Raw genomic sequence first — 475,027 nt, forward strand, 5'->3', positions numbered from 1 at the left:
TATGTCATATACCAAAATAAGTTCCAGGTAGATTCAAAAATTTAAGGTAAAATTAATATAGGTGAATGCTTTTATAATCCTAATGTGGAAAAGATCTTGAGATCAACTGTAGAAACTAAAGAGAAAAACGGACATATTCTAAATGTTTGTATGGTTAGAAACGTCATAAATAAATTCAAAGACAACACACAGGAAAAACAGCTTTAACATCTGTGACAAAGTTCATGTTCTTAATATATAAAAAACAGTTATAGCCAAAAAGAAAAGAAAAAGGGAAAATGGGCATGATCAGTCACTTCCCAAAGGAGGAAATACAAGTGACTAGTAAACAGACCTAAGAAAAGTGCAACTTTAGTAGTAAACAAGGAAATGCACATTAAAACAATGAAATACCATTTTATTATTTTTACTTATTTTTTAGTTATTGCATTGGTAAAAATTCGAGTGAATATCCAATATTATTGAACCCACTGTTGACAATTATGTGGGGAAATAAACACTCTCTTACCAAAACCGAGAATAAAAAAAAAGTACAATTTTCGAGGGGTTGGGGGAGGGAGGGAAATGGAAATAGACATAATACATTAAAATCCTTAAAAATGGACACTCTTTGATCAAAGAATTTTATTTCTAGGAATTTATTCTCAGGAAGTAATCAAAAAGAAGAAATAGATGTGCTTTTAATCATCCAGGCTTGTTTATTGTAGCAATAAAGCAAATAATCAGTGTCATTCAATAGAGGAACGTTTAATTATGAAACATACACACAGTGAAGCAGTTTGTAATGATTAAAAATGAAGATGTGGAACTAGATCTATTGACATGTCAAAACGTCCACATTACATGAAGTGAAAAATACAGGTAAACAAGATTGTATAGCCTTATCCATTTTCCCCCAACCTTTCATCTAGATATGTATATACGTATATAAAGACACAGGGAAAACTCCAAGAGGATAGAGAGTGAAATTTTCATAGATGTTTCCTCTCATTGGTAGGATTTCAAGGAATTTTCACTTTCTTCTTTGGTTTTCTGTTATCTTCTTTTTTTTTTTTACAACAAACTTTTTTTTTTTTACTTTAGGGATCAGAAAACTCATAAGGTAATTCATACTGAGGAGAATAAAAAGAAGGAAGCCACAGTTTAATGAGGCAAAGAAATTCTAGTTTTGGAAACTTCCAGTTTTGCTACAGAATTTAAACAAATCATGAATTTTGTTTAACATTTCTTTGGGTGTCTCACTGTAGCTCAAGAACTTTTTTCTCTTTTTCTTTTTCACTGAGCAGCAACTCTGTGCAAACATCCAATAGACATCCTTTCATTCAGTCCCACTAACAACCATTAAAGCCACTGTCAGCACTCTTGGTTCAACTCTAAGGACGCACTCTGGGACCTGTACCCCAGCAGGCGGTGGAGGAAGTCCAGAGAAGCATCATGATTTGGCTACCTTCTCTGGGAGAGACACATGGTAGGAGGTTTATCAGACTTCTGTGTTCAAATCCAGCTCTGTCACCATGGCTGCATCACCTCAGGCAAGTTATTTTGCCTCAGATGGTTCCATTTTCTGACCTGTAAAATAAAGATGATGATTTGGGAGGTTGGGATTGACACATATATACTAATATGTATAAAACAGATTACTAATAAGAAACTGCTGTATAAAAAAATTAACAAAACAAAATTCAAAAAAAATAGAAAAAAAAATTTTTTTTAATAACAAAATAAAGATGATGAAAATGGTCCCTACCTTTAAGAGCTTGTTGTCAAGGATGAGTACACGTAAGGCACTTAAAATAGTGCCTGGCTCTTGGAACTGTTCTGCGTTTGTTATTATTCAGCACGTGGTTCACAGGCTCCCTGCTTCCAAAAGCAAGGATTGCATGATGGCTTAGCAATGACCGTCTCCACCTACTAGTGTAGAATTATTGAAAAGACCTACTCTAAGGGAAAGTCCATGAGGGTGTGATTCGCGGGTCCCCACCTCTCCTCCTCTCAGCTAGTTGTGGGTTGTTGAGTCACATGCAGGGGACAAGGCTGATGCTCCGGTAGAGTCAGAACTCAGACCCACCTCCACCCAGCTCCCCTACACCCACCGTTTGCTTTCTACTCTGGCTAATATCTAAAGGGGTAAACGTGTATTTATACTACTAGGCTTACCAGGTCAACAGAGATGAAAATGTACATGCCCAGTGGCCTGTAGCATGCATCTGGTCCTGTGTGCGTTTTTGCTCCTTGTGGCACCTTAATTTTTTATCTTGCAGAAGGCATCCTTGTGGAATTGCCAAACAAAAATATTTGCCTTCTGAAACGATGATAAAAGTGATAACGAGTGAATCTTCAAAAAGGGCCAAATTTTCTTTTAAAAATAAAAGCAACCCGGTATGTGCTGCCTGAACTTGCAAAAAACTTTAGGAACATGAAGCATGTAACTTCCTTTTAGAAACACTAACCCGAACTATTTTGCATATTCTGGTTTAGGCTTCAAAAGAGATTTTGATTCATGTTTCACGTTTTTAAAAAATTAGTACTACTTACTAATTGTCGGCGGTGGGGGCGAGGGGGGAATTCTAGTTTGCCTCAATTACACTGACACCCAACAGTGTTTATGGACCTTTTTCTATCATCTAGTGACGGTAGCTTCTGAAACAGCAACCAGGACATGTGGTTTGACAATCAGCAATCTGTTTATGTGGGCAGGATAGTTAGCAAACCAGAAAATTCAGGGCATATGCATGACATTAACTACATGTAATGAATAATACGTGTGAATAATGTATGCATATATGGGATGGCTAGTGTCTTTCAACTGGTTAGTGTACATGAACAGTTTTTGAGAGAGTTAACTAATTCATGTCTTTCCACCTGCTTATTTAATTTATGTCAACTGTCTTCATTAGACCAGTTAACCTGACAAAATGATAGATTATCCTTACATTTGCTCTTCTCTAAGACAAATATAAAATTAGTTTTTAAACCTTTTAAGCCTGCTAAGAGACTTATGAGAACTACTGTTAGAGGAAAATTGTACTAATTTGCTGTTGTTGATGGGAAAAATCACGATGACCCGCAGATGTAGTTTGAAATCATACACACATTCTAACGCAAAATAAGCATCATGGCCCATTTCTGTAAACAGGGGCGTATATTTGCAAAAGAGCAGGAAAACCCTGTCTAGACGTGAAGTAGGATATAATACCTAAAAGTGCCTACATCATAGGGCTGTGGGTTCAATGAGTTTATGTTTGTGGTACACTCAAAGCAGTGCCTGGCACGTGGTAAATGCTGTATAAATGCCATTTATGGTGCTGGCTTTTAAGATGGAATTAACTTTTCAAAAGTCTTTTGAAAAATCCCATCAGAGGTTTCAGCTAAAGTTTATTTTTTGATATGAGGTATATTTTACTTTTCAAATATAAACTTTGTGCATTAATAATCATGAATTAAAACTCACAATCCATTGGTACTTATTTATGGTTTGTTTGGTTTTTTTCCTGCAACCGTGTGGGTGATGGCCTGGAACCGAATCTTTGCCTAAACACGATCTGCTGTTCCCTCTTATTCTGGCCAATATGACCAGTCAGAACATGACAAATATGCATATACAGCTATACTGTGTTCCTAAATATGGACTCAGAGCAAACATGACAAACTATCTGAAACCTTGAATACGTAAAACATGTTAAATAAATTTGGTTAATTACAATATAAACAGGCTCTCCATTGTACTGAATGAGTCATTGATTCTCCCAGAGGATCTGAATAGTTCAATGGAAATGAAGGGAAAACAAGGTATGTCTTTAGTTATTCAGGAAGCTGAGGTGAATAGGGCAACAGGGCAGGTAGAGTCAGCATGTTTCGTGCGGGGAGAGAACTGTCTGAACCTGCCTGATAAACACGGCTTCCAGAAAAGTCTATTCCATGAAGGCCTACAGAGTTTTATGGGAAAGGAATCCCATAAGACAACCTTGAGCTGGCAGAAAAGCCTAGCATTGTGTTCCAAAGATATGTCTCCAAACCTTAATCTGTGTCTGAATTTTATACGGGTGTGTGAGTGTGTGGGTGTGGAGCGAAAGTCAAAAAAAGTAAACTCCACAAATGCCATTCCACCAAGTGTGCCAAGACATTGAGACATGAGGCACACCACTTTGATACTCCCCTAACAAATTTAACCTAAGGAAGTCAGATCTTCTTTCCGTCCTCTCCACAGAATACCATTCAAATGAGTGTCTGTACCAGGAGGAGAGGTAGCTTCTGGGAGAAGCAGGGGAGGAACCAGGTGGCAGCCTGGGATGTGCAGGGGCAGCACAGTTAGCAGGCCTAGACAAAGGGATCCAGAAGAAGTGGCTATATCCCCAGCAAAGGGGCTCAGAAGACTGTGAAGACACGGGGGACATGGCCAGAAGCATTGTCAGGGGATGAAGATCCCGTGTCACCCAGAATAGCAATAGCCAGTTGAGGGGTTCAGATGGCAGATCTGAGCAGGCAGAAGAAAGAAGCAGCCAAGTTTAAGATAGGACAGTTGAAATTATTCACTCTGAGGAGCAGAAAGAAAAAAGGATGAAGAAAAGTGAACACTCGTGTAATATACTAAATGCACAATAAAGCCTGCTCCTACATTTGAATACGTGCATATAATTATTTTATGCAATAAATATGGCTTTTAAAATCAATAGAATTTTCAAAAATAAAATCATCAAAGTCTTTTTTTTTACAGAACATGTTGATAATGAATAACATTCTACAAATATATTTGTCCAGTGCCTACTATGTGTCAGATATTCTGTGTGCTTAGGATGCAAAGGTGAACAGGTCAGGGAGATCAAATTCCAGTGAGCGGAGCCAGGGCAGCAACACGGGTGTATGAACTGGGCAGTCACACACTGCACTCAGTTTATTGCCCTAGTGTTGCTGTACAGAAACTCATAATCTTTGAACAAGGGCCCTGCTTTCTTAATTTGCACTGACCCCTGTAAGTTATGTAGCCAGTTCTGAGGGGCACACAGATAACAGATGAAAAGTGACGGTGCTGGGTTTCCCTGGTGGTGCAGTGGTTAAGAATCCGCCTGCCAATGCAGGGAACATGGGTTCGAGCCCTGGTCCGAGAAGATCCCACATGCCGCGGAGCAACTAAGCCCCTGCACCACAACTACTGAGCCTGCGCTCTAGAGCCCGCAAGCCACAACTAGAGAAAACCCGCGCACAGCAGTGAAGACCCAATGCAGCCAAATATAAATAAGTAAAAAAAAATTTTTTAATTAAAAGATTGATGGTGCTAGGGCTTCCCTGGTGGTGCAGTGGTTGAGAGTCCGCCTGCCGATGCAGGGGACACGGGTTCGTGCCCCGGTCCGGGAGGATCCCACATGCCGCGGAGCGGCTGGGCCCGTGAGCCATGGCCGCTGAGCCTGCGCGTCCGGAGCCTGTGCTCCGCAACGGGAGAGGCCACAGCAGTGAGAGGCCCACGTACCGCAAAAAAAAAAAAAAAAAAAAAGAGTGATGGTGCTAAGATAGACACTGGGAGCCCACCAGAGCCAGCAAGTGCCTGATCCAGCCTTAGGGACAGGGCTGGGCAGGGGGATAGGGTGAGACTCAGAGAAGATCTCCTGGAGCAAGTCACTGCTGAAGAGCAATAGGAATTAGCCCAAACTCTGTTCAGTTCTATTTATTGTGAAAATTAATACGTTTGGTAGTTTAGTTTTTTTAAGGTAAAACATACAACTCTGCACATATGCATAATGCTGTTGAGAAAAATCCACACATTTAAATCAAGGCTTCAGGGTCATTCTAGAGCATTTCCTATCAGGCCTATGAAAGGGTTATTGGCCTCAGCCTCTAGACCTGGGGCTGGAAACTTTCAATAAAGGGCCAAATAGTAAATGTTTTCAGCTTTGAAGACCATATGGTTTCTGTCACAACTATTCAATCTGCCACAGTAGTGCGAAAACAGCCATAGGCTATGCTAAATGGAAAGGCATGGCTGTGACCCTAGACTACAGAGAACAGCCTGCAGGCAGGGTGTTTGCTGCCCTGACCCCTGCTCTAGGACAGGTAACTTTGACTCTCATTTTCTATGATAAAGCCCCAGACTGGGTAAAGTTAGATGTTAACTTGTAGATCAGTCAATGATAATTGCTGTATGGCAGAGACCATAGTCTCACAATGTGCCGCATATTGCCCTGCCGGACATCCTATCCCAGTGATCCTGTCCCACTCAGACATATGTAAGATATGGAGATGAAAGAAAGAGAGAGGGCTTCCCTGGTGGCGCAGTGGTTGAGAGTCTGCCTGCCGATGCAGGGGACAGGGGTTCGTGCCCCGGTCTGGGAAGATCCCACATGCCGTGGAGCGGCTGGGCTCGTGAGCCATGGCCGCTAAGCCTGCGCGTCCGGAGCCTGTGCTCCGCGGCAGGAGAGGCCACAACGGTGAGAGGCCCGCGTGAGAGAGAGAGGGAGGGAGGGAGGGAGGGAAGAGAAAAAGAAAGATCAGGATAGGTATCAGTTTCTCATAGCTGTCTTTGTAGCTGCTTTGTCACCCTGCTGGTACCCTCATTGATTAGTTAAATCTTTTATATATGCTTACTATATATTTTTATAGCCACTGTGTTTTTAACTTTTTAATATTGTACTTTGTCAGCATATATGAAGAAAAGCATAGCCAGATACAGAATGAATGAAGAGTTTTTAACAGGCAACTTTGCAAATATGATTCCTGTAAAGTAACTGCAACTTGCCTCAGTAAGCCTGAATGAATCTACTCCAGTACAAAGATATCAGAATCTGCCTTATATTTCCATGCAAACCAGCTACAGGAAAGGGATCTGAAGAAGAATGCCTTTTTAACCAATATTAAGTGATCATCATTAAAATAAATACCAACCAGGAGAGGAACCTTCAGGTGAGGAAGGATCAGGACACTGGGTTCTCCCCATTACCGCCCCCTCCCTGCAAAGCTCTGCTCCTTTGTCCGTCCCAACCCCCCTCCTCTAAGCCAGGAACATGGAAGGCCAAGGTCTCCCAGCCCGTGCACTGAATTCCTCCACATTCTCCTGACTTAGTAACCACAGAACCCTCCCTCCTTAAGTCCATGAAGATGTAGTTAGAATTTTTCAAAATAATGTTTACTTTAAAACCAAAGGAAAACAAAACATAAAAGGAGATCACCCACAGGGGATGCTGTCAGCCCAAACTCCTTAGACTATGGTCCACATCTTGTGGGTGACATAGCTCACATGTAGCTACAAAGTGCCGGAAGCAAAAGAAGATCTCACGGCGTGAATGGCTACACTGGGTCAGTCTACTGGCTCATGTTTCTAATGACTCTTTACTATAAGAATAGAGAGAAGTGTGTAGATCTTAAAATCAGTATTCAGTTAAGCTAGGGGTATAAACTACTTTGGAAATGGAAGCAGAGCCAGGACTATAAAGGAGTTGGGAAGGGAACCCCTACTGACAACTTCCCAAATTCCTTTCCATTACTCTCCGACTATTAGCCAACAAAAATATACGTACTAGTTCACATCTGAACTCTATAAAAAAGAGGAGTCTGATAGTAATTGAATTGGAAGGAAAGAATCTAAACAGTTGTTTGCAGCATGTTCACTAAGTACTTTCATTTTATATTGTTTCCATAGCTTTCTGACATGATTGTTTTTAACCAATAAGTAAAAAATAATAAATGAAAACAGAAGAGATTTTGTAGAAGGGACAGAAGCACATTTGCATTTACTGTCACACATGGTACTTCCTGTGCAGATCTGTCTAAATCAGAAAAGGCATAACCATTGCTGTTTCCCTTTAAATCTCCCTCCTTCAAAGTCATCTCAACCATAAAGTGAGGGTGTCCATTCTTTCTTATTTTGCTCCAGATTTGTTACAACCCAGCTCACTTGCCCTACTTAAAATGCTTCTTGTCTGGGTGTTTTTACAAGCTTATCTTCTAGTTTTCCTCTTCAGCTGACAGCACGGTAATCAAGAATTTAGGATTAGTGACAAGACAGTTGAAAATGCAAAATTGCAGTATCCTAAGGGGAGAAAAGCTATACACACCTACCCTGATCATTTGTTAAAATGCTATTTATCTTTGAAATAATTTCTTTTTTGAAAAAGTTTGTAATGTATTAGAAAGGTGGACATTTTAAAATGTATTTACATAGACATATGTTTACATTACATATATGTATGTGTGTGTATATATATATATATATACACACATACATATATGAGTGTGTATAATATAAAATTCAGTCCAGTACAGCACACTGTTTCTCAATCTGAATGCTAACCATTGCTCTCAGCCAATGAAGTGACATGACACAGATCCTACTGAAGCTCCTGGCCAATGGTTGTTAGTGTCCCATACTGTGAGATCTCTCAGCCAGTGAGCACATGCTCTTGATATCCAGAGTTGTATGTGTTTTGTCCTATGTATTGTTTACTTTCTTATCTCCCTTTCTTCCATCGATAAGTATTCTCCTGAGCAATTTCTATCCACTCTGGCTGATAGAAGTTAGGCAAGTCATTCAAGATGTGAAAACTCAAATTTTATAGCAACTCAAAGAGTCTTCAAGAATGGTCAAGAAAACATTAGAAAACAGGGTTTCAGGACCCATCAAGGTCTTTTCAAGACTTACCTAGCCAAAACAAGGTTTAACTTTTCTTGTAAAAGCAAAGCCACAAAAGCCTGTAACAGATATGCCTTCCCAAGTCAGATATTCACAGTCCTGCATCAGAATAGGAACAAGTTTTTCCAGCTGGGGACTGCAAAAAAAGTAGCTGTGTAATTGCCTACTACAATTCTTATTTAAGAGACTGTGAGCGTGAAATCACAGGCCAACCCTGGTCCCAGAAGAGTCAACCTGCAGGTGCCAAGACAAGGAGGAGAGACACTAGAAACAGAGCTCAGCCAGGGTCAGCTGCCCGCAGATCCATGGAAAACAAATGACTGCTGCCTTCGCCACTGGGTATTGAGATGGTTTGTTATGCAGCACTGTTGTGGGGATAGTTAACTGATAGACTCCGTAAGATTCTTTTGTCCTCCATTACCAAACTTGGCTTATTCCCGTTGGTCTAGGGGCTAAACTGACCTGTTAACTGATAATAGTAAATGATAATAATTAAATAATAAAATCCAATGATAAATAATATAATTATTAAGCAAAAATAAATAACAATAAATGATTAGAGCTACCATTTGTAAAGCTCCTACTATGTTCAAAGGTCACGCTAAGAGCTCTCTAAGTGTTATGTGTGAAACTCATGAGTTTCCAGACATAGAAGACAGGATTATGCTTAATTATAAAAGCACAAACTGAGGCTCGGGGAGGTAAAGTGACCTGCCCAAGCCCTCAAAATGAGGACTGCTTCTCCCCTAGAGCTGTCAGAGAGAGTATGGCCCTGCCAACACCTTAATATTGTACCTGAGCCTCCAGAACTGAGACAATAAACTTCTATTGCTTTAATTCACCTAGTTTATGGCATTTTGTTACAGATTCTGCCAGGACCTCCCGATTCACCTACCAAAGGCCCCCAGACTTGGCCTCCTCCCCCGTTTAATTGCGGCCTGTGTATGGGAGCTCTGGTTTCCGAACACTTCAGGACTGTGTTTTCATGTCGATTGGGCAAGCTGCCAAGACACCAGAGAAAGTCTGGGTTTGTGGTGGGACATTTCAAGCTTATCTAGAACTATCCACTGAAACTATGGATGAAATCAGAGATGGGCCAAGGGTATGTGATGCAGGACACAACATATGAGTGCCTAATGCTACTTGCCAAAAATCCGCGTACTATCCAACACACATACCCTGGCAATTGCTAGGAATTTGAGGTTCAGTATTAAGTAACAACCCTAGCCTATTTTTAATCTGCTACCCCAAAACTATGTGTTTCTAGTTCAACAATTAGGCTTATAGAGTTGTTACCTAACATGACTATCTCATTGAAGGCTCAGGGCAAGGCTTGTCGTGTAGCTAAGGGGAAAATTTGCTCTTAAGAGGATGGATATTACCAGCGTCAACCATTAAGCAGAAAACAGGGTCTTCTGTGACCAGGAAAGGGTCACAGAGGCAGAAACTCTGGCTCTAGACCACTGACAAATTGGAAGAAATTCTCCAGGTAGACCAGAAGGTCATTCTAAATAAGGTTACATGACGGTGAGAATTACATTTCACTTCATAAAAAATCCTCTTTTATTGAAACTCTGTCAAAAATTTCAATCTAAGAGAAGCCAAGATTTAAATCCATATTCCCTAATGACAAGTCCCATCCTCTTTTCCCTACTCCAGAATGAATTCTTCCACCTGTCAATGAGGGTTGAAAGGAGAATGTTTAGATTTATCAAGGATAAATAGGCAGGGTTCAGCCCTCTGCTGTCTGCTATTGGCAGATGAAGGACAGGGCAGGTTTCCAGCTGTACCAAAGGTTCTCCATGGAGGAGAAGGGCCCTGAAGGAGAGACAGGCTCCCAGTGGCCAGGAGCAGAGCATGGATCAGAGGAGTAGAAGTAGATGGACTTTTCTGGAGGCTCAATGTTGTCAGGTATCCTGTCCTTGCCCCAGGTACCTTCTGATGGACTGTTCTTGCTCTGTTCTTCAAAGAAGGAACTTCACCTCTCTATCTCTCCTTCTCCCAGGTTTTGCAGCCCTCTATGGATGTTTTTCCGCTCAGAGGTTGTGCTCCTTTTTTATCCCATCTCCACCCAACAAGATCCAGAGCTATTTATTTTTCTGGGTGTGTCCCAAACAGAAGCTTCTGAACTTTTGCTCACAGTTTGGATGTTTTGACAACCTTTCCTGCCAGTTAGTTTATCATAGAGGTTCTGTGCACTGTTCTCCTCCACATTGCCTGACACTTTGCCTCACCAAAACCTTGGGTGTTTTGCATGAGTCATGCAGCAAAATAGTTCAAATCAAGCACTGCAGCAACTTCCCTTGCTCAGCCATTCTCTGCTGAGTCCCCTGACTGCTGTTTCAAAGATTTTCCTCCTTGTCATTTCCAGGAGAGCATTAACCAGTCTTTTGGAAACCAGTCCAAATCCAAGGGTCCTAGGGTCCTGTGATGAGAAGGGCATTCTGTTTCATACAAAATTCTGGTTTATTGAAATTTTGTAACAGAATATTCATCAGTCTAAGAGCCATTGTGCACCGTCAATTTTCCTCCAGTCATGAACACTTGTTCAGTCCTGTAGAAACAGATTGAAAGGAAATATCTTTCCCCAAGATTTCTGTATTTCTTAAGTGCAGCAGAAAATAGTTATTTTTGGATCCCTCTGAAGCACTCTGTCTCAAGATCATCTCATGGTTGGCTCTTGTCATTCCTCTCCCAATTCAGATGCCACTTTCTCAGAGAGTTCTTCCCTGACCACCAATCAAATGGAGCCACCCCATCACTCTATCACATCACCCTGTTTTATTCTCTCCATAACATTTATCAAGTTCTGAAATTGATCCCATTTGTTTTCTAGTAGGGTTTTGTTTCTATTTTTTTTTGTCAGTCTCCATCTTCCACAGAACATAAACTCCATAAGAACAGGGACCGAGAGAATAGGCTCTTTTCCCTTGTTGGAGGAGTCTCCAGGACTGGTCCCCCATTTTCAGTTTCCTTCCTTCTCCATGTGTAGGAGTATATGTCCCCTCTCCAACTGAACTTTGGCGCCGCCATGTGATTTGTTTCGGCCAGTGAAATGTGAAGCATGGTACTCCGTCTCTTCCTGGAGGAAGGTTTATGAACTACTTGCCATGTAAAGATGAAGTGGTCATGGAAGCATGCGTTATGATGGTTCCTCCATCAGCCTGGGTTCCTGGCTGACAATAGTGAACAGAGCCCCCATCTGGCCCTCACTGGACTAGTAATGTGAATAAGAAATAAGCCTTTGCTGTGATAAGTCAATGAGATTTGGAAGTTGTTTGTTACCACATCATACTCTAACTCTTCTGTGTTTGTTTCCTATTGTTGCTGTAACAAATTACCACACACTTAAGGGCATAAAATAACACAAATTTATCCTCTGGCAATACTGGAGGTCAGAAATCCAAAAGGAGTCTTATGGAACTAAAATCAAGGTTGAGGCAGGATTGTGTTATTCTGAAAGTACTAAAGCAGAATCTGTTTCCTTGCTCTACAAGATTCTAGAGGCCACCTCCATTCCTTAGCTAGTGGACCCTCCCTTCATCTCCAAAGCACATCACTCCACCCTCTGCTTCCATAGTTACATCTCCCTTGTGGCTCTGACCCTCCTCCTTTCCTCTTATAAATACTCATGACTACATTGGGCCCACATAGATAATCCAGAATAATCTCCCTATCTCAAGATCCTTATCTTAATCAAACGTGAAAAGACACTTTTCCAAGTAAGGTAACATTTGTGTGTTGTGGGTTGAGGAGGGGATGTCATTATTCTATTTATCACACTGATTAATACAATAATGAGTCCATCACACCTGGGATAGTACCCGCCATACTAAGGTCACTCAGTTAATATTTGGGGGGTGAATAAATGAATGAACAGACCAGAATAGCATAGCATAGCATAGGAGAGCACAGCACAGCACACCATAACATAGAATACAATGCAAATAGATTTCTTTTTTAGTAAATAGTATTTACTAAATACTACAGTATAGCTACAGTATAGCTACAGTATAGCTACAGCTAAATACTACAGTATAGCTACAGTTTTAAAAAGATGGGTCCTCATATGTCTTTTTATTTAAAGTTCACCATTCATTTGCCTAAAAATGCATTGACAGAGTCTAACTTCAACTTTAAAAAGTTGATCTTACTGGTTAAGATCAGCCAGGAACATTACTTTTCTAAGTTTTGTTGTTTTTCTGTGCAAGTTACTCAAACTTTCTGTGCCTCAGTTCCTACAACTATAAAGGGAAAAGAGCTGTACATAGTACCTCATGCTGTTGCTGAGACAATTCCATAAATAATACATACAAAACTCTCTCATAAGGCTGAGCACAAAGCAGGCACTCTCTAAATGTTAGCTTCCTTCTCCTCACCCCTCACCATCCACTTTCCACCCCCCCTTACACCACAGAGAATTTTTGATACATTATTTGAAACTGCCCCTTCCCCAGCTGGCTACATCTGAGGAGCTATGGCTGTTCTCTGGAGGAATGAAACCTCTGTCCCTAACAAAAACTTGCATTCAAAAAGATACATGCACCCCAGTGTTCATAGTAGCACTGTTTACAATAGCCAAGACTGAAGCAACCTAAATGTCCATTAACAGATGAATGGATAAAGATGCGGTACACATATACAATGGAATATTACTCAGCCATAAAAAGAATGAAATAATGCCATTTGCAGCAACATGGATGAACCTAGAGATTACCACCCTAAGTGAAGTAAGTCGGACAGAGAAAGACAAATATCATATGATATCACTTATATGTGTAATCTAAAGAAGTGATACAGGGCTTCCCTGGTGGCGCAGTGGTTAAGAGTCCACCTGCTGATGCAGGGTACACTGGTTCGTGTCCCGGTCCGGGATGATCCCACATGCCGCGGAGCGGCTGGACCCGTAAGTCATGGCCACTGAGCCTGCGCGTCCGGAACCTGTGCTCCGCAACAGGAGAGCCACAACAGTGAGAGGCCCGCGTACCGCAAAAAAAAAAAAAAAAAAGTGATACAAATGAACTTATTGACAAAACAGAAGTAGACTCACAGACATAGAAAACAAACTTATGGTTACCAAAATGGAAGGCAAGGAGGGATAAATTAGGAGCTGGGGACTAGCAGATACACATCACTGTACCTAAAATAGATAAACAACAAGGACCTACTGTATAGCACAGAAAACTCTAGTTAATATGTTGTAATAACCTATAATGGAAAGAATCTGAAAAAGAATTTACATATATATATATGTATAACTGAACCACTTTGCTGTATACTTGAAACTAATACAACATTGTAGATCAACTATACTTCAATAAAAAGTTGTTTAAAAAAAAACTCTGGCCCTCTGTAAGCATGATTATCATCACAAATAATTCTTTTTTGAGAATTTGTAGCAAGAACTGTTCTAAAGCACCCTATACCTAACTATTTTCTTAGTACTCACAACCCTGTGAAGTATGTATTATTATTATTTCCATTTTACAGATGAGAAGTTAAGGCTCAAAAGTCATATAGCAAAAGTCAGGTAGAAAGGTAAACTGACTTTGGAGTCTCCATTTCCAATGACCATGCTAAACCCAGTGTACCCACGACATTCTGGGGACCAGGGAAGATATCTCCTTAGTAAGTCACAAAAGAATTATAAGCCAGGTTGAGTTAGTAGCCTGGGGCTGCTATGTCTGGCTTCTCCAGACAACTGGCCCTGCCAACTGGCCATGAACAAAGCAATGGGTGAAAGACCCACAAATAACATGGGGGTTAAAGTCAAATCAAGGGGGAAGAGTTTTCAGCGTTAATGTGTCTTTTCCATTCATCTAGAGAACCTAATAAAGTAACACTTAAGTACATTTCCTGAAAATCAGAAAAACGAGTTAGAAGAGAAAGAAAACACCAAGTTGGAGCTTGAACCCAGCCTTCTGGGGCTAGACTAGTTATCCTGTGCTTTTGAACTTGGGTTCTGTTACATAAATCATATTTTCCAAGATGATTTCTTCTTGCTTTACATCTTTTTTTTTTAAATTTTTTGGCTGTGCTGGGTCTTCATTGCTGAGCCTGGGCTTTCTCTAGTTGCCGTGAGCAGGGTCTACTCTTCGTTGTGGTGCACGGGCTTCTCATTGCAGTGGCTTCTCTTGTTGCAGAGCACGGGCTCTATGGGCGCGGGCTCAGTAGTTGTGGCACGCGGGCTCTAGAACGCAAGCTCAGTAGTTGTGGTGCACAGGCTTAGTTGCTCCACGACATGTGGGATCTTCCCGGACCAGGGCTCAAATCCATGTCCCTTGTGGTGGTGAGTGGATTCTCAACCACTGCACCACCAGGGAAGCCCACCTTATATTCTTTAATAAAGTTATTTTAGATGATGTTTACCTGTCTCGGCTGACCTAAAGAATACAGAAGGAAAAGACGGGACCTATAAAGAGGGAATATGATTCATTGGCGGCTGAGTGTGGTGGTAGCAATAGGAATGGGAATGAGAGAAGTGAAGCTGGGGAGCAAATGCCAGCTTCCTGGAGCCACCACTTTCTGGGAGGTACCTTTCTGAAGCTCTTCTCAACAGAAACCATGGCCCAACTGGTGATGGTGGAAGATGGCTTGTTTGAACAAGGGTATGTCCCCTTATAACCTACTGTAGGCTACAGTTAATGGACACTCTCCTCTTGCTGGGTCTGTTCAGTAATAGTCTCCATAAGCCCATGTGGTTTCTGGCTAATGCTACTGCCAGCAGCCTCTTAAATTTGTTGGTAACATAGGCATGGAAATAGTCACTGGCCAACTGCTCTAGCCAAGTAACACTTAACACTGACAAGTAAAACAACAGCTGGTTTCATTTTGTGAGTTCCCAAAGTGCTTCCCAAGGATAATAGGCGATGAGTGTGGAAAATCGTAAATGCTCTATAATTATTTCAATGAAATCCATTTGGGAGTGGCTCCACCATGAATTATAAACCCTTCAAAGACTAAGGACTGTACCCAGAAGCATAAAGACTCATAGATGCACTCTAACACACAGCCTGAGGAACAAGGACCTTTCCAAAACTCCTTTGGTGGCATTTTACTTGGATCACTCCTTGACTACACATTCTCTCAGCAAATTATGACCCTAAGCTGCCCTGTGGGCTCTTGCAAGTGTTTTCAGAAGTCATGCAAATGCTTTCTTGCTAATTGTTTCCAGTGATAAAGATGGCCACCCATTCTTTACTCTTCCTACCTTTGAGAGGTATTGTCCAATTCTCCTCCCCTTGAATCTTGGCTGACTTGCTTGACTAACAGGATGTGGTGGAAGTGATGCACTGGGAGCTCTGAGACTAGATCACAAGAAGTTTTACAATGTCCACCTGCATTTCTTGGAATAGACTCTTGGGAGCCCCACCCCACCATGCCAATGGCCAACTACCCTGAGGCTGCCTTGCTGGAAAGACCACATGTAGGCACTCTGGTAGACAGTCCCAGTTGAATTCTACCTTCTAGATATGTCTGCCAGTGTGTCTGACTAGTGAGTGAAGCCTTCTTGGAGGCTCCAGACCAACCCATCACAAGCTGAATACCACCAAGTAACCTCACTGAATCACACATGGAGGTGGAAAATTACAGAGCCGTCCCCTGCCTTAATTCCTGACCCACAAAATCATGTGATATAATAAAATGGTTGCCCCTTAAGTGTTAGGGTGGTTCACTACACAGCAATAAATAACCAGAACGACCATCTAATCAACTATAAATTCCTGGAAATTAATGGATTTTACTTTCTCTTAGTTTCATTTTAACTGTTCTTTCCCCACACTTAACTTCATTGTTATCCACCAAATACCTTGCTATGCATGAAAGATAAACCTAATCAAGTTTTCTGAACTAAGTGTATTTTAGTCTATCTCTTTCTGTTTTAATAAACATCTAGAAAGATCCCTCATTTTTACAGTGAACAGATTCATTTTTGTTATCAAAAAAACTCTGATTTAATTTGCCAATTCCCTGTGTATTTTAGAGATGATCAGTTTATGGGTTTAATATTTCCATTATCATCTTCATGATGACTTCCTGCAAGAAGGATATGTGACTTTTATATATGCTCTACTTCATTTACATTATTTGGGACCATTTGAAAGCCCAATCTGATAGCTGACCACAATACAATAATTGTAGAAATTAACAACAAAAAGATAGTGAGGGCTTCCCTGGTGGCGCCGCGGTTGAGAGTCTGCCTGCCGATGCAGGGGACACGGGTTCGTGCCCCGCTCTGGGAGGATCCCACATGCTGTGGAGAGGCTGGGCCTGTGGGCCATGGCCGCTGGGCCTGCGCATCCGGAGCCTGTGCTCTGCAACGGGAGAGGCCACAACAGTGAGAGGCCCATGTACCGCAAAAAAAAAAAAAAAAAAAAAGATAGTGAATGTGGCCAAAGTAATGTCTGCTTTGGGGAATTTAATAAGATTTCCTTTGGGTCTAATATTTAGACCACTACTCAGTATGTTGTAAGCACTCAATAAATGTTAGCAAATATTGATATTAAAGACATATATAATTTTCAAACCCAGCTTTAGCCCAGCAGGAGATAAGCTACTCTGCTGAGTTCAAAAACTCAGAGCCAAAATTCCAAGAAATGTGATGCTTTGATAAGCCTGTGCACCCTCATCAGAAAATAGGTAATGTTTCTGCTAGACTCTTTGAAATATTATAAATGATAGGAGTATCCACTTGTATGCCCCAACTGGGAATCACTAATATACTCTGTCCTTTACTTACAACTGAGGAAACCAAATTCCAAAGATGATATTGGAAATGCTTCCATGACTCTGTCTATTCATGCTGCCTCTCTTGAAACAAACCATAATGAACCATTGTTTAGAACAAAGAAAGGGAAGGGGGGAAAAAGTTCTCCTGAACTCGGCTGAACTCATCTGTCTTAGAGATGATGGCAGAACATTGGAATAGACTTTGTACTTGACTTTTACAATGTATCAGATTAAGAACTCAGAGTATATATTTTAATTTTTTTTAAGATTTATTATTTATTTATTTTTATTTTTGGCTGCATCAGGTCTTAGTTGCGACACACAGGATCTTCGTTGAGGCACGTGGGATCTTTCTTTGCAGCCCACGGTCTTCTCTCTAGTTGTGACGTGCGGGTTTTCTTTTCTCTAGTTGTGGCGTGCAGGCTCCAGGGCGCTTGCACTCTGTAGTTGTGGTGTGTGGGTTCCAGAGCACATGGGCTCTGTAGTTGGCGGCACACGGGCTCTGGTTGAGGCACGTGAGCTCAGTAGTTGTGGCAGTCGGGCTTAGCTGTCCTGAGGCATGTGGGATCCCAGTTCCCAAACTAGGGATCAAACCCGTGTCCCCTACATTGTAAGGTGGATTCTTTACCACTGGACCACCAGGGAAGTCCCAGAGCACATTTTAGAAGATATAGGAACCTTCTGTAAGATTTTTTTCCAGCTGTGCCCTTAGACATCCAAAAACTACTTGAGACCTGGGTCTCCTATGAAAATCTTCTGTTATACGGAATGTAATTTATGAAAAGGAAATATTAACTGGCACCTTGTACAGGTCATATCTCGGGCCCTAGATTTAGTCACCACACCAATCTATTTTTATCCTCTAGCTACAGTGTAGTATCCTAAAGCATTAAGATTTACAATCTTATTATTGTACACTCAAGTGATATATTCCCAAATATGCAGGAGGCTTTTTCCCCAAATCATCCTAAGAGATGATTATAGTCCTTTTATTTTAGTCCTTATAAATTCTTTCATAGTATGAGGGTACTCCTTTAGTTACCTTATTTTTTAGAGCCACATTAGCCTGAACAATTTCAATAAATGGTAGTTTAGCTGCTCAGAGAGATTATGTCATGAAACTTACTTTTTATAAAAAGGAAGGAAGGAAATATATTAATCAGTATAGGGTAGGCCATGCTGCTGTAACAAATTAATCCTGAAATCTCAGAGGCTTAAAACATAAAAATTTACTTGTCACTCATACGAAAGCCAGTATGGGACAGAGTTGACACTTCAAGAAGTTGTCTTTCAAGGGGTGGCTTACCTTTAGTCTCGTCGTTTCACACTCCAACACAAGACTTTCTTAGTTGCCAATACAGACGAGAGAGAGAGTAGGAATGTCATGTAGGGGTTTCTCACTGCCTCAGATAAAAGTAATCCATGTGTTTCCACACACATTTAATTGACCAGACCTGCTCGACTACAAAGGGGTCAGGGAGGATGGTCTTGGTCTTCTATGTGCTCAGGAGAGAGGGATATGAAAAGAAGATCTAGTGAATGCAATGCATTTTCTCTTTCACAGGAGGCAAAATCTTAATACATATTTAGTAACTGTATGACCTCACAATCACAAGAGTTGAAGGGCATTATAAACAAGCTTTATAAAAAATCACCTTTAAAAGCAATACTGGAGCAATAAAAGCAATACTGGAGCAATACCCCAACTGGAACAACTGGATATTCATTTGAGAAAAAGAAATAATCTCAACCCTTTCCTTAAGACATACTTGGAAATTAATTTGATATGAGCCATAGATCTAAACTAAAAGCTAAAACTATAATAGTTCTAGAAAAAAACATAGGAGAAAATCTTCAAACTTAGGGTAGACAAAGATTTCTTGAATAATAAAAAGTATAAAACTTTTTTTTAAACTGGGCCACATTTATTTTTTTTCTTTCTGTTTTTTTTTTTTTTTTGGGCCACGTCATGCAGCTTGTGGCATCTTAGTACCCCAAAAAGAGATTGAATCCAGGTCCATAGCAGTGAAAGCACAGAGTCCTAACCACTGGACCGCCAGGGAATTCCCCTCAAAGAGTAAAACTTTTGCTCTATGAAAGAAAATAAAAAGTCAAATCAGAGTCAAAGAAAATATTTACTATATCCATATTCAGAATATATATACAAATATTACAATTCATTAATAATAAGACACACAGTCTGATTTATTTTGATGGCAAAAGATTTGAACAAAAACTTTTAAAGAAGACATGACAATAGCCAGTATAGGATGAAAAGATGTTCAACATCATTAGTCATGAGGGAAATGCAAATCAAAGCCCTCATGAAAACCCGAAACCATAAAACTCCTAAAAGAAAACAGGGGGAAATGCTCCTTGACATTGGTCTTGGAAATAATATTTTTTAGATCGGACACCAAAAGCACAGGCAACAAAAGCAAAAATAAACAAGTGAGACGACATCAAACTAAAAAACTCTACTCTGCAAAGGACACAATCAATAAAATGAAAAGGCAACCTATAGAATAGGAGAAAATATTTGCAAATCATATATCTGATAAGGGGTTAATATCCAGAATATACCAATAACTCCTAAAACTCAAATAGCCAAAAAACAAATAACCTGATTTTTAAAATGAGCAAAAGATCTAAATAGACATTTTTCCAAAGAAGACGTGCAAATAGACAACAGGCCAATGAAAAGGTGCTCAACATCACTAGTCATCAGGGAAATGCAAATCAAAACCAGAAAGAAATATCACCTCACACCTGTCAGAATGACTATTATTAAAAAGACAACAGATAACAAACGTTGAGAAGGATGTGGAAAAAAAGGAACCTTTGTACACTGTTGGTAGGAATGTAAATTGGTGCAGTTATTATGGAAAACAGCATGGAGTTTTCTCAAAACATTAAAAATAGAATTACTGTATGACCCAGCAATCACACTTCTGGGCATATATACAAAAGAGATGAAAACAGGATCTTGAAGAGATATCTTAACTCTCATGTTCATTGCAGCATTATTCACAATATTGAAGATATGGAAACAACCAAAGTGTTGATTGACAGATGAATGGATAAAGAAAATGTGATACACACATACACACACACACACACACACACACACACACACACACACAAATAGAATATTATCCAGCCATAAAAACAAAAAGAAATCCTGCCATTTGTGACAACATGGATGAAGCTGAAGGACATTATGCTAAGTGAAATAAGCCAGACACAAAAAGACAAATATTGTTTGATCTCACTTGCATGTGGAATCTAATTGTGTCCAATTCACAGAAGCAGAAGTTGCCAGGGGCTCAGTGGTGGGGAAGGAAATGGAAAGATTTGGGTCAAAGGATACAACCATTCAGTTATAAATGTACAGCATGGTGACTATAGTTAATAATACAGTATTATGTACTTGATATAGTTAATAATACAGTATTGCATACTTGAAATATGCTGAGAGAGATCTTAAGTGTTTTCACCATAAAGGAAACAAAAGGTAACCATGTGAGGTGGGGTATGTTAATTAGCTTAATTATGATAATTATTTAATAATATACAGGAATATCAAATCATCACATTATACATCTTAAATATATACAATTTTGCCAGTTACACCAAGAAAATTGGGAAAAATAAAAATTCATTTAAAGTCTAATGAGATACCACTGCACTCGGAAGGCTAAAATAAAAAGCAATGATAGGGCTTCCCTGGTGGTGCAGTGGTTAAGAATCTGCCTGACAATGCAGGGGATGCGGGTTTGTACCCCGGTCCGGGAGGATCCCACATGCCACGGAGCGGCTGGGCCCATGAGCCATGGCCGCTGAGCCTGCGCGTCTGGAGCCTGTGCTCCGCAGTGGGAGAGGCCACAACAGTGAGAGGCCCGCATACCGGGGAAAAAAAAAAAAAAAAGCAATGATAATCCTAATTGCTGGTGAGGATATGAAGCAACCAGATCTCTCATACATTGTTAATGGGAATGTAAAATGGTATAACTACTTTTAAAGGACAATTTGGCATGCTCTCATAAAGTTAAACATGTACGCCATATGACTCAACAACGAAACTCCTAGATATTTACTCAAGAAAAAAATTTTTTTCACACAAAGACTTGTATACGGATTGTTATAACAGCTTTATTCATAACCCCCCAAACTGTAAACAACCCAATTTCCATCTAAAGTAAATAGATAAATTTCACTTAATCCATACCAAGAAAAAAGAAAAGTACTGATACACAGCATGACTAGATTTAAGAATCATTGTGTTAAGAGAAAGAAGCCAGACACTAAGAAAACATATTATATGATTCCATGTATATGTTATTCTAGAAAAGAAAACGCTAATTTGTAGTAACAGAAAGCAAACAGTGCCCTGGGATGGATGGATTGACCATAAAAGAGATTGAGGGAACTTCTGGGGATGATGAAGATTTTCTACTTCTTGATTGAGTCAGTGGTTACACAAGTGCTTGCATTTGTCAAAGCTCACCAAATTGTTTGCACACTTAAAGTTCTGAATTCTATTTCGTATAAATTATACCTCAATACAGGTGATTTTTTAAAATACTGTAAGTGATCATATTTAGTGATCACAAATATATACTAGAAGGATGAATGGAAAAAAGTTTTAATATCATGAAAACTGTGCTTTGGCTTTAATATAAAATTACCTGCGGCAACATTATAGATGATTTTCAAGTTCTTTCTCTAAACAACTTTAATAGAAATTAATATACCGCATTGCAAAAGCCATGTTAGTGGACCAAATTAAAATGGCTATTTTAAGGACAAAATCATTAATGTAATGATCTTGAATTAATGTAAATGGGGGAAATATTTCTAAATTAATATATAATTCTTAACACATGATGGGAAAATTTTATCAAATCTCTCAGACTCTCATCAGAAGACAGAAACTACTTGAATATTTAAAGCAGAGAATCTTTAATACTGGGATTGATTGCACAGTGAAGGAAGCCCAGGACAAAAGGAGATGATGAGGCAAAAAGTAGACTAGAGGGCAACAGGGAGCTGAGTTGTCTGCTTTTTCCCTGTCTTTGAATAGCATTACAGAGCCCACAAAGAGGGCTCAGCCCTCGCTGACTTGGGGACAGAACAATTACTCAACTCGCCACGCTCACAGTACACACAACAGGAATCCAAAGTCCAAAGTCCCTTTTCACAGGGACTGCCTTCTCCATTTGCCTCTGTCCTCATCACCCCCAACTTTACATCCTGCCTACTTCATTCATTTATATGACCTTTGCCCCCACTCCTGGCCCCTGAATTTTCCCTGATGTATGGCTTTGGACCTCCTCTATCTTCTGAAATTCTTTAGTAAGACAGGTCAGGAACGTATCGATTGCTCTGCTACTGGCCAAACTTTCTAGCACACAATGGTTGATACCAGCCTCTCTGTCCTTCCACCCGTCCCTTCCTACCAATGTGTACTACTGACTCTCTCCTCTCACTGTCAGAGTTCTTGGAACTTAGTTCCAAAGTCAGAGGAACATGAGTGGGTACCACACAGGAAAGCCCCTTCTTGGCCCCAGGCACACATTTGCCTGAGCACAGGACAGTCCTCGTGCCTCTGCAGGAATATCTGTGCCTTCAGAAGGTAAGTCTCAGCTCGGCCTTCTTAAATCATTGTGCAGGCCAGACACTAATAAGTTCTAAGGACATGTACTTTTTTTTTAACATCTTTATTGGAGTATAACTGCTTTACAATGGTGTGTTAGTTTCTGCTTTATAACAAAGTGAATCAGTTATACATATACATACATCCCCATATCTCCTCCCTCTTTCATCTCCCTCCCACCCTCCCTATCTGACCCCTCTAGGTGGTCACAAAGCACCGAGCTGATCTCCCTGTGCTATGCAGCTGCTTCCCACTAGCTATCTATTTTACATTTGGTAGTGTATATATGACCATGCCACTCTCTCACTTCATCCCAGCTTACCCTTCCCCCTCCCCGTGCCCTCAAGTCCATTCTCTACGTCTGCGTCTTTATTCCTGTCCTGACCCTAGGTTCTTCAGAACCTTTTTGGTTTTTTTTTTAGATTCTATATATATGTGTTAGCATACAGTATTTGTTTTTCTCTTTCTGACTTACTTCACTCTGTATGACAGACTCTAAGTCCATCCACCTCACTACAAATAACTCAATTTCATTTCTTTTTATGGCTGAGTAATATTCCATTGTATATATGTGCCACATCTTCTTTATCCATTCAGGACATGTACTTTAATATAAAATTTCTAAGTAAGACCAAATTCAAATGATTAGAAAAGCAAAAGACCTTTGGATGACACCCACTAAATCCCAAAAATCAAGATGGAAGGGGAGATGTTGTGTTTCAAAGTTTGTCAATATGAAGCAAAGAACATGACTCTCTAATCAGAGAGTAGTTTTATTATCTCTTAGAGTTTCCCCTGCAAGGATTTTTGGTAAATACACTTTATGAGTTTCTCTCTATGATTTGGGGGCCTAGTCCAGTTGCCGAAAGCCTTGAAGCAAATGAACTTTGGGGAGATGCCATGCAGAAAGTCAGGAAATAGCCTTGGGAAAATGCAGGGCCTGAGTTTCTTTCTGGAGGACTCTGCCTCTTGTGTCCTGAAGTTGCCTTGGTGCAGAGGCTTCCAGTGCTGGTCCAGCCCACAAACCTGGAATCAGAGCTGCCCAGACTTGGAGGGAACACAGCTGGAGGGACATGCAATTCCTAGCTCTGCACCAGAGTTTCCAGACTCAACTGAGCCCTCTCCTAACTATTTTCATTCTGAAAGTTCTTAGCAATCTGGTGTACACACAGCCCAAAGGGTTTCTATCTGTACTAAATAAGTACACAGTATACATTATTGATATTTCCAAATACTGGGGGTCATTCTCAGCCAAAGTGAGAATAACTGTTTTATCTAGTATTTTATATGAACAGTAAAAAGTTCTTTAAATATTTTTTATTGTGAATATATTCTTTTTTTTTAATTGGGGTATAGTTGCTTGACAACGTTGTGTTAGTTTCTGAGTTAAGTAAGTCAGAAAGAGAAAAACAAATAACATATATTAACTCATGTATGTGGAATCTAGAAAAATGGTACAGATGAGCCTATTTTCAGGGCAGGAATAGAGATGCAGACATAGGGAATGGACATGTGGATGCAGGGAGTGGGGGGAGGGAAGAGGGGTGCGATGAACTGGGAGATTGGGATTGATGTACGTGCACTGCCATGTGTAAAACAGATAGCTAGTAACAGCACAGAGCTCTCAGTTCGGTGCTCTGCAGTGACCTAGATGGATGGGATGGGAGGGGGTGGGAGGGTGGTCCAAAAGGCAGGGGATACATGTATACATATAGCTGATCCATTTCATTGTACAGAAGAAAAGTTCTTTAAATATTAATCCATTTTATGAATGTGCAATAACATCTTGAAGAAAGCCTATTGCCATGTCTATGACAAGTTGCACAATGGGGGTGTCTGTACAGGGACAAATTTCCCTTTTGTAGGAAAAATCTCCTTCTGATTATCTGACCTTTTGCCCATCTGTCTGTCCATCTAGCCATGCCTTTCTAAACTATCTGTAGGGTTTCTTGACTCCCTCTAGATAATTTGTCCCTGTTAACAAGCAGAAGGACAAAAGAATGGACCCACACTCCTCATTATCAGGATAATCCTCTTAGAACGTTTCCCCTAGACCTTCGAGAAATAGTGCAGTCGGAATTATGTCACTGCTGTGCCCAAAGATCTATGACAAAGTGAGCATTTCATTATTACAAGTCAAACACTTAGCATAGATGCAAAAGCAGCCATAATTTTTTTTCAGTTTTGCTGTTTATGCTAACACGGTTCATTATTCTATTTTTATTGTTCCACACTGGCATTGAACAATGCAGATTACTCTTCACTGAGCCCCAGCCCCACCTATAAAATAATGAGGTCTTCTTAGGCAACTTGGTAAAGTGGAAAGAGACTAGACCTATCAGAAGACTGGGGTTCTAGTTCTAATTCTGCCCCTAACAACCTGAGGCAAATCACTTAACCATCAGGGGTCAATTTTCTTATCTGCAAATGAGCTAGGTGGACTATTTCATCTTTCAGGGCCATTCCAGCTCTAACTGTCTGAAGTTTCTTCATCAGAGACCTTTTGTTTCTTTCACCACCACCCTCCGCTCTATGGGCATGTACTAGGTACTCGGGATGCAAGTGACCCAGACAATTGAATGTGCTCTAGGAACCCCAGGTTGATGAGGGAGATAGAAATCCAGTGTGTGTGAGCCATATACATGTCTCATTGATAACAGAGGTGGATCCAGAGGGCCCCTGGTAGAAACTGACAGTTGGACATGATTTAGAAGAAAGTCAAGTGTTTATGGAAGAATCAGGAATACATGCTGCCTTTTTATTGGTAGCCTTCAGAAGACTGCAGATTTTAAATGTAATTTTAGTGGAAGACGTTTGAGGTGCTCAACATTATATACTTAATTAAATTTAGCTTCTATTGTAATTACTGATTTTCAAGATTGCTAACTGGAAATCCACATCAGTAGTGGGTAAGTTAGGTTCTAACAGCCTAGAAACTCAAAATGTGATAACAAGGGGTAGTGATATATGACCTTGACTGAACCTTAGAATTATCTGGGGAATTCTTTGACCATACCAAGGACTGGGCTCCACCCCCTGACAGATTCTGATTTAAAAGATCTTGGGACCCAGGCATTGGTACTTTTTGAAAGCTCTCCATGTGATTCTAATGTACAGTGAAGATTGACAATCAAATTGTGAAATTTTTTGTTCTAGTTCTGTGAAAAATGCCATTGGTAGTTTGACAGGGATTGCACTGAATCTGTAGATTGTTTTGGGTAGTAGAGTCATTTTCACAATGTTGATTCTTCCAATCCAAGAACATGGTATATCTCTCCATCTATTTGTATCATCTTTAATTTCCTTCATCAATGTCTTATAGTTTTCTGCATACAGGTCTTTTGTCTCCTTAGGTAGGTTTATTCCTAGATATTTTATTCTTTTTGTTGCAATGGTAAATGGGAGTGTTTTCTTAATTTCACTTTCAGATTTTTCATCATTAGTTTATAAGAATGCCAGAGATTCCTGTGCATTAATTTTGTATCCTGCTACTTTACCAAATTCATTGATTAGCTCTAGTAGTTTTCTGGTAGCATCTTTAGGATTCTCTATGTATAGTATCATGTCATCTGCAAAAAGTGACAGCTTTACTTCTTCTTTTCCGATTTGGATTCCTTTTATTTCCTTTACTTCTCTGATTGCTGTGGCTAAAACTTCCAAAACTATGTTGAATAAGAGTGGTGAGAGTGAGCAACCTTGTCTTGTTCCTGATCTTAGTGGAAAAGGTTTCAGTTTTTCACCATTGAAGATGATGTTGGCTGTGGGTTTGTCATATATGGCCTTTATTATGTTGAGAAAAGTTCCCTCTATGCCTACTTTCTGCAGGGTTTTTATCATAAATGGGTGTTGAATTTTACCGAAAGCTTTCTCTGCATCTATTGAGATGACCATAAGGTTTTTCTCTTTCAATTTGTTAATATGGTGTATCACGTTGATTGATTTGCATATATTGAAGAATCCTTGCATTCCTGGAATAAACCCCACTTGATCATGGTGTATGATCCTTTTAATGTGCTGTTGGATTCTGTTTGCTAGTATTTTGTTGAGGATTTTTGCATCTATATTCATCAGTGATATTGGCCTGTAGCCTGGGACCTAATGAAACTTGAAAGCTTTTGCACAGCAAAGGAAACCATAAACAAGACCAAAAGACAACCCTCAGAATGGGAGAAAATATTTGCAAATGAAGCAACTGACAAAGGATTAATCTCCAAAATATACAAGCAGCTCATGCAGCTCAATAACAAAAAAACAAACAACCCAATCCAAAAATGGGCAGAAGATCTAAATAGACATTTCTCCAAAGAAGATATACAGATTGCCAACAAACACATGAAAGAATGCTCAACATCATTAATCATTAGAGAAATGCAAATCAAAACTACAATGAGATATTATCTCACACCGGTCAGAATGGCCATCATCAAAAAATCTACAAACAGTAAATGCTGGAGAGGGTGTGGAGAAAAGGGAACACTCTTGCACTGCTGGTGGGAATGTAAATTGATACAGCCACTATGGAGAACAGTATGGAGGTTCCTTAAAAAACTACAAATAGAACTACCATATGACCCAGCAATCCCACTACTGGGCATATACCCTGAGAAAACCATAATTCAAACAGAGTCATGTACCAAAATGTTCATTGCAGCTCTATTTACAATAGCCAGGACATGGAAGCAACCTAAGTGTCCATCAACAGATGAATGGATAAAGAAGATGTGGCACATATATACAATGGAATATTACTCAGCCATAAAAAGAAAAAAATTGAGTTATTTGTAGTGAAGTGGATGGGCCTAGAGTCTGTCATACAGAGTGAAGTAAGTCAGAAAAAGGAAGATAAATACCATATGCTAACACATATATATGTAATCTAAGAAAAAAAAAAAGGTCATGAAGTACCTAAGGGTAAGACAGGAATAAAGACACAGACCTACTAGAGAATGGACTTGAGGATATGGGGAGGGGCAAGGGTAAGCTGTGACAAAGTAAGAGAGTGGCATGGACATACATACACTACGAAACATAAAATAGCTAGCTAGTGGGAAGCAGCCGCATAGCACAGGGAGATCAGCTAGGTGGTTTGTGACCACCTAGAGGGGTGGGACAGGGAGGATGGGAGGGAGGGAGATGCAAGAGGGAAGAGATATGGGAACATATGTATATGTATAACTGATTCACTTTGTTATAAAGCAGAAACTAACACACCATTGTAAAGCAATTATACTCCAATAAAGATGTTAAAAAAAAGATTGACAATCATTGAACTAGGAAAAGAACTGTTTTTTGATCAAAATTTTAGGTCAGTCATAGTCCAGGGTGAAGCAGGCTGTATTCGACCCATATTAGAAGCCTTAGTTGTTTGATTCCAAAGCTCTGATTCTCATAACACACACCTTTTAAACGAACTTATAGCAGTAGATGGGAACCCAGCTGATTTCATGCAAGACGTTGTTTTGCTGCCCAAACGTATTCCCTGTGGGATTTCTTCAAGTAGGCAGCTCAAAGCTTTGCATTGAAATCACAATTCCATTTAGCCTAAACATTTATAATACATGCAATCTCAGCAAACTATTCTGTGAAGCTATTGGTATGCCTTTCGTTTGTGTAGCACGTTAAAAGAAAAATGGCTTGCTTTTGCAAATCACTCCCATATCTGAGTTGAGGACAATTTCACCACCCCAGGGATGGATTCAATTCATCCTGTCCAGATGGCAAGACTAGAAGGCCAGCTGGGTAAGTAACTCAGCATCCCTAACACCAAGCACTAAACCAGCTAAAAGAGAGTGTGGTTAACACTTGCTAATGAACAAATCCAATTCATTTATCATGTGGACCACTGAAGTGCTGGAACCCCTCCAAACATCTCCCTTAAACCTTTCCAAATTGTTAGAGGAAATTCTGCTTGTTAGAAATACAGAATCTCAATCCTTACTCCCAACCTACTAAATTATGTGAGATGAACTAAAATTGTCAGTGGATGAAAAACAGAAATGGATACAAGACAAATTAAGGAGGTAGAATTCTCAAGATTTGGTTTTGATGGGATGTGGGAAAAGGTGACGTCAAAGATGATGCCTGGGTTTCCGGCTTGGATGACCAGCTAATGGTCACTAAGACTGAGGACACTAGAGGGGGAACAGAGCTTCTCAAGAGTTCCTCTTCTGTCTCCACCTACTTTTTCCATCCCTTAAATGTGTTGATCCCTGGGATTCCTTTTTGACCTGAGTTGCTTCTCTTTTGACACACCTGCTCTCAAAGGCTTCATCCCTCCCCCACACACACATCAACAGCCTGCTTAAGGTCCCAAAGGCACATCAAACTCCGTTTATGATCTTTCTCTCAAAACCTACTCTACCTCAATTTTCCAGTTAATAGAATCCAACTTATCTACCTGTTGATTAAGAGGAACGACCTGGAGGTCACCAAAAAGTTAAGCCTCTCTCTTGAGACTCCACATGAAATCAGTCACCAAGTCCTACTTTTCCACTAATATCTGCCCCCTTCTCCCACACCTCTCTGCTCCTATGTTAGTTCATTATTGCTCGCCTGAGCTGTCGACCAGAGTCCTTATGTTTTCCCCTATCACCACTCCTGTTAACCTACCTCTGACTGCCCCCACCATGCCCTACTACTACTACATTTAAAGAGCTATTTCTAGAACACAAATCTGGTCATGTCTTTCCCTGGTTTAATGTTCTTCAGTGGCTCCTTGGCATGCCAGGCAAGGCCTTCCATGGTGCCATCCCTGCCCACCTTTCCAACCTCATCTCCTGAGGTTTGCTCAACATATTTTGCATTCTTGTCACATGCCAGCTTTGCCACTCTGAATAAGAATATGGACTAAACAGTAATGTCAGGCATCCTATAATGCTTTTAATTCATTAAGGAGTGAATTTATCTACAAATTCAAAGTCTCTTTTTGGGTCCTCAATGTATTCACCATTGAAGGGATGAAATTCTTCATCAGCAAAGGTTTGTGGAGTGCCTTTTCTATGTACAGTGTTCTCTAGATGCTCTGGGTAGTTTACAAAATAAAATAAGGTTTTCTTATTTGAAGGCCCAGGAAGCACCCTTCACTTCTTATTCCTTAAACCCTCCTAGTCCACAAGTAGAAAGGACCATTGAATCCTATATTAGGAGCAATGTTTATCCATATGGTGTTAAGTAGTTCCTACTAAAGGCTCAGAAATAGCTACCATTTATTGAGTACCTGCCAGCTCATTTCATCCTCACCTGGATCCCACAAGTTTGGTATTATTATCCCTTTTTTTTTAACATCTTTATTGGCATATAATTGCTTTACATTGTTGTGTTAGTTTCTGCTGTATAACAAAGTGAATCAGCTCTATGTATACATATATCCCCATATCCCCTCCCTCTTGCATCTCCCTCCCATCTTCCCTATCCCATCCCTCTAGGTGGTCACAAAGCACCGAGCTGATCTCCCTGTGCTTTGCAACTACTTCCCAACAGCTGTCTACTTTACATTTGGTAGTGTATATATGTCAATGCCACTCTCTCACTTCTTCCCAGCTTACCCTTCTCCCTCCCTGTGTCCTTAAATCCATTCTCTACATCTGCATCTATATTCCTGTCCTGCCCCTATGTTCTTCAGAGCCTTTTTTTTTTGTTTTTTTAGATTCCATATGTATGTGTTAGCATACAGTATTTGTTTTTCTCTTTTTGACTTACTTCACTCTGCATGACAGATTCTAGGTCCATCCATCTCACTACAAATAACTCCATTTCATTTCTTTTTATGGATGAGTAATATTCCATTGTATATATGTGCCACATCTTCTTTATCCACTCATCTGTCGATGGACACCTAGGTTGCTTCCATGTCCTGGCTATTGTAAATAGTGCTGCAATGAACATTTTGGTACATGACTCTTTTTGAGTTACAGTTTCTCAGGGTATATGCCCAGTAGTGGGATTAAAGGAAACCATAAACAAGACGAAAAGACAACCCTCAGAATGGGAGAAAATATTTGCAAACAAAGCAACTGACAAAGGATTAATCTCCAAAATATACAAGCAGCTCATGCAGCTCAATATCAAAAAAACAAACAACCCAATCCAAAAATGGGCAGAAGACCTAAATAGACATTTCTCCAAAGAAGATATACAGATGGCCAACAAACACATGAAAGGATGCTCAACATCACTAATCATTAGAGAAATGCAAATCAAAACTACAATGAGGTATTACCTCACACCGGTGAGAATGGCCATCATCAAAAAATCTACAAACAGTAAATGCTGGAGAGGGTGTGGAGAAAAGGGAATCCTCCCACATTGTTGGTGGGAATGCAAATTGATACAGTCACTATGGAGAACAGTATGGAAGTTCCTTATAAAACTAAAAATAGTATCCCTTTTGACAGATAAGGAACAAGGGTTGCATTCATTTGATTTACTCCCACTAGAGGCAATTGTAGACTCCACGAGGTCAATAAACATTATGCATTTAGTTTATTCCTGGAACAAAGTGCTCAAACAAGTGTGTCTTAGATGAGCAAGTGAAGGAATGAAGCAAAGAGCTAGTGAGTGGTAGAGCTGGTATCAAGACCCAGATGATCTGACCACAGAGTGGCTGCTCTATCCTTATAACAATAAACCCAGCATAGGAGAACATCCAGCTGAGGAGAGGCCTGACCAAGCTCCTTTAGATCCACTTTTTCTGGCCTTTCTATACGTGGTCTGAAAAGAGTAGGGGAAAAAATACCTGACCAATCTCATAATGGTTCTGAAAAGAGAATTTAAGAAACATTTTATGAAACCTTAAAATAATAAAATAAACACTATAAAATAATTAAATAAATATGATTCCTAATATCAGCATTTAAGGTTCATTGTTTCTTTACGGATGCTGAATATACATTCTTTTCTAGGATTAAGGGAACAAATGAGTGAAATCCCTTCTTCATTTTGCATCATTCTTACCGTCTCATGTCACCCTCACCATCAGGGCTGAAATGGAGATGTGAATGATTCTTATGTAACCTCCAGAGGGGTTTTTATGAGGTCACACAGATCCATACGTATCTGATAGATTTACATCAAACACTCCTTGTAGGAAAAATACATTAACTAAAATGAGGTGTATTTGGTCCACGTTTAGACATTGCCTATTAAACAAAATCTATTACACTGTCAAGGACACTAAATCGTTTAATTCAACATTTTAAATGTGAGAAGTTAATGTTGGTGGGAAAGTTAAGCACATTATACGTGTATCATCCTAAAGACAGAGACATGAAAATGTCTAAACCATTAGCCACATAAAGTTTCAAATGCTTTATTCTGGTATTCAATCAGTTAAATTATGAGACGACAATTTAGAATAATTATCCCTGCAGTAGTCAAGTAGATGCAGAAACCCCAAGAAGTAGACAGCTTGGCTCAGTAATATATATTAGCTTACAGCCTGAGTCTGTCTGAACAGTGACGGACTCACCAGTTTTACGTCCCTCGAATAATGTTTCATAAAATATCAAGGAAGACGGGACTTCCCTGGTGGCACAGTGGTTAAGAATCCGCCTGCCAATGCAGGGGACACACGTTCGAGCCCTGGTCCAGGAAGATCCCACATGTCGCAGGGCAACTAAGCCTGTGTGCCACAACTACTGAGCCTGCACTCTAGAGCCCATGTGCCACAACTACCGAGCCTGCGTGCCACAGCTACTGAAGCCCATGCGCCTAGAGCCCGTGCTCCACAACAAAGAGAAGCCACCACAATGAGAAGCCTGCGCACGGCAAGGAAGAGTGGCCCCCGCTCACCGCAACTAGAGAAATCCCACGCCCAGCAATGAAGACCCAATGCAGCCAAAAATAAATAAATAAAAATAAAAAATAAACTAAAAATATATATGTCAATGAAGAGTTTGTGGCAATGAGCAAAGAAAGATTTCAAGATCCTCATCCATATCTATGCCCATCTAAAACAGGAAGTGAAAATACTCCAGAAATGATTTTTTTCTTGTTTAAATTCACACAGATGACATTAAATTCTTCATTTATTAAGTCATCCATTTACAAAACTATTCCGTAAACCCTAGCTTTAAAAAGACTTTGCAACTATTAAATATAGAACAGATAAACAAGGTCCTACCAAGTGGGGAAAGTGGGGCGTGGCTCGGTGGTGGTGGGATGAATTGGGGGATTGGGGTTGACATATATACACTAATATGTATAAAATAGATAACTAATAAGAACCTGCGGTATAAAATATAAATTAAATTTAAAAATAAATAAATTAAAAATAAATTTAAAAAAAACGAAAGATCACTGCCAAAAATATTTATCTTACTAATGACTGCAGATAAACCATTATGGATTTTTTTATTAATAAAAAAATACAACAACAAGGTCCTACTGACAGCACAGGGAACTATATTCAATATCCTGTGATAAACCATAATGGAAAAGAATATGAAAAAGAATGTGTGTGTGTATATATATATATATATATATATGTAAAACTGAATCACTTTTCTGTACAGCAGAAATTAACACAACATTGTAAATCAACTGTATTTCAATAAAATAAATTTTAAAAATAGAAAAAGATCTTGTATCTGTCGATTTCAAAAATATTTTTGAATTGTAATTTTAAGTACTTTTATGTTGATCAAAACTAGCTGATTCCTAATATATATGTCTTTGGATCATTACTTCCAAAGCTCTCCCTTCAAGGTCTGTCATGTTTATCCTTCTTTTTTTTCCATAATGACCACTCCAGGTCATATGCAAATAGTGACCACTCAGTAAATATTTGTTGAATGAATGGATACATGAATGAACAAATGAAAGACTGGCAGGCCTCACAAAGACATCTGAACGAGACCGCAGCAGTTTTACCAACCTTCCAGTCTTCCTCTGTTCTTGTTCATCCTATAGACTTGCCAAGTTAACCTTGTCCCAAACATCACTTTCTATGCATCAGCCTCTTGCCCAAGGACTACCACCTCTGTGGTAATTGGTTTAATGATGAGACCCTGCCTCACTTAGTTCCAGCTGACTGGACTTGGTCCCTTTGCTCTCATTGGTCCCCTTCTTGGGAATGAGCTGTCTGCTCAGTTTCTGAGAGATCACAGGGCTTCCCAACATGTCAGAGCACAAATGCAGCCTTGGGGGCCCCCAATACACCAGTCCTCTCAGTCCAAAGGCCAACAGTGAGGTCCTGAACCAAACAGCTAGAAACATGCTGACACTGGGTTAATGCAGCTGCGTTGAAATCCTCTCAGGTTTTGTTAGTAATAAATATGAATCCAAGTTCTTCTCCAATTTTAATAAGCATAAGAATCACCTGGAGGTCTCAGAGCCTGCATTTCTAACAAACTCCCAGGTAACATTGATGTTGCTGGTCCATGCACTACACTTTGAGTACCAGTGCTCCGGGGCAGGGGTTGTCAAACTTGGCAGCACTCTGCAATTTTCTGGAGCGTCTTACAAATGCTAATGCCTGAGCCAAGCCCAAAGATTCTGATTTGATTCGTCTGGGGTGCAGGCTAGACATCAAGATTTTTAAAGCCCCTCCAATTATTCTAGTGTGCAACCAAGGTCGAGAACTTCAGACCTTCTTTTTCAAACCGTTTTTTGCATTATTTCCCCCTGAAGGAGACTTTTTAGACATTTTTTCCCTAAACCTCCCTCATGACAGTTTAATATCACAGGTATGTCATATATCAGTTTATGTATTCTCTGCATACCTGTGCTTCATACATAAGAAGAAGATTTTTCCATTCCCCAAGAAGCAATTTCATGCCTTTAGGGGTGAAATCACCCCCATCGAGAAGGCATGCTTCGGACTTTTGCCTAAAGACCTGGTTTTGTCCAAGCATCCGCATGTCACTCTCCAAGACAAATCCCTCCAAATGGAAGCTCTCCATCTCAGGCACAAAGGGCCAGGCTGGAGAGAGACGATCGGAAGGCGATCAGATCCAGGTGCCCACAACCCTGCATCCTAAGCCATGGCAGGCTGCATGGCGTGAAACTCCCGTGTGCTTTCTACCACCTCTTTATCCTGCAGCCACAAAGGACAATATATGTCCTGTCCGGTTAAAATAAGTAAGTTACAGTGCTTGTCTACGTATCCCTACTCCTGTTCACAAGCCAAGCCTCCTTTTATATTGCTAAACAGCAACCAAAACATCTGCTTGGAAACAAACAGGCTCTCCATCACCATGTAAAGCAAAATGTCTTCAGGAGACTTTTTAATGTGTGTGCTAATTCCTAACACCAGCTCAAGTTACACCATAACTTGTGAAAATCACGTAGGAGGGGTGGGTCACAGCTATCAGGGGAAAACAGCAGTGCATTCTAAAGACAGAGGAAGCTGGACTCCAGTTCAGGTGTAAAGCCCTGGCTGTAGGGAAGGCAGAAGGAAATGTGGTAACAGATGGGGGAAGGGATGGATTAAAAGAAAGGGAAGGAAAAGAAACTAACATTATTTCATGCCTACTTTGTGCCAGGTGATGGATGAACATTATTTCCTTGAATGTCCCCTCATGAGCCTAGGAGGCGGGTATCATCCTCCCATTCTACCTACAGACAAGAGTCCAGGGATTGTGAAACTGCCCGAGGTCTACTGCTAGTAATTGGGGGAGCCAGCATTCAAATCCTTATCTGTCTGGCTCCAAATCCAGCGTTCTTTCCAGTCTACCATGCTGCTCTCCCAGCCCCATGACAATAACACAAAAATGAACCAGTCATCACTAAAGACAGCCCTCCCTATTTTAAACCAGGAAGAGCAGGAGGACCCTGACATGACAGCAGGGACCCTGAGTCCTGCAGCAGCTTCAGAGTATAAGTCCGAGGCTAAAATGGATATTCAAAATTGGCAAGGGCGGGATTCCCTGGTGGCGCAGTGGTTGAGAGTCCGCCTACCGATGCAGGGGACGCGGGTTCGTGCCCTGGTCCAGGAAGATCCCACATGCCGCGGAGCGGCTGGGCCTGTGAGCCATGGCCGTTGAGCCTGCGCGTCCAGAGCCTGTGCTCCGCAACGGGAGAGGCCACAGCAGTGAGAGGCCCGCGTACCGCAAAAAAAAAAAAAAAAAAACTGGCAAGGGCGCATCTGCAATCAGGACCCTCACAAAGCATAGGTTCAAGTGTCTGAACCCCACTGAGGCACCTGAAGTCCTGAAGACCAAGCACAGAAGGAAGGGAGAAGTAGTGATGGGACAGGGCCAGTCTACAGCTAACCTTAAGTAGCGTGGAAAATGAGGGTCTTGAGTTTCCTAAGGACACAAAGACAGCAGAAATTATGGGGGAAAGAGGGGAGGGGTGGTGATGGTGGTAAGAATTCCAGGAAGTGGGGAAAGGACTAGAACATGGATGGCCCCAGAGCAGCACTAACTTACTTGCCCTGCAAAGACGGGGCCCTGAGCTGACAGCCCTCTGCTCTACCTGGGCGGCTCCAACCTCAATGCAGAGAAGACAGGAAGGAAAACAAGAGTTGAGCAAACCCCCAGCAGTCTAAAAATGAGATCTGCTCCTCCAAGAAAAAAGCATGATCTTCCCCATTCTCCACCCATACCCAAATCATCGCCTCACATGCACACAAGGACAGAACCAGTGATAAAGCTGACCATTAACATCTGCTTTCATCCAGGAGAGAATCTCTTGCCCGCTCGTTGGTTCCCTCTCTCTGTCTACACCATGCAGCCTGAAACCCATCCAGCGCCATGACAGGCCACCCCTGAATTACAGGGCTGGCCCACACATCTCTCTACTGGAGTTGCAGAGGAAATCCTGGGGGTGAACCATCTGTCTTACCATCACCAACTGTGCTACTGACCACAGCCCTCTCCCTTCCCAGCAACACCGAAGTATAAGGTCCGCTGTGAGGGAGACCACTTCCTGTGGACGTCCACATCATGTGTTACACTTTTCAGAATAACACATTTGTGGAAAAAGGGAAAACTCCTGAATAATATAATACATTGAAAGCCAAAAGTCCCCCCAAAATTTCCACTCATAACCACCCAGAGCTGGAAATCACCAGGGATGTAAGAGCTGCTTCAGGCAGGGAAGAGACACAGGCATCCACATCTCACAGCCATAACAACCTTATCATGCCTGAAAGGCTAAGAATGCTTAGGAGGCCTATTGGAGGCCCTCACCATGGGAGGAAAACTAAAGAACCACCACATAAAAGTTATCTCCTCCAAGGAATTTGTTCAGATTATTGTCACAATATTTTTAAATGGCCGGACAGACTAAGAGCAGATTTATCTCCAATGCCCCCCAGAGTCAGGTGTTTGGCAAGTTCGTATCAGGTGAATCCTGTCCGTAGGGCAGAGAGAAGGGATCTGTCCCCGTTTACAGGAACGAGGGAGAGAGCTTGTGCCCCCTTCCTCATCTTGTTACATGTTCCTAAATTTGTTTAGCTCCACAAACTAACCAGTTGGTTTCTACTCAACATGTTTATTAAAATATTGACTAAGAATTGGCAGTGTTGGGTAATGCTGTCCTGGCAGGAGAATCCCCACATGGTGTTTTGACAAGAGCAGTTCAAAGGGCCCCTCTGAACTGGCATCACAAAACTTTGCATTCCCAGGAGTAGTGAAGCAGAAATAGTTTGTTTAACTCCCAGAGGCATACTTTACTTTGAATCTCTCACTAAAGCTGACAAGAGGGTATCTGAACATTCTGATGGAAGACAACCTGCCAGCAGAGACCCGTCTCTCTTTGGCATAAGCAGTGCTGTGCAGTGAGACCAAATTTGGGGGATTTGCTCAGTGAGAGCCTTATGTCTTGGCAACAAAGGTCAGGATCAACGTCGGGGCAGACCGAGAGAGTAGCAAATACCTGGAGTATGTACCGACTCCAAAATAAAAAAAAACAGGGAGGGAGGGAGAGAGAAAGAGGGAAAAAGGAAGGAAAGGAGGGAGGAAGAGAGAGAGGAGGAAAAAAATAAAAGAAAGAAGTCCAATACATTCTTACTAGTCTGAACTCGTAGAGATTCCTCCGATTCACTGCTCAGTAAATTCACTGAGTAATTGTGCAAATTCCCTGGATAGCTGTCAGATACTCTTCTTCTCCTCCTCCCATCCCCCATGGAAAGGTTCATTAAATTAAAAGTGCAGTATTGGACACCATCATTTTTTGTAAAACAGCTGGACATAAGAATTTATAGTGTTTGATTGTATTTTTATGGACACCGCCCCCCTTGCACCCAACCTGGAAATACAAACAAGTAACTGCAACAGTGGTTACCCTAGGGTGGGATGCAGGACAACTGGGGGTGGGGTGGTGGCGAGAAAAGGGTGGAAGGGAGATTCTTCCGTGGATACCTTTTTACGCTTTTTGATATTTGAACCATGTGAATGTGTTGCCCATATAAAAAATAAATGAAAGGATGGGAATATAAAAAAACAAATTATTTAAAGAGCAGCCAGCAGAAGCCCCATGATAACATCAGATTAGGTAGAGGAGGAAAAGGGAATACTCAACTAGCATTCCCTCTTTCCCTCTACTCCCACCCTCTGCCTTTCCCCATCCCTCCCAGTCACACCTGGGGTTTGATCCTGCAAGTCACTGGGACATCTCAGGGCTCAGCAGAAGCTGAGACTGTGACAGCTGCCTGGTCCTTGGAGCAACAGTAGAAATGCCCCAAACTTGACCTGAAACCTAAAGCAAGCAAAGAAAGTCTAACTCAATCAAGACTAGGAATAGAAGCACGTGGCAGGGAGAGGTGCCCGAGGATCTGTGAAGAGCAGCAGTTAGGAGCATGTGCTCTGTGGTCAGCAACTTCAGGGCGATGCTTCTCCTCGAGCCTCGGTTTCCTCCTCTGTGAAGCTGGCGTAGTGAAGATCCAAAGACGGGATGCGTGCGCAGCCCCGCAGCCCCGGGCCCGGAGGAGCGCGGAGCTCAGGGTGTAGCAGTCACTGCTCCGCTGAACCACACCCTGAGACCGCTGCTCGTAGCAGCCTTCAGTCCTGAGCGTGGAGCAAAAGAGTGATCGGCACGAGATCAGCAAACTCTCTAAGTGCTCACTGGACAATCGGAGATGATGAGTTTCTGCTCTTCAGAAGGAGCACAATGGAGAGGCTTTGAAACCAGAAAGGAAGGCTTCACTCCCAACCCCTTCTACGTAGTAACCATGAGCCTTCACACAAATTGCTTAATCCCTCCGCTCCCCAGTTCTACATCCGCTAAATAGGATGACCCCAGGATCTACCTTATGAGGATTGTACGTGTGTGATACAGCGCCTAGCACAGACTTGGCACCCTCAAAAAGGGAACTGTCCATTGAAGTGGGAAGGCGGGGGTGACAGGGACAGACCAGGTCCAGATGAATGAGTAACTTCTTCCACCCAAAATTTTGTTAGTGTTACTCTTATTAATTTTGCATTTAGTTCTCTGCCTTAACACAGAAGCTATGATTTCTTGTTTCCGTTGCTGGTGCTTTTTGTTGCTCATTTGTTTGTTTTAGGCATAATATTTGGAATAATGCTGAAAAGAATGCCACAGGGCCAATGCTGAAGGAATCTTACTCACGTCGCCACGGCAGAAACACCGTTAACCAAGAGCATTATTGCTCCAAATCTGCAGGGACCTTGAGACACCTCTCACAGAGGGCCTATTATATTTGACACTTGGAGCAGACCACTTTTTTAACACCTGCTTCTCGTCAACCAAATTATTTTCAGTTTTACTCATGTTATATGAGTAATAACCATTAGGTTTTGATGTGTTTGTTCTTTAGCTATAAAACAATTACAATTTAAAGAGGAAATTTCTATTTTAAGGATGTTATTCAAAATTTAGTAAAGTATTTCATGTATGAACTAATATTTGCACTTACCAAATAAAAATGTTACACTTTGCAATTGCTGTTTTAAACACAAAATCTCCAGGTGGTCACACAGGTGACAGAATGACAATAACTCAGGCCCTGGTCTTTGTCTTTATATTCACTGGGATATCATGGTTCATTTCAAATCTGCTATTTAAACACACAATCTGCAGTATCATGGGGTTTGGAGGAGTGTACTCTGCCCAAAGCAAGCTTGAACAATTCTAGACCATTACACATTTTCTCTCAAAACTCAGAGGTCTGCTATATAATAGGGAGTTTACCAAGTTAACTTGCATGTAGAATACAGTCTTTATTAAAGAATAAGGAAACTTAAATTGAGGCTGACATATGTATTATTAAGTCTCAACAGCAATTTTAATAATTGTTTAGAATATAGGCAACAAAAAGATTTTTGGGCGTAGGAGTATCTTATCACTGAAATGGTTTAGAATTGCCCACACATGGTGATAATAAAAAGCAAACCAACTTTCAGTCGGTTTTATTGTTTTTAATCTCTTTACAGACATTGCTTCCACCCAGGGCAGGCGCCCCTGCATGGAGGCCTCTCATCAATCCAGCTGCCATGGTTCCAACTCCCAACCTTAGCACATTTAAAGTGGAGGTTCATGTTAATCAAAAAACCATCCGTTGACATAGCTACTCCTGTAGTCCTGTTTTCATAATTCTTTTGTATGTCAGGCCATTTGGCCTTGAGATGGATTCATCTGTGGTCTAAGACATTTTTGTTGAAATTTGAAAACAAGAGGGTGTTGCCAGGGGAAAACTGGCTGGTTGGCTGGCAGCAGAGGCATTAGGAGGCAGGAGGCATTAGGTTGGTGAGTTTACCATGACTCAACTTTGTTCCACAGCCTTGCTGGTCTGGAAACTGGGCTTTTCCACTATTCCCAGATGCTCCAGACTTGAAACCAATGAATAATACAGACTAGTTAGTGTATTCATTGACAATGGGGAACACAGCATTCCCATGACTAGGGGCCTAACTCCTGCATCTGGCTCACCCCTGTGGTGGACCTCTGTCACTGTTTCTGTTTTGGGGGACCTTTCCCCACATGAGTGGTGTCTCCCAAGGAAGAGTCAGAGACGGTGATTTCCTGACTCCCTTGAAGCTAAGGGAAGCCATGTGACCTAGATTTTTCCAATCAGACACACCCACCTGAGATTTTGACCTAGCATTGTGCAAAATCAGAATTTTTTGAGGATGGTGTTGAAGGTGCTTTTAAGGCAGCAGTGGCCAATGAGTGGGTATCAGCTTTCCAGCACATCTTTGACCAGTGGTGGTGGCAGCAGTGAGATTGTCCCTGGAGCCATCCCACTGTGAGGTCTGCTTCAGGCCACAGAGCATCCAAGCATAACCCTCCAGCCCTCCCAGAGAGTATGTGAGCTGTCCAAAATCCTGTAATAAACTTCATTCCTGCTTCATTTAGCTGGAATGGGTTTTGGTATTTCCAGTATCCCAGGAAGCCACATTAGTAATTAGAAAGTTATATGGAGACCACGTAGTGTAGGTAGATATAACAAGGGATTTTTTTATGCAAGCCAATAACTTTATAGGAGAGCACATTTCCAGTATTTCACCCTGTCCCCCAAATAGGTAACCTACCCCTACAGTGATGGGCATGCATTGGCAGAATTTGCTTCTCTTAAATCCACTTTGTATGCTATAATAAATATGTTCTTTCTTGTACTGTATTAACATCACTGGTTAAATTACAAGTCTGAGAGCTATTCCCACAGACTGACACAGCCTATTTCATCTTATTTAAGTGGTCTAATTTATTTCTACTTAATTTGGCAATCTTATTTCTAGACTCCCATGAGCCAGCTCCTCCCATTTTATTATATTTAATTAGTCTAATTTATTTCCATTTAATTAATCCACCTTATTTCTAGGTTATTGGTGGGCATCTCACTGATACCCTCATATCCACCTACAGTTGACATAGTTCTTAGAGGTTTTTTTTTTCTCTAGATTTCTAAAGATAAACTCATTGAACTCATTGCAGTGTGAATTAAGGACCCCACTCAAAGCAATCAAGTTCTTCATACTCACTTTCTACTGAACTTCACCACAAGCTGTTCAGTATTACAGAAAATTCACTTTAAAGGTTGCCATTGTGTTTCAAAATAGCAGAACAAACCACAGATCAAATGTAAGGCTAAGTGACACCAGGGAAAAATTACTCATCCATTTCCAAAGTGGATGTGATATATACCTAAACATTAACTGATGAGAGGTTCTGCTGAGAAAAAAAAGCTCGCAACTGGTCAATCAGCTCCTATAGCTCTTGAGTGATTTTCAGGCAGCCCCGGCAAAGGCAGAGGGATGAACAGTTGCCCCTTGATTTCCACAGATTCTAAAATTCTAGAATTCTATAAGATCAGACTCCTATGGGACCTCTAGAAGCCTGGATGTATTTAAATCATGTTTGCTATCTTACGACGAGTTATTGCCAGGTAAGGTAACTGTTGGCAATGTGGAATACTGATTTTCCAATATAGCTTTTCTGCCAATATTGTTTTGTTTTTTGTATTGTCTTTGTTCTATTTTAGCTTCATAAGGTGAAATAAAGTTTACCTAGAAAGATGCTTTTGATAAGTTCACTGCATTTAGAAGATTTGTCAGCTGTCAAAAGTTTTCCCTGGTCTTTCAAACATCCTGCTTTACTTTTTTTTTTTTTTTAGCTGATATGTGTACTTTACTTCAGGGTTTACAAGGTGCAAAGTGTTCTCACATTCTTTTTTTTTTTTAACATCATTATTGGAGTATAATTGCTTTACTTGCGTCTCCCTCCCACCCTCCCACCCCACCCCTCTAGGTGGCCACAAAGCACCGAGCTGATCTCCCTGTGCTATGCAGCTACTTCCCACTAGCTATCTATTTTACATTTGGTAGTGTATATAAGTCCTGCTTTACTTTTGACAAGAAAATGTTCACTAAGCCATTTAAATCATACATCAAAAGTAAGCCAGAAGTTTTAAAGGGAATACTCTATACTGGGCCAGGATGAAACTTCCTTTAAAAAGAGAAAAATAATATACTTAGGCTGGAAATGAGGTTTTTTTACTCACTCCCAAGAAGGAAATTTTGAATGAAAATTAAATGTTCATTCAATTGTGACATGGCAGAATGTTAAAAAATGAAGTCCTCTAGACGTTATTTTTTCCTATCCTAGATCTCAAAAGATACTGATTTAAAATTTCAAACTCTTGAAATCGCAAACTAACGGCCCAGGAACCTTGCAGAAGACGGTGGTGTCCATCAGCTGCTATCCTCACAGAAGCATATTGTAGCCAAAAATGTCCCCAGGGCCGTTATCTTGTTCAGGGTCACACAAACTTCAGTTCTTCAGCTACCACTTCAGGACTTCTGTCATAGTGTGTACCATCTGCATTAGTATTTACTTTTTCTTTTACAATATCTTTCTTTAAACCAACGCTTTTTATATTAATGTAAATTTAACTTTGCTTTAAGCATTAATAAGGATTTGATGTGTGTGATAAAGTCTAGTTAGATGCTCATCAAGTTAATTTTCTCTTCTGGGTGACACAGGAAGACAACCCTTCCCAGCTGCCCTGCATTAGGTTGGCACCATGTAACTGGAGTATGGCCAATGCAACCAGGGCGGAAGTAATACAAGTCTGGTCTCTAAAACATCCTGCAATTCTTCCTTGCCCTCATTCTGCCATCTGAATGACTAGAAACAATGAACTCTGAAATGGCAGCAACCAGTTCCCTAACTATTCAGAGGAGTGTTAGTCAGAAGGTCATCCAGCTCTCCACCAGACTTTACATGAATAGCAAAAAAACTTTCGTTAAGCTTAACTTTTGTTAAGCTTTCGTAGTTGTGTTGAAGGGTCCTCAAGATCACCCTTGGATTCAGTGATTCTCTAGGACTCACAAAAGCTAGTACACTCACAATTACCGTTTGTTACAGTGAAGGATAGAGATTTAAATCAGCAAGGGAAAAGGCACATAGGGCAAGGTCCAGGAGAGACCAGGCACCAGCATCCACTTGTCCTCTCCCAGTGGAAGCCTGTGAACAGTACTTAATTCTCCTGCAATGACATGTGACAATATACATGAAGTATTGCCATCCAAGGAGTTTACCCAAATCTGGTATCCAGGGTTTTTATTAGGGGGAGAGGAGTCAATCACATAGGCATGGCTGAACTTAATTCCACCCTCTGCAGAAATCAAACTGGTACTATGTGGCCCAAGACCCCCACCATGAATCACACTGTTAAACTTTCTGAAGTGACCCAAAGCCTCAGGTAAATAAAGACACTCTTAACAGGCAGATTGTTCCAAGGGCTTATCTCCCAAGAGCTGGGCAAGGGCCAAACTATTTTTGGAATGTTTAGGGTTTGGACCTCCCAGACTTGCTAAGTCAGTCTTTTACTGTGCAATATCCTATTTGTTACACAGCATGGCCTAACCTATCCTGACTAATATAATATATAAATTACAGATTTGTCTAATACATGTGAAAATACCCAAATGACAAAGAAATGTTTATCTATGTACTTTCTACATGTACTACACATACTATACTTTTTTTTTTTCCCCATACTATACTTTGAGAAACATTGATCTGGTCCACCCTCTCACTTTACAATGTGTGAAAAACCCCACTCTGCTGTTGCACTTTCTTCAGAGGGAGGGACGATGGTTGGGAGAGAGCATCGTTGGACAGAGTGGGGTCTGAGGCAGCAACGGTGTAAGGTAAGTTCTGCAGCAGCTTCTCTAGGCAGGACATCCAAAGACTACGACAGGATGTTTCCAGGAACCGTCCACGCCTTGCTCCCACCAATCCCTGGTCTCCAGATTGTTTAGATAAACTTGGCACACCCTTTCCTGAAAGATTTATTACAAGGGTTGCGATGGTTAATTTTATGTGTTGACTTGACTAGGTCTTGGGTGCCCAGATATTTGGCTAAACATTACTTATGGGTGTGTCTGGGAAGGTGTTTCTGACATGAGATTAACATTTGAATCTGTAGGCTGAGTGATGCAGACTGCCCTCCCCAGTGTGCATAGGCCTCATCCAATCTATTGAAGGCCTGAAGAGAATGAAAAGCTGAGTAAGGAAGTATTCTTTTTCTCCATGTAACTGTCTTTGAGCTGAGGCAGCCACCTTCTCCTGCCTTTGGACCCATCCTCCAAATGTAACTTACACCATCAGCTCTCTTAGTTCACAGGCCTTTGGACTCAGACTAGAGCTACAGCATTGGCTCGCCTGGGTGTCCAGCTCTCCAGTTTACTGACTGCAGATCTTGGACATTTCAGCCTCCATAATTACATGAGCCAATTCCTTCTAGTTCATATATATATATTATATTACATATTAAATATATATCTATCTCCTGTTGGCTCTTTTTTATGGAGAACCCAGACTAACAGAATGATATCAGTAAACCAAATCCTGACCAGGCCTCAACACTCAATCTTTCTCTCTTTTCCTCTATTTCTCTCACCCTCTCTCTTCCTCTCTCTCCCCCCCCACTTGTTTCTAGAATCTATTCAATACTTCATTACCATCTCTTCTGTGAGGACCAGCTCACAGCATGACAGGGTGCAGAGAATGCGAGGGCAGGGTCCTGAGGCCATGACTCTGGCCTAACTCAAAGTGAGCCTACAAACACAGACTCCTTAACCTCCCGATTTATTCCATTTCTGTGTCTTATAATTAAAATCCAAGAGAGAGGGCTTCCCTGGTGGCACAGTGGTTAAGAATCCACCTGCCAATGCAGGGGAAATGCGTTTGAGCCCTGGTCCAGGAAGATCCCACATGCCGTGGAGCAACTAAGCCCATGTGTCACAGCTACTGAGCCTGCACTCTAGAGCCCGCGAGCCACAACTATTGAAGCCTGCGCACCTAGAGCCTGTGCTCCGCAACAAGAGAAGACACTGCAATGAGAAGCTCGCACTCCCCGCAACTAGAGAAAGCCCATGTGCAGCAACAAAAACCCAACGCAGCCAAAAAAAATAAAATAAATTTTTAAAAAATAAAATAAAATAAATCCAAGAAAGACTGGTCCAGCTTGACCCAACTGGCTGTGACTACAAGATTGGCAGGGAAGGTGGTCAAATGACACTAACAAAGAGATGGAGCTCCTGGGAGAGCGGGGATGTGGAAAAGTGAATCCAGTACAATAGAGAACCATGAAATAATAGAACCAGTGATGAAACCCACCTTCCAAGAAAACTACAGATGTTCCTGGATGAGAATCTGGCCCTGCACTTGGAAATTTCATTTTATCTGAACTAACCTTTTCTTCAAAGTGTCAATTACTTGGGACAAATACCAGTAGCTCTCTGATACACCCATCAATCCTCAGAGGAGGTATCGGAAAGTCCAGGGGCTGAAAAGAGAAGCAGAGTCTGTTTCATGGGAGGTTCAGATGGCTGTTCTGCGTGAATAGCAGTTTAGAATTATAGTTTAATGGCTCCTGGATGATATTAGTTCAAAAAGACCAGTGGGAGATCCCTGGTCTTCCCACTTTTCTGTATTTGAGAAGGCTGTGAAGGACTATTATGGTTCTGCTACCAATTTTCCTTAAAGCCATTTTCATTTCTTAAATGCCAAGTGTGTATAAATTTAGCAAGGACCAATAGCATCAGGTTTTCTTCTTGTTTTATAACTCTAACTTGTTCCATTTCAAAGTTCCCTGAGAAAGAGAACCAATTTGTACAAACTCTCTCCTGGAAGCCAGTATGATACAGGTCCACAATTCCTTATCCAAAATTATGAAATCCCAAAGCTCTGTAAATCAGAAATTTCATAAGATAGCTACAAAATCATTTGGCAGCCCAAAAATGAGGCTATTTGTACTTCTACGTATCCTATTTAGTTTCAATGTTGATATGTTTCACTGCTAAAATATTAATGGGTTTGATGGGGTACTACTCTAGACCCCACTGCGAGTATTAAGTGCTATATGGGATGTGCATCTTATCCCCATTCTCTACCCTACTGAATTTCAAAACACATCTGGCTCCAAACCTTTTCGATAAGGAATGGCAGACTTGTTCAATAGAAAAATCAAGACTTTTGGCTCAGACAGACAGACCTGAATTTGAATCCCCTCTCTAGTTGTGTAGCAAGTGATTGAACTTCTCTGAACATCAGTTTCTTCCTCTGTAGAGTGCAGGTAACAATGGGAACTACCTCATGGAGGGCTGGGATGGGGGATAGTTAGGATTCAATGAGACAAGTTGCATAAGGAGTTTGACACCCTCCCTGGTACTGGTCCTTGCACAACAAAAGGTTTTCTTCTCTTCTCCTCATAAAACCCCCTCCCTTTCCATAGAATCCAGGCACAGTGCTATGAAAATCAAAACACAGAAAGTAGAGAAAAGAAAAAAAAATCACTCTCAATACAAGGAGGACACAAAAGCAAAGACTGACAGGATAATTTGTCAGAAATGTCATCCTGCTAATAAAAAGTCAGGTGCTCAAATGGGGCTGTGAATGAAGACCAATAATAACAAAGATCTACCCTTGTATGAAGCTCTTTATCCTTCTCTGAGATTGATTTTTTTATGGCCTGTTAACTGATTCTAGCAATTGGTGCAATTATGTGGGCAGGTGGGTAATTTCCTTTCTCCATTGCTTCTGTCATCCTGGTAAGTGATTGGTTGTAAACAATGCCAGCGTTATTGACCATATCGACTTCCAGAATCCCACACTTTACTTTATTATTTGCTCCCCTTTTGAGATGTATTCTTTATTTAAAGACTTCACCACTCTGCAATCAACTGCAAAGACCATAAGGCATCAAGATATATTTTTCTTCATGTGAATGCAATGAGCATGAAAAGCACAGGAACATGTATGTGGGTTCAAAGAACTTTGCTTAAGACTTAGAAGAAAGTCAGGAAGCAGTAGTATACAAAATTTTGACTTCTATTTTAACAATATTTTTAATAAATTGAAGTTGCAAGAAAGAGTATTTATGCTTTTAGTCCTCTCGAGTACAAACTATGATTGATTGCTACTTTCTATTTGTAGTTCAAACACAGTGTGAGGGAGCCTCTCCAGCCCCCAGAAAGAGAGATAGGATCTGTTAGCCACACCTTTCATGGGCCCAGAATTGGGAAATGGCAGCACATATGCCCCAATTTTGCAAATCCCACTTCATATTTTCCAAGGTTTTCTCTCTATCCATCCACCCATGCCTTTTCTCTGTCAAGCAGTGAACTAACCTGCGGGTACACAGCTGAATAAGACAATCCCCAGTGGGTGAGACTGATGTGTTTTTCCTTTAAGAGTTCATAATTAACTAAAATAATGTTTTCTTTTTATATTAAAAACCTCATCAGCATCACAGGAGCTCAAACCCTACCCTCTGAGCAGGGTGAGATCTGGTCCCTGGAGGTCCTATTTTTACTGAGAGAGTTAAGATAGGTGTGGTCTGCAGGGTCAGATGTAGAAGGTAGAACACAATGAACTCTGTGTAATAAAGGGATGGAAAGCATGATGTTTCCCAGAGAAACTGGAGAATATGGAGACCAGCAAAACTGAGCTCTGAATGGAGGGAAATGCTGAGAACTGGAATAGCTAATGGCTGTGTGGGAAAGAGGAGTTTCCAGGGAGGGAGTCATGGCATCGAGAGTCAGAAAATGTCTCATGGGGAAAGTGGGCCTTTGACAATGGTTTGAAGAGGCTCCAGTTACTACTGTTGCATAATAAGACACCCTAAAACTGAGTTGCTTAAAGCAACAATTGTTTTATTATTGCACACAGTTTGTGCATGTCAGAAATTCAGGAAGAACTTGGACAGAAGTTTTGGCTCAGGATCAGATGATGGTTGGAGCTGGAAAAGTGTAGGGTGGGGGTGGGGGAGGAGCTGGAAGCAGCTGGAAAATGGCCCAGCATCTCTCTCTCTCTTCAGGTAGTCTTGGGGCTTCTGCATGTGGTCTCTCCACATGGGCTAGTTTGAGCTTCCTCACAACGTGGCGGCTACAGGGCAATTGGACTACTTATAAGGTAGTTCCAGGCTCCAGAGCAAGTCCACTGTTCCAGTGCACGATATGTAAGCAGCATTGCTTTTCATTACCTAACCTTGAAGTCATGCCACATCACTTTCACCACATTCCATTGTCATAAGCTTGCCTGGATTCAAGGGGAGTGGAATTAGACCTCACTGTGTGATGGGGGAGTAGCAGAGATCCAAAGAGCAAAAGGGATGGGAGCTATAGTTGTGGCCACCTTTGAAAAGTGCAATCTGTTCACAGTGATAGAGGTAGGGGGCTGAGAAATCTGTCCCCACTTGAATCCCTAAGTGCTAACTGCTCCTACTACCAGCCAAAAAGTCCTCCTCTAATCCTACTAAATGAGAAATCGGGGAGAACCAATTAGCCACCACTTTCATTAGGTACCTGGTGCCACCTCAACAGACTGTCTCACCTTCCAGCACCTCTGAGTCTTCACTGCCCACCTGTAGTCCAAGTTCTGCTCACCCTCCCCCTTGCCCTGAGGCTAAAGTTGATGGCTCTTTGCTTACTGTCCTAGTCTCCTAGGCTGCCATACCAAAACTGCAAATTGAGTGGCTTACAGCAATAAAAATTCATTCTCTCACATTCCTGGAGGCCAGAGGTCTGAAATTCAGGTGGTAGGCAGGGCCATACGCCCCCTGAAGCTTCCAGGGAAGAATCCCTCCACGCCTCTTCCTAGTTTCTGGTGGTTGTTGGAAATCCTTGACATTCTTGGCTTCTAGCAGCATCATTCCAGTCTCTGCCTCTATCACTACATGTTCCTCTTCCCTCTTTTATTTATTTTTTTATTTATTAATTTTTTTTTTGCGGTACGGAGGCCTCTCACTGTTGTGGCCTCTCCCATTGCGGAGCACAGGCTCCGGATGCGCAGGCTCAGTGGCCATGGCTCACGGGCCCGGCCGCTCCGCGGCATGTGGGATCTTCCCGGACCGGGGCACGAACCCGTGTCCCCTGCCCGTGTCCCCTGCATCGGCAGGCGGACTCTCAACCACTGCGCCACCAGGGAAGCCCTTCCCTCTTTTGTGTAAGGACATGAGTCACTAAATTAGAGGCCACATTCATCCAGTATGATCTCATCTTCACTTGATTCAACTGCAAAGACTCTATTTCTAAATAAGGTCACATTCACAGGTACCAAGGGTTAGGACTTGCACATAGCTTTTGGAGGGGACACCATTCGATCTACAACACACCACTGGGCCGTTAAAGTTCTCCAGTCACCTCAAGGCTTCAGGACTGTTCCTCTTTCCCAGCCTCAGCCCTCTCATGCCTTTGAAGCAAAGCTACCACGTCCCCACCCAGGGCACATCTTTTAGTCTTTTTAATGGAACTCTTAGTCACACAGTTTGGCAGGAATTCATCAATCTCTCTGCCGCCATCTCTACTCTATTACAACCCCCTCTTGCAGCACTAGTGTGTGGCTTCACCCACGGACTCACACACGCAACAAAGCCCCCGATTCCTGACTGCAGAGAAGGGTATTCACACACAGGGGATTATTGATTTTCTCTTCTCTCGGCTTTTCATTAGTGCCCACAATTTCTTTTGTCCTCACGGCTTCCTTTACCTCGCTTTCTTTAGAATGAGATTTGTTAGCAGAAGGATCTCACTGTTTTTCTTTGGCGCTCATGGAATACAACAGAGCTCTCTGGAACCCCAGATCATCTTACATCTTCTTTAGGACTATCAGTCCAGAGGGCCCTTTATGAGTCCAGAAATGTGCTATACAGACCTCTTCCTAACAGGCTTCTTCAATTTCAATAAGAGGTAGAACTCTGCAGCTGAAAGACTTAACCTGCATCTTGCAGGTTCCACCTGAGAAGGAAATGGGAACCCAGTGTGTGTAAGTTCTTGTGTGAATGAACATGCGGTCCACTACATTGTGAGAGACTAGGCTTTAAAGAGCCACAGTCTGACCCTTTTATCTGGGGGACTCTGCCTGTCCCTTATCCTTTTCCCCTCTGAGAATTGGATAAAATAAAAAAATCATCCATCTGTCAACTTGCTCCCAATCATGATCAAACCACATGGCTCCATCAGAAGGGACTCAGCAATTCTTCTTAGACATATAGTGTGTTTTGTGTGTATGTGTGTGTTTATATTCATACACACATTATGGCTGATATCTTGAAATAAATCCATTACAGCACATTTGTTCTGCAAATGAAATGACTATATCATCCAAAATAAGTAAAAAGTAGTCTTTTTTCTGTGTAGAGAATTTTCTCCTTGCCTAGATACTCCTACATGGAGTAAAGAGTAAGGAGCCCTCCTTCCCTAACTTGGAAATTGAATTCAAATCATAATTGATCTAAATAGAAGTATATTAAAAAAAAAAAAAACACTGTCAGAACAGAACACAGTCATAACAACAGGCCTCAACACCTCGGATTAAAAGAAAAGAGTGAGGTGGGAGGGGGGAGGGGGGTTGGTCAGCAATGAAATCTTAGAATTAGGAGTGGTACTGTAACCTCACCCCGCCCCCCCCCCCCCAGTTCAGTTCTGTGCTGCGTTTTAGTTTATAGGTGGCCTTATCACTATTACAGGCTCTGAAGCCTGAAGCCACGTGCCTCTGAGGTGTATTCCTGCAGAACTTTGCCCTAGTCCATATCTTCCCATGACCTTCAGAGAGTCTGGCTTCTAAATTCACACAGAGGCAGAGAATACCTGAGGCCTCCTAAAATAGATTTATCAGGCCTCTTTGTTTTGGTCTATTTTGTTTTTAGGCAAAGCCACTGGGGCTTTCGAAATTCCTAAATGGAGATAATAAATATAATCCTACCCAAGTGGGAACTATTTCAAGCCCCCTTTCAAAGTCATCAAACCCAAATTACTTTCAAATATGTTTTAATATTTAATTCATTGTATATGCTGTCGGGAAAGCAAGAGACCTACAATTCTGATCAGCTTCTCTCTAGGTTGCTGACATGTGACCTGATTTTTAAAAGGATTTCAATGGTTCTCCAGTTTTGAATGAGGCTATTGAAGGTCTTATGAGCATGTTTTTGTCCATATGGACTGTAACATACGTATTCAATTACATACTGAGAAGTTGGACAAGCTTATGTTTAAGAGCTCAAGCCATGGAATCAGCCAGAATTGAATTCGAATTTCCATTATGCCTCTTCATAGCTGTGTGACTTTTGGTGAATTTAACCTCTGTAAGATCAATTTCCTTAGTGGTAAGTAGGAATAAAAATGACTGCCGGGCTTCATTGGTGGCGCAGTGGTTGAGAGTCCGCCTGCCGATGCAGGGGACACGGGTTCCTGCCCCGGTCCGGGAAGATCCCACGTGCCGCGGAGCGGCTGGGCCCGTGAGCCATGGCCGCTGAGCCTGCGTGTCCGGAGCCTGTGCTCCGCAACGGGAGAGGCCACAACAGCGAGAGGCCTGCGTACCGCGAAAAAAAAAAAAAAAAGACTGCCTCCTATGGACAGTGTAAAAATTGAATGAGATAAAATGTGTCACTCGTATTAGTCAGCTGTGTAACAAACAACTCGAAAATCTTAGTGACCTACAGCCACGAAGGTGGAGTCCCGCCTCGTGCTCCATACCCAGCTCAGGTTGGAGGGAGGGTGCCAGTCCACGCCATCCTCACCCAAGTACCACGCTGACCAAGCTGCCATCGCCTGGAGCCTCACTCCTCAGCCCCGCTGGGAGAAGAGAGTTGTAAAATAGCACACTAGCTCTGAGAATCTTCCAGGAGGAAGTGACACACACAGCCCTTCTGCTCACATTTCACTGGCCAAGCCCAGGTCTGTGGCCACGCCTATCTTCAGGGGAGAGAGGAAGTGCAATCCCACCACGTTCAAGGAAGGAAGAAAATCAGAGTGGCACTGATGTCAGCCACACACGGAGTGCGTGTACTGGCGATGCAGGATGCTTGCATCTTGTTGCTTTCCTCCTACAATTTTGACTCATCAGGTATCCTGACCCTGGAATCTGATACAGGAAAATTTTTGGCTGGTGTTAATGACCACAAACATGTTAATGCAGAATTTGTCTAAACCAATATTAGGTGAGCCTCCTGCATGACAAGCTCTCTTGGAAATATTGCAGACAAAGCCTTGAACCAAAGCCTTCGGAGCTGACATTCTGTTCAAGGAAGTAGACAAATAGATATAATAATGTCAGGAGATAATAATTACTATGAGAAAATGGAAAGCAAGGTAAAGGGGTGGAGAGTGAGTGGAGTGACATTTGAGTAGCAGCCACCATGAAGTGACAGAGTGAGCTAGGTGATATCTGTGGGAAGAACATTTCAGGCAGAGGAAACACCAAGGCCCAAGGCCCAAGGCCCAAGGAGCACAAGCTTGGCACGTGGGAGGAACGACAAGAAGGCCATTGTGGCTGGAACACAGGGTGCTGGAGCTGGGCGGAGGAGATGAGGGCAGAGGGGCCAAGGGCCAGGCCACAGAGGTCAAGGCCAAGGCAAGGACTGGGGACTCAAGCTGATGCCAGACACCACTGGAGCCTGCTGTACAGCAGGAAGGCCTGAATCACACCAACATTCCTACCTTTTCATAAAGAGGTAGTTTCAGGAGTAAGTTCCACTCACTCAATTTAATTCCTTAATTAGTTAAATGATACCCAATCATTTTTTTTCCATTTTTATTTCTGTTTTAATATATTTTCCAGAACTTCCCTGGTGACACAGTGGTTAAGAATCCACCTGCCAATGCAGGAGACACAGGTCCAAGCCCTGGTATGGGAAGATCCTACATGCCACTGAGCAGCTAAGCCCGCAAGCCACAACTACTGAGCCCGTGTGCCATAACTACTGAAGCTCACACACCTAGAGCCAATGCTCCACAACAAGGGACGCCACCGCAATGAGAAGCCCACTGACTGCAACAGAGATTAGCCCCCACTCGCCGCCAACTAGAGAAAGCCCACGTGCAGCAACAAAGACCCAACGCAGCCAAAAATAAATAAATAAGTAAATTTATTTAAATAAGTAAATAAACATATTTTCCAGAAACAGACTCACAGACACAGAAAACAAAATTATGGTTACCAAAGGGGAAAGGCCTGGGGAGGGACAAATTCAGAGTATGAGATTAACAGGTACAAAAGACTACACACAAAATAGATAAGCAACAAGTATTTACTGTATAGCACAGAGAATTATACCCAATATCTTGTAATAAGCTATAATGATATATAATCCGCAAAAACACCTGAATCACTATACTATACCCCTGAAACTAACACAGTATTTTAAATCAACCACACTTCAATTTTTACAAATAAATAAATAAACTTGTTGCCATTGGGATTAATTCTTTTCCTTGTAAAATTTACAGCATAAATTGTTCATTGATTCGTTTTATGGCCATATCAAATTTTACAAAATCTAGCCCCTGCCACTGCCAGGTGTTTGTCATTGTTTTGTCTTATCTTTCTGAGATCAATATTTTTGCCAAATCCAATTTTTCTAGCCCTGGCTTTTCAGATCTAAATTTTTTTCACAAATATTTTATTTTTCCATCATAAATTTCAATCAAAAAATTCTGTGCAATTTTAACTATTGCCTTGTTTATTTTGTGTTGATTATTTCTAATTTCTACCCAGGCAAATTTTCCCCAGGTCCCTTTTTTGCAGTTTTCTATGTATCTACCATGATGTAATTCTTCAGTCAGGGTTTTGTTAGGTGATTTGTTTTGTTTTGTTTTGCACTGCTTATATCTACCAGTAATATTATAAACTGGATAAAAAAAGAAAGAAAAAAAAGTTTGTACTGGTTTCTGTTTAAATCTGCTCAGCCTGCTATGACAAAATACCACAGACAGGGTGTTTTATAAACAACAGAAATTTATACCTCACAGTTCTGGCTGGACTTCTGGATGGAAGTCCAAGATCAGGGTGGCAGCATGGTCAGGTTCTGGTGAGAGCCCTCTGTTGGGTTGCAGACTGCCAACTTCTCACTATGTCCTCACATGGTGGAAGGGGCTAGGGAGCCCTCTGGAGCCTCTTTCATAAGGGCACTAATCCTATTCATGAGGGCTCCACCATCATGACCTAGTCACCTTCCAAACCTACCTCCAAATACCTTTGGGGGTTAGGATTTCAACACATGAATTTTAGAGAAAACAAACATTCAGACCATGGCAGTTTCTTAGAGCAGAGAGTGAAGTGTAAAATCTGGGTGCACCAAAAGATCAAAACAACAGAGCCAAAGCTTCCTGCTCTTACCACATACAAACTTCTCAGAAAGCAGTAGTCCTTATGTCCCCTGTTACAGATGAAGACTACATACCTGAATTCCCATTTATGCACTCCCAAGTGAAGACTTATATTTACATTTTTATTGCAAAAGACAGGCATTATTAGCTGAAGTAGGATTCCATGCCTTCATTTTATACATCAATACAAAAAAGAGTATCTCTGAAAAGCAAGATGTAAATATCAAATTTACCCGTAGAACTTATTTGTACTCACAGATACAAATTATGTCACTTCGGGTTGATAGAAAACAGATAGCCTTATCAACCATAGCCCTAATTAAATTGCCCAGCATTCTTTCTTGATACACAGTACAAGATTCTATCTCTATCCTGTGACCATCACATGGCTCTTCAAAGATGCCAAGAGATTTCTGAATCTATAGAGCTAGAAGCTGACTGACTGTGCTTCTTCTCCAGAAGTACAGGGGAGGAAAAACTAAAATTATTTAGCATTCGTCCAGGTGCTTTGTGTGTGTCAAATCTTCTACTCTTCAAAACATCCTTATGAGGCAAGAATTTCCTCCCCATTTTAAAGACAAAACAACTGATGTTCTGAGAGATTAAATAACTTGCCCAAGGTGACACGACTGGTACATAAATGGCAGAGTCGAAAATAAAATCCAGAGGTCAACCTGCCTCTAGATTTTAATCCCATATAGCCCAGCTTCATAAAGATCTGTATTCCACAGCACCGGCGTTTTCAAGCACCAGAGGGTACCTTTTCCTCAGACTCTATAAGCATTTCCTCCTGCACGCTTTCGACCCCTACATCTCTCTCCCAACGTCAGGAAGCATTATTATGAAGAGACAATGCCCAGTTTTGAGCTAATGCAGGATACTCATGATCAACGATGGAACTCTGAGGTATGTCTCTCACAGTACTGTCCCCAGGCAATGTAACCTTTACAAGAGTGTTCCAGACACACTATTGTACCTTGCAGTGTGCAACTCTGAGTGTTGTATCCTGAGCCACCCTGTTCCACATTTGCATTTCAGGAAAATAAATCCTAATTTCTCTGGCTCTGTGACATATGTACCACATCACGCAAAGCCTCCTATATCATCTGGCCTGTTATATATGTTACAACCCAAGTACACTCGCTTTGTCAAAGTAAGTCATTCCTTGGAAATGAACGGCAATAATTTTTAAAGTATATATAACAGGGAACCATTTCTTTTCATGACTCCTTATCCATCCAAAGATATCTATTTTAAACAGCCACTCAAAAACGTATTAATCATAAAGGCCAACAAATGTACTTTCTCTGACTTTACGATCTGAAGAGCTCCCAGTTAATGGCAGTCACTGCTTTTCATCCTTCCTCTCTGTTAGACAGTGCAACTGACCATAAAGGGCTGGACCTGACCTGTCTGATTTATTGTTACCATTGTATGCTGTCAGTTACTCATAAGCACTGCAAATGCTGAAACATTATGTGAATGGGAGCACTATACTAAATTATAGATGGCCAGTGTGAATAAGGGTAATACATGAGGTCCCATCAGCACAACGTAGAGCACAACACTTCAAATAAAAGTCTCTGCTTTAACGATCACCAAAGGCCCATCCACATTAAGCATACGAACTCGAGAAAAATAAATCAGAGGATCACCATTTACGATCCAAAAGGGGTGCATCAAGTTCGGGAAGAGACTAATTGCTGAGTTAAGGAAGCAAAGCAGTTCAGCAAGTTAATAGCACAAAACACCACGTAATACCTATCTAAACATCCTCAAGAAGGCTTTAGACCCATCTAAAAGCCCAATTCCAATAAAGTACACTAGGAATGAGTAAGCTAAAGAATAGTGTCTTGGGTGGATTCCCTAAGGCACAAAACTAAATTATTTCTCCAACCTGGAGCGGAATGAGGGAGGGGTGGGAAAGTGAAACGATTGGGAAAGCAATTCTGGGACCTCTTTGCACTGTGTGTATAAATCATTAAACAGCAGACAAATGATTTAACACTAATACAAACAAGGGTTCCCAGAGAATTAAATTTCCCTTCCCACAAATGAGTCAGAATAAAAGTGAATTGGACACATCATCCTCTCACCAAATGCCAGGAAATATGGTGCCATTATAAAATACACCTTGTGGGGATTGATGTGATTGTATTTGAAACCGTCCATGGTCCCGTGAATTCCTCCATCCATGCAGGATCTATCCTAAGCAGATGAATGAAGTCAGTTCTCATCTAACACACACATGGAGTCCCCAGAGGCCAGTCCCACAACCTGGGGCTCACCATGAAGCTATTTAAAACATAGCAGAAGCAAAGGTGGAAGATACCAACTGAGCTTTCTTAGGAAGGAGTGTTCTTTTTTCTGAGATCATGCCCTTCCCGATAACTGGCATAAAAATTCTTTTCCTTTTTAAAAAGATGACAATCATTTTGTAGTTATCAAGGTCCTTTTAGTCTAATGTCCTTAATTTGGCAAAGAGAAAAATTAACAACTCTATGTTGAACCCAGTTTCTTTTATTTACCAGTCCATAAAATCTAAAAATCATCATCTTATATTCTCAGGTAGCCCAACTTTATAAATCAACACATCCAGATAAAAGTCAAGGAATTCCTGGGACTTCCCTGGCAGTCCAGTGATTAAGACTCTGCACTTCCACTGCAGGGGAATGGGTTCGATCCCTGGTCAGGGAACTAAGATTCCACATGCTGCACGGTGCAGCCAAAAATAAAAGTCAAGGAATTCCTGTTCTGCTTGTCTTGCTGCTTAAATGTGATTGGAGGGGAGAACCATAGAGAACCATAGAGAGGGGAGAACCATAGAGTATAAACCTAACTCAAGGGGCTGGTCCTGGCTTCCAGAACATTCTGGCTTCCAGAATCATGTAAACGATTGTCTCTCAAGTGTTCACACTAAACCAAAGTTTGATCATCTGGAATTCTATGGTGGCCTATGCTCGGTTTCCACATGGCCTCGATGTCTCAGACAGCTGAGGATTCTTCCCATACTCTGGACTGACAGTTTCTTGACCTTCTTAAATTAAATTCTGTTCCACATTAGCTACCAATAATCAATGAACCTCATTTTCTCTTGTATGATGGAACTGCCCTCTCCTTTGATCTTACAGCAGGGTGAGGGAAACCCAATAACTGAGAAGTGATGACTGAGCATGGCACCTCCCAAGGCTTGGTCAACAGAAGAGGCTTTGAAGTGAACCTCACATTCCAGAAGAATTTCTGATGGGTTTCTTGCATAACCTTTCCAGGGTTATGCTAGTAGGGGCCATGAGTCTCTCAAGCTCAGATCTACTGCATGGTGAGATAGCTGATTATTTTTAGAAACTTAAGGACGATCAAAGGAAAAAATTAAAAACAAACACAAAGGTGAAAAAAAGTAATCTTCAAAACAGGAGCACAACCCATGCTAGGGGTCAAGGGGACTTCAACGTCACAAGAAAAGCCTGCCATTGAGAACGTACCTGTCTCTACTCAGGTCATTCCTCTGCCTGGATGCCCTCCGTCCCCCACCCCATTCTCTAAGTTCAAATCCTCTCCATTCTCTCAGACTCAGTCAGGACTGAGTTTCTTACAATAAGCCTTGCTGCCGCTTGGTGATAAATTCTCTCTCCTTTCTCAGTGCGACCACAGCACTGAACTAGACCCCTCTTGTGAGAGTCATGCCTATCATTTCCTACTTTGTATTATTGGCTTTAAGCTAAGGGCACTATTTCTCTATTTTGAAAGAATCTGAAGAGCAAATCCATGTTTGATTCATCTTTATATACAGTTGACATTTAATAATTACTTGCTGTATAGAAAAACAAACCAATGAATGAACATAAAATGGCATTTATTCACTTTAGACTTCCTGCAATTCCACAGAGGCCTCTCTGCCACCCTAGATCAAATAAGTCAGTAAGACCTCAGGGAGTAGGGAAGCAGTCTTTAGACACCGTGAGGTGTTTGGCCATGACTTTCAGCATTTTTAATTCTCTGCTGCTTTGTATTTCCTTACTTGGCACCGGTGGGTATCTGTGCCATGGCGGGGAAGGCAAACACAACTCTCCAAGTTGTTGATGATGCTGGTAAGTGACAGTTACAAGAATTCTACTTTTGGTTCCTATAGTTACTTCTGAGTTTTCAAAAAAAATCATCTCATTTGATTCTTACTAAGACCCTGTCGTGGGAGAGACAGAAGCAACACAGGAATACCTTCCTCATGGAGTTGATGGAAAAACTGAGATTCTCAGAGACGTGGTAACTCATCCAAAGTCACAGAGCTGCCCAGTGCCAAAGGAAGTTTCAAATTTGGTTCAGTCCTTTGGCAGAGAAAACACACCTGAAGACACTCACCTGGTGGGGTCCACAAGATGAAGAAAGCAATGTTGGAAAATGGCCTTTGAGAGAAGAAGTTAATCCACATGAAATAAACAAGAGCGGATAGTGTACATTCTCCCAAGGAAACACCAAACCTCGCTAACGGGCCAATCACTGTAAGGAACCCAGGCGGTGCTTTTGAAGACTGTAAGCACGTCCTTACAGGTACTGATCCATAGGCTCAAGGCACTCGAAGTAGATGAAGCCAAACTTCAGTGTTATGGTTCATTCATTTATTCAACAAGCATGATTTGAGGCCTTATTCTACAAGGGGTTGAGATAAGTTTTGTTTCTGATTTCAAGGACTGCAAACTCTGGTAGAGAGACTTTAGCGACTTATAAGAGAAGGAAACAGAGATTTCGAAAATCAAACCTCTCAAGTCTACATAGTGGAGCAAGGATTGGAATGTACATTTTCTGACCCTTAAGTCCTTGGTTTGCTCTCTGCTCTTACAGGAAGGGGGAGCTGAGTCACGGTGAGGTTGACTTAAGCCTCACTTTGGGTCACTGGAAGAGAAGAGCTAAGATTTATGAAAGCTAAATCCCACATCTATGTTTTAGCCACTAGACAAGTCTCCCTCCGAGTGAAAGTGACAGCATTACTTCCCTTCCCTTCCCACCAAAAAGGCCAAAAGTTCAAAGTCTCGTCCTCTGGAGCCCCCTGTAACGGAGCAGCTCCCCTCAGCTGTCAGCAGGGCTCTCCTGGGGCTGGCCTATGCATTTGCATAGCAGATCTCTCCAAACCAGAATCATACAAGTTCTTACCAACAGAGAGTTGCTTATTTGCCTCAAATTCAAATGACTAATTGTCTTTGATCACATGTTTTGTGGTAGGAAAATGAATTTTGCCAAAGGTATGGTCATTAGCAAATAACAAGACAAAAGGTGCCCAGTTCACAAATAATAACCTGTTTTTCACTCTGGATCTGAAAGCTCTCCACCTGACTCTAGCTTGTAATGTACAATTTTTCTGCTCTCTGTGTTTCCCTGTAAGGGGGTGAGAATGGCATGTGTCTTGCTCACCACTGTATCCCTCACATAGTGGCTGGCATGTAGCAGAAGCCCAATCAGTATTTGTTGGATATTTTATGTGCACACATGTGCATGAAAAAAAGGCTGCTATGTAACCTGCCGCCCTTGCAATACTTACTCCTCATGGAAGGATTCATCTGATTTGCAGGGACATCCCCTAGGCTTGGGTTGGGGGGGGCGGTACAGAGGGTGGAGGATGCTGGCTTCTCCATTCTCTCAGCAGTTCCAGTGATGATGCACCTGGACGTTAAATACCTATGAGGACCTAAATATGCCCACCCACACGGATGAGCACGTTTGTATGCAACTGCTTCCTTTAAGAGACATTTGGGCAATTGAGCCAACTGTAGCAGGCTGATGTTGGGATACCTGGACACTGGGCAGTTTGCAGAAATCTGCTGCTTCAAGTCACCATGCTGGAAAAGTAGCAAATGGTTCTGCAAAGCCACCAAGACTGTCTGGCCCAGTGCTGTGACAGGGAACAGTGACAAGGAAGAAGGGGCACAGAGTCACCATCTATTGAGCATGTCACTGAGTGTTTTACATACATTGTCTCATTGTTATCCTCACATTAGAACTGAGAAAACAGCCTTCAAAGGTCAGGTAGCTTGCCCAAGCTTATTCAGCTCTCAAGGAGCAGAGCTGGAAGGCAAACTCGGTTTCTTTGAAGCCAAACCCCATGCTCTCTCCACCCCTCCACTTGGTTTGCTGAAGGGCCCCTAGATTCCATATACAATTCTGTTCTTCCTTTTCTGAGAGCAGCATTTTGCCTGTACTTGAGCATGTGCACTCCTGTTCCAATGACAGCTCATTCGTCAGGTGAATTTCTAGTAAAATAGGTCCCACGGAAGGCAGGCTCTCCCTTCAGTGTGAACATTTGCTCTCCCACTTTCCCCCTTCTTAATCTCTTTATCTTCCCTCTGACTTCCTGTCCTTTCTGCCTATATCTTGGGCTTGCAATGACAGCCCTGTGACCCTCAAAGCTAAAACATATGCCAAGCCCTGGCGCTAAATAGTTTAATTTAATTAGGTCCTGGGATGGCCAAGTTCACTGCTGACATCATTTCTCAGAATCCAGCAGGGCACAGCCCTTTTGCCTAAGGACACAGTGTTAGGGTCCAGAACCAGGAGCTGGTTAAATGTTCCCACCAAGAGGCGAGGCTCCAGTGGCGCGGGCACTCCACAGGTGCTAGAAGTCTCCTCCGGAAAGCTAAGTGTGCTATCTGGGTGCAGAGCTTCAGAGATGTGATAAAGCAGGAGGCATCATGTAGTTCTAACCAAGGGAAAAGGTGTCCTATTGATGTGAACAGAGGACAATGGTTGGTTAGTGGGCAGAACTTAAAGACCAACCAGGAGGGGACTTCCCTGGTGGTGCAGTGGTTAAGAATCTGCCTGCCAATGCAGGGGACACAGGTTCAAGCCCTGGTCCCGGAAGATTCCCACATGCCACAGAGCAACTAAGCCCCTGTGCCACAACTACTAAGCCTGTGTTCTAGAGCCCATGAGACACAACTACAGAACCCCGCATGCCGCAACAAGAGCTCTAGCCCATGAGCAGCAAGAGAAGGCGCTGAAATGAGAAGCCCGCGCACCGCAATGAAGAGTAGCCCCCACTCACCACAACTAGAGAAAGCCGGCGCACGGCAACAGAGACCCAACGCAGCCAAAAATAAATTAATTAATTAATTAAAGAAAAAAAAAAGAGACCAACCAGGAAGCTGCCTCAGGGACATCTGTCATTAGGCAGCAGGGACCCAGCCACTGGCCTGAGGGTCAAAGCCAAGATCCCAGGTCCAAAAGGCTTGGCAGGAGCAAAGCAGAAGCCCAGGTGTGCAAGGGTTGGCACCTGGGCAAGTTAACAAAACCTGGACTTGGGCAAGAGGTTCAGGCATCAGAACTAGAGTTCAGGGTGGAGACCACATCTAGGGATAGAAGCTGCTTGGGACACATCAACTAATTCTCCAATTCTCTGACACCAACTCGGTGTCCTACAATTCAATTCAATTGGAGTCAGCGTCAAACTCCACAGGTTAAGGGTTCAGTCCCACAAAACTGCCCTCGTGTTGGAAACCAGTCACAAGTATTGGGTCCCCAAGTAACCTGCACTTCTGTCTCATTTAGGTACAAAGTCAGGGGCTCCCACTATCTCCTCCCCCTCAGTTTTGATAATTTACTAGATGACTCATAGAACTCAAGAAAATGCTGTACTTACTATTACAGTTTATCACAAAAATACAAATAAACAACCAGATAAAGAGGTACTAGGGTGAGGTCCAGAAAAGTCCAGAGCACAGGAGCCTCTGTCCCTGTGGAGGTGGGTGCGCCACCCTCCTAGCAGATGGATATGTTCACCAACTCCAACGATCCTTGAACCCTATCATTAAAGGGTTTCTTGGAGGTTTCATTAGACAGCAGTGCAGCTGCTGGTGACTAACTCAATCCCGGAGGCTGGGAGGTAGCGTTGAAAGTTTGAAGCTTCTAATTGCAGCTGGCTTCTCTGGCAACCAGCCCCCATCCTGAAGCGAGCAGCCCCTCAACCAAGAGTCATCTCGTTAGCACTCTTATCACTCAGGAATATTCCAAGGACTTTAGGAGTGTTGTGTCAGAAACAGGGAACAAAGACCAAACTTTTTACTTATACCACAGAGGCAAGTGTCCAGCTACCAGAATACAGGCCAGAGCCACACCGTTGGCAAGGATGACTTACAGCGAACCCCCCATATTGAGCAGAGCCTCAGAAATCCCTCCTGCTGAGAGTCAGAACCAGTTCTACGGCAAAGGACAGAGGTGAGCCTATAAACCCCAGACGATGTGGGAAAGAAAGATGCGGGAGCTTGACCAGCGATGAGAGACCAGGAAGAGGAGTCTGGAAAAGTCCTCTGCTGCTTATATTATATTCTGAGCTCCTGCAAAGGCTTGATAGTCACCAAGGCTTCTCTGCTTTCCCCAGACACATTTTAAAAATCAACTGAAGAAAAAAGATTAACTCATAGAAACAGAGAGTAGAATGGTGTTTGCCAAGGGCGGAGAGGGTGGGGAAAATAGAGAGAGGTTAGTAAAAGGGTACAAACATTCAGCTATAAGATGAATTAGGTCTGAGGATCTAATGTATAACATAGTGACTATATTGATAACATGGTATTGGGTAATTGAAATTTGCAAGAGAGTAGAACTTAAATGTTCCCACCAAGAGAGAAGGAAAGAGACAGAGAGAGAGAAGGAAAGAAGGAAGGACGGAAGGAAGGAAGGAAGGAGGGAGGAAAGAGAGAGAGAGAAAGAAAAAGGTAAATATGTGAAGCGATAAATGTGTTCAGTAGATGGGAGGAATCTTTTCACAATGTATATGTATATCAAATCAACACGTACACTTTAAATATCTTACAATTATATTTGTCAATTATACCTCTGTAAAGCTGGAAAAAGTCAACAATAATTACTGAGCTCCTTTAACTATGCACTGGAGTCACAGAGGATTAACAAATAGTCCTTGCCTTTGAAGTTTTTTATTCTAGTCAAAGACAGGAAACTAACATACATGAAGTAAAGAATCTTAGCATTTGTATGTTTCCTCTTGCTGCAGTAATAAATTGCCACAAAGTGGCTAAGACAATGCAAATGTATTATCTTGCAGTTCTGGAGGTCAGAAGTCTGAAATGGTTCTTAACTGGCTAAAACCAAGGTGTCGGCACAGCTGCCTTTCTTCTGGAGGCTCTAGAGGCGAATCCATTTCTTGGCCTTTTCCAGCTCCAAGAAGCCACCTGCATTCTTTGGCTCGAAGCGTCTTTCTCCATTTTCAAAGGGCATCACTTGGACTTCTGCTTCCACAATCACATCTCCTACTTTTGATTTTGATCCTCCTGTTTCCTCTTGTAAGAGCACTGTGATGACACTGGGCCCACCCACATAATCCAGGGCAATCTCTTCGCAGGATTCTTAATCGACCTGCAAAACCCCTTTTGTCACAGAAGGTGGCATACTCACGGGTTCCAGGGATAAGGACATGGACATCTCTGGGTTGGAGCTCCCCGCAGAGCTCCTGTAACATAGCCACCCCCATGAGGACATTTAAGCACAAGGAGGTAAACAGCTTGCCCAGGGCCGCGAGTCTAGACTAGAACCCAGGATGTCTGATTCCCATCATATTCCTAGACAAGAGTTCCTTTGGCTACCACAAAAATGAACAATACAAACCAGTATAATGGTAAGTGCAAATTACTCTATATATTTATAAATACACAGAATTACAGGATCAGAGAGTTCGTGCTCAGAGGACCTTAGAAATCTTCATGTCCAACCAGTCTGATCCTAGTTACACTCATATATTCCGTATCTTCAGTTAAGGGGAACCTCACACCCATCAGAGCAACCCACAGCCCATTTCTGAGACTGCTAATTGTTAGCAAAGTGTTCCTTGAATAACTGGACTGCCCAGCTTCAGAGTCTGGACAATCTACACCGTACTCCAGCCCCGAGGAGAATGACCCACACAACACTGGGAATCCCACAAGCCCAGATGGACCAGAAGTCCAGGCCCCTTCCTGGGAACTCCATCCTCTGACCCAGGCAAGAATACTGCTGGGACTTGCTCCTGGTCAAGGACCAATCCCTGGGTTCCCGTCTCTCTGCTGCAACCAGAACCCAGATCACACCTGCAGCAAACACTGCTAGACAAGTGTCCAAATACATTCCTTATTAACAAGATTGTGGGACTTCCCTGGTGGCGCAGCTGTTAAGCATCTGCCTGCCAACGCAGGGGACATGGGTTCGATTCCTGGTCTGGGAAGATCCCACGTGCCACGGAGCAACTAAGCCCATGCGCCACAACTACTAAGCCTGCACTCTAGAGCCCGCAAGGAGCTGGAATGAGGAAGTAAGAGAATTAACTAGTTTGGTAACAAGAAAACCTCAGAGAAGTGACTGGTTAGATTCAGAGATTCCTCCATTTCCAAAATTTTGCACTTGGATAACTAGGACAGTGATTTGCCATCCATGGAAATGTGAAGAAGCAGGGCTGGTTTGGAGGAGAAGATGAGTTCCTTTACAAAATGCTGAGCTTAAGGCAATAGTAAAGTATCCTAATAGAGAGGATTGGTAAGTGGCTGGAGATGTGGGACTAACACTTAATTGAAAACTCAAGTAGAGTTATAGAGTCAGGAGTCATCACTATCATGCTGATAAGCAGTAAACAAAAGTGGATTTGTTTACTGGGCCAAATGGCTGATTGAATGGTAAGGGAAAAGGCAAGAGAAGACAAATGACTCTTCTTTCAAAAGTCATGGCTGCCTGTCATGAGCCAGGTACTGTCCTAGGTGCTAGGAATGCAGAGGAGAGCCTCATTAGTTCAGTAGAACCACAGACTGATCCTGGCACAAAAAAAAGCCCTTCGTGCTGCTCCGAATGCACAACTATGGACAGCCTATTGGGCAATTACCACCAGCTCGTGCATTTCTGCATCCAGGCCACTGGCTAAATTAGAAGATGGGTAGTTTTTTACTCCTAGAACTCACTTCCTCTACAAAGCCCATGTTTCTTGACCTCCATGGAATCCTATGAGTGATATATTTTTTATTTACTTATGCCTCTCAAAAAGGCAAAATTCCCTCTCACACTCCCGTCTTCCCTATTTTTCTTAAGCATTGGATTTTATCCAATGTTCTTAAATTCCTTTTTTTAAAAAATGAATTACCTTTAAAGGAATGCCTTTCAGAGAAGTATATACATTTTGAAGTTTAAAATAATTGTAGATACATATATTCCAGCCCTTACATCTCCATCTCTGTTTGTGGGGGACTCCCTCCGAGCAGTTTTGTGCAGGGAGTCAAGGGGCAGAAAAGTCATTCCCTGCTGGGGGTAGAGGCAGACAAGTCAGAAAATTGTGGGAACTTGGTTTTTGGCCTCCAAGTGGGGAAAATATGTTAAAAACTACACAGAGTTTTATTTATTTATCAACATTTCTCTTTGTCTCATGATATGAAAGAGGCTAATACAAGTTACATGAATGTTAAAGGAGAGAATCTTTTTCACCTTAGTGGTGTTTCTGCTATAAAAAAGGTTATTTTTTTTTCCTCCTCAAGTTTGGATTCCAGTTTACCAAGTGGTCAGCATTCTTCACAGTCAGCCCTTTGAGTGCTTCATATTCTTTGTACTTGTTATAGAAAACCAGGACCTGTTGGGTCACTGCTGAGAACTTTCTGGCAATGGCGTTAGCACTCGTATATAAAGAAATCCATTGTTTATGCATATTTTGATTCTCTTTTTTCCAAAAGTTCATTTTAAAAATGGTTTTAAAAACAGAAAGGTGAGTCCTTGAGTTTTCTTCTTCTCACAAGAGCCTCTAAGATTTTTTTAAGAGGCCATCATTAGTATATTTTCAGTGGAGTCTCTAGTGATCTGCAATTTAATTCGGTTAAGGTAACATGTTTTTCCATGATCAATCACAATTCTGAGTTTGTTTAAAGATAGAATAAGAGTCTTCAATAATCATCATTATGAATATATATTTGGCCAAGGTGACTTTTTTCCATTGAACATAATTTTTAGAGGATGAAGTTCCCAGGAAAGAATGCATTTAAGACACTGAAAACAAAATTTGTTCTTTATTCAGTGTTGCCCTTGCCTACTCAAAGAAAGAGATTCTTCCAACAACTACACTTAAAAAAAAAAAAAAAAGAGTGGCTAGAAACTTTAACATTGATGCAGCATCCAAGCTAGTGACTTGTTTGTTTGAACAAGGTAGAGGTCAGCTTGAAAGTCCTCTCTCTCATGTGATCACATGTGGTGAAGCCACACAGTGGCCCTGGTCTATGATGGATTAGCAATTGTAAAAATAACAATAATAAAAGAAAGAAAGAAAAAGAAGAACTGATTCTTCACCACAGACAGTTTGAGAAGCGCTGGTTTGCAAAGCTGTTGGTTTGATGTCCGTACTCTGACACAGCTTGAGGCTTCCAGAACTTCAAACTACCTGAGTTAAACTTGCACAGAATTCCAAAAATAAAAAATAATTCAATGAAATATTTATTTCCAATGAAACTGAGAAGCTGAAATTTCTAAAACCAAAAGAGTAAAAAGAGATTCTGAGTTGCTCCAGTGTTTTATTTATTTGTGGGAATTTTTAGAGAGTAAAGATACAGTTTTGTATTACACTGTACGTAAAATAAGGCAAAATAAGTTAAGTGTAGGGAAAAACAATGTATTTCCAAAGGAACTCATGGCAGCCTTGTTTATAATAGTGCAAGACTGGAAACAAACTAAATGCCATGAATGAGAGGCTAGTTAATTAGAGTGTGACACCATCATGCAACAAAATAGTTTATAGTTGGTAGAAAGATTGAGACATCTCTACATGTCCCAATATGTCACGATTTTCAGGACATATTATCAAGTTAAAGAAAAAAAAAAGCAGGGGTGTAAAACAGCATACGTGGTATGATACCTTTGTATAAAGGTAAGAACACATACATGCACACATGTACATTTAAATGCATGGATTACACTAGGAAGGAGAGAGGAGTTGCCCCCAGGGAAGTTAAATGGGAACCCGGTACAAAAGGAAAGAGAAGTTGTCTTACTTTTCACCTTTGCCCTTTTGTAACTTTCAATTTTTGTTCTGTGTACAAGTAATTTCTATTCCCAACAATATATTAAAATAATTATTAAAATATCAAAAACAGAAATTAGAAATAAATTACTCACGTTCAACCATCCCCCAAAATTGAAATGACATCTGCCCTTAAATCTCCCTGTGGGGTCTGGCACAGTGTCTTCCATTCAATATTTGTTAAACTGTTGAACTAAAAGTAATAGCTCATACAGAATTTAACATACCAAAAAAAAAAAGATCATTCAGTATTTATCCTTTAAACTTGATATGTTTTCAAAAAACTAAATCATTTTAGCCAAAGTGAATAAACTACATTATAGGAACAGATTAAACCTCTAAAGCTGCTAAAAGACTCTGGAATCAACCTTAGTATCAAAAAGCTTCCTGCAGTGGGATAATTTACCCTGATCAATTTAATCAGTAAGTTAATAAAATCATGAATTTATAATTATATTGTAATTTGACTGGAGAAGATCGGAATCATATGTCATCCATGGGCTGCTCTCAGTCTTTCATTAATTTACATGAATCCATAGATTCAGCAAGGCTATTCCATGTTTGTTTAGATTGAACCTGAGAAAATAACATTGTTTTGAATGAAAATGAAGATGGCAGTAAGAAATAAAGGAAATAGTAGGGAATCAGGTATTAGGAGCTCTCTGAGGAAAGTGCAGGACTCTGCTATTCAGAATACAAGACATAAAAAAGTAACATTGAAACTGTTATAGGCAACAAAATAAATATTAGCCTGAGCTTATTTCTCTATTACTTTCTTCCAGGTATATAGCTTGGCACATCTGGTTACACAGTAACATCATGATCCCAGCTATATTTGTGTTTGTACTTTGGTGTTTATTCGAGTCAGTCTTCTCATATCCCTCAAAGAAGTTCACATCCTCTTTAGATATTCTCAAGATTCTCCTAAGACGTTCAATTTTTCTCCCAGCAAAATTGCTTACTTATCCAGTTGTTTCATTTAGGAAAGAGTAGAAGTGTTCAGCAAAAGTCTTCATGCACTTCCCCACCTCCACTCCCAAATCCACATGTGTTGCCATGGGTCATTCAATTCCCTTAATGAGGAAATGACATTGGGTCACTCTGAAAAGAATCAACTGAGGGGTTCTGTTAATTTTTTAAAGTATTCCCCTTCACATAAAGAAAAGGTTTTAAAACAGACATAATAACCCTAAGCATGTAATGTCAACTCCACCACAAACACCTCAAGAGAAGCTCAATACTTTAATGGAGAAAAATTCACACTTGATTCAAGGAAACTCACTGTACTCCCTCACTGTCATCAGGAAAGCCCTTCCAACAGTAGAATCTTGCTCCAGGATCTCACTGATTATGTCATCTGCCAGAGGAATATACACTAATCCCTCCAGGTCTCCCAATTCCCAGGGATCTAGGGAAGTGACAAAGATAAGGGGGAAAGAGCTCATTTCAAACATTAAAAAAAAAAAATCCCTGAGGTTTATATGCATATAATCCATTCACAGCATCAACACCCTTGAGAACAAGCCAACCCCAGGGGAAGGGTTTTTTACCCCCTTAACTTCTCACATGTATCTCCCATAGCTCAGCCTTTTGGATGCTCCTAATGATCATTTGACTTTGGTTTCACTTACATAAACATACCTGGTGTACCAGTTAGCTATTGCTGTGTAAAAAAACTGCCCTCAAAATTTAACAGCATCTGAGAAAGGAAAAAGAAATATACAAGTGCTTCCTCAAGCCTCTACGTGTGTCAGTTGTTTTGTACCATTGGCTAAAGTCATGTCACCAAACCCAGAGTCAGAGTAGAAGGCCACTACCAAAGGGCTTTGATATGGGGAGATGCAAAAAATTGGGTCCACCTATGCAATTAATCCACCATGCCTGGAGAAAAGCAACACAGGGTGGTATATTTAGAAAGCCCCCAAAATGACCCCAGCACTAAACCTTCTACTCCAATCACTTACCCTGACAGTGTGGAGTAAATTGCTGAGCTGACCAGGTGAGAACTAGGGTCAGCCTTGGCTTGTTTAGGTGCAGCATGACTGACTGGGGTATAGAAGGGATGATTTCCTGCCACACCAAGGCTGGTAACTGGGATCAAGGGGCAAGACTGTACCTCCCAGCAGTTGGAAAGAGATGTTCACTACTCAATCTAGGAAATAGTGAGCCAGATGAGAAGGAAAGATATGCCCCAAGGGAGGACAGCCTGGGTGGTCAAGCTAGAAAGGGAGCCACAAGGACAGCTTTGAATTCTGTATAATGTGGTGAAATTCAAATTCCTTCTAGACCAGGGCCTAGGAAACCTGTCACGTTCCCCAAGCTGAGAGTGGCTGCAATGAATTGATTAAAGGCTTTACCTCTAGAAGCTGTATCACAGAGGGAACAGAGAAGTTGTGCTGAATGAGCAAGTAACAGAGTCCCAAGGGTGGAAGAGCTTTTTACTGGTGATGATCGGACAGGGAAGAGGAGATGCTTTGGCAAACAAAAGAGGAGATACAGGCACAATGATAGGCACATCCTGGCCAGGCAACAACAGCACAGAGGAGGGAAGGTATGGGATGAGGTGGCCAAGAGGAGTGTGTGTGAGATGTCCCTATAGGTTCCCTAAATAATTTAGCTAGTGGGGAATGAGCTAGATAAAGCCCTTTCAAACAATTTGAATGGAAGAATGATTTTCTTAAGTTTCTAAACTGTTAATGGACTCAGACTTTTATAAATACTATAAAAAATAAATTCTTCCCCCCCAAAATTTTAAAAAGGCACAAATCCAAACAAAATGAAAGGTCAACTATTTTATTACTAGATCCAACAAACATAAGATTGTTCTGTCAAATTATCAGAGTCTCTAAATACTCATTCTCAATTTCAGTGCTTGTGCCATCAGGGACTAGTAACAAACAACTCACCAACTGGCATAAGTCTGTGAACCACACTAAGGGTAGTGCTGAGCTAGACAGCTGTCAGCTTTTGTTTGATGATATAAAAATAAGAGCTACCAGTTGCTTGGAGCAACTACTGTCCTCTAAGCTCTGTAGTCAGTACTTCACTTTTGCTATCTTCATTCTCTTGAAGTTATTCTCCCCATAAGGGAACCAAAGCCAGTGAGGCTACAGACTTGCTCTAGACTACAAAGAAAGTGTCAGTGACCAAGGTGGGCTTTTGTTGATGGCCTGGTCCATAGTGCTTGAATAAAGATGACTAAGGATATAAGCACATACAGTATTCTCCACTGTCTAAGACTCAAATAAGGGTAGGAGGTGCCAGGAAGGCTTCCAAAATACCTGAGTATGAATTGCCCTTGACACTGGCTCCTCTTTGTAGCTGCCATTTTTTCCTCCCTCTAAATGCATAGACTTGAAGTTTTGCCAGATTCATTACAATAATCATCTCGGCTCAGAAGCCATTCTGCTCTTTCTCTTTAACGTAGTTTTGCCCCACAAATGCACGAAAATCCCTCTGGAGCCTTGGAGTCTTAGGTCTTCCGGCTGGAATTGACTTTGTGACCTTCGAACCAGGTGGGGTTAGACATAAAGCCATCATATTAGGGCTTCATCCCAGCTGTGACAGGCTCCTGACACTGAGCTTTAAGTTTAGTGGAGGTATTTTTGCTGTGTTGGTTGTTTTCATTTGTCTCCTCAGCTGAATATGAGTGAGTTGGGCCTGATCAATTGCCTCACCCCGTCTACAGACTCGAGCTCTAGGATGCAGGGGAAGCATGCAGGCGAGGGCTGGGCCTTGGACTTCCCCAACCAGAACTGAGGACAGCAGAGCCCTCCCCATCAGTCTGCCCTCTGGAGCAATCACAGCAGAAGGGGCTCTTGGCACCAAGCCAGAGAGGAGAGTTTCCAGGGCTAGAGCCCAACACAAGATGAAGAAAAGGGAGGTTGGAATCACAGCTGGTGATTATATGGGTTGAGATGGACAAGAGAGGAGATGAGGCCATATCCTCTATGAGGCTCTCCATGACCCTCCATGCCAAGTGGACCCTCCCTCCTTTGTGTTACTACCACAGCCTCAGAGTACGTCGTGTATTCTTCTCATAGTGCAAGGCAGTTATGTGTTTACATATTCAGCTCCCACGTGAGGCTTTCACGTCCAGGGACTCTCACTCATTTGTGTATCTAGTACGATGCCTGGCAAGCTGTCGGCATTCAATAAGCGGGCTAAGGCAAACCAGTGCCAGTTGAGTCTTACAAACATTAACCAGGGAAGTCCTATGGGCAAGATGAGCAAGAGTGCTGTGAAAATGCAAATTCCTTTTTAAGACCTGAAAGTAGAAATCAAGAGTTTAGAAAGCCTCTAAACTCTACACGTCAAGGCAATCTTGTCCCAGGAGTTCTCTTACAAGTTCAACAAAATAAACCAAAATCATGAATTAAAAAAAAAAAAAAAGAGCCCCTGTCAATGTCATTGTCAAGGATCAAGCTTTCTTAGAAATGAAAAATGGGAGCTGGAAATTCCCAGGAGCACCAAGCCAGCCGGTCTAAATACAAATCAGGCTGCTTTCAAGAGCCATGTCATCTCTTCATTCAATTTAAAACACTTTTTTAAATTCTTGGCCCACAAAGACTGAATTCAGATATAAACACAAAATCTCACCACTCCTGGCAAGATTTAAAATTTAAGGAAGGAAAATTATTTTCAGATAAAGATATCCACATAGGCAAGGAAAAACAAATGCTTTCAAAAATCTCAAGGGGTTTCAGCCTGGGACTGGCCATCCACTTAGCCTGTGACTTCCTGCCCAGTAACTCCACCATGCCTGAGCCAGAGCCTAGAGCTTCTGTGATGAAGAAACAAAGGAGAAATCTGGAAGCCCCAGCACCATCAGGAGCTGTGCCCAATGTCACTTCAACCAAATGTAAAATAGCTAGCTAGTGGGATGCAGCCGCATAGCACAGGGAGATCAGCTCGGTGCTTTGTGACCACCTAGAGGGGTGGGATAGGGAGGGTGGGAGGGAGACGCAAGAGGGAGGGGATATGGGGATATATGTATACATATAGCTGATTCACTTTGTTATACGGCAGAAACTAACACACCATTGTAAAGCAATTATACTCCAATAAAGATGTTAAAAAAAAAAAAAAGCAGCAATAGGCCAATAGATACACTGGTCGGCTTCATACTTGCTGTGGTGGGAGGGTGGACTGAGTGCATGGACAGCTCTTGTGAACCAGTGTGAACAGCTCTGGGGGTATCTACTCAGCAGTAGCCTATCTCTGACCTGCTGAGAATTGAGTGGACCCCATGACCACGTTAGGACTGTGTGACTCTACCACCCAGCCACAGTGAATGGGTTCAGGGCTGGGTACCTGGCCCAAGCTGGGTCTCTCCCAGAAATCTGGATCTGGAATCCACTGCCGGTCAGTAAACCCCTTTTTCTGCTTAAGTTGATTTGAAGGGGGTCTCTGTTACTTTCAACCAAAGGAAACTTGACCCAGTTCATCAACATATCTGCGGGGGTGTTCAATGGGTAAAAAGCAAACAGGTTCTCTGTAAGTGGAAGTGTCTTCAAATTGTTTTGGCAAAGGAAGTGATCCTAACATCTGGAATTTTTAGCAGAGACTTCTTTCCCCATTACACCAAAAGGATTGAGTTAACAGAATTACAAAGACAACTCCCTCCAACAAGAGTCTTACAAGCAATAACAGCAATTAGTCTAGAAAAGTATAGGTTAAAATGCAAATTATATATATCTAAATAGATCTGAAGTGCCCAAAATAGGTATCAGATTTTTTTAACCTAACACTAAAGTCATATGAGCAATCATTAATTGGACTTACTGAAATGTATTGTTTGGCATTTTTTACACTCTTACCATTTCTTTTATTGTGATGCAGGAAACTTCACACCTACCTATAATTCTAGTTTATCTCATATATAATGAGAAAAGGCCAACATAACTTGAGCATCAGTATGTATTAATATTTCATTATCATTTTGCTTTAGTTTAGTTGGGGAAGAGACGGGTCTTGATAGTATCTATATATATGGTTGATTATGTAACCTGAAATTTATATCTTAGCATTTAAAAATGCTAAGTGTCTTTTTAGATCTCAATCTGCTTTTGGTTTTTGTTGTTGTGTCCTTTCCTGGACATTGGTCTTTCAGCTGGGATAGATTTGATTAGATGCTTCCTCCCATCTTTTGCTCACATGCTTTCCTCTGAGTAATGGCCACCCTGACCTCTTTAAAAGTCAAGATGAGCTCAGTCTTTCTCAGGGGCCTCAGCTAAAAGTATGGATCTCTTACGTCAGCAAAAATTCACTCTCTCCCAAACGCCATATGGCTCTGCCCCGTTAAGCCATCATTAGGCCAACTAGAGGTTGTATTCTTAACATCCTTAAGGAGAATGTACACGTGAAAAGTAAGGAGAGGGAATTGATATTGATTCTTGCTATTCTATTTTATAAAACATTCCTTGGGTTGCAAAAACGCAGGCAGAAACTGGTTTCTATTTTAAAGATCACCAAATATACTCTTAATCCTAAAAATTTAACATTACACCATAAGTATTATCTTTGTGTAGAGCTGCTACCGACCTGTGCTAAGTGCAAATTAGAAAAATTGTACAAATTAGAAAAGGTGCCACTGTAGGCAGACACCACCCTTAGATACTGAGATTGGCCAGAAGCCCAGGGCCAGATTCCAGGCCCCGCACACCCTCTCAGCCACTTTACGGGTTAGATCAACAGTACAGTCACAGACACTCACCTGCCTTTGTGGTTGAGAAGCTGTCTTTACCTATTTTTCCAGCTATGCATTTGAGAGAGGTGGTATAATAAAAGTGTACAATTTCTACTAACCTATGAAGTTTTGAAAAGAAAAAGTTATGGAAAACTTTGAGATCAACTTTAAAGTTCTTTTCCAACAGACACCTGGGCATAAACATGGAAGAGAAATAAGCAAGAAGCTGTATTATTAGAAGTTCTGTTTTCGGGGGGAAGCTGGATATACACACAGTGAAGTGAATAAAGTATATTAATCCTAAACCTATACCCTGATGATTTTCTACTGGTCCAGACACTCAATAACAATAGCTCAGTTCAAGATCTAGAACATTTCTAGCACCCCATAAGATTTCCTCTTGCCATTTCCCAGAAAATCGCTCCTGCCCACAACAATCCCTTTCTGACCTCCATCAACTCCATTCACCTTGACTGTCCTTGGACTTGGTATAAATGTAATTACACAGTACATACTATTTTATGCCTGGCCTCTTCCACTCAGCCCCATGTCTGAGGGGTCCTTCCATGCTGTAGCATGTATCAGTAGTGTGGTCTTTTTTGTTGCTGTGTAAAATTCCGTCATATGATGGTACCACAATTTATTCACTCTCCTCTTGATGGATATTTGGGTTGTTTCTAATTTGGACCTATTATTAATATAAATTTAGTAGCTCCTTTGAATCTAAGGACTAGAAGTTCATATTTTTTACTCAATGTTTTCCACAAAGAAGCTTACACAATGAAATAATAGTAAAATAGAGAAATGCAGGAAACTAAAATAAGGATAAACTATCAATGCCTTGGGCAGATAAGCCCAGTATGCAATCTGTCAGGTCTTTAGAGTTTCAGTAATTGCATTTCAAGTTAAACTCTGAGCTTCCTGGAAGCCTAAACAAAGAGGGCAATGTGGTGAATTACATAACATTTGTAATAGGAAAAAAGAATTAGTCAGGAGGAACAAAACTTCTGTTGCCTCTAAGTTCCAAAGAAAGACCTTCACATGGAGCTTCATGGTAGGAATTATTGAGACATGTAAAGACTAATGTCCTCAAGGTGACTCTATAAGAAATGTATGAACAGATTTTTAGATGACTATTTCTTTTTTTTAATTAATTTTTATTGGAGTATAGTTGATTTACAATGTTGTGTTAGTTTCTGCTGTACAGCAAAGTGTCAGTTATACATATACATATAACCACTCTTTTTTAGATTCTTTTCCCATATAGGTCATTACAGAACATTGAGTAGCATTCCCTGTCCTATACAGTAGGTTCTTATTAGTTATCTATTTTATATATAGTAGTGTGTATATGTCAACCCCAATCTAGATCACATAAGACATGATCACAACTCAGCAGATTATTCAACAATATCATAGTACAGTGGCATTGTTCATGGGTGTGTATTTTTAAAGAGAGAAAAGTATATTAGAACATCATATACCCTAAGTCAGGGGTCAGCAAACACCAGCCCCCTGACCAAATGTGACTTGCCACTTGTCTTTGTAAATAGTTTTATTTATTCATTTACATACTCTCTGTGGCAACTTGCCTGAATAGTCAAATGGTTGCAACAAAGGCCATTTGACCTACGAAGGCTAAAATATTTACCATCTAACTCTTTACAGAAAATATTTGCCAACTCCTGCTGTGAATTAGCAATAGGATAGAATACCAGGTATTGTTTTCTTCTTGGTTATATTGTTCATGCCTTTATATAGTCTCCATCCCTTTGGTATGGGCAGGACCTGTGACTGGCTTCTAACCAATACAATATGGCAAAAATGAAGAAATTTTGGCAAATTGGTAGATTTTTATTTCATCAAAAGAAAGATTATCCTGGATGAGCCTGACTTAATCAAGTGAAAGTGCGAAAAAGAAGGACTGGTCTACCATCAGAGACTTCTCTTCCATGCTGGCTTGAAGAAGCAGCCTGCATGCTGCGAGGGGGCCTCTGGAGAGGGCCATGTGTCAGGGAGCTTTGGATGGCCTCTAGGAGCAGAGGGCCTCAGTCCTGCAACCCCAAGGAACTGAATTCTTCCAACAACCAGATGAGCTTAAAAGAGGACCTGGGGCTTCCCTGGTGGCACAGTGGTTGAGAGTCCGCCTGCCGATGCAGGGGACACGGGTTTGTGCCCCGGTCCGGGAAGATCCCACATGCCGCGGAATGGCTGGGCCCATGAGCCATGGCCGCTGAGGCTGCACGTCCGGAACCTGTGCTCCACAACGGGAGAGGCCACAACAGTGAGAGGCCGGCTTACCGCAAAAAAAAAAAAAAAAAAAAAAAAAAAGAGGACCCTGAGCACAGGGTAAGACTACAGCACTAGCCAACACCTTGACTAAAGCCTGGTGAGACCCTGAAGCAGAGATTCATCTCAGCCATGCCTGAATTCGACCCACGGAAATGGTGAGCTAACAAATACATGTTTTAACCCACTAAGTTTGTAGTAAGTTGCTACACAGCAATAGAAAGCTAATACACTTACCTAGTCTCCCCAGTTTTTTCTACAGTACACATATGGTTTAAACATGAGAGACAACCACAATTTTTATAGAGTTCTTATCATTTAGAAGTACACACTGAATTATCTAAGGATAAAATGATATGATGTCTGAGATTTGCTTAAAAAAATGGAGACGGGACAACAGAATGATACAGATGAGATGAGATTGGCCATGTGCTCATAATTCTTGAAGCTAATTGATGGATTCATGGGGATTAATTACACTACCCCTTCCACTTTTGTGTATGTTTGAAATTTTCCATAATAAAAAAGTTTTTAAAAATTAGACTCATGCATACAGAATTAGCTTAAAGGATGTTTATAGTTTCTGATACAGGAAAACTAAACAATTTAAATGTCTACACAGGGAACTGGTTAAATTAATCACTATAGATGTACAGTCTGCTTATATGTATCTTTAAAATTGTTTGCATAGAATAATGATGCTGTTAACATTTTTCTGTGGTCTTAGAATTTGATATAAATTAAAATATTTGTAAGTAACAAAACAAAAACCACAAAGCTTATGTATTTTTCAAAAATCCATCTGAGAAAATCCTGCTCTGCCAGGCAGTGACTGAATTCAGTCTAAGTTCCCTGGTGGCTCCCTTTAGTGGAAGGATCATAGTGGGCATGCCTGGAGGAGGGGGGAGCCTTGGAGCCACCCAGTGACCCCCCCCTACCCATCACCGATCCCTCAGTCCTCTGCTGGATCACAGGCGACTTCAGGTGGCATGTTTGGCTGAGGGTCTCCAATCCCGCTATGAACAGACGGGGAAGGCAAGGAAGAGGCTGGAGCCAAACAGCTAATTCAAAATCTCAGTACATCTTGAATAAACACAATCACGATTCTCAAGAAAGGTTTGAACTATGACCACCTTTAGGGACTTCCAATTTTTACCTCAGCCCATATGGCTTCTGATTGATATTGTCACCAAGAGATTTCTCCATTTTTCTAAAAACCGTAAGTTCCTCAGTGCTGCCATGTCCTATTTCCCCCAGGTCCCTTGGTCAGTAAGATTAAGGGACAAGTTATACCCACACTACAATGACTCTTGGGTTCATTTTTTACAATCACTACTCCAGATCACTTTAGGGCGAAATTTCAAAAGGCAATGAGAACATGGTAAATGTTCTGCCAAAATATGTGCAATCACAAAATGCCAGAGATGAAAGTGCCCTTATAAATCATGTAAATATCTTTATTTTACTAAGAAATAAAAAAAAAAGGAGAGAGAAAGAGAAAGAGAGAGAGAGAGAGAGACACGCAAGACATAATGCAACAACAACCAAGGTCACAAGGACAGGCAGAATACCTGAAAGTTGATCCCAGATATGTGCTTTCCCACTAGTGCTGGGTTGCCCTCTTCCAGTCAGTCCTTTTCAATGTTAATGAGTAGCCCAAGTTCAGACTAATATGTAGACTTACAGAGCAGTAGCACAAACCTGAAATATGGGTGGCCAGGGAGTATAGAAGGAAAGGAGACAGGGAAGAAGGGAGAGACGAAGAAGAGAAAAAGAGAGAAATCTAAATGGGCAATAGACAAATTAAAAGATGTTCAAGGTTGTTAGTCATCAGGTAACCGCAAATCAAAATCACAGTAAGTTACCACCACCCGACATATCAGGGAAGTTAAAATCAAAAAGATTGACTGTACCAAATGTGGCAACTGGAACTCTCAGACATCACCTGTAGGGGTACAAGTGTGGTACATCATATGGTGAAACCACTTTGGAAAACTGTTTAGCAGTCTACTAAAATTAAATATATGCATACCTGGTGAGAAAGCAATTCCACTCCAAGGTGTTTTCCCAACAGAAACGCATATAGATGTTCACCAAAAGAGATATACCAAAATGTTCATAGCAGCACTATTCTTAACAGGCAAAACTAGAAACTATCAAAATATCTAACAACAGCAGATGTATAAATAATGTATTCCATCATTCATATGCAGAAATATGAATGAAGCACTGCCACAGGCAACAACATAGATGAATCTCACAAAAAATGTTGAGTGAAAGAAGCCAGTCACAAAACAATATATTTCAATGTATATAAGTTTCAGAAGCAGGCAAAGCTAATTAATGGGTGTGAGAAGTCAGGTTCATAATTATTTAGGGGGAGAAGAAAGTGGAAATAATTGGAAGTGGTCATGAAGGCATTTTTGGAGGTGCTGGTAGAGATCTATATCTTTATCTTAGTGGTAATTTTATCAGAATTATTCACATTGTGAACATTTATTGTGCTATATACTTGTAGTTTGTGCACTTTTCTGAATATATGCTAACTTTCAATAAAATAGTTTGTTTTATATACATTAAAATAAAGAAAGCGGAAGGAGCTGGTTTGGTAGAATTCTTCTAAGGATCTCAAGACTCTTGATCAATGCAACTTTCTTGAACTTCCTAACACCACTGAAGGACATTTTTTCATTGTGATCTCAAATGCCAGCCCATTTCATAGCTATAAAAAGAGATGTCTAGTAGGTGGTAATACCAAGTAAAGATCATAGACATCATATTAGATCACTAATAACCTCAAAACAGCAGAAGGGAAAAAGGAACTAACATAATCAAACAACAGATAGGTTACCAGTGATGTTCTCTATACTTGGTATGAGTTATCTCTAGAATTCTCTCAGTAACTCTTTGTTATAAGTATTATTATTAATTCCATTTTATAAAAGGAGGAACTAAGACTCAACGCACTTAAGCAATTTGCCCAAGGTTGCAAAGCTCCTAAAGAGCAGGACCTAGATTCAAACCCAGAATTGCTTTTGCTCCAAAACCCCAGAGTTGTTCCATCACAACCCACATGGCCCTGGGCTGCTAGTGCCTTTGACTTTTACCAATAAAACAACTTCATAAAACTTGTGTCCTTATAAATATCTCATATAAACAAAATAGCCTGAGGTGATTTCCTAGGAATATTATTGCATTGTGGTTTGTTACCATTTACAACCCATAAAATGTCCCTTTACTCCTAATAAGAAAAAGAAAGAGGAGGTACAGTTTCCCTGACTCCCAAATAATATTTAACTGCCCAGGACGTAGCCAGAGTACAGCCAAACCACTCCCACCACAGGGCCCCAGAAGCCCTTCTGCAAAAGGGTGGGAAGGGAGCTACCAAGACCAAGGTACTCTTTTAAAGCTTTTCTTATTGTAGCTGTTTTATCACTCATATACTTTTAATAGCATCTCAATGACTGTTTTATAGGCCTACTATAGCTTAAGGTAATGCTAAAGACATTACGAGTAGCTCCCTTTTAAATTTTTAACCAGAATAAAAGTTTACAAAAATCACATATGCTCCTGAAACCGTCAGATCCTGTATCCAAACAGAAACCTGGACAGTTTTACAAGGCAGCTTACGGATTTTATGAGGCCCCACCAGTATTTGATGTCCATTACAAATACAAAAACTAAAGTCTTGGTGACTATCAATAGCCAAGTATGTGATGTTTTCTGACTTAAAGGTCATTTTCAAGAAGGATTACAGGGGCTTCCCTGGTGGCACACTGGTTGAGAGTCCGCCTGCCAATACAGGGGACACAGGTTCATGCCCCGGTCCGGGACAATCCCACATGCCGCGGAGCGGCTGGGCCCATGAGCCATGGCCGCTGAGCCTGCACGTCCGAAGCCTGTGATCCACAATGGGAGAGGCCACAACAGTGAAGGCCCACGTACCGCAAAAAAAAAAAAAAAGGATTACAGAAGAAGATGAAGAAAGAAGACATTCTATTTTTCTCCTTTTCATTAGACAAGAAAACCAAATGTTTCCACACTTGGGGAGGGGAGGCACTGAGCAGGAAGACAGGAAAAGTTTCAACATTATGCAACCACTGAAGAATCAATTTAAACTACCCAACTTGATAACACTTAGTTTAGAAGAGGTTAATGGCTGTCTTTTATTGAAGAGGAATGAGCTTTGTTAAATGTATCGATAGTGCAAATATTAATAACTGAAGCATAAATCTTTCCCACTATCCCATTAGACTTACTGTATCATATACACGATGAAGAATTTAATGCTTCTGCTTTTATATATAGGAGCCAATAGCAGAATCCCTCCCAAATCTAGACGGCTGGGTCCCTGAAAAGTCTTCCTGGCAGGAGAATTCCCAGCTGTAACAGTAACCTTACAAGAAAATCAGGGCTGAAGGAATAGGTGGAGGGAATCTTTATTAAATATTTTTGTATTTACTAACAAACAATGATAAAGCCAGCATATTGCAGTCAATAATGACATTTTTACACACCTTAAATTAGTAATAACGGCCTCTATACAGTTACCCTTCATTGCCTTTCTCTTGATTCCATTAAGATATTCATTAAGATCTCCTTTCCTCAAGTTTCAAAGGGATGCTAGTGAATCCACTTTATCTTTACAGGTAAACTACAAGCTAAGAGGCGGCTTTTCCTGTCTTTCGTTTTTCCAGCGAAATGCCTTTCAACCATTCAGATTTCACAACTCAGAGATGTGGCTGCCGCAATCCCTCACCCCACCCAAATGCCTTACTGCTTGGTCCCCCAGATGCAGGGATTCATTTTCAGTAGAGAACATCTTATAATACCGAATTGACTTGTGCATCCCAGAATTATGGCCCTGATGTCAGTATACTCCTTCCCCCTCCTACCTCCTTGCCATACCAGAATAGTCCACCTTGAGACCTAGCTTTCCTTTCCCTCAGTTTCCTTCTGCCTCACTGCAAACACTCCAGCTTTACTTCCTGTGATGGTTAGTTTTATATGGCAACTTGGCTGGGCTATGGTACCCAGTTACTCATTTAAACGCCAATCTAGGTGTTGCTGTGAAGATGATTTTGTAGACATCTGTAATCAGTAGACTTAAGTAAAAAAGACCACCCACAATAATGTGGGGGGGCCTCATCCAATCAGTTGAAGGCCTTGAGAGCGAAAACTAAGGTTTCCCAGAGAAGAAGACATTACCGTCAGCTTCTGCCTGATTTTCTAAGCTGCCGGCCTGGACTGCAGATTTCAGATTTCAAACTTACCAGTCCTTACCCCACAACTGCATGAGCCAATTTGAGAAGGCTCCCAGAGAAGAGACATAGACAAAGACAGAGACAGAGAGACAGAGAAAGAGCAAACCAGTTCTATGTCTCTGGAAAGCCCTGACTAATGCACACCCCCTTCCTACCTTCCCTATTCCTACTACTGCTAATTATCTCAAAACAAAAGACTCACAAGTCACTCATCTTACAAGTGGATCTCACGGTCATTCCATGGTAAATTTTACACACTAGTATTTCATAGAAGAGGAACTTAGAGTTGTGTGAAGACGGCTATAATTTTCAAGGCAGCTTCTGAAAAAGATTCTTCGCTTGGCCAAACTTTAGTCAGGCTCCTGAACCTTCTCCTGGGTCCATATGTGCACCTCCTTGTAAAAATCTAGTTTTAGAAAGAACCCTGCTAAAGAGTTTACCCAGGACCTCCCCCCACCCTCAATATCTGATCCCCCTCCACCATCCTCCAGGTGATGTCTGCTCACCCTGGCCTGTCTTCAGCAAAGAATCCTGTTAGGTCAGTTTAGCCAGAATTCCCCTTACCCTTAATGTTTCCTCTTAGTATTCCATGCACTGACCTCTACCCTGCTCCTTAGCTATGAATTCCCACTTGTCCAGACTGTATTCAGAGATGAGCCTAATGTCTCTCCCCGACTGTGAAATCCCATTGCAGTGAGTCCCTGTACCTATTGCGATGGTCCTGAAGTAAGCCTGCCTTAACATCTTTAATGAGCATCATTATTTTTTTCTTTAATAGTTCCAGTTAGAAAAAAATTGCCCTGTCACTTGATTGGATTGTAAGCCAACATGGATTTGTGTTACTCACAAGACACAAGAAAGGGTGGCATTTCATCCAGAAACTTGTTTTCTCCCTCCAAAGCCGAGCACATCTGGGGAACCCAAATCAGCTTCCTCAATCCAAAGAATCGTGGGAAACCCAGGCGCAGCTCCAGGACACACTGGGACAGGCCTGACTGCACCAGCGCTGAGCTGGTGCTTCTGAAACTTCACCCCACACTGTTACATTTGCAACAGAACTACTCGGGATTCCTAAGGACGTTCTGCTAGATGTCAGCCTAGGACCAGGTCAGACATGTGGGACTACTTCCCACGAGAATGACCAGTTGCCAAGCACATCTCCAACTTGCTCTCAGAAATCTGCATAACATGTGGCTGAATTTTCTCCCCTTTGAAGGGAAAAAAAATTAAGATTTTTGAAATCTAAAACCCTACTCAGAAGTTAACATATATCCTGTAGGGATGAAAGAAAATAACCCAGAAGTTTCATACTGCTTGAGATTCAAGCATTTATCAAACAGTTATTTTTCTATTTCTAAGAAAGTTTTTTTTTGAAAGAATTTTCAAAATTCTTAAGGCTTCTAATTGGAAGAAAAAGGGTAATATAAAGCTTAGCTTATTTCCAACAGAAGAATGTCTACAAACAATCATTATTACTGGGATGGGTGGTTATTGATTTGAAAACTCACCAATAAGATATACAATGAGAACACTCCACTTTCCACGTCACTTTTCAGGACTTATGACCAGAAACTGTCATTAGTGTCCTTCATAGGAAGAACCACTGGCCAACCCCAGTTGACTAAAGGATCCTCTGTAGATCTGGACAAACTAAATCCTAGAGCCAGTGATCAATGAATAATGAAGGAAGATTTTTTTTTTAAGTTTCTCAGGTCATTGGTGAGAACAAAATATCACAGATAAACAGGGCAGAGGTATCCTGTAACCTCTTAGTCCCCTGAGGAAAAGACCATCTACACCAGTTACCAGCTGCCCCTTTACCAGGGTCCCGAAAGCACCCAAAACTCCAACACCATCCCACTTGAGGTCACTGACCTCTGCAGGCCTAGACAAATGGGGTTTCCTGCCCAGTGCTGATGTCATCCCTGGTGAGTGGGGAGGGCAGATCTTTACCCCACATCCTGTGACTACTGTGGTTCTATAGGAAAAGGAGACACAAGATTCCAACAGACACTGTCCTGCAGAGTGCTAAGCCTCAGATCTCATGCTCCGTTTACCTCCTGATTCATCAGCAACTGGAAGAATCTCAATTAGAAACAGCTGAAGAATGCAGGGATATCCCACCATGCAGGGATAAATGCAATCTCATGTTTGCAAAGCCCCGGGGTTTTGGCAACGCATGTAGAATGATTTATTTGAATAATTACTATGAGTGAAACATTATACTTTATTAGATAAACATGAATGAGTCAAGGTCCCCAACCTCAGGGGGCTTATATCTGATGGGGAAGGCTGGCAAGTTCAGAGCTAAAAAGTGGTGGGTGACATTTGCTTAATTGAGGAAGACAATCCTACAGAAACCCACAGGCGGAAACAATTAATTGCAACTAGGAAAATTGAAATAGCTGTCTAATAAATTAACATGAATTTGGGTGGTTTCCCCTAGAAGCGCAAAGGAAATTTAGGGGATACTTGGAATTAAGGTAAGAAAAAATATGGAGAGAAGTGACACAAAAGGGAGAATGACCCCCAGCAACATGGCAGCAGGCAAAGGCCCCTGGAAAAAGAAGACTTGTTCCGGGTTTATAGACTGAGCTGTCTTCCCCATCTATTTTTCTTAAGCCTTCAGTGTAAGTCTGTAACACACGAGAGTCCTCTATAGAGTGTTTGGGGACAAAAAAAAGAAAGGGACTGGGTCAATGCTTGGGATCAGTGAGACAAACAGAGCCCTTTTTCCTCCAAGATATATAAATGTTGGAAACTGTATTTGGAGGATTGTGCTTGAATATTAAAGAAACAGAGACCAGAGGACTTGGCAATATTTGGGTTTCACACATAAAAATGGTAAAGCAATAAATTTAAAAATGACAGCGGGAGTGTAAAGGAAGGAAATGACTTTCACGTTCTATGACCCTGAGCCAGTCCAATCGGTATTCATGCTTTCTCTCACTGTCCTGTTGTTAACTCATTCTGGTCCCTCGGACTAAAATATCTTCTTAAGGTGCATCCAAATGCTACCTCCTTCAGGAAGTCTCTCTGCCTCTTCCAGGCCGACTTAGGCACTCCTCCTAAGCTCTCATGCACTTACCTCAATTAATCCCATTCTCACTGGCTAAAAAATGCTTAGTCACTGGAAGGTCTCCCAATTAAACAGAAAACTAGACTCAAGAATAGGAGCTGGGGCTTCCCTGGTGGCACAGTGGTTAAGAATCTGCCTGCCAACGCAGGCGTTGGCAGTGGATACGGGTTCAAGCCCTGGTCCGGGAAGATCCCACATGCCGCGGAGCAACTAAGCCCCTGCACCACAACTACTGAGCCTGCGCTCTAGAGCCCGGGAGCCACAACTACTGAAGCCCAGGCACCTAGAGCCCTTGCTCCGCAGCAAGAGAAGCCACCGCAGTAAGAAGCCCACGCACTGCAACGAAGAGTAGCCCCCACTCGCCACAAATAGACAAAGTCGGCGCACAGCAACGAAGACCTAACTCAGCCAAAAGTAAATAATTTTTTTAATTAAAAAAAAAGAATAGGCGCTGCATGTCTCTATCTGTGTGACCTCAGTGTCCAACACAGCAGCTGGCCCATAATTGGTGCTTAATCAAAGTTTCTGAAAAAAGGAGACGAAAGAGGAAGATTTCAACTGGAATGTAAAGGACAGTTATGATGTGATTAAAAGGAAGGAGGGACATAAGAGGAATGGCCTGGTTAAATATGGTGGCCTGAATAAATGCATTTACCTCTGCTCTCTTCTGAAATGCCACTGAAATGCAAAAAATTTAAGGAATTCGAGGAATGTTTTTCATATCAAGTCACAAGACCAATATTTTGGGGAAATGGGAAGTAGAGGAGGAGTTAATGTAGCTGTAAAGGATGAAGACCAAGTGCCTAGAGAGGGAGACTCCAAAGAGCAGTAGAAATGCATGCCTTGGGAGAGACTGGATACAGGCCCAACGAATCATGGGTCCGAAAACAGGGAAGTGGGTCAAACCTGAACACAAAGCTTCCAGAGCTACCATGCAATTCCATCAGGGTACCACCATCTCCCACACTGGCAGGCCACTAGGGGATTGTTCTCTGGAGATTTTGAACGAGATTCTCTAGATCTTCTGGACGTGCTATATCCTTCTTTGATATACTACATATTAAATAAATGTGTACCATATCCTTCCAGCTCCCTTATGCCAGGCCTGTCAACAACTCCGACCCTAGATCTTGAGGTTCCACCAGTGGAAAAGTCCAGTTTAGGGCCTGATAACCAGTATTGGTAAGTTGACTCTGCACACAGAACTTTTAATAAACTTTCTAGTGACTCATTATTAAATAAAAAGTTTTAAAAGCCATTACTTTCACTTTATTTCCCCTTTAACTACAATCTAATTTATTTATACCCTGCAGGTGCCCAGTGTTAGTTTTAAAATGTAAAGACTATAGCCAAACAGAGAAAATGTCTAGAGGAAACCAAAAAAGCCAAATCCAAAACGATTTAGTGTGGGTCAAGCCCCCACAGAGAGAAGCACAGAACTAGAGACCCAATTAGAGCAGAAGGGAGTCAGGTTTTCAATAGAGAGGCTATTGTAATTAAAAATCAGAGTTTACTTTCTAAAGAAGCTCAGATAACCCTTACAGATGTCAGAATGAGGCTGCATCAAAGATCTGTCCTCCTCTAATTCTTAATAAGATAGAAAAAATTAATAAAATAAAATAATTTTTTAATTAAAAAAAAATTTTACCCAAATTCTAATCAAGGAAAGGTGATGTGACTTTTTGTCCTAAATTTGAAAAGTGGCAGTAAATGAAAGAAATGGGAGATTCTCAATAGACTTGGCGGGGGGGGGGGGGGGGGGCGTCTCTTGGATAGATTGGGGGAAAAATTCCCAGTTCTCTACTTCCTCCCATTTATAGACTTTTCCATCCTTGTCCTTTGCCATGTGATGCTGCTGACTGCCCACTGGGGTTAGATTTGGCCATAGGATATGTTAGCAGTCATGATGCAAACAGAGGCTTTAAATGTGCTTGTGTGACTCGACTTAGCTTTTTAGGCTGTGATCCCACCAGGTAGCAGCCCCTTTCCATCTTGCTCCCCAGAGTGAAGATACGGAGCATCTCTGAAGCAGACAGGGAGCATGGAGTCCAGTCAATGCAGCCAAACCCAGCCTAGATCAGACAAACCAGAGCTACTGGCAGACTCCTGAGCATGAAAATAAGCATTTGTTTTGTAAGGCACTGAGATTTTACAGTTGTTTATTGCACAAGAAAATACTATTATAGGCTCCTAACTTAATCCCCCTCTCTTAGAAACAATCCTGAGGGATGAAGATGTGTAGACAAAATCCTCCAATGTGTACTGTATACACACTAATTTGGAGAGAAGCATATTGAGTAGATGTACAGGCAGCCCAGGAAAATGCAGGGAGGAAATCCTCCAGAGGAGAAGCATTTACCTCCCATTACAAGAGGTCAGGATCTCAGAAGAGGCAAGAAAATCACCAGAGCTAAATTAAGGGAACTCTAAAGCCTGGGGCTTCCATGTTCCTTGGGAGTAGAATAGACGTAGGCAGAGTAGACCCTGGTGTAGGACAAGCCCAGGGCTCCAAGAAAGGACTCACTGCCCCAGCAGAACATTCCTCCACAGCCCCAGCCATACACCTGTGGACAAAGAATGCCACCTGCCACATCAGCAAACAACCCATGTTGCAGCCATCAAGTCATCAGCTACTACAGCTGCCCAGCTGGTGAGCCCTGAGGGAACTCGGGATGGAGACAAATAGGCTACTCACCACCAGGCCATCAGCCACTGTAGTTGCCCCCACGTGTGCACCCCGAGGGGATTCAGGATGGGAAAGCACAGGATACTGGCCTTAGACAGTTAAGGTGCATATCAAAGGAATGATATCAATGAGCCCAGACTCTTTCATCTCCCCATACACAGAAAAGCACTAAATTCATTAACTTGAGATGTCCGGTTTTCTTTAATTAACAGTAATCTTTTGATGTTCCGACTACCTGGGTTTTGTTGCAAAAACTCCTATGTATCCTGGTTCCTCCCTTAGCTCCTCAGAGCATCCCTCAGGGCTGAGAGGCTGCCTGCCACCCACCTCCCCTCCACAGGGTGAAGTCCTCAGAAAGTCCACAAATAAAACATAATTCTCAACTTTTAGGTTGTGCATTTTTTTTCAGTTGACACACAACTTCACATGTCCTGGTAATGTCAAAGTAACAAGAGTACATGGAAAACAATATTCAGTCTTCAGACTGCAAGTCAGAAAGACAAATAGGTGTTAGATAAATAGAGAGTTAGGGAGAATTCATGTATAATACATTATATGGACCAGAAAGTGGGCAGAGCTGTCTAAGCTAGATCAAGATCAAAAGAAATGGTATGGCAGCCAAGCAAACACTAAAGCACAAGAAAAAACAAAGAAATAAAGAGGGAGAAATAGAGACAAGGAGGAAGTAAGAAAGGGAGGGGAGAGGCAAATAAAGGGTATAATCAGAAAGAAGGAAAGAATATAATCCACAGAAGACAAGACAAATTCCCTGTGAGTGCTTCTTGCTACAAAAGAATATAAGAAGAACATGAATTCAGTAAAGCACTAACTCAAAGTGAAAATGAAGAGGTAGTGGAGTGAAATGAAAAGGGAGATTGTGGAACTAAGGAAACAAAGTAGGGATCAAAATAACATCATTATAGAAATAGTAAGCAGAAACAGTGACTGACATGGAATTATTGGCATAGACTGACAAATTGCTGACATAGAATGAAGGCTTGGGTTAATCATAGTATAGAAGGGTAGAAAGTTTTCCTCGACCCTCTTAGGTCCCTGGCTGGGTCTGAAAATTAAACTGACAAAGACAGATTAACAAGAGAAAAGCATACAAGTTTTATTGAATTTTTACATGTACATGGGAGACTTCACAAGACACCCAAAGAAATAACCAAAGCAGGAAGCTTTTATGTCTTCTAGACAAAGAAACAATACATTTGTGAAGAATTGACAAGAGAAAGGGATTTGAGCTAGGAGTAGTCTAACTAGGGCTAGTTAGTCCTTCTCTTCCTTAACTAGGAAGATAAAAGTTAGTTTACCAAGGTTTGTCTGCAGGATCCTCAGGTTGGTCTCTGGGCTAAGTTTCTGTCTCCAGTTATAGGAGACTTTATTTCCCACCTTTAGGCAGAAAAGGGGAAGCTTCCTCTGCATTTACTACTTCTCGATTGCTTTCATCTCAAAATAATTTTTATGTCAAAGAGGCATATTTTGGGGTGACATATTCTCGTTTCCTTCAATAGCAAATGAAAGCAAAAGTGTAAAAGCAATTGAGAGGATACACAGGAACAAAGACAATAATTGATGTCCATAAGATAAAGAATTCAATAAAGGCAACAGAGAAGATAGTAAAAAACAAAATAGAAAAAAATTTTCACAACACAAAAGAAGAACTAAACCTGAAGTTCAAAGGGGGCACACAACTGACAGGATACTGTGACATTCTCAAGAAGATATTAATTCCAACAGTAAAGAAGGATTCCTTCAGGCATGGGGAGGGAGATACCCAAAGGGATGTGAACAAAGCTGTGCTCAGGCTTCCAAAAAACAATATTCAATGCCAGAAGCCAAGGAGCAATGCCTATAATATTCTCAGGCCTGGAGAGATTACCACAAGTGTGACAGATACAGCCAAATAATCCTCCAGCATGAACACAGAGATACATGTTTTCCAACAGAAAATAACAGAAGAAATGTAGCACCCAACAGCACAGCGGGGAGGAAAAAGTGGGATTCTGGACCACAAAATACAATCAGACAAAAGAGTGGAGAAGCTGTGATTTTAAAATTATACAACACTTGACAGAAAGTGTAACCCGGGAACTTTGCAACTAGACAATTTGCCCTTCGAGTATGATGCTAAGGGGTGAACTGGGGAATAAAATTCCTATAAGTTCTTCTTGAAAAATATTACTTATAAATAAATCCAACTCAATAAAAGAAAGAACAACATTTTTAAAAAAAGACACATACGTGGAGAAACCTTGATCAAAAAAAAATTAGTGGTAAGCATTAGCCCATCTATTTAAGCATCTAAGACTAAAGACCAAGGTAATTGTGGTTACAGAACAGGATGTAAATCATCAGCTTTGACAATTTAAAACAATCAAATAAGTAATGAGAACTCAGAGCAGCAGAAGTAGAAGAATGCACCTTTCCTCATGGGTCACAGTAGGGAGTCCACTGCTCCATCCAAAACTGAAAACTGAAATTTAAAAAAGCAAAACGATCCCCAACCTTTTCATCTTTTTTTTTCCCCTTAATTTCAGAAGCACTATTTTAGGAACTATTATCACATGTGGTGAAGAAACGTGTGTCTGATGTTCAGCAGTTCCTGCTGTTTCCCTTCACTTCTTCTGTTAAATTCAAGTAAAATTGAACTTAATATGTTTTAAATATAGCTTTCATTTTTATGAAAGTGCTTTCATTTATATAAAATTAGTTCTCTCCCTTTTCCTCTATGGATATATTCACAAAGACGCATGTAAGAAGGAAAATATATATACATTTGGGGAGTGATGTGTACCTAATACAAATGAGGGTTATTCTAGATTAGGGATTAGCAAACCACAGCCTACAAGGCCAAATCTGGCCCTAAATAAAGTTTTATTGGAACATAGTCACACCTCTTCATTTACATGTTATCTATGGCTGCTTTTCTGCTACAAGGGCAGAATTCAGTTGTAATAACAGAGACCATTGGGCCTCCAAAAGTGAAAATATTTACCATCTACATATCTGCAGAAAGTTTGGTGATCCCTGCATATAGATGGTGAGATTTGGGGGTGTGACGTGTTTTTTGGGTTTTTACCTTTTTTGTTATTTGTTGTATTGCATAGAATTTTCAATAAGTATTGTAATTTTTAATAAACCAATGAAACTACTTTGTATTTTAAAAATAACACCCTTCACTTGTGAGGTTTAGGCTAAATGACCTTCTGGCTCACCTGGAGCTTCATGCCCTTCTGTCTGAGAGACTGGTGTTTCCACAGAGAAGACTCAACATACGGCTGGCTGTCAGCTACGGGAATCTGGGCCAGTCTGTCAGGTCCCCATCTGAAGAAGGCAGCTGTGAGACAGGAGGGAAGGGGGCAGGACACAGCCTTTAAAAGAATGACATAGCCATTGAAGATATGACAAAAAGTTAGAACTAACTAAAAAATAATTATTAACTAACTAACCAATATGGCAGAAGATTCAACCTCCAGTAGACCTCATTATATGCTCGTTGTAATACATTAGCATATGCTAAATGACACACCCACAGGTGCGATGACAGTTCCGAGGCCGACCATAAAAGGCCAAAATGTGGCCCAATTCCTGGAAATCCCCACCTCTCCTCCAAAATGGTTGGAATAATCCTCCCACTTGTTAGCCTATGAAATTACCCAGCCCACAAAAACTAACCACCCCATATTTCAGGGCCACTCTCGCCTTCTGAGATGGACTACATTCTGTCTATGGAATGTGTATCTCTCTAAATAAATCCACTGCTTACCTATCACTTTGTCTCTCACTGAATTCTTTCTGTGACAAGACATAAAGAACTTGAGCTTCATTAAGTCCTGAGACCAGGTGGGCAACTTCAATTAAAAGACAGTGAGTGAAGGAGGAAACGTTTCCACACACTAGGGAGCCCCTTCACGGGCGGAGACTGCGGGTGGCGGAGGGGGAAGGCTTCGGAGCCGCGGACGAGAGCACAGCAACAGCGCTGCGAAGGGCAAAGCGGTGAGATTCCCGCACAGAGGATCGGTGCCGACCAGCACTCACCAGGCCGAGAGGCTTGTCTGCTCACCCGCTGGGGCGGGCGGGGCCTACAGCTGAGGCTCGGGCTTCGGTCGGAGCGCCAGGCGAGGACTGGAGTGGGCGGCATAAACACAGCCTGCAGGGGGTTGGTGCACCACGGCTAGCCGGGAGGGAGTCCAGGGAAAAGTCTGGGCCTGCCGAAGAGGCAAGAGACTTTTTCTTCCCTCTTTGTTTCCTGGTGCGCGAGGAGAGGGGATTAAGAGCGCTGCTTAAAGGAGCTCCAGAGACAGGCGCGAGCCGCGGCTAAAAGCGCGGACTCCAGAGACGGGCATGAGACGCTAAGGCTGCTGCTGCCGCCACCAACGGGCCTGTGTGCGAGCACAGATCACTCTCCACACCCCTCTTCCGCGGAGCCTGAGCAGCCCGCCACTGCCAGGGTCCCGGCATCCAGGGACAACTTCCGCCGGAAGAATGCACGGCGGCCTCAGGCTGGCGCAACGTCTCGCCGGCCTCTGCCGCCGCAGGCCCGCCCCGCACTCCGTGCCCCTCCCTCCCGCCCCGCCTGAGTGAGCCAGAGCTCCCGAATCAGCGGCTCCTTTAACCCTGTGTTGTCTGAGAGAAGAACAGACCCCCTCCGGCGACCTACACGCAGAGGCGGGGCCAAATCCAAAGCTGAGCCCCTGGGAGCTGTGAGAACAAAGAAGAGAAAGGGAAATCTCTCCCAGCAGCCTCAGGAGCAGCGGATTAAAGCTCCACAATCAACTTGATGTACCCTGCATCTGTGGAATACATGAATAGACAACCAATCATCCCAAATTAAGGATGTGGACTTTGAGAGCAAGATTATTTCTTTCCCTTTTCCTCTTTTTGTGAGTGTGTATGTGTATGCTTAGGTTTGAGATTTTGTCTGTATAGCTTTGCTTCCACCATTGGTCCTAGGGTTCTATCCATCCGTTTTCTTTTTTAAAATTTTTTTCTTTTTTTCTCTTAATAATTATTTTTTTATTTTAATAACTTTATTATATTTTATCTTATTTTATTTTACTTTATCTTCTTTCTTTTTTCCTTCCTTCCCTCCTTCCTTCCTTCCTCCCTCCCTCCCTCCCTCCTTTCTTCCTTTCTTTCTTTCTTTCTTTCTTTCTTTCTTTCTTTCTTTCTTTCTTTCTTTCTTTCTTCTTCTACTACTTCTTTCTTTCTACTTTTTCTCCCTTTTATGCTGAGCCGTGTGGATGAAAGGCTCTTGGTGCTGCAGCCAGGAGTCAGTGCTGTGCCTCTGAGGTGGGAGAGCCAACTTCAGGACACTGGTCCACAAGAGACCTCCCAGCTCCACATAATATCAAATGGCGAAAATCTCCCAGAGATCTCCATCTCAACACCAGCACCCAGCTTCACTCAACGACCAGCAAGCTACAGTGCTGGACGTCCTATGCCAAACAACTAGCAAGACAGGAACACAACCCCACCCATTAGCAGAGAGGCTGCCTAAAATCATAATAAGTCCACAGACACCCCAAAACACACCACCACACGTGGAACTGCCCACCAGAAAGACTAGATCCAGCCTCATCCACCAGAACACAGGCACTAGTCCCATCCACCAGGAAGCCTACACAACCCACTGAACCAACCTTAGCCACTGGGGACAGTCACCAAAAACAACAGGAACTATGAACCTGCAGCCTGAAAAAAGGAGACCCCAAACACAGATAAGCAAAATGAGAAGACAGAAAAACACAAAGCAGATGAAGGAGCAAGATAAAAACCCACCAGACCTAACAAATGAGGAGGAAATAGGCAGTCTACCTGAAAAAGAATTCAGAATAATGATAGTAAAGATGATCCAAAATCTTGGAAATAGAATAGACAAAATGCAAGAAACATTTGACAAGGACCTAGAAGAACTAAAGATGAAACAAACACTGATGAACACCACAATAAATGAAATGAAAAATACTCTAGATGGGATCAATAGCAGAATAACTGAGGCAGAAGAACGGATAAGTGACCTGGAAGATAAAATAGTGGAAATAACTACTGCAGAGCCGAATAAAGAAAAAAGAATGAAAACAACTGAGGACAGTCTCAGAGACCTCTGGGACAACATTAAACGCACCAACATTCGAATTATAGGGGTTCCAGAAGAAGAAGAGAAAAAGAAAGGGACTGAGAAAATATTTGAAGAGATTATAGTTGAAAACATCCCTAATATGGGAAAGGAAATAGTTAATCAAGTCCAGGAAGCACAGAGAGTCCCATACAGGAAAAATCCAAGGAGTAACACACCAAGACACATATTAATCAAACTGTCAAAAATTAAATACAAAGAAAACATATTAAAAGTAGCAAGGGAAAAAAAACAAATAACACACAAGGGAATCCCCGTAAGGTTAACAGCTGATCTTTCAGCAGAAACTCTGCAAGCCAGAAGGGACTGACAGGACATATTTAAAGTGATGAAGGAGAAAAACCTGCAACCAACATTACTCTGCCCAGCAAGGATCTCATTCAGATTTGATGGAGAAATTAAAACCTTTACAGACAAGCAAAAGCTGAGAGAGTTCAGCACCACCAAACGAGCTTTACAACAACTGCTAAAGGAACTTCTCTAGGCAAGAAACACAAGAGAAGGAAAAGACCTACAATAACGAGCCCAAAACAATAAAGAAAATGGGAATAGGAACATACATATCGATAATTACCTTAAATGTAAATGGACTAAATGCTCCCACCAAAAGACACAGATTGGCTGAATGGATACAAAAACAAGACCCATATATTTGCTGTCTACAAGAGACCCACTTCAGACCTAGAGACACATACAGACTGAAAGTAAGGGGATGGAAAAAGATATTTCATGCAAATGGAAACCAAAAGAAACCTGGAGTAGCAATTCTCATATCAGACAAAATAGACTTTAAAATAAAGACTATTAGAAGAGACAAAGAAGGACACTACATAATGATCAAGGGATCGATCCAAGAAGAAGATATAACAATTGGAAATATTTATGTACCCAACATAGGAGCACCTCAATACATGAGGAAAATACTAACAGCCATAAAAGGGGAAATCGACAGTAACACATTCATAGTAGGGGACTTTAACACCCCACTTTCAACAATGAACAGATCATCCAAAATGAAAATAAATACGGAAACACAAGCTTTAAATGATACAATAAACAAAATGGACTTAATTGATATTTATAGGACATTCCATCCAAAAACAACAGAATACACATTCTTCTCAAGTGCTCATGGAACAGTCTCCAGGATAGATCATATCTTGGGTCACAAATCAAGCCTTGGTAAATTTAAGAAAATTGAAATTGTATCAAGTATCTTTTCCAACCACAACGCTATGAGACTAGATATCAATTACAGGAAAACATCTGTAAAAACTACAAACACATGGAGGCTAAACAATACACTACTTAATAACGAAGTGATCACTGAAGAAATCAAAGAGGAAATTAAAAAATACCTAGAAACAAATGACAATGGAGACACGACGACCCAAAATCTATGGGATGCAGCAAAAGCAGTTCTAAGAGGGAAGTTTATAGCAATACAGTCCTACCTTAAGAAACAGGAAACATCGTGAATAAACAACCTAACCTTACACCTATAGCAATTAGAGAAAGAAGAACAAAAAAACCCCAAAGTTAGCAGACGGAAAGAAATCACAAAGACCAGATCAGAAATAAATGAAAAAGAAATGAAGGAAACGATAGCAAAGATCAATAAAACTAAAAGCTGGTTCTTTGAGAAGATAAACACAATTGATAAACCATTAGCCAGACTCATCAAGAAAAAAAGGGAAAAGACTCAAATCAATAGAATTAGAAATGAAAAAGGGGAAGTAACAACTGACACTGCAGAAATACCAAAGATCATGAGAGATTACTACAAGCAACTCTATGCCAATAAAATGGACAACCTGGAAGAAATGGATAAATTCTGAGAAATGCACCACCTACCAAGACTGAATCACGAAGAAATAGAAAATATGAACAGACCAATCACAAGCACTGAAATTGAAACTGTGATTAAAAATCTTCCAACAAAAAAAAGCCCAGGACCAGATGGCTTCACAGACGAATTCTATCAAACATTTAGAGAAGAGCTAACACCTATCTTTCTCAAACTCTTCCAAAATACAGCAGAGGGAGGAACACTCCCAAACTCATTCTACGAGGCCACCATCACCCTGATACCAAAACCAGACAAGGATGTACAAAGAAAGAAAACTATAGGCCAATATCACTGATGAACATAGATGCAAAAATCCTCAACAAAATACTAGCAAACAGAATCCAACAGCACATTAAACGGATCGTACATCATGATCAAGTGGGGTTTATTCCAGGAATGCAAGGATTCTTCAATATACGCAAGTCAATCAACGTGATACACCATATTAAAAAATGGAAGGAAATAAAACATATGATCATCTCAATAGATGCAGATAAAGCTTTCGACAAAATTCAACACCCGTTTATGATGCAGAAAGGAGGCATAGAGGGAACTTTCCTCAACATAATAAAGGCCATATATGACAAACCCACAGCCAACATCATCCTCAATGGTGAAAAACTGAAACCATTTCCACTAAGATCAGGAACAAGACAAGGTTGCCCACTCTCACCACTCTTATTTAACATAGCTTTGGAAGTTTTAGCCACAGCAATCAGAGAAGAAAAGGAAATAAAAGGAATCCAAATTGGAAAGGAAGAAGTAAAGCTGTCACTGTTTGCAGATGACATGATACTATACATAGAGAATCCTAAAGATGCTACCAGAAAACTACTAGAGCTAATCAATGAATTTGGTAAAGTAGCAGGATACAAAATTAATGCACAGAAATGTGTGGCATTCCTATACATTAATGATGAAAAATCTGAAAGTGAAATCAAGAAAACACTCCCATTTACCATTGCAACAAAAAGAATAACATATCTAGGAATAAACCTACCTAAGGAGACAAAAGACCTGTATGCAGAAAATTATAAGACACTGATGAAAGAAATTAAAGATGATACAAATAGATGGAGAGATATACCATGTTCTTGGATTGGAAGAATCAACATTGTGAAAATGACTCTACTACCTAAAGCAATCTACAGATTCAATGCAATCCCTATCAAACTACCACTGGCATTTTTCACAGAACTAGAACAAAAAATTTCACAATTTGTATGGAAACACAAGAGACCCCAAATAGCCAAAGCAATCTTGAGAAAGAAAAACGGAGCTGGAGGAATCAGGCTCCCTGACTTCAGACTATACTACTAAGCTACAATAATCAAGACCGTATGGTATTGGCACAAAAGCAGAAAGATAGATCAATGGTACAGGATAGAAAGCCCAGAGATAAACCCACGAACATATGGTCACCTTATCTTTGATAAAGGAGGCAGGAATGTACAGTGGAGAAAAGAGAGCCTCTTCAGTAAGTGGTGCTGGGAAAACTGGAGAAGTACATGTAAAAGTATGAGATTAGATCACTCCCTAACACCATACACAAAAATAAGCTCAAAATGGATTAAATACCTAAGTGTAAGGCCAGACACTATAAAACTCTTAGAGGAAAACATAGGCAGAACACTCTATGACATAAATCACAACAAGATCCTTTTTGACCCACCTCCTAGGGAAATGGAAATAGAAACAAAAATAAACAAATGGGACCTAATGAAACTTCAAAGCTTTTGCACAGCAAAGGAAACCATAAACAAGACCAAAAGACAACCTTCAGAATGGGAGAAAATATTTGCAAATGAAGCAACTGACAAAGGATTAATCTCCAAAATTTATAAGCAGCTCATGCAGCTCAATAACAAAAAACAATCAACCCAATCCACAAATGGGCAGAAGATCTAAATAGACATTTCTCCAAAGAAGATATACAGACTGCCAACAAACACATGAAAGAATGCTCAACATCATTAATCATTAGAGAAATGCAAATCAAAACTACAATGAGATATCATCTCACACCAGTCAGAATGGCCATCATCAAAAAATCTAGAAACAATAAATGCTGGAGAGGGTGTGCAGAAAAGGGAACACTCTTGCACTGTTGGTGGGAATGTAAATTGATACAGCCACTGTGGGAAACAGTATGGAGGTTCCTTAAAAAACTACAAATAGAACTACCATATGACCCAGCAATCCCACTACTGGGCATATACTCTGAGAAAACCATAATTCAAAAAGAGTCATGTACCAAAATGTTCATTGCAGCTCTATTTACAATAGCCCGGAAATGGAAACAACCTAAGTGTCCATCATCGGATGAATGGATAAAGAAGATGTGGCACATATATACAATGGAATATTACTCAGCCATAAAAACAAACGAAATTGAGCTATTTGTAATGAGGTGGATAGACCTAGAGTCTGTCATACAGAGTGAAGTAAGTCAGAAAGAGAGAGACAAATACCGTATGCTAACACATATATATGGAATTTAAGGGAAAAAATGTCATGAAGAACCTAGGGGTAAGACAGGAATAAAGACACAGACCTACTAGAGAATGGACTTGAGGATATGCGGAGGGGGTAGGGTAAGCTGTGACAAAGCGAGAGAGAGGCATGGACATATATACACTACCAAACGTAAGGTAGATAGCTAGTGGGAAGCAGCCGCATAACACAGGGAGATCAGCTCGGTGCTTTGTGACCGCCTGGAGGGGAGGGATAGGGAGGGTGTGAGGGAGGGAGACGGAAGAGGGAAGAGATATGGGAACATAGGTATATGTATAGCTGATTCACTTTGTTATAAAGCATAAACTAACACACCATTGTAAAGCAATTATATTCCAATAAAGATGTTAAAAAAATAAAAATAAAAAAAAGACAGTGGGTTCAAGCCCCAGGTCATGGGTTTAATTCCCAATCAGAGTTTCGTCTGGGTTCGAATCCCATCTGAGTTGTGCGGTTTCAGTTGTGTCACTGATTTTGGCAAATAATTTGAGAGTACTGTCCAAATAATAAGAAAATAGATAGGGGAAGGCAGGGGAAGAGAAATTTTTTTTCTATTTAGCATTTGCCAAAATCACAGCCTTCAGCAAATATCACATAACTCATTAAAAATTTCCTCATTTACTGAAACTAAAATGGAAGTGGCCCAAGAATCCGAAGAAAAGCTAATCAATCCTGCTCATGTGTTTAAAATCTCTTTCTCAACAGCATGTTAAATTCCCCATGCCCAAATAAAGGCATTTTCTCAAGAGTCACCTCATAAAATGTTTCAGAATCCACACAATCCAAAGAAGGATGGTCAGAACCTGTGAAATACCGTCTGATTCACTTGTGAGAGAGAGAGGTTGTCACACCGACAGCTGAGAGGAGAGAAAAGCTGCCCAGACGTGTCCATCACTTTGAGCTTCGCCCTTCAGCCTCTGGGCCACCCTCTGCACAGAGCTTTTCCACCAGGCAAACCTCCCTGATGATTTAAGCAGCCAAAGCAATCCCAGTGCAGGACGTAGGCTTGTCCCCGTTCTGCGTATCAGTTCACCCAGCATAAATTATTAATTAATTGCAGAGCATTCCAAGGGCATGGAGGCCTCATTCTGCAGGATGAGCTAGCTATCACCCACTGGAAACAAGGAGAAAACTTAAGACCTATGAATTACAGGTTTCATGATTCAAGATGTTTTCTGTCTTAAAATAATCATTAATGTTGATTTTATTCCCTCATTGAATAAATGTGCATATTCCCAGAACAGTAAATCTCCCCAACAGCAGCCAGAATAAAAAGGTCTCCAACAGAAACCTTCTGCTTCCTTCCTGATTAGAAAGCAACTTTATTTTTTTCAAGAAAAGAAAAAAATTTATATTAAGGATCATTTTTACTAGAAAGGGTAACTGATCAACTATATCTAAAATCAGAAACTGCAAAAATTTTTCTTCATACATCTTCAGGTTTCTTACACAATCAGAAAGTTTTAAAATCATTTTTTATAGGTAAAAATTGAATTAGTTGGGTATGCAACACAAGTTGAAGTTGTCTAAGAAAAGTGCTTATAGGGCTTCCCTGGTGGCACAGTCGTTAAGAATCCACCTGCCAATTCAGGGTACATGAGTTCGAGCCCTGGTCCGGGAAGATCCCACATGCCGCTGAGCAACTAAGCCCATGCGCCACAACTACTGAGCCTGCACTCTAGAGCCCGTGAGCCACAACTCCTGAAGCCCGTGCACCACAACTACTGAAGCCTGCGCGGCTAGAGCCCATGCTCCGCAAACAAGAGAAGCCACCATAATGAGAAGCCCGCACACCGCAACAAAGAGTAGCCCCCACTCGCCACAACTAGAGAAAACCCGCAATGAAGACCCAACGCAGCCAAAAATAAATAAAATAAATTTTTTTTAAAGTGCTTATAAATTCTTGTCATGAAACAAAAAGCTAGAAGAGGGCTTCCTTAGTGGCACAGTGGTTAAGAATCTGCCTGCCAATGCAAGGGACATGGGTTCAGGCCCTGGTCTGGGAAGATCTCACATGCCACGGAGCAACTAAACCCTTGCACCACAACTACTGAGCATGAGCTCTAGAGCCTGCAAGCCACAACTACTGAGCCTACATGCCACAACTACTGAAGCCGGTGTGCCTAGAGCCTGTGCTCCGCAGCAAGAGAAGCCACGATAATGAGAAGTCCGCGCACCTCAACAGAGTAGCCCCCGCTCACCACAACTAGAGAAAGACCACACACAGCAATGAAGACCCAACACAGCCATAAATAAATACATAAATACATAAATAATTTTTTAAAAAAACTAGAAGGTATTTCTTTTGGAGAATTTACAATTTTTTTCTCAAATTTTACAGTTCCTCCTTATCTTATTATCAGTCATCCAGATGCTCAATGAAATCTAGGATATTCTCCCAAATATGTAAAGTTCTCCACCCTGTCTTGCCTCCACTACCCCATCCCCATTCCCCAAAGTCCCCTATTGAAAAAAAGAAAAAGACAAACATGACAATCTTTTTAAAGAAGAAAGAGAGGAAATGCAGATGTGTTTCAAAATGTCATCCTTCAACTGAACCACAAAAATGCTGAGGTCCAGTTAGGGAGGCCAGCCTATCTACAGAGGTACATTTCCCCATGAATATGCAGGACAATTGCTCTGCAAATCAGCCAAGATATTAAGAGCAATTCAAAAACAAACAACTTATTATTCTGGATCAGAAATCCAATCCTGGGGATGAGAAAAATGGGTGAAGGAGGTCAAAAGATACAAACTTCCAGTCATAAAGTAAATAAGTCCTAGAAATATAATGTACAGCATGTTGACTATAATTAACAATACTGTGTTGCATATTAGAAAGTTGTTAAGAGAGTAGATTTTAAAAGTTATCATCACAAGAATAAAAATCTGTGACTACATAAGATGACAGATGTCAACTAGACTTATTGTGGTGATCATTTCACAATGTATACAAGTATGGAATCATTGTACACCTGAAACTAATATAATGTTATATTCAATTATATCTCAATTTTAAAAAGAAAAAAAAGAAATCTAATCACATTGCTAAAGCCCAGATATTCCATGGTCCATTCATCATTTAAGTCAAACTAAAACATTCCCAAAGGAAAAAAGCCAACTGAGAGAAAATGTTTGGGGTTTCAAGCCTAAGGAAGCAAGGTCTACATATCTAACTTTACTCTTTGCCTGTCTAGACATCTTCTTTTGTGAGCTGAACATTTTGAATGATATGTTGTAGAGACTCTGAATTTTGTTGTATTCCTCTAAGAAGTGTGACAATTTGTTCTGACAAGCAGTTAAATGCTAAGATGTCATCTTGATCCTGTTCGGTCTTGGGTTTGGGCCTTTTTAAGGCAGGTCTATTTCATCTTTGGTGTCAGTGCTATGGCATGCGTGCCCCTTATTCCTAGGACACAGTCCTTTCTCCTGAGATGAGCCTTTCTGGGGACTCAAATAAGTGTTCAGCTCCACTTTAGCTGGATCAGAACACCAACATCTCCCTAACATGTGCAACTTCTAAAATCACTGTTCACCTTTCAGTCCTCTAGAAGCTGTTCTCAATTGACTTTGTAGAGTCTCATTCAGTGCATATGTAGCTGAAGATTTGGCAAAGGACTAGAAGGAAGTCCCTAAACAGATTTCTGGGTCTGTTTCTCTTCAGCTCCCTCCTCTCTGGTACCCAAACCTGCAAGTTCCTCGGCCTTAGCAACTTTGACCTTCTGACTTTTCATCCTTCCCGCAGCCAGACTCCTTACAGTAGAGAAAATGCCTCAGGCGAAAAGTTGGCGTGAAAGAGGACTTCACCTTGCATACTTCCCTCCTCTCAAGAGCTGCAGCCCTCTGACACTCACTGCCTGAGAATAGTTGCTCATATATTTTGCCCCATTTTATAGCTGTTAACAGTAAAAAAATAAACCTATGACTCTGTCTTGGCAAGAACGGGAAGTTCGATGTATGTTAACATGCCAATAATGTTCATTGTTCTAAGCATAACAAAGACCTCTAAGCTGAAGTCACCAACAATCAGGTTTTTGTTGTTGTTGTTGTTGCTGTTTTTAATTGAGGTATAGTTGATTTACAATATTGTATTAATTTCAGCTGTAAAGTGATTCAGTTATACACACGTATTTTTTTTTCCAGATTCTTTTCCCTTATTACATTCCCTAGTTGTCATTTAAGCTCTCCGAATCTCAGTTTTCAACTCAGTAAAATAAGCTAAGCTACACTATCACTGATGTCCCTTCTGGCTCTAGCACTTTATGACCCTTCTACTTCCACTATGTATGCTGGCTTAATGAGATGCACTACTTCAGGGGATCAAACCAGCAGTTCTTTGCAAAGAAAAAGTCCTTTCTGAAGCTCTTAGCCCATAAGAAATTCGTTGGGCCTCCAAACCCTCCAGCAGTCCTCTCCATTCTTGAACAATGGTGTACGGGGGTCCAGGTCAGCACAGAGGGTGGGAATCTACAAGCAGAGCGTGGCAGACCAAGTCAGACTTCAGAGCCCAACAGACCCAATTTCCAAGCTCCTATATAGAGAGGTCCTTTCACTTCACCTCTCTGAACCTGCTTCTTCATCTATGAAATGGCCAGAATAATGCTACCTTGCAGGGCTATTTTGGAGATCAAATGAGCTAAGCTGCTAATGTATATGTTTGGAGGTAACCCACTGAAGACTTTTTTCCTACTGATATTTAAAGATACACAGAGACCTCTGGAAAATTGCAACTCATACATTAAGTTTTGAAATTCCTTCCCCACCAGCCCATCGGCACCATCCCCCTTGCATGACTGCCATTATCACCACCACTGCATGGAGGGGGCGAGAGCAGTAATCAGTAGTCAGTAGTACCCCCAAAGTGGTGTCTCATTGCCTATACCCTTCCTTAGGAAGGAATCAGATTTGGTTTTTTTCACTTTAAATGAAAAACAATTGGGAAGGCTTTGATCAATGAACATTATCTCCAGAAGGGAATGGAATACATTTTTTAGATTTTGAGAACTGCAAAGGAAAACCACCTCAGCACCTGGTCTCCTCAATGTCTTTAACCACCTGCCCAAAATATTCTCAGAACTACAGGGAGGCAGGGTTTCAGATCCTCGGGGGAGGTCCCATGAGCCATTCAGGGGTGTTCAGCCCTAGAGGAAAAGGACTGAGGACAGAGAGCTGCTCCAGAGAATCCACCGAGTGAGGCCCAGAGGGGGGAAAACCAGCCTTCCTCTGAAGGGCACCAACCTGCAATTGGTGATGGGGCAGGGGCCACACGGTCAAATGGATGGGGATAATCTGTGTTCAGCAGCGCCCCCAAGTGTCAAGAAGTAGCCACTACAGAGAGCTGGCCAACGCTAAGATTTTCCCACACTCGAAAATGGAAGTTTGTAGTAATTTCTTCTCAGTCCACAAATGTTTCAAGAAGTTTATGGATGATCCAAAAAGGAGAGGAAATCCCACGGCTGTGATCATCAGCTTTCTGCCACTCTAGTGGCTGGACACCTGGGCCTATGTGTTCTGCATCAGCTCCCACCTACGTATTACAGGCATGCAGACCAGAAAAAGGGCTCATCACATGGCAGGTACTCAACAAATTCTTAATATCAACAAATGTGAGCTAAACTACATAAGGACAAATGCATATATATATATATATATATGTATATATATATATGATGGAGGCAGGACTTAGTCAAAATGATGTTCACTAAAATATAAGCTTTGTAAAGATAGAATTTTTCTCACTTTGTCCACTGCTCGTTCCCCAGAATTTAGAGCAATGCCTGACATGCACAGATTAACAAATATTTGTTAAATTTCATGTTAAACAAATGGAAGGGAAGGCAGGACTTCTTATAAGTGTCCAACGACTATGTCCTGATCCCTTTACTGTCCATTATATTTATCAGCAGCTTGAAAAAAGACCTAGAAAGGCCACTTATCAAATTAGCTGACAACATTAAGCTGGGAAAAATAGTTACTATGCTGAATAACTTGCATTAAAATACTGGGAAAAAAAGGACTCAAGCTAGAAAACTGGGCTGCAACCAACAAGATGAAATGTAATTCATACAGATTTCCACAGACAGGCTGAAAAAGTCAAATGTACAATTTCAGGACAGAGAAGGCCTGGCTTCACAGAAGTCTCAGAGGAAAGGACTTAAGCAACAAGGCCTGTATTAGCAACACTTGACACTATCACAACACTCATGCATGACAGATGGCCTCGTTGGAAGGGAGGGTCAAGAATAATGGTGAAGTGGTGGAGTAGTTCTATGGTGTCACGTATAGAATGTCACATTCATCTGGGGTATCACTTGGGTCCAATGGGGTGGGCCCAGAGAGGAATGCATAAAATAATGAGTGAGGAATCTTGAAAATGTATCATCTGAGGACAGTTAAAAACAAGAACAAGGGTTCGTTGCAGAAAAAAAAGGCTCCTGGAGGGACAAGACTGTGTTTTCCAATACTAGTAGAACTGCCTTTGGTTCTGTATACACCCAACAGACAAAACTAAGGCTAGTAGATAGAAATTACAAGGCTTTAGAAGAGCTTCTCACAATCTAAAGCTGTTTGGAAATGGAATTAGCTGTCTTGGGAAGTTGTGGTTCCCAGTCACTAAAAGGAAAGAGAGGAGAATGTATTTGTATTTGTATTTGTATTTACTGAGCACGTGCTGCGTGTCAGGCACTGGACTAGAAGATTTGTGTGATCTCAGTTCTTCCCCACATTCATCCTGTGATATAAGCATTTATTATTGATATAGAATCCTTATATTCAAAACTACCCACCTGTAGATGGGTGGTTAATTGGGAAAAAAAATAAAGCACGGAATCATAAAAGACGATACGTACATAACTCAAATATTCAATTTCGACTTAATACATATGAATGTTCTTTCATTCCCCAGCTTTGGTGTTGACCCAAGGCCTTTCTTTGAGGATAGATCTGCTGATTGGATCCACATGGTCTTTCTCTCATAAACTCCACCTATATGTAGTGATCATGATTTCCAGTTTCTATTTCTTTAAAGTGGAGCAAGAATTTAAACCCTCTTAAGAAGCAATCTAAATTGGAGACTTTTTCCAGGTTTTCACCACACCTTGATACCTATCTCCTCTACACCTAATTTAAAAGTCAGTTTTTACTACTGGAATCTAGCAATTCTACTCCTGGTTATACACCCAAAGGAAATAAAATCACTATCTTGAAGAGATCTCTGCACTCCCAAGTTCATTGCAGCATTATTTGCAATAGTCAAGACATGGAAACCACCTGGATCGATTGATAGATGAATAGATAAAGAAAATGTGATATACATATCTTATGCTAAATGAAATAAGTCAGACAGAGGAAGAAATACTGTATGATATCACTTACACGTGGAATCTAAAAAAGAAACTCACAGGCGCAGAGAGTATGTTAGTGGTTGCCAGGGGGTTGGAGCAGGGGAAATGGGGAGCTGTTTGTCTGAAGGGTACGAACTCCCAGTTATAAGATGAATACGTTCCAAGGATGTAATGTACAGCATGGTGACTATAGTTAACAATACTGTATTATATGTTTGAAAGTTAAGAGAGTAGACCTTAAAAGTTCTCACCATAAAAAAAAAATAGGGCTTCCCTGGTGGCGCAGTGGTTGAGAGTCCACCTGCCGATGCAGGGGACACGGGTTCGTGCCCTGGTCCGGGAAGATCCCACATGCCGCAGAGCGGCTAGGCCCATAAGCCATGGCCGCTGAGCCAGCATGTCCGGAGCCTGTGCTCCGCAGCGAGAGAGGCCACGACAGTGAAAGGCCCACATAACGCAAAAAAAAAATAATAAAATAAAAATAAAATAAAATAAAATAAAATAAAAGTGTAACCATGTGAGGTGATGTATGTTAACTAGATTTTGTGGTAATCATTTCACAACGTATACATATATGAAATCATCACGTGTACACCTTAAACTTACACAATGTTATTTGTCAATTCTATCTCAATAAAGCTGGGTGGGGGAAGCCAGTTTCTTATCAACTCACCCCAGAACAAACAAAGCAATGGCAGGACCCCAGAATCTGGGTATTTGATTCATTTCCCCAGTGATCCAGGGGAAGCCATGAACTGAGGACCCTGGAACCTCAAAGGTGGACCAGCCCTGTAATCTCACCTAAGAGGAACTTGGCCTAGGAGGTTGCTGAAACTGCCCAAAGGCGTCAACGCTGCAGCTTCCCCTCACTTTTCACCGCCTCGCCCTCTGCAAGTCTTGGGTGGAAGAAGCTCCCCCTTCCCCGCCCCACCCCCGACCCCTCAGAAAGAAAGGCCCTGGGGGCTCCAGCTGGTAAGTGAAAGAAAACGACAAGCTCTCCATCAAATCCAATCCCTTTCTTAGGTTCTGGGGTCTCGCCCCGTCCCCGGACACCCTTGCCTGATGGACACAACCTTGCTCTTTGCCTCGCCACCCTCACTCACATCCTGGTCTGCCTAAATCAACCCAGCTTCTCCCTCGGATTCTTTCGTGCAATACACCCCCTGCTTGCAGCTAAGGGGCTCTTAGCCAGGAGACATTCTAATAGGAAAGAAGACAGGGAAGAGCCAGAGGATATCTGTTACAGCCATTATTTTCTACTCAGGATCTTATTTAGCATCTTTACTTGAGGGCCATAAATTGAACCTAGAGGAAGCCTCCCCGCCCCTCCCCCAGTGCACAGTGGGGAGTTCATTAAAACGGGGACGCGTTACCTTGGGCCGATCCAAGGGAAACACTGTCACCACGTGGCCACTCCGGGTCATCACAGGCTGCCGCCGGCTTTCCCAGCGCCTCCTCCACCGGAGTGGGACCCAAACGGCATGAAAAAACAGGTGGGCGCTCACATCACTTCCCTTCTTCTCTTTAAAAACTATTTCGTGTATAGTAATAGAAATACACTCACATGGCACAAAACTCATAAGGTACAAAAGCTCTACAATGTAAAGGCAATCCCTCCACCCTTGCACCCAGAGGCATTATTTAACTGAGCATTTCTTGCGTAGCCGGCAGGAGGCGCTCTAAGCACACACGCAGGTACTCTCGTATCTGCACCAGTGCGAGGACGCTCGCCTCTGGTGTTCGCTGCTGTATCCCTGGTGCATGGCTGACACAACCAGTCTGTGCCTTGATCTTTTCACCTACTTTATCTCATGCACAGTCCCTTTCTCTTGCAAATTTCAAAATCCCTTCTCTCACAAATACAGTAGGAGAAATCAGAGATAGTTGATAAGAGACATGATTTTAGCAAAGTGGTCCTGCCTGCCCACGCAAAATCAACCCAGAACACTCACAGTGAAATAAGTCTTAGAAACCCCCAGTTCAACCTTCTATTTTACAGATGAGAAGACAGAGGGGAAGATGTCCTGGGCTCATGTAGATTGAGCTGAACGTTTAGTTAGGGGGTCTGTACCTTGTCTTTAACCTCGTGCCTGCCAGCTCTCCAGCTTTGCCTCCTGCCCCCTGTCCTAAGGGGCCCTGATCCCGAGGGCCCAGTGCTGACCTTCCTCCCAGCGTTTACCAGAAATCTGGGCTCATTCCACCTGAGACCTGCTGCTAAATTCGGCAACTCCAAGGACCCTCCCTGGTCCTGAACAGCCCTGAGCACCAGCCCATGGGGTGAGCCAAACAGAATGGGCCTCAGCTGCCCTTAGAGCTCAGGTGCAGCATGAGAAATTTAGGCTGGACAGACCCAAAGAAGACTTTCTGAATGGGCAAGATTTTACAATCCAGAAATGAGTGCCAAGGAAACTAACAGAATCTTTTCTGGAGATCTTTACAGATGGATTAAGTTTTTAAAAAATGATGTGTATAATAATGAATCTATAATACCATAAAACACCAGATAAAACCTAATTAAAGAGCTGGAGGACTGCCTTGCATTTGAAATTCTCTTTCCAACATGCACTGACTGTATGCATTTTGCATAGTCAATATTTATTAATATTTAATTTTTTATTAATTCATATAAGGTGTGTATATTACACACCTATTTAGGTGAACTATATGTGCCACACTTTACACTGCCATTACCATGATGGTAACTTGAAGATTGTCAGGCAAAATATTTGCATTTCTATTTCATGAGGAAAGGAATCCAAGTGTTGTTTTCCCCTTAATTGGTAGTTTCATAATTAATTGAGTGCATTGCAAGTTTTAACTTTTTGGCTCGTTATATAATGGATCATTTTGGAATCGACCAAGGAACTATCCTTATTTTTAATGATCTGCAAATAGAAGTAATGCTAGTTGGCAGCATTTGATTTTAAGGACTCGATCAATAATTGTGTTTTAGAATATGGAAAAGCCCAAACGTGTGCAGGAAGGAATCTAGGATCATGGAAGGTTAGAGCTGGTATCTGAGAGATGGAACCCTAGCAAGAGGGGGGAACTGAGGCACAGTGACAGCCAGAGAAGATTTGGGGGAAGTTCAACCTCAGTCTGCCTGTGACATGGGTACCTGGTAAGCTCCCAGTTCGAAACAGGGGCTTGTTTTACCAGCTTCCTGGCCTCCTACGTATAAGCAAACATCCCTAGGGCAACTCTGAGGGAGAGCCTGTTCCTTCTGCGGACATTTGAAGTGACCTTCCTCCCAGCTTCTCCCACCTCCCCCCACCCCACCTACCTCCCAGCTTTGACCACCAGCCCCCTCTCCTGGCAGTTCGTTTGCATCACTGTGAATAATTGAGCGCCTTAAATGCCAGCTGCTTCTAATCAGTGCCTGCCTGCATGACATGCATAGGTTTAGGGAAGCAACTGGCAAAGATGGGGCATGCTTTCTGTCACCAGAGCCAGAGTTAGCCAAGGCCCCCGCTTTCCCTGGAGGAACAGGTACTTAAAGGTACTAAGTCCTCCCCAAGGGCCCAGAATGGCAGCTGAGTGCACCTGAGACCCGCTGATCTCAGGGAGCAGATCCCAGCTGCCCGAAGACTCTTGCCATGAGTGGGATGGCCAGCCGGTAGGTGGAAAACGGGAGAAAGCAGAGAGAAAAGCGTACCCCTGAGCACGGGCCAGCAGAGGGTCTGCTCCGAGCCCTGTGCTCTGGCCAGGAGAACACACCTTCCCGGGAGATTGCGACTCTTCCCTGCACAAAAGTGACTTCTGCTCCAAAGTTGCACATCCGAGGGCTGCAGTCTCCCTTTCTAAATTTATCTACCAGGAAGAGACACTTTCTCCCAAAATTTACACACAGAGGCCAGCAGGGCCCCACTCTGTCCTCCCTGAAGGCCCTGTGGGGAGCACGTTCCAGGACCAGCTGTGCAGGGTGAGAGGGTGGCTCCCCGACCTTCTTGCCAAGACAGGACAGGAGTTGAGTGGGAAAGTGCACGGTGCACAGCCGTGACCTGGGGAAGCCTTACAGCACCCAGATGGACCATATGTCATCACCTCGATCTGTGAGGTGAGCCAGGCAGGGCTGATTGCCCTGCTCTCAGGCTTCAACACCCAGGACTGAGCCCAGGGGTGGGTCAGCGAGCACTCCCAGGCCACAAACGCAGGTGGTTGTAGTGGGACTTGAACTCAAGGTTTTTACCTCCATACCTTCCATCCTCTGCTCCTCCAACAGGACTTCCTGACGTAGTGTGATGTCCCCAGCAGGGCTGTGAGATCTGCTTTGCAGACATGCTGTGGGTTGGAAATGCGAGAGAGGTGGAGGTGTCTGGCCTTGCTCCGCATTTTTACCCCGTCCCCACAGTCTGCTGATGGTATCATCCACTGTCTGTGGATGGTATCTATCCACCTCCACTGCCACGGTCAAAGCTACCAACATCTCTTGCTTGAAAAACTGCAGCGGCCTCTTCAGAAGTCAAATATGTATAAAAAATTACACATGTTCTGGTTGCCTCACAGAGTCACAGTGAAGGTGAAATGAAATATTGGATTGGCCAAAAAGTTCCTTCAGTTTTTAAGTAAAAATAAAAGACACATTTTTCATTTGTACCAAGAACTTTATTGAACAACATATTCACCCTTTTGTTCCACTACCTTCGGCCATTTTTTAGGCAACTTCATAATTCCATCTTCCCAAAACTTTTTATCTTTTTGAGCAAAGAACTGTTCCAGGTGCCTTTTACAGTCTTCTAGGGAATTGAAACTTCTTCCATTAGGAGAATTTTGTAAAGACTAAAATAAATGGAAATCCGAAGGTGCAATGTCTGGTGAATACAGTGGATGAATCAGACCTTCCCAGCCAAGCTGTAACAGTTTTTGCCTGGTCATCAAAGAAACATGTGGTCTTGCGTTATCCTGATGGAAAATTATGCGTTTTCTGTTGACTAATTCTAGACGTTTTTCATCAAGTGCTGCTTTCAGTTGGTCTAATAGGGAGCAGTACTTGTTGGAATTAATCGTTTGGTTTTCCGGAAGGAGCTCATAATAGAGATCTCCCTTCCAATCCCACCATAGACACAACATCACCTTCTTTGGATGGAGACTGGCCTTTGGTGTGGTTGGTGGTGGTTCAGTTCGCTTGCCCCACGATCTCTTCCATTCCACATTGTTGTACAGTATCCATTTTTCATTGCCCATCACCATTTGTTTTAAAAACGGAATGTTTTCATTACATTTCAGTAGAGAATCATATGCAGAAATAGTGTCAAGAAGGTTTTTTTCACTTAACTTATGTGGAACCCAAACATCAAAGCGATTCATATAACCAAGCTGGTGCAAATGATTTTCAGCGCTTGATTTGGCTATTTTGAATATGTCAGCTATCTCCCACATGGTATAACGTTGATTGTTCTCAATTAATGTTTCAGTTTGATCGCTATCAACTTCAACTGGTCTACCTGACCATGGGGCATCGTCCAGCAAGAAATCTTCAGCACACAAAACTTCGCAAACCTCTTTTGAGAAGTTCAGTCAATCACAGCACCTTCTCCATACACTGCACAAATCGTTCTTTTGCGTTTCAGTTGCATTTTTACCTTTATTGAAATAATAAAGCATAATATGCCAAAAATGCTGCTCTTTTTCTTCCATCTTCAATATTAAAATAGCTACACAAAAATTCACCAATTTTGATAAGTTTTTATTTTTTAATAAATTTATTTAGTTATTTATTTATCTTTGGCTGCGTTGGGTCTTTGTTGCTGTGCGTGGGCTTTCTCTAGTTGAGGCGAGTGGGGACTGCTCTTCGTTGCGGTGCGCGGGCTTCTCATTGTGGTGGCTTCTCTTGTTGTGGAGCACAGGCTCTAGGTGTGTGAGCTTCAGTAGTTGTGGCATGCGGGCTCAATAGTTGTAGCTCATGGGCTCTAGAGCACAGGCTCAGTAGTTGTGGCACACAGGCTTAGTTATTCCATGGCATGTGGGATCTTCCCGGACCAGGGCTCGAACCCACATCCCCTGCATTGACAGGCAGATTCTAAACCACTACACCACCAGGGAAGTCTGATAAGTTTCTTTCTAATGCACACTGATATGACAGCTGTCACAATACAATCTAACAAAATTGCTTCGAATGAAGTTAAGGACAGCTAAGTGCTACTAGAGCTAGCTTATGGAAAATGAACAAACAAACCTTTTGGCCAACACAATAGTATATGGGAAAATACCTATCCCAATGCCTGGCACATTCTATATGCTCAAAAATGTTCTTTCAATTTAAAAGGGAGATAAGGTGGGAAGATGCAGAGTTCGCATCTCCCCAGAACTATGGTGCCTGCTGGATGCTGGTGGGGGACCCCTACACCCAAGGAGATGGGAGGAAACCCCAAGCGAACCGGTAGGATGTTGGGGGACTGAGGGGGGAGGAGAAGTGGAGGCTGGACAGGACCGGCGCCCTGAGGCGTGGCTGAGAGGGGGAGGGGTTCCCACGCCTGGAGGGACCCTCGGGGGCTCGGGTCAGTGGGGGCGCATGCCCAGCGTTTCCCTTGCCCAGTCGCTGGGGAAGTCTGCCCAGCTCTTGGGCTGGGTTCTACACCCTCAGAGATCCCCTCCTGACCCGGTTTGTCCTGAGGGCATACGAGTGAGGCCAGGAGAGAACAGGAGAGGCAGGGGAGGGGAGTGGAGGGTGTTTGCCCCACCTACTCGGCCCGGGGAGCCTGCTGAGCTTCCAGGCCTGTCCCCCACCCTCCAAAGCCCCCTCCAGGCCACGTGGGTCCTGAGGGCATAGGAGGGAGGCTGGGGAGATCAGGAGAGGCAGGCAGGAGGGGGCCTCCTGACTGGAGGAGCAGGAGAGGAGTGGAGGGCATTTATCCACCCACTCGGGGCCAGGAAGCCTGCTGGGCTCCCAGGTGGGGTCTCCCACCCTCTGAGACCGGAGGTGGGAGGCACGCCTAGGCCCCTTCTGTTCCGTTGAGCCTAAGCCCCACCCCCCACACCTCCCAGGGCCTTTTCCAGCCCTGTGGGTCCTAAGCATAGGCCCCACCCACCACCCAGACCTCCTCCCTGCTTAGCCCCGCCCTCCACAGCCAGGGCCTTTTCCACCTTTTTTTTTTTCTCCTCCTCTTTTTTACTATTGTGGTTCTGTTTTACCTTCTGCTTGTTGTTTCACCTATATTTTTATTTTTATATTCTTTCTAACATATCTGTAGTTTCCTAGTCTAATTTTATTTTTTACTTTGTTATTGTTCTCCTTTTTTTAAATTTTTTGCCACCCCCTGCGGCTTGCAGGATGTTGGTTCATGAGCCGGGGGTCTGGCCGAAGCTCCTGAGGTGGGAGCTCTGAGTCCGAACCACTGAACTAATAGAGAACCTCAGACCCCAGGGAATATTCATTGGAGTGAGGTCTCCCGGAGGTCCTCATCTCAGCACCAAGACCCAGCTCTACCCAATAGCCTACAAACTCCAGTGTTGGAACACTCAGGCCAAACAACCAGTATGACAGGAACACAATCCGACTCACAAAAAAATAAATAAGATGGCAAAAGATATGTCACAGAGGGCTTCCCTGGTGGTGAAGTCGTTGGGAGTCCACCTGCCGATGCAGGGGACACGGGTTCGTGCCCCGGTCCGGGAAGATCCCACATGTCGCAGAGCGGCTGGGCCCATGAGCCATGGCTGCTGAGCCTGCGCGTCCGGAGCCTGTGCTCTGCAATGGGAGAGGCCACAACAGTGAGAGGCCCGCATGACACACACACACAAAAAAAAATCTTCCAACAAACATAAGTCCAGGACCAGATGGCTTCACAGGTGAATTCTATCAAACATTTAGAGAAAAGCTAACACCCATCCTTCTCAAACTCTTCCAAAAAATTGTGGAGGAAGGAACACTCCCAAACTCATTCTATGAGGCCACCATCACCCTGATACCAAAACCAGACAAAGATACTACAAAAAAAGAAAATTACAGACCAATATCACTGATGAATATAGATGCAAAAATCCTCAACAAAATACTAGCAAACAGAATCTAACAACACATTAAAAGGAACATACACCATGATCAAGTGGGATTTATCCCAGGGATGCAAGGATTCTTCAATATATGCAAATCAATCAATGTGATACACCATATTAACAAACTGAAGAAGAAAAACCATATGATCATCTCAATAGATGCAGAAAAAGCTTTTGACAAAACTCAACATCCATTTATGATAAAAACTCTCCAGAAAGTGGGCATAAAGGGAACCTACCTCAACATAATAAAGGCCATATATGACAAACCCACAGCAAACATCATTCTCAATGGTGAAAAACTGAAAGCATTTCCTCTAAGATTAGGAACAAGACTAGGATGTCCACTCTTGCCACTATTATTCAACATAGTTTTGGAAGTCCTAGCCATGGCAATCAGAGAAGAAAAAGAAATAAAAGGAATACAAATTGGAAAAGAAGAAGTAAAACTGTCACTGTTTGCAGATGATATGATAGTAAACATAGAGAATCCTAAAGATGCTACCAGAAAACTACGAGAGCTAATCAATGAATTTGGTAATGTTGCAGGATACAAAATTAATGCACAGAAATCTTTTGCATTCCTATACACTAATGATGAAAAATCTGAAAAAGAAATTAAGGAAACACTTCCATTTACCATTGCAACAAAAGGAATAAATACCTAGGAATAAACCTACCTAGGGAAACAAAAGACCTGTATGCAGAAAACTATAAGACACTGATGAAAGAAATTAAAGATGATACCAACAGTTGGAGAGATATACCATGTTCTTGGATTGGAAGAATCAATATTGTGAAAATGATTATACTACCCAAAGCATTCTACAGATTCAATGCAATCCCTATCAAATTACCAATGGCATTTTTTATGGAACTAGAACAAAAAAATCTTAAGATTTGTATGGAGACATAAAAGACTCCGAATAGCCAAAGCCGTCTTGAGGGAAAAAAACGGAGCTTGAGGAATCAGACTCCCTGACTTCAGACTATACTACAAAGATACAGTAATCAAGACAATATGGTACTGGCACAAAAACAGAAACATAGATCAATGGAACAAGATAGAAAGCCCAGAGATAAACCCACGCACCTATGGTCAGCTAATCTATGACAAAGGTGGCAAGGATATACAATGGAGAAAAGACAGTCTCTTCAATAACTGGTGCTGGGAAAACTGGACAGCTACATGTAAAAGAATGAAATTAGAACACTGCCTAACACCATACACAAAAATAAACTCAAAATGGATTACAGACCTAAATGTAAGACCAGACACTATAAAACTCTTAGAGGAAAACATAGGAAGAACACTCTTTGACATAAATCACACAAAGATCTTTTTTGACCCACCTCCTAGAGTAATGGAAATAAAAACAAAAATAAACAAATGGGACCTAATGAAACTTCAAAGCTTTTGCACAGCAAAGGAAACCATGAACAAGACAAAAAGACAACCCTCAGAATGGGAGAAAATATTTGCAAATGAAACAACAGACAAAGGATTAATCTCCAAAATATACAAACAGCTCATGCAGCTCAATATCAAAAAACAAATAATTCAATTAAAAAATGGGCGGAAGACCTAAATAGACATTTCACCAAAGAAGACATACAGATGGCCGAGAAGCAGATGAAAAGATGCTCAACATCACTAATTATTAGAGAAATACAAATCAAAGCCACAATGAGGTGTCACCTCACACCAGTCAGAGTGGCCATTGTCAAAAAATCTAGAAACAATAAATGCTGGAAAGGGTGTGGTGAAAAGGGAACCCTCCTGCACTGTTGGTGGGAATGTAAATTGATACAGCCACTATGGAGAACAGTTTGGAGGTTCCTTAAAAAACTAAAAATAGAACTACCATATGACCCAGCAATCCCCCTACTGGGCATATACCTTGAGAAAACCATAATTCAGAACAAGTCATGTACCACAATGTTCATTGCAGCACTATTTACAGTAGCCAGGACATGGAACCAACCTAAATGTCCATCAACAGATGAATGGATAAAGAAGATGTGGCACATAGATACAGTGGAGTATTACTCAGCCATAGAAGAAACGAAATTGAGTTATTTGTAGTGAGGTGGATGGACCTAGAGTCTTCATACAGAGTGAAGTAAGTCAGAAAGAGAAAAACAAATACCATATGCTAATGCATATATATAGAATCTAAAAAAAACAAAAACAAAAACGTACTGATGAACTTAGCAGCAGGGCAGGAATAAAGACGTAGACATAGAGAATGGACTTGAGGATGGGAGGTGGAGGGGCAGCGGAAACTGGGGTAAAGTGAGAGTAGCATCAACATATATACACTACAGAATGTAAAATAGTTAGCTAGTGGGTAGCAGCAGCATAGCACAGGGAGATCAGCTTGGGACTTTGCCATGACCTGGAGGGGTGGGATAGGGAGGGTGGGAGGGAGGCGATATGGGGACATGTGTATGCATATGGCTGATTCACTTTGATGTACCACAGGAACTAACACAGTATTGTGAAGTAATTATACTCCAATAAAGATCTGTTAATAAAAAAGGGAAAAAATACCAAGGATTTGTTGAGCTGCAATATTAATAAATGCAACACAAATTTTAAAAAAGAAACCTGCAGCCGTCTCCCAACTAGTCCATCCGTGCACTTGGGTCTCCTCCAGTTCCTTCCACACACAGCAGCCAGAACCAGATTTTCTAAAGCACAAATCTGATTATGTCCAACTTTGATGTTCAAAAGAAGTGGATTCACTACAGTACAAATGCCACCCGCCTCCCACCTACCCCTGCTGCCTGAACCAGCTAAGGGTACAGTAGCCCCTTCTCTTTAGGAATGGTACCTGAGGCTTGTTCCATAAATGGTCCTATATCCAGCCATTGAGAGGATTCTATTTGCATGATGCATGTAAAGTTAGCCGCATCCAACCTCCTCACTATTATTGCATCTGTGCCTCTAAATCTAGCCTCAGAGAGCTGGGGCTTCATTGAGCTCATGATTATGTTGTATGAACTGATTTGAGCCTACTTGCCAATCAGTGTGTATTTAATACATGTCTACGTGGGGCAAAATTTGATCTGAGTCCATCTAATATTATCCACCTCTACCTACTGGTGGCTACTGTGATCTACCAAAAAGAGAATCTAATCCCTGTGCATGACCACACAAAAGGTCATGTTTCAATATAAGAAGAAAGATATGGGTGGGAAGAGGGGGAGGGGGAGGGTCCCCAAGAAAACCCTGCTGTTTACAGACCTACAGTTCCTGGAGAGAAGTTCTACCTGGCAAGAAGTATCCAATATTTGAAGTTTCCAGGACTCCAGGAAAAATCAATACAATCTTACCTATGCTTTTCAAATTCTTAAAAACTCTCCTAGGAGTGTAGCATGTGAAAATGATGCTGCCTCCTGCTCTGCCCATCTCTCTCATTCATTCATCCAACATACACATTTAGAGTCCCTGCAATGTGCCAGGCACATGTCTAAGAACTGAGGATTCAACAGTGAACAAGACAGACCAACTTCTGCCCTCAGGGAGCTTACAGTCTGATGAGTCCTGCAGGGTTGGTCCCTGTTATACTCTCCTAATTGCACAGCTGGACAATTCTGATTAGAGCACAGGGTGGGCAGAACAGCAGTGGACAATGTTGGTGCCCGACCTGGACCCCTTAGGGCTCTGTGTGAATAAACCCGGCACACTGACACAGTGCAGAACCCTACCCTCCTCCCACCCTCAACCCCTCATGCCTTCTACTCTCTCCCAGTGAAATACTTTAACCTCCTTATCTGTGCCCTTTCCAGCCCATCCATCCTCCTTGACCCTTCTCCCCTCTGTCCATCCTTGATAAAATTCATCCCAGAGGACCAAATCCCCGTTTCTGAACTACACTCAGCATCCTGACCCATTTCCAGGAAGGTTATACTTGTCCCAAAGATGGGGGAAGCAAGAAGCCTTCGTGTAGGAAGGCACATCTGTGTTGGACCTTGAGGATGGGTGGGATTTCCATATAGACCCACAGGGAAAAGGCCATCCCAATGAGGAGAAGCCGGAAGCAGGAAAGGAAAGGGGAGCAAAGGCAGTGGCTTCAGCTCAGAGGACACAGGGGGTGAAAGGAGGAATGAGGAAGACTGAGAGCAGGAGGTGGGGGCACAGTGTGCAAGGCCTGCAGCACCAGGCTCAGAAAAGTAGTTCCAGCCAGTGGGTAGAACTCAGGAGGTGATGAAGGGATGGAAAGAATGGTGGGTGGGTGGTGAGAGGCATTTTGCAAGAAAGGCTATTAGCTTTGGAGGCTGATTCAACCTGAGAAGGGGGAGCATCTCAAAGCCCTCAAAACTGGGAGGATTTGAGCACATAGGAGAATTGTAGTGTCACTTTAGAGACTGACACGGGAGTGGTTAAGAGCACTGCCTGGCTGGCTGTGTGACCTTGGGCTTGTTGCTTCCCTACTCTGAGCCTCCACTTACTCCACAGAAAAATTGAAATTATGATCATCCGTACTGTGATGGTGAATTTTATAAGTCAACTTGACTGGGCCACAGGGTGCCCAAACATTTGGTCAAACATCATTCTGGGTGTTTCTGCTACAGTGTTTGTGGTTGAGACTTACATTTTAATAGGAAGAGTAAAGCAGACTGCTCTTCCTAATGTGGGTGGGCCTCAGCCAATCAGTTGAAGGCCTGAATAGAACAAAAAGACCAACCCTCACCTGAGTAAAAAAGAATTCTCCAGCAGACTGCCTTTGGACCTCATCTACACCATAAGCTCTCTTGGGTGTCAAGCCCACTGGCCCACACTGCAGATTTGGACTTGCCAGCTTCCATAATCACGTGAACCGATCCCTCATAATAAATCTCTTTCTATATATATATATATATACACACATTCTATTGGTTCTGTTTCTCTGCAAAACCCTGACTAACATACATTTTACCTGCAAGGCACTTAGAACAATGCCTAGCACATACTAAGTCTGAAGGGGTATTATAGATATGTCTGTAAAGATGATTCTTCATCTAGGAAGGTTGGTCATCATATAAAGACCCATAATCAGGAATCCACACTCCAGAAGTGTTCAATTAGCAATAATCAGAAGAACAGTGATCATAAATCCATACTCCTATTAAAACCGTGCACCAAGCTTATGAAAAGTTGAGGCGTAATTGCTTCATGTTCTATGTCATGCTGGAGCATCTCCCAATAAGTCTGCCTGACCCTCATCTGACACCCCCAGGGACTATAAGGTTAGAAGTTAGCCTGCATAAATTGATAAGTCATTTTGACTATATGACCTGGTAGAAATGTGAACCCCAAAGCTGTCGTAGTTTCTCTGCGCTGTAGAAAGTTAAAGTCATGCATCCAACCTGGCCTCTGATCGGGCACCCATTTCCCTAAGGACTCCCCGAACCCCTTTCCTTCAAATGCCCTGAAGCAGCACTTTGGTCTCCCTGCTGATTCCCTCATTAAAGAATTAAATCAAACCTTGCTTCCTGGTTACTACCTATTTGTAAGGGAATTATGTTTATAGCACCACAGAGGGTGCCACGTCTGCACCCAAGCGTTCATGATCTCTTATGAGATGTTTGAAATAATGTTTTCGTGAAAGAAAAACTGCTGCCCACGAAATGTGATTGACACAGTGCTTCTCAACTTTTTTTAGTATTAATGTCCTCCTTAAGGAGCCTTTTGAGACATTTTTCCCCTGATCATCCCCCGCCTGTGAAACTTTAGTTTAACAGATCTACTGTATATCTGTTGATATAATGTGATCCAATTTCAATTTCCATTGTCCCAACCACAAGCCGTTGTAATAGCTAATATTTTTTCACATCCCGTCCAAGAGCTCATGTGTTCTCAATATGGTAATATGGCTCCGAAAGGGGAACTTTAAGCTCTGGCCTACTACCCATTTGATCTTGGGGAGGTGACTTCCTTTCTCATAGAACGATTGTGGGATGCAGGGGTTGGGGAGGGGAGAGGCTCACTCTTCCTAAATCTGTCTGTTTGGGCAGAGTAGTTAGACTGTAATCCCCTTCCCCACATCATCACCCCACCTCTCTGCGCATAGACACACCCATCCTGCTTTAGGGTTTGGGGGTTTTTTGGTTTGGGGTTTTTGTTTGTTTGTTTGTTTGGCTGGTTGGTTGGTTGGTTGGTTTTTGAGCCTTCAGGTCACACTGCCTTGAAGCTCTCAGGGCAATTTTTTTTCTATTAAACATATTGCTATTTTTTTTCGATTAAAAATATTGCTAACTCTACATTGTCTGTTGTTCATTTCAACTTACTTCTGTGCTGCTTGCAAACGTGAAGCATGGATAGCTGACCCGAGCAGACCTCTCTGGTCACCAGGCTTCTGGGTGTGCTCCTCCCTTTACCTGGCTGTGAGCGATAACTTCTGTGAGGGACACCATTTCTAGCCCACAAAGGAACACACTAGAAAGACTAGAAGACCTTCTACTAAAACAATACTTTTACTAAATCCTTCAACTAAAATGATAACGGTAGTGATGTGGTCATAGCTTCAAAGATAATCCTCATAGAACTTAGTCAAATTTATTTAAAAGTTCTGTGATTTTGTCCTTGAAATTTAAAATGTTTTCTCACTTCAGATTCAGGGAGGGCCAGGCTTCACATGGCAGCAAAGAACAGGATGGCCTGCTAGACTCAGGCCCACCGCTAGGTGGAGAGCCTCTTAGGGATGAGACTTGAAGGCAATACCATCTCAGGGAAGGCCCTTTGCTAGGAAATGGGGGTGGGGGGCAAGACTGGGAAACGAGCCCAGGGCGGCATCTGCAGAACAAAAGAAGGGATGCCTGATTCCTCCAGCTCCATTTTTCGATCTCAAGAAGTAAGTCAGAAAGAGAAAAACAAATACTGTATGCTAACACATATATATGGAATCTAAGAAAAAAAAAAGAAAGGTCATAAAGAACCTAGGGGTAAGACGGGAATAAAGACACAGACCTACTAGAGCATGGACTTGAGGATATGGGGAGGGGGAGGGGTAAGCTGTGACAAAGTGAGAGAGTGGCATGGACATATATACACTAGCAAATGTAAAATAGATAGCTAGTAGGAAGCAGCCACATAGCACAGGGAGATCAGCTAGGTGGTTTGTGACCCCCTAGAGGGGTGGGATAGGGAGGGTGGGAGGGAGGGAGATGCAGGAGGGAAGAGAAATGGGAACATATGTATATGTATAACTGATTCACTTTGTTATAAAGCAGAAACTAACACACCATTGTAAAGCAATTATACTCCAATAAAGATGTTAAAAAAAAAAAAAAAGAAGGGATGCAGGTGAGAACTCCTTTCTTATCCCCACATCATGAAAAAGTTGCCCTTTCCCTTACTAGAGACCAAACCTCAGAAGTTTGGTCAAGAACAGAGGGCAAAAGTTTCAAACAGACCGTGAATCAATCAATTATTCAACCAGAAAGGAGCAGGAGCATGACTAGTACAGCCAGCAGGGCGGATTGAGTGACACTGAGGCACTTGGGAAAGTGTTTCTGCTTGAAGTTACAAGCTAACTCAAGGAATAAAAGACCAAGAAGGCAATCCCAGTTTCCTCAGACCAGCCCATTTGCTTTCTTACTTCTTTTTTGTGTGTGTGGTACGCGGGCCTCTCACTGTTGTGGCCTCTCCCGTTGCGGAGCACAGGCTCCGGACGCGCAGGCTCAGCGGCCATGGCTCACGGGCCCAGCCGCTCCGCGGCATGTGGGACCTTCCCGGACCGGGGCACGAACCTGTGTCCCCTGCATCGGCAGGCGGACTCTCAACCACTGCGCCACCAGGGAAGCCCTCTTACTACTTCTTTAGTCCTTCACACCCAGGCGTCTTCCAAATGCTTTGTGTGTCCTCTACGAGATTCCATTTGAATCAGATCACCTTAATACACGGCATATTCTTGAGCATCTACTAAGCCCCCCCGTAATGCATTTCCAGCACAAAATGGGAATTGAAATTGGATGTCCTACAATTAGTAGAAATGTTCTACAAGCAAAAGAAAATAGACAAGGGAAAAATTACAACGACTGCCTGGGGTCAAATGAAATAAAACCTTCCTGACGTCCTAGAAAGGCATATTTTCTAAGCCATCTAATGTAAAAAAGTAAAGTCATTCCAGCATATTTATTATACCCACAACGATGCACCAAATTTGTCAGCACGTTTTGTAAGCCTCCACCTACTGCCACTGCAAATGTATATTTTTCAGTTTAAGGCTCAGTACAGTCAATTCTTTTTACTTGTGATAGCTGTGTTCTATAAATTCATGGCAAAAACTGAATTAGCAAGTACTGAACCACTGTTCCTAGGGGAAACCCACAGGTCAGCTCCTGAGAAACTCTGGTCACATTTTCATCAACCAACAATACACAACTTTGTTTTATATGTGTTTCTGCTTAAAGATCCCTTATTTAATATATACTGTTGTTTCGTCAATGCTGAATTTACAGCCAAAAGCACTATAATTCATGCCTGAAAGCAGCTTATCTAAGGCAGCACATCTTTTCTCTGTAAGACATGTCACAGCCTTCTTTGCCCTTGGGAATGCTAGACAGCATTTCAGCACTATGCTTGAGGCCTATATTAAATAGCAAAGTCACCAACAAATATGGGGAAAAAAATATTTTTGCATAAATACGCAAAAAAAAGTGGCCCTAAAAAGATTGGGAAAAGAACGCTTGCTCACAGTATGAGAGCTGTGTCATCTTGTCTGACCTCAGCTGGGAACGTGCAGTTGAAATTCTTCTCCAGTTCACACACATCCACAAATGACTGCAAAGGCACAAAGAGTACTGATTTGGGGATTACAAATAATTTTTAACAAGTAGGTGAACTCGCAAATACAGAATCTGAGTAATGAGAATCAACTCTTTAGCACCTATTGCGTAGATTATCAGAGCTGAGTTTGGGGAGTCCTCCGAATATATACAAACAGAACTTACACCAAATATGAGAAGCCCTTCAATTCCATTCTGACTTTCTGCGTGCAGGAATCCAGTGCTCCTCTTGGCAGCCGGTCTTACCTACAATTAAAATCTTCCTCCCGGGACTTCCTTGGTGATGCAGTGGTTAAGAATCCACCTGCCGATGCAGGGGACACAGATTCGATCCCTGGTCTGGGATGATCCCAATGCCACGGAGCAACTAAGCCCATGCGCCATAACTACTGAGGCTGCGCTCTAGAGCCCGCGGGCTGCAACTACTGAGCCCGCATGCTGCAACTACTGAGCCCGCATGCTGCAACTACTGAAGCCCGCTCACCTGGAGCCCATGCTCCACAACAAGAGAAGCCACCGCAACAAGAAGCCCACGCACCGCAACGAAGAGTAGCCCTTGCTCGTCACAACTAGAGAAAGCCTATACAGCAACAAAGACCCAATGCAGCTAAAAATAAATTAAAAAAAAAAAAAAAACTCCCTCCCCTGGTAGACCACTGAGCCTAGTGGTTAAAAGAAGTGGACTCTCAAGCCTGCCTTCTGATTTTGTACCCCAGGCTTGTCCTTATAAAGGCTTGTCCTTTGGCAACTCAACCTCACTAATCCCTAATTTCCTTATCTTTAAAATGGGGACGGTAGGAGTATCTACCTATTGGGTTGCTGCAACACTTAAATGATACACTTACGTTTAAAGCGCTTAGCTCCATGCCTGGCATGTTCGATAGTCCTCAGTGATCAGTGAGTATTATATTGAGTTGAACAGAACACATTTCCCATCATAGTCACACAGAAGGCCATGCATGAAACACTACTTTCTTATATTTTTCAAAGCTGTGAGCTTCATTGCCAACACCATGAGAGAGAAAATAAAAGTGTCCTTAAAAGAAGGATTCCCTCTTTAACTCTTCCAGTGGATTTAATCTCAGAAAAGGGAAAAAGCAAAAGTTCCATGGGGGTTCTCCAGCATTTTTCCAGATCACAAGCTTTGCCTTGACAAATGATCTGCCTCCCTGTAAAGTGAAGTTTCCTCGGTTTCCTCATCTGTAAAGTGGAGGTTTAACCAATGATCTCCAAGGACCAATCCAGAACAGTAATGTTGCAGCCCAGCCTGACTTAGGGCAACTTTTTTCCTTCTCTTACCCCAGTCTCTCTAAGGTGCTCCAGTTAAAACAGTCTTCCCAATAACAAAATTAAAAACAAAATTTCATAAGATGATATTGTACCCTGAATTGCCCCTGATTTTCAGCCAGGGGCAATTCTGCCTCTGAGGAGACATACGGCAATGTCTGGAGACATTTCTGATTGTCACAAAGTGGGACAGGGGAGGTGCAACTGGCATCTAGAAAGGAGAGGCCAGGGATGCTGCCCACATTCTACAAGGCTCAGGACAGCCCTCACACCACAGAATTACCCAGCCCAAAACTCACTAGTGCTAAGGTTGAGAAAGTCTGGTTTCTCTTAAAGCACAATTCCCACGGATGATTTAATTGCCCTTGGCATTGAGATCCAGGGGTGTGGGTGTAAAGGGACTACCTGCTTTGCATGGTGTTCTGGTCATGACCTGTGATTTCCTGCCAACGCTGAGAGCATATGATCTGCAGCATTATTGGCTACTTGAAACCCCACACACTGCTTAACCCTGCCCTAAATCTATGTTCCAATGGCCTGACTTTTTCCTAGTGCATTGATAAGATCTGATTAAGCTATTTTTAAAACTTAAAACTAGAAACAAGTTGTGGATTTAGTTAAATTACAGACCTTCGACCTCAGTGGAACTTTTCACATGGGATGACTTTTTCCTGAGAAAGAATTAGCAGCTGCTGGGGGGATGGGAATGTTGGTGGCTGGAGAGGCTTTAGACTATGATTAACAGATTCTCACTCCATCGCACTTACTCATTCTGACTTTGGAGAAAGCAGAACATACACACCTAACGATGCTTTCAGAATTCTTTTCAGCTGATTGCCTTTTTTCTACTCCCTAAGCCTGCTATTCTTCAGGACTTTACCAGAATCACGACCGTGCTCTAAAACTATTTCCTGGACTGTTTTTGACCAACTTCCAGGGAACACAGTCCCTTAACGCCCCACACAGAGCAACAACAAACGACAGAGTTTGCTCTCAGACGTCACTCACTGCTTCAGCAAAGCACTTAAACCCATCAGGAAATCCCTCAAGGGGAAGAGATTTGACACCAAAGGTGTGTGAAATAGTCTCGCTGTTAGGTGAGCTCTTCCAGTCCAGGCAGAATCTTGTGCAATTAGAAGAAAAGGAGAGGCGATTCCAGTGTCCCTCCAGGTGGAATAACTCCATCAATTTCCCAGGAGGGTGTGACAACAGAGCACCTTAATTCCTTTCCTAGACCTCGGCTAACAGCCCTGGTATCACAATTTTGGATCACGCTTTCCATTTTGAACTGATCATCTCATCAGTAGCAGCTGCAGAGAGTATTGCCCTTATCTTACAGAAATGGAAAATTGAAGTACAAAGTTCAGTACCTTGGCCCAAGAGGTCACGTGATTAGTGCGGCACTAGAGCAAGGTCCCCCTCTCCTGGCTTGGAGATGTAAACTGAGAGAATCTCACAAACTTCCAAGAAAGAATTGTACCTCCTTTTCACTAACAAAAACATTTCTGATGGTATCTAATGGTAATGTCCTGTCTTCAGTGATAATATGGGCAAAGAAGAACTGATTATTTTACAAGTTATTGAATTCTTAATCTTAAGATTTGCTAAACCTGACATATAACCATGAGGGTAGAAGCTATAATACCCATTTTACAAGTGAGAAAACTGAGGTCTGGAGACAGGGTAGTGACCTGTCCAAGTCACATACCCGGGGATTCAGACCCAGATCTACCTGAGCCCAGAGCCCGGTCTCTTAACCTGTACACTGTACTGCCCGCCTCCCATTATTTTTGTAATTGATATATAACATCCATACAGTGCACACATTTTTACAGGTCACCACCACCCAGATCAAGGGACTGAACATTCCCATGACCTCAAAGCCCCCTTGGGCTTCCTCCCTGGGTAGGTGCTCTCTTGACACTCTACAGTATTTTTTATCACACTTCTGGAGAGCTGGAAGGTGCCGGAGCAGACACAAAGTCTGCTTTAAGACCACATACTCCTTCAAGAAACCTCTACAGAAATGCCATGGCTGATCTTTTTGTCACAGCTATAGATGTGCCTGACTGTGGTCAAAACAACAAAAAATAGACCCAGCATGTGGTGCTTGAACACCTGAACATCCACATACAAAAATAAGGAACATAGTCTTCACAAAAATTAACTCAAAAGAGATCACAGACCTAAATGTAAAACACGATACTATAAAACTCCTGCAAGATAACATAGGAGAAAATCTAGATGACCTTGGGTTTGGCAATGACTTTTTTAGATACAACACCAAAGGCATGATCTATGAAAGAAAGAATTGATAAGTTGGACTTCATTAAAATTACATTTTTCTGCACTGTGACAGACTCTGTGAAAAGAATGAAAAGGTAAGCCACAGACTGGAAGATAATATTTGCAAAAGACACATCTGATAAAGGACTATCATCTAAAATATTCAAAGAACTCATCAATAAGGAAACAACTGATTAAAAAATGGGCCAAAGACCTTAACAGACAACTCACCAAAGAGGATATATAGATGGCAAATAAGCATATGAAATGATGCTCCATATCATAGGTCATCAGAGAAATGCATATTAAAACAATGAGATACCACGAGACACCTATTAAAATGGTAAAAATTCAGAACACTGAAAACATCAAATATTGGTCAGATGTGGAGCAAGAGGAAATGCAAAATGATACAGCCACTTTGGCGATTTCTTACAAAACTAAACATATTCTTACCAAATGATCAAGTAATCATGCTCCTTGATATTGATTCAATGGGGCTGCAAACTTATGTTGACATAAAAACCTGCACATGGATGTTTATAGCAGCTTTATTCTTTCTTTTTTCTTTTCTTGTTTTGGTTGCACCAGGACTTGGTTGAGGCAGGCGGGCTCCTTAGTGGCAGCATGCAAACTCTCAGTTGCGGCGTGCCTGTGGGATCTAGTTTCCTGACCAGGGATCGCAGTCTTATCCACTGCGCCACCGGGGAAGTCCCTATAGCAGCTATTCTTAACTGCCAAAACTTGGATACAGCCAAGATGTACTTTACTAGGTGAATGAATAAATAAATTTTAGTACATTCAGAAAATGGAATATTATTCAACACTGAGAAGAAATGAGATATCAAGCCATGAAAAGACATGAAGGAACCTTAAATGTATATTACTAAGTGAAAGAAGCCAATCTGAGAAGACTACATACTGCATGAATACAATTATATGAACTCTAGAAGAGGCAAAACTATGGAGCAGAAAAAGATCAGTGGTTGCCAGGGGCAAGTGGGGAGGAAGGAATGAACAGACAGAGCACAGAGGAATTTGAGGACAGTGAAACAACTCTGTATGATACTATAATGATGGATGCATGTCAATATATATTTGTCCAAGACCATAGAATGTACATCACCAAGAGTAAACCCTAATGTAAACTGTGGACTCTTGGCGATAATGTTGTGTCACTGTGGGTTCATCAACTGTGATAAATGCACCACTCTATTGGGGGATGTTGATAATGGGAGAGGCTGTGCATATGTCAAGGCAGGGGATGTATGGGAAATCTCTGTTATTTTCCACTCAATTTTTCTATGAATGTAAAACCGCTCTAAAAAATAAAATCCATTTTTTAAAAAAAGTCATCTCCTCCCCAGGATATTCAGAAATTGTTGCCCTAGGGGTTCCCCCACCCCTCAACAAGGGCCCCTGTTACAGCCATGTTTGGAAACCACTGGCTTCTTGTGAACCAGCACCTGCCATTTAATGGCTCTGTGGCCCTGTAATCTCAGGCAAATTCTTTCACCTCTGGTTTTAATGCATTACTCATAAATCACTACCTTATGGAATCCTGGGAGGGATTAAATGAGGATTCTATGTAGAAAAAGTACTTAACCTATAATTCCTTTCCCTTTCCCTAAGGAGTTTGGGCTTTGGTCTCAGAACAATTTTAAGAATTTTAAGGAGGGGAGTGATGTGATTAGCTTGGTTTAGAAGTATCACTGATTTAAAAAAATCATTTAGTAGGCAATGTGGATATGGATGGATGGAGGAGGAGAGGGCAGGCTTGAGGCCCCGGGAAGTGAGCTGACAGTGTCTGGTAGCTTCTCAGGGTGAGAGACAAGATCTGAGATAGCAGGGGCAGCTAGCCTTGACTCTTATCTCCCCTTCACAGCCAACATCTGCTCCAACAGCAGGTCTTACCTTCTCCACCAGAGTAACCAGACCCTCCCCTCTCTAACCTCTGCTGCTCCTACTGCCATCCTACACTGCTCAGTCCCTAGTCCTGGACTTGTTATAATAGGCTCCCAGCACTTTTCCTGCTTCCAACGCCAATCCATTCTCTATAAAGCAGTCATCAATGTAAATCAAATCTCATCCACTCGCCACCTTAAAATCCTCTAGTAGGTTCCCATCGCACTGAATACAATAAAATTCTCTACCCTGGCTTTAGGATCTGGCCGATTTCTCCTCCCCCGCTGTGCTCCAGCCTTTCTGTCTTCCACCAAGAGGGTCCGCACCTAGCTGTTTCCTCTTCCTACAAGGCTCTCCCTGCCCTGGCTAACCTCCACCTCATTCCTTCCCCCACCAGCCCACCCCACACCCTCCACATTTGCCTGAGGACTCAATTCTGATCTGAGCTGCAATGTCACCGACTCAGAGAAGACGTCCCTTCCTGTTTTAATTTTATACCTAAAAAGATCACCACCTGCTATTTTTCTTACTCATTTATTGGTTGATCATCACATTTTCTATCTCTTCCTATTAAAATGTTGCCTCTCCAAGACCAGGAACTGCCTGTCTTATTCCTTACAGTACCTGACCCGTAATAGGTGTGAATGAATAAAAGATCGTTGAATGAATAAAATAAAGTTATGCGAGGGTGGAGGAGGTGTTTGCAAAAATGTCTCTGATGATCCCACTCCAACAACTATTACTTTCATTGCACTGTTAACCATTGTTGTAGTATACAGTGTACGTTATTGGGTATCTCTTTTGTGTATCAGTCTTTCCCATTCTTTTTCGGCAAAGGAACCATTTTCTTATTTATCTTTGCATGCCCAACATCTTGCTCAGTATCTGACAGCCAGTAAGCGTTCAACAAGCATTTGTATAATGAATGAATGAATGAATGAATATGTCTCAGTTGAGGTTTTACTTATTGAGCCAACTTTTAATTCTCACAAAGTCACTTCCTGAATGATGCCTCCTGGCATTGATTTGCATCCTCTCCCTTCCCAAACTTGTAATCAAGACATGCTCACATTCGACATTCAACTGTCCTCATATTGGACGGGAAAGGAGATGCCCTCTAACCTCAGCTCCCCAAACTTCTCTCTTCTTCACTGCATAATTTCTCTGAAGTGGCTCACTTCCTCTCTCCTCCACTCTTGTCCAGTTTTACCTCCCCAGTTCTCCCCTATACGCCCTCTGAGACAATACTTCTCTAGGAATAGCCAGACCCAAGTTGATCAATTGTTAGAAATACACATTGCTGTGTCCACCTCAGATCTAATAGATTAGTCTCTCTGGAGGTGAGGTCTGGAAATATGCATTTTTAACGTTCCAGATAATTCTGAAGGAAACCAGGATATGTCACCCTAAAATAACCCTCTTTGACATAAAAATTATTTTGAGCTGATAGCAACTAAGAAACAGTAAATGCAGAAAGGCTTCCTCTTTTCTGCCTAAAGGCAAGAAATAAATTCTCCTTTGACTGGAGACAAACACTTATCAGCCCAGAGACCAACCAGAAGGATCTGCAAACAAACCCTGTTAAATAACTTTTATCTTCCTAGTTAAGCAAGAGAAGGACTAACTTACCCTAGCTGGACTACTCTCTAGCCCAAACCCCACTGTCTTGTCAATTCTTCACAAATGTATTGTTTCCTCTCTGAAAGGTATAAAAGCTTCCTGCTCTGATCACTTCTGTATGTCTTCATTCTTTTATGAACTTGTAAAAATTCAATAAGATTTGTATGCTTTTCTCCTGTTAATCTTTGTCGGTTTAATTTTCAGACCCAGCCAGGAACCCTAAGAGGCTTGAGGAAAACCTTTTCCTCCCCTACAATTCTCAAGCACACCAACATTTAAGAGTGCTAGTAAGCTATTTTTGATTTTTTTTAATAGTTAATATTCTTGCAATGCACAAAATTCCAAAAATGCAATAGGATTTTGACAGCTTGTTACAACTAACTGTAGAATTCCTACTAATTAATAAAATGACTAACAACCCAACAGAAAAAGGGGCAAGAGTCATGAACAGGCATTTTTCAGAATTTCCAACAAGCATATGAAAAGATGCACTATCTTGACGAATTGAACACATATCAATCTCTTTCCTAAATATATATACCCTAACAGTTCATGAATCAGGCAGCACCTCATCGAGCAGATAGAAAGGAGCTTCAAAAAGCTCACAACATGGGCTTCCCTGGTGGCGCAGAGGTTGAGAGTCCGCCTGCCGATGTAGGGGACGTGAGTTCGTGCCCTGGCTTGGGAGGATCCCATATGCCGCGGAGCGGCTGGGCCCGTGAGCCATGGCCGCTGAGCCTGCGCGTCAGGAGTCTGTGCTCTGCTACGCAGAAGGGGTCAGGATAAGGAAGCTACTACCAAAGGAGTAGATTGTTTCAGGCAAGGTCACCTTCATAAAAGGTCATGTGTTTTTCCAGCACTGTGCACTAAATCAACAAAATTTTCCCCACTGATTTGATATGCCACCGTTTTGTGTAATAAATGCCTCTTTGTATCCAGGTCTGATGAATCCATTCATTCTAATCTGTGGTCAAAGGCAACCTGTAGCTTTGGAGCACAAAGCAAAAAAATCTGCCCGCTTTATTCTTCGTTAGCTCCTTCACAGCTTTGCTAAGACAACTAGTTACAACTGGCTAAGACAGCTAGTTTAGAAGTGTTTGTAACGTACATGTCCACCTAAAGATGGTCCATGAAGATCAGAAAGCCTTTTCAGTTTGGGTTTCAATAATGTCCAGCACAGTGTTGGGGCCCAGGTTAGGCCACCCCAAAATATGTCTCAATGACATATTGATTATTTTCAATTAAAGTTACTTAAAAGATTGGTATAAATATACATGGAATACTACTCAATCATAAAAAAGAATGGAATTTTGCCATTTGCAGCAACATGGATGGACTTGGGGGGCATTATGCTAAGTGAAGTAAGACAAAGACAAATACCGTATGATATCACTTGTATGTGGAATCTAAAAAATACAACAAACTAGTGGATATAACAAAAAAGAAGCAGACTCACAGATATAGAGAACAAACTAGTGGTTACCAGTGGGGAGGGGGAGGGGGGCAATACTGGGGTGGGTTGGGGGGTAGTGGGAGGTACAAACTATTGGGACAGGCTCAAGGATGTATTGTACAACGTGGGGAATACAGCCAATATTTTGTAATAACTGTAAAAAAAATAAAATAACAAAAATAAAGTTACTTAAGAAAGAGCTGATGCAAGAGAGACACTTTGACTCTCCTCTCTGGCCCGCTGAAAGCAGGAAATAAAACTCCATGTGAAAGGTGTCCTCCCTGCATCTGGAGGTAGAGGACACCCTTATCCCCAGAGATGGGAAATTCAGACTGGGAAGCTGTATAAACAAACCTAGCTACTTATTTAATTTACTACTTATTTAATTTACTTATTTAATTTAGTAATTTTATTTACTAAATAAAATTAATCTTATTTAATTTACTACCCCCCAAATCAAACTCTGTTTAGATTTTTCACTAATTAAGCACCCAAAGCCAAAGTGTCTTTGTCCTGTCAATTCCTCACAAATTTATTGTTTCTTTGTCTAAAAAGTACAAAAGCTGCCTGCTTTGGCCACTCCTTAGGTCCCATGTCCATGATACCTCCACGCAAATGAGTTAAAATTTGTTTTCCTCCTGTTAATCTGTCTTGTGCCAATTTTATGATTAGTCCAGCCAGGAGATGACCAGAAGGGGGTAGAGGGGGAAATCTCCCCCTCCCCGACAGCAGCCTGATGATGGATTAACAAAGCACATCACCTTCAGGCAGCCAATTTGCTGCAGTTTGCCAGGGCGAGCAACATTTTCATCTGTAAATGGGGATTTTGATCTCAACTCCATGAGAACAGGACTTCAGGCAGCAAAGAACTTGGCTTTGAACCCCATGTAAGAGGACCCTTTCCTAAGGCGCCTCCACCCACGGCAGCATTTCCTTCTTCCCTAACCTCAGAGCCAATCTGAAAACAATTTTCCGATTTTCTTGGCAAGTTTTGCTTTCAGTACACTTCTCCCACAATTCTAATTAAAATGTTCTTCTCTGTTGAAGGATGTGAATAGCCTTGAGAATTCTAAGTGCGAAGGTTAGGCATTCTGAGTATCACTCCATCACCCAGTTAGTGCACCCCTGCTGTGTAAAAGGGGTTGAGCCAGGAATTATAAAGAATATAAAGGCAAGTGTGACCCTGTCCCATTCCTAAAGGAGACTATAGTCCACTGGGTAAACAAATAGCAATAGTACAAGTCATAACGTGATCAGAACAATTCTTGCAAAGGTGGGGAGCTTGGCTGGTGAGTCTTTCTATATCAACTTGAGCATGCGACTTAGTCTTTCTGGGTCTCCCTTTTCTCATCAGAAAAACAGACTAAAACCCGTATCGATCTCATATAAGTATGAGAACATTTCTCTCAATGGCAGAAATAAATGAAACATTCATGTAGAGAGTATGCTACAATGCCTGGTGCACGGTGGGCACTCGATAAGTGAACTGTTCTTATTTCCAAGAGCTATAGGAGTCCACTGAAGGGACCATTCATTACATCTTTGGCCTTTGAGAACAAATAGGTTTCACAAAATTGGAGGCTTAGAATTCAGGTAAAGGCTACGATTTGGGGACAGTATTGAGGCCAGTTAGGGGAATTCCATGGTATCTAAACGGTGTGCACTGTTTTCTGAGATCAGTCTGCAAAAGCAGTAGAGGACAAGAGAAAACCAAGCAGAATGAAGTTAGTATTGAAAAAAAATGTTACTTGCCATTCCAGTTCTACAAGGATCAAGCCATTAGCCACTGCAGTCGCCCAGGAGAGTGTGCTCTGAGGGGAATTCAGAATGGAAAAAAAAAAAAAAAAAAAACAGGAAGAATTCTGTGCTTTAAATATACTAGTACCTAGATAGTTACGATGCATATCTAAGGGAAAGTTTCAAATGACCCCAGTTTCTTGCATCTTCCCATACATAGAAAAGCACTAAAATGACTAACTTGAGATGTCTGTTTTTTTGTAATAAGCAGTAATCTTTTGGTGCTTGACTACATGCTTTTCCTACACAGTAGCCTCTAGCCACCTGTGCCTTACTGACCCTTAAAACGTGATTAACTTGCCCGAGGAAGTGAGTTTTTAATTCTATTTCACTTTCATTAATTTAAGTGTTTTTTAAAATGTTTATCTATTATTTATTTATTTATTTGTCTGTGCCGGGTCTTAGCTGTGGCATGTGGGATCTAGTTCCCTAACCAGGGATCGAACCCAGGCCCCCAGCACTGGTAGCACGGAGTCTTAACCACTGGACAACCAGGGAAGTCCCATCATTAATTTAAGTTTAAATCTAAATAGCCACATGTGACTAAAGGCTACCACACTGGACAGCACAGCTCTGGATTATTACCATACCCGCCTTGAGCACACCCTTCATGGAAGATGGTGGTCAGATCACCTAAAAGGAGAGAGCTGGGACTTCATCAAGATGCCAAAACAGGTTGTATGAACTGTGCTTATGGCAGCTTGCTAACAACTGCTCATTTTATAGATTGAGAGGAAGGGAGAAAAAACAAAAAAACTTCAAATGGATCTGTTCAGAGCAGTTTTCTTTCACCTTTTTAAGAAATGGGCTTACTATTTTATTTTCTTTTTTTTAATGGTTGTCTTTCTTTTTTTTTTAGTTTATTCGGCTGCTCCGGGTCTTAGTTGCAGCATGTGGGATCTTCGTTGCCGCGTGCAGGATCTTTAGTTGCAGCATGAGAACTCTTAGTTGTGGAATGTAGGATCTAGTTCCCCAACCAGGGATCGAACCTGGGCCCCCGGCACTGGGAGCGCAGTCTTAGTCACTGAACCATCAGGGAAGTCCAGAAATGGGCTTACTATTTTAGCACTTGTTCGTCCAGTCACTCCCCACACCGTAATCAGAATCCTGCAGATTATTTCTTACACACACACACACACAAAAGATGAACATAGACTTTTTTGAGATTTGTCAGACCTTTTACTTAGAGATGGACCTAAATCTTGTTTTATCTAGTCTTACAAAAAGTCTGTGCTCCAAAGCAATGAAACTATGATCTAGCCTCTCATCTTTTAGCAAAATAATCTTTCAATAATATATTCAAATAATTGTGCCAGACAAACATAGGTATCAAAACAGTGTTTTCGATAAAGATTCTGACTCCTCCAGAGATAGAAACTGATGAATGGGTACATTTCCAGCTGTTGTCCTGGAACTTTGAAACAACAAATGGTTCTCAGGCAGAGAGGGAAGCAGGCCAATAGAACAATGAATCATGTCTAGACAGGGATTATGGCAATCCTCATAATGCAGATGAGACAAAATGAGGTCTAAAAAGGTTACACGACTTGTCCAGAACTGGAAAAGCACATCTGTAAAATGGACTTGAACTGGGTCTTCTGACCCCAGACCCAGGGTAGTGGCTGCTTCTATTTTCAGGCATAGGATGGAAATAAGGGAATTTGGCTTTATGATTGGATTTATGGAATGTGTACTTTCCTGCATCCATGATAACTCAACTGAAATCACAGAAATCTAAAATGAGACATAACATCCAATTATGACATTTTATAAATGGGATTATGGTGACATACAAAGTGTGAAAGGAGTACTGTGTTGATTCTATTATAATTAAACCATGAAAAAGTAATTTTTAAAAATCCTGGATGGTGGTAGTTTTCAAACTTTGATGTGTGCCAATCACTTGTGCCATTTACTTATTTATTTATTTATTTTTGCCCAAGCCACGCAGCTTGCGGGATCTTAGTTCCCTGACCCATGACCTCAGCAGTGAAAACGTGGAGTCCTAACTACTGGACCACCAGGGAATTCCCACTTGTGCCATTTATTTAAAACACGGTGGGGCATGGGTACCCTGACCACCAATTCTGACTCAGAATGTCTGGGGCGGGGCCCAGTCATCTTTTTTTTTTCTTCTTAACACACAATTCTAATGTAGCCCACAGTTTGAGAATTATTATTCATACACGGCATAGGGGACTGAGAAAGACTAGTAAGGTAGGAGGGAATCCAGGAGACTGATGAGTCATGGAAGCCAGAAGAAAGTGCTTCAGAAAGTGGAATGGAGGTTGGGAGGTGAAAAAGAGATACAGAGAAGTAGCCGTTGGCAACGTTCAGGTCGTGGGCATGCTGACAAGAGCAGCTTCAGATAAGTGAGGGCGTCAGAATGTGTTTGGCATGGGATGAAGAAGGAGAATGAGGGGAGATGGAGGAAGCAGAGTGACAACAGACAAATTTTGGGGGGAAGTTGAGCTGTGAAAGGGGCTGTACACACCTTCCATCCATGTTCATTTCAGCATTATGCACAATAGTCAAGGCATGGAAACCACCTAAGTGTCATCTCTTCCTTTTGATAAGTTATTTAACCTCTGCTGCCTTGAAGTCATCTACTGAGTAATAACTTTAAAAAAGTTGTTGTGAGAATTAAATTCATAATACTGAATGCCTGTCATAGAGTAAGTGGTCATTATTTCTGTATTCCCATACTTAGAAACCTTGCTTAGTATCTTGTTGGCGTTGAAAAAAACGAATGAATGAATGAATGAACAAATGAACAGTGGGAATGGTCCAGTACAGTAGAGAGGAATCTATATGTTGTACATAGCAAGTCCCTGGAGAGATGATAAGCAGTGCAGATCCATGGGTCCTCCCCCAAAGACTTTTCCTTCTCTTGGTTTCTTGAGTCCGCCCTCTCCAGGCTCCTCTCCTACCTCACTGCCTGCACTTTCTCAGTCTCTTGAGTAATGGAGGCTTTGCTCAACCTAAGTTCAGAATATCTCAGCAATTTGTCCTAGGAACCTTTTCTTCTTTGTCTTTATACTAGTTGATTTCACTGTGTCCTGTGGCTTTAAATACCATTCAAAGGATCCATGAACTTGGCTGGGGGAAAATATCCTATTTTCACTAATCACTAACTGAAATTGAGTATTTCATTCATGAATAAAGGGGTCTGAGTACAATAGTATCGCAGTACCTGTGACTTTGTCACCAACAGAAATCAGAAACATTTTCATATTACATTACAATTTTTCCACATATCTAAAGATACCAATTCCTTTTTTATTACTTTGAGATTATGGTTGTTAATTTCTCAGATCTCAGATAATTAATTTAACAGATTTATCTTCTAGATCGGTTATTTACTGTATTAATACAGGAGCATATTATATTATGCTAGTGGTTTTACCAGACTGTCAAAGGGATGCACGGCATGAAAAGTTAATCACACCCGAGACTTCTCTGGTGGTGCAGTGGTTGGGAGTCCGCCTGCCAATGCGGGGGACGGGGGTTCGGGCCCTGGTCTGGGAGGATCCCACGTGCCGCGGAGCAGCTGAGCCCGTGAGCCACACGGCCCACGTGCCAGTGTTCGGCAGCAAGGACAAGCCACCGCGATGAGAAGCCCGTGCACTGCGGCGAGGAGTGGCCCCTGCTCGTCGCAACTGGAGAAAACCTATGCACAGCAATGCAGACCCAATGTAGCCAAAAATAAATAAATTTATTTAAAAAAAAAAGTTAATCACACCCGATTTAAATGAAGATAAGTCCTAAATTTCTACCTTCACCTTTGACTTTGCTCTAGCTCCAGCCTCATAAATTCAGTTCCACATGGGTGTCAAGTAGGCCTCTCATATGAACAATATAGAAACAGCTCTGTGGCTTCACACTTGCTCCTCTCCCAGTCTCCTCAGGTCTCCTCCCACTTGTTAAAGCCCCAGTTTTCTTTCTTTTTTGGCCTTGTGGGATCTCAGTTCCCGACCAGGGATAAAACCCGGCCCCCCCACCCCCCCGCAATGAAAGCACCGAGTCCTAACCACTAGACCGCCAGGGAATTCCCCTAAAGACCAAATTCTAACACCAAGTTAGTGTACTCTACTTTCACTCACCTTCAGAACAGCATCTGAAATTCCCTAGTCAATAAGCTTTAGTAATACAAAAAGCAGTAATAATCCGGATCTCACCCAGAAAAAGGCAAATGGACTCTTTTTTCTTTTTTCAGATGGATGCTTGTAATTGAAGAAAAGGGCATAATAGGATTGGAATGGCTAGTGTGAACCTCTTCAGCAAATTTCCAAACCAGAAATGTCCCTTAGTAATTACAAGAGAGATTAATTTTTTTTTTCCTGGAGCTGAAAATTTAGATGCTTCTATTGTCTATCCTTTTGAGGTCTACCCTAGGACCTAGGGTGGGACAGATCAGGGTGGGGCAGAGTGGAAGACAGAAACAGGTCCTTTAAAATGGGTTTATCCACGCCCAGCCAGCAGGACTCACAAGGCATTCTCCTTGGCGAGCTGGGGAGTGAACCTGGCGTCTGGCCCTCCATCCGACACACCAGAGAAGAGGCACCGGAGATCATTTGTGGTTCCCATGAGAACAGAATTTCCTTTCCTGAAATGCTTTTATTTGTGTAACTCAAAAAGTGTGCAATGGCCAGTAATCTGAATTAGCCCTGTGACCCTATTTGCAGGTTTATTCTTTTTTTTTTTTGGCCCGTGCATCGCGGCATGCGGGATCTTATTTCCTCAATCAGAGATCGAACCCGAGTACCCTGCAGTGGAAGCAGAGTCCTAACCACTGGACTGCCAGGGAATTCCCTGCAGGTTTATTCTTAAACGTCGGTCTTCTTTGGGATTAGTTGTTGACAATCAGCTCATTTAACAAGTGTTTCTTGAGGAGAAGGAAACTAACATTTACTGAGTGTCTACTCTGTTCCAGGCACTGTGTTGGGGGTTTTAAGTGTGTCTTCCATTTAATCCTCATAATGATATGTCAGAGCTCTTGGGATTAACCTTGGACCATTTTCATCCTGTTCACTCTACATGTCTATACGTAGTCAACTCACATTTCTATCTCCAGCTTGACTTCTGAGGGCCACGAACTGAACTCACTCAAACTTCCTTCACCACTTCTCCGCATCTACATGTTTAGATGCCCCATGAAGAATCTCATATATTTCCAAGACTCTCCTGCCCATCCCAGCCTCCCCAAACCATTAAACTCTACGATTGTCTATCCCAGTAAATGACAGAGAAATCATCTTTAAGGCTCTATATTTTTTTGGAATTGCCACTACCCATACCTTCTCCTTTACTGAAAATCTCCCAGTGGCTTCCATAGCTCTTAGAATAGAAGGCAGAGGCCTAAAGGGGACACCTCCAAGACTTTTGCTTTGTTTTCTGCCACTCTAGCCTCAAAGACCTTGCAGTTCTAGATTCCTTCCCAATCTAGGAACTTTATCTCCTCCCCTACTAGAGATTTAGCATGAGATTAGTCTTTAAGTTTTTTGCAATTTAATACATTAAAATGGGGCCTTTTTATTTATTCCTAGGCTCTATTATATGTTGTAGCTTTCAGCTTAGTCACAAAGACATTTTAATTCAGGTACCCTGGTTTAAACCTTGAATACATGGTTTAAAATGTGTATTCATATACATGCTTCCTCCCAAACACACCCCCAAATGGGATAATAGTACAAATATTGTTCCGCAACTCACTTTTTTTTTTTTTACATACTCTGCAGAATCTTTTATGTCAGTTCTTACAGACGTGGCTTATTCTAACTTCTATTTATTCTCTCACGGTATGAACGTACCATAATTCACCGTTTCCCCTATAAGCTGTTCTAATGTTTTTCTTTTATTAAGCCACCATGAATATCTTTGACCATATGTCCCTGAGGATTTGTGTATTTCTGTAAGATAGATTCTTACAAGTGGAATGTTGGATCATATGAAATGTGCCTTTTTAAATGTTTATCTGTTCCATCTGCCTGCCCCAAACCAAAGTCTAGAGCTGGAAGAAGTATTAGAGGGCATGTGGTCCATCATGCTTTGTAACAGGGAAGGAATCTTGAAACCAAAAGGTGACAAATGGAGATTAGAACAGGGTTAGGATGAGAGCACAGGGCTAGGGATACTGATCTGGAAAGTGGCTCAAAAGGTGACAGGGGAGGTGGGGAGAGGTGGGGAGTGGTCTGGGAACCTAGAGAGAAAGGTGACATCTAGAGAAGCAGCCACCTCCCCCCCGGGGGTGGGAGTGGGACAGGAGCACTTGGAATGAAGACAATCAGGCTAGAGAGAGGGTCAAGGAAAGAGCGGTGTCATTAGCAGAGCCAGGGCCCAGAGAAGTTAAGGAGAATGAGACCTAGGGATTTGGCCAGGAGGGTTTCTGGTAGAGGGATCTGACCTGAATACTTATCAATGATGTGTTTGAAATTGTCAACACAGAAACAAGTACCGTTTATTGCCTGTGTACGCATAAAGCCCCCTAAGCCACCCGACCCGTGAGGGCTTGAAGCCTGTTTCTACCCCGCAGGGTTTCTTCCCCTTGCCTCCTGCAACGCAGGAAACTGCATGTCTCTTCTGAACCAGTTCCTATGATCTGAAGTCCAAACGGGTTGAGTCAGCAAGTCCTCCGCGCCCCCACCCCCGCTTTGAGCCCCAAAAGCCTATGGGGTGGCCTCACTTAACACCCAAGCCCCACCCACCCGGCCAGACCACGCCCATCGGGACACGCCCACTCTGAATCACACCCGCTCTGGACCACACCCACAGCCTCCAGCAGACCTGTGAGTCAGGCTCACCTAGAGCCCCTAACTGCTTCACTCGCTTGCGTCTAGCGCCTGGTAGGCACCCTGCTTACTCAAAGGCGTGATGAATGACCTCTATAAGAATTATTAGAAAATGTCTTCTTTCTGGTTCATTATTTTGCACATTCATTCAAAAAACTCACTGAATTCTTAACAGCAAGAGACAGTACCACCTCCCACTGATGGAGAACTTACAGAGGTCTCTGCCTACTGCTAGGATCTGAGGAGAAACATTTGAAAAGACACAGCCTATGCGTCTAAGGATTGCAGAGACTGGCAGAGGAAATAAGCAAAGTAGATAATCACTACAAAGTGCATTTAGCTCTGGGTAAAATACCACTTTGCTAATCTTGTTTAATCCTCACAGCCACAAATAAATCTCAACATATACCAGAGGAATCAATGATACAAATGAAATTAAGTGGAGTGAACTCCACATGTGAGTTTTAAAATTCTCTATATAGCCCCTTCACTCCCTTTTAGCTTAGAATGATTTGGTTGCCCAGATCTCTGTGTCAAAACTTTCTTTTGCTCCTTCCATTGATTTTGCTTTGGTTCTGTATGCATGGAGAGAGTATGCTGCCTTGTGCAAATCATTTAAGGATGCAGACACTCAATGCAGTATAAAATGAAAATGCAGTATAAGAGGGGTGTGAAAGTTGGAGGTGTGTACCTAGGTAGGTGTACCTGGGAGGTAGGTGGATCCCAGGAGCCTGGTCCATGTCACCTGGAGCAGCCAAGAAGTCATCACCAAGGAGGAGGCCCTTGAGGGGAGAGGCTTAAAAGGTGGGGTGAGCTTTGCTTGGTGGATTGCAAGTGGACAATAAAGGGGGAGGTGAGGCTCTGGGGGTGATGTTCTATACAGAGAAATCACATGTGCAAAGCACTGTGGGAAAGTATAGCCTGATCTCAAGGGATCTTTAGCGTGACCTCAAGGAGTTCAGCATGGCTGATCATATTGTTGTTGGGGGATGAAAGATAATGCCATCTGGTGGGCGAGGACCAAGACTTTACCTACCTGGCTTAGGTTTTTTTTTTTCCTGTGAGCAATGGGGAAACCACTGAAGAATAGTGAGCAGGGGAGTGACATGATGAAATGTCCACATGTGAAATATTTCTTGGTCAGTCATGTGAAGATAAACTAGAATAAAAACTATAGGTAAGAAGTTGGCAAGAAAACTATGGCTATGGTTTAAGTGAGAGGAGGTGAGTGTCTGGGCAGGTATTGAAGGTGATTGAGAGTAAGACGTTAGAATAAATTAACAACCTAAACTCTCCCCCAAGTTTCCGACATGGGAAGCAGGGTGAATGGCAATGCCACATACAGATGAAAGAAAACAGGAATGGGAACCTGTTTGGGGGTTGATTTCAAGGTTGGTCACACTGAGTTGGAAGTACCTGTGAGATAGCCAAGTGGAGATGTTTCCAAATGTGGGTATGAAGCATCTGCCTTCTGCAAACTTGGACTTCATTGGCGTCTTTTCCTCATATCCTCCTACTCTCTCTCCACTGGTTCTTATGGGGTCACGGATCTTTAAGAATGACGATGAAAGCTCAAGATGCTTTCTCCAGAAAAGTACATGTGCATAAGAAAAATCCTTCTGTGTTTCTCCTTGATTCTCACACTAGTACCACACTCATAAGAGTTCTGACACCAGATGTCAGATACCAGCTGTGTGTCCTACAATTTAACTCAATTCTGACACTATCTACCTGGAGATAGCATCAAATCCCACAGGTTAAGGGCTCAGTCCCACAAGACCTCCCCCACTCCCATTTCAGATGCCAATCACGAGTCCAGGTTGTCACCTGTGCTTCTGACCAGCACAGGTTCCAACAGCATTTTCATCAGGTTGGATTAATTTGAAAACCCCAAGATTCTCCATGGCTTGGTCTTTCTTGTGACCGGCCTCCATCCAGAAGCCATCAAGGAGCCCACCCAGAGTTGCCTCAATAGAACAAAAGACTCTCTTAGTGCTTAGGAATTTACAAGAGTTTCAGGAGCTCTGTGCCAGGAAAGGGGAAGGAAGACCAAATACGTGTGTCTTATTATAAATCATATCACAACATGCATGCAAAATGCTTGGATGCCTTTGGGAGATTCCATTCATAGACCTTATCTGAGAAACTCTGTAAATCACATCCCTGTGTTAGAGTAGGAGGAAGCCCTAGGGACACTAACAAACACCCCACGGATGGGTGGAGGAAAAGGAGTGACAAAGGCCACTAAGAGGAACTGACCGAGGGAAGAGGGGTACCAGGAAAGGGCAGCGGAAGTCTAGGGTAACTGCAACCAAGGAGGGCAGAGATTCAGCATCAGAATAAGGACTGCAGGCTTCCCTGGTGGCGCAATGGTTGAGAGTCCACCTGCCGATGCAGGGGACGCGGGTTCGTGCCCCGGTCCGGGAAGATTCCACGTGCCTCAGAGCGGCTGGGCCCGTGAGCCATGGCCGCTGAGCCTGAGCTTCCGGAGCCTGTGCTCCGCAACGGGAGAGGCCACAACAGTGAGAGGTCCGCGTACAGCCAAAAAAAAAAAAAAGAATAAGGACTGCCCAGGGTTTAGGGATTTGCAGCAAGAAGGAGTCGCTAGTGACCTCAATGCATGAGGATCCTGTAGTGTGATCAGGCACACGATGAGGAGAAGTGACCTGCAGAGGAAGTGGATTTAGTGAGGTCATTATCCACAGATGGGCATTGAGTGCCCTGCATACCTGAAATGCTTTCACCTGTGACAAATAACCAATATTTACTAGTTCGAGTCTCTTGAGAAATGAAAGTCAGGTTTAAGAATAGAACACTTTGAAGAAAGAGTGAGGAGATCTGAGAAGGCAGTGAGTGGAGAAGAAAAATAGAATGTACGAAGAGACGTGAGTTACAAAGAGAATTGGTTGAGTTGGTCTATGTGGATTGTTGGAGGATGGAGGGAATGAAAAGTACCCACCCAACTGGGAAGGTATCTTGAGACCATTTAATCAACAGATCAGTTTATTACAGTTTAACTTATTCCCAGGGTGGGATCGGGCAGACAATGATCCGGAAGCATTCACAGATGCACTCCACACCACCAAGGGGCCGCTGGGACAATTTTATAGTTAACCCCAGGTATGGGGGTACGTGCTTGGAAACAGGATGTGCGTTCCTGAGTCAAGATGACTGATTGGGTAACTAGTCTCCTGGGCGCTGGGAATACGTCCGAGAAGGTCTTCATCATTGTTTGGGGACTAATAGCGCATAGAAACCACCTGGTCCTGATAATTAGTAAACAATATCTATTATCTACCAAGCCACTGACGACAGAGAAGTGATTTACTGCACAGTACAGGCCTGGGTAGGGTCAGCAGAAGGACAGGAAGAACTGTATGGGCCCAAGATGGCATCAGTCGTGTTAACAGCCATACATGGGTTCACAATTTTTTTTCCTTTAAAGACTAAATTTTGAGTCATTTTTCTATTCTACATGCAAAGTCAGAAATTAATAAACTTGGGAAAAGTCATTTCACTTACAGGCAATATATAAATAAGATATAATTTTCTCTCAGCAAAGATAGCAGAAATGTGTTTGGTGTATAAACTAAAGGAGAAAAAACATCATTGCTCAACTTTAAAAATATACATGCATTTAAATAACCCACATCTGCAGTGAGGCTAATCTGCTGCACATGGAGGCTATAACTGGAAAATGGATGAAAAGAGCAGCAGGAAACAATTTTTTTAAAAAAAGAAAAAACCTTATTGTGTAGAAGGGTGTGAAAACAGCCTTGTGCCTTGCTTCTTGGAATTAATGCTTCCTGTAGATAAATTACTAATTCTTCTTGGGGCAACATGGAAGGGCCCTTTTTTGCTGGATGTCACTGAGTGGACTCAAGCAAATGCCCTGAGCATCCATATTTCAGAGCTTCTCTTCACTTCTCGCTCATGATCTGGGTCCCCTGATGCGCTCCACACATCAGGCCCACTTCGCGGAAGTCTTCGGGCCTTAGCAGAACTTCCTGGATCAAGATTGCAAAGTTTCTCTGCATTTAGAAAATCCTATCCATCTTTTTCGTTGATTAATTTACAGTTATTTATAACTACATTCTTAGTTATAGTAACAGTAACAGCTAATGCTTCGATAGTCCTATGTGTCAACCATTAGTCGAAATGCTTTCCATACCAACTCACTCAATCTTATGAACATATGAATAAAGAGAGGGTGGCTGAGTTGTTGTCCAGGATCGCACAGGTAATAAGTGACAGAGCTGGAAATGAGCCCAGGTAATCTGCTCTTAACCACTACCACCTTGTTCTAATCAATATAGTCACCACACAGGAAGCACAAGAGTAGAATAATAAACAACCATGTTCCCACCAGCCAGAATTGATAACTAACTTTCAATCCAATTTGCTCTACGACACCTCTTTGTTAAAGAATCCAAATAGTGCACACAGCTAAACAATTCTTTCACCAAGGCCCCCATTGGCCACTGAACCAGCCTTCCTTGTCTTGCTCTGAAGAGGCAATCACTGTCACAAATTTAATTCCTGTTCTTCTAATCTGATCGGTAGTGATGTCACAGGCACTTTCTGGCAAACCAGTTCCCTCTATTATTACCTGATTGCTACCCGTCTCCTGTTTAAGGAATTCTAGGCTGCAAAACCTCCCACCAAAAACATCCTGCACTTGTTTACTTTTGCTTGAATTACCATTCTTGAACCAGGGATTGAGATAAAGACTACACAGAACTACAAGGACCGATAAGGCTCCACCTGGAGAAGTTTTAATGCTGAGGCTGGGCTGTGTGCAGAACATTCAGATAGGACAGGAGAGAAGCAAAGTGTGCCTTTACAGGAATTTAAAGAGCTGGGCTTCTGTCTCTGCCCCCAAGGCAAGAGCTCAAGGCAAAATTCTTGGCTTGGTCCCCAGGTCTTTCTCTTGCCTTCCAAGTCCCATAGAGCAAGACATGGATCTTTGTTTTGTTCACTGATGACTCCCAAGTGCCTCGAATAGTGCCTGGTTCATGATAGGCTCTCAGTAAATATGCGTTTGGGAGCTGAAGATGCCAAAAGCAGAAGGGGAACAGTGGGGAAAACTCAAGTCTTCAAGGCAGACAGCCTAGATTGGGTTGTCTGGCTCCAGCAGGATCCAGCTGTGTGACCCGGGGCACGGTGCTTAACTTCTGAGGCTCATCTGCTTTTATGGGTCTGGACAGGGAGGGCGCTCCATCGTGGTTCACTGGGGGGACAAAGCCTTTTACCAGGCAATTCTGCCTGGGGCACACCTTGCCCTGTCTGTGCTGTCTGCCAAGGCTGTGCTAAGTTTCCACTCCCTGATGTCCGCCTCACCCCACTCCGGAAGACCAAGACCTCAGCGCTGACAGGCTCCTTTGTGGTCAGCTGCCCTCATTTACGAGGAACAAAGAGAGGCAGGGCTTGGAATCTGAATTCCTGCTCACTTCCTGTGACTACACAGCACAGGGAGAGTTATGGGGAAAACCCAGACTGCAACAGAGAGTTGCACACACTGCACGTACTTACGAAGCTCTTACTCAGCCTTGACGTTTCCCTGACTCAAAACAGTCTTGGATGGAGACAAATGAATATAGCCATTTTACAGGACCTGAGCCCCATATTTTACAAAAACAATCACTATACCAAGCTGATAACTTTGTAAGGATTCTTGAACGATTAAATTACTATTTGCCAAACATTGACGATGTGTGAGGCACTGTTGTAGGTGCTGGGAATGCGTCAATGAACAAAACAAAGGTCTCTGCTGTCATGGAGCTTATGATCTAACAGGCAAGCAGGCAATCAGTGTAGTCAATAAGTACATTGTACTGTTTTATTAGGGGACAGGGCTATGGAATTTTTATTCTGGACTAAGAATTATGATCATAACAAATTTAAAGGATTTAGTGAACAAGTATTTGGAAGGAGTAGAGTCAGGGCAGCCCTCAGTTTTACTTTGGAAGATGTTAAGAAAAATAGGCCGGTGTCCTGCCTGCCGACTGGGGGAAACATCACATTTTATCTTACATGCATTGTGTCCCAGGTTTTAGAACACAGTCATGCTGAATGACACCTTCATACCCTGTTTTGCATCATCTTTCTTCCCCATATGGCACACATTTAAGGTCCCCTCCACCATGCCCACCTCTCTTCCAGGCTCATGGTGAGGAAACTGGAGGTCAGAGCCCTTGAGTGACTGACTCACTCAGGTCCTGCAGGTGGCTTAACAATGGGAGAGTCTGGAACCTGGTTCCTGACACCTTGATGGGTTCTCATACTTAGCCTGCTGGAAGTCTAGAATCTCATGGGCTGGACTGAGATGAGGACAGGAGAGGGGAGGTTATACACAGCAATTACAGCTGTAGTATTTACTACTACAACAACAATAGCTAATTTATTGAGTCTTGAAAGTGCCAGGCCCTGGTCCAGCAATTTGACAGATATTCTTATTTGGTCCTCACAAAACTCTAAGAGCTCTAGGAAACTGAGGCTCTGAGAGATTGCATACCCTGCTCAAGAACCCAACCTTGAAGAGGGGAAATAACGGGTTAGAACAGGCAGTCTAACTTCAGAGCTCTTGAGAGAAAAGACACAAAGACTTCCACATGCAAAAACAGAAGTGATGTGTACTTCACGTTGTCCCACATCAGACACTCATAATATCTGGTGGACCCACTGAAAACAAATTGCCCATATGCATTGAAACTGGCCTGATCTCTTTCTTCTGCTATTTCACTGTCCCCCATGCCAGAATGTCACCTGTGTGCCGTGACCTTGGTTCCATACGATATCCAGCACCCCACCAACTGTCCACTCAGTTATTTAAGACAAGCTGATCATCTTTGCTCAAGAGGTCTCCAAATCATGCTTTTCAAATCCCGTCATTCCTTTTATATTTGCTCTTGGCATTATATAAAGCATAGCTTCTCATCAGCTGGAGCTATTTGGTTACCTTGAAATGCAGTTCTTGCTGGATGATGTAAATGCTTACTTTTCTCCTTAACTTTCACAGTAAGGGATTAAACCTGCTTAAGTGGTGATAAATATGAGGGGGTTTTTCTAGAGTTTTCTATTTTAAGAATGGTTATGGACGTATGAATTTTCATAGACTTAATGTATTTCCGCTATAAACACTGTTCTTTTTGATGTTAAAATCATCTTGACTTTGACTACTTTTGAAGCCCTTTTCAGAGTATTCTTTTAGATACAACCTCCGGTTTAAAAATTTCCTTTTTGGAAGAAGTCATAGGTGTACCTGTCTGGTTCCTTTTAGGGGGACGGTATTTAGAAGCTGAGAACCAGGCCTTTAGAGCCCCTGTATAGCTGTGCTGTCTCTGTGCTGCCTCCAGGCCAGGCCCTGTGCTGGCACAGGGGATTCTGTGGCACACAAGACAGTCAGTGATCTCAACTAGAGGAGGTCTGGCAAGAAGATTGGGTGGTCTGGGGCAGCAACCCTGAGCAGCTGAGAGCTGAACAATGAGAATGAACCAGTCCAGGGGCTACACCAAGTTCAAGCGAAAATGCTCTGAGACCAGAACAGAGTCCCGAGGTCCTGGAAGATTTGTGAGCGAGAAAGAGAGTAGAACAAAATGAGGGGAAGCCCAGGAGGTCTGCCTGGGTCCTCCTGTAACACGACAATGACAAACAATATCTCAGTACGTGCAATCCTCACAAGAGGACGCTGGGAATAGGATTTCTTTTTTTTGCTTTTAGTAACTAAAATTTGTATTGAGCGAATGAATGGAAGTTACCCAGAATGATTATTTTGATGAGTGTGAAATAATGCTAATGAACGCTAACAAAGCAAATGATAAGTAACAAACCACATTGAACAGAAAAACTCAGAAACCAAGGTTCCCTTGCTTACTTTTACATAGTTTTGTGTGTTTGTGATTGTGATTGTTACATTGCATAAGTAGGACATAGTCTTTTCCTGCTCAGATTGTTTCCAGCGCAGTAGACTGAGTAGAATTCAATATCAATATTTCCCAGCATTCACAAATAATACTGCAACTTCCAGATGTTCTACCAACTGATGTAAGAACCTTGACACTATCTCAAGCTTCTGCCAATATGTGAAATAACTAGATAGTGATGGGTGAGGCTGAAAACGAGAGCTCAAGATGTGGTTTAAACATTTACTTTTAGACTTAGAGCAACTTTTAAGGACAACTTACAACTTTGGGGGTACGTCCTTAAGTTTTTTAAATTCAATGTCACTGACAATTACTTGGCATCTCTATAATTCTGAGTCACATAGCTTGACCTAGTAATGACAAATCTTACAGTTTTAGGGGTATGTTATATAAGAGGAAACCCCTATACCAAAAACCTTAACCTTTTTAGGTAGCAGAATCTTTGCTGTTGCTATTAAAAAATCCATCCCAACTCTGAACATAAATAATAAAATGTGTATGGAATCTGTATTTAACAACATGGGGGGAAATATGTGGGATAATATATAGTTTCAGAGATGTAAAAAATACACATTAGGGTTTCTGGGGAATTCCCTGGCAGTCCAGTGGTTAGGACTCCATGCTTTCACTGCCGAGGGTGCAGGTTCAATCCTGGTCAAGGAACTAAGATCCCGCAAGCCACGTGGCACAGCCAAATAAAGAAATAAAGAAATAAATTAGGGTTTCTGGGGCAGTGAGTGGGCAGGCTGGGGTTGGGGGAGTGGGTGCTGAGTGTTAGGATGACACCTGGCTCTGTCTGCTGGCCGCAGCCCCACAGCTCTACTTCCTCAAAGGGGGATATGAGACCTTCTAACTGGAATATCCTGAGTGTTGCATGGACATAAAACCCATTTCACAAGAGAAGGTTGAGACTAAGAGTGCCCTCATTAGACCGAGTGAGAAACCAGTGCTCACTTCAGCTATAGGCCAGCTTCTGAGCAGGGCAGCCCTGTTGCAATCCTTCTATTCCTCAACCTTGGTGGCAGGAGATGCCAGGAGGAAAATTGTACCTACTGTGTATTCTGGGTCAGTGGCATTGAAAACGGTCATTTCCCCAGCTTGCTCTCCTTATATGTGCCTGTCTCATCTCTGTGACACTTGTTTTCTTCCCTGCCCCTGGGAGTACTCTTCAAGATATTGACTTCTGAGGTTCACAGATTTCACAATTTGATACTATTTTTTCTGTCTATAAACCATTTCTCCTGGAGAAAAGGAAATTTCTTAAAATCCATATGGAGGTGAAGAAAAGCAGTATGTTATTGGTTGTTCTTTTTTACAGTGCAAAATAAAAAGAGGAAAAAAATATATATATATAAATTAACAATTTCCCTGCCCACACACATAACTGACAAGGAGGTTAAGTTTATAATTTGCATATATAATAATTCACAAAATGTCTTTTTGTATCTTTTTTACTTTGATATAATTTCAAACTTATAGAAAACTTTCAAGAATAACAAAAACTCTCATCATTTAATCAGATTCACCATTAACATAATGCCTCATTTGCTTTATTTATTCTCTCTCATCTCATATACATTTACACGCTGCTTTGTTTCTGAACCATTTGGGAATAAATACAGACATCATACTCCTTTATTCCTACATACTCCAATGTCTATTTCGTAAGGACGTTCTCTTGCATAACAACAGTATCATTATCAAGATGAGGAAATTTAAGATTGATACATTACTATGACCAAAATTCAAATTTGGTCAATTGTCCCTACATTGTCCTATAAGTTATAACAAACCTTTCCCTTGGTCCAGGACTCACTCCAGGATGATGTGTTGCATTTATCTGTAAAATATCTTTGGTATTCTGTAATCTGGAATGGTCCTCTGGCTTGTTTGTCTTTTATGACCATAACAATTTTGAGGAATACAGGCCAGTTATTTTATAAAACATCCCTCAATTGGCCCTAATGTCTTTCTGATTAGACTCAGGTTATACATTTGGGACAGTAATACCACAGGAATGATGTTGTGTCCTGCTCAGTGCATCTTATCAAGAGGCACAGAATGTCACTTTTCCCCATTTTTGCTGACCGTTTGGGTAAGGTGGTGTCTTCCAGTTTTCACCATTATAAAGTTCTCGTATTCTTTTTCTTTGATTAATATGTAATTGGTGGGGAGACACTAAGAGACATGTAAATGTCCTTCTCATCAAATTCTGCCAGCCACTAGCTTTAGCATCCATTCATGATTCTTGCCATCATGGTAGCAAAACAGTGAAGAAAACATATTTGAGTTTTCTCTTTCGCATATTTCTCTCTTTCTCATATTTCTCTTTTCGAGAGATTGCAATATTTTTTTCCAGTAGCAGCCTTATTTAGCTGACCATCCCACCCACCATTCCCTCACAAACCGTGTCTTGTTTTCTCATCTGTGAAAAGGGACAAAGAATGTTTCCCCTAGGTTGCCTTTTGGGGCGCTGCTGGCAGGTTTGCCCTGGAATCTTGAGTGTATGCGTTCTTCCTACAGAGCACCAGGCACTTATCATGCGATACCATATCAAACCCACCCAGCAGGCCTGTTATAAGGTGGGCACAACTATGAACCTCGTTTTGCAGGTAACAACAGATGTTTAGAGAGGATACCTGTGAGTAACTTGCCTGAGGTTCCAGCTAGTTGGCTTTAGTAAAAGGCAGAGCCTGGGTTGGCAGCTAGACTGAGTCCAGAGCCTACGTGCTTAACTGCTACCTTATACTCATCCAAAACAGACTCATGGCTTGCTCGTGGCAGGGACAAGAGTAGGATGAGCTGGGCAAGGTGCCTGGGGTGCAAAATTTAAGAAGGCTCCCACTCTCAGGTCCTGACCCTGTGCCCGCATGATACTGAGAGTGAGTGTCCCCTTAAAATGTGCACCCTAGGCTCACTTCGCCCTCCTCCAAGCCCTGGTTCTTGGGGAGGGCCGGCCAGTGGGAATTGGCCTCCGTCACAGTTCATTGTACAGCTCACATATATTCCTGGGATACCTGGGAAGGTAGGGATTTCCAGTTTCTCCCTTTGGTCAATGGACAAACTATTCAGCCTTGAGCCTGATCTGTTCTAAGCAATGCTAAGCACAGAGACTACGATGAGTACCATCCCTGCCCTCCTATAGCTTGCAGATCTAAGCATTCACTTCCAGGGGAATAAATATGACAGGTCAACACTTGGGCCTTCTTAAGAATCACCTTGGGCTTCACTGGTGGCGCAGTGGTTGAGAGTCCGCCTGCCGACGCAGGGGACACGGGTTCGTGCCCCGGTCCTGGAAGATCCCACATGCCGCGGAGCGGCTGGGCCCGTGAGCCATGGCCGCTGAGCCTGTGCGTCCGGAGCCTGTGCTCCAGGACGGGAGAGGCCACAACAGTGAGAGGACCGCGTACCGCAAAAAAAAAAAAAAAAAAATCACTTCAATGTGCATTGGCACATTTTTTGAGGATTTCAAAGTACACAAATGGATTAAACTCTGCTGTCTTGACAACCTCATTGTTTTCCCTTTTCATTAACCTTTTTGCATTTATCTTGGTTATGGTTTGCTTTCCCTACTAACAGAATGAATACTTTGGGGTATTAATTCAGTTGTGCTTCCCTTGGGCTTTATTTCCTTTCAGAACTTAGCTCTTGACAGGACCAGGTTTCAGAAGCATGGGCTCAAATTACAACGTTGCCACTTAGTACTTACGTTCTTGGAAAAGTCAGTTTGTCCCCTGAGACTCAAGTGTTCCATTGGTCCACCAATGTGCCAAGATCATCTTTCCCAGGATTCTAAGTAAAGTGATACAGATGCCAAGTAATCTTAAATCACAGGTGCCATTACCCAGGCAGCAGATGCTGTGCCTGGCCTTTCCTAGTACCAACTGTATAGTGGGGGTGTTGAAAAGCAAAATCTAACTACAAAGGTGATTTTGTTGGAAAAACATCCCAAAGTATTTTCTATTTCAAATACACATTATTACTTTTTTTCTTTCTTGGATGATCTGAAAAATTCAAGTTGGTTAATCAGATTAAGCTTTGCAGCCATCCCAGGATTACATTTTTGGTTTATTAAACTACTTCAAGATGTATTTAAAAAATGTTATTCTGTAGTACGTGAAATGTCCTTCCAGGGAGGACAGTGGGAGCAGAGAAAAATTATGAAACATATAATACATTGTTCTCAACGTGGGACAATTTTTTAAAATTAATTTTACTCTTTTTGGAAACACTGTCACCAAAAGGAAAAGAATGACCTCACTATAGAACTACATGTATGAAGCAAGACCTACTATCATGTATTTATAATTTTTTTACTTTCACATTTTTAATAAATTTGAAGGGGGTAGGGAGGTTTTTCATTAATGGGTTGGTATATATACAGCCCATGGGTCTTTGGTCTAAAAGCCAACTCTTAGGGAATGGAATAGGACATAGAAATCATTTGATTAAAAAGTCTAGTGATTCGGTTGCTACGCAATGGTTGCAAAGTTTAAAACTGAGTTTGAGGGACCCTGCAATGAAAATAGCTCAGACACAGAGGAGTTAAGAGACAGTTTCTCAGGCCTTGGCTCAGTTATTCCTTACAAATAACGATTCTGCATGACTAGGGAATGATTTAATATGCAATCTTGGAAAGTTGAAAGGTTGATTTTCTGGTCACAATTTCTATTCCAAATTGGGCAAAATGAGCCATCGCTTCTACCAAGGTACCATCATTTCTAGTGATAGTCCCATGAATCAAGTTAATTCTTGTGCTGCCAGGAAAGTCGGAATTTTCATTAGATCTAAAAGCTCTTAACCATAGGTTTCAGATAGGTAGCATTTTAAGTTAATACTTCTCTGGAAATGACCATCTTTTTTTTTTGCATTTTAGCATCCAAGTTGTATGTGCAATTTGCTCTAATTAGGTCTCAATTTTTCCTATTAGCTGTTATTGCTGGAGAATGAAATGGGCAGGTCATTGTGTCTTTTAATCAACGCTGTAGTGTGATCTTGCTTGCACCATGACCTGCTCTCAAACATGCTTGTATCTTTTCAAACATACTGTCTGTAGCCTAGGGGCAGAGAAAACATAGGATTGTTGCATTTTAAAAGGTTCATATAACAATAGCTGCAAGAATGTCAGACATTTGAGTTACGTTTCTGCAATTACAACCATAAGTACAAGAATGAAGGTTTTTCTTCTTCTCTGGAGAATAAGGATCCTCCCTAACCTTAAACTAGATTGAGTCTTGAGCAGCCATAGACAATACATAAATGAATGGGCATGTTTGTGTTCCCACAAAATTTCATATATGGACACTGAAATTTGAATTTCATAGGGTTTATTTGTATCATGAAATAGTCATCCTTTCGATTTTTTCCAACCATTTTAAAAGCTAGAAACCATTCTTAGCTCTGGGGCTGCATAAAAACAGGCAACAGGCTGGGTTTAACTCTTGAGCTGAGTTGTAGTTTGCTGCAGTAAGTGGCAGAGTCAGGATTTGAACCCAGGCAGTATGGGTCCAGTGAGCTCTTAACATATATATTATATATTATATTATATGTAATACATATATGTTAACATATATATATATTCAATATGATGATAATGATAGTAAATCACGCTCTTTATAGAAAATCTAGCAAAGGATGAAAGAGAAAATAGCAACCACCCACAAAACCACACCCCAGAAATAACCACGAGTAATATTTGATGTTTTCTTTCCATTCTTTTGTCTACTATATGCAGTATTCAGTTTATAAATTTTAGTTTTTCACTTATAAACATTTTTCACATTTCCACACAGGCCACACAATTATAATAATTAATGGATATGTGAGAGTTCATTTTAAATGTACTAGGGGAAATTGCTATTTTGAAAAAAATCCTACAGCTAATAATTTCATAAAGCAAAGAATCTTTTGATTAAGTTGGTCACTTTTCATTTACCTGCCACATCTTTGCATTTCTAGGAGTTGGATTTTTTAAAAGCAACCTTGATTGCAGACAGCAGTAAAAAGGCTTTGGAATCCACCAGACCTGAATTTGACTTCTCACTGACCCTTTATTGGCCAAATGGCCCTGGGCAAACCGTCAGTTTTTGTTAATCTGAGGTGTTAACTGAGATGATGTTCAGGGACACCTCAGTTTTCCCTTGTTCCGAAGAGAAACCAAGACCACTATATATAATGTCCCAAGCAGGGACCGAGCACAGAATTCTGCTCACTTGGTAGCAGCCAGTACTTATGTTCCCTGCCACCAACCACTCCCAGTGCCCAGCACCAGCACAGGAAATAGATTCCTTCCCTCAACACTGTAGAGAAAATGTCCTTTTCTGTTTTGAGCAGCACAGGAGTCTTCTTCCTGGAGCGTAAATGGGCCCGCGGGAATGAGTATAAGAAGAAGGATTAATGAGGTGGGTGGACCTGATCTGGAAGTGCCCACCCCGCCCCTTGCCACTCCTGCCTCAACCCAACCAGGAGACTTTGGTCGAAGTTTCCAAACTGAAGCAGTGTCCAGGTTCCTACAATAGCAGGTGGCATCCTGACCTAAGCAGAGGCAGTGTTCTATTTCACAGGTACAGGGGATCTCCAGCCCAAACATCTGAAAAGAATTCGGAGCCCAGCCAAATCCATGAGCAGCAAAAACTCTTTGGAGCTGCAGAGGATGGCAGCACTCACAGCCGAGGGCTGCAGCAACACTGGCTTTCAGGTGAGCAGACCTTTCCTCTTGTTTCAGACCAAGGAAATGGAAGTAATGCTCTTTCCTTGCCTTTCTGGCAAGTTTCTTAACTACAGCAGAGGGCTTCTTGGAACGCAATAAGATTTTTAGTGGCACTCTTTAAGCCTATTATTCTTCCTTCTTGGGTTCTTCTCAGGTTGACAAACCTGAAAAGTCTCTTAACCGAAACTGTTTTGGTCCCTGCCACTTCAAGACAAGATTGTCCTCTCCTACTTGTGTTTAGGGCTCATATGGCACAGATATAGTTTTGTTTTGTTTTTTTATGTATTTATTTATTTATTTTTGGCTGTGTTGGGTCTTCATTGAGGTGCATGGGCTTCTCCTTACGTTGGCTTCTCTTGTTGCAGGGCACGGGCTCTAGAGCGCAGGCTCGGTAGTTGTGGCGCACGGGCTTAGTTGCTCCGCGGCATGTGGGATCTTCCCGGACCAGGGCTCGAACCCGTGTCCCCTGCATTGGCAGGCGGATTCTTAACCACTGCGCCACCAGGGAAGTCCACAGATATAGTATTTACCTACAGACAGTTTCCCAAAGAACTGGTGAGAGGGGAAGAATGGGGAAGAATCCAGATCCTGGTTGTAGTTAGCACCTCAGGGTCCCTTTCTCTTAAACCAGGTCTCAGAGCCCCTGTCAGATGGTGGCCTGGGTACCTGCCCTGCTGCAGGGGGCAGGTACCCAAATCATCTCATGTCATCATCCAAAACTCACTGAGTGGTTAACACTGCTTGGCCCAGGGCTAGGTACCACAGAAGTCCTGTCACCATAAATCACCAGGCTTTTATCTGACTGGGTCTGGAATGGGGATTTTTCAGGGCTGTACCCAAGTATACTTCTTCTTCTTTTTTTTTTTTTAAAGCACTGAAGTAGCTTACTTCCCTGCCTCGAATTAGAATGAAATACATATTTTAAAAAATTTATTTATTTATCTATTTTTGCTGTGTTGGGTCTTCGTTTCTGTGCGAGGGCTTTCTCCAGCTGTGGCAAGCGGGGGCCACTCTTCATCGTGGTGCGCGGGCCTCTCACTATCGCGGCCTCTCTTGCTGCAGAGCACAGGCTCCAGACGCGCAGGCTCAGTAATTGTGGCTCACGGGCCTAGTTGCTCCGCGGCATGTGGGATCTTCCCAGACCAGGGCTCGAACCCGTGTCCCCTGCATTGGTAGGCAGACTCTCAACCACTGCGGCACCAGGGAAGCCCCCGGGAAGCCCCCGGGAAGCCCCCAAGTATACTTCTTTTCCTAACCTGACACTCAACATGGGAAGCTCACATGAGCAGGTGTCAGCAATCCCTTGGGCTTCAGCTTCAATAAACAGGCAAAACAAACGTTTAGGCACTAACAAAGAAAGGAACAAGGAAGGTAAAAGGGCTTTGACTCAAGTTGACTCAAGTCCTGAGTCTTCTACTCACAAGTTATTGTAACTTCCTTGATCTTCGGTTTAGTTATCTGTGCATGTGTCACAGTCATGCTTATCTCATAGATTATAAGTGTAGGGGATGAAAGATCTTACCCTCTACCCTCTCTAATGTTCAGTTCCTGAGGTCTGTGAATTAAACTGACAAATGGCAGATAAACAGGAGCAAAGGCATATTAATAAAAATATTTATTAATATTTTTAATTTTTTGTACACATAAAAGTGACAGAAAAGAAGGCTTCACAGGAAAGAAGGGAACATCCCAAAGAAGCAGTAAGATTCAGAGGCTTATATACTATTTTAAAAAGGAGATAAGGGCTTCCCTGGTGGCGCAGTGGTTGAGAGTCCGCCTGCCGATACAGGGGACACAGGTTCGTGCCCCGGTCTGGGGAGATCCCACATGCTGCGGAGCGGCTAGGCCCGTGAGCCATGGCTGCTGAGCCTGTGCATCCGGAGCCTGTGCTCCACAATGGGAGAGGCCACAACAGTGAGAGGCCCGCGTACCGCAAAAAAAAAAAAAAAAAAAAAAAAGGAGTTAAATTGTGGAGAAGTGACTAGACAAAGGAAAGAGTGGTTGGGCTCTTAGGGCGAATAAATTGTGGGAAAGTGATGAGGAAATATATGGAGGTAACTACTGGAAGATAAGGTTTGACCATGAGGTATCTCCTCGCCATCTCTGTCTCCAGTGATTATGGTTGTTCTTTGTCTGTTATGGGAGAGGGCAACACTCGCACGAGGGAAAATTATGCCCTGTTTTTAAGCAGATAGAGGAAGAGAAGAGATATCTTCTAAGAATTATTTTGAACTGAAGGCAAATGAGAAAAGGCAGACACAGAAAGAGCTCTCGGCTCTTCCTCTATCTGCTTAAATATGGCATATTTAAGCCAAAGTGGCATATTTGGAGTGGCATATCCTGACCGCCATCATAAGTGAGAAAAAAGCATAAAGCAGGAGCCTTTTCTGATTCAAAAGAATGGAAGGGTTGGAGTGGGATAAAGGGTCAAAGTGAATATGGCAGCAAGAGAAAGGCATCTGCAGTGGAGAAGGGTGGCTGTTGCCAGCAGCTAGCTGCCCATGCTCAGTGAGCAAGACACAGAGCCCCTGAAAGCCGCCCTGTTTTCTATCCCTCACACTCTTCTCCCGCAGCAGAGCATCTCCAGGCCTCAGGGTGCAGAGCAGTGCCTCTCAAACCCCGCAGAGTACCACACACCAGCACCAACAAGCGCTGACCAGGTTATTCGTCCAGTGCTTCTCCTTCAACGAGAATTTCCAGAGACACGTATTTACTCAGCAAGATTGTTAACTGCCCCCTGGATGTGGCCCCTGCTAGAGAGGGAGACGAGTTCAAGAAGGAATAATATGCTAATCTTGCATCACAGATGTTCGGAGAACATCAGTTAGAGCTTAAGGGTGGGCAGGGATTTCCCAGTTGAACAGGGAGGGGCGTCAGCAGAGCATCACAAATAAAGAGAACTGTCTGTACCCAGGCCTAGGGGCCTGAAACAGCCTGTGTGCTTGGGGTAGAGAAGATGCGGACCTGGGGCTGGGGAGTAGGGAAAGGGGGCAGGCTGGCGTCAGATCACGTGGCCTAGGCATTTGAGAAGAAATCAATCAACATCTACACTCTCGGAAATTCCCTGGAGGTCCAGTGGTTAGGACTCCACACTTTCACTGCTGAGGGCCCAAGTTCAATCCCTGGTGGGGGAACTAAGATCCTGCAAGCCACGCAGAGCAGCCAAAAAAAAAATCTACACTATCAAATCATTAAAGGACTCTACTAGCCCTGTTAAAGATGGACAAAAAATGGAAAGAGATTTGTGTGTGGTTGGGACACCAGTTAGGAGGTTAGTGTGATGATCAGAAGTAGGTTAGAGGCGGTGGAAACTGACGCAGGGGGAAAGTACTTGTGCTCCTAAGAGGCCACTGCGTGGAATTGGGCAGAAGTCAGGGTGAGGAGTCAGAGCTGCTCTGCCTGCGAATATTTCCACGTCCTCCTCTGTAATATATGCAAAAAATACATGTAATATATGTTTTTAAAAATGCTGTCTTAGTTCACTCAGGCTGCTGTAACAAAATATCTCGGACTGGGTGGCTTATAGACAGAAACATATTTTTCACAGTTCTGGAGGCTGGGAGGTCCAAGATCATGGCATCAGCAAATTCTATGTCCGGTGAGGGCCCCGTCCTCACATGGCCAAAAATGCAAGGGAGCTCTCTGGGCTTTTGTCTGTTTGTTTGGCCGCACTGCACAGCTTTGGATCTTAGTTCCCCGACCAGGAATTAAACCCGTGCCCTCAGCAGTGAAAGCATGGAGTCCTAACCACTGGGACTAACCACAGAGTCCTAACCACTTCCCTGGGACCACCAGGGAGGTCCTCTGGGGTCTTTTATATAAAGGCACTAAACCCATTCATGAAGGCCCTTCCCTCATGACCTAATCACCTCCCAAAGGCCCCACCTCCTAATACACCATGCGGGGCATGACATTTTCAAAACAGGAATTTGGCGGGGGGCATGGTGTGTGGACACAAACGTTCAGACCGTAGCAAGTGCCTAGCACAGTGTGAACATAGTAACAGTAGCTCTTGGTGCCAGGACAGGTTAAAGTCCACATTTCTAGCTTGAGATATCCACTTGGAAGCGATTCCCTTTACGTAGATAGGAAATCTAGGAATCGGGTTGGAGCAAGGAAAAGAATGACTTCATTTTGAGGCTGCTGGTTGAAATTATGACGCTGAACATCCAGATACAGATATAAATGGAGCAGGAAGCTTTAGGCACACCTGCACCTGGAGCCTGGAAGGGGACATTGTACGTTTGGGGGCTGTTAGCACAGAGGTGGCCAGGGTGTGGACGAGACCACTGGGAGGGAAACCTGGGAAGTGCCAGTGTTTCAGGAGCAGCAAAGTCAGAGAAGTCAGAGGATGAAACAGAGAAGCCAGAGGGAGAGAGAGGACAGAACCAGAGGAGGGAAGGTCTGGGGAAGCAGAGGGGAAAGAGAACCACAAGGTGAACAGCAAAGACCCCTCCACGGTATGGAAGAGACACGTTCATCTGATTTGCTAATTAGGATATTACTGGTGACCGGGGCTGAGGGCCGGGACAGTCTGTGTTATAAGTGGGAGTTAAGAGACTGGAGAAAACGAGGACAGAAAGGACATTCCCCTGGCAGAGAGGAGAGGAGAGAAGAGGGACAGGCTCGGGAGAGGCAAGATGGAAATTGTAGGCAGTGTTTTTCTTCTCATTGTAAATTATGACATGCAGAAAAACACATAAAACCAAATAGACAACATATTATAAAGTGCGACCCAGGTCAAGAAATAGGACATTGCCATCCCTCGGCTCGGACACCCCTGCCCTGCACATTCTGTTCAACTGCCCCCCTCCCTCAGGCATAACGAGGTTCCCAACTTTGTGGTAACTACTTCACCGTTTTGCCTTATGCCTTAACTTCTAATTATGAATCCTTAAACACTGCCTTTACCTGTTTCTGAACTTTATATAAGTAGAAAACCTCAAGAAAAATTATTTGCTTCTTTCAGAACATTTATATGGAATTAGGGAAGATGAATCATTTTGTATCTGGCTTCTTTTGCTCAGTTTTATATTTCTAAGATTCAGCCATAGTACTGTGTGTAACCAGAGTTCATCCAATTTCCTTGATACACAGTATTCTCTGTCAATGCTACACAATTTATCTATTTTACTGTCAGTGGACTTTGCCTCATTAAGTTTGGAGCTTTGGGGAACTTCAAAATAACAAAGGCAGCTATGAATATTCTTGTACATGTCTCATGGTGAATAACACTTGTATTTTGGGGTTATACGTAGGAGTGGAATTACTAGGTCATTGGGAATACATATACACTTTCAACTTTGATAATAATTCCAGACTGGTTTCCTAAGTGGTTTTACCAGTTTATACTCCCACCCACAGAGTGTGAGTTCCTATTACTTCATAGCCTCAACAACATTTATCAGGTTTGTTAATTTCAGTGATTCTGGTAGGTGTATAGTCATATATTAGGGAGGTTTGATTTTAATTTTCCTGTGTTATTGGCCATTAGATTCCTACTTTATGAAATACTTGCTCAAGTCTCTTGTCTATTTTCTCTACTGGATTTTGTCTTTTCCCTATTGATTCGAAAGAGTTCTCTTTCAAAATGAAAGTCTTCTATCACTCTGAAGCTGTCTTTCGCTCTTTAACATTTTGATAAACAAAAGTTAATTATATTGCGGCCCCATTTATCAGGTGTTTGTTTTATATATCCTGTTTAAGAAATCACTTTCTATCCTGTAAGATCATGAAGATACCCTCTCACATTTTCTATAAACTTGTTCTTGCTTTCCACATTGAGGCCTCTAGTCCCTCTGAAACAGATTTTTATGTATAGTGTAAGATGAGAGTCAAGTTTTCTGTGTTTCTACATGGACATTCAATTATTTCACCATCACTTTAAAAAGAAAAATCTTTTCTTCACTTGACAAATACCACAAATTCCAAGAGTCTATCTTTGGGGTAAGTTTTTTAGAATAGGGCAACTGAAAGATTTTTTTCAAACTCAAAGAAGGGGAAAGGATCCAGAGAAAAGGAAGAGATGAAATTGACAGCAGGAGAGGTGGGATAAAACTCAGAACTTCTAACGGTGAAAATCCAGGCAAGTTTTTTTTTTTTTTTTTTTTTTTGCGGTACACGGGCCTCTCTCTGTTGTGGCCTCTCCTGTTGCGGAGCACAGGCTCCGGACGCGCAGGCTCAGCGGCCATGGCTCACGGGCCCAGCCGCTGCGCGGCATGTGGGATCTTCCCGGACCGGGGCACGAACCCGTGTCCCCTGCATCGGCAGGCGGACTCTCAACCACTGCGCCACCAGGGAAGCCCCCAGGCAAGTTTTTGAACGAACCTCTTTCCTAAAGCATGTCCCTTAGAATCCCAGCACAAGTGTTCTCCTGCCCATGAGTAAACATTGATCTTGCCATGAGTGGCCGTTAGAGGCACAGGGCCCATCCTAGCTCTGACATCGGTTGGGTAGGACCCACTTATGAATGTCCTGAGACAGCCCTAGACTGGAATTGTGCCTCTACTCTACACAAACATGGAGGAAGGCCAGCTCACTCCATGATTCACCTGGTGAGCCAGTCAGGTTTGGAGAGATTGTTAAATGGAGCTCAAAATTTGGGAGGTCATATAAGTGCTGGAATGTTGGCATAGACTTTGAACTCAGATTCTTTGAATATATAAGTTCTGAGGTTGGAAGAGTGCTATTTCTTCAACAGATTGATCAGGGAGATCAGCATGAATCACACTCAGATAACTGAGTATGTTTTCACGTAGCTCAGGACAAGCTTGGCTAGAGCTATCTAGATGCTTTTTTTTCCCCACAAGTAAATTAAGACACAGAAAATACATGATAATAGGGTTGCCATATGACCCTGCAATCCCACTCCTAGGCGTATATCTGGACATAAGTATAATTCAAAAAGATACATGTACCTCTATGTTCATAGCAGCACTATTTACAATAGCAAGACAGGGAAGCAGTCTAAATGTCCATCAACAGATGAATGGTAAAAAATGATGTGGTACATATATACAATGGAATATTACTCAGCCATAAAAAAAGAAGGAAATAATGCCATTTGTAGCAACATAGATGGACCTAGAGATTATCATCCTAAGTGAAGTAAATCAGACAGAGAAAGACAAATATATGATATCACTTATATGTGGAATCTAAAACAAACGATACAAATGAACTTATTTACAAAACAGAAATAGACTCAGACGTAAAATACAAACTAATGAAGAAATGAAATTGAGTTATTTGTAGTGAGGTGGATGGACCTAGAGTCTGTCATACAGAGTGAAGTAAGTCAGAAAGAGAAAAACAAATACCGTATGCTAACACATATATATGGAATCCAAAAAAAAAAAAAAAAGATTATGAAGAACCTAGGGGGAGGACAGGAATAAAAAGGCAGACATAGAGAATGGACTTGAGGACACGGGGAGGAGGAAGGGTAAGCTGGGACAAAGTGAGAGAGTGGCATGGACATATATACACGACCAAATGTAAAATAGATAGCTAAAAAAAAAAAAAATAGATGGATAGCTAGTGGGAAGCAGCCGCATAGCACAGGAAGATCAGCTTGGTGATTTGTATCCACCTAGAGGGGTGGGATAGGGAGGGTGGGAGGGAGGGAGATGCAAGAAGAAAGTGATAGGGAACATATGTATATGTACAGCTGATTCACTTTGTTATAAAGCAGAAACTAACAAACACACCATTGTAAAGCAATTATACGCCAATAAAGATGTTAAAAAAAAAAAGAAACTTATGGTTACCAAAGGGGAAAAGGGCGGGGAGGGAGGGATAAATTAGGAGTTTGGGATTAACAGATACAGACTACTATATATAAAATAGATAAACGATAAGGACCTACTGTATAGCATGGGGAATTATATTCAATATATTTTAATTACGTATAACAAAATAATCTGAAAAAGAATATATGTATAGAACTGAATCACCTTGCTGTACACCTGAAACTAACAAAACACTGTAAATCAACTATACTTTAATAAAAAAACAAAAAATAATGTGGCAATTCTGGAAAACAGATACATCCCCGTTTCTCCAGGCTTTATTGTTGTTGCTGTTTGTTGCTGTTGTCATTATTGTTACTATTTGTTTCTTTAGTGAATTAACTGAAATAATTTTATGTAGTCTGCATTTATTGCCATGTGTGGCCACTAAAGTCTCTGCTCAGTTAGTTTAAGGATCTGATATAAATTCCCAAGTGGCTGGAACCAATAAATCTCCCAGGCTTTGCTGAGGGCTCTGTGTGCCTGCTGGGGAGATTGCCTTCAGTGCTCAGGCAAGCTGGCTACAGTTCTATGTTTACTTTACTCCCTGCTTCTGTGGAGTTTCAACATCAGCCAGAGATGAGAACTTTGATTTTTCTCAGGTCTTTCTCAAGCATGAACATGACTCCGGGCATGTCCCTGGGCTTCTAATTTCCCAGGAATATCAGAGCGTTTCAAAGTCCCTTATGGATATCTCATTCCCCAGCCTTTCCTTTAAATTTTTGTTTATCTTGTTTTCTCCAACTGTTATCACCACCTCAGGCAGCCGCCTACCTTAAACCATTGCCCCCAGGAAAATAGCACCGGGTGAACTCTAACTCAGATTAAATAAAGACATGCCTTGTGAGTGGGATTTTCTGAGGAACTGCAAGACAGGTCAAATAATGGCAGTTACCTTGGAATTGGACTTTGGGAGAGTGACAACCCCATTTTGCCTCATTATTTACCCATTAATATGAGATAAGGCTCTCTGCACCATGAAAAAGTGTCACAGTCCAAAAGGGGCCAAGAGAGGCATAACAGCTCCCCTTCTGGACCACCCAGTTGCCTTATTTTGCTGACCTGCTCCGCTTTGGAAATGTACCAATCATTTTACCCTGTCAGTCACATCACTTTATAAGTTTGCTAGCTTTTAAATAATTTTTTTAAAGTATTTATTTATTTGGTTGCATCAGGTCTTAGTTGTGGCAGGCGGGCTCCTTACTTGCGGCTCAAGGGCTCCTTAGTTGCAGCGCACCAGCTCCTTAGTTGCTGCTCGCAAGCTCCTTAGTAGTGGCATGCGAAATCTTAGTTGCGGCATGCATGCAGGATCTAATTCCCGGACCAGGGATCAAACCCGGGCCCCCTGCACTGGGAGCGCAGAGTCTTAACCACTGCACCACCAGGGAAGCCCCAAGAATGTTTATTTTTCTAATTCTCATTACTGCATTCTGAGTTTCTCATCCACTCAAGTCCTTCGGTTCGGGAACACTTACAAGGAGGAAGTTGGTTAGAGAGCACTGGTCTGACTTGCGCAGCCAGGGAGGTTTGAAACAAAGTAATTGCTTAATTACTTAATTGCTTAATTGAGGACTGGTCAGACCCAGGCAGATGAAGCACCTGGGGAGCAAAGGTTTAGGCACAGGTTATGTTGGAGTCAGCAAGGCAGGGCATAAAGTCAAGAGAAGATATTTCTAGGAGCCAGCAAATGTGAGGCTTTCTGTTTACCCACACAGCCGCTTCCTTGCTCCCCTGCAGAGCATGAGGTCTTGAGGTCAGGGAAGAGGGAAGAAAGAAGTGGGAAAGGAAGAATTTAGAAAAGCACACGTGGGAGTAAGAAGTAGTCTGCTGTGCTCCAAGTACTGACCATAGCGTATGTGGTTCTGACCTTGGCTGCAGATGGCAAGGGGCCTCTTGTTAAGGAGGGAGTGGGAGAGGGAGGAAAGGGGTGAGCTCCTGAAAAAAGCCAGACAGTTGGTGGGTGGGTGGGAAAGTGAGGGTGACAGCAGGGCACAGACACTGAGACTGAAAGCTACATACTAAGTCAGTACGAGGAGGGCAAAAAACCCCTTGGGTTGAGGCTTCAGAGCCAGGCTGCCAGGTCCGCCATTTAGGCAAGTGACCTAACTTCTATGCCTATTTCTTCATCCCAAAATAGGTACTAATACCCTGCATCATAAGACTTTTGGGAGATTAATGTAAAGCACTAGTACCTAGCAAGTGCTCAAGTATCAGCAACTATTATTTAAACCATTTACGTGGGGAGGCTGTTTTGGTGCAGGCCAAACCAAATTTTCAACTCCAGGTGTGAAGTCTGTCTCTTCTCATAGCAAATACTGGAATCCACTGATAGAAAAACTGTGAGAGATGCCAACATGCAGATCTGAATTGTTACCATGTCAACTGAACGTAAAACCTCATGTCCCTGAGGTCTCCAGCACACTGGAGAGCTCGGCCCTCAACATCTGTCTCTCTTCAAAGCACTGTAGAAAGTTATTTACAGATATTCTGGTTCATTTTGATTCATGTTCTATTTAATCAAGTGAATTTCTTTTAAAATTTTTATACACTGTTAAGTTTATTTGATGTGTTTCTAGCACTTAATTAGTACTCCCTGGAAAGAAGTGCTTGATGGCCAAGGTGACTTTAGAAATCACCAAAAAGCAAATTTTTTCCAACTGTGAGCAAATTCAAATGCCTATGACATAACAATGTGCAGCTGACTGGTATAAAATACTCCAGTTCTAAGTAAGGATAATACTTAGCAATAAATGACCGTAACGCCCCACGATAACATAAGAATCAGGTAGGCACTACTGACTCAGGCTTTATCCTGCAGGTGATTCAGGCTTTGGCATAAAACACACCTTTCTTCCCCACTCGCGCACCTCGTGGCTTGAGGGATCTTAGTTCCCGGACCAGGGATCGAACCTGGGCTCCCTGTAGTGGAAGCTCAGAGTCCTGGACCACCAGGGGATCCCCTAAAACACTCCTTTACATAAAAAGGGCTGGAGAGTGGCTGAAGCAGGAACCAAAAGTAGACTTGGAGTCGATTTCACTGAACTTGCTGGAAGGTCCCAAGTTGTAATACCCACTGTATAAACCAATGGTTGAGGGCTTCCCTGGTGGTGCAGTGGTTGAGAGTCCGCCTGCCGATGCAGGGGACACGAGTTCGTGCCCCGGTCCGGGAATGATCCACATGCCGCGGAGCGGCTGGGCCCGTGAGCCATGGCCGCTGAGCCTGCGTGTCCGGAGCTTGTTGCTCTGCAACAGGAGAGGCCACAACAGTGAGAGGCCCGCGTACAGCAAAAAAAAAAAAAAAAAAAAAAAAAAAAAAACCAACGGTTGCAAAGGCAAAGCAGGATTTTGAATAGCTTAGGGGCTATTCAAGATAATACAAGATGAAGTTACAAGATGAAGGTGTCATTAATGATATCTGATGTCTCTTGACACCACCTGTATCTCTCCTTCCCTATTTCCCTTTTCTTCCTTCTTATTCTGTAGTACTCCAATAATAGACTTTAATAAAAGCTGAAGCCATGTTTTCTGCTCTTAATTTTAGAAATAAAATTAAGAAATAAATTTAAATATTAGAAATAAGTCTTTCAGTGACTCATCTGACTAAATTGCTTCACAGACAAGTGTTATTACATCCTTCATAGCTTTTGTATATTATAAATATTAGACAGCGTAAATTTCTTAATCTTTTGATCTTTGGCTGACAGGAGGCCTACAGAAAGAAGACCACCACCAGCCTTGTGGCCTATGGTGAAAGCATTTTTATAAACAAAACACAATCTACAGTCACCTCACCATCTGAATTTTTTTTTTCCTTTTTTTTTTCTTTTTTTTTCTTTCTTTTTTTTGCGGCACGCGGGCCTCTCACTGTCGGGGCCCCTCCTGCTGCGGAGCACAGGCTCCGGACACGCAGGCTCAGCGGCCATGGCTCACGGGCCCAGCCGCTCCGCGGCATGTGGGATCTTCCCGGACCGGGGCACGAACCTGTGTCCCCTGCATCAGCAGGCGGACTCTCAACCACTGCGCCACCAGGGAAGCCCTCACCATCTGAATTTTGATCCCTTCAGACAGACTGGAGATTTGCCTACTAAAACAAATCAGAGAAGGAAATGAGAGTAAGAAGAATCTTAATTTCGACTGAGAAATTCAAAGGGATTTTATCCTTGTTTATTAATTTTTTTCTCAACTGTAGGAAGATGTTTTCCTTATAAGAGCACCTCCGGTTCCCCTGTGACTAAATGGGTTGCATCTTTGGAATGTCAGACACAGCCAAGTTTATTTCAGTTAATCCGTAGAAGTAGTACCTTGAACTTTTTAATAGTCCTTATACCAACTATAATTAATGATCAATTAAATAATTTATGATTGACAGCTTTTCCTCTAAACTCCCTGAGAACAGGGACTGTAATGCAATGCCTTGTAACTAATACAGTGTCTATGCCATAGTAGGTGCACAGTAAGTTTTATTAAAGGAATGAATGAGAATGCTTGGGATGGAGCCCCAAGGAACTATATGTAACATTAAGGGTTGAGTGAAAAGGCTTATACGGTACAGGAAAAGGAGAAGGAGAAGTACAGATGGTAGGAAAGAACTAGCAAAATGTGATCACAGAAGTCAGGGACAAGAATATTTTAAGGAGTAAATGGTCCACTATATATGATGAAAACTGGACTTAGGGAAATGGAAACCATTGATTACTTTAGCAAGGGTGATTTCCATAGTGTGGTAAGAATGAAAGCCATTTTGGCATGGGTTCAAGAGTGAATATGAGGCAAAAAATGGAACCAGTGTCTTGTCTGATCAGGCTGATATAACAAAATACTACAGACTCAGTAGCTTAAAGACAACAGAAATTTATTTCCGGAGACTGGAAGTCTACGATCAAGGTGTTAGCATGGTCAGTGTTCTAGTGTGAGCCCTCTTGCTGGTTTAGAGCCAGCACCTTTGAAATTACCATGTCCTCACATGGTAGAATAGGCTCGGTATCTCTGTGGGCTAACTTTTATAAGGGCACTAATTATTCCCATTCATGAGTGTTCCACCCTCAAGACTTAAGCAACTCTCAAAGGCTCTACTTCCTAATACCATCATTTTGGGGGGTTAGAATTTCAACATAATGATTTTTTTTTTTTTTTCTTTTTGTGGTACGCGGGCCTCTCACTGTTGTGTCCTCTCCCGTTGCGGAGCGCAGGCTCCAGACGCGCAGGCTCAGCGGCCATGGCTCACAGGCCCAGCCTTTCCGTGGCATGTGGGATCTTCCCGGACCGGGGCACGAACCCGTGTCCCCTGCATCAGCAGGCAGACTTTCAACCACTGCGCCACCAGGGAAGCCCCAACATAATGAATTTTGAGGGGACACAAACATTCAGACAGTAGCAACCAGTAAGTGCAGATAGAAAACTGGTGGGGTTTTTTTGGTTTTTTAAATTTTATTTATTTATTGTTTCTGGCTGTGTTGGGTCTTTGTTGCTGCGTGCGGGCTTTTCTTTGGTTGCGGTGAGCGGGTGCTACTCTTCGTTGCGGTTCGCCGGCTTCTCATTGCGGTGGCTTCTCTTGTTGCAGAACACGGGCTTTAGATGCGCAGGCTTCAGTAGTTGTGGCAATGTGGGCTCAGTGGTTGTGGCTCGCGGGCTCTAGAGCACAGGCTCTGTAGTTGTGGCACACGGGCTTAGCTGTTCCGCGGCATGCGGGATCTTCCCGGACCAGGGATCGAACCCGTATCCCCTGCACTGGCAGGCGGATTCTCAACCACTGCGCCACCAGGGAAGCCCAGAAAACTGGTTTTTAATGGGAGAAGAATTCTTGGCTTCACATATTAAAAAATTGATAAAGATGCAACTATTAGAAAATCAAGGGAAAAGAGGGTTGAGTAAGGCAGTGCATGGGAAAGCACAGAGCACTGTGTAAGAAGTCCAGATGTTGTCATATTCTTGCTGTTAGGATTAGCTTCTCCATGCGTGTCTTGAGACCTCTCCCTCTCAAATGTATAGTAGAAGTTCTTGTGGGAGGGTCTTCAAGTATTTAAACAACAGCCTAAGTCAAAGAAAAGCAAAAGAAACAATAACAGGAAATTGGAACCAGGCTGAAATAATCACACATTATCAAGTACAAATATGAAAAACTAAGATAAGAGTGAAAGACAACCCAGCAGGAGAAGGGGCAGTGATGTCTCGGAGTGTACAATCTACATTTATACGACTTTTAGCTAGTTCCAGGATCTGGAAACCACATGTGAAAAAAGGAAAACATATACATATGTGTTTTTGGAGAAATTTAATTCCACTATTGGTGATGAGCTGGTTAGTGTGGTGACAGGTCGACCATCCCATTATAAAGTTACATTTCTCTCTTTCTAATTAGTAAGTGATCTGAGCAGTGATTCTTCAGGCTGTGTGAATAGCCAGTTCCCCAGCACATTTCACCACATGGTTTTTGCATCCATTGATGACCCTTTCCTGGATCAATTATTACTTCGGGAGTTGCAAAATGGTAACTTTCATTTCTTCAGTATTCCTTACCCCACATTGTTTTGAAAAGAATGAACTTCTCTTTTTTTGTCTTTCTCTCTTTTTTGAGTATCGTTGTAGACTAACGTTCCCTTTTATTTAATGTTTTATAATCAATTACCAACATTATTTGTTTCTTCCAACACTTTTTATGAAATTTTTCAAACATACAGAAAAGTTGAAAGAATTTCATAGTGAACATCACCCACATTCTACAAGTTACATTTTACTATCCTTTATCACAGATTTCTTCATCTATGCTGCCCTCTATCCATTCATCATTCCATCGTATTTTTTGACATAAGTTGCAGTTATTATTCATATTTTTTACTTTTTGGTACTCAGTTTGTCCCAAATTTGGCCAGTGACCAGAGTATACAAAAATGAGGTCACGTTAATGGTTTTTACCAGGTTCCTGCTTCCAGACTACCAGAATCAGGAGTGGGGCTGAGGGTTGGCCTTCATGGCACCTCTATCTTGCCGCATTAGTGGAATGGCCTAAACAAGTAGACATTGCATGCAGCCATCAATCTCCAGCCTACCTGAGCGTGTCTGGTCTGGCACCAGAATTACATTGGAAGCTAATCTGCATTTCATCTTTTAAGTATAACTCAGGACTCTGATCATTTCTGATAGAAAAATACAACCTCTTTTAGAAAAATCGTATGACATCAGCCTCAGACAATTAAGCAGGAAGCTTAACCATCACTCATTTTCTCTTTACTTCAAGAATCTATATGAACCAGATGCCAAGTCTTATTCTTGGGCATTTTTTGACTTATCTGACTAGTAGATTTACTGGATGATAATATGGACAGAACCAGAAGTAAAACCAGGACCTCCAATGACAAAGAAAAAAAAAGGTCCATATTCTCTCAGATGTATCCATTTATGGTGGCTTCATAAATAAGAGATACATCAGGTGGGGAGTGGGCAGGGAAACCTTTCCCATGAGCCTGAGGAGAAAGGGGCACATTCTACTCCACAGACCAAGAGGAGATTGAACTCCGTGTTTGAAATGTATGTGACAGATGCTAAAGGACCCTCACTACATTGAGCTACTAAGTACAAGTAGAAAAAAGAATTCGTATCTATTGCATAATTTACATCCATGGCATTGAAATTAAAGTGGTTATTGGAACTTGTCACTGGACCTTGCTGGGGTATTTTTTCCTTGTTTTTTAAAGTGTTAATAAAGATGCATATATGTTATTCTATCACTAATTAATTTTAATATTTTAATAACTGTATTTCAATATAATTGGCTTCCTTTTAACCCTATATATTTAATTTTATGTATTTTAAAACACTCTGAAACGGGTGCATCAGCTCCACCAACTGCCCTGCTTTAGGACAGTTCCCAGAAGTTGCACATAGCTTCCATCACAGTGGCAGAACTTCATCATAACCATGGGGAGTTTAGGAAATATGCCTTTTTCTGGGAAACTGTAGGCCCTGCTAAAATTCAGAGCTGTATTTCTAAAGGAAATGGGGAAGAATAGATGTTGGGGACAACTAGAAGTCTTGGCCGTAATATTATATTTTTTATTGGAGTCTGATAGCTGTTAATTAGATTCCTATTTTTTGTTGTTATTTTGGTTTTCCTTTATCCTTCCTTTCCCACTTGATTTGTCATAGACTGAAAGAGTTAGCTCAACCTCTTTCTAAATGCGTCTCTAGATTTTTCTCCCAGTTTCCCTTGTTAATCGATGCCACTTGTACATAGATAGCCATCCTTCAGAGAGTGAGATTGGACCCCGACCACTGGCTTCTTTTTGGACGTGGTAATGGAATCTTTTGTCCTCTCTTCAGCCTTGATTGATTAAGATGATGGCCACTGCGTGTTTTACCTTTCTGAGTCATTTTCAGTATATGGTTGTGTTCTGTTATTCCATCTGACCCAATCAAATAGATTTGCTTGCCCTTAGCTTCTCTCATTATATTTGATGTGATTTTTTAAAAAAACTTTTCATTGGTTTGGTTTATTTTTGTTTGATTTCTTCTGAAGACATATTTTGTTTGTTTGTTTGTTAGTTTTAATGGCTCCTTTTATAACCAACTTAAGATTGTGAGTAATCACAAAATTTCTATATTTTCTACTTTCCATTATTTTATTTCCTTCTCTTCCATCACTTAATTTTAACTGACTATATATCTTTTAGTGTTTACCTTTCTATCTTAAACACTGCTACTTATAATCTCTTCCAGCTCCCAGAAATTAAAAGTTGAGGAAACTGGCATATTTATCCTACCATCAAAATTTTTGTTTCCTTCTCCTTCAAGTGGCGCTCTGACAATCTTTTCTACATTATCAGAGGTTGTAATGTTTATAATTTGTTCTGGAAACTTACTCCCTGGAGTTGTTTTGGATTTCGATTCATTAAAAAGATTCAAAACATGCTATCACTTCTTTTGCCAAAATTTCTCCATTTATCATTTGTTTCGCTGGTTCTTCCTCAAGGTGTTTCTTCAAGAAAACTCACAGAAGTCATATTCCATGAATACTTGCATGTTTAAATGTATTTTTTTCTAAATCCAATAAATAGAAACCTTCCTCTAATTTTTCTCCTTCAGGTACAGGACTCTGACTCTTTCCACTTCTCCTTATGTCTCTATCCTTAGAGGTTCCTTTTGCCTATGGCTCACAAAGATCACGAGGGGAGAATGTCATCAGTGTTCTGTAGCCCTGACTCCTTGCAGCCAACTCAAAGCTCTGTTCAGAGCATTCAGAGGTGACAGAGAATTGTTCCAGGGCAGTGTGATAACGAGTCCCAGGCTGGTCAGGTGCTTTCCTCGGCACCCAGTCTGTGAACCCACACAGCCTGGCAAGAAAAACGGGCACATCTCACGGAGAAGCAGTCTAGCCAGTGCCCATCACCTCACATTAAGGATTACGTAAACCCAAGACTTGAGCCAGAGGTTACCTGAACCAAGAAGGTCAGAAAGATCAGAGGCTTCTGGAATACTGCCTTTGAAAATGCAACCGTTCCAAGGTAATGCTCATGCAACTTGAAAGAAAATTTTAGATAGAACTGGCCTTAAAATATTTGACATTTGTAGAGTTTTAAAATAGATAGACAGACAGATAGATGGATGATAGTTAAGAGGGGGGAGGAATGATTGCAATTTGAAGAGATTAGATTCACAAAACAGATGTTGACTTTTACATGCCAACTTTCAACGAGAGGACAAAGTGGCAAAGAGGCGCCACCACCTTTGAGCGGCTGGGCCCCTGCCGCAGTAGGTGGGCCGCGTCACGCCACCTCTGGCCCGTAGCTTTGCCTCCCTCTCCTGTTCTGCCGCGGGCCCATGATGCCGCAGTACCAGACACAGGAGGAATTCAGTCACGCAGTGGAGAAACTCTACCTCACAGACCCTATGAAGCCATGTGTGGTTCTCAAATATAGGCATTCTGATGGGAGTTTGGGTATTGAAGTAACAGATGATTTAGTTTGTTTTGTGTATAGAACAGACCAAGCTCAAGATATAAAGAAGACTGAGAAATTCCACAGTCAACTAATGTGACTTATGGTGGCCAAGGAATCCCATCGGTGTTGCCATGGAAACGAACTGAATGTTTTGAAATGAAGACTGTCATGTTCTTAGGAAGTAAATATCTTTTGAATTTGAGAAAGTGTTGGGACAGAAAACACTTTATGTAACTCAGTGGGCTATTCAGAAGCCAAGAGATCATTTTTTTAATGTTTACTTTAGAGGGCTAGGAATGTAAATGCTTTCAGTTAGAAAGCCTTTATTTAGTTTTGGAAATGGAACAAGGAATGCCTCTATCTTGGAAACTTTTTGAAGATTGTTTGATGTTAGGCAAAATAAAAACTTACTCTCTGGTAAGTTTGTAACAGTAATTTGAAAATGAGATATCAAGAAAAGCCAATTCTTCCTTAAATTTAGTTAATCTGTCTTTAAAAGAAAATTAAATGTAACCAGATTGATATATTTCTTTTGGAGCATAAATTTTGTGCTGTTGATGACCAGCAAATACAAAATTTGGTAACTGGAATTAACTGTGCACAGCAGTATAGCTGATTATATATGGTAGTGTAGTCTCTATATCTAAAAATAACTATGAAAAAAAGTATGCTTTACCTTAAACTTTACAAATTTAAACTATATATTTTGTTTTGTTTTATTTTTATAAATTTATTTATTTATTTTTGGCTGCGTTGGGTCTTCATTGCTGCATGCAGGCTTTCTCTAGTTGCAGCAAGCAGGTGCTATTCTTCGTTGCCGTGCAAGGGCTTCTCATTGCAGGGGCTTCTCATTGCGGTTGCTTCTCTTGTAGCGGAGCATGGGCTCTAGGTGCGTGGGCTTCAGTAGCTGTGGCACGCAGGCTCAGTAGTTGTGGCTCGCGGGCTCTAGAGCGCAGGCTCAGTAGTTGTGGTGCGTGGGCTTAGTCGGTCCACGGCATGTGGGATCTTCGAGGACCAGGGCTCAAACCTGTGTCCCCTGCATTGGCAGGCAGATTCTTAACCACTGTGCCACCAGGGAAGTCCCTGGGTTTTTTTTTTTAACATCTTTATTGGGGTATAATTGCTTTACAATGGTGTGTCAGTTTCTGCTGTATAACGAAGTGAATCAGCTATACATATACATATATCCCTATATCTCCTCCCTCTTGCATCTCCCTCCCACCCTCCCTATCCCACCCCTCTAGGTGGACACGAAGCACAGAGCTGATCTCCCTGTGCTATGTGGCTGCTTCCCACTAGCTATCTATTTTACATTTGGTAGTGTATATATATCCATGCCACTACATCTGCATCTTTATTCCTGTCCTGCCCCTAGGTTCTTCAGAACCATTCTTTTTTTTTTTTTTAGATTCCATAAACTCTATTTTTCAATATAAGGGATTCATCATATCATTAACTTGTTGAGCAAAGACTTACTCTGAATCTAATTTTCAGTGCTCAGAAACATCTACCATTACTTTAAATGCATGAACAGAATGCTCACTAATGGATTGAAACAACCATATTACACAAATATATGCCACATATTTGCCATCTACATTTTCTCAGAAGGGCTAAGGATTATTTGAACTGTTAAATTTTTGCATACCTCTACGACAGCCCAACCCATTTCTCTCATTACTTAATCAAGGTGTTAAGCATGACCGTCACAACTGTTCTCCATTAAACCAAAAATATGATATTATTTGATATTTATCTTATATTTATAACTTGAATTTTACCACCTAAATATAATGTTCACATGTTGATTCCTACATTAAAATATTTTTTGTTAGGAATTTGTGTGTTAACCAACGTTTTAACATGGAAAGTTCCGTTAGCCATATGAATTTTGGCATGTTTCAGAGAGATCGGTAAATAAAATATTACATGAATAAAAAAAAAAAAGGACAAATTGACTAAATGCCCCAGAGCAAGCAAGCAAGTAGCAAACTAAACCATAAAATTAACCTAAAAGTCAATGAGTACTTACTGTGTGTGGCACCAGACTGATCACACAGCCCCGCTAGGTAGGTAAAGAAAGCTATGTTCCCATGTAATAGGGTATGAGGCCTCAAGAAAGTAAGGCTGGGGCTTCCCTGGTGGCGCAGTGACTGAGAATCTGCCTGCCAATGCAGGGGACATGGGTTCGAGCCCTGGTCTGGGAAGATCCCACATGCCACGGAGCAACTAGGCCCATGAGCTACAACTACTGAACCTGTGTGTCTGGAGCTTGTACTCCACAACAAGAGAGGCCGCGACAGTGAGAGGCCCACGCACCGCGATGAAGAGTGGCCCCCGCTTGCCGCAGCTAGAGAAAGCCCACGCACAGAAACGAAGACCCAACACAGCCAAAAATAAATAAAAAAGTAAAATTTAAAAAAACAAAAACAAAAGAGAAAGTAAGGCTGGATTTGAACCCAGGTATGACCATGGAACCCAAGATTTTTATCACAATGCAGCACCAATTCATATAGATAATTTACCAATATTCCAAGAAGCAGTCATCTAAGATTTATGTTAAGTCACTGCCTGTGATCTCTTTATATCGCATTTTGGAATTTTAAGTTATTATTTGAGGCTGTTGTCCTAGTCTAGTTCCATTCCATGTTCAGAGAAATGGATACAGAAAGGTTAGATCACTTGAAGAAGCTCAGGAAAGCAACTGAAACTGAAGATGTATTACTAACACCTTCACTTAGACATTTAAGGCTTAGAATATTAAAACATAAGGTAACCTTCTTAAAGAAATAGAGAAAGTAGTTCCGTGCTAGTCCTGTACCACTTGTAGAGACACAGCTTTATCTGTTATTTTAAGTTTGAGAGCCCTTTTTCCATTCATTCAGAAACAGTCCTTGAGCACTTCTATGCCTGGCACTGTGCTGAGCACACAGTATTCAGCAGAGAACAGAGAACAAAGTATCTGCCTTCTCAGCTTAGAGTCCAGGGGGTAAAATACAGATTTACACAGTGCCAAGTCCAAATGACAGTTTGACAGTTGACTTTGACCCAAAGGCCAGTTTTGTTGCTGGCCTTGGGACTTTGACATCCATGGCAACATTTAAGGCCTGCCTTGGTCTCAGAATGCACCACATTGATTGCTTCTGTTACTGAATTAAACACAAGGCCTCCGTCTTGGGGCAGCCAAACCAAAGCCCCCTTGGCTCAGTCAGGGAGTTCTTTCCTACCTGGGCTCATGCTGCCAATAATGAAACTGAGTTTGGTGCAAGCCAGATGGGCTTTTATTCTATAGCCAGAGAATGGAGAAGGGGAACTCATGCTCTAAAGGCACCTTCTCCCTGGAGGGAGTGAGTAAGGGAATTCCAAGGGTTAGGAGGCAGACAGGTCATCAGGCTCTAGGAAAGGATGGAGATATCCAAGGGCAGCTGGGGCATGCGCAGCCTTCCACACTCCTTTGCACACGGCATGAATTGTGCCTAGCAGAGTACAAATCCCTGCTTCGGGCAGAGATCTTAGCACGGTAATGGAGCAAAGGTAACTCTTGATACCTCCAGGTTTCATCTGTGCAGGCGCCTTCCTGCGGTCAAGTCAGAGCCTGCTCTGGGGTGTTGACCACTGCATATCTCTCAAAGCATGTATCTCTCACAGGACAGCTGCAAAGCACCTCTGCCAAACACCAGGTACTTTTGAAACAAACACAGAGATAGATCAGGCAAGTGTCCTTCAGCTCTCAAGAGACGGTATGGAAACACAGAGATAAATCAAGGCAAGGAAAGTGGTGACCCTTAGTCCACTTTGTCCACTATCTGGTTTTACTGTGGGCCTTTGTGGCAACCTGTTGATTAAAACACAACTAGCCTGCATGGCTAAAACCCAGTTTCTACGCCTGGGGCCTGGGCTGCATAGCATAGATGACACTTCCAGGAAGTTTGCATTAAAGGTGTACAAAGATGTGAAAATAGATACACACACACACATACATATGTAGAAAATTAAATAAACAACTTTTATCACCAATGTAATCTATGCTGGCAGTATAAAGCCCTCCACCCAAGGTATATTATCCCCCTAGAACTCGCCAGGTAATGCTAAGCCCTAGAACGAATTAAAGAACTTCACAGCGACTTCCCGGGAGCCTTGTCAACATCCCTTTGCCAGCTGGGAAATGCCCATCTTTCATAAACCTATATGCTCCACGTCCAACCAAAGGTTAGGATCAAAGTCTACTTGGGTGAAGGTTTCCGTCCTTGCCCCAGGTCTCAAAGCCCAGCTGTGCCCCCTCAGCAAGGTCAGTCACCCAGTCAGAACACACGGGGCCAGAGCAGCTTCTATAAGGAAGGTGGAAAGAAAGGCCCCCCTGGCACAGTGATGCTGAGTCTTGGCAGAGAAACCGCGGCCAAGAAATGGAAGCCACATTGTTCAATCAGGGCCACAATGGGAGGGAGAGACCAAGTGAGTGGAGCAGGCACAGTTAGAAGAAGAAAGAATGTCAAACTCATCATGGAGACATGACCTGCCCACAAATGCAGGAGTGCCCATTCGTGTTATTTAAAGGGCACAGTTGACTTAGAACCAGTCTACGGGGTCAGAAGGCCACCGTGCTGGCATGAGAAATGACCACCAGAACCTAAATAGAGTTTAAAAGTCGCCACAAGCCTTTCTGGAATCTTCAGCACCTCTGTCATTTCTACTCTTGTCTAGAGTCCAAATCAGGCTTTCTTAATTGAAAGGGAATTCAATCTGTAGGTACACTACTATGTCTTTAGACATTCCCAAGGCCAAAGGGTCTTGGCCCAAGGGCCAAACTCTATGAGTACAATATGGCCTGCAGTTGGACAGTCTGAGTTCAGATTCCATCTCATCTACTTCTGGTTGTGCAACCTGAGTCAAGTAATCTTCTCTTTGCCTTAGTTTCCTCATCTATAAAAAGAGGGATCCTGGTAGCCACCTCACAGGACTCTTAGGATCAGATTTCTTTCTTTCTTTTTTTCTTTTTTTTGGCTGTGAGGGGCCTTCATTGCTGCACACGGGCTTTCTCTAGTTGCAGCGAGCAGGGGCTACTCTTCATTGTGGTGCGTGGGCTTCTCATTGCGGTGGCTTCTCTTGTTGTGGAGCACGGGCTCTAGGCTCGCGGGCTTCAGTAGTTGCAGCACTCAGGCCCTAGAGCACGTGGGCTTCAGTAGTTATGGACGTGGACTCAGTAGCTGCAGCACACAGACTCTAGGGTGGGCGGGCTCAGTAGTTGTGGCGCACAGGCTTAGTTGCTCCACGGCATGTGGGATCTTCCCAGACCAGGGATCGAACCTGTGTCCCCTGCATTGGCAGGCGGATTCTTAACCACTGCGCCATCAGGGAAGTCCGGGATCAAATACTGATACAAAACATTGCAAAGGGTTTCCTGATGTGTCTTGTACCTACTAAATATTATGTAAGTTTAGGTGCACATAAAAGCAAAAACAAAAAAAAAATTAAAGCAAAAAAAAAAAGCAAAAAAAAAATTAATTAAAAAGGCCTCTGTCCACCTGTACCCCCTGGAACAGCCACTGTAGATCTATAGTTGCTCGAACAGCATGGAAATGCAAGATCAGAAAGACAGGTAGGGGGCTTCCCTGGTGGCGCAGTGGTTAAGAATCCGCCTTCCAGTGAAGGGGACACAGGTTCAAGCCCCGGTCCGGGAAGATCCCACATGCCGCCGAACAACTAAGCCCATGCACCACAACAACTGAGCCCGTGCTCTAGAGCCCACGACCTACAACTACGGAAACCCACGCACTTAGAGACCCTGTTCCGCGACAAGAGAAGCCACCACAATGAGAAGCCCGTGCACTGCAACGAAGAGTAGCCCCCACTCGCCGCAACCAGAGAAAGCCCACACCCAGCAACGAAGACCCAACACAGCCAGAAATAAACACATAAATAAATAAATTTATTTTAAAAAAAAGACAGGTAGGGAAAAAAACCCAGGCACCGTGTACTCCTGGCTCAAGGATCTGCCTCCAGAGGGAGCCCAGTGCAAGATCATACCCTTAGGACACTCAGCCACTAACACTAAGTAGAGAAATTAAAAGTGGTGTGCTGTAAATTGCTTAGAAATACTCATACATGACACCCACAATGTTGTTACCCATTCGGTGGACAGGTGTGCCCTCAGAATACAGTCATGGTTATAGGAGTCCGGTGTACTAAGTTATCTATTAATCTGAATTGCTAAATAGATGGAAAGAAACAATGAGCTAAGAAGTAATTATGGGCCACCTGTTATATAGCTCCCACGACTCCAGTTTAAAAAGAAGCAGAGATATAGGTGTTTTAAGGGTCATTTTTCAGGCACCAATTAACACCCACAAACACCCCAATTGTTTCTATTGGAAATCCTCAGCCGGGAGATATTGTTCTTCTGAAAACACTAAAAAGCCCAAGCACGGGGGCTTCCCTGGTGGCACAGTGGTTAAGAACCCGCCTGCCAATGCAAGGGACATGGGTTCGAGCCCTGGTCCAGGAAGATCCCACATGCCACAGAGCAACTAAGCCCGTGTGCCACAACTACTGATCCTGCGCTCTAGAGCCCCCGAGCCACAACTACTGAAGCCCTGTGCCGCAACTACTGAAGCCCGCACGCCTAGAGCCCATGCTCCGCAACAAGAGAAGCCACCGCAATGAGAAACCCGCGCACCACAACGAAGACCCAACGCACCGCAACGAAGACCCAATGCAGCCAAAAATAAAAATAAATAAAATAAATAAATCCAAAAAAAAAGCCAAAGCATGTAATCTAACAGAGGTAAAACAATCCCATTAATGTTACAAATACATCCATAGGTGCTCTTGTTGCCGCTTATGCCCACCCCCACGCCAACCCTCCCCCCCCTTCCTCTTTCATTAACTTTAAAAAGGACAGCTCCACCCTCTTGTTCCACAAGGAAGTCTCAGATTCTGCCACCAGGTGGCAGGAATAATCAGCACCAAGAAGCTGAAGCTCTTGGAACCAGAAAATGTCAGGATTCTGGAAGGGACCATGAGAACAAGTCAAAAGTATGTTGTCTAGATGGGTGGACGGAGGGGTAGGAAGATATGACCTGCCCAGGGTCACGTGTAATTAGGGACCTAAAGGACCAAGCCCCCTCTGTTACCTGTGTCCTGTTTTTCCACCAATTCTTGCTGGGTTTTATTTTTAACTTTTTATTAAGCAAATTTTCAGCACCCATAAAAGTAGGAATAGTAAAGGGAGTCCCTAAGTGCCCATCAGCCAGCTTCAGCAATTAGCAACACTTTGTCATCTTTCCACACTATATGTATTGTCCCCCACATACCTCTATATTTTGTTTTTTGGGGTTTTAAAAAATTTATTTATTTACTTATTTATTTTTGGCTGCGTTGGGTCTTCATTGCTGCGCACGGGCTTTCTCTAGTTGCGGCGAGCGGGGGCTACTCTTCGTTTCCGTGCACGGGCTTCTTATTGCGGTAGCTTCTCTTGTTGCGGAGCATGGGCTCTAGGCCCATGGGCTTCAGTAGTTGTGGCTCGTGGGCTCTAGAGTGCAGGCTCAGTAGTTGTGGCGCACGGGCTTAGCTGCTCCATGGCACATGGGATCTTCCCTGGACCAGGGCTCGAACCCATACCCCCTGCATTGGCAGGCAGATTCTTAACCACTGCACCACCAGGGAAACCCCATACCACTATATTTTGATACCAAGTATCCAGAGGTACTACACTGCACTAGATAATGCAACGTTAAAGTCACCTTGGTTCACTAATTCAACAAACAATCGTTAGTATCTGCTATGTGCAAGGAACTGGGCTAAAGTAAGGTATGAGCACTTGTAACACAATAAAGCTGTTTGGCCACAAAACTTTTATGCATAAATCATATGTGTGCAGGAAGTTAGACTTTATTCACATTTATACACTCTTGTGTTTCAGTAAATGGAACACGTAATACAAGTTGGAATTGCATTTTTTTCCCTAGATCTGTGGGGCCAGCCAGAGATTTAAATTTAAAATCAAACTCATACACTTGTTCCTTTTTCAAGGACATGGTCACAGCCAACAGGGCTAGCAGGGAATATGTCCTGAAAAGATATAGACACCTACCCGACACTGTTTATCTATCTGTTGCCTTACTTGGAATGAAGTACCATATAAAATGTCTAGTTGGGCTGAGATGGGAGAAAGATTGGACCCACCCAAAATAGGTAAAAGATAAATGAACCAGGTATTTGTCACATTTGGAAAAAGCGGTGGGGCGTCAGGATACCCATCCAAGAGCAAACCCTACTCAGTTTATTAAAGAAAAATCACAAAAAGTAAAAATAAAATTGGTCTCACAAAAGAAGCCATTTTTTTTCTTATGCTCATTACTACCAGAGAATGCTGGCAACCGAACAAAACACATTTTAACATCTCATAGATCCAACATCTAAGAATAAAATGATCAAGGATCCGGCCCATGGTTTACTCTATTTTGTTTTGTTTTATAATTTGAAAGTCTGTGTGATGTGTTCGAAAGGAGGTTGGAAACCAACATGCTTATCTCAGCTCTGCTTATTAGAAAGTTACATGGCCTAGACCCAGCAACTTTGTTCCGTTCTGTCTTCCTCAAGTTGGACCACACCAATCTTATCTGTCATAACAACACAAACCAAAATCATCCATGTTTCAGATATAAACAATGACCTTCAGTACAACACATGCATTTTTCAGGTCATCACGGTACTGGCTGAACCATGCTTTATCTTTAAATCTTGTCATATAAGGAACTGCTAATATTTTATAATTTTGCAGGATAGCAGAGAGAATATGGCAAGCTCAGGGCAGGAGAACTTAGCCTGGGCTTGGAGAAAGTCACGTAGTTCTGTTTGGCTGGGTGTCCCTTCATGGTTCCTGCAAGGGGAGCAGAGTGAGATAAATGAGCTTGATCGTGCAGCCCTGAACCATGCCAAGGAGTGTGCAACTGACTCCGCAGGCCAGGAGACTCACTTTATTATGGAGGAAGAGTAACGAAGAAGGAATATAGACAGATCTGGAGGAAAGAAAGATCAGAAGCAGAAAACTGACCAAGAACATGTTTAATCAAAGAAGTGAAATAATGCAAAACATTTAGGCATTTGTTAGTCTTGTACTTAAAGCATTCATATCTTTAAGGAAAAAAATATAAGTGAAATATGTGATCCAAATTTTCAACTAAAATTTATTTTTGGTATCAACCACCATATGTACTGTAAGATCATATTAGAAAACAGAAAGATTTAGGGATTTCCCTGGTGGTCTAGTGGTTAGGACTCCGTGTTGCTGTTGCAAGGGACACAGGTTAAATCCCTGGTCAGGGAACTAAGATCTCACAAGCCACGTGGCCCAAAAAAGGAACACAAAAGGATTTACATTTCTAGATTGAGATAATTTTCTTCTTCCTTATGTGGCTTCTACAGACAGTAAATTGTCAAAATTTTTCAAAATCATCTGTGTTTCTTTATGTGCCAAGCTTCCCTGGTTCTTTCTTTAATCAGCTGACTCATCTAAACACCTCATCTTTGCCATCCCATCCCTCAAAAGTCTTTGGGTATCATTCATTGAAAGAACATTTGTTTTGTGGCTCTGAAATGTTATTTTTGCAATCTGTATTTTTTCCTAGTATGATGACGACTGCTTTGAAAACCAGAACACATCAGGAAATGACAACTCACTAAGGAGTAGAGTTGTGCAAAACAGAGAGCAAGAAAATGGCAAACAGGTACGGCTGGAAAGCAGTGAGTGAATCTATCACCACGTTAACTACTGTGCAACAGCTATGGGGACAGAAAGCATGGCACTCAGCTGGCACTCAGAGGAATAAGTTAAATGGTAATTTGAGTGTGTAAGGCAGTCATGAGGAAAACACACATGCCCAAACAAAGATTTTGTGTTTATACAACTGTGCTCAGAGTTCTCTGATGAGAAGAGTACCCAGGCTTGCTCTGACACTTCACTATTACTATTAGATTCCAAACTCCATCCCAAGGCAGAAAGCACTGGCTTCAGCAGATAACATCTCAATTTTAAAGTAAATGAGGCAGAAAAGAGTAAGGTTCTAAGACATGGTTCTAAAACTGTGTGCATCACACCCTACAGTTCCTCAGCGACATCTAAGTGTACACAGCAAGCCGAGGTGCTCTGTGACAATGCCACCTCTTATTTCTTTTATATATTGAATTCTGGGTAGGATCTCATTTTTTTGTTTGTTTGCCTGAAAATATCTTTATTATGTGTTCCCTTTTGATGGATATTTTCACTGAGTATAGATTTATTTTTAATTAAAAAAAATTTTAATGAAGTAGAGTTGGTATACAATATTACATAAGTTACAGGTGTAAGGATCTCATTTGAAGACAGCCTTCTGCTAAAAAGGGAGCAAATTGCCCATCTATATCACCCTTTAAAAAGTAATTTTGGGTGCATATTCTGGGGGGAGTTTGCTCATGATAAAAGAATAACTTATTTGAAGTAGAAAATTTGAAATATTATTGCAGCAAAATTTGGAAGACAAAAAGTGACCTAATGACCTGTAGTTCCAGCAAACAAACAAACAAACAAACAAATCAGTGCCTAACATAATAGAATATAGCTCACTTTAATATAAGTACATATACATCAATAGGCACATGTCACATATATTAGGATCATGCTTTCATATTATTGGGTCATTGCCTATTTCATTTAATATATTGTAAAAAGTGTTCATATCACTAAGTAGTCTTCAACCAAAAAAAGAGAAAACAATACTTCTTTTCACACAAAAACCTGCACATGGGTGCTTATAGCAGCTTGATTCATAATTGCCAAAACCTGGAAGCAACCAAGATGTCCTTCAGTAGGCGAATGGATAAATAAACTGTGGTCCATCCAGGCAATGAAATATTATTCAGCACTGAAAACAAATGAGCTATCAAGACATGAAAAGACATGGGGGAGCATTACATGTGTATTACTAAGTCACAGAAGCAATCTGAAAAGGCTGCATACTGTATGGTCCCAGATGATGTTCTGGAAAAGGCAAACTGTGGAGACAGTAAAAAGATCACTGGCTGCCAAGATGGGAGGGAGGGGTGGATGGGCACAGAGGAGTTTTAGGGCAGTGAAAACACTCTGTATGATACTATGACAGTTGATGCATGTTATTAAATGCTTGTCCAAACCCAGAGAATATAGGACACCAAGAGTGAGCCCTAATGTAAACTACAGACTTTGTCGGTTCATCATTTGTAACAAACGTACCACTCTGGTGGGGAAGTCAATAATGGGGAAGGCTGCATGGGGTTGGGGGCGGGCGGAAAAGTATGGGAAATCTCTGTACCTTCCTCTCAATTTTGCTATGAACCTAAATAAAACTGCTCTTAAAAGTCTTTTTTTTAATTGTTTCACCAAAAAAAGTCAAAAACAAAAAATTAGGTATTATTGTAAACAGAAATATGAAGACTGAGGAGTAGCCACTAGATTTGGCAACAATGGTCCTTAGGTGACCTTGGCAGGTGACCTTAGCAGAAGCCATCTCAGACGTAGACGTCTGGTCACAGTGGCTTGAAAAGTGAGCAGGATGTGAAGGAATGTCACCAAAAGTAAGGGCAATTCTTTCAAGTGGTTTGGCTGTGAAGGGAAGGAGGGAGGGTAGATGTCCCATGGTTGTAGGGTCAAGAAGGTTTTGTTGTTGTTTTATTTTGTTTTAAAGATGAGAAAGGGTTAAAAACCAAAAAAGAAAACAATAGGAATGCTAGACATTCCATATAGTAGGTAACTTGGGACAATTTCGCTCTAAGAAAATAATAATTATGATCATTTAAATCAAAAATTTACCAAACTTTGACTATTGGCCAAGCTTGGTGTTAGGTGGGAAAAAATGAGAAAGGCTTCTCTGTACTCCTGACCTTTGCAGCTACAGCTTGGATTCAGCTGGTCTCTATTACAATCATCCCATCACCTTCCTTGTACCTGAGGCCCAGCCCACAACAGGAAGGCAGCCTAAGTCAGGAGTACAATGGGAGTTTGGTATCAAAGGACTATATGATCTTTGAGGATCCTTTCAGCTCAGAGACACGCTAATAACTAATTTCTTTTCTTGGGGGGGATGGGGGGGTGGGTTAAAGTAAAGAGAATTGAAGGTCTCATGGGATCTGACAAAAAGCTAGAGCTGAGATTTGGCATTATACCTCTTAGGGCATGTTCAAAACTGCTCCACATCTACCAGCTTCCTCCCAGCCTTCCCTTGCCTTTGCTTACAATAGCTGGACCAGTTTGAGGCATTATTGCAAAATGATGAGACGCAGGAAATCCTCTCCACCATCACAAGAATAGGATGGGTCATGGATATTTCAAAGCTAAACAGTACCTAGAAAGATTGTCCATAAAAGATAGCCCGGGTATATACTTCACTCAGTCAGTTAGAGCAAGTACTAGCTGAGTAAGGGAAATATTTCCCTTTAACCCAACTGATAGAAGAACCCTAGTTCCCAAGGGTAGTTTAACAGCTCTTGAAGATGCTGAGCTACTGTTCATATCTGCAGGCCAAGCCTTGGGCTGCCAGGAAAATAAAACCAGCCTTAGTCTCAGTCCTTTGGAAAGTGGGGCTGGCAGAGAATTAAGGAAGATTTGTGCAGCCTCTGGTATTAACTTCATTTAGCACTTGCCTGAAAACAGAGCGGGAGTTGAATGTAGAGACAGGAACTAAAAGCAGAGATATTAGCCCTCTCCCTGAAGAAATGGAGAAAATACCAATGGCTCCTTCTGAAGTAAAGGGAGAAATGTATGATTTTTTGTGGATTTTTTGTGACAAGGGGGAAAATGTCTGTGCATAGATAATTGGAGACATCATCTTGCAAAATAATTTAAAAGGACCTTTTGGGAAAATTTCCTAGCCAAAATTCTGAGCAAAAGAGATCAGAGTCCATTGTGCTCAGGATTCTCATCATTCCATCTCTGTTCCAATGTCTGATTTTGAGGGTGAAGAGCAAGTGACCATTGAGCAGGATTCTCCAAGAAATGATGAAGATGAGGATGACCAAGAGACGCATCAAAAAGGGTACAGGTTTATACCATAGAAATAACCACATTTACCTCCTCAACACAGTGGTTTTGACACTTTTTAAATTCTCATCTAATTTTTAACATTAATTATGATTTATCAGAGATGGTCACCACCAATCTCCCCTCCCTACTACCCACCCAACACCATTTTCAGAAAAAGTAATGGAGCTCTAGAATAATCAACGTGGTAAATTCAAACTGCTAATGTCCTGGGAACCCAATATCCAGGACAATCTTCTAATTAAAGCTGTGAATTGCCAACTAATTGCTCCAGTCTATACAAAAGTAGTTAATTCATCTTCACAATGTGCAATCAATAAGCAATTGATTTCTCAAAATCCAATTCACTTTAAATCCCAACAAATTTGCTCTTACCTTGTCATATCATAATGTTGCAAGTCCTTATCTCCCATTAGCAGGAGAGACAAATTATTATTTTTATTCTTTGGATCAGAAAAATGAAGCTCAGAGAAGTGACTTAGCCAAGGTTAGTGGAACAAAGCTAATTTAAATTTCAGCTTCTGATTCCCAGTCCAAGATTGTCTGGTACTCTATCATAACATGAAAGTATTTGTAAATTTTCTAAATTCCTATTTAAATTTGGTGTAAATTCCTAAGTCTCTGAGGGACTTTATTTTTATGTATCAGAAGATAGACTCGGCCAGAATTAGGATCAAAAACTCTTGTCACATATACATCATCAAGAATATTTGCCACCTTGGAAACCTGAACTTAGTTTCATCCTTTGTTTTACTTTATGAATCTCTGATCCTGGGGGCTGAGAGCTTCTCTTGGGTGGTCAGAGGTACTCAGGTTTCATCCGTGTTAATGGATGGAAAACAACCACCAGGAGATTGGGAGTTGTTCAGCCTAGATAACCAAATGGCCAAAGCAACTATTTCTAGCTACAGTACTTCCTTTTATGAAGTGTCAAATTGCACTATATACATTCCTTGCCATTAAAAAATCTGATAAATTCAACTTAAAGTAGATGGACGTGCCCTGTTACATGCTGCCTTCCAACGCTGCTACTTTATAACACTATATCCACAGCTGAGGATAATGCATCAGCAGCCTTTCCTAAATTAGACCATGAAAAATTTAAGTCTTTACTATACTTATATTCCCTCAATATGTTCTAGAACAGTGTTTCTAATTCTCAGTACGCATATTCACACACATACATAAGACAAAATTTTCATGAAATAATGCCTGTCGTCACTATGTATGATACACTCTGAGATGTCCTATGCTTTTGTTTAAGGATGATCATCATGCACAGTGTGACTGACTTCGCAACCCACTAATGGGTCCCAACTCACAGTTATAAACTATTGTTCCAGAAAAGCAATACGCACTACCACTTCATTTAGCTAAGAATTCGACACAGGCCTGCCAGTCACTCTTAATGCCCATGGTGCTGGTGTTGGGCTCACAGACATCTATTCTCCACAAAGTTATGGTCAGTTAAGGCTTCATAACAAAATACAATCAAAGGAGACAGTAGGAATAAGTCGCAGGGGAATGCCCCTGTTTGACGAAATGCAAGAAGGCTTTGTAGAAGCAAAGGGCTTGAGCTGTGCCCTGAAACGTGAAGGGGGCTGAGATTTGGACACAGGGGCATGACTGCTGGAGGGAAGGGAACTGGAGGTGTTCACCAAGGGGACGGGAGCTCCCAGCAGGGGCTGAGTCCTTTGAGATCCTGGGGATTGAGAATCTTCTATATAGGAGAAGGGGTTGTTTTAGAAATCCTGTCCAGTGGCCTGGAAGTGGTCATGATTAAATGTGTGAGTAAATTCCTTCCATTTGGCCTCAAGTGGGAGAATGAAGGCACATTGAGCAAAGAGACATGTGCAGGGAAGCCAGGTTTCAGAGTAAGTGGAGGGCCTGGGGGGGCAACCGGGAGCACCCAGGAGAAGGAAGGACAGTTGCTATGGGTACAGGCCTGTGGCCTCTCCAGACTCCCTCACTGGTGGACAACATCCTCCCCAGAAGAAGTGATCAGATGCACACGTGGCTCACACACCACACACTGCCCTGTAACAAAGCTCTGGGCAGAAACAAATACACCAACAATTCCAGAACGTTCTGAAAAAGCTATATGAGAACCCATTGGTTAACGGTCCTCAAATCCGCGAAATTCTACTTTACATGTAAGCATCCTGTGAAGTCCGTCAGCCTCCTGCTAAACAGGGTGGTGACTGAGGACAGGGAATCTCCAGCTTGCTCACACTTTGGGAACCAGAAGGGAGAACCACAAGGGATGAGAGTTCATTGGATTTTTTGGGGGGGGCTGCGTTGGGTCTTCAATGCTGCGCGTGGGCTTTCTCTAGTTGCAGCGCGCAGGGGCTACTCTTCGTTGCGGTGGCTTCTTTTGTTGCGGAGCATGGGCTCTAGGAGCGAGGGCTTCAGTAGTTGTGGTGCATGGACTTAGTTGCTCCGAAGCATGTGGGATTTTCCCGGACTAGGGCTCAAACCCGTGTCCCCTGCATTGGCAGGCGGATTCTTAACCACTGCGCCACCAAGGAAGTCCCCATTGGAATTTTCTTTTTTAAGTCAACATTTACATGAGAGCTTACAAGCTAATGGAGGCCCTCCTAGCACAGTGAGAAACACTCTCGTCCTATGGTTTATTCTCAGCTTTCGGTTAGTTATCCTGTCCCCTGCTTTATTTCCAGGAGCATGTTTTCTGCATCTCTGCAATTCCTCAGGGCTTTGGCACATCCATTCAGCAAAGGTTAGCAAGCCATGGCTGATTTTAGTCTAAAATGAAATGAGTTTCTTATTTCTATTTTGTAGGACACATACTTCATGAATGTGTTTGCCTGCTTGATTTACAAAGCCTTATCTAGCTTTAGCATGCCAGGTTATGTCGTGTATGTGGTGTTTACCTCTGTCTGCCTTCTTGCTTTTGTGTTGTTACAGGTGCCTGGAAAGGAAGTATGATGCAGTTTATGATTTTTGTAGGGAACACCAAACAATCCTTAAGACCACGACCTGGGGCATTTTAATAGCAGGTAAATAACAAAAGGGGATGGAATACCAATGTCTCTTTTTCAGGATCCCTCAAATATTTGTTTTCTGTAGAAAACAAATAAATCTTTCCCTTCCCCTTGACTTCCCTGAATCATCCAGAGAGGAGAGAATTTAACCAGGATGCCCCTGAGTGGTGGGTCTCAACTTGAGAAGCCCATGTAGATAGCTTCCCTGTCCTGTTTATGCAGCCAGCAGCTCATTTTTTAGCTCACCTACTCTCACTTTGTTATTGTGGTATGGATTTGAGGGTTGGATATTGCAAATTCAGGTAACTGGAAAACATGGTGATAATCACAAGGCAGAAACCTAATTGAAGGGGTGATATAAGTAATCAATCAATGCCTTATATGAACACAACACAAGAAGGAGCCTAGGGTCAGGTAGCCCACTCCTCTTACCTGAAAGCAGGACTAGACTGTCTTCTCAGATGAGCAGGTGTCCTGTTTTGACACCCTCCAAACAAAGGGCTCCAGGGCCCATTTGAAAGAACATTCCTGTCTATAAAATGTGAACCCTCCCACCCAAGCCCACAGACATGTATGCAAGACTGCTGCCGCCCCAGAAGGTCCGTAGTTTCCCGGTGCTCACACAGCTAGAACAGGGAGTAAGCAGGATTGAAAGTTTTCTTTGTACCAGCTCAGAGAGTATTTTGCAGACCATACTCAAAACCACACAGCTATGCCATTGTAGTACAAAGTAAGCAGATGGTGTGGCTGCGTGCCAGGGTGACTTTATTTGTAGAATTAAAATACAAATATACAAATACAACTGTCCTTGCCACCTACAAAAACAAGTGGTAGGCCAAACTTAACTTGGAAACAAAGACTTGTTTGCTGACCTTTAATGGAAAACCGTGTTGTTCTTACCCTAGAATATCATCTTCAAAAGCCATCACTTTGGTCATCGCCCTACCTCTTTCCTTTAGAGATGCTGTGGCACTTAGGGATTGTTGTTGTGACACTCAGAGATTTTCCTACTCAAGCTTAGGCAAATCTGGGCTACAAACTAGAAGACTCAATATCTTCTTGCCAGTAGTTGCTTTAGTGCCTGGCCTTTCTCTGATGGAAGCTCACCTGCTAAGTCTGAATATCAGAAAAAGTAGTACTAAGCAAGAGTCCCAGTGATCAGGCAACAGGATTCAGGAATTCAGAAGGTTCTTTGAGAAAAAAGACCTAGCACCCTGTCCTCCTAGCATTCTTGGTGAGACTTTAAAATGTTTTTAAAAACCCAAAATATAGTCCTTATAATCAGAGGCACCTATAGCTATATCAAGAGTACGCCTGCGTTCAATGGTTTCCTGATTGAACCTGCCCTTGGCTGAGCCAGATAAATGCTGGAGGCTGGTCTCCAGCTGATTTGGTGATGCTCACTGTCTGCATTGCTTCCCACAGGTCACCTGGCTCTGGTGATTGCGGCCTGTGTGCTGAACTTTCACAGAGCCCTTCCTCTTTTCGTGATCACGGTGGTTGCCATCTTCTTTGTGATCTGGGATCACTTCATGGCCAAATATGAGTCTCAAATCGCTCAGTTCCTCTCTCCTGGCCAAAGGCTTCTGGACAGCCACTGGTTCTGGCTGAAGTGGTAAATGCTCTTAGTTCTCTTACTGAGGTTGAGAGTGATGTTAGTGTTTTCCAACACTGTTCCATAGATTTGTTCTGAAATTGCTTCCTCATTTATGGGATATTGAAGCTAGAAACAACCTAGGGAATAATCTGTTAAAAAATGCCTTCATTTTACAAGCAGGATATCGAGGCCTAGATAAGGCAAGATGTGCTCAAATGTCCCTACAAACTGTCTTAATTTCAAGTGCCACTAAATGATAAAATGTTGTCCAAAAGTTGGGACGGTTCTGACTTAGACAGGTGGCTTTCTGCTCTGGGCATGAATCTGGACTCTTGGGGAGGAAAGGTCTGTGAATTAGTAAAGCCAACTCTCTCTTATAGGACCCCCTGTCCTGCAAGTGACCATTCAGGGCTTTTCTTTCAGCCTCTCTCTCTCTCTGTGGGCCCTCCTCTCTCTCCAGGTGGCCCTACAGGGTAGGACCCAGAACCCATTCTCCCCAGTGTGGCCCACATGGAATCTACCAGGAAAGTTCACACATTCTTTGCCTAATAAACCAGGGCTGTACAATCCCAACAGAGCAACCCTCCCTGGCTCTGCCATCCACTGATTCAGTGCTGTCGTATGCCCACTAGATTCCCCAAGGAGTCAGAACCCAGGCTAAAGCCTGACTTAGTTCTCTGAGGCTTGGGTGAGGTCTCCAATGCAGAGGACACATTTCAAGCTCTCCCTTGAAGGGAAGAAGGGAACGCTTCCCCCATCTCCCAAAATGAAGACGTCCAGCAGCTCTCGCAAAGAAATCACCGGACTTCCTCTCCAAGCATCGTTTCTCCTCTCTGACCCCTTTATATAACCAAAGGGCCCAAGTGTTGTGGACACATTGCTTCATTTTTTGACTATGTGCCTTTATAGCTACACCCAAAAAGAGTCTCTTGCAATTTCTAGAAGCATAATTTCCTGGTGCCAGGGTGTGTTAGTCAATATTTTTTGTTTGTTAGTTGAAGCCTGTTTAAGATTTTAAAGTTAGCACAGCAAATGATGCCAAAAGCCTCCTTCTTTGTTCCCTTAGGGTGATTTGGGGCTGCCTGATCCTGGGAGTTATTTTCTGGCTGGTCTTTGACACCGCCAAATTGGGCCAACAGCAGCTGGTGTCCTTCGGTGGACTCATAATGTACATTACCCTGACATTTCTATTTTCCAAGCACCCAACCAAAGTAAGCATGAAATCGAGCATTTCTTGGTCTTTTTCCCTCTTTTTTTCCCTCATGTGTAAATTGCTCAAAATCATGAGTATGAGAGAGTTGAACTGTTATTCAATATTTTTCTTACCTTGCTATGATATTTCAGTGGCTAAGGTGCCCTTTTCCTGAACGTTAATAGTACTGTTGCTCTCTCATTTTTCATTCTCAGTAATTTTCCAGTTGCTCAACCAGTGAGATACTCTCTCCTGTCAAGTCCGATTTCTACTCATGTACTCCCTTCCCCCCCATCAAACACACATACAAAGAAAACTCATCCATTTTTATTCAGATTTCCCCAGACCAACAAATAATCTAATATTCTACCACTGGATTCCGCAGTTATCAAATTTGTATTTGCCATTGAGGCTATTTTACTCCAAAAATTTGTACTTAAGCAGTTTTGTTCGCATAGAATTCAATTCTCACCCTTGTTCTGTCAGCCTGTAACCCAATAAATGGGCAAGAATTCTGAGATATCAAAACTTTCACATATGCTTCATAATGGCAAACTCTGGAAGACTTTACTGGCTGAAAGGCTGATCCAAGAAAAGAGCATTAATCAAAACCAAAGCCACCTGATACAATCCAAATTCTTTGCCCTGTGCGGGTGACCATCTCTGCTATTTTCTGTGCCTCCAATCCCATAGTTCTTTGCAGGCCACTCATCTCTACTCCAAAAATGAAAGCACTTCATTGTCCATTACCACTGCACTCCCTGGGTCTGCATTAGAGTTAATTGGTTCCTTTTACTGTGAAATGAGAGCCCCTCAACAGGGTGGAATTTCACTTAATTCACTTACAAATTGTCAAATCAACAAACCTTGGACACACAGAGAAGTCATGTTCGGCCTTTCCATTTTCCAAATGGGGAAATAATTATATGTATCTAACATTTACAGCATGACCGGGAAGGCCAGATTCTTCCTCTTTTAATGGCCCTTCTAAGACTACTCTTTGTGTCTAAATGATTTTATCTTGACAAAATGGTTACATACACTGCTGGGACTGAAGGCTTAATCTCAGGTTTATGAAGAGGGAGCACAACCCTGAGATTTTTAGGTATGATTCTATGGAGGGATTCTCTGCTCACGACTGCTTTGGCCTCCGAAAGAAGGTGGATCACAGGCCACATCTGAGAAGCTTCCAAGGAAATAGTTATCCTCTGGGCATTTATGCTGAGTTCAGCATTCATTTTCTAATAACCTATATCTCTTCCTATTTCTGTATAGGTTTACTGGAGGCCTGTCTTTTGGGGTGTTGGGTTACAGTTTCTTCTTGGGCTTTTGATACTAAGGACAGAACCTGGATTTATGGCTTTTGATTGGCTGGGGAAACAAGTTCAGGTAAATTTGGTTCAAAAGAATGCCTTGCTTTTATAGTGCTTTTAACATTTGAATATAACCCTCAAGACATGTCAGAAATAGCTTTATTTGTCTGCATTAGTTGACCCAAATTTTAATTCCATAGCATGAATTAGACAAATAACTTTGTTTATGTTAATCTGTGTAGTTTATTAATATTCTGGTTGTCTCTTACCCATACCGTCCACTACATCACTCCTCAATCCCATTTGACCCCTTCATCCTGCCTGAAGGGTGTCACTCTTCTAAGATGTTTCCCCCAACAGAGAAAAAGGTTTCTTTGCATCTAGTGGCAACCAGTACCTCCCAAGTACCATCTGTGGCTTCTGGAGCAAGTTACCACACCCAGCTTATTCGTTAGCACCCTAGAGTCAGAGTGAATGTCAGAAACGCCAGGAAACCTGTATGCAGTTATGGTTCTAAGATATACTTCCAGGCCATCCACTGGAGGGGGAAAGTTGACAAAATTAACTCTCTAAGTCTATCCCACAAGTTTTCTGAGTCCCCACCCTCTGCAGAGCCGTAGGTCCTGTGGATGGTAACTACCTCTTTAGTGCTTGTCATGATCTGCTCTTTTCCTTTCTTTAACTCAGACATTCCTGGAGTACACTAATGCTGGCGCCTCATTTGTCTTTGGTGAGAAATATGAAGACCACTTTTTTGCATTTAAGGTAAAGCCAAACACTTTTTTTCTATGTAGACACTCCCTTTTCAGTAACTTCTCAGTCTTTGTAGATGTTCAGATAGAACCTAACTGATCAGAACCCAGGCATATACCTGCCAGGCATGTTATAGGGACACAGCCCATCACTGGGCTTTCTCCTTTACCTGAAGTCAGTGGACTGAAAACATTTAATTTTTTTACAGTAACATTCAGGGAAACATGTAGAGGAAGTCAGGAATACTGAAACACAGGCATACCTCAGAGATATTGCCGGTTCGGTTCCAGACCACCGCAATAAAATTAATACCGCGGTAGAGCCAGTCAAAAATTTTTTGGTTTCCCAGCTCATATAAGTTATGTTTATACCCCACTGTAGTCTAGTAAGTGTGCAATAGCAGTATGTCTAAAAAAAGTACACACCTTAATTAAAAAATACTTTACTGCTAAAAAAATGCCAAAACAATTACAATAGTAACATCAAAGATCACTGATCACCATAACAAATATAATAATAATGAAGAAGTTTGAAATATTGTGAGAATTACCGAAATGTGACCCAGAGACACAAAGTGAGCAAACGCTGTTGGAAAAATGGCGCTTACAGACTTGCTCGCCCAAGGTTTACCAAAATCGTTCAGTTTGTAAAAAACACAACCTCCAAGAAGTGCAATAAAGCAAAGCACAATAAAACAAGGTATGCCTGTACTTTTGGATGTCTTGTAGCATTTGCTGAGATAGTTATGAAAGATCATGTGGGGGGGGGGGGACTTCCCTGGTGGCGCAGTGGTTAAGAATCCGCCTGCCAATGCAGGGGACATGGGTTCGAGCCCTTGTCCGAGAAGATCCCACATGCCGCGGAGCAACTAAGCCTGTGCACCACAACTACTGAAGCCCACACACCTGGAGCCCGTGCTCTGCAACAAGAGAAGCCACCGCAATGAGAAGCCCACACACCACAACGAAGAGTAGCCCCCTCTCCCTGCAACTAGAGAAAGCCCGCGCACAGCAACAGGACCCAACGCAGCCAAAAATTAATTCATTCATTCATTTTCTTAAAAAGATCATACGGGGTAATAGTATCTGAGATTTCAGGGAAAAGAACATTAGGTCCCTGGCAATGAATAGACATATGGCTGCTAATGCCTCCCCAGTCCAAGCTCAGTGACAGCCCTGCAGTCAGGAAACTCCTTAATCCCAGACAAACCGGGACAGCTGGTCACTCACATCAAGCTCTGTTCTTCCAGAGCCATCCCCTTGCTTAACATTTCCCCTCTCCCCTTCAGCACAGCCTTCACCTCGGCAGGCCTGCAAGCTGGGCCTCCTCCCAACCAAAGGAGGGATGTTATTTTACAGGCGAAAGGCCACTTGGCAACTTGGCCCCATGCTCAGGCCTAATCGATTCTCTCCCAGGCCTCCCCCATCCCCAGGAAGCCCATCTTCCTCTGGGAAGTCCCTGCAAATCCTTGTCGATTAGTCAGAAACATGCATTTGGCTTTTCCTTCAGATTTCTTTTTTTGTGGTGTGCTATTGTTCCTACACTTCTCCATTGTCTTCTCACTCGGGGACTCCAAATTTACCTCCAAATTACCTCGGCATCGGTTAGGCCAACTGCTATGCTGAATCTTTTTTTAAACTGCTGACTTGATACTTTGGTGCTGAGATAACTAAGCCATCTCTGAAAGGTCAAATGTTTACAAATTGAGATAGAAATATGCTCCTGTCATGAATTGAATCCAGAATTACAAAAAATAATATCACGGAGAAGGAGGAACTTGCTGCCCAGACTGCACCAGTGTCTTCAGACCTCCCCCAACCCTCTGCCCCCAGGGCAGTAGTCTCCATCCTTTCTGCCAAAGCAGATTCCTGTGGGAACATTGGGGAGATGAGCCCCTTGAACTCCCTGAAGCTTTCAGGAAGGCTCTGCCTGCCCATTAAAGCCAATAAAATCACATAAGTGAGCGAGCTCTGAATAATGGCACAAAAAGTCTTTTAATATATATTATTAATAGATTTTTCTAAATTAGATCCTGTACAAATTGTCCTTGGCCATTCTGTGTCTCTGGTGGCAGCTTGTCCCTGGCCATTTAGCTGGGAACAGAGGGGAAGGGGAACAATGGAGTAGGGGTGGGGAGGGACCCAGACCACAGCTCTGTGTGGTCTATGCAGGGAAGAAACTGTTCCCTGTAGACACACAGGCTGCGTTGAAGGCATCCAAAGAGCATCAGGAAAATCGGATCTAGAAAAAGACAACCTTTGTTAACACAGAAGTAAACTAGTTTCCAGAGTTTAATCTTTGTAAAGTGATTCAAAAATCTATAGGTAAAATAGTTATTATTCTAAAAGCTAAATCCACGAATGCTTGCTTTATACAAGGCATTGTTTAAGCACCTACTGTGTCACTACTGTGAATAAGGATCTGAGGTAGTTCACACTTAATCGTGACCCAGGTTACTTTGCTAATAAGTAGTGAAGCCCATGTCTGTTTAATATCAGAACAACAAGAATATCTGCCAGTGGCTTTCAGTTTCTTGATCTAATTATTACAAATTCCCCCCAAAACGTCATTCCTTCTCTTAGAAACTAAAGTAAGAAAAGCTCATCATAGCAGGATTTTTTTTTTTAAGTCAAGTTTCCTATGAAATAGACTCAAGCTTATCCAGAACAAATTAGAGTAAGAGACTGTAGATGGGGAAGTTGCCTGTTAAAAACGTTGTTTAGTTCAAGAGGAGTTTCCAGTATCTTGATGACATTTCAGAGGGGGAAAAGGAGGCAGAAAGGAGACTGATCTGAAAGCTACTAATACTGCTGGGGCCAATGTTAACCCGTGACCACTCTTCCCCACCACCCCCCCCAGGTCCTGCCCATCGTGGTTTTCTTCAGCACTGTGATGTCCATGTTGTACTACCTTGGATTGATGCAGTGGATCATTAAAAAGGTACCAGGACTAGAAGGCAGCGGGTGACCGGTGCAGAGCTGATTATCGCAGGGACAAATTCTTGAATGCCTTTTATCTGGGTTTTTCCAAAGTACCTTTCCCTTTGTACCAAGATCCACACCCACCCCAAGTTATTAGATTTAAACCCAAAAATCCTACATGGGTCCACAGAGGGAATTTTATCTCCAGGACTTCTAATAGGGCTGTGACTTGCAACACACTGAGCATCTTCATGAAGCAGTTATTCCGTTAGCCAAAGAATTGACTCCAAGGGATGGGGACCTGATTGTCCCTTCATCTTGGCTATCTGCCCAAGGCTTACACAGTCACTGCTTATCCTCAGATGATAACGAAAGTGGACCCTCCTGGTCTAGGAGTTGCTAGAGAATCAAAGCAAGAAGGGGAAGCTGATCTTTTCTCCTGAGGGATTTTTGTAAGCACACAAATTTTTTTTTTTTAGGTCTGAAAAGTTAACCTCAGTTCTGCTGCCCCAGCAGCTGTCAGTCCTACGTTATGTTAGATCACAAAACTCAGAAATTTGTAAGCTAGTTTGAATGCACATGAGAGCAAGGCAGTGTATACAGGGCTTGGGCACAGACACAGCCCTCTTTTGATCCCTGTAAAGAAATAAAATTTATTTATTTTAAAAAAGAAAAAGAGAGACAGAGCCAGAATACCAGCAGAATTAAAAGTTTCAGCAAGAGCACCAGGGCGCATCGTTTTCTAATTGTCAGTTTAAACATTCAGCATTCCTGTGTCCACATCGAAGCAGGAAGGAAGGAGAGAGGATGCAACAGGAAGTCCCCATTCTGAGGTGGGCACCACAGTCCCTGGTTGGAAGGACCACTACAAATTGGGACCATCAACCATGTTTGTTTGAGAGTTAAGTAGAAAAGGCGAAACCTCAACTACATCCCATTACTTATTAGCTAGGCAAACTTTGACAGAACAGCTAAACTGTTCTGTGCCTTGGTTTCCTCTTCTGTAAAATGGGCCTAATTATAGGACCTCCCTCAAAGGCTTATGGTGAGGATTAAATGCATTACTCAGAACAATGGCTTAAAACAGTGCCTGGAATGCTGTGAAGACTGCCATGACTGTTAGCAATTATTACAACTTATTACTTGTACACAATAGACATTCAAAAAACTTTACTTGTATGAAATAGACATTTCAATAGACATTGTATAGTGTTCAAAGTATATACAATGACTCAGACTTACCACTCAAATAGGATTTGATCAGCCTGCACTATGGACTATATAAGGTATACTCAAGTTCAGTACAATTGTTGAAGGCCTCAGTATTTTCCTCCAGTTTAAAGATTTTTATCCCTACTTTGAAGTTCTGTGTATACAAATAGTTCTTTACTGACTTTATCCTTTTTTGCCTTTTAGGTTGGATGGGTAATGCTAGTGACTATGGGAACATCTCCTGTTGAATCTGTAGTTGCTTCTGGCAATATATTTGTTGGACAGGTAAGTTGTAATATGAAAAAACAAAACCCTTGCTAAAATGGATACTCTTTCCAGAAAGAGAAATAAAAAAATATGATGGTGTTATTTCTTTTAGTGTAGGGAGAAGGGTGTCAAGATAATGAACCCTCAATATTGACAATGTCCAGATTCCAAGGAGAGAGAAAGAGAGAGAGAGAGAGAGAGAGAGAGAGAGAGAGAGAGACGGAGAGAGAGAGCGCCCTTCTAAGAGTATCAATGCACTAGTGTGGAATTTGGGTCCTTGAAAATTTATGGAGAGGAAGAAAGATTGAATCATTTTATCAAAGCATAAGGCTTCTCATGTATAGATTCTCAATAAGTCCTTTCTGAATTAACTGAATTGTTGAGGTTTCTGGCCCACCCATCAGAGGCTAGCAGCTCATCTACTCAAATGGAGTTCACCATTTATCTTGAAGCTGCAAACATGTAACAGACAGCCTCACACTCTGTAGTATAATGCTTGTGGCAACGAAAGAGACCAAAAAGGCTTTCCACCAACACCGTGCAGCCATATAAATAGTTAAGCTCATTCTCAACTTATCTGAGCAGTCTCTTTGCTGAGCCTGAAGAAAAATGCTGATGAGCAAAAGTATTTTCACCTTCCTTATCCATCATGTGGATAAATGCTCTTTTTTTAAAAAATATTTATTTATTTACTTATTTATTTGGTTGTACCGGGTCTTAGTTGCTGCAGGAGGCCTCCTTAGTTGCGTCTCACCAGCTCCTTAGTTGTGACACACGGGCTCCTTAGTTGTGGCATGCAAACTCTTAGTTGCAGCACGCATGTGGGATCTAGTTCCCTGACCAAGGATCGAGCCTGGGCCCCCTGCATTGGGAGTGTGGAGTCTTATCCACTGCGCCACCAGGGAAGTCCCGATAGATGCTCTTTTGCCCGAAGTCCATTTAAGCAAAGAAGTATGTTGCCAAGTTCTGTCTCTCAAAATGGCAGCATTCCTAAGGGGTAGATAAGTAAGAAATGGTAATAATCATCCTCATCATTCAGGATCTATGGCTTCAGGCAGAATGGAATCACACACCAAGGAAACCAAGTATGAATACTTGCTAGCACGGCTGTGCAAAGAAATTGAACTCGAAGCAAAAATCAAGTCACCCAGAAAAACACATGGCTCCAGATCAGTAGACTTATACAACTGCTCCAGGCAGGCTGAGCCTTCTGATTGGTAAGCCCAGCTTACTAGCCTGGAGCAAAGTCTTTAGAGTGGGGCCCATACTTCTTTGCCCAGGAGTTGAAATTGTTATAATTATAGCCATAAAATCTCTCAGGACTAATTAGGGCACCATCTTGAGTTGATTACTCCTACCTGCAGGGTAAGAGGGCTCATGTACTGAGTTTCTATTTGGTCCATAAATTGAAGCTCAACACACTCAATCTCATAGCACAATTAGAAATAATGAGGGGAAAATTGTAAAATTGCACACATGCTTCTGTGGTGCTCAATTTGATACTTAATATGCTAAAAGTACAGCTATTATTTATGGAGAGCCCATGCTGCAGGCCACCTGCCCTCCTTAATGGGACTCAAGCCTTTACAACTACACTCTAATTGATTCCTTTCCATGCAAGGGGAAGAGGGGGGTCTCTGATTCTCAATTAGGAATGGGCCTGTGGGCATCGGTATATGTTATTGCTGGTATTTTTTCATACTTGTGTCTTGTTTCCCTATAGTATCAGCAAAGAGGTTTAGGGTCTGTTGAGATGAAGCTGGAAGATAGGAAGTCACAGAGGTTTGGGAATCACAGTTCCCAAGGCCAGGCCACTGGGCAGTTACTTGGCCCATGGTGCTCCAACCTTAGAAAAGAGTACTAAGCCATCACAGTCCAATCCTAGGCTAGGTGAGAGCCTTATGTGAATTGGCCTTGCAAACTTCACACGTGACTCTGTATGCTCACTGCCCTGGAGTCCAAAAGACCCAGACAATGATGGTGTGGGTTCTCAAACATGAGCACGCATCGGAACCACCAGGAAGCCTTGTTAAAACACCACTGCTGGATCCAGCCCCAGAGTTTCTGATTCAGTAAATTTGGGAATTTGCATGTCAAACAAGTTCCTGAGTCAAGCTGATAGAGTTGATCTGAAGTCCACTCTTAGAAATACTGCTGTAGAGAATGGAATTTTGAGTAAATTAGCATGTCCTCGTAAGGGAACGTTTAATCTGATCACTTTTTGTTTCCAGACAGAGTCTCCACTGCTGATCCGACCATATTTACCGTGCGTCACCAAGTCTGAACTCCACGCAGTCATGACCGCTGGGTTCTCTACCATTGCTGGAAGTGTCTTAGGCGCATACATTTCTTTTGGGGTAAGAATGTTTGGGGTTTAATTTATAAAACCTCTTCTTCCTTTGCTATTGTTATTTCTGCTTTTTCCTTTACTATTACTGCCAGATAAGGAGGGCAAAAGAGTGTTCTTTTTGCTGTCTAGTTGGTCACAGTTTCTTTGGCATTTGAATGGAGTGACCCCAAGGAGCTTTGGTGTTTCCCTCTCATATCTCTGCCACCTAAATGTGAACTATATCCACCCATAGCAGAATGAAATCATATTATGAGGTTAATTTGGCTGAAAATTTAAGTAAAAAAAAAAAAACTATTACTGACACTAAAGGCCATCTAGTTCAGTGGTCAGCAAACTATGGCCCATGGGCCAAATTTAGATCGCTTCCTTTTTTTGTAACTAAAGTAAACTAAAGTTTGATTGGTAACCAGCTATCCTGTTCATTATCTAAGCAGCTTTTATGATACAGACTTGAGTAGTTGTGGCCCTAAAAGCCAAAACTATTCACCCTCTACAGAAAACATTTTCTGACTCCTGGCTTACAGCACTGATTCTCAAAACTTACTTCACGTTAGAATCACCTGGGAGCTTTTAAAAGCCCTAATGCCCAGGCCCCTACCCAGAGTAATTCAACAGAATCTCTTGGGACGAGACCCAGGCATCAGTGTTCCCTTTCAATCCTCAGGTTTCAATGTATAGCCCAGTTTGAAAGCAGGGGGTCTATGGGATGGCGCTGAAGAACGTTATGGTAACTGGTGCACATGCCCTGAGCACAGGGCTTATTTACAACCCCTGGTGGAGAAATGGAATAACACAGCAGCTGTGTGGTCCAGGTGATGAGGAATTCTTACAAGATAGGCAAGTTTCATTCCAGGACTTCATCTGAGCCTCACAGAGCGAATCAGTAGGAAGAGGGAAGAAAAAAGGGTGAAGGAGACCTCAGGAATACCAGTTTGACTGACTCCCCAGATGGATTGCTGTAGGAATTCTACCTACAAAACTGTGCTGTGTGGAATGGGAGTGGGGAGGCAGGTGCAGATTCTATAATTCTGAAAATACAGGGAAGAGAATCCAGAAACAAGATAAGGATGTGGGAAGGGAAGGGGGAAGAGTTTAAGTAGACCTGCAAAGAGGAAAACAAATCGCTTACAGATTAAAGGGACTCTGGATAAACACATATTATGTAGGGGCACAAAGGACATCAGGAAAGCAAAAGGAAAATGGAGAGGGGTGTACCCATGCCTGCACCCCAGATACCCACCATCTAAACTGATGATGTAATGAAATAGCTTTAGGGACTATAAGAACATTCAGAGGAACAACAGAGAGGTAGAGTTATCTTCCTTGAAAATTTCTACAACACAGGATTAATTAATTCTCTTCTGAAATGCTCAGATTGTGGTTTTGTGCTTCTCCCCGAGGATGTGGTCAACTGGTATAACTTCCTCCCTCCTCTCAAGGTGATACCCAGCATGTGGCTCTTCCAAGCCTCCAAAGAAACATTGATTTCTGGCACGTAATCAATGCCTGCCTTGTAAGGCATTTGAGCCATTCATTCGGAACACAACAGAAAAGCTAAACCTAAGTTGGTCTTCCTTCTCCTGAAATCACAGGTTTCGTCCTCTCACTTGTTAACTGCTTCAGTTATGTCTGCACCTGCGGCATTGGCTATTTCTAAACTTTTTTGGCCTGAGACAGAAACACCTAAAATAACCCTCAAGAATGCCATGAAAATGGAAAATGGGTAAGTGGGACACGTTCACCTAGTTATTAGTTATTGACTATACAAGCACGAGGTTGGTGGGAGGGGAGGTTTGCTCCAGTCCAAAGTACAGCAAGAATTTGATTATCAGAGAACACAATGAATTAAAGTGAATTTAATTTCCCATGACTATGTAGACTTCACCCAAAGTATCTTGTTTCAGTACTCAAGGAGATCTTTTCTAAATATCAATACCTAAATGTCAATACATTTCCTTGACTGTTCAGTGTAGATATTTCATTTAATTAACTTTTTTAGATTGAAGTATACTTGATTTTCAATATTATATTAGTTTTAGGTGAAGAGAGATTTAATTTTAAATATAGCATAGGGTTCATTGGGCCATGATTTAAGACTGTTAGAAAGCCATAGGATCACTGTTTCTGGAAGTTTCTTATATAATAGGGAAGAAAAGTGTGGTATCGGTATTCCTTTTTATTAAAATTTATTTATTTATATATTTATTAAAATATTTCTTTCTTTATTTGGCTGCATTAAGTCTTAGTTACGATGTGAGAGCTCTTCATTACAGCAGGCCGGCTTCTCTCTAGTTGTGGTGTGTGGACTCAGTAGTTGAGGCACACAGGCTCTCTAGTTGTGGCACACAGTCTCTCTAGTTGTGATGCGTGGGCTCTAGAGCCCGTAAGCTTAGTTGTCCCACGGCATGTGGGATCTTAGTTCCCTGACCAGAGATCGAACCCACGTCCCCTGCATTGGAAGGCGGATTCTTAACCATCGGACCACCAGGGAAGTCCCAATATAGGTATTTCTAACCCCTCGTAGGTTCATTTACTTTTTGCCCTGTTCAAAAGAAAGAGAAGAGGGTGGAAAAAACTAAGGGATTTAGGGTATTCAAAAGTATGTCATTAAGTAACAGAATTCATCAACCAATATGTTTCTGAGATTCATCCCTTGTTTGTATGTAGAGAGAGTCATAACCATGAGTGAAAAAGCAAGTTGCCAAAGAATATATATGGAATATGTGGATTTCACTTATATAGTTAGCAAGTATGTAAACTGACACAATGTATTATGTAGGGATAAAGAAAATTGAAAAGAAAGGGAATCATAAGCAAATTCCAATGGGCCAAGTACCTCTGATATTAGAGAGAAGAAGATGAGATGAAGTAGGGGGTGCTCAAAGCTGATGTGACTCTCCATTTCTTAAATGAGGTGGTGGATACACAGGCCTTCCTTGAATTGCTAGTTCTTTTACTGTGAATATTTTATAAATATTCTCTGGAAGCTACTTTTAATTAAATATCATTGTTAAAACCTGTAATATTTTTATCCCAGTTTTTTATTATAAACGCCTCCAAATTAAAAGAGTAGTATAACATTTAGACACTCATATGCCCATCACCTACACTCAACAATTATAAATCCCATCATGATTTCACGGAATTCAGGTATTTCAGCCAGGACATGGGTCTGAGAGTTTGTCTCTCCATTTGAATGAGCTCTGATTATGCCATTTCTACACCTGTGATGTCCATCCACTGATAATCCCTTGGTAATTCTGGAATTGCTATTTTTTGATAAAGTGATTCAAAGAATCTCCTAGAAGCCGCAGCACAGGGAGCATCCTCATCCATTCCCCTGGTGGCAAACATCGCTGCGAATTTGATTGCCTTCCTGGCCCTGTTGTCTTTTGTGAATTCAGCCCTGTCCTGGTTTGGAAACATGTTTGACTACCCACAACTGAGTTTCGAGGTATGATTCTATCATGCTTTTCCTCCTTTTTGTTTCTGCCAATCTTTGTTTAAAAATAAAATAGGTTTGTGAACAGCCTTTCCTAACGTGTATAGTGCACTCTTATACAAGGTACAAACCTATCATGAATCCCACTCTTCCCACACCCCTTTTGCTGTCTCCTATCACCCTCCTTACCCCAACACAGAACCATTCTGTCCTGACCCCGTTCCCCAAAATCCAGGTTACTTCAAATGACCCAATTTCAACCTTGACTCCTAATGGACATAGACAGGCTAGAGAATGCACAGGGATCTCTGTGCCTAAAAGACACACAGAGGGGGCGGGAACAATCTGGTCATGAGCGTGAGGCCGAAGAACCGGAAGCAAATCACTACTCTAATAAAGTATCCATTTTTGGGTTTTGTAGGTAATATGCTCCTACATCTTCATGCCCTTTTCCTTCATGATGGGAGTGGACTGGCAAGACAGCTTTATGGTTGCCAGACTCATAGGTTATAAGACATTCTTCAATGAATTTGTGGCTTATCAGAAACTCTCAGAATTGATCCATTTAAGGCAAGAGAGTGGACCCAAATTTGTGGATGGTGTGCAGCAATATATGTCGGTGAGTAAATTTTTTCCCCCAATATACTTCTTTGTCACACACATACATTCATCAAACAGCTGCTGGTGCCTCTGTGTGTCAGGCACCATGCTAGGCATTTGGGGTACATCAGAAGGAAACAGGCCCAAAATCTCTGACATCATAATGTACATAATGACTCATAATTGTCATTTGTGTTGAGTTAATCACAGTGTCTGTGCGCACGCACGTGCGCGTGTGTGTGTGTACAGAAAGAAACGCAGCTAATCCTTACCACTGTGATCATTTACCTTTGAGCACTATCAGTACAAACCCAGAGTCATATGAGCTGGGATTGGAGTCAATCAACAGATATTTATGGAATGTCTTCTGTGAGCACTGTGCTATGTACCGAGGCCATGGTGTTGAATGAGTGATAAGGCCTCTGCTCTCATGGGGCTCATAGTCTAATGACCAGGAAGGACTCTTCCTTCCTATTGAAGAAATTTTTTGAACTCTGAGAAACTGCCTAAGTGCCGCATAGCACCTGGACATCGAAAGAAACAGTGAGACACAGTAACTACTCTCCGAGTGAATGAGGGAAGAGAAAAAGCTCGGGCCTTTCAGACAAGCACCCTATAATTATGTCAGGATTTCGGGTCCATAGCCTGCAAGGAGATGCTCATGTCTGCTTGGCCTTGAATGGGATGAGGGAACTTGGAGGAGGCCATTATTTAAGCCATATTTGCAGCTGAGTCTCTAACTTCTACTTTCCAGAAGAACAGAATTGTCACACGTGGAAACTCTTAGGGAAATGGTGAACATTTCCGACCACCACCATGACTCATTAAAACAATCCATTTGGAATGAATGTCCTGGGCAGGTATTTGGCTTTAAAAGGAACGGGGAGGGAAAGCATGCTGCCCAAGGTTCTAAGTGAGACTCCCGCCTCTGACCACCACCACCATCTCACCCAAACACCAAACATGCAAATTTTCCTCCCACCTGTCACACAAATACCACAGCAAACTCCAGGAGAGTACTGATTTGTATTTTACGGTCAAGGCATTTTGACCCACACATCTGATATGAACAAGAGCTCTAGGACAATAGGTCTCCTGCATCTCAAATGTTCATTCTTCAACTGACCACGCAATGGAGCTTGGCCAAATGTCCTCATTGTTTGGATGCCACCACAAACTAGCTTGCTTCTCTGCCAAAAGTAAAGAATAGGCTAAATTAAGTGAAATGTTTTCCATCCCCAACTGGCAGTTGCCTGGAGAACGTAGTTTTGCTAAAAGGAAGCTCTCAGTTCTGGTTGTGCTAAGCAGGTTTGTGAACAGGTTATTAAGAGGACAGAAATAGAACAGTAGACTGATTTAGGTTGGGAGTGAGCCCAACCAGAGGCAGACCCACAGAAGATATTTGGAGATATGAGCTCAATGGCTTCTGCTATTGTTGAGTCACAAAGGGGAAAACATTTTGTTTTTCCCAATTTGTTATTTCCAATCAACCAAAAGGGGATGAGTTCCTACAATTTCTGTTTACCAACCAACAAGTGGTGGGAGTGTCCCACCATCTACTGGAAAAAGTACCACGTGACTAAAACATTTGATCTGGGTCCATGAGGCAAAAACCCAGTGTAATCCATTGCATTATGATGACCTCCATCTAAGCGGTCAGAATGTGTAGGTGCAGACGGCCAACAGGCACATGGAAAGATGCTCAACATCACTAATTATTAGAGAAATGCAAATCAAAACTATGAGGTATCACCTCACACCAGTCAGAATGGCCATCATTAAAAAGTCTACAAATAATAAATGCTGGAGAGGCTGTGTAGAAAAGGTAACCCTCCTACACTGTTGGTGGGAATGTACATTAGTGCAGCCACTATGGAAAACAGTATGGAGGTTCCTCAAAAAACTAAAAATAGAGTTTCCACATGATCCAGCAATCCCACTCCTGGGCATATATCTGTACAAAACTATAATAAGAAAGGATACATGCACCCCAGTGTTCATAGCAGCACTATTTACAATAGCCAAGACATGGATGCAACCTAAATATCCATCGACAGATGAACGGATAAAGAAGGTATGGTCGGTATACATAATGTAATACTACTCAGCCATAAAAAAGAATGAAATGATGCCATTTGCAGTGACATGGGTGGACCTAGAGATTATCATACTAAGTGAAGTAAGTCAGAAAGAGAAAGACAAATACCATATGATATCACTTATATCTAAGTGGAATCTAAAATACGACACAGATGAACTTATTTATGAAATAGAAACAGACTCACAGACAGAAAACAAACTTATGGTTACCAACGGGGAAAGGAGGAGGGGGAAGGGATAAATTAGGAGTTTGGAATTAGCAGATACAAACCACTATATATAAAATTGATAAACAACAAGGTCCTACTGTATAGCACAGGGAACTATATTTAATACCCTGTAATAAACCCTAATGGAAAAGAATATATATATATATATGTGTGTGTGTGTTTGTGTGTATATATATATATGTTTATATAAATATATATATATATAACTGAATCACTTTGCTGTACAGCAGAAACTAACACAATGTTGTAAATCAACTATACTTCAATTAAAAGAATAAGAGAAATGTGTATGTAGCACGTTGTCCCCAGAATGAGCTCTTTATCACTCCACCATTTTCATCATTTTCTCCTTCTTAAATATAATACTTTGCATGTTTGTTTGTTTACACATAAAACATACCATGGTACAGAATTCAAAAGGTACAAGAGATGTGGAGGGAAAAGGAAGTCATCCTCCCTATTTCTTTGCCATTCACCTCCTCTCCCTGTTCCACATTATGCTCACTGTTGTTAGTGTTGCTCTTTGCTCTTGGTAACATATCTTGGATGCCACGCCATATCAATGCCTGTGACACAGTATGAGCACATCATAACTTATTTTAACCAGTCCCTTGTTGATGAACACAGTTACCAATTTTTTGCTATTAGAAGTAATGCTACAATGACTGTCCTTGAGGCACCTTTGCTCCTGTGCAAGGAGAGCTGGAAGATGTATTATGGATGGATTAGATTCCACTTAGATATAAGTGATATCATATGGTATTTGTCTTTCCATCACATAATCCTGCACATTTATGGGCAAAGGCAAAGTGGAATCATCCCAGCCTCCTTTTCCTCTTATCATAAAACCCTACATGGCCACATCTGTGTATCCCTTTCCCACAGATCCCCAGAAGGAGAAAGAGGAATCTCAAGCACTTTATGCCATCTCCCTCCTCACGGTCTCTTAACAAGCTTGCCTATTTTTGAAGCCAACTGAACTAAATGAAAAGCACTAGACAGAGCAGGGGACAAAGATGATGAGCTTTTCCAGAAACAGCAGACTGCTCAAATACTTGAAATATTTTTTTCCTGCCCACTATATGCACACTGATTGAGAATATCGACAAAGGAGTTCTCAGAAATTATGAAAGAAAAGAGGAGCCTTATAATCAACAAAAAACTTACCATGAGAAAAAAAACTTAACCATGAGCACTTGAGTCTTGAATGTGAGCTTTTAAAAATCCAGTTAGTGAAAGAAAAAAGAAAAGGTTTTTTCTTTGAACCAAATCATAGATTTTCCTCAGGATTTTGGAAAAGAAAATTATTGCCTCGGTTGTGTGGGTGCCTTTGCCAGATTGGCTGTGCCTCTGGTGAACAACCGAGCCTATTGAATCTTCCAAGCCTCCCATAATCAGCCCCTCAACCTGAGGAAGATTGTCTGGCCTGAGCAGCACCTCTTGCCTATTGGAATAGAGAAGGAGGGTCATGCTCACGCTTCCAAGAATTCACCTGCCATCTTCTTACTGCCCTGTGAAAGGACTATTCACTCTCCCACTACCTAACATTCCTATGGTCTGGTCAGAGCTGAGGAACAAAGAAAGGCAAGCACACACCACAGTCAGCTGAATGGAGCCCCTCTGGTATCTGTGAGCTTCGTTTTTACTAAGGTAATTCCTTTTCACTGAAGTATAATTTGCATACAAAAAAGGCCTATTTTTGGTGTACGTATGTTTTGATAAATCTGTCACCTGTGTAACCATGACCACAAACAATCAAGATACCACACATTTCCACCACACCTAGAAAACTTCCCTCATGGCCAGTTGTCAACACCCCATCCCACCCCAACCCAGTTGCAGGAAACCAGTGATCTTTCTCTTACTATAGATCACTTTTGCTTGTTCTAGAATTTCATATAAATGGACTCACTTAGGATTCATGTTGTTGCATGTATTAGTTTTTTCCTTTCTACTGCAGAGTAGTATCCTTTTTTAATGCATGTCCACACCTTATTTATCCATTCGCCAATTGAATGGCATTTGAGTTGTTTCCAGCTTGGGGCTATTGTGAATAAAGCTGTTATAAACATTCACGTACAGTCTTCTTGAAGACACGTTTTTATTTCTCCTGGGAACATTCCTAGGAGTGGCATTACTGGGTCATACAGGCTGTTATGTTAATTTGATAAGAAACTGCCAAGTATGTTTGTATTTTACAAACAGGCCGTGTCAGTTTACATTCCCACCAACAATGTACAAGAGTTCCAATTGCTCAACATCCCTGCCAACACTGGGTGTTGTCCTTCTTTTTTAGCCATTTTAGTGGATGTGTAGTGAGCTCATTGTTTTAATTTAATTTGCATTTTCCTGGTGATTAGTGACGTCAAACATCTTCTCATGTGCTTATTTCGGCCATTTGCTTATCTTTTGTGAAATCTCTTTATGTTTTTTATTGGGTGCTTGTCTTCTTAATGAGTTCTAACAGTTCTTTATACATTCTGAATAAGTCCTTTGTCAAATAAATGTAATGTGAGTATTTTCTGGGACCAATTTTGTATTGTCAGCAGCTAGTACTGTGCCTGACACAATATAGCAAGTGGTCAGGTCATACTGAATATTAGAGTTATCATCGAGCAGAAAATAGCATTTGTACAGGCCAACAGTACCAACTCCAAGGACTTCATGGAGCGTCTCTGAATCCACACAGCCCCTTTCCCTCCCTGAAAATTCAAGGGGAGGACTTCCCTGGTGGCGCAGTGGTTAAGAATCTGCCTGCCAATGCAGGGAACACGGGTTCAATCCCTGGTCCAGCAAGATCCCACATGCCGCAGAGCAACTAAGCCCGTGCACCACAACTACTGAGCCTGCGTGCCGCGGCTACTGAAGTCTGGGCGTCTAGAGCCCATGCTCCACGACAAGAGAAGCCACCGCAATGAGAAGCCCACGCACCACAACAAAGAGTAGCCCCCACTTGCTACAACTAGAGAAAGCCCACAGGCAGCAACGAAGACCGCTCACAGCCAAAAAAAAAAAAAAATTCAAGGGGAGATGGAAAAAAGAGACCAGGAAGCAACAGGTGTTTGACACCATACACTGTACATTTATTTGTCAATATTGATTCTATAGTCGGAATAGGAAGCCCAGTTAGGATATCAGATATACTCAGCTGGGTCACATCATGTATACATCTGTGTGTTTATGCTTATTTCTAGATTCGTGCTGAGACAATTGCCACTTATGCTCTCTGTGGCTTTGCCAATTTTGGTTCCCTAGGAATAGTGATCGGCGGACTCAGTAAGTGAAAAGAATATTCTCCAACAATAGATATGATATAAACATTCTTCCAATCTCCATGTTGCTCTGTAACATTATTTGTGTCTGAAAAAAAGAGCTCTGCAACAGCAATAAATTCTTTTGGGTCTATTTTTTATCCCTGCTCTGCAATGTAGTTTTTCCCATGTCTATTCAAGCTAACGTTGGGAAAAATTTGCTCAAATGTACAGGTGTTACTCCACTCAAAGATGACAAATAGATTACACTTTGTCTGCTAATTCCAATAGATTTATAATGAGCAGCTAGAGAAGGATTCTGAGGGCCAGTGGAAATTCAATGGGAAAATGCCGTGATTAATTAATTCTATGCCACCACGGGCAAAGAAGGAGATGGTGACAGATGAGGTGCAGATATTTGGAATCCTTCCTTGAAACCCATTTGCCTTGCCATGCCCTCATGAACATACTGTGAGTTCTCCTACACCAGAGAAACTTCTCTGGACGTGGAGCTCATCACTAAGCTCTTGAATCTTGAATTTTCCAGCTCAGTTTAAAAAAAGAAAAGTCAACGGACCTGAGACTCCAGCCCCAGAACAATTCTCAAAGGCTGGGAATTTGGAATTCTAATCAATAGGCTCAACATTAATCTGCCATGCTTGCTTCCACATTTCCCAGCATCCATAGCTCCTTCCAGAAAGCATGACATCGCCGCAGGAGCAGTGAGAGCTCTGATTGCGGGGACCGTCGCCTGCTTCATGACAGCCTGCATCGCAGGTACTGCATTGCATCCTCTGTGTCCGGTCTCCCTGTGCTCAGAGGATGGCAGCTTTGGGGGGACGGTGCCTCTGCAGAGAGCTGAGAGGCACAGCTGCCATTAAGCAGATTGTGAAGTGAAAAGTGTGGAGCATGGTGGAGAAGCCAAGAATAGAAGGAGAGTTCAGTGACTTCATTAATTAAATAAACAGAACTCTGTTCCACTTCCAGGCATGCTTACCAGCACTCCTGTGGACAGCAACTGTCATCACATTTTGGAGAATGCCTTCAACTCCAGCTCGGTTAGAAACACAACCGATGTAGTATCTTGTTGCCAGAGTCTATTGAACAGGTATTGTATTCTTGATGATAACTTCTTTATATCCATCATTAATAATAAAAATAGACCAAAAGATCTCAACCACTTATTTTTGTAACTTCATAACTCTTAATATAAGAACTTGTCTGGCAGTTCTAACCACCTTTCATCTTGACTAACTAAGACTAGAAACCATAGCACTAACCAGCGCTGCTCAAACATTTTAATATGCCCCCAGCTGTGTATTAGGTGCTTTGTATGAATTAGCTCACTTAAACCTTGCAGCCGCTGTATAAGTTAGGCACTACTGCTTTTTTAAGCATTAGATAAAATCTGGGTTTGGGGAGGCAACGTCACCTACCCAAGCAAAATGAGTGCAAACAAGATCAAGATAGAAAGACCCAAGAAAACTGGGGTCTTTCTGCCCATAGAGCCCATGCCCTAGTAGTTACTAGGTACTGCCTCCCTTTCAAGGGTATCAAGCAATGCAGGCTTCCCTGACAACATGATGATGGTGACGCTACAGTGGATGAGGGGCCATCAGTGACCCATGCCAGCCACCCCCATTCTGTACAGTCTCTATCTTCAGAAGCAGTATCACCACTCCATCTGCCCTTCTTAATGTGCACGTGTTTTTTTAAGGATTGCTTCTATCCTTTATTCTTTTACTCTAGAGGAAATAAGGTGAGTCTTTCAGGCCAAACAGGATTTAAGAGTCAAAACTACTTCTCTGGTGCCTCTGTCCTTAATCCACCCTAACTGGAATGTGAGGCAGGATATCAGCTTCTCGCCCTATGCAATCTCTAATATGTCATCTTCTGCTCATCTACTGTTTCTGTTTTCTAAGGTTCAACTAACTGTTTTATTCTACTTTTCACCAGCACTGTTGTCAACGGTCCCGGTGAGGTCATCCCAGCAGGAAACCATAGCCTATATTCTTTGAAACACTGCTGCAATTTGTTGAATCCACCAACACTAAACTGCAGTTGGATTCCTTTTTGAGTTCAGCCACTTCTCCAACAGAAAAAATGTGAAAAAAGAAAAAATGTGAAAAAGGTTTTGGAATACCTTGAGTAATTTATTTGTGTTTTCATTCTTGTTCATGCACAAGAGTAATTTTTTTAAATCCATGTGTAAATAGTTGACTTGTGTTTGTGTGTGTGTGTGTGGTGATGGTGGTGATGATGAAGTAGGGATCTAAATGCCCAAAGGACTCTTTATCTCCGAAGTACAATATACTAGGATATTTCTTATTATTGATCATTTGTAACATATTTTTCTTGGAACTTACTGTGCCCTTTCAGTATTTAGACTTTATTTTAGAAATAAAATTGCATTAAATCTTTAAAAAAATCTAGTGTATATTTTATACTTAGAACTTATCTTGAGAAGCTAAATTTTCATTGGCAAGACAATCTGTAATTAGATGTCATAAAATTTACAACTGAAAAATAAATTTACATACCCAGGTTGTTCCAGATAATACCTAAAAGTTTCCCAATAACTGAAATTAGTATCAGTTTTTAAATTTTAGTTCCTCAGTTCCATATATGAAATAGCTCCATATTTCAAATATTCATGATTAACATAATGGACAATGAAATTTTACAGGATGATTTCCTACATGAATTGAAGTGTGTGTATATATTTGGTTTTAATATATGTTGCCAGACTGCTTCTTAGAGAAATACGTTGTCTTAATTTTTATCTGCTTTGCAATATAAATTTTCTGATGTGTTTTATTCATCTACTTCTGTGAGTATGTGTGATATTTCCTTTTAAATACTATATGTTCACATAAGTTGCATGCTGATTTCTTTTTTAATGTTGTTTCTTTTTTTTTTTTTTTTTTTTTTTTTTTTGCGGTATGCGGGCCTCTGACCGCTGTGGCCTCTCCCATTGCGGAGCACAGGCTCCGGACGCGCAGGCTCAGCGGCCATGGCTCACGGGCCCAGCCGCTCCGCGGCACGTGGGATCCTTCCAGATCGGGGCACGAACCCGCGTCCCGTGCATCGGCAGGCGGACTCCCAACCACTGCGCCACCAGGGAAGCCCTGTTGTTTCTTTTTTAATGTTTGAGGGAGGGAGATATTATTCCTGAGCCATATTATGGGAAAGGATAGTAAGGGTAGGATCAGGCAAATCAGCTGGTGAGCACTTGAGGCTCGTTGCCTCCAGAAACCTTATCAATCCCCCGTGAACATTGTGAGTGGCTCTGGGCTGGCTGGAAGTTTCCCTTTTCCCAGTGAAGCCAGTCGATGGAGAGTTTTGGTGGACGGTGATGTCTTCACTCTTCTTTGGCAGACATAGAAGCTGGAGGGCTCTTTGTTCCTCACAGTTTATCCTTCACCCAGCCATAGTCTTCTAAGATGTCAAAGATGGAGTGTCTGTGTGTTTCCTGTGTGTTTCCTCGGTTGTCGCCTGAGGTCACTTAGTGCTGACAGCATGTTGCTGTCAGTCTGTGCACCCTGACCTTGTTTCAAGCCAAGGCTGTGAAATCTACTTTGAAGAATTCTGCACTGTCTTGTCTGTCCATGAAATCCGAAGTCCCTAGCCGTCTTTCTGAGTCTGTCTTTCACACTGACACAGTTTTCACTAATCTGAAAGCCCTTTTTTATTTTATTTTATTTTTTAAACATCTTTATTGCAGTATAATTGCTGTACAATGGTGTGTTAATTTCTCCTTTATAACAAAGTGAATCAGCTATACATATACATATGTCCCCATATCTCCTCCCTCTTGCGTCTCCCTCCCCACCCTCCCTATCCCACCCCTCTAGGTGGTCACAAAGCACTGAGGTGATCTCCCTGTGCTATGTGGCTGCTTCCCACTATCTATCTATTTTACATTTGGTAGTATATATCAGTCCATGCCACTCTCTCACTTCATCCCAGCTTACCCTTCCCCCTCCCTGTGTCCTCAAGTCCATTCTCTACATCTGCATCTTTATTCCTGTCCTGCTCCTATGTTCTTCAGAACCATTTTTTGAAAGCCCTTTTTTAAATACAGTTATGAGTCCAGTTATGAATGTTTCCTAATTTCAATGAAGATGGAAGTTTGCTTTCCAGCTTTTTATTCTCCTTGTTATTTTCCATTGGCTTGCAAAAGGGGAGGGGGTCAGAAATGGCATTTCTCTCTCCAATCCAGAAGCTATAGTTATAAACAAGTTCTCTGACCTTACAGAAGACTTAGGGTCTCAGCCAAAAATAGTTGGAGTCATAGAATATGGACATTTTTCTTTGATTTTTCTTTCCACTGGTAAAATAGAACATCCAAGCAATTAGGTCTGAGTGAGAAGGTCTCTGTAACTACACAGATTACTAACATGCATCATTTTGAAAATGCTCCCACCCTAATTGCTTTCATGTTTCTGTGGTTTAGTTAGGCTGGTAGGCCATTGTGAAGAGCTTAAGACGTGCACCTGCCCAGTGAGGCTGACTTCCAATTACAGAACAATTCCAAAATCAGGCATGCTTATAAAGAAGGTATTGAAGGACACAGTGTGCCAGGAAGGATTAAACTACTCTGAATGTACTGGAGCAGGGGCAGCGGAGGCGATCATTCACATTTTAAACAGGCAGGAGCACAGGATTAAAGAAATCCTTGGTACATGTGCACCATATGGGGCTAATGAACCACATGGTCCTAAGAAAAGCTACCTTTTTTACAGCCTGTTACTTAATAAAAGCAACTTTGTTTTAAGCTGAAGCAGGAAGAAAAGTGTACACTTGTCCATTCTTTTTCTGGATCACAAGCTTATGATGATGAATGTGTTTTCCTTTTTATTACGAAGGCAATGTGACTGCCCCTGGATGTAGAGGGAGTTCTTTCTACTCTGGTCTTTAGTAGACTACTTGGCATTTCTATTTCAAGAGACTCTAGAAAGTAAATGATGGATCTGCACCAAGTCAGTTCCTCTACTCACTATGCCTTTTGCAAAATAGGAAGACAGTGACTGATACAAGGGGTACAGCCTATAGCCATGGAATAGAAAAAAGCACTCAAATGACAATCTTGAGATTTAGTCCTCTGGCAACTGAAAACCAACCACTTTATTTTTTCTTTCTTTCTTTCTTTTCTTTTCTTTTTTTTTTTTTTTGCCCGCTTCCGGAGTCCTAACCACTGGACCGCCAAGGAATTCCCCAATCACTTTAGTATAAGAAACCAAGATTAGGAAAAAACTGATGTCGTACAAGTCATGTTTACATGAAGAATCAGACCTGTATCTTCCATGCACTGGGCATGCTTCCAGTAACACTCATAAAATAAGAGGACAGTAGAATCCTAAGTCACTCAGAAATGCCTCATCTCCTTCCACACTCCCCCCAACCCACTTTAAGTCATGTAAAGCCACCAAATCTATAGATTACTATAGCTAAAAGGAGAATTAGGGCAATATTCCCTGGTCTAATCTGAGTTCCTTCAACTGCAGAGTACCTACCTCATTTCATAATTGTTAACCCATATGTCTGTCTGACCCACTAGACAGACTACTAATTCCTATGTATCTCCAGTACTAGTGCCTGACATCTAGTAGACATTCAGTAAATGTTTATTTGATGAATGAATGAATGAATATTGCAAAATGACTAACCTTCACATAAGCAAGAATAGTTAACTGGATCACTGTTAAAAACTTTGTAAAAATATCATCCAAAAATGCATACTCAGAATAAAACTTGCAAATGATATGCCAGTGTGTATAATGGAGAAATTGGAAATCTTCCTCCCACCTCAATCTCATTCCCCATAGTTAGCCACAGTGAACCCTGGTATCACTGTTAATTTTTCTCAGTATATAATAAACTATACAGTAAGTTATAACTGTCAAACTGGAGTGAATGAATCTTCTTTCAAGCCCAATGCCAGAATTACTTTCACCTTCTATTTCTTGGCAACATCACGCACATGATTTTGCTTGTCTTACAGCATTAACTGTCCTGAACAATGATTAGCAAATGAAGTTCAAGCAACTAGTCTTCCTGATAATCTCTGCAAGGCCAGTTGGCAATTCAGTAGTGTTATCTACCTTGAAGCTAAATGGAATCATTAAAAGCATCTCAATACCCAACATAAATAGGTGTACTTAAGTAACCAGATTCTTTCTGCTTGTATGAGCAATTGTTCTGCTATCATATTTGGAAAAGCTCTTATAGGAAACGGGAAACCACAAGCTGGTTGCAACTGCTGGCAGGTATGAAATATGATTCAGCAGCTAAGCGTCCATCTCTGGACCTGAACTTTCAGTGTCCAAATCCTGGCCCCAGCCACTAGCTCCATTACCTTAGATATTTATGTAACTGCTCTGTGCCTCAGTTTCCCCATCTATAAAGTGCAAACAAACACATCTCCTCCCTCATATTTTTGTGAGAATTAAGTAAGTTAAATCATATAAAGCACTTAGAAAAATGCCTCACAGAGAAAGGCTATAAAAGACACTTTTTCTTCATTAAGGTATCATTTATATACAATAAATGTACAGATTTTAAGTGTACATTTTGATGAGTTTTGACAAATACATACATCCATGTGACCATCGCCCCAATCAAGATGGAGCACACTTCCATCATTTCAGAAAGCTCCCCGGTACCCCTCCCCAGTCAATCTCTCCCCCACGCTTCCATACTCCCAGGCAAGCCTGATTGATTTTCTTTCCCCTAGAGATTAGTTCAAATAAACGATTCAGCTAGAACATCATGTAAATGGATCCCGACAGCACATGCTTTTTTGTGTCTTGCTTTTCTCATTCAGCATAATGAATTTAAGTTTTATCCAGTAGGTCCTTCTGCTTTTATTGCCGAGTATTATTCCATTGTATGACTACACCACCACTTATATATCACTTCTACTCTTGATTGACATTTAGGTTGTCTTTAGTTTTTGTAGAATATTTGCTTTTGAGAGAGATTTCTATTTGCCACACACTCTTTAGGAGTATCGGAATATCTTAAGCTTCAGAAATATAAATTGGAATGTGAAGAAGGCATCGTTTGCCACATGGGGGCTTGCTCCTTATCACCCTTCCTCTCCCTCATAATCTTGCTGAATCTTTTTACTCTATGTTGTTCTTCACAGGGATTTTCAAGATGGCGGGCTTCAGGCCACAAACTGGAAGACCAGTGATGACTGAGCCTCAGTGGGAAATAACTGAGAGACTAGAGCACCATGAGGTCACTCTTGGTTGAATAGAACATTGATTAGCCTGCTGCTACATACCGCATGATGGCACTTTCACTGTACCGCATTCTGAGAAAAATCACGGGGCTTTTCTAAGTCTCCAGTAAAAATAAATTACCTTAACATTAACTGTAGTACAAGAACATGAGTTAAAAATAGACAAGAAATGTAAAAAACATTTTGTAGTTTGCAAGTATTGTAGGAAAGCCCAACACATATTTGAGGTGAGCTTTGATCATACCATGACAGATTTTGGCTCCAATAGCTTGCAAGGTACAGAAGCATCCAGCAACTAACAATTTTGTTACTTAGGAGCTATGATAAACTTAATCCCATTTGTGGGAAAGACTGGCCAGTTCTTAAAAGCACTTGTGCAAAACAAAGACTCAAATTCTCATTAGAATTCACCCATCAAAATTCAACGTGCCCTTTCTGAGATGGACATCTCAAAGTGTTGAGAATTATTTGCTCTCTTTGACCATCCATTCATCAATGTCTGGCCATGTAAAACAGGTTATCCAGAAAGTGAGGGTTTCTGTGTATACTTAAACCAAAAAGGACCAAACAGAAGGAAACAATATGTTCTTGGGGACTCACCAGAGGTCCTCCTGTTGCAGTCTGACTTGAGTACGTTTCCATAGCAACAGACTCCAGCGTTCTCAAACAAGGGTCAGGTGCTCACAGGAGGCTGCAGCTGGACACTGAAGAAAGTTTCTTTTCTCAAAAGTTACAGAAGTATTCCAAAAAAATTCGATCAAAATTCCATCTAAAATTGGCAGGAGGGTGGTCTTCTAGATGACCTGAAAATAAAATTAATTTCTTAAATACTCTCTCCTCCCTCTTCCCATTATTACCAGGAAAATGTTTGGGGAGAATTTTATTCAGGTTACAGTTTTTTACAAGTGCCTCTGGTCAGATAGGACAGACACTGTCCAGACATCAATAGTGAGAAATGGGTCAGAGATCCAGAGAATTTTCCCAGCAGCTGGCCAGAGCCTGGGGGTCCTGAGGGGATAAGGCAGAGATTTGGGGCTCCAGAGGTGGCTCCCTATGTTGGCCTGCTACAACTGTATAGGGAGAGGCGCTCAGAGGTGTTTTTGTCTCTACCCCTTCTCATAATACCTTTTATAAGAGGCTTTATTGCAAAAGTAATCAGCCTTATTTTTGTAGAAAAATATTCAAAATCCGAAGAAGAAAATAAAAACTTTATCCATATCCCATCACAAAATATAACAAGTGCTAATAATCTGTGGTATATAGTCATTCAATGTGTGTGTTTGCTTAAGACTTTCAAAATGAGATCACTATTGTGATTTACTTTGAGGCCAGCTTTTCCCTCTTAATATATCATGAACACTTTTGCATGTTGTTAAGTATTCTCCTACATCATCATTTGTAAATGGCTGTTGTGCATCCCACTGACTGTATCACTGTACCAGAATTTACCCAATCTCTTACGGTTGGCTATTACAGACGTTTCCCATTTTTCATGATTACCAACACATCGACAATACATATTCTTGTAGTCAAATCTTTGCACAAATTCATGATTAATTCCTTGTAAGACATACAAAAATGCTAGAGACACATAGAGATTTTATCTCCCAACATAAATGCTAAGTCTCAGGGCAAAGCCAAATGATCAAACTTTGAATGGACGACATATTTACAGTATAAAGCTTGTCCACCTGCTAGATTCTGCTGGCAATCAAGAAGGTAAATGAAACATGACAGCGAACTTGGGCTTGTGTGGGATTTTATACACTAAACAGTGACATCAGCTTTGTAAAAACCCTGGGCAAATGACACACCAGGTTATCTTCATCTGATTAAAGATGAATTTTCTAGTTCCATACTTGAAACTGAAAGTGATTTCTCTATGTCTTGAGTGGGCTTTTGTACTGCCAACACAGATTAACTGGGTACGAATAAAACAAAAGTAAGTTTGAATGCCAACTCCCAACCCCACTTAGACCCAGTCCAGCAAGAAGAAAGTCCTAGCCCATGGAAAATCAAAAAGTATGGTTCCTGGGCTTCCCTGATGGCGCAGCGGTTGAGAGTCCACCTGCCAATGCAGGGGACACGGGTTCGTGCCCTGGTCCGGGAAGATCCCACATGCCGCGGAGCGGCTGGGCCCGTGAGCCATGGCCGCTGAGCCTGTGGGTCCGGAGCCTGTGCTCCACAACGGGAGAGGCCACGACAGTGAGAGGCCCGCATACCGCAAAAAAAAAAAAAAAGTAGGGTTCCTGCCAGTTCCGCTGGATATAGGGCAAGCTGATGGCAGGGGATGGGAGAGCACTGCATTGGTCCTTGGGCCTCGGTCTGTTCACCCAGTTAGGGGAGGGCCAGCAATTTCCAGCAAAAGCAGGATCCAGAATTGTGTGTCCTATCTCCTCAGGTTGCCCAGGAGAGCAGCCATGGGTTCTCCTTTGCAGGGAGACGGAGTAGAGTCAACTCCCTGTACCTACCGATGGTTCACAAATAGCCGCATACTATACACCTGTTCTGTACCTAGCTCTTTGTCACTTAATGATATATCCTAGGACTCCTTCTAAATCACTATATAAAAACTTCATTCGTTTGTACATATCATATGGATTTACTATGATTTATTTAGTAGTTTTCTATTTATGTTATATCCCACATTTTGCATCCCCAAAATGCTGCAGTAAATAGCCTCCACGTATGTCGCTTCACTTATGTGTGAGTATACTTGTAGGAGAAATTTCTGGAAATGGAATTGCTGGAACTTAGGTCATGTACATTTGTAATTTTCAAAGACATTGACAAACTACCTTCCATAAAGATTTGACTGATTGATAGTCTCACCAGCCAAACACAGTGCAGTGCTTTAGTAAACTTATGAATTTTTGCAAAATGCAAAGAAAATGGTACCTCAGTGTTTTTTAATGTATATTTCTCTTGCTTAATGAAGCTGAGAATCTTTCTGTATGTTTAGGAGCCATTTGCATTTCTTCTGTGAATACTTTATTCCTACCCTTTATTAGTTTCTCTATTGGGTAAGTTGTCTCTTCCTCAGACATTTGTAGGTGCTATTTATCTATGAGGGAGAATAAGCCTTTATCTGCAATAAGAACTGTAAATATTTTCCCCATATTGTCATTTGTACTTTTACTTTTTTTTTTTTTTTTGCGGTACGCGGGCCTCTCACTGTTGTGGCCTCTCCCGTTGTGGAGCACAGGCTCCGGACGCACAGGCCCAGCCGCTCCACGGCATGTGGGATCCTCCCGGACCGGGGCACGAACCCATGTCCCCTGCATCGGCAGGCGGACTCTCAACCACTGCACCACCAGGGAAGCCCTGTATTTTTACTTTTTTATGGTGCTTTTTTGCCATGCATACATTTTTCCCCTCCACGTTTAAATGTATTGATTTCTTTAATTATGGCTTCTAGGTTTTGTGTCATAAAAAAATCCATCTTCATTTCAAAGTCAAAAAGTAATGTCCGGGTTTCCCTGGTGGCGCAGTGGTTGAGAGTCCGCCTGCCGATGCAGGGGACACGGGTTCGTGCCCCGGTCCGGGAATATCCCACATGCCGCGGAGTGGCTGGGCCCGTGAGCCATGGCCGCTGAGCCTGCGCATCCGGAGCCTGGGCTCTGCAACGGGAGAGGCCACAATAGTGAGAGGCCCGCGTATCACAAAAATAATAATAATAATAATTTCCTGGGAATTCCCTGGTAGTCCAGTGGTTAGGACTTGGCGCTTTCACTGCTGAGGGCCTGGGTTCAATCCCTGGTTGGAGAACTAAGATCCCACAAGCCACGCTGTGTGGTCAAAAAAAAAAAAAAAAAAGTAATTTCCTTGTAAATTTTTTATGGTTTCACTTTGCATATTTAAATTTTTGATCCATTTGAATTTTGTCCTGGTAAGTGGTGTGATATATGGCTCTAACTTCATTTTTGCTAGATGGTTGTCCCAACTTCATTTACTGAATACTGGTAGTTTCTATTTTCGCCATTTATTTAAGATATCACTTTTAACACATAATAAGATTCCATGTATTGGGGTTTATATAGACTCCGTTCTATTCCCTTGATCTATCTCCAGTAAGGATCAATTGTTTGATTTTGAAGGGGATCAAGGTATGCTACCCTAAAAGATGCCACTTTTGTGTAAGGATTGTTTTGAGCTGAAAGCAATTAGCTCTCTGCCCTCCCCTTCTCTGTCTAAAAGCAAGGCATAAATTTCTGTTTGTAAAAGTGTCTCCTCCTACACCAGGAAGATGATGACAACCCTTAATCACTGGAGACAACTCTTATCAATGGAGAAAATACCAACTTGAGTTTGCATAATAAATCTATAATTCTTCTCTTCCACTAGTTTCCCCTATATATTTACCGTCCCACAATGTACTGCCCCGGGAAGCACAATTTATTGCTAATTTACTTCCTACAATTTACTCCACTTCCTTTGTCTAGTAACTTCACAGTTTATCACTCTTTGTTAAGATGGTATACATGCCCCCGGGTCTAACCACTTCTTTGGGTTTCTTCTTCTTTCTTTTGAAGCCCCCATATATATGCAAAGTAAATTTCTTCTTCTGTTAATCTGTCTTTTACGTGTTTAATTCATGGCCCCCAGGCACAGAACCCAAGAGGGTAGAAGAAAGGATCCTTTCCTTCCCCCACCGTCTCTAAAATGGAGGTTATAATATCTACCCCAAAGAATTAGATTAGAGAATCAAATGAAGTGCGGTGTTTGGCCCATAGAGGAATTCAATAAATTTCAGCAATGATGATGAAGAGAAGGAAAATATTGCCTACCTCACTCCTGTGCAAAGAAATGCAGATACCCAGAGGGTTCACAGATAATCCTGGTTCCCAGATTAGCCTTTTCATTATACTCTGAACTAAAGATATCTCTACATGCAAAAAGTGACATTAGCAATGATCTTGATAGTAATTTTAGTGAATTTCTCACTAACCCAGTTTGAAAGGGAATCTCTAGGACTGTTATTCTCCTGAAACTGGACTGCCAAGGCAAAAATGGCAGGCAAGACCAGGTTCGAATTCTAGTTTAGCCACACATCTCTGAGAATCTGTTTCCTTATCATTAGAAGAGAGATAACTATACTTCCTTCTCATTCTGACAAATGAGATAGTAAGATAAGTGGCTAGCACTGAGTTTGTCATTTAGCGTATGTTCAATCTCATGGTGGCTATTTTTGTTTTATCATCATCATGTTCTTTGTCATAATCACTAAAGATTATGGCTTTGGGTGAATGAGGACAAAAAAAAGGAGGGTAATAAACACCAGTACTGGAAGGAAAGAAAGGACATAATAATCAGAATATTTTTAAAAATTTTAAGTAGGAGAATAGAGGGATATGTGTGAATTGATGGAGAATAGAGGGATATGTGTGAATAATGTGATTAAACTAGGTAAAATAAAATGTTACCAGTAGAATCTAAGTAGTGCAAAATTATTTCAAGTTTGCTGTATGTTTGAAAAAAAATTTATAGTAAAATGTCTGGAAAAATTCGAGGCTACCATCCCTCTCTCCTTCCCATCCTAATTTTACTGTAACCCCCCACAAACACTCAAAGGCAAGGATGATTGATTTTCCTTGTGTCTTGATATTTTACATGGAGTGAAGAACTTGTAATTCACTTCCTGGCCAAAATTACAAGCTGTTGTTATGTATGTGATTCCCTCCCTTCCCCTAAAATTCATACTTTTTATTTCCTGCTGGTTCAGCTGACAGCTCCAATTTGACAGCTGTCCAATTCTGACAGCTCCACATCAGCAACCAATATCACTCACATCCCAGAATCCCCTCTCCCACCCTGTTGCTCTCAGGCCCCCAAGTCCCGGAGTCAAACAGTTTCTCACTAGGAAACTACAAAGAGGAAGAAGTTGGGACCTGGGATTGAAATGCTGTATCCAGAGCATTTGAAACGCCAAAGTCAGCTGCAGCTTTCGCCTGTTGCTATGGCACAGGTGACTCTGTAGAGTCACCAGCCTGGAAACTGACAGACATAGATCAGTGTGCACTGGTTGCCATGGTGAGGAAAAACCTAAGGATGCTTTCTCCATGCCCATTGGTGCCCAGCATGTCAGGTGTCCAGAGCTGCAAGAGAGTGCTAAAAGCCCTCATCAAATCATTAACTTTTAGGCAGGAATTCAATTGTGCTCAATTGGTCTGAGGGTCAAGCTTCACGAAAGAGATTGTCACAGGGAGGAGAAACGCTGGACCCTTCAGAAACCTGGAAAATAAAGTATTCAAAGCAAATTCTGTGGTTTTTTTAGTGACTTGTTCATGTTCTTTTTCAAAGGAAAGTTTAATTAACTCCATTTAGAAATGTTTAACCTTGGGCAATTAACATCCTTAAGTCCAATATTTGTCAAAATGCTGTCCCCAAGGTAACAAATCAGAATCTCTGGGGGTGGGGCCCAGGTACCAGCAGTTTTAACCATGCCCCTAAGGTCCTAGGCACACTGAAGTTTTAAAACTACTGCCCTAGTGTACCTATATAACTTTAAAGTCTCAATACAAAAACAATTCCGGTCAGTAGCACCAAAACATTTCACCATTCTTGTTCCTTTTTGTCATGTTCTTACATCACCATGACTCCCTAAGAGCCGCACTCTTTGAAAGATATTTGTCTACCAACAAATTGCATGTACAGTCAGCCCTCCGTATCCTGGGATTCTGCATCCACGGATTCAACAAATGCCAGTCGCAGGCTGTTGAATCCGCGGACGCAGAACCCACGGATACGCTGCCGACAGTACCAGTCATTTTCTATAAGGGACTTGCGCATCCGCAGATTTGGGTATCCGCTGGGGGTCCTGGAACCAATCTCTGAGGATACCAAGGGATAGCTGTATTGAATAATGATTTTCCCCCTTTTAATCAAAGACGTACATAGTACCCCTCAGCTCAGGTGAAACGTATATAGCTCATTAGGCTTTCAGAGATTAAAAACAATAGCTCAAGTTCCCCAGTCCTACCTTTGCCAACCCTTAGTGATCTGAGCATCCCAAGTTGGGATTACAGAAACTATTGAAGAACTCCACGGCATCAAAGACCGGTTCTGAGATGTTAAACATAAGCAATAACAAGATCCATCCTCCTTCTAAGGAATGTAAACTTATTTATTCCTTCATTACTTATAACTATCCCTGTCCCAGTATGGATAGAATTTAAAGTAATTCACAAAGATTCATAAAACAACGTAAATTAGCACAGCCTTCTACTTGTTTCCTATTAGCCCATCTCCCTTTCCTTTGCAGTATTAATAGTCCTCATTTTTAGCTAAAACACATGGCTACCCACATTTCCCAGCTGTCCTTATAGCTAGGTGTACCCATATGACTAAGGTCTGGTCAATGGGATGTACATGGAAGTTGTTTGTGCAACTTCTAGGAAGTATCCTCAAAAGGGAGGATTGGTTGTGTCCCTTCCTGCTGACTGGCCACAGACATAATGGGGAGAGTAGCCATCTTGGACCATGAGTTGGAAGCCGTGTGTTGAGAATGACAGAGCAACACATTAGAAGTCCGGGCTCCTGATGATGGTGGAGCTGCCATTCCAAACTTGGACAACCTACCCAAACTTTTTTTTTTTTTTTGCAGTACGCGGGCCTCTCACTGTTGTGGCCTCTCCCGTTGTGGAGCACAGGCTCAGCGGCCATGGCTCACTGGCCCAGCCGCTCCACGGCATGTGGGATCTTCCCGGACCAGGGCACGAACCCGTGTCCCCTGCATCGGCAGGCGGACTCTCAACCACTGCACCACCAGGGAAGCCCTACCCAAACTTCTTCCTGAGAAAATTGAAGCTTCTTTCTTGTTTAAGTCACTGGTGTTTGGGGTTTTTCATTCCACACAGCCAAACCTAATCCTTACTACTAACATAAATGAGGGGAAAAAAGATAAAAACATACAATAAAGCCAGAAATAAACTTAGCAGAAAAATAAATACCATATAGTCTTATATATTTGCTGTGAATAAGTTGCAACTTTAGCTTCACACTTTCTAATGGTCAGTGCGACAATAAGTCTTTTAAAGACACATCTCAGTGTCATAACGTTTATTTTTTTAATTGCTCAGGAGAAACACAACTGTTCCTGTTGCTAAGAACAAATTAATTCATCCTAAGAGTCCATAAAGAGGGCATCCATCATGTAATATAATAACAACAACTGCCACAACTTTCTTACGGTAGAAACAGTTGTTTCATGATGTTCTTCAATACAGGCCAGGAGAATCCCAGTGTAGGTAATTTGATTTGAAATTGCCCTGTCTACTCATTTATGTAGTATGCTAGATTGAATGCTCTCTTTCCCATCCCTCACAAACACTCTCTAGGTAGGACTTAGAGAGATAACAGGTGGGAGGATAAGAAGGTGGTTTAAAAAACCAAACTCTACCCACATCCAAGTTGTCTACCACCAGCATCACCATCACCTATGAGAAATGGTCAGGATTGATATGTCCTCCCTTCCATGTACCCCAACCTTTCTTGTTATGATATTTTCTACTTAAAACACCCTTGAAGTTATTTTAACTTAAATTTTATAGATTATTTCAAATCTGTTAAAATTTTTGTGTGTCTGTGTGCACTGGAGGAGGAACTCAGTATGTGATTTTTCCATCTGTAGTCCCTACATATCTCTGAATTGCATAATACAAGTAGATAATGAATAAAATACAGCCAAGTAAAGCAGTCATTTACTAAAAGAAAAACACAAGGACAAAAAATGTAAATATTTAACTTATGGGTCATGTGTCCCAACTGTGAATACAAAGTAGCAAATGTCAGCAGTTTGTATCCCGTAAAGGAAACTAAAATGGTTTCCAACACAACATTCTTTTGCTAGGGGCAGCAGGGCAGACACCGCCAAAGCCACAGAGACACGTTTTCAAAATTTCTAGTGAGATGCTTCCTGATGGAGCCTCATGCCTGCTCCATTGATTCTACAGCATTTCAAGCAGGATCTTGCTCTCCAACCTGGGTTCCTTTCTGGCTCTATCCTGTTGAAGGAATGATTTGTGAGACAGTGTGGGAAATGAGTAGTGAACATGTGCTACCTGAACCAGATGGTTACATACTTCACATCCAATGTGGTACCTTTATACTTTCTGGCTAGGTTTTGTTAAGGTATGCTTTCCTATTACCCAACATTGGATTTGAGAATAGAAGGATACGTTGTTTTTTGTTTGGTGGTTTTTACCCTGAGCATTACTTGTTTTCATGATGCAAATACTGCACTTAAATTGGTAAAGTAGAGATATGAGAGTGTATCTGTGGTCATTGCAAGTAACCCAAGTCCCACAGAAACAGAACACAAAATGAATTCCTTTTGATCCCTCAGAGAGGATGATGGAACATCTATTTTCCCCCATTTAATTAACTGTCCAACTCCCCTAGGCAGCTACAGGCAAACACCTCAAAATTTTATCACACCAGTCTAGTTATCCTCCAGCGGCCCAAAGCCACCTTTTCACTTATATATGGAATTCACAAACAAATTCATTTCCCACAAACAGAATCTCTAATTAGGATCAACTTCATTTGAAACTGTTTAGCAGACAGGAAAATGAGAGCATTAGAGAACATCATTAATAGCAACTGCAAATAACTTTTTAATCGATCTAGGTATTCCTCTCCAAGAAGTTACTCTTCTCTTCCATTGAGGAAACAATTTTTGCTTGCCATTAGCAACAATCTCAACATCATGCATAATAATAGTAATAATGATCATTTTTTAAAATGCCAGCCAACAACTGGGTAGATCTTTCTCATTTAAAAAAGCTTCCAGGAGACTTCCCTGGTGGTCCTGTGGTTGAGACTCTGCACTCCCAATGCAGGGTCACGGGTTCGGTCCCTAGTCAGGTAGCTAGGATCCCGCATGCTGCACATCACGGCCAAAATAAATAAATAAATATAAATAAAAAAGCTTTCATCTGCATTATCATCTCACTTGATCTTACTTCTGCTTTGTGTATACTAAAGTAGGTGTTTTTACTTCATTTCACAGGCATAAGGCTGAGGGGTTCCCTGTGGGGACTCGTGTTACTGAGGTTTGTCTGATCGACCTTGGACAAGTTACTCAATGTCTCTGAATCTCAGTAAATCTATAAAATGAGGATAAAACTAGTACCTACCACAGACTGGTGCTGTGATGTGCAGTAACAGACATGCGGCAACCCTGGTAAAGCCTTGTAATTGTTGGTTGAGCATGGAGGGGTGAGTTGGTCTTCCCAAGGATGAACAGCTTTTAATCTGCAGAACCAGGAAGAACCTGGCCTCTCAACTCCAGACTTGGGGCTTCCTTGAAGCAAGAATCTATTTAGGGGAGGGGCTTTCCTGGTGGAGCAGTGGTTGAGAGTCCACCTGCCAATGCAGGGTATACGGGTTCGTGCCCCGGTCCGGGAAGATCCCACGTGCTGCGGAGTGGCTGGGCCCGTGAGCCATGGCCGCTGGGCCTGTGCGTCCGGAGCCTGTGCTCCGCAACGGGAGAGGCCACAACAGTGAGAGGCCCACGTACCACAAAAAAAAAAAAAAAAAAAAAAAAAAAAAAAAAATCTATTTAGGGGCGAAACTAAGATCAGATCAGACATTTCCAAAACTTAAACCTCTCTTTATTTCTGCCATCCCATCAACTATGTGAGCTGATGTAAGCTTGAAGAGTTAAAGGATTACTGACTCTCCTTTAGGGCTGGGATGAAACACAAACATTTGATGATCAATAGAAGAGTCTGTAAATAATGAACAGAACTCACAGAATTGTGCTTGGAATCCCAAAGGCTAGAAACACCTGTCACATATTGCTTCTCTGCCCTGGCACACTTTGGGGACAATGCACAATGCTGAAGTCCACTGCTGGCCACAAGGTGGCAGAATGTCACCAGCAAGGACGCTCAAGCCCAAACTTCACGCTGGAGCAAATCAGGGCAGGTCGCTGACACCCAAGACAACAAATGAAATAATCCAGTTAACATCAGCCCTAAATCTAAGTTAGTGACAATATTCTGCACATGCCATTCTTCTGCCTAAATGCTCAGCTCTTATTCCAGACAGTAAAATGGGCACCTCATCGATCTTCACCTACAAAAAGGAACCTCAAGGTGACCATGAACTTATTCCAACATATATGACTACTTCTGTTTACATGAATCCCAATTTTCAAACATATAAAATAATTGAGAAACTTTAGGTGTTGGGAGCCATCCTCCAGAATCCTCAGAGCTCTCTTATATAATATTTTCTTATAAAGATGAAAATATCTTTAACATTAAATTATTTCCATATTATGCAATTACCATAAACATTTTAAAACCTGGATTTTCCTACTAACCTACCTGTTTCTGAGCTACCTTCCCTTTTACTTTCTACAAAAGTGAATGTGTAAGGACTATGGAATAATTTAATAGTTTAACAATATACAAGGTTTTACACAGACTTGGATTGTTTTAGAGTTGGATGGTAACTGGGAGATTATTTACTTTAATGCCCTTATTCTCCCAGTGAAGAAAGTAGTACTGCCAGAAGTTAATTAACTTGCCTAAGATAACACAGAAAGTCAGTTCAGAACTGAGACCTGAACTTTTGTCATCTGACTTTCAGGATAGTTTGGACTAATTTAGATCTTTCATTTAATTGTGTCAGGAAAGTCATGATTGTCTTTACCCCACAGAATGGAAAAACTACTTGCAAGAGGAGAAAGTACCAGTCCAGTATCATGCTGTGTGATTCCAGCACTTCAGCTGGGTCCATATTAGAAATTCAGCAGCGGTTAAGACAAAAACTGAGAAGCATCATGATCACAGTGGTAATCCCCCCACCCTCCAAAAATTAAAACCCTAACAGATGATCCAGGGGTGAGTCTTTCTAGAACTTGAAAAAGAACCTGCCAGGTCACAGCCACTCCACTGGGATACGAGATTACATAAAATTCAGGCAGAAGGAGCAAAATGCCTCTCCGGGGACACCGGAGACCCTGAGCCTGTCTCAGGAGGTGTGACTATAAAGTAATGGGTCTGATTTTAAAAGAAGCACAACCAGCGCTTACACGTCTAAGTGAGCAGTCACCTTCGGAAGCTGCATATTTGTGCCAGAGTTGCTGCAGCGGCTCCAACGTTAACTCTTCTTTGGGATTTGCCGTCAGAGCTTCACCATGTTCTGCCAGATATCTACCATGGGCGTAAATCTTGGTTGTGTGAGGGTGGACTTGTTTCTGGAAAACCTCCGGAGTCAGCTCTTGGGAGTAAGGTGGGTGGTCAAGGCAGATAATAATATTTTGGGATAAAACTGAGTTGCATATAGTCATTGGGTCGATTTCCCCTGTGGTTTATAAATTCGACCAGATGGCTCATCTAGGAAAAGAATCACCTATTGGAGGCAGTCAGGAAAAACTTTAAGGTATTACTAATGTGTACGTTACTGATTTCAAAATAAAGCCTTCTTAATTCCAGTTCTTAATCATTTTGCATCCACTGGTAAGTTACTCTTCTGTCTCCCAACTCATGTCTCCGCTCCTCTAAGGGAAAAGGCCAATTCTTAGATTAAATTACATGAAATTGCTGCCATTCAGACATATTTGACCTACAAAAATCATATAATTCAAGCTAATACATTTGAAGTCGTAATGTTTAGCCCAGTGGCAAAAAGGAGTTCAACAGCATTAAGAGATGTCACCGTGCTGAGGTGGGCGATCCTGAGTGTCAACACTGAATCGCCAGAAAACGATGCCGAACAACCCGAGAGGTAAACATCAGTTTTCTCCCTCCATAGTTCTACTTTTTAATGCACTTAGGTTTCTTTTCATTATCTAATTTAAACTGCACATCTTGAGGGTGAAAAAGCCAGCCACGCACACCAGCAAACAGCCTTTCACAAACAGGGCTATTCTGTAAGAAACATCAGTCTCACCCTAAGTCATAGCCTGCACATAATGGCCATCCATATTCCACACGTTTGGAAGCAAATTTGCCAGCTTAGTCCCTCTAGGTCCTGGGACTCCGCTAGATAGGCCAGACGATCCGATTTTAACTTAACTGATTTCACTAAGGAATGGAGTGTACACTTGGCCTTTCCACCTCCCTCGCTCAGGGCGGGTGTGACCTTGCAAATTACGATTGAAGTCATTGTTCTGTGAGCTATCTTTCCCTTCTGGTTCGTTCTTTTTCTGTTTCTTTATGGTAATTTATTGCAAGAGTAATTTTTTGTTTGTTTGTTTGTTTTTTTAGGTATTTGGCTTCATTTTAAGAGTAAATTTTTTGCCCCAGTTTTATTGAGATATAACCCTCTGGTTCTTCTTCACTTCATTTTTAGTTTTGTTTTTCCTTGTCCTGTATTTACCATCAAAACAGAATTAGAGAAGCTGTTCCACCATCCCTTCATTTGAATATTCAGAAAGTGTCATTCAATATCATTAACCTGCCTGGGAGAAAAGACTCATTAGGTAAAGCAGAGAACTTCTGGATGTTACTTCAGCTAATATGTCATTTACTGTTTGGGTGGAAAACTGTGTCATCCATCTGCCTCCTACAGAATTCTCTCAGGAAAAGCTTTGACGAGGGAAAGTGTCACTGGTAAAAGCTGGCCTTGAGGAATTAACCAGATGATATGCAAAGCTATAAAGACTGCAAGTTGAAGAGATGCTTCCCATCAAGATCAATCCCATCAAGATCAAGGCATGGCCAGCGGACACAGGCTGGCGTCATAGCCCAGCCCCTCCCATGAGGCTCCCGCCCTGCGCCTCTATCCCAACAGTCCCCAACCCTCAAAATTCATCGTCGGTGGGAAGTCACTCGGCACATTCAATTATATTGTGACAAATTTTAAATTGTTCACCTGCGCCTCAAAATGGGAAAAGTGGGGCTACGTGACTGTAGAGTTATGATCTCTGCTGGGGACTTCCTGATAAGCCCCAGGCTGGCCAGGACGTAGTCCCACATCCTTTGTGTTAGCCCACAAGCAGCTTGGCTGACCCGGCTTCCCCTACCCGACACTTTTTATTATCACTGCCCAAAAATGCAGTTCTTGGTTTGTTTTCTTTTTAACAACCTTTTGTGATTACAAAAGCAATATCTTTTCACTATTAAAGAATTAGATCATTTTGCAACATATATATGTATGAGTCATCACATTGTACATCTTAAACTTACACAATATTATGTGTCAATTATACCTCAATAAAGCTGGAAAAAATGGAAAATGTCAATAAGGAAAAAATGGGAAAATTAAAACATCATATTCTTATTCCCCAAGGTTACCACAATTAACACCTATATCTATATTGTGCCACACTTTCTTTCTATGCATATATATCACATATATATATAATAATTCATCTTTCCATGTACATAAATTTTATTCTAAGCTAATACCTTTCAACCACCTCCCGCCACCACCACACTGTACCCAAAATGCATTCCTGCTAGTTTAGCTAACCAAGCATCCAATCCAGGACCATGCATTATACCAGATTATTATGCTCTTTAATTTTCTTTTAATCTGGGACACTCATCTCTTGTTACACATCACTGAGTCCTTGAAGACAGCAGGCCAGTTATCTAGCTGAAGTCCTATCCTTTGGATTTATTTGCCTTGTTGCTTCCTTAGGCCATCTGCCATTAAGCTTGTTCTCCCATCTCCATATTCCCTGTAAACTGGAAATTAGATCCAAAGGATTAGATACAAACACTTCCTGGCTAGCATCCATCAGAGGACCTGTGATGTATTGCATATTGCACCACACCAGGGGACAGGTAACACTTAGTTGCCTACCATTAGTGTTGCTGGGATTGCCCTCTGGATTAAGGGAGATAAGAACTTAATTCATCCAACCGGGAAGTAATCTGTGGGGTGTTACACTGGCAAATTATTTTTGAGAGTCTAAACCTTTGTAGCTAATAACCTGATCCCAAAACCATACCATAAGCAAATAGGGAAGAACAGACTGCACAAGTCTGAGACTAAGAGCAGGGTTAGAGTGAGTGGGGAAGGTAATGCCAAGACTTTTGATTAGTGATCGAAGCTGGAAGAAGTGAATATTAGGGCATTCATAGTGTCCTCCACTTGCCAAAGTAATTGATGGACATTAATGCAGCTTGCTGTAAACCCACGAGTCCCAGGGACTTGGGTGAGACTAAACAACTGATAAAGTCAGCAGTGGTATCGCGCAATTTTTTTTCCGGAAGAGCTCTTACAGGAGATCGAGGACTCTGATTTCTCTTTTAACAGTCATTAGTCAAAGTTACAACGCCAGGCTCACACACGCAAGTTCTTCAGAAACAAGAACTGGATTTAATCCTCCCCAGAGGAGCCTGATCTAAGTACCTGCTTCAGCTGCAATCCTGTGAGCTGTGTACCATCACAGCAACTAGGCAATGGCAGGATAGGATCCCATCTCCCCACCTACCTACTTTAGTCCCACTCTGCATCGTGGGGGCCATAATTTTGTGACAATGACCCCGTGCACTGAGGTTGTTTATTGATCCATGGTTGCTGAGTTCAATGCTAGACTGGGGACATCAAATGGGGCCCTCTCAGGTACAGGTAGCGTCAGGCACCCACCCCCACCAGGAACAGGGATGACCTGGTACTCTTGTTAGCCACGTACGGTACAGGTTGTACTGCTTTGCTGCTTGCTTTTTCAAGATGAGAGTGGCACAGTATTTAAGACAGCAGGAAAAACCAGAATTTGTCAATCCTTTAAGCAAGTACAACTGGAAAGCCTCAGAAGGAAGATGGCTCTGAATATGTTTACCTCTGTGCCCCTGAGCAAAACATTCACGTGATGACTCAGAGCTGAGGTGGCTCTGTCTGACTGCCAGAATGGCCTATTTATAGAATAATAAAAATGTGCAATTAACCTGGATAAGGTAAATTAGCCCAGGGTGTAAGAGGGAGAGAAAATAAATACCACATTCCACAACCCCCGCCCCGCCCCCTCAACACAGACTACCAGAATTTGGCCTCAAGCAAATATAATAGATTTAGACTAGTTCAAGTGAAACTCTTGGGGCAGCTCCAATAAGTTTTCCTGTCTTTCCTACTATGTAGAAAGAAAATCTGAAAGGGCTCCTGGGACCACTGCAGTGGTCTTCTGAGTGCTCAGAGTTAAAAGGGGGGGTTCTTGCATGGCTGGTAGATACACAGCCTTTGGCCAAGTGGAAGCTCAATAACTTCTGACTAAATGATCCAATCAGGTAAATTTTCCTCCTAATGGACATCAAGTTGAAAATTAAAAGGAAAAAGAAGAACACAGTATTTAGAAAAATGGGTCCTAGAGGCTGTTCTACCTGCTGCTTCAACTCCAAGAAGGCACCTCTGGTCTCTGCTTTTAGTACAAGAAGCTTGGACGACCAGTTCAGCTGGAAGCGTGCCATCCGTCCTGCCAGCAGCCCCTCGTTAGCTACCTCTGACCTGTTGAAAAGCTGAAAATACAACCTTGAGCCATTCTCTCTGCAGCTCAACTCCTATAATTCTCTTTCTAAATATTAGCAGCAGCCCCGTTATGCCATAGTTTTAAAAGTACTTGTCCCTTTTTTGCCTTCTTTGACCACATCAACCACCACACTACTTTTCTTCAGGAAAAAGCTTTCTATGTAAAGAGTGAATTGCCTTTTTATTTGCTTTTCTCCCTGTGTAGCTAGGCGTGCTACATTTTTTCTTGATGGCTTTTATACTTGGTTAAAATCACCTGGAAAAAATCAGTAGGGAAGAGGAGAGTATTTCCTTAGTTACCCATTGGCCATAGTAACTGAAGTCCACAGAAATCCATTTCCCATTTCCTATTAAAATTTTATAAGCATTTAAAATATTCACTTGGGTGCATCGTGTTTTCTTTTGCATCCCAACTGAGTTTCTTTTCCAGCCTGAGGTCTAAAGTCTGACTGATTTTCTTCAGTGGCTTTATTCACTTAAAATAATTTTTTTCCCAATAAGTAAACACCCAATTCTGTTCATTAAACCAGTGGCCTTTGAGTTTTCTAACACAGTTCTCCAAAGCTGGAGCCAACTGTTGACAACGCTTTGGTTGATAGGCACACACAGATTAAACTGTCTGCCCCGAGATATATTTTTCTCCCCAACTTAGAAGGATTCCCTGCTTTAGATGCTGGGCTCCCCACAAATCATAAGCAAAAGTCACTGCAGCTTGCCTTTCCCAGCTTTAAAGCCAATACAGATGCCCTCTCTGGCACATGAATGGAATAGAACTTTACTAGCTCCCCAGTCCTCACTCTCTAGATCCTTATTTTAGGAAACCTAGACCCAACCAGGCTGAACATACCTTGTAACTCCCTAGAGGCTCTCAAAGATCAGACTTCTCAAAGATCTTACTTAAAACTCAGATTCCCAGGCATCACCCTCCCACAGACTCTGATTCAGTAGGTCTTAGTGGGGTCCATGAATCTGCATTTTTCAACAAACTCCTGTTGCCACCTCAAGTAAATGGTCCTTGGAACTTACTTTGACAAACACTGCTCCAAGACAGCTCATCTCAATGGCTTTTGATCAATGCTGTGTTCATTCACTTACCCAGCAAACAGTGACCTGCTATGTGTAGGCTGTCATTCAGGGGCAGATAAATTTCACTTGGGCCCTACCCTCAAGAAACTTACAGTCTAGCAGGAAAAACTGAGACATGAACATAAGTATCTACTCAAAGGGAGTGAGAGATTTGTCATGAAAAAGGAACAGGGTTCAGAAGAGGAAGAGTAACTTTGAGCTGGAGAGGGATGGGGCATGGCTTTATGGAGAGGTGACATAGGCATTAAGTCTGAAAGAATGTGTAGTATTTGGGCACATGGAGGTAAAAAAGAGGAGGCATTCTGAAACACAATAGGCGGAAGCAACGGCACTGTGTGGGTAAGTGTGAGGACCTGTGTGGGGAAGAAGGAGTCATTTAACGGGCTTGGAGCACAGGGTGCAGGAAGGGGCATAGAAGCAATCCAGTCGAGCTTATAGAAGAGAGTTATGGCCAATCCTGAAGGGCTTTGAATGCCAAGTACAATGACTTGGTTACAAGTAAGATCTTGAGGTATCCCTGGCAAAGGAGTGAACTGCGAGCAGATTTGCAAGTAGTCCCAAGCTGCCCCAAGCATGTAGTAACATGGTGGCCCTGGGCATTTGCCCAAAGAGGTGGGAAGAAAGTCTAGTAAGCTCTTCTCTGCAAGGATCCCTCAGCCCTGCAGTTCAGCCAGGAGCCTCATACACTATACCTCAGAACACGACATCCAGTGTCGGCTCATACCTTGCCTTGCAGCAACCCACTAATGTTAGAAAAGGACTAGAGCTTTCAGCCGTGGATTTTACCAGCATTGAACCTATAAATTCTCCTTGAGTTGGAAGGATGAGAAAAAATGTAGAGCTAGAATGCTCCATGCTCTCACACCTTTATCCTCTTGAGAACACTGCTACATCTCTATCATCATGTTCCACCACACACACATGCACACACACACGCACGCACACACACTTAAAACTGAAGGGAGACAGAGCTATAATCTGTTGGCAGGTTAAGACTAAGAATACAGTGCTATTAAGACTAGACTTTTCCTGGCAAAATTTCCCATATCCAGTTCAATGAATAATTTTTATTTGTGTGTATAGCACTTTGTAGGCTTGCCGTGGGTTGCAACTTTCCTATCTAGACCATAACTATGAAATGAATCATTTTTTCTAGTCATAACAGTTCCATCCCCCACCACACCACCACCCCCCTCAGATACAGGTTCCCCCAACTCAGGGGCTGACTGTCCATCCGCATATCACAGGATCATGTGAAAATCCTTAATTAGAAGGCCAGTTCCTCTGCATGAACTTCAGAATCACCAACAGCATAGATTACATGAGCAAATTGTACCCATAAATTCAGCTCCCCCCCTATTCTTCACCTGAGTCTAATCAGAAATACAAACAACATGTGCCAGAGAGAAATGAATTACAATCAGAAGCAGGGACCCAGAAGAAGCAGAGGGACGTTAGGATTATTTGCCCAGGTGATGGGTCATTTCTCCAGGAAATGTAATCAGAGGCGATAATAACATGTACTTTTTCAGGGAAGGAGGGTTTTTTTCTGCTTGCTTTGCGACAGCAGCACAACCTTTAGCAAGTGCAATATGTCCCTTGAGACCTTTTTGCACATCTACTATTATAAAGAGCCATTACATGGGGAGTTAGGAATACAGCGCCTACTGCTCTCTGCCGGTTTTACTGACAGGCTATGCCAACAAATTAAAGAGAGTAGCTGCCTAGTCCTGCAGCCAAGCTGGCCCATTCCTTGTGTCACCTGCTCACTGTGGATCATGCTTTAGAAGAGGCCAGGAGGAACGATCTGAATGCTTGTGCTCCCCTTTGCATGAATGTGCACTGACATATCTTCAATCAGAGCCTCCTGGCAACCATCTCTGTCTGCTCCAATGCAGGTGCACGTGAAAGCAGATCAAAATGGAATATGGGACTGGAGTTAACACTACTGTACTGTACGCTTGAAAAGTTGCTATGAGAGTAGAGCATTAATGTTCTCACCATAACAACAGCAACAACAATAAAAGGGTGAGATGAAACATGTGGTAAGTAACCTTATTGTGGTAAACATTTCACAACACATGAGTCTATCAGATCATTGTGCGCCTTAAACTTACACAATGTTATACGTCAATTATAACTCAACAAAGCTAGAATAAAACATTTTTGATTAAAAATTATGGAATGCGTATTTGTATATGTATAGCTGATTCACTTTGTTATACAGCAGAAACTAACGCACCATTGTAAAGCAATTAGACTCCAATAAAGATGTTTAAAAAAAAAGTATGGAATGCGGACCTTCTGTGAGTCAACGCTGGCCTCTGTGGAGACCCCGGCAATAGCTGCTGGCCAAGGCTGGCAGGGCTGGGAGCAGTGATAAAGGATCTTTAGCAGGAGATCAGTTTGCAAGCTGGTTCCTGCTGGGAGGACAACTAGGACCTGTAAAACCTGTCCCTTTTTTTCCCCCCGGGGTATCTGGGATGTCTGCCAAGGCTGCCTGCCCTGCCCTGCTGCCCACAGGCACAGCCTAAATGCTCACGGAGGTAACACACACACACACACACACACACACACACACACACGTAAACTGCCACCGGCTAGAAATGGGGCTACCCTAGAAGGATGCTTAGATTTCAGAATCCTGGAGGTAAGGGTCTAGAACAGTATGGTAGCCGCTAATCATGTGTGGCCATTAGCACTTGAAATTAGGAGAACCTGAATTGAGATCTGAGCTGTGCTTTAAAGTATAAAATACACGTGAGACTTTGAAGACTTAGCATGAAATAAAGAATGCAAAATATCTTGTTACTTTCTATATGATCGAATTTTGAAATGAAAATATGTTGGATTGTACTAGATTCTTATTGCTAGTGTAATAAATCACTACCAAATTTCGTGGTTTAACACCGATTTTTTAGATTACAGTCATGGAGGTCAGAAATCCAAAATGGGTCTCACTGAACTAAAATGCAGGTGTATTCCTGGGCTTCCCTGGTGGCGCAGTGGTTGAGAGTCTGCCTGCCGTTGCAGGGGACGCGGGTTCGTGCCCCAGTCCGGGAGGATCCTACATGCCGTGGAGCGGCCTGGCCCGTGAGCCATGGCCGCTGAGCCTGCGCGTCCGGAGCCTGTGCTCTGCAACGGGAGAGGCCACAACAGTGAGAGGCCCGCGTACCGCAAAAATAAATAAATAAAATAAAATGCAGGTGTGTTCCTCTGTAGGCTGTAGGAGAGAATCTGTTTTCTTACTTTTTCCAGTTTCTGGAGGCTACCCACAGTCCTTGACTCATGGCCCCCTTCCTCCATCTTCAAAGCTTGCACTATTCCATCTGTCTAGCCATTCTTCTCTGACCACAGCCAGAAAAGAATTTCAGCTTTTAATAATCCATGTGATTAGAACAGGCCCAGATAATCCAGAATAATCCAGATTTATCTCCCCATCTCAAGGCCCTTAACTTAATCACATCTGCTAAATCCCTTGTGTCCTATAGGGTAACATACCACAGGTGGCAAAATTAGAATGTGGACATCTTTGGAGGCCATTACTCTGCCTACCACGTGGATATGTTGGATGAAATACAATATATTATTAAGATTAATTTCACCAGTTTCTTTTTTACTTTTTTAATGGGTCTACTAGAAAAAATTGTAATTGCTTATGTGGCTGTCGCATTACATTTCTATTAGACATTGCTAGTCTAGGGCTTTTTAATCACCAAGATTCACTACATGGACCATTTAGGGTGCCCAGACCCTCTCTAGGGCACAGGGGTACAGCCCTGAGGTGACCTCCACTCCTAGAACACAGCCACGTGGCATATACCCTATGCTCAGGGTGACCATATGCCCCTGTTTGCCAGGGGCAGTCCTGGTTTACACTGAGGTCCCAGCAGAATTAGTATCAGTGTTCCCACTCACTCTCAAAATGCCCTGGTTTGGACGATGCATTAAATGTTTGTCCTGCTCACGTGTACTGTGTGAATATGAAGCTGCTCACCCATCATCAACCAGCGCCTCCAATCAATTTGCTCATGAAGGTAATGGGTTTGCACTGGTCTTCACGTCCCGCCCCGCTGGACTTTCCCAGTCTTCTTCATGGGCAATGGCTCCCACAGCAAGTACAGCTGACACATCAAACTAGTTGGTTGTAAGCTAATCAACTTTTGAGTTTTTTAATTATACTTTGTTGTCATTTTATAATTATAAAAATAGCACTATAATTATAAAAATAAATCATTATAATAATCCATAATGTAGAAAACGTTATGTGTCCTGTAATTCTCCACACACATCCCCATAAATAACCAGTGTCAACAGTTTGCTGAATATTCCTTCAGGTATTCTCTTCTCTGTGCAACAAGTTTGGTTGAAGAGTCTCAGTTCAGTGAAACAAGTGTGAAGCTGGTTTCACTGTTCTTTGACGGGCATCAGGAAGACTAAATCTAGCTCAATCTGTTAAACTCAATCATCCAGTAATGATTAAATCCAGTTTGAACTTAATCTCTTTCTCTAGTTAACACTCAGTGAAACTCAGGAAGTATAATTATTAGTGCTCAGTTCAAAGTCTCAGCCCAGAGGTTTGTTTGAAGATGCTTGAAGTAAAGAAGGGAATGCTAGACCCACCTTCTCACACCCTCTATTCTCTGTTCCAGCACAGCTTTTATTGATATGTGTGTGTGTGTGTGTGTGTGTGTGTGTGTGTGTGTGTGTGTGCATTTGAAGGGTACAGTCCCCTTTCCACTGGCCATTGCCAGCTCTCTGTGCAGAGGTGGACATGGAAAGGTGGTGCTGTCTATTGGATGATTGGTCCCACAGTGAAAACTTCTACCCAGCATGTCCTTATTTAGGCAATAAGGGCTACCAGGCACTCATAGCCAGAACATGGTAGCATTGCTTTTCCTCTCCTTTCTGTACAACCCCAAGTGGTAGGTGCTGTACCCCTTGAAGTGTGTACATCTTCCACCAGGTGTGTGTCCTTCACCCAACATCCTCAGTCCCTAGCTTCCACAGTGGAATCTCCCACCTGCTCTGCTGTGCTCCCGTGGGTACTGGGTGGGTGAGCTGAGGGTCTACCCAGCACCTCCAACTGCACAATTCTTTAAGGGCTTTTCCTTCTTGAGAAAACTCCACAAATTCCAGGAGCAATCTGGGCCTGGTGGCCAGGTCCCAGGGTTACCCTCAAACCTCAGAAGCAATTTTTGCATGCCCTCTCAGAGGAGTTCAGGTCTTTTGAACATTAGCTGCCCATACTCTTTGCTTGGCCTTGCAATAAACACTGTACTTTCCTTCACCACAACCCGGTGTCAGTAGATTGACTTTACTGCACAAGGCGAGCTGACCCAAGTTTGATTCAATAACAGGAATATTACTATCCCAAGAATCCTGCTGCCCCCGTCTGCCTCCCTCTCCAGCCAGCCATCTTTGTAAATGGAAGGGGTGGTAATATTAAGTTCCTCTGGAACCCACTTCAAAAAGCCTGTGTAGTTGCTAGATGTTGAGCAGCGCTCATTGACAGCTGGGGCTGACCCCTCAGGTATCAGGTAAATCTAGAAGGAACAGAAAAGTTTCTCCACAGGTATTTACACCCTCCTACACATCCTAACAGATTTTGCTTCTAAGGTGTCCCTCTGGAGAAATTCTCCCAAGTCCTAGCATTGAAATGAATTCTACACAATTACTTCAACTGTTAAGTAAAACACACATATGATTTTCAATATTTATGTAATTGCAACTTAAAGGCAAAACAAAAGAATAGTGACAGAAGAAATGAAACTAGGCAAATCTTGCACAGATTATCCCCATCATAAACAGGCAAGTCATAAATAGTGTGAGGGAGAAGTGATGCCCCAGGCCACTCAATGGCTGCCTTTGCAGCACTCAGCTGCTGGCAAGACCAAAACGTAAAATAAAACTCATCAGAAATGTTATAAGATGGAGTCACGAAAATGGACCAGAAAGAAAAACAAAAAGATGAACTATAAGAGGGGAAAGATAAGGGTTCCAGAGGATCAGCCCAGGAAGTCCAAAATCCAAAGAAGAGAAGTTCTAAAAGAGAATGAAAAAAGTGGAGAAGCAGAAATTATGAATAATCATGACAATAATGGTAATACATTTCAGCTTGAAAATTCTCTGCATAATGAATGAATAAAGAATCATGAGAATTGACTTTCCAAATGAACTTTAAGAGAAAAACAATGACTTGTACAAAGAATTGGCCAGCAAATTAACATAGCTTGAAGATGGAAGAAGGCACGATACCTTCAAAATTCTAAATGAAAGTTATTCTCAACCTATAACTCTATCCAGTCAAATGATCCATCAAAGAAAATGGATTAAATACTATTTTTAGACAGGTTCTCAAAAATTTACTTCATATGCACCCTTTTTAAGGAAGTTAATGGAGGAAGTGTCCTAACAAAATAATAACAGATACATATCTGGCACTTTCTATACCAGGTACTATTGGAGGTGCTTTACATATATTAATTGGTTTACTCCTAACCACACTCTTATGAGGTGGGTGCTATTATTATCTGCATTTTTTTCAAGGAGGAAATTAGGCTCAGAGAATTTAGGTGATTTGTTCAAAATCTCACAGCTCATAAGTACTAGAGAAAGTAGGAACTGAAATAAGAAAGAAGACAAGGGATCCAGGAAAAAGAAATTCAACCAGGAAAATGGCATAGAAAAACTCAGGATGATGCAAAGTGTAGCCCCTAGATGCTCACGGGTCAGCAGATGTTGAGCATCGTCATCCAATTTGGAGCTGAAGGACGGAGGACTTTGGAAGCAACATCTGCAACGGGGAGGAATCAATTAATGAATTATCTGATATTTTTGACTATCCGGAAAATGAAATTGATCAGTGGGGGACAGATCTGGTGGGACGTAATTATAGCACACTATTTGGCTCTATAGCTAAGACGTAATAATGTAAACACTGCTTATCGATTTTGTAAAACAATGTTTTGACACAAAATAAAATAGGAAGAAGGGATAAACTGTGTGTGATGAGGAGCAGGGGAGTGAGACTGTGTAAGAAATTTAAATCCTCATCAGCCAAACAAAGAGACAATGTCTAAAATCAATAAATCCAGAAATGGCAGCACAAGCATATTCTTTAAATGGCAGGAAATACCGAAATAAATGGTTAAAAACATTTTTAAGTATTTGCCTTTTAAGTAGTTGCCTTTGGTTAAAAACATTTTTAAGTATTTGCCTTTGCAGAGTAGGACACAGGGTAAAGAGGGATGGAAAATTTTAGTACTACCTAATCTTTTAATTAGTCTTTTAAAATATACAGTAGTTACCAAATTCTATTATTTTTTTCAATTATATAAAAAAGAATAAGGTGACGAACAAGAAGTATGAAAAAAAACTATTGACTCAAATACATGGGTCTGACCTGTTCCAGATTTCCAGTATTCAGATATATGAATGATTTTTTGCATATATGGTATAATATGGAATATTAAATATGTGAAGACATTTAGGAAGTTTAAAATATATAGTCATTAAAACCCTTTTATTTAATACAAATACATCATGCAAATCAATTGTTCAACCATAAACATGTAGCCTATGGCTTTGATGTTTCTTATGTTTAAAATTAGAGGTGAAGTTATCATTTGGATGTTATCAGAAGCACGTTAGGTTTACATTTTTTCCTTTAGACCTTTTTGCATTTTTCTAAATTTTCTTCAATTAAAATACACTGCTTTTCTACAGAAAAAAAGTTTAAAGGAGAGATTTTTTTAAAAGACGATGTATTTGAATTTTAAAACTAGATTCATAGGCTACTTTGATAAATCCAAAAATTTAATTAGAAAGAAAAGAATTTAAAAGAGGAAAACATTTTTCTTTTTAAAGAAAGAGAATGGAAAGGAAAAATGTCCCTGTATCATACAAGAACATTTGCTTTTTCTAAATGACTCAAACCTAACATAACACATTCCAAAAGAATTTATTTCACATGTTCTGTTGTATGAGACTTTCAACAATGTTACTCAAAATCCCAGGCCATGGGCTGAGGATTGGAAACCCTCCATTACCTAGAGACTGCTCAGTGTGATGGTAAATGTTGTAACATAAAATGGAAAGAAACACTGGGCTGCCTCCCTCCCTGATGTAGAATCCCAAGCAGGATGGAAAGAGAAGAGAGTGAAATGACAACAAAACTCCCTTCCCTCCGAAACTGCTGCCCGTGTATAGATGATAAATCTGAGAAAAGCTGCCAAGAAGCCTCACAAATGCACGGCTCTCCTTTGCTAAGCCTGAGCCATGGCTGTAACACAGAGGACTGCTGGGAGTTTCATGTCAAAAGGTGACTTGATGGAACCCTTTTCCCTCACTCATAATTTATTTAAATGCCAAGAATCGTAATGCAGACTGTCAACAGCTCCATGTAACGTTTAACACGTGTGACCTCACTTGAGTCCCTATCTCTCTTTAAGTACTTTAAAAACACATTATCACCTCATCTCAGTTTACAGCAGGATCTTAAAGAAATGCCATTTCTTGAAATGAAATGTTACATAAATCACAGCTGCAAAGGTCTGTGACAAAGCCAGCCTGATTGCCCAACACCCCACAGCACACACGAAGGCAGGAAATCTGCTCTGAAAACCAAGAGAAGACATGTCTGTCTGCTACAGAATTCCCAGCATCAAGGAATGCCCTCCAAGTGTTTCAAAAAAATTCCTGTTCAAAAATAAAATGCAGATTTCTGGGGCATCCTGGTATGTTCTCTAAATCACCACACAACCACCTGGTCCAAGTGTGGGGGAAACTTTGAGAATGGCCCTGGTATCTGGGGTGTCTTCAGGGCCTTGAGACTGCCTGGAATGGAGGGACGTGGCTTAACTGTCCCTAGAATGTCTGGTCCAATACCCAAGAGCACTGATGCCAGAGCCCCCTGGATAAAGGTCTGAAAGATGGCGGAACTGAGCCTGAAGGAGATCCTCTGGTACCTTCAGGCAAAGCTTTTCCCAGGGGGTCTTCAGTGATGACCTGAAGGCTCCCAAGAAGAGCATAGGCTCTGAGGAACCCCCAAAAGGCACTGAAAGTGCCAGAATAGAGCGGCATCAGCTCCCATGGCATAAAGCCACACGGGATGTTTTATGGCATAAATTATAATTACGCACCCCTAAATAACCTGGTGCTTCCTGGAGGCCGTGCCCAGCTCCCTAACCTGTTTTCCACAGCCTCCGCATTCCCATAGGCATGAACCAGAACCTCTCCCTGAGTCCTGGACGAAACTCAAGTGTCTGCCCAAGGGCTTAACTCCCCCCCACACCCGCCCCCGCACTCTACCTCCATCCCTCTTGCCCATGATATCCCCCAGGGGTGTCCGATGCTCCAACTCGCCACCAACCAGACTCCTCCACCACCTCTGAGATTGCTTTCCAAGCTGTAGTTTGCCAAACTACAAGGCAGCTTCCAACTGGCCTCCCCTGATTAAGTAGGAAGTGCTCACCTGTCCCTCTGTCCCCGTGCTCCACACAGGAGGGATGTGAGTGGTGTCACAAGCCTTTGACTGCCTCTTTCAAATGCCATCTTTCTCAGGTATCCACTCTCCTGACCTGGTGGGAAGGCCAATGTCAGTCCCATTTCCAATCCAGCTGCGCTTCCCTTCCCTCCCATCATCAGGGGCTTACAGAATCCAGAGGCGGGCGGGGAATCTCTCAGCATCAGCTTCCTGGGCTGCCCTTGCTCCGTGCAGAGAGCTAGTGGGTCTGCCGTGTGACCACCCTCATTGTTCTTCCAGGGATGGGCTTCCCAAGCACGCAGGTCTCGTGAAGCTTCACGCAGGCTCCCCGGCCCAGCCCAGTGCACAACACCGGCAGTGCCCCCAGATCCTGCCCCCTCAGGAGCCAGGTTTGGACTCTTCAGGCCTTGCCACTCAGGCCTGAGCTCTGGTCCTCTTTAGGCCCTGAAATCCAACGCCACCCTGGGGCCAGCCTGCTTTTGCAAACCAGAAAACACAAAGCCTTTATTCGCTTGCTTTTCCTTAATAAAGGGGCTTAATTGCCAGTGAGGAGTCATTTGATGGTCCCAAGGGCCAGATCCCAGATCCTAGAATAGGAAGAAGCTGTTTGTATTTAAGGAAGGGAAGAATAGAAAATAAGGTCGGTGTAGATGGTTTTTAGATACCACTTCTATAAAATGGGACTGTTTTTTAACATATGTGTTTATTCATCAAACATTTAGGGAGTGGCTACGGGCCCTTTAAAATGCTAGACAATGGGAGGCACGGACTCTGCCCTCAGGTAGGTATCTGGAAGCATCCTGTGAACAGCCATCAGAGACTCCTCCTATCAACCAGGAGGAAACGCTATTTATTATCTCTTAAAACCACTCATTATTACTTGTCTGTAGGCGCAGACCCTAAATTTCCATATGTTAAATTACTCATTGGTTACTTTGCTTTTTAGAGAGAGGGCTGTAGATTGGATTTCCTTAGGGTAGAGCCCTCTAGGACCTCAACACCAAAAATCGCAGGAGTTTTCCTGGATTTGGGGCTATGAAACGTAAAACTCCTTCACTCACAACACTTGATCCCTCTTACAGAAGAATTACAGGTGGCAAGCCTGCAAGTCCTCTGATTACAATTATAAAGAAAGAAAGCAAAGCTCAGAGAAGTTAATTTCCAAAGAGGGGGCTAATCCGCAGGGAAAGGGCTAGGTTCTAACCAATGACTCATCTACATACGTAAGCAACTCACGAACCCCAATTCACAAAACCTTGTGTTCCTAACTGGAAGCGGAAAGAAAGCTGGAAGCATTGAACTCCTGAGGGAGGGGGGTTGAGAGGTGGGGAAGCTGCCTGTGGTCATCAGAGTGGGATTTACCACAAAGCTGATAAAGCTTAAGTTTCAGGGTCCTGCACTTACATAAGCTCCTTTGGAGGCTCATAATATGAAAAGGTAACACTTCATACCCATTTCACCCAGGAGACTGTAATTTCTCACTTGTTTTGAGTTTGTAATTTGTTGGATTCTGTTTTCTCACTTTAAATAAATATTTGTTGTTCAAAAATAAAAATTCGCTGAAGTTAAAAAAAAAGTCTTTTCCTTAAATAGGCTCCCCCAAGACCCTATAAGTTCCCAGCAACCTGGTTCACCACTGTTCTACTTTTGTTTGGCAACACGAGGGTGGTCACAGGGTACTGAGGCATAGAGAAGGGAATTGCCAACCCGACAAACACCATCCCTCACCTTACCAAACAGAGACACCCATATGTAAATAGCATGTAAAGTTAATTTTTAAAAAGCCTTCTTTTAATTGACTTCCTACATATCAAAGGAGAAAACAAAGATGATCAGTGCCTGGGGGAAAAGTTGCCAGGCAAGGAAATAACCACTAGAGGGTAAGTTAACAAAGGGGGAAAAGTCAGGAATTTTTAAGTGTAATGAACAAGGTTTCATGGAGGTTATGCTAATTAAGGATTGAGAACTCTTCAAAGGAGGCCATAGGTCTGTACCCGGTTGGTTAAAACAGCCCCATCGTTTATTGGTCAGGAAAGTCTTCAGTTAGGCCCAGAGAGGGTCTGGTGTTCCCCAGGCCACTGAAGGCTCGTGGTCATTTATCAGCTTTCAGCAGGTCAGAACCAGCTATGATGAGGCATGGCATTCCATTTTGATATCTCCTGGGCAAGTGCTGCTGGAAGTGGAAATTTTTCTTTGAGCGTACAATAAGCCAGGAACAATAAGGTACTCAGCTTAGGGCTAATCAACCTGACAACCATGAATGATATATATTATTAAATGATTAAGTAAACTGAAAGTGCTTAGAACAGTGTCTGGCACATAGCCAGTGCTACATCATTATTTGCTAATATTATCATAAGCATGGATATACACTTTCTAGTCTGAGAAACTGGGGTCCAAAGTGGTCAAGTAACTTTCTCGAGACCACCCAACTAGTGGTGATGGAGCTGGATTCCCAATCCAGTACTCTTTGACTTCTTTCTTTAGCCAAAACTGCCCCTTTCCACAGAAATCCCTGGTTAAATGTCCCAGTTTCCTGGATTCCTTTGAAAATTATACTAGAAAGAGAACTCTGAGCATGTACTTATTCACCCTCATAGGGTTCAGGATGCAGTTGTGGTCTTTGGATGAGAATTTGGAAGCAAGAAGACCTCAATCCCATGGAAGACAGCCCTTCTTCCTTCAGGTCTACGACTGGAGCAGGGCTGCAGGACAGGACAAATTCTGAGACTCTGTTCAGAGAATGGATGGCCTGGAACATAGAGGACCCCAGTGAGGAAGATTATGTTTTCCAAAAGTGGCCACGATGATATCTCCCACCCCGTTTACTCTTCTTACAATGCATGAGATGTGATTTTTTTTAATAGACTTTTTTATTTTTATTTTTTTGGCTGCGCTGTGCAGCTTGTGGGATTTTAGTTCCCTGACCAGGGATTGAACCCGGGCCCTCGGCAGTGAGAGCGCGGAGTCCTAACCACTGGACAACCAGGGAATTCCCTAATAGACTTTATTTTTTTAGAGCAGTTTTAGGTTTACAGAAAAATCTCACAGATTTTCTGGGGGCCCTCACACCCTCGACCTTTCCAAGGACCTGGCAAGAGCTCCAACAATGTGTTCACATGGTCATGTGTTATGTAAAGTTTGCAAAAATAAGATTTTTTAACCTTAATTGGTCTATTCCACTGCTCTTTCCACTCTCTTTTCCTCTATCACACTTCCCTTCATGTAGGGTGATTCTGGAGTGGCCACAGGTATTTCAGGATGCAGTTGAAGGCGAGTTGGTGATACACGTAGCTTGAGTTTAGCTTGGGACGTGTTTACACATTTCACAGTCACACCTGTGTGTGGTTTAGCCATCCCTTTGTAGGGATGGCTTCCAGAAATACTCCTGCTGCCCACTGTGCCAACATCAAATATCATGGCATGAAGACCCCAGGCCAGAGACTTGCATCAGGAAACAAAAGGGCCCCATGGCATTTGCTACTGCAAGGATGAGGATAATGGAGGAAAAACAAGGACTGAATTGTGTGCAGCCATAAGCCAGTCTGTGTGAAATTCTTCCAATCCTCAGAGGAATATTGTAATATTGTAAGCAGAGGACCCCTGGTCAACATTCCTCTTATTAAGAATACTCAAGGGCTTCCCTGGTGGCGCAGTGGTTGAGAGTCCGCCTGCCGATGCAGGCGACACGGGTTCGTGCCCCGGTCCGGGAAGATCCCACATGCCGCCGGGCGGCTGGGCCCGTTGAGCCATGGCCGCTAAGCCTGCACGTCCGGAGCCTGTGCTCCGCAACGGGAGAGGCCACAACAGTGAGAGGCCCGCGTACCACAAAAAAAAAAAAAAAAGAATACTCAATACAGCTGATACAACAATAAACCTATCATACAATTTTTTCATCTTTGTTGGAAATTATGCAAAATGGAATGTATCAGAATTCCTGTGTATATAGGGTACAAACAGTAATACAAACAGTTGCTGTGTGATGTCCCACGTTTCATGCACCCCAAGGTGTCAGATTGGGGCTTAGCATATCTGACACATCCTTTCCTGACAAAGTCTAACAATGTCTGATGAGATGGCATGTGAAATTGCCACCAATGCTCAGAAATGGCCTGGAAGAAAAAGAAAACAGTGCTCCAGTGACAAAACTCCTATACATAGTCATCAATCGGTCAACAGGTGCAGTTATAAGTGTAATTTGATTACCTGACTATATAACACGATTCAACGTGGTGGGAATTTCAAAATGTATCTGAATTGCTCATATGGACCTTATTTTCATATTAATTTTATATATTGTCTTCAGAGTTACTGATCCTACCAAAATAAATATGACAGGAGGGAAATATCCTGGTGGAAGCTGATAATGTAAACCAAAAAGTAAAACTTAGCAGGCTTTAAAGTGTCAAAAAAAAAAAAAACTCTCTTGCTTTTAAGATGATGGAAACTAAAACCTCTGATGATCAAAATCATGAAGATAAGGGGAAAAGATTCACAACAGCCAATAAAAGGTAAAGGAAAATGAAAATATTGGTTGGCCAAAAAGTTACGGAAAACCCCGAACGAACTTTTGGGCCAACCCAATAGAAAAGATAAAGGTGATTAGGAGAATCAGGACACTAATACAGGAAACAAAAGGAAAGAAGCTGGATGGCATTTTAAAGGAAAATACAGTTGGTGCAGACAATGGAGCAAGCTTGAGACACACAGCTTCTTTATTTTAATAAATTTGGTGACTTTGCCACATGTCCTTTACTTTGCTACATGTCCTTTACATGTCCTCTCTTATCCAGCCAAAAACAGAAGGGGATAAAAGTATCTTAGAGATTTGTCAGGCACAAAATCGAGTCTATTATGTTGTTTTCTGCAGTCTGTGAAATTTCTGGTATTTGTCTGCTTTGTAAAATGTGTAGTTTGATTTCTTTTCCAATTCTAAGCATTCCTTTTGATAACTAATTTTCTAATTGTGATTTTGTACTATTTTTCTTCAAGAAAACCCCTGAATTATCTGAACTTCAGGCCCTACTAACCACAGATCTGACTCCGGAGACTGGTTGTACAGTTTGAACCCCTGTCAATCAATGTCAAACAATATTCAGACATTATTCTCTGCCCAAAGGAGAGGATCCGGAAGAGGAAGAGACAGATCCAGATGGCCCCACAGGTTCGCTTTTCTCTCTGATTTTGGGAGTTTAGTGAAAGGTGCCAACCAGGTTCTAGTTTTGGGAAGAAATAGAGTATGTTGGCAAGTGTTGGCTGCTTTTTGTACCTTTTAAGAAGACTCAACAAACAGTGGATTCAGGTGAGGTAACCAGTTTGAAAGCAGAGAGGGAGAGAAATAGCACTATGCCAAGGCAGAAAGGTGCTTTCTGCTAAGATCCTTAAATCTAAGTTGACTCTCAGAGCTGAAAAAGGCAACTGATAAATAATTACCACTTGTAATATAAATGAATGAATGAATAAATAAATGAGTAAATAAATAAAAATTTTAAAAGGCCACCTGCTCCTCTACATAGATTCTAGGGCCAATATCTGTAAAGTCATAGTCTTTAAGCAACCACCTTAATTAGCTTAAACACAAAGAGGGGCTTCCCTGGTGGCACAGTGGTTGAGAGTCCGCCTGCTGATGCAGGGGACGCGGGTTCGTGCCCCGGTCCGGGAAGATCCCACATGCCTCAGAGTGGCTGGACCCGTAGGCCATGGCCGCTGAGTCTGCACGTCCAGAGCCTGTGCTCCGCAACGGGAGAGGCCACAACAGTGAGAGGCCCGCGTACCGCAAAAAAAAAAAAAAAACAACACACACACAAAGAGATTGTTAAGGATATAAAGAGCTCATAAAATTGCTGGAAAGGCTGAAGAAGCAGGCTGTAGCTGTAGGGCAGTTTCCCAAATCAGCAGTTTCCATTTCTACAAATGGCAGCAGCTCCCAGTGGCTCAGTCTGGTGGTGTGGTTTTGGATGGCATCCTTGAATCTCAGTCTAGGGTCATTTTCTGCAGAACTCTGGCCAGTACATCTCATTTAAGAACAGTGATAATAATCCATAGGCCTTATCTGTCTTTTTTTTTTTTTTTTTGTGGTACGCGGGCCTCTCACTGTTGTGGCCTCTCCCGTTGCGGAGCACAGGCTCCGGACACGCAGGCTCAGCGGCCACGGCTCACGGGCCCAGCCGCTCCGCGGCATGTGGGATCTTCCCGGACCAGGGCACGAACCCGCGTCCCCTGCATCGGCAGGCGGACTCTCAACCACTGTGTCACCAGGGAAGCCCCATAGGCCTTATCTCTTGCTGTGAGAATAAAAAAGATCTTTCCACAAGGGCTTAATTACCAAAATATACTAACAGCTCATACAACTAAACAACAAAAAAATAAAAAAATCCAATTGAAAAGTGGGTAGAAGACCTAAATAGAGAAAAGGGAATCCTCCTACACTGTTGGTGGGAATGTAAGTTGGTGCAGCTGCTATGGAAAACAGTCTGGAGGTTCTTCAAAAAACTAAAAATAGCGTGGCCATATGATCCAGCAATCCTACTTTTGGGCATATATCCAGGCAAAACTTTAATTCAAAAAGATACATGCACCCCTAGGTTCACAGCAGCACTATTTACAATAGCTAAGACATGGAAACAACCTAAATGTCCATTGACAGATGAATGGATAAAGAAGATGTGGCACATATATACAATGGAATATTACTCAGCCATAAAAAAAGAATGAAATAATGCCATTTGCAGCAACATGGATGGACCTAGAGGTTATCATAGTAAGTGAAGTAAGTCAGACAGAGACAAATACCGTATGATATCACTTATATGTGGAATCTAAAAAAGTGATACAAATGAACTCATTGACAAAACAGAAATAGACTCACAGACATAGAGAACAGACTTGTGGTTGCCAAGGTGGGCGGGAGTGGGGGATGGATAGAGTGGGGGTTTGGGATTAGCAGATGCAAACTATTATATAGAGAATGAATAAACAACAAGGTCCTACTCTATAGCACAGGGACCTATATTCAATATCGTATGATAAACATAATGGAAAAGAATACAAAAAACAATGTATATATATGAATAACAGAATCACTTTGCTGTACAGCAGAAATTAACACAACCTGTAAATCAACTGTACTTCAATTAAATAAAGATCTTTCCAGAGCTGTACCAATAATGTCTGACCCCTTTGGGGGATTTTTTCAAGGACTCTCCATAATAAAACACAGCACTGTTGTGCAAAATGATGTTTGGAAAAACATCAAAGAATTAGGCAGTCGTATAAGTGGAAATATCTGTTTTTATTGATACTAGAAGTATCAGTAAGTTAGTGGGAACTAACTTCTGTAATAAGAACAAGGATACAAAGATGGAGTTGTTTAAATTCCACCACCCATGTTATTCTGGAGCTGTCTTCTCCTCAATCCGTTCTATCACTTTACCTCTCACACTACCACCGTTGTCAATAAAACTGGAAAAATCTATGCCATAGAATAGGATAATTTTCGAAAATTTTTGTTTACCACTGGAATTCTCTTCCAAAGCAGTAATATTTAGGAGTTGACAACAATTTTGAATTCTTTAATGCTGTAGAGGAGACTTTTTGTTGCCTATGTTTGGGACGTATGACAAACATCCTATGACAGCAATAAAATGCAGCAGGTTCTCTGAGTAGTAGAGGGGAACCACTTTTACAGACAAGTTTAACTTCTGTAACTGATAAATTCTTCATGATACAACAGATTAGCAGCAACTCCATTATCAATGGATTCTATTATTGATAGGGGATATTTTTATATCCTTTATACAGACTCCATACATAGGTTAACTCAGGTTACTTACTAAGTATGTTTCAGGGAAATGAAGCAAGCTCATGGTGTTTCTATGCTTGGCTGTTCAATACCCCTGACAACAGACCTGAGAATATGTGGTTCGTAATTCCTTTAATGGACCCAAAAGTGTAAAATTTCTCTGCAGAATTTTGTGCAGATATTGCAGTGTAGATATTGTTTTCACTTCTGGAAAATCTTTTATCTTACAGAAAAAACTATCAGCAAGATTCTTTTGACTTTGCTACCCTTCACCCCAGACTCACCAGAAGTCACTTGTGGTTTTACTTTGTGCCAACTTAGCTAAGCTTGACCTATGCTTCCCAAAAGTCCTTTCCCCATACAGCTCCAAGCTAGGATTGTACCCAAGAGTAATTTGCATGAGATTTGGAAGCCGCAAAGTATACAGCAGCTGTTATGCTTGGAAGCTGAGTGCCGGTCCCAGGGGCCAGGGCAGGTCATACACATTGCTGACCTGCGGGCTCATCTTGTTAGCTTGCGGCAGCAGCAGGCTGTGCAGCTACTTCAGCTCCTACCCCTCTCTTCAGTCAGCTCCGCCTAGCCCTTGGCCAAACACATGGCTTCAAAGCGAAAGGCACTCACTTTTCCACAGGTCAGCGACATCACCAGAGTTAGATGCAGTGAAAGACAGATACAGTTTGCCTTCACACATTCCAACCTGTTTCTTTTCCTCTGCTTCACATCCAGCTTTTCTTCCCCACTGTCTGCCCTGCTGGCCTACAGCAACTTCAGGCCAACGACCAAATAGTTCCCCTTCATGGGCTTTCAAAGTCACTAGCTGGTGACTTTTCTCTGATCCTCCAACCAGTGTCCTTCCAGAACTCGACTGCCTCAGCTCTGCCACAGTTGTGTAAAGTCTAATCCCTATAACCAATCCCATTTCCATACCACCGGTTGAACTGCTGCCCGGGTTGAACTCTGCTCCCCTGGTTGAACTCTGACTGATGTGCTGCTTCTGAGGATGCTTATGGAGAATAGAGTGACAGAAGGACCCAAGAAATGCAGCTGCAAATCTCAGCTTGTTAATTACTGCAGTCAAACCAAGAGTCGCTCAGGACCACTGGCAGAAAGCCAATCAATGCACCTTACTCCTAACGGTCATCAAAAGTCTTCACATTTTGAAGCTCTCTGATAAAGCCATCCCACCCCTAAGAATTTATCTCAAGGAAATTGTTACAGATTGTATAATACTTTGATAAATCATTTGGTGAAACATTTTGGTTAAAACAGATGATCCATGAAATGCTGTCTCAAGATGGTTAGTTTTGCTGACTGCAGAACTTTTTTGCTTTGCTGAGTGAGTGGGCAGAGATGAATAAGTCTGAATTCTGGACATCATGAGGAACGTTTGGAAACTGTGTGGGGGAAAGAGAAAATAGAGAGAAGAGGCTACTGTCTGGAAAGAAGAAAGGACGGTAGAAAACACAAATATCATATGGCTAAATAATCTTGAGTTTCCAAGATTGTGTTGTGTGCTGTGTGTTTCCCCATGAAACAGTCCCATCTGCTAGTTCACAGTGGGACTGGTTCTATTTGGAGACAAGTCAAAGTGTTCAGTCAGTCTTCAAAATGAGCATATGGCAAAAATAGAAAAAAATAGGGAAATATTGGAAACTAAGCGTTAGAAATTGGGAATTATTTAAATGAATTATGTCATTTCTAGACAACAAAATACCAAGCCACCATCAAAAACTATATCGTAGGGCTTCCCTGGTGGCGCAGTGGTTGAGAGTCCGCCTGCCGATGCAGGGGACACGGGTTTGTGCCCCGGTCCGGGAAGATCCCACGTGCCACGGAGTGGCTGGACCCGTGGGCCATGGCCGCTGAGCCTGCACGTCCGGAGCCTGTGCTCCGCAACAGGAGAGGCCACAACAGTGAGAGGCCCGCGTACCGCAAAAAAAAAAAAAAAAAAAAAAAAAAAAAAACTATATCGTAAAAGAATGTTTAATAATATGAAAAATCACCTAAAGTGAAGAAAGCACATTTCAAATAGAATGTGGAATATTTGCAAAGAAAAGAGAGAGTAAACACCAAATGCTGACAGCTGTGGTAGGCTACGCTGATTTTTATTTTCTTCCTTTTATTTATTTGTAATGTTTTAAATTTCTATAATGAACATACTTTTCTTTTGTAACAAATCAAAAACAGTAGATATATGTAGATTTTTACAAACTCTGTGAGTCTTATACCTAAAACAAGGGCTCAAAGGTAGGAAAGCAAATAGTAGGTAGACTTAGGCAAGTACTCATGTTCTGGAAATTGCTATTCTGATCTAGCTGCATCCTATCATACTTCTGTCACCTTCAGGAGAAGGGACATCGATCAGCACATGCCCCCTCTCCTCCTCCTCACCCAGGACAGTCACACCTTGAAGGTGCTGACAGAGATGAGATTCACCGTCCTCAAAGTGAGGCAACCTGAGTTCTTACCTTGTCTCTGTTGAAGGCTGCCATTAATTCTGAGGAACGACTTGGCACTATCCAGTAGAGCTGAAGCTGCACTTCTAAATTTATAACCTGAAGAAACTCTCACATGTGCCTAAGGAGTTATGCACTAGAATGTTTATTTCAGTATGGCATTTTTTTCCTATGGAAAATTTCAAACATGTACAAAAGCTAACAGAGAAGTTTAATAAACCCCCATATACCTGTTCCTCAGCTTCAATAATAATCAACCCATGGCCAGTCTCAACTCATCTGAACCCCACCCACTCACCACCACTCCTGGATTATTATCTCAAGACACATCCCAGACATCATAGCATCTCATCCATAAACATTTCAGTATAGCTATATCACACATACTGACTATACACGAATATAATATATATAATAAAGACTCTTTAAAAATAACCAAAAATAATAACCACAATAGCTTATTACATCAAAGACAAAATAAGAATCATTTCTTAATATCCTTAATTATCGGTCAAAGTTCAACTTTTTAATTTTTTCATAAATGTGATCATTCTTGAGACAATTAGGACTCTGAAAATGATGGCATATTTAAAACTATTGTTAAATTTTTTAGATGTGATAACGACTTTGTGTTTTTAAGTCTTATGCTGAAATGCTTATGGATAAAATGATATGTTATCTGGGATTTGCTTCCAGATGGGGGTAATGAGGATAGTGACAAAGCAAGACTGGCTGTGAGTTCATCATTGTTGAAGTTGAGAGATGGGTACATGAGTGTTTATTATATCATTCCCTCTGCTTTTTTATATATTTAAAATTTTCCATAGTAAAAAGTAAAAAAATAAAGAAGAAGATCCAAACAAGATATTGTTTATGCATAGAAAGAAAGATAGGAAGACAGAACAAAAGTGGGGAAAAAAAGAAAGGAAAAGATAAAGACAAAATTAAGAACATGGTTACCTGGGGAGGGAGAGGCAGAGGGTAGTCAACATTATTGGAAATGTTCTCATTATTGGTTGCAAGTGACCTTTATGTTATTTTAAATGTTATTTAAATGTTACATTTTAAATGTTATGTTGCTTTACTTTATTTTATTTAATAAATTTATTTATTTTATTTATTTATTTTTGGCTGCGTTAGGTCTTTGTTGCTGCACGTGGGCTTTCTCTAGTTGCAGCGAGTGGAGGCTACTCTTCGTTGCGGTGTGCGGGCTTCTTATTGCGGTGGCTTCTCTTGTTGCGGAGCACAGGCTCTAGGAGCACGGGCTTCAGTAGTTGTGGCTCGCGGCCTCTAGAGCGCAGGCTTAGTAGTTGTGGCGCACAGGCTTAGTTGCTCTGCGGCATGTGGGATCTTCCCTGGATCAGGGCTCGAACCCGTGTCCCCTGCATTAGCAGGCGGATTCTTAACCACTGTGCCACCAGGGAAGTCCTGTTATGTTGCTTTAAACTAAAATATTAAATGGTAGATAAAATAAAAGAGTGCTATTCAAGCACCAATGCTGATATGTGGTGTCACAAACCAATGATTAGAATTAGTCCAATTCAGGGCAGTTGAGTACCAAAGGAAAAGAGAAAAAAATTTACATGGTGACCTACACACACACACACACACACACACACACACACACACAAAACAGAAACAGTAGCTTCAGAAACAGTGCTTATCCTTACTATATGCGACACTCTGAGGTCTTCTATTATAACTCACTTTCTAAAATATGCAGGTCAGGATGCAATAAACTGATTTCCTGACCTTCAATGATCCACACTGTGAAAAACACAGGACCATGTAATGATTAGGGTCTCTTCAGATTCTCAAAGTTTAAAAGGCTAAAGCTGGTTGAATCTATTCTATAGGCATTAGCCCTGATTACAAACACCAGCCATAAAAAGGGGCTATTATTGTATTTCTATGTAAGAAAACAGGGAATTCCTTGGTGGTCCAGTGGTTAAGGCTCTGTGCTTCCCATGCAGGGGGTGTGGGTTCAATCTCTGGTTGGGGAACTAAGATCCCACAGGCTGTGTGGTGTGGCCAAAAGAAAAAAGAGAGAGAACATAGGTAACTGCTCTCTTTTGCTGGACTCTCCTCCTCTTTCTGATCTCTAAATGGTGGGTAGCACTGAGGCTCAGTCCTCAAACTCTTTCCCTCTCTCTAGACACCCAAGCCCAAATGATAGCATCCAGTTCCTGTATTTTATATACCATTTCCTTGCCAGTTACTTCCAAAGGTGTATTTCCAGCCCTGACCTTCCCTCTGAATTCCAGATTCCCTTATCTAACTGCCTACATGACGTCTCTATCAGGCTTTATCCGATACTCCTCTTAAACCACACTGGATTCTACCCCACGTCTTCTCAGTCCCAGTAAATAACTATCATTGATCCAGACACACAGACCAAAAGCCCTGCCATCACCCTTGACTCCTCTCTTTCTTCCACAGCCCACATGCAATCCATCAGCAAATTCTCCTGTGACCTTCCAGGAAAATTCCAGATCTGTCCACTACTGATCCCTTCCTACTGACCACTTCCACCACCTCAGTCTACCCTGTCAATGCTCACAGTTCCCAGAATGAACTTGTCCTCCTATGTCTCCCTTCCACAACTAGAATGTTTCCAGGCCTTCCTGACCTCATTTTGTGCCACTCACCACCCAGAACAGTGGCATGTGCCTCTGTGCCCTCTCAGAGCACAAGTAGACACCCTCTAATTTTCCAGAAGCTTCTTTTTTCTCCCTACCTGTACTCCTCATCCTACCCCCACCCTAAGCCCGGTGGGAGCCCTGACTCTTACGACTCAGGCCAATGATATTTTCTCTACTGTCCTTCTTTTTCTTAATTCTTTCTACTCATCAAAGAGCTAATTCCCTCCATTAACGGGCGCTACACCCATCCTTTTACCCTCCTCCAACCCCTGGCTTAGTTTTCATGGTGGACAGGGTGCAGAGGGTTTACCAGTAAGAGAAGTACTTATCTGGATGGATGTCAAAATATTTATGCCCCCAGCACTACTCTTCACACTCCCACACCTGGTAATTTTCATCACAGATCAGATTTGTGAAGGGTGTGTGATTACCAGGTTTCTGTCAGAGGACTTCATTTTCCTGCCGAACTATCCTTAAATAAGAGAGACTGCATGTAAAATGTATAAAAAGGAGCCCACCAGACACTCCTCCTTTCATCCTTCCAGAATCTTAAAAGAATGTTCATTCAGCATTAGAAAAAGCTTTAGCCTCAGAAAAACCTTTCCTACCTCTCTTCCCCAAACCTCTACTATACCTTCCATCTCTCCTACTGCAGTGTCCCTCACCCCAAGGTACCAACACCCTCTCCCGGTCCTCTCTGTGAATGACTCTTGCCTGGAACATTGCATGCCCTGCAGCTCTCTGATGCCATAGCTGCCCTATAGCTCTCCTCAAAGGTCCACAGCACCCACGTGCCCAACAGCTTCCTCTGCCCTCACCCCTGGCCTTGCTTTCTGTAGAAGTCTCTACCAGCTCTTTCAGAGGCAGCCGCCATCATGGTTTATGACATTCTAGTGATATTTTCTCCACTTCTGAATGGAGACCTGAAAAACAGGGCTGAAAAGACCACAAGGTCTGGGGCCACCTGGATTTCATACCCATACTTTCTAATTCACAGGCCATTCCTTTGCTCACCACCTTCCACGCTGACTCAAGGCACATGTGTCTGGGCTCCTTAACCCCTGGCTACCACAACCACTTGGGCCTACACCAGGAACCCAAAGCAGATGCACTTCTCCATTAGTAGGAGTCAGGTACTTCACGTAAGCTGAGACCCTTCAGGCAGTTTGATGAGACTGTCTCAAAGGACATAAGTCCTAGCCACAGGCCACCAGGGAATGCATTGATTAATCTTGATTTCTTATTTTATTTTACAAATGCACAGTATTTTCTAAGTTCTAGGTACTATTCTAAGCACTTTGCAAATATTTACCTACTTAGTCCTCACAAGTATGCAAGAGGTACTACTATCTCCATTTTCCGAATGGTCAAACTGAGGCACAGATCAATTATGTAACTTATCCAAGGTTATACAGCTAACACGATTCAAATCCTAGCTAATAGAATTGAAACTCATGCAATCCGTTATTTTACCCTAATTATCACTGCTTATCAACCTAATTATAATAGTCCTCTCAGGTTTGGTCCATGATGGAGACAATTTGCCATGGGTGTCTCATGTTTCTGCACCACTTTGAGCAGAGGTACAACTCTTTTTGTTCCTATCTATTATTTCAAAGATGTCCGCATAGTAAAGAGCCTTTGGAAGTTATTGTCTCCCTGTGGAGCAAAAGGCGGACATACTACCCATTATAAAAGATTCAAGCTCCCTGAGCTCAGAGCTCCTCTCCTGAAATGCAATCAACATCTGGCCTTCTTCAAATCTCCCAGTAGGAATTGGGGCTCAGAGAACAAATCTGACACTCTGGCTACTGCTATTACAAATGAAGACCTTTGTCTCTGATTCAAGAGTCTCCTGTCTTCTGCCAGGATCCATGCAACCATGCTAGGCTGTTAACTGGCAAGTAGTGTAAAATCTCAGACCCTTCACAGTCTTGACAACCTGTATCTCCATTGTGAAGACGGATCTGTTTCACAGATGACTTTCTGGAGGAGGCAGTGTTCGAGCCGGGATGTGATGGAGATGAAGGGCCTCCAGGTAGGAGAATGACATGTAAGGTCAGGCAACAGGAGTATGCATGATACTGCAGGCGGTATTGCAGTGGGCCTTGTGCCCCAAGTTTCAGTCTCTCTTGAAGCTCTCCATTGGGAAATTGACTTATTTTTAGACAAGTCCCCTTTTGTATCTCCTAGCTTCTCTTTAGAAGCTGCAACATGATTTTCTTTTTCCACTTTATCAAACTGGCCACGAACGAGCTGAGAAAACTACATGATGAAAGTTCCTTCTGCCTCAAACATTTCTGATTGCCTTGGCTTCTGGGAATCAAGCTTGCTGAGGGTAAGCATCTAGGTTCAGCCAGAGCTGAAGTCAGGGACAGCTTGGGTCCAGGGTGAAATCCTGTTCATCTGGAGCCCTAACTTTCTCTTCACATCACACAGGTGCCTGCCATTGGACTGATGTTCATATCCTTTGTTAAAGTTTTACCCTAAACATTTGTTGCAGTAAAACTTCTTAGGCTTAACTGATGTCAATGCTTGATGATAATGCCTACATATAGAATATTATTTCCAACTCAAATGTATAAAAAAGCATCTTAAAGATTGAAATGGAAGACTTAGTTTACTCCAGCAATATGTGAATTTCTGACATTGGATTGCCCCCATAAGAGCCTGAGACAAGGATTCAAATGTGAAGAGTTTGATCCTGCTAAGAAAAGCCTGGGCACCAGTGTAGTGTACATACTTCAGAGTTCTCCCTCCTGGGAGTGAAGGAACTGGAGTACTTGTACACCAGTTCCCATCAATATTTGGTTGAAGTCTGTGGGTGGGGTGGGAGGACATGGGGGGAGAGGACAGTCAATTCCCCAGCCCTGCTGCTCTCCAGGTAGCAGATGACGTGGACACTGGCAGGCTCATGTCAGCCAGCACCCATGGCAGTGGTGAGGCTTCAGGGATACGAGCAGGAAGCTGCTCTAGACTGGAAGGTCTCTGCTGCTGAGCAAAGGACACTGGCCCACCTGTCCCTAGAGAACAAAGTTACAAGGGAAAAAAGAGCACTGTAAAACCTCATCCTCTCATGGAATGGCTGAAAAAAACAGGCCTCAAAAAGAAAAAAAAAAAAAAATATATATATATATATATAAGTTTTCTGTAAGGATCTTTGCTGCATAAGCTGTGAAAAGGAAAGGTGACCCTGGCTGGTCATCTGCCCCAAAGCAGCTGCTTGAGCAGCACGTCCAGCTGTGGAGGGGGAGAAAGAGGGGCTGGAGAGGTCCTTGTTCTGCCCGGGCTGGCTCTCCAGTGCCTTTAACTTGTGTCTGAAGTAGGTGTGGCCACATGAGTGATTATCCTTCTATCAGAGAATTAACCAAGCCCGAAAGACTGGGGGCCAAAAATGTTGTGTCACCTGTAAGTGAGGTCACTTCTGGGGTCTGCGTCTCAGTCATGCCTCACTGGGACAGCAGACCCTGGATGAGCAAGAGAGGACACACAGGTTGGCACTCAAGACCAGCTCCAGAACTGGCTTAAAAGGCTCTAGGTGGCAGATTTGTGGTGGCCACCTGGGGCAGGAGAAGTTTGTGCCTAATTGGCATGATGTTTTCAGTGAAATGGTCCAGAGCATCTCTCACTTTCTCTGGTAAGTAAATAGAGCAGGCATAAGCCCAAGATGATTAGCAAGAAGCAGGAAACAAAAGGGAAACACAGAGACACTCTAGGGTCTTCAAAACGAACTCTGGGAGAGGAGGGTTCCATGGAAGAATCACTATCCTCTGCCTGCTGAAGGCTCTCAGCATCCAAGAAATGCAGACGTTATCTTTGTGGGCACAATAGCAGCAGTCACCTCCCCCCATGCTGCCCGGCTCCCTTCACCCGCTGTCCACCTGCTCAGTTCTGGTCGCATCTGCAGAGCCCCTCCTACAACCAGCTTCATGATCTGGGCCATGTACAGCACCACCACCCGAACAACTGATTATTAAATATCATTCTTCAAATTGAGTCCCTTGTTTTACACACATACATTTTTTAATAAAGGAAATTTGGCCTTATTACGATAAATGAAAATGCAGTATCACTGACCACCAATGAAAACAAAACAATGCTATCAAATTCTAGCCAGATTTTCTTGCCTACCATAGGCTGTGGTCCTGAGGACCTCTCTCTCTCAGAGGCAAGTTTTACTCTTTGCTCTTTGATGAATCAAAAGGACTGAAATAGACACCTAGAAAATGTGCAGCAGAAGTAGGTCAGCACCCAGACCTGGAATTGGCAATGAAGTCCTCCCAAACCCCCAGTGAGGACATGCGGACTCTGCACTCTCCACAGGACACTGAGGAAAAAGGTTTCCAGTCTCCCCCTCCCCCAATGAGGAGAAGAGGAGAGAGCTACCAAAGAAAAGAAAGTAAAATGGAAGAGAAAGAGGGTAAAGAGAGGGACAGAGTGAACAAGACAGGATGGCGGAAAGGAAAGCACACAGTGCTCACCACCACTGATCTGAGTCCGAAGCTATAGCAAGTGTCATTCACTAGCAGGAACTTTCCTCTCATTAAAGCAAAAGGAACGTTCAACCCTATTCAGCCTTCCTGTGTGCTAATTACTGCAGGATTGACTGCAGCGGGATCCCTTCAACAAAGCCATTTGGATTCACAATTTAACCTGCAAAAAAGATTCACTCAATTAAAAACAATGCTGACCTTTGGAAGGCTTTTTTCTGGAAGAAAAGAACTGACTTTTTAATATTAATAAATCCTAATAAGTTCCATAACCACAAGGCCAATGGGTATGTGCACTTGAATATCTGATGGTGTTTATGATAAGGATGTCATACAAGCCCACGTCATGTCTTCCTGAGCCCCAAACAGAAGATGGACAGATATGCCACAGAGGGCAACTCAATGAGCGCCCCTCAGAAATGGGACTAGCTCTTGGGGACAGGGAGTGGCAAATGTTTTTTGTCCCAAGAACCCACACGAAGGACTGTGCAATGCAAGATGTTGAAGTACAGTGGGGATGGGGCTAGCAGGGTAACCAGAGTGAGCCTGAGAGTGGAGGGCTATCAAGAGCTCTTGGGATCTCTTCCCACACACATAGAGCTCTACTTGATGTACATGTAAGAAAGCACAGAACTTCCAGAGAGAAGAGATGGTTTAAACTTGTGTAAATCTGAATCTCATCTTCACCTTTGAGATAGGACTGAAAAAAGGTGGGTGATAGGCAAAAATAGAAACAAATAGATCTTGGAGATGCAAGTGGAATTAAGGGTTTCATGTTCAGTGTATCTGACCAGGCATCAGAAGGATTTGATTCTGCATCCTGCCCCTGAGGGTGGTTGCCAGTATCAATTAACCTCTGTGGATCTAAGTCTTTACTTGAAAAGGAACAATGCCCACCCTCTGTAGATTGACTTATTGTTTTCACACATTATATTCGATGCTCACAATAACTCAGTTGGCACAGATACCATAGAGATATCATTGTCCTCATTTGAGCAATAAGCCCTCCCCAAGACTTGACTGGATATGGGGGTCACCATCCCAGTTCCACTATTTGCTGGCTGTGTGACTTTGGACAGGTTAATTAACCTCCTCTGTGCCTCAGTTTCTCCATCTGTTAAGTAGGAATAAGATAGTACTTACTTCATAGGGTTGGTATAAGGATTAAATGAAGTAATATATACAAAATGCTTAGTAAAGTCCTGGCACTTAATAAAATAAGCTCTTGATAAATGTTAGTTCTTCTTGACTAAGGTGTCAAACCTGGAATTCTAATCCAGGTCTTCCAACACCAGGATAGCTCAGTGATTGAGAACATGAGCTTTAAAGTCTAAGCTCTACATTTAGTAGTTGTTATCCTCATCTTTGTTACTATTCGCTGCTTTCTACTCACTCACAAAGACACTGACAAAACAAACTGGATAGATAAGTATGCTATAAAATTCTGAGGTAATATGATATAGCTAGCCTTCAGTAGGACAACTTTTTAAATAGATCACTTAGGAATTTCCTGCTAAAGATGGAAAATTAAACACACTCATCCACTTTTACTCCCTCCTGAAATCCCATTAAAATGACACTAGAGGATTTTTTTTTTTAATTTTATAAACTCACAAGGATAAAGAAAAAGAAGAGGACACATCAGCAACTGAATTTTGGAAGCTAGGAACCAGAGGGACAAGAGTGACTGATACAAAAAATAAAGAATCCTAATGCTAATTAACACAGAGAAAACCAAGAAGCAACCCCAAAAGGCTCAGGAATTGGCAGCACCAGGCACTTCTAGACGTGAGTGTGAAGGTGAGGCTGACAACAGGATGTTGAAGACTCATACCCTGAGATGTCATCCCCTGCTCAGCCCAACTGGATGACTACTCTTCCCAACACTGGAGAAAGATGAAAGGGTTTCTTTTCTGAAAAGAACATCAGATATAGTTGAAGATAGAAGTATTGTACTGAAAAGAGGGGAATTAAATGAATATTTACATGTAGTGCCGCTCAGAGAATACATTTGGAGAGCAGTACAGCTAGCCACAAAATTAAATAAAATTTAAAATTCAGTTTCTCAAGTGCACTAGCCACATTCAAAGTGCTCCATAGACATGTTGGACAGTACAGATCCAGAACATTTCCACCACCTCAGAACGTTCTGTTGGCCAGCTCTGGTCTAGTGTGAAGATTAGATCATTTTTCTGAAGCATCTGAACAGCCCAAGGGGAAAGACTCAAAGATACCAACAAAATGGTCAAAATTTTAAAATGCCTAAAATCACTAGCCTCCAGTCATCTTATTAAACCTCCGTCTTTGAAATGACACCAAAGATCATCAGCAAGATGAAGTCTCTATCATGAAAGATAAGAGACCAAAAACAAACAGAAAAAAATAATTTGGAGAAACAGAAAGAGAGAAGTGAGAAGGGAGCTTCAAAAGAATCATCATTAATATCTTCGGAGAGTTAAGAGATGTTGCATCCATAAAACAAGAGTGGATTACCAAAACAAAGAAATAATCAAATAGATGTTGAAAAAAGGGCTTAGAAATTTTCAAATGATAGAAGAAAAAAATTCAACAGAAGGATGGAAAGATAAGGTTGAGAAAGTGTCCCAGAAAGTGCACAAAATGATAACTAAATAGAAAAGATGAAAAGAAAGATGAGTAAACTGTCTTAGTCCTTGTGCTTCCTTTACCTTTTCACTAATTAAATGCCAGGAACATGAGGCCAGGTTCCAGGGGTCCTAGCTCCCCAGCCATACAGAGAAGCTACTCATGGGCCTCTGACAATGGATGCCTGATTCTGTGTGTGTTAAATTCATGTTCCATCTTCTTCCTTTGGTGTCCTCATCTCCAATTTACCCCACCCCACATCTCGTTTCTTTGCTTAGTAGCCAAAGCCAAGGTTAGAATATCTTATTTTTCTATAAGTCAAAACAGAGAAGTGATGCTGTACACCTGAAACTAACACAACATTGTAAATCGACTATACTTCAATGATAAAAAAAAAAAACCAGGGAAGTGATTTTCAAAAAACATAGGAGTGAAAGGGAAGTCTGGGGTCTAGTTGGGGTCCTTGTGTCTAGTACAACCTCTTCCTTTCTTCAATGGTGTGAGCCCAGCCATTCTTTCTTTTCACCAGACTTCTGCTCTTGGGTGCGTCTTCACCATGCCCTTGCCCTCCACCCTCCACGGGCTACCTGGTACTGCCTCTCTGTAATCATAATTGTCACAGTGCAGCTATCAATCCTCCGAGCTTCTTAGTATAGAGAAAAGTGACCAGGAAATGTCACCGTCGATAAGTTGGGGAAAAAAATGAAAGGAAACAGATTTTAAAAGAATTAAGGAAAGGAAAAAGAAGGTTATATTAATAACATTTTTAACTTGTTATTGTACAAAATTAAAAACATACACAAAATAATAGTTTAAGGAATACCCATGTTCATGTTATCCAGATTCAACAATATCAAGCCAGAGTTAATAGTTGGTTTGAAAAAATAATAATAATGCTCACCATGTGCTGAGTATGTCCTAAGTATTATGTACAGGTATGTGATAGATTAAAAATGGTTTTGGAGTGATAAAAATACTCAAAAATCGATTGTGGTGACAGTTGCTCAACTCTGTGAATATATGAAAAACCACTGAATTGTACACTTTAAATAGGTGAATTATATGTTACGTGAATTCTATCCCAATGAAGCTGTCACCAAAGGAAAACAAAAGAAATCATACCTGAGGTCTGCTCTGCATCCAGCTGGGTGCCCGACAATGGGATCCAGTTACACCACACATTTCCCTGTTTCATGGTGTGGGGAGTGTGTTTGGACCAGGGTCATGGGGAGGGGAGCCTGCCCAGGAGACCCACAGTCAGTACCAGGCAGGCTGGGTTGTGCTGTCCCAACAGCAGACACCAGGCAGTTCCTGCTTACCCTGAGCTAAATAAACAAATAAAATTTTAAGCTAATACTAAAATTACTCAGCAGCAAACCTGTGTAACTTTTTGTGAAAAAGAATGGATGTCTCCAGAGCTAGAGCTGTTAACCCAGAGAGTGGAGTCCCGAGCCTTCTGTTCTCATGCTCTTTTTTTTGGACCTCTCAACGTTGCGGCCCCTCCCATTGAAGAGCACAGGCTCCGGAAGCGCTGGCTCAGCGGCCGTGGCTCACGCGCCTAGCTGCTCCGAGGCATGTGGGATCTTCCCGGACTGGGGCACCACTGCGCCACCAGGGAAGCCCTGTTTTCATGCTCTTTGAAGTCTACCACCAACTAAAAACATCCAATCACTCTGATATGCAGAGAGGCCTCAGGGAAAGAGAGGGCCTGGAGGCTGAGAGCAATAAAGGGAGAGAAACAGTGACTCAGCCAGTCCCCAGCCTTTGTAGCCAGCCTTTGAGGCACCAGACATGTGAGTAAAGCCATCCTGTATCCTTCAGTTCCAGTTCCAACACAGCCACACCACGTGGAGCAGCGATGAACTGTGCCCATGCCCAGATTGTGGAACCGAGCAAATAAACAGTTGATATTGTCTTAACCCACCAAGTTTTGGGGTGGTTTGGTATGTAGCAATAAATAACTGAAACAATATAATGTTATTTAGTGCTCATCGCTATCCTATGAAGTTGGGACCAATATCATTCCCACTCACAAATAAATAAACTAAGGCTTAGAGAGGTTAAACTAGTAACTTGTGCAAAGTCACCGTTTGTAAGGGAAGCCAGAATTTGATCCTAAGCAATAAGACTGCAGAACCTATGCTCTTAACTTGGAGGATTTAATACTATTAGTTGTCACCTTTAGTTTTAAACATCAGAAGTTATCTTGAACTACCTTATTTGCTATTTAGTAGAAAGCTTTTTATAATTGCAGGAAAATCAAAGGAGCAAGACCCTGAAACTAACCCTCAACTGCTGTCAGAACTCTGTGAGTGTATGTATAAGTGTGTGTGTGTGTGTGTGTGTGTGTGTGTGTGTGTGTGTGAGGTGTGTTTTCTCTTGAAACGTTGGTTTCCTTCTGTCAGATGGGCTTTCTCCAAAGGTTTAAAAGTTTTAGGCAGGTCAAAAGTGGCTGAGTTATCACAGGAAATATAGCTATAGCAGGTCTCAGTCTTATATCTTCCAACTTTGCCATCAAAGAAAACCTGAGGCTCTCTCTGGCCCCAATAAAAAGTTCTGGGAATAAATTCTAATTTGTCCATCATGGGCCAAGTGCTCACAGTTGGACCAAAAATCAGCTTAAGAGGATGAGATCTTTAAAGAGATGGAAGCTCCAATTTGCTGCTCATGGATTAAATTCTAGGATGGAGAACTTTCCAGAGGAAGGTGAGTAGTCGTGTGCTGATCTAGTCAGGCAAACAGCAGCAAAAACTATGTCAATGAGAGACATTTGGAAATTAGGGAGGGAAAGAGAAGTCAAAATTCAGAACTTCCCTCTGTAATGTAGGATATCTCATCTAAAGAAAGCATATTTTACATGAGTTCCATAGATTGAACTTGGATAAAATGCTTTGAGAAATTCTCCCTCTCATTGTATTTATAAAAGCCTTCCTAGTAATGTGGGATTAGTTAGCCAGAACCAAGCTAATATAACAAGATTGACCTCAACTATGAATGTACGGACTTCCCTTGTGGTGCAGTGGTTAAGAATCCGCCTGCCAATGCAGGGGACATGGATTTGATCCCTGGCTGGGAAGATCCCACATGCCGCGGAGCAGCTAAGCCCGTGCGCCACAACTACTGAGCCTGAGCTCTAGAGCCCATGAGCCACAACTACTGAAGCCTGTGCACCTAGAGCCCGTGATCCGCCACAAAAGAAGCCACCGCAGTGAGAAGCCCGCGCACCGCAACAAAGAGTAGCCCCTGCTCACCGCAACTAGGGAAAGCTCACGCATAGCAACAAAGACACAACGCAGCCAAAAATAAATAAATAAATAATTTTTTAAAAAAACAAACAAACTATGAATGTAACATGAAATCCCCCTTGGCAGTCAGAAGGCTCCTGGGAGAAAATGGCCCAATGCAAGGGCAAACAGGGAAAATGGCTGATTAGCCATTTAATACCCAGAATTTCCAAGCCAGAAGGCACCCCCAGAGGTCGCCTTATCTAACCCAGAGGTTTTGCCAACCGCTAATTTGTGCATATACAGCATCAGTGTGGATATATAGAAACCTCTCTAACTGCTTCCCCAACTGGAAAGTCTGGAAATAAACTTTCTCTACAACCAGCATCCTTCCTCCTGTCCCCAAAGGAGAACCTCATCTCTCTACTTTATATTATATTATCTGCAAAACCCAAAGACAAAATTTTAATCACTGACATGTGCACATAATAAACACTAAGTGGCTAGACTTGGGGTAGCACTGCTCACTCTAATAGACCATTTTGCTATTAATAAAAATCCACACATTTAACTTATCTACTTATATATTATATTCAGAGACTATCAGCTCAAGTAAATTAAAAATCTCATTCCTCTCACACACCACTCTTAAAAATCCAATGATCAAATTCTTGAGCAAGGCTGTAGTTAAATACAGATTCCTGGAAGTTTAAACAGAATCTGTTTAAAATTTATTCATGTGACCCATTGTTGATGGGCACTGAGAAGACTAAACGTGAAAGAAGCTGTCTTCTTTTAGGTAGAAAAGGTATATTTTTATCAGAGGGTGTGAAGGATGAGAAGAGTTTCCAAGTTCTCTGCAGTGCTCTGAGCTGTAGCACGCATTTCCCAAGTGACACTCCCACGTTGATCAGAACGTGGTGATTATTTGCATCTGGTACTTCTATTTGATGAGTCCTTCCTCTCTGCTCATGTTCAATCACTCTTTTCTTTTATCAAGATGTTCTCTCTCCATCTTTAACATTGCAAAATAAAATTTTGCTCTTGAAATCTAAGTGCTTTCTCCTCTAATATTGCATTAGCATTTCTTCTATGGTTTCACAGAATTCTTGTACATTATTCAACCATTTTTAACCTGCCTAAAACTCTTTTATTTATTTATTTATTTTATTTATTTATTTTTGGCTGCATTGTGTCTTTGTTGCTGCACGGGCTTTCTCTAGTTGTGGCGAGCAGGGGCTACCCTTCTGTTGCAGTGCGCAGGCTTCTCATTGAGGTGGCTTCTCTTGTTGCAGAGCACAGGCTCTAGGTGCACGGGCTTCAGTAGTTGTGGCTCGCAGGCTCCGCGGCATGTGGGATCTTCCCAGACCAGGGCTCGAACCCATGTCCCCTGCACTAGCAGGAAGATTCTTAACCACTGCGCCACCAGGGAAGTCCTAACCTGCCTAAAACTCTTAAACCTTTGATTAGTTATATAAATGAACGTCCCCAAATGCAAAAATATTCCTTAAGGAATAAATCTTCAAAAACCCATATAATTTTTATAAACACTTGAGAATACGTGATATCTGTTTAAGGATTCTTAATCTTAATTTTAAAATATTAAGCAAATGTTCAGCAATGCTTACAGTTATTTTGAATAGTCATCACCTATCTCTCATTTGTAATTTATAAATTAATAGGGGTGTTTCCGGGCTTCCCTGGTGGTGCAGTCGTTAAGAATCCGCCTGCCAATGCAGGGGACATGGATTTGATCCCTGGCCCGGGAAGATCCCACATGCCGCGGAGCAACTAAGCCCGTGTGCCACAACTACTGAGCCTGTACTCAAGAGCCCATGCTCCACAACAAGAGAAGTCACGACAATGAGAAGCCCACGCACTGCAACAAAGAGTAGCCCCCGCTTGCCTCAACTAGAGAAAGCCCATGCGCAGCAACGAAGACCCAACACAGCCAAAAATAAAAACAAATAAATAAATTTATTTTTAAAAAACGGAGTGTTTCCAAGTGATCATTGGATACATGTATGCACATTGGTTGGTGTGATTACATGAAATGGAAGTTGCCCAGCTAAATACTGGGGACTTTTTTTGTATATATGAGTTCACTGGGAACAGAAATGGTAAGTCATCCATGTGTAGGCCCTCTCACAAAGGTGAGAGAGGGGTGGAGAAAAAAAGGATAATGGATTCATGGTATTGCATGAGAGAGAATGGAGAGGTAAGAGGATGAGAGAGAGTTGGCCTCTAGGCAAGAAAAGAAAATGGAACACTAGAGGATGCTAGAAAATGCATTACTTTAGGAGCTGCCAAGTCAAACTCCTCCAGAGAGCACACTTGTAAGAGTCAAATGGAATAAGCATAAGTAGGGAAACTATAAGGTAAACTGATACAGGCAGGCTCACCCAAAGGCTTTCAAGTTCAATTTTTAAAAAATTAATGAATGCCAAACAAAACAGATTTGTGAGACAAATTCAGCCCGTGGACTGCCTGTTTGTGACTTCTGCTTTAAAGAATAGTTAATAATGTATCTTCGCTATAGTGGCAAAAAGTATAGATAGACTCAAGAGCCAGACTATTTGGATTCAAATCCTGCTCCTACCTGTGTGACCTTGGGGAAGTAACTTAACATTGGCTGGATTCCCAAGAGGGAGTGTTCAAATAAACCCAACAGAAGCTGCAAGGACTTAAAGAGTGTCATTTCCTCCATATTCTATTGGTTAAGTGCAAGTCACAGGCTAGTTTGATTCAATAAGGTGGAGAAATAGGTTCCAGCTGTCAATGGGGAATGGCTTGTGCATGCAGGGAGGGAAAGGACTGATGGTCACTATCGTGGAAATAAACCACCAAACTGTCCATCCATCTCTTTCAACAACAGGAAGATGGAATGGAAGACAAAGAAAGTTTTGTTTGACAAGAATTTCCTAAATGGACAGTTATAAATTTTCAAAAATTGTTATTATGTAAATAATATCTGTTAATTTTTTAAATTAGCAAATAGAAATGAGTAAATAAAAAATAAATTAATCACTACTGTCATCCAGAGAAAATCACTTAGTTTGGTTATGGGCAAAATTAATTGTTACCTCATTAGGAGGAATTCAGGCACAATTTTTCAGCTCTCCCCGCTTTGAATACCAACTGAATCCAGGAAATTACTCAATGTTACTCAACTTTGTTGAATGGGCAAAAAGCCAGCCCCCAGATGTCAGGACAAATATAGGGGCTTAGAGACTGAATGGGTTAGAGGAGAGGAACGAAATGAGCAGATGCCTTGCTGAAGTTGTGAGAGGGAACATCTGCTGTCCTATTTGCAGAGGTATTTGGTAATCAAGAAGACGGTGTGAATGCACAAATGGAGCGACCTGTATTGAGATTCAGAGCATGAACACTGATGTCAGTGTTTTGTAGCTAATTAGATGGAGAGTGTTACATTGTGTATCTAATCTTACAGAATGGAAGCAGAATGTTCCTCTCCATCAGGGTTTACTACCAATTTTCAAGCAGTGTGGCCTGTTCCCCTTCCTTGGACAACAGAATGAGCAAGAATAAACCAAAGTAACCAAGCCACAGTTCCTTACATTATACACCCGAAATGTTCAGGCTTCACCAGTTTTACATGACATCATAAGGTCACATTTCTTTACGATGTAAAAATGATGGGGCTTCAGGTTCCTATCCACTTGGCCCTGGAAGTCCAGTTCTTCTACCAGCTTCCTCTTCACCAGCGTTTCTGGGACCCCCATGGATTATCTCATGCATCATGATGCTGTTTTCATGGCTGACTGAAGCCTCGGCCACTGGTGAGGCTCTGGCTGCTGCTGCCAGCTCCCCTGTGGTCCCTGGACCTGCTTCTTTTCAGCTGCTACTGTTTTCTGCTGTCCCACGTGGAATTTCTCTCAGCGAATGCAGAAACCAAGCTATAATGTTTTAAAAGGGGGTTTATGGGGACTTAACAGAGAGGACTTATAACAAAAAGAAACCCAAAGCTGGACAGCAGATATGGTTCTCCACAGTTCCCTGATAGTCTCAGTTGGGGTCTCCTGTTTGCCTGATCCTTCACATGCATCAAGTGGATAGTAACAGCTTACCTTTCCCCATGAGAGGCATTCTCAGATACCTTTTCTATTTAGAGTCAAGGACATCAACATCCACAAGAGCACAAGAGAGGAGAGCTCTCCCTCCTCACCTTCCTCTAGCTCGAGACTTGTCTCCTGAGCCCCTTTTGTGCCCCCAGGTCCTGCTTCCTAACAAGGGTGGCTGACAATGGACATGCCCAGTCCCACAAGGGGGAACCTTTCTCTATACCCTACTCCTCTGGCCTTCAACAGAACAATATATTTCCAGAGAATTCGACTGAGTTTTCTATAAGACAGTTGCAAGATCCGGGTCTGGTGTGACCAAGCCCAGTGCAGTTCCTCTTCTCAGCCTTTCGTCCAGACAGAACCACCTTCTAGCCCTTGACACTCATAAGCAGGGCCTTTTTTCTTTTTTTTAATTTTTGAATTTTATTTTATTTATTTTTTTATACAGCAGGTTCTTATTAGTCATCAATTCTATACACATCAGTGTATACATGTCAATTCCAATCGCCCAATTCATCATACCACCCCCCAACCACCCCCACTGCTTTCCCCGCTTGGTGTCCATACGTTCGTTCTCTACATCTGTGTCTCAATTTCTGCCCTGCAAACCGGTTCATCTGTACCATTTTTCTAGGTTCCACATATATGCGTTAATATACGACATTTATTTTTCTCTTTCTGACTTACTTCACTCTCTATGACAGTCTCTAGATCCATCCACGTCTCAACAAACGACCCAATTTCATTCCTTTTTATGGTTGAGTAATATTCCATTGTATATATGTACCACATCTTCTTTATCCATTCGTGTCAATGGGCATTTACGTTGCTTCCATAACCTGGCTATTGTAAATAGTGCTGCAATGAACATTGGGGTGCATGTGTCTTTTTGAATTATGGTTTTCTCTGGGTATATGCCCAGTAGTGGGATTGCTGGATCATATGGTAATTCTATTTTTAGTTTTTTAAGGAACCTCCATACTGTTCTCCATAGGGGCTGTATCAATTTACATTCCCACCAACAGTGCAAGAGGGTTCCCTTTTCTCCACACCCTCTCCAGGATTTGTTTGTAGAATTTTTGATGATGGCCATTCTGACCGTTGTGAGGTGATACCTCATTGTAGTTTTGATTTGCATTTCTCTAATAATTAGTGATGTTGAGCATCTTTTCATGTGTTTGATGGCCATCTGTATGTCTTCTTTGGAAAAATGTCTATTTAGGTCTTCTGCCCGTTTTGTGATTGGGTTGTTTGTTTTTTTTAATATTGAGCTGCATGAGCTGTTTATATATTTTGGAGATTAATCCTTTATCCGTTGATTCGTTTGCAAATATTTTCTCCCATTCTGAGGGTTGTCCTTTCGTCTGGTTTATGGTTTCCTTTGCTGTGCAAAAGCTTTGAAGTTTCATTAGGTCCCATTTGTTTATTTTTTGTTTTTATTTCCATTACTCTAGGAGGTGGATCAAAAAATAATCTTGCTGTGATTTATGTCAAAGAGTGTTCTTTCTATGTTTTCCTCTAAGAGTTTTATAGTGTCCAGTCTTACATTTAGGTTTCTAATCCATTTTGAGTTTATTTTTTGTATAGTGTTAGGGAGTGTTCTAATTTCATTCTTTTACATGTAGCTGTCCAGTTTTCCCAGCACCATTTATTGAAGAGACTGTTTTTTCTCCATTGTATATCCTTGCCTCCTTTGTCATAGATTAGCTGACCATTAGCGTGGGTTTATCTCTGGGCTTTCTATCTTGTACCATTGATCTATATTTCTGTTTTTGTGCCAGTACCATTTTGTCTTGATTACTGTATCTTTGTAGTATAGTCTGAAGTCAGGGAATCTGATTCCTCCAGCTCTGTTTTTTTTCCCTCAAGACTGCTTTGGCTATTCGGGGTCTTTTGTGTCTCCATACAAATTTTTTTTTTTTTTTTTTTTTTTTGCGGTACGCGGGCCTCTCACTGCTGTGGCCTCTCCCGCTGCGGAGCACAGGCTCCGGACACGCAAGCTCAGCGGCCATGGCTCACGGGCCCAGCCGCTCCGCAGCATGTGGGGTCCTCCCTGACTGGGGCACGAACCCGTGTCCCCTGCATCAGCAGGCGGACTCCCAACCACTGCGCCACCAGGGAAGCCCTCTCCATACAAATTTTAAGATATTTTGTTCTAGCTCTGTAAAAAATGCCATTGGTAATTTGATGGGGATTGCATTGAATCTGTAGATTGCTTTGGGTAGTACAGTCATTTTCACAATATTGATTCTTCCAATCCAAGAACATGGCATATCTCTCCATCTGTTGGTATCATCTTCAATTTCTTTCATCAGTGCCTTATAGTTTCCTGCACACAGGTCTTTTGTCTCCCTAGGTAGGTTTATTCCTAGGTATTTTATTCTTTTTGTTGCAGTGGTAAATGGGAGTGTTTCCTTAATTTCTCTTTCAGATTTTTCATCATTAGTATATAGGAATGCAAGAGATTTCTGTGCAGTAATTTTGCTTCCTGCAACTTTACCAAATTCATTGATTAGCTCTGGTAGTTTTCTGGTGGCATCTTTAGGATTCTCTATGTATAGTATCATGTCATCTGCAAGCAGTGACAGTTTTACTCTTCTTTTCCAATTTGTGTTCCTTTTATTTCTTTTTCTCCTCTGATTGCCGTGGCTAGGATTTCCAAAGCTATGTTGAATAATAGTGGTGAGAGTGGACATCCTTGTCTTTTTCCTGATCTTAGAGGAAATGATAAGCAGGGCCTTTAACATTCACATACACACCTCCCAAGAGCAAGCAAGAAGTATAGAGATGCTGACATTCTCACAACACTTCCTGACACCCACCACCCAAAAAAGCAACCAAATCTGCATGACACTTTAAACATTTATGCCATCACCATTACCCAACAGACCGCTCAGCTTCAGGGTTCCAGCCTTCAAGTAAATCGCCAGTATGCACATCTTCCACAAAGACAAAGCAGGGGTTCTTGCTTTCTGACTAAAGACCCATTGTGGTGGTTTTCCCATACTATTGGGACAGACCACTTGAAAGGGACATTTAAGCCCTCATCACTTAGAGAAGGAAAATTGCGCTCTGGAAGCTTCAAATGGTACAGTCATTGTGTTCATCTCATACCCAGTCCATGGAAGGAGACAAATGGCATTTCTCACTTCCAATTTTAGAATATAAACAAATGTATTCTAACCTGACACTATGTTGACTCGGGTGCTGATCCCAGAGCAGAGGAAAGTTCCCATAAACATGATTGAGATGTACATTTTTGAAAGCGTTTTTAGACCATCCAGCTAAGAAAGGTACCTTAATGACCAGCCATCTCTCCAACATAAGGCAGCTTTGGATTTTTTACTTCCCATTCACCTGACTCAACCCCATAATTCCCTTATTGGGTTGCCACTCTCTCTTTCTCTTCTCCCCTCTCTCTTCCTTTTCTTCATCCTTGCTCTCACTTCCTCTCCTTCTTTGTTTCCAGATAGTTCTCTTTACTAACTGGACAAATATTAACTAGGCAGCCAGTGAGGTAGGGAGTCCCCCTGCTTCACCATTAATTCCTGGGTCTCACCACAAATTCCTGGCCCACAAGCTACCTGGAGGTAGCACTTAGGCTAGGACTGTGGGCATCTTAGAGGTAAGTGAATGATAAGGGGCTCATTCTTCAATACCTTTGCAGTATGTAAAACCGTAGCATATTTTTGACCCCAGGGGATAAATACTGGGAGCTCCAAAAAAAAAACCAACATCAAATTTTCCACCAACCCAGAAGAAAAATGTAAGACAATTTTTTAAAATCTGAAAATAAAACTTTTCTTACACACTATATTCATAATCTGAGATGCATATGAGGCTACTTTTGCATCTCCTCTCTGCTCTGTAAGTTTTGAACCTAGGACTGCCCAGTCAAATTTACTCAACAATCCTGATGAATACCTGAGACCTGTACTAACAAATGATACCACTTTTGAAGTTCTCAATGCTTATTTTGTGCATTCTGAAGGACAGCTTTTTTTTTTTGGCTACATTGGGTCTTCGTCGCTGCATGCGGGCTTTCTCTATTTGTGGCAAGCAGGGGCTACTCTTCATTGCAGTGCACGGGCCTCTTACTGTGGTGGCTTCTCTTGTTGCAGAGCACACGGGCTTCAGTATTTTTGGCACGTGGGCTCAGGAGTTGTGGCTCACGAGCTCTAGAGTGCAGGCTCAGGAGTTGTGGTGCACAGGCTTAGTTGTTCCACAGCATGTGGGATCTTCCCAGACCAGGGCTTGAACCCGTGTCCCCTACATTGGCAGGTGGATTCTTAACCACTGCACCACCAGGGAAGCCCAGGACAGCTTACTCTTTCTAGCTGCTTTTCCTTGATTGTTACAAATTAGGAGCAGTTACAGATAAAGAATGTGCATTAGCTTTTTTAAAAATAGACTTTATTTATTTATTTATTTGCGGTACGCGGGCCTCTCACTGTTGTGGCCTCTCCCGTTGCGGAGCACAGGCTCTGGATGCGCAGGCTCAGCGGCCATGGCTCACAGGCCCAGCCGCTCCGCGGCAGGTGGGATCGTCCCGGACTGGGGCACGAACCCGTGTTCCCTGCATCGGCAGGCGGACTCTCAACCACTGCGCCACCAGGGAAGCCCTAGGCTTTATTTTTTAGAGCAGTTTCAGGTCCAGAGAAAAATTGAGTGGAAAGTACAGAGAGTTCTCATATGCCCCCTTCACCTACACATTCACAACCTCCTCAACAATCAACATGCTGCACCAGAGTGTACATTTGTTACAATCTATAAACCTGCATTGATGCAACATCATCACCAGAAGTCCAGAGTTTACATTAGGGTTCACTCTTGGTATTGTACATTCTATAGTTTTGGACAAATGTGTAATGACATTTATCCACTCCTGTAGTATCATACAGAATAGATTCACTGTCCTAAAAATCTTCTATGCTATGTATTTTCATTTCCTTCTCCCCCTAGCCCCTGGCAATCACTGATCTTTTTACTGTCTCCACAGTTTTGCCTTCTCCAGAATGTTATATAGTTGGAATTACATAGACTATAGCCTGAAAGATAGGCTTCTTTCTCTTAGCAATATGCATCTAAGATTCCTCCATGTCTATTCATGGCTTGATAGCTCATTTCTTTTTAGTGCTGAATAATATCCCACTGTCTAGATGTGGCACAGTTTATTTATCCATTTACATACTGAAAGACACATTGGTTGCTTCCAAGTTTGGGCAGTTATGAATACACCTGCTATAAACATCCATGTGCAGATTTTTCTGTGGACATGTTTTCAACTTGTTTGGGTAAATACCAAGGAGTGCAACTACTGGGTCATACGTTAAGAATATGTATGGTTTTGTAAGAATCTGCCAAACCATCACCACCAACAAATGAGAGTTCCTGTTGCTTCATTCCTTCTTGCCAGAATTTAGTGTTGTCAGTGTTTTGAATTTTCATAATTCTAATAGGTATATAGTGGTGTCTCTTTGTTGTTTTAATTTGTAATTCCCTAATGACATATGAAGTTGAGCTTCTTTTCGTATGCTTATTTGCTATCTGTATATCTTCTTTGGTGAGGTGTCTGCTCAGATTGTTTGCCTATTTTTTGATTGGGTTGTTCCTTTACTTATTGTTGAATTGCAAGAGTTCTTCATATATTTTGGATAACAGTCTATCAAATATGTCTTTTGCAAATATTTTCTCCCATTCTGTGTTGTCTTCTCATCCTCTTCATAGTGTCATTTGCACATGTTTTTAATTTTAATGAAATCCAGTTTATCAAGTATTTCTTTCATGGATCTTGTCTCTGGTGTTGTATATAAAAAGCCATTGCCATGCACAAAGTCATCTAGATTTTCCCCGATCTCATCTGCTATGAGTTTTTTAGTTTTGCATTTTATGTTTAGATTGATAATCAATTTTGAGTTAATTTTTGCTAAGAGTGTAATTTTTGTGTCTAAATTCATATTTTTGCATGTGGATGTCCAGTTGTTCCAGCACCATTTGTTGAAAAATATTATCTCTGCTCCACTGTATTGCCTTTGCTTCTTTGTCAAAGATCAGCTCACTATATTTATGTGAGTCTATTTCTGGGCTCTCTGTTGATCTTCTTCTATTGATCTTTGTTCCATTGATCTTTGTCAGTACCATACTGGCTTGATGACTGTAGCTTTGTAGTAAATCTTGAAGTTGGGTAGTATCAGTCCTCCAACTTTGTTCTTGTCCTTCAATTTTGAGTTGGTTATTCTGCATCTTTCACTCTCCATACCTACTTTAGAATTAGTTTATCTATACTCATAAAATAATTTGCTGGGATTGCACTGAATCTCTGGATCAAGATGAGAGGAACTGACATCTTGACAATATTGAATCTTCTTATCTACATGAATGTGAAATATCACTCCATTTATTTAGTTCTTTGATTTCCTTCATCAGAGTTTTCTAGTTTTCCTATATAGATCATGTACATACTTTGTTAAATTTATACCTAAGTATTTCACCTTTGAGGGTGCTAATGGAAATGGTATTGTGTTTTTATTCAAATTCCATTTGTTCATCATTGGTATATAGGAAAGCAACTGACTTTTGTATATTAACCTTGTATCCTGCAACCTTGCTATAATGCTTACTAAAGCCAATAGATTTTTTTGCTGATTCTTTCAGATTTCTACATAGACAATCATGTAATCTGCCAACAAAGACAGTTTTATGCTTTCCTTCCCAATATCTATACCTTCTATTTCACATCTTATTACATTATCTAAAACTTCTAGTATGATGTTGAAACAAGTAGTGAGAGGGGACATCCTTGCGTTTTTCCTAGTCTTAGCAAGAAAGCTTCAAGTTTCTCACCATTAAGTATGATGTTAGTTGTAGGGTATTTGTTTTGTTAATAAAGTAGAGGAAGTTCCCCTCTACTTCTAGTTTAATGAGAGGTTTTTATCATGAATGAGTACTGGATTTTGTCACATACTTTTTCTGCATCTTTCGATATTATCATGTGATTTTTTTTTCATTTTTGGCCTGTTGATGTGATGGAATACATTAAATGATTTTTGAATGTTGAACCAGCCTTGCATACCTGAGATAAATTCCAGCTGGTCATGGTGTATAATTCTTTTTATGCATTGTTGAATTCAATTTGTTAATATTTTGTCGAGGATTTTTGCATCTATGTTCATGAGAAATATTGGTCTGTAGTTTTGTTTTTTTTGTTTTCCCCTGTAATGTCTTTATCTGGTTTTAGTATTAGGGTAATGCCAGTCTCATAGAGTGAATTAGGACATATTCCATCAACTTCTATCTTCAGGAAAATATTGTAGAGATTTGCTATAACTTCTTAAATATTCAGTAGAATTTACCAGTAAATCTATCTGGACGTGGGTGCTTTCTGTTTGGGAAAAGTTATTAACTGTTAATTGAATTTCTTTAACAGATAAGGGCTTGTTCAGAATGTCTATTTTTCCTTGTGTGATTTTTGGTAGATCGTGTCTTTCAAGGAACTGGTCTCTTTCATCTTGGTTATTGAATTTGTGGGCATAGTGTTGTTCATAGTATTCCTTTATTATGTTTTGAATGTCTATGGGATTTATAACAATAACCCATTTTTAATTTCTGATATTAGTCATCTGTGTCCTCTCTCTTTTTTTCTTAGTTAGCTTGGTTAGAGGCTTACTGACATTATAGATCTTTTCAAAGAACTAGCTTTTGGTTTTGTTGATTTTTCTCTATTGATTTCCTATTTTAAATTTCATTGATTTCTGCTCTAATTTTTACTCCTTTCTTTCTGCTTACTTTGGATTTAATTTTCACTTCCTTTTCTAGTTTCCTAAGGTGGAAGCTTAGATTATTTATACTAGATATCTCTATTCTTAATATATGCATTCGATGATATAAATTTCCCTCTAAGCACTATTTTTTGGTATAATCCACAAATTTTGATAAGTTCTCCTTCCATTTTCATTTAGTTCAAAGTATTTTTAAATTTCTCTCAAGATTTCGTCTTTGGCCCATGTGTAATTTAGAAATCAGTTGTTTAACTTCCAAGTATTTGGGGGTTTTCCAGCTGTCTTTCTGTTATTGATTTCTAGTTTAATTCCATTGCGTTCTAAAAGCAATGTATGATTTTTTTGTATGATTTCCATTCTTTCTAACTTATTAAGGTATATTTTAAGGCCCAGAATGTGGTCTGTCTTGGTGAATGTTCCACGTAAACTTGAGGAGAATGTGTAATCTGCTGTTGTTGAATGAAGTAGTCTATAGATATTCACTATATCCAGTTGATTGATGGTGACGTTGAGATCAACTATGTCCTTATTGATTTTCTGCCTGCTGGATCTGTCCATTTCTGATAGGGTGTTATTGAAGTCTCCAACTGTGATAGTGGATTTATCTATTTCTTCTTGCAATTCTATCACTGCCTCATGTAGTCTGATGCTCAGTTGTTAGGCACATACATGTTAAAAATTATTATGTCTTCTTGGGGAATTGACCCTTTTATTTTTATGTAATGCCCCTCTTTTATCCCTGATAACTTTCCTTGCTATGAATTCTGCTTTGCCTGAAATTATCAGTAATATAGCTACTCTTATTTTCTTTTGATTAGGATTAGCATAGTATATCTTTTTACTTTTGATCTGTATGTGTCTTTACATTTAAAGTGGGTTTCTTTTAGACAACATATAGCTGGGTCTTGTTTTTTGATCCATTCTGACAATCACTGTCTTTTAATTTGCTTATTTACACCATTGACATTTAAAATTATTATTGATATAGTTGTATTAACATCTATCATATTTGTTACTATTTTCTACTTGTTACCCTTGTTCTCTGTTTCTATTTTTGTCTTCCACTCTTTTTTCTGCCTCTTGTGGTTCTAAGCATTTTATATGATTCACTGTCTCTCCTTTCTTAGCATAGTTATTATATTTCTTTTTTTTAACTTTTTTTTATAGTAGTTGCCCTAGAGTTTGTATCCATGTCTATCTTCAAATACTACTTCACAGGTAATGCAAGTTCCTTATAATAACAAAATATTCCTAATTTTTCCTCCTGTCCTTTGTATCATTGCTGTCATTTATTTCACTTATACATAAATTAAAATCACCAAATATTGTTGCTATAATTATTTTAAACATACCTTACCTGTTATAAAAATAACAGTTGTTATTTTACCTTCATCTATTCCTTCTCTAATGCTCTTTCTTTCTATATTGTAGTTCCATGTTTCTGACCTATACCACTTTCCTTCCCTCTGGAGAATATCTTTCAATATTTCTTGCAACTGTTTTTTGCAAGGTCTATTGGCAAAAAATTCCCTCAACTTTTGTCTGGGAAAGTTTTTATTTCTCCTTCACTTTTGAAGGATAATTTAACAAGGTATGGAATTATATGTTAGTGGGTTTTTTTTTCTCTCAACACTTTAAATATTTCATTCCACTCTTTTTTGCTTACATGATTTCTGAGCAGTTAGATGTAATTCTCATCTTTGTTCCTCTATATAGGTAAGGGTTTTTTGTTGTTGTGTTTTCATTTTTCTTTATTCCTCTGGCTTCTTTCAGTACTTTTTTCTTTATCTTTTATCTTCTGCAGTTTAAATATGATATGCCTAGATTAGGACTTTATCCTCTCTGGTGTTCTCTGAGCTTCCTACATTTGTGGGTTGTGGGTTGGTGTCTGACATTAATTCGGGGGAAATTTTCATTCATTATTACTTCAAATATTGCATCTGTTCCTTTATCTCTTAGTTCTCCTTCTGGTTTTCCCATTACAAATATGTTACACTTTTTGTAATTGTCCCACAGTCCTTGGATATTCTATTCTTTTTTCCCCCAGTCCTTTTCCTCTTTGTTTTTCAGTATTGGAAGTTTCGATTGATATATTGGCAAGCTCAGAGATTCTTTTCTCAGTCGTGTCCAGTTTAATAATCCCATCAAAGGCACTCCTCATTTCTGTTACAATGTTTTTTATCTCTACCATTTCTTTTTGATTCTTTCTTAGAATTTCCATCTCTCTGCTTACATTATCCATCTGTTCCTGTGTATTGTCTACTTTTTCCATTAGAGTCCTTACCATATTAGTAATAGTTCTTTTAAGTTCACAGTCTGAAAATTCCATCATCCCTGCATATCTGAGTCTGGTTCTTATGCTTGCTCTGTCTTCGAACTGTGTTTTGCCTTTTAGTATGCCTTATAATTTTTTTCTTGTAAGGCAGACAAAATATATTGGGTAAAATGAGTTGTGGTAAATAGGCCTTTATAATGGGGGGGCAGCAAAAGGGTTCTGTAGTCCTACAATTAGGTCTCTGTCTTTTAGTGAGCCTATGCCCCCTGAACTTCACAAGTCCTTCTTAATTTTTTACACCTTAGGTGGTACAGGTGGCTCAAGGGGTTTGGAGTTCGATATTTCCTTTCTCCCACATGGAAAGCTAGAGGAGACTAAAATGGGGTATTTCTCTTCCCTGATATGAAAGGCTAGAGCATGCTGGGGCTGGGTATTTCCCTTCTCCCAGATTGGTTAGGCTCTGATAAAGTTTCAGTAGGTTAGGCTCTGTTCATTGTTCACTTGAGGGCAGACCTTGTTAGGAAGAACAAAATGCTCTGGAGTATTTTAAAACAGCACTTTTCCCCTCCACTGCTAGAAGTCTGAGTGGATTTCCCTACAATCTTCACTGTGAGAACCTGGTAGAGGTCATGGAGGTAAAGCTCACAAAAGTGTGAGGGCTCCCCTGGATTTTCATCTCTCGCACTTGTCCACACTGAGCCTCCAGCAATTAATCAATGACAGTTCAGGTTTTCCTACCGTGATACTGGTTCCCATGGAGGTGGAGCTCTACTTTGGTAAATTGCAGTTCTCTGTATCTGCCTGCCTGTCTGTCTGTCCAATTTGGGGGGCAGCAGTTTGCCCCATGACCTCACTTCTCTGATGAATCTAAGAAGAATTGTTTTTCATTTTGTTCAGCTTTATGTTTGTTGTTGGATGGAGTGATGACTTCTAAGCTCCTTAAAGTTATTCTTAGACTCTGCCTTTAGTCTATCCTCAGCAATAAATAAGTCTTAGGGAAGAGTTAAAGATATTTAAGTTCCAAGTGTGTAATTATAAAATTCCTCTAGTAATCCATGCAATTCAAGGCTTTCATTTTGATGTTCATTCATTCAATCACTCAATCAATTATTCACTCTTTGATTTAATCATACTCATCCAACTTCATTCATTCAATCAATTAATCATCCTTTCATTCCCTCAACCAATCATTTACCTATTATTTAATGAATCATTCACAAAATCACTCATTCAATCGCATGCATTCATTCCATGGCAAACATTAATTCAACCATTCACAACATCAGTCATGCAATCAATCAGTCACTAGTATCAATACTTCTTGCAACCCACAGTTTTGATTTGACAGTCATTCAATCATTCATTTATTAATTTACTCAATTATTCATTCAATCACATTTATTCATTCTATTGTAATCACTGATTTATCTACCTGGTCATTCATTCAATGTTTACTAGATACCAGGCACTGGATAGGAACTGCAGATCCAGAGATAAAAGACTGGACCCCTGAAACCCAGGGCTTACAGTCTGGTGGAGAGACAGATGCAATCTAGTACGCAGTGCTTTATTCCTATGCCCCAGAGAATTTATGTTCCCGGGAATAAAACTGCCTGGTAGTAAAGAAAAAAAATCAACACTGACATGAGCTATTCTCTTCTCTTCAGAAAAATGCCAGAGGGTGGTCCCACGCAGCCTCTAAGAGCCTATCCTTGGAGGTTCAACTCTGGAGTCGAACTGATCTGGATTCAAGTCCCAACCCTGCCACAAACCAGGTGTATGACTTGAGGAAAGGCTCAGATTTTCTAGGCCTTAGTTTCCTCCACTGTAATATAGGAAGAATAATAATATTACCTACTCCAATAATAAATTTTCATCCATTCAAAAATACATTTTCAGCGCCTGTGTGCACCCACACTTTCCTGGCCACCAGAGGTTCCATGATGAACTAAAAGCAGCTTCTGCTCATAAAGGAACATTACTGACTGCCATATAATAGAGGATCGATTAATGTTTAGCTATGGCTGTCATTATTTCTGAAGGAAGAGGATACACTGCATGGCCCGTGTTTCCCCTTTGCAGAAAGACAGCCACTTCTTCCCTTATTGTGACTAGGTGGGACTAAGTTTCTGGAGGGCAGGTTGGGGCTTGGGTACACACCTTTACAGTCATAACAGCCTAACCTGGCATTTTCACCACTATCACAACCCAGTCAATCCACCTCTTGGGGTTCATAGCTCCTGGAGGATGCCAAGATAGAGTCAGGCTCTACCTGACTATCAGCACAGTCTAAAATGAAAGTTAACTTCAGCATCGGCAGTTCTCCCCAAAATGGATTTCTTGGCAAGTCCTTGATGATGCCAGCCTGCATGTCCAGAGCTTTAGCACAGTCCTCTGTCCCCATGAAACTGAGACTTCCTCTCAGTTACCTCTCCCACCGCAAAGAGGCCATACACAGTCACCAGTGATCACAAAGAAAAATACAGTAGTCTGTGATACATTGGGATGAGGAAAAAAGCCTTGTTTGACTCCCACACAATGGGAGAGATTTCACTGGAAGGATTCTATAAACATTATATCTTATGACCACTAATGGTCTGTGATGTTATTCCACTTCCCTCGAGTCTAGTCAGAGCAGTATCGACAAACACTGAAGCCCAGTTTGTAGACAGGGGAGAGAATTTGTTTCTTTCATGCCTTGCTTGATGAGAACATCCATGAAGAGCAATGACTGCTCTGTAAAAGGCAGGAGTTACAGTCATGGATGGGATCAATCTGAGAAGTCTTCAGTAGGGTAGGCATTGGTGGAACTGTTTTTTTTTTTTTCTCCCAATCCATATAATGGGAGAGATTTTTCATTTATTTGTTCAAACATTTTTTGGGCACTGTGTTAGCCACTGGGGACAGGAAGAAGAACCAGATAGCTCCATCGCTTCCTCAGGTAGCTCAAAGTCCAGGGAAGAAACAGATAGGTAGATAGTAAACCCATCAGAGAGGTGTCAGACCAAGTCTAGCAAACAGACACACAGTATGAGTTGTATAGGAGATATATACTGGCTTCCCCTAATTTGGAAATCATATTTAGAGATTATCTATAGAGTCCTACCATCTACTGAGACCCTGTTATGTACCAAGCCCTGTACTAAGTGTCTATATCCCTATCTCATTTCATTCTTTCAACAATTGTGCAAGGTAATTAATACTACAATCGTTTTCATTTTCCATAGGAAGAAATTGGTGGAGCAATTTGTGCTAAAGAAGACTAGTTAGAAAGCTTTTGTAGTTATACAAGCAAAAAATATACAGTGGTCCACACTTTTTCCACTGATTCAACCTGCTTCCCCAGGCAGCGTATAGTGCTTGTGTCATCCAGATACTGCTTTAGTGCTGAAAGAAGATGAAGTCTCATCTCTTCAAACTTACTTACCTTGACTCTAGAATGATCAATCTGAAAAAATTTTTTAAACCTTCAAGCTCAGCAGCCCTTTAGAAAAAAATGTGCCTAATCCTCATTTTGGCTTTTCCATCAACTGATTGTTCAGTAAAGATACAACCATGCCCACAAGACATTAGCGAAATTGCTAATAAAAACATCCAGGATACGATGAGGTATCACCTCTTGCTGGTCAGAATGGCCATCATCAAAAAAATCTACAAACAATAAATGCTGAAGAGGGTGTGGAGAAAAGGGAACCCTCTTGCACTGTTAATGGGAATGAAAATTGATAAAACCACTATGGAGAACAGTATGGAGGTTTCCTTAAAAAACTACAAATAGAACTACCATATGACCCAGCAATCCCACTACTGAGCATATACCCAGAGAAAACCATAATTCAAAAAGACATATGCACCCCAGTGTTCATTACAGCACTATTTGCAGTAGCCAGGACATGGAAACAACCTAAATGTCCATCAATAGAGGAATGGATAAAGAAGATGTGGTACGTATATATATAATGGAATATTACTCAGCCATAGAAAGGAATGAAATTGGGTCATTTGTAGAGACATGGATGGACCTAGAGACTGTCATACAGAGTGAAGTAGGTCAGAAAAAGAAAAACAAATATCATTTATTAATGCATATATGAGGAATCTAAAAAAAAAGTAATAGATGATCTTATTTGCAAAGCAGAAATACAGACACAGATGTAGAGAACAAACATATGGATACCAAGGGGGAAGCGGGTGTGGGATGAATTGGGAGACTGGAATTGACATATATACACTATTGGTACTATGTATAAAATAGGTAACTAATGAGGACCTGCTGTAAAGCACTGGGAACTCTACTCAATGCTCTGTGGTAACATAAATGGGAAGGAAATCCAAAAAAGAGGGGATATATGTATACTAGAGCTGATTCACTTTGCTGTACAGTAGAAAGTAACACAACATTGTAAAGCAACTATACTCCAATAAAATTTTTTTAAATAAAAATTAAAATAAATAAAAACATTCAGGAAACTTGGGACAGAGGTTTAGCATTTCATGTGGCACTTCAGAGCCACTCCATTCAATACATAGCCATGTTCATTTAAATTTGTCAACATCTCTCTGATCGATGGGCAGTCCTCTGAGTACATTTATTTGCTGCCTTCAGATCAAAGCTTCCACTATTACCTCCCTTGGACTTTCCAATTGATTTTATCTTCCCATTGAGCTGATGAGTTTGAGCTAATGATTTATACTGTCTCACCCATCTTCTCCTTTAATCAGGGCTAAGTCTTCAGACTTCTATTTTTTAATCTATCTTCACTCTCTGAGGTCCATCCAGTCTCATACATGTGTCCATATGCTAACGACTCGCACATTTGTAACTACAGCTGGACACTTCCTGTGAATTCCTGATCATGTCTCCAACTACCTACTCAACATTTTCATCTGGATGTCTAGTAAACACCCCAAATTTACCATGTCCAGAATTGAGCTCTTGATTTTTTTTTTAGTTTTTTTTGCTTTATTGAGACATAATTTACATAATACATAATTCACCCATGTAAAGTGTGCAATTCAATGTTTTGTTTTGTTTTTACTTTTCCTTTGCATTCATAACTTGGCTAAGTGTTTGGCACCAAAGCCCTAGCTTTCAGCCTACTGTGGCTTTAGACATGCCGTCCTCACTAGGCTTAATCATTTCTAGCTTTTGACTTAAAGTGAGAGAAGTGGGACATTCCTTTCACTTGAACACTTAGAGGCCATTATAGGGTTATTAGCTAGCCTAATTTCAATGTTGTTGTGTATCAGGGAATAGGAAGGCCAGAGGAGAGGGAGAGAGATGGCAAACGACCAGTTGGTGGAGGAGTCAGAACACCCACAACATTTATTGATTAAGTTCACCATCTTGTAAGGCCATGGTTCACAGTGCCCCAAAACAATAACAATAGTAACATCAAAGATCACTGATCACAGATCACTATAAACAATGTAAGAATAATGAAAAAGTTTGAAATATTCTGAGAATTACCACAATATGACACAGAGACATGAAGTGAGCAAATGCTGTTGGAAAAATAGCACCAATAGATTTGCTGGAGGCAGGGTTGCCACAAACCTTCAATTTGTAAAAAACAAACAAACAAACAAACAAACCTCAGTATCCACTAAGCACAGTAAAGTGAAGTGCAATAAAATGAGGTATGCCTGTAGTTTCACTGCCCTGAATATCCTAAAATCCTGTAAATGTGCTTTACGTATTCATCTCTCCCTCGCCCCAGCCCCTGGCGACCACTGATCTTTTTTAATATCTCCACAGTTTTGCCTTTTCCAGAATGTCATATAGTTGGAATCATACAGTATGTAGCCATTCCAGACTGACTTCTTTCACTTAGTAATATGCATTTAAGGTTCCTCCATGACTTTTCATGGCTTGATAGTTCATTTCTTTTTAGCACTGAATAATATTCCATTGTGTAGATGTACCACAGTTTATTTATCCATTCACCTCCTGAAGAACATCTTGATTGCTTCTAAGTTTTGACAATTATGAATAAAGCTTCTATTAACCTGCTATACAGGATTTTGTGTAGACATAAATTTTCAACTCGTTTGGATAAATACCATGGAGTACAACTGTAGATCCTATGGGAAGAGTATGTTTACTTTTGCACAAAAAAACTGCCAAATTGCCACCAGCAATAAGTAAGAGTTCCTGTTGCTCCACCCACTTGCCAGCATTTTCTGTTAGTGTTTTGGGTTTTCACCATTCAAGGCGTATAGTGGTATCTCATTGTCATTTTAATTTACAATTCCCTAGTAATATATGATGTTGAGCATCTTTTCATATGCTTGTTTGCTATCTGCAAACTACTTTGGGGAGATGTCTGTTCAGATCTTTTGCCCATTTTTCTAATCAGGTTGTTCATTTTTTAATTGTTAAGTTGGAGCCTTTTCAAAAATGAAGTTAATAACTGAAGGTTCAAATATTCTCATTTCAGAGACTTCCCTAGTGGCACAGTGGTTAAGAACCCGCCTGCCAACGCAGGGGACAGGGGTTCGATCCCTGGTCCGGGAAGAGCCCACATGCCGCACAGCAACTAAGCCCGTGAGCCACAACTACTGAGCCTGCGCACCACAACGACTGAAGCCTGAGCACCTACAGCCCGTGCTCTGCAACAAGAAAAGCCACCGCAATGAGAAGCCCGCGCACCGCAACGAAGAATAGCCCCTGCTCGCTGCAACTAGAGAAAGCCCACAAGCGGTAATGAAGACCCAACGTAGCCAAAATATAAATAAATAAATAAATACTCTGCATGAGCTTTTCTTTTAAAAGAACAAAAAGAAACACTGATTTGAAAAAAACAAAAACAAATATTCTCATTTCAATGGACTCATTTAACCAGAATCATATGACATACCAGTGCATAACAAACAGGGATTGTGAGCTACATAGGAATGGGGGATGAATGGAGAAAGGGGATTTCAACTCATTAAACTATTAACACTATGTCCTCCTTTGATTGTTTTTAAACATACTGGGCACCTATTTGCAAAGCCAGAAGTAGCGACACAGTCTGGCATCTGTTGTCAAAACTAAGAGACCAGAGAGTCTGAATTTAAAGTGGGGCTCTGCTGGCTATGAAATCTGCCCCCAGGAAGGAAACCCAGCTTCCCACCTCAGTTCCTTGCCTGCCTTGCTAGGATTCATAAGGAGGTAAGAAAGACAGTGGATTTTCTTTGGATTCAGTAATACCAAGGTTAAACTGACCAGGACAAACGTTGCAAAATGCCTAGGCCTGTTGGTTTATGGCTGTTTATAAGGCATGTGGGCAGCATGTATGTGAAGAAAGGTCCTAGTGTTTGTCCAGTAAAACATTAGCAATCTACAAAGGAGTCCTGGTCTTTGTCCTATAAAACGGGAGAGATGTTATTTTGCTGGGATTTTTTTAATTTCTCTGATTTTTCATGGAGGCTCTTTGTTACAACGGGGTTGATATGTACTGAGTTCCTGTTGTAGAAAGATGCCTTCATTTCAGGATGGAGCCTGCACATCCAGCTCTCTCTGAGACAACCCCACAACCCAAGAGAGCAATCTATCAAAACATACAGCCTACAGGGAAACAGGTACAAAGACTCATTTCCTGGGGACACTTGCCTGAAATTTCTACAGCTCTTTATCCTTAAAGTAAAAAAAGTCAAGCAATTCCCACTATTTCTGATACCGCGAATCTCCTTAACAAAAACCAGATACTTCCCCAAATGAAAGTAAATCAAAGAACAGGATAGAGCTTCTCTTATCTTGGTCTATAGTCTCATAGTCTAATTCACCAGAGACCAAATTCAGTTTTCGATGTATCCATGGTTTTTTTCCCATCAAAAGCGAAAAAGTCACAGCCACTTTGGAGAATTCTATGGCAGTGTCTTCCAAAGTAAAACACACACCTACCACACAACCCAGCAACTGCACACTTACATATCTACCCCAGAGAAATGACAGCAAATGTCCACATAAAATCTTACGCATAAATGTTCAAAATAGCCCCAGGGACTTCCTTGGTGGTGCAGTGGTTAAGAATCCACCCGCCAATGCAGGGGACACGGGTTCGAGCCCTGGTCCGGGAAGATGCCACATGCCACGGAGCAACTAAGCCCGCGAGCCACAGCTATTGAGCCCGTGTGCCACAACTACTGAAGCCCGCGCGCCTAGAGCCCGTGCTCCGCAGCAAGAAAAGCCACCACGATGAGAAGCCTGCGCGCTGCAGTGAAGAGTAGCCCCCGCTTGCTGCAACTAGAGAAAGCCCACACACAGGAACGAAGACCCAACACAGCCAAAAATAAATAAATAAATTTATTTTTTTAAAAATAGCCCCGGGCTTCCCTGGTGGCGCAGTGGTTGAGGGTCCGCCTGCCGATGCAGGTGACACAGGTTCGTGCCCCGGTCCGGGAAGATCCCACATGCCGCGCAGCGGCTGGGCCCGTGAGCCATGGCCGCTGAGCCTGCGCGTGCAGAGCCTGTGCTCCGCAACGGGAGAGGCCACAACAGTGAGAGGCCCGCGTACCGCAAAAAAAAAAAAAAAAAAGCCCCAAACTGGAAACAATCTAAATATTACAAACAAAAAAATAGATAAATTGTAGTACATCCTTATAGTGGAGCACATCTCAGGAATAAAAAGGAACAACCTACTGAATTTCAAAAACATGCTAAGTGAAAAGAAGCCATACCTAATAGAATGCATACTGTATGATTCCACTTATATAAAGTATAAAAGCAGGCAAAAATAATCTATAGTGATAACAGTCCAAACAGTGGTCGCTTTCTGGAGAGGCAGTGGATTGGGACAGAGAATGAAGAAACTTTCTGGGGTAATGGTTACGTTCTCTATCTCAGTTGGGCTGGTAGTTACATGGGAATATACATTTGTCAAAACTTAGCAAACCACACACTTAAAATCCACACATTCTATCGTATGTAAATTATACCTCAATTTTTAGAAAAAAGAATATTAGGGGAGAAAAGAAGAATCCCCACTAAGGTGAAAAGAAGGGCTGTGGTCCCTTCTGTTTCTGTGGTAATTGAAGCTCCATATTTGCTCTCTGTGCTCAATGGGTTTTTATTACCCTGGGATTATTGAAAGTCATTATCAGCCAAGATGACAGCAAAAAGAAAGAGGAGACAGACCTTCCAGAAATCATTTTCCCCATGATTTTTTTAAAGCACATTTTTCAGTCATTATCTTGAGAGAAAACAAGCAGCTGGGTCTCTTAACAAAGAGGTTTAATAGGCTACTGGAAAAAAAGAGGGGAAATTGAGGCGAACAATGCCTGTTTCGGTGCCAGCCATACAAAACCAAGCCTAGTGAGGTGAAGCCAGTAGCTCCTCTCCGCCACTAACATCGTTAGAGGCATAACACTCAATAATGAAGGGTCCTCCAATTATTGGCGTGATTTGAGGCATATTGTTCAAAACATTCTAAAACCTGAAATTGCAGCAGCAAATGCATTGATGGCCCTCACCCTCATCTGTCAAAATAGATGTAAATGCAAAAGGAAAGATGGGAGGCTCTTTGGGACCCCAAGTGCATTGTCAATCCACTTCTCTTGCTTCTTTTTACCTTCCTTGCCCTTTCAAATCCATCTAGGTTTGAGCTGCTAGTTTCAAAGTTTACAACTGACCTCCAACCCAGTTTGTTCATCTCTTACCTCCTTTTCAGTTTTGCACAAAATTAGTAAAACACGTGTAATGGATGATTTGTAAGGACATCACACAACGCTCTGAAAAGCAAAAATAAGGGAGGCTTGGATTTTGTTGAGCAGATTTCTCTCCTGCCTTGGACCACACACACGTATGCTGTCTAATTGCAAAATTCAGATGTTGGATGGTGGGGGGGAGCCCCGTAACAAAGGAGCACTGAGATGCCTTCTAAATTCTACTTAGACCAAATTAACTACATGGGCAACAATACAGGTACTGCTTTTTTCCTTAAACATATATATTAGCAGAGATGCAGGCTAAATAAATACTGTTTAGTGGGACATGAATTATGTAAATGCAATTTATAGCATTAATTTGGGCTTGTAAATTTAATCCACTCAAACGTAGAAAGGTTTCCGTGCAATGAATATTTCTGAGGCTGTTTAATATGTTAAAATAAATATTGAGCAGCTGACAGAAACACATGTCCTCTGCATCACAAAAGCTATTTTGAAACAATAAGTGCCTGCTGAATATTTACAATCATGAGTTTTTAACTCTTAGGTATATTTTCTTCCTAAAATATTCAGTATGCCATCCATCCAAGCAGCAGGCAGATTCTGGTGGCAGCAGTTCAAAAATGTGCATGCCAAGAACATTTTAGGTAAATAAGTGGCACAGTATGAGATGGGAGGGGAGCGCTTTTTGTAAAATAGGTCTATTTAATGCCACCTGGAAAGCTGCAATAAACGTAAATATTTGGGGAGCTTTATGCTGCCCCAAAGGCCCCACCACTCACCATTCACCTGCTAAAGCATTTACAATGATGACTCAAATATTAAAGGGAAAAAGAAATGAGTGATTTAGAAGCATTTTATTTAAGAGTATAAAGTTGAGACTTTAAACAAGGTATTTTTTTAAATAATCATATTGTGAGGGGAAATTACTCATTCCATGCTTTCAGAATAAAAAGGGAACCTGAAGGTCATTTATGAAAGGTTACTAGCTGGGAGACTTGGGGGAGGTCAATGGTGTCTGCTGGGCACATGGTTGTCCTGCCTGCCTTCCCAGTAAGATCTTTGCTGTGACCATCAGGTGGGATTGCAGGCATGGGAGCAGGTCACAAACTCTCCCATCTTTACTATGAAGGTTTGTCACTTTTTATTTGGGAAGTGAGCATCATTTCCCAGAATGATAGTATCAGTCCAGAAAGTTCATTGAGGGAAAATATGGAGACCCTGTAAATGGTTTCTACTGATACTCTTAACTTTCTTCTTCCTCTGGGTTTCTGCAGCAGTTTATACAGCCTTCTCTAGAGCACTGATTATAGACTCCTCATAAAAAGCAGAAACTGGGTTTTGCTCCACGTTCTTACAGGCAGCCAGCCCAGCTCCTGGCCAGCATTGCTGAGTTAACTTTAATCCATCCTCCCGGTCCCCAAGCTCAGGACTGGATTATCCCCATGGCATTGATTCTCAAATGCTTTTGATCTCTAGGACCTGACAAGAAGGGACAGGATGGGAAGACCTACTGTCTGAGCTTTGGGCAGGTGTTCATTGGGAGTACAGAACTTTGAGCCCCCTCCTCTGGCCTTGCTTGCAAAAATGCAGCCAATGCAACGGATACAAGGAGGGACACAGGGGCACCGCGTGGGCTCCCAGGAGGAGGGCACTGGTGGGTTTTCATAGAGAAATGCTTCTAACCGTACTCATCACAATTGGATAATCCATTTGATTAACCTTCCTTGGATGAATGTAAACTAGGAAAAGTAGGCATAAAAAGACAAGACATTGATAAAGATCAAAAGCTTCTTAAGGCAATTGTTAATATTCTCAAGTATCAAATCTATTACATGTTGAAATTAAAGATTTTTCAGAGGCAATGCCATCTTGAAATTCTAATAGGATTAAGTGGGAAAGCTTGATTTGATATAAAAATTCTGTCCATATATAGAGCTTTTTAGGAACACATCATGCATAAAAATGAAGTAGTTTTATTGCCAAAGTCACGTACTGCCCTTAAGTAGGGCCCCCTTGGGCTGTGACAGTATGATTTTAATAGGATTAGAAATCGTGGGTAGTACAGGGTCTAAGGGTGTGATGCACTGTTCTATATAGTAGCCAATAGCTATATATGGCTATTTAAATTTAAATTAATTAAAATTAAATAAAATTTAAAACTCAGTTGCATTAGCCACATTTCAGATGATCAATAGTCATGTGTGGCTAGTGTCTGCCTTATTAACCAGCACAGATAGAGAACATTTCCATCACCACAGAATGTTCTGTTGGTCCTTGCTGGCCTATAGTAAACACAAAATGTCAACTTTCTACATTGAAGAGAAAATAATTAGTACTTAGTATTCAGAGCTTAGAGAAAAGCTTATTAGGCATCAAAGAGATTTTAGAGACAGCATTGAATAAACTAAATATGAGTGATAAAGATTAGATTTACCTTAAGCTAGACAGGAGTTTTTAAATGGGTTACATGTATGGGTAATCGTAAGCTTTTAAAAACAGCTAACATAAAAATAATAATTTTTTAAAAGATGAAGAAAACAAAACTTATCTAAGAGTTGACTTCCTCTAGCTTTAATTGGTTAACATCATAGCATTAGCAAAGTGTTTACAGTTTCATATGTAGTCTTTCATTGGTCCCTCAGGGTCTCTGTGTGTGGTTGCTCAGGTTGTGTACTGAATTCTGGGACATCATTCACATCCACTGCAATGTGGATTGCAGGGTATAACTTGTGAATTGCAAAGCACACAGCAGCCTGGGTCCCCTCACTGCAATGCTAATTTACAATATTGCTTAATATCACACTTTTCTAAATTCCAAAATTCCTTTCAACCACATTATCTTAGTTTCTGAAATCAGTAATTTTGTTTTCAGAGTCGAGCTTTACCACAAGCCCAGTTGCTTTGCTGGAATTAGGCTGGAATTTCCTTTGCTGAGATACTGATGGCATCTGAGAGGACTTCCACATGTGAACTTCTTTTCAGATACACAGACACACATGCCCAGGAGGAAGAAAGGAACTTTCCATTAAACATTTTCCCTCAACCCAAAGTTGCGGTGGGAAACACTGTAAATCTGCCTTTGTCCTGTGTATCCAAGGAGAGATAATGTTCAGATGAAAATGCTTCCAGGCTTTTATACATGCACATTTTTGTGTGTTTAGAAAACAGCACTGCAAACAATCACATAAATAATACAGCAGTACAATGCATGTCTCCCAGAGAACACAGGAAGCGCGGAAGGCATTATCTCATTCAGGCTGACAGCTGCTTGCTGATGCAAGGGCATAGTAACCTCCACTGAACTTTCCCGTGCTTTAGCTACCAGGAAGGGAAGGAATTTAAATTATCCACAGAGGCTGTCAGCCCTGTGGCTGAAATATGACACTGAGAGTTGAGGTGGCAAGCAGGATTCCTGCCCAGCCTTCTGAGGACAGTAGTTATGAGAGGGTAAGACCCATTTCTAGGAAGATCAGCCCCGAGCACTCAGAGACTGGGTAGAAACCACTGGGGCAGCCTCTTGGAGTCTGGGATGCCTGGCCAGGAATGGACAGGCAGAGTGGGGAGGGATGTACAAGTAGGGGAATGAATGCCCCAGGCAGTTGCCAGAGCCACATGGCCACAGACCTCTCCTCTGGTCCCAGAGTGTCACTTAAGCCAGGGTCTTTGGGTTCTCAGCCCCATCTTCACTGCTCTCCCGTGACCAGCCTTGAGATGCCACAGAGCAGTTGGCACACACACGCTATGGGGCTCGGCCCTTCACCCAGTCCGTTGATGACTGTAGAGAGCCCGCCCGGGTCCCATCATCTGGCCACTGCCCACACACAGGCCTGGCTTCCAACACCGGCACCTGTATTCATTTGCATTAGGGCTTTTGCTGGCTCTTGGAATCTGCCTTGCCAGCTAATAGCAGGCCGGAGGTACAATGGAATTAACACCCTTGGAGCAGCCCTCCACAATTATAAACCCCCCAGCTCCCTGGGCATGTAATGTTTCCCCACTGCCTTCAGCTCCAGTTGCCCACAGTGGTGGCTTGCTTGAAAAGACACCATCTACTGGCTGCCTTCCCTTCCCTGTCTCACTTCCCCCCATTCCCCTGCCTGTATTTCCTTGTATCAGGATCTGTTTCTGGGAGACCCCAATTAAGATAATGACCCAGGAAAGAAATTTTCAAAGCCGCAGATGCCCCTGCCAGGATCTACCTGCCACCTCCGCTTCAGTCCACAGGGACAGAGACCTACTAGTTGGCCCCTCTGGGCCCAGAGCTGCCCACAGCCTCCGACTGGACAGTAAGGGTGGGGTGTGGGGTCAGGATCCAGGTGACCTCCTGCCCTGACCTCTACCCAGTCTCTGATTCTTCATACAGTGGAAGCTCTCCAGTCTACCTCAGTGCCAGGTCCACTGTGAAGGGCACCTGGGACCAAGGAAGAAACCCTGACCTGCCGCCAAATAACTTGACCTTGCGCCTTAGTTCCACGTCTCTCAAATGAAAAGCTAATAGTAGCAGACACCAAATCCTCTGTGAAGCCTTCCCTGATGGAGATAATAGAGAGAATGGCTTAGATTGAAGCTGCTGTGCCTTGTTTGTCCTACCGCTGCCAGCTGGGGCACCTTGAACAGGTACTTAACCCCTCTGGGCTTTGAGCTCCTCATCTGGAAAATGGGGAAATAATTGTAGCTAAGCCATAGGTTTATTGAGGAGAAATAAATTAAGTCACTTAGCACAGTGCCTGTAAAATAAGCTCCCAGTATATTTTAGCTAATATTAATATTGTTATTATTCTACTCCCTCGGATATGGTTAGTTGTGTCCTGTGAGTTTCCATGGCCTTTTGAACACACCACCACTCTAGAGCTAATTACTCAGTTGTAATTATTCATTTCCATCCTTCTCCTCCAGGTGGATGAGAGTAACATTCACCTGACCAGCACCTGACCCAGTGCTTACTTCAGTACAATGTAATGGGATGTTTTAAAAACTATTAAGGCACTTTTCTCTTTTGCTTCTCCGAGTATATGACATCTGCCCTAGCTGGCCTGAAGTGTCCATCTGCCAGGGGGAGGATTAGGATTTGTTACAGAAGTAAAAACAGAGTAATATGCAGCTTCTGGTAGGCAAATTAGGATTAGGCAACAAGATAATGGTCGTACAAGCCGGGCTATCTCCTCTAGAGAGGATTTTCCAAATTCCTTTATGTCCCAGCTTTAATAAATCAAGTGCAGAGTATGGGGCACCCAGCTCAGAGAGCTTTCCTACGTGTAGAGAAGACAACCCTTCCACCTATGACAGCAAAGCCACAGCCTTTATGGCTCTATGATAGAAGAGGTATGTGCCATAGGGTCAGGGATGGTCATCAAAATATTTAATACAGGCACAAACCAGTCAGAACAGATGCTAGCGATAAATATCCAGAGTGGCAGCGCTGGTTGTAGCAGGTGAGGGTAAGCCATGCACAGGAGCTACAGAAGAAAAGCCTGCCCTCTGACCCAGGCATTAGAGGGAGGAGACCAGAGATTGGTAGACACATCAAGTGCTCACATGTGTTCTGCTTTTCCTCCCTCCAGAAGGTTACATTAATAAGTGATGCTAATTCCATGGCAGGAGGAGGCAAGGGGGAAGGAAGTCTCTCTCACACTCTGCAGAACATGACCACCTCTTGGGCTGTCCCCATAGCAGCCTGGCATTTGCAACACCAGCTGGGTGTGGCCAGGCAGAGGAAGACCACAGAGCTGTGTTGAATGGATACACAATGTCTAAGGCCATGCACAGATCTTATGTTCTAAGTTTTATTACATCTATTCCATCTTCTGACAACTCTTCAGCCCTGGGGATCTCGTGGTTATCATTCACAGCCTCAGTGCCTTGCAATAAACCCTGCCCCAAATCAACCCCTGGTCCCAAGTGGATGGCATCCTTAACTGCAGCCAGTTATCAAAATAAGCCTATAAAGTGTCAGGGGCCTTCAAGACCACCCTCTTGTTTGATGATTCACCAGAAGGATCTACAGGATTCAGCAGAGAGTCATACTCATGGCTCTGATTTATTATAGTAACAGGATACAAAGCAAAATCTGCAGATTTTGCACCCCAAAGGTGAATGAGGCAAAGTCTAGCAGAAACAGGCACAAGCTTCTAAAAGTCCTCTCCCAGTTGTCACACAGGACACTCTTATTTCTTCCAGCAAGGAGTTGCGACAACACTTCTGAAATGCTGTCTACCAGGGAAGCTCATCACAAGACACTCAGTGCCAGGGTTTTATTAGGGCTGGTCACAGAGGCACCTTGTGTGTAGCAGACCCCCAAATCCCAGAGTCCCAGAAGGAAAGAGGTGTTTAGCATAAACCACATTGTCTGTACAAACAATTTAGGCTGAGTGAGCCACTCTTATCAGTTTGGGGAATGATAGGAACCATCTCAAAATCCAAGTTCTCAGACACCAACCAAGGCCCAACCTTGTAAGCAGCACTTTGTAATGAGAGCAGTCTCAGGCCTGCTGTGTTAATTCTTTCCTGGACAAAAGATTACCTGCTTTAAAAGTACATATGGGGGACTTCCCTGGTGGCTCAGTGGTTAAGAATCCACCTGCCAATGCAGGGGACACAGGTTCAATCCCTGGTCCGGGAAGATCCCACATGCCACGGAGCAACTAAGCCTGTGCGCCACAACTACTGAGCCCGTGCTCTAGAGCCCACGAGCTGCAACTACTAAGCCTGCCCTCTAGAGCCCACAAGCCACAACTACTGAAGCCCGCACGCCTAGAGCCCATGCTCCGCAACAAGAGAAGCCACCACAATGAGAAGCCCGGGCACCACAACAAAGAGTAGGCCCCACTCGCTGCAACTAGAGAAAGCCCACGTGCAGCAATGAAGACCCAACACAGCCAAAGATAAATAAGTTTTAAAAATAAATAAAATTTTTTAAAAGTACATATGGTTCAACCATGTCCTCTTTATCACTTTATTCTCCATTAAGCAGGCAAGAAGAAATCTGAGTTTTGATAACCCACAACACATCATTACTGACAATGAGGTCATCTCATAATAAGAATAAGTGGTGTTTTATTGGACTTCTCGCATGTTATGTTCACTTGCCGTGTTGTAGCTGGGACAAGTGGAGGCAGGTGCAGTCAGCACCTGCACTGTGACCCCTGGCCTGCCCCAGACATCACTTGAAACAATTCCTGAATGTGCCATCAGCTTTCTGAGTCTCTCCACCGCAAAACTGTGTGCACCTGCTCATAGATCAGAGGTACCTGAGAATCAGTGTTCCAGGAGTGGTCCTCAGTTAGTGGGGGACAGAAATTGGTGGCTTAATCCTCCAGGTTTCCCTTTTCTCAGCGGGACAATTCTGAGGTGTGCTCTACAGTCTGCCCTGGGTCCACCCAGAACCGAGCCCCAGTGGGCCACAGTGGTCATGCGCTGATGGATACACCTTTGTTGGTGTTCCTCCTGTCTCTGTGTCACCTCTTTCCTGAGATCATTCCATTAACTGCTTACACCCTCCATGTTTGAGACAGAATTGAGAAAAAAATCCAGAGTCACTCAATGCCGGATCCAAGAACCTGTTCCATGTCATCAATTGGAAACATTTCACCTAAAAGATTTCCCCTAAATATGTTCAAATATATTCTACCCATCCTTTCTTTCCAGACTTTACTCTCAGGTGCCAATATTTCAGCCTCTGGTGTGTGCTTATGAACAAGGTACACTGCCCAGGTGGTTAAGCATATGAGTTTTGGAATCAGAAATTCTAGGTTCAAATTCCATATCCTCCCTTCTAAGAATGCCTCTCAGAATTTAGAGGCCTTGTCCGAGGAGCAATTAGCACAGTGGCTGCCACAGAGCAAGCACTGAATACTTGTGAGGCTCTATTACACTGTGGGTAAAAGGTTCCATCTCAAGCTAGGGGAAAGTGGGTCCTACTCAATCTTCCACCCAACTCAGTGACTTTTTCCTTTCAGCACTGTAGGATGAGAAGCCAAGGCAATGCTGTTCTGAAACCATCCTTGCTCTTTTAAAGTGTTTTGGACAGAGAGCACTCTGTCTCATCTTTCACATGCCACCTGGGGCTGAAAGTCCTGGATGCCATTCTGTAAATATCAAGTGCCTCCGAAGTGCTGGCTAAGAACAACACTCAAAACCAGGGCGGGCAGAGAGCCCGCGAGGAGCTGGCTGCCTAGCACTCTCTGAACCTCTTCACTTTTGTCTATATCTTCAAGGTCTACTTTAGTCCCTGCCAATGTTAAAGTAAAAAATTGCCTCTCCAAGGACAATACAATGCTTTAAAAGAAACCCTGGTGAGATGGAATCTGTGGATGGAACAGTCAAAAGAGTATGGTTTGGGGGTCAGAGAGACCTTGACTAAAATCTTGGCTCTGCCCCTTAGTAAGTGGTTCTGTTGGCAAGTTTCTTCTGTTCTCCAAAGTGGGGGTAATGTCACCTCCTTCACAGAGCTGTAGCTACGGTTACAAATGGCAATGAAAAGGACCTTGCCCACGGCCTACATAGAAGGGACTGTTTTTATGACAGATAATCCCACAACCTGGTATTACTTATTTTCTACCTTTTCTATTTTGGCCCTTCTAGAAATATTGCTAAGAAGGAGCAAAACCATATGATCTAGACTTTTTCTTTTTTACCCTTCTTTCTCTGTTTGAGACTATTACTAATGGGACAATGGCCAAAGATGTTGAACAGAAAGAATGAGGGAACGAAGAAGGGTCTCAAGAATTCACAAATTAGACATGCTATTCTAGGGGTGCTGAATTTTGTCTAGCAACAAGCAGACAACACTCCAAATGAAAAATATGCTTTATTTTTTAATGTCAGCAGAGATTTAATTAAAGGTAGATTCAAAATTGGGTGATTAGGGTCAAGCAATTTCATTAGTACATTAAATAAGACTTGCAGTTGAATATTATACCAAAGTTAATAATTTGGAACTACCCATATGTAAAAAATCTTGGTGGCCAAGACTGCTGATATGACCTACTATCTGTCCTCCCTTTCTTCCATAGCAATGGCTGGGTAGATGACCTACCCAGGATAAAGATTACATTTTTTATTTTCCCTTGCAGATAGGTATGGTCACGTTATTAAGTCCTAAATAAACAAATGTAAGAGGGAGTGGTATATGAAATATTCCAGAGTATTCTTAAAGGGAAGCTTCTCCTTTTACTCCTTTCTGCTGGCTGGAATGTAGCCTTGATGGCTTGAACAGGAGCAACTATGTTGGACAATGAGGTCAACTTGAGACTAGAGAAAAACACAGAGAAGGAACACAATATTCCTTGGTGTTACCAACAATCACACCAATCCTGGACCTATACTTTCATATAAGAAAAATAAATTTCTATCTTTTTTCAGCCACTTGTTACTTTGGATTTTCAGTTTCTCACAGCTGATTCTAATCCTAACTAATTCATTCTGGATGGCACAGATACATAATTTGCTATAAAATGCTCGATTTCTTGAATTTTTATATGCATCAAAATCAAACATTAAGATGCATTAGCTTGGTTTCCTGTATTTTTTGGTTCTGCTATTAACAGAAGTCCTACTTTAGGAAGCGACAGGAATTGTCTTGGTTATCGCTTGAGTAAAATTTGCTTTGCATGTACAAAAATCTCATTTACTCCTGCTATTTGAGACTTAAGAGATTTGGATGTTTAATGGATCTTTACCACTGAAGATTTTTTTTCCCGAGTTGTACACAGATGCTGTTCTTGAGCTATAGCCCTCCTTCTCAACAAATAAAAAATCCTCTGAATATATTTTCAGTTCTTTTTTTGGGGGGGAGAGGGGTTGGGTTGGGGTAGATATTTCATTTCTCTGAAGTCACCAAGTAACCCAATTCAATAAACATGTTTTTTTTTCTCTATCTGGATCAGGGTTTCATCTCCTCATTCCATTCCTTTTTTGTTTCATTTTGGCTTTTTGTTTGTTTGTTTGTTTGCAAGAGGAACAGAGATCTGAATTACATATTTAAAATACATACATAAAATAGAAAAATCAAGAGTGCTTGCTTGCTTGCTTTTCTTCCTTTTTTTTTTTTTTTTTTTCCCCTAAAGACTTTGAGACCACATATCCTTTTGAGAGAAAGAGAAAAGAATAAACTTCGGGGCAGAAGAGGATCCAAACACATAAAACTCTGCATGATCTGCAAGGGTTCAGGGACCCCTGGAGGCCTTTCTAGGAACCTTTCTAGGAATCTCACAATAACATTAAGAACCGACGTTATTTTGCAGAAGAGGACATTTTGGTCAGGTGGGGTAGGCATCTAGCTACATACTATAATGTAAGAATGTCAGAAAAACTCCCTCCATAAATAGATCTCCTTTTGAAACTTCTCCCCCTCTACTCCTACTTTCCTCTTGAGGTAAGTGCTAAAGTCTTTTGAGCTGCAAATGTTATCTGGGAAGAATAAAATAAGTCATTAACAGCCAATAGTTTAGATGTCATTAGCTTAACAGATGAGATAAAGCTGTTAGTCTCTAGCTAATATTTGTAATTATTTAAATCACATCTGCCTTCCCCAAGAGTATAAATGCCACAGGGGCGGGAGCCAAGCCTGCTCTATTCACTGCTACAATCCCAGGGCTTAGCCCAGTGTCTGGCACAGATCAGCACTTAGGCAACATTTATCAAATGGATGAATGGAATATAGCAAGAATGAGAGACAGCAGGTTTTGGTGGAAGAAAAAAAGCTGATGTCCCTCTCAAACTGGTAGGGATTATAGGTAGAAGGCAGGTGGGCCAAGTATGGGGACCAAAGAGCTGGCAGAAAGAAGTGTAAGCACTGCAGAAGTCTCTGAAAGAAACTCTGCCTATTTCAGGTCAAACACTGAAAAAAATTATTTGGGGAATAAAATTTTATATTTCACTAAGTCTATCTTCATGGCCCAGACCATTTCTAAATATCAGAAAGTTCTGTTGAATCGACTCAAAGACATTATTTGCACTAAATCACAATCTTGATGTTTTACATCGTTGTGAACTCAGGAAAATTTTTAGATGCCCAAAGAGTGTGGTAAGTTACATTCCTCTACTGACTCAGTACATACACATTGAGTACTTAATGCAAATCATAACACGGAGGAGGTCCCAAGCCAGGCTTTGCAGCGGGAATCCTTCAAATGAAAGCTGTTATTGTTGCTGTTGTTTGGCCACGCCACGTGGCTTGTGGGATCTTCGTTCCCCAACCAGGGATTGAACCCAGGCCCTGGCCAGGAAATCTCGGAGTCCTAACCATTGGACCGTCAGGGAATTCCCCTTCAGATGGCAGTTCAAATACAGATTCCCTGGTCCTTCCTGGATCTCTGAATCAGACTCACCCTGGGAATCTGAATTAAGTTCCCTCTCTGAAATGGATGTAGGCAATCTGTGGTAGGTCAGTCCACTGACATTTGGAAATCCTTGCTTCTGAGGATACAAAGGTGATGCTGTCATTTTCATCAAGGAGTTTGCAATCTCAAGTGGAATTACAAGACGTGGCTATAAATAACAGAATATAATTTAGATGACAGGTATGACTGTTGACATTCTCTTGGGAAGACTTCATGTGGAAGTTGCATTTAATCTAGACCCTGACAGATAAATATAACAAGGAGGCCAGGAGCAGGGGGTAAGTAGACTTAAGGTGAACTGGTGAACATCTAAATCTCAACAAGAAACTTACTTTAATTATCATAGGATCATAGACATTGGAAAGGACTTTAGAGATCCCTCCTTTGTCCCCTTCTCTATTCAAAAGGAATCCAGGGCTCAGAGGGATTAAGGGACCAGTAGAGAATCCCCCAGCTAGTAACCATGAGGACATATGCTAAAATGCACATCTCTAAACTCCCAAGCCAAGGCACTCTGCCCCACCTCCCTGACTCCTGTTGGTCTAGCCTGGGAGCTAGGAATGTGTTTCTGTTACTCCTATGGACTGCTTGGCTCATGTCCCTGAGAATGCAATGCCATATGGGACCAGGTGTCAGGAATGGCCTCCTGGGGACCAAACAGACCATAGGGCCAGCTGGCAGGCTCCCCGCCTCTCCACTCAACAGGCCCGTTTCATTTCACCCTGTTGCTCGCAGAATCTCTACGGAAAACAGCATTAGCAAGGGTGAGAAGCACACACACACAGAGTAAATGAGTAATTCAGAGACACTGAGATGCCACCATTGCCCAGGCTGGAGTCACCTTCTGTCACAGGCTTTGCACGTATGGGCCTGCGACAGACGGCACGTGCTTATCCACCCTCACCAGTCAGAACCTAATGGGCCACCTGATGGGTGGTGCCAGGCCATCCAGACACTCCAGCAGGGGTCCACAAACGAGTTTCCTGTGTCCCTGCCAACAAGGGCTATTCCTAGAGATGAAATAGTTGTTCACCGATGCGATGCTCCTGATTTAAGGGATCGCTGCTGCAGTGGCTGCACTTCTTTGAATTGTAAAGGTTCAGTAAAATTCTTTAAAAAAATTTGTACTGAAACATAATGTTCAAAAAATTGCACAAATTATTGGGTTGGCCAAAAAGTTCATTTGGGTTTTCCTGTAAGATGGTATGGAAAAAGTCGAATGAAATTTTTGGCCAACCCAATATAAGTAAATAATGTAACTGGCCCCCAGAACAAGAAACATCATCACTAGAACCATAGAAACACCCTTTCATACCCCTTTCCAGTTCCTACCCCCACCAAGGGTAACCCGACTTTCAGCACACTTTATTAGTTTTCCCTGTTTCTGAAATTCATGTAAATGGAATAATTATCTCACATCTTCAATATTTAAGATACTTGGATGGTTAACAAGAAATTGCCGGGGCTTCCCTGGTGGCGCAGTGGTTGAGAATCTGCCTGCTAATGCAGGGGACACGGGTTTGAGCCCTGGTCTGGGAAGGTCCCACATGCCGCAGAGCAACTAGGCCCATGAGCCACAACTACTGAGCCTGCGCGTCTGGAGCCTGTGCTCCGCAACAAGAGAGGCCGCGATAGTGAGAGGCCCGTGCACCGCAATGAAGAGTGGCCCCCGCTTGCCACAACTAGAGAAAGCCCTCGCACAGAAATGAAGACCAAACACAGCCAAAAATTAATTAATTAATTAATTAAAAAAAAAGAAAGAAATTGCCTGCCATATATCTGGAAAGAGCTCTAATTTGAAAGGATACATGCACCCCAATGTTCATAGCAGCACTATTTACAATTGCCAAGACGTAGAAGCAACCTAAATGTCCATCAACAGATGAATGCATAAAGAAGATGTGGTATATATACTCAATGGAATATGACTCATCCATAAAGAAAAGAATGAAATCATGCCATTCGCAGCAACATGGATGGACCTAGAGATTGTCATACTAAGAGAAGTGAGAAAGAGAAAGACAAATATATGGTATCACTTATATGTGGAATATAAAATATGTTACAAGTGAACTTATTTACAAAACAGACTCACAGACATAGAAAACAAACTTATGGTTACTAAAGGGGAAAGGGGGTGGAGGGAGGATTAAATTAGGAGCTCAGGATTAGGAGATACAAACTACTCTATACAAAACAGATAAACAAGTTCCTACTGTATAGCACAGGGAACTATATTCAATAGCTTGTGATAAACCATAATGGAAAAGGATATGAAAAAGAATATATATATATATATACATATATATATATATATGTATATATATATACTGAATCACTTTGCTATACACCAGAAACTAACACAACATTGTAAATCAACTATACTTCAATTTAAAAAAGAAAAGAAATTGCCTACAAAGTAATTTGCAAGTTTAAAGAACTAAAAGAGTAGATAGTATGCTTAAAAACGGGGTTTATTCCAGAACCAGCTAGGAGAGCTGTTTGACCCGGATCTCACTTTCAGAAAGAGCCTCAAATTTAGATCATCTCCAAATGACATTAACATACATTCACAGAGATACACTGACAAGACTGGAAAAATAGTCTCATCATACAATTTTAAAGCTGTGTTCCATTTCTGGAACTACATTGCCTATCATGAATTAATATTGTAAAGAAACCTTATACTTCCTGATGAACTCAAAATTATATTACCTTGAATTTTTTTGCATTAAAAGCATTAAATCGTTAAATACAAATATTTTCTATATACTGCTATTTTGGTAACGCTGTGTTGGCTTTCTCCATTTTTCACATACTAAAGCCTCAAAAAATAAGAAGTGGCCCAGACCTGTGCATGGTATGTGCTGCCCACACAGCCTTAAAGACTGGAGAAATAACAGGGAGTCTGTGAAGGAGGTGAAGCAATCACCTTCCTAACTTCCTGCCAGCGAGAAGTTTCTTTCTAGTCCTTCATTCTCAAAGTTATTATAAAACTAATTTCCTATGGTATTTGGGAAAATGAATCTCTGTACTTTTAATTCAATGTGTCATCATCACATGTTCGTATTTGCCAAGTTCCCTTTATGCCTTCAATTTTTATCCATGCTTCATTGGTGTCAAGATATTCAGCCTGTATAGGCTGAAGTGTTGTGCTGTGACACAGCAACCTCCAGGGTGGTGTGTTTCCGTGTGGGGTCTTTAGATCACCTGCATCACAGTGACCCCAGATGCTTGTTACTTATGCACATTTCTGGAGCCCACCCCACCACACCTGAAGCAGAATTTCTAGAAGTGGAGCCCTGGAATACACTTCTTAGGTTGAAGACTTGCAGCTGCTGTGTCACCTTATGTTTCTCCTTTTAAGGAACTGCCTTTCTAAAAATATTGATGACCATATTTCAGTAGCATGCATACTCAGTTGACATGCAGGTCCACCATTGATAGGAAGTCCCATGCTGGAGCCAGTAATACTCAGAAAAACAATTAAGTGTGAAGGTTAAAAAGCTCAATCCCTGGTTTAAGATCCAGCTGCCATTTCTTGGCAGGTCTTTGAGCAAATTCAACCTCTTTAAGCCTCAGTTTCTCACTTGAAAAATGGGAAAACTAACAATGCCTAACTCATAGAGTCATTGTGAGAATTAAATTTGTTAATGCTCTTAAGCATTTGAAGCGCCTGGCACATAAAAACATTCAATAAAAGGTAGCTATTCTTACCATTATGACTACTTGCAATTTCGATTTTTTAATTTTTTAAACTTAAAATTGGCAAGAAGACACCTGATATTCAAGAACTATAATCAGATTTTAAAGTTTTGTTCAAAAATGGAATGATAACATCCTAAGCTAACACTTGCCTATACTGCTCCAGGGAATGTACCATGATACGACACTCCAGGAAAACAATCTGGCAGTAGGTTACAAGAGCCTTTCCGAGTTGTTTTGGGTGCAAGTCTTACACACATATTACTAAATTGATCCATGTGAATGTCATATTTTTATGCCATTGTAAATTCAATTTCTGATTGTTCATTGCTAGTAAAGCAATATAATTGATTTTTATATGTTGATCTTGTATCATGCAATCTCACTAAACTCACATATTAGGTCTAGTAGAATGGTGAGAGCCGACAGACATCCTTGTCCCATTCCCGGCTTAGGCAGAAAGCATTCAGTCTTTCACTGTTAAGTATGATGTTAGCTGTAGGCTTTTTGTATATGCGCTTTATCAGGTTGAGGAAATTCCTTTGTATTCCTAATTTCTTGAAGTGTTTTCCATGAGTAGGTGTTGAATTTTGTCCAGATCTTTTCCTGCATCGATTGTAATATATGGCTTTAATTTTCTACTCTGTTAATATGGTGAATTACTTTGTTTGAATTACAAAAGTTAAACCAACTTTGTGTTCCTGGAATAAGCCCACTTCATCATGAGGCACTATCCATTTTATATATTTCTGAATTAGCTTTTTGTTAAGGATTTTTTGCGTCTATGTTCATGCAGGAGAAAAATATGTTTTTATTTCCAATGTTTTGCAGCTGGCATTTTCCTAGTCCTAAGGTATTACGGGATAGAAAGTAAATCGCCCAAGATGCAAATTGCATTTCTTAGCAGGGCCTAGGTCTCTGTCAATATTGTCACTTAATGGCAGTCAGCAATGCATGGGATCTTATTTATAAATGTTTTATTCATTATAATAGTATGATAAATAGACGTCTATCTGGTGGCTTTGCCAATGAGTATTTTTTATTTACAATTCATAAGTTTTCTCTATTTCAATTCCAAAGGCTAAATGCTAGCTTATGTCAATTTTTATGTCTTGATCAAAAGGGGTGTTTTTATTTAAAAAATTAATGTCCATGGTGCTTTATTCCCTACATGGATAACAGTTAAATATACTAAAGTAAATACAATCAATGTTTATGTTAAATAACATTCTATAATAATGGTCACGATAACACTATGCAGCTTAGAAAGCAGTTTTACATGCATTATCTTATTTGACCTATGTTCAGCATTGCTAGCCCATTTCACAGGCGGAAAAACTGAGGCTTCTTACTAGCTGAGAGAGCATGAGAAAGACCTGAAAGCTCAGAGAGCTTTCAGGTCTTTCTCATGCTCTCTCAGCTAGTAAGAATCAGAGTGTTTGAAAATAGAAGATATTTTTATACACACAGACAGAAACAATTAATTAACAAATTCACAAATCCTCTGTATTTTAATTCCAAAGGTTAAATGTTAGCTTAAAGCCATGTTTTGTGGCTTGAAATGCTTTCATGTTTTAAAAAATAAACATTCACTGCACTTTGCTCCCTGCTGTAAGATGATAACATGTTCAGAAACACTTAAGGAAATACAAATACAACATTATTTACTAGCAGGTATTAATTGTTCTAATAAAGGCAGAAGAAATTAGTTCAAACAAATGACAGGAGAGTCAGCAGTACTCCTGTAATTGTGAATATTGTAATTATTCTTCCTCAATATATTCATTAGCCCTAATTTTGTCTTTAGGGCATATCTCCACACAAACAGTTCTTTCCGGTTTTAAATTACATGCTCCTATTTCTATCAGCCACTTGACCTCCAGAGTAAACAGCTGCTTCTTCTTTCTTTAGATTCTTCTTGGAAACTCCACTCAGACACCAACGGAGTAGCCCCCTTGTGCATTTGGAACCAAACCACAGGCTGCAGAGCTCCTGAGCAAGTCTGCCAGTCGCCAGTTCCACATCCCACTCTAGAATTTCTCGAGGGGTGGTGCTTTTAGCGTGCACCAGAATCTCCTGGAAGACGTTAAAACACAGCTTGCGGGGCCCCACCCAGAGAGTTTCCGGGTCAGGAGGTCAGGGGTGGAGCCTGAGGATCTGCAGTTCTTACAAGTCCTCAAGAGACTGATACTCCTGGTCCAGAACTGACTCTGAGCACCTCTCTACCAGATGAGTGATTGGCATCTGAGTTTCCAGCTTCCTTATTTTGTCCCCAGAAAAATAGAAAAGAAGTGGAAGTTTTTAGGAAAGACAGTAGATAAAAACTGGCCCTAGAAGAGCTTGTTTCTTTGCTCTGTAGACCTAATAGTTTAATAACTGCAGGTTTACAGCAGAGCCCAGGTCTCTATGATATTACATGCAATGAAATATATAACATTTTCATTTGATTATTTTTTAATGTGAGAGCTCTTTTAAAGAGACTATCAGGAATATCCTTTTTTTTTCTTAGTTTGCCAACTAAAAGAATATATACAAAAATGTCAACAGTAGTTATCTTTTGGAGATAATAGGATTGCAAATAATATCTTTTTCTCGTGGCTTACCAGTATTTCTGGTCTTTACTCACTACAACAAATATAGTGACCTATGCAATACAAAAATGCAGCCAGTTAAAATCATATACGTAAATTTGCCAGGCATGTTAATAAAGGCATGAGGAATAACTGAAATTTCTTCTTGCAACTCTACAAGCTAAAACATTTAAGAATTTATCTATCTTTCACCTACTTCTGCCCCGTCCTCTACATCAGAGATCAAGCTTGGAGCTTGTTCATAAGTCAGAGTAAAATGGCAAGTTCTGAGATTTGTGGTCTCCTCTCTAGTCCATACTCTTACTACCATGGATGTGGTCTTCCCAACTGATTACTTCCCAATAATTCTGGTCCCTTCCAGCTACCTTCACCCCTTCCTCTCAGACCTTCCTTCCCCTGAAGCTAGAAGTGAGGGGCCACAACTTGTGTGCGCAGTGTCCTCTGAATCTCCTTACAGACTGAGGAAGAGCATAACCCTCCATTGACCTCATTTTCATTCACAACCTCAAGGAATAGTTTATACCACAAACTCATACATTGCCCAAATTTACTATAAGAACAGATTAAGTCACTGAAAAAAATAACCAATGTAACCTCAGCTGAGTGAGAAAATCAGAGTTTTGCCCACTTAAATTTTCATATGTATTCAGGTAATATTTCATAATATGAAAAACAACAAAAGCCGACTTTTGCCACATTCACTTCCTGGTCTATACAAAATAATATTGGTTTTTCTTTACTATACTTGCTAATTTTAAGAGGCTTCTTTTTATTTCTGTCATGGATATTTTTAATTGCAAATGCCATATTAAGTTGAAAATTAAGGGAAGGTTTTAATATTTCACATGCCAATATTTTTTCCTCCTGTCTGATTCACTTTGAAAATCCAAATAGCAAGGATGTTTTTTCTGTGGTTTGAAAACCATACACAGACCTACTTAACTGTGTTACAGTGGAAAAGCCACATTTTCTTGATCGTTAATTCATTGCCAAATTAAAATGTATGCCGCCTCGTCCTCCTACCACACGAACTGTGCCTGAAACAAAATAATAATTCTGCTTTGTTGAACAAAAAACATCATCCAAATCAAGACGAGGTTTTTCTTAATGACCTAAAATACGTGTTTTTGCTAAAGGAGGAAGAAATTTAAAAAGCAATGACAACACAGTGTTCTTCCAGGAGACAGTAATTAGAAACAAATTAGAGCTTCCGAGAGAGTGAAAGCAAGAAGGCCCTGTTTACATCATGCTAACTACAGCCCAGGTTTATGAACCTTCATTATCCTAGAGTTATTTCTCAACCATATCCTACAAATGGATGTGATTTGTAGCTTTAGCTCAACTGGGATTTGAGACATGTGAGTGGGTTTTTGTTTTGCTTTTTTTTTTTTAATCTTAAGAAGGACAGTTTTGTTATATCCAAACCAATTTCAACGTCAAAAAAGCAGCAGCTATACTGCATCCTCTTCTGTTATCCCCTTTAAAGATATGTCAGCATTATTCTAGGAACTCTCAAGCAAACTGAGGCTCCAGTGTAAACCTCTGTAATTTTGAACAGAACTCATTTCTAGTAGCTTTTTACTCTGGGCATGACAGTTCATCATTCATCCAAATGGGAAAAGTAATTTGCAGAAATAAACATGTGTATTAAAAGGCTGAGAGAATGAGAGCACAACTCTCTGGGAGGTCTTCTTCCCTCGCTCATATCTAGCGGGCTTTGCTTCCCACTCCCTCCAATACTCCCACATATTCATTTGTAACCAGCCATCCAGCCAACCTCAGCCACCCAACCCTAAGGGAGCAGCATGAAAAGATGGGGAGAGTCAGATATTAGGAAATGTCAAAATCCAATTTGGCTAACCCAGTGGAGGAAAATGAAAAACAGCCACGCCTTATTGGCTCCAACACTGAAAACCTCAGCAGTGGCAGGAAAAATGAAAGAAGAAAAAAATGTCAGCCACGTGAAAGAGGCAGGGCACAGAAATGGCACAGAACTGAAGAAAATGACAATCAGAGAAGACTCTTAGGGGGAGGGCCAGAGTGTATAGGAAGGTAGGGAAACCCATGAGGGAGGAGGGAACACAGCTAGACCAGCAAGTCAGCTGGGGGACGTCCATGGGAAGGGCATGGTGCCCACCAAATGTTCCCAGTGGCACTCATGATTATCACACCAGATTATTGCGTACTAAGGTGTCAGCTCATTAGCTTAGTGGGTGATATGTTTGTTTTACTGTTTTTTCTAAGACGTGATATATTATAGAAAGCCTTCTTTCAACAGTTAGTTTGGAATACTTCTAAGTATCCAACTATCTAGAAAATTCACTTTCCCATGATCTATTATTCCCCAATTCATCTTGATAACTAAAGTAATTTTATAATTTCACTGCTATAGACTGAATGTTTGTGTCCCCCACCCCCAAATTCATATGCTGAAGCCTAATCCCCAATACAATGAATGATATTTGGAGGTGGGACCTTTGGGAGGTGATTTGGTCATGAAGGTGGAGCCCGCACAAATGGGATCAGTGGCTTATAAAAGAGACCCCAGACAGCTCTCTCACCTCTTCTGCCCTGTGAGGACACAGCGAGAAGATGGCTGTATACAAACCAGAAAGCTCTCACCAGACACCGAATCTGCTGGCACCTTGATCTTGGACTTCCCAGCCTCCAGAACTGTGAGAAATAAATTTCTGCTCTTTATAAGTTACCTAGTCCATAATATTCTGTTATAGCAGTCTGAATGGACTAAGATATTCACTAAGATATTCATCCTTTTCAGGATAAGTTCTCTTAATGTAGCTCCAAGTCTGAAAAAGGGAGGTTCTCTACTCTCTTAGTAAAATATTCTGACTGGTACCCACAGCCCACTGAATCCAGATGGCTCCAACCAGTTGAATTTTACAGTTGTTTGTACCTATTTAATTCCAATACTATTGTAATGATGTAATTAAATTTTAAAAATATGTGCACTGGTGGAAAATGAGAGCAAAAGAAAAAATTCTCATGTAAACAAAATTGAATCCTTTGAAAAAAATTAAGCTAATTATTTTCTTTTCAACTGTTGATTTTAAAGATGAGAAAAAGAACTCGTAAGAATCTAGAAAGGTGCTGCATTGTTTTAAAGAAACAAAAACAAGAAATTATAGAAAATGCAGAGAAATTTCAGCTCACACAGATCCAAATTCAAATCAAAGACCTGGGCCTTACTCAAAAGACTGGTAATGGGGCTTCCTTGGTGGCACGGTGGTTGAGAGTCCGCCTGCCGATGCAGGGGACATGAGTTCGAGCCCTGGTCCAGGAAGATCCCACATGCTGTGGAGCAATTAGGCCCCTGCACCACAACTACTGAGCCTGAGCTCTAGAGCCTGCGAGCCACAGCTACTGAGCCCACGTGCCACAACTACTGAAGCCTGCGCACCTAGAGCTGGTGCTCCGAAACAAAGAGAAGCCACCGCAGTGAGAAGCCCGCACACCACAACAAAGAGCAGTCCCCACTCGCCACAACTAGAGAAAGCCCACATGCAGCAACGAAGACACAACGCAGCCAAAAATAAAATAAATTAATTAAAAAAAAAAAACTGGTAAATTACCGTACATGCACGTACTTTAAGTTGAAGTGTTTAAAGCATGCATATATCATTTGATGACTGCATCCTGGAACCAGATTTTTTCAATAATTCTGTCAGCTATTAGGCCCAATGACTCAGAGAAGATAGCTTCCACCACATTTATTTTAAAACTCTGGGAACAGATGCCCCCTGCCACCAATTTTTAATCTTCAAAGTGCCCAATGATGCTGGTAAACTTCAGCATCTTTCATGTATAGAATGGAGTTTTAACTCGTCTGGCAATCTACCAAGGGATCTTTTTGTCCTTATGGTAAAATTTGTTCTTTGGTTGGTTGACAGTCCTGAAAGCATAGCTGCTCTTCTGTCTTTTGCACAGGCAAGGCCTCACTTGAACAATGGTTTTGTGCCAGCTTATCTTAAGGTTGTCTCAGGGTGAAGATGGTGGTTTCTTTTAGCTCTTAGACTTCCAAAATATGTGAGGTAGAGGAAGGGAGGTGAGTGTGTGTCAAGAGCTAAGTCCCACTGCTACTCTATTTCCAGATCAATCTCTCCCCACAGCAGGGTCTCACCATCACTTTGCATTTGGAAAGGACATCCTTCATTTGGTTTTGTTTCTAAATTGAATTTACAAGTTCAGCACAAACATTTCAAGCTCAATCCTGGTTTTAGCTTCATCCAAACCAGGCATGGAAAGATTTCAAACAGTCCTTTTCCTGCCATGATATTCTTTTTGCCCCGGTCCATAAATGAGTAATTTAGTAAACTTGGGAAAGCATGTAAATTGCCATGGTGGGTGTTCTGCAGTAATCTTCATTCACTCAGAAGTGGGATTAAATAAAAGGCCTCCAAAATGTAATTCATTTCTGTTTATATGGTGACATGGTACAAAAATATCTCAGACAGGAAGGACAGAAAATAGAGAGAAACCTGTAGGCAATTATATAAGAGCCGTATTCTCCATTAGTTAGAAGGCTGGCCACCAAGGTATTGAATAAAACCACAGAGGCATATCTTGTGAACTTAATACCCAGTTGGATCATTTCTAACAGCCCCTTCCTCTATATAAAATTACTTTCTACAATAATAATTATTTTCTTCATTTGATTGTTTAGTTTTAACTTTAAAAATACCTTCTAATTTAAAGATATTCAAATTCCATTCAGTATTTCAAGTATGAAATAAAATTTGCATTTACCAAACAAAATATCATACCTCACAGTTCATCACTCTATTCCACTGTTTAAATTATAAATACAAAAACTCTGTGATGTGTGAAATGAATTTCTGTAAAGGATGCCTTCGCCTACATTTTAATAGGAGTGAATATAAACCCGTTTGCTGTACTTGAAAGTGGACAACAAGCTTTCCCACCAAAAATGGGCCTTCTCCTGTACATACGGTTTTTTCTTAGAAGTCATTAAAGTTGTAAATGTCTGCCCCACAGCGGAAAAGCATACGGCTACCTCAGTTAACGTTAACCGCAGCAATTGTTTAGAACTTAGTACAACGAATTTGTGTGGCAGGAGGCGGTATTTTATCTTTGACATTGTTTAGAATTGCCAGCATATGGTGATAATAAAAAGCAGACCAAATTCTAGTCAAATTGTTACCACTTTTAAATTCTCTACAAACCACGTGCCCCCTTATTTTCTACACCCAAGGCAGAGCGCTCCCAGGGTTCTGCCCCTGGCATGTCACTACCACCAGGCAAGGGCACACCGTAATCTGAGGTCTAAAAAGGAAGCTGCCTGGACAAAAGGGTTCTATATCTGGTTTCATCCGGATATAGAAATCAGAGGGCAGCTCAACTCCAGGATATCAGTGGGAACTTTATCATCATAAAGTGCTGGGTGGATCTAAAAATTGATGCACAAACAAGTCCAGGTACTGCTGGTGTGTGGGAATGTTTTAAAATGAGGTTACAATTCTCACCTCTTGATTAATTGAAGAATGCTTTTTCCAGGTTTTTCACTTTTCATTCTGGATTGTAAATATTTGTTGAATGAATGAAAGGACAGATGGTCAGGGTGAGTCCATGAGAGAGGAGCTACAATTTATACATTGATTCGAGCCCACATCTCTCAATTTTCTCAAAGAAATGGTGATGAGATTTTTTTACCCAGAGAAACAAATGAGCATGTGAATTGTACAGGCGACCAAAAGCTCAACACCAACAAATTCCAAGTCCAGACCAGGAATTGGTCTGTTAAGATCTAGAGCACAGAAGGAAGCCCGAAGCCTAGGATGGCCAACTTAGCGATAAATGCCAGAGAATGTCAAACAGCTCTCTACCTTGTCCTGTAGCCCTCACTGCTGACATGAGGAAGAAGGTCAAGAAAATAAGCAAATAGAATATAATTGAATCTTCTACTTTGGAAGGCTCAGCAGATCCAACCATGCTGGCCATGAAGACAATGCTTCAGATCATGTCGTGTGTTCTTTCATAAACTCTAACCCTGCAGCATTTATAATCAGTGAGGGCAAGCACCTGAACTTAGGATCAGACAAAAGCACCCATTCCAAAAGGAGTTCCCCTGCAGAATACAGGGGGGTTCTCATTTTTAGACTAATCCTCCCACTAGCATAGAATAAAAGTTTCTCATTTCTAACTTTCTTTCTGTTGATTTTACTACAAGACCCTTTATAAAAGGGAGAAAACAGAGAAGAAACTTATTTCAGAAGAAAAATTGCTCTATAACAGAAAGAAAGACACATACACACACACAAATGGTAAACTCCAAGGTTTTTTGGTAATGCATTTTTTCCTCTTTATATTGGGTAATAGGTACACTACTGAAGCCAAAAGAAAAACAATAAAAGCAATATACTTGAAGTATGTTTTTAAGCTTTTATAAAATCTCCAGCTCCAAAGGAGTAGAAATGAATTTTAGCTAAATTTGATATTTTACACAAACTGCATTCAACATGTGACATAAAAACTAAACCTTCACACAAAATGTCCATGTAGTCAGATATGCAATAATATGGGCCAATATCACATCAATGATTTCCTCATAAGTTTATTAGAGTTCTATTATTTAAATAGGTAAGGTGTTATATCCAACAGGGAAAGAAAAAAAGAGCTAGAAATTTCTCCTTTTATATTCTGGAAGAGATATACTTTGCTTCAACACTTCCTACTCACTTAAATGACTCAAAATATTTATATGCCATTTTCTCATCCACATAATCATCAGAGATGTATATAAGAAAAAAATTTAACGGTATCCTATCCTCAGTAGGGATATGTCTACTCTTGAAGCTGATGTGGTATGGGAAGAGATTCATAAATTTGTCAAGAGGAATAAAGGAGACAGAGCAAACATTTCACTCACAATGTCTAAATATTCGAGATCAAACACATATGAATGGAGCAAATCAGGTGTACCAGTATCTGCATGTGTGTGCATAAATGAAAACATGTGAATATGCATACACACTTCACCAATTACCTCAAACCTTAAAGGTGAGCTTCTATTCCCAGAGTGGCATATTGTTAACCTGAAAAAAACTGAATGAACATTCAGTTCAGTAAGGAATTAGATATGGTCCCTTACCACACCTCCCACATCTCTGTAACTTCTTAAACGATTTCACAAACAGGTCTCCAAAATCTATTTGCTCTCATATGAGCCAGTGGTCATTGGGTCTGAGATATATATAGTTCCAAAGGTAAAAAGCTGAAGAACTGATTCTTACCAAGAAAGGAAGTATTGCCCAGCTTGAATTTCCTCCTCCTCCTCCTGCAAATTGAAATTCTTGCTCTAATCAGGCTATTTCCAAACGCATATGAAATGGACCACAAGGAAGAGGAAATTAAGCATCACAGGATCTGTTTTAGGCTCATAATGAGACGTACAAAGGTTTCTAGGATCCAGACAGTGATCACCTTGCTAGAATATATTTGCTCTTATTGAAACACATTTTCTTGTAACTAGTTGCAATAAAATTAACAGAACTAAAATGGTCATCTTTCTGTTTTCCTTTGCCCTCCTTTTTTCCCATCCTCTCCTCTCTCTCTCTCTTAAGCTTGGAGAGTTATAGAAGATGGGGTTGCTTTGGCTACCATTAAATCAATCTCACCTCATATCCTTTCACAAGTATAAAATTAATTCTGAGTGATTCTGATTAGAGCAACTGTACCCTATCCCTGATCAAGCCTAATTACAACTGGATGCAGGGTCCCCGCCATTGTTGTATGTAAGTAATGGAGCCTGAATTTCAGCCAGCAGTGTCTTGTTAATGAACAGGACTGATGAGAGGCCTGCACATTGTCTCCAGCGACCTCTTCTGCATCATAGAGAGCAAACTGCACTGATAAACACACTGAGATGGTTATTATCCATTATTCAGTTTTACAATCAGCGAACACCTGGCACAGCGGCAGCCACTCACTCTTTACTTCCCATCCGTATCTATGGGGGCCCCAAACTCTGACACAATATAGCATGCCAATTTCCCTGTATCAAAGGAAAGAAGTTATGAAGAAAGGGCTGGGGGACCCTGAGAAAGGTGCTCTTGCTCTTTTTACATCTCCTTGCTCTTTGCAAGGAACAGATATTGGCAGCAGTTCTGCAAATGTTAGAGATGGCTTTGAGAGAGGTTTTAATTGTTGCTCTTTTATGTTAAGAAGGACTTACAGGGCTTCCCTGATGGCGTATTGGTTGAGAAGCCCCCTGCCGATGCAGGGGACACGGGTTCGAGCCCTGGTCTGGGAAGATCCCACATGCCGCGAAGCAACTAAGCCCGTGCAGCACAACTACTGAGCATGTGCTCTAGAGCCTGAGAGCCACAACTACTGAAGCCCACATGCCACAACTACTGAAGCCCACGTGCCTAGAGCCCGTGCTCTGCGACAAGAGAAGCAACTGCAAAGAGAAGCAACTGCAAAGAGAAGCAACTGCAATGAGAAGCCCGCGCACGGCAACAAAGAGTAGCCCCTGCTCGCCGCAACTAGAGAAAGCCCGCGCAGCAACAAAGACCCAACACAGCCAAAAATAAATAAATAAATTTATAAAAAAAATAAAAAAGAAGGACTTACAGACCAAAGAGCTACCCACCAGCTCCTGAAGCCTGGTATGCTTCCAGATTAACAAGGCAATGAGGCGTTCAAAGAACAAAGAAATGCACGATTGCCGTCTTTGAACCTACAGGAAAGGAAAATCCGTTGCATTTTGCTTAGTCCTGGCTACTCATGGACTTTCAATTAATCTAGTTCTCTTCTCATTTTATAAATCTTTATTTCAACTTACTTTAAGGAAGGAGACTGCCTGCCTTTGGTGGCAATATATTTCATATTTTTTTTATCTTTGCATGATCATGGTGAATTTATGATGATTCTATTGCATGAAAAAGTTCCAGTAAAGATTTTTTTTCAGCAATGGTTAATAAGCAAGTTTTGAGTCTACGGGACAGAGAATCTCTATTTTCTGGACAGCACTAGGTACATTTTCTATATCCCAGCAACTTCAGAGGCTGGGGAGGACGCTGGGGCAATGAGAAAGAAAGGGATCACAGGGTATTGGGGTGTGTGGCCTCAGAGCCTTAGTGCACAGTTTTGCCAGTTTGAAGATTCTAAAGTCAGCTTAAACTGGGGGATCTCAGCAGTCTCTGGAAAAACTGGCTTGTGCCATCCAAACTCACCAAAGAACAAACTGGAATCAGAAAGGCAGTTTAGATAAACATATGAAGATGATATTTTGGGTTCACAGTTTCTCAACTAGAAACAGGCCCACAAATTTAAAGGCAGTGGTGATGGGCCTCTGCACCCAGTGGCTGGTTTGAAAATGTCAGCACAGCCATATATAGCTCCCTCTTCAGCAAGAGCTCAAACCTTACACACATTTTTCTCAACACCTCTTTACAGCACCAAAAAAAAAAAAAAAAAAAAAAAAGCAAAACAACACAAAACAGAAACAGATACTTTTTTTTCCAAGAAGTGGTCAAGGTACTTCAATTTTACAATTAAGAGGATAAAAGAAGATACATTTTGCCAAAGCTCAAGTTGGCACCTGGACACTTCCTCAAGTTTATACAAATGTGAGTGACTTAGTCAGGCAAGGTCAATGACTGTAGACTCCATGCCATTACATTGTCATACTGTTGTTATTTTTCAAGAGCCCTAGAAGTTAAGAGGAAGCACATAATGCCAATGTGCTTAGTGTACCTCTAAGGGTCAGATCATGCTGACATCGTGGAATCAAGCCCTTCTCAACACTGTTCTTTTGTCCCACCATCAGAAAGGGACCCATGAGAAGCATGAAAATATGAATCAAGAAGAATGTAACTTTCCTAAGGTAAAATGGCTACATTTTGTCCAGACAAATGTCATTTTCAAACACACTCGGATAGAATGACCACTTTGTCATTCTATGGTTGGTTTTGTTTTATTTTTTTTGGCTTGCAGTCCTATCACAGTTCTCACAGAAATGCTTGGCCAAAAAAAGATGCCTTATAAACTGAAATCAGATTGCCCAAAATCAAAACAGTGAGAATTAAATCTCACACTTCTTTATTCTCAGGGCAGTCAGGTCAGGGCCCTTCAGAAAGGGGCCTTTTGTAGCAGATGAGATAAGAGGAGAAGGCAATGCTGGTCATCAGATTTACTTTACTCACATCTGTTTTTTACTCACTGACCAAAGACCTCCTGCCTTCATGGCCACTGGTATCTCTTGGAATAGGGTCCCCAACAAGAGAAAAGCAAGTCATGGAACCGCAGGTCAGAAACAGACCTTAAATCATGAAGCAAGATTACTGAGTAGGCCTGGCCTTGCTGCTTCCACCTGTGCATTTGTGCACGTGTGTGTGTGTGTGTGTGTGTGTGTGTGTGCTCATGGTAAAAGGGAAACACATATATAGATTTGACCTATTTATTAATTTGAAAAGTATTTGTTGAGAGCCTGTCGTGTCTTTGGCACTATTATAGATTCTGGGGATACAGCCATGAACAAATCAGCCAGAATCCTTGCACTATAGGAGTTTACATTTGTATGAAAATAAATGTGAGAGATGTAAATAAAATATGAGGAATACAAACATATTGATGCATTAAAAGAATAAAACACCATCAAGTATTTTCAGAGAACTAGTTCTAAAATTATAACACCACATAACTGTGGTAAAATCTGAAATTAACTGAACAAAAATAATTACAAGTTATTTGTAATATTAACAAATACTACATCCATTAAAAATTTCATGAAGCCACCATTTTTCATCCATCAAATTAACAAAGCTGTTTTTCAAGAGTTTGGTGAGTTGAGTGCCCTCATATGCTGCTGGTGGTATAAAGTGTACAAGGCTTTCAGAAAGCAATTTGACACCTTGTGTTAAGAACCTAAACCTTAAATATGCATGGCCTTCTATTCAGTAATTCCTCTTAGAGCTATGGGTTTCAATCTTTAGTATGCCTAAAAATCTCTGGAACTTTATTTAAAAAGTGGATTCCTGGGCCCTGATCTCAAATATTCAGATTCTGCAGGTCCAGGATGGGACTCCTGACATTTATATCTTATTCTGATGGAGGTGGTTAGGTTGTCACACTATAAGAAGAGCTCCTCTGGAAGGATCTATTCCAAGGCAGTAATCAGAAATATAGAGAAAAATTTATATGTAAAGCTTTTGATCTCAGCTCTTATTTGTAATGTTGAGAAACTGTAAACAACCTAAATTGACACAAATAAGGAAATGGTAATAGTAATTATGATACACACTTACAAGAGATTATAGCCATTAAAAATGGGCTTTGGGGGCTTCCCTGGTGGCGCAGTGGTTGAGAGTCCGCCTGCCGATGCAGGGGACACGGGTTCGTGCCCCGGTCCGGGAAGATTCCACATGCCGCGGAGCGGCTGGGCCCATGAGCCATGGCCGCTAAACCTGCGCGTCTGGAGCCTGTGCTCTGCAAATGGAGAGGCCACAACAGTGAGAGGCCCGCGTACTGCAAAAAAAAAAAAAAAAAAAAAAAGGGCTTTGGGAAGGTGTTAAATGAGAGAAATCAAGATGCAAAATTATGCATATTGTATTTATGAAAAAAATATATTTTTCATATATATGAAAACAACTGCAAGGAAATACATCAAACTTTTAATAGTGGCTATGACTGGGTAGCAGGATTAGGAGAAATATTTATCTTCTATGTGTTGTTCTATATTTTCTGAATTGAAACAATGAGCAAATTACTTTCATAATCCAAAAACATATAAACTTAAAAAATAAATAAAGAAGTCATAAATCTCTTCTTTGCTTCTAGGCAGAAATACACCCAAATCATTCCACACATAGCTGCCTAGTCCAATGCTCCTTTTAGGCCCAATTAAGGAAATCTTCCAGAATTAGACAGCTGTCATTTATGTCCAGCTTTTGTTGTTCCTGTTGAAATTTAAATTTGCTTTCTCTTACTCTTCCTTCATGGAGTCCGAGACCAGCTGTTTGCTTACTTCCTTAAAGGGCTGCTCATAATGCCGCCCAAGCTGACTAGTGTCTATTTAAGTCCCAAAGTTCTGCTGGGAAGGAAATGTGTGAACTCTCACTGATCAGGAAGTGCTGGGGGAGAGGGCTAGTGAGTGTGAATGTGGTGAGTTCTGGTTTCTGGGAGAGGGTGACTGTAAGGGCTAAGGAAGGCATTTTCTAGATAAAGTTCTATTCAATATACTCTTTGGGAAGCAATTAATCAATCAATGAGTAACCTTGGAAAATATCTGCCTAAAATTCTTCCACAAGCACAAATTGCATGGCAATCCTATAAATCTTACAAAGCAATTATAAAAGAATGTTTCTTTAAAAAAATAAAATGTAATGGCTAAGGCCTGACTTTCCTTGCAGGGAATATACAATAAAAGCTACTATTGTGGGGGGAGTATCTTTCATCCATCATTTCTTCTTCCTTCCCACGGCACAGACCCTCTTCACCTCCTGTTGGGTAGGTCCAAACTAGTCTCCTGGGGCTCTGATTTTGGTTGTCTCATTCTTTAACAGGTGGTTACTACTCTTGAAAGAAAAACTCATTTTACTCATCTATAAAATGGACCTAAAGTTAGATTTTACAAAACCTGTAGGGATTCAAGGAGCCTCCCCCCTTTCCAGTAGCCAGCATGTCTGTCCCTTCCCATTAAACGCTTGTCTTAATCCCACTAATAATCTGTCTGTATTTATCTTCTTATGCAAGGCTTCAGTCCAGCATTTGGCACACAGAAGGCACCTAGCAAATTTTTATCAAAGGAATGAAAAAACTGGATGACTGGTTCCTTTGATGATGGTAAGCTCCCTTGTATACTACTCATCCCTGTTCTACAAACAGAAGGAACTTACTCTATATTAGTCAGTTTAATTTTTCTGCCCTTGCATCCATTATTTACTCAATAACAACACATTTTTATTGGGCAAATCTGACATGTCAGGCACTGGGGAAAAAGCAGTGAGCAAAATAGATATAGTCCCTGTTTCATAGAGCTTACACTGTAGTGGGAGGCAAAGGAACAACTGAGCAATTAATTAATTGATTACTTCATTTTTAAAATGTGCTTTGGGGTATAGATAAGCACTATGAGGAAAATAAAAGTTATGTGATAGAGACTGAGAACAAGGGCAACCACAGCTGGTCAGGGCAGGTCTCTCTGAGGAGGTGACATTTGAACTAAGACCTAAGTGATGAGGTCCAGGAAGCACTAATCCATATAGCTTTTCTACATTGGCAATTTAATTAAGGTAAAATGTATACAGAGCAAAATGCATGTGCGTACTTAAGTTTATAATTTAATGAGCTTTACTAAAGGTATACACCTATGCAATCATCACCATTAGGATACAGAACATCTCCCTTACCCCAGAAAGTTCTTGTGCCCACTTCCCACTCATGGGAAGCATAGTCTTACCCCATGCTCAGAGGCATCCTCTGCTCTGATTTTTCTTGTCATAGATTAGTTTTGCCTAAGATGGGCTTCCTCAGGTACAGCTCCTTGGATACAGTTCCTCTGGATCAGAAGATCTGTTATCTAATATGACAAGTTGTCTGCTTCCCAAACTCCCAACATACAATGCCAACGTAAGGATAAGATAAGCACAATAGACACTAAAGTTCAGAAGGAAGAGAGATGAGAGGCCCGTAGCACAATCTCTGGTCCATAGAAATTTGACACGACTATAAGACCAAGTGTGACTCTATGTACCCTCCTGCTGTTTCCCATCACATACTGGCCGCAAATGTTCATGGCCATCCTAGTGCAGAGCTTTACAATGGGTGTGCCCAAGAGTGAGCCATGAATGGAGGACCATGAGCTGCTGGACCTCTCTGACTTGGAACAGTCTGGTCTAGGGGTCCTCAAAGGACAGCCCTAGGGGAGTGGGCTTTGTTGGGGTGGGAACTATGAGGGACACAAGAGACACTCAGAGTCCTTGTTCCACCACAATAGGATGGGAGAGACCAAGAAGACGCCCTACCATCCAGCTGTCTGTTTCAGCGTCCCACTGAGGCACACCTCTGCCGTGATCAAGGGCTATTGCCACTGCTAGGGAAGGAGCAGGGCAAACATTCAGTAGGTCAAGGAAGGCTGAGCTGAGGTGCTGGCACACCAGCGTTAGGCATGGCCCCACTCTTTGTCTTCACATCTATCTTGTCCTTCTTCCCACTTGTGGCTACCATGCCCTCTTAGTTGTGTCCAAGCACTAACAGAGCTTCATCGTTATCTTGAAACACTTGCTATGATAAACTTCTATTGGACTTGAAACTCACTCACATAATCACAAGAATTTCCAACATCGCATTTGTCAAAAAGAGCAAAAATGAGATGTTATATTCTTTAAACAGAGTTTCAACCATTATAAATTTTAGAATGGCTTTAAAAATAGATTAAGCATTTTTAATCACTAGCTTGTACAAAGCTTTAATGGTGACTACCAATATTTTGAAAAGATAGCCATTTTTTTTTAAAGTGTTGGGAATTCCCTAGCAATCCAGTGATTAGGACTCTCACTGCCAGGGCTGGGTTCAATCTCTGGTTGGGGAACTAAGATCCCACAAGCCGCGCAGTGCAGCCAAAAAAAAAAAAAAAGTATTGATCAGGGTTTTCTCACAGATATTTTAAGCTTATAACTTGATATTACAAAGTTATGTTCTTCTTCAGCAATAAAAAGGAATGAAGTACTGATACATGCTACAACATGGAAGAGTCTTAAAAAGGTTAAGCTAAGTGAAGGAAGTCAGACACAAAAGACCACATACTGTGTGATTCCATTTATATGAAGTGTCGAGAATAGGCAAATCTATAGAGACAGAAGGTAGGTTAGTAGTCACCTAAGGCTGAGGGGCGGAGGGGACAAGGGTGACTGCTGGTGGGCATGGGGTTTCTTTGTGGGGGTGATAAAATGTTCTAGAATTGATTGTGTTGATGGTTGCACAACCCAGTGAATATACTAGAAACAACTGAATTGTACACTTTAAATGCGTGGTTTGTATGGTATGTGTACTCGTTTTCCTGCGGCTGTCATAACAAATCCACACACTTCGTGGCTTAAAACAACAAAAATGTGTACTCTCACAGCTCTGGAGGCCAGAAATCCAAAGTCAGTATCATGGGCTGAAATCAAGGCGTTGGCAGTGCAGTGTTCCCTCCCCCAGAGGATCCAAGAAGAGTTAATCCATCCCTTGCCTCCTCCAGCTTCACTCCAATTGGCCAACATCTTCAAATCTCTCTCTGCTCCGTCTTCACGTGGCCTACAGTGTGTCAAATCTCCCTCTTATAAAGGTACATGTGACTGCGTTTACAGCCTACCCTGATAATCCGGGATAATCTCCCCATTTCTAGATCCTTAACTTTATTACATTTGTAAAAACTCTGTTTCCATATAAAGTAACACTTACAGGTTCCAGGGATTAGAACCTAATGTCTTGGCAGGGGGTAAAAGGGGTCATTTTTCAGCCTACCACAGTATGTGAATTATACCTCAATAAAGCAATTTTAAAAAATACACAGGGTATAATTTAAGAATAAATAAAATTTAGTATACAGAAGAAAAGCGATATCCATGTATAGATGCAAGGAGGCTTAAAAGACATATTAATCAATCACAAATTTTGTTTTAATCTTGACTCACACCAAAGGTAAAAAGACATTTTTGAGACAAATGAAGAAAATCAAGCATGGACTGGGTATTAGATAATGCTGGGAAATTATTTTAACTTATTTAAGGTCATAATGGTATCATGGTTGTTCTTTTAAGTCCTATCTGTTAGAGATTTATACTGAAGTAATTTCAGATGAAATAAAATGATGCCTGGAATGTGCTTTTAAAGATTCTGGCAAAAAAGGAAGGATGGAATAGATGAAATCTGAAAGTGTTGATGACTGCTTAATCTAGGTCCTAGATATGTGATGGAGAGGAGTTGGTCATTATACTATTCTCTATTTATTTGTACGTTTGACATTTTTCCATAATAAAAGAAGTTACATTCATGGAAATAAGCTCAATTTTCTCATTTAAAAATTTGAACAAGGTTTTATTTGGAAGTTTTAAAAAAATACAATATATTCTCTAATACCATAAACATACTTTTATCATAATTCTATAACATAAAAAAGCTAATTTTTTAATAAGCCTGATAGAAATGCTCTCAAATTCCCTCTGGTTTTACCCCTAATGCTCTTCAAATAATGTCATTTTTTTTGTGTGCCATGACGTAAAAAGATTGGGAAGCTCTGCCCAGAGGAACTGATTTTGAGCAAAGGGCAGATAAATACAGGCTTTCAAAGTCCTCCATTTCCAAAAGCTCTCAGGGTTCCCTCTTCAGCACCTTTTTAAAGGGCTTTCAGAAAACAAAATGCTTGAGACTGAAACAGTCCCTGCAGCTGCAGCACCGGTTTCAAATGCCCACTATTTTGTAAGAGGATCCCTTTGTGTGGTTTTTTGTTTCCCAGAGGAAAAGCTAAACCCACCCCAGTGTTTTCATAAACTGAAAATGAATGGCTTGAGGGCCACCGTTGAGTGGGACAGAAGAGGACATTTGGCAGAGCTGGCCTCTGCGGGGCTTTGGTCCCCCCCAGACCTCAGTCAGCAACCTGCAGGGACGTGGCCATGAGAGAGGACTTCAGAGGTGGAGCTCTGGTCCTCGTGGGGCCGCCTAGCCTGGGGAGCAAGGTGCAAGGTGTTCAGGGTGGGAGCATTGTGGGCGCAGCCCCTTTGCCAGTATACAGTCAGGCCAGACAAGGTGCACCTCCTCTTGGAAGCCCCCAGGTGCGCCCCGCAGCAAAGCTGCACATTGCTCTTCCTCTGGTGGTTGAGTATATCTTTATCTCTGATTTTGGTTGGTTGGTGGTTTATTTAAATCTGTAATACACAGAGTAAAACATTCCAAAGAGAACAAAAAGATATTTAGCAGAAACAGTCAATCTCTCAAGCTTATTTCTCCCAGAGGCAGCTAGCACTACCAGTTTCTTTTGCATCCTTCCAGAGATTTCTATACCTATACATGTGTGTATACCCATATACATGCCCCCTCCCCGAATGCTTACTCTATTCCTACCACCTCATGTTTCTTACTTTTTTACCCTTAACTGTGTATTTTGGAGATTGTCATAGCTGTATATAGAGATATGTCTTGTCTTTTGTTTATTCAGTACTTTTTAAGGCTGTATATTTCTTGGTATGGACATGCTACAATTTATCTAAGTAATTCCATAGTGGTGTGTATTCGGGTTGTTTCCAGGATCCTGCTATTCCAAACAAAGCCACAATAAATTTTGCACTCCCTCCAAGCTTTTATGCAAGACTACCCTAGTTGCCTTTCAAAGAAGCATATATACACAGTGCTGACATAAAAAGAGAAAGCAACAACAAAAAAATCTCCCTTCCAACACACAAAATTACTTTTAGAATCTGACCTGTTTTAACAGAAGTAGCTGTTCCCCTAACAGAATCAAAACAATGTGGTAAGGGGCCTGGCTGCAGAGCTGACTCTCCCTTCTCATAATTCCTACTCCCATCCCAACAGATAGCTTTGTAGACAAACCACTGAGGCCGCAAGGTATAAGGCTTTCCATCAAGGATATGTTTTCCCTTCACCTCTGACCCCGAGCCAGTCCATAGAAAACCCAGCTCCATTGTCTGCAGCATTTCCTTCCCTAAAAACACCAGGGCTCTGCCTCCATTCCAGGCCAGCATTTCTCCCGCCAAACTGCTCCAACAGACTTTATACCTGCCTGGCAAAGGATGCCAATCAAGAAACTGCAAGCAAAGATCCTTTGACTGTAGAAACCAACTGGCAGAGGACAAAAGAACAGGAAAGAGCCTGCTTAAGGACAGAAATAAGAGTTTGGGGCCAATACAAAAAAAAAAAAAGGATCAAAAGTTCCTCTCAACAAAACAACCAGAAGAAACCTTGTCTAACAATCAGATAAACTCCTCCAACAGCAAGCATGAATATCTCACGGCCAAAAAATGCTTAATTCATTGAGGGCAGATTTGAGAGAAAGTGGACTTAAATTAGTAAAAAGCCAGGATGATAGACTATGAAAGGGATATAAAATGCAATCCTTGTGAACACTGAACTAGAGTAAGTTGCACCATCACAGAGCTGGCCTTGAGAAAATATGCTTTATGTGAAAACCGGCATGTCTGAAGTCTTTACGAACAGTTTATCCTATCAAGCAGATTAAACATTCCCATACGAAATCCTGTATATTAATTTGGGCCACCAGACATCTTTCCTCACCATTTCACATTAATTAACTCATGTTTCATATCTGAAAATGCATGTGGTTTTATTTTAACTCTTTGATATGGTAGGAAACTTCGAATTCCGTAAAGACAGCGTCTTATTAGTTTTGGGGGATATTTTCTGTGTGAAAGAAAGGTAAGTACATATTGTGATCATGTGTAACTTACCGAGAGCCAAGGCGCAGAGCCTGACCCAGCTGTTTTCCTAAAGGCTACTCAGGACAAGGGCTTTCTTATCAGACACTGCTATCAGACTGGAGGCACTTTCCCCAGACTGCTCATAGTTTAATTCATAGGAGATTATGCACTGGGCTCATTCCCAGAAGTTCAGGAACATGGAATGAGGTCATGTCCTCAGCACATGGGGTTCACACCAGCCCACAGGGGAGGACAGGGAAGGAACATCAGGACCTCAGAGGCCTGGGGCTCACACCTCTCAGAAGCCTCCTGAAATGGCAGAGCAAGTCCAGACCTGCCAGGCTTTGACTCACAATTAAAGTACCCAGAGCTGGCAGGAAACTTGCAGGTCACTAATCCACTCCCAGCCCACCCTCAGAAGGCCAGTAAGGGTCATAGAGCTGGGTAGAGCAGAACTTGAGGTAAAACTCAGGTATCTTGGCCTGAGTTGTGCTTCTCAGACTTTAATGTGCATATCAATCACCTGGGGAACTTGTTAAATGCTAACTGATTCAGCAGGCCTGAGTAGAGTCTAAAATTTTGCATTTCTAAGAAGCTGCCCTCTGATGCCAATGTTGCCAGTGGAGAACTATGCTGAGTAGCACATCCTCACACCTCTATTCTCAATATTCCTCAATTACAGAAAAATCCAGAAAATAGTCCCTCTTGCACTGCCTAGGAACTGATTAAAGAAAGTCCTTTTCTTAATCTCTTATTTACCAAACCTATCTCAAACAAAGAAGTCTCAGCTTCAACCTTCTTATCCACTGGAGACCCCCCAGATTACTGCCCAGCCCTTAGTGGGAAGGGAAAAAGAAACCATAAGACGAATGATCCCATACTCTCTAGCAGGTGAATTTCGGATAAAGCAGTGTTTCTCAAAGTGTTGTCCCCACACCAAGAGCATCAGTGTCACATGGTATCTTATTAGAAATGCAAATTCAAAAATTCTAGGAGGGAGCTCAGCAATCTGAGGGTTTTTTTAAATTGAAGTATAGTTGATGTACAATATTATATAAGTTACAGGTGTACAATATAGTGATTCACAATTTTTAAAGGTTATATTCCATTTATAGTTATTACAAAATATTGGCTATATTCCCTGTGTTGTACAATATATCCTTGTAGCTTATTTTATACCTAATTGTTTGTACCTCTTAATCCCCCTACCTCTATCTTGCCCCTCCCTACTGGTAACCACTAGTTTGTTCTCTGTATCTGTCTGTTTCTTTTTTGTTATATTCACTAGTTTGTTGTATTTTTTAGATTCCACATATAAGTGATATCATACAGTATTTGTCTTTCTCTATTTGACTTATTTCACTAAGCATAATACACTCCAGGTTCATCTATGTTGTGGCAAATGGCAAAATTTCATTCTTTTTCACAGCTGAGTAATATTCCAGTGTGTGTGTGTGTGTGTGTGTGTGTGTGTGTGTGTGTGTGTGTGTGTATACCACGTCGTCTTCTTTTTTTTTTTTTTTTTTGTGGTATGCAGACCTCTCACTGTTGTGGCCTCTCTCGTTGCGGAGCACAGGCTCCGGACGTGCAGGTTCAGCGGCCATGGCTCATGGGCCCAGCCACTCCGCGGCATGTGGGATCTTCCCGGACCGGAGCACGAACCTGCGTCCCCTGCATCGGCAGGCGGACTCTCAACCACTGCGCCACCAGGGAAGCCCACCACGTCTTCTTTATCCATTCATCTGTTGATGGACACTTAGGTTCCTTCCACATCTTGGCAATTATATATAGTGCTACTATGAACACTGGGGTGCATGTGTATTTTTGAATTAGTGTTTTTGATTTTTCAGATATATACCCAGGAGTGGAAAGTAATCTGAGTTTTAACAAGTCCTCCAGGCAATTCTGATGCAGGCTTAAGTTTGAGAATCACTGAGATAAGACTCATGGCCAAGAGCAGCGAGCGTATCAGTACTCACAGTTTTGTATCCAAAATGAAATAAAATGCCCACAACACTATAATTCCCCAGTCGTAGGACATGGCCTACTCGAAGCAACAGATGACATATCATCATATCCTACACCAGTTAATTTAGAGTACATCAGTACATGATTGTAGGACCTGCACACGGCATCTCAAAGATTCCCAAAGAATCACAAAGACACTCAAATTTACTCCCTCAAGCAGGATCCCCCTCAAGCTTCCTGCCCTGCAGAAAAGCTCACCATAGTGCCCTGGAACCACGTGCATGGTCACTCTACCTCACACCCTGAAGGGAATGATTTATTTACCTGACTCTTTCAGGTAAGAAGACATTTTCTTGTCATGTTTCTCTCATGTATGTGTGTGTGTGTGTGTGTGTGTGTGTGTGTGTACTCCTCGACTACACGTTTGAAAGAGACCATCTCAACCCATGTCTTGTTGGAAAGGCTGGGACACCAACATGTTAGGCTGAGGCAACAGATCTGTGCCCTGATGCAATAATAATACGGAAATAAATATAATTCACAGCTTCTACCCTCCTGTGCACATCCCTCATTTTCTTTGAGAAAGTCTCATTAAAATGTTTGCTGTAATTTATAGAGCCAGCTCTAATAGGATAACATTTGCTTCTTTGTCTTGCATATGAAGTCGTGATTCATCTGCATGCAATTCCGCCTTGTTTGTAACAATGTTGCCATGGCAACATTTTTCCTTTCAAGTACCAAGTAAATTGTGGAAGAGCACATACAACAGCATGGGCCTATAGGTAAATACTTCATTACTATCTACACAAACATTTCATTCGTTGTACCCACTCTCTCCTCTCTCCATAAACCCAGCTCCATTAAGATCCAATTTTTGAATTCTTTCCTCCCAAGGGCATATGAAGACCTTGCTCCACCAGAAGAGATCCAAATCAAAGCGATTTGGGTTTGAATATTTTAAAATAATTTTCCTTTTTCCACGATTCTGTAGGGCTATATGTAACAGAAGTTTTAAAAATCAAACAAGAAGTTAATAACCAAAGTCTTCTGCATCTAAATAGCAGAAATTCCTGCCTTCCATCTCCACACAAATAGCACAACTCTTAGACACCACAGCTGTACTTTGAGTCAATTTCATAGCAGTTTATACCTGATAAAGTTAATTCATATGTAGGGACCCACAAAATGGAGGCCACCCCAGTGGTCCCGCCCATGTCACAAATCTATACCGAAGACAGCCTCATCTACAGGAAACACCTATCAAACACCAATTATTGATACAATCCTCCCACTCAGCTAGCTCACCTTATCCTAAAAACTAGGACCTGCTCACCTTATAAGGAAATCCCCAACCTCCTAGCCAATCATGCCCTGTTTCCTTTTGCTTCTTCTAACACTACAAAACTCATTTTTGCCCAAAACCCCTCAGGAAGAGTGCTCCACTGCTTGTTAGACGCTGTACTCCCCCAATCCATGGATTGTTTTCCCTTGAATAAAGAACATCGAACTTGTTACAAAATTGTATCAGTTTTGTCATTTGATATGGCTTTATTGGACATTTATGCACTTGTCTAAAAGCCTCATTAGCTTCAAGCCCCTTATGGGCAGGACGTCTCTTTTACCCGTCATCACCTCTCCTGTAACAATGGGCAAAATGGCTCCCAGACTACCGACCATGGACAGATGCGTTGGAATTGCCCTGGAGCTATCGAAAGTACGGAGTCCTGGGTGTTGTGCCTGGGGATTTTTATCCTGCATAGGTCTATAAAATAGTGATAATAATAGTTTTAACTCAGAGGACGATCGTGAGAATTACATGAGCTCAAAAATGCACATGAAGCCCATAGCCCAGGGCCTGGCCTTATAGGCAATTAAAAACTGAGAGCTATATTTATTGGCAATAAAATATTATTGGTGATATTATGGAGGACTAGCATAGAGTCAGAATGAAGTCTGATGAATAGTTCCTGCTTGACATAAAGAACTCCTTGGAATGCATACCCTAAGACAGGACACTTCTAAGAGTGAAAGGGGTGCTATTAATAATTTTATCAGGACGATAGGCATAAACCAGAAGTTTCCTGGTAAAAAGGATACACAGTGTTCTTACCATTAATCCTCCTTTACACTTAGTAAAATTAGGTGTAACCTAACCTGATTAGGTTCCCATGGATGGAGCTGGCTGCTTGATTAGGTGAACATCTGATTGTACCATTGCTTTGGTTATGTTGCTGCAAACCTGATTTCCCACTCTGGGTTTTATACTCTGGAAAATGTATAGACTGTCACCAGCATAAAGTGTTAAGACAAAACTGAGTTAATTGCCTGCTGAGGTAAGGGAGAACATCAGCTCCGCACTACTTTTTGTCTAGGGTACAGGACGGCAAGGTTGGAAGTTACCAAATATTAGAAGTTTAAAGTTTAAGGAGGGGCTTGATTAGGATTGAGTGAGAATAATGATACAACAGTCCAGCATTGGTGGTAACAGCAAGGTGAGCATTTTGAAGAAAAGTTTCAAAGAATTTTAAGGTGCTTTCCGTTGAAGCGTTGGTGGGTCTTTCAGGAAGTTCCGGTAATGAACAATCAATTTATCTGTCTGGGCTAGAGTCTCTTTGAACAGTAAAATGTTAATGAGGACAGTGGAATAGTAAAGTCATGTGAATGTAGACAGTAAACTGTATGAGGGATAGTTAGTTCCAGTCCTCAGTGTCCTGTTTGCTAGAAACCAATCTGCAACATGTATAGTCTTAACATTCCCACCTTTTATATGGTAATTCTATTCCCAAGGAGCTAAGGAAATAATCTGAACCTAGCACAAAGATTTATGTAACGAAGATGTTCATTATGAACTAAAATAATTTAATAGCCCTAAATTGGAAATAATCCAAATGTCCAATAGTAGGTAATAAATGTGGTATATAGAATTTCATGACGCCATCAAAAGTTTATGACAAAATGTAATAACAATGGAATATACATATACTGTATTTGCTAAGAGAAAATAAGCCAAATTATAGACTCAAATAAACAAGGGAAGAAATTACTGAAAGAAAATATACCAGACATAGCAAATACACCAAAATGATACTTCTGGTGGTTAGTTTATAGACAGTTTCAATGTTCTTTTCAGTGTTTTATATATATATTTACAGGTATATTCTCTGTTAACATATTTTTTAATAGAGAATATATATTTTTAACAGAGAATGTATTGCCTTTATAATAAGAATGTTTTTGCACAAGCTGTAATATTATGACAGAAAAAATAGAAAATACAGGCAAGCACAAAAGACAAAAATGTAAATTAAAACTATCTGTAACCTGATCTCTCAGAGGTAATTGTATTTAACCTTGTGATGTGTATTCTACCACACATTTTTCTGTGTGAGAAACCAAAGTAGCATTTTGCCTACTGCTATTATGAGATTGGGCTGGGGGGGCAAGCACTTTGACCTCTGAAACAAATAAAAATACAGAATCACTATCTAGCAATAGACCCCACAATAGGTGAAACTTTTATCCCTTTCCTGTATGCTACTGTAGGGAAGAAAAAAGTTTTCCTCAACCTCCTTTGGGTCCCTGGCTAGGTCAGAAAATTAAACTGACAAAGACAGATTAACAGGAGAAAAGCATACAAATGTATTTAATATAAGTTTTACGTGACACAGGAGCCTTCATAAGGAAATGAAGACCAAAGAAACAGTTAGACCTGAGTATTTTCAAGCTAGGTTTGATGAAAAGTGGACAGTCGTGGAAGAACATGGTAGGTTAGAGAGTATGAGGTAAGTGTCTGTAAGCTAGGGGAAATATAGCAAGGCCTGTTGGTTAGGAGTCTTCTCAGCATCCCTTTGTCTTTTAAGATAAGGATGCTCCTTTCCTCTGCGTTAGGGAAGACACCTCTCTCAGGAGGGTTTTGTGACCTGTCTAAGAAGAGAAGGGCAGGGAGGAAAGGTCAGAGTGACCTTCCCGCTTCTGTTATTTTCTCAAACTCCTTCAGCTTAAAATATTCACTATGCTAAAGTGCCATATTTGGGGATAGTGTGTCCTGAATCTCATCACTACTGATTTCTAACAAAAATAGCTTTATTCCTGCCTTTTGCAATGCTGACATCTACAAATATATGATATTTCATGTAGATATGATAATTGTGTGAGAAAACTATCTTCCTACCATGATTAGACTAACTGCAACCTTGGTAACATTGTGGGGATTTTCTTCAAATATCTGTCCTACTTTTTTATTCCACAGGCCAATTCTTCTAAAGTCTAAACTCCTTTGCAAAAATTTTGCAAATAAAATTTACCTTTCTTTATGCTTTTTTCTTGTTTTTCTTTCATGTACACCAAATAAATGTAAGTATTTAGGGAAAAAAAGGGCTATATCATAATCGGTTTTTTCAATTAACAATATACTATGAATATATTTGTATGTCTATAAATATAAAAGTGCCTTTTTAATGACTATAGTATTCCAATATTTGGCTATATCTTCATTAACATAACCAGTGCACTACTGTTGGATTTTTATGTTTTGTGTTGTTGACAATATGATAAAATCTGAAAAAAACAGACATACATATATTTTGTGTCCTAATCTAGGATAAATTCCTTGAATCACATTTCTAACTATAAGGGTACATGTATTTTAATGTTTTTAACATGTATTGCCAAGTTGCTCTTCAGAAAGATTGTACCCTTACAATTCTACCACCAATGAGTGAACATTTACCCAGCCCTCTCCCCAGCACTAGGTATTGGTGCTTGTTTTATTACTGACCAATAAGGGAAAATAAAATGGTATTTCATTTAAATATTTACTTATTTATTAGAATGTTAACTATTCATTTCTTAATTATCTTTTGGTAATATTTTATCTTGTAAATTGAATAATTGTAACTTTTTCCCATTTTCTTATTGAGAATTTATTCTTATTTATTTGTAAGAGTTATTTATATTTTAAGGATACTTATTATGTGTTATATATTGTTACCACCCAGTTTTGTTTTATTTTTTCAAAATCTAATTTTAAATGTTTTGGGTAGGGGAATTCCCTGGTGGTCCAGTGGTTAGGACTCCATGCTTCCACTGCAGGGGGCATGGGTTTGATCCCTGGTCAGGGAACTAAGATCCCGCTTGATGTGATGTGCAGCCCAAAAATAAATAAATTAAATTAAATTAATAAAATAAAATAAATGTTTTGGGTAGGTGGTGTTTGTTGTTATTAAAAAGAAGTTTTAAATCTATCCATCATTTCCTTTATGGCTTTCTGCCACTGATGTCATACTTGAAAAGATTTTACACCCTAAATTACAGGAGTTTTCACTTACATTTTTCCTCTATGAGTTTTTTCAAGATTTGTGAACTTCTAAATCTTTATCTAAATAACATATTAATACATAGCCTTCTTTTTCTTCAATATATCAGGCACAACTTTTATGTACTTCTTCATCTCTTGGCTGCCTCTTCACCTTGGCTACCACCACTGGCCAGTTCTACTTCTTGGAGCTAACTGGTCACTTGCCCTGGGAATGTCAGACTCTCCCCTATGACCACGGCTGCACAGGTACGCCAGAGTTCCCAGCTCCTCCCTTCACTTCAGGACTTAGATGAAACACCACACTGTAGAGTGTGGGATCTGGCATCTCTGGTAGCTTTCAAAGGGGCCAAATGATACAATCTGGATGTGCAGAGGGGTTAACTTCCATGGTGTGAACTTAGAGCAATGGGAAGTAGAGGTAGAAGGGATATGGGCAGAAAAATACCCTCTCCTTTCTCTTTCCCATAGATTGTTCCCATATATGGTTGGCTCCTTGTAGCCCATCTGGAAAAATCTTGCATGATGAGCGGACCTACCTACTGATCAACATGCTTGCCTCTTTGGATTGTCATGAAGTGACAACCAGACAGGTAATGCATCACTTTACATCTACTGACGTCTTCCCTTGCTTCACGTCCCTTTTGTACTTGTTCCTGCTTCCCTAGGTTTATGACTCAAATATCACACCCATATCTCCATTTTGCCTCCAACATTGTTTTCTTAGGAAGCCTCTCATTGCTTCTTTTCCTCCTCCTCCTCCTTCTCTTCTTTGACCTTCTTCTTCTTCTCATTAGCTTTCTTTTCCAACTCTTTGATTGATTTTTAAACTACTCATCTTGACATTATTTATTTCTAAAAGCCCTTTCTTGGTCTCCAAATTTTCCTTTCTTATAGCATCCTGCCTTTATTTCACTAATGCTATCTTATCTCTGAGGATATTGATTATAGCCTTTTTGAAGTTTTATTCTACCTTCTGCCTTGTCTTTGTTTCCTTTGAGTTTCTTTTTCTGTTTTAACATCTGTCTCTCATATTAAATATTTTCACTTTAAGATATTTCCTTAAATATGTGATGATTCTTAGTTACTCATTAATTTTTTACTCTAAAAAAGCTTTGTGCTTGTGTTTCTGTTTGTGGATAAAGCTTATAGAATGATGGCTTTCAGCATAGAGTCATTGGCATGGACCCAGCCATGCCATTGGGGAACATAAATGTCTACTTTTATAGGTCTTTTCTCCTGGCCTGGTTATTTTTCCCTCATACACTATTCAGTGTTAATGTCATAACTTTCTGGTCTCTTTAATTTCTGTACCAAGAAAGAAAGTCCAAGAATGATCTCTAACAGCCACTAGAACTTTAAAAGAAAACCAAGGTCCCTTCCTACTGGAAAGGAATTTTCATTAGATGCCAAGATAATAACACCTAGAAGAGGCTTCCAGCCACAGTCGTGTGTGTGTGTGTGTGTGTGTGTGTGTGTGTGTGTGTGTGTGTGTGTGTGTGTGTAAATAAGAACATTCAAAAGAAGTCCATCAGCTGCCTGATAGAGAAATATGAGTGACAAAGGTGATAAATCATGTCACACACCCAAGGGACAACTAATTTCCTGCCCAAACTCTTCTGGCCTATTGTGCTCACCTGTTCCCTGAATATGAAATCTTCCCAGCACAGTTTGATTTCTCCCCTGTCAGTACAGCAACTCATCTTTAACACCACCCCCAGAAAGGGCCTCTTTCTGGAAACTGAAAATAGTCATTCATGACTGGTTTTACAGAAGGGTTATTAATAAATTCAACATATGGTATCATAAATTTAATAAACCTGATGTAGTTAAGAATTCACTTTGGTTAACTTCTAGTCTAGTGCTGTCCAGTAAAAATACAAGGTGAGCCACATATGCAATTTAAAATTTGCTAGTAACCGCATTTTAAAAGACATAAAGAAACAGGTGAAATTAACTTTAATAATATATTTTATTTAATCCAGCATCTCAAAAATATTATCATTTTAAAGTAGTTACTATGAAAGGTATTAATATAAAGTATATTAATGAGATAATATCTTACATTATTTTTGTGCTAAGTTTGAAACCCATTGTATATTGGCACCCACAGCACACCTCAATTCAGACTAGCCAGACTAGCCACATGTCCTTTTTTTTTTTTCCCCTTTTTTTTTTTTTTTTTTTGCGGTACGCGGGCCTCTCACCACCGTGGCCTCTCCCGTTGCGTAGCACAGGCTCCGGACGCGCAGGCTCAGCGGCCATGGCTCATGGGCCCAGCCGCTCCGCGGCATGTGGGATCCTCCCGGACCGGGGCACGAACCCGTGTCCCCTGCATTGGCAGGCGGACTCTCAACCACTGCGCCACCAGGGAAGCCCCACATGTCCTTTTTTTTTAATTTTTATTGGAGTATAATTAATTGACAATGTTGTGTTAGTTTCAGGTATACAGAAAAGTGATTCAGGGATATAGATATAGATATAGATATAGATATAGATATAGATATATCAATTCTTTTTCAGATTCTTTTCCCATATAGGTTGTTACAGAATATTGAGTAGAGTTCCCTGTGCTATACAGTAAGTCCTTATTAGTTATCTACTTTATATATAGTAGTGTGTATATGTTAATCCCATCCTCCTAATTTATCACTTCCCCCCATGTTTCCCCTCTGGTAACCATAAGTTTGATTTCGAGATCTGTGAGTCTCTTTCTGTTTGTAAATAATTTCATTTGTATCATTTTTTTATTAGATTCCACATAGAAGTGATATCATATATTTGTCTTTCTCTGTCTGGCTTACTTCACTTAGTATGACAATCTCTAGGTCCATTCATGTTGCTGCAAATGGCATTATTTAGTTCTTTTTTACGGCTGAGTAATATTCCATTGTGTATATGTACCACATCTTCTTCATCCATTCCTCTGTCAGTGGACATTTAGGTTGCTTCCATGTCTTGGCTATTGTAAACAGTGCTGCAGTGAACACTGGCGTGCATGTATCTTTTCAAATTATCATTTTCTCCCGCAGACTAGCCACGTTTCAAGTGCTCCATATCCACCTGTGGCTCGCAGCTTCCATATTGAATAGCTCAGATCTAGTCTCAAAATTAAGAATAACTCAGGTGTGACATATAATACTAAAACTCATTTCTTGGGACTTCCCTGGTGGTCCAGTGGTAAAGAATCCACCTTCAAATGCAGGGAATGCGGGTTCAATCCCCAGTCAAGGAACTAAGATCCCACATGCTGCGGGACAACTAAGCCCGCGCGCCACAACTACTGAGCTCATGCACCTCAACTAGAGAGCCTATGTGCCGCAAACTACAGAGCCCACGTGCCCTGGAGCCTGCGTGCCACAACTAGAGAGAAACCCGAGCAGACCGTATGCTGTAACGAAACAAACAAGATCCCACATGCCTCAACAAAGATTCTGTGTGCCAGGCTTCCCTAGTGGCGCAGTGGGTGACAGTCCACCTGCCGATGCAGGGGACACGGGTTCATGCCCCGGTCCGGGAAGATCCCACATGCCACGGAGCGGCTGGGCCCGTGAGCCATGGCCGCTGAGCCTGTGCGTCCGGAGCCTGTGCTCCGCAACGGGAGAGGCCACAACAGCGAGAGGCCCACTTACCGCAAAAAAAAAAAAAAAGATCCTGTGTGCCGCAACTAAGACCCGATGCAGCCTAAATAAATAAAATAAATAGTAAAAATAATTTTAAAACTCATTTCTCAAGTTTTAGAAGAAACTGAGGAGATGAAAGTCCATTTTCTGCTGACTATAGTAAAATTTGTAATGGTGGCAGTGTTCCAAATTCCTCAAATATCTAGAATGCATGAAATGTGATGAAAGTATTCTCTGATCCACATGTAGTAAACAACAAAAGCTTAAAAAAAAAAAAACCAACTTTTTTCTGTGTTGAGGAAACATCTCTGACTGTGGCCAGGGAACAATTTAACAAGGGCTGTGAGCTAAATGCATTTAGGAGACAGACAAGTCACATAAATTCGTGGGAACCAGCATGTTGTGTGTAAGACATCAGGGAGTGTCAGCAACTGTGCCAAATTGGAAAGTGCATACTTTGTCTAGACATGCTCAAGTTGAAAACCTGCATAAATACCATGTGTGTCCAACGAAACCCATCTGTGAACCAAATTTGGCCTGTTTGCAACACCTAACTCAGTGGGACCAAAAAAGGGAGCATCATAAAGGAAAGGCTTGTTTTATTCCCTGAGTGGAGGATTCTGTCTCCCTGGTTACACTGCCAAAAACAATATTTTCTCCTCCCAACGATAGAGGCTTTTGTGATGTAAACATGTATCTCACTTAAAGTTGCCTTTGGAAGTTCAGTCTTCGGGATTTTCAAGAAACAGGAAGACTATTAGACATAAATAACTAAGATTCATAAGTAAGATTCATTAGCATGACATGGCATGATGTGTACAAATATCCTTGCTTGCTCTCCAGACATGGACTGGAGTGTTATGAGGCCACTGTAAGAACACGAGCCTGACTTGGTCACAGCTATGAAGTCAAGAGCAGCGTGAGTGCTGGAGGCCTAGTTACTGGTATTCTGCTCCTGCTGACCAGCCAGGCAGCATTCACTGCATAGCTGTGCTATTCAAGGCAAGGCATCCTTTGCCTACCTTCAACCTTGCTCTAACTAGAAGCACTCTTTTAAAGATAAGGAATATTCTAAAAGAGTAATTAAAAAGAAAAATCTTAAATCAGCTGTCTTAGAACAATGTTTTTAGTTCTGAAAAATCTTAGAATATGTGATACTATGTGCATTCCAACAGTTATATTTGCCTTTTGGAAGGATTACCTAAAAGGTAATTGAACACATTTCACCTAAGAGCACAAATGTGTGACAGAAGTATCTTCAATAAGAGAAAGTGATTCTCTTTTGAAAACTCACAGTACCTTCTTCTGAGTGTTCATGAGATCACTCCTTTTGATGGAGTGACTAATCTGGATGTTGTCATCATAGCAAAAAGAGCAGCTTCCTAATTCTCTTCAATTAGGAGGAAATAGTTTGAACATTTTCAGGCTCATTCTTTTTAGGGAGTGTATTAGTTTACTTGGGCTGCCATAACAAAATACCACAGACTGCATGGCTTAAACAACAGAAATTAATTTTCTCATGGTCCTGGAGGCTAGAAGTCCAAGATCAAGGTGCTGGCAAGGTTGGATTATTCTAAGGCCTCTATCCTTGGCTTGCAGATGGACACCTTCTAGATGCCTCTTCTCATGATTTGTCCTTCTGTGCTCGTGTGCCCCTGGGGTCTCTCCCTCTTCTTATAAGGACATCAATCATATTTGATTAGGGTTCACCCTAACAGCCTCATTTTAACTTAGTCACCCTTTTACAGGCCCTATCTCTAAACACCATTACCTCCTGAGGTACTGATGGTTAGGGCTTCGACATATGAATTTTGGAGGGACACAATTCAGTCCATAACTGGAAGTATCATTTCTTGCTAACAAAAATAGCTAACATTCATTCAGCAATTCTTACATGTTATTAGCCATAATAAGCACTTTACAAGTTTTAACTCATTTCATCCTCATAACAACCCCATGAGCTAGATACTTTTATAATCTCTATTCTGCAGATACAAAGACTGGGCAGAGAGAACATAAGTAACTTGCCCTAGGCCTCATGTCTAGCAAGTGGCAGAGCAAGGGTATGAAGACAGATATCTTGGCTACAGAACCCAAGCACTTAGCCACTTTATAACAAATAGATAGAAATTTTTTTTGCAGCAGAAAAATCTGCTATTCCAAATTGGTTAACAATGGTTCAGTATTCTGTCATGGACTAAATCGTGTTTCCTAAAATTCATATGTTGAAGCCTGTACTCCTAATGTGACTATATTTGGGGAAAAGGCCTTTAAAGAGGTAATTAAGGTTAAAGGAAGTCAGAAGAATGGGGCCCTAATCCAACAGGACTAATGTCCTTACCAGAAGAGGAAGAGACATGTGCACAGAGAAAGGCCGTCTGAGGAAAGCAAGAAGGCAGCCTTCTGCAAGCCAAGGAGAGAGGCCTCAGGAGAAACCAAACCTGCTGACACCTTGATCTTGGACTTCCAGCCTCCAGACTGTGAGAAAATTAATTACTGTTGTCTAAGCCATTCAGTCTGTGGCATCTTGTTATGGCAGCCCGAGCTGACCAGGACACTATTTTAATCCCTTTGTCAAGAGCTAGTGTACAAAGAGTCTATGATTAATACAGACAACCTATAAGATTTTGGTGACAAGAGATTGTCAAGTCAGTAAAATTTTTGGTGAAGTGGGCTTCTGACAACACTGGACCCTGGAGGTAGAAACATTTTACAGAAAGCCCTGGGTTCTGCTTTCCATACCCAGGTAAGATGTGGGCTTCTAGATTCTGTATTTGGATTAAGAGCTATGAGAACCTGATGTTTGTAAATATCATGAAAATTGAAGCACTTGGGCTTCCCTCGTGGGGCAGTGGTTAAGAAACCGCCTGTCAATGCAGGGGACACAGGTTCGAGCCCTGGACCACGAAGATCACACATGCCGTGGAGCAACTAAGCCCATGTGCCACAACTACTGAGCCTGCGCTCTAGAGCCCACGGGCCACAAGTACTGAAGCCCGCGTGCCACAATTACTGAAGCCCGCACGCTCTAGAGCCCGTGCTCTGCAACAAGAGAAGCCACCACAATGAGAAGCCCGTGCACTGCAACGAAGAGTAGCCCCCGCTCGCCACAACTAGAGAAAGCCCGCGCGCAGCAATGAAGACCCAACTCAGTCAAAATTAAATAAATAAATAAATAAATAAATAATCAAAGCGTGTCAATTGGGAGTGAAGGATAAAAGGAATATAAAAAAGAGATTGAGAATGTCAACAAAAAGGCAGTGGAAAAATAAGAATTGAGCTTTTCAGGCTTGGTGAGAGCCTACCTCATAGGAACCAGATGCCTCAACCACCCCATCCTGTTAGGGACTCTGGGGTCCAAGGTAAGCCATGATGAAGTCAATTGCATCTGTTTTCACCCAATGTGATGACCTCACTTCTAATAAGATCTATAATCCTTTGCTGGTTAATTTGGACACTTACTCCAAAACTTCAAATGCTTGTGGATGTGCACGCCCCACAGAACTGAACTGAGAGTGTTTGTGTGTTTTAAGCAATTATTTATTTAAGCAAATTTAAGGAAATATTTAAGCAAATATTTAAGCAATTATTAGAAATCAAAAGATGAATATTTGAAAAATAAAAAACAAAGTTGCACAACCTGCTGTGAGATAAAAAAATGTGATATACATTATCATCTATAAACTTCTAATATCTTGGATTTGGGGGGCAAATTTTTATGATGAGGATCTGTTATTTTTGTCTAAACAGTTTAGTAACCTGACTCCCATTGAAAGAATAAATAAACTAGAGAAAGACCCAGAGTAGACCACACCAAAAGATGCGGCCTTAAGTAAGAAAGCATCCATTCAATGCATTTATTCAGTGACATTTGTTAGCAGCCTGTTATGTGCCTCTGTGCCAGGTACTGGAGAGCCTGAGTTGAATAAGACATGGGAAATAGAGAAAAAACAAACAGAAAAGAAAGAAAGTGAACTCCTAAGATATGGCAGTAAGGGCAGCAAATCCTAGGAGTAATAGAAATAGCTTGACATTGAGGTACTTGGAAAGGAAGTCCTTGCAAACTGTTTAATAGCACAAATTAACAGAGAGAGAGCAGACGGCTGGGCTTGCCAAACACAGAGGACAACATGAAATATTTAGGAAGAAAATCAATCCAGACAAAAAGAGAAAAATGGGCTGGGACACATCTAACCCTGCAGCCTTGAAAACTTTACCAGTTTGGGGGCAAAAAAGGATTGGCATGCTTACTTTGTTATTCACACTTGAGTTAATTACCTAGAGATCTCTGCAGTGAGTTCTATAGGTTTCTTTCAGTTGCTCTGTAAATCTCTGTTGTGTTTTGAACAAAGCAATAATTTGCTTTCATTTAAGATCTTGTGACCCCAAAGAACACTGTATTGCTTATTTCAGAAGTAAGTAAATCCCAGGTATGTCTTACCAACTTGCACACCTCCAATGTGAGCGTGCATATAAGGGGTGGCAACTGACTGGGTGGTATTAGGTGTGCGTGCAAAGAAACCATGAACTGTAAGTGAGAGTGCATGTGTTGTGTCGTGTGGTCAGATATAATAATGTTTTGAATGGTGCTGACAAGTCATGAGTCACTGGGTACACCCGGGAAGATAATAACTTTCTGGAGGCAAGAAATCACTTGGGGGAGAAAACTGCTTCTGCCTTTGCCTTGCTGATTAATTTGCTACAAAGGCAGGCACATTATCCAGCCCAGAGGTCAGGCAGCTGTGCGTGCCCCACTCTACCTTTTGAGGAGATAGTAAATGACCACAAGGCTGGTTGACATCAGGGACTAGTCAAGAAAACAAGTTCCAGGGCCTCTGGGACCAGCACTCTGTTGCCTCATTCCCCAAAGCTCATGTCTGGCATGACAGCACAGCCCTGAAGTAAGTTATGGCTCTGGAGAAAGCCCTGATGTTGAAATACTGGGGAAAGATTCTGACTGACCTGCAGAAAAAAAAAATGGAACAAACTAGAGATACAATAGGAGCCTGATATCTCTGCCTCTAGAAGAACAAGTTTATTATATCTGTAAAAAGACAAAAAGTAATTATTTAATCAACTGCCCCTATAACCAGTGTTTTGTTTGTTTGGTTTGGTTTTATTTTTTTGGACCTAACAAAAGCTACATCATATTCACACAAATAGCAGTAGTCATAAACTGGGCAGGGAAGACAAATAGAGTGTGAAGGAGGTTTCCTGCCTGCATCCCCTCCCGTTCACCCCCTCCCCACCGCTGAGACTCACGGCTCTAAACGAAGCAGAGTTAAACTTTTCTTAAGGAACCTCTCCATCCAACAGAGTCTGACTCTTAACTGTCAGATACATTTAATTCTATGCATTTAACAGAGGGCTTGATACAGGTGCTGTGTGAGCTGAGGAAAGGCACTCTGGGGATGTGAGGAAACAGCCTGCGGGGGGGGGTGGGTGCCCTGAGAAAGGGAAGCTCAGAGTCTGAAAGAAGCTCAGGAAAGAGGGAGGTTTTCTGAAGCTTGGAAAGGAAGGAACAAACTCCTCAGTGCCACAGCACATTAGGAAGCCAATAGATGGATTTTGACTGGACTAGCTAATATAAGACATGGCCAGAATTAGCTAAGACTTGAGAGCATGTACCACTTCAAGTGGAGGACTCCCCACAGAACAACCAAGGCGTCTTTCATCAAGAACCGTTTTACCATGATTTGCCTCCTCAGTTTAGAATTTTTTAACAGTTAAAATTAATGGTTGAAATTTAAAACTTCTGCTCTGTAAAAGACAAAGTCAAGAGAAGAAGAAAACAAGCTACAGACAGGGAGAAGATATTTGCAAAAGACACATCTGATAAAAGACAGCTATCCAAAATACACAAAGAATTCCTAAAACTCACTAATAAGAAAACAAACAGGCCAATTAAAAAATGAGCCAAAGGCCTTAATAGACACTTCATCAAAGAAGATATACAGATGGCAAATAAACATAGGAAGAGATGCTCCACATAATATGTCATCAGAGAAACGCAAATTAAAACAATGACATACCACTACACACCTGTTAGAATGGCCAAAATCCAGAACACTGACAACACCAAAAGCAGACAAGGATAGGGAGCAACAGGAACTCTCATACAAAATTGGTGGGAATGCAAGAGTTCTGAAGATTGGTTACACAACAATGTGAATGTACTTAATGCTACTGAATTTTACACTTAAAAATGGTTAAGATGTAAATTTTATATTATGTATATTTTACCATAATTGTTTTGAAAAGCTAATGATATAAATCCCATCCTCTCTGTTCAGTCCTCTCATCCCTTCTCACCCAAACTTGACCTCACAACATGAAGATTTTGTCCTCTGTTCCTCAGAAGAAATCTCTACTCTGATACCAACTTCTAGTTTAAAGTAGGAAAAAACAGAACACATGAAATTGTCACCCATGCTGTGCAGCTCAGGCCCAGGCACGGAAACTTTTTTCTTTTTTTTAACCACATGGGCCAGTTGTGTTTTATCAACAGGATACCACAAAGGCCGGTGACAAAACCAGACTGAACCAGCTACCTCCAAGATGGCAGGCAAAGTGGACTAAGGGTCACCACTTTTCTTGCCTTGATTTATCTCTGTGTTTCTATACCATCTCCTGAGAGCTGAAGGACACTTGCCTGATCTATCTCTGTGTTTGTTTCAAAAGTACCTGGTGTTTGGCAGAGGTGCTTTGCAGCTGTCCTGTGAGAGATACATGCTTTGAGAGATATGCAGTGGTCAGCCCCCCAGAGCAGGCTCTGACTTGACCACAGGAAGGTGCCTGCACAGATGAAACCTGGAGGTATCAAGAGTTACCTTTGCTCCATTACCGTGCTAAGATCTCTGCCCGAAGCAGGGATTTGTACTCTGCTAGGCACAATTCATGCCGTGTGGAAGACTGCGCATGCCCCAGCTGCCCTTGGAAATCTCCACCCTTTTGCTAGAGCCTGATGACCTGTCTGCCTCCTAACCCTTGGAATTCCCTTACTCTCTTCCTCCGGGGAGAAGGTGCCTTTAGAGCATGAGTTCCCCTTCTCCATTCTCTGGCCATAGAATTAAAGACTGTCTGGCTTGTACCACACTCAGTTTCATGAACCCAGGCAGGAAAGAACTCCCTGACCAAGAAAAGGGGGGGCTTCAGTTCAGCTAGGGCTCCAAGAGGGGGGCCTCACATCTAATTTGGTAACAAAATCATCCTCTATCATTCTATAGACTAACTTAATGCAAGAAATTAAAGTTATTCTAGAAGCTTCTCCCCTCATTTACTTCACCACCCTCAGGAAAATATGCCCCCATAGAACCTTTACTGCAAGCTCTTGGATTACGTCCTTCCCCCCTTCTCTTTTGCCCAACCATCTCTTTTAAATCTTACCAGTGACCTTATGGTGAAAAGCAAAGGACACAATGAGTTCTAAAAGGCTGACAAATGCATGCTTTTCTGAAGCTCAAGTAAAATTATGCTTCTACAGCCCAAAGACACTCCAGCTCCCTGTGGTTCAGGGCTTCACAGACACACATTCTCAGAAACTTAGTCCATTTTTAAAAAGCAATTAAAAATATTTTTAAAATTTGTTCTCCTCATTTCTGTCCTCCCCATCAAAAACTTTTTTAGAGCTTTTCTAATATAAATCTTATCACTTCTCCTGCTGCTTCTGCTCTCTTGTGCTCAGATTTATAAAAGAAGGCCCAGCATGGAAGGGAGGCAGAGGAAATCGTCTAGTGGCCAAGGCCCAAGTGTTCCTTTTTTGGGCAGATAGAGTGTCCCTATAAAACCTGGCTGGCAGGCCTGAGTCTAAGAAAAGAGATACATATAGGGAAATGAATACAAATATTTAAGTTACATAGTTCCCATGATATAACTTTTAGATGAGATTTATATTTAAACTGTAGCAATTCTATTTCCCAGAAAGTGTGGCTTTTAAAATGAAAGCCCAGATGAGTTTGATCAAAGGCATTTTCAACAGAGCAAGGTTTGACATTTCTCATCCCACACAGAGAAAATGAATAGTGTAGTCTTCATTCGTGGAAACCACGATTTCCGGCACTTGCTCCTTTGGAGTCTTACCATCTCATTGCAATAGCGCACAGCCTCCTCCATGCATCTGAGGAGAGGAGAAAACCTCTTTCCCTGACACACCCAAAGGGGCAAGAAAAAAGTACTATCAACACCTCACCTGCTGGAGGAGAAGCCAGCTGCCTCCCAGTGCTCTGTAAGAAATACTGGCTAAAAAAAAATTTTTTTTAATAAATTTAATTTCCTTTGAAGTGGCTATTTGATCTCATTTCATACATTGAAATAATTCCTGAGAAGATGATGTCTGCCACCTCTCATTCCTAGCTCTCCAAACCTCCCTCTCAGCCTCTTCCTATACACTCTGGTTATTGTAAACAGCTTACACTCCCTAAACCAGGGAGTAGCAACCTGCGTGCCACAAATGTATTGCATTGCCCCAGGGTGCCTTGCAAATGTTACATTTGTCTCAAGAGTTATCACTTGCTAAAAGTTGGGAAGCACTGTCCTTTACATATTGTTTCTGGACTCAGCTGCCCTAGAAATGTGGAAAACCTTTTATCTGTGTAATTTATACCCATTCTTTCAGATTCAGCTCTGGGTATCTGACTTCTTCCTCCAGGAAGCCTTCCCTAAGCTGACCTAACCCACAATTTGGTGTAGGTTAGGTACTTCTCTACACTCTGAAATACCCTCTGCACCTAGATTCCATATCCACAGTGTAGTGTTATACATAGCCACTAAGAAGTAGTTCCCCCACTATGTCCTGCTTTGAGGGCAAAGTCCTCATAACTGTTGTTATTCTACCCTTAAATGAAGTTAGTCCGAATTTTTCAGTAAGTTCTGTTAACCATCTCTATCTAGGGCAAGTCTCTTTACCCTTCAAGGCCCCACTACGATTAACCTTGGTGATAACCCCCCTGCCCGATCTCAGCTCCACCAAAAGTGCTTTGTGTGGACTTCCCCGGTGGCGCAGTGGTTAAGAATCCACCTGCCAATGCAGGGGACACAGGTTCGAGCCCTGGTCCGGGAAGATTCCACATGCCTCAGAGTAACTAAGCCCTAGTGCGTCACAACTACTGAGCCTGCGCTCTAGAGCCCCCAAGCCACAACTACTGAAGCCTGAGCACCTAGAGCCCGTGCTCCGGAACAAGAGAAGCCACCGCAATGAGAAATCCACGCACTGCAACAAAGAGTAGCCCCTGCTCGCCACAACTAGAGAAAGCCGGCACGCAGCAACGAAGACCCAACACAGCCAAAAATTAATTAATTAATTTTTTTTTAAAGAGTGCTTTGTGCATGTTCCATCATAGCCCTGCCTGCACCATGTTCTGGTCTGACGTACCCATCTTTTCCGTCTCACTAGACTGCAACCTTATTGGCACTAGGACTACGTCTGATTTGTATATTTGTATGTCCAATACTAGTACTGCCTGAACAGAGACATTCTCTGTTCCCTCAATGAATACCCTGTCTCCCAAGAACAACCATACTTCTAGCTAAATTGTCAGAGTAAAGACATGTCAACATTTTTACTTCCTTTATAGACCCTAAAGTAAAAATTAAAAAAAAAGCTTTTGGCTCCATGCTGTAAACCAGTGGTTCTTGACCTTAGGATGCATCAATGTCACCTGCAGAGCTTGTCAAAACGGATTGCTGGGCCCCATGCCCAGAGATTTTAGTTCATTGGTCTTGGATGGGGCCCAAGAATTTGCCTTTCTAACAAGCCTCCAGGTGATGCTGATTTTGCAAGTCCACAATTTAGATTTTGAGTAATCCTGTGCAAAATCCAAGCCATCAGATAACCCAAGCAGATCTCTGCCAGGTCTTACCTAACACAAACCTCTGATCCTGGACTGAATGAATAATCTTAAAGAGAAATGTACCATATAGTGCTTACATGTTCTGGGCCAAAAGGCAAAAGCTCTCCTTGTTTTGCATCTAGCATTTTTATCAGTTTTTGTTGCTGTCATTTTTATAAGATGGTCCGAAGGGAAGTAACAGTCAGTAAATACCTACCATGAGAGACAGCCGATATTGAGGTTAAGGACACAGTCCTGGAGCCAGACTCCCTGCTACCAAATCCTGGCTCAATCTCTGTGCTTCAGCCTACTCTTCTGTAGATTAGGAATAATGACAGCCCTCCCTTTTGTGGTTGCTGTGAAGCTTCAATGAATTCACAGATGTAACGTGCTTAGCACAGTATCTGGCATATAGTAAATTCTCCAAAAGCATTAGTTTTCATCGCTGTTAGTACTCTTAAACATTACTGTGTTTACACACAATATCAATTTAATCTTCACTACAGCTTGCCTAAGTTCATACAATTAAAAAGAGCTATAACTGGGATAGAAATCAAGGTTTGATTCCAAAATTCATGTTTCTCTTTCTATTCATTCATATACTTGAAAGGTTATTAGAAGGCAATTTCCTGAGTCCCATCTGACTGCCCAGATTCTTATCCCAGTCCATGGTGGACCCAGAAATCTGCATTTTAAACTAGCATCTCAGTTTCTAAACTCTAAATCTGATGCTAGTGGTCTAGGGATCTTTTCCATATACTGCCTTGCAGTATGGACATGAGGATTAGTGAGAACAAGTATAGGACTGGGCTTTAGAAACTAAGTGCTAAGCAAATGTCTGTTATTATGAAAATAAATTGTTTTTCTTCAAATGTTAAAGCTATATCAAAATAAGAAAAAAATGTGTTAGAACACAGTTGAAAACTAAAAGCTGTTGCTCTAATTTGACCAGGTAAATGAAATCTAAAAATTCTCTGGAATAAAATGATTTAACAAAGATTGAAAACTCTGTTTCTGGAGTCAGTTTGGTTCCCAGTTCTATTTCTTATTACCAATGTGAGCTCAGGCAACTTATTTCACCCCTCTGAACTTCAATTTGCTCATTTGTAAATAAAAATACCTACCTCATAGGACTGTTGCAAATACTAAATGAAATAATGCATGTAAAGTACTTAGCACTGTGTCTGGAATAGGATATATACTCAGTAAGTTGTGTCATGATTATTCTTATTAATGTCGACAGTTACAGGAGTTGCACAGAAAAAGGATTATTTGACAACACCACAGCTATAACCACTGGCATAAAATGGTTTTTTAAATAGGGAGCTTAACAGTATTTTACAAATTTTAAATAATATTTAGGAAATTTGAGGGCTCACCATCATCCCTAACCTATGTGTGTAAATCTCAGCATCACCATATCTTTATAATATTTGGAGAAATGTGAGAGTGTGTCCACTAAAGATTCCCTTCCCGAAAGAGTTCTTCGTGGTCCCCAGAGCCTGAGGAAGAAACGGACACTGGCACTTGCTCAGTAATTGCAGAGAAATGAGAAATCTTCTCAGAAAGTTTTTCCACTCACTGTGGAGTTCTCCTCATTAAACAGCCCCTTCCCAAGATCACCATCACAAACTCATACATTCTAAAATGCTTCATAGACCTTTGGAAAGAGCCTGCAGCCCACCCACCTCCAGTGTCTGTCTTGGGATACAGGGAAAGAACAGGAATAAGCAAGATAACTCATTGTACCTGTTTGGTTAACACTGCCCGTAAGCAAATTCTGAACCCGTGAGTGTATGTGTGTATGTTTCTTTGGAAAACAGACATGTGGAGGTTAAAATTAATTCTAAATGCTTCAAAAGCATGAGTTGAAGTCACCTAAACACTATACTGCTGCTAGCATGTCATCAACACGATTTGGCTTGAAATAATTCTTAGAAAACACTCCACTGCAGAAAGAACAGAAATGCACTATCTCCAAAGAAAAGACAAGGAATTGCTTTGTGAGATTAGTCCATTTGTCAAGTGAGTGAGTTGGGCTGCTCACTGGGTACGAAGGCCACTGTCAGCCCTAGTGTAGAATTCTAAGATTCTATGTATTCATATAGATGCACACACACATATGTATACATAGACATATGTAAAACATAAATTTTAATTGGTTCCAAGCATATGATAAATAGTGTAATACTATGTAAAACTCACCAGAACAGATGAACTGGTTTGCAAGGCAGAAATGGAGACAACAGATGTAGAGAACAAACGTATGGACCCCAAGGGGGGAAAGCGGGGGTGGGGGGGATGAATTGGGAGATTGGGAGTAACATATATACACTAATACGTATAAAATAAATAACTAATAAGGACCTGATGTATATAAATAAATAAATAAATAAAACTCAAATTTAATTAATTAATTAAAATAAAACTCACCAGGGGCTTCCCTGGTGGCACAGTGGTTGGGAGTCCGCCTGCCGATGCGGGGGACAAGGGTTCGTGCCCCGGTCCGGGAAGATCCCACATGCCGCGAAGTGGCTGGGCCCGTGAGCCTGCGCGTCCGGAGCCTGTGCTCTGCAACGGGAGAGGCCACAACAGTGAGAGGCCCGCATACCGCAAATAAATGAATGAATGAATGAATGAATGAATGAATGAATAAATAAATAAATAAATAAATAAAGCTCACCAGAATTCTCCATCCTTAGCATTAAGCTTATGATAAACACAGAAATTTCCTACCAAATGGAAAAAGGAAGTTTTTCAAAAGTAATACCATGCCCAAGGAGCATCACAGGATTTTGTTAGTTTAAATGTTAGATTAAAATCCTGCTAGTAGGGACTTCCCTGGTGGCGCAGTGGTTAAGAATCCGCCTGCCAGTGCAGGGGACACGGGTTCGAGCCCTGGTCGGGGCAAATCCCACATGCCGTGGAGGAACTAAGCCCATGCACCAAAACTACTGAGCCTACTCTCTAGAGCCCATGAGCCACAGCTACTGAGCCTGAGTGCCACAACTACTGAAGCCCGTGCGCCTAGAGCCCGTGCTCTGCAGCAAGAGAAGCCACCCAATGAGAAGCCCGGGAACTGCAACGAAGAGTAGCCCCCCCCCCCCCCACCCCGCTCGCTGCAACCAGAGAAAAGCCCGCGCACAGCAACAAAGACCCAAGGCAGCCAAAAATAAAAATAAATAAATAAAAATTTTTTAAAAATCCTTTAAATGCTGCCATAGTGAAACTTGGAAAATGTTACTCGATTTTCAATTAAATTTAATACGCCATGTGATTTATTTACTTAATTTTATATATAGATTTTGTTGTGTTTTTTTTGCTGTTGTTTTTAAGGAAATGTCCCTCACCTGAAATCACACACAATGTAAAATTGGAAGTGTCAATGGAACAAAAAGAAGAGGAAGGCTCCAAGTCTTTTTTCCAAAAAGGCAAGGAAAAACCATTAATCCTTCAATCTCAGGTTATCATAAATTCGTAAACAAGCCCCCTCCTCTTCCTCCTAGGCCGACAAACCCAATCCCACCCTCTGTCTCCATTCGGTATGTAAAAGCATTTTTTCTTTTTAGCCAATGAGAGGGGCTGGGTAAGTGCCTGGGTGGAGGTCAGGTCTCTCCGCCACCGCTCAGCCTGAGGCGGGGAAGCTTCTCCCTCCTTCTTCCCCTTCACTGATTCGTAACGTCAGAAGAAGGGTCTGCCCAGAGTAACTTGCACCCGGGCGGAACAGGCACGTTAAGGCTCCGAAAGGGCAGGAAAAGAGAAGCGCTCCAACTGGAGCACTGGAGACCTTGTTTTGCCCTCAAGAAGCCAAAACTGCCAGGCCTAATTCCTGTGGTTTCCAGGTGTCGTGGGTTTCCAAGCTCACAGAACATCGCCCTCTTTATAGTGGTTTGCAGACAGTCCCTGGCTGGTGCAGGTCAGTTTCCCGGTTCACAGCCCTTCCTGTCTAAGAAAAGGTTTAGGACCCGCACCAGCCAAGAGACTTCCAATTAGCCCCGTGAAGTTTCCGTGCTCTGTGGTCATCAACTGTGTCAACCACTCCCCTGCCCAACCTAGCTCCCTCTTAATGGGGTGTGAGAGGAGGAGCTAGACAATAATGTTACTACTATTTTCATTTTTTAATTAACCCAGGAGAAATACAAAATAAAGTAAACCTTTTGCGGGTGGGGAGTGGAATGAATTCCCAAGGCAGATATTATCGTGACCTTTTTTTCAGTGATCTGCACCGAGGTTCTGACCTCTACAGATGCCTAAGCATTTGCTGCCAGAGATATTTTTTCTGGGAAAAAAAGGAAGGAAGGAAAGAAGGAAGAAAGGAACCTACAAAACAAATACAAGTTAGCTGTAGCCTCTCTTAGCAGATGAATAGCACAGATATCTTTGTTTATATTTTTGCACATTTTCCCATGAAACCTCTCATAGCCCTCTCTGCCCACCCCCTCACCCACCTCTCAGCAAACAAAACATTTCAGCAAGGACGTGAGAAAGAACAGTCATTTCTTAATGTGGGAAACCGGTTTTATTTACGAACATGCGCAGTTCATTGTTGCCCTGGGGGATGCTTGTGTCTGAACTGTTTAATGAGAGCGAACCAGGTCTTTGGGCAGGACTGACTTGGAAGCAAATAAAACTTGAGCTCTGTGTGTACACAGGAGAGAATGTTAAAGAAAACATGTACTATTGTGGATTTGGGACCTTCCTTTCAGTTCTGATTATCCACACCTTGTGTTTTCTGGAATGTTTGATACATTGGTGGTCTGCACTTGCAAGATTAAATGTTATTAAATGTTAGCACTGGAAGGGACCCAAGAAGGTCATCCATTGAGTCAATCTTCTCATCTTTGCAGGGAACAGAGACCCTGAGATGTTGTGACTTGGAACTAAATTCAAAAGATATAAACAACCCTTGAAGACAGGGGAAGCCTGGAAGGCAACGTTCAGGTCTAACCAGCAAGTAGAAGGACCCCCATGTAAAATCCTCTAGGCAGCCATCCTTCCACAGGGATGAGGTTACCCAAGAGGCCTAAGTCTGCATAAAGCACTGCACTTGGGAGTCCTTCCCTCATCCTTTCTTCTTCCCTGCTTCCTGAACCCTAGCCCTTCAGTTTTCTAATGAGTCCTGTCTGGGTGAGAGTAGAGGACTAAAGGAACAGGATACAGGCTGTCTCATATGCACCAAATGCACAATGTCCACTTCGGCTAAACCCTCTTAAATTGCAAGAGGTAGCAAGCTTTATTTGAGTGTTAATAACATATGTGGCCCTGGTAAGAAGAGAGGATATGAGAAAGAGGAATGGCGCTCAAATCAAAGCAAAAGCCAGCTGCTCCTTCCTATCTCTCTGTAAGCATAAACCAGCACATAAGTAGTCTCTGTTTGGAGGCACAAGGGGAAGTCAGGGAGAAAACACAAAAGGGGAGGCCTCTCAGATGGAGTTCTATTTATTTTAATTAAATTTATTTATTTATTTTTGGCTGCGTTGGGTCTTCGTTGCGGTGCGCGGGCTTGTCATTGAGGTGGCTTCTCTTGTTGCGGTGCATGGGCTCTAGGCGCATAGGCTTCAGTAGTTGTGGCACATAGGCTCAGTAGTTGTGGCTCACGGGCTCTAGAACACAGGCTCAGTAGTTGTGGTGCACGGGCTTAGTTGCTCTACGGCATGTGGGATCTTCCCGGCCCAGGGCTCAAACCCGTGTCCCCTGCATTGGCAGGCGGATTCTTAACCACTGCACCACCAGGGAAGCCCTATTTATTTTTTTTTTACAAGGGTTAAAGGGCTTCTTTTGAAAGGCAAGCCTGGAATTTAAACCACTACCCCAAATAAGACATGACATTATCTGCAGACATCGCCTAATCCTCCATTGTGAAATTAACATTCATCTAAAAGAAGAGAGTTTCCTCTTTAAAGAACCAACCTTTAAAAAAATGTTTAAAATTCAGATGATCTTAGTTTCACCAATGAGAAAAATTAGAACTTGTTGGGGAAAAAAAAAAAAAGTTTGTTTCAACAGATTTTTTGGTCTTCTCTGCTAAGATTTTTGGTTCAGAAATTTGGACTCCTGCTGCATTAGAAATCTTTGGCTTTTGAGACGCCAAACAATGTTTACCAGATTTGGAGCTGGGAGTGACGTTTCTTCTCAAATGAGGCTACGGTTTCTCAGCCTACAACATCCCAGTTTCCAACACAGGCTGTCTGATTCTTCATGTTTTCCCAATGAAGCTGGCTATGTAAGGCACAGTTTAAAGGACAATACTCTTATAGTTTGTACTACCTCAAACTGATGATTACATTTCATTTAGAAATGTAATTCATTTATTCACTTCTTAAAATCTTTGAGTGTGCTGATGGGCAAAGTAGAAATGAGTCAAATTTCCTTGTACGTCACATCAGTTCTCTGTTAATTTACGCTCTGAAAAAATTAAGAATAATAAACTTTCATCTAAGCACCCTCAAATGTTACATCGTAGGGCAATTACAAAGCAGAGGGATTAATCAATCATGTGAATCAGATGCAAAGATTACAAAAAGTTCAAAATGAATAATGTTCTATTCTGGAAGAAAACCTGTTTCTTTTGAGCATCACAGCCATGAAGTGGTACATTTCTGATTTAGTTAATAAGAGCCCAATTATATTTGAAATGTAGATTAATTCTCCTAAAAGCATTGATCAATTTGGCAAGGACACCTCAATAATAATGCGGTCTCTTTATTGCTTCCATAGTAAGATTGTGCCCCCATAACCGTAATCAGCTTATTGATACAAATACCTCTTTCCTTCAGTTGATTCAAATAGAACATTTCATAGGTACTTTCAGCTGATGGGATGGTAAATAATTTTTAGACTAAAAGTTGAAGTGGATTGATTAGAAGCAATTTTTTCTGTTTTCCACAATAAAAAGATGAACTACATGGTTCGCCAAGCCAATTTGTAGAGCAACCTCTCCTCTCTAATTGCTGCCACACTAATGTAGTAGAAGCCGAGCGCTAGGAAGTAGATAAATCCATTTACCCAGCCATGACATTTAAGTAGCAAACACAAGTACTGGATTTTTCCATTACCCTTCATTTCAGCCTTGCTACGTTCCACCTGTGACCCTTATGCGATGAGGGCAATGTGCTTTCATACAATTTGGTGAGTATAAGAAAGGTCCACTTCAAAATGTTTGAGAGCAGACTAAAATCATTTTTTAGAAAAGCATAATTAAGTCCATAACCAACCTCACTAATTTCTGATAATGTATTGCAAAGCCAAATTATTTGATAAACACTCTAATAAATGTACATCATGCCTGAGGGAGGAAATTGCATATTTTCTCTGTCACAGATAACACAGTCTTTGTCACCAATAATCCCAAACTTGAGTAGTGCTTTTATTTCATATAAGACTTTATTTCAACAACAGGAAGCAGGCAAGTTCTCCAAAAACACCCTGTGTTCCTTTGTTGTATATCTTACCACAGAGAAATGGGAACGCATCTTCAAATAGATTCCATGTTGAAATGCGTATCAAAGAAAAAACTCTGTATCTTTATTTTTCACAACTCTCCTAAGACATTTTAGTCTCAGCCAAAGTTTCTTTAGGTAAGTTATCATTGAATGGGTACAGAGAAGCTCCCAGGGATGTGTCCTTCTGGAAAATCATCTCCATACTTCCTGGCACAGGGAATAGTACTTGGAAAGCAGTAGATGGCCCATGAATGTTTGCTGAATGATGAATGTCTACAGGGCCCTTGGACTCTTAGGGTGGGGAAAAAACCAAAGCAATAGTTTTAAACAAAGCAAAGTAAGTCAGTTTTATTTTGTTTTCTTTTTTTCCCCAAAGGACTTATTCTTGTCCTCCAAAAAAGAAATAAAGAATATTTAGGATTTTTACCTCCAATTGAAATTTCTTCAGTAATTCATCAACACTACACCTGAAGCCAAAGCATTCGCTTCAGAGTTGAATTCAGAAGCTGATTCCAAAAAAATCAACCTCAAATATAGCATCTTCTGCTTCAAACAACTCCGTGCAATACCGCAAAAATAGAGGACAGTCCTTGGAGGATATGCTATCTGAAAGCTAAAAGCTTTACCCTTTTCTTTATTTCTGTTGTTTACTTAAATTGCTTGGTAAAAGATTTATCCACCAGTTCTTCCTGGTGTAAATTTAATAGCCCAGATATTAAAACCATCAAGTTCGAGGTTAGAGAGGAAAATGCCAACCTTGCTTCTTAATGACAGCAGCCCACCCAAAGATGCTTAAACACCATCAACAGTATCCTTGATGCTTTAACAAGGGTACTTAAAAAGCAATTAAGTATGCCAATCTCAGGCTGAAAACAATTTTAAAATAACACATGCATTAAGTCCCTGCTTCTTGACAAAGTAGTGATTTGCACTACATGATTTAGATACTGTGCATCGTTACAGCCATTTCCACAAAGCAGGGAAGTGCGTGCTAAGGAAGATTCATGCTATTGTAAGTTCGGTTCTTTCTCCCCCGTTAAAAAACAAAACTGCATACAATCGACTCTAACAATTTTGAGTAACTACCAAAAACCTCACCACTATAGGATACATTGATATTAGCTAAGAGCTAAAACTTAATATTTATTGGCCTTTGACTATTAAGATACAGGAAGTTGGAGGATAGAAGGCAGCAGGATGGAAAAAAGAGGTGTAGGTAAAGACTTTGCACTAAGGAACTTTCCTCCAAGAGGGTACATTTGAGTTGAAGTTGTGCCAAAGGTCACAGATGGTGTCAAACACTATTACATCCTCAGCAACCGTAACTGGGGAGGATGGGTGGTAGCTAAGTTCAGGACGTTGAACTGGGAGAACAATGACAAGATGGACCACCTGGACAGCTGAGCCTACACAGTAGCGTGGATTGTAAGACCCTCCAAGAGGTACTTCCCATCCTAGGGCTGAGGCGCAGCCCATGGCTGATTGAGGGAGATCCATTTAGCAGCGGATAGTACAAGGCAAGGAATGCGATGGTGAACAGGAAGGAGCACTCTAGGTAAGGAGTTCCACAGCCAGGTCCTTTGGTCAAGCCAAGACCATGCGGATATAAAGGTATCTGAAGACTTTACACTTTTCTGGAACCAGTGTGTCTGGGCAATCATCAAAGGTTTGGGGGTTCCACTTGTTTTCTCAAAACTGTCCTGGTAAGATGATTACAACCCCTTTCTCAGATGGGAGAATTTGACATCAACAAAGCCGCCTTCTTTCCTGTTCAATGTAGACAGTGCCTCAGGCTCTGACAGCCACTTTAAAAATGCCCAGATGTTTTTAATAGAAAGCAGTCATAGCTGCATAGCTTATCGTCAACAAAATCAGAGGCAATAGGGTGAAGGTGTTAGGAACACAGGCAGTGGGGCCACAAAAACTGGGTTCCACCACGTACTAGCTGTGTGACTTTGGGCAAGATAATTAATCTCTCTGAGCCTGATCTGTAAAATTAGGACAACAAGTAATTTGAGGATTAAATGAGGTAAGCCATGTTAAGAATTTAGCACATTCCTTGACACTGTGGGCCATCCAGGAGTGATTACTGTTGTTGTTATCATCAGACAGCAAAATGCTACACTGGACAAGAGCTAGAATCATATTTGGGCCTCAAAAGGCATAATCCTCCCAGTGTGAGCCACAGCTATTTTTCCACCTCAAAATCTGCTTTGGAATATAGCAAGGACAAAATAAATAATTGACTAAATGTTGAATCTTCTGATTCTGAGCATTTTTCATTTTCCTGTGGCCTCTGCCCATGTTCCAACTATTTCTAGATTGCTTTCCTTAGAAGCAGTTTGGTATGTACTCTAGAGAAGTATTTGGTTTTTTTTGTTTTTGTTTTTTTTTTAACATCTTTATTGGGGTACAATTGCTTTACAATGGTGTGTTAGTTTCTGCTCCATAACAAAGTGAATCAGTCATACATAAACATATGTTCCCATATGTCTTCCCTCTTGCGTCTGAAGTATTTGTTTTAATACAAGTTCAAACCAAATGTAATTAGTAAAACAAGCTTCTGGGAGAAAAAAATTGTACTGTGCATTCCAATGCCAGTTTTCAAATTATTCATTTGGTTGATGCCTCTCATGTAGGTAATTAAGAAATAACTGCACCCTGAGTGTAGACAGTAAGAAATTAAAATGTGTATGTTGTCCACTCTAATGAGACAATACCTACCCCGTAAGGAAAAAGTCACTCTACTTGGAATGCTCATAATTACTTTAACCTGAGTCATTCCCACTGGTAAGTTATTAAATTCCTAAATGCTGGTTCTATCAAAATGTGTTTTTTTCTCAAAGTAAGGTGATATACAACTGGGGCCTTGAAGGAAAGGTAAGTTTTGCATAGGAAAATAAATATAGAGAAGGAAAGAAGATCAGAGGCAGAAAGAAAAGGAAGAGTAGAAGATGGAGAGGGAGAAGGTTAGATGGTGGTCAGGCCTGATGGTGGCTATAGGTCCCAGATCCCCAACCAGGAAAGGTAGCAGGCTATTCATCATGCATCCTTTTACAAGTAGCTGTACCTGGCTCCTGAACAATGCTGAATAATATCTAGGGGCTGCACATCAAAATAAAATAAGTCCCAGACAACCAGATACCAGAACAAGATTATTTCTTGAATGGCCCCTGAGATTCCAGGTTTAGGGACAGTTCTATGATAATTATCCAAGAAGCTGAATACAAGTTTCCCCACTCTCCGAAAGTAAAGATTTCCTATCAAAACTTTCGTAAGCAGAAAAGGTGTAAAGCAAGAATCAATTACCTTAAGACACATCTTGCTGACAGGGATGCACAAAATAAATGGAGATAAAGCACAGATGCTCACAGACACAAAGCGATGGCAGCTTGAAGCTGAGAGGCAGAGTGTAGTTCCTGGGGAAGGAGCTTGTGGTGCTACTCTCGCTGCTTGAGATGGGGTACATGCTGCCTCTATAATGGCTCACTGCAAAAAAACACTGATGCTATTTTCGCTTTTCACCAGTTTTTGTAAAAGCAAAAATACTCCTCAGATTTCTTTTAGTTAACAAAAACAGGTACTAATGTAGGTCTTTTGTAAAAGTGACGTGGCACAAAGCGAACTTCTGAAAAGCAAGGGATACCTGTATGTATTATTATTATGGACCCTGAATACTTCATTCTCTTAGACTTTCTTTGATCTGGGATCTTGGTTTGTGTCCAACTGCCAAGGGGTTTAGGTAAAAGTGAAAGGGAGCTTCCTTACACCTACTGAAGAGGGAGCTGGAGTAGTAGGTGGGCTAGGAGAGTGAGGAAAATGGGAATTTGAAGGCTGTCTAAGTTTCAGTGCCCAGGGACAAGGCTCTTTCCGTTGCACATTATTTTAATAAGTTTAGAAAAATGGTTGTGTTTCAACAAAGCACTGTGGAAACATACAGTACCCTTTCTCAATCATGGTACATACAAGTAGAGAGGACATTTGTTTTTAAATGTCCAGTCACATAAATTAACTGGAGCTCCAGACTTTTGAAGGAAAACTAGACTGGATTTAAATAATTGAAGACAAGCAGAGAAAACATCTTAATAAAACTTCATAATTTGACTCGCAGTTCCTTGAGCCATTAGTGCTTACTCTTATTAGGTACATGATTACCAAGTGATTGGTGAGTATCAGTTAATAACCTGAACATTTATAGGGCCTTTTTATCTAGCTGAAAGCTGACTGTTTATTAGAACTACTTTCATCCATCTTCCCCAACCTGAATTGCCCATTCATCCTCTGTTATTTTCTTTTTAAAATATTATTTTTATATTACAGTGCATGGCCCCAAAATGCCATACATTTGTATGGTGCACTTCACAGAGAACTTTCACAATAACTATTGAATCTATATTATTTAGCTTCAATTTTAAATTAAATCTGTCACTGTAAATCCCTAGAAGATAGTGGTCGAATTTATGTAAATTCTCTTGATACAGTTCATAATCAATAATACTTTTGATGATGATGCTTTTTTTTAGGTAAAGATATATCTGATTTTTAAAATGTACCATAAGCAAAGCCTTTTCAACTCTGTTTACAACATAAATTTAACCACACAGGAAAGAGTAGTTAATATTAATGAGGAAGATGAATGAACCAGGCCAAGGCAGCCAAGACTGCTCAATATTTGAAATTCTATACTTTACATTTGTTAACAAGTTTAATTAATTTGGTGAATAAGTGAGCTGTGGGCAAGTCACTTACTAGTTCTCTGAAACCAATTTGCCTTGAAATTATTAAGAGATGTTTAATTGATTTAACTTGAACTAAGAGGACAAGGCTGAAACACTTTGCATCAAAACAGAAGCTTCACTAAAATGATTTGATGTACCCTGAGCCCTATAATCTGAAAAGAAGATGAACAAAAGCACATTAACCCTAACTGCCTGGTCCAGAAAGCCTCCTGAATGAGATGGGACCAACCAAGGAACTCTGATTTGGCTGCTGCTGCTGTCACCTTACATAACTTTACATGTTATTTCTGCAAACACTTAATAGCTATACCAAAGACCAATTCCCCCAAATGGGTACAAATCCAAAACAATTTTCATTTCTTTATTGTACCAACTAACAGACTGAGTGTATTTCTTACATGGAATATAATTGTTATCATCATTTATATTTTATATTTTATTTAATTTTAATGGCAATATATTCACAAGGTACAGGAATCAAATAATATATAAAAATATACAGTAAGGGGCTTCCCTGGTGCCACAGTGGTTGAGAGTCCGCCTGCCAATGCAGGGGATACGGGTTCGTGCCCCGGTCCGGGAAGATCCCACATGCTGCGGAGCGGCTGGGCCCGTGAGCCATGGCCGCTGAACCTGCGCGTCCGGAGCCTGTGCTCCGCAACAGGAGAGGCCGCAACAGTGAGAGGCCCGCATACCGCAAAAAATAAAAATAAAAATAAATAAATATATATATATATACAGTAAGAAGTGTCACACTCACCCCAGTTCCCATCACCACTCCAACAGGTAATCACTTTTATTCATTTCTTCTAATCATTTTAGAGTTTCTTTGGATCTAGAAGCAAACATGAACATGTATTTTTATTTCCTTTTCTTTTTTCCACAAAAGGTTGCATGTTATATAGTCCGCTCTACACTTTTTTTTAACTTAACAATGCAGTTTATCCTGGAGATCTTTTCATATCAATTTTTCTTTGGTTTTTGTTTTGTTTTTAACGGCTGTATGCTATTCCATTGTATGAATATGCCATAGTTGGTTTTTTTTTTTGTAAACTATGTCCTTGTTGATTTACATTTGGGTTGTTTCCAATCTTTGCTACTGCAAACAGTGCTTCAGTGAGTAACCTTGTTCATTCATTGCAATTTTTATTCTAAGGCCATGCTTGTGAATGTTTTAATCATCACAGCCATTTTATATATTACCATTTCATAACAATTAAGCATGGCTAAATAGATGCAGCCATGGGAACATAATAAGAACCAGAAGAAACAAGCACCTTTATGCTGTGACCTACATCTTATGTATCAGATGCTAGATGCAAATTACCAACCTCATTAAGGGCTAGAGTCCTCATATTCATTATTTCCCCTTTTGACAAAAAATTTTTTTTTAATTTTTAAGAATTCATGGTTCAGGCTCTGTTCCAAGCACTGGAGATACTACAGTAAATAAAGGAAGCAAAGTCCTAATTTTATGGTACTTATACCCTAGTAGAGAGATGCAGAAAATTTATAAATAAATACATAGCAGCAGCCTTTCTCTCTCACAAAAACCAGAGGAGACCAGGTACAGGTTAAAATTTAGAAGGCCCTGGTGAGTAAATTTCCCTTCATGTCCATAGTTTAGAAAGAGACAAGCAGTTGCCATTAAACCTCTGGCTTCCCTAGGGCTGTGACTCATATATTTTTTAATTATTTGTGGACAAATTTTATCTTGCCTGTTTATGGTCACACTCCCAATTGAGAAAACTCCATATTATAGAAATGTTGATTCTCAAAATTAATCTATACAAATATAATGCAATTCCACTCAAAACCTCAACAGGATTTTTCGTAGAATTTGGCCAACTGATTTTAAAGTTCACCTTGCCCTACCTGATATGAAACATACTATAAAGCTACAATAATTAGAACAGTATGCTACTGGTGAAGAAACATCGATGGGCAAGGATAGAAAGTCTATAAACATTTTAATATGTACAAGAGAATTTAATACTAAATGGACTGAAACTGCTGTTTTTAGAGATCACAAATGACTGAAAATTGCCAACTGTGTATGGTACAGTCAAAGGTACAATAACATTTTACATAGGGTAACATTTTACATAGATAAAAGACAAATTAGCCCCCAAAATCGACTGTCCATTTTGGGAGGGGGTAATTTGGTTAGATCCTTATCTCATACCAAGCATAAGAATAAATTATTTTATCAATTGTATTAACAATGTAGATATTAGAAGTATATACAGAAATATATATTAGTTAAAGTATTTAGTGGCTGTAACAGATAAATCCCCAAATCTCAGCAGCTTAAAAGTCACGTAAAAGTCAAAACACATGTTTCTGATTGTGTAGCTCCTCTCCAAGAGGTGATTCCAATCCTAGCACTTTCCATATTGTGGTTCCACCATCTTCAAAATGTAGCTCCCCATTTCTCCCTGGGGGTTATATTCCTTACAGACAACCAAAAGGAAAAATAGTATAAAAGATGGCACAGGCAAGTCATGGAAAATGGCACACATTCCGTTAGCCTCTGTCCACATTCTGTCAGCCAGAACTCAATAGCACAGCCACACCCAGTTGAAAGGAAGGTTGGAATATGAAGTCTGGCTATGTGCTCAGAAGGAAAAGAGCAAGAGTTGACCGAACAGCTAGGCTGTGTCCACTTCATCTATACATTTTTATGTGGAGGAAAACTAGGAGCATATGTTTGTGGGCTTGTGGTAAAGAAGATTTTCTTAGGCCAAAAGTGAAAAAATGAAAGATTGGCAGACTTGACTTCATAAAGCAGAAAAACCTAACCATAAAAGACACCATAAGCAAAGTTTAAAGGACAAATGAGAAACAGGAAGAAAATATTTATAACATATAAAGCAAAAGATTAATGTTGCAGAATACAAAAGTTACAAATGGCCAATAAATATGTGAAAAAGTGCTCAATCTCACTAGAAATCAGTGAAATTCTACTTTAAAACGAGGAAAGGATATTTTTTTACCCATCAGATTTGTAAAAAATCTCTAAATGTTTAAAATATCCAGCAATTCCTCTTCTAAATATCTATCTTAGAGAAATGCTTCCCAAAATGTTCAAAGTAAAATGAAGAATTTTGTTGTATCATTTACAATAATAAAAAATTGGAAATTACATAAATGTTCATAAAGAAAAGAATGGTTAAATAAACTTCACTACATCAATATAATGGAATATTATGCAGTAATTTTTTATGTAGATATAGACACACAACATGGAAAATTCTCCAAATATACAGTAAGTGAAAAAATAAGTCACGGAAAAATATATGCAACATGGTCCTAATTTTGCATATATATGTATATGATTCCTATATGAATATTTAACTGTAAATGTGTGGAAAATAAAATATTAAATATCCTGAAGTATACACACCAACCTGATAAGTGTTTTTTCCTGATAAGTGTTTTTTCCCTTCCCCCAACAGGAGGGAAGATTAAAGGGGATATTTTTCTTATATAATCTGTTTTCTTTGAATTTTATTAGAACTATATAATGTATTACTTGTTTTTTTGTTAATTTAAAAAATATTTTATTTTCTTTTATACTATAAAATACTATACACAAAAATTTGCTAAAACTAGAGCAATATAACTGAACATGCTTGTTTATATTTTTATTGAGATATAATTGACATATAACATGAGCTTCCAATGTATAACATAATAACTTGGTATTTTTATATATTGCAAAATAATCAAAATAAGTCTAGTTAATATCCATCACCATACTTGGTTAAAATTTTTTTCTTGTGATGAGACTTTTTAAAAAAACTTTTAAAATTGAAGTATAGTTGATTTACAATGTCGTGTTAGTTTCAGGTATACAGCACAGTGATTCAGTTAGACCCATATATATATATTTTTCAGTTTCTTTTCCCTTATAGGTTATTATAAAATATTGACTATAGTTTCCTGTGTTCTACAATAGATCCTTGTTGGTTATCTATTTTATATATAATAGTGTGCATATGTTAATCCCATCTTCCTAATATATCCCTCCCCCATAGCCATAAATTTCTCTGGATATATGCCCAGGAGTAGGATTGCAGGATCATATGGTAACTCTAATTTTAGTTTTTTAAGGAACCTCCACACCGTTATCCATAGTGGCTATACCAGTTTACATTCCCACCAATAGTGTAGGAGTGTTCCTTTTTCTCCATATCCTCTCCAGCATTTATTATTTGTAGACTTTTTGATGATGACCATTCTGACCAGAGTGAGGTGATACCTCATTGCAGTTTTGATTTGCATTTCTCTAATAATTAGTGATGTTGAGCATTTTTTCATGTGCCTGTTGGCCATCTATATGCCTTCTTTGGAGAAATATCTATTTAGGTCTTCTGCCCATTTTTTGATTGGGTTCTTTGTTTTTTTGATATTGAGCTTGTACGATCCATTTGTACATTTGGAAATTAATCCCTTGTTGGTTGCATCATTTGCAAATTGCATCATTTGCAAATATTTTCTCCCGTTCTTAGGTTCTCTTTTCATTTTGTTTATGGTTTCCTTTGCTATGCAAAACTTTTAAGTTTAATTTGGTTCCATTTGTTTGTTTGTTTGTTTTGAACTTTGTTTTATTTTTTGTATACAGCAAGTTCTTATTAGTTATCTATTTTGTATATATTAGTGTATATATGTCAATCCCAAGCTCCCAGTTCATCCCACACCACCACCACCCCTGCCCCCACTTCCCCCCTTGGTGTCCATACGCTTGTTCTCTACATCTGTGTCTCTATTCCTGCCCTGCAAACCAGTTCATCTGTACCATTTTTCTAGATTCCACATATATGCGTTAATATACGATATTTGTTTTTCTCTTTCTGACTAACTTTACTCCCTATGACCGTCTCTAGGTCCATCCACGTCTCTACAAATGACCCAATTTCATTCCTTTTTATGGCTGGGTAATATTGCATCGTACATATGTACCACATCTTCTTTATTCATTCGTCTGTTGGTGGGCATTTAGGTTGCTTCCATGACCTGGCTATTGTAAATAGTGCTGCAATGAACATTGGGGTGCATGTGTCTTTTTGAATTATGGTTTTCTCTGGGTATACGCCCAGTAGTGGGATTGCTGGGTCATATGGTAATTCTATTTTTAGTTTTTAAGGAACCTCCATACTGTTCTCCATAGTGGCTGTATCAACTTACATTCCCACCAACAGTGCAAGAGGGTTCCCTTTTCTCCACACCCTCTCCAGGATTTGTTTGTAGATTTTCTGATGATGCCCATTCTGACTGGTGTGAGGTGATACCTCATTGTAGTTTTGATTTGCATTTCTCTAATAATTAGTGACGTTGAGCAGCTTTTCATGTGCCTCTTGGCCATCTGTATGTCTTCTTTGGAGAAATGTCTATTTAGGTCTTCTGCTCATTTTTTGATTGGGTTGTTTGTTTTTTTTAATATTGAGCTGCATGTGCTGTTTATATAGTTTGGAAATTAATCCTTTGTCCGTTGATTCGCTTGCAAATATTTTCTCCCATTCTGAGAGCTGTCTTTTCATCTTATTTATAGTTTCCTTTGCTGTGCAAAAGCTTTTAAGTTTGATTAGGTCCCATTTGTTTATTTTTATTTCTGTTACTCTAGGAGACAGATCCAAAAACTTATTGCTGCGATTTATGTCAAAGAGTGTTCTGTCTATGTCTTCCTCCAGGAGTTTTATAGTATCCAATCTTACATTGTGATGGAACATTTTAGGAAGTGCAAAATAATAATTTGACTCTGGTTTCTTATTCCACATGTAAGGAACTTGGAAGTTGCCACTCCCTTCTAACAAGTAAAAAGCAGAACAGACTGAAACATAAATAACTCTTCTAGTATTTCTAAGAAAGATGAGGACACAGAGCAAATAGCTACCCACAAGACTGGAGACACAGACAGGTGAATACAGGGTGTCACCGCTTACCAGAGGAGACTCATAAGTGGAAACCTCTAAAAGAACGGTGCCAGGTAAGAAAATCTGAACTGTAATTGACAAGTTGCTATAGACTAGGTATGGACAAGTCTGAGAGTAAAACATCAGGGGACCCAACCACAGGGGGACTTTTGTAAGATTTACCCCAGAAGCTCTACCAGGTCCTCACAGTAAATTAAGAGGAAAATCCCCTCATGCTCTGGCAATGGGAAGGAAATAGGAACCATATTGAAATATGCCAGGGACTTCCCTGGTGGTCCAGTGGTTAAGACTCCACACTCTCAATGCAGGGGGCCCGGGTTCGATCCCTGTTCACGGAACTAGATCCCACATGCTGCAACTAAGAGCACACATGCCGCAACTAAAATATCCCGCATGCCACAACAAAGATCCCGCACACAGCAACGAAGATCCCGCATGCTGCAACTAAGACCCAGTGCAGCCAAATAAATAAATATTTTTTAAAAAAGAAAAAGGAAAAAGAAATATGCCAGAACAGTTTGTTCTTCTTAACAAGGCCTGCTCTCAGGGGAAACTTAGTTAATCAGAATCTAACCTGTTGGAGTATTATCACCTTTCTGAGTTAGCTCTAGCCTTCCACATGGGAGAAGAGAAATACCCAACTCCAGCCCACCTCAAACTACAGAAAATCAAAGCTAAAGGAAAAAGTCCTGAAAGAAGCCAGAGGGGGGAAAAAGAAACACCTTACTTACAGAGGGGAAACGATAAGAATTAAACCCGATTTCTCAGAAACCAGGCAAGCAAGAAGAGAGTGGAGTGAAATATTTAAAGTGTTGAGAGAGAAAAGTCACCAACCTAAAATTCTGTACCCTGCAAAATTATCCTTCAGACATGAAGGAGAAATAAAGACTTTCTTAGACAAGCAGAAATTGAGAAAATGTGTTGCTAGCAGACCTGACTTGCAAGAAATGTTAAAAGCTTTTTAGAGAGAAAAAAAATATGTCAGAAACTCTGATCTACATAAAGTAAGGAAGAGCACTGAAGAAGGAAAAGTGAAAGTAAAATAGAAACTATATTATTGAGGTATAATTGAACATTAGTTTCATGTATACAGTGTAATGATTTGTTATTTGTATATATTGCAAAATGATCACCACAGTAAGTCCAGTTAACATTCATCCCCATCATGATGAGAACTTTCAAGATCCACTCTCCCAGCTACCTTCAAATATGCAATATAGTATTATTAACTATAGTCAGCATTCTGTACATTACATCCCCATGACTTATTCATTTTATAACTGGATATTTGTACCTTTTGATCCCCTTCACCCATTTTTATTATTCTTAATTGATCTAACCGAATAATAATAGCAAAAGTGTATTCAGTTATGTATATTTATATGCTTGTATATGCCTATATATATTCATATATATGTATGTATGTATATATGTGTGTGTATATATATATAGATGTATATATGAATGACAGCAATGATACTAGGGATAGGAGGAAAGAATTAATATTATTTTGTTATTATAAGGTACTCAACCTACCTATAAATGAGAATAGTGTTATCTGAAAGTGGATATGAATTAGTTGTAAATGTATATTGCAAACTCTAGGGAAACCACTAAAGAAAAATAAAAAAAGAAGTATAACTGATATGCTAAGAAGGAAGAGGAAATGTAATCATATAAAATGCTCAATTAAAACCACAAAAAGCAGAAAAAAGAGTGGAAGACAAAAATGGGAACATATAAAAAACAGTAACAAATATGGTAGTCATTAATCCAAATATACCAATAATCACTTCAAATACCAATAGCCTAAATGCACCAATTAAAAAATAGGAATTGTCAGAGTGGATCAATCACCTACCCAACTATATGTTGTCTACAAGAAATCCACTCTAAATATAAAGACACATACAGATTAAAAGTACTTGAATGGGGCTTCCCTGGTGGCGCAGTGGTTGAGAGTCCGCCTGCCGATGCAGGGGACACGGGTTCGTGCCCCAGTCTGGGAAGATCCCACATGCCGTGGAGCGGCTGGGCCCATGAGCCACGGCTGCTGAGCCTGCGTGTCTGGAGCCTGTGCTCCGCAACGGGAGAGGCCCGCGTACCGCAAAAAAAAAAAAAAAAAAAAAGTACTTGAATGGAGAAAAATATACCAGGCTAACACTAATCAAAATAAAGCAGGAGTGGTTATATTAATGTCAGACAGAGCAGACTTCAAAGTAGAGAGTTATCAGGGAACTTCCCTGGTGGTGCAGTGGTTAAGAATTCGCCTGCCAATGCAGGGGACACAGGTTCAATCCTTGGTCTGGGAAGATCCCACATGCCATGGAGCAACTAAACCCATGTGCCACAACTACTGAGCCTGCTCTCTAGAGCCCGCGAGCCACAACTACTGAGCCCGCACGCCACAACTACTGAAGCCGTGTGCCCTAGAGCCCATACTCCACAACAACAGAAGCCACCACAGTGAGAAGCCCATACACCGCAACGAAGAGTAGCCCCCACTTGCTGCACTAGAGGAAGCCCGCACGCAGCGACGAAGACCCAACGCAGCCAAAAAATAAAATAAAAATAAAGTCACGAGGGATAAAGAAGGGCATTACATAACAAGATAGGAGTCAATTCTCCAACAACATATAACAATTCTTAACATGTATGTACCTAAAACAGAGCTGAAACTCTATGAGGCAAAAACTGATAGAACTGCGAGGAGAAATAGATGAATCCACTATCACAGTTGGAGGTTTCAACACCCCTCAGAAATAGACAGATCCAGTAGGCAGAAAATCAGTAAGGACGTAGTTAAACTCAACCATACTGTTAATCAACTGGATATAATTGACCTCTATAGACTACTTCTTGCAACAACAGCAGGACACACACATTTTTCTCAAGCTCACATAGAGCATTCACCAAAACAGACCACATTCTGGGCCATAAAACACATCTTAACAAATTTAAAACAACAGAAATCATATAATGTCTGTTCTCAGACCACACTGGAATTAAACTAGAAATTAATAACAGAAATATACCTGGAAAATCCCAAAATACATGGAGGTTAAACAACACTCTTCTAAATAGCACATAGGTCAAGGAAGAAATCTCAAGAGAAATTTTAAAATATTTTGAACTACATGAAAAAGAAAACAAAAATAATCAAAATTTGTAGGATGCAGCAAAAGCACTGCTTAGGGGGAAATTTATAGCATTGAATACACATATTAGAAAAAAAGAAACATCTAAAATCAGCAATCTAAGTTTCCAACTGTGAAAACTACAAAAAGAAGAGTAAATTAAATCCACAGTAAGCACAAGAAAAGAAATAATAAAAATTGGAGTAAAGAATCAATGAAATTGAAAACAAGATATCAACAGAGAAAATCAACAAAACCAAAAGGTAGTAAAATTGAAAAGATCAGTAAAATTGATAAGCCTCTTGCCAGGTTAACTAAGAAAAGAAAAGGGGGGGGCGGGGGATACAAATTACCAATATTTGAAATGAAAGAGGGGACATTACTACAGACCCCATGGAAAAAGATATTAAAGGAATAATATGAACAACTCTATGCCCACAACTTTGATAACTTAGCTGAAATGAATCAATTCCTTGAAAGACACAATTTGCTAAAGCTCACACAAGAAGAAATAGATGATCTGACAGGCCTGTATCTATTAAAGAAGTTGAATCCATAATAAATAACCTTCCAAAAAAGAAAACACCAGGACCAGATGGATTCACTGATGAATTCTACCAAACATTTAAGGAAGAAATTATACTAACTCTCTATAATTTCTTTCAGATGATAAAAGCAGAAGGAATGCTTCCTAACTCATTCTATGAGGCCAACATTACCCTAAAACCAAAACCAGACAAAGACATTACAAGAAAAGAAAACCACAAACCAATATCCCTCATGAAAATAAATGCAAAAATCTCCAACGAAATATTAGCAAATCAAATCCAAAAAAGTATAAAAATAATTCTGTACCACAATACCAATTCTGATGTGCAGGTTTTACCCCCACACCAAGCTATTCTCTGACAGCTGGGAGTCCTACAGTTCAACTCAATTCTAAGACAACTCAATTCTGACACTATCTACCCAGGGATAGCATCAGATTCCACAAGTTAAGAGTTCAGTCCCACAATACTGCCTCCACTTCAGATGACAACTGTGAGTCCAGATTGTGACCTGTGCTTCCAACAGACAGACTATAAATAAGTTTCCCATGACCCCTTTCTTGGATTTGATTAATTTGCTAAAGTAGCTCACAGACCTCAGGAAACCAGTTTACTAACTAGATTATCAGTTTATTACAAAGGATATAACTCATGAACAGCCAGATGGAAGAGATACATAGGGCAAGGTATGGGGAAGGGGCAAAGAACTTCCATGCTCTCTGAGCACACCACTCTTCCTAATTCTCCACATGTTTACAATCCAGAAGCTCTCCAAACCCCCTCTTTTTGGGTTTTATGGAGGCTTCATTATACAAACATGGTTGATTAAATCATTGGTCATTGGTGATTGAACTCAATCTCCAGCCCCTCTCTCCTCTCCAGAGGTCTGAAGGGTGGGACTGAAAATTCCAACCCTCTGATCACATGGTTGCTTTCCTCAGCAACAAACCCCCACCCATCCTTAGGTGATTTCCAAAAGTGACCTCATTAACATAACAAAAGTCACCCTTATCACTCTCATCACCTAGGAAATTCTGAAGGTTTTAGGATTTCTGTGGCAGAATAGGGACTAAGACCAAATATATATTTCCTATAAATCATAATATCATAACCACCAAGTAGGACTTATCCCAGGTATGCAAGTCTGATCCAACATTTGAAAATCAGTTAATGTAATCCATCACACCAACAGTCTAAAAAAAAAAAAAAAAGAAAAGAAAAACCACATGATTAAATCAATAGATGTAGAAAATAATTTGATAAAATCTAAACCCATTCATGACAAAAACTCTCAGTAAGCTAGGAATAGAGGGAAACTTCCTCAAGTGGATAAAGATTATCTGTTAAAAAAAAAAAAAACTACACCTAATATTGTTAGGTAGCTAGTCAGACATGAGTGGGTCCTGCTGCATTCTGGAAGGGCTCTCATCTTTCCCTCCCCAACCTGGACACTGGTAATCAGAACATGCCCAGAAATCTTCCTTTTTCTAGTCAAGGACCACCACTTAATTTCCAGCCTTATCAGGACTAAGCAAGATAAAACCACCAACACAGATTGGTACAGGTGCACCAAGACCTAAAAGGTGACTCAAGGTAACCCGGGCCAATAATGCCATATTTACGGTATCCCCACCACCACCACTTGCCCCCGTGGTTTTGCTTGGGTGCTTATGCATAAGCACCTGCCCACTAAGGGAAAGGTTATATTGATAAAACCTAAAACTGTCAATCAACTTGTCAGTCAGATGACATAGGATGTGGGGAGGGACTGCCACCACTCTAAAAAACCCAACCCTACCCTCACTGCAGGGCTTCTTCTGGTTTCCAGACAGCCCATTCTCATCCTTTCTCGAGAGCATACTTTCGTTTTGCTCAATAAAACTCTTGCTGCTTAAAACTGCTCTACAACTCTCTACTGAATTCTTTCCCTCGAGAGGACAAGAACCAAAGAATTGCCATTTCACTGGTAAAAATATCATGCTTAATGATGAGAAACTCAAAGCTTTCCCACTAAGATCAGGTACAAGACAAAAATATCCCCTCTCACCACTCCTTTTCAACATTGTACTGGAAGTCCTTGTTAATGTAGTAAGACAAGAAAAGGGAGTAAAAGGTATACAGATTGGAAAGAAAGATATAAAACTGTCTTTGTTTACAGATGACATGATCACCTGTGTAGAAAATCTGAAGGAATCAACCAAAAACTCCTGGAACTGATGAGTAATTAGAGCAAGGTTGCAGGATACAAAATTAATAGATAAAAGCCAATCATTTTCCTATATACCAGCAATAAGCAAGTGTAATTTCAAATTAAAAACACAATACCATTAATATTAGCACCCCCAAAATAATATTCTTAGGTATAAATCTAACAAAATATGTATAAGATCTATATGATAAAAAATACAAAATTCTCATGAACAAAATCAAAGAACTAAATAGAGAGAGAGATTCCACATTCATGGATTGGAAGACAATATTGTCAAGATGTCAGTTCTTTACAACCTGATTTACAGACTCAATGCAATTCTAATAAAAATCCCAGCAAGTTATTTTATGGATATCAACAAACTGATTCTAAAGTTTACATGAAGAGGCAAAAGACATAGAATAGCCAACACAATATTGAAGAAGAGCAAAATTGGAGGACTGATGCTACTCAACTTTACTTACTGTAAAACTACAGTAATCAGGACAGTGTGGAACTGGCAAAAGAATATATAACTAGATCAATGGAACAGAATAGGGAGCCCAGAACTAGAACCACATTTAAAAAAAAAATTGAATCAAGACTTTACACCCTTCAAAAAATTAACTTAAAATGGATCATAGACCTAAATTTTAAATGCAAAACTCTAAAATTCTTAGACGATAATATAGGAGAAAACCTAAATGACCGTGGGTATGGTTGATGCCTTTTTGTATATAGCACCATTAGCATGATCCACAAAAGAAATCATTGATGAGGGACTTCATTCAAATGAAAAACTTCTGCAAAAGACAATGTCAATAGAATGAGGAGACCAGCTAAAGGCTGAGAGAAAATATTTGAGAAAGACACATCCAGTAAAGGATTACTATCCAAAATACACAAAGAACACTTAAAACTCCACAATAAGAAAACAGCTCAACTAAAAAATGGGCTAAAGAGGGGCTTCCCTGGTGGCGCTAGTGGTTGAGAGTCCGCCTGCCGATGCAGGGGATGCGGGTTCGTGCCCCGGTCCGGGAGGATCCCACATGCCGCGGAGCGGCTGGGCCCGTGAGCCATGGCCGCTGAGCCTGCGCGTCCGGAGCCTGTGCTCCGCAGCGGGAGAGGCCACAACAGTGAGAGGCCCGCATACAACAACAACAAAAAAAAAAAAAAAAAATGGGCTAAAGAACTTAAACAGACACCTCATCAAGGAACATATACAGATGAAAAATAAACATATGAAAAGCTGTTCCACATCATATGTAATTAGGGAATGCAAAGTAAACAACAATGAGATATACTATGTACCTGTTAGAATGGCTAAAATCTGGAACACTGAGAACACTAAATGCTGGTGAGTTTGTGGAGCAATAGGAACTGTCACAAATTGCCGGTGGGAATGCAAAATGGTAAGCCACTTCGGAAGACAGTTAGGTGGTTTTTTTACAAAACTAAAAATACTTTTACCATATGATCCACAATCACACTCCTTGGTATTTACCTGCACAAAAACCTGCACATAGACATGTGTAGCAGCTTTATTCATAATTGGCGAAACTTGGAAGCAACCAAGATGTCCTTCAGTAGGTGATTGGATAAACTGTGTTACATCCAGACAATAGAATATCATTCAGCACTAAAAGAAATAAGCTATTGAGCCATGAAAAGAAGTGGAGGAAAATTAAATACATATTACTAAGTGAAAGAAGCCAATATGAAAAGGCTACATACAGCATGATTCCAAATATATGACATTCTGAAAAAGGCAAAACTATGGAGATAGTGGAAAGACCAGTGGTTGCCAAGGGTTGGAGGAAGGGAGGGATGAATAGGCAGAGCACAGAGGATTTTAGGGCAGTGAAACTACTCTGTGTGGTATTATAATGGTAAATACAATTGTCCGAACCCATAGAGTGAACAACACCAATGAACCCTAATGTAAACTATGGATGTTGGATGATAATGATGTGTCAGTGTAAGTTTATCAGTTGTAACAAATGTACCACTTTGGTAATGGGGAAGGCTATGTGTATGTGGGAACAGGGAGTTTATAGAAAATCTCTGTATATGCCCCTCAATTTTGCTGTCAATCTAAACTGCTCAAAAAATAAAGGTTTAAAGAAAAATGAACAATTCAAAATAATTATGTAACTTGCATACATATTTTTCAAAAGACAAAAGGCAGACTGGGAAAAATATTTGTAACATGTTAAATGTGATTAATATTGTTCATATGCAAAGAACACCTATACATCAATAAAGAAAGAAGCTCAATAGAAAAATCAGTAATATATTAGAATAAAAACTCACAAGATGAGAAGTGTAAATGGAGGGACTTCCCTGGCAGTCCAGTGGTTAAGACTTCGCCTTCCAATGCAGGGGGTGCGGGTTCAATCCCTGGTCGGGGAGCTAAGACCCCACATGCCCCACGGCCAAAAAAACCAAAACATAAAACAGAAGCAATATTGTAACAAATTCAATAAAGACTTAAAAAATTATCCACATCAAAAAAATCTTTAAAAAAAGTATAAATGGAAAATAACTGTAGTTTATGAAAAAATACTCAGCCCCATGAGTCATAAGAAAAATGACTTCCCAAGTTAAGGCTTCCCAAACCATACTGTCCAGCGGCCTGACTGAAATCATGCCACCAAGGATCCCATAGGAAGAGATGGAAACTTGGGGCCATCAGAATATGTTTAAAGAAATGGTCTCCCAAGAAATTAGGATTTACGAAGAAGGAGGTGAGAGGAAGCAGCCAGAAGCAGCTTCAGGAGTAAGATGTCAGAGAGGGCAGGGGCTAACGAGACAAGCCCTTATGTATGTTAGCTAATATTTCTGGCTCCATTTTGTTGATTCTACCCTTGTTTTTCTTTCTTCTTTCACTCCCAGTTTGGTTTTCATAGGCTGCTTTGTTGTATCTTATTAATCTTGTAAACTGCCTTCCAAGCCTTGAATATTTTTTTGAATAGATAATCAAGTGAATGGATAATTTACTCATCAAATGGTGAAATGAATGAGTGGTTGAACAACTGAATTGTTCTGACTGTTTTCAAGAAGAGAAGTTTCCTCAAAGTGATTGGTGGGATGGAAATGTCATACATTCTGAGAAAGAACTGCTTTAGCATCACTGGACAATAACCTAGACCTCAGATTCCCAGAGAAAAGGATGCATGAGGATTAAGAGTTATACCAGTTGTTTAAAGGAGTACTGGCCCTGTGTCAGCAGCACTCACAGCCCTGTTAAAATATATATTGTGACTGAAAGTGTAGGAAAAGAGCAAGTTATAGTTAGGATAAGTTAACTGCTATAGCAAATAAGCCGCCAAATGTATAATGGCTCAAACTCAATAGAAGTCTATTTCTTGCTCATGAAACAGGACTGAGCAAGTGAGCAGGTTGGCCAAATAGTCATTCAGGGAGCCCAAGCTGATGGAGGTGCTGCCGTATTCAACAGGTGGCTTCTAAGTTTGCCCTGGGAGTCAACTCATTCTAACAAACCAGAAGGAGAAAAGAGAAAGGAACTTGTGGGAAATTTAGATGGACCAAGCCTGGAAGGAGGACATATCAGCTTCAGATAAAACTCAGGCACATGACCACACCTAACTAAAAGGGAGGCAGGGAAACACAGTCTAGCTGTGTGCCCAGAATGAAGAGGAGAACGTGGATTTGGGTGAGCCCCTAGTATTTCCTGTCACAGATCATTAGCAGACCTAAAGTCAGACTTGAGTAAAGAACCTCAATAAATTCCAAGCTCTGCACTGTGGTTCCCATTCTCAGGAGACTGGGAACATGTGCCAAACACCTGTTCAAGAGTTACTTTGGTAATAAGTTGCGGATGAGGACCCTACTTCCCGAAATTCCACTACCAGAGGCTTTCTCAGGGAACTCTCCCATCCCAGTATAGAAAGGCAAAGAAAGCCCGTCCCTGCAATGTATTTTAAGAGAGACACTGTGGCATCAAGCAAAAATCAGAGATGGAAGGTTGACTCTACTTGTAAATAGGGGAGATTTTTTTGTGCAGCCTTGCGGATTCATGGAGAGAATGTCATGCTGATGTCAGTCTTTGTTAAACCACCAATCAATCTCTTGCAGAAACACATTTTTTTAAAAAAATATTATTTCTATTGTTCACTTGTGCTTGCTCTGATAAGGCTATTTCCAGAGAGTGGGAAAAATAAAAGAACAGCTGTACCACATCTCTTAACCATGAACCCTAGTAGGCACACATTTTGCTAAAAAGAAGAAATCAATTTTTAGTTTCACAAGAGAAAAATAAAGCCCATTTAAAAGGAAATATTAAGGATGCCTATTTAAATGCAAATTGAACTACAGCATTTATATGTGTCAATTAAAATCCCTCAAAGAATTTTCTTGAAATATTAGCATTTGCTTAGGTGAAATTTTTGTTTTAAAGAAAGAGACTCACAATTAAGAGTTGCTCTGAATTTCATGGCACTTTTTAAAAAAGTAAATCATTGTTAGTTCTGGTAACATTAGACTTAAGTAATTGATATACTCTCAGCATGAAAAACATGATGACTCCTTTGCCCATCCAAGAAAGGTCATACCCATGATTTTGCCCTTGCTTGCACCCTGTCAGAAGAAGCAAGGTAAGCAGTGACTATTGATACCCATAACACAACCTAAGAATAATAAAAAGCTAACATTCACTGAGTATCTACTGCCTGTGCCAGGCATTTTTTATTTCACATTATGTCAGGTGGTCTCCAGCATCACCCAGAGAGAGAAGTGGGTAAATGTTATTATCCTATTTTAACATACGAGGAAACCAAGTATCAGAGAAGTAGCAACTTACCCTCAGTCTCACAACTAATAAGTCGTAAATCCAGAATTCATAGTCAAGTGTGTGTTATTCCAAAGCCCATACTTCTAATTACTCTTCTAAGATGGTTCACGTATGTCTAGCTCAGTCTCTTCCCAGTCAGATGCTTTTCCCATTCTGTATGGAGGTCAAGACTCCTTGGGCTGCTCTTGCAAGCTGTGTGTCTTTTTCAATGCAGTAATAGCAGCCATCGACCCTGTTAAGAAATTCTGTGTAGTGGCTGGCATCATATCATTTGCTTGGCCTGCCATTTGAGTCTGTCAATCTCCTCTTCCAGTCAAGGAAGGCTCCCATGTTATTACACACAGGGACATGATTAGCCTTACTGGATGTAAAAGGAATCATGGCAGGATTCAAGGAAAGTCTACCCACCAGCACCCACTACTTTCCTCTCTCCACAACTTTCCTATAACTGTTCACTGACCCCAGAAATTCCTTTAATAGATGATCAGGTCTTTAGTCCACAATTATAGAGTAGAGTGATGGTAGAGCAGATGTGATGTAAGGGAAGAAAATTACCTTAAATTTATACCAAAAAAAAAAACAAACAAACCTGACAATAGCAGATATTTTTCCAGATAATATTTTTATGTGAGAAGAGGAGAAAGGTTGGCAAATAATACAACAGAATATTTACTGCCACTGCCCTTTTCCCAGACCATGACAGACATCACTAATAGAACCCAGCACAATTTCCCTCTGAACATAACAATCCTCTCAGCATTGCACTCTAATAATAGTTGATACATATGACTGGACCCAATTTATCCACCCCAGGTATAAAAGGATGCAGGAATCCTTCTGCATGAAAAAGTGGGGCCACTGAAGTTGGCAAAGGCTGTGGAAAGGAGAGGCTGGGATCTCCATGACATATTTGACTGACATCCCAATTTTGCCTTCAATCTATTAGTATCCCAAGAGTCCTAACACTGCTCATGAAAGGCATCATTGAATAGAATATTAAACTATGTTCAAATAACCCAAAAAAAGGAAGGAAAGGGAAACAGAGGAATAAAAATCAGAGGGGAAAAACAGAACACAAATAATAACATGGTACATCCAAATCCAAATATATCAATAATTACATTAAATGTTCTAAATACATTGATTAAAAGACAGATTGCCAGATGGACGATGGATTTAGAAGAATAAAAACATGAGATTATATTCTGTCTACAAGAAATTCACCTCAAATATAGTGACATAGGTAGGTTAAAGTGAAAAAAAAGAAAACAATATACTTTATGAAAATTTTTGCAAAAATACAAAACAAAATATTAGCAAATGGAATCCAGCAGCATATATATAAAAAACTATGCACCTTAACTTGTTCAACATGCAGAAATTCACTGTAATCCATGATTATAATAGTCTAAAGAAGAAGAACCACATGATCCTATCAATTTATGTCAAAAAAAATCATTTGAAAAAATTCAGTATTCATTCATGACAAAAACTCTCAGCAACTGAAATAGAATGGAACTTCATCAACCTAATAAAAGGTACTGTTACAGGCTGAATTGTGTCCCTTGCAAAATTCATAATTGGAAGCCCTAACCCCCAGTACCTCAGGACGTGACTGTATTTGGAGATAGGCCTGCCGCCTCAAAGGTGACAGGCCGTGATCTTATAGTGTTTAGTACTCTGCGTTGTGGAGATAGGGCCTTTAAAGAGGTGATTATGTTAAAGTGAAGATTAGGGTAGGCCCTAATCCAATCTGGATGGTATGTTTATAAAAGGAGATTTGGACACACAAAGAGACATCAGGGATGTGCACACAGAGGAAAGACCATGTGAGGGCACAAAAAGAAGGCAGTCAAGCCAAGGAGAGAGGTCACAGAAGAAACCAAATCTACTGACACCTTGATCTTAGGCTTCCAGCTTCCAGAACTGTGAGAAATGAATTTCTGTTGTTTAAGCCACCCAGTGGGTGGTACTCTGTTATGGCAGCCCTAGCAAACTAACACAAGATATCTACAAAATAATACAGGTACCTATAACTAACATCATATTTAAGGATGAAAGACTGAGTAGTCCCCCAGCTCCCATCCCAAGATCAGGAACAAGGCAAGAATGTGTGCTCTCCTACGCTAGTGTGAACAAGCAAATGAAGAGGAGAGACCATGATTTATCAAGATAATCTATTCCATAGATGTTATCTCATCCCCTCACCTCAATGCCCCGCACCAGACCAACTCCAGCACCGACACACAAACACACACACAGACACAAATCATACCTATTATCTGAATGTCTTTGTTAAAACTAATTTTCAACCAAATTATCAAAATAGTTGCCTCAATTTGCTTTGAGTGTACAGAGGCAGTCTTGGGCATAATGAGAAGAGGAAGCAGGGAATCAAATTAACAGCAAAATTATGAGATCTGCAAAAAGGGAAATTTTTTAAAGAAAAAAGAATTTTAATGTGCTCATGTATGAAAATTGCCACCCACACACCCCTGCCATGTTGTGGAGGATCAGGGTACATTTCTAACAGCATTATGTTCTCTGGTCGTAATGTAATTATCTGTATCACAATTAAAGAAGAATAAAATATGATAGTTTAAAAAGCATAAAGCTTCTTAGAAACTTCAGTTTCTGACAGTTTATTTGGAGGTTTATTTTCTCCCCACATATAATGTATCTGAGCCATTTAGAACTATATCTACCAAGTCCCACTTCGTACCTACTCTTGCAAGAAAAGGATCTCACGCAAAATGTGAAAATTCCAACTGGAGACATTACACGTAGGGTACTTAAGCTATGATAGAGGAGATCTACAGCTATATGTTGCCCTAGATGGACATGGGGAAGGTAGTTAAAAAGAAAATAAGGATTGTGTTCTGAGGTTGTGTTTTCCCCTGAGGCTCTTTAAATAATGCCTTTACCTGTTCCCCATTTTCCAATTGTCTTCTCCAGTGCTGTGGCCATAATTTAGCAGTATTATGTGCTGTCACTTCTGCGTTAGTAAACACCAGGACTTGCTGAGTAATTACAGAATAACCTCATAATGAAATGCAGTGAAGAATTCTAATTACATTTTAATGTTGCTTAACAACTATTCTACTTTAAAATGAGAATTTTCCAGCCATGTATCCTAATGAGTTATCAGAATGCATTACCCCCCCAAAAAAATGTACAAATGAGAAGGTAAACATAGACTATTACCACCAGTGGGCATGTGTGTGGGAATATTTATATTCAAAGTTAATATACTACATTAAAAATTATTAAAATAAAAAAGCACATCAAAATGCTGCAACAACTAAAGGGTAGGATTTTTTTTTTTTGAAAGCTCATATTTCACTTTGAAGGAGGAAAAATGCTAAATTACTCTCCAACGCAGGAGAATACAGTTAAAGCTGTCTTCTTCTGAATGTAGGACAAATACAAGTTAAACTGAGAACGTCCACACCTTCTTATAAAAACACAGCGCTACAAGAAAACTATGTGATCTAGGAAACAAGGCTTTCCATTTACTTTATTCTTTAAAAATCTGCCAAAAAGAAGTACTCCTCCCATATTCTATTGTTCTACTGTCTTCATCTGCCACAACATCCTTCTAAGCACTTACGTAAACCCCTTAGATGCTGACCTAGGTAGACATGATGAAAACCTGTTACACATTTCTCTTTTCATACCACAGGAAGAACGTCACAATCCTCCCTCTTCCCTTACATTGCCATAATAAACAGGTCCAATCCATTTTGTTTTCAGAAGAGACCGATCCCCTGACTCTTCCATCATTACCTACTAAAATCTTCTCTAGTTCCTCCTCACACTTCTGTCAAACCATTTAAATTGCTGCTTCTACTCATAAGGCCTAATTAATGCCCTTTCAGGTATAAAATTTTAAAATGCAATTACGTTGAGCCCAGTGAGGTCATTGCCTACAGAATTCTGCAAAATATGCTCCAGTTTTGCACTTCCTATCAGCTTATGCAGAGCTAACATAAGTATTGCCATTGACAAATTTGAAGCCTTTATTTCCATTATCCAAGCTCTTGTGTTATTAGGGATATGCGACCCTGAGACCTGGATATCTCCTTCCATGCAAGCACCTACCCCACACTCACAGGAGAAGTTGTTGATGCTGCTATTAACGAAGGTATTTGTTTACAGGTGACACTAACAAGATATGTTGGGACCTTTTCTTCCCTGCCTATGCCAAATAAGTAGAAGAGATGACATCTCTTAGCTTTTCTGGGATTCTCTTTGGTCAAGTCTATGAATGCAACAAGGCTAGAAGCTCTGAGAACTTGTACTAAGCAGCCTACACACCTGAGAGGAGAGAGGGAAGGAGAGGAGACACCTGCGGCCTCACTCAGAACATCTCATGTTCATTCCCATAACTTTGCAGTGCTACAGGGGCTGGACAGGGAACTTTCTATCTGTGTGCAGGGAACTGTCTGTGTCATACAAAACCAACATGGCAATGAACTTTGCTCAGTCATCATCACTAGGCAGTTTTCAGGGGCATAGTGCTTCAGGACACAAGCTTTGGAGTCAGGCTTGAATTTGAATCTCAGTTCTGCTGCTTGCTAGTTGCACTACCTTGAGCAATTTGCTTAGCCTCTCTGAGCCTCCATTTCATCATTTATAAATTAAGACTAATAATGCTCACCTGACAAGATTATTGTAAGAAATAAATGAGCAATATATGATAAGTGCTTGGCATGGTGGCTGATTCAAATACTCAGCTAGTGGTAGCTACCATGATCGCTACTACTGCCCCTATTAGTGCTGCCCCACAAGTAGCAACATCTCCTGGCTTCTGTAATAACAATGACATTCTTCCCAAGAAAAGCTTTCAAGTGATCCTTGCCTCTTACCCCTCCCTCAGTCCCCACATTAAAGAAAATCACCAAATCTTATCAATTCATCCTCTCCTTTGCACTTCCATTGTCACTCCTCTGGTTCACACCTCAGTACTTCTCACCTGGACCTTCACTCCATAAATGTTTATTAAAGCACTTACCATGTGCTGGGTGTGATGGAAATTACAGATGTGTAATACCTCAAAATATACTTAAAATCTGGAGGTGGGGTGGGAAAACACAGACATTTAGACAGGTAACTAGAATGTGAGGCCAAATGAAAAACAATAGAGGACTTCCCTGGTGGTGCAGTGGTTAAGAATCTGCCTGCCAATGCAGGGGACACGGGTTCGAGCCCTGGTCAGGGAAGATCCCACATGCCGTGGAGCAACTAAGCCCGTGCACCACAACTACTGAGCCCGTGTGCCACAACTACTGAGCCTGCGCTCTAGAGCCCACGAGCCACAACTACTGAGCCCATGTGCCACAACTACTGAAGCCCGCGTGCCTAGAGCCCATGCTCTGCAACAAGAGAAGCCACTGCAATGAGAAGCCCACGCACAGCAACAAAGAGTAGCCCCCGCTCACCGCAACAAGAAAAAGCCCACGCGCAGCAACGAAGACCCAATGCAGCCAAAATAATAATAATAATAATTAATTAATTAGAAAACAATAGAATATATAGGAAAGTTTCACACATATGTGAGTCAATACAAAATAAATAAATAAATACATAGGAAGGTTTCATGGAAGCATTGCCCCTTGAGATGAAACTTGAACAATGAATAAAAAGGAAAAATAAAAGACATTTCAGTCTAAGAAAACAGCATAGGCAAATGCAAGGCTGCAGGAAATACATCCTGTGGAGAGAATGCTGAGTTATACGATGAGACTAGAGGATGGGGTGGGAAGGACAGAGCAGCAGCTGAGATGGAAGCGCTCGGGGGGGGGGGGGGGACCATTCAAAAGGCAAAAGCATAGGAGTCAGGCAGCTCTCCTTCAAATTCTGCCTCCACTCCTAAAGGCCATGTGGCCATGAACAAATTTTTTATCCTCCCTGATACTCAGTTTCCTCATTTGTAAAATATAGTCAACAAAATACCTACTTTGTACAGTTCTTGTGAGGATTAAAGGAAATAATATATGTAGAGTACTCTGCACAGAACCTAAAATATAGCAAGGACTGGACAGTAGTTATGTTTCACAGGAGGCTGTTATGGATTGAATGTTTGTGAACCCCCAAAAATTCGTATGTTGAAACTCCAGCCCTCAATGTGGCTATACTGGGGATGGCCCTTTAAGGAATTAAGGTTAAATGAGATCATAGGTGTGGGGTGCTGATCCAATAAGACTAGAGAGTCCTTTAAGAAGAGACATCAAAGAGCTTGCTCTCTCTCCACTACCTCCCCACATGCAGGCACCAAGGAAACCACGTGAGGACATAGGCAGCTGTCTGCAAGCCAGGAAAAGAGTCCTCACCAGAAACTGAACCACCTAGAACCTTGATCTTGAACTTCTGGCCTACAGGACTATGTGAAAATAAATTTCTGTTGTTTAAGCCCCCCAATCTACGGTATTTTGTTATGGGGCCTGAACTGACTACCACAGGGGCCCTGAATACCATTTTAAGTGGTTGGTTCTTTATTCTGTGGGCAGTGGAGAAGAATTAAACATTTCTGAGGAGACAAGAATCACACTGAGATATGACTATCTGAGAGCTGAAGACTGATGGGAAGATCCTCTTCACTGACCTCCTGCGTCCTGTCTGCCCTGTTCCATCCATTTGTGACAACCACTAGATGACCAATAGCCCCAATATTGCTTGGACAAGCTACTCAAAAATTTGACCTAGGGAGGGAATTCCCTGGCAGTCCAGTGGTTAGGACTCCATGCTTTTGCTGCCAAGGGCATGGGTTCAATCCCTGGTCAGGGAACTAAGGTCCCATAAGCCACCACAACCCGAGCTGAGCGGCCTAAAAAAAAAAAAAAATTGACCTAGGGAATAAAGCCTAAATCGTCTAGCTTGTTATTCAAGGCCCTCTGGGATTTGAATCAGCATCCCCACCCCTTTCACTAACCTACTACTTTCCTTAGCTGGGAAGATCAGACGCTGGGTTCTGCCACGTTTGTGCTTCTATTCAAGCTGTTCTTCCAGCACGAGTACCCATTCCCACTGTTCTCAGTCAAAATCTAATTCATCCTTTAAGGCTACTCCCCTAGGATGCCTCCCCTCCTTTGAACTCCTGTTGTTTGTACCGCTGGTATATCACAGTAATCAACATCTTATATTCTAATTAATTAATTAACAAAATTTATTCATTATAAATTATAACTTAGATCAATTTATATCTCCTCTACTAGACTATAAGGATTTCAGGCCAATTTTTGTGGCCTTCACATTACATAGCACATTACATGTCTCCTAAGGCAGGAGACAGCAAAGCTAGGCTTGCATAAAGGAAGGGGAGAGAGAGAGAGAGAGACAGAGAAAAGGGATTTGGGGGAGCAGACGTGTCCAAGGGGCAACAGGAGTCACTTGATGTGAGTGTGCATTGTGAGCTTGACTTCAGTCCCTTCTCCCCACCAAATCCCTATAGAGTCTCCATCACGCATTACCCTCCCATGTAACAGAATTCTGAGCAGTGCAGAGTGAGGCACTGGATTGGAAAGATGCTTATTAGGTGGCAATAATCATAATCATAGCTAATATCTGCGGAAGGTGTATCTGATGTCAGGCATTGGGCTTTTCAGTACTGTATACTATGTTCTTTTTTGTTACCGGAACACGTCTTTCTGTCAGTATAATGTTGTTATTTGGGTGTTTTTTTAAGACTGAAATCTCATTCTGAGATTTATCCAGAGAATTACATGCTACATTAAAATAAGGACTCTAGTCAAGGACCATTCATTTAGAAAGTTTTCTAACCATATCCCTCCCCTATTTAAGACCCACAGTCAATGATCTGTTGTTTTAATTCCCACTTTTTTGGCTTATAATGAGGCCAAGCAACTTTTCTTATGTCATTAGTCATTTATACTTGTCCCACCAGTCTGTCAAAGTCACTGGCAACGACCAGCAGAGAGTGTGGGAGGGGGACTTGGGGAGACTGGTGCAAGGAGGGAGCTCCCAGGAACACCCGCAGCCCTTGGCTTGGAATCTGGCTCCTGTTTCTCCCAGGCCTTGATTCCAACCCCTCTCCCCTCCCCTCCTCTCCCCTCCTCTCCTCTCCTCTCCCCTCCCCTCCCCTCCTCTCCTCTCCTCTCCTCTCCCCTCCCCTCCTCTCCTCTCCTCCCCTCCCCTCTCCTCTCTTCCTCCAAGGCCAGCCCCCACCTCTCTTAGGACATTTTATTTTAACTAAAAACTTCCCACCAATTCAACCTGGAGATACTTAAGCCAGAGGACAAAAGATCCACAGTCGCAATCCTGGCCCACTCACATGTGAAACGCACCTGGGGACAAAGTTTATTTAACCAGAGATTTCTGGTTACATGAAATAAATATACAAATTACCAATATTATCAATTGGCTTTGATGTTTGCAGTTATCAGCCAGGCCCCTTGCTGAGAACTTTATCTGAATTATCTATTTTGGTCCTCATGGCACAGCGGGGGCAGGGTAGGGGGAGGAGGTACTGAATAATTACTATATCATTGAGCAATAGGAAAGGATAAGCAGGCACTTGTCTTTAGATGACCCAGGACACTGAGAGTTCTGTTTTAGTTTTGATAAAAGGAAAATAAATTTTGCTATTCACACTCATCCAGCTTAAGAGAGAAAGGAGTCTCACTTCTTATTTTAATCAATATGTCACTGATTGAAAGGAGCCTCAAAGGCCTTTAGCACCAACAAAGCACAATTCCTGGGAACTTGAGAATGACAGTGAGGCTGGCACTGTGGGCCTGATGCAGGAAGCCACGGGGCACTGAAAGCTTATGTACCGTATCACATCTCACACCCTGCCTGGCGAAGGCAGCTGTTCTTTCTAGGCCAAATTCCAGTCTGAATCTGGCATTCATTTTTGCTATAGTGTTAAAGGTAAATAAAACTGCTCCCAGTAATACAATCAGTTTCCCACTTTTTAAAAGCTTCATTGTTCTTATTGCAAAAGCAAATAAACCACTTACTCACTATTGCACGCACGCCTGTAGTTTCTTACTGCGAGCTCCTCTAGCCCTCTGCCCTCCAGCTTTCCCTGGCTGCAGGAGTGAGCTCACCACTGCACGGGGTGAGACTAAGCTGGAGGATGTAAGCCAACCACTCCCCCCAGAAAAATGGGAGATGGAGAGTGAATAACCCAGCCTGCTCAAGCCCCCACGTGGGACAATCTGAGGTGTGTTCTGCATGGTCTTCAGAGGCCCACAGCAGGACTGGGCCCCGGTTGTCCCCATCAGCTCTGGATTGGTTTCCTTCCTTTCCCTCTCATGTCCCCTCTCTCTTTTGGAGCTTCCTGGGATCACTTCCCAGATAAACTATTGGTACATAAATACCCATATGCATCTGAGGAAGCCCAACTTAAGACAACATCCATGAATTAGTCAGCTCAGGCTGCCATAACAAAGTACCACAGACTGGGTGGTTTAAGCAACAGAAATTTATTTTCTCACAATTCCAGAGGCTAGAAGTTCAAGATCAAAGTGTCAGCAGGGTTGGTTTCTTCTGAGGCCTCTTCTGAGGACATCTTCTCCCTGTGTCTTCACGTGGTCTTTCCTCTGTGTGTCTGTGTCCTAATCTCCTCTTCTTAAAGGACATCAGTCATACTGGACTAGGGCCCATCTCTATGACCTAATTAATTTAATTACCTCTTTAAAGGCCTATCTCCAAATACAGTCACATTTTGAGGTACTGAGTGTTAGGACTTCAAAATATGAATTTGGGGGGTGAGAAAGACACAATTCAGCCCATAACAGCACATTAAAACTAAAACAAAAATAAGTAAGTATATAAAGTTAAAACATGTGAGCCAAAATCCAACCTCCAACCTCCTCCAAAGAAAAAAGAAGAGAAAGAAAAGAAAAAACCTATTTTGTTTATCCTCCAGGCTCTTTCTGTCTGTGTAGCTGGAATGACATTATAATGATAAACTCAGGTGTAAAGACAACATCAATTTCCTTATTTTCTCTAATTCAATTTAAATAAGAACCCTAGAAAATTCAATCTCAACTGGTCCTAGATTCTTTTCCTTTCTTTAAGTCACCCAAGAATCACAACATGAACAGTCCTCATCTTCAGTCCACTATGGTCATTGTTTCTATCTCCAGGTCCAGCTTCTCAAAGACAGGCAGCTTCCATGCTAGGCTTGGGACACTAGATTCTCAGGGCCTCAGTATCCAGGATCTAGTCTTGCAGATGCATCCACTTCCGTTTGAGGTCCTGCTGAAACCGTGCAACTCAGATGAGACTTGAACCCACGGGCCGGGATTCAAGCCCAGCCAGAACCCAGATTGGGACTTGAACCCCATGGTCTTTTCATTGAAATCACATACCTGGTCTCAGGACTTAATGAAGCTCAGGTTCTTGATGTCTCGTCACGGAAAGAATTCAGTGAGAGACAAAGTGATAAGTAAGAAGTGGATTTATTTAGAGAGAAACACACTCCACAGACAGAATGTGGGCCATCTCAGAAGGCAAGAGGCCCTGAAATATGGAGTGGTTAGTTTTTATGCACTGGGTAATTTCATAGGCTAACGAGTGGGAGGATTATTCCAACTATTTCAGGGAAGGGGCAGGGATTTCCAGGAATTGGGCCACCGTCCACTTTTGGACTTTTTATGGTTGTTCTCAGAACTGTCATGGTGCTGGTGGGTGTGTCATTTAGCATGCTAATGTATTACAATGAGCATATAATGAGGTTCAAGGCCCACTGGAAGTCAAATCTTCTACCACCTTGGACCTAGTTGGTTCTAGCCAGTTTTTGTCATGTCCTATGGCTAGTCATTTTTTTAAAGGTTGCGACCTGCCCCCTCCCCTCCTGTCTCACTACCATCTCCCCAGGCCACAGGCCCCTCTGCCAGGAGGCAGTAGAGAAAGAGCAGCAATTAAGAGGACGGGCCAGGAGGTTGGGCCACTGGGGGCTCAGTCCTGATGGTTTGCTATGCTTTGCTAGTTATGTGACCTTGGGCAAGGTGCTTCCCTCTCATGGTTCAGTTTCCTCATTTGAAAAGTTTTGAATAAAACTAATCTCTGTTTAGAAAGACAAATACTATATGATTTCACTTACATGTGGAATCTAAAAAAACAAATGAACAAACGTAACAAAACAGAAACAGATATAGATACAGAGAACAAATAGGTGGTTGCCAGAGGGGAGAGGAGTGGGGAGAGGAAAGAAATAGGTGAGGGAGATTAAGAGGTCCAAACTTCCAGTTGCAAAATAAATGAGTCACGGATATGAAACAGTACAGTGTGGGGAATACAGTCATAACTATGTAATATATTTTTATGGTAACTGATGTAACTAGACTTATTGTGGTGATTATTTTGAAATGTATAGAAATATTGAATCACTATGTTGTAACAGGAACTAATATAGTGTTGTAGGTCAATTATACTTCAAAAACAAACAAACTCATTGAAAAAAAGATCAGATTTGTGGTTACCAGTGGCACGGGGTTAGGGGAGAGGGAATTGCGTGAAGGCAGTCAAAAGCTACAAACTTCCAGATAAAAGATAAATAAGTATTAGGGATATAATGTGCAACATGATAAATATAATTAACACCGCTGTATGTAATATATGAAAGTTGTTAAAAATGTAAATCCTAAGAGTTCTTATCACAAGGAAAAAAGTTTTTTCTATTTCTTTAATTTTGTATCTATATGAGATGATGGATGTTCACTAAACTTGTGAAATCATTTCATGATGTATGTAAGTCAAATCACTATGCTGTACACAAACTTATGTCCATTTTGTGGATGACCACTTTGTTTATAAAGGCTGGGTCAGACGATGATTTCTGAGGTTGTTTCCAGTCTAATAAGTGCAAAGAAGCAAAGATGTTATCAACTCCTTAGATGTTAATTTTACAATTTAGTAGCTGGTAAGAAAGTGAGACCACACATGAGAAAAGTAACAACTCTAGCAGTACTGTGGAAGGTGAGACAGAAGATAACTTTGGGGAAGATAACTCGATTCTGTCCTCATATCTCCACACAGAATAGACCCTGCCCTCCTGCCCTGCTTCCCACACTGTACGCTATGGTCACACCTTAAATTATCTATTGAACTTGTTTGCATGTTTTTTTGTCTTACTGGACACCAAAGTTCCTTGAGAGACTGAGTCCTATCCATCATTAAATAACCTGGGACAGAGACTTCCCTGGTGGCACAGGGGTTAAGAATCTGCCTGCCGGGCTTTCCTGGTGGTTCAGTGGTTAAGAATCGCCTGCCAATGCAGGGGACATAGGTCCGAGCCCTGGTCCAGGAAGATCCCACATGTTGTGGAGCAACTAAGCCTGTGCATCCCAACTACTGAGCCTGTGCCCTAGAGCCCTCATGCCTAGAGCCCATGCTCCTCAACAAGAGAAGCCACTGCAATGAGAAGCCCACACACAGCAAAAAAGAGTATCCCCCGCTCGCCACAACTAGAGAAAACCTGTGCGCAGCAATGAAAACCCAACACAGCCAAACATTAATTAATTAATTAATTAAAAAAAAAAAAAGACTCTGCCTTCCAATGCAGGGACACAGGTTATATCCCTAGTCTGGGAAGATCCCATGTGCCGCAGAGCAACTAAACCCGTGTGCCACAACTACTGAGCCTGCCCTCTAGAGCCCGCGAGCCACAACTACTGAGTCCGCACACCACAACTACTGAAGCCCACGTGCCTAGAGCCCATGCCCTGCAACAAAGAGAAACCACCGCAGTGAGAAGCCTGCGCACCGCAACGAAGAAACCCCCGCTCTCTGCAACTAGAGAAAGCCCGCACGCAGCAATGAACACCCAATGCTGCCAAAAATAAATTAAATAAAATAAATACATTTATTAAATAAATAAATAAAGAGTGTTTGTTCCTTTTAAAAATAAATAAATAAATAAATGTCCTGGGACAGACAGATCAGGTATTTTTAAATTATTGGTTGATTAATTGAACAAATGAATGATTAATTGAACACTTTTTTCTTCTATATTTAATTCACAATACATTTTGCTACTGAAAGCAGCTTACCTCCAGTGTTTATCATGAGTATCTTGAAAAAAAACAGTATGTAATGATGGTATCTTTCACAATAATCAAACTAATCCTATTAGTGATAGAATTACTGATTACTGACACCCTTTCACCCCCTTGAAGTTTTGCATTTATGGCAAATCTACACTACAGCTTTCCGTTTGAATCATGCAAGATCTAGCTGCACCATTATTACATTGTAGCCATTTCTCAGACAGGTGTGGCTCTGTTGCTTCAAACTATATATCTAATCTGACAGAGGATTTCTTTACCCTGTGTCTTGTGTCTCTGAGGTTTTCCAATGCTTTTGTTGGATCTGGCCAACATTTATTAAGTACACGCTAAATATTTTGTATGAATGCCAGTTTTGTTGAATATTTAGGACTAATGAGAACATCAAAGTGGTATTATATAATTTCTGCCTTCAAGGAATTTCTGGTCTACTGAAAGAGCTAAGACTTGTATAGACATGAAAAGATAACTAATACTGGATCTTACGTAAAGCAGTACATTTAATAGGCCAAATGAGTGGCATAGAAATTAAATGACAATACCCTTGATTATCATTATCTTACTTGTCTTTCCCATTATTCTGTGAGTGCTTTGAGGATATATTATTTGTAAACTCAGCATCTGCTTTTCAAGAGACATCTGATTTTTAACAAGCTTCCCAGGTAATTCTAATTTACAATGAAGGTTAAGAATCAGTATTGTGGACAATAGGGAGGGATGGAGGGGTTTGAAGCAAGAAGATGTCATGATAGAAGTATCTGATGAAGATTCATCTAGCAGAGTGCAAGATGGAGCAGAGCACAGAGAAACTGGAGATCAAAGATACAGAATGAAAGCTGCTGCATTTCTCCACTCTTGAGATAATGAAAACCAGAAACACTAGGAATAGCATAAAGGGAAAGGAAGGGATGGACATGAAAAGCACTAAGCAGGAGGAATCCTCAAACTTGGTGACTGAGTGTTTGCTAGAGAAGAAGAATGAAAAATAACTTCAATATTTCTAACTTAAGGAACTTGAATAATAATAACAGCTAACGTGTAATAATCACTGCGGTGGTCACTATGGCCAGGCTACCTCAACAACCATGCCCAACCCTCTTCTTTTGCGCTCATCTCTCATTAGAGGCTAGAAACTAGATGGTCTCTTTCCTGGCCTCTTCCACAGACAAGGGTGGACCTCTGACTTATTCTTGGCAATCAGATGTAGGGAGAAGTCCTTTGTGAGGCTCCTGGGAAAGCTGTTGTTTTCCTGATGAAAGGGACAGTGGATGCTGACCCTGCCTTTCTCCCTTCTTCTTTCCTTGAATGCAGATGTGACACCTGGACTTGCAACACCTGGTGACCACAATGTGATAACCATGGAGATGAAAAGCCAGCATGCTAAAGATGGCAGAGGGGAAGGCAGGAAGAAGTGGGGTCTTTGGTGGACCACTGAACTGCTGCACCAAACCTGGAACTACCCACCTCTAGAATTCTAGTTATGAAAGATAATTAAATATGTTTTATTTGCCTACCATACCATTAACTGCTGTTCTGTTATTTGCAACGTAACACACCCAAACTGATACAAACACTGACTATGCGCCAGGCACTGGTCTAAGCACTTTAACCCAATGCTTCCAACAACTTGATGAGGAATGTGTTATTATTAGCCCAATTATACAGATGAGGTAATTAAGGCATCAAAAAAGTCAAATAATTTGGCCAAGGCCACACACCTAATAAGCAGCACAGCAGGGAATTGAACCCAGGCAGTCAGCCTCCCAAGCCCTCACTCTTAACCACTACATATCTAGTCTCTCAATATTGGTGAGAGCATAGATAGAAATAAATGTTGGGAACAGGTGTCAACAGCTGGAATTCCAAGTGGAAATGTCCATCAGGCAGTTAGAAATGCCAAGTCTGAAGCACAAGAATATAAAAGACCTTATTTAGAACGAGGAGCTATCTGCATTGAAATAAGAGTTGATTTAGTAACTCCAAAAGTTCCAAATTCTCTCCTATCTACAAGGTGAGCTGAGCTGAACAGAACCATATATGTAGCAACCCTAGCTTGGCCGGAATAGTGATGCTTTGTTGACAAAATGCCTTTGACTATCCAAAAGCGGGCTCCCTTGTTAGTGCAGCATTTAGGTTCTGGCTTATGAGTTCATTGTTTAAAGGAATGTTGTTAAGTGTAACTCTTGACTTCTTAATGCCAGAGAAGATTGTTGGCTGTGTGTGGCAATTTCCCAGTGCAGGCCAATGCAGAACATGACCCCAATCTTCCAGAGAGCTGCCAGTTTGCAAGGCTGGCCTGACCCAGCAAAATTACCTGGAATCTGGAATAGGGCTTCCAGGGCTGCTGACTGTTCTATCACCTTCAACAACAGGACAGCCTGTTCTCAGAAAAGAGAATGAATGTTGTTTACCTTCATACCACTGAGGTTCAGAGTAAAAGATGTTTGTGAGAGTGGGAAAAAGAGGAGGAAATAGGTGACATTCATTCCAAATAATGGTAATAAGAGCTTGCACTTATTAAGTCCTGGCTCTGTGTTGAGTGAGCGCCTTTGGTGCATTATCTCACTCAAAACACGGTAATTTCTGGTCTGTTTCTATTTTAACAGAATCACAAAATGTCCAGAGAAAATTGTTGTTAATCACTGATAGTACCTTGGCACTTGCCAATCATTTTTTGTTGTTGTTGTTTTCCATCTTTCCTCAAAGGCCTAATAAAGGTCAGCTGGAACACTCTATTGATGCCCATGACCCAGCAATAATTCTCATACAAGGCTGACAGCTAGGAAAATAGATCAGTCCTGTGGAAAACAAATTGGCCTGCCTGAGAGATCTCAGAGGCCACGTATATGAAAAAGATACATCTATGAACTTCCTATTGCCAACTTTGAAAGGTTGGTATTTACATGGTCCTAGAAATGGAGCCAACCTAATCCTTACTGATCCAACATAAGGTTATAAATGCTCTGCTGTATTGGAAAAGAACTAAAGAAGGGAAAGATGTCTATTGCACAATCCAGGTATTGGTCAGAATGTGTTGTCCTTTCCTTGATGATCAGCTTCAGTTCTGATCTAGATGTTCTGATCCTCATCACAAATCACAGAGGACACTGGAACAATTTTACTATCATTAAATGCTTAAACGATGTTACAATCACTTAAGCAACTAGAGTATGCATATTAAACCTTTAATTTATAATCCTTTTGCCAAAGCACTTCTGTTAGAATTTAATATTTCTCTGGACTCACACTTCAAGTCCACTCATTACAATTAATTCCAATCTACCTAATCAAGGATGCATGTCTTTACTTATTCTCCCTAAAAGTAACAGAGATTACAAATGGATGGATTTCATTACTGTTCACGATTGTGGTCAGTTGTTCTCAGGTCCTCGGTCTGGAAACATTTCCCACCGGGACGCTATTTGGAAGCTAAACAACCATAGATTTAGCTGCTAACAACAATAACAAAAAGGAGACAGGAAAAAAATACACATCACACTTATTACAGAGATAAGAATGAGAGAGGCTGAATCACCATTGAAGGGGTCAGTAGTCCAAGGCCACTCATGCCTCATGATTGGCAGCTGCAAAGGGTTCCCTTTGCCAAGCCCACTGTTCAGAGGGCAAGAGGTCAGAAAAGCAGTGACAGTGCCTTGGAGAAGTGGCTCATCCAGCATTAGTGGCTAAATCCAGGAACACTGGAAAAACACCTGCAGGTGGCATCTAATCTAGTATTTAAAAGCACACAGGGAAGCAACTAGCAAGTCCTCACAATTCTGCAAAAGTTGATTTTTTTTTGGTCTCAAAAGAGAATGAAGGAGAAATGAATTCCCCCCTAGACTTCAAACTCCAAGATACACACCTAGTGGAGTACTAGGTGCACAATAGGAGAGTAATAAATGTTTGTTGGAACTGAAATTAACTGACATGTCCTATCACTGAATCTGCATAACTACCTGACAAAATAGGTACTGTTGTCCCCATTTTACTGTGAAGAAATTGAGAAAGAATAGTTTGGTAACTTGTTAAAAAGGAATAAAGCCAGGACACAAACTCAGGTCTTTGCGGCCCCAAAGCTAATGTTCTTTCCATTGTGTTGTGATGCTGCAAACCACCTGCTTTGCTAAATTAAGAAAAGAACTCCTGCATCTCTTCTTTTTTTTAATTAATAATTGTTTATTTTTGGCTGCATTGGGTCTTCGTTGCTGCACGCGAGCTTTCTCTAGTTGCAGCGAGCCGGGGCTACTCTTAGTTGTGTCGTGGGCTTCTCATTGCTGTGGCTTCTCGTTGCAGAGCACAGGCTCTAGGTGCGCGGGCTTCAGTAGTTGTGGCACGCGGGCTCGGTAATTGTGGCTTGCGGGCTCTAGAGTGCAGGCTCAATAGTTGTGGCGCACGAGCTTAGTTGCTCCACGGATCTTCCCGGACCAGGGCTCGAACCCATGTCCCCTGCACTGAGAGGCAAATTCTTAACCACTTGTGCCACCAGGGAAGTCCCCTGCATCTTTCCTAATTATAACTTTTATAAGACTATTCTATATATGTAAAATCCCCTTTTATTCAGGTCTCCTTATTTCCTGCAGGTGATCTTGTTTATTTCTTTATTCAAAATGTGGACATGCTTCCACATTAACACCACTTCTTTGTCTTTTCCCCCATCCTCCCTTCCTTCACTACTGTCACAGAGAAAGTGGTGGCCCTCCAGTTCTGGGTGAGATTTTTCTGTCATAGAACCATGACCCTATTTGTTCATAACCTCACAGAGAAGGCTCAAGCCCTGGTCAGTGCTGCTGTGACTTATATGAAGCCTTGACTGGCCACATTTTGGCACTAGGTCAGTGTTGAGCTGGTTCCTCCAACCCTGCCGAGATCCCTACTCCTATTCAGAGGTTTTAAGAAATAGTCATCAGTGCTCAAACTTGTAGCTTCAAACAGCTCACAGTTAAGGAAGCTCTGCTGAATGGTTTGGTGGCCACTGAGGTGTGAATGTGATTTTATGTTGGCAAGATCATAGGCAAGTGTGGCATCGTTGGCTATAGTGTTTAAAGACCAAACTTTAACATGTGATTATATTTTGTTTATTATTTGAGTGTCCTTGGACCATGTGTGAACAGACTGCTGTCTGCTTAAAATGATGTCAAAATCAGTGTTTTCTCTATCAAATGCTACATGGACGGTCACAATATTTCTTGGTACTAAGTTGGGTTGTCTTTTGCTTTGATACATTAATACAGCTCTAAATGTATGTCTTTGCTTAGCCTGAAATTGGAAAGGATATGTGCAAACGTAACATTGTGGTACATGTGTATGTGGGGATAACATTTTAATTTGATGGTTTGAAACATACATATATTTTAAAATATTTATTTATATATTTATTTGTCTGTGCTGGGTCTTCATTGCAGCACGTGGGATCTTTAGTTGCGACATGTGGCTTCTTTAGTTGCAGCATGTGGGCTCTTTTAGTTGCGGCATGTAGGCTCTTAATTGCTGCAGGCAGGATCTAGTTCCCTGACCAGGGATCGAACCCAGGCCTCCTGCACTGGGAGCATGGAGTCTTAACCACTGGACCACCAGAGAACTCCTGGTTTGAAATATATAATGCTGTAGTATATGATGTAGTTAAATCATCTCAGTAGTCATAAAGAATAAAATTTGGACTGTTTCTCCTTGTAAACATCACAGAAAGATCCTTTTGATAACAGCTATGTCTATAAATGTTAGGGTACTTCTTATCAACTTGAATATGGTCTCCTCAAGCGAGAATAGCAGGCTGGTCTTATAAATGTGTATATTTGTTACATCTTTATCAGTAGGACAGAGTGAATGAGAATCATGATCTACATTTTAAATCTAAGTTTGCTACATATTATATCATTAATCTATTCAGTCTTATGATTTTTAGAACCTATCTTTGCAAAATAAAATATATAAAAAGGATTAAAACTTAGTATCATCCATGGGTCTAAATAGCATATTATGTCCTGGAATAAATAGATGTGATTGGTATTAAAAAAAAAAAAGTGGTCTTCCTCTATCTCAAAGTGAAAGCTCCCTCCGTGTCCCTCATTCTCATCCATTCTCTGGGGGCTTACTCCACCAATAATCCCCTCAACTTGACCACATTTCATTACACCTTCATTCTTTCTTCTGTGACTTCCTCCTGCCAATGTATAAATGTTTTGAAGTGCTCCCCATCTTAATACACACAGACACACATACACACACACACACACACACACACACATACACACACACACACATCACCTCCACTCACCAGGCTACCCCCCCTTGAACTAATACATTCCTGCTCCTCTCTCCTTCCCTTCATTACCAAGTTCCTTTATCAGGGCCCCCATTTCCTCACCATCTAACCATGTGCATCCTCATCATGTGCAAAAAATTCTCTCTTGATAACCACTGAAGGATCAAATCCAACAGCTTTTTCTTGGTTTTCATCCTCCTCAGACTCTCTGCAGCCAGCCACCATCAACAACTCTTACTTCTTCATATTATCTTCTCCCATGATTTTTCATAATGTGTTCACTCTTAAGATCTTGTTCTCATTCTCTGATTCCTCTTTCTCCTTCTGACCCCAAAAGTAAGTACTCCCTTTGGTTATGCCCATGGTTCATTTCTCTTCTCTTTACGTTCCTCCTTTGGAAATTTTACTCAATCTTTTCTACCAATCTTAGGTCTTGACTAATGCTGGAGTCCACATTTCTAACTGCTTGTTGGCATCTGCCTATCCTCCTGACAACCCAAACTCATTATGCTCAAAATATAGTGAACTTTCTTTTTGTACATATCTGTTAATTATACTGTAAATACTATCCTTCTCAATCACTGTGGAAAAAAATATTCACAAGTTAAGGTTGCATATGTCTAATGCTACAGAAGCCAAATATTAATCATAGGAGGTCTAATATTCAAATAAGATTTTTTCTTTTGTTTAAAGAATGATTTTTCAAAATTAATGAATATTTTTCTAAAGTAATATGATTAGTAAAAAGAATAATTCAAAAATACAAAATAGTATATTATATACAGTAAAAGGTAGGTTGTCCTCTCATCCCTGACCACCATACCTCCAATTCCCCTTCTCAGGAGCAACCTGTGTTAACAGCTTGCTATATATCCACCCAGATATAGTCTATGCATTTGCAAGTATATATGTATAGATACTCCTTAAAAATTCCAGCACAATTCAATGGTAGCATGCTACATACATTATACTCCAAATTACTTTTTTTCACTTAATAATATATTTTGGAGTTTATTTCTCACAAAACATACCTTATTTATTTTTAAGGATTCTATAATATAACCTTGTATGGATACATTTCCTGTTTTTTCCAGTTTTTGCTTTATAAACAACATGTCAATGACTAGTCTGCAAACTTCTATGAACATATCTATAGGACAAAGTACTGTAAATGAAATTGTTAGGTCAAGGGGCTTATACACTTTTATTTTTAATAGGTATTGCCCCCAACAGCAATGTATGAGATAATTAAAATAATAATAACTGGATTGAATTCAAATGGTCTTAAAACTTTTGAAAATGCCCCATCTTCCATTTTGTCAAGCATCTGACATTCTCTCATTTTGCGGGTGAAGGGTGGTAGGCAAAATGTAGTGAGAGGACAAGCAGGTATGGGGCAGTCTTGGATCCTGCCAATGAGGACCACCTGGAATAGTGTGAAGACCTCCGCAGGAAGATGCTAAAGAGGAACGGACAGATGTCCAACGGTTGTTGAGGCACTCATAAATAACCAGCCAGAGGAGGTCTGTTCACCTCTATCAAGGCATCCCCAAGTGGAGATCTCCAGCTCTGGGAAATCGAGGGGGATGATGGTATCTAAAGAAACCACTAATGTGTCCTGAGAAAGTCTGATCACTACTGAGTTCAGACAGAATTAGCCTTAGGGCTTCCCTGGTGGTGCAGTGGTTAAGAGTCTGCCTGCCAATGCAGGGGACACGGTTTGAGCCCTGGCCCGGGAGGATCCCACATGCCGCGGAGCAGCTGGGCCCGTGCGACACAACTACTGAGCCTGCGCTCTAGAGCCCGCGAGCCACAACTACCAAAGCCCACACGCCTAGAGCCTGTGCTCTGCAACAAGGGAGGCCGCCACAGTGAGAAGCCCGCGCACAACAGTAGACCCCGCTCACCACAACTAGAGAGAGCCCACGCGCAGCAACGAACACCCAATGCAGCCAAAAATAAATAAATAAAATAAATAAATTTATTAAAAAAAAAAAAGAATTAGCCTTAAACAGCTTCAAAGCCCAGGGAACAACAGGCAGTTAAGACTTTTTCTATGCATTATCTCTTCAACCCTGGGTGTGTCAGAAGTTATGGATGCCGGGGGTGGGGGAGGTGTGGTAATAGAGAGGAGATGTAGCCCAACTTAATCTTAACTGACACAAAAGCATGCACCCTCAAAAAAATGGTTACACATATGCATCAAGACCTGTGTGAGGATTTTCATAGCAACATTTGTAAAAGCAAAATACTGAAACAATCTGAATGTCCATGGATACATGGATGCATAAAATGTAGTCTTTTTCTACAATGAAATATTATGCATCAAAACTTGTAAACTATAGCTACATGCATCAACATGGATGAATTTCAGGATTATAATGCTGAGGGGAGAAAAATGAGAAACAGAAAGGTATATATCACATGATTCAAACTATATAATTAACTTTCTATAAGTTAATGCTTTTAAACTAAAACATGTGACACTAAACAATATATTATTTAAGAATACATACAGAGTGGTAAAATTAAAAAGAAAAGCAAGAAAATGTTAAACAAAAAATTCAGGATAATGGTTCCTTCTGAAGGAGGGGAGTGGAATTGGGAAGGGGCATTCTAGGGAATTCTAAAGTACTGGGAATGTTCTAGTTCTAAAGCTGTGACACTGATAATTTGTTTTATCATCATTCTTTAAACCTTACGTGTATCTTACAAATGCAGTTAATCTCTTCATTATTCAATAAAAACAAATTATAGAAAAAATAGAACCGTAGATATTTTCATTAGTCTGAAAAATCCCTTAGTTTTCTTTCACTTTCATAATCATGTGGAATGCATGTAAAGCAATTTGCACAGTACTTAACAAGTGGGATCTATTTTCATGAACCTCCAACTCACCGCTTGTTTGTCCTGTGGGGATTTTTTTTTTTTTTTTACATCTTTATTGGAGTATAATTGCTTTACAATGGTGTGTTAGTTTCTGCTTTACAACAAAGTGAATCAGTTATACATATGTTCCCATATCTCTTCCCTCTTGCGTCTCCCTCCCTCCCACCCTCCTTATCCCACCCCTCTAGGTGGTCACAAAGCACCGAGCTGATCTCCCTGTGCTATGTGGCTGCTTCCCACTAGCTCTCTATTTTACGTTTGGTAGTGTATATATGTCCATGCCACTCTCTCACTTTCTCCTGTGGGGATTTTAAAGAACTAATACAAGAGTAGCAAGAGCATCGATTTGCTGAGACAAGTACTCAGCAGCTTTACGTGGTCCCAGGCAGTGTCAGCACAACACCCAGTGGAAGTGGGAAGGCTGGAATTGTCATGCTACCCTTCCGATGCTGACTATCTGATTTGAATTATCTTCTCACTGAAGGGAATGTCTGTCCTTCCTCCACAACTATGTTCACCTTCACAACTTATCACCACCAGCCTGCAGCCTCCTGCTCCAGGACCCTCCGCAGTTACGTTCAGCATGTCGGATCAATAATGGCCATAACCCCATGTACAGAGTGCTACTCTGTGCCAGGCATTGCTATCTAGCCCCCCAAAACTCCCCAGGCATAACGAGTTTTAAGCCCATTTTACAGAAGAAAACAAGCTCAGGGAAGATAAACTTTAGACAGCTAAAGTCATAGTAGTATCAAGTACTGGAGGTAGAATTCAAGTCCAGGTCTCTCTGACTCCAAGTGCAAACCTCTCAACTGGCACCCAGCACTCTTCATCATGGGACTTCCCTTGTCTATCCAATTTTCCAATGAACCCTCCTCTCCAGTAAGGCAGGCAAGTATCCTGAATGTTTCCTGGAAAAGTCAGGCTCAGTTTGTGTTCATGCCTTTCCTTATGTTATTTCCCCTGCTGCAAACATCCTCTCCTCCACTCATCCAAATACTACACTTCTTTCAAGCTTCTATTTGGGACTGTTCTTCTGAAGTCTTCCCCAACCAATCCAACTCCAGAGTGGTTTCACTTTATCAGAATTTTTTTTGTCTTCTAATGTTTTTTTTTTTTTTTTGATTACCTAGGCTAAGGTTCCATAAGAGACAAGATGCCATCTTCTTTTATATCATTTGGTTTTACTTTATTTGGGGTTCTCCACACCCACTGACTGCAAAATAAATGAAGACAGTGATCCAGGTACTATACAGACATAATTATAATCCCTGTGGCAGTGGTTCCAAGGAGATTCCAAATTTCCCTCGGAGCTTGTTAAATCTGTAGATGCCAAGCTTCACTCCAGGGACCTAGTGAGTCAGAATCTCGTGGGGTTACAGGGTGGGAAGAACTACGTATCTGTATTTTTTACACATGATTTTAAGTGCACCCTCAGATGAGAACCTTATGCTTTGTTGCAGTTCAGGACCATGTCAATTCAGATAAACACATAAGGAAAGTGAGTCAAAATTCTAAGAAATATGTACTTATAAGACTTATAAATACATATTTCAAGATATCTATTTCCTTATGGGCATGATTTGTTTAAGGGAAGAAGAAGGAGAAGGAGGTAGGGAAGAAAGGAAGCAAAGAGGGAGGAAAGGAAAAGAAAGGGGAGGGAAGGGGATGGGGCTGTAACCTTGTAAAACTTCACAGACTCTCCAAGCATCTTATTCTGCATTTGAGCAGTCCTGATTTTTTTTTTGAAACTTTCTTAATACTTTATTTTTAAAATTTTTATTTTATATTATAGTTGATTAACAATGTTGTGTTAGTTTCAGGTGTATAGCAAAGTGATTCAGTTAAGCATATACATGTACCTATTCTTTTTCAAATTCTTTTCCCATTTAGGTTATTACAGAATATGGAGCAGAGCTTCCTGTGCTGTACAGAAGGTCCTTGTGGTTATCTGTTTTAAATATAGCAGTGTGTACTGTTGGTGGGAATGTAAATTGGTACAGCCACTATGGAGAACAGTATGGAGGTTCCTTAAAAATCTAAAAATAGAGCTACCGTATGATCCAGCAATCCCACTCCTGGGCATATATTTGGAAAAAAAGCACAGTTTGAAAGGATACATGCCCCCCAATGTTCATTGCAGCGCTGTTTACAATAGCCAAGACATGGAAGCAACATAAATGTCCATCAACAGATGAATGGATAAAGAAGATGTGATTCCATATATACAATGGCATATTACTCAGCCATTAAAAATAATGAAATAATGCCATTTGCAGCAACATGGATGGACCTGGAGATTATCATACTAAGTGAAGTAAGTCAGACAGAGGAAGACAAATATCATATGATATTGCTTATATGCACAATCTAAAAAAAAGATACAAATGAACTTATTTACAAAACGGAAACAGACAAACAGACTTAGAGAACAAATTTATGGTTATGGGGGGGAGGAGGGGAAGGATAGATTGGGAGTTTGAGATTAACATGTACACACTGCTATTTTTAAAACAAGGACCTATTGTATAGCACAGGGAACTCTGCTCTATAATACTCTGTATTAACCTAAATGGGAAAAGAATTTGAAGAATAGATACATGTATCTGTATAACTGAATCACTTTGTTGTACACCTGAAACTAACACAACATTGTTAATCAACTATACTCCAATATAAAATTTAAAAATTTTTTTAAATTTAAAATAAATAAACATAGCAAATCCTATTTTTTTAAATATAGGATTCCTATCCTATAATAATATTTTAATCAATTCTCCTTAAATTTTCTAACTTCTCCACTTGAAAAAAAATGCTATATTAGGGGCTTCCCTGGTGGCGCAGTGGTTGGGAGTCCGCCTGCCGATGCAGGGGACACGGGTTCGTGCCCCGGTCCAGAAGGATCCCACGTGCCGCGGAGCGGCTGGGCCCGTGAGCCATGGCTGCTGAGCCTGCGCGTCTGGAGCATGTGCTCCGCATCGGGAGAGGCCACAACAGTGACAGGCCCATGTACCGCAAAAAAAAAAAAAAAAAAAAATGCTATATTAGTACTCAGAATTAAAAGTCAATGATTCTGACTTTTGCTTCTGATTCTGATAGTCAGCACTGTCCCTTTGTTTTTTTTGAAGTATTCCTTTTCCTGTCTTCACTAACTCTTTTTTTTTTTTTTTTGCCTGAGTCAGGTCTTAGTTGTGGCACACGGGCTCCAGAGTGTGTGGGCTCAGTAGCTGCAGCACGCAGGCTCTCTAGTTCTGCTGCACAGGCTCCAGAGTGCGTGGTCTTAGTTGCCCCACAGCACGTGGGATTCAATTCCCTGACCGGGGATTGAACCCATGTCCCCTGCATTGGAAGGCAGATTCTTAACCACTGGACCACCAGGGAAGTCCCTTCACTCTTTATAATGAAAATCAAAACAAAATAAAATATAATGAAAGCATAACCCAGAGCTGAGAATTATAAATTCAGTAAGTAAGTTTTTTTGGCAATTAAAAGTGTCTTGCTCACAGAGACAAAGGGAACACACCACAGAGGCAGATGCTGGAGTGATACTTCCATAAACCAAGGAATGTCTGGGGCTACCAGAAGCTGGAAGAGGCAAGGAAGGGTCCTCCCCTAGAGATTTTGTAAAGAGCATGGCCTAGCAAACACCTTGATTTCATACTTCTAGCCTCCAGAACTGCAAGAGAATATGCCAAAATAATAATAATAATATAATGTCTTGCTCAATGCAAGAACAATACTAGCTCAGTGTAGAAAAATTAGATAAAAGCTGCACAAAAAGAATAAATTTTAAAATATCCATAATCAGTGATGTGAACAAAAATGTCAAAGTAAGGCCTTGAAAATTCTCTGCTCTGTAAACACAAGGAAAACACCAACAAAAATTATCCGAATCAACTTCTTCAGAACTCTGGAAATTAACCAAAGGCTTGCAGTAATCCAGGGAGTGTTTATTCAAGAAAAATGGCTTGATCTCAGTAAGAACAGCAAGCTCTGTGGCATTTTAATCTACCTGTCTCTATCCCCCTTTCCCCATCTCTGCAAGAAGCCTTGAAAACCAACATCCCAAGACTTCCCTGGTGGTCTGGTGGGTAAGACTCCACGATACCAATGGCCAGGGTTCAATCACTGGTCAGGGAACTAGATCCCTCATGCATGCCACAACTAAGAGTCCGCGTGCCGCAGCTAAGAGTCCACATGCCGCAACTAAGAAGCCTGCATGCCACAACTAAGTCCGCATGCTGCAACTAAAGATCCCACATGCCGCAACAAAGATCCCACATGCCACAACTAAGACCCAGAGCAACCTAAATAAATAAACAATAAAAATTTTTAAATATTAAAAAAGAAAGAAAGAAAACCAACATCCCACTAGTGAAAACCAGCAGCCTGGCAGCCGCTTGCAGGAGCAGAGTGGTTGGAGCTCCTTCAAAGCCCCACTTACAGAGAATTGTCATTATTTGACCTGTCTGGTGGTTCCCTGGAAGATCCCACTCAGAAGGCTGTCTTTGTATGACCTAACTCAGAGGTCATCTAGTGCTAACAACATTTTCCCTATGGGTGTTTGTCAAAAAAAATCAGACAAAACAAAACAAGCAAAAAAATAAAACAGAAACAGACTCACAGATCCAGAGAACAAACTGTTAGTTACCACAGGGGAGAGAAGGAAGGGAAGGGGCAGAATAGGTAAGGGGGATTAAGAGGTACAAGCTAGCAGTTATAAAATAAATGAGTCACAGGGATATAACATACAGCAAAAGAAATATAGTCAATATTTTATAAAAACTTCATATGGTGTGTAATCTATGAAACTATGAAATTGCTATATTGTAAACCTGAAAACAATAAAATATTGTAAGTCAAATATACTTCAATAAATAATTAAAAAAAAAGAAAAAACAGAGGTAACTTTTTAAAAGTGTAGCTGCATGAGGTGGTAGATAACAGTTATGTTAAAGCAAAAGAAGCCATATACAAAAGGCCACATGTTATATGAATCCATTTACATGAAATGTCCATAATAGGTAAATTTATAGAGATAGAAAATAGATTACTGGTTCCCAGGGGCTGTAGGGAAAAGGAAATTAGAAGTGACTGCTTAGGACAGGAATAAAGATGCAGATGTAGACAATGGACTTGAGGACATGGGGAGTGGGAAGGGTAAGCTGGGATGAAGTGAGGGAGTGACATGGACATATATACACTACCAAATGTAAAATAGATAGCTAGTGGGAAGCAGCAGCATAGCACAGGGAGATTAGCTCGGTGCTTTGTGACCACCTAGAGGGGTGGGATAGGGAGGGTGGGAGGAAGATGCAAGAGGGAGGAGATATGGGGATATATGTATATGTATAGCTGATTCACATTGTTATAAAGCAGAAACTAACATACCATTGTAAAGCAATTATACTCCAATAAAGATGTTTTTTAAAAAAAGAGTGACTGCTTAATGGTTAAAGAATTTCTTTTGGAAATGATGAAAATGTTCTTGAATTAGTGATGATATTTTTGCAACTTTGTGAATATATAAAAACCACTGAATTGTTCACTTTAAGTCAGAAAATTTTATGGTATGTGATTTCTTTTTTTTTTTTTTGCGGTACGCGGGCCTCTCACTGCTGTGGCCTCTGCCATTGCGGAGCACAGGCTCCGGACGCACAGGCTCAGCAGCCATGGCTCACAGGCCCAGCCGCTCCACGGCATGTGGGATCTTCCCGGACCGGGGCAAGAACCCGTGTCCCCTGCGTCAGCAGGCGGACTCTCAACCACTGCGCCACCAGGGAAGCCCTATGGTATGTGATTTCTATTTCAATTTAAAGATAGCAATTTTTAAAATTATATGTACCCACAATTATAATTTTGTAATTTAAATAAAAGGAAATTTATAAAAATATTATCATAATCCCATAATCCAAATATAATCACTATTAATATTTTGGTCTATTTCTAATCTTTCGCTACTGCATCAATGTTATTACGCATTGGTTAAGAGTACTCACTGTCGATCCTCAGTCTGAGTTAGAATCCTGCACTTACTAATCGTGCAATCATGGGCAAGCTCATTAACCTCTCTGGTCTGTTCCTCATCTATAAAATGGAGATAATAATATTGACTTCAAATGGTTGTTGTGAGAATTAAGGGAGTTTAAAAATGTAGAGCCCTTAAACATGTGGCTGGCACATAATAAGTGTTCAATATAGGCTGGCTATTTTTATTACTGAAAATAAAGCTGTGTGAATATCCTTGAATATATATCTTTTCATTTGTCTAATTTTAAAAATTAATTCCACAAAGTGAAATTGCTGTTTCAAAATATAGGCACATGAAACAGACAAAATGTTATTTTAAGGTTGCCTAAGAGTTTTCTATTACTGGAAATGGATATACTACTCAGTGTTCACAAATTTGGAAACGTGAAAAAAAGTCAAAAGAAAAAAGAAAAATAGTCCCTGAAGAAATAATCAAGGGAGAAAAAAAAGAGCTTTTAAAAGTTATAATCATAATTCTCAGAGAGATTTAAGAAAATATGGGTCCATAAAATAAGGATGCTGTGAGAAGAAAATAATTTGTGAGTAAGAACTAGCTTTTGGAAATTAAAAAATATAATTTCCTGAACTAAAATTTAATAAGGAGCTAGAAGACAGAGTTGAGGACATCTCCCAGGATGAAAAACAAAAGGCAAAAATAGAAAAAATCGGGCTTCCCTGGTGGCGCAGTGGTTGAGAGTCCACCTGCCAATGCAGGAGACACAGGTTCATGCCCCGGTCTGGGAAGATCCCACATGCCGCAGAGCGGCTGGGCCCGTGAGCCATGGTCGCTAGGCCTGCGCGTCCAGAGCCTGTGCTCCGCAACGGGAGAGGCCACAACAATGAGAGGCCCATGTACTGCAAAAAAAAAAAAAAAAAAACAGAAAAAATATGAGAGAGGTAAGACACAGAGAGAGTCAATCTGAGAAACCTCACATTTGACTGATAAGGCTCCAGCAAAAGAGAAGAGAAAAAAAGGATTATCAAAAACCCTGTACAAAACTTTATGCCAAAAAGAAGAATTTATCTTCATTTTGAAAAATCCACAGAACAAGTGACAAAGACATAGACCTAGACATATCTTTATGAAATTTCAGAACTCGAAGATGAAGAAAAGATCTCAAAATCTCCTGGAAGGGGGAAAGATATGCACTACCCTGCTTATCAGCAGCCCAAGTTTCTAGAAATCAATGGCACAAGCCCTTCAAATTTCCGAGGGAAAATGATCTTCACTTTAAAATTCTATACTCAAACTTTCAGTCAATATGAGGAGAAAATAAGGACATCATCAAGCATTCAAGGACACAGAAATTTTACTTAATCCATATATAAGAGTAACTTCTTTGCAAGTTACTTGAGGATGTACTCCAGCAAGATAAGGGAGTAATAAAGCAAAGAGAAATAAAAGAGGAATATTAAAAGGAAAATCCTAATATGATAACCCTGTAGCAATTGTAGAAATTGACCAGTCCAGATTAGAGCAAGAATATGGAGGCTTCTGGGAATGGGTGAGTGGTTTGCTCACCCATTTGCTCACCCAGCTCACAAGAGCCCATTGTTAATTTTCAGGAATGTTGCAAGTCAATTGTTTAAAACATTGTTATTAAAAATTAATTCCTAAAAGGGGGAGACCTTCAAGATGGTGGAGGAGTAAGATGTGGAGATCACTTTCCTCCCCTCAAATACATCAGAAACACATCTACATGTGGAACAACTCCTACAGAATACCTACTGAATGTGGGAAGAAGACCTCAGACTCCCCAAAAGGCAAGAAACCCCCCACACACCTGGGTAGAGCAAAAGAAAAAAGAAAAAACAGAGACAAAAGGATAGGGACAGGGCCTGCACCTCTGGGAGGGAGCTGTGAAGGAAGGAAAGTTTCCACACACTAGGAAGCCCCTTCACTGGTGGAGACGGGGAGTGGCAGAGGGGGAAAGCTTCGGAGTCACGGAGGAAAGCACAGCAATAGGGGTGTAGAGGGCAAAGCGGAGAGATTCCCGCACAGAGGATCGGTGCCGACCAGCATGCAACAACCTGAGAGGCTTGTCTGCTCACCCGCTAGGGGCGGGTCAGGGCTGGGAGCTGAGTCTCGGGCTTCGGAGGTCAGATCCAGGGAGAGGACTGGGGTTGGCTGCGTGAACACAGCCTGAAGGGGGCTAGTGCACCACAGCTAGCTGGGAGGGAGTCCGGAGAAAAGTATGGACCTGACTGAGAGGCAAGAGACCATCGTTTCGGGGTGCGCGAGGAGAGGGGATTCAGAGCACTGCCTAACTGAGCTCCAGAGACAGGCGCGAGCCACGGCTATCAGCATAGACACACCACAGATGGGCATGAAACACTAAGGCTGCCACTGCAGCCACCAAGAAGCCTGTGTGCAAGCACAGGTCACTAACCACACCTCCCCTCCCAGGAGCATGTGCAGCATGCCACTGCCAGGGTCCCGTGATCCAGGGACAACTTCCCCAGGAGAACACACGGTGCCCCTCAGGCTGTTGCAACATCACGCTAGCCTCTGCTGTCGCAGGCTCGCCTGGCATTCCATACCCCTCCCTTCCCCTGGCCTGACTGAGCCAGAGCCCCCTAATCAACTGCTACTTTAACCCGGTCCTGTCTCAGCAAAGAACAGACACCCTCAGGTGACGTACATGCAGAGGTGGGGCCAAACCAAAGCAGAACCCCAGAAGCTAAGCGAACAAAGAAGAGAAAGGGAAATCACTCCCAGCAGCCTCAGGAGCAGCGGATTAAATCTCCACAGTCAACTTGATGTACCCTGCATCTGTGGAACAACTGAATAGATAATGAATCATCCCAAAATTGAGGTGGTGGATTTTGGTAGCAAATGTAGAGTTGCGGTTTGCTTTCTGTGTCTAATTTGTTTCTGGTTTTATGTTTATCTTAGTTTAGTATTTAGAGTTTATTATCATTGGTAGATTTGTTTACTGATTTGGTCGCTCTCTTCCTTTTTTTTTATACATAGATATTTTTTTTTTTTCCTTTTTCTCTTTCTGTGAGTGTGTATGTGTATGCTTCTTTGTGTGATTTTTGTCTGTATAGCTTTGCTTTTACCATTTGTCCTAGGGTTCTGTCTGTCCGTTTTTTTGTGTTTTTCTTTTTTAGTATAGTTTTTAGTGCTTGTTATCATTGGTGAATTTGTTTTTTGGTTTGGTTGCTCTCTTCTTTCTTTTTTTTCTTAATTCCTTTTTAATTTTTTTAATTTTTAACAATTTTTTAAATTTTTTATTTTAATAACTTTATATTACTTTTTTATTTCATTTTTTCTCCCTTTTCTTCTGAGCTGCATGGCTGACAGGGTCTTGGTGCTCTGGCAGGATGTCAGGCCTGAGCCTCTGAGGTAGGAGAGCCAAATTCAAGACACTGGTCCACCAGAGACCTCCCGCCTCCATGTAATATCAAATGGCAAAAGCTCTCCCAGAGATCTCCATCTCAATGCTAAGACCCAGCTCCATTCAACGACCAGCAAGCTACAGTGCTGGACACCCTATGCCAAACAACTAGCAAGACAGGAACACAGCCCCATCCATTAGCAGAGAGGCTGCCTAAAATCATAAGGTCACAGACACCCCAAAACACACCACTGGACGCAGTCCTGCCCACCAGAAAGACAAGATCCAGCCTCGTCCACCAGACCACAGGCACCAGTCCCCTCCACCAGGAAGCCTACACAAATCACTGAACCAACCTTACCCACTGGGGGCAGACACCAAAAATAACGGGAATTATGAACCTACAGCCTGAGAAAAGGAGACCCCAAACACAGTAAGTTAAACAAAATGAGAAGACAGAGAAATATGCAGCAGATGAAGGAGCAAGGTAAAAACCCACCAGACTGGGGCTTCCCTGGTGGCACAGTGGTTGAGAGTCCGCCTGCCAATGCAGGGGACACGGGTTCGTGCCCCGGTCCGGGAAGATCCCACATGCTGTGGAGCGGCTGGGCCCGTAAGCCATGGCTTCTGAGCCTGCATGTCTGAGGCCTGTGCTCCACAACGGGAGAGGTCACAACAGTGAAAGGCCCGCGTACAAAAAAAAAAAAAAAAAAAAAAACCACCAGACCAAACAAATGAAGAGGAAATAGGCAGTCTACCTGAAAAAGAATTCAGAGTAATTATAGTAAATATGATCCAAACTCTTGGAAATAGAATGGAGAAAATACAAGAAATGTTTAACCAGGACCTAGAAGAATTAAAGAGCAAGCAAACAATGATGAACAACACAATAAATGAGATTAAAAATTCTCTGGAAGGGGGCTTCCCTGGTAGCAGAGTGGTTGAGAGTCCTCCTGCTGATGCAGGGGACACGGGTTCACGCCCCGGTCAGGGAGGATTCCACATGCCGTGGAGCGGCTGCGCCTGTGAGCCATGGCTGCTGGGCCTGCACGTCCGGTCCTGTGCTCCGCAACGGGAGAGGCCACAGCAGTGAGAGGTCCACGTACCGCAAAAAAAAAAAAAAAAAATTCTCTAGAAGGAATCAATAGCAGAATAACTGAGGCAGAAGAACGGATAAGTGACCTGGAAGACAAAATAGTGGAAATAACTACGGCAGAACAGAATAAAGAAAAAAGAATGAAAAGAATTGAGGACAGTCTTAGACACCTCTGGGGCAACAATAAACACAACAACATTAGAATTATAGGGGTCCCAGAAGAAGAGAAAAAGAAAGGGACTGAGAAAACATTTGAAGAGATTATAGTTGAAAACTTCCCTAATATGGGAAAGGAAATAGTCAATCAAGTCCACGAAGCACAGACAGTCCCATACAGGATAAAACCAAGGAGAAACAAACCAAGACACATATTAATCAAACTATCAAAAATTAAATACAAAGAAAAAATATTAAAAGCAGCAAGGGAAAAACAACAAATTACATACAAGGGAATCCCCATAAGGTTAACAGCTGATCTTTCAGCAGAAACTCTGCAAGCCAGAAGGGAGGGGCAAGACATACTGAAAGTGATGAAAGGGAAAAACCTACAACTAAGATTACTGTACACAGCAAGGATCTTATTCAGATTTGACGGAGAAATTAAAACCTTTACAGACAAGCAAAGGCTAAGAGAATTCAGCACCACCAAACCAGCTTTAAAACAAATGCTAAAGGAACTTCTCTAGGCAGGAAGCACAAGACAAAGAAAAGAGCTACAAAAACAAACCCAAAATAATTAAGAAAATGGTAATAAGAATATACATATTGATAATTACCTTAAATGTAAATGGATTAAATACTCTAACCAAAAGACATAGACTGGATGAATGCATACAGAAACAAGACCCATATATATGCTGTCTACAAGAGACCCACTTCAGACCTAGAGACACATACAGACTGAAAGTGAAGGGATGGATAAAGATATTCCAAGTAAATAGAGAACAGAAGAAGGCTGGAGTAGCAATTCTCATATCAGAAAAAACAGACTTTAAAATAAAGACTATTACAAGAGACTAAGAAGGATACTACATAATGATCAAGGGATCAATCCAAGAAGAAGATATAACAATTGTAAATATTTATGCATGCCACATAGGAGCACCTCAATACATAAGGCAAGTGCTAAGAGCCATAAAAGGGGAAATCGACAGTAACACAATCATAGTAGGGGATTTTAACACCCCACTTTCACCAATGGACACATCATCCAAAATGAAAATAAATGATACATTAAACAAGATGGACCTAATTGATATTTATAGGACATTCCATCCAAAAACAACAGAATACACTTTCTTCTCAAGTGCTCATGGAAAATTCTCCAGGCAGGATAGATCATATCTTGGGTCACAAATCAAGCCTTGGTAAATTTAAGAAAATTGAAATCATATCAAGTATCTTTTCCGACCACAACGCTATGAGACTAGATATCAATTACAGGAAAAGATCTGTAAAAAATACAAACACATGGAGGCTAAACAATACACTACTAAATAACGAAGAGCTCACTGAAGAAATCAAAGAGGAAATCAAAAAATACCTAGAAAAAAATGACAGTGAAAACACGACGACCAAACCTATGGGATGCAGCAAAAGCAGTTCTAAGAGGAAAGTTTATAGCAATACAATCCTACCTCAAGAAACAAGAAACATCTCAAATAAACAACCTAACCTTACACCTAAAGCAATTAGAGAAAGAAGAACAAAAATCCCCAAAGTGAGCAGAAGGAAAGAAATCATAAAGATCTGATCAGAAATAAATGAGAAAGAAATGAAGGAAACAATAGCAAAGATCAATAAAACTAAAAGCTGGTTCTTTGAGGAGATAAACAAAATTGTTAAACCATTAGCCAGCCTCATCAAGAAAAAAAGGGAGAAGACTCAAATCAATAGAATTAGAAATGACAAAGGAGAAGTAACAACTGACACTGCAGAAATACAAAGGATCATGAGAGATTTACTACAAGCAACTCTATGCCAGTAAAATGACAACCTGGAAGAAATGGACAAATTCTTAGAGAAGCACAACCTTCCAAGACTGAACCAGGAAGAAAAAGAAAATATAAACAGACCAATCACAAACACCGAAATTGAGACTGTGATTAAAAATCTTCCAACAAACAAAAGCCCAGGACCAGATGGCTTCACAGGTGAATTCTATCAAACATTTAGAGAAGAGATAACACCTATCCTTCTGAAACTCTTCCAAAATATAGCAGAGGGAGGAACACTCCCAAACTCATTCTATGAGGCCACCATCACCCTGATACCAAAAGCAGACAAAGATGTCACAAAGAAAGAAAACTACAGGCCAACATCACTGATGCACATGGATGCAAAAATCCTCAACAAAATACTAGCAAACAGAATCCAACAGCACATTAAAAGGATCATACACCATGATCAATTGGGGTTTATCCCAGGAATGCAAGGATTCTTCAATATACGCAAATCAATCAATGTGATACATCATATTAACAAATTTAAGGAGAAAAACCATATGATCATCTCAATAGATGCAGGAAAAGCTTTCGACAAAATTCAACACCAATTTATGATAAAAACCTTCCAGAGAGTAGGCATAGAGTGAACTTACTTCAACATAATAAAGGTCATATATGACAAACCCACAGCCAACATCGTTCTCAATGGTGGAAAACTGAAACTATTTCCTCTAAGATCAGGGACAAGACAAGGTTGGCCACTCTCACCACTATTATTCAACATAGTTTTGGAAGTTTTAGCCACAGCAATCAGAGAAGAAAAAGAAACAAAAGGAATCCAAATCGGAAAAGAAGAGGTAAAACTCTCACTGTTTGCAGATGACATGACACTGTACATAAAGAATCCTAAAGATGCTACCAGAAAACTACTAGAGCTAATCAATGAATTTGGTAAAGTAGCAGGATACAAAATTAACGCACAGAAATCACTTGCATTCTTATACACTAATGATGAAAAATCTGAAAGAGAAATTAAAGAAACACTCCCATTTACCATTGCAACATAAAGAATAAACTACGTAGAAATAAACCTACCTAAGGAGACAAAAGACCTGTATGCAGAAAACTATAAGACACTAATGAAAGAAATTAAAGATGATAAAAACAGATGGAGAGATATACCATCTTCTTGGATTGGAAGAATCAACATTGTGAAAATGACTCTACTACCCAAAGCAATCTACAGATTCAATGCAATACTTATCAAACTGCCAATGGCATTTTTCACAGAACTGGAACAATAAATTTCACAATTTGTATGGAAACACAGAAGACCCCGAATAGCCAAAGCAATCGTGAGAAAGAAAAATGCAGCTTGAAGAATCAGGCTCCCGGACTTCAGAATACACTACAAAGCTACAGTAATCAAGACAGTATGGTACTGGCACAAAAACAGAAATATAGATCAATGGAACAGGATAGAAAGCCCAGAGATAAATCCACGCACATATGGTCACCTTATTTTTTATAAAGGAGGCAAGAATATACAATGGAGAAAAAAGAGCCTCTTCAATAAGTGGTGCTGGGAAAACTGGACAGGTACATGTAAAAGTATGAAATTAGAACACTCCCTAACACCATATACAAAAATAAACTCAAAATGCATTAAAGACCTAAATGTAAGGGTTTTATGGGTTGCAACTTTAAACTTCAATCTGTTAACATTCATATTCTACCCTCTAAGAAGATTGTAACTAAGCAGGACCCTATGGGGCCTTCCCAGGGGCAAGCCATTGCCCCATATCCTCTGCTTTAGCTCCTCTCTGAAGTACCTAGATAACAGTAACTGGTGCACATTTTCTGAGTTGTTTTACGATGTGAAAACCCCCCACCACATGGAAGTTGTTAACCACTTGATGACCATTAGCACATAGCCCCCAGGCCTCCTGGAGTCTGAGGATCGATAATGTTAACCCCTGTGACACCATCCTGTTACCTCACCATCAACCAATCAGAGAATTGGGCAGTAGCTGATCACATACCCTTCAACGCCACTCCCTCACCTGGCCTTCAAAAATACTTTGCTGGGGGCTTCCCTGGTGGCGCAGTGGTTGAGAGTCCGCCTGCCAATGCAGGGGACATGGGTTCATGCCCCGGTCTGGGAAGATCCCACATGCCAAGGGCGGCTGGGCCCGTGAGCCATGGCCGCTGAGCCTGTGCGTCCGGAGCCTGTGCTCCGCAATGGGAGAGGCCACAGCAGTGAGAGGCCTGCGTACAGCAAAAAAAAAAAAAAAAAAGAAATATATGGTAAACTCTAAATAGACAGAAGTGCATGCTTGCACACCACCCACCACACACACACTCAACCCAAGCTCAGGATGGCTAAGATGAAAAAGACAGAAAATACCTTTGCTGAACCCTTTCAGGGAGTACAGGGTTTTTTGGGCATGAACCACCCATCTCCTTCCATGGCCCTGCAATAAAGCTTTCCCTGCTCCAAACTCCAACGTTTCAGTTAGTTTGGCCTAACTGTGCGTCAGGCACACGAACTTATGTTCACTAGCAAGATGAGCTAGCCAAACATACATACGGAAAAATTGTAAGAGACATGCAAGTGGCCTGCAATCCTAATTTAGATTTATTACTTCTATGGGAGAATACACCAAAATTTGGTGCTAGTGATTATCGGTGCTAGTGGTAATAGTGATTATTAACTGTGCAAGATGTTTGCATACTTTGTCTCATTTGAGCCTCGCAAGACTGTAGGCTATAAATCATCACTCTCACTCTACCAATGGGAAAACTGGGGCTCAAAGAAATTAGACAATTGCCAAGGACACATTCCCTAACACCACTACTTGGAAGCCCAAAGCCCTCCCAGGGACACTGGATCAGACTTGTCCTCTTCCAGGTGAACATTTGCTCTGAGAACTAAAATACTGCCTGCCATATCAGTAAACAAAGGATGTTGCAGCCATCAAGCCATCACATTACAGCCCCCCAGACGGTGAGCCCTGAGGGAACTCAGGATGGAGACAAACAGGCTGCCCACTGCCAACCCCATCTAGCAGTCAGCTGCTGCAGCCACCCCCAACTGTGCAGTCTGAGGAAACTCAGGATGAGAAAACACAGGATACTGGCTCCAGATAGCTGAGGTGCATGATAGCTGAGGAATGATTTCAGTGAGCCCACGTTTGCATCTTCCCATACATAGAAAAGTAATAAATTCCTTGAGATATCTGGTTTTCTTTTATTAACAGTAATCTTTTGATATTCCAAATACCTGATCTTTTGTTGCAAAAACTCCTGTATACTCTGGCTCCCCACCCTTGCCTCTTTGGAGCAGTCTCTCAGAGTTATTTGAGACACTGACTCCCAGGCTTGAAGTCCTAAGACTGTCCACTGAATAAAGCGTAACTCTCAACTTTAAGTTATGCTTTTTCTTTCAGTCGACAGCTCCATTATTATTTATGGGTTATCAGTCAGTGAACAACCGTAAAAGGAGTTGAAAATTGTATGTCCGATCACTATAATTCACATTAAGAAGTAAAGGCATTTTAATAAATTAATTTCTTAAATCTCTAGAATGTTGGAGGGGAGGGAAAGATTTCATTTTGTTTTGTTTGGGACATATATATGATGATTTGGGAGGGAGAAGCTGGTCAGGCGGTACCTTCCTGTTGCCCCTTAGCTACACTTCCACTCCATCACAGAAAGGCAGGAGTCAGGAACTTGTTCTCCCTTCTGAACATTTGTGAGTTCCAAGGACAAAGCCAAAACAGAAACACTTGAGACACTTCTCTTCCATTCTCCTTCCACCTTCTACTCCTTCTTCCCCTACCTCCACTCAGAGTTAAAAGTTAAAAATTTTTAAACTCTTGAGTAAATAGCTTGATAACATTTAGTGATGTTCATAATGTAAAATTACCAGGGACAATCTGTCAATCTGTATTTCCCAGAAATGTAACCTAACAAAAACATCTTAGCTCTCTCGTTCTTTTCCATAAAAAGAACATGGAGAAAAAAACAGATTAAATAAACTTGGGCTTATGCAGCTCTGTTTCATTTCATTAGCATTGAGGTCCCATAAAATTGACCAAAAAAAACCAGGCAAACATGGAAAAGTAATAATGTCAAATACATATTTAAAGTTGATTTATATTGAATCTTTTAAACACACTCTGAGTCTGCTGCCCTGAATCTCAAAGCCACAATGAATACCAACAGCATGAATTCACAAATAAGACACCAAATGTATTGAATTTACTCATGGGATAATCACCTGTCTTTCACTTCTAATTGTTAGAGACTGTTCTAAAACGTTGGTGCCCTATTGTTCATTCCAATGTTTAAGAAATATTTAAGACTATAATTAAGGAAGACAATTCACAAAAGAAGAAATACAAGATCAGATTGGCAATGAATTTTTAATGATAATAGCTTATAAGTATTTGTGATATTGAGAAACCACAAACTCTTAAACACTCCAGGTAGAAATATGAACTGGAAAAACTAAAAAAAAAAAAAAAAAAGGGTAAAATAGCTATCACTGAGTACTTACCATGTGTTAGGCACTGTGCTAACTACTTTAAAACAATATATTTTCACATTATCTCTGTTTTATGGATGAAGAAAATGATGCTCAAAAAGGGTTAAGTAACATATCCAAGAACACAAAGATAGTGGAAAACAACAACAACAGAGCTAGAACGCAATTTGGCAATGAATATTAAACAACTTTAAAATTTGTATATTTTTAGAGCCAGCAGTTCTTGGAGTTTATCATAAAGAAATAATTAGAGAAATATATAATTATATTTATACAACAATGTCCACCTTAAAATTATTTATAAAAAGGAGAAGTGGCAACAACCTAAAACTCCAACAATAGCCAAATGGCTAGTTTCAGTGTATTATGCATTGAAGCAATGGAATACTATATGGCTATTTTAAATGATGGTATAACTCTATACTTATTGAAATAGAAATCTAGTCCATGTTTAGTGGAAAAAGCAAAATACAGAGTAGTGTATACAGTACAACTTTATTAAAAATAGTGTAGGGGGGCTTCCCTGGTGGCGCAGTGGTTAAGAGTCCGCCTGCTGATGCAGGGGACACGGGTTCGTGCCCTGGTCCGGGAAGATCCCACATGCCATGGAGCGGCTGGGCCGGTGAGCCATGGGCGCTGAGCCTGCGTGTCCAGTGTCTGTGCTCCGCAACAGGAGAGGCCACAGTGGTGAGAGGCCCGCGTGCCGCAAAAAAAAAAAAAAAAAAAAATTGTGTAGGTATGGATGGTGACTAGACTTATTGTAGTCACCACTTTGCAGTGTATAAAATATCAAATCATTGTTATATATCTGAAACTAATATGTTATATATCAATTATATCTCAATTTTTTAAAAAGTCTATTAAACCATAAAAAATTAGCATAGGTATGAAAGAAACAAGAAGAATATACTCCAGTATGTTAACTCATTATGTCTTGTGGTGGCATTTTGAGTGATTTATTTTGTTTACTCACATATTTTAAAATAATTCTACAACAAAAATGAACTACCTATGTAGACATTTGTTTAAAATGTCACAAGAGAACTTTAATACACTGCTCATGGGAATGTAAAACAATACTACCACTTTGGAAAACTGTTCAAGAGCTTCTTATAAAATTAAGCATACACCTGCAATATGACCCTGGCATTCTACTCCTAGGTGTGTACCTAAGAGAAATGAAAGTGTATATTTACACAAAGACTTGTGACAAATGTTCAAAATAGCTTTATTAACAATAGCCCCAAACTGAAGACAATTCAAATATTCATCAACAGGTGAATGAATAAACAAAATGTAGTACATCCATACAATGGAATACTACCCGGCACCAAAATGAATGAAATACTGATATGCCTGTATACACAACACAGATAAACCTCACATTCATTATACTGAGTAAAAGAAGCCAGACACAAAAGAGCACACATTGTATCATGTTATTTACGTAAAATACACAAGACTGCAAACTAATTTATAGTGACAAAAAAAAAGATCAGTGACTGCCTGAGGCCAGGAGCAGGAGGAATAGACTACAAAGAGACATGAGAAAATCTGGGGTGGAGGGTGATGATGAAAATGTTCTGTATCTTGATTATGTTGTTTTAAAGGTATATATAGAATCCATTAAACTGTACCCTTTAAAAGAATGCGGCTTTTTTTTTTTTTTTTTTGCGGTACGCGGGCCTCTCACTGTTGTGGCCTCTCCCACTGCGGAGCACAGGCTCCGGACGCGCAGGCCCAGCGGCCATGGCTCACGGGCCCAGCCGCTCCATGGCATGTGGGATTTTCCCGGACCGGGGCATGAACCCGTGTCCCCTGCATCGGCAGGCAGACTCTCAACCACTGTGCCACCAGGGAAGCCCCCAAGAATGCAGCTTATTGTACATACATAATACTTCAATAAAGTTAAGTTTTTAAAAAGTTTACAGGAGCTTAATTCTTCAAAATATATATATAATTTTTTCCTAAACTCTGTATACAGGAATTTCAGGTCACCAGATTGGTTTTAAACTTAATAGTAATAACAACAACAATTGCAGGTAACGTTTATAATATTCCAGAAACTATCCTATCAATATTCTAATTCTGTTTTCACAGAAAGACAGAAATCCACCCTAAAATTCACATGTAATCTCAAGGGACCCCACATAGCCAAAACAACCTTGAAAAAGAATAGCAAAGTCAGAGATTTCACACTTCCTGATTTCAAAACTTATTACAAAGTCAGTAATCAAAATAGTGTGGTACTTGCATAAAAATACACACGAAGAACAATGGAATAAAATAGAGAGTCCAGAAAAAAAAAAGCCTTGCATTTATGGCCAAATGAGTTTTGACAGGAGTGCCAACACCATTCAACACCATTGAAACAAATGGTGCTGGGAAAATTGAATATTCACATGCAAAAGAATGAAGTTGAACCTTTATACACCACACACAGCACATGTAAAAATTAACTCAAAATAGATCAAAGAACTAAATATGAATCTCTTAGAAGAAAACACAGGTGAAAACCTTCATGACATTGATTTGGAGGTCAAGAATGATATCTTGGATATGATACCAAAAGCACATGCAACAAAAGAAAAAATAAATTAGACTACATCAAAATATAAAACTTCTGTACATCAAGGAACACAGTAAACGAAGTGAAAAAGCAACCCACATAATGAAAGAATTTGTAAATCATGTATTTGATAATAGACTAATAGAATATATAAAGAATTCCAACAACAACAAAACCCAATTTCAAAATGGGCAAAGGACTTCAACAGACGTTTCTCCAAAGAAGGTATGCAAATAGCCAATATGCACATGAAAAGATGTTCCACATCACTAATCACCTTAAGTTAAAAGAAATAACCAACTGTTCCCATTTATTATTTTTATTTATTTATTTATTTTTGGCTGTGTTGGGTCTTCGTTTCTGTGCGAGGGCTTTCTCTAGTTGCAGCAAGCGGGGCCCACTCTTCATCACGGTGTGCGGGCCTCTCACTATCGCGGCCTCTCTTGTTGCGGAGCACAGGCTCCAGACGCGCAGGCTCAGTAGTGTGGCTCACGGGCCTAGTCGCTCCGTGGCATGTGGGATCTTCCCAGACCAGGGCTTGAACCCGTGTCCCCTGCATTGGCAAGCAGATTCTCGACCACTGCGTCACCAGGGAAGCCCTCCCATTTATTATTAGTTAGGTTCAAAACCTAATAGCAATACTTTGTGTGGTGTTCAACAGATTACACTGTGTCTCTTGAAAATGTAAGTTCACTGGAATGCCTGGAGCACCTCAGCAAACAGTTTGGGAACTATGGATATAGATAATCACTAAGAATAGAGAAGAAATATATAGTGAGGTTAAATACAACAACTCAAACTAAATTACATTCAAGGTTTTAGACTTGTCTAAAAACTGTCAGGTTTTTTAAAAGGTGTAGTCACCATTTTAATAGTTCTATCATAATATGGGAAATCTTATCACTATAATATTAAACTGTGTTGCTCAGTCTTTGCCTTTGCCCTCCAAGTCATAAACTGAAGTATTCTATTTTCTTCTTCAAAATGTGCTTGATGCAGATTTCTATTCTACAAGACATAGTTTCAGAAAGAAGCCATTGATTGAGCTAGTATTAAATGCACTCAGATTTAAATTTAAATTTAGTTTACAATTTAGATTCAAAAGTCCCTGGGCTATAGTTTCAGCTGTGACCAGAAATGATATCTGTTACTTCTAGGCAAAGTCAATTAAGAAACGGGAATGCCTTCACCACCTTTTCTTAGCCTGCTGGCTGGATGCAGAGAACTCTGAACTCTTAAAGGATAGCAGAGCCACAATATGGAAGTAGCCTGGGTCTCTAAATGAGCTCTAGAATAGACATCTGCTGATGAGGAACACGCACATTATACTGCTATATTGGCAAGAAATGTAATTCTATTTTGTTAAGCCACTGAAACTTTGGAGTTGGTCTCTTTTTTCTTTTTTTTTTACTTTGCGCACAAGATGTCTTGTGGAAATTTTATTATGTAGAGTGTAAAATGAATTTTCAGTCCAATAAAAACAAGTTTTTTTAAAAAAACAACATGCATAACCTTTTCCAATTGCCTTTTTTAATAGTTAGATATTTCAAGCATTATAAGGAAAATAAGGAGAAAAACCCCAGACACTTCAGTAACTTCAGTATATCTCAAACGGAATGTCCCCCAGGTCAACTGAAAAATGCAAGAAAAAATAGCTTCAATTCCATTTTTCTTTTAAAAATACATGTTATCTGTACAAGATACACTACAGTAAACACTGGAAATCATATTATCCCTTTTATTAAATCAAAATTATTTAATTCATATTGTGGTTAATGCTAGATTTATTTATTCATCTAGTTAATTTGACAAATATTAAGAAAATATTTAAAAGAAAAAAGCAAAACACACCTTGGAATTAAAAAAGTTACATTTTTATGCGATTTAATGTTCCATAGTGTTTGTTAAAAGTTATATTGAATTTATTTTTAATATTAAAAATAACAGTATTTATATTTCTGAGAGAATAGAGAAAGGTTTTTTTGTTTTGTTTTTAAAACAAGCTTGGAGGTCTTAGATACACAATTGCAATCGGTAGGTAATGGAGACATGATAAAACGTCTGCTAAACACACAAACACATTTTTATATTATTACCCCTTTAGAATTCTAGAAATTATACAAACCCTATAAAATGCCCCCTCTCGAATCCTGTTGGACAGCAATACAATTATTTGTCTCAATTCAGAATTCACATAATTAATTATAATACATAATAGTTCAGTTTTTTAAAAAATGCAATAAAACCAGACAGCCAAGACACAAGAAATTAGAAGTAAAACATTTAATGAATTTACACATTTAAGAATATTTAAATACTGTTTAAAAATTTTTTAAAAGAATTTGTTACAAGCCACCTAAGACTTCCAAGCCACTTTCTGTTGCAACAGAAAAAACTGTAAATAAAAAGACATGCAAACAAAACAAAACAAAAACACACCATGTTGAAATGTCACTGCTCTGCGGCACATTCTGGTGCCCGAATTTGCAGGTATTGCTCCAAAAAGAATCCCAGAGCTTACACATTTGAAGTAACAAACAAAAATAACAAAACAAAAATTATCAGCAATTTTTAGTAACTGATTTTCCCGATTTTTAGAAAAATTCTGTTAATCTAGTGTTTCACAGAACAAAACAAAGGCTCTTCATCAGAAGGTTTGCACATCTAAAAACCTCTGTTACAAATAGGTTTTGCTCACAATGGTTTGGGGGGGGGGGGCGGGGAAAGGGAGCTGCAGGCCACTGTCCTACTGCTCCTGGCTGTGGGCCTGAGCTTGCCCTAATGTTTGCCCCTAGAATGCGACCTGCTGTCTGTAATACTCCGCCCCGGCCATTGTGTAGTCCGGCGGGCAGCTGGCCTGAGGAGCGGCGCTGGCAGCGTGACTCTGTTTTTTGTAATAGTCTTCCCAGGCCTTGCTGTAGTCGGGCTGGCTGCTCTGCGGCTGGCTCTGCTGGCTTGGAACCTGCTGTGTGGGCTGCTGCCACACCTGGTAGCTGCTGCCCCAGCCCTGGGTCAGGAAGGCCGGAGGACCACTCACAGGCGTGCTGTGAGGGCTTCCGTTCACTTTAGGGGCCATGTTTGGGAAGCACCCTGAGCTCCTTGGAGGAAAGGTGTTCTGATGCGGCGCGGCAGGTGGCTGGCTGAAGGGGCCCTGTGCATAATCTCTGGGCGCTCCGAGACTGGCACCGCCAACTTTCTCATCTATGAGATGTCTGGCCAGCTCAATCTGTTGAGGAACTCCCCTGATGGTGAATATTCGCAGGTTGGGGTCCGTGTTGGGAGGGTGGTTCCGCTGAAGCTCCACGTGTGCTCCTGACTGCTGGTTTATGCTTTTGATGTCCTCACCCCCTTTGCCTATGACGAGGCCGCACTTATCTGCCGGCACTGTGTAGGTTATCTCCTGGATGCCAGCAGGGGTTCCCACGCTCCAGTCACCACGACCATGGCCTCTTCCTCTGGCTACCGCCAGGCCTCCGAAGCCATCTCTTTCCTGAGCTGTAAGAATAAGCTCGTTGATGACATGTGCTGCATGCTGGCATCGCTCTGGGGGTCCCATGACCTGTGCAGCTCTCTCTGGACTAATACCATCATCTGGTTTGAACTGAATTCTCACACCGGCATCATTCTGGATCTTTTTGATCATTTCCCCATTTCTTCCTATTACAATCCCAACTGCAAACCTAGGGACAGACACCTCTATACTGCCTCCTCCCATTCGGGAGCTGAAATCACCACGTACACCTCGAAAATCACCTTGGTCTTTTTCTCGGATGATCTCTAATACCATTTCTCTTGCTTGCTGTACTTTAAATGGGTCTCTGGTGATGCGAAGAGGCTTGTCTGCTCCCGTGGGCAATGGGCCGTCCTGGATCATGACCATCTTCACACCTGTCCGCTCCTGCAACTGCTTTATTGTCTCCCCTCCCTTGCCGATGACCAGCCCCACTTTAGATGCAGGGATGAGAATCTCCTGGATCGTGCTGTTGCCATCTATGTCATTATGAAAGCCAGGTCCATTCCAACAGTGGTCCACAATCTGTCCCAGGAGCCGTTTGGCTTGTTCAATACTTTCTGGGGTTCCGGTAAGTACACAGGGCCTCTCTGGAATCCCAGAACTCTCTGAGGCAATCTGAATTTTGCAACCAGATTCTGCTTGAATCCGTGAAATCTGCTCACCTCCCCAACCGATAATAAATCCAACCATTTTATCAGGCACTTTAAATTCCTCTGTTATTACTGCCCTTTGATGTAACAAGGCCCCTAAATGGTTACCTACTCCATCATCCAAGGGCTGTTTTTGTACTCCATAGCCATACACTGAGGGGTCCACTAGAGGTGTGGAATTATTCAAGTGAGGAATTGAATCAATTTTAGCAGCAATCTGCCGGACCCGGTGCAGAGCGTCCACGAAGCCCTCAGCCTTCATCCCCACCGGAGCGCTCTGCCCCTGCACCAGCTCTGTCATTACCACCCCCGCCGCTGCTGCCGCTCGGCTCCCCCGTCAGGCCTCCCGCTCCACTTGGGGACCTGTAGCCAGAAAGTGGAGTTGGTCTCTTACACCAATTAATACACTCCAAACTAAGGCCCATTTCTAATATAATTGAGACTGCTTTTCAAGTATTACTATTAAGTATGACACATGTAAAACTTCCTTTGATACATCCTTTTCATCACCTTGAGTAAATTCCTCATATTCCTAGGTTGCTAAGAGATTTTGTAAGCAAGTGTATATGTTTATTGAATGTCATTTTGTCAAGAACTGTGAAGGGAACAGAAGCAAGAAGAACTACAGTCCTGCAACCTGTGGAACAAAAACCACATTCACAGAAAGATAGACAAAATAAAAAGGCAGAGGACTATGTAACAGATGAAGGAACAAGATAAAACCCCAGAAAAACAACTAAGACTGAACCAGGAAGAAATAGAAAATATGAACGGACCAATCACAAGTAATGAAATTGAAGCTGTGATTAAAAATCTTCCAACAGACAAAAGTCCAGAACCAGATGGCTTCACAGGTGAATTCTACCAAACATTTAGAGAAGACCTAAAACCCATCCTGCTCAAACTTTTCCAAAAAATTCCAGAGGCAGGAACACTCCCAAACTCATTCTACGAGGCCAACATCACCCTGATACCAAAACCAGACAAAGATACTACAAAAAAAGAAAATTACAGACCAATACCACTGATGAATATAGATGTAAAAATCCTCAACAAAATACTAGCAAACAGAATCCACCAACACATTAAAAGGATCATACACCATGATCAAGTGGGATTTATCCCAGGGATGCAAGGATTCTTCAATATACGCAAATCAATCAATGTGATACACCATATTAACAAATTGAAGAATAAAAACCATATGATCATGAGCATCTGCATAGATGTAGAAAAAGCTTATGACAAAATTCAACACCCACTTATGATAAAAACTCTCCAGAAAGTGGGCATAGAGGGAAGCTACCTCAACATAATAAAGACCATATACAACAAACCTACAGCAAACATCATTCTCAACAGTGAAAAACTGAAACCATTGCCTCTGAGATCAGGAACCAGACAAGGATGTCCACCCTTGCCACTATTATTCAATATAGTTTTGAAGTCCTAACCATGGCAATCAGAGAAAAAAAGAAATAAAAGGAATACAAATTGGAAAAGAAGAAGTAAAACTGTCACTGTTTACAGATGACATGACACTATACATAGATAACCCTAAAGATGCCACCAGAAAACTACTAGAGCTAATCAATGAATTTGGTAAAGTTGCAGGATACAAAATTAATGCACAGAAATCGCTTGCATTCCTATACACTAACAATGAAAGATCAGAAAGAGAAATTAAGGAAACAATCCCATTCACCATTGCAACAAAAAGAATAAAATACTTGGGAATAAACCTACCTAAGGAGGTAAAAGACCTGTACTCAGAAAACTATGACACTGATGAAAGAAATCAAAGATAACACAAACAGATGCAAAGATATACTGTATTCTTGGATTGGAAGAATCAGTATTGTGAAAATGACTATACTGCCCAAAGCCATCTACAGATTCAATGCAATCTCTATCAAATTACCAATGGCATTTTTTACAGAACTAGAACAAAAAATCTTAAAATTTGTATGGAGACACAAAGACCTCAAATAGCCAAAACAACCTTGAGGGACAAAAACAGAGCTGGAGGAATCAGACTCCCTGACTTCAGACTATGCTACAAAGCTACAGTAATCAAGACAGTATGGTACTGGCACAAAAACAGAAGTATAGATCAATGGTACAGGATAGAAAGCCCAGAGATAAATCCACACACCTACAGTCAACTAATCAATAACAAAGGAGGCAAGGATATACAATGGAGAATAGACAGTCTCTTAAATAAGTGGTGCTGGGAAAACTGGACAGGTACATGTAAAAGAATGAAATTAGAACACTCCCTAACACCATACACAAAAATAAACAAAAATGGATTAAAGACCTAAATATAAGACCAGACACTATAAAACTTTTAGAGGAAAACATAGGAAGAACACTCTTTGACATAAATCACAGCAAGATCTTTTCTGATCCACCTCCTAGAGAAACGGAAATAAAAACAAAAACAAATGGAACCTAATGAAACTTAAAAGTTTTTACACAGCAAAGGAAACTATAAACAAGACAAAAAGACAACTCTCAGAATGGGAAAAAATATTTGCAAGCGAATCAACGGACAACAGATTAATCTCCAAAATATATAAACAGCTCATGCAGCTCAATATTAGAAAAACAAACAACCCAATCCAAAAATGGGCAGAAGACCTAAATAGACATTTCTCCAAAGAAGACATACAGATGGCCAAGAGACACATGAAAAGCTGCTCAACACCTCTAATTATTAAAGAAATGCAAATCAAAACTACAATGAGGTATCACCTCACACCAGTCAGAATGGCCATCATCAAAAAATCTACAAACAATAAATTCTGGAGAGGGTGTGGAGAAAAGGGAATCCTCTTGCACTGTAGGTGGGAATATAAATTGATACAGCCACTATGGACAACAGTATGGAGGTTCATTAAAAAACTAAAAATAGAATTACCATATGACCCAGCAAGCCCACTACTGGGCACATACCCAGAGAAAACCATAATTCAAAAAGACACATACACCCCAATGTTCATTGCAGCACTATTTACAATAGGCAGGTCATGGAAGCAACCTAAATGCCCATCGACAGACAAATGGATAAAGAAGATGTGGTATATATATATGCAATGGAATATTACTCTGCCACAAAAAGGAATGAAATTGGGTCATTTGTAGAGACGTGGATGGACCTAGAGACTGTCATACAGAATGAAGTAAGTCAGAAAGAGAAAAACAAATATCATATATTAACGCATATATGTGGAATCTAGAAAAATGGTACAGATGAACTGGTTTGCAAGGCAGAAATAGAGACACAGATTTAGAGAACAAATGTATGGACACCAAGGGGGGAAAGTGAGGGGTGGGGGTGGGGGTGGGATGAATTGGGAGATTGGGATTTACAAATATACACTAATATGTATAAAACTGATAATAATAAACTGCTGTATTAAAATAAAAATATTTTTAAAAAAAAGAACTGTGAAGGATCTGAGATTTTATGCTACTTGCAATGGAATACTGCTCAGCAATAAAAAGGAATGAATTACTGATACACACAACAACAAAATCTCAAAATCATTACACTGAGTAAAAGAAGCCACACACTAAAGAGTGCATCAGTATTTCTTTCCTTTTTGTTGACAAATAGTATTCCATTTTATAGATATACTGTATGTTGTCTATCCATTCATCAGTTAATGGAGATTTGGGTGGCTACCACTATTGGCTATTACGAATAACACGGCCATAACATTCATGTACTTTGATGTATAAATAAAACATACTGTCTGATTCCATTTATATCATGTTCAAGAACAGGCAAAACTGGGACTTTCCTGGTGGTCCAGTGGTTAAGAATCCCCCTATCAGTGCAGGGGATGAAGGTTCAATACCTGGTCAGGGAACTAAGATCTCACATGCCTCAGGGCAACTAAGCCCACGCACCACAACTACTGAGCCTGAGCCACAACTAGAGAGAAGCCCACACTACAGTTAGAGAAGCCTATGTGCCACAAGGAAGAGCCCACATGCTGCAACGATACATCCTGCATGCCACAACAAAGATCCCGTGTGCCGCAACTAAGACCCAATACAGCCAAATAAATAAATAAATATAATTTTTTAAAAAAAAGAACAGGGCTTCCCTGGTGGCGCAGTGGTTGAGAGTCCACCTGCCGATGCAGGGGGACATGGGTTCATGCCCTGGTACGGGAAGATCCCACATGCCGCGGAGCGGCTAGGCCCATGAGCCATGGCCACTGAGCCTGTGCATCCGGAGCCTGTGCTCTGCAACGGGAGAGGCCACAGCAGTGAGAGGCCCGCGTACCGCAAAAAAATAATAATAAATAAATAAATAAATAAAATATTGATCAAAAGGTATATTAAGAACCACCAAAAACAAAATAAGAAGAGCTGAATAATAGAATCAGAATTCTGTGGGAGGATAAGATCTTTGAAATCATCTGGTCCAGCCTCTTCACTTGTATACATGAGGAAACTGAGGTTCTGAGAAACAAGACTTGCTCATTCTCAATGGCAAAACTGAATAGAAAATCAAGGAGACAACTCACTGATCAGTGCCAGGATATAAACTGAATATTTAAAACCAGGTTTCTGGCATTCGATATACAGATTACTATGTTTAGATATACAGGTCCCTTCTAGAGTTTATAAAGCAGTATTTGCTGGCAAGTGTTAACCAGATCTCAACATGGTCATCTGGTACATTTCTGTTTTATAGACGTCCCTTAAGAATAAGCCTTCAGGGAAAAAGATATAGGAATAAACTTATGTTTTATGTATGCCACTTTAAGCCACCCCACTGCCCCTTTTCTGTTATTGTTCATTTCTCCAAATGATATCTATTCTTTTCCATTGCACTTCTCTGATTAAAAAAAATTTTTTTTCAACAGACAAAACAGTTCTAAATAAATCAAATATGAAGCAACTAATAACTGATTAAGGAGATGCAAAGTGGAATAATCCAGAACAAATATAAATTGATACATTTTAGAATGTATCATCTGCCAGACATAATTAGGAATCATATACTCAACCAGGTGTCTTCTGGGTTTTTGAAAATGAAATAGTCCAAGATAATAATACATCTGCTGTCTCCTAGGATATTTCTAAATGTCTTAGGATTTCTTAGTAGTGAATTTAGAGAGAAAACAAGAATATGAAGCTCTGGAGTAGAGCTTCTGGGATTTAATTCCCACTACATCATCAAATAGCTTATTTGTGTTAGAAAAATCTATTTAACCTCCTTGTGCCAATGTTTCCAAATCTGTAAAATAGAATTGTATAGGGTTGTTCTGAGAATTAAATAATTTGTTCTTCTTCAAGATGATGAAGAGCCAAATGCTTTTTGTTAATCCCTCTGAAAACCTTATTTAAATAACCCTGAAAGTTATTTTCAGTGTATAAACCCACAACATTTAAGAGAGAAGGTAAGCCATTAGAAAACACATTATTTTAACAAATTTTTGGGAAACAGAAAGAGGATGAAAGACCGATGACTAATAAAGCAGGGCAGGAGGAACCACTACTTAGAATATGAGTGGAAAAGAATGTAATGGAGGAGTGCACCAATATTACCTGAGGAAACCCAAAATACTTAGAGCCAGGAAATTCTGACTAGGATGGACAACAGGAGCTGGGTCTGAAAGCAGGGTAATTAATTAAAGCCTGTATATGGAAAGCACCCACTCTCCTGCCAAGAACCAGGAAGCAAAATAGCCATCAGACAGGTGATTATCTTTGGGGCAAAAAATAATAATGCAGGAAGTGGTAGACAGTAGAAAGCATGTTCTTAACCATGAATACTGCATATTTTGTTTTGTTTTGGTTAACTTTCACAACAAAGGAGATGAAAGACCTGCAGAATGCAAACTATAAGACATTGATCAAAGAAATTGAAGAAGGCACAAATTAATGGAAAGATATTCCATGCACATGGTTTGGAAGAATTAATATTGTTAAAATGTCCATTTTACCGAAAGCAATCTATAGATTCAGTGCAATCCCTATCAAAATTCCAATGGCATTTTTCACAGAAATAGAACAATCCTAAAATCTGTACGGAATCACAGAAGCCCCATTTTCGCCAAAGCAATCTGGAGAAAGAACAAAGCTGGAGGCATCATGCTCCCTGATTTCAAGCTATACTACAAAGTTGTAATAATCAAAACAGTATTGGCATAAAAACAGATCAATGAAACAGAATAGAGAGCCCAGAAATAAACCCATATATATAGTCAATTAATTTACAACAAAGGAGCCAAGAATATAAAATGTAGAAAGGACAATCTCTTCAATATATGGTGTTGAGAAAACTGGAAAGCCACATGCAAAAGAATGAAACTAGACCACTATTGTACACCATACAAAAAAATTAACTCAAAATGGATTAAAAACTTGACTGTTAAGACCAGAAACCATAAAACTCCTGGAAAAAAATATTGACAATAAGCTCCTTGACATCACTCTTGGCAGTATTTTTTTTGGATCTGACTCCAAAGGCAATGGCAACTAAAGCAAAAATAAACAAATGGGCCAACATTAAACTAAAAAGCTTTTGCACTGCAAAGGAAACCATCAACAAAACAAAAAGACAACCTAGTGAATGGGAGAAGATATTTGCAAATCATAGATCCAATAAGCATATCCAAATATATAAAGAACTCATATAGCTCAATAACCACAACAAAAATATCCATTTTAAAAATGGGCAGAGGATCTGAATAGACATTTTCCTACAGACAAACAGATGGCCAGGGGACCGTATATATATTATATATACAAAACATGTTATGTATATATAATATATATACATATACAATCAACTATACTTCAATTTAAAAACAAAAAAAAAGTGTGCCTGGAATCACCCAGGGAATTAGGTTAGAGGGAGGTAAAGAGGAGAAAAATGAGAAATTTGGAAAGGGGGGAGAATTCTCCAAAACTGGAAAGCAGATGGCAGAGTGTGGGAATTCCAATAATAAAACCCATTCCCCTTGGGCTTCCCTGGTGGCGCAATGGTTGAGAGTCCGCCTGCCGATGCAGGGGACACGGGTTCATGCCCCGGTCTGGGAAGATCCCACATGCCGCGGAGCGGCTAGGCCCGTGAGCCATGGCTGCTGAGCCTGCGCATCCAGAGCCTGTGCTCCGCAACGGGAGAGGCCACAACAGTGAGAGGCCCACGTACTGCAAAAAAAAAAAAAAAAAAAAAAACCATTCCCCACCCCACCCCACCCCTGAAAGGGGAATGGCTATTGGTGCACTTAGGAAAGTTGGGCTTAGCACCAGGGCTCAAGAACCTAAAGAAAGAGTCAAACAGCCTTATGGCCAATATATGGGGAAGCTGAAGAGAAGTAAATATGTGCAAATTCTGATGAGACCAAAAAACCCTTTCATTATCCCTCATCTTCATATATATATATATTTTTTATTATTATTATTTTATTTCTTTGACTGCATTGGGTCTTTGTTGCTGTGTGGGCTTCTCATTGCCGTGGCTTCTCTTGTGGTGCACGGTCTCTAGGCATGCAGGCTTCAGTAGTTATGGTGCACGGGCTTAGTTGCTCCACAGTATGTGGGATCTTCCCAGACCAGGGATCAAACCCGTGTCCCTGCTTTGGCAGGTGGATTCTTAACCACTGCACCACCAGGGAAGTCCCCCTGCACGTATATTTATATTCTCTAGGCTATTCTGGAGGTTCTTTCCTTGGCAAAGTAGAATGTACCCCATATGGCACAAAAGGAGTCATTTGGGCTTATACCATGAATATCAGCTGTAAACATCATGGACTAGGGACCAGTGGGGCCTCATCTAATGTTCAGTTCTTTCTAAAGCCCTCTGGAAACTTCACACGAATCTGAGTAATGGAACCCAACTATTATCTGTGGTTGAGCTTTCCACCAACCCAAGAAGGATTAAAGTCAAATTAAAGATGTAGGGGGAAATGTGTGCTACAATAGAAAACTACATCTTGTGTAGATAACTCTCCTCCCAGTTATCTAATTCTGATCCTAAGGGAGCTATTTTACAACTCTGTAAGTTGTAGATACCTGATAGCAATGCAAAACAATTGTCTATAGACATGCAAGTTGTCTTATCAGACAGAGGATCAGCTAAGTTCCTGTCCTCTCTGTGGAAAGACCAGTTTTGCCTCCATTTGTACATTACTTTCAACATCCCTTTACTCCATATAAATTTGTGTTTCCTATTCTGATTACATATATTGTAACCGTTTATAGGAAATACTTGCTGAAGTATTTGGGGGTGACACAGCTTAAGTTTGCATTTTCATATAAATTTTAGAATCAGCTCGGTTTACACTAACATGTTCTACTGAAAATGTGATATTGCATTGAATCCATAGATTCAATGATGCAAAGATTTGGGGAGCACTGACATCTTTAAAATATTGAGTATTCTAATCTATGAACTGAATTTACTTACATCTTTAATATTTTGTGGGTTTTAGTGTAGAAGTCTTACACATCTTTCATTACATTCATTGCAAAGTAGCTGATGCTTATGCTAGTAAATAGCAGTTTCTCTTTTCATTTTATATTTGTTCCTGATACATGAAAACACAATCAAGTGTTTTTTTCTATTGTCCTATATACAGTAACATTGCCAAGTACAATGTACTACTAATAGTTTATAGATTTTGGATTTCCTACATACACAAGTCATTGGCAAATAAATAAAGAAGTTTATTTCTCTCCAACACTTGTTTGGTTTTCTTTTTTCTAGCCTTATTACTCTGGCTAGGACCTCCAGAACAGAGTTGAACAGAAGTACTAATAGCAGATATCCAGTCTTAATCCCAATCCTAAGTATGATGTCTACTATAGGTTTTATGTAGATACCCTTCATTAGAATAAGAAAACTACCTCTTACTAGTTTGTTTTTATTATGAATACATAAATTTTATCAAATGCTTCTTCTGCATCTACTGGAATGGGCTTATAGTTTTTATCTCTTAATGGGAATTACATTTACTGGTTAAACTATCCTTGCTTTCCTGAAATAACCCCACTTTGTCATGATGTATTCTTTTTATATTTTTAGGTTTAATTGCTAATATTATATTTAGGATTAATTTATATTTTGAAATTATATTCATGAGGATTAATCTGTAATTCTTTTTTTCAATCTCCTATGCACGTTCAAAGTTATGTCAGCCTAGAAAAAGAATTGGGAAATATCCTCTTGCTGTCTAATCTCTGGAAGAATTTATGTAGAGTGGTGTTAATTTTTAATATTTGGAAGAACTCACTGGGGATGCCATCTAGGTCTGGATTTGTGAGCTTTCAAATAGTAGGTCACTCTTTTAAAGTGTACAATTGACTGTGGTTCTTAGTATATTAATAAAGTTGTGCGACCATCACAACCATCTAATTTCAGAGCGTGTAAATCATCCCCCAAAAAAGCCCATATCCATTAGCAGTCATTCACTGATTATCCTCCCTTCTGCTCTGGGCAACCAAGAATCACTTTCTGTCTCTATGGATTTAACTATTATGGATATTTCATATAAGTGGGATCATACACTGTGTGGTCTTTTGTGTTACTTTTTACACTTAGAATAATGCTTTTCGAGATTCATCCATGTTGTTCCATTTATCAATAATTCATTCCTTTTTATGGATGAATAGTATTCCATTGTACATATGTATGCATTTTGTTTCATCAGTTGATGAACATTTGGGTTGTTTCCACTTTTTGGTTATTATGAGTAATGCAGCTATGAATATTCATATATAAGTTTTTGTGTGAGCATACACTTTCAATTTTCTTGGGTAAGAATGGAATTGCTAAGTCATATGGTAACTCTATATTTAGGAAATGCCAGACTGTTTTCCAAAGAGGCTGTACCATCTTACAGCCCCATCAATATATGAAGGTTCCAATTTCTCCACATCCTTGCCAAAACTATCATTGTCTCTTTGATTACAGCTATCCTAGTGAGTGTATAGTACCTCACTGTGGTGTTCATTTGCATTTCCCTAGTGACTCATGATCTTGAGCATTTTATGTACTTATTGGCCATTCATAGATCTTCTTTGAAGAAATATCTATTCAAACACTTTGCCCATTTTTAAATTGGATTATTTGTTTTTATTGTTGAGTTGTAGGATTTTAGATACTAATCTCTTATCAGATATATAACTTACAAATATACTCTCCCAGTCTGAGGGTTGTTTTTTCATTTTCTTGATAGACTTTGGAAGCACAATTTTTTTTAAAAATTTTTATGAAGTCCAATTTATCTGTTTCTTCTTTGGTTGTCATGTATAAGAAACCATTGCCCCATCCAAGGTCACAAAAACTTACAACTATGTTTTCTTCCAAAGAGTTTTATAGTTACAGCTCTTACATTTGGGTATTCAATCCACTCTGAGTTAATTTTTGTATATGATGTGAGCTATAGGTTCAACTTCTTTCTTTTGCATGTGGCTATGCAGTTGTACCAACACCATTAATTGAAGACTATTATTTCCCCTTGACAAAAATAAATTCAACTACTTTAACAAAATACGGAGCAATTTAGATTTTTCTTTCTTCTTCTATCTGTAGCTTTTCAGGTATTTGACCATTTCATCTAAATTGTTTAATGCCTCAGCATTTATTCGTAATATATTCTTAGAAGATTTTTAATATATATAGAAACAATAAGTGGTGTCTCTATTTCATTTGATATTTTTGTCTTCACACTTTTCCCTTCATTTGAATCTCAAAGAAGCAACTCTTAGCTTTAATTTTAGTATGTTTGATTCCTATTTCAATAAATTAGGCTCTTTTTCTTCCCCCTTTGTGCTTAATTTGCAGTTTTTATAACTTACTGGGATAAATGCTCCACTCATTGACTTTTAGCCATCTTTTCTACTAAATTAAAGATATAAAGTCCCCTCTAAGCACAGCTTTACCTACACCTCATGAATTGATACTTTATTTTTTAAATGAAATATTTTCTAATTTTCATTGTGGATTCTTCCTTAACCCAAGGTTACTTCGGAGTATGTTTTGTAGTTTCTAAATATATGAGATTTTCTAAACCCCTGCCTTTATTTTTTTTGTATCTCATTTTAATTATGGTCAGAGAGTATACTCTGGTTACAATTCTTTAAATCTTGTTTAGATGTGCTTCCTGGTATGGAAAATGGACAGTTTTTGTAAATGTCCCGCATGTCCATGAAAAACTATTATCCATTTGTTGAGTACAATAGCCTACACATGGTTGTTAGGTCAATTGTACTTTCTATATCCCTACTAACTTTTGATTACTGAGTGTGTGATCTTCCTCTATGATTGTAGATTTCTCTATTTCTCCTTGTAGTCCTCTGATAAACTTAGAAGCAATATATAGAATTCTATAAATTTCAAATTGCAAAATCTTCCTAATAATTAGTCCTTTTATCATTATCAACTACTAGTAAGTCTCTAGTAGTATTAATTCTCTTTACTACTAGTAAGTCTTTTGCCTAAAATTCTGTTTGATATTAATATAAGCACAGCAGCTTTCTTTTGGTTAGTGTTTATATATTTTTTATATAAACTTTTCTGTATCATTACATTTTGTTTCTCTTGTATATACAAGCATACCTCGGAGATATTCTGGGTTCAGTTCCAGACCTCCACAATAAAGCGATTATCACAATAAAGTGAATCACATAAATTTTTTTGGTTTCCCAGTGCATATAAAAGTTATCTTTACACTATACTGTATTAAGTGTGCACTAGCAGTATATCTAAAAAAATGTACATACCTTAATTTAAAAATAACACTGTTGGGCTTCCCTGGTGGCGCAGTGGTTGAGAGTCCGCCTGCTGATGCAGGGGACACAGGTTCGTGCCCCGGTCCGGGAAGATCCCACATGCCACGGAGCAGCTAGGCCCATGAGCCATGGCCCCTGAGCCTGCGCGTCAGGAGCCTGTGCTCCGCAACGAGAGAGGCCACAACAGTGAGAGGCCCACGTACCGCAAAAAAATAAAAAATAAATAAAAAATAAAAATAACACTGTTTATAAAGCAGAAACTAACACACCATCGTAAAGCAATTATACTCCAATAAAGATGTTAAAAAATAAATAAAAATTTTAAAAAGTAATAAAAAATAAAAGTACTAAATGCCACTGAAATAAAAACACTGTTGGGAAAATGGTGCCAAAGACTTGCTAACCAGGGTTACTACAAACCTTCAATTTATAAAAATCACAATAAAGCAAAGCACAGTAAAGCAAAGCACAAGGTATGCCTGTCAATTGGATTGTGTTGTTAACTGACAATGTTTGTCTTTTATTGGAAGAATTAGCTTATTTACATTTAATGGAATTTCTGATCCATTTGGATTTTTTTAACATCTTTATTGGAGGATAATTGCTTTACAATGTTGTTAGTTTCTGCTGTATAACAAAGTGAATCAGCTACATGTATACATATATCCCCATATCCCCTCCCTCTTGCATCTCCCTCCCACCCTCCCTTTCCCACCCCTCTAGGTGGTCACAAAGCATGGAGCCGATCCCCCTGTGCTATGCAGCTGCTTCCCACTATCTATTTTACATTTGGTAGTGTATATCGTCAATGCTACTCTCTCACTTTGTCCCAGCTTACCCTTTCCTCTCCCTGTGTCAAGTCTATTCTCTACATCTGCGTCTTTATTCCTGTCCTGCCCCTGGGTTCATCAGAACCTTTTTTTTTTTTTTATTCCATATATATGTGTTAGCATACGGTATTTGTTTTTCTGACTTTCTTCACTCTGTATGACAGACTCTAGGTCCATCCACCTCACTACAAATAACTCAATTTCATTTTTTATGTCTGAGTAATATTCCATTGTATATATGTGCCACATCTTCTTTAACCATTCATCTGTCAGTGAACACTTAGGTTGCTTCCATGTCCTGGCTATTGTAAACAGGGCTGCAGTGAACATTGTGGTACATGACTCCTTTTGAATTATGGTTTTCCCAGGGTATATGCCCCATAGTGGGATTGCTGGGTCATATGGTAGTTCTATTTTAGTTTTTAAAGGAACCGCCATACTGTTCTCCATAGTGGCTGTATCAATTTACATTCCCACCAACAGTGCAAGAGGGTTCTCTTTTCTCCACACCCTCTCCAGCATTTGTTGTTTGTAGATTTTCTGATGATACTCATTCTAACTGGTGTGAGGTGATACCTCATTGTAGTTTTTTTTTTGATGGTATGCGGGCCTCTCACTGCTGTGGCCTCTCCCGTTGTGGAGCACAGGCTCCGGACGCGCAGGCACAGCAGCCATGACTCACGGGCCTAGCCGCTCCGGGGCATGTGGGATCTTCCGGGACCGGAGCATGAACCCACGTCCCCTGCATCAGCAGGTGGTCTCTCAACCACTGCGCCACCAGGGAAGCCCCTCATTGTAGTTTTGATTTGCATTTCTCTAATGATTAGTGATGTTGGGCAGCTTTTCATGTGCCTCTTGGCCATCTGTATGTCTTCTTTGGAGAAATGTCTATTTAGGTTTTCTGCCCATTTTCAGATTGGGTTGTTTGTTTTTTTAATATTGAGCTGCATGAGCTGCTAATATATTTTGGAGATTAATCCTTTGTCCATTGATTCATTTGCAAATATTTTCTCCCATTCTGAGGGTTGTCTTTTCGTCTTTTTTATGGCTTCCTTTGCCATGCAAAAGCTTTTAAGTTTCATTAGGTCTCATTTGTTTATTCTTGCTTTTATTTCCATTTCTCTAGGAGGTGGGTCAAAAAGGATCTTGCTATGATTTATGTCATAGAGTGTTCTTCCTATGTTTTCCTCTAAGAGTTTTATAGTGTCTGGCCTTATATTTAGGTCTTTAATCCATTTTCAGTTTATTTTGTGTATGGTGTTAGGGAGTGTTCCAATTTCATTCTTTTACATGTTGCTGTCCAGTTTTCCCAGCACCACTTATTGAAGAGGCTGTCTTTTCCCCACTGTATATTCTTTCCTCTTTTATCAAAGATAAGGTGACCATATGTGTGTGCGTTTATCTCTCTGGGTGATCCATTTGGATTTAAATTTACCACCTCACCCACTGTTTTTCCTATATACCATTTTTTCTTTGTTCTTTTCCCTTTCTTGCTCTTTTGGGTTGAGAACACTTTTTTGCTCTTGTTATTCTTTTTATTCTCATTAGTATATAGTGATAGACTACTTTTCAAATCTTTTAGCGTCTATACTCTAAATATAACATGCAACTTTGAATATTGAAGTCCAATATAAAACAGCAGATTTAACCTTTTCTCTGACATAAGGACCTTAAAATACTTTTCTTTATCCCTCACTCAACTGCCATTGTTTTCATGTAGTTTAGTCCTTTGGTTTTTTTTAACCCTCAAGACATTATTTTCATTTCAAAATTGCTATTCATTTAACCCATATATTTACCCTTTCAGTTGTTCATCATTCCTTCCTGTGTCTCCAAGCTTCCATCTGGTTACCATTTTCCTTCTGCTTAAAGACAACCTTCTTGTGTAGTTTGTTAGGGAAAAAATTATTTTTGTGTGTGAATTTTTCTTAATTTTACCAATTGCACCCTTACTGTTAAGGGCATTTTTGGTTTGTACAGAACTCTAGGTTGGTACTTATTTTTTCTATCATTTTGATGATGCCATCCCATTGTCTTCTGATCTCCAAATTTTTTAATTGAGGTAAAATTGGCATATAAGTTTCAGGAGCACACCATCATGATTCCCACTGTATTTAGTCAGTTGCCATGTTTTTGGTCCTTTGAAATATGCCTTCTTTCACTGCTCTTTTTCTTTTTTAGCTTTCAATGGTATTGATAATATTTGCACAGGTATGATTTTCTCTGAATATATTTTGCTTGGGGTTTGTGGGACTTCTGAAACCTGTAGCTTGATTTCCATAAACTTTATAAATTTCTTAAGCATTAACTCTAAGTGTTCTCTATTTCCTCTCTTTCAAGGACTACAGCTACATTAATGTTAGCCCTTCTTGGTGTTATACTGTTTTCTGGTTCTTTTCCATGCTTTTGTCTCTCTATATAGTAATCTGAATTTTTTTCTTCTGACCAAATTTAATTCACTGTATCCTCAGCTGTGTTTCATCAGGAGTTAAACTCATTCACTGATTTTTTATTTTTAGCTATTATAGTCGTTTAGTTTTTTAAAATTCCCAATTCCCTATTGATATTTTCAAACTTTTCTGTTTTCCTCTTGCGCATATTACACAGTTGTCCATGAGTGTCTGAGCATTTCTTGTAGTGCCTGCTAACTCCAGAATTGAGCAGATGTACCCACCCAATCACAAGCAGTGGTGGACTAGGGCAGGGGCCAATACATGTAAGATATACAGAATGGAGGAGCAAAGAATATGTACTCTCTGAAAGCAGATTCACTCCTAAGAGGCACACAAAGATGATCTGATTATGCCCATGTTTTCCCCTTCCCATCTGCTTCTGCCAGCCTCCCACAGCGTCATTCTTTTTTGAATTCTCAGTTGGAGATTATCATGCAGGTAACTTGAGTGTCTGCTTAGCCTCACATAAGAGCAGACCTATGGCTACGAATTCTCAGGGAAAACTTTTTACCTCTCTACTAGAATCTAGGTGAAGTCAACCAAGTTTTCTTATAGTCTCCCTTTGCTATTGGGCAGATTTTTCTAATTTACTCTTTCACTGAAGAAGATATTTGAGGTGCCATGTATGCAGAGGTTTCAGGGCTTTAAGTACCATGTTATTGAACAGATGATGAGAAATCACTAAAAGATATTAAGCAAGGGAACGCAAATGATCAGATATGTTGATTCATTTGTAATAACAATAAATACTTACTGGAGTTACAAAGGTAAATCACTTAGCCATACCCCCAAGCCGCTTATATTCCATTTAAGCAATGGTTCTCAACCAAGGGCAGTTTTGTCTCCCAGGGAATATTTTCTGGTTGTCACAAATGGAAGGATTCTACTGACATCACATGGGTAGAGGCCAGCCCATGACAGCTCTCTACAACAAAGAATTATTCTGCCCGAAATATAGCAGTAAAATAAAGGAAGCAAATAAGTACAATAATATATATAATATTAGTCTGTACAATGTATAGAGGGCATGGAAGTGGGCAGGGGAATTCATGAAACACTTCAGTGGGCATCTAAAGCTTAAGCTGAGTGGAAATACAAATGAATATGGGAGGTAGCGGTATTACTATGAGCCATGCATGAGGTATATTCCCCACATCTGGAGAACAACTATGACTAAAATTTAGTGGCAGACCAGGTAGGTGAATAATAAGGAGATAATGGGACTTCCCTGGTGGCGCAGTGGTAAAGAATCCACCTGCCAAAGCATGGGACACGGGTTCAAGCCCTGGTTAGGGAAGATCCCACATGCCGCAGAGCAACTAAGTCCATGTGCCACAACTGAAGCCCACGCACCTAGAGCCTGTGCTCCACAGCAGGAGAAGCCACTGCAATGAGAAGCCCACGCACCACAACAAAGAGTAGTCCCCACTCGCCGCAACTAGAGAAAGCCTGTGCGCAGCAACGAAGACCCAATGCAGCCAAAAATAAATAAATAAAAATTTATTTAAAAAAAAAAGAATAAGGAGGCAAGATGAGGCTGAAAAGGAAGGCAAGAGTCAGATTGCAAAAGGCCTTACATACTATACATGAAGAGTTTGGACTTCACCCTGTAGGTAAGCGGATAGGAGGAGGTTGTTATTTAAGGGTAACAAAAAGAAAACAAGAAATTTATTATTCAAGAAAGATCATTCAGGAAGAATTACGGGAAAAGGCTTAAGGGCAAAATAAGGCACAGGCCAATTAGTAAAACTACTGGAATACTTAAGGCCAGAGAAAACTAGAGCCAGAATTAAAGCACCAATTAGAAGGATGGACTGATATGGTAAAATACTATACCCAGTCTTTAGTGACAGAATATGAAGAGAAAATAAGGTTTAATCCCAGCTTTCCAGCACTACTCAAAGAGATAGAGTACAGGAGAACATTTACAAGAAAGATAATGAAAGATAACATCCATTTAGATCTCTTGTAGTAAAAGAGCTATGCAAGTATATAGAAGTGGTTATTATCAGATGATATAGCAGCAAAATCTGGATTGTGCCTTGAACTCTGATTATCATCCTTCAAGCAACAATGACAAAAGATTTTAGAATATTTTTCTACTATATCCATATATTTTTATATATGTATTTATCTTACTTCCAGATATTTTCCTATTACATTATTTTAACTAAAAACACAGTGTCTTCATTTTATTATTTAAGTATTTGTTTAATGTTTTAAAATTCAAGACACTTTAATTTAGATTTTTTTAAAAACAGAAGAATAATAAAAATAATTTTACCTTTCAAATGTGACTTTTTAACAGCAAAGTGGGAAAGTGGGAAACAGTCTCCCTTCTGGGTTTTTTTTGTGGGGGTGGGAGGCCGGGGGGAACAATCTCCCTAAAAAAGAAATCAGCACTTCCAACAAAACTAAAGGAAGAACTTACATGTACACCTAATTCAGAAAGGAGATAACTGGGACTTCCCTGGTGGGGCAGTGGTTAAGAATCCGCCTGCCAATGCAGGGCACACGGGTTCGAGCCCTGGGCCAGGAAGATCCCACATGCCGCGGAGCAACTAAGCCCATGTGCCACAACTACTGAGCCTGTGCTCTGGAGCCCACGAGCCACAACTACTGAGCCCATGTGCCACAACTACTGAAGCCCGCGCACCTAGAGCCCATGCTCCGCAACGAGAAGCCACCGCAATGAGAAGCTGTGCACCACGACGAAGAGTAGCCCCCGCTCACCGCAACTAGAGAAAGCCCACGTGCAGCAACAAAGACCCAACGCAGCCAAAAATAAATAAAATAAAATAAATTTTAAAAAAAAAAAGAAAGGAAATAACTAAAGACATGTGTAAATACCTTATTTTAATCCAGAAAAAAAAATGAAATACTTACTGGATCTTCTTAATAATAATAGATTATCGTTGAAAATAAGGTTTTTAACTATTCAATATAATCTCTGAAATGGTATCTAGTTAAGATAATATTTGTTTTAAATATACCAAATATTTCCAATCAGCAAAACAAAACCCAGGAAAACAATTTGTATCTGAGTCTGACATTCTAATCCACTGGATTTACATTTTTTCCTAATAATATAAACAAATCTTTTGGGGTACTCTACATATTAGAAGTACTCAACTACCTATTTGTAATTGTTAACTTTCAACAGTATGATTCATCAGTAAACACCAATACAGTACTTTAGCAGTCACCTTATGTGAAATAACAAGTGGAAAACAAAATTTCTCAACAACAGTGGGTCATCAAATTGCTTCAGCAGTTACTATAAAAAATTTATTTAAAAAACTTATATACACAAACATAATTAAACATTTTAAAATTAGACTGAAATCAGTTATGAAACTTCCTTTTCCCCTTTTACAAAAAGAAAGTTGTGAAAAGTAAAAGGACAAATTTAATTCTAAATATTTCCTTGTTTTTTTAAATTGTTTGCTAGTAAATTATTTCTTTACTCGCCTCTTTAGGTTCTCAAGGTGTTCCACATTAACATCTTGTAATGCCAGTACCGTTCCCTTAGACAAGGAGGGATTCAATGAAATAGTCATTAGACAGCACAAATCTATTAGATCTCTCTGACATTTCTGCAAACCTTCCAGGAACTTTTGGTATTTACAAGGATCCTTTTTTAACTGTTTCATTTCTAGTACTGAAAACCCTATCAGACTAGTAAGTATTTCATCTACGAAGTCTACATCTAGATATGCAGTACCATCAGAAATTTTTGCTGTTATACTCCAAATGCCACCAGAACTTGAGAGATTTCCAGTTAAGGTTACAATAAATGCTTTGACTTTCACTGTTGTAACTTCCTTTGGTTTGCTGGCCATTAGAACAGACAAATAGATAAAAGGTGGAGAATATAAATCCATGGTGATAGAAAGATTAGTGCTATTCTCTGATAATCTTGAAGAACAAGTCTGTAAGTGGTGCTCATTTTTATTAGAAATGTGTGAACAACTTTTTGGTACATAATTGACCAGCTCTCCGTTTAATATTTTATTATTTAAGGAATGTCCATCTGAACTGCTGGTTTGTTTTATTTTATTATATGTCTCTGAGTTGTTATCTTTATTTGTAAAATTATGGGGTAGGGGTACATTATGATTAACTGAAACAATACTACTGTTTTGGTCTCTAGCAGATGGACAACTAAAAGATTTGTCTTCATTAGTTATTTGCTCAGATAAATTTTTTTCATTCCAATTATTATTTCCATTTTTGCAAATCAAAGAAAAATTATTCAGAGTATTAGATCTATGTGAAAATCTCTCTATACTTTCATCTGCAGTTCTGTTCAAAGTCAGTGGCTGTAATTCTTTGGTCTCTGTTTGTTCTTTCTGGACAGCTTCTTCTAAAAGCAAGGCCTCCTCCAATGAAAAGTCATCTAATTCCTCATCAGTAAAAAGCATAGACTGGTTTTGTGGTTTCTCCTTTGATCTTGGAGAAATAACAAGTCCTGGTTCAAAATCTGACTGTCTGATGGGAACAGTATTTGAAGAACTACCTGTGCTGAAACAACTTCTTTCCAAAGAGGTGTTATTATTTGCTGCAAGCTCATCGTTTTCATCAAGACTTGCCAAGAGTTCTTCATCAGAAGGTCCTAACGCAGGATGTAGAACATCTGTAATTCTGGGGATGCTTTGGTTAGAATTATTTGGTATGACTGAAACTATAGGATCAGGTTCCCCAATTAATCTTGCAAGAACTTTTTCTTGGGCATATTCCTCTAAAAGAGCATCTACTTCTCCTCCCAACACCTTCACATTTTCTGGTTTCAATAAGAGAACACCAAGACGGAAAGAAATGTTTCCATAAATCAAAATTTTTGTACCTGGAGGAAGATCACTATGAAGAGCTGGAATAGACTGATATTCCATCCCCTGTATTTGTACAATTCCATCAGTAAGCTGTAGCATCAACATTCGTGAAGGCTTTGCTTCCCAAGGTTTTGGGGTTACTTGTGTTTCAGCTGTAATTAGGTCATTGGTTGTATTCTTTCCTCTCAGCTTTTGTATCTGGGCATACGCAGGTTGACTTACATCAACCAATGAATTAATCTGCAGAGCAAAATATCCATTCAGTTCTCCTTTTGGAACTTCTAAAATGCCATCAGGTAAAAGACGATGCTCCAAATCTCTCAAATCAGTAAGGAGCCATTGCTCAAACACTTGTTTATTCATTTGTGCCTGACTCAAATTAACATTATCATTTTCTTCTTGGATCCAGTTAATACAAGCTTCCAGCCACATTAAAGGCACTTTAACATGCCATGTAGCTAAAAGCCAGGTTTCAACTCTTAATGTAATACTAGCTATACTCATTTCTTTTATATAAAAGAAATATTAGGCATCTATTACCTGAAAACAAACAAAAAAAATTATGGTAATTCAGTACATCTAAATATAGTTTCTATAATTCTCTACAATGCACAAACAGGAGCAATCAAACTTTTAGATTTTTCTCTCTTCAGCACCTTTATAATTCATTGACTTTCTACATGGCAAAACTTCAAATGCCACAAGTAATCAGATGGTAAAATAAGAAAAGCAAAAGGTTTGAGACAAGATATACCTAGGTTTGAAGGCTAGCTCTTCAAACTATAAGTTCTGTGATCTAGTATAAATTTCTTAACTTCTCTAACCTAATTTTTTCATCTGTAAAATGTCAGTACCACCTCCTATCTAACACAGTTGTTGTGAGGATTACATGGGTAACATTTGTAAAGCATAATGTCAGACCTACGAAATACCTGTAGTAATTAGTAGTTATGTTAATATAATAATCAGATTCTAATCATTTAAAATTTAGCTAGGAAACAATATTTACTAAGGTCCTTTCTATATCTATAATTCATACTCTATTAAAACTTATACCATTGTATTCCATAAAATTATAACAAGTAACAATAGATTCTGAGCTGATGTAAAGCATCTTATTTGTTTGGCTAAATAATTCTCAACAGTCCTATCAGGTAAATATACTTCTGATTTTCTCAGTATGATAAAAAAGTAGCCAAACACTAAAGACTAACCTTTTTTCACAAAAGTATATTTTTTCCTTCTACAGATGAAGATATCTAAGAGTTCAAATTTATAAAAGTTTTAACATGCCCGTAAGAAAACTTACCATTTGGAACAGAAGCACAGGATTTGAGGACGGGATTTGGAACTGGTTGTTCAGTGGAGTACTTGTAACCTCTATTGCTCAGAAATGGCCCTGAGAGCTAAGACAAGAAGCAGTAAGCGTTATAAGAGGAAGCTGCAGAAAGAATCACTGGCCTATTTTCATAAGTGCAAAGTTTGATGGTATGGTTTGAAGGTTCCTATTATCAATCAGGGTAGAGTAGAGGTAGTACAGAATAAAAACATGAGGTTTGGAATGAAATAAACAAAAGCAAGTTACCACGAGAAACTCAGACACTCTACCTTAGCTTGTTTCCTTCCCTTTATACTTACTTCATAGGGCTACTGTGAAAATTAAAGGATAGGAGAAGATGGCGGGCAGAGCACCAGCATAGGCACAAATCAGCTGACCCAAGGTAGCAATCCAATCATTTAGGCTGCTCACTTAGGCCCCAGCAATGGTTGCAGGCCAGAAGCAGGCCACCCAAAAGGCGTCCGAGGCCCGCAAGCAACCTGAGGCTGAAGCAGACCAAAGCAGCTGAAACTGAAATTGAACAGTACCAACTGCAGAGGGAGAAAGGTTCAAAGCCAGAGAAGCTGGAGCTCTGGGATTCCATGGCAGGGGCAGCACTGGGGTGGAAAAAGAGACCCAGGTGATGACCATTCTCCAGATCTACCTCTGGCAAAACAGGGATGAAAGTGTTAGATAACCTCTTGGCCTTTGTCTGCTACATCTAGCCAGAGATCCATGAAAACTACTGCATAAATGCATAGGGGAAGAAGCTCTGTTCCACGGACTGGCATTTTAGATGCCTTCATGGAAAATGAAATTCTAACAAAGCTCAAGTTACATTCTTGTGAAAAGGCATTAAATTATCTCTGTATATTATATAGTAGGTCCTCTCACTTTTTGGAAAATAGCAAATCTAGCTCCCTTGTAAAAACTTAAAGCTTATCCAAAGATTTCATTTTTTTAACCTTGCATTTCTTAGAAAATTTAATAGGCATATATTGTCTGGTTTCCCATACCTTTTAGCTAAAGCAACATATATATCAATACTGACTTCTTCTTTTGTAGATGTAGTTTTGTTTGTTTGTTTTTAATTTTTTAAGAAGAAAGGGATTAATTTTTTTCCCCCTAAAGCTTTGTGAAGGTCAGGGGATTTATCTATCAAAAAATAGTAAATAGTTATTTGTAACCTGTACTAAGCAGCATCCAGCCTTAAAACAGTCTTTTCTGGCTAAAGGTTAGAACAATGAATACTAGTATAATTGTTTGGGCTGCTTTTAATATCTTTTAATAAAAATTACTAGAGGACAAGAATTTGTTACATGTTGTTATTTGGTGTACTGATAATCATTTAAAAGTAAAACCCGGGGCTCCCCTGGTGGCGCAGTGGTTGAGAGTCCGTCTGTCGATGCAGGGAAACACAGGTTCATGCCCCGGTCTAGGAAGATCCCACATGCCGCGGAGCAGCTGGGCCCGTGGGCCATGGCCGCTGGGCCTGCGCGTCCAGAGCCTGTGCTCCACAACGGGTGAGGCCACAGCAGTGAGAGGCCCACATACCACAAAAAAATAAAAAATAAAATAAATAAAAGTAAAACCCCCTTATCGTGTAAAAAAAAAAAGAAATAAAAAAACAAATGAGAGCCAGTATATAATCTAGCGGTTCAGAGTGCAAGTGTGATGCCAAATTATCTTTCACTTACAAACTCTGTGACCCTAAACAAGTGGTCACATTATTAATTTAACAAATGGTTAAAATTTAAAGGAAGAGTTAGTTATTGTGAGGAATACAAGAATAACATTTTAAAGGAGGAATTAAGGTCATAACTACCAAACTGATAAATCTTTACACTGAAGAAAATAATTGAGCGTACAGATATATAATTTTTAAATTACATGTGAAAAACAATGTAAAAATTCAAAGGTAGGATAGGTCCCTGCCCAGAGTGATAAAAATAAACCATGCAGAGTCAAATCGGCATGTCTCTTTAACAAAGAAACCAACAATCTCTACATGAGTCCTCTGATTTATCAAATGGAAATATTTTCTACCTTCTGGCTAAAAAAGCAAAACACAGTGTGCTAACTTTTGTGTACAAAAGAAAGGAAAATAAGCACATTCTTATTTACTTTATACATAAAGGACCTCTAGAAGGATATACAAGAAACTAGATAAAACTTTAAATACATAGCTACACTCAATAACAAAGAGCAAAATCTTGTGGGCCAGGGCTTCCCTGGTGGCACAGTGGTTAAGACTCTGCCTGCCAATGCAGGGGACACAGGTTTGAGCCCTGGTCCAGGAAGATCCCACATGCCATGGAGCAACTAAGCCCGTGGGCCATGACTGCTGAGCCTGTGCTCTAGAGCCTGCGAGCCACAACTACTGAGCCCGTGTGCCACAACTACTGAAGCCCACGTGCCTAGAGCCCATGCTCCACAACAAGAGAAGCCACCGCAATGACAAGCCCGTGTACCTCAGCAAAGAGCAGCCCCCGCTCGCCGCAACTAGAGAAAAGCCCGCACACAACAACAAAGAACCAACGCAGCCAAAAATAAAAAATAAGTAATTTTTAAAAAAGTCTTGTGGGCTAGGAACAGAGGAGAAACCTAAAGTTTTAGTGCTGATTTAAAGCCACCAGGAAAAGGAGACTTCAGGCTAAAGCTCCAAGGCTTTAAGTTTAAGGGTCCAGTGTGCCAATTATAGGTCAGAAGACCAGAACAGACTACTTGCTAGAACTGGGCCAAAAAAATCTTCCACTCAATACCTACCTATGGCCTATGGAGGAAACAGAGATAACCTAAGAATGGAAATGAGGCCTACATAACTTGTATAGTACATATAGCATGGTCCAGAACTAGGCTATTCACATAAAAACCCAAGTCTCTAATGACACAGCTGATCTAGAGCTATGCCAGCCAGAGGGTCAGGTTGAAGCAACTCCAAAAAAAACACAAAAGGGAAAAACACACATGGGAAAAACCTCTATCCAACATGAGCTCTCAAACCAAAATTATAACATATTTAAGGAAAATCACCACCATAAGCCACATCAGCAGACACAACTAACAGGAGAATTTATACCTAGAGAAATCTGTTTTTAAATGAAGAATCTTAAATATTTTTAAAATAATCTTAAATATTTTTAAAATGTCTTTGAGCATACTAAATACACTTTAAAAGTAGGACTAATCCTTAAAGAAGAATAGAAGATAATTAAACAGTAACAGGCATTTATGAAAAGTATCAATTGGACATCTTGGAAATGGGAAACAGCCTCAGAAATTTAAAACTCAGTAGATGGGATAAACAAAAGGCTAAAAACAAATGAAGAAAAAACTTACACTTTGGAAATTACATAGAACAGAGTATGAAAATTTAAGAAATTAAGTAAAGAAGGGAAAAAAAGGCTAAGTAGGGAAAACAGGCTTCTACACTGAAGTAATCAGTTTCAGAAGAAAATAGAAGAGGTGAAGGAAACAGTTTTGTTTTTTTTAAGATAATGGTTAAAGGTGGTCAAAAGGAACAAATTTCCAATTATAAGATAAACAAGTAATGGGGATGTAATGCACAACATGATGACTGTAGTTAACACTGCTGTTCGATATATACGAAAGTTGTTAAGAGATTAGATCCTAAGAGTTCTCATCACAAGGAGAATTTATTTTTTCTTTTTCTTTTTCTTTTTTTTTTGGCTGTGTTGGGTCTTTGTTGCTGCCCGCAGGCCTTCTCTAGTTGCAGTGAGCGGTGGCTGCTCTTCCTTGCAGTGCACGGGCTTCTCATCGCAGTGGCTTCTCTTGTTTCGGAGCACAGGCTCTGGGTGCGTGGGCTTCAGTAGTTGTGGCACGTGGGCTCAGAAGTTGTGGCTCACGAGCTCTAGAGCACAGGCTCAGTAGTTGTGGCACACGGGTTCAGTTGCTCCGTGGCATGTGGGATCTTCCCGGACCAGGGCTCGAACCCGCGTCCCCTGCATTGGCAGGTGGATTCTTAACCACTGCACCACTGGGGAAGCCCAATTACCTTTTTATCTGTATGAGATGATGGATGTTAGCTTAATCTGTTGTGGTAATCTTTCACAGTATATGTAAATGCTATACACCTTAAACTTATATGGTGATGTATGCCAATTATTTCTCAATAAAACTAGAAAAAAATATATAAATAAAAGTGAAATTTTTTCATAATAAAAAAATAAAGAATAATGGTTGAAATTTTTCTAAAATTCAAGAAAGATATGATTCTGTAGGGTGTAAAAGCTCAATACTGCTAAGCAACAAGTGTAAAAATCCACCTGTAAACATAGCATGGTAAACTGTAAAACATCAAGGACAAAGAAAAAAAATCTTTTTTTTTTAAATCTTAAGATTCAACAAGCTGGATCTAAAATTTGAGGTAACAAAAATGTAGAAAATACAAAAAGAATTCAGAGGGAAGTTAAGGTATTATGTTTTGTCAAGGAGGATAATAGAGATTCTGATTACGTTTACTATTTTATAAGAAAAATATAAAAATTATCTGTTTAAGGGTAAAAATGAAAGATTGAAAAAACATTCTTATAATCCCCACAAAACTCAGATAATAGATTTTTTAAAAGTCATAAAATTCTAAGAACAAAGAAAATGGGAGAAGAAACAATGGCAACAAATTTTGGAAACTGGAAAGCAAACAGATTAGTACATGATTTAGCAGACACTAGAAAGTTGAATTCTAAGGTGGCATTAAGAATGGCTGATATAAAAACCCAGAACCCACAAAAGGCAATACTAAGTATGCCTGGAAGTAAAGGGTACTCTAAAAACAAGATTGATTAGACGATTCTTTAAGACATTTAAGACTGTGGCATCCCTATCCCACATCAGGAAGATACATAATGTACACTTCAAAACTGTTAAGAGGGTAAATTTATGTTATATGTTTTTTACCATAATTTTTTAGAAAGAGAGAAAAATCAAGAGGGAAGTAGAGGAGGAAAAAAGGGAAAAAATAAAATTACCTCTATTTGCAGATGACATGAATGTTTATGAAAAAATGCCAAAGAATGTACAAAGAAGCTATATCACCTGATAAATGAGTTAGCAAGATGCAAGTGTCTTTTTTGTACTCTATTTAGTGCCACATTTTCACACTTTTGTGCTTTTTGTTGATGATTTCACTATTTAAAACAGCCCCGTAGCATACTTCTGAAGTGCTGTCTAGTGTTCCAAAGCATAAGAAAACTGTGTGAGATGTGTCATATGTAAAATCTGTGTGTAAGATTAAGCTTCATTCAGGCATTAGTTATAGTGCCACTGGTCGTAAGTTCAGTTAATGAATCAACAACATATAGTGAATAAAGTGTCTTTAAACAGAAACACAAATAAAACAAGGTTATGTACTAATCAGTTGGTGAAAATGTCATGACCAGAGGCTCAGAGGAACCTAACCTTGTCTTTCCTCTAGGAACAACAGTTCAGAATTCCCTAATTCAGTGTTCACAGGGACTTTATATAGAACATAACTACCAGGAATAATGAGACTTGACTGTACAAGCAATGAACAAAGAGTACAATTTACAGTAGCCCTCAAAACTTAAATCTAACAAAATATGTGCAGGATGTATATGCTGAAAACTACAAACTACTGTTGAAAGAAATCAAAGACAACCTAGACAAATGAAGAGATATGCTGTGTTGAAGACTCTATGATCAAGTTTCAATTCTCCCCAAACAGATATATAGATTCAATGCAATTCCATTCAAAATCCCAGCATTTTTTTTTTTTTTTAAAGAATGGCAAGCTGATTCTAAGATTTACATGGGAAGGCAAAGAAACTAGAATAACCAAGGTAATTTCAGAAAAAAAAAAGTTGGAGACTCACACTGAGTTCAAGACTTAGTATAAACTACAGTAATCAAGACAGTGAAGTATTGGCAAAAGGATTAACATATCAGTCAATGGGAAGAGAAGACAGCCTAGAAAATAGATCCATTCATATACAGTCAATTGATTTTGCAAAGGCATTTCAAAGGAAACAGGATAGTCTTTTGAACAAATGATGCTAAAACAACTGAACATCCATATGCAAAACTATGAACCTCAACCAATACCTCAAATCATATATAAAAGTTAAATGGACCACAAACCTAAATGTGAAAACTAAAACTATAAAACATCTATAAGAAAAGTTAGGAGAAAAAAAAAACCAAGCTCATAGATAAGAGAGAACAGATTGGTAGCCGCAAGAGGTAAGGGGTGGGGGTGGGCAAAATGGGTGCACGGGGTCACAAGGTACAAACTTCCAGTTATAAAATCAGTAAGTCATGGAAATGTAATGTACATGGTCACTGTAGTTAAAATACTATATTGCATATCTAAAAGTTGCTAAGAGAGTAGATCTTAAAAGTTCTCATCACAAGAAAAAAAATTTTTTTCTAACTAAGTGGTGATGGATGTTAACTGGATTTACTGTGGTGATCATTTTGCAACGTATACAAATATCAAATTATTATGTTGTATACCTGAAACTAAAAGGTTATATGTCAATTATACCTCAATTTTTTTTAAAGGGGAAGAAAAGTTAGGAGAAAAATCTTTGTGATCTTGGTTTCTTAACAGTGTTCTTAGATACAACACCAGAAGCATAATCCATAAAAGAAAGAAATTAATAAACTGAGCTTCACCAAAATTTTAAAATTCTGCTCTGTGAAAGACACTGTTAAGAGTATAAAGACAAGCCAAACACACACAAAGACAAGCCACAGACTGGGAGAAATACATAATTGACAAAAGACTTATATCCAGACTATATAAAGAATTCTAAAATTCAATAGGAAGACAAACTAATTTTAAAAGGAACAAAAGATTTGAATAGACATTTCACCAAAAGATATGCAGATAACGAGTAAGACATTAAGGAAATGCAAAATTGAAATCACAGTGTGATATTACACATCTATTAGCATAGCTAAAATAAAAAATAACTGACAATACCAACTACTGGAATTCTCATACATTGCTGGTGGGAAAGCAAAATGACACAGCCACTTTAAAAAACAGTTTAGCAGTTTCTTAGGAAGAAAAACAGTTTAGCATTTTCTTACAAAGTTAAACTCACCATACAACCCAGCATTACTAGGTATTTACTCAAGAGAAATGAAAACGTATACTCATTAAAAATCTCTATGTGAACATTTATAGCAGCTTTTTTCATAATCACCAAAAAACTAGAAACAACCCACATGTCCTTCAAGTGGTGAATGGATTAACAAATTGTTGTACATCATTACAATGGAATACTATTCAGTAATAAAAAGGAATAAACTAATAGATGCAATAACATGGATGAATATTGCTACAGATGGTATCACTCAGAAAATTCATATGTTGAAATCTTAATGCCCAATGTGATGGCATTAGGAGGTGGGGCCTTTGTGAAGTGTTTACATTATGAGAATGAAGCCCTCATGGGACTTCCCTGGCAGTCCAGTGGTTAAGACTCTGTGCTTCCACTACAGGGAGCACGGGTTCGATCCCTGGTTGGGGAACTAAGATCCCACATGCCGTGCAGCATGGCCAAAATAAATCAATAAATCAATAAATAAAAATAAAGTCAGAATTTTGAAAAGATATTAATTAAAAAAAAAAACTTACAACCCAATAACAAAAAAATAAATAAACAGTAGAGACGTCTCCACACAGCTACTTACCCCTTCTGCCATGGGAGGTTACTGTAAAAAGACTGTCATCTAAGAACCAAAGAAGCATGTTCTCATCAGACACCCACTAAATCTGCCATCACCTTGACCTTGGACTTCCCAGTCTCCAAAGAAATAAATCTCTGTTGTTTATCAACCACCCAGTTTATGCTATTTTGTCACAATAGCCCAAATAGACTAAGACAAATGTTAAATGCAGCGAGCTAAGTAAAAGAAGCCAGACAAACACTGTATAAGTCCAAGATGGCATTATGGAAAAGACAACACTATAGAAACAGGTGGCAGCAATGATGTGACTAATGTTTGTCAAAACTCATAGAACTATATACGAAAAAGAACATGAATTTTACTGAATGTAAATTATATCCTCAATAAAAATACTGAAGACAAACACCAAAAGGATAGATATTTAATAACTAATTTTCAAACTTGCTGAGGAAAACACAGAATAAAGAAAACAATCCAAAAGAAGGCACAAAAGGAACTGGCAAGCACTATAAATAGAAAGAATAAACAAGGTGGTAGAAATAAGTCTAAATATATCAGCAATCATAATGAACATAGATTAACTCACCTGTTAAAAGATACTCTCAAATTGAAAAAACCAAGTTCAGCTGCATGCTTAAAAGATGACCCTAAAACAAAATAACATCGAAGCATGAAATTAATTAAAATAAGGCATGTTAAAATCCCCAAGCATGATATTATGAGGCCACAGCTGAGTGACATCTTATCCTCAAGACAGAGATCTGTACTTCTATAACCTAAGATTCCCAAGTGCTACTTTATCGCATCTGTTGTCATTTTTTTAACCTCAAAAATTAAGCTAGATCCAAGGCTCTTAGGTGTGCTCATTCAATAGTAAGTTACCTTACTTTCTCCACTAAAATTTAAACACCACAGCACTGGCAAATGGGCCTAGTCTAATTGGCAGAGTGTTGTAGTAATGAGATGACAGTCATTAAGTAAACTGAAATCAAGACAGTGTACTTTCAGTAGAGTTATAATTATTTAAATGAATTATCAAGTATAAATGCCACAATTAATTAAGTTGTTTGCAGAATGTTTTGTACTATAAATTATTCGGTGTATACAGTATATATCCCTAAATTATTATATGCAGCCATTTAACACAAATGCTATTTTCTACCTGAACCTGTTAAACAGTAGGAGTTAATACTGTTAGTACTTCTAGGAGGATGAAGGAACCAATAAAAAAGAAAGACTGATTGATTGTGAACTGAAAAGGTCAAGGCTGGATAGAAAATGAAAGAAAGGAATTTCAGTGGTGTTAATTCTATATCCCAGCAGTACAGCTGTTTAAACAGAGAACTGAAGAAAAAGGTTTAATAAAAATTAAAACCTCTTATTTGTAAGATTTTAAACTTTTTCAAAATACATACTTTTACATCTGTAATATTATCTAAACCTCAAAATAGTCATTTATGATAGAAAGGGTAGGGATTGTCATCTATTTGGGTGAGAATGAAACAGGCATGAAGATTAAGACATACAGATCATACATGGTAGCAGACGCAGAACGAAATTCTGCTAACCTCCATTTCTATATCATTTTCTAGACCCTGTTCGACTTAAAAGAGAAAGTAAAGCCAGTCCCTCATTTACATATACCCACTTGCATATAAACTATAAAACTCATTCATAAATGGCCATTCTATAAGAGCACTACACTATTACAATGAACAGACTTTTCTCAGATCTCATTTAAACGACAAGCTCACCTAGTATATTCTAAATTATTTCCTTTACAAAGTCAAATCAAAGAAACACCTACTGCATCTATCTTTGTAACAGCTTCAAAACAGTGTTATCATTAAGTACTTTTCCTTTTGCTGTAACTCTACTAAAATATGACATAAAAGTTTTTTTAAATTTTTAAATATTACAAACTGATATTTTAAGGCTTATGTATTCATTTATTTTATTTTTTTAATTTTGTAGTTATCTCAAACACGCACTTCCTTGTTTGTGTTGTTGCATTCGGCAAGTGACAAAACTCCTTTCAGATGATGGTTGGGACAAATTCTGAGAAACAGTGCTCAATGAACCACAGTGAAATTGTTCTATAAACACGTGGCAGTTCTAATTAATAATTTTCTCCAAATACTACCTTCTAGGATTTAAATTTCCACTTCCAGAGCTACATGATATACAATTTTATAATAATGTTATAACTAAATGCACATTTGCTACATAGAATTCTTCATTTAACAGCAAAGTAAGTAAAGTGGAGGGCATATTGATCTGAAACATGGTTTACTCCCCACAACTGCATGTTAAAAACAATTTCAATAAGAAGATGTTTCTATATATAATAGGATTTTTTTTTCCTACAGGTAAAAAAGAAAAGCTTATTAAATTTTTTAATTAAATGGAAAAAGTATTATCATGTGGGATTACAAAGTTTAGACTGGGTTTCAATAACCAAGCCCTTTAATAATTTAGTAAATTGTATTACTTGCATCTACTCCTTCAAGAGAATTCCTAAAGTTTTGTTCCTCCCTTTCTTGAGAAACTGAGTAACCACAGTCACCGCAGGTAGAAGCAACTCAGAGGGGAGGTGTTAGCTACAGCAGCACAACTTCTCATCTGCTCATACATAAAGAACAGCCCCTGATCCTCAAGAACATCACTGTCCAAGAAAAAAATATGAAAAAGTATACGTTGTTGAAATTGTACATTAAGAAGTGTTCACACCGTATGATTTCAAAACTTAATCTTAAGAAAATAATCAGAAATGAGGACAAAGATTTTATGTGCCAGAGTGTTTACCACTGTGCTTTTACACTTTGGGAAAAAAACAGAACAATCTAAATGTTCAACAACAGTAAAAAAATTTTTTTTAATTAAATATATTACATTGGATCCATGAAATAGTCTTCTGAAAAAACATTTTTAAGTACTATTTAATGACATGAAAATATGTTCATATTTTTATTCTGTTAGGAGAAAAGGTCAGATGTAAAACTACATACATCTTAATCTCCATTAATTTTATAATCATGAAAAAAATGTTTTTTAAAAATTGATTTACATCTTGTGCTTGCTAAACTTGGCTGACCACACTAATCTACATTCTAGATCTTGACTGCAAGAACTAAGCAGAAGAGAATAGAGTAAGAAAATTCTATCATTTGCCACTAAGACTTAGGCAAATTTGATTTATATTACTTTTCAGTCAGCCTCACATATTTCAATTTTTTAAAAAATAGAAAAAGAGGCAGAAGTATTGATACCATCCTTTTGGACATTGTATGCAGCATTCAATCAACAGCTAAGACTTAAAAGCACTAACAAATACTCAAGTTATAACCAGTCCATGTTTCCACTGTCTTCATCTAAAAAATACAGGTGAGTCTGTGTTTTAACTCCTTGGGGATGACTTTAAGGTAACCCCAGAATTTTGAGAAGGCACTCTGAAAATTATGGGAAAAAAATTTGTATTTAATGACTGAAATCAGAAAGAAGTAATTAGTGGAGCTGTTTGTGGATCCTCCATAACCTAATGTAAGGAAAAGACAGAGAGAGAATAGGTTTAGGAGTCTGAATCCCATTTCTGCTATGTGACCTTAGACGTGTTCCTTAACTTTTTCTTAACCACAATTTACTAGCTGAACTGTAATAAGCATTAAACTGCCAGCACAAGGTCTGACACAAACTCAGAAAATAGTAGTTATAAAATTTTAAGTAGTCATCCAGCTCGCTGGTGTACAATCTCAATTATATTAGTTTATCTAAAGCAAATCCCACAAGCTAAGTAATACTAGCTCTAAATTCATCAGGAATCCAAATAATCATACAATTATTTACTCAACACAGGAGCCACAATGTATCAACCAAGTTGGTAAGTTCTTGAATGAGCACAGATGTAACAGTTTGGCTGAAAACAATAGAGAATGAAAGGATGGTGAAAAGACAGACTTTCCTCAAGAGAGCAAGTCCCTGAATGAAAATGGTGGAAAAAACAGACTTTCTTGTTATTTAAACAGTAAACCTATAAAGCAAATTAAAAGAGGTAAGGAAGAAAACAAGTAGAAAAAGAAAAAAGCAAAAAAAAAAAACAACAACAACAACAACAAAAAAAAAAACCTGACAATGGCATCTAGAAAAGAGAAATAAGACCTTTCAGCAATTAGGGTCCGGTCAGAAGACAGTGAAACTGGGAATAAGTTCTTAAGATAAAGCTGCTTACTTTGCATTCCTGCTCATCAATCATCACTGTTTATCAAGGCAGAAAATGATGGTTGCAACAGAAATACTAGCTTGAAAGAAAACATCATTAGTACAGTACCCCTATATGTGCCTATCTGTGTTAGTGAAGTGTCCCAGGTTTTAAATGACAGATTCAATTAAATGCTGCAAATCCTGACTGGCAGATTAAATCTCTACAATCCAAGTATCGCCAGCCCCTTCATACACTCAATTTTCTTGGCTGAACATTAAATAAAAATCCAAACTATGTATCGTAAAACCAAACACAAGTTAAGTTTTACCTCCCAACAAGGCTATGATATTCTTCATGGTGGGGCCATTAAAAAATTATATTACCACTCAAAGAGCCTTTTAAAAACTCCACAATCCCAGACAGTATGCTCTAACAGTATTTGTTAACTATCCTCCCAGCCAGTAAATGTTGGTGGTTCATGAAGTTCTCCGTTCCTCCTAAAGAGTTCTCTTCCTGATTAAGCAAGTAAAAGATAAAAGATGGCGGAAATCAGACATTTTTTAAAATGCTGGTTACATCTAATTTGCAAAGTATTCAAGAGGAAAATCAAGTTACAGCGGAATGAATCAGCACAAATTCATAATTACAAAAAAAAAAGTGTATTCTAACGGTGGGTTTACATCCCATGTAAATTATAACATTTTTATGCTTGAACACAAGTTTGGGGTTGTGGGTGAGAGCTGGAGAGCTGGAGAGCTGAGTCAGGTTGTGGATACTGGGTACTAGTTACTGGCAATTTCCCAGGTTTGTCACCGATTCAGAGTGACCTTAAGTGCCTTAACAGAAGAAACCATCAAAGCCTGACACAGGGGCCTTAGAAGTAACCGCACACAAAGCAAGTATAAACTGAACACGCTAGAACGGTAACGTATCTGAGAGCGAAGGTTTTAGTCTGTTTTAATCACTGCCGAATACCTTGACACACGGTGGGCGCTTTATAGAGGTGAACGAACGCAAAGCGGATGTCTACAACGCATTTTGCGATTTGCATTCATTGTAGGACATGAAAGCAATACTTCCAGAAATTTTTCACACGTAGCGGCAGCACCGACACTACAAAATACTCGTATCGCAGGTCCCATTAACAAAAAAGAAAGAAAGAAAAAGAAAGGAAAAACGAAAGGTTTCGTCAGAACGGAGAGCCCTGTAAAGACCCCGGGAGTACAGGCTCAGCGCCGGAAGCAAAGGGACTGAGTTCTCCCGGACTCCGAGGCTCGCCCGCCACAGCCCAGCGGGACGGCCAACAATTCCCGGAACCCCAAGCCGCCAGCGGACAGCGGGCCGCGACCCTCCGGCTGCGCCCCCGGCCCAGGCCACGCCTGAGGGGCGCCGCGGCCCGTTACACACAACTCGCCCCGCAGCCCGGGCGAGAGGGGAGCACGGGGGAAGAAAGGAGACGCGAATGCGGGCTGTGGAAACGGGGACATTCGCCTGGGCCTAACACCGACCTGGACGTCCCGCCTTCCCCTCGCGCAACACTGGTTCCTGGGCCTCGCGACTGTGAGAACGGGAACCACCACGGCGCGCGCCCTAATCCTTTTTTGCTCCTTCCCGCCCGTTTTGCCGCGCACTCACGCCCCTCCTCCAAACCCTGAAGACTCCTCAGGGCCCCGAAGACGCCCCTTCACCCGCCCCCTCCCTGTGCGCGTGAACTGGACAGCCTTTAGTTCTCGCGAGAGGTTTTCCCCCCCTCCCCCCAGCTAATGAGTGCGCGAACGAGAAAGGAGGAGGGCTCTCCGGGCGAAAGCACTGCAGGCGCCATTATCCTCTGTTTCTCTGCTGCACCAACGTCGACGTCTTCCCTACTTCCCGGTTATTTGCGGCCCATAGGTAATTAGGGTTATTGGGGCTTGGGTATTATGGGTTCGGGCAGGGGTTTGGCCTCCCTAAAGGCTGCGCTGACTTTTTCCAAGTCTGGTTTTTCTCGGGCCCTTAGCGGCCTTACAGCCTGAAGGGAGGCGCCGGCGGGAGGCGGGGCTGTCGCCTCCTCCAGCGCCTTGATTGACGCGGCCTTGGGCCAATCGCTTCGCCCTCGCGCCACCGCTGTAGCTGGGGTAGCCTATCGGGCCCGGCGGCGGGGTAGGAGAGCGCGGGGAGGGCGGTGGGGGCCTACGCTCGTTCTCTGTCTAGCTGTGACCGGCTGAGGCGGCGCGGCGGCATAGGGACGGTAGCCTTGCCCGGTGAGGAATGGGGCTGGGCGAACGGCGCGTGGGGGCGAGGGCCGGAGACCAGTTTCTCCACTTGAGGGAGGCGGTTGGGGCTGCTTGGTGGTTGGCCTGTTCTGGGATGGAACGTTGCCGGGTTTCCCCTCCCCCCACCTCCGCCATTTCCCTGAGCGTATATCTGCAGTCTGCGCTGCGGTACTGGAGGCTTCGGGGAGTCGCGAGGCTTGTGACGGTGGAATGAGCTGCAGTTTTGTAGTGTTGGGAACTAGGTCTTGTGGGAAGGAGAGGGGGTCGGCGGGCGGGCCCCGAGGGCGGTAGAGAACGCCGCTCTCTTTGTGTGGGTTCCGGCGCACTTGGGCGCTCCCGGCCTGGGCCCGACGCGGGAACGGGCGAGCTGGAAGGGTCGGAGCTGCCACAGTTGCTTTGTCTCTCCCGCGGTGGGGGGAGGGCGCGGGGGACGAGGTCTCGGGACCGCGTGGTGGGTGGGGGAGGGGGGGTCCGCGCTCGGCTCCGCCTAGTAGCACGTAGTCGCCATTACGCGGGCCGCCATTTCCTGTCGGATCCGGGTGAGGAGAGGTGCGGCGCTGGTGCTCTCGCCTCGGGAGCTTTTTCAACTCCTGTTGCTGGGCCGTTGCCGATCCCGGTGTCCCGGGCGTTGGAGAGAGAACGGCATGTTTGCGCTCGGCTGGCCACGCATGTACTTAGCGATTTTCACGGTCTGAGAAACGGTGACTGAAGGACCTGAAGGATACTTGTTTATTTTCATAAATAGAGCTTGCGGTCGTTAAACCACTTTACCCAAATCTTCCACCACACCTCAGTATTTAACTGAGTGATGGGCCAGGTTAGCGTTTCAGTTGGTCATTGGAAGAGTGGAAGGCGTAAATATGGCCTTGATTTTTAGCTCTAAGCTGTTCAGCTATTCCTGGGGGCCGCAGGTCGCCGCTTTTTGCCAGTCATGAGAGGCGAGCTAAAAGGCTGTTTGCAGTCCTATCGCCAGTGTGGTGTTGGAGGTATAATTGTGAGGTTATACCGCTTTTAACGTAATGTAAAATATCTCGCTAGTGATGGTGTTGGTGTTCAGGGGTTCTGTTGGATAGTCGAGTAGTATTAGCAGTTTGGGTGTGCTCCTGTATCAGCTTTGCAGGTTTATCGCTCCAGTAGATTGACCGGCCGGTTGGGTATGGCTTGAATTCGCTTTTGTATTTGTAAACTTTAAAGATTTCAGAAGGTAGTTTTTCAAGTCACCAATGGAAAGAAACCCAAAAGCGGTTTAAAATCCCAATGTAAAAATAATTTTGTGTATCTTTTTATAAATTTATATTCTTCGGGAACAATAGACTCATGGGTTTATCGATATGCCCTACATGTGTCTAGTTTTCTTTGTATTTATCATATAAAGTAACTAATTGCTGTGGTGGGACTTGATCCAAAGGCTAAAAATGTGTTTTTCCTTTTACAAAAGAATCAGATACGGTCTTTTGGCTTGTGTTTTTGTGTTTGAAGGCAATCGTTTGGAAGTTTAAGACCCTAAAACAAAGAAGCAAGTTTTAGAAATAGATCTTTTGTTTGTTGTGTTCAAATTGGTGTTGATTAGTATTCAGTAATAACCAAAAAAGCAAAACTGATTTGTGTTGGTTTTTATAGGCTACTGCAGCACTAGGGTGTCAGTTGGTCCCGCCCAGAACACTTCAGTTCTGCCCTGCAAGGATATATTTAATAACTGGTACGTTCTAGAAACAGTCATTACTTTCCCTTGTTTTTAACATTTAGCAAGATGCACAGCTTACTTTTCAATAAACCAATTGTACTAGCCTCTTTATTTTTCAACAGATTGGTGTGTTCCTTTAATACAAGAAAATGGAAACTGAACAGCCAGAGGAAACCTTTCCCAACACCGAAACCAATGGTGAATTTGGTGAGAAGACATTTTAACAATTTTATTCTTGTTGGTCTGTTAATTTCATTATTACTTTGTATGTTTAATTTGAGATCCGTGTCAGTTACATCTGAGCATATATTTATGAACCAGAAGTAACTCATTTGCATGGGTAACGGTAAACTGATTAAAAGAAAGCCAGTAAATGTAAAACTAATGTTTTTCTTGCATTTTGAAGTTTCTTATCCTTTGAAGTGTTGTCACAATATCTTGTGTTTGGAAAACCATTTGGAATGGAGTGCTTAAATTCATGCTTAAAAGTCCAAGAACCAGTGCCTTTGGCCTTTTTAAAACATACCTAAGATTAGCAACAAATCCCTTTAAACAGTGGACTTAAAGTTTCTCTAATCTGTAGGTTAAAATTGAAATGTAATTAAACCTACCCTTCCTTGAAGATGCTGGTGCTTTCTGAAATTTGAACTGTTAATTTTTAGGTAAACGCCCTGCTGAAGATATGGAAGAGGAACAAGCTTTTAAAAGATCTAGAAACACTGATGAGATGGTTGAATTACGCATTCTGCTTCAGAGCAAGGTATAAATTTTATTCTTGAAACTTTGAAAGTGGTTCTTAAGTAGGAATTAAGAAAAGTTCTGATTGAACCTTCTGGGAAGCTTGCAAAAGCTTACAGCCTGCAGAATATAAAAGATTTGTTTGGCTTTTCCTAAACAGACTTTCTAGGTTATGGTAATTGTGTTATTTTGCCAACAATTAAAAAGAAAGCCCTTAACATAGTGAGCCTACTACAGGGCTGAACTAGGAGATGGGTGTGGATGATCCTTAAAGCATTAATGGATTAAAGATTGTGTCTGATTACATTGTGAATTCATTAGAAAACATCCTGGTTGGTAGCTTACCTGACTGATAATACACCTCACAATGTGAAAGTACCTACTGGCATTTAAATTATTTAATTGGCTTGCAGAAAGACATTGTAAAGTTAGTGCTATTGCTTAAGTTTTAGACTCAGTATGTTCTGAGTATTTCAAAGCTCTGCCTTGGTGTTTAGTCCCTAAAGCACATAGACTCTTTAGTTTTTGCTAACCTGATGGTCTTGACATCCCCAGATAGATTTTCATCTCTATAACCAAAAAAGAGTTTAGACATGTGTGGTGTTTGTTTGTTTGGCTAAAATCTTAAGAGCGTAGGAAGACACCTTAATTCTAGGAAAAGACAAAATAAGTTTCTTTTTATTTTCTCCAGAATGCTGGGGCAGTGATTGGAAAAGGAGGCAAGAATATTAAGGCTCTCCGTACAGACGTAAGTATTTAAGAGTTTAAACTACTACACAGGAAGCTTCAGTTTATGTGTTTGTAGGATTAAAGAATTGCATCATAGAAATCATTTAATAGTCTAGATTCAAGCCTTTTATAATAATTGGTTACATAGATGATTTTCAAGGTTTGACATTCCTAACTTAACAAAGCCCAGATTGAGCAGGGGGTGGTCTATATTAAATCTCCCTTTCTAATAACTTTACACCAAATTATTCACTTCAAGCAAGATAACATCTTAATTAGAAATAACAATATAAAACTCCTTAATTTGTACCATTACCCATGTATGAATCAAGTACAGTATTACTGAAAACCATTGCAGGTGGCTGATTAAACTCCAAATTTTTTATTCCTTTTTTTTTCCCAATTTGCCCATCTGTTCTTTAACAGCTTGCACATGGAGCACAAAGAAATTAAGGTTGCATGATTAAGATATGGGTAAAGAATAGAGTAGGCACTTAATCTTACAACTGGGAAGCCGTTTGTCAATGCCGATGATTTGTTTTGAGTCTTCATATTTTATAGTGGGTTGACTCTTGTGATTAGACACATTAAATGTTGGTATCACCAGAAGTGAGCATATTTATAGGACTTGGGTACACCAGATTTCCTAAATTTTTTTTCTCATGTACACACTCTTGATGTTTTCTTGCTAAAGTTGAGGCAAATAATAACTGTGTTGAATACTTATTTGGTATTTTTTCATTTCTCTCTTGGTCACAGATCTTTGTATGTTCCTCTTGATTACTGTAAACTGAACTTGAAAAATTGTTTAAATTTTACAAACTTGCCTGTAGGATCTAGGAGTGCGTTTTTAAATCTCCAGGAAACCAAACAGTCTTTTAACAGTTAGGGTTTTTGGTGGTGTGGGAATTTTTGTTTTGTCTTTTATAAACCTCTTTCCTTTTAATCCAGATGTTCTATATAATTATCTGGGTTAATAATTTCCCCATTTCCTCAAGAATTCGAGTCATGACAGGTTTTGTGTCTACCCTCATGAGCCAGCCTGCTACTGAAACATTGTTTGTTTAAAAAAAAAAAAGTACCATCATTAAAGGTCCTTAAATGTTAAGCCACAGTCAGATATAGAGAAGTCCATTATTGTGTTAGTCTTCAGAACAACTTAAGCTTGTTTCATTAATTGACAGTATGAGTATAGTTTGTATTAAATTAAAATTTATTGCTTTTCCCCCTTTTCCCTCTCCTTGTTTTTTTGGCCATATATCTCCGTTGCCCATGTACTGGATCGACTTACCCCTGCGTTGCCCACCATGACGTTGGCCCATCCGCCCCTGAACGCCCATGTGAAAACCCTGGTTGGCTATGCCCAAAAATGTGCTCGTTGCCAAACGGGTACCATACTTGACAACTTCTGATTGAATGCCCATGCCCAATGCCAACATCCACGAACGCCAATGACCAATGCAGTACAATGCCAGTGTTTCAGTCCCAGACAGCAGTGGCCCCGAGCGGTATGTCCCAACAGTTTATGCCTCACTGCCTGATTAGAAAGAGAGAAATGTATTTTATTACCTGCCTTTTATATAATTAAATAGTATCCCCTTTAGACGGTGTATTGTTTTTCAAGTTTCTGTCTTATTTTCCCCATTAAGTCTTTTTGTCACTGAACTTTTACCGTGAGTTGCCCACCCAAACGATCCACTAATTTTATTTCAATGGAAGGAGCACAGCTTCAAGTGTTGCATATTTGCTGCATTGTAAATCAAATTGTTACCGAAATAGTCTCTCGCTCTGTCTTTGTGGCCCACCTTGCTTCCCAACATTGCCTGTTCATAATTTTTTCTGATGAAATGCTAACTCTGGTTCACTTTCCTTCACTTCTCATTTGTGTTGTCTTTGTTTTTGTCTTGCATTTGTATTTGTTTTCTTGCAGAGCCCATTAGTGATCTAATTTCTAACTGGTATTCATAACCTTACTCCAAATATAATGTTCACCACTTGCATATTCCCCCACTTTGCCTAAGAGAAGGTGTGCCAGTTTTACCAATGTAACAGCGAGGGTATCCTTAATTAACTTAGTGGTGGCGGGGAACATAAGTATTCAACTCTGCTTCAGTTCTGGTCAATTTATTGCCCACTTAATCTGAGCCCTTCCAAGAGCCCATTCTCTGTCTCTCTGCAAGTCTCCTAATAATGTTACCATGTTTGTATTGGGCATAAAACAAAATGCATGTGAAAAATGTATAAATAGGCTACTTTAAATGGGGAGGATTAAATAATTGTATGTTCTTCTCTGTAAAAGTTGTTTGACTACTGGTGATGACCACAAAACTCATTTTTCTTTTCCACCTTTTTTTTGTACTATCTGGTATTTGTGATGTTTGACAGCATATTGAGTATCAGTGCTGATATTGAAACAATTGGAGAAATTCTGAAGAAAATCATCCCTACCTTGGAAGAGGTAGGCTCATTTTTAAAATGTATTTGGAAGTTGGGGGGTGCTTAAAGGATGTTTTAATGAGGCAAAATGGGGGAGGTGGAGAGACATTGGCTATAACAGTTTTGTAGCAGCAGTGTGTTGCACTCTGCCACTTAAGGTGCAGGGTTATTATACCCACATTACTTGTTTGAAAATGTAGTCTAGCCACTGGAGTAGATAGGAACTACCTGTGGCCATACACTTTCATGAGGTTTAGCATATGTTTTATGGGCTTTAGTTTTAGAGATTTTGAGTTAGAATAATGATTGTGGGACTGTCAGAAAGGACTGTGTTTGATTTAGTTCAAGGATTTTTAAATTTTATGTAATCATTTATTTATTAGGTGTACAGAGAAAAGCAATGTATGTTGATCCTTAACGTAGATAAGCAGTTTCTTGTTATTTAATGATATAGATGTGAAATATGTTGTAGTAGCTTTACCAATATATGCGACAATAGCCTGATCACACTAGACACTTAACCTATTACTCTTATTTTTCTACTTTCAGGGCCTGCAGTTGCCATCACCCACTGCAACCAGCCAGCTCCCGCTCGAATCTGATGCTGTGGAATGCTTAAATGTATGTCATAGTGCCATTGAACCCCACTGAAGTATGGAGCCTGGCCCATAGGATCAATTTTATTTTCAACATAGCGTACTTTTCCCATCTCTATAGAAAAAAGGCTTAAAAACATGATAAATGAATGGTCTTACAACTCACTGTTGACCCTGCTCCATGCTGCAGTGGGAATTAACTACATTTGCAAAGTGCTTTGCAGTCATTTTTATTATGGTGTTATTTGAATGTTAATAATAATTTTGTGGTAACAGCGACATGCTAAATGGCTGCAGTGTGGGTATGGTGTTGCAGGACCTGAAAATAAAATAGTTTTTTAAGGTGGTGCAGAATGTCCTTTTTGGGCCTGGCTATTGAGGATAATAAGCACATAACTGGTAAAGTTATTGAAATATAAATTCAGGTTGCTCACTGCAACAGTATATTGGTATGCTTATAGCAGATAAGTGTGTATTCTTGGGGAATCCTTGATTTGGGACTAAAATTTTATAACTCTCCCTCCGCAGTACCAACACTATAAAGGAAGCGACTTTGACTGCGAGTTGAGACTGTTGATTCATCAGAGTCTGGCAGGAGGAATTATTGGGGTCAAAGGTGCTAAAATCAAAGAACTTCGAGAGGTAAAGTGATAGTTTACTTTTTTCCTGCCATATTACTAGAAAATAGCTTTTTATGTGGACTTGGTTCCGTGGGCTTCTCTCATTCCCCTTTTTGAGTTTCCTCCCTTAAGTTTATCTAGTTTGCTAATTAAAATATAACAGAAAGGCCTGACCATGCTATACAAGTTATTTTGCCAAAAATTTATTGTGCAAAGTCCTAGTGTTACTAACAAGCTTTTTATATGGGGGGAAATTTTACTGAAATACAAATTAAATCTGTCTAAACCTGGACGTTGTTTTGTACTGCATTTCCTTTTTTCTGATTGATCAATGATTGATTAATGCTGCTTTTTTTGTAAATCTGTTACAGAACACTCAGACAACAATCAAGCTTTTCCAGGAATGTTGTCCTCAATCCACTGACAGAGTCGTTCTTATTGGAGGAAAACCTGATAGGGTTGTAGAGTGCATAAAGATCATCCTTGATCTTATATCAGAGGTACCTTCAGAACCCTTTATTTTATTTGTGCTTAATTTTGTAAAACAGATGTCTTGTTCAAAAGTACTTTGAGAACATTTAGACAAATGGCTTTTACTTTTACTTTTCCTTCACCTAACAATTTTCTATCACCGTGCTTTTAGCTATCACTTTAACTTAGAAATACTTTGGGAGAATCTGGAGAGTTGTCTTTACATTGTTGGTGAGGTTTTTAATAGCCTTTGGTCCTTCAAAAGAAGTTTCTATGGTTCCTTTATAGTACTACACTGCATATCCAGGATATCGATCCCCTCAGCCCTTGGGGTGGTCACTTCTTCATAATCCCCATTGTGAAATGTGAAAGGGGTTTGTAGTCTGTTACTTAAGCTCTAAGGGTAAAATAAAGCTGTTAATCCTTACCTCGCAAGCAGTAAAACTCAAATTTTTTTGTTTGAAACTCACCAGAAATGCTTTTTTTAAATCCTTCCTATCTTTGCATATATTCCTAGCCCTATCTCGAGTACCTCCCAGGATAAATACAAAGGGTTTAAATGTTCTGTTTGTTAAAAGAATGTTTGGTATGAACTAAGGCTTTTTCCTCAGTCTATAAAGTTGCTATGTTTTTGTTTCAGTCTCCCATTAAAGGACGTGCTCAGCCTTATGATCCCAACTTTTACGATGAAACCTATGATTATGGTGGTTTTACAATGATGTTTGATGACCGCCGTGGACGTCCTGTGGGATTTCCCATGCGGGGAAGAGGTGGTTTTGACAGAATGCCTCCTGGTCGGGGTGGGCGTCCCATGCCTCCATCCAGAAGAGATTATGATGATATGAGCCCTCGTCGAGGACCTCCTCCACCTCCTCCTGGACGAGGTGGCCGGGGTGGTAGCAGAGCTCGGAATCTTCCTCTTCCTCCACCACCACCACCTAGAGGGGGGTAAGTTTCTTTCATCCACACATTAACATACAAGAAGCTGCACTTTATGGGTAGAGGGGGTAGGTTTTTATTTGATATGTGTGACCAGCTGAGATTACAACAAGTACTATGCTTGCAGAGATCTAATGGCCTATGACAGAAGAGGAAGACCTGGAGACCGTTATGATGGCATGGTAAGAACTTTGATATTTCATCAGTGTTATTTATGAGTGCTAAAAGGGGTCTTAAAGTCGGATAGCTAACATTCTGTTCAAGATTATTAACTGAGGAATTTTGTCTTACAAACGGGCTTTTGTAGATAGATAGCCACTTAAATCATTGTTTTGGGTGTTTGCTGGGATATTAAGACTTGTTCCATCTTTGTTTCCCCCAAAATACATGATTACTGCCAGTGTATATAGAGATGTGAAATAATAATTGGTCATAAAAATGGTGATTTCAGACAAATGTAGTGCAGGTTCATATTAATAGTTTTATCTCTAACACAGGTTGGTTTCAGTGCTGATGAAACCTGGGACTCTGCAATAGATACATGGAGCCCATCAGAGTGGCAGATGGCTTATGAACCACAGGTTGAGTATCATGGGTGTTTATTATTCATGTCACTAATAATTTTAACATTCTCGTTTAGTCATCGATAAGTGTTTTATTTCCCCCCATATAACATTTTTGTTTCTTGGGATACTGTGTACCTGAATGGTTTCTTCCCCTGAGGATTGTCTTTGAGATTTACTTACTAGGGAAGATATAGGAGGACTTTGCTTTCCTAATAAACTCTAGGGGATTTAATGTTAAAACACCTGAAGTTTTGAAGGTGAAGTAATTTTCTGTTTTTTTCTGTTCTGTTTTTAGGGTGGCTCTGGATATGGTAAGTTTTCTTCTTTGTGAAATCAAGTATTATTTCATGCTTTGTAAATGAACTTAATACTCATTATTTAAATCAGATTATTCCTATGCAGGGGGTCGTGGCTCATATGGTGATCTTGGTGGACCTATTATTACTACACAAGTAACTATTCCCAAAGATGTAAGTATCTTTAATATTATAAGGGACATTTAGTAAGTCATTTTAAGTTCCCTGGCTTTTAATAAAAGGTTTTAACAAAAATATTCCATTTTAGGATTAAAATTGTGTTTCAAGGACTTCAGCTGAGGTGTCATTCTCCAGTTTAAGCCTTGTCGAAAGATGTTCAGTACCATTAAAAAGCAGTTAGGAGGGTTCTGAGCCCCTGGTTCATTTATTAAAGGAAATGTCTATGGGTGATGTAACTACATTGTAATTCAAACCTTGACTAGTGTGGGGCATTAAATTAGCACAGCACAGTCAATGTGTTGTACAAAGTTAATACTCTTGATGGTCACTGAACATACAGGATAATACTTTGAAAGTATATAATAAACACTTGTTTTTACAACTCTTTTCAGTTGGCTGGATCTATTATTGGCAAAGGTGGTCAGCGGATTAAACAAATCCGTCATGAGTCAGGAGCGTCGATCAAAATTGATGAGCCTTTAGAAGGGTCCGAAGACCGGATCATTACCATTACAGGAACACAGGACCAGATACAAAATGCACAGTACTTGCTGCAGAACAGGTCAGTTTGTTTAGCTTTATGTTAGCCTAAACATACTAAAACCTTAAAAAGCTTCTCTTCTCAACTGATTTTTCTTTTTAGAAGCCATGGTGTCTCAACCTTTTGGGGACCTAACTTCTAAACATTCTAATAGCTTTGCTTTAATTTTCTTCTGCTTTCTTACTAAATAAAAGAAGACATTCAATACTAATCTTGCTGGAAGAAGCCTTAACCAAGCAAACTTCTCATTTCTCTGGTGAAAACTGCTGCCAAAACCACTTGTTATAAATTATACAGAGCCTGTAGAAAATATAGAAGATTCAATGGATGTTGGTCTAGTTCTGTGTGGAAGACTAGTGATTTTGTTGTTTTTAGATAACTAAATCGACAACAAATCACAGTCTGCCATATGGCACAGGCCATGCCTCTACAGGACAAATGATTGGTGCTGTAAAATGCAGCATTTCACACCTTAACTGACATTTCTTTGTCTTTTCTACCAAATATTAACAACTTTGGATTTTAATTCTGCTCTACTAATGTCTGATTTACTGTTAATCTTTTTTCTTGGGTTTTACATTGCTCTAATTTGTAATTGCTAATGTTTTAATTCTTATCTCTGTGTAATGGACATGTTTATCATTTTAATTTAGCATTGAAATTGTCTTAATGTTGATTAAGATGTTACGAACAAAAATTCTAATTCGTACTTTTTTTTCTTTTCTTTTATAGTGTGAAGCAGTATGCAGATGTTGAAGGATTCTAATGCAAGATATTTTTTCTTTTTTATAGTGTGAAGCAGTATTCTGGAAAGTTTTTCTAAGACTAGTGAAGAACTGAAGGAGTCCTGCATCTTTTTTTTTTTATCTGCTTCTGTTTAAAAAGCCAACATTCCTCTGCTTCATAGGTGTTCTGCATTTGAGGTGTAGTGAAATCTTTGCTGTTCACCAGATGTAATGTTTTAGTTCCTTACAAACGGGTGGGGGGTGGGGGAGGGTGTGCAAAAACTAACATTGAAATTTTGAAACAGCAGCAGAGTGAGTGAATTTTAATTTTTGTTCATTGTTGGTGGTTTAAAAAAAATCCCCCCATGTAATTATTGTGAACACTTTACTTTGTGATCACTGTAACATTTGGGGGGGGTGGGACAGGGAGGGAAAGTAACAATAGTCCATATGTCCCTGGCATCTATTCAGAGCAGTGTGCAGAATGTAATGCTCTTTTGTAAGAAACGTTTTATGATTTTTAAAATAAATTTAGTGAACCTATTTTTGGTGGTCATTTTTTTTTAAGACGGTCATTTTTCAAATGGCTGAATTCCCCCCAACCTGCCCCCAAACTGAACACTAAGTTTAATTTTCAGTCCTCTGTTGGATATAAATAAATGCATCTCTTCTTGGACTTAGGCAAAGTATCTTGACACATTAAGTTCTGGTGATTTCTTAAGTGATTTGAAAGTCCATTGCTTGGGAGGAAATTCCACCACACATTCATGCTTATAATAAGCTGGGGATTTTTGTTTGTTTTTGCAAATGCTTGCCCCTACTTTGCAACGATTTTCTGTTTGTAATTGTGAAGAACCAAGGTGGGGAGCAATACAACAGATATGGAGTAGTTGGTATAAGTATATACCAGAAGCCTAATGGCAGCAAGTTTTATTAATCAGAATAATACTTGGTTATGGAAGTGACTGATGCTAAATAAATTCTGATTATTTTTTATTAGATAATTTCTCACCTATAGACTTAAATTGTCAGCTTGGTAGTGTCTATTAGTTAAACTTTGTAAAATATATATATATATTCTTGTTTTTCCATTGTATGCAAACTGAAAGAAAAAGATGTACCATTTCTCTGTTGTATGTTGGATTATGTAGGAAATGTTTGTGAACAATTCAAAAAAAGATGAAAAAAGTTCCTGTGGATGTTTTGTGTAGTATCTTGGCATTTGTATTGATAGTTAAAAGTTCACTTCCAAAATAAAACTCCCAAAATGCTAGATTTGATGTGTGCCCAATTCAAACAAAGGTTGATTGACACCTGTAAAATTTGTTAAAACATTCCTCTTGTAAGGAAATACAGTAATCTTAAATTATATATTTTTCGTGTGAAGTGTTTTTCTAGCATTTATAAATCAGATATGATAGGGGTGGTAAGTTAAAAATTACAGTAGTTGGGCTCTTAGTTTTAAAGGGGAGTCCAGCATAATGAGAGCTGAGTCATTCCAATTCTACAAGTCCTATTCTCACATTACCTGTGAGCTGCTTTGAGTTTCTTAGGTTTAACTTTAAAATAGTTCCAGTTTGTTGAGAGTGTTTACAGATGAATGTAAAATTTTTTATTCTGGTTCTTGGCTCCGTAAATCCTTAAAATGCTACCTGTTAACTTCCAGCTGCCCAGAAGGCCTGAGAACTCAGCAATTACATGGAAAAGAACTCATGGATGCAATTCTGTTTAAGTCTAGAAGAGGCTTGTGTATGATAGAAGAAAGTGAAGTGAGCAGAATTTTCTGGACTATGTATGACTAGTACATGCAAAGGTGTTTAAAATTTCAGTGATACCCCTTTTTAGGGAGGGAGATGGGGTGTTCTCTTGATAAGTGACAGTGATATCACAACATCACTTAAAATGCTACCTGTGATAAGGTTTCCCCAAAGGTGAAGTTAGTCTGAATTGCCACTTGGGTGTTAGTTTCCCTCTTGTGTTTGTTTTAAGTATGGGTAAGTTTGGGTTGCATAGGGTCAGTATAGTGTACTTATGCTGAAATGTGCCCCTCCCCTAGAGAAAAACTATTCGGTAATGACATTTTAGTCAAATTGTTACTTATATTGGAGGAAAGTATCCCTGGAGAGAGCACTGGCTTTCAAAGTTTTCGTTTGTCATTCAAAAATTAGTTGTGTAGGGACTTCCCTGGGGGTCCAGTGGTTAAGACTCCCCCTTCCAATGCAGGAGGTGTGGGTTGGGGAGCTGGGATCCCACGTGCCCTGCAGCCAAAGAACCAGAAAGCAAAAGCATTGTAACAAGTTTAATAATAAAGACTTTAAAATGTTCCACATGAAAAAAAAATCTTTAAAAAATTATGTAAATAGACTTGGCTGAAAGTTTTTATTTTTGTGTTTTAAAAATCAGACCTTGAACACAACCTACTAAAAAAAAATCTGTGACGTTGGTAAATTGGGGACACAACTTTGGAGGGAGGGGCCTGTTTCATTTCCACTGTTACCTGGTAAATGGTGTCTGAACATGGGCTGGCAATTTGAGAAAATTCTCTGAAGTAAGCTTAAAATTCACTGAACAAACGGAATTTTGAGCCTATTTTGTAAGAAATAAATATTAGGCAGATTTATTGAAGTTTTAAACGTTTAAATGTAGTTTCAAAAATGTTTTTAGCCTAACTTTTTGAAAATCAAGTGATAGGCAAACAATGTTGGAAACCAGATTGCACCAAAGTTTTTTCAGGATCAAGGAAAGGAATTCAAATCTTTTCCCTACTATTCAAATGTTAATAGTTTGCATAATGAAACTGATAATGAAGTACATGAATTTTATTGCATGATCTGTCAGTTACTCCTAAATCTAATCACTGATACCATTGGAACACATAGAGACTGAATCTTTAAGGAAAGCAGACAGCAATTTTTCTCTTAACCATACTAGTGGTTTTGTTTTGAAATGCCTTATGTTGTTGGTGCTCAAAATGGAATTACTGTTCCACAAACATGATAGGTTGTGGTTTGCTTAAGACTGCTGCTAGATAAAGAGACCTGTATTTTAAATTCTTTTTACACCAGTGGAAACTTTTCTGTCAATAGGTGTTCAGTGTCATCAAAACGTTTATTGAAAAAGTAACCTTGAATGCTACATTTTACATCTCCCACTTACCAAGGTTTGCCCATTGTTGGCAAGTTTGAAGTGAAACTGATCCAGCTTTTTTTTTTTTCTGCCGCGCCTTGTGGCCTGCAGGATCACAGTTCCCCAAGAAGGAATCAAACCTGTGTACCCTGCACTGGAAGCGTGGAGTCTTAGCCATTGGACAGCCAGGGAAGTCCCAACCCAACTTCTTGATGGTGGCATTGAACCCTTGGGAAGCAATATTGCAGTGTTTCTCAGGCTGTTCTTAGGACCACCTTCAAAATCAACAGTGCTGGTTAAAAATGAGAATTTCTGGACCATCCTTCAGCTGTACTGAACCACAATCTCTATAAGAGGTGCCAGGAATCTGCATATTTAACAAATCCCTCGAGTTAAAATAGTTTTGAAGACCTGTAATATAGCAACATGTAGTTAAGAGAACCACAAGTTTCCATATTTTTTCATTAATTCATCAAATACATATTTTGTTCCTAGGTGTACAGTGGTAGGCCCTGAAGAGGCAGTGGTTAGCAAAAAGTATTTGGAGAGAGCAATAATTACAACAAGCTGGTAATGAAAAAGAAACAGTACTGTGAGATGTGTTTAAGAAAGCAGAAACCAGCATACATGTGTGTACGTGTATGTATAGTCATTACAAGCATATTGCTTGAAACAAAACTGCACTAGGAATATCCCAGTGTGTTGACTAAAATTCTGCCTTCTGCTCCTCTTAGCAGATGAAAAAATAAAGACATGGGGCATATATACACAGATCAACATCATTTACCCAGGCCAGGCCTCAACACTTCCAGTCAGGGAAGACATCTGACCTGAGGAAAAAGAAGGGGAATACCTGAAAAATTAAAGCCCAAGCAGTTACCATTTGTCTATATGAAAAATGGGGAGCTCATCTGCTGAATCAAGGTGGTTGGATGTGCAAATACACATGGAAAAATGGAAAATGCAAGTGTTTTGTGGGGTTGGGCTTCCCTGTTCGCTAACTGAGCAACAGGCACTAGCGAGTGTTGGGGTAAAATGATATACCAGCTATCCTATGACTTTAAGTATCCACCTCACTCTTTGTCCAGAACCCATAAGACTTTCCTATCCTCCCTCTCTACAGATCTCCCCCAATTTCTCCCTCCTCCCCTGAACTCAGACCTATAACCCCCAAACCTGTAATTGTGAAGGAAATAAACATTTGGTCACCAAAACCTCACACTTCTCAAAAATCTCAATTCTCTCCACTTCCCCCCTCCTTTTTTTTTTTTTTTTTTTTTTTTTTTTTTTGGCCACAGCACACGGCTTGCGGGATCTTAGCTCCCGGACCAACCAGGGATCAAACCTACACAGAGTCCTAACCATTGGACTGCCAGGGAATTCCCCATTTTCCCCTTTTGGACATCTTACTCCCTTTGCCCCTTTTTTCCCTAAAGTCTTTCTACCATTAAGGACAGGCTTCACTGGAAAGGAAGGGTCACCTTGTTCACCTAGTATGAAGGAAGTCTATAGAGTAGCAAGGGAAAGCATATGATATCTGCATATTAGACCAAAAGTGGGAGAAGTGATTTTGATAGTAATGAGACAGATTTGGCAGAAACAGTGTAGAAAGTGCCAGCTAAGTCCCTCAGAGATCGCCCTAGGGTTCAGCCTGGGGCAGGGCAAGTGAGCAGAAATTCCAGGGAGGTTGAATAAGAAGCCAAAAACAGAAGCAAGGCTCAAGACACCTATTTGGAACACTACAAAGTGTCCCTATGACCACATAAGCTAGTAAAGCACAGCAGAATTGAGACATATCACGTTTGGGCACAGAGAGAACCTGAGGCTCTCGTTCTCCTCAGAATTCCCTTTGATTCCTATATGGCATAAGAGGAATATTAGTTAAGTGCTAAGGGGCTTGCCATGGGGCCACTGTGATGAAGGGGGTGGTTACTGCATGACAGGAGCTATAAGGTAGACAGCCCACCCAGGGACTGGATGGAGACACAGCAGAATTTAAAAGGGTTGTCAATACCAGTGAAAGCCAAAGTGAGATCAAGTTAGTCAAGGAAGACCACTGGCCTGAGTGCTGAGAAACCAGACCACCAGTTACACTAGCATTGGTCATTCAGTGGTAACTATAGGGAGAGTAGGTGCCAAAATTCAGACACCAGACAGACTACGCCTCAGAGGTCAGAGTTTACTGATAAAGGCCCTTTCCTTCCATTATCAGAACACCTAAACCCTTTGCACCCAGACCTTGGAAAGTCTTGGAAAGGTGGAAATGAAAGAGCTTTTAGTGAAAACAAATAGCCCTAATAATAGGTCTGACCTTTAAGTTAACTGAAGTTATCTAACTTGAATTAGATCATTTTAAACTGGAAGAGATCAACTTACTTTTACTTGGCAAGTTTATGTGTTTGTTCTAACCTCAGTGGAAAATGGAAACTTAATGAGAAGGAGGGTATAAGGGAATTTGGGACCTCTAGAAGACCCCATTTTAAAAGCAGGAGAGGGGCTTCCCTGATGGTGCAGTGGTCAAGAATCCGCCTGGGAGACATGGGTTCAAGCCCTGGTCAGAGAAGATTCCACATGCCACCAAGCAACTAAGCCAGCATGCCACAACTACTGAGCATGTGCGCTAGAGCCCCTGAGCCACAACTACTGAGCCTGCGAGCCACAACTACTGAAGCCCGTGTGCCTAGAGCCCATGCTCCGCAACAAGAGAAGCCACCACAATGAAGAGTAGCCCCCGCTCGCCACAATTAGAGGAAAAACCCGCGCTCAGCAACGAAGAGCCAACGCAGCCAAAAATAAAAAATAAATAAAATCAGGAGAGGTAAGGCTAATACTACCAAACTATATGTTCCAGGTGGAGGTGGCCCCAGTTGGGTTGGGGCCTTCATTTGGTAAATCACGTGGCCTTTTTTATCTAGATCATTTATTCATACCTGTGTTTCAAAGTGGCACCAATTCTGTGTACGGTCCAGACTCCAGAATTCTGTGGGATCAGGCTGACACTAATCTCCAGCTGAGATCAAATCATGGCTTGACTGATTCCCTGTCCTATCCTGCTTCCCTCACTCCCTTTCACCTGAGAGCATTTCCCCAGCAAATCATTTGCACAAGAATCCCTGGGCTGGGCTCTGCTTCTAGGCACTTGATCTAAGACAGCTGAGCTGGAGCTAGAGCAGAAATTGATTTCACCTAGACACCCTTGACAGAGTTTGATGCAGTAAATAATGATACATTGAATTATCTCCTTCTGAGGAAGGAGTGCGAATCCTTTTACTTTATGAGGCATAGCTGCATTCTGTTAGGCAGGAGTATTTTTGAAAGTATATATATGGGAATAAAATTGTTTGGGTGCCGAACAGCCATAGGGGTGAATTTTGTTAAACAACACAGCATTAGTTTTTCCTTTCTAATAGAACCCAGTTTTCCTTTTAGAATTTTTCTCTCCTGGTTGTATGTAGACTTGATGAGATAGAAATCTTGGTCATTAGAGACTCCTTATCACCCAAAAGAGTGGGCATTTGACCCAGCCTTGCCCAACCAGACACTTTGTCCTGGGACTTTGAACCTTGAACAAAATAACGGAAGCAAGTTACAATTATCATAGATTTTTCAGCAGCACCAGTAGAAGAGAACTTTGGGTAGTTTCTGCTCTCAGTACTCTAGAACTGCCTGATTTCTGTTTACACATTTCATTCCCCAGCCTTCCCTTCCATCCTGAGAGCTTTTTCATAACTTTTTAAAAAATTTGTTTTCCTTAATTAGCTAGCTAGCTGCTATTACATGCAGCCCATCAAATGAAGAGGCTTTTCTATTTATTTATTTATATTGAGGTGTAGTTGATGTACAATATTATATAAGTTGCAGGTGTACAACATAGTCACAATTTTTAAAGGTTATACTTCATTTATAGTTATTATAAA

General features: G+C 40.9%; 3 protein-coding genes, 1 long non-coding RNA gene and 2 pseudogenes across 12 annotated transcripts; 3 read left to right on the forward strand and 3 right to left on the reverse strand.

The window, feature by feature from the left end:
- Positions 1-407: 407 nt before the first annotated feature.
- LOC109550741 (uncharacterized) lies at positions 408-265,548 on the reverse strand. Its single transcript, XR_012332467.1, has 5 exons — positions 264,787-265,548; positions 217,274-217,476; positions 91,258-91,379; positions 1,748-2,302; positions 408-1,569 (listed from the first exon to the last, which is right to left on the reverse strand). It is a non-coding gene; the product is annotated as an uncharacterized lncRNA (long non-coding RNA).
- On the forward strand, positions 154,249-212,300 carry SLC28A3 (solute carrier family 28 member 3). The gene is made up of 18 exons (XM_019940379.3): positions 154,249-154,412; positions 181,773-181,871; positions 185,110-185,189; positions 188,120-188,211; positions 189,622-189,811; positions 190,860-191,004; positions 192,261-192,374; positions 192,986-193,063; positions 195,911-195,991; positions 197,389-197,469; positions 199,683-199,808; positions 201,394-201,524; positions 203,087-203,255; positions 203,665-203,862; positions 209,368-209,449; positions 210,103-210,201; positions 210,412-210,532; positions 211,381-212,300. Exons 1-18 carry the CDS (start codon positions 154,335-154,337, stop codon positions 211,499-211,501), a joined length of 2,085 nt encoding a protein of 694 aa, XP_019795938.1. The 5' UTR covers positions 154,249-154,334; the 3' UTR covers positions 211,502-212,300.
- A 128,478-nt stretch (positions 265,549-394,026) lies between the features above and the next one.
- On the forward strand, positions 394,027-394,337 carry LOC101338683 (ATP synthase F(0) complex subunit g, mitochondrial pseudogene; annotated as a pseudogene).
- Positions 394,338-419,484: 25,147 nt separating this feature from the next.
- LOC101322976 (far upstream element-binding protein 3 pseudogene) lies at positions 419,485-456,783 on the reverse strand (annotated as a pseudogene).
- On the reverse strand, positions 440,461-443,424 carry RMI1 (RecQ mediated genome instability 1). Its single transcript, XM_019940365.3, has 2 exons — positions 443,328-443,424; positions 440,461-442,558 (listed from the first exon to the last, which is right to left on the reverse strand). Exon 2 carries the CDS (start codon positions 442,520-442,522, stop codon positions 440,642-440,644), a length of 1,881 nt encoding a protein of 626 aa, XP_019795924.1. The 5' UTR covers positions 442,523-442,558; positions 443,328-443,424; the 3' UTR covers positions 440,461-440,641.
- Positions 456,784-456,965: 182 nt separating the features above from the next.
- Positions 456,966-469,355, forward strand: HNRNPK (heterogeneous nuclear ribonucleoprotein K). Of its 9 annotated transcripts, none has more exons than XM_019940370.3 (17): positions 456,967-457,101; positions 459,084-459,162; positions 459,270-459,354; positions 459,810-459,907; positions 460,577-460,633; positions 462,079-462,122; positions 463,000-463,072; positions 463,600-463,671; positions 464,175-464,288; positions 464,638-464,766; positions 465,378-465,685; positions 465,804-465,858; positions 466,174-466,257; positions 466,538-466,553; positions 466,630-466,712; positions 467,111-467,280; positions 467,992-469,355. In XM_019940370.3, exons 3-17 carry the CDS (start codon positions 459,297-459,299, stop codon positions 468,023-468,025), a joined length of 1,395 nt encoding a protein of 464 aa, XP_019795929.1. In that variant the 5' UTR covers positions 456,967-457,101; positions 459,084-459,162; positions 459,270-459,296; the 3' UTR covers positions 468,026-469,355. The 9 variants fall into 9 exon arrangements, with proteins under 9 accessions (XP_019795932.1, XP_019795929.1, XP_033713779.1 ...); XM_033857888.2 differs by having other exon boundaries at positions 468,052-469,355; XM_073806016.1 differs by having other exon boundaries at positions 466,645-466,712.
- Positions 469,356-475,027: the final 5,672 nt, after the last annotated feature.

This window comes from Tursiops truncatus, chromosome 6 (assembly GCF_011762595.2).
Source record: "Tursiops truncatus isolate mTurTru1 chromosome 6, mTurTru1.mat.Y, whole genome shotgun sequence".
NCBI lineage: Eukaryota > Metazoa > Chordata > Mammalia > Artiodactyla > Delphinidae > Tursiops > Tursiops truncatus.

Bases quoted from the DNA above. Each gene is read 5' to 3' on its own strand.
- SLC28A3 (XM_019940379.3), top strand. From the start codon at position 154,335: ATGAGCAGCAAAAACTCTTTGGAGCTGCAGAGGATGGCAGCACTCACA. The intron at 192,375-192,985 runs GTAAATTTGGTT...TCTTTAACTCAG, and splicing joins GGCTGGGGAAACAAGTTCAG to ACATTCCTGGAGTACACTAA. The intron at 201,525-203,086 runs GTAAGTGGGACA...TTTTTGATAAAG, and splicing joins GCCATGAAAATGGAAAATGG to TGATTCAAAGAATCTCCTAG.
- RMI1 (XM_019940365.3), bottom strand. From the start codon at position 442,522: ATGAGTATAGCTAGTATTACATTAAGAGTTGAAACCTGGCTTTTAGCT.
- HNRNPK (XM_019940373.3), top strand. From the start codon at position 459,297: ATGGAAACTGAACAGCCAGAGGAAACCTTTCCCAACACCGAAACCAAT. The intron at 460,634-462,078 runs GTAAGTATTTAA...TGACCAATGCAG, and splicing joins TTAAGGCTCTCCGTACAGAC to TACAATGCCAGTGTTTCAGT. The intron at 466,713-467,110 runs GTAAGTATCTTT...AACTCTTTTCAG, and splicing joins AAGTAACTATTCCCAAAGAT to TTGGCTGGATCTATTATTGG.